This window comes from Manacus candei, unplaced genomic scaffold, assembly GCF_025592945.1.
Source record: "Manacus candei isolate 608988 ecotype Guabito, Panama unplaced genomic scaffold, ASM2559294v1 h1tg000055l, whole genome shotgun sequence".
Lineage (NCBI taxonomy): Eukaryota > Metazoa > Chordata > Aves > Passeriformes > Pipridae > Manacus > Manacus candei.
The window spans coordinates 347533-786954 of NW_026138103.1; the positions used below are offsets into that span (position 1 = coordinate 347533).

Genomic DNA, 439422 nt, shown 5'->3' on the forward strand with positions numbered 1-439422 from the left:
GCAGGGGGTGGCTCCTGACATGCTGCTGGAACCGCCCCTGTCTGGGCGGGCCCGTCAGCCTGGGGCACCTCCTCACCCGAGCCTGGGGGATGGGCCGGCAACTGGGAAGGGCTTTGGGAAGGAATGGGGAGGCTGAGAAGGGGTTGGAGGTCGTGGGGGTAACTGGGAAGGTGTTTGGGGGAGTTTGGGGGTTTGGGAGGGAGGTTGGGGAGATTGGGGCAGCTGTGAGGGGTTTTGGGGAATCGTCGGGGATGTGGGAAGGAACTGGGAGAGAGTTTGGGGGCATACTCAAGGGGAAGGGGGCAACTAGGAGAGGGTTTGAAAGGTCCTGGGAGGGCTGGAGGTAACTGGGAGGGGCTTGGGGGCATCTTGTGGGTTTTTGTGGGTCTGGGAGGCAGTCTGGGGGCCTCGGAGGGTTTAAGGGGAAGTTGGGAGTGTCCTGTGGGACCGGGATGGGATTTGAGGGTTCCTGGAGGGGCTGGGAGGGCTTTATGCCTTTAGACTGCGGGCATTGTCTAGTATTGATGGGGTAATCCGTGAGTTGACTGTTTCATAATCATCCAAATTTTAACAAGACTTTGAAGGTGGTCAACCTCAGTTTGAAGCAGCTCATTTTTAGCAACAAATTTATCCGATTTTTCTCCTGTTTCCCTCTCAAAGGCTAACGATGACTTCAACACCACATTTTCTGATTTCAAAACAGTAGATTCAACATCAGAAATCCATTTATGACTTCCCTGTCACCACTCCATCCGAATGTCTGTGTACTCACTGTGGCCTGAGAGAAACCTGCCTGTTTGCAGCGCACTGACTGGGCAACTTTTCTTTTTGCAGGTGGAAAAGGGCAGATAAAGAAAAAACAGATGGGTCCAGTAGAAGTGATGCTGCTTCTGTCAAAAGTAGAGCAGAGGCCGAAAGCACTTTAGGAAGTTGCTTACAGAAGCACTTGTGCATTCCAAGTTACAGCTCAGGAGTCTCAGTGACTTGTCCAACATGGGAGCTCCTTTTCCATTTCTCAACCCCCAGATTCCTCAGGAGTAGGAAACTGAAAACACTGACTGAGAAAAGCTCCATTCCTTCCTAATAATTGTGCTTTGTCCTTCCCATTTGACAGTGCTCTTGGAAATGTGCTGGTGTGATCTGGATCTGGGAGCAGCCCTGACCTCCCACAGCCCTGACCACACACACCTCATCCAACGGCAGGAAGAACCTGCCTGGCTCCTGCTGGGGTTCTCACCACCCACCGACAGCTTCTCCCTGCAGAGGGGTGGGCAACTACCCAGGCAGGATGAGACCTGACCCCATCAGGCAGCAAAGTCCCTGCCCTGGCACAAAGAACCCCGGAGCACAGGGACCCTGCTCTGCAGGACAGCCCCGGGCATCCCTGGCTGCACCCCCACCTTCCCACCCTGCAACCATCCCTGGGAGAAGGAGCCCACCTGCGCTGTCCCTCTGACGGTGCTGCAGGGAAGGCCTGCCCTGGAGAACATCCTCCTCCGGAGCAACAGAGAAACTGGGAGAGTCCTGACAGATGTGCAAGGCTGTGGGATGTGGTAGCTTTAGGAGATTCCTCCAGGAACACAAGCGACATTGCCCTGCACCTGTAGACTCACTCTGCAGAGGAGTGTGAAGTTGTGTCCCCAAGCTGTGTCTCAGCTGAACACCTCCCATCTTTCTGCTGCCTTTAACCTCCCTTTGCCTTTCTTCTCTTCTCTCGTGCCTACAGGCAGTGCCCTCGGCCCTGCTGGGCTGTACAGAGGAGCTGCTCCTGGGCAGAGCTGTCTCTCTGCAGTGCTGCCCGCTTGCCAGGATTTCCCTGTGTGCCAGGAGCCCGGCCCAGCTGAGCAGCACAGCAAGAGCCAAAGGCAGCCCTTTCTCTGCCCCTCTGGGTTCCACGCAGGTGTCCCTGGGGCTCCAGGGGAACCTGCTGTGAAACAGACTGAAGGAAACAATGATGTTCCCTCTTCTCACCTCTTCAGTGACACTTCTTTCCAACAGTGACACTTCTTTCCAGCAGTGACACTTCTTTGCAGCAGTGACATTTCTCCTCTTAGAAAATTACCAGGGTATGATGATCACCTTTTCTAGTTTCATCATTACACAGGACACCAGGAGGGTGACAGTAAAGGATCTGGTAACTCACTGGCACAGTGGGGGTTTTCCTGGAGTCACACAGAGAAATGTGTCAGGGCTCTGAGGACAGGGACAGTGACTGCATGTCTGGACTGCTCAGAAGATCATCAACTCAGGCGGCAGCTCCTGCAGCCCCAGGGCCAGACCCGCTTCCCAGTGGCCCAGGTAGCTGCTGCCACGTGGGCACAAGCTCTGCTGCCCAGGAGGGTCCTGTAGTGAAGGGCTTTGCAGATGGCCACGTAGCGGTCATAGGACATGATAGTGAGAAGGGTAAACTCTGCTGTGAACAAGAAGAAAAGCAAAAAACACCTGTGCAGCTCATCCTGAGTAGGACATGCCCCTGGTGTTCCAGAGGGAATTGGCCATGGCTTTGGGGAGAGTGGTGTAGATGCAGCCCGGGTGTGTGAGGGAGAGGTGGAGCAGGAAGAAGTCCCTGGGGGGTGTGCAGGTGGTGGTGGCAACTACGGCGCTGAGGATGAGGCCGTTGCCCAGGAGGGCAGCCAGGGAGATACCCAGGAAGAAGCAGAAGTGCAAGAGCTGCAGCCAGGAGGACGAAGTGGGGGATGGAGTTGCTGTTGGACATGAGCTTCCTCCGGGCATCAGGAAATGTCCAAGGAGGGAAAGGCAGTGAAAACTTTGGGACAGGTTTCCTAGATCAAACCCATGAATTCCTCTGGGCATCTACCCTCATCCCAAGTATCTGCAGTCACACATATATAGATTCTGGACTGTAGAAGACAGGCTTAACATGACTTTAAGATGATTTCTTCTCAATTTTTTGATTTATTTTTCTACTGCCAGGTCTGAGAGGGGCATCGTGGAACCAAAGGAACCCTGAGACATTTCAGAATCCCACATGTGTTGGGTCTGTCTGAGTTGGAGTTCATTTTCTCACTGCAGGCGTCACAGTGCTGTGCTTTGCATTGGGAGCTACAAAGGGGTTAATCACACCAGTGCTTTGGCAACTGCTGAGCAGGGCTGGTGCAGCATCTGCATTGTCGGCATCGTCCCCTGAATCGGGGGCAAGATCATGGGAGGCGATACAGACAGGTCAGTTGAGCCAAATGGACCAAAGGGAAATTGCAGAATATATGGCGTTAACTCAACTACAAGAACTCAGGAAAGGTACAGGAAAGGGGGAAAATCCATTTTTTTACAATACATGCCTTCTGAGCGGCTTCTCTGTGTGGTGAAGCCCTGCTTCCCATGAAGTGGCCAGGTATCGCTGCTGACAGGAAGTAGAGAGAAAATCTTTTTATTTTCTTCTTCATTTATGCATGCGTAAACTTTGGCTTTTGCTTTAGTAAAGTGCCTGATCTCAAGGTAGAAATAATTTTCCATCTTATTCTGTCTCTTCTGTCTGGCTGGGAAGGGCAGCAATAGAGCAACTTGGTGGGCACCTGGCATCCAGGTAAGGTCAACCCACTGCAACATTGCCGGGTCTCATGGAATCAAAGGACTGCTGGGAGACTGGGGGAACTCACGGAATCAAGTGGCCGTCGTGGCACTGCCCTGCATCATAGAAGCAAATGTTCCCTGGGAAACTACAGAAACCAGGGACTTAAGGGACATCATTGGGATGTGCGGGACCTCATGGAATTAAACAAACCGTGGGATATCTTTGGAACATCATGGAATCAAAGGGATAAAACAAAAGAATTAAACCCCATGACCAGAAACCATTGGATAGAACATTTCTTTAATATACCAGCTGGGGATTCATGGGGGTACTCTGCCATGCATGAATCAAAGAATCAGTATAGATTTCGGAGTATAAATACAGTGATACTTGAAAGACCCTCCCCTTCACAAGCAGTCCAAAATTCTCTTATGATTTTAGGGTCAAATAGCCTCTTGGATTTTATTCGTGGAGCAAGACTGCCATCTAGCGTCCATTTCTTCTGGGAGGGGCAGTCATTTTCACAGAGTGGTCTTCTCCCTTAGCAGGCCTCGTAGCATCTCTGATTGATCTATCCGACCCCTAACCCCTAAACTAAATGCTTTAGGACCAGCTAAGACGTGTCTTAGAACTTCCCATTTGCTTAAACAATGTATAATTGACTTTCTTCTTAACAGAACAATCTCTTATTAAACAAGTTTTCTGAGGCCTGTAAGCTAATTTCTTGAAGATGGGCATATGATACACTGTCTATTAGTTTCCATGCATCATCTACATTCTCTCTCCTACAACTAATTGTAGTCTTAAAAGAAAAGACAAGACTGCTACCATGCCAAGAAAGCAACCCCCTTTGTTGATTAGGATTTTTATCTAAGAAAAACTTCTGATTTACGAAGCCATTAAGGATGGAGATCCTCTCTCATTTCAGTGCCATTGTGACAATATGGGGCCTCATGGAACACATGGAACACAGAACACTGCACATTCCCAAGCAATCAAGGGGCCATTGTAACACTCCTGGGCCTCATGGAAGATGGAGGCCCCACAAAGAGACCTCAAATCAGAGGTTTGGGCAATCCTCAACCAGAGGAAGTTCAACAAGGGGAAGTGCCAGATTCTGTCCCTGTGATGGGGCAACCCCGAATGTCCGGACAGACTGGGAATGATATTCTGCATAGCAGCGCTGGAAAATGGCCTCTGGGGTCCTGGAGGATGACCAGTTGGCCAAGAGTCAGTGGTGCTCTGGCGGGGGCTCACTGCTCGGTCACAGGGGGGTTTTCAGACACACGAGTCCCTCGCTTTTACACAGACACAGAGAGTTCATGGCAGCAGGGGCAGTATCTCCTGGGGTTCCTGCTACCACGCCAGGAACCTGGATGCACCTAAGCCCTTGTGGGGTGCCGCCTGTTCTGCCACTATCTGAGATGTCCCACCGCCTGAGAGATGGAAACGCGGAGCTCTGTCCAAGAGAAGCACATCCCAGAGCTGCACGCGTGGGCTTTGCCAGGATTTAGAACCGTAAATGCAATGTGACACCGAGACACTCTTTGTCCCACATAACTTCGAGGTCTCCCCAGGAGGTTGATGGCAATTGTTCTTGCTCAGGGTCATCTCCACACACCAACAGCAGGTGTGTGCTCAAGACTTGTCTGTGCAATGCAAACAGATACACCCTGTCTAGTTCTTCCGGTCTCTCCAAGGAAGGCAAAATAATCTCTGTGTGCCGGGTGAGAAGCCAGTGCTGGAAGTTGTGGTTCTCTTGTGAGTGCCAAGAGCGGATGGCAGGATTGTGATGAATGCCCTGAGGAGATGACCTGGGTTTTCCAGTGCACATGGCAATAGATCACACCCTGCTTTGGTGGTCATTTATGTCCTACGGAGGTGACAGAGATGGGAAAGATAATGAAATTTTTGAATGTGCCTCTGAGTGCCCCTCAACCTGCTGCAAATGTGCAGATTCCAGTACATCCAGTTCAGGTATGAGAGGCTGTTCCCTGGTCCTCTGAGCAAGAAGAACTGGACGAGGGACACAGCAGAACTCTCTTACTGAGACTGCATCTCCATGAATCCCAAAACAAGTGCGAGGGGTTATGCCACGTCCGAGTTTTCTCAGGGGAATATGTTTCTCCCGTGCACTGCCTCCCAGTGGCACTGGTGCCACAGCCCCCGACAAAACCACAAGTAGACTTTGTCCCTAGCAAAAGTGCTCCTGCTGCTAGCAGGGATGTTCCACGGGAAAGGCCAGGAGATGTTGAGCCCGGAGGGCACTGAGCCCGGAGGGATGTTCTACCTCTCGTGCACCTCGACCATTCTCGCAAGTGCTTGCCTTGCATCTTTCAGGAGTTTCCACGTGCCAAAAGAGAGATGTGAGGGAAGAGACGATGGCGGTGTAAGAAGCACATGGCCTGTCAATCTGAAGATCCTCGATACCAAACACTACCCCTGCCACCCAGCCCGGCCCCACCGGTTCCACGGTGCAGAGCACGGACCACCGCCGCTCTGCCGTCGCTTTCACCTGGCCTCCGCCTCCAGCCAGCACCCGAGGAGAGCCCGAGAGGCGCCGGCGCCTGTCCCAGCCCCGGGGTGGATTTGTCGGAGGAGGACAGGGGTGGAGGGAGAGGAAGGCAGAGGGCGTGGAGAGGAGGTGGCCTGTCAGGAGCAGAGTCGGGGCTAGTGGGGGCAGCGAGGCGCCGGGAATTGGATCGGCGGCTGCGGCGCTTTCGTTTAGCGGGGCTGGTTGCACTGGCCGCGGTTTTGATCTGTGCACAGTGCCGACGGCCGGAGACCGTAGGGGCCGGGGCAGCCCCCTGGGGTGGACATGCATATTCCTCCAGGCTACCCTCCTGTCTGGTAGGTTCTTCGCAAAGCTCTTCTCCCGAACTATCTTCCCAGCCCTCCCTTCCTCTGGTCCATAATATATTCCCTGAGAACACTCATCGCTTTTTTCTTTGTCGAGCCGTTATTCTTTCCTTGCTTTACTCTCTGTCCTCCAGTGAATTCGTGCAGTCCGTCCTTCCCCTTTCCTACTTTTCTTCCTCTCTTCGCTTGGCTTAATCCCGCAGCTTTCCATTCTTCAGTGACTTCACCAATCCACTTCTCTTTTCCGCTCACCTCTCTCCAGCAAATATTAATGGACATTTCAACTACTTCACACCTTTATATCCTCTTAAAATTCTTCTCCGTATTGGCTTGACTGCTGCTGTGCCCGTTGTTTTGGGAAAAAACATCCAGTGCAAAAACACTTCCGACGGCTTTTCTTCATCTCCCTTCCATTGTCTGCAGGTAGAGCCCAGGTGTAGCAGGACCAATTGGTAGAGACCAGTGAGAGCAGTGAAATCACCAAGTGCTCACACGCCAACATACGAAACGGTGAATTCTTACCTGCAGCTCCCGGGTCACAGCCCCGAGTTCCTAAGTGCTAAATGGTCCAGAGAGCTGCGGGCACCAACGGGGTGGCTGTGGGTGACGGGTGATGGTCTTTCCACCGTCCTCTGGCTCTCCGGGCACCGTCATCCAGACGAGTTGGGTATTAGCGCTTCTATTAAAACAGGGTTTTCAGCCCTACAAAGAGAACAGGCTTGAGTACCTTGGTGCCAAGTGACATAAAAAGCACAGCGCAGCGCAAGAGGCACCAGTGCTAGAACACTGAATTTACCCCTGGCCTATCAAATCCTCATCTCACTAAACTTAATAATGCGTCTGATTCTGCTTCCAGGCGACCTCTGGCACGACCTCCAGTTTTCACCAGGCTGCCCAAATAGTTATAGCTCTCTGTCTTCAGGACAAGCATACATATTTCAGGTGTTCCCTAGTCTTCTGAGCAGGAGAAGTGACACTACTGGGATCTCATCACAGAGACTGTATCTCCATTGGTCCAAAGCGGGTGGAAGATGCCATTCCGTGATTTCTCATGGGCAGGTGCTTCACCCATGCACTGCTTCGGCGTAGAACTGGTCCACAGCCCAAGTCTAAAACTGAGGTATAATTGTCTCCAGCAGAAATGCTCCTGCTGACAACTCCGCTCCCCACAGACGTCGATCGGTCTCCCGGTGTATCGCAGCCCCCGTAAGCCATGGCCCACTGCAAACAGAGAGATTTCAATATGTTGTCAGCCGGCGAAAACTGGAAGTCGTGCCAGAGGCAGCCTACAGGTTGAAAGGGATGCATTAATAAAGTTAGTGAGATGAGAGTTTGATAGACCTGGAGCAGCTTTGGAATGATCTGATTTTCATTAGAAAAGGAGAAATGTGTGACTGCAGAGAGAGCCGAGATATCTTTTGGTGGCAGCATGTGGAGGAGAGGACAGACGGAGAGGGATAGCGAAGCTGAAGTGGCGAGCAGAGAGAGAGAAGGAGGCCTGAGCTTTCTCTTCTTTCCCTCTTTATTTCTTTAGAGAAGTAAGATCGCCTGGAGTGAACACATGAAAGACAGCAAGTACATGATCTGCAGCGATGTTTCTCTATTCAGTTGTATTCCCCCACGGGGCCTGAAAAGGCAGTTAACTATATTCTGGGAGGAAAAAGAATGCATTTATGAAAAGCTGGGATATAGAGAGGAGGTGTACCAGGCAGAAAGTGACGACGAGGTAGCCAAAATTCATGCTGAGACAAATCTGCCTGTTTGCTGAGAGTGTCAGAAATCTCCACCCTGTGCCGAGAGAAGAGACCTGCCAGAAACGAATCTCTTAGAGGGGGAGCAAAGGAAGGAGGGCCGAGAAATTAACTGTACTTTCAGTACCTCAAATGCTCTCTGAATTTCTCCCTCCCCAAGCAGCAGTCCGTCTGGCTCCCCCAGCCGATGGTATTCTGAGCATTGCCTGGCAATGGGGTCTCACTCATGGGCAGAGATTGTTCCCGGTCAGCTCGCAGTGCAGTCCTCCCCTCCCCAGTTGCAATCGCCTGCTCTGCTGCACACCCACTGATGTGTTTTTGGGAGCTCCGGGCTTCTACCGTTCTGCACCTTTCTCATCTTCCCGTGCTGTCCTCAGCTCTCTGGGCTGCTTGCAGCTTCCTCGGGGAACACGTGTCTCCTCCGCTTCTGTGGCTTTTCCCCTGTCCTTCTTCATCTACCTGGGAAGAATGCCTCTCTCCCAGCTCCCCGGGAAAGGGAGATGAGCCCTGCTGGGCAGCAGCCCAGTGTCTGTAGATTTGCCTTTCTCTTCTGCGAAAATGCAAAGTCTGAGAGGAACTTGGCTCCAGCAGGGCTGCTGGATATCCCAGCTCCAGCGATGGCAAGGAGAGCATATGCCCTAGGGAATGTACTGAGGGATGAGCAGGGATCAGGATGAAGACCCTGACGCACATGCAGGGAGCACATGAGGCAACTACCAGAGTGCTGCTTGCGAGTGGTGGGGTTAGGAGAGCCCTGGCCCACCCAGGGCAGTTGAAGGTCTGGGGGCTTGGCAGATGGAGAGACTTACACCCAGCCCCTTCCCTAAACCAAGTCCAGAGGGATCCCAGGCACCCATCACACCACTGGAAACAGAGGCTTTCACATACTTCCCAGGTGGAAGAGCATTATCGAGTTCACCCTCCTTATGCCTGTGTGCTCCTGAAAATTTTCTACCATCTTAAGTATCAGAGGAGAGATAACACATTTAGAGGAAGCTGCATTTTTACTGAGAGGCTAATGAAAGATGGTCCTGCAACCATCCTTCCTGAGGCCAGGGCCACGTGGCTGGTGGTCTCTCCTTTCTTACTGCTTTGCTTTCCTCTCTCACGACCTCTAACGCTTGGTCTGACTTGGTTGCACCTCGCTCCTTTGCACTGTCTGCCTTCACAGCTTCTTCAGAACACGTACGAGATGTAGTGTTCAGATCCTTGACGAGTGACACTCCAAATCTTGCGGACCCTTACTCTCTGCCTTTTCCACACTCCAGGTAAGGCAAGAACCCCTCGTCCTATCCAAAGAGAAAGATCTTCATGAACCAGAGAATCACGGTTCCTGCCTGGAGTGGATCAGAGTAATGGCAATGGGAGATGTGATTTTTTTGTGTCCGTGAGTTTGTTTTGAGTTTTTGAGCGTTAAGATGGCCAACCTTGGGCGGTATGGGCTACCTCCACCGGATAGGAGACTAGAAAGGTGAGCGTCCAAGGGTCAAAAATATATAAGGAAGTATATTCCTCCCAGAGTAAAGGTGCCGGGAGAGAAAGAGCATTATATAAATGTAGTTCCGAGGATGGTACAACACCCTCTTAGGAGAGAAAAAAATCGTGGATTTCTTTCCTTGTTGGATAGTGGGTCGTTCCCCGGCAGGCTTGCAGAGGTATATTTCGGGATACTCACCTGTGCACACCGGAACACAACAAAGAACACCAGAGCAGACCTGAAAACTCTCCGGTACGTCCAAGCGCATCCGTGCACAACCAAACAGACACGAGAACGTCAGAGCAAAACCAAGCATACCTCTGCACACCCGTGCACACCCGAGCACAACAGAGACAATCCAAATACACCAGTAAGAACTCACAGTGAAACACACCTGTAGCAGTCACAAACGCTTTCGCACACACAGATACATACTTACACGAAAATAAAACGTTTTGTTTATTCTCTCTTAGTGTGTGCGAATGTCTGTGTGTGTGTGTGAGTGTTTGCCAGTGTCTTTTGGTTTTTCTGGGTGTGTGCGTGTGAAAAAATAATGTGCATGTGTATGCCTGGGTGTGCTGTGTTCACGGGAGTGCTCAGGTGTTCACTGCTCTGCTTTGGTCTTCCAGTGTATAATGTGGTGTGCCCAAATGTGTTCGAGGGTGAACGAGTGTGTTTGTATGTTCTGGGTGTGTTTGGTGAGTTAACACGGGAGACGACCCGAGAGTACCCGTGGAAATCGGCAGGTTTTCTTCCAAGCAGGAAAGAGAGGTCTGACCCTCTGTCTCTCAACTGCCGTTGGTGCACCAATAAGGCACTAAGTGTACACCAAGAGTTTTCGACCGGGGCAGATTCCTTTAAGAACCAAAAGGTCCCGGGAAGATAGCACTAGCTGTGCCTGTTTTGTCGAGAGTGGAGAAAAAACTGCACAGTAGAGAGAGACGATAGGGCTTTCTTTGTTGTCTGGAATGGCAGTTGTTTGCAGGTAGGCGCACTGCGAAGCGAGGAGCTATGCGGGGACCAAAATTCAATATGGAAGAAGATTTCTACCAGAAGACATATTCCTCCGCAGAAAAATTCTGCTGTGCACGTAGTGTCGAAAGCTGTGCAGGAGGCTCAGGTCTTTCTTTCCTTGCTCGAAGGGCACTCGTTCAATTGGAAGTCAGCTGTCCTGAAAGTTGCAGTCCGAGTTTCAAAATTAAATACAGAACTATATTCCTCCCAGAGTAAATATATCTGGGCAGAAAGAGCATGCTGTAGATGTAGTGTAGAGAGTGGCGCAGCAGAAGAAAATAGATGGAGGGTTCAGGGCTTTCTTTCCTGGTTTAAGGTCAGTCATTCGCTGGCCCCGTGTTCTTCTGTGTGCACGGGGATGCACAGGTGAGTGCACCGAAAAACACCCAGTACAACCGAGAACACAGAAGTAAACCCGTACAGAACGGAACAAACCCAGGTTCAGCAAACACAACCAAACGCACTAGTGCAAACCCGAGCATATTCAGGCTTACCTGTACACGGACAAGAACACACGAGCACACCCATCCACAACTTTGTAAAGGCCAACAGACCCGTGCACATGGGAGAACCCCAAAACACAGCTGCACAAGAATAACGCGCGAAAAACACATACGCAATCGCTTGGAGGTCCTTGCAAACATCAAAAATCGAACACTCCCGGGAACACTAGGACTAAGTCACAGACTGACAAATAAACAGACGCACGCCAACACATGCAAATACACACAACTACTACAAGAGAGAGTCAGAAATACCCAGACGCCTTCACATAAAACTGCACACGAAAAGAAAAATTTCAGCAAAAGTACTCCCAACCACACATAGACACCATGAGGAAAAAATCGTACGGAGTTTGGTACGCTCGTACACACTAATAAAAAGTAGCAATTAGGGGCAAAAAAGAGACACAATCGAAAACCTTAGACACACTCACAAAACTTACAAAAGTTGTCGCACCCGTGAACACAATAAAATGCACGCAGGAACACAAAGACACCCACGAAAAAATCCAGACATTCTTGCAGGCAGAAACGCTCACAAACATGCACACATCCTCTCGCACATTATCTGACAGCCTTGCTAAAAGCAGACACACTCATACACAGTAAAACAGACAGAAATGATAAAAAACAGAAAAACGTAGAAAACTCAGAAGAACTCGATAATTGAAACACTCCGAGATACGCTCACACAGTTTCACGCAGAATCACACAGGCTCGGTAACACTCCACCACACTGACATATGCTCAAACATTTTTCTGAAAATACGTACCCTCACGCACCTTCTCAACAACTCAGACACATTAGTAAATGTCACAACACAGAGAAACAGGAAGATATTCACACGAACTCACCGACACTCCAACACACGCACAACCAGACAGACGCGCACACACTAAATAGTTCTCAGAGTGTTTCAAAATTTGTCTTATTTTTTTATTGAGCTTGTTCGAACTTCTACGGGAGACGGTATTTCCGATTTTTTTTGATGAAAATTGTGAGTGAGTTTATGCGAGTATCTCTCACCGTGTGTGAAAAGGAAAATGAGATTCTGCTACTGTGTCTCTCCTCAGGAGTTTAAGTTATTTTTGGAAGTAGTATCTTTGTCTGAGTAATTGTGAGCCTCTCCGAATTTTTGTTACTGTGTCTCAATGTCTGCGAGAGTGCGAGACTTTCTGCAAATTTACCTCACTCTTCTCGAGTGTGTCTGATTCTGATAGATATAGCCTAATATTTTCCCAGGTGTCTAAAGATGTCTGATTCGGTGACTGAGAGTTTCGCAGTGTGTGTGTTCCTGAGTGTGTGTCTGTCTGCCCTCGACAGGGCAAATTCTTATGAGTGTGTTCTTCTCTCTGAGTGATTGTAAAGTGTTTAAAGTTGTGCAAGTATGTCTGAACTTGTTTTATTTTGTCTGAGATTCTCAGAATATCTCTGAAAACATGGGAGTCTGTCAGAGTGTTACTAAGTGTGTCTAAACTTGTGCGTGCCGGAGTGAGAGTGTCTGGCTTTGTGCGTGTCAGAGTGTTTCTCTTTGCATGTTTACGAGTATGTCTCTCTGTCTGAGTGCGTAAGAATTCATCTGAGTGAGCAGGAGTGTCTCTGAGTGAGTCTACCTGCGAGAATGTCTCTGTGTTTATGTGACTCAGAGAGTGGGACTGTGTCTGATTCTGTGTGACCCTCTAAGAGTGTGTCTGAGTTTATCTGAGTGTGTGCGGGTCTTTCACTGTGTTTCCGCGTGTCTGAGAGTGTGGGAGAGTGTCTGAGTGTGTTTGAGTGTGTTCAAGTCTTACTGTGTGTGCGAATGGGTCTGTGTCTGGTTGTGTGTCAGTGTCTCTTTATGTCTCCGTGCGCATGAGTGTACCTGAGAGTGTCAGAGTGCATTTGAGTTTGTCTACGTGTGCGAGTGTTTCTCTGTGTGCCTGAGACAATCTCAGAACGTATTTAAATGTCTGGATGTGTAGGAGTGTGTTCGAGTGTGTCTGTGTGCGAATCTCTCTGAGTGTGGTTGAACGTGTGAGACTGCGTGTCTGAATATGTGGGAATATTTATCTAGTGTGTCTTGATGTGTGAGAACGTACTGGAGTGTGTCTTAGTGTATTAGACCGTGTCTGAGTGCGTCCGAGTGTTTCTCAACATGTCTGAGTGTATCTGGTGGTATCTGGGAGTGAGCCTGAGCGTGTCTGAGCACGTATTTATTTGTGTGAATGTGTGGGAGTCTGTTTGAATGCGTCTGCATTTGTTCAAGTGTGTCTGTGTGCGAATGTGTCTTTGTCTGGTAGAGTGTGAGTGAATCTGATCGTACCTGAGTTGTGTGCGAATGTGTCTGGGTCTGTGCGAGTTTGCATGAGCGTGTCTAAATGTATCTGAGTGTGCTCAAGTGTGTTTGAATGTGTCTGAATGTGAGTGTGTTTGCAGTGGGGAGGAGAATCAAGAAAAGACAAAACTCGTGGGTTGAGATAAGAAAAATTTAATAACTGAAACAAAGTAAAGTATGAAAATAATAATTAATGTAGTAACTGTAATAATAACTGTATTGACAAGGGAGACAGAATAAAGAGAGAGAGAAATAAACCCCCAGAGGAACAAGTGATGCTCACACACACTGCCCAGTGCCCCAAACCCCAAGCAGTGATCTGCCCCTCCTGCACAACCCCTCCTCATATATCCACTGGGAATGATGTTCTGTGGTGTGGAATATCCCTTTGGAATGTCCAGGTCGCCTGTCCTGGCCCTGCTTCCTCCCAGCCTCTTTTGCACCTGGCAGAGCACGGGAAGCTGGAAAGTCCTTGATTAGGGTAAGCACAACCAAACCATCAGTGTGTGATGAACGTTGTTCTCCATGGAATCCAAGCCACAGCCCTGCACCAGCTACTAGGAAGAAAATAACCTCTCTAGTTAGGAAGAAAATTAACTCTATCTCAGCATTAATCTGTAGTTAATCTATAGGAAGATTAATCACATCTCCTAGGAAGAACAGCCAAGACAAGGCTGGTGTCCACCCCTTATTCCGCACCATTTACACCGTGTCAGATCCTACACTTTCCAATACATTCCACCATCACCTTTCCTATCATTTGATATAAACCCACAGATCTCATGAAAGTCTGTTGAGTTCATTTAGTCCAGCATTTTAGACTCCATCTGCCAAAATACTCTTTCAGTGCAGGAAAAATGCTGTTTACTGTGGGATTGTTGCCTGTTGCAGCCAGTTCTTGTTCCATCACCGCTGTGCTTGTCTGGTCTCCTCCCTGCTCATTGTTCATTTCTCTCAGTGATTTTCACTGTAATACCCCCGACACAGCAAAGAGTTGCCACAGCAGTGAGAATGCAGTGTTAGAGAGTTACCACCGTAACACAACTGAATTCCTTGGCTATTCTCACCCAAAATCCAACCCCTTCGAGGCACACACTGGATTTTCCATCTTTCCCTCCTTACCCACCAAGCGCATCCGTGTCCTTGAGCAACGTGAATCCCACAGGTGCACTTCCCTTTGCCTGAAGCGGGAATAACCCAGACTGTGTTCCCAGCATGTTTTTAATGTGCACTACAGGAACTTTATCCCTTTCTACGGCAGGTGAAAACTTGGATTGGACAGGGCCAGCCCGATTGGCACATCCCCCGGTGCTGAGTGACCAGGTGGCCTTTGCTAAATGTGCCTCCCAATGTTTGCAGGTCCCAGCACCCACTGCATCATTCCATCTTTCCCGAGGCTGGTGCATGGCAGGTGTGCTGCTTTTAGCACCAGCAGGAAATTAAAACTCAGATCCCCTTCCCTCACCCCTTCTGCCTCTGGTGAGGGAGGGACAAAAAATGAGAGACTCTGGGTGGAGATAACAATTCACTAAAAGCACAGAGCAATGGAATAAGACACGCGCAGTCACAACAGCAATATCAGCAGCAAAAGTATCCAGAAAGAGAAGGTGTTTCACCCCCAAAAAGGGGTCACCAGCGGGCACACAGACAAGATGCCGGGTGCTCTCCGAGCGACGTGTCCGCGCGGCACCCCCGGACAAAGGCAATGCGGTGGGGGAGTTCCCAAGGGTAACGTGTCCAACCCCTGAGCCCGACAACAAGGAGAACCAAGGACAAGCCAAGCCCTGGGAGCTGGGTCGTCCCAGCCGTGCTGTGCAGCCGCTCCCTGGGCTCAGTCCCACACTGGCTCCTCTCTTCTCCTCCCAACCCGATGGCTGAGGGGGTTGAGGCTGCCCCCCAACCGCCCCGTCCTGCTCAGGCTTTGGTTCAGCACCACGGCCCGTCGTGGTTTCCCCTTTCAGCACCAAAGGTCCATCGTCCCAATCCGGGGAAAACATGAGGGGGAGCAGCGGGGCAGAGGACGGGGAGCACAGGAGTGATGCTGACAGTCCCTGCCCTGCAGAGAGCGGGGCAGGATGGAGCAGTTGTGGTGCAGAGCCCCGGCTTTTCCTGCTGAAAGCACAGCCCCAGGGATGGCATGGATGGTACAGGATAAATAACTTGGTCACACCCACAAAGAGCTAAACTGCCCCTCCTGCTCCCTAACAAGGACACCATGGTGACTGACCATGACAATGGGAATGTGTGATGGTTGCCATGGTAACTGACCATAGCAACGTGAATGTATGATGGTTGCTATGGTAACTGACTATCAATGTGAATGCATGATGGTTGCCATGGTAACCGACAGGAGCAATAACAATGTATGACAGTTGCCATAGTAACTGACCATAGCAACATGAATATACGATGGTTGCTATGGTAACCGACTGTAGCTATAAGAATTTACGATGGTTGCCATGGTAACCGACCATAGCAGTGGGAAGTATGATGGTTTCCATAGTAACTGACCGTAGCAACATGACTGTATGACGGTTTCCATGGTAACTGACCATTGCAATGGGAATGCATGATGGTTGCCATGGTAACCGACCATCGAAAGGGGAATGTATGACTGCTGTCATTGTAACTGACCATAGCAATGTGAATGTGCGGTGGTTGTCATGGTAACTGATCACAGCAGTGGGAAATATGATAGTTGCCATGGTAACTGACTATAGCAATGGGAATTTGTTATGGATGCCAAGGTAACTGACAGCAGCAGTGGGAAGTATGATGGTTGCCATGGTAACCAACCGTAGCAATGGGAATGTATGATGGTTTTTAAGAAGCACTAGGCCTTGCTTGATACAACTTTGGAGGTTGCAAACTGTGTGAAAGCTCTGTGTTTATACTCAAACTCTGTGAAACTATGCAATGTTTATACTGGTTAGCTATATGTTTATAGTCGTAGGTATGAGAAAATCCTGGGTTTATGGTGGAAAGTTTTGGGAAAACTGGAGATAAAGGAACACCTGCAAGATCTCGGAAAGTCCCTAAGGGCGGATCACTAGGAGGGACTTTGGGTGGCCCTATGATGTCAGGCCACGTGGACAGAGCACCAGAACCAGCGGACCGACGGCGTGGTACGCGTGCACAGACTGAGCTATCCAATCACCTTGTTGTAAGCACGTACCCGGAAAAAACTAAACTGTATAAAAGTTAACTCATTAAATAATAAATTGAACATCACCTGATCATACTGACTGCCTGCGTGTGTTCCGGAACTCCTGCCGGCCACAACCCCAGGCGCTGTTTCCAAAGGAACCCCAACAAAAGGGGGACGGGGAAAGATGGGTGGACAAGGCCCGCAATGGAACTCTGTGTGTGCAGCCTCATTTTCTCCTTCAGCACCCACAGCAGAGGGGGCAAACGGTGGGGGTTGGGACCCAAAACTGTTCACGGCAGAAATTGGGGATTGAGGGGACAGTGGGAAAGTGGGAGGAACAGGGAGAAGGGTGGAAAAGGGAGGCCGGTCTGGCGAGTCTGATGGTCCCATGGGGGTCTTTGAGCACAAGGGTGTTGGCCCCCTGAGCTCCCAACTTCCTGTGGGGTGCTGGGGGCTGCTGGATCCAATCAGCCCTGGATTATGCCACCACTTTAGAGGAATTACAGAAGTGTGACTGAATCACTTTGGTCCCCCGTGATTTTAATGATGGCAAATCAGATCTATGGATAAAAATAAATTATTTAGAGATGCAAATGATCAGACAGAAGATCTTCATCAGAATCATTTACTGCACAATAGAGACACTAAAACTACCAGGAGTACAGGATAAGATAGGACAGGGCTCTACACTAAAGCAGTTGTTGAAGCAATTCTACTAAAGCTGGAACAAAAGCAAGAATTCTTAACAAGAGTTGTATGGAACTCCCCCAGACCAACGCTGGTGGGGAGATCTCTGCTCTCAACCTCCAGGAATGACCTTGAGGGGTCCCCAGCCAAGGCAGGAATCTCCACACACACCCAGAAAGGTTCTGCTGGAAGAACCTGCCCCTGGGAAAGGGGACTGGCCCTTTGTGGTTGAAAGGGATGGAGTGACAGTCACTGGACTCCAGGGGTTGCCTCCCCATCAGGGGGTTCATTTGGGGTGGAAGCAGCGGCTGAAGCTCTTCCTGCAGTCGGGGCACTTGCAGGGTTTCCCTTACTGGTGGGTCCGTTGGTGTCTGGTCACGTCCGGTTGAAGCCCTTCCCGCAGCTGGTGCAGTGGAAGGGCCTCTCATCCGTGTGCGTCCGCTGGTGCTGGAAAAGATTGGAGCTGGTCTGAAACCTCTTCCCACATTCCCCACACGTGTAGGGCCATTCCCTGGTGTTGAGGTGCTGGTACTGCATCAGGTTGGAGCTGCCACTGAAGCTCTTCCCACATCCCAAGCACTTGAAGGGCTTATCCCTGCTGGGAGGTGTCAGAGACTGAAACAGTTAATGATTTATGCATTCTAAGAGACTTCTGCAGGCTTTTGACTTTCTGATGGACAACTGGGCCCATCCTCCCTCCTCCAGTGCAGAAGATGTCAAGCCCCGAAAAGGCGGGAAGAGCCGAGTTTACCACGCCCTCCACATGAACTCCGTGCCAAAAAGGGGGACACCAACCTATGAAAACAACTCCTCGCCCTGGGGGAGGTGCTAAGGATATGGATTTTGACTGGTGACTTGGGGGGGTTTGGCGGAGTTTTTGCTTTTCCTTCTCCCCCCACCACCTGCGGATCAAGACATCGCTGGATCCAGTGGGCGGTGATTATCTCATCTTCTTTTTTTTTCTTGCTCTCCCTTACTCTTACCCTGTCTTTCTCTCCCCTATGCATTTTTCTCCTCCCCAGAAAGGTTATGACAGCACCCAAAAATGTTAACTTACCTATTGATTCAAAATTGTTAAAATAAATCTTATCAATATATGTTTTCATACACCGATTATTTAGTGTCGTTTCACTTTAATCCACCCCAAAGGAATTTTTGATAAAACCTGGGTTACCCCCTCCCCCCTCTTTTCCTGGGGCGGGTCGTAACATCTTTTTGGCGCAGCGAGCAGGGCCCTTTGGATGTGGTGGAGTATTCGGTGTATTCTAAAACTGATACCGAGGGCAAGTCAAATGGTGACTATCCCTTCGCTGTAAAATTATAGTGAGAGTTTTTCTCCTCTCGGTGTGACCCGGGCACATCAGACCTGTTGAAAGGTTTCCTGGTGTGGCCTGGACCTGTTGAAAGGTTCTCTGGTACCTGGACCTGTTGAAAGGTTTTCCAGGAGAGAGTCAAACCAGCCCTCAGAGGGTTAAGGGGGAGAAAGACATTAACCTAAGCTGGGTTAATGATTGAGGCAAAGGGGATGACACCCCAGGTTGAGTTATATGGGGATTATTCCCTCCTGATAGTTATCCTTGGTTTAGAACTGTTTTTTGTGGGTGCTGTCTTAGGCGTGTTCCTTAGAGCAGTGCAAAAGCAAAAATCAGCTATTCAGAAATCTGTAAGTGAAGTGATGAAATCTTTCCAAGAGTCAATGAGAACTTTGCAGGACCAGCTAGAAAAAGAGGCTATTCAAAAATCTACTGGTGAGGTGATAAGATCTCTTCAAGAGTCAATGAAGGCATTACAGGAGCAATTAGGAAAAGAACGCCAGCAGTTAACTGCTGAAGGACAGGCATTGGAGAAAGAGAGAGATTAACTCATTGCTTCGTTCTGCCCTGCAAGATGAGGAGGAACAAAATGAAAGGCTTAAAAAGATACTGGAAATGAAAAATTGTGAATTGCGAGACATTAATTCAAAATACCCTAAACCAGTAGATGTTCCCTGTACCCCTTTGGGGAATTGGAAGAGTTGAAGCAAAGTTACCCAGAGGACGAGGTAATACATATGCGTCCCCTCATTAAAACTGAAACCACTGGCCAGGGGGCAGATCGGCAAACTACCACACGAATTACCCCGTACAAGGGGGAAGCACTGGCCAAAATTCAGGAAAAATACAGTCGTAAGGCCAGTGAATCAGAGACTGAATAATTGTGGAGAGTGTCCCTTACAGGAGGGGATCAGATTTTGTTAAGTGAGGATGAGGCCAGAGGATTTTGGGGTCCAGGGGTCTTCCTGACCACAAATGATAACCGAGCCCCGTGGCCGCTGACCCAGAGAGCTGCCTACTGGGCAGGCGGGTTAGACCCTATCGAAAGGGGAGATCCTCACAAAATTAAAACCCCCACAATTGGCCACATTGTCAAAAGTGTACAAAAAGCTGCATGCCTCCAATTGTTGGACTTGCAGTGGCATTCCCCTATGGAACTGGAAGCGGATCCACAAAGATTTCCCGCCCTGATAAGAGGCCTGCCTGATGCACTAAAAACTCATGCTAAACAACTACAAGAATGCATAATGACAACCCCCAGGCCCAGAAGAAGGGGTGCTCCACTGGGGATGACCTGGTTAGAGGTAGTCCAAGAATTGGTAACTACTGATCGACAGTTGGGGGTCTCTGATACAAGTAGTGTTAAGCAAAATACAGATATCAGAAGGGTAGGAGAGATCCGAAAACCACCTTTGCCAGGTAATCGTCAGCAAAATGCAACACCCAGTGAGCGAACAAGGTACAGTTTGTGGGTGGAGGGTATCAAGAAAGGAATTCCTGAGAAGTGATGGATAAACTACCCACAGTTAATTTGGGACACTTGATAAAACAGTGGGATAAGATCAAAGAGCGTGAGTCACCCCCTGGGGGCAACTCTCCCCAGGAATCCAACACTGTGGTTCCCTCAGCCCCACCAGAAATCAGTTTAACCAATCCCGAGTTGGGAAATGGGACTCGCCGTTCCCATTAAGTGAGCCGGGGAGCAGTCAGTGGGTTTACATGAGAAGGTTCACAGAAAACAACCAGGGAGATACGGTGATCACTTTTCCTCTCGGCCCTTTTAAATCTTTGGTTACATTCCTGGTGGACACGGGTGCATAGGTCTCAGCACTCCAAACTGAAGCTGCTACCCAGTGTGGCATTAAGCCAGACAAAAAAAAGATATGGGTAACTGATGCCTTTGGCAAATCCCAACCCCAATACACTGCTCGAGTAAAATGCTGGTTACCGGGAGATGAGACAGCCACAGAAACTACCATGATTGTGGGGCCACTACCAGCTAACATCCTGGGGTTAGATTTATTAAAGGGTTGAGCCTGGACAGATGCCAGAGGGAGAGAATGGGTGTTTGGTCTCCCATCCCTCTCTGTCCGTCTGTTACAAACCACTCCAAGTCTGCCTCCTTCCAAAATAACAAACATAAAACCCTACCCACTTCCTTTAGGGGTACGTGAAGGAATTGCTCCAGTAATTGCAGAACTGCAGGAGCAAGGAGTGGTTGTCCCTACACACTCACCATACAATTCGCCGGTATGGCCTGTTCGCAAACCTAATGGAAATTGGAGACTTACAGTAGATTATCGATGTCTCAACTCTAACAGTGGCCCCCTGACAGCTGCAGTACCTAACATAGCTGAGCTGATTGCTACAATTCAGGAGCAGGCCCATCCAATTCTTGCAACTATTGATGTCAAAGATATGTTTTTTATGGTTCCCTTACAGGAGGCAGACCGAGATCGTTTTGCTTTTACCTGGGAGGGTAATCAATATACCTTTACTCTACCTCAGGGATACCGACACTCCCCTACCCTGGCCCATCATGCACTCACACAGGAGCTGGCTCAAATTACTCCTGAAGAAAGAACTAAGGTATATCAGTATATTGATGATATATTAATTCGTGGCTCCGATGTCATACCAGTGAGCCAGACCCAGAAAAATATTATCACTCACCTAGAAAGTCTGGGGCTCCAAATTCCCACAGAAAAGGTACAACTTGCCTCCTCCGAAGTAAAATTCCTAGGTGTATGGTGGAAAGGAGGAGCAGTGTGCATCCCTCCTGAAACCTTAAACACCCTAGAGCAAGTAAAGATGCCAGAGAGTAAAAGAGAGCTCCAGCATGTTTTGGGTTTGCTGGTTTTTTGGAGAAAACATGTGCCAGATTTCTCCATTATCGCTCGTCCCCTGTATGACCTGACACGAAAAAAAACAACATGGGAGTGGACCCCCATGCATGAAGAAGCCCTAAAATTACTAATCTTTGAAGCTAATGTATACCAAACTCTGGGGCCCATACACCCCACAGATCCACTCCAAGTTGAATGGGGATTTGCAATCCACAGTCTGTCCATACATATGTGGCAGCGGGGACCTGAAGGTCCCACTCGCCCCATTGGTTTTCTTTCTCGCAGCCTAAAAGATGCTGAAAAACAATACTCTGCTTGGGAAAAAGGCCTGTTTGTGGTCTGTTTAGCCCTGCAGGAAGCAGAGAAGACAATTCGACACCAATCAATCATCCTGTGAGTGCCTTTTAAGGTTTTAAAGCCAGTGATATCTGGAACCCCCCCTCCTGCAGGGGTAGCTCAGAGAGAAACAGTCCGGAGATGGTATGCACAAATTGATCATTACTATCACTCTCGTCAAATAACTGAAGGAGCTCCAAAAATACTCCAAATACAAGAACAATCTTGTAAGCTACGTGATTCAAACCCTCCTCCTTCCTGTATAAAACCTGTTCCCGCTTTTGAATCTCACTTAAAAAATGTTTGGTTTACAGATGCTTCTGCCAGAGGAGAAGGAAAAGTGTGGAAATATCAAGCCCTGGCCCTACATGTTGATTCAGGGAACAGGGTAGTGACAGAAGGAGAAGGGAGTGCTCAGGTCGGGGAGTTAGTAGCAGTATGGAGTGTATTTACCAGGGAAGCAGACACTGAAGGAGACACATACATTTACACAGATTCCTATGCAGTATTCAAAGGATGTACAGAATGGTTCCCTTTTTGGGAACAAAATCAATGGGAAGTGAATCAAATATCAGTGTGGCAACAAGAAAAATGGAAAGAGATCCTAAACATAGCTAAACAAAAAACATTCCTTGTGGGATGGGTTGTTGCACACCAAACAGATAACAACCCCGCTCATCTGTTAAACAATCAAGTAGACTCACTGACACAGTTAGTTAAGATAACAATAGAGGGAGAGGGACAAAATTGGGAACGTCTGTTAGAATGGTTACATGTAAAAAGAGACCACTCAGGAAACAGAGATCTGTTTAAAGAAGCAATCAGTAGAGGGTGGCCAGTTACCAGGGAGCTGTGCAACACAGTGATCTCTGCCTGTAGTCTATGCCGCACCGGGTTGAAAGATCATGATCCACTGAAAGATCCACCCCTGCACCTGAGGGATTACAAGGGATTGTGGGGTACCTGGCAGGTAGACTACATCAGTCCTTTCAGAATTTCTTATGGAAAACAATACATCCCAGTTGGGGTAGAGATAATATCAGGACTAACCTTGGCTGAAGCTGTGCGACGAGCCACAGGAGAGAATACTGTGAAAACTCTAAAGCTATGGTTCAGTTATCTACCCAAACCAAAGTCTATCCAATCAGAAAATGGGAGCCATTTCACTGCCGGGGTGGTACAAGAATGGGCCCGAGAAGAGGGAATTCAATGGACCTTCCACACTCCACATTATCCACAAACAAATGGTATTGTGGAACAGAACCAATGGGCTCCTAAAGCGAGCCATAAAACCTCATAACCCTGAATGGGCCTCCAGAGTTTCTGATGCAGTAACCAAAATCAATAGCCGATGGGGAATAAATGGCTGCCCTCGCATTACAGCATTCTGCCCCGAACCTCCCACTATTCTACTGAGGGAAAACAAAAGTAAGGATCCTGTAAAACCACTCCATTATCCAGGCCAACCCGTATTAGTAAATCTACCCTCTGTGGGACAGGTACCACTCACTCTAAAAACCCCCGTTAACCCTCATACATGGGTAGCCACAGATGCTCATGAGAAGGACCATCAAATAAACACTCGATGGATTCTTCCTTCTTTTTAACAATCGGTCAGCAATGGGCCAGATTTGTTCCTTTTGCAGAAACCTACCCGCAGAAGAGATCACACCACATGATACCGATAAAGCCTTCTACTGCTGTTATCATCAGTTCTCATTATCCTATGACAACATGAAGCGACAACAGAACTGAAGAGTTATACTGGTGGTTTTTTGTTTTACCACATTGGTTGTTTGCATGTGTTTTATCTTAAAAATGTCATGATCCTAATAGTTTTGAACCTACCACAAACATTGTGTTTGTGTCCCCCTACTCCCAAAATTACTTGTATTAAGGATTGTTAACTTGTTTGTGTAGTTTTTCTGAGATGTATTGTTAATTTAATTTTTGCCAAGTTTATTTTGTCTTTTTAAATATCTAAACTGAACCAAATATAACCTGGGAGTTAGTACAAGTATTCATGCATATTTGAAATCATACAAATATGTATTATATACATTAGCCTTCTGCCTTGAGAGGCACTGAATTTCATATTTGGTTAAATTTAACAAATAGAACTAAATTTAGGCCCAAAGAGAACATAAGAAAGCCTTTTACCAGCTCCCAAGTAACTCAATGTTTTTGATGTATAATTTCAAGTATGTGTATATGTTTGTAACCTTATTAATGTTAAGAAATTTGATTGTAGCCTATTACTCACCCTGATTACTCACAGGGTGGAGAGAGAGTAGCTAATACAAATTAGCTTACTATTTTATTATAAAGTTTTTTTTGAGAGAGGAGAATTGCAGTGCATTGGGGCTACCTCTTCTTTTCCTTTACTCTTCTGTCTTCTTGTTCACTATACGAGAAGCACCACCCACAAAGAAGATTCACAGAGAAGAAAAAAAATCACTGAATGCATAAATCACGGGGTGGTGTCAGAGACTGAAACAGTTAATGATTTATGCATTCTAAGAGACTTCTGCAGGCTTTTGACTTTCTGATGGGCAACCGGGCCCATCCCCCCTCCTCCGGTGCAGAAGATGTCAAGCCCCGAAAAGGGGGGAAGAGCCGAGTTTACCACGCCCTCCACATGAACTCCGTGCCAAAAAGGGGGACACCAACCTATGAAAACAACTCCTCGCCCTGGGGGAGGTGCTAAGGATATGGATTTTGACTGGTGACTTGGGGGGGTTTGGCGGAGTTTTTGCTTTTCCTTCTCCCCCCACCACCTGCGGATCAAGACATCGCTGGATCCAGTGGGCGGTGATTATCTCATCTTCTTTTTTTTTCTTGCTCTCCCTTACTCTTACCCTGTCTTTCTCTCCCCTATGCATTTTTCTCCTCCCCAGAAAGGTTATGACAGCACCCAAAAATGTTAACTTACCTATTGATTCAAAATTGTTAAAATAAATCTTATCAATATACGTTTTCATACACTGATTATTTAGTGTCGTTTCACTTTAATCCACCCCAAAGGAATTTTTGATAAAACCTGGGTTACCCCCTCCCCCCTCTTTTCCTGGGGCAGGTCGTAACAGGAGGCTGATCAGGGACCACCAGGGCAGAGCTCTGCCTCAAGCTCAGGCCGCCTTCCCGGCACAGGCTGGCTCTTTCCTCCTCAGAGCACCCTGGGATGGCTTTGGAGCCCCTCCTGCGGGGGGATCTCCGGCCCTTTTCCTCCCCGCTGCCTTCCTGCGCCGTGGAGCCCTTCAAAACAGCCTCTCCCACCAGGCTCTGCCGGGGGGATTTGTCCTCCGGGCTCTCCGTCCTCAGCTCGGGGCCTGGGGCAGGAAGGAAGGAGGACAGGGAGGGGATTTGCCTCCGGCCCAGAGGGAAGGCCAAGGACATCCCCCCAACTCCGGCCCCGGCAGGGGGGTTGCTCTGCAGCCCGGGATCATGCTAGATCATGCATGCCTAGATCATGCAAGCAGAAATTATGAAACTCTTTTTTAAAACAACTAAGAAAGTTTTCAGACACAACAGACTAAACCATTATAGAAAACAAAACTATAGTTGTGATATAAATACTTAAGATAGAGTTAACTTAGCAATAATGTTGTATTGAATAGTAGTAGAAAAATTTTCATTATATGTTGTTTATTGAAGACTGTATGTTATTTGTAGAAATCGTTGTAAGTATGTAATTTCGCAAGGGCGAGGGGTGGAATTGTGGTGGTTTGAAAAAAACCTTTCCCCTGGGGCTTGTGATAGTCTGCCCAGGGGTGGTGTTTTTGATACCGGACCAATTAAAACCTTTGTGCGGAAATTACCTGCTCACAGAAACAGAAGAGAAGGGTTAATTTTAACTGCGTAGATGGAAGGAGAGGCAGCCATGTTTTGAACGGGACTCGTGTGGCGTGGGCCAGGGGGACCAGGAGCAGCACAGCCACTGAGTGGAGCCCCCCTGAAGCCAGTGACCGAGGGGGACCCCAAAAGATCGGGAAGACCCCCTGGGTTGCATTTTCTTACCCCCCTCGCAGTGGCAGGGGAGGAACACGGCAGAGGTGCCCGATGGTGCCAGAGGGCTGCAATCGGCGCAGACGCGGCGCTGGAGCGGAGCCAGCGCGAGTCGAGGGGTGGCTGGAGAGGGCCAAGCTGAAGAGTCCTGACCTTTGGAAAGGCGGCTGCAGCACACAAACATGGAAGGGCCGAGGGGAGTCTCCCCTACGGGTTTGGGGGAGTCCCTGGGCCTCACCACCTTTTCCCACCGTGGAGGGGGAGAAGTGGTGAGAAGCTGGCTGGGCCCTGCAGCAAGTCGAACCAGTGAATCCAAGAACAGAGCAGATGGAGAGAAACAGAGTCAGTTGGACTCAGTTCTAGGGTAAGAACTTGAACTAAACTAAAAACCTTAGAACTCTTAATCCCTGGGGAGGAGAGGTGGAAATCTCCGAGAACTCATTCCCCGGGGGCCAGAACCTCCAGGGGCTAGAACCTCCACTTAACAAGAGCAGAGGATAAAGACTTTAACCCCTAGTATTTTGGGCTGCAGAAGAAAGAAGAATCCTGGCTGTGACAAATCAAAACTGCTGCCTTAAAAATAAGAGACATTTACCAGTGCCGCAGAAAATTAATGTGGAAGAGCTGTGGCCTGAAAGTGCAAGAGGATTTCTTCTCCTTTCTTTCTGGACTCTTTTTTGAAGGAAAGGAGAGACATCTACCTGTATATATATTGTTTCACCATAGAAGAGATAGTTAAATTGTTACATGTATATATATATATGTATATATGTTAATAATAAATTGTAATATATATTCCTCTCCCCCTATACTAAGTTCTGTGTGTGTCTGAAAAATTCTTCTCTCTTACATTAGAACAATTTCTAGGAAAAAACTTTTAAAATTAGCTTTTTGAAATTCCTGTTTTTCAAACCACCACAGGCTGCCAGAGCCAGCACAACACCAGCCCAAAGGGGCACTGACTGCCTCCTCACCTGCCTGGAGGGCCCAAGGCATCTTCCTCTTCCTCGCAGCCTCCTCCTCCATCCGCCCAAGCTTTGGGAAGGACAAATCTTGATGGGGGGAAACAAGGGCTGAGTGTGTTGGCTTGGGGGTTCCTCCTGCCCAAGTCCATCTCTAGAACTCATTGGGCATCCTGTGACCATAGAAACCTCCAAAACACCAAAATTTAGCACAGAAAAACCCAGACCACCCACATTCAGGCAAAAAACCCCTCAGAAATGGCGAGATGAACCCTCTCACAAAATGTAAAAAGTTAAAATTCAGCCAAAAAATACTCCAAAATATGAAGATTCAGCCCAAAAAAGGTGTTTAATTGGGAGGATGAGGGGAGTGAGGTCACTTCATGAGCACTTGATTGAGTTGCTATATGTTAATCAAAAGCTGTATTAATGTAGTGTCAGTTAAAACTCGCCAGGGCTGTTACTCGAGGTTATCTGGCCCCCTGCCAGTCCAAGGCTGCTTCTCCAAACCACCAAACCAAGTGTGCCAAACGCCATGGATGGTCAGTGCCAGCTGGGGAAGCGGGCACTCGGTGAGGGGATGAGAAAACTGCACCCAGGGCTGGGCTGAAAGAGCCTTAGCATCACTTCTGATGGCCCAGGGGCAGCATCTGGCTTCTCCCAGACAGAGAGATGGCACTTGTTCCTCTGCAGGGAGTCAAGGGCAGCAGGAGTCACCCTCCTGCATAGATGGAATGGCAGAGGATCCCTTGGGTCCCCAGGATGGATCAGCACTCAGGGATACAAACTGCCCTTGGGCTCAGGATGCAGCTGCAAGCACAGATTTCCCTGCAAAGCCTGCAGTGAGTCAAGCTCTGGAAAGGATATTGTGCCCCACAGAGGGGATTGCAGAGTGTCTCTCAGGTCCCCAGCAGGAATCAGGAACCAGGAATAGACACAAAAGACCCACCCTGAAGAGTTCTGGGGCAGTGTTCTGTAGGGAGGGGACAGTGTCACCCCACCAGGGCAGGGCTGGCAAGTGGGAGGCTGCTCCAGGGCTCTGCAAGAGGCCTCGTGCTCTGCTCGGCCCCAGCACTGGCTGGTCCCAACAGCCCCGGCTGCCCCTGGCCCTGGGCAGCTCTGCTGCCACAGGCTGTGCCCTCACCGTGGCCCTGCAATGGCCCTGCCTGTCCCTCCCCCGTGGCCCTGCCCGTGGCCCTGTCCCTTGGCTCTCTCTCTGCCAGCTCAGTGTGGGGCACACGGGCTGGGGGTCCCTCCCGCGCCCCCCGGGCAGCCGGCGTTGGCTGGGGGGATGTGAGGGCTGGGCCTGCTCAGCACAGCCCCAGCCTCGTGCCCAGCGCCTCTTTCCTGCCCCACACAAGAGCTTCCCGGCCCCCCAGGGCTCCCCTGCTGCTGCCTCTGCTCCTGGCCCTGCCTTTGCTGCTCCCTTGGCTGGGGCAGCGGCTGCAGGGGGGGATGGAGCAGCTTCAGCTCCACGGCACTTCCTGGGGGGAGCTCAGCCCGGGGGGACGGGCAGGGACCTGATGGGGATGGACAGGGGCCCAGCAGGGACAGCCAGGGCCTGCAGGGGAAGGCACAGTGACAACCTGGCCCCCCACACTGCCAGGGCTGTCTCTGCTCCTCCTTGCAGGCTCCGTGGCCGGGCACAGTTGGTGTTCCTGGGTGCCCACCATCTCAGCACTTGGAGCCGCTCAAATCAGCGCCCGCAGCTCTGCAGCAAAGCCCCAGCTCACCTGGCACACAGGGGATGGAGACAGCACCTTCTTGGGGATGGGCACTCACAGCTTTGTCTCTTCCCCACCACGGGGCTCTCCTTCCTCAGCAGCACCTCTGCCTTGCACTTATTCTCAGCCTCACCTCAGGGACAGCTCTGGGCTCACCTCCGCGCCATTTCTCAGCCTCACCTCAGGGCCTGGGCTCAAGGACAGGAACCTGCAGGGAGGGGACATGATGTGCAAGCTGAGGGCTGCCTGCTTGCACTGGCCTCTGGGCTTCCTTCTCCTTCTAGAACCATCCCAGAACTTGTCCTGCTTTTCTAACACCACACGTTTACAGACTAACCTTGGAGATAGATATGGACAGACATCTCTATCACCCTGTGGATAGAGCCTCAAGCATGTGCTGCCATAGGAATGGGAATCAGAGAATCACAGAATCAGCCGGGTTGGAAAAGACCTCTGAGACCATCAAGTCCAACCCTTGATCCAACCCCGCTGTGCTTCCCAGACCATGGCACTGATGCCACATCCACTCTCACCTTCAACACCTCCAGGGACAGGGACTCCACCCCCTCCCTGCCCAGCCTATTCCAAGGCCTGATTACTCTCTCCAGAAAAAATTCCTTCCCAATATCCAACCTAAACCTCCCCTGGCACAGCTCCAGACCCAGCCCTCTTGTCCTACTGCTGCTTCCTGGCAGAACAGCCCCACCCCCACCTGGCTACACCCTCCTGGCAGGGACTTGCAGAGAGTCAGGAGGTCTCCCCTGAGCCTCCTCTTCTCCAGCCTCAACACCCCCAGCTCCCTCAGCCTCTCCTCACACCACTTGTGCTCCACTCCCTTCCCCAGCCTCGCTGCTCTTCTCTGCTCCTGCTCCAGCCCCTCCAGGGCCTTCCTCAACTCAGGGGCCCAGAGCTGGACACAGCACTCCAGGGGTGGCCTCACCAGCGCTCACTCCAGGCCAACAATCCCTTCCCTGCTCCTGCTGCCACACTCTTCCTCAGCCAGGCCACCATCCATTGGCCCTCTTGGCCACCTAGCCACACTCTGCCTCCTCTTCAGCTTCCTGTCCATCCCCACTCCCAGCTCCCTTCCTGCCTGCCTGCTCTCCAGCCACTCTGGCCCCAGCCTGGGGGGCTGCCGGGGCTTCTTGTGGCCAAAGGGCAGGACCCGGCCCTTGGCCTGCTTGACCCTCATCCCCTTGCAATCAGCCCATGGATCCAGCTTGGCCAGGTCCCTCTGCAGAGCCCTCCTGCCTTCCAGCACATCAACACACCCCCAGCTTGGTGTCAGCTGCACATTTGCTGATGAAATGCCTGCTTCTGCAGCAGCTGCAGATGCTCAAGGGGCAGCAGGACCAAGTCAGGGGCCTGGGGGGGCCTGGGAGGCTTTGGGGTGTGGGAGGGTCCTGGGGGAGCTGGGGAGGAGCTTTGGGGATTGGGGGAACAAACCAGTACAGACCAGGACAGACCAGTAGCTCCTCACTGCTCCCCAGATCTCTCCTGGAGCTGGGCCACGTTGTCGTGGGACACCTGAGCCCCCCCAGTGCCCTCCCAGTACAGCCCAGTGCCCCCAGTACAGCCCACTGTGTTCCTGTCCCAGGGTGCCGGGTGATCCCTCTTGGGGGGGTTGAAAGGGATTTGAGGGGGGATCTGGAGGTGTTGGATGGGAATTTGGGGGTTTTGGGCAGCTTTGGGTGCATTTGGGGGAGTTAAAAGGTCTTGAGGGCATTGGGGGGTGAAATGGATCTGTAGGGGGAGAGGATTAAATGGAAAAGGGGGGTTGGGGGACATTTGAGGGGGTTAAATGGGCCTGGGGGGGGAGAGGATGGGCAGCACCACCAGTAGGTGAGTCCTGAGACCCCCCTGGTGTCCCCAAGACCCTCTTTGTGTCCCCAGTTCCCTCCTTAACACCCCAAGACCCCCCCAGTGTCTCCATTTTCCCCAGGGCCTCCCCATGGCCCCAATTCCCCCCTTGACACCCCCAATTCCACTGTCCACAAACTCCTCCCCACTGTCCCCAAACTCCATCCCTGATGTCCCCAACCCTCCATCTCACCCCAGGAGCCCCCCCTGGACCCTCTGAGCACCAAAACGTCCCCTCTCCCCCCCACACTCACAGAAAGGCCAAGGGCATCTGGGGACACCTTGGGGACAGTTGGGGGGCTTTGCAGGGCACTGGGTGATTACTGGGGGATACTGGGACACACTGGGGGGAACCAGGGGGCACTGCACTGGGAGTGACTGGGGGGTTACTGGGGCATTCATTACCAGGACACACGGGGGGACCCTGGGAGGTTACTGGGCCATACTGGGGGTTACTGGGTGCTCACTGCAGGATCCCTGGGCCATACTGGGGGGCAGTGGGAGGTCACTGGGACACACTGGCTGGTCACTGAGGGGGTTACTGGGCCGTACTGAGGGTCACTGGGATATACTGGGGGCACTGGGATCCCCTTACCCGGATGTGGTCCATCACCCCCCCACACTTTGGGGGGCACCCCCAGGACCCCTTCCCTGAGGGCTGGGAGATCTCCTGAACCCCACTGCTGGGCTTTAGGGGACCCCCGGGACCCCTTCCCCGTGAGGTCTCTGTGTGCTGAGTGTTGGGGGTCTCTGGGGTTCGAGGGGGCATTAAGATCCCCTTTCCCTGGGGTCGGTCCGCCGGGCCGGCAGGGGGCGCTGTGGCGGGAGGGGTAATGGCGGGTCGCGCAGAGCCTCATGGGAGTTGATGTTCCCTCTTGAGGACTCCGCCGGCGCGCCTGCGCAGTGCAGCCAGGGCGTTAGCAAAGTTCTCCCCCTCCGCTCGCTGGTTCCAGGCCTGCGCTCTGACCCTCGGGAACCCCCGAACCCCTTGGCTAAACCCTCCTGAGCCCTCCAGCCTTTCCACCCGCAGCCGCGCTCCCCGCAGCCCCCGAGGGGATCCCCAGAGCCCCGCTCTCCCGCAGGCCCCGCAATCCCCCACAGCGCAGCCGCACCTTCCGCCATCATGGCTTCCGCCCGCCCGCCCGCCGGGGCTGTGTCCCGGGACCGGCTGTGCCCTGGGGCGGGGCTTTGCTGCAGTGTGGGGTTAAACCCAACAAACTGGGAGGGGGGACAGCCCCAGAAACCAGGGACTGGCTTCCTTTCCCCGCACAGATGTGGAAAGCCAAGTCCCGGCTGCCCCCCCGCCGCCTCCGGCGCCTTCCACAGCTCCAGCCTCATCCCTCCTCCTCTCCCCTTTACTCGGCACCACGTTCTCCCTCCTCCTCTCCCTGCCACCTCGGAGGAAGGAGATTTCCCCCCCCCTAGCACCCCCTGCCCCTTCGCCCTGTCCTGTTGGGCCCAGTTGGTATTTCTGGGGCCGCCTGCCCGCGCAGCCGGACCCGCCGTGCGCTGGCGGTTCCGAGGGAGCCCCATGGAATTCTTGCAAGGATTCCTGGGCTGGGCTGGCCCTGCCTGGGGGCCCGGGACCACCAAAGCCGCGCCCTTACTGCCTTCCTCACCCGGGCAGGGCACAGAACACAGAAGGAAAGGCTGGCAGGTTGGGATAAGGGCAGGGAGAGCTCACTCACCTGCCGCTGTCACGGGCACGACAGACATGACCTGGGGAAATGATTGAATTTGTGACCAATCGAATCAGAGCTGGAGAACGGGAAGGAAATCAAATCCTACAAAACCATCGGGCTTCACTTCATCCCTGATTTCCTCCCTTTCCCCCCCCCATCCCGGTGGCCCAGGGAGATGGGAGTGGGGGTTATGGTCAGTTCATCCCATGTTTGTGCTGCTGCTTCAGGAACAGGCTGTTCCAGTGTGGGTCCCTTCCATGGGGTCAGTCCCTCAGGAACGGGCTGTTCCAGTGTCAGTCCCTTCCATGGGATCAGTCCCTCAGGAATAGGCTGTTCCAGTGTGGGTCCCTTCCATGGGGTCAGTCCCTCAGGAACAGGCTGTTCCAGTGTGGATCCCCCACGGGGTCACAAGTCCTGCCAGCAAATCTGCTCCAGTGTGGGCTCCTCCCCGGGCTGCAGGGGGGTCTCTGCTCCAGCCTGGACTCACCCACAGGTCACAGGCCCTTCAGCTCGAGTTCCAGCCACCAAGGAGCCCCAGACAGCACCAGCAGCTGCAAATTTCAGCAGCACATCCCAGACACATCTGTGGGTATCTCCAACACTCCCAGCCCCACCCTGGACACCAACAAAGGCTGTTGTGGTTTCACCCCATGCAGCCCCCAAGCCCCTCCCAGCCACTCCTCACTCCCCCACCAGCAGGACCCTGGAGAGAACTGGGAGGGGAAAAGCTGGAAAACTCGTTGGTTGAGAGAAAGACACTTTAATAAGGACAAGCAGAAGCTGCACGCAGGAGCAAAACAAAACAGGGGATTCATTCCCTGCTTCCCACAGTTGGGCAGGTGTTCAGCACCTCCAGGAGAGCAGGGCCCGATCCCATGGAATGGGGACTTGGGAAAACAATCTCCATCCCTCTAAACCTGTCCTAGCTGTGTCCCCTCCCAACCTCCCCCACACCCCCAGCCCCTCCCCAGTGTGTCTGTGCCAGGGGCAGGAAAGGCCTTGGCTCTGGGGAGGCTCAGCACTAACCAAACCACCTCTGTGTTCTCAAGCCTGTGCTCAGCACAAGCCCAACCACAGCCCCACACCAGCCCCTGCAAAGGAAATTAACTCCACCCCGGCCCAAAGCAGCACATCCTGGCCCTTATTCCACACCAGTCCCATCATGCCCAGGCCCCACACGACTCAATACAACTTCACCCCCCCCCCCCACCTTCCCATTCTTTGCTAGAACACACAGGTCTCCTTCCCTTAGTCTGTGCACCACCCCTGCAAAATGTCCATCAAATGGCCCCAAAATGTCTGTTCAATTCCTCCAGTCCAGTCCTTTGGGCTCCCCCTGTTCTGGTGGTCCCTTGGGGCAGGAGAGGGGCTGTGTGGGGGGAGTTCCTGGGCACCAAAGGCAGCTCAAGTTGGTCCCTGCTGCCCTGCAACTGCTGCAGGAGGAGGCTCCTCCTGCACTGCTTGGGGTGGTTCCTGTGACAGGAATTCCTGTCACACACTGGGCAGGTTTAAAAGGATGCACACTTTGGGTTATACCCACAGCGTGATAAACTGGTCCCAGCCCCTGGAACCAGGACACAGCCATAAGTGTGAACAATGCTGCACTTATTGAAGTCCTTTGCCTCAGTTTTAGTTCTAGTCTATCTCATGATGATTGTGGAGAGCTGCAGCCTCACTCTTTCCTTTCTTTTCCTTCCATTTTGTAGAAAAAACAAGTCTTTCTTTCTGGTGACCTGTTGTTCTGACTGAAAAAGTTTCCCCTTCTGTCAATGACAGCTCATGTGAAATCAACTGCCCCTGTCTGGAGGCTTTTATTGCTCTTCACACCTAGGCAGCAAGTAGTCCAGGGCTCACCAGCTCTTGCTGGACCTTGTCTGCTTTTCTATTTTGTCTACCTTGTGTACCAGGCGTTGTGTTTGGAATAGCCCACACCAGTGGCCAGCTTCACATTACTCCAAGGGTTATTTTCCACCTTTTCTGCACAATACCTTAGGAATGTCTTTGGAGAATTTGCTTGGGATAGAGTTTGTTTCTGTATCAATTATGCCAGGGAAAAGCCTCCATTTCTTAAACAAAGATAAATACCTAACTGTAAACTAAAAAAGCTCCACAGACACCCCCCCCTCAGCCTCACAGATCCCTCCCAGCCCCACAGACCCCCCCCAGCATCCTGCGAGATCCAGCTCCCATCCCCAACCGGGCTCCGTCCTGGCTTTTCTTCCAGGACTGGCAGACAGACCGGACAGGGATATGAATCTCCTGTGCATACATTTGATGTGCTGCTCTTTTGTTGTTGTTCTCTAACTAAGGTTTATAGAGTGTTGTTGATTTTTGCTTTTCTAAAGATTCTACTCATGTCAATACATTCTATATATGGTTTCTATGGTGTTGCTTTGTTGTTGTTCTGTAAATGCATTTCATAGATTGTTGTTGTTTTACAGGCCCGGACAATGTAAATACATTTGACAGATGTTTTTCTAAAGGCACAGGTCCCTGGGGGTGGGGGGACCTGTGCTCAGAGGGGTCCCCCTTGGGAAGGTGCCGGCCCTGGGCAGTGCTGGTGTCCCTGGGCTGGGGCAGAGCGGTGTCCCCAAGAGCAAAGCTGTCCCCAGCAGAGAGGGGGGTCTGACATGAGCGGCCCCTGCAGCGCTGCCCCCACAGCAGGCAGGAAACCTCCTGCTGCCCTTCCTGCTGCAGCCAAAGGGATTTGGGAGAAGCTTTGGGAGCCAGAGGAGCTGATGTTAAGGCTTTGCACCTCCAAGCGCTCCAGGCTTTGCTTCCCATCCTCATGGCATTCCCCTGGGCCGTCGGAGAGCCCAAAGCCAAGTGAGAGATCCTCACCCTGCCCGGATTCCTGCTGCTGGCAGCGGGCACTGGCCCGTGTCCCCCACTCAGAGTGACTCCTGGAACAAGCTGCTCTGGTGGCAGATGTCCCTGCCCATGGCAGGGGGGTTGAACCAGATGGCCTCGAAAGGTCCCTTCCAACCCAAACTCTTCTGGGATTCCATCACTCTGGGATTCTGTGCCCATCATGTCACAGGGGCTGGAATGTCCCTTGGCTCAGCTGGGCTCAGCTGGCCTACTTGGGTCCCCTGGCAGGCTCTTGCCCTCAGCTAAGGAAGGAATGTCCCAGTGTTGGTGCTGTGCTCAGCAGTGGCCAAAACACTGGGGTGTTCTCAACACCCTTCCAGCTGCCAATGCCAAGCCCAGCCCTGGGAGGGCTGCTGTGAGGAACTGAACTGCAGCTCAGCCAGACCCAACTGAAATATCGATGGCACATATTCTATAGAATCCATCCTTAGGTGTTGTATGATAGATCTATAGGATATTACAAATAATGAGCAATAATAGGGCAAGTGCCCTCCTTAGGGACACACACTTCAGAAGGGAACTTGCACTTGACCCCCCCCCCTTCAGCTTCGAGCCACCCGGTGCCACAGAGGGGGACAGAGCTCCTGTGGAACATCCTATTCCAGTGACACAGAGCAAGGAATAAACCCAAAGTATTGCCTGGGTTTGTTCCCTGGGGGTCTCTGCAGCAGCAAGCACAGCCCCACACTGACTGCTCTGGGCTGTGCAGGCATTTGTGGTTCTGCCTGTCTCACACACACACAAAACAGTCTGGTGTAGTGCTGTTCTCGGGAAAACCCCAACCTTGCTCCAGCTAAAGCCCTGGAATTTGTCTTTGCTTCCCTTTGGTTCTGGGTCAGCCCAACAAAACTGAACAAAAGGGCAGACACCGACTTTAGCCTTTAGCAGGGCTGCCTTCATCCACTTAGGGGGACATTTTGGGCTGCTTACTGGCCTCCTGGAGAGTCTCCAACAGAAAGTTTCTACATTTTCCCGCCTGGGCAGAGCCAGCCTGCCTGGATAGCAGCTGCTTAACCAATGGACACCGTGGAAAGATCTGCCCGGAACCAAACTGGCCAGTGAGAGCCCACCGGGGGGGTTTAAGGCAGTGTCCAGAATTGTTGGGGGGTCCAGTCCAGTCGCCCAGCGTCCCGTGCTGGCTGCTGGCCCCACTCTTCGCTCCGTCCTGCTTGGCTCCATCTCGCCTGCCTCCGTCCTGCTCCTGTCCCACCTGCCTGCGTCTCCTGCTCGTCTCCAGTCTGTTCACCACCTGCTTCTCTCCAGGGACCCTTCCCTGACTGCCCAGAAGCTGACAACACCCAGTCCTCTCCCTGTTGCTGGTAATCGTTTTGCACTTTCCTTTTTATGCTTTTTTTCCCCTTATCTCTCCCTCTTCCTCTCCCCCACCCTCGCTTTTACCGTTCCTTATTGTTGCAAAGAAAGTTAATTGTCTGTTTGTGACCTAACATTGGAGTTTTGTGCCTTAATCTCGCCTTCAAAGTAATCCCCTAAAAGAACCTCGTTACAGCCTCAGAAGGGTCTGTACCATCTAATTGGGGTAGTCAGCAGGATACCTCGAAGGCAGAGTGTTGGTCTCAACCAGCTATTTTCGTAGTTTGTGTTGTTACTTTGACAGCAAGAATAATTAAGCAAGGCGTGTGCTGTCCCCCCTCCCCCAGTTAGGAGAGGTGTGTGTGGGTCGTTTTCGGTGTCAGTAGACGTGAGTCATCCCTCGGGGCAAGGGGTGTAAAAGTTTAATTTTGCTGCATTTAATTTTTGTTGTGAAGATTAAAAATTTTGGGCCCCTCCCCTGGGGAGGAGCTTCTAACCCCATGGGCCCCTCCCAGGGGAGGAGCCTCTAACCCCATGGGCCCCTCCCCTGGGGAGGAGCCTCTAACCCCGTGGGCCCCTCCCAGGGGAGGAGCCTCTAACCCCATGGGCCCCTCCCAGGGGAGGAGCCTCTAACCCCATGGGCCCCTCCCAGGGGAGGAGCCTCTAACCCCGTGGGCCCCTCCCAGGGGAGGAGCCTGCCCAACCCTTCTCAGGGCCCCTCCCCAAGGGGGCGGGGCCTGAATTTTCAATTCTTACTTGGTAACACAGTTTTAAGTGGTAACTTTCTAGGGTGAGGAGTGAATATTTTTGGTGGGGTAACTTCACGTGGCAACCCCGAGAGAATATTCACTCCAGCTTTTGTTGTTATTTTGTGGACAAAATGGAATCGAAAGCTCAAGCATTCTTCTCCCCTGGGCTAGGGGAACGCAATAATCTTAGAGAACACAAAGAAAGAAGGTATACCCTGGGGATGAGGGGTCTACAAAGGGAATCCCAAGATCTCTTATGCATGGCCAATCCACAGATAAACTAAAAATGTTGGTCCAATCATGACCAGATAAAAAGGTACCCTGGAAAACCACCCTGTCCACAGTCCCTTCAGTGATACAATCCCAAAAGGATTGTATCAGGATACCAACTGCACCAAAATCTGAAGGTAACCAACATCCCTCCCTCCTTTCTGGACAACCAGCACTAGTGGAATTGCCTACAGCTGGAGCTGTACCAGTGGTACTTAGTGGTCCCTTAAATGCACTCACCTGGAGAGCAAAGGATGCCTCTAAGAAGAAACATAAAATGAGTGCAAGGTGGATCATCCCTGCATTTTCTCTTGCAGGTGATTATCTTGAGAAAGGTGCTCCAGGACTTTAATGGAAAACGTTTGGTTTGGACTATGTTTTGCTGTTTTGGTGTTGGAATTGTTAGCAATGACAGTTATGGTATGGGGGCGGGGGTCTTCTTGCTATTTCTGAGGGGGTTTTTTACCTGAATCCTGGTGGCTTGAATTTTTCTGGGCTGAATCTTGGTGTTTTGGAGGTTTTTATGATGCCCGGTGAGTTCTAGAAATGCACTTGGGCTGAAAGAACCCCCAGGCGAACACACTCAGCTCTTGTTTCCCCCCCCATCAGGATTTGTCCTTCCCAAAGCTTGGGCGGATGGAGGAAAAGGCTGCGAGGAAGAGGAAGATGCCTTGGGCCCCCCAGGCAGGTGAGGAGGAAGTCAGTGTCCCTTTGGGCGGGTGTTGTGCTGGCTCTGTCAGCCGAGCATGGCCCCGGCTGCAGGACAACCCCGCTGCCGCCGCCGTCCTGCCAGGGCCGGAGTTGGGGGGATGTCCTTGGCCTTCCCTCTGGGCCGGAGGCAAATCCCCTGCCTGTCCTTCTTGCTTCCTGCCCCAGGCCCCGAGCTGAGGATGGAGAGCCCAGAGGACAAATCCCCCCAGCAGAACCTGGTGGGAGAGGCCGTTTTGAAGGGCTCCCCGGAGCAGGAAGGCAGCAGGGAGGAAAAGGGCCGGAGATCCCCCCGCAGGAGGGGCTCCAAAGCCAGCCCAGGGTGCTCTGAGGAGGAAAGACCCAGCCTGTGTGGGGAAGGCGGCCAGAGCTTGAGGCAGAGCTCTGACCTGGTGGTCCCTGAGCAGCCTCCCAGCAGGGAGAAGCCCTTCAGGTGCTTGGAGTGTGAAAAGAGCTTCAGGCAGAGCTCCGACCTCCTCAAGCACCAGCGCTTCCACACTGGGGAACAACCCAACATGTGTGAGGAATGTGGGAAAAGCTTCAGCCAGAGCTCCCACCTCTGCAAACACCAGCTCATCCATACCGGGGAACGGCCCTACCAGTGTGGAGAATGTGGGAAGAGGTTTCACACCAGCTCCAATCTCCTCCTGCATGAGCGGATTCACAGGGATGAGAGGCCCTTCCGCTGCACCGACTGCGGGAAGGGCTTCAAACAGAACTCCCACCTCGTCACCCACCGGCGCATCCACACACTGGGGAGAGACCCTACAAGTGTGGGGAGTGTGGGAAGAGCTTCACCCAGAGCTCTAACTTGACGAGACACCAAGAGACCCACCAGTAAGTGAAGCCCTACCAGTGCCCCACCTGCAGGAAGAGCTTTGGCCGCTCCTTCCACCCCAAATGGACCCCCTGATGGTTCCATCCATCTCTAATTAAGAATTCTTGCTTTTGTGCCAGCTGTAGTAGAATTACTTCAACAACTGCTTTAGTGTAGAGCCCTGTCCTATCTTATCCTGTACTCCTGGTAGTTTTAGTGTTTTTATTGTGCAGTAACTAATTCTTCTAAAAATCTGTGGTCTGATCATTTGTAACCCAAAATAATTCATTTCTATCAGTAGATCTGATTTGCCATCATTAAAACCTGGGGGACAAAAGTGGTTCAGTCACACCATCTGTAATTCCTCTAAACTGAAACTGTTTGCATAATTCAAGGCTGAGATTGGATCCAGCAGCCCCCAGCACCCCACAGGAAGTTGGGAGCTCGGGGGGCCACCCCCCTTTTCCCAGTCCCCCTGTGCCCCAAGACCCCCATGGGATTGTCAGACCCACCAGACCACCTCCCCTTTTCCACCCTTCTCCCTGTTCCTTCCACTTTCCCATGGTCCCCTCAATCCCCAGCCCAACCAGGATCACTCTGAAGTCTCAACCCCTACTTTTTCCCCACTCTCCCACCCCTTCCACATCATCCCCCCACTCCCCAGCCCCCTCATGCTCAGTTTGGGGGTCCCACCCTTCCCTTTCCCCACTCTTCTGACCTCTCCCACCCATTTCCCATCACCCCCCAAACCTCGGTGCCCCTCCCCCTCCACTTTTGGGGGGTCCCACTCCCCTCCCACTCAGTTTGGGGTCCCACCACCCCTTTATCCCCTCTGACCCCACTTTTCCCACCGATCTCCCCCTTCCCACCCCCCGCTCACCCGAGAGCTCCTCACCCGCAGCCGGGGGGGCTCCCAGCACCACCAGTGCCCAGAGAAGTCCCCCAGAAAAGGGGTTGGGGGGGGGCCTGGGTGGGCTCTGAGTGTGTTTGGGGGTCCTTGGGGAGCTGTGGGGAGGTTTTGGGGAAGTTCCCAGCACCTTTTGGGGTGAGCTGGGTGCTTTATTGAGGGGCAGGTGCCCTCCCAAAGCCCCCCCAGAGCGGGTTGACACAGGGGGGACACAGGGGGGTCCCCATTCCCCATCCATCTTGGGGAATCCCACACATCCTCCAGCTCTCCTGCTCACACTCTTACATCAGAGAATTCAGGCTTCTCTTGTTTTCCATCTCTTTAGCATTTGGTTGTTTCATTTTCATTGTTTTCTCCTCTGTGCAGATCTTCAGAGCTGTGCTGAGGATCCCCTCTCAGCAGGGACGGCACAAAGCCTTTTCCACCTGCCTCCCTCACCTGGCCGTGGTCTCCCTGTTTATCAGTGCTGGCACATTTGCCTACCTGAAGCCCCCCTTCTTCTTCTCCCCATCCCTGGACCTGCTGGTGTCAGTTCTGTACTCGGTGGTGCCTCCAGCACTGAACCCCTTCATCTACAGCCTCAGGAACCAGGAGCTCAAGGATGCCCTGAGGAAAATTATAACTATTTGTATTTCGAGAAGCAATAAACTGCATCATTTCTTCTGCAGAACACTCACTGTGTAACACATTTTGGGTCCAGCCTGCCTTCTAAAGCTTTTTATAGTGTTTGGGGTGGGGGGCTTTCCTTCTGTTTTTTCCCTCTGTTCATGTCCTTAACACTGAAATTTTGTTCTTCATCCCATATAATTCACTCTCTACCTCTTTTTTTACCCACAAAATACAGAACTAAGAAATCATGCTTTGTGTGCATTTAAACAAAATAAAAGTCTGTGCAACAAGGTATGTGTCAAACATCCTCCCTGTGTTAGTTTGTACATGAGGAATCACAATCTCTAAGAAAGGACACAAATTCTTTTTTCCAGATCCTTCCTCCCAGACCTCCCCTGAAGCTGGAGGGCATTTCCATGTTTGCAGATGTGGAGGGGAAAAGAGTCCCAGCACTGCCAGGGAGCACCAGCACTGGGGCTGTTCAGAGCTGCTCTCTTTGCACTCCCACCCTCTCCTTTCCTGTCCGTGCCACGGCCTGAGTGCTCTGGCAGCTCAGTCACTGTCCTGCTGTGGGTCAGGCCTGTGAGCACAGGCAGGGACAGGCCCTGGGCACTGCTGGGACAGGGCTGGGCTCCACAACAGCAGTTCAGGCAGCAAAGGGGTTCCCCTCCAGGCACTTCCTGAAGGTCTTTTCCCAACACTGGTATTGAGAAGAAGTCCAAGGAATAGACTCTCCAAAGTCTTGTTGCTTTGCTTGTTTCCCCATGGAGACAGTGCAGGGAGGTCAGGGGACTGCAGGGACTGAGGGCTGGGTCAGATGTTGTATGTTGGTGGCTGATGGCCAATGGAGATGACAAATGATCTCCAAGTCACCTGCCTGGGGCTCTGCAGCTTGTGAGGGCTCTGATGGCAGGGGAGGACTTGTCTGTAGGAACTCAGGAAGTGCAGGAGAGCACAGAGGATCTGCAGGGACAGCCCATCCCATCCAGTCAGCAGTGAATGCAGTCCTGGAGCAGAATCCTGCCCAAGGTGGAGTCACCCAGAGATCAAGTACTAAATCTTGCTGTGAAGTGGCAAACAGAGCTCTGCAAGCCCAGGGGACACAGCAGGTACAGGGAAAACTCTTGCAAGTGACTTCTCTTGCCCTCAGTGAACTTCCACAGGTCGATCAAGAGCAGCCCCCAAAGCCATGTCCCAGCTCTGGAACAAGGCAGGGCCCCTCTGAGCCCCCTCCATGGCCACACAGGAGCGTCTGTGGGAGGTGGTCAGTGCAGGGAGCACCATCAGCTGGCTCTGCCTCCCAGCTGCAGCAGCACAGCCCAACAGTCCCCCATGGCCCTGGGCCCCACAGCCCCCTGCTCTGCAGAGCAGCCCCCCCAGCTTGGGGGTTGTGGGGAGCACGGGCAGGGGGTGCAGGAAGGGCTGCTCAGGCCAGCACAGACGTGTTCCCCTGGAGAAAGGCTCTGTGGGGAGATGGGATGTGCCAGGAGAAGAGCAGGACACCCTGTGTGAGCAGAGGGACCATGGAAAGAGGCTGCCCTGGCCCTGGGGAAAAGAGGGGACAAAGCAAAATGTGGGAAACTCTCTGGTCTGAGATCAGTTGTGCTGCCCAAGAACACGCTGACTCCAGAGGTGTCCAAGCGGGGCAGAGCCGGTGCGTGTGTTGGTCCCTGCGGCGGTGGGGGGGAGGCAGCGGCTCTGCTTGATTCCATGGAGTTCTGGGCAGGCACAGTGGCCCCTTGGTTCCATGAGGCTCTTCAGTGTCACTATGGCCCCTTGGTTCCATGAGGGTCTGAGATGTCTCAGGGTTCCTTTGGTTCCAAAGAGGCCTCGCGTGTCACAGTGGTCCCTTGGTTCCATGAGATTCCACAGTATTCCTGCATTCCTTTGGTTCCATGAGGCCCTGCAGTGTCATAATGACTCTTGATTCCTTGAGGTTCCAATTTCTCCACAAGTTCCTTTGGCTCCATAGGGCCCTGTAGTGCCAAAACGGCCCCTGGATTCCATGAGTTTCCACCCTGTCCTCAGGTCCATAGGGCCTTCAGTGTCACAATGCCTCCTTGATTTGCAGAGTGTCCCAGGGTTCCTTTGTTTCCATGAGAACCTGCAGTGTCAAAATGGCCTCTTGATTCCATAAGGTTCTGCAGTGACACAATGGCACCCCAGTTCCATGAGGCTGCACAGTGTCCCCGGATTCCTTTGGTTCCAGAATGCCCTGTAGTGTCACAGTGGTCCCTTGAGTCCATGAGATGTCCTCAGTGTCACAATGACCCCTTGATTCCATGAAGTTGCACAGTGTCCCTTGGTTCCTTTTTTCCACGACTTTTCCCAGTGTCACAATGGCCCCGTGATTCCATCGGGTTCCCCACTGTCCCAAGGTCCATTTGGCTCCAAAAGGGCCCTGTAGTGTCACAGTGGCCCCTTGATTTTATGAGGTTCCACTGTGTCCCAGGGTTCCTTTGTTTCCATGAGGCACCGCAGTGACACAGTGGCTCCCTGGTTCCATGAGGTTCCAAAAGGTTTCAGGGTTCCTTTTCTTCCACAAGGCCCCAGATGTTAAATGTTCCCCTGGTTCTACAAGATTTCACAGTGTCCCTTTGTTCCTTGGTTTCCATGAGGCCCTGCAGTGCCACAATGGCCCCTTGATTCCATGAGGTTGCACAGTGTCATCACAAAGCTGAGCCCACCCAGATGAAAGTTTGGGGAGGATTAGGAGGAACGGGGACAAAAAGGATTGGATATTTTGGGAAGGAAAGAGGGGCTTGTCCAACAGAGAGGGAAGATTTTGATGAGGTAAAAACAGGTTCAGGGAATGCTGAGGGTGCTGAAACCCTGAGTGTGCAAACATTCCTGATGGACCTTTACCGTCTTTGTAACCTCAAGTCCCAACACTACCTAAAACAGCTGATTCTCTCACTGAGAGGAATCCACTGCTCTAATCCCAACCTCAACTGACACTCGAAGGCAAAGCCCAAACCCAAAACTCCAAACCCTTATTTATACTCTAATGCCCACCCCAATCCCAAACCTGCATTGTTGGTGTGAAAAGCCAAGGTTTAATCCTGAACCAGCCTAAAACCCTCTTCCCCTAATCATGAACCAGACACTGCCAGCAGAACAACAAACCTCCCAAAGTTCTGCCTAATCCCCACCCTGAGCTCTAAACCCCAAGCCCTGACCATTCAGCACCCCCCCAGCCCTTGGCAGCAGGGCAAGGACCTGCAGGGCCCAGAGCAGGCCCAGGGGGTTGGCAGAGGAATGGGAGGTGACCTGGATCTGCTCAGCTCTGCAGTGACCCCCAGGTGAAGGGCCGGGGCTCTGGGAGGGATGTCCTGTGGCACAGGGGCTCAGGATCCAAGTTCAGAAGGCCAAGTGCACATGGTAACAGCCAGAGCTGGTGCAGAGACATCAGGGAGGGTCTAGAAATGCTGCTGGGAGGGGGTGGGAAAGCAGGAGGGGTGTGTGCAGCCTGCAAGGCCAGAGCAGCAGCAGGGCCAGGGCAGGACAGCCTGCAGGAGAGATGGCCAAGGGCTCTGGCAGGGCTGCAAGGCCCAAAGGCACCCAGGCCTTTGTCCCCTTGCCTCTGGCAGCTGCCTCTGCCACTCAGGCCACACAAGCAACTTTCCTGGCAGGTTCTGTCCTTGGTTTCTGCCTCGCCCCTCCCTCAGGAGCCTGGCAGGGGTTGCCCAGTTTTGGGCCTTTGTTGTTCCTCCCCCTCCCATCCCAGTGCCCCCCAAACAACCCTGAGCCAGCCGGGAGGGACAGGATCTGCTGGGCCAGGGCCTGGGGCTCAGGCCTTGGCCTTTGTGCTCCACAAAACCAAGGCAGGCTTTGCTCAGCATTGCAGGGGCCTGCCCAGAGCCTTTGTCAGCCTGCACTCCTGGCCTCCAAGGAGCTGCTCCAAGGAGTCCCTGGGGAGGCTTTGGCAGTGCCTGCCCTCAGTGGGGCCCAGCAATGCTTCAAGGCACTTGCAGTTTGGCTTGTGACTTCTTCAGCAGCTGCTTCAATCTTCTCTCACTACCTCAGGATCATGGGCTGGGCTGCAAACACACCCTGGGGCTCATTAAAATGCAGAAATCCCTCAGGATCTCTTTGTCTTCCTTTAATTGTCTTCAAGGCAATTTCAAAACAAGTCTTCAAAGTTTGTACTTTTTTTGTTTTAATTCAATTATGGATATTTTTTAGTTCAGAGAAGAGGTGACAGAGCTGTTCTCCAAGTGATCTTGATGCTGAGTGTCTCCTCAGGAGATCCACACTGACCCTGGATGATCAACCTTTCTCCTCACCCCCCAACCTCACCAGTTCTGACATGGCCCATCTTGGACTGACAGCTGATGCAGCTCCAAACACACCGTGGGACTCATTAAAACACTGAAAAACAAATTATTTCCCTTCCTTTAATTGTCTTCAAGTCATCAAGACTTCTACAGCTAATGGGAGTTGTTTTGTAGTGTAGCTAAGGAGGAAGATTTTAAAGTGGACGTCACGAAAAGAATATATTTTTTGATGAAAGAGAATGATGCAAGAGGGTCAGGGCATGAAGGATTTGGATCCAAAGACAAGGGGGCAAAAGACATTAGTAGCACTTAATAATTGACCAATTGAACAGTTATCAAGTGGTTCAATAGCATTTGCTACAATTTTAACAGTGATTGAATTATAGATTCAGAATAACAACATTCACCCCACAGTCAATTCACCACCACAGCCAGGCAGAGCTGTGTGGACACATCAAGAGCTGGGTGTGCAAAGGCCCCTCTCCTAAATTCTCTTTGTTGTCAGGGAAACACTCCCCCAAATCCCTTTGTGTTTGCCAACAGACAAGGGTCCCAGCTGGAGGAGTGTTTGTAGAGGGGGATCAGAATTGTCCTGGGCATCAGCGCCGCTCTTTGGAGTGTTGCAACCTGGAGGGTTCCCGAGCTGGGAGAGGCTACCGGAGGTGTCCCACTGAGAGGGAGGTGCTGGGGAGCTGCCAGGGTCTCCCTCAGCCCTGCTGGGTGTGGGCTCACAAGGGGACTGGCTTTAGTGATCTGCTGAATTTCCATCCTGGTGTCAGGAATGACTGGAGTTTCCAAACTATATGGGAATTGTATCCAAACTGTTCCATTTGAGCTGCGATTCAGGCAGGGAATGTTCCAAGGCTTTCATGGGATGACTGATTATCCTGTGTTCCCCAGCTGTTCCACTCCTGATTGTTCTCACCTTTATCATCCAGAAGCACCTGGTCCAGTCCAGGGACACTTTCCCACACCCCTGGTGCAGTTCAGGGGCTCTTCATTGCTCAGCTGGTTTGGTCAAGGCTTGTCAGGAGCTCCTGAGATCATCGACCAGGTTGGAGGACAATTGGGGGAGGATGCACCACCACAGGGGCTTCTAAGAAAGATTAGGACAAACTTTTTTTAGGGCCTAGACATATCTGTGATAAGACAAGAGGTTATGGTTTTAAAGTAAAAGAGGGCAGATTTGAATTAGACATAAACAAGAATTTTTTACACTGAGAGTGGTAAAACACTGGCATAGGTTGCCCAGAGAGGTGATGCCTCGTCAGTGGAAACATTCAAGGTCAGGTTGGACGGGGCTCTAAGCAACCTGATCTCGTTGAAGATGTCCTTGCTCATTACAGGGGAGTTGAAATAGATGAACGTGAAAGGTCCCTTCCTACCAAAACTCTTCCATCATTCTGCTGGAGCCAAAGCTGACAAGGATCACCCAGGTTTCAGACCCAGCTGAGCATCCCCTTTGATGGCCCATCTGGCAGCTCTGCTATAAAGCTGCTGCAAAGAACCTCCAGGCCTAAAGGAGCTTTTGTGCTGGGCTCAGCTGTGGCTCTCAGGGCTGGGGGGTTGGCTTTTGGCTACCAGGTGCCCACCAAGGCTCTCTCTCCCTCCTCCTCCTTCTCCACTGCCCTTGGTGCCTGCAGGGTTGTTTCTCCCACATTTCTCTCACTCCTCTCTGGGTTCCAGCACCCTGGATTTTATCCTTTCTCCAGAGGGTTATCACAGAGGTGCCTCTGGAATTGTTTATTGTCTCAGCTTTGGGCACTGGCTGGTCCATTTTGGAGCCACCTGAAACTGGCTCTCTCTGACACAGAGTCAACTCTTGATCTCCTCTTCCCTAAGGGAAACCTGCAGCCCCCTCCCTGCTACCAGAGCTGATCCACAGGGTCATTCAAGTGCCCAGGAATACAGGAGGTCGTTGAGCCCATGTGGTAGTTTGGCCTAGGCCTTCCTTGGTGACCAGTTTGTAACCAAGGAAGGGTCCAGATTTACCCAGTATTCCCTACGATTTTTACATAAGCTGGACTATAAGAAGAAAGGAGGAGAGGCCTTTGCTCTTTTTTCTTCTGGTGGCTTGGAGGTGCAGGTTCCCTGCTGTTGAGTCTGCCGTGTTGGGGAGCGAGGCCTGGTTAGGCCTTGCCGACCTTGGGAGACAGAGGCTGCTGGAGATCGGTCCAGAGCAACTCTCGGTTGTCCCAAGGAGAGTAGTGAGCTATTTCTTTGCTAACTCTTTTAGTTGTTAGATATTGGGTCACTAATCAGGATATATATATATATTTTATTTTGGTTTTGTTCCTTTTCCCTTCCCCCTTCCCTTTCCCTTGTGAAATTGTATATATTTCAACTGTATATAACTGTAACAAAAGGGTAAATATATTTATATATATCACTTTAGCTGTCTCTCTCTCTCTCTCGTTTCGGGCTTTCGTAGTTTTTTTTCCCTCCCTCTTCTCCCTGAGGTTTGGGGGGGGAGACTTCTTGTGGTAAGGTGTGGAGACTTGGCAGGGAGCCAGCTTCAAACCATATCAGTCCATTCTTCTTCAGGCTGGTTAAACAAGACTTTGTCCTCTTCCTGTCCCTGACTGCAGATTCTTTCTGTCAGAGCAGAGCTGGGCTGGACCTCAACCGTGCTTTGCTCCAGAGCCTGCTGGGGTGGGGGCAGATAGCAATGGTAGAGGGACTGAGGTGCCCCAAGGAGAGCAAACCCTGCTGTCCCCAGGGCCAGAGAGACACAGGGCTGGGCTGGGCAGCCTGGCAGGACAGGGCTTTGCCTGGATTGAACAGCCAAAGAGGGGCCAAGGAGACCCAGGAGAGAAAGAGCAGGAGAGAGGTGTCCTCAGCGGGAAGGAGCTTCTGGGACCTGTGGAGCTGCTCTAGGGGATGAACAAACTGGGTGAACTTTTGTGGGTGAGGGTGAGAGGAGAGAGTGGTTTGGGTGACATTGTGGAGTGAGACAAAGAGCCCATTCCAGTTGGCTTTGATAACCCTGGAATTCACTGGAAAGGCAGCACGAGAGGATGGAAAGAGCCCCAGAGGTTTGTGCAGGGTCTTGGTGAAGACAGCCCTTGGGCCACAGGCCTTTAGAGCACAGCTGCCAGGCTGGTGGACAACAGGGAGGCTCATCTGCATCTGCTTCTGTCCAAGGGGAACCAAGAGGTTCCCATAGTAACTGACTGTAGTGATGGGAATGTCCGATGGTTGCCATGGTAACTGACCACAGCAATGGGACTGTACGATGGTTGCCATGGTAACTGACCATTGAAACGGGAATGTATGATGGTTGCCACGGTAAGTGACTGTAGCACCGTGACTGTATGATTGTTGCCATGGTAACAGACCATAGCAATGGGAATGTATGATGGTTGCCATAGTAAGCAATGTAGCAATGGGAGTGTATGGTGATGGTTGCCATGGTAACTGACCAGAGCAATCAGAATGTATGACAGTTTCCATAGTAACCGACTGTAGCGATAGGAATGTATGATGGTTGCTATGGGAACTGACCATTGCAATGGTAATGTATGATGGTTGCCATGGTAACCTCCCATAGTAATGGTAATGTATGATGGTTGCCATGGTAACTGACTGTAGAAATGGGAATGTATGATGGTTGTCATGGTAACTGACTGTAGAAATGGGAATGTATGATGGTTGTCATGGTAACTGACTGTAGAAACGGGAATGTATGGTGCTTGACATGGTAACCGACTGCACCAGTGGGAGGTAGATGATTGCCATGGTAACCGACCATAGCAGTGGGATGGTTGCCATGGTAGCTAACCGTAGCAATTTGAACGTATGCTGGTTGCCGTAGTAACTGACCGTAGAAACCGGAATGTAAGGTGGCTGCCATAGTAACCGACTGTACCAGTGGGAAGTATGCTTGTTGCCATGGTAACCGACCGTTGCAACACAACTGTATGATGTTTGCCATGGTGACTGACCGTAGCAACAGGAATGTATGATGGTTGCCATGGTAACCGACCATAGCAACGTGACTGTATGCTGGTTGCAATGGTAACTGACAATAGCATTGGGAATGTATTATGGTTGTCATGGTAACCAACCATAGCAATAAGAATGTATGATGGTTTCCATGGTAACCGACAATAGCAATGGAAATGTATGGTGGTTGCCATGGTAACCGGCTGTACCAGTGCGAAGTATGATGGTTGCCGTGGTATCTGACCATAGAAACAGGAATGTACGATGGTTACCGTGGCAACTGACCGTAGCAATGGAAATGTATTCTGGTTGCCATGGTAACTGACCATAGTGATGCCAATGTCTGGTAGTTACCATGGTAACGACCACAACAATGCGAATGTGTAATGGTTGCCATGGTAACCGACCATAGCAATGGCAATGTCTGATGGTTGCCATGGTAACCAACTGTAGCAATGGTAATGTATGCTTTTCCCCATGGTAACTGACCGTAGCAATGAGAATGTGTGATGGTTGCCATGGTAACTGACCGTAACAATGGGAATGTGTGATGGTTGCCATGGTAACTGACCATAGCAACGAGAATGTGTGATGGTTGCCATGGTAACTGACCGTAGCAATAAGAATGAATTATGGTTGCCATGGTAACATAGTGTAGCAATAAGAATGAATGATGGTTGCCAAGGGAACTGACCGTAGCAATGAAAATGTGTAATGGTTGCCATGGTAACTGACCTTGGGAATGGGAATGTATGCTGGTTGCCATGGTAACTGAAAGGAGCAACGCAACTGAATAATGGTTTCCATGGTAACCGAATGTACCAGTGTGAATTATGATGGTTGCTGTGGTAACTGACCTTAGAAAGGGGAATGTATGATGTTTGCCATGGTAACTGACTGTAGCAATGGGAATTTAGGATGGCTGCCCTGGTAGCTGTGATTTCCTCACACTATGAGCTCGACGTTTTCATCTGCAAAAACATCTGTGAGTGCCCAGAGATCTCCCGAGATGGGCTGGAAAGGTCTCAAGCACCTGACCACTAGAGAGGGGCTAAGGAGCTGTGGCCTCGATGGTGTGGAGACTGAGGACAGTACAGGACAGCCCTGAGAGGGCTTGAAGGGAGGATTTAGAGACGGTGGATCCTTTTGTCAGAGCAGAAAAGAGCATGAGAAAGAAAGAATTAGTGCCAAGTGTAGCTGGGGAGGTCCCGAGTGGACTTGAGGAAAAAGGAATTTCACTCCATGGGAAACGCTGCAACACATCCCCCAGGAGGAGTGTGGATGAGCCCAAGGCTTTGTGTGTGCAGGAAGAGCCAGGGAGGACGCAGAGATGTCAGTGCAGGAAGGTGCCAGCCAGGTGGGGCAGCCGGGGGGATGACGACAGCCTGCAGGGAAAGGGGCAGGGCATGGACACCGTAGGACAGCCTGGGCTGGAGAGGAGACAGGGATGGGGAGAAGCTGAAAGGCCCTGACAGAGCCACCTTCTGCAGGCCTTTGGCCATGGCTGCTGTCTGTGCCCCTGATGCCAGGAGGAGGGGAGTGCCCCTTGCAGCCCTGGGGCCTCATGGCCTCCTTGTCCCTGCACTGGCTTTGCTGAGAGGGGGCTGTCTTAACTTCTCCCTGTCATTTCATGTTTCTGAGCAGTGTCCCTGTGCTGGGAAGCAGCAAATGCCCAAGAGCAGCTCCCTCACGCAGTTCCTCCACCTGGCATTGGCAGTCAGGCGGGAGCTGCAGCTCCTGCACTTCTGGCTCTTCCTGGCCATCTCCCTGGCTGCCCTCCTGGCCAACGGCCTCATCCTCAGTGCTGTAGCTGCGACCACCACCTGCACACCCCATGGGCTTCTTCCTGCTCCACCTCTCCCTCACAGACCTGGGCTGCACCTGCACCACTGTCCCCAAAGCCATGCACAATTCCCTCCAGAACACCACAACCATTTCCTGCATGAGATGTGCTGCACAGCTGTTTCTCTTTGCCTTTTTCATGTCAGCAGAGTTTTCCCTCCTCACCATCGTGCTACGACCGCTATGTTCCCATCTGCAAACCCCTGCACTATGGGACCCTCCTGGGCAGCAGAGCTTGTGCCCACATGGCAGCAGCTGCCTGGGCCACTGGCTTTTTCTATTCTTTGCTGCACACAGCCAATACATTTTCCCTGCCCCTGTGCCAGGGCAATGCCCTGGGCCAGTTCCGCTGTGAAATCCCACAGATCCTCAAGCTCTCCTGTTCACGTTCCTACATCAGGGAAATTGGGCATCTCTTGTTTTCCATCTCTTTATCATTTGGTTGTTTTGTTTTCATTGTTTCTCCTCTGTGCAGATCTTCAGAGCTGTGCTGAGGATCCCCTCTCAGCAGGGACGGCACAAAGCCTTTTCCACCTGCCTCCCTCACCTGGCCGTGGTCTCTATTCTTATCAGCACTGGCACATTTGCCTACCTGAAGCCCCCCTCAACTTCCTCCTCATCCCTGGATCTGGTACTATCAGTTCTCTACTCAGTGATTCCTCCAGCACTGAACCCCCTCATCTACAGCCTCAGGAATCAGGAGCTCAAGAACACCTGAGAAAAATGATGACTGGATGCTTTTCAGGAGCAATAAAGTGCCTGTTTTCTGGGGCATAACATTCAGAAGGGGACTCCTTCATTGCCCAGCCTTCCTGCTCAGGTCATTCATGGAGGTCATCTGGTTCTTCTTGCAATAGTTTTCTGTGCAATGAAATATTATTTTGCATCTACCTTCTAATTTAGTGTCTACCCATTGAATTGGATCCAGAGATATATAAATGCTGAATTGTGCTCTCTGACTATTTAAACAAAGTAAAGGACCCTGCAGTGCCTTCTTTGTCCAAGACCCTTCTTCTTAGCTGTTCCCAAAGGACAGCACACTGCAGGACAGGGTGCATTTGCAAACGGGAGGGGGACAATAATCCCAGCCCAGCAGCACTGCCAGGGAGCAGCAGAGCTTGGTCTGTCCAGAGCTGCTCTCTTGCCACTTCCACACTGTCCTCCTGAGCCCCTTTCTCACTGTAAGGCCTGAGTGCTCTCTGAGCACAGTCCTGGGGGGTGGAAGCCCTTGGAGCACAGGCAGGAACAGGCCCTGGGAACCTGTGAAGCAGAGCTGGGCTCCCTTCCAGCATCTCCAGGATGCTGTGGGATCTTCTGAGGCCACTGCATGGACTGAGTCACTTCTTCTGGGACCTTGCTCCAGGGTTGGAACTCTCCTGCAGTGTCACCATGACACTGCTGCTCTCTGCTTTCCAGGTTCCATTTTCAGATCCAGTCTTCCCCTCCTGTTCCCAGGGACATCCTGTGAGTGCTTCAGAGCTGCCATCCTGGGGCAGCTCCTGCCCAGCGTGGGCAGGCACAAGGTCTCTCCAGCTGCTCCTCTCCCCTCCCCAGTGCCACTGTTTTCTGCAGCCTCCTCATCCTTGCCCAGCACAGCCCTCCTGGCACAGTTGGACACAGCCCTTGTTCTACCCCCTCCTCAGGCACCTGCCCAACCCCCTCAGCTCCAGCCTGATGGCCACAAACCTTCAGGGCAGGGAGGCACCGGGCAAAATGCTGAGGGAACCTTTCAGCTGCACTCAAATCCAATTGGAGGGGTTGGCCTCGAGGAAGAAATCAATTCTCATTCTCCAGAACCACCAGGATAACCTGTGTTGTGTCCTGGGCACTCCTCTGGAAGTGTGGGCTATGGAAAAGGTTTTGGTGTCCGGGCTATTGAGAAGGCTGGGCAGTGTCACTGGGAGACCTCTCCCAAACCCTTGGAAAGGCCAGAGCCATCCCAGAGCTTCCTGCAGCCTTGGCAAAGGCAGACATGGAAGCAGTCTGCAAACAGGGCAGCAAGGAGGGTTGGCAGAGTTCCACACTGCACAGGCTCAGCAGGGAAGGGGATAGGGCAAGTCCTCCTGCAGCCATTGCCAGGCATGGGAAGGACAAGGCAGGGATTGCAGAACCCCTGTAAGAGGGAATAGAAGGGGATGTTTTGTGCCCAGACTTTATCAAGGCCCTTGACATGGTCTCCTGTGGTCTCCTTATGGCCAGACTGGCGAGAGCTGGACTGAAGAAGTGGAAGATGTGGTGGGTGGGAAGTTGGTTGAATGAAGAGTGTCAAATAAAATCCATGGTACAAAGTCCTCTTGGCAGCAACTTCCTGGTGAAATCCCTCAGTGACCATCTCTTGAACACCACTAGAGAACATCTTTATTATCTCTCTGTACAATGGGACAAAATGTGTTTTCAAGTCCTTTGTGAATGATGCCAAATTTCAGAGAGCCCTTGAGCAATGTGTCCTGGTTTAAAGACATTTATTGAGGTGGGAACTCCAATCAAATTAACTCACTCCCCTTTTATTCCCCACCAGTACAAGGAGACAAAATACAAAGGGGTATAAGTGAAAAAAATAACAGTTTACTGTTGGGGAAGAAGAAAACGACTGGCAGAAATACCAGGCTTGGAGACAGATCTATAACCCCTGAGATGACTAATCTACACCAGAATGGACACTAATACACTGGAAAAGACGTTTATTTACCGGATGTGACTACCATTGGACTGACAGTTTTTCCCCAGTTTTCCCCAGTTTATCGTTGTACTGTCCTAGTGTTGTATGTACCCCAGCTTGTTGTTTTAAAAATCATATCCTCCATATTGTCTCCTTCTTCCCTCACAGTTTTCCCGCCAAAACCTGTTGTTCTGCCCTGTTTTCCCGCTCCTCTGCCTGCTATTGGCTGCTGTTTGGTGCAGTGCAGAGGCAGCTCCTATTGGCCCATTCTCCTGGTGACACCCAGACTCCGCCCATCTCTACCCTGTTGCCCTATCCCAAGAGTCCCTGAGCTGTCAATCCTTTACTCCTCCCCTGTCCTGAGTCCAGCCCCTGTTCCAACCCTCTGTAAGTCCCTGCTTGGCCTAATAAAGTTGGCATTGCTTCACGAGACCTCAGCTGTGTCAAGACCCTGATTTGCAGTGCCCGGTCCCATTTTCCTTTCCCCCGCGGGCCGTGGCAGTTCACTGATGAGAAATAGAGCAGCAAACCCAGCAATCCCAACAGAACAGTTCAAAGAACAGCAGAGAGAGAAATTGCCTCCTCTCTGCCCCCCTGCCCCAACTCCCTTTTGTAAACAGATCAAACCAGGGATCAACACCTGCCTCCCTTCCCCCTTTTCCCCCTGAATGAACAAAGAACAAAAAAGAAACCAAGGAAAGAGGGGGCAAAGCCAAATCTGGGCAAATCTCTGGTCTGAGATCAGTGGTGCTGCCCAAGAACACGCTGACTCCAGAGGTGTCCAAGCGGGGCAGAGCCGGCGACACCGGTCCCTGCGGCGGCGGGGGGGAGGCAGCGGCTCTGCTTGATTCCATGGAGTTCTGGGCAGGCACAGGGGGTGCCCTGAGACTCTTCAGTGTCACTATGGCCCCTTGGTTCCATGAGATTCCCCAGTGTCCCTGCATTCCTTTGGTTCATGAGGCCCTGCAGTGTCACGGTGCCACTCGATTCCGTGACATTACAAAGAATCAGAACGGCCCCTTGATTTAAGGCCAACTGCACATGGGGCTGCCTTGGGGGGAGTGTTGCGCCAACATGGTCCCAGCTGCCCTCAGGACGCTCCCAGTCACTCCCAGTATGACCCCAGCCACTTTCACTGTGAGCCCAGTTGCTCCCAATAGGATCCCAGTTGTGCCCAGCATGGTCCCAGTTGCTCCCAATTGCTCCCAGTGGGATCTTAGTAGCTCCCAGTTGCCCCAAGCGTAGAACCACTTGCTGCCAGTATGATCCTAGTCTGATCCCAGTATGATCCCAGTACATATGATCCCGCTGGATCCAGTCTGGGTCTCGGTGTATCCCGGTGTCCCCCCTGTCCCCCCACCCCGGTGTCACCCCCTTTTCTCTCCCCACAGAGCTCCTGAGCCGGCAGCGGCCGCAGCCCCTCCCCAGAGCCTCGGGCCCAGCCTGGACCCCCCCCATCCCTGTGAGGATTTTGGGGGGTCGTGTGTCCCCCCCTCCCCTGCTGTCACTCTGCCTCCACCTGGCTGCTCCCAGTGATCCCAGTAAAGCTGCCCAGTTCTCCCCAGTCCTGGTTATTGGGGGCAGTGGGGGTGGGTCTTGGAGGGTCTCTGTGAGGTGGAGTCGAGTTTGGGGGGGGCAGAACCGGCCCAGGATGGATCAGGAATCGGGACCCCCCCGGTGTTTCCCCAATGTCAGCCCGTTCTGGGGGGCTTTGGGAGGGCACCTGCCCCTCAATAAAGCACCCAGCTCACCCCAAAAGGTGCTGGGAACTTCCCAAAAACCTCCCCACAACCCCTCAAGGACCCCCAAACACACTCAGAGCCCACCCAGGACCCCCCCCCAACCCCTTTTCTGGGGGACTTCTCTGGGCACTGGTGGTGCTGGGAGCCCCCCCGGCTGCGGGCGAGGAGCTCTCGGGTGAGCGGGGAGTGGGAAGGGGGAGATCGGTGGGAATAGGGGGGTCAGAGGGGATAAAGGGGTGGTGGGACCCCAAACTGAGTGGGAGGGGAGTGGGACCCCCCAAAAGTGGACGGGGAGGGGCACTGAGGTTTGGGGGGTGATGAGAAATGGGTGGGAGAGGTCAGAAGAGTGGGGAAAGGGCAGGGTGGGACCCCCAAACTGAGCATGAGGGGCTGGGGAGTCTCCAGATGCCAATGCAGTTCTCAAAGCACAGCCTGGAACTCAGGAACTCGCAGCACAGGTTGAGGAGAGGCTGGAGAGAGGGGGGAGCTGCAAGAGCCCTGAGAGCCTGGAGAGGGCCGCGTGGAGAAGGGGAAGCCTGGACAGTGGGGACATCTGGGATCCCAAGGACAACAAAGTGGAGAACCTGGAGAGGGAGAATGTCTGGGAATGTGGCACCTCGAAGGCAAGAATCAGAGAATTTGGAGATGGATGGAACCATCAGGGGATTCATGTGGGGTGGAAGGAGCGGCCAAAGCTCTTCCTGCAGGTGGGGCACTGGTAGGGCTTCACTTACTGGTGGGTCTCTTGGTGTCTCGTCAAGTTAGAGCTCTGGGTGAAGCTCTTCCCACACTCCCCACACTTGTAGGGCATCTCCCCAGTGTGGATGCGGGTGGGTGACGAGGTGGGAGTTCTGCTTGAAGCCCTTTCTGCAGTCGGTGCAGCGGAAGGGTCTCTCATCCCTGTGAATCCGCTCATGCAGGAGGAGATTGGAGCTGGTGTGAAACCTTCTCCCACATACTCCACACTGGTAGGGCCGTTCCCGGTATGGATGAGCTGGTGTTTGTGGAGGTGGGAGCTCTGGCTGAAGCTTTTCCCACATTCCTCACACATGTTGGGCCGTTCCCCAGTGTGGATGCGCTGGTGGGTGGGAGGTGGGAGCTCTGCCTGAAGCTCTTTTCACATTCCCCACATGGGTAGGGCTATTCCCCAGTGTGGATGTGCTGGTGTTGGAGCAGGTGGGTGCTCTTCCTGAAGCTCTTGCCACACTCCAAGCACCTGAGGGGCTTCTCCTTGCTGGGAGGATGATCAGAGACCACCAGCTCAGAGCTCCCCCTCAAACTCTGGCCGCCTTCTCTGGTCTTGGGGGCATTGGGGGGTCAAAGGGATCTGTGTGGGGAGGGGATTAAAGGGAAAATGGGGGTTACGGGACATTTGGGGGGGGATTAATGGGGCCTGGGGGGGAGAGGAGGGGCTGCACCACAAGCAGGTGAATCCTGAAACGCCCCTAGTGTCCCCAAGACCCTCTTGGTGTCCCTAATTCCCCTCTTGAGAGGATGAGCCAGTGAGCCTTGAATTCCACTCCATCCACTCTTATGACTGCATCTTATGACCGCATCACAGAGTTTCCCTTCGTTGGCCAAGCTGCAGGGAAGCCCTGCTTCAGCACCACTTGCCCTGGCCGTGGAGCTGCCAGGTGGGCACTGGAGCCCTGTCCCTGCTGACAGCAGCCCCTGGGGGGTTGCCCCCTCCATCCCTCCGTGCCGCGGCCCCTTACCCACGCCGATGCTGCCGTAGCCCAGGTGGGGCCCAGGTGATGCTGCTCGTTCACTCACATGCCCTGCAGCCCCCTGTCCACGCCCGACGCCCACCACGCCGGCCACTGTGGCCCCTGGGTCATAGCTGGGGCGAAGGGACAGGCCCGTCAGAGGTGCAAAAAAGGATGCAGCTCCCAAAGCTGCTGGGGGGGGCAGAGTGGGGGCACAGGGCTGCCCCCTCCCCGAGGTGCAGGTAGCCCACCACAGCCCATGAGCCTCTGTGCTGCAGGCAGAATCCACAGCTCAAAAACACGCATCCTGATGGGCTCAATCCTGCGCTGTTGGGGGGCAGAGGACCAGAGTGCTTGGGAAGGCTGGGCCATGCCCACAGGGCAGTTTTCTTTCTGCTTCCTGTTTTCCTGCCCTGCTATAAGCATTTAGAGCTGACTTTTCCAAAGCCAAGGGCTCTGGGGCACCTCTTGGCAGCTGATGCTCAGTGGGAAGCCAGGGCTTTGGTTCTTCAGGGGCGAGGACTTTGGTGCTGGGCTTTTGCTCAAGCGGTTTTGCAGAGTTAGTCTTCAGGCTCTCAGCAGTATCCTGCAGCTGTGTGGCTGCTGTGGTGGGATTGGAGCAGTCGTGGCTTTCTGCAGCCTTGAGCCTTTGTGAAAACCCAGCTCTGCTGTGGGGAAACCAGAAGAGAGAAAGTAGCTTCCCTTGGCATACACTCCAAGAAAAGACTGGAGGGGGAATAACATTCTCCTAAGGAGGAGCATCCCTTGGGTTGGGCAAAACTTAAAAGTCTGTTAAAATGGGTTCAAGGAGGGTAAAATACAGGTTGTATAAGCTCTGCTCTTGCCCAGACACAGTAGCTTAGATTTAGGGAAACGAAGGCTTTACGCTTTTTACGCTCCTCTCTGTAGTCATTCCTTTTCTCACACCCCACAAGTCACCAAGGTCCATGGTTTCCATCCTAAATGCATGTTTGCCTTGTCTTCCAGGATGGCAAATGCTGGAGTATTGAACCCAGGGAAGGAGTGGTCCCTGCCAAGGCTGAGGTTCCTGTGGTTGTCACGGCAAACCTGGGTGACACAGGGAGATTTGAAGACAGCATGAAGCTGTTCATTGAGAACAGCCTTACCAGTGTCATCCCCATCCAGGCTGTGGGCATCGGCACCACAATTACCATTGACAAACCGTTTGCGCCGGAGCTGAATTTGGAACCCCAGTTCAAGTAAGAGATCTCTTAACTCCTGCCTCTCCTCTTGGCTCAGCAAGGAGCAGTTATGCTGTAGACTTTTAGGCTAAATCTTCTACAGTGCTCCAGGCCCTGGCTTTGTTTCCCTGAAGCCAGAGCTTCCTTTAGAAACATGTTGTTATGCTCAGGTTCCTTAAATCATTAGAGAGACGCCTCTGCCCGAATTAAGGGGCGAGCGAGACCGTGTGCCAAAGTTAATAGTACGGGTTTTTATTTAACAGTAAACGCGAGGAAGAGAGAGATAGAAAGAAATGGGTAAAAGAGAGAAAGGGGGAGAGAAAGAGAATGACAAAGAGACAGATCTCTGTGGGGCTTGGCTCCAGACCCTGTCCTGAGATGTGCAGCACGAGGAGCTGGCTGTTCCCACGAACGTTGATCTTCAGCTCGGTTTTGTAGGACTTCTGAAAAGAGAAAAGTGCCGAGAACTTGTCCATGAAGTCCTAGGTGACAGGACCCCAAATACAAGCCTTGCTCAAAGGTCAGGGGTCTTATCAGTCCCTCCAGGGGGAACGGAAACCCAGATCTTTACTTATGGTAGGGCCTACAGCATCTGTGTCCTTGGCTCTGAGTAACTGGGACAAATCCTGGTGTGCAGTGTAACTGGGTATTTGGGTATGAAATGGATGTAGAATGGATTATCAGATGTTCTCCCCTAGTCATGGAGGAGCAGATGAGAAGGGCCCTCAGTCCTGGCACTGCTGCATCAGGCAAAGACCAGCTCCATGAGAGAGGCAGATGAGCTCTGGCTGGCTAGAAATAAAGGTCGTCTTCTCTGCTCAGTGTTTGGCTCTGGTCAAAGCCTGACACAAGATGGTTGGTTACATCCATCGAGCAATGAAAAGATCCCTGGCACAGTGAGTGCAGGGCTTCCAGAAAGCTGCTCGTGGAGGAAGAGCTCATCTGCCACTCCCTGTGTTGGGCTCTCCTTACCACCCTGCCCTGACAGAGCTCCTGGGGCGACAGCTGCCAATCTCACCTCTTCCAGGGGGGAAACCTGGATCTGCAGGTCACACCACTCTCTACCATAGAGGGTTCCCTCCTGGGCCTTCCACTGAAAGACACGGGAATCATCCTTCGCAGCCTGGAGCTCCTTCTGACGCACGGCCGGTGTCAAACGTTTGTCCACCTGAGCACAGAAACCAGTCGTGTGAGGTCTCCTCGGTCTGAGAGGACAGAGCCTCGGTTCCTGGAGTGCTCCGAGATCCTGTCCCGGTGCTGAGAGCACCCACAGCAAACCCGGCGTGGCCCCCACGGTCTAGAACTGGAGGGACAACCTGCAGGCAGGGCAAGCAGATGGGGAGTCACCGCCCTGTCCTCAGAGGAGGAGGAGGAATGGGTGAGGATGGCAGGGAAGCAAAGCATCAGCCAATGGAACAGGTCCAGGCAAAGCAGCCTTGATCTGGACCCTCAAAAGCTTCCTCAAACACGCTGTAGCCCAAGTGCTCAGGCAGCCACAGGCATAGAAAAGGCAGAAGGTGCAAAGAAAACCCAACATTCCCTGTTACATTTCCTTGTGCTTTACCTTCTTGGCAGGTTTGTTGACAGTGAGGAACCATTCACTCTGTGATGGAAGTGCAGATTTGCCTCCAGGCCTCTTTTGGAAGCCTACTTTGATCCACCAGAGGATCAAACAGGCTGTTTCCTCAATAAAGGCCGAACACAAGAGCTGTGACAGCGTGAACTCCAGACAAAGCACTTTCCAGCCACAACAGATCCCATCTGTCTGCAACACCCCCAGAGCGCCCAAAGAAACTTGATGCTGATGGGAACCGAAGGCAGAAGATGCTGGCAGGTGAGGAGGGTAATCAGCCCATCAGGCCCCTGCAGGGAAGCGTCAGGGCAGCCCCAGGCAGGCCAGGTCCCTGGGCACGGCTGGCCAGGAGAATTCTGGCCCTGAAGCTCCCAGCAGGGGCACTAGGAGGAAGAAGCTCAAAAAACCTCCCCATGTGCAGTGGCTTAAGCCAATCTGTCTGAGACAGCTCCCTGCAGCCCACGGGAAGCCTCTCCAGCACTGGTTACCTGTGTCACGCAGGGCACGTTCATTGGCCTGGACGGCCACTGGGTACCTCCAGGTGTTGGTGATCTTCACAGTGCAGCTTTTACTGTAACCCTGAACAACAGTGCCCATGTCCAGGATGTACTCGGGCAGCTCAACTCTGGAAGGAGGAGTAAGGACAGTCCTTAAACAACAGCATGGCCACACGTTCAAGTAGATGGAAGATTCAAATAAAGTGGACATTTCTGTACTCACTGCTGTAAAAACTCAACTCAAGCCTACAAAACCCAAGGCCTGACCATCTGGGAATGACTTTGGGAAGTTATGGGGAGTGCAGGTCCTGGGTTTCATCAGCTTCCAATGGGACCCGAAAATAAAATTAGTTTTCAATGGACTCTGGTCACAGCTCCTCTGCTACAAAAAGCTAGTGTAGGTAAATCCATTGGACCTCCAGTGGTCTCAGTGAAAACGCTTCTCCTGGTGCACAGCCCAAGCCTGAAATTGCTTCCGAGCCTTGGAATAAGATTTGCACAGGAAAACTTCGCTGCTCACATGAAGGATCTGTTTTGCAAAGCATCTTCTTCCTGAACTGGAGCCTCCCATGCCCAGGCAGCATCATGAAGGAGCAAAGGGAAGGACCAAGTTACCCAGATAAGCCCTGCCAGCCCACCAGCATCAAAGCCACCTTTTGCTTAGGGGGCTCTGTCAGTCAGAACCAAGAGAGCAGCTTGGAGTTCTCTTTCCGAGCTGGTCAGCAGGGACAGTGTCTGTGCTGTCTGGAAGGGCTTGATGGTCTGCACTGGGCCCTCGCAGCTCTAAGAACAGGACCTTGCACCTGTGGGGAGCTGAGCAGCTCCAAAGCTCAGCGCGGCGCTGGGGAAGGGAGGACAGTCAGCTGCTCACGAGCTATTGCTGCCACAGCTACTGGGATCAGACCCAATCTGAAGTGCCCACTGTTCCCAGCTCTGCATGCACAAGGAGCTCTCAGGAGCAGGGGACACTGCTGGCTGTTGCCCTCAGGGCACCTGCAGAGAGGGAACAGGAGCCCCTACTCACTTGACAAGCTTCTGAGGAATGCTCTTGTTAAAGACAGTGTCCTCTGGGGGGCAGGAGATGAGGGTTGGCTGCAGCTCCAGAGCATTCTCCTTTATCAGCATCTGCTCCATCTCCATCCTCAGCCAAGCCTTTGCCTGAGGGAAGGGAAGGCAGTGGCTGGTTAGCAAAGGCCCTTCCCAAGGCCCAGGCTTGTATCTAAAGAGGATCCCACCCTGCTCTTGTTGAAAGGGGGAATGGGGTCCTCCTGGCTGCTCAGTGTCACATTCTGCTCTCCTAGCCAGGACCTTCTCTCCAGGGAAATAACTGCAGCATCTGTGCCTTCCCACCCACTGCTAGAAAAGCTGATCTGGTCAGACAGACAAGCCAGCAGCCTTCCAGAGCTTCAAGTATTTGCCTGTCCCCAACCAGTGCCAAAGCAGCTTGGACAAAAGCTGTCTTGAAAAGGGAACCCCGACCAAGCTACTGCCTGTTGGAGTTGAGTACTGCCAGCACAGTCCCAGGGCACAGTCAGGCTGCTGTTCCTAAGGTCTGTAAACCTGCTAGGGCTTGATTTGGGAGCAACAAACTCCCCAGCAAGGGGAGTAGCTGGGGAGCTTGGTACATCTCCAGGAGAGACCACGACCAGAGGTGGGGCAACGCTGAGCTGATGAATGTTTGTGGTCAGGTGTGGGCAGGGAGGTGCCAAGTGCCAGCAGGGCACTGAGAAGCTGTTGTGGGGTGTTGTGGGGTGCCAGGGCCTCAAGTGACATGGGGAGGGTGGCATGTGCCAAATGGGACTGCAGCTGTTCCTACCACGATGCCAGGGCCCTTCGCGTGTCGCTTCCTGATTCGAGCCTTCCTCCAAACACTTACTTTCTTGTCCTGCTTGTCCTTTTTCAGCTTTTCTTTCGCCTGTTTCAATAGCCTCTCGTATTTTTCACTTCCTGAAGGAAGAAAACATTCACAAATAGAAGTGTGGGTGCAGTGCCAATGCCATTGAAGCTGAGAAGTCCCACTCCCCCGAATGCTGGTCTCTCCCAGAAACAACCCATCAATGGAAAGCCGTCTCTGGAAAGTGGATGCTGCTGCTCGTCTCTGAATCCTCATGTTCACTCCCACCCATCTTCCTCCCCACAGAGGAGCATCTCATCCCCTGCAGTGTCATGCAAATCCATCCCTGCCAAAAGCCCTGCCAGTCTCTTACAGCTTTCCCAAGCTTTTCTGTCTAGCCATCTTTCCAGGCCTCTGACGGAAGTGCTGGCAAGAGCTGCAGGATGGTTACTTGGACAAAGCCTACATGTGCTTGTCTGCTCAAGACTCAGGAAGCAACCAGAGGGGTGAGTGTTGGTCTGGCAGCCCTGCAACCTCCAGGCTTGGTGGAGATGGGTGTGAGCTGCCCTCTGGGCGTTACAGCCAGGAAAACCCCAGTGGGGACTTTGCTGGGGAGCAGACGGGCAGTGCTCACCTCTGATGCTCCAGGGCAGGTCCAGACAGATCCCAGCAAAGATCGCCTCTCCTTTCAGGGAGATTTCTACCGGTTTCAGGTGACCCACTTGAACCTGGAAAGTCCTGCAGAAGACTCCTGGCACTCCTGGCAGGTAATAGAGCTTCAGCACCTGCTCCTTGCCAGGTTCAATGGAAGCCTGCAAGGGACAGGAGAAGAGGGAGGCAATGCATCAAAGAGGGTGTGATGGAGGAAGGCTCAGGCCACAGACAGGCTGAGAAGAGAAGACAGTTTCTCTCTGGAAAAAAATGTCAGACCACATCACCTTCTACCTTCCTCGTGCCCAAAAGCCCAAGCCTCCAAGGCGAGGGTGCAGAGGGTGCAGTGTGTCCTTCCCAGGGCTCCTAAGGCTGCACCCCCAGCAGAGCCTGCCCTGTGCTCAGCGTGAGCACGGCTCTGCTGCTAACGGGGTTTGCCCTCTGCCAGCGAGAGCCAGGCTGAACAGGTGAGAGCTCTTTTGCCACCACTGGGGAAGAGGAGCGAAGCGCCCACACTCTCAGCCCGGCCAGCAGCTCCTGCCACCCCTTGTAGGAGACAGGCAGGAAGAAATGGGAAAGCCAATCGGCTTCCTCTTCCCATGGCAAAGAGGGACAAAGACAGGAACACTGCTTCACCTCAAAGACATCCAGGCAGCACTGAGAAGCTGGGACAGTGGTGGGATGCTCCAAATTCCTCTCTTGGCTCTTCCAGCCCCGCTCCTCCCTGGCCCCCTCACTGCCCCACAAAGCTGCTCCAGAGCAGCACAGCTGGGGGGAGGGAAGGACCAGCACAGGGGCTGTGACACTTTCTGGCAGAGCAGCTTCAAGCCCAAGCAAGGAATATGTAAGTGCTGCTTAGTCCTGTCTGATCCCACAGCTGGGGTAAGGTGACCCTCAGAAGAGCCTCAGTGCCAGCACAGCCACAGAGCTCAGCAGTTGGGGGCCAAGGAGTGACCAAACTGCTCGTGCCTCCCACCGGTGGCTGCCCTGGGATGGCAGAGCCACTTGCCAGCCAAGGCCACGGGGCAGTCTGTTAGGATGGCACTTGCTTGACCTTCTCTGCCCCCAGCAGCAATTGCTTACAGCCCGGTCTCTTCTTATGGCTGGGTTTGGTTTTATTTGCCCCCCTTTTTTCTCTTTAACCCTCTCCTTGGCCACCTGACACAGGGCTGGGTCAGTCAATTGTGCCACTCACTGTGCTGGGCAGGACCATGAGCACACCAGGCAGAGGCTTGTCTGCAGTGCCAGTGCTGGGGCTCTGCACCACGTAGGTGAATCCGACCTTCCCGTCGTTCCGCAGGGTGACCTCGGCTCTGGTGACTTCGTTAAAGAGCTGGAGAGGACAGAGGAGTGGGAAGTTACAGACACAGGCCTGCTGCTGAGAATCTATTTCCTCTTTCATGGGGTTGAAAGCAGACACACCACAGGAGCAGGGACTGGGAACGAGCTACGGGCACTTGGGAACGTGGGGAACCCGCAGGCACAGGGACCTGCACAGGAACAGAGTTCTGGCAGCACGCAGAGGGGCAGGAACAACCATGGGAGGGCCAATAAGAAATGAAGCAGGGGACACGGGCCCTCTGCACTCTGAGGGGTCACCAACAGCCAGGAGAAACAAAGGAGGTGGCATCGAGGCTTTCCAGAAGAAAAGGCGCCTGCATGCAAATACTGGCAAGCAACACACCAGCCAAAAGGGAGACAGACGGGGCACCAAGACAGGGACAGCAGCTGGAAAGACCTGTGGACTTTTAACTGAGAAGTAGGAAAGTGGGGATTATTCTGGGACATTCTCTCCAACTGCAGTGACTGGAAGCCCAACCGGGTTATTTTGTGGATTAAGCAAGAGCATTAAACAAGAGCATCTCACTGGAGCTCAGGCTTTAGGAGTGGATCAGCAGAGGGATGTCTCAGGGACGTGTCCCTCTGGACATCCCCACTGGGATCCTGCTTGCTCCAGGAGGCAGCATTAGGCACCCTGAAGAGAAGGAATTCCCAACATTCTAGAGGGGGGTGGAGACAGCCATTGCAAAGCAGTCTGGATGCCAGACAAATCCCTCCAAGGTTGTGCTTCCAAGCCCCAGAGCCAACAAAGGAGCTGGGAAGGGGAGGGAGCCCTGGGCCGGGCTGGGCAGCAACCTGCTGGTGATGGTCCCAAGGCAGCAGCTCTGCCAGGAGAAGGGGTGGTACCTGCAGCCCACAGTTGATCTCCTCGATGCTCAGGTGGTAGGTGAGGACCGAAGTCTCTCCCCTCAGCTCCACCTCGTAGGTCGGGCCTCCCTCCACCCGGCACAGCGCTGTGACACGGGCGATGATGTTGGCATGGCCAAAGAAGGTGAAGGGCACCTGCTGGCTCTTGCCCGGCTGCAGCACACCGGACACCGGCTGGACACCAAAAACCTGCAGGAGGGGAGGAGGGATCGAGTCGTTGAGCGTGGAAATGGGTGCGGAAGAGCAGCCGTGGCTTGGAGCAAAGCACAACCGTAGCTGGAGGGGCCTATTCCTCAAACACCAGCCAGAAGCATCCTAATCTCATCCTGCCTCCATGCCACTGACCAGTGGAGGGAGCATGGCCAAAGTCTTCTGCCATACTCACTGCTCAATGCATTAATTAATACCAGACATTAAAGTAAACTGGGATGTCTCCTGGCAGCAAGACATTCTCTCTGCTGCAGAACTTGCCTTTAAAACCGGTTTTTACTGCCTTCAGAAAAGCAGGAGACTCAGAGGTGAGAGCTCTTGGAGCTGAGGGGAAGACTCCAGCCCAGCTCATCTGACTCCTGAGGCTTTTCCCTCTCTCTCTGACTTACAGGCTGCTCTCTCAAGGTGCTACACCAAAAGCTCCTGAAAAATATCCTGTTGAGCACCTGATGAGGTACCAGGGGAGCAATGCCCTCCCTGGGTGCTGCAGAGGGAGTTCTGTAGCTCTGGGGGCAACAGACCTGCTTGCCACGCTGAAAACGTGCAAGCGAGAGAGATTCCCACTCACCTCCTCCGCTCTGAAGCCAGGGGCCTCTGCCTCCACCGACTGCCCAGACCCCTTCGTCTCCACTGAGCTCCGAGGCCCTGCAGCAGTGGATGGTGGCACCTGGAAGACAAGGCACTTTCCATTCCAGGACACAGCCACCTTGCCAAGTCTTACTCTATAAAGGGCAGCTCTGGGGCCGTCACTGCAATGCCGGCTCGTGGGGTGAAGGCAGAGACCTGAAAACGGGTGCTCTAGCTGGGTTGGGAAGGGGGTACATGGAGATCAGGATTTGGCACGGTTTGCTACAGGAAGGAAACTGGGAGCCTTCTCATCATGATGCAGAAAAGCCTCATTTTACATTGTAAAGAAAACAAGCCAAAAAATCCCCAACTCAGCATAAGTCTGTAGGATCAGAGTGGGCTTCTTCAAAGAAAAGTATCCTATTTCTCCCTCCCCAGACACCCCATGTCCAGCCACTGGCCCTGCTGCCCAGCCCACTCTCAGGGCACAGAACAGCAGGGCAGCAAAAGGGGAGGTCAGCATGAGCACGGCTTTTTGGTGGCAAGCTGGGGGAGGCAACACAAGTGGCAGGTGCACAAGAAAACCCACCTTTGCTTCCGGGGAGGCCTCTGAATGTGATGACTTTTGGGAAGAGTCCTGCTTTGTTTCCAGAGAGTTCTCTGGATGTGGTGACTGTTCAGGAGAATCGTCCTCTGTTTCCAGGGAGCCCTCTGAATCCGATGACTCTTCAGAAGAATCCCATTCTGTTTCCAGGGAGTTCTCTGAATCTGATGACTCTTGGGAAGAATTCTGTTCTGTTTCCAGGCAGTTTGCTGAATGTGATGATTGTTGGGAAGAGTCCTGTGCTGCTTCCGGGGCTTTGGCTGGCTCCCGCACACTTCCAGGCCTGAAGTACCTCCTTGAATAACGCCCACACTCAACACAGCCGAACCTGGCCATTTGTGGTTGGGGTCTGAATCTAGGTGGGGAAGGTATGAACCTGGAAAACAACATAACCATGATCGCGGACCTGCAGTGGGAGGGAGGGACACCTGCACGAGCAATTCCTCGTCAGGATGCAGCCCCTGGGTGGGTGCAGGTGTGATGAGCTCAGAAAGGGGGTGTCTCAGAAAAGGAGAAGGAAGGGGAAGGTAGCAAGATGTTCAGCATCAGCTCAGGTGCTAACTAGCTCTTTCTGTGACGTAATTTGGGACTTTCTGGGCATCCTCCAGCACTTCCAGGCCAAGGCTGGGAATGCAGAGAAGGTAGCAAGGAGCAGAGAGCAGTTTCTCTGCTCGCAGAGAGGACCCATTCCAAAGCAGAGGGGCCAAAGGGCTGTGAAAGTGCCTCCACCAGCACTGTGGAGGCGGGACTAGGAGCCCTTCACCAAGGTGGTCACTGCCTCACGCCACAGAGGTCTGAGAAAGCAGATTTCCCTACCAGCTTTCCTTCCCAGAGGAAACCAGGAGGGGGACTACAGCAGCACCAAACTCATGGAAAACGCCTATTCCCTGAGCATCCAGCCTGACCACGGCTGGTCGGTGTTATTTCCACAAGGGAAAGTCAAAAGCAGTTTGTCAGATGCCAGGCAAACAGCTTTGGTCTTTGCAAAGTACAAACAGGACACCAGAGCTTCCAGGAGAGGGCAAAGGTGCACATACCCTGTCAGGTACTCCTTGCTGTTCACCCGGAATGACCAGTGGTAGTGGGCAGGAATTGGGCTGCAGTTGGTCATCTCCAGGTAACGCACTTGTTTTGCGCCATTCGCGATGCAACCGAAGTCCAGCGCTTTGGTCGGGATACGGAGATTCGGGAAGTAGACCTCTCCCCGAACGGTGATCTCTTCCTCATGAGGATGTTCCACCAGCTGGATCTTCATAGTCTTCTCTGCTACCCAGCTGATCGGATCCTTTTCATAGGCTGGGTTAAAGCCGATGGAGAGATGAAGTTCCTGCCCTGCCTCCATCTTCACAGGCTGCAAGGAGACAAGGAGTGTCAGTCACCCACACGATGAAGTCCCAAGGTCTGACAGCACAAAACCGTAAACGCTCCAAGTGTGACCCCAGCACGGCCTTCCCAGTCCACCCTTCAGTTCTTTACAAGGGAGGCTCTGACTGCAAGCACCACACTCCGGTGGGGGATTCTCAGGCTCCTGTTTCTGTGCTCAGCAGCAATACAAGAGGATGGCTGCTGGAGAGCTGGGGTGCTCTCCAGGAGACACCTCTGCTGCATGGCTTGCCCACACCTGGCTGCCTGCTCCCTTCCCCTTGTATCTTAAGAGCCAGGAGGGATCTTTCCAATTCAGATGAGTTTTTGCTTCCTTCAGCAGCTCTGCTGACTCAGTTCACAGTTCAGGCCAGTCCACTGCTGACTCTATGGAATAAACTTCTTGACTCGAGGACCTCCCAACAGAAGGGCACCACCACAGCCCTCCCTCTTCAAAGCCCACTGGCAGGAGGGTCCTTGGCTGCTCACCTGGGCCCCTGCAGGGAGGGGCTGATGGTCTGCATCACAGATTAGGAACGGCTGCTCCAAGTCCAGCAAAAGGTGGAATGGCAGGCAGCAGGTGTTTTTTAAAGACAGAGGCTTGTACTGAAGAGTCAGGACATCATCGGGGTGCTACAGAAACAGGAGACAAGGAAAAACAACCTCAAGGAACCACAGACCTCCTTCCCCTTCCAACGCATTTCACATTTTTCAACCTCAGAAGTGCATACATCTCTATTTACTCTTTTTCTTTGATTCTAAACCTTCCAGGACATATTTCCCTAGAGCTGATTCTTTACACGTTTCGAAACCCCAGCCTCCCCTGGGAGACAAGGAAACACTTCCATGAACAGAGGAGGGAATAGGCTCCTGAGAGGAGGCAGCTGCTTGAACAAGATCAAAGGCAGAAAGTGACCCCAGAACGTTTGTCTCCAGTTTTGTCTCCTCTCTTGGGCAGAACAGCACAAGATGATCTTCCCTCACATACAGTCATTTCTCACAGCCTTATTGGCTCCAGCAGCCTCCTAGAAGCAGTGATGCCAGCCAGAAGAGAAAAGCAAGCAGGATTTGGCCCTTCGTGGAGATCCTGCAGCAGCCCAAGGTCAGCTTTGAACATTCCATGAACATGTGGCCAGCCAGAAACCTCAACAGTCCCTCTGCAATGTGTGTCCTGCTGCCTCTGCCACAGGCACATGGTGTCTATAACCTCCAAGCTATGATCAGCCTAAGCTCCTTCTTCTTGTTTGTGCATTGTGGTGGGCTTCTTGCACGGGGCAGAGAAACCAGAGTTTGGGAAACTAGTTCTGGATGTACTGATATCAAACAGCTGCAGCGCCAGAGCACTCCATAAATCAGTGTGGCATCAAGCAGAGCACAAGCAGGCATCAGGGAGAGCTGAAAAGCTGCTCATTACATCCAAACTGCCCGTTCCCAGAATTCGGTGCTTCCGTGGAAGCCTGGTAACCTGAGGAGAGACCCGAAACCACAGAAACTAAAAAATGCAACATTTTTGTTTCCCTGAAGCCAGAGCTTCCTTTAGAAACATGTTGTTATGCTCAGGGAATGATGATGCAGAAGTTGGGATCCAGAGACTAAAGGGCACCTGCTTTGCCTCAGTGGCATCATCACTGCAGCTGCAGGACGCGTGTGGGTCCTTAGAAGCAGGTGAGGCTTGGGGAAATGCACAGAGCTGTACCATAGAGCTATACCATAGAGCATCCATGCCAACAGCAGAGAAGGCAAAGACACACAGCAGATGACAGGTTTTTCCTCATCAGCCTGAGGAATTCACAGGAATCTCTGGTTTTCCCAGCTTCCCTACTTCACCGTGCGTTGGAGGATCCTCAAAAACCTCCCTTGACAGTGAGCACAGAAACTGGCATTTCTCTCCAGGTGGCCACGGTCCCCCTCAGCAGTGCGGCTGGAGCCACAATTCTACTTTGAGGAAGCTAAAAACCAGTCTCATCTCTAAAAACATCCTCACTTACCTTACAAAGTGCCTCAGGAAGGGTAAAGAGGGCTGTTAACACAAGCACACACCCCCCCCCCACGAGCTCTCTCGCTGAGCCATGCTGTTAAATGCCAGGATGCAATCCAGAGACTTACCTTCTCCACACGGAAAGTGATTGCCTTGGATGATATTTGCACAGCGGGAGAAATGAACTTGCAGGTGACCTTTGTCTTGATTATCTCTTTCTTTGTTATCTCTGGCTTCACGACTGTCTCACACACAAGCTTCTCCTCCACGTCCTGCATGCAAGAGTCACTTGTCACCAGTGCTGCTGGCAGGGTGTCCAGCAAACACCCTGCGTTGGCTCCTCACCCCCCATGGGCCACAAAGTTACAGACACTGCCCCCTTTTCTTCCTGTGCTGCTGCAGCCTATTTCTTCTGTGCTCCAATGGCCCTAACACTGCACCCCAATAGCCACAAAAGGCACTCGTGAGACACTCCCTCCCTTCACAGGGCTTCTCTTTTACTCTCTGCTTACTCCAGAGAAACCACTTGGCACTTGCTTAATTCACTTTCTGCTTGGGCTCCTGCTTTAAGCGTAACCTATTTTCTCTGCCCTTCCTTTGTGCCTCAGCAGGTGACACTGGTAACCCCCTGTTTGCCCCCAAGAAGCAATACTTCCTTCAGCCCGTATTTTGGGATCAGCATTGGGGTTTGGTAGCTATGGAATCACAAAAAAGCCTTAGCAACCGATGGTGGCCAGCAAGGAAAGCCACTGGTGCTGCCATGGAAACCTGTAGCCTTAAACATTGTCTTGAAGGCCCTTGCTCATTTGCCCAGGCAAATGTCAAGGGGCTGCAGGAGAAGCCCCAGTGCAGGGGACCTGATGGGGAAGGCTCAGCCCTTGGCAGGGACCTCACCTGGACAGTGCTGGAGAAGCCTTCCAGCACCAGCTCCATAGTCTCGCCTGGCTGCAGATTCATACTCCGTGGCCGCAGCTTAAATACGGGGGTGGTGTGTCTCTGGGAAGCGTTTTTGCCCTTGGTGACACAGAGGGCAGGGAGAGGATGACGCTGTCGAAAGGGGCTGAAACCTTCTGTGCCCCAGTACAGCCGCTGGAACTGACGCCCCTTGTTTGTCACGTTGAACCGGAAAACGCAGGGAACGAGGCTGGAGGAGAAGCAGAGATGGAAAAGGTCATGGGAGCTGCTATTTCCCTGCAGTCAAGTGCTCTTAGTGAGCAATCTGAAGCGTTAATAGCTTGGAGACCATCTTCCCTTCCCGCTCTTAATGTGGACCAGAAACAATGTCTGATGCCCTTCTGATGTCGTTATTGCAAAGAGTAAGAGGTTTACACTGGTAATGTAGTATTTCCACAGCTTCCCTCAGCACAAGAGACTTCCTTCATCACCATGGGCTTTTTCCCTCACCATCCTGGGCTTCCCTTAATGGATGCAGACTGAAACCATCACTTTGAGAACAGTTCACCACCGAGAAGGCCACAAGAAGAGCATCAATGGGATGCCATTGGAATCCATGCAGCGGTGATATTTTCTCTACTTAATCTGTCTCTTTGTCATTCTCTTTCTCTCCCCCTTTCTCTCTTTTTCCCATTTCTTTTTATCTCTCTCTTCCTCATATTTACTGTTAAATAAAAACCCGTACTATTAACTTTGGCATACGGTCTCGCTTGCCCCTTAATTCGGGCAGAGGCGTCTCTCTAATGATTTAAGGAACCTGAGCATAACAACATGTTTCTAAAGGAAGCTCTGGCTTCAGGGAAACAAAGCCAGGGCCTGGAGCACTGTAAAAGATTTAGCCTGAAAGTCTACAGCATAACTGCTCCTTGCTGAGCCAAGAGGAGAGGCAGGAGTTAAGAGATCTCTTACTTGAACTGGGGTTCCAAATTCAGCTCCGGCGCAAACGGTTTGTCAATGGTAATTGTGGTGCCGATGCCCACAGCCTGGATGGGGATGACACTGGTAAGGCTGTTCTCAATGAACAGCTTCATGCTGTCTTCAAATCTCCCTGTGTCACCCAGGTTTGCCGTGACAACCACAGGAACCTCAGCCTTGGCAGGGACCACTCCTTCCCTGGGTTCAATACTCCAGCATTTGCCATCCTGGAAGACAAGGCAAACATGCATTTAGGATGGAAACCATGGACCTTGGTGACTTGTGGGGTGTGAGAAAAGGAACGACTACAGAGAGGAGGGTAAAAAGCATAAAGCCTTCATTTCCCTAAATCTAAGCTACTGTGTCTGGGCAAGAGCAGAGCTTATACAACCTGTATTTTACCCGCCTTGAACCCATTTTAACAGACTTTTAAGTTTTGCCCAACCCAAGGGATGCTCCTCCTCAGGAGAATGTTATTCCCCCTCCAGTCTTTTCTTGGAGTGTATGCCAAGGGAAGCTACTTTCTCTCTTCTGGTTTCCCCACAGCAGAGTTGGGTTTTCACAAAGGCTCAAGGCTGCAGAAAGCCACGACTGCTCCAATCCCACCACAGCAGCCACACAGCTGCAGGATACTGCTGAGAGCCTGAAGACTAACTCTGCAAAACCGCTTGAGCAAAAGCCCAGCACCAAAGTCCTCATCCCTGAAGGACCAAAGCCCTGGCTTCCCACTGAGCATCAGCTGCCAAGAGGTGCCCCAGAGCCCTTGGCTTTGGAAAAGTCAGCTCTAAATGCTTATAGCAGGGCAGGAAAACAGGAAGCAGAAAGAAAACTGCCCTGTGGGCATGGCCCAGCCTTCCCACTCTGGTCCTCTGCTTTCTCATGGACTTCCCTCTGTGGATGGGGTAAGAAAGCTGCAAGCTGCCCTGGGGAGGGAGGCAAGGCCTTCCACTGGGACAGCCGTACAGACACAGCTCGGCAGGTCCCGGCCTGGGATGAGCATGCAAAAACTATTATCTCCATGCCAGCACCACCCATCCGAGTTGGCTTGCTCTCTGCAGGGGTGGAGAGCAGAACTTCATTGTGGAGTTGAAGAAAGCTGCCCTGGAAATCCCTCACTTGGAGGTTACATTTCCTCCCCAAACACCTGGGAAAGCAGCAAGTGGAAAACTCACTCTCCTCCTCCTTGGCCCAGGAGGCTGAGCCTGGACTCTCCCCCACCGCCTGCTGCTTTATCCACAGACACAACCACGCCCACCGTGTCGGGGCTGGCTTCAATCAGCTCCAGCAGTCCAGCCCACTCAGCACGGAGGAGAACAAACCTCCCCCCAAGGCTATGGAGGCCACAGGCCCCAGAGGTGCACAATCCCTGCAGCTGTGTCTGTGTGCAACAGCCCTGCTGCTCTGAGCCCCAGGAAGGGGAAACTCCTCTCCCCACCCAGAGCTTGAGGCCAGACCTCACACTCTGGTCTCTACCATTAACAGCACTTTGGCACAAAGCAAATGTAGGTGGTATGAGGAAACCACGGGGAAATCCTTGCCCTCTCAGGAGCAAAGGGCCACTGGCTCCTCTTCATCTCAGAGCTCCAAAAACCCAACCTGCACCGCTAAATACCTTCCCCAAAATAAAGGGAGAACTTGTAACCACAATCCAGACTTGCTTCTGCTCCTACAGCTCTGCAAACTGTTTCACGGAAGGTTGTCCCAGCTAAAACCACCTGCAGAGCCAGGCTCCTCTTGCCTCGGATGGAATCTCTTGTCTCCCCTCTCCCACAGGGTGATACAGAAACCTTACATATAAAATCCAAGTCCTGGGCTGCTGCTGACCAGGGAGTTTCCCTGGAAAACAGCCCCACAGACACTTACGATCTCTGCTCTGAAGGCTGCAGGGATGAGATCCTGATTGCACAGCTGGAGAGTTTGGGAAGTCTCCTGTATTGCTTGGATCTCGCCCAAGTTTATCTTATTCACACTTGCGTAGACAAGCGGCGTCTTTCCAGTGCACATGAAACGCATTTGCTGTTCCAGGGAGCAGGTAAGAGAGATTTAAAAAAAACAAACCCACACAACAGGGAAAGTTAAGAAAGCTTAAACAGCTCAATCGCACTCAAGTCATTTCTCTAGGGACAGATATGATACTCCAGTTAAAATGCTGGCCTGTTAGGCAAACTTTTGACATCTTCCCTTCCAAATTAAAAAAGATTAAAGTCTGGGAAACTTTCAGAAAAACTGTAAACTGTTGGCCCAAAGGCAAAAGCTTTGCAAGAAATTTGTAGTTAAAAACAGTCTGGCAGTTAAACAGCTGGTTATTCTGGTGGGGAGAAACCCTGCTCTTTAAGGGAAGCAGCCTGATAGTTACAAGCAAGTGTTTTGTTAAAAGTCAGGCTCCTCTGCACAGCCTGCACTGCCTGGCCTTCCTGCTGACTGGTTTACATGCACAACGCCAATGGCCCGGCTTGAGATGTTTGGTGCCACCCAGGGGATTTGACATCATCCTTTCCATCTGCTTGACTCTAAGTTTAAATCCCTGCAACCACTTTTCAAACATCAGCCTTCCTTTCTGACACAGAAAGCTGAAGGTTCCCAGAATCCTCCCTTTGTGTTCAGAGAGATGACATTTTAAAAGTGTTTCCACAGTTACCAGCATTTTCAATGGAAGACTAATGAAATAAAATGATCCTCGATTTCAGCTTAGATGAACCATATGCTGAGATTCCCCCCTAGGAGGACTCCGCTCTTCCTCTTTTCCAGCATACACTGCTTATGCCACCACTGCCTTCTGTCCTTGTCCACACCAGCCATATATGACGAGTCCCTGCTTTCCCTGAAAGAATCCCTGTGCACTCCACCCCCCCAGGAGGAACTGCACAAAGGCACACGTCTCCCCTCGCACTCACCAGTGGGGATGTCTCCTTCCCGAACACGGCGATATCCACCGGGATGGAAGGAGCACCCACTGCCTGGACTTCAACTGTAATGGGGATCTCCACCGCCTCGTGACCTTGGATAATCCCACACGGCTTGGGGCTGGAGTACCACAGAGCAGTGGCCTCTTGTTGTCTCTAGAGGGACGGAATCAAGCGCAACTTCAGAGGGACCTTTGCGGAAACTTTAAACTCCTTCACATCTACCACAATGGCAACTCACACACATTTTCTAAAAATCCCCAGGAAAAAGCTGAAAGGCACAAAAAAAGATGCAAGAATTGTTGGGGCTCAGCATCCTCTGGGGGTCCAACAGCTGCTGCATCCACAGACACCCACTCCTGTGCTGGCAGCCTCTTTGCAGCAGCTTTTCACAACCTTCTAAGAGCTCTCACAAGAAAACACCCCAAACACTTGAATATAAAATGCTTCCTGAAGAGGTTCAAATGCTTCCTGAAGTTGATATTCAGGTAGGTTCCTATTTAACTGCTTTCTAAAGTTTACATTCAGGTAGAATCCTGTTCTCAGCACACCTTTAAGTCTGATTAGAAACCAGCAAGGTCTTATGAAAACCCCATTTGTCCCTAATAAACCCCTCAATAGTATTTGAGAGGAGGAGGGGGATGAGATGCCAAACCTGAGGGAGAACTCTGTAGCATCCTGGAAGGGGGCTCGGGTTCACAAGGATCAGCGTCTTCTGGCAAGGGACCTTTGCAGAGCACGGTCCACAGTCGAGGGTGGAGAAGAGCAAACGCAGCTCAGGAACGACACATCTGGGCAAAGAGATGACCCCGAAGGAATGAGAGATACTGAGAGAACAGAGAGTGTTCACCCCACAGAGCATGGAATGGAGCATAAGACATTTGTCACTGTCCAACAGATGTTTAATACCCCTCCAGAGATAAATCACCTTTCACGTCTTTCCATTCAAACACGTCTTGTCAAGGAGGGGCAAACCCTGAGACTCAGCACTGCAGAGGCTGCCAAGTGCCCGGGCAGAGCACGGGCCTTGTCCCACAGCAGCCTCAGCCCCTCCTTTGCCCAAGGAGGCTTGCAAGGACTCCCCCAACAGGCCCAGCGAGCCGTGAGCTCTGGGGGAGCCTTCCTACTGAAGGTCAGTGCTCACCAAGGCTCAAGGAATACAAGACTCCAGTGTCTCAGGAAAAACAACTCCCTTCTCTCCCAGGGTGCTGTTGCCCTGCCAGAGAACTCAGCCAGTGTTGGGGGCACGAGCCACCCCCTATAGGGTGTGGGTGATCATCCTCCCAGTTCCTACAGCTCCCTTGCTGCTGCACCCCACAGGTCCCAGGTCTGTCCCCACTGGCACTTGCCTTACAAAACTGCAGCCCAGGCACTGACTGGACAGCTCTGCCTGGGAGAGGGAACGGCACCAGGGAACTGCATCCCTCTTGTCATTAAACTGACACCCAGGGCAGGACCACAGGAGGGAATTTGGCTGCAGCAACAACAACATCTGCATTAAGTCTGAGAACTGAGAATGTTAATGCTCAAAAGAGCCAGAGGGAAGCAGGGAAACCTGAGCCCACCTACCACATCAAGGACTACTTTCCTCTCCCACTCCTGCTGTGAGCCCCTTTCCCACTGCCATGTGCCCTCGTTAACTGAGCCAGACCCCAGCTCTCAGCAGGCTGCTCACTGCGTCCCAAACCAATGCTGCAGTGTGGTTGGAACCCAGCACAAGCCCACCTCTTGCAGGAAGAAGGACAGGAGGAGCTTGGGAATTTTTTACACCTCAAGCAGCAAAAGCCAGGCCAATAAATAATGTCATTCCTGTTCCCCAGAGAAAAAGGCCCAGAGCCATGCCTGGCTGTGAGCAGGGGTGCTTCTCACCACGGGCTGCTTTCCAAGCACTGCTCTTCTCCTACCTAGCTGGGCAGAACCAGCTTCTTAAGCAAGCCTTCTCCTGGAGCTGCAGCCAGCAAACCCCGAGCAAGGCACTGTGCTGGTGGTGGGTGCACGGGGAAGGACGAGCAGCTGCAAGGAGAGCACTGGTACCTGGCTTTGAGGCACAGAGCCAACACCTCCTTGCCAAAACCATCCACGTCCAGCACCATATCACAGTCGTACTGTCCCACGTCATTGGAACACAGCGTGACCTGGTGGAAGAGAAGAGCAGCAAATACTTCCCTTCTCCCAAAAGCTCATTACCCACGTGTGGTCTCCTCCGGTTCTTGTTTCGCAGTAAGGCAAGGGAGGATTTTGCCTTAATTCTTCTGCTGGCCCATGCCTAGAGCACAGTCTCTGGGAGTAACATAAGCCTTCTGGCAAGACTGAATTTGTTAAACACACCTTGCAGCTGTCAGGGCAGAGGTGGCTAAATTAAAGCATTATACATAATCATGTATAATGAGACTAAAGCTCTACTCACTACCGCCTTCAAATTAGGGGCCCATTTTTTCATTTGACTACAATAACATAAATGCAAAGGAAATGTGTTGACTTGGACAGAATGAGTTCAGCTTTTCAGCAGGAAGCTGAGGGCAAGGTGTGCTCCTGCAGATGCTGGGCAGTTCATGGCTGCTGAGTTTTTTCTTTCCTCACTGGGGATCCCTGCAGTGACCTCAACTCATTCTGCTCCCCAGGAGAGGAGAAACGAGACTGGGAAGAAAAGCAAACTGCTCTATACAGTGGCATCTCTCTAACAGCCACCTTCTGTTCTCATCCTTCCTCTGCCTGTTTTCAGTCAAAGAAGTCACGCTCAAAACCAACACACGAATGACTTCTGTTGACCATGTGATCTCACCTTATGGTTTTGGAGACAAAATGGTGCTCCTTCAGGAACATTCCACGTAACCCAGCTCCCACACCACTGCAGATCCCTCCCTTGCACATGCTGAGAGCTGACAGCACTAAAGCCCTCCCACAGCCCAGTGAGGCTTCAGCCCCACCTACTGACCCATGTGTGGCCAGACTCCTCCCATACCCTGATCTCCTGGGATCCCTGGGAAGGGATGGTCCCTGTGCTGGGTGTTATGGTGAACTCCACTGGCTTCTCCTGACATGGAGCCAGTGTGCCTTTTTCCCAGGAGGGGTGAGCGTTGTCTTTCACTTGATCAGAGCTCCTAAGGCTGGGCTGTCCCTGGCCGTCCCCAGGGATGCGAAGGTGGAAGGTGATGGGCACCACGGAGGTGCTGATCAGGTGGCACGACAAGGTCTGAGGAAAGCCTAGGAAAATGACACAAATGGCCATGTAGGCACCAAGCACCTCGTGACTTCTGGTGTGAATATCCTGGTAGGATGAAACTATGCTCTGAGACTTGCTTCCCGTAACAGAAAGCCAGAGATACAGCCACACCTGGTGGGGATGTCCTGCAGAGCCAGGACACCAGCCCACAGCCTGCTCTGCACTAATTAACATCCCACACTAAAGGTACGTGGCTTAAGCTCCCTTCTCCTGCAGTCCCATCCCCTGGGCCCTCCTGGGACGAGGACTTTTACAGTCGTTTTGCTGGCAAGGACTGGGAGATTGGAGCAGAAGAGACTACGAGGGACACCAGAAAATACTGACTTTCTATTCCTTTGGTCCTTTCGGATCTCACGATGGCAAAATGCCACCAGCAGCCCTGGAGTTAACACCCTGCAGGCTGCCATGGAAGGGCACGAGTGACAGATGCTCTTCTGTTCAAGTGCTCCGTTTTGGCAAGGCACAGATCTCTCCTGCTGCCTCCAAGCCCAGGGAACACTCACCAAAGGAGACGTCATTGAAGTCAAGGCCACCTGTGCTGAAATGCAGGCTCAGTCCGGTGACGTGGCCCCTGCGAGGACGAGGACAGAGGAGACAACGGCTTGGTTAAAGGGAACTGCAAAGCCTTTGGCCGTCCTTCCGGCTCAGGTGGGTCAAAGCTGGTGTCAGAGCCCCGTGGGCATCGAACCAGCCCCGCACCCTGTGCTCAGCACGGCGTCCGTGGGCACAGGAGGCAGCCAACAGCTGCTGATGGGGCTCAGGGCACCACGGCAGGCAGGGCATGCCCCCGAGGTGCTGCTGGCCCCGTGGAGGACCCTGTACACACACCCAGAGATGGCTCTGTGCCCTTGCCTTAGGCAAAAGACCGACTCACTACTTTTCTCTTGCAAAGTAATAACCTTTTTGTTATGTTTTATCCACTTCCCTGATGTTCTTGGTAAAATGGACTGCAGATTCCTTTTGTTTCTTTACTACCTTGATTCAGTGCCTCCCAACAGCAGCCCAGACACAGCCACCTCCAAAGCTCCAGAGCTCCCAGCATCAGCTTTCCTGCCTCCACCACATTACCCCGCCAGCCCGTGGTTCAGACTAGCTGGGACAAGCCCTCGTGCTGCTGTGGTGCTGAGGAGAGAGCTTTGCCTCTCCTTCATCACCCCTTTTCCCCATTGCTGGGCGAGGATTATCTTTTGCAATGGCACCAGCCCATGGGAGGATGCCCAAGTCCTTGTGACAGTCCCTGCTGCTGCAGAGCTCCCCATCTCCCACCCCAGTCCCTTCCTGCTGTGGAAAGGAGGTCCCAGAGCACTCCCTGCACAGGAGCCGGGAGCACAGCCTGTGCCTGTGCCTGGGCACGAGGGATGATGTGAGGCTGCTGCTGCCCCTTTGGCACAGATCATTAACAGAGGACTTTAGAACCACTTCTTCTGGCTGCAGAGTCACCCAGGCTGGCCCATCTCCAAAGCCCTGGGGGCCTTGCTGGGCGCTCAGAGGGGACATCCCAGACCAGCAGCTGCCCAAAACTAATGCCTTCCCACTGCCTGCCACGGCCAAGGCGGAGGGAGGTCCCTGCAGGAAGGAGTCACTCCAGCTCCTGGGTACCTGCACTGGGCAGAAGGCATCCCCACACTGAGGGGATGCCAACATCAGAGCCAAGACTAAGACCTCGGGCAACACCTTTCTTCTCTGCTCCACCACCAAATGAGGCAGGTGAGAGATGATTACCCAGAGACAGCTACAGACGTGCCCACCAAGCTCCCAGAGCCCTCCTCACCTGATAGTCAAGGTCACAGGCTTAGGGCATTCAGCCACATTGAAATGGAATTCTTCCTTGAACTCCCCCAGGGTGGTGGAACTGAAGGAGATCTGGATAGGCTGGAGCCCACTGGGTGGAATGATGCCCTGCTGGGGCCGAAAGGTGAAGCAGGAGCCACGGGCTGTGGTTGGAGGGATGAGCTCAAAGGGAGCATCAATAGCTCCTTTGTTAACCAGCATTGCCTGCAGCAGCAAGAAAGCAAAATGGAAATACATGAGCAAACTTCCTTTCTTACAGAAGGCTGAGTTGTTTCTAAGAAACGATTAACCCCTGGAAAGGCAGAAGATGCCATGTGCTGCTACGTGGCAGAAGCCAAAAAAGTACAACAGGACAAGTTCTGCCTTTGGGTTTTCATGCAAAGCAGCGATAACTTCACATAAGCAGAGTCACTCCTGGGTTATCCCAGGGACACGGAGCGGGTCACTCCTGGCCAGCCTCGCCAAGTTCATTCAGACCTGGCCCGAGGAGCAACGTGGGGCAGTTGCAGCCACGTAATGAATCCCCACAGAGCTGCTGCTGCTGCTCCAGGGGTGCCCGGCCCTGCCAAGGGCAGCACACATTCAGCTTCCATGGCAGCCAACCGGTTTACTGCGTGCAGAAGACACCTCAGAACGGTGCTATCACCAACTTCAGAAGCTCTCACCAGCTCTGCTAGGGTAGATCATTTGGGTTCTTGTATTTTTCCTTTAATCTGATAGTTTCTTAGACCTTGCTCAGCCAGACATGTCAAGAAAGGATGAATGTGAGGTGCACAGCAGCTCCACCTATTCTAAAGAGTTGCTCTCTCACATCTCTACACAGCCATGGGGAAACCCTGCCATTGCCATGGACTTATCCATCTGCTTTGGAATTCTTTCCCCAGTTGTTAGCCTGGCAAAACCTGTCAGAACAGTTGAGGCAGAAGCAGAGGGATGTCCCTCATTTTGTAGCTTTGCAGCTGCTGTTGCAAATATTCCCATATTCAACCTCTGCCTTGAAACTTGAAAACTACTCTCCTCTCCTGTGTTACCTGTGTTACAAATTGCACTTGGGGATCCCATGCTGAGCTGAGGTTTACCTGCAGCGTACCTGCTTAGGACAGCACTAACAGTATCATCTACTCATTCACCTTTTCTCATCTAATGAAATTACTATATTGATAGTGAGAAACACTAAAGTATCAGCATCAAAAATGCAGAGAGAGCACAATCTTTTAGTAAGAAAACAACTCAGTGTGTCCTTTCCTGCCATGGCAAAGCTTTTGGAAGTGTCTGGCATGATGCAGTGCCTCATTTTCCACCTTTTTCAGTTGCTCTCTCTTGCAGTGGACTCAAGCTCAAACGCAGCCAGTTTGTTCCAGCTGCTCTTGAACAGCCCGAGCACAAAGGTGCCTTGAGTCTGAGGCTGGAACAGAAGCCTCTGAACACTTCAGCTTTTTGATCCAGTGTTGCTTTCATGTGTTGAGGGGTTGTTTTGCAGAAAGCATCCCAGCTGATCTCCAAGGGAGGTTGTCAAAAAGCAGGAATTGGGCCTTCAGACAACACCTTTCAGGCCCCGGAAAAGGATCCAGATTCTGTGAACCCTCCCAGATTTGACTAGTATGTCAAATATTCCCTGCTCACAACTGCCCAAGTTGCCAGAAATTCCACAGGTCCACCAGGCTCCCCTCTGCCCCAGGAGCCATCAGGATCCACCCCAGCCCCTGCTGCTCACCTCGTAGCTGTAGGCTTCTCCGACCAAAACTTTCCCCATGTCCAGTTCCTCAGAGCTGAGTTGGAGGCAGGGCTCGAGGCCTTCCCCTGTGAGGTGCAGGGGCAGCCTGGTCTCACGGCCTGGGGAGAGATTTCCATTTCAGTAGAGTAATTCTTACTCTCTTATCCTGCTTTTTCCAGGCTGCCTCAGTGCTAGTCCCTGACTCTGAGATGGGTGAGACCAGCTCCTTCCAATTTCTAACCCACCCCCCTCGGGCTTGTTTCCCTTTTAGCCACCGGTTTGCACCCTGAAAAAGCGATGCCAAGTTTAAAACATGATTTCTGCAGTGATAGGACATTTAGGTTAGATATACAAAAGAAATTCTTCCCTGGGAGGGTGGTGAGAGCCTAGCACAGGTTGCCCAGGGAGGTTGTGGCTGCCCTGTCCCTGGCAGTGTTCAAGGTCAGGTTGGACGGGGCTCTGAGCAACCTGGGCTAGTGGAAGGTGTCCCTGCCCATGGCAGGGGGGTTGGGGATTAGGTGATCTTTAAGGGCCATTCCAACCCCTTATCATTCTATGATTCTGTGATTTCCTTCTCACACACTTGGAGGAGCTTTGAAACCCATTCAGTGAAGGGACAAAGCTTGCAAAGAGTTGGACATTGCTGCCTGGCTTCCAACTAAATTGGGGGGCAGTGGCCCAACAGCACAGGGCTTTGTTGCCAAAGCCTTCAGCTTCTGCTGCTTTCTGACACTCAGCATCTTGTTGACAGAATGTCCCCGTGCTCGGTGACTGGCTTGGAACACGATTCTCATCTGACCATGTCAACAAACAGAGATGCACAGTTTCACACATCACAAGGAATGCCTTGGGAGCAACTTTTTAAATCCATGCTTTCCTTCCACAGCTCTAACGACAGCAGTTGGTGGGCAAGAAGAGAGTTTGTTAGCGTGAGCCCTGAGTAATTACTGTAGATGGCATTTGTTGAGTTATCCCTGCACAATTACTGTCTAAATAAAAAGCTGTTTCATGACATTTGTATCTATCAGCTTGGAGCAGGAAGGAAGGCAACAGGGTGGCTGGGTTAGGGGATTGCAGCACCCTCCAGAACAGGAGCCTGGCTGCTGGAGGACCATGGGCCTCCCACCTCTTTCTCGTAGATGGGCAAACCCAGAGTATTCCCTGGATGGAAACCTGGCAGCCATCTCCCACTTTAAGGTGAAAAACACTAAGCAGCACCATGCAGAGACAGAGAGGAAGGACAGGGGAACCTGAACCACGCTGTGCTCTGTGAGTGTTCCCTCCCCTGTGCGGGCACAGCAAAGCCACCACCTCGGGGTGGGGGGTAATGATAACTGCTCCCAGAAAAGGACTTGACAGCACTCCTGGAAGCTGAGCACAGCAAGCCCAGTGGCCACCACCTGGACACACTTCAGCCTGAGAGCCAGAAGGTGACAATTCCCACACAGGGAGAGAAGCAGGTGCTGGCCAGGGGTGGTCCTTCTGCAGACAGCCTGGGCTCAGCAGGGCTCAGCCACCTCTGGTCTGCTGTTGTCTGGGCAGTGGGAGGTGATCCGGGCTCAGGGAGCACATTTCTACCTCAGCTCCTACTGCCTGATGATGGATCCATGGAATGAGGAGCCATCCTGGAGGTCAGTGCTCTAGAGGGGCTTAGTGCCTGTGCCCTAAAGCTGTTCTGCTGTGTAGCTCTTTGGCCTTTGAGGAAATACTGGCAAACCCGTGGCATGAGAGCTTATCCATGCACTGCTTGGATTGTTCTGGGAACAGTGTCCTGAGCCCTGGCCTTGCATGGGAGACCACCAGGAAGCTGCAGGGACAGTGGACATGAGCCAGCACTGCCCTGATGACCTTGGACCCTTCCCAGCACTTCCACGGGAGCTCAGTGGGCTGGAAGAGTATTTGCACCTCCCCCTCACTGTGTGTGGGTAAGAGAAAGAGGAGAAGGAGCCGTACCTGAGATGGAACAGTAGGCCACTTTTCTGTAGACTTGGGCTTCTCGGGGTTTAAAGAACACCTTGATTTCACCTTAAAGAACACCTAAAACTTGGGTTTAAAGAACCACCTGAACAATGTGGCCCAACCTCTCCCTCCTAAAGCAGAAAGAGACAGCAAACCATTTACCTTCCAGTATCACATTTCTTCTTTTCAATCTGTAAGCCTTTACTTAGAGCAAGGAGTGAACAACACTCCCAAACCAGCTCAACACAACCGCAGGATGCTCTTAATGCTCAGCTGATCAGCCCCCACGCTACAATATTCCTACTGCTCTGACACAAGCGCTTGGTCACATCGTGCTGCTGTCAGCTACAGTGGTGTGAAACTGCTCTTGTGCTGACACTGGTGGCTCTTGGCCTTAGATGGGCTATAGGAGTCACCAAGAAGAGAACATGATCCCCTTCCTTGGAAAGAAAAAACTTAGTTTCACTTTTTTTAAAAGAAAGCAGAGGCTGGGATTATTGTAGGGTTTACTCCAAGACGAGGAAGGATTTTGCACTGCGCAGACAGCAGGGATTCCTCATCTCACGCTGTGCCAATACTCATAATCAGGGCTCTGGTTGATGGAAGGACATGGGGGTTTGCTTGCAGAAACAGAAAAAGATTTTCTGTCCCTGTGTGCAATAGAGCTCAAAAAGTCCATTTCCAAGTCTTGTGTCCAGGCTCCCAGATGACACTGGAAGGCAGACTCAGACATGCTGTAAGTCCTGGTTCCAGGGAGGGCTTGGCATTTCCATGACCTTGGGCTGAATTTGGCCTCCTTTTCGCTTCAGGTCAGTCTGTGAACTGACAGTGCTCCAACACCCTCTGGGAAGCCCCACACATCACGTGTAAGCTGTGCCCCTTCCTACAGTAACTGACCCCTCTGGACACTGCAAGGACACGCACCAAGCTCCCTTGACGTCGAGCCCTTGCAGCAGAGCTCAGCTTTAGGCAGGTTCCTGCTGCCTGCCAGGAGCCCACAGGGTAGCAATGCTTTTTGCAACATGCTCTCCAGCCTGGCCAGAAACCCCATGTCTTCTCTCAGGGCACATCGAGACAGCTGAGGTGGGGATCTGCCGAGTGACCTCATTCAGGGAGGGGGTGGAGGAGGAGGAGGTTCTCAGCTATTACTTACCAAGGGCTCAATGGTGAAAACATCATCTGAGAAGAGCATGGGGTCTGCTTCAATCTTTGCTGTCTCCTTCTCCAACTCGCGGTCGTAAAGGTCCAGCTCCTCATAGCGCTTCATCACAAGAGCCTTTGCTACCTCCTGGGGTGGCCGAGACAGATTGTGACACAGCCTGCAGCCACAGGGAGAAACAAAGGCAGCAGGTCATTTAATAAGCCGCTGATTTGCAGAGCTGAGTGTAAGTGCAGAAGCAGCAAAGCGCTCGGGGAGGAGCAGCAGCAGCTCCCCAGCAAGGGGCTGAGCTCAAGCCACGGGCTCCCAAAGGGCTCAGAGGATCACTCGTCGTTCACTCGCAGGGCAGGTGCTTTTACTCCACACTTACAAGCTCAGGAGAGGTTTTAAAAGCCAGCAGCCCTCAAGAGAACCTCCTGGCTCAGAGCCACTGCCAAAACTGAGGGAGAACCCACCAGTGACCTCAACTGACTCTTCCTACCACAGAGCTGCTTGGGGGAGACAGATAAAGATCAAGGAGCCCCCCCCACTGCCTGCAGGGCTTCCCTGGCAAGGGGAGAAGAAGCTGGCTCTCAGCTGCAGGTTACCAGCATCACTCTTGGCTTCTTCCCTTCTGGACCTGCAGGGATAAGCTAACCCTGTGTGCCCTGTTCCCTACACTGTCTTCCACCAGAGCATCCCAGAGCACTTTCAAAGCCAACTGATGAATTCAGGCATGGCACCTCTTCAGTGACATTAAAGGTTTTGTAGGCATGAAAACAGAGGCCCTGAGAGGGGCACATCTAGCCTTGAACCACCTTCTTGTTTTCCTCCTTTTGGCCTTCTCTGCAGACCTTTGGCACAGTTAATTGCTCCGTTACTTGGTAGCTGCAGCAGAAATCATTCCAGTGTTTTAAGATCACAACCAAGAGATGAGAAAGGAACAGCTGCTTCCCAGCTGGCAGATCACTGTTCCCCCCTCAGACTCCAGTCCCCTGGCCGTGAAGAACCTGCAGGTGGCAACTGGGGGGACAAGTAGAAGGTTCCATAGGGAGCAAATTGAGGCAGTGGAGTATAAACAGGACAGCACCCTCACCCAGCCAAATTCAAACACAGTTATAAAGGAAGTACAGTCATGGATATTACCAGCTGCACACAGACAGAGCCTTGGACAAACACTGTCACCGGCACCAAAACTACTGGCTATGGCTGGCTCCCTGCCCCAAAAATACTGGCTATGGCTGGCTCCCTGCCCCAAAAATATTGGCTATGGCTGGCTCCCTGCCCCAAAAATATTGGCTATGGCTGGCTCCCTGCCCCAAAAATATTGGCTATGGCTGGCTCCCTGCCCCAAAAATATTGGCTATGGCTGGCTCCCTGCCCCAAAAATATTGGCTATGGCTGGCTCCCTGCCCCAAAACTACTGGCTATGGTTGGCTCCCTGCCCCAAAACTACTGGCTATGGCTGGCTCCCTGCCCCAAAAATACTGGCTATGGCTGGCTCCCTGCCCCAAAAATACTGGCTATGGCTGGCTCCCTGCCCCAAAAATACTGGCTATGGCTGGCTCCCTGCCCCAAAAATACTGGCTATGCCTGGCTCCCTGCCCCAAAACTACTGGCTATGGCTGGCTCCCTGCCCCAAAAATACTGGCTATGGCTGGCTCCCTGCCCCAAAAATATTGGCTATGGCTGGCTCCCTGCCCCAAAAATATTGGCTATGGCTGGCTCCCTGCCCCAAAAATATTGGCTATGGCTGGCTCCCTGCCCCAAAAATATTGGCTATGGCTGGCTCCCTGCCCCAAAAATACTGGCTATGGCTGGCTCCCTGCCCCAAAAATATTGGCTATGGCTGGCTCCCTGCCCCAAAACTACTGGCTATGGTTGGCTCCCTGCCCCAAAACTACTGGCTATGGCTGGCTCCCTGCCCCAAAAATACTGGCTATGGCTGGCTCCCTGCCCCAAAAATACTGGCTATGGCTGGCTCCCTGCCCCAAAAATACTGGCTATGGCTGGCTCCCTGCCCCAAAAATACTGGCTATGCCTGGCTCCCTGCCCCAAAAATACTGGCTATGGCTGGCTCCCTGCCCCAAAAATACTGGCTATGGCTGGCTCCCTGCCCCAAAAATACTGGCTATGGCTGGCTCCCTGCCCCAAAAATACTGGCTATGGCTGGCTCCCTGCCCCAAAAATACTGGCTATGGCTGGCTCCCTGCCCCAAAAATACTGGCTATGGCTGGCTCCCTGCCCCAAAAATACTGGCTATGGCTGGCTCCCTGCCCCAAAAATACTGGCTATGGCTGGCTCCCTGCCCCAAAAATACTGGCTATGGCTGGCTCCTTGTGCAGCGCATTCGGAAATGTTTCTCCAGGGCTGACCTGCAGTGCTGGGCATGAGGAGGGCATCCAGCCACTGAGGTGGCAACCCTCTGCTCAACCTCCATCAACAGACAGTAATTTCCCCATGACGTGCCAGAAGGCCCTGATACTCTGCACCCCCACCTTCCACTGCCTTGTGTTATATAACAAGGGAATACCTGCCCGAGTGCAAGAAGCGGGGTCACAAATAGGACGACCGATTTAGGGGGCACTCGCCTCGGAAGACCCCCAGAGTGGACCCCTGACAACCACTGAACCAAGACCTGAGTATGTGGAATGGCAAAACCACTGCCACTCTTGCCTCCCATGCTGATGAGGGACTGTACAGAAGTAACTCGCATAAATGGCCAGGAGACAGAGGAGCTAACTGAAAAAATAAACCTTTACTCTAATAAAAGGGAGAGTTCACTGAACAGACCTCAGGGAGGTCTCTCATCTCAGTGGAGGTTGCAGCTTCTTTTATCTCCTTTGCCCGGAGCACAGGTCCCTCCCCATTTCTCCATTGGCTGGGATACTCTGGAGTTACAGGCTTCCCAGCAGGCCTACTGTGTGTCCCCCATTATGTGCTGATTCGGTGGCTCTGGAGGTCACTGACGTTGTTCAAGGTGGAGGCCACAGCACCTCAAAAGGGAGGACAGGGCCACATGATCCTCCCGTGCTGCTGGTTGGTCCCCCTGTCTCTGGGCAAACTGCCCCTCTCCGGAGCTGAGAACTGAACAACTCTGTCGCTTCTTACTGCGAGCTGTGACTGCCCTGCAAACTCTGCAGGAACACCTACTTGTTCCTAACACCCTAAAGCACTCAAAAGCACAAGCACCCCCTGAGGCCATAGGTTAGTTTTACCCTTGGGCAGTGCATGTCACTGCATCTTTCAGACCAACCTGATCTTCTGTGGATACTCCTCTGCCTCAGTAGCAAAAGCCTTCCACTGGAATCGGGCTGTGATGTTACTTCTGTTGTGGATGGTCGTGGTTCTGTGGCTTGACAAGTTCCAGAGAGTACTTGTCCAGCCCAATGTTGAAGTCCTTAGCTTTTCCAAGAAGTCTGGTGTGGGTATCTTCACCTGGAAAAAAGTAAAGAGGAGTCTTTGCTCAGCTCCCTTGCTGATGGAATTACAAGGAGCAGAGCAAACCACAGGTAACAGAAGAAAGTGTCCAGCTTTTAGCTGGATAAGTAATTCCATGGATCAGTACATTTATCAAATCCCAACAGCTCCGTGGGTACAGTGTGAGGATGTCCTGGACACCACCTTAAGCACCTGATTTCTGGGTGGGTTTGTAGAGATTTGTCCCCAGGTGACAGTATTTACAGTGAGATTTGTCAGGTGTGCTCAGGTGACCCACTCAGATCCCAGGCAATTCTGCATCAAATTCATTCGGGTGACTCTAAGGAGCCCCACTCAGTCACAGCCCAGGGGCTCCTGAAGGCACCCCACGGGGCTCCTGCCTCTCCCAATCCCGCTCCCTGTCCAAACCCATGGCCACATCAGTCTAGAAATATTTGATATCATTCTGATCTCAAACACCAAGCTGAAACATTTGAACTGAAAGAAAGAAGGGCAGAGAGACAGACTAAAAGTACAGAGCAGCTTTTACACGAAGACTGAATGGGGTTCCTCAACCCAGAAATCAAATGGGAGACAGGTGGGAGAGGTTTGGAGAGCATGAATGGCCTGGGAAATGGGAATAAGGGACAATTTGTCACGGTTTGTCATCCAACAGGAACCCGAGGACCTGAAAATGTTCTTAGACAGAAATGACATGTATGTGTAAAGGACAACATAGAAAAGGGGTCTGTGGCAAGACAACAGAGAAGCAGCTTAGGGGACAGAGGTGAGCAAAAGACACATGGCATTGGAGAGAGTTGGATGGAAAGCTCACACGTCACAGACAGCACTGTCCAGGAACACAACTTCAGCCCTGCACATCCACACTGCAGTGGAGAATCAAGGTTCCTCCTTCCTCCACTCAGCAACTCCCAGCAAAACAGGATTCCAAAAATCTCATCCCTGTTTGAGGGCTTTATCCACTTTATCAACCCCCTAAACACTAACTAGTTTGCACTTTTCGTTGCGGTGAAGCTGGGACGGGGCGGTGCTGCTGGAGGGGGAATTCAGGTGGCTGGGACAGTGGGGAGTGCTGGTAGAGGACTGGGGTGGGGGTGCAGGATGGAGGACACCATGCTGGCACCAGGGTCCCCCCAGGGATGGACCAGCACACAGCAACACAGCACATCCAGGACAGGGGCAGACTCAGCCTTGGCCCCTTCTCTGCTCACTTGTGAGCACTGAAACACACGGAGGCTTTGAAAGGAACAGTTCTACAAGTAGTTTGCAGAGCAAGTCTAACGTTATTCTGCTTAGAAAGGGCTCTGCTGTTGGGAAGGACGCGGGGTGAGTGCCCCGTGCAGTGCCCAGCACTCACCTCTGTCGCAGTGCACTGCCAGGGATGTGCAATGGTGCCCGGTCTCCAGCGGGTGATATTCCACTGTCACTTGCTTGGCTTCACCAACATCGAGGGTTCCCGTGGCTGGGCTGGCAGTGAAAGGGCTGCAAGACCAAGAGAGACATCAGGACTCTTGGGGGAGGTTTGGGGACGATACTTGCAGTCTAGTTCACTTCAGCTGACTTGTGCAAGCGAGGAGCAAAGCAACCACAGTCAGCAGAAGACAGACAGAACACACAGCATCAGAAACAGCTACTGACTCTCTTTGGAGGAGATGCAGCCCTCAGAAAATCCTGTTGGATGAAATGAACTCATCTCCCCCATACTCTGCATGGAGGCTCAAGGGTCTGACTGCCAGCAATCCCAGCAGAGAATGGTTTGGGAAGAGCACAGAGAGGGTTAAGAGCTATTTGCATGACACTGACTGCCTGGGGAATGTCTCTTTTCTGGTTCCCTATAAACCTCAAATGGCAGGGCACTCCCTGTCCTGTGAGATTACAGCCTAGGAATCAAGAAGGAGAATAAAGTCTTCCTTGAAGACCAGAGAATAATGAGTTTAATTTGCAGTGTGGTTGTTTGGGGTTGTTTTTCCCCTTGTAAACATCCTGGTTTAGCCTAAGAAAGGGCACCTTTTATCACATTTCAATGAAAGCTGCTGGAAGAAAAGGAACAATGAAAACTCTGAAGGAGTGCAACTGCAAATTGGAGCAATACAGTGACATGGACACAGTACCCAAAAGGAGGGTCCTGTTTACAGCCTGAAGGATTCAATCCCAGCTAAATGAAGTGCCATTAAGAGCAGCACATCAAGGGAGCTGAACAGGAGGTTTCTGTGTATTCCCCAGCAATGCAGTCTGGGATTCTGGAGCGTCATCCAGGCTGGTAACTGTTTGCCTGGCCCACCAGAGAAACAAGGGAAATCATTAGGCAAATGTGTTGGTGCAGCTTGGATTTAACAGGAGCAATTTGGCTTTGTCACCAGGTAAACAGCTCTTGCCTGAAAGACACAAAAATCAGTGCTTTAGTGCTTTGGGATAGCTCAGGTGAGAGGTGCTTCTGCCCAGTGGGTTTATTGGCTGACAGTGGGAGGTAGCCATTTCAGAAGGTGATGGTGCTCAGGAGGGTGCAGACCAACCACTAACGTGTTCCAGCAGTCCCCAGGAAATCTGGGAGAGACAAAGCTCAGGGCTTGCATCCTGCTTAAAACACTAGAAGCAACAGCAGACCCCACATGTCCTGCCCCTTTCCAGCTGTGGCTGCAGTGCAGCAGCTCGGATGCTCTGGTTCCTTTGGGATGCTCTTTCCCAACTCTGCCATCACCCAAAGGTGTTTTGCACTAAGACAGATGAGCTGCTTTACCTCTCAGTGCTGAGGCTGTAACAGGCTTCCAGGTTCCCGGTGTTGTGAACCAGCAGAGTCTTCTGGGTGCTGTGGTTGACTGGACACGACGAGAAGTCCAGCTGGGCAGGGAAGTCCAAGACTGGGCGGGCACCAATGGCTCGGATTGGCACAGAGACCTTTTCCCTTTCACTGCTGCAGACAAGCTGGTGGAAATGATCCTGCAGGAAAAGTAACTGGCACAGCATTGAGGGCATTGAGTGCCATCCTCATGGCAGAAGAAAAAGGGCTGTTTTCTATGACCCTTTGTGGGCATGAATTTTCCTCTTCCACCCCCAAAATGACCACTAATTCATACTAATAAAGGCTGGAGAACAGAGCATGTGAAAAAGCATCAGTTTTGCTCCATTCCAATGGGAAAGAATAAAGCTCTCTGGATCATCTTTTTGTTCCTCTGGTATTTTCCATATTTAAATCCCTTCCACTGAACCTAGAGATGGCTAAACCTCAACACCCCTCCCTGTCATTTCCCTGCTGTTCCATCTGCCTCTTCCCTTGTGAACGTTCAAGAACAGGCACGGAGGGAAAGCACAGCCCTCTAGGCCCAGCTGCAGGGCCTGGCAGCACCACGCTGTGCCAAGGTGTGACCAGCTCCAGGCTGCCTGCCCCCAGCCCAGAGCCGACCTCACAGCATGGGCTGGGCTATAACCAGCGTGCAACAAACGCCCTGGCTTTAGAGAGAACGTTCCTCCCAACTCACCTTGCTCCCCTCAGGGATGAAAAGGATGTTTATAGTGCAAAATGAGCCCGGTGGGATCTGATGGCACACACCATTGGGGCCGACCAACTTGAAATAAGGTGAGCTGTCCATGGTGACCTTCACCAGCTGAGTAACCTGCAGGAAAGACACAAAATGGTGATTTTGCCACTTGTGCAAACAGGAGGAGACCTGGGTGTGCCCTGGTGACAGCCTTCCTTGACCACTTTCCCAAAGGACTTTTAGCTCTGGAGGTACAAGCACAGGCTACACAAGGGTGAACTTGGATCCCTCTGCCTGGGCAAAGCAGCTCGGCCAGAGGCAGTAGGGCAGTGCCTGCTGGGAAGGAAGGTCAGGCACCAGCAGTATGGAGATAGAACACCTGAACCAAGTCATCCTCCTTTCAACAAGCCCAGAGAATCTGCCTGCTTCTGCCTGCACACAGCCACGCAGCCCTGTTCCAGAGGGAGAATGTGCTACCTGAAGGCAAACCAGCACATTGTCCTGGGGGCTCTTGCTGCCTGGTGATTGTGGCCAGGCAGCTGCCAGTGCAGGCAAGCCAGACTGCTGGGCATTCCTGCAGCCACCCTGCTGCCAGTTTCTGCCCTCAGGGGAACACAGGCACAGGGACAGCAAACAGGCATTTGCTAGCACAGGGGTATCAACCCCTGAGCACCAAATCCCATCTCACAACCTCTAAACCAGGTGATTTGAACTCCCTGCTGTCTATTCCCACCAGCTTGCTCTTGGCACAAGAGTCATTTAAGAAATGGTTTCCTTGACTGAAATTCAAAAGGTCTCAGTTTTCCTCTTTACAGGGCAACACAATTGCTGACATTTTTCAACTTCTTCCTTCTCAGCTTTCGTGGGCAATTGCAAAACAATCACACTTTGTTCAAGTGAAGGTGGAAACCCTCAAGAGCACATTGCTCTGGATGTCAAGTCTCTGAAAAACGCATCAACTGAACACTAAAACCAAACCTGACACCCAAGAAACGTTTTTAAAAGCTTTCCACGTAACACACAAACTCATCCGTTTCCTTATCCTGTAACTCATAGTTAAGTAACTACCTTTGCTTCCCGTAGTGCCCCCCCTGTGCCCGGGGCCGCACCGGGGACCCAAAACCCGCCGCTGCCCCCTCGGTGCTGCATCGGGGCCGGGCCGTGCGGCCCCCGCGGGTGCTGCAGGGCCGGGACGGCAGCGCCGCAGCCGCCGAGGGGCACCGGGGCTCCCCCGGTCCCGCCGCTCCCCCTCACCCGCCACGGGCAGGACACGGCCGGGGGTCCCCGAGAGTTCCCGCGGGTCCCCTCAGCGAGCGGCGAGGGCTGGGAGGGGGGGCCGGCAGAGGCAGCGCCCCCTTCCCCTCCCGGCTCCGAGGACATTTTGTTTTCCCTCCCAAGGACAAAGGACAAGGAGGAGCGCGGCACTTACCTGGCGAACAGCAGCCCGCTGGCCGGCACCGGGGGCCCCGAGGACGGGGCGCTGCTCCGATGCTCGCCCTTCCCGCGGCCAAGGGCGGCCCCGCGCCCGCCCGGCGAGGGAGCGGCGCAGGCAGCGCTCGCAGCCCCGGCGCCATTGCTGCCCGCCCGTCCCAGCCCCTCTCGGCAGCCCCGCTCGCCCCCAGAGTGCCGGGCCCGACTCGGCCCTCGAGCGCTGCACCCGGGGCGCCGGCCGGGTGTCCCCCGAGCGAGCGGCGGGCAGCGCGCCCGGGAGCCGTGCGGGAGCTGCCGCTGCTCCCCGGCCATCTTGTGCCGGGCGTGTGAGGGAGCCGCCGCCATCTCGGCTCCTCCCTCCCCGCCCCCCGCACAACATGGCCGCCCGCTCGCTCCTCCCGTTGGCCTCGGAAACGGGATGAATTCCCTCCATCGAACAGGATGAATCGCAGCTACTCCAGAAGGAAAAGAAATATATATATATTGCTGTATAAGAGTTGACAAAATGATGCATTATTCAGCAAATTGCCACATGCAGGGAAGAGAAACTGTACCTTTTCTTCTGAAATCTTACAAACGTGTATTTTTTTAATTTTTATAGACAGTCTGACAAAGCCCTGAATCCCCCTGTTGTAATGCACCATCTATATAAAAGACCCCTTATATTACTAACTCAGAACAAACTTCTTCATATTTGTCAATACTCGTTAGATATGGGGTCCAATCAATTTTTGCTGTAGTGATTCACCCCACGCTTGGATTAGAATGTCACCTGAACAGAAATAGCTCCTGAGTCAGGCTCATGTTTCCTATGAGCTTTTCTATTTTCTGCCTGCAGTCAATTCACTACAAACTGGCTCCTGACAGAGCTTTACCCAGCTGGGAGAGCTCATCAGCCCAGGGACTAGAGCAGCTCTGGACATGCTGGCCTCCTAAACTCCAGAATCAGCAGCTTTATGTTGCAGGAAAGAGATTTACATGCTGAAACAAATACTCTCTCTCTCTGACCAAGCCATTAGCAGTGACAATCTTGTCTCAGCTTAAAACCATTCACAGCTCACTTTTTTTTTAATATTTAGTCACAGATTAGTGTTAGAGGGTGAGCTGGGAGAAAACGTGAGCAGTCCAAGAAAACAGTGTTTAATAATAATAATGCCTCTAAAAAGAAGCTATCACCTCTCTCTACAAATGTGTCTTGGATTAAGGTCTAGAAACATTGAATTTAATGACAAAAGCTGAGATTTTGATCTCTCCTTGTTACTCCAGACACATGGGTCTTAAGTTACACACCTGTGCCTTTAATTCAGCACTGAGTAATTACATTTAGGTCGGTGGAATCACTCCAGGTTTTTCTTGGTGTGCCTAAACTGAATGTTGTCCCAAGGATTTGGAAGCATATGAAGTGAATTTAGGAATGAACATGTATGTCAGTAGTTGCAAAATGGAACTGAAACGAACTGTCCCAGTCTGTAGAAGGAAAGCAGAGGTCTAAATTTCAAGAGTAAAAGCAAGCACGTAGCTTTGCACATGTAGGTATAATTGCATCAGCATTCCCTGTATTTTCCCCAACACTTCTTCTTCTTTCCTATTTTTAATAATAATGGCAAAAGGAATAATATAAATTTAGGTTGTCTTGGGTACTTTACCTTTTACTCATCTCCTTCAGGAAAACTTTAAAACCTTTCCATAAAACAGAATATTGGCTATGAAGAGACCAAATGGGAGACTCAAGTGGAAGGAAATAGGTCAAAATAAAATGCATTTAACTGAGAAACTGTCTCAAATTTTCTTGTAATGTGCCACATGCTACTGGGACTGCACAGTGCATTTGAATACTCTGACGTAGTGTGGGAGACAAAGGAAACCAGAGAACACTTTGGGGTGCAAAAATGCATGGGAGACCTAAGTTTCTGTGTGTAGGAGCAGTCAAATGCTTGAATAATTCCGAATCAGAACATGCACAGAAATGAAACACTGTAACTTTAATAAATGGCCTTTTTTTTTCTTAAACTCCAGTTATTAGGATATTGTGCTCCAGGCAGCACATCAGGTGCTGATAATGAACATTCAGAGACAGGACTTTTGCTGCACGAATGAAAAGTGTTCTGCTCAAAAGATTAATAAAGGACTATCTTCTTGTGTATACATATATATACACACACTGAACAGAATGAAAATTGGAACCAAAAATGAAGTCAACTCAACTGTTGGTCATAAAGAGGAACTAAGTTTAGGAGAAAACATAACCTGATTAGGAGGTTATGAAAGGCACATTAGTATGTGCTGGAAAAGTAATTTCTATATATGAAAACTATGTTATGCTTTATATTGTCTGTATAATACACAGTCTTACACAAAGAAACCAAGGATGGGCATGAAGTTCACACTAAAGCTCTGTACTATATTTATTGCTCTACGTGATCAGTGCTGCAGTCAGGTTACATTTGACCTGCAGATGTAATGGAACCTCAGCAGAATACAAGAGGGTAATCAAGAAAATAATGATCTTGGGGTAGCAAAGAGGTTTCTCTACATTGCTTTTCTGTCATGAAGAAATCACTGTCTCAGAGAAGTCTTTGCAGGTGACAGGCTTGAAAAGGAAACACCTGCACAGCCAGAACGAGGAGATCAGAAATCTTGCAAAATTCAGCTGCAGCCAATGTGGAGGAATCTGACTTAGTCTTGGTTTTAAATATGACTAATACTCCTCTTCCTTTAGCAGATGCACTAATTCATTTCTATAACCTGCAACCTCCCCCAAAGTGCAGAAACTCCACAAGTGAAATTTGTTGAAGCCGAACATCAGATCAAAAGCTTCAGGCCTCCTACAGCACAATTTCATCAGCTCTGCCTCCTCAGGAAGTCAGGAAAAAACAGTACAGCTGCATGAAAAGTAAATGAGCAGCTTTTTCTGACTCTGGAACCAGAAAATAATGACATGAAACCCAAATCCAATGCAGCACTATCCCTTGTCTTTCCAATTGCCAGCATTAATTCTCTCTCTCACAGCTCCCAGAGACTTGTTAAACAAAGGAGCCCCATAAGGTACTTTGCAAGTGAAAGGTCCCAGAGTGGAAGAAGTCAACTCCAACACAGAAGGCCCTTAACAGAAATGCTGCAGCTCCCTCCAGGAGTTTTGCACTGAAGGGGATCTGCCTGACCTCGCTCCTGCCACAATCCCTGTTTTCTCCTTGCATCAAACAAGAAATTCTGCAGCACTAGCAATTGGCTGGGCTTTTAGATCAAAACTAGTGTTTCAAAACCTGGAAGTCAAATCGGCCCGTGCAAGTCACAAAGGGCTGGTTTGGTGTGTGCACAGACCAGTCAGGCATCTTTTTATACCAGAAACAAATTCTCTGTTTAACACATGCCTGATGAGCTGCATTTTCCATGCACACCTGGGCCATGCCCCGGATGCTGAGTGCTCAGCCAGGATGTCATCCTGATTATCCTCCCTATGCCCCTGGGGGCATTTTTGGAGCCAATTTACACCTCTAATATTTTTTGTCTAGTGGAGAGAGAACTGATTTTGCTTGCACATTGTAATCCTTTCAGAAGAACTTTTCCCTTTTCCCCCTAGTTTTCCTCACTTGTTGTTAATACTTTTTCCCCCTTAAGTTTAAAAATGAAAGCCTTTGCTCTGAAATAGAGCAAAGGAAGAATGAAGAAGCTTCAAACCAAGGAGAAAAACCTTAAAATCCGAATTTCTGTGAACAGCAGAACAAGTCTCCTCCCGCTGCATTAATGCCGCCTCACGAAATGGCGATGGCCTCTGCAGGCAGCTGCCTAAAAACACCCACGGCTCCTCGGGAACACAGACATGCAATTGTTATATGTTTTTTTCCCCCTAAAGATTTAATTTTTCTCTCTTTACATTCAGCCCCTCGGTGACTCCCGAGAGCCCTCTGCAAAGCCATAAACTGACTTTTGGAGGAGCTTTTGGACACCCCCGGCAATGGAGCGGCGCTACGCAAATTGCGTAAGGGGGCCAGCAATCCTGCGGCGCTACGCAAACAGCGTAAGGAGGGAGCCGGTAATGGCAATGGGGGGAGTTACGTCAGTTGCGTAAAGCAAATGGCGGGAGGGCCACGGTGGGTTCCTGAGGGCTCGCGGACCTTTCCCACTTCATCCCAGTCCTCTCCAAAGGGCTCCCGCTTTGTCCCAGTCCCTCCCTAAGGGCTCTCAGTTCCCTCCTAAGGGCTCCCAGTCCATCCCAGTCCCCTCCTAACGCCGTTGCCCACAGCCCTACGCAAACGGCGTAAGGGGGCGCCGGTAACGGCAAGGGAAAGGCGCTACGTAAACTGCGTTGGGCTACGCAAATGGCGTAAGCGCCCTGCCCTCAGCGCTACGCAAATGGCGGTTCCTTCCTCCGGGCTCCCAGTTTATCCCAGTACCTCCCAGTCCTTTCCTGAGGGCTCCCAGTTCATCCCAGCTATCGCCGCGTTCTCGCGTTTCCAGAATTTTCTCCCTCCGCTTCCCAACTATAAAAGGGACTTTTTGTGCTGAACACCGAGCCGGGAGCACTGACGGGCTCGGCGCAGGGGCCCTGTGCTATTTGATTTCTCTACAGTTCATGGTTTTATAATGAAGGGGGAAGGGTTAATAATCTGTCACAAAGGACTGGAGCTCTCAGAGCCAATTAGTCCTCCAGTGAACCATTTAGCTGCTGAAATAAATCCAGTCTCAGGCACGCAATGAGCAGGATTCGAGACAGAAAAGCCTGTGTGGGTACGCAGGGCATTGAGCTCGTGCAGATTTGTCCACAGGTGCAACTTGGTACATTTTAGTACCGAGTGCTTTTGATACACAAACTGGCCACCGAAACTCTCTTGGGTCAGAACGTGCAAAGGTGGGACAACTTTATCCAGAACACGTAGACCACACAATTTCTCAAAGCTGGATCAGAATCTGTGCCAGCCTGTGGTGGAACCATGAAAGCCACCCCCAGGAGTTGCATTTCCCATTGGGATATCAGGTGGGGACAAGTCCCTGCCACAGGAATGGAAAATCCATGGTGGGGTGGGAAGGGCCAAGATGCTGCCCTGGCAGAGAAGGGGGGATGTGCCACTGCAACATCTCCCAGCAATGCTGCTGTGGGTGGAAAAACACCATTAAGCTGGGACAAAGTCTAGGAAAGCAACGGCAGAGTCTGTCTCCCTCTAAATGTGATGTCTCCATCATCCAGACCCAAAGCCATGCTTTGGACCTCCCTGCACCAGTCTTGGTTTTCCAGCTCCTTAACTGCATCAGAACAAGGCCAAAAACATTACTTCTTTTTATATTCTTGTAATGGGTTGACCCTGGCCAGATACCAGGTACCCACTAAAGCCACTCTCTCACTCTCCCTCTGCAACTGGACAGAGGACAGAGAAAAAAAAAACAGCTAAGAATTCCTGAGTAGAGCTAAGAGCTGGGAGAGGTCAGTGACTGATCACCTTCACGGGCAAAACAAGACTCCAAGTGGGAATAGTACTTATATTTATTACTAACAGGATAAGAGCCAAAGAGTGAGAAATAAAACAGTCTTAAAAACACCTTCCCCCCCCTTTCCTTCCATGTTCTCCCTCCTCCCCCCCAGCAGGGAGATGGGAGGGGATGGGAATGGGGGTCACGGTCAGTTGTTTCTGCCGCTGCTCAGAGAGAGGAGTTGGAGTCCTTCCCCTGCTCCCGTGGGGTCCCTCCCACGGGAGACAGTCCTTGATGGACCTCTCCGGCGTGAGTCCATCCCTCGGGCAGCAGCTCTTCCCAACCTGCTGTCCCGTGGGTCACTCCTCCATGGGGTCAGTCCCTCACGGCTGAGCTGTACCGGCGTGGGTCCCCCACAGGGGCCATGAGTCCTACCTGGGAAAAACCTGCTCCAGCCTGGGCTTCCCTCTCCACGGGCTGCAGGTCCCTGCCAGGACCCTGCTCCATCCTGGGCCTGCCACGGGGTCAAAGCCCCCTTCCTGCATCCACCTGCTCCAGCGTGGGAGCCTCCATGGGCTGCAGGGGGGTCTCTGCACCCCGATGCTCCTCCAGGGGCTGCAGGGGGGTCTCTGCACCCCGATGCTCCTCCAGGGGCTGCAGGGGCACAGCTGCCCCACCCTGCTCTGCCCCACGGGCTGCAGGGCCTCAGCTCCAGTGCCTGGAGCACCTCCTGCCCTTCCTTCTGCACTGACCATGTTCTCACTCCGCTCTTCCCTGGCTGGAATTCCTTCTTTTTCTTAAATATGTTATCCCAGAGGCATTGCTGTCACTCCTGACTGTCTCAGCCTTGGCCAGCAGCAGGAATTCCATCCTGGAGCCACTGGCATTGGCTCCACGGGACAGGGGAAGCTTCTGGCAGCTTCTAACAGAAGCCACCCCTGTAGTCCCCCCGCTACCAAAACCCAGCCACATAAACCCACTGCACCCAGTTACTTCCACTTGCCCCAGGATGGTTCCAGTTTCCATCAGGATGATCCTGGTCACTCCCAGTCACTCCCAGTTTATGCCAGTTGCCCCCAGCATGCACCCTGTCACTCCCAGTTACTCCCAGTTGCTTCCAGCATGATCCCAGTTGCTCCAAGGATGTTCCCAGTTGCCTTCCAGCATGGCCCCACTGGCTCCCAGTTCCCCCCTGCATAGTTCCAGTCACTCCCAGTTTGATCCTGGTCCCTTACAGTCGCTCCCGCTATCATTCCAGTATGGTGCTGGATCCCAGTTGCCCCCAAGGTGGTCCCAGTTGCTCCCAGCCACCCCCAGGATGGCTCCTTTCACTCTCAGGGACTCCCCGTCTGAGTCCAGTCTGGCCCCAGTCACTCCCAGTCACTCCCTGGAGGATGCCATTTGCCCTCCGCATGGTCCCAGTTGCTCCCAGTATGATCCCAGTATGAGTCCAGTCACCCCCAGTATGATCCCAGTAACTTCCAGACACGTCCAGTAGGAAGCCACTTTGATCCCACTCATCCCCAGTATGGCTGCAGTCCCTCTCACACACTCCCAGTATTATTGCAGTCACTCCCAGTATGACCCCAGTAGGGGCCCAACTGCTCCCAGTAGGATCCCAGTTGCCCCCAGCATGGTTCCAGTTGCTCCCCTTCACCCCTGCTATGGTTCCAGTCACTCCCAGAATGATCTCAGTCACTCCCAGCCACTCCCTGGATATCCCAGCTCCCTCAGCCCTCCTCACACCACTTGTGCTCCACTCCCTTCCCCAGCCTCGCTGCTCTTCTCTGCTCCTGCTCCAGCCCCTCCAGGGCCTTCCTCAACTCAGGGGCCCAGAGCTGGACACAGCACTCCAGGGGTGGCCTCACCAGCGCTCAGTCCAGGCCAACAATCCCTTCCCTGCTCCTGCTGCCACACTCTTCCTCAGCCAGGCCACCATCCATTGGCCCTCTTGGCCACCTGGCCACACTCTGCCTCCTCTTCAGCTTCCTGTCCATCTCCACTCCCAGCTCCCTTCCTGCCTGCCTGCTCTCCAGCCACTCTGGCCCCAGCCCGGGGGGCTGCCGGGGCTTCTTGTGGCCAAAGGGCAGGACCCGGCCCTTGGCCTGCTTGACCCTCATCCCCTTGCAATCAGCCCATGGATCCAGCTGGGCCAGGTCCCTCTGCAGAGCCCTCCTGCCTTCCAGCACATCAACACATCCCCAGCTTGGTGTCAGCTGCACATTTGCTGATGAAATGCCTGCTTCTGCAGCAGCTGCAGATGCTCAAGGGGCAGCAGGACCAAGTCAGGGGCCTGGGGGGCCCTGGGGGGCTTTGGGGTGCGGGAGGGTCCTGGGGGAGCTGGGGAGGGGCTTTGGGGATTGGGGGTACAAACCAGGACAGACCAGGACAGACCAGGACAGACCAGTACCTCCTCACTGCTCCCCAGATCTCTCCTGGAGCTGGGCCATGTTGTCATGGGGCACCTGAGCCCCCCAGTGCCCTCCCAGTACAGCCCAGTGCCCCCAGTACAGCCCACTGTGTTCCTGTCCCAGGGTGCTGGGTGATCCCTCTTGGGGGGGTTGGAAGGGATTTGAGGGGGGGGCTGCGGGAGATTTGGGGGGATCTACAGGGGTGGGATGGGGATTTAAGGGGGTTTAGGGGGGCTTTGGGTGCATTTAGGGAAGTTAAAAGAGGTCTGGGGGGCATTGGGGGGTCAAAGGGATCTGTGTGGGGAGGGGATTAAAGGGAAAATGGGGGTTAGGGGACATTTGGGGGGGTTAATGGGGCCTGGGGGGGAGAGGAGGGGCTGCACCACGAGCAGGTGAATCCTGAAACCCCCCTGGTGAATCCTGAAGCCCCCCTGGTGAGGGGTCATCTTGAGAGGATGAGCCAGTGAGCCTTGAATTCCACTCCATCCACTCTTATGACTGCATCTTATGACCGCATCACAGAGTTTCCCTTCGTTGGCCAAGCTGCAGGGAAGCCCTGCTTCAGCACCACTTGCCCTGGCCGTGGAGCTGCCAGGTGGGCACTGGAGCCCTGTCCCTGCTGACAGCAGCCCCTGGGGGGTTGCCCCCTCCATCCCTCCGTGCCGTGGCCCCTTACCCACGCCGATGCTGCCGTAGCCCAGGTGGGGCCCAGGTGATGCTGCTCGTTCACTCACATGCCCTGCAGCCCCCTGTCCACGCCCGACGCCCACCACGCCGGCCACTGTGGCCCCTGGGTCATAGCTGGGGCGAAGGGACAGGCCTGTCAGAGGTGCAAAAAAGGATGCAGCTCCCAAAGCTGCTGGGGGGGGCAGAGTGGGGGCACAGGGCTGCCCCCTCCCTGAGGTGCAGGTAGCCCACCACAGCCCATGAGCCTCTGTGCTGCAGGCAGAATCCACAGCTCAAAAACACGCATCCTGATGGGCTCAATCCTGCGCTGTTGGGGGGCAGAGGACCAGAGTGCTTGGGAAGGCTGGGCCATGCCCACAGGGCAGTTTTCTTTCTGCTTCCTGTTTTCCTGCCCTGCTATAAGCATTTAGAGCTGACTTTTCCAAAGCCGAGGGCTCTGGGGCACCTCTTGGCAGCTGATGCTCAGTGGGAAGCCAGGGCTTTGGTCCTTCAGGGGCGAGGACTTTGGTGCTGGGCTTTTGCTCAAGCGGTTTTGCAGAGTTAGTCTTCAGGCTCTCAGCAGTATCCTGCAGCTGTGTGGCTGCTGTGGTGGGATTGGAGCAGTCGTGGCTTTCTGCAGCCTTGAGCCTTTGTGAAAACCCAGCTCTGCTGTGGGGAAACCAGAAGAGAGAAAGTAGTTTCCCTTGGCATACACTCCAAGAAAAGACTGGAGGGGGAATAACATTCTCCTAAGGAGGAGCATCCCTTGGGTTGGGCAAAACTTAAAAGTCTGTTAAAATGGGTTCAAGGAGGGTAAAATACAGGTTGTATAAGCTCTGCTCTTGCTCAGACACAGTAGTTTAGATTTAGGGAAACGAAGGCTTTACGCTTTTTACCCTCCTCTCTGCAGTCATTCCTTTTCTCACACCCCACAAGTCACCAAGGTCCATGGTTTCCATCCTAAATGCATGTTTGCCTTATCCTACAGGATGGCAATTGAACCCAATTGAATGGTATTGAACCCAGGGAAGGAGTGGTCCCTGCCAAGGCTGAGGTTCCTGTGGTTGTCACGGCAAACCTGGGTGACACAGGGAGATTTGAAGACAGCATGAAGCTGTTCATTGAGAACAGCCTTACCAGTGTCATCCCCATCCAGGCTGTGGGCACTGGCACCACAATTGCCATTGACAAACCGTTTGCTCCGGAGCTGAATTTGGAACCCCAGTTCAAGTAAGAGATCTCTTAACTCCTGCCTCTCCTCTTGGCTCAGCAAGGAGCAGTTATGCTGTAGACTTTTAGGCTAAATCTTCTACAGTGCTCCAGGCCCTGGCTTTGTTTCCCTGAAGCCAGAGCTTCCTTTAGAAACATGTTGTTATGCTCAGGTTCCTTAAATCATTAGAGAGACGCCTCTGCCAGAATTAAGGGGCGAGCGAGACCGTGTGCCAAAGTCAATAGTACGGGTTTTTATTTAACAGTAAATGTGAGGAAAAGAGAGATAAAAAGAAATGGGAAAAAGAGAGAAAGGGGGAGAGAAAGAGAATGACAAAGAGACAGATCTCTGTGGGGCTTGGCTCCAGACCCTGTCCTGAGATGTGCAGCACGAGGAGCTGGCTGTTCCCACGAATGTTGATCTTCAGCTCGGTTTTGTAGGACTTCTGAAAAGAGAAAAGTGCCGAGAACTTGTCCATGAAGTCCTAGGTGACAGGACCCCAAATACAAGCCTTGCTCAAAGGTCAGGGGTCTTATCAGTCCCTCCAGGGGGAATGGAAACCCAGATCTTTACTTATGGTAGGGCCTACAGCATCTGTGTCCTTGGCTCTGAGTAACTGGGACAAATCCTGGTGTGCAGTGTAACTGGGTATTTGGGTATGAAGTGGATGTAGAATGGATTATCAGATGTTCTCCCCTAGTCATGGAGGAGCACACGAGAAGGGCCCTCAGTCCTGGTACTGCTGCATCAGGCAAACACCAGCTCCATGAGAGAGGCAGATGAGCTCTGGCTGGCTAGAAATAAAGGTCGTCTTCTCTGCTCAGTGTTTGGCTCTGGTCAAAGCCTGACACAAGATGGTTGGTTACATCCGTCGAACAATGAAAAGATCCCTGGCACAGTGAGTGCAGGGCTTCCAGAAAGCTGCTCGTGGAGGAAGAGCTCATCTGCCACTCCCTGTGTTGGGCTCTCCTTACCACCCTGCCCTGACAGAGCTCCTGGGGCGACAGCTGCCAATCTCACCTCTTCCAGGGGGGAAACCTGGATCTGCAGGTCACACCACTCTCTACCATAGAGGGTTCCCTCCCGGGCCTTCCACTGAAAGACACGGGAATCATCCTTCGCAGCCTGGAGCTCCTTCTGACGCACGGCCGGTGTCAAACGTTTGTCCACCTGAGCACAGAAACCAGTCGTGTGAGGTCTCCTCGGTCTGAGAGGACAGAGCCTCGGTTCCTGGAGTGCTCCGAGATCCTGTCCCGGTGCTGAGAGCACCCACAGCAAACCCGGCATGGCCCCCACGGTCTAGAACTGGAGGGACAACCTGCAGGCAGGGCAAGCAGATGGGGAGCCACCGCCCTGTCCTCAGAGGAGGAGGAGGAATGGGTGAGGATGGCAGGGAAGCAAAGCATCAGCCAATGGAACAGGTCCAGGCAAAGCAGCCTTGATCTGGACCCTCAAAAGCTTCCTCAAACACGCTGTAGCCCAAGTGCTCAGGCAGCCACAGGCACAGAAAAGGCAGGAGGTGCAAAGAAAACCCAACGTTCCGTGTTACATTTCCCTGTGCTTTACCTTCTTGGCAGGTTTGTTGACAGTGAGGAACCATTCACAGGGCGCGCTGAACCAGTTGTAAAGCCGGACTGTTTCACACCAGCACTGCCCAACCTGGACATCGGGGAACTGGAGTCTGTTCCTGGAGAGGCTGAGCAGCAGCTGAATCACAGTGGCACGGAGGCGGATGTGCAGCGTGGGGCCTTTCTCTACCTGGAGAAAGACAGAGAGTTCAGCTGAGAGTCCAGGCGACACGTGCTGCTGTGCCCAGCCTGCTGCCTGCCCCAAAAGCTGCGGTACCTTGATGGGCAGGAGCACATCCACCTTTCCCACGGGCAGGTTGGCACTTGCAAAGTTCACTTGAAACCGTTTGCTGGTGCCGTAGATCAGGAACTCCACGGGCTCCAGGTATATGCTGAAACCTTGAACAGATGAAAACAAAGCAGCTGAGATACACAAGCAACACAAAATGTGTCATAAGCATGTTAAGGCCATACGAGAGCCCTGCTGGGAGCCCTGGGAAAAACCCCACGCTGTGCTGTTCCCGGGACAGAAACTTAGAGGAGACACCTGAGCAGCCCTCAGACACAGCGAGCCACTCTGTGATGGAAGTGCAGATTTGCCTCCAGGCCTCTTTTGGAAGCCTACTTTGATCCACCAGAGGATCAAACAGGCTGTTTCCTCAATAAAGGCCGAACACAAGAGCTGTGACAGCATGAACTCCAGACAACGCACTTTCCAACCACAACAGATCCCATCTGTCTGCAACACCCCCAGAGCGCCCAAAGAAACTTGATGCTCTAAATGCTTATAGCAGGGCAGGAAAACAGGAAGCAGAAAGAAAACTGCCCTGTGGGCATGGCCCAGCCTTCCCACTCTGGTCCTCTGCTTTCTCATGGACTTCCCTCTGTGGATGGGGTAAGAAAGCTGCAAGCTGCCCTGGGGAGGGAAGCAAGGCCTTCCACTGGGACAGCTGTACAGACACAGCTCGGCAGGTCCCGGCCTGGGATGAGCATGCAAAAACTATTATTTCCATGCCAGCACCACCCATCCGAGGTGGCTTGCTCTCTGCAGGGGTGGAGAGCAGAACTTCATTGTGGAGTTGAAGAAAGTTGCCCTGGAAATCCCTCACTTGGAGGTTACATTTCCCCCCCAAACACCTGGGAAAGCAGCAAGTGGAAAACTCACTCTCCTCCTTGGCCCAGGAGGCTGAGCCTGGACTCTCCCCCACCGCCTGCTGCTTTATCCACAGACACAACCACGCCCACCGTGTCGGGGCTGGCTTCAACCAGCTCCAGCAGTCCAGCCCACTCAGCACGGAGGAGAACAAACCTCCCCCCAAGGCTATGGAGGCCACAGGCTCCAGAGGTGCACAATCCCTGCAGCTGTGTCTGTGTGCAACAGCCCTGCTGCTCTGAGCCCCGGGAAGGGGAAACTCCTCTCCCCACCCAGAGCTTGAGGCCAGACCTCACACCCTGGTCTCTACCATTAACAGCACTTTGGCACAAAGCAAATGTAGGTGGTATGAGGAAACCACGGGGAAATCCTTGCCCTCTCAGGAGCAAAGGGCCACTGGCTCTTCATCTCAGAGCTCCAAAAACCCAACCTGCACCGCTAAATACCTTCCCCAAAATAAAGGGAGAACTTGTAACCACAATCCAGACTCGCTTCTGCTCCTACAACTCTGAAAACTGTTTCACTGAAGGTCGTCCCAGCTAAAACCACCTGCAGAGCCAGGCTCCTCTTGCCTCGGATGGAATCTCTTGTCTCCTCTCTCCCACAGGGCGATATAGAAACCTTACATATAAAATCCAAGTCCTGGGCTGCTGCTGACCAGGGAGTTTCCCTGGAAAACAGCCCCACAGACACTTACGATCTCTGCTCTGAAGGCTGCAGGGATGAGATCCTGATTGCACAGCTGGAGAGTTTGGGAAGTCTCCTGTATTGCTTGGATCTCGCCCAAGTTTATCTTATTCACACTTGCGTAGACAAGCGGCGTCTTTCCAGTGCACATGAAACGCATTTGCTGTTCCAGGGAGCAGGTAAGAGAGATTTAAAAAAAACAAACCCACACAACAGGGAAAGTTAAGAAAGCTTAAACAGCTCAATCGCACTCAAGTCATTTCTCTAGGGACAGATATGATACTCCAGTTAAAATGCTGGCCTGTTAGGCAAACTTTTGACATCTTCCCTTCCAAATTAAAAAAGATTAAAGTCTGGGAAACTTTCAGAAAAACTGTAAACTGTTGGCCCAAAGGCAAAAGCTTTGCAAGAAATTTGTAGTTAAAAACAGTCTGGCAGTTAAACAGCTGGTTATTCTGGTGGGGAGAAACCCTGCTCTTTAAGGGAAGCAGCCTGATAGTTACAAGCAAGTGTTTTGTTAAAAGTCAGGCTCCTCTGCACAGCCTGCACTGCCTGGCCTTCCTGCTGACTGGTTTACATGCACAACGCCAATGGCCCGGCTTGAGATGTTTGGTGCCACCCAGGGGATTTGACATCATCCTTTCCATCTGCTTGACTCTAAGTTTAAATCCCTGCAACCACTTTTCAAACATCAGCCTTCCTTTCTGACACAGAAAGCTGAAGGTTCCCAGAATCCTCCCTTTGTGTTCAGAGAGATGACATTTTAAAAGTGTTTCCACAGTTACCAGCATTTTCAATGGAAGACTAATGAAATAAAATGATCCTCGATTTCAGCTTAGATGAACCATAGGCTGAGATTCCCCCCTAGGAGGACTCCGCTCTTCCTCTTTTCCAGCATACACTGCTTATGCCACCACTGCCTTCTGTCCTTGTCCACACCAGCCATATATGACGAGTCCCTGCTTTCCCTGGAAGAATCCCTGTGCACTCCACCCCCCCAGGATGAACTGCACAAAGGCACACGTCTCCCCTCGCACTCACCAGCGGGGATGTCTCCTTCCCGAACACGGCGATATCCACCGGGATGGAAGGAGCACCCACTGCCTGGACTTCAACTGTAATGGGGATCTCCACCACATTGTGACCCTGGATAATCCCACACGGCTTGGGGCTGGAGTACCACAGAGCAGCGGCCTCTTGGTGTCTCTAGAGGGACGGAATCAAGCGCAACTTCAGAGGGACCTTTGCGGAAACTTTAAACTCCTTCACATCTACCACAATGGCAACTCACACACATTTTCTAAAAATCCCCAGGAAAAAGCTGAAAGGCACAAAAAAAGATGCAAGAATTGTTGGGGCTCAGCATCCTCTGGGGGTCCAACAGCTGCTGCATCCACAGACATCCACTCCTGTGCTGGCAGCCTCTTTGCAGCAGCTTTTCACAACCTTCTAAGAGCTCTCACAAGAAAACACCCCAAACACTAGAATATAAACTGCTTCCTGAACAGGTTCAAATGCTTCCTGAAGTTGATATTCAGGTAGGTTCCTATTTAACTGCTTTCTAAAGTTTACATTCAGGTAGAATCCTGTTCTCAGCACACCTTTAAGTCTGATTAGAAACCAGCAAGGTCTTATGAAAACCCCATTTGTCCCTAATAAACCCCTCAATAGTATTTGAGAGGAGGAGGGGGATGAGATGCCAAACCTGAGGGAGAACTCTGTAGCATCCTGGAAGGGGGCTCGGGTTCACAAGGATCAGCGTCTTCTGGCAAGGGACCTTTGCAGAGCACGGTCCACAGTCGAGGGTGGAGAAGAGCAAACGCAGCTCAGGAACGACACATCTGGGCAAAGAGATGACCCCGAGGGAATGAGAGATACTGAGAGAACAGAGAGTGTTCACCCCACAGAGCATGGAATGGAGCATAAGACATTTGTCACTGTCCAACAGATGTTTAATACCCCTCCAGAGATAAATCACCTTTCACGTCTTTCCACTCAAACACGTCTTGTCAAGGAGGGGCAAACCCTGAGACTCAGCACTGCAGAGGCTGCCAAGTGCCCGGGCAGAGCACGGGCCTTGTCCCACAGCAGCCTCAGCCCCTCCTTTGCCCAAGGAGGCTTGCAAGGACTCCCCCAACAGGCCCAGCGAGCCGTGAGCTCTGGGGGAGCCTTCCTATTGAAGGTCAGTGCTCACCAAGGCTCAAGGAACACAAGACTCCAGTGTCTCAGGAAAAACAACTCCCTTCTCTCCCAGGGTGCTGTTGCCCTGCCAGAGAACTCAGCCAGTGTTGAGGGCACGAGCCACCCCCTATAGGGTGTGGGTGATCATCCTCCCAGTTCCTACAGCTCCCTTGCTGCTGCACCCCACAGGTCCCAGGTCTGTCCCCACTGGCACTTGCCTTACAAAACTGCAGCCCAGGCACTGACTGGACAGCTCTGCCTGGGAGAGGGAACGGCACCAGGGAACTGCATCCCTCTTATCATTAAACTGACACCCAGGGCAGCACCACAGGAGGGAATTTGGCTGCAGCAACAACAACATCTGCATTAAGTCTGAGAACTGAGAATGTTAATGCTCAAAAGAGCCAGAGGGAAGCAGGGAAACCTGAGCCCACCTACCACATCAAGGACTACTTTCCTCTCCCACTCCTGCTGTGAGCCCCTTTCCCACTGCCATGTGCCCTCGTTAACTGAGCCAGACCCCAGCTCTCAGCAGGCTGCTCACTGCGTCCCAAACCAATGCTGCAGTGTGGTTGGAACCCAGCACAAGCCCACCTCTTGCAGGAAGAAGGACAGGAGGAGCTTGGGAATTTTTTACACCTCAAGCAGCAAAAGCCAGGCCAATAAATAATGTCATTCCTGTTCCCCAGAGAAAAAGGCCCAGAGCCATGCCTGGCTGTGAGCAGGGGTGCTTCTCACCACGGGCTGCTTTCCAAGCACTGCTCTTCTCCTACCTAGCTGGGCAGAACCAGCTTCTTAAGCAAGCCTTCTCCTGGAGCTGCAGCCAGCAAACCCCGAGCAAGGCACTGTGCTGGTGGTGGGTGCACGGGGAAGGACGAGCAGCTGCAAGGAGAGCACTGGTACCTGGCTTTGAGGCACAGAGCCAACACCTCCTTGCCAAAACCATCCACGTCCAGCACCATATCACAGTCGTACTGTCCCACGTCATTGGAACACAGCGTGACCTGGTGGAAGAGAAGAGCAGCAAATACTTCCCTTCTCCCAAAAGCTCATTACCCACGTGTGGTCTCCTCCGGTTCTTGTTTCGCAGTAAGGCAAGGGAGGATTTTGCCTTAATTCTTCTGCTGGCCCATGCCTAGAGCACAGTCTCTGGGAGTAACATAAGCCTTCTGGCAAGACTGAATTTGTTAAACACACCTTGCAGCTGTCAGGGCAGAGGTGGCTAAATTAAAGCATTATACATAATCATGTATAATGAGACTAAAGCTCTACTCACTACTGCCTTCAAATTAGGGGCCCATTTTTTCATTTGACTACAATAACATAAATGCAAAGGAAATGTGTTGACTTGGACAGAATGAGTTCAGCTTTTCAGCAGGAAGCTGAGGGCAAGGTGTGCTCCTGCAGATGCTGGGCAGTTCATGGCTGCCGAGTTTTTTCTTTCCTCACTGGGGATCCCTGCAGTGACCTCAACTCATTCTGCTCCCCAGGAGAGGAGAAACGAGACTGGGAAGAAAAGCAAACTGCTTTATACAGTGGCATCTCTCTAACAGCCACCTTCTGTTCTCATCCTTCCTCTGCCTGTTTTCAGTCAAAGAAGTCACGCTCAAAACCAACACACGAATGACTTCTGTTGACCATGTGATCTCACCTTATGGTTTTGGAGACAAAATGGTGCTCCTTCAGGAACATTCCACGTAACCCAGCTCCCACACCACTGCAGATCCCTCCCTTGCACATGCTGAGAGCTGACAGCACTAAAGCCCTCCCACAGCCCAGTGAGGCTTCAGCCCCACCTACTGACCCATGTGTGGCCAGACTCCTCCCATACCCTGATCTCCTGGGATCCCTGGGAAGGGATGGTCCCTGTGCTGGGTGTTATGGTGAACTCCATTGGCTTCTCCTGACATGGAGCCAGTGTGCCTTTTTCCCAGGAGGGGTGAGCGTTGTCTTTCACTTGATCAGAGCTCCTAAGGCTGGGCTGTCCCTGGCCGTCCCCAGGGATGCAAAGGTGGAAGGTGATGGGCACCACGGAGGTGCTGATCAGGTGGCACGACAAGGTCTGAGGAAAGCCTAGGAAAATGACACAAATGGCCATGTAGGCACCAAGCACCTCGTGACTTCTGGTGTGAATATCCTGGTAGGATGAAACTATGCTCTGAGACTTGCTTCCCGTAACAGAAAGCCAGGGATACAGCCACACCTGGTGGGGATGTCCTGCAGAGCCAGGACACCAGCCCACAGCCTGCTCTGCACTAATTAACATCCCACACTAAAGGTACGTGGCTTAAGCTCCCTTCTCCTGCAGTCCCATCCCCTGGGCCCTCCTGGGACGAGGACTTTTACAGTCGTTTTGCTGGCAAGGACTGGGAGATTGGAGCAGAAGAGACTACGAGGGACACCAGAAAATACTGACTTTCTATTCCTTTGGTCCTTTCGGATCTCACGATGGCAAAATGCCACCAGCAGCCCTGGAGTTAACACCCTGCAGGCTGCCATGGAAGGGCACGAGTGACAGATGCTCTTCTGTTCAAGTGCTCCGTTTTGGCAAGGCACAGATCTCTCCTGCTGCCTCCAAGCCCAGGGAACACTCACCAAAGGAGACGTCATTGAAGTCAAGGCCACCTGTGCTGAAATGCAGGCTCAGTCCGGTGACGTGGCCCCTGCGAGGACGAGGACAGAGGAGACAACGGCTTGGTTAAAGGGAACTGCAAAGCCTTTGGCCATCCTTCCGGCTCAGGTGGGTCAAAGCTGGTGTCAGAGCCCCGTGGGCGTCGAACCAGCCCCGCACCCTGTGCTCAGCACGGCGTCCGTGGGCACAGGAGGCAGCCAACAGCTGCTGATGGGGCTCAGGGCACCACGGCAGGCAGGGCATGCCCCCGAGGTGCTGCTGGCCCCATGGAGGACCCTGTACACACACCCAGAGATGGCTCTGTGCCCTTGCCTTAGGCAAAAGACCGACTCACTACTTTTCTCTTGCAAAGTAATAACCTTTTTGTTATGTTTTATCCACTTCCCTGATGCTCCTGGTAAAATGGACTGCAGATTCCTTTTGTTTCTTTACTACCTTGATTCAGTGCCTCCCAACAGCAGCCCAGACACAGCCACCTCCAAAGCTCCAGAGCTCCCAGCATCAGCTTTCCTGCCTCCACCACATTACCCCACCAGCCCGTGGTTCAGACTAGCTGGGACAAGCCCTCGTGCTGCTGTGGTGCTGAGGAGAGAGCTTTGCCTCTCCTTCATCACCCCTTTTCCCCATTGCTGGGCGAGGATTATCTTTTGCAATGGCACCAGCCCATGGGAGGATGCCCAAGTCCTTGTGACAGTCCCTGCTGCTGCAGAGCTCCCCATCTCCCACCCCAGTCCCTTCCTGCTGTGGAAAGGAGGTCCCAGAGCACTCCCTGCACAGGAGCCGGGAGCACAGCCTGTGCCTGTGCCTGGGCACGAGGGATGATGTGAGGCTGCTGCTGCCCCTTTGGCACAGATCATTAACAGAGGACTTTAGAACCACTTCTTCTGGCTGCAGAGTCACCCAGGCTGGCCCATCTCCAAAGCCCTGGGGGCCTTGCTGGGCGCTCAGAGGGGACATCCCAGACCAGCAGCTGCCCAAAACTAATGCCTTCCCACTGCCTGCCACGGCCAAGGCGGAGGGAGGTCCCTGCAGGAAGGAGTCACTCCAGCTCCTGGGTACCTGCACTGGGCAGAAGGCATCCCCACACTGAGGGGATGCCAACATCAGAGCCAAGACTAAGACCTTGGGCAACACCTTTCTTCTCTGCTCCACCACCAAATGAGGCAGGTGAGAGATGATTACCCAGAGACAGCTACAGACGTGCCCACCAAGCTCCCAGAGCCCTCCTCACCTGATAGTCAAGGTCACAGGCTTAGGGCATTCAGCCACATTGAAATGGAATTCTTCCTTGAACTCCCCCAGGCTGGTGGAACTGAAGGAGATCTGGATAGGCTGGAGCCCACTGGGTGGAATGATGCCCTGCTGGGGCCGAAAGGTGAAGCAGGAGCTACGGGCTGTGGTTGGAGGGATGAGCTCAAAGGGAGCATCAATAGCTCCTTTGTTAACCAGCATTGCCTGCAGCAGCAAGAAAGCAAAATGGAAATACATGAGCAAACTTCCTTTCTTACAGAAGGCTGAGTTGTTTCTAAGAAACGATTAACCCCTGGAAAGGCAGAAGATGCCATGTGCTGCTACGTGGCAGAAGCCAAAAAAGTACAACAGGACAAGTTCTGCCTTTGGGTTTTCATGCAAAGCAGCGATAACTTCACATAAGCAGAGTCACTCCTGGGTTATCCCAGGGACACGGAGCGGGTCACTCCTGGCCAGCATCGCCAAGTTCATTCAGACCTGGCCTGAGGAGCAACGTGGGGCAGTTGCAGCCACGTAATGAATCCCCACAGAGCTGCTGCTGCTGCTCCAGGGGTGCCCGGCCCTGCCAAGGGCAGCACACATTCAGCTTCCATGGCAGCCAACCAGTTTACTGCGTGCAGAAGACACCTCAGAACGGTGCTATCACCAGCTTCAGAAGCTCTCCCCAGCTCTGCTAGGGTAGATCATTTGGGTTCTTGTATTTTTCCTTTAATCTGATAGTTTCTTAGACCTTGCTCAGCCAGACATGTCAAGAAAGGATGAATGTGAGGTGCACAGCAGCTCCACCTATTCTAAAGAGTTGCTCTCTCACATCTCTACACAGCCATGGGGAAACCCTGCCATTGCCATGGACTTATCCATCTGCTTTGGAATTCTTTCCCCAGTTGTTAGCCTGGCAAAACCTGTCAGAACAGTTGAGGCAGAAGCAGAGGGATGTCCCTCATTTTGTAGCTTTGCAGCTGCTGTTGCAAATATTCCCATATTCAACCTCTGCCTTGAAACTTGAAAACTACTCTCCTCTCCTGTGTTACCTGTGTTACAAATTGCACTTGGGGATCCCATGCTGAGCTGAGGTTTACCTGCAGCGTACCTGCTTAGGACAGCACTAACAGTATCATCTACTCATTCACCTTTTCTCATCTAATGAAATTACTATATTGATAGTGAGAAACACTAAAGTATCAGCATCAAAAAAGAAGAGAGAGCACAATCTTTTAGTAAGAAAACAACTCCGTGTGTCCTTTCCTGCCATGGCAAAGCTTTTGGAAGTGTCTGGCATGATGCAGTGCCTCATTTTCCACCTTTTTCAGTTGCTCTCTCTTGCAGTGGACTCAAGCTCAAACGCAGCCAGTTTGTTCCAGCTGCTCTTGAACAGCCCGAGCACAAAGGTGCCTTGAGTCTGAGGCTGGAACAGAAGCCTCTGAACACTTCAGCTTTTTGACCCAGTGTTGCTTTCATGTGTTGAGGGGTTGTTTTGCAGAAAGCATCCCAGCTGATCTCCAAGGGCGGTTGTCAAAAAGCAGGAATTGGGGCTTCAGACAACACCTTTCAGGCCCCGGAAAAGGATCCAGATTCTGTGAACCCCCCCAGATTTGACTAGTATGTCAAATATTCCCTGCTCACAACTGCCCAAGTTGCCAGAAATTCCACAGGTCCACCAGGCTCCCCTCTGCCCCAGGAGCCATCAGGATCCACCCCAGCCCCTGCTGCTCACCTCGTAGCTGTAGGCTTCTCCGACCAAAACTTTCCCCATGTCCAGTTCCTCAGAGCTGAGTTGGAGGCAGGGCTCGAGGCCTTCCCCTGTGAGGTGCAGGGGCAGCCTGGTCTCACGGCCTGGGGAGAGATTTCCATTTCAGTAGAGTAATTCTTACTCTCTTATCCTGCTTTTTCCAGGCTGCCTCAGTGCTAGTCCCTGACTCTGAGATGGGTGAGACCAGCTCCTTCCAATTTCTAACCCACCCCCCTCGGGCTTGTTTCCCTTTTAGCCACCGGTTTGCACCCTGAAAAAGCGATGCCAAGTTTAAAACATGATTTCTGCAGTGATAGGACATTTAGGTTAGATATACAAAAGAAATTCTTCCCTGGGAGGGTGGTGAGAGCCTAGCACAGGTTGCCCAGGGAGGTTGTGGCTGCCCTGTCCCTGGCAGTGTTCAAGGTCAGGTTGGACGGGGCTCTGAGCAACCTGGGCTAGTGGAAGGTGTCCCTGCCCATGGCAGGGGGGTTGGGGATTAGGTGATCTTTAAGGGCCATTCCAACCCCTTATCATTCTATGATTCTGTGATTTCCTTCTCACACACTTGGAGGAGCTTTGAAACCCATTCAGTGAAGGGACAAAGCTTGCAAAGAGTTGGACATTGCTGCCTGGCTTCCAACTAAATTGGGGGGCAGTGGCCCAACAGCACAGGGCTTTGTTGCCAAAGCCTTCAGCTTCTGCTGCTTTCTGACACTCAGCATCTTGTTGACAGAATGTCCCCGTGCTCGGTGACTGGCTTGGAACACGATTCTCATCTGACCATGTCAACAAACAGAGATGCACAGTTTCACACATCACAAGGAATGCCTTGGGAGCAACTTTTTAAATCCATGCTTTCCTTCCACAGCTCTAACGACAGCAGTTGGTGGGCAAGAAGAGAGTTTGTTAGCGTGAGCCCTGAGTAATTACTGTAGATGGCATTTGTTGAGTTATCCCTGCACAATTACTGTCTAAATAAAAAGCTGTTTCATGACATTTGTATCTATCAGCTTGGAGCAGGAAGGAAGGCAACAGGGTGGCTGGGTTAGGGGATTGCAGCACCCTCCAGAACAGGAGCCTGGCTGCTGGAGGACCATGGGCCTCCCACCTCTTTCTCGTAGATGGGCAAACCCAGAGTATTCCCTGGATGGAAACCTGGCAGCCATCTCCCACTTTAAGGTGAAAAACACTAAGCAGCACCATGCAGAGACAGAGAGGAAGGACAGGGGAACCTGAACCACGCTGTGCTCTGTGAGTGTTCCCTCCCCTGTGCGGGCACAGCAAAGCCACCACCTCGGGGTGGGGGGTAATGATAACTGCTCCCAGAAAAGGACTTGACAGCACTCCTGGAAGCTGAGCACAGCAAGCCCAGTGGCCACCACCTGGACACACTTCAGCCTGAGAGCCAGAAGGTGACAATTCCCACACAGGGAGAGAAGCAGGTGCTGGCCAGGGGTGGTCCTTCTGCAGACAGCCTGGGCTCAGCAGGGCTCAGCCACCTCTGGTCTGCTGTTGTCTGGGCAGTGGGAGGTGATCCGGGCTCAGGGAGCACATTTCTACCTCAGCTCCTACTGCCTGATGATGGATCCATGGAATGAGGAGCCATCCTGGAGGTCAGTGCTCTAGAGGGGCTTAGTGCCTGTGCCCTAAAGCTGTTCTGCTGTGTAGCTCTTTGGCCTTTGAGGAAATACTGGCAAACCCGTGGCATGAGAGCTTATCCATGCACTGCTTGGATTGTTCTGGGAACAGTGTCCTGAGCCCTGGCCTTGCATGGGAGACCACCAGGAAGCTGCAGGGACAGTGGACATGAGCCAGCACTGCCCTGATGACCTTGGACCCTTCCCAGCACTTCCACGGGAGCTCAGTGGGCTGGAAGAGTATTTGCACCTCCCCCTCACTGTGTGTGGGTAAGAGAAAGAGGAGAAGGAGCCGTACCTGAGATGGAACAGTAGGCCACTTTTCTGTAGACTTGGGCTTCTCGGGGTTTAAAGAACACCTTGATTTCAGCTGAACAATGTGGCCCAACCTCTCCCTCCTAAAGCAGAAAGAGACAGCAAACCATTTACCTTCCAGTATCACATTTCTTCTTTTCAATCTGTAAGCCTTTACTTAGAGCAAGGAGTGAACAACACTCCCAAACCAGCTCAACACAACCGCAGGATGCTCTTAATGCTCAGCTGATCAGCCCCCACGCTACAATATTCCTACTGCTCTGACACAAGCGCTTGGTCACATCGTGCTGCTGTCAGCTACAGTGGTGTGAAACTGCTCTTGTGCTGACACTGGTGGCTCTTGGCCTTAGATGGGTTATAGGAGTCACCAAGAAGAGAACATGATCCCCTTCCTTGGAAAGAAAAAACTTAGTTTCACTTTTTTTAAAAGAAAGCAGAGGCTGGGATTATTGTAGGGTTTACTCCAAGACGAGGAAGGATTTTGCACTGCGCAGACAGCAGGGATTCCTCATCTCACGCTGTGCCAATACTCATAATCAGGGCTCTGGTTGATGGAAGGACAGGGGGGTTTGCTTGCAGAAACAGAAAGAGATTTTCTGTCCCTGTGTGCAATAGAACTCAAAAAGTCCATTTCCAAGTCTTGTGTCCAGGCTCCCAGATGACACTGGAAGGGAGACTCAGACATGCTGTAAGTCCTGGTTCCAGGGAGGGCTTGGCATTTCCATGACCTTGGGCTGAATTTGGCCTCCTTTTCGCTTCAGGTCAGTCTGTGAACTGACAGTGCTCCAACACCCTCTGGGAAGCCCCACACATCACGTGTAAGCTGTGCCCCTTCCTACAGTAACCGACCCCTCTGGACACTGCAAGGACACGCACCAAGCTCCCTTGACGTCGAGCCCTTGCAGCAGAGCTCAGCTTTAGGCAGGTTCCTGCTGCCTGCCAGGAGCCCACAGGGTAGCAATGCTTTTTGCAACATGCTCTCCAGCCTGGCCAGAAACCCCATGTCTTCTCTCAGGGCACATCGAGACAGCTGAGGTGGGGATCTGCCGAGTGACCTCATTCAGGGAGGGGGTGGAGGAGGAGGAGGTTCTCAGCTATTACTTACCAAGGGCTCAATGGTGAAAACATCATCTGAGAAGAGCATGGGGTCTGCTTCAATCTTTGCTGTCTCCTTCTCCAACTCGCGGTCGTAAAGGTCCAGCTCCTCATAGCGCTTCATCACAAGAGCCTTTGCTACCTCCTGGGGTGGCCGAGACAGATTGTGACACAGCCTGCAGCCACAGGGAGAAACAAAGGCAGCAGGTCATTTAATAAGCCGCTGATTTGCAGAGCTGAGTGTAAGTGCAGAAGCAGCAAAGCGCTCGGGGAGGAGCAGCAGCAGCTCCCCAGCAAGGGGCTGAGCTCAAGCCACGGGCTCCCAAAGGGCTCAGAGGATCACTCGTCGTTCACTCGCAGGGCAGGTGCTTTTACTCCACACTTACAAGCTCAGGAGAGGTTTTAAAAGCCAGCAGCCCTCAAGAGAACCTCCTGGCTCAGAGCCACTGCCAAAACTGAGGGAGAACCCACCAGTGACCTCAACTGACTCTTCCTACCACAGAGCTGCTTGGGGGAGACAGATAAAGATCAAGGAGCCCCCCCCACTGCCTGCAGGGCTTCCCTGGCAAGGGGAGAAGAAGCTGGCTCTCAGCTGCAGGTTACCAGCATCACTCTTGGCTTCTTCCCTTCTGGACCTGCAGGGATAAGCTAACCCTGTGTGCCCTGTTCCCTACACTGTCTTCCACCAGAGCATCCCAGAGCACTTTCAAAGCCAACTGATGAATTCAGGCATGGCACCTCTTCAGTGACATTAAAGGTTTTGTAGGCATGAAAACAGAGGCCCTGAGAGGGGCACATCTAGCCTTGAACCACCTTCTTGTTTTCCTCCTTTTGGCCTTCTCTGCAGACCTTTGGCACAGTTAATTGCTCCGTTACTTGGTAGCTGCAGCAGAAATCATTCCAGTGTTTTAAGATCACAACCAAGAGATGAGAAAGGAACAGCTGCTTCCCAGCTGGCAGATCACTGTTCCCCCCTCAGACTCCAGTCCCCTGGCCGTGAAGAACCTGCAGGTGGCAACTGGGGGGACAAGTAGAAGGTTCCATAGGGAGCAAATTGAGGCAGTGGAGTATAAACAGGACAGCACCCTCACCCAGCCAAATTCAAACACAGTTATAAAGGAAGTACAGTCATGGATATTACCAGCTGCACACAGACAGAGCCTTGGACAAACACTGTCACCGGCACCAAAACTACTGGCTATGGCTGGCTCCCTACCCCAAAACTACTGGCTATGGCTGGCTCCCTGCCCCAAAAATACTGGCTATGGCTGGCTCCCTGCCCCAAAAATACTGGCTATGGCTGGCTCCCTGCCCCAAAAATACTGGCTATGGCTGGCTCCCTGCCCCAAAAATACTGGCTATGGCTGGCTCCTTGCACAGCACATTTGGAAATGTTTCTCCAGGGCTGACCTGCAGTGCTGGGCATGAGGAGGGCATCCAGCCACTGAGGTGGCAACCCTCTGCTCAACCTCCATCAACAGACAGTAATTTCCCCATGACGTGCCAGAAGGCCCTGACACTCTGCACCCCCACCTTCCACTGCCTTGTGTTATATAACAAGGGAATACCTGCCCGAGTGCAAGAAGCGGGGTCACAAATAGGACGACTGATTTAGGGGGCACTCGCCTCGGAGGACCCCCAGAGTGGACCCCTGACAACCACTGAACCAAGACCTGAGTATGTGGAATGGCAAAACCACTGCCACTCTTGCCTCCCATGCTGATGAGGGACTGTACAGAAGTAACTCGCATAAATGGCCAGGAGACAGAGGAGCTAACTGAAAAAATAAACCTTTACTCTAATAAAAGGGAGAGTTCACTGAACAGACCTCAGGGAGGTCTCTCATCTCAGTGGAGGTTGCAGCTTCTTTTATCTCCTTTGCCCGGAGCACAGGTCCCTCCCCATTTCTCCATTGGCTGGGATACTCTGGAGTTACAGGCTTCCCAGCAGGCCTACTGTGTGTCCCCCATTATGTGCTGATTCGGTGGCTCTGGAGGTCACTGACATTGTTCAAGGTGGAGGCCACAGCACCTCAAAAGGGAGGACAGGGCCACATGATCCTCCCGTGCTGCTGGTTGGTCCCCCTGTCTCTGGGCAAACTGCCCCTCTCCGGAGCTGAGAACTGAACAACTCTGTCGCTTCTTACTGCGAGCTGTGACTGCCCTGCAAACTCTGCAGGAACACCTACTTGTTCCTAACACCCTAAAGCACTCAAAAGCACAAGCACCCCCTGAGGCCATAGGTTAGTTTTACCCTTGGGCAGTGCATGTCACTGCATCTTTCAGACCAACCTGATCTTCTGTGGATACTCCTCTGCCTCAGTAGCAAAAGCCTTCCACTGGAATCGGGCTGTGATGTTACTTCTGTTGTGGATGGTCGTGGTTCTGTGGCTTGACAAGTTCCAGAGAGTACTTGTCCAGCCCAATGTTGAAGTCCTTAGCTTTTCCAAGAAGTCTGGTGTGGGTATCTTCACCTGGAAAAAAGTAAAGAGGAGTCTTTGCTCAGCTCCCTTGCTGATGGAATTACAAGGAGCAGAGCAAACCACAGGTAACAGAAGAAAGTGTCCAGCTTTTAGCTGGATAAGTAATTCCATGGATCAGTACATTTATCAAATCCCAACAGCTCCGTGGGTACAGTGTGAGGATGTCCTGGACACCACCTTAAGCACCTGATTTCTGGGTGGGTTTGTAGAGATTTGTCCCCAGGTGACAGTATTTACAGTGAGATTTGTCAGGTGTGCTCAGGTGACCCACTCAGATCCCAGGCAATTCTGCATCAAATTCATTCAGGTGACTCTAAGGAGCCCCACTCAGTCACAGCCCAGGGGCTCCTGAAGGCACCCCACGGGGCTCCTGCCTCTCCCAATCCCGCTCCCTGTCCAAACCCATGGCCACATCAGTCTAGAAATATTTGATATCATTCTGATCTCAAACACCAAGCTGAAGCATTTGAAATGAAAGAAAGAAGGGCAGAGTGACAGACTAAAAGTACAGAGCAGCTTTTACACAAAGACTGAATGGGGTTCTTCGACCTAGAAATCGAATGGGAGACAGGTGGGAGAGGTTTGGAGAGCATGAATGGCCTGGGAAACGGGAATAAGGGACAATTTGTCATGGTTTGTCATCCAACAGGAACCCGAGGGCCTGAAAATGTTCTTAGACAGAAATGACATGTATGTGTAAAGGACAACATAGAAAAGGGGTCTGTGGCAAGACAACAGAGAAGCAGCTTAGGGGACAGAGGTGAGCAAAAGACACATGACATTGGAGAGAATTGGATGGAAAGCTCACATGTCACAGACAGCACTGTCCAGGAACACAACTTCAGCCCTGCACATCCACACTGCAGTGGAGAATCAAGGTTCCTCCTTCCTCCTCTCAGCAACTCCCAACAAAACAGGATTCCAAAAATCTCATCCCTGTTTGAGGGCTTTATCCACTTTATCAACCCCCTAAACACTAACTAGTTTGCACTTTTCGTTGCGGTGAAGCTGGGACAGGGCGGTGCTGCTGGAGGGGGAATTCAGGTGGCTGGGACAGTGGGGAGTGCTGGTAGAGGACCGGGGTGGGGGTGCAGGATGGAGGACACCATGCTGGCACCAGGGTCCCCCCAGGGATGGACCAGCACACAGCAACACAGCACATCCAGGACAGGGGCAGACTCAGCCTTGGCCCCTTCTCTGCTCACTTGTGAGCACTGAAACACACGGAGGCTTTGAAAGGAACAGTTCTACAAGTAGTTTGCAGAGCAAGTCTAACGTTATTCTGCTTAGAAAGGGCTCTGCTGTTGGGAAGGACGCGGGGTGAGTGCCCCGTGCAGTGCCCAGCACTCACCTCTGTCGCAGTGCACTGCCAGGGATGTGCAATGGTGCCCGGTCTCCAGCGGGTGATATTCCACTGTCACTTGCTTGGCTTCACCAACATCGAGGGTTCCCGTGGCTGGGCTGGCAGTGAAAGGGCTGCAAGACCAAGAGAGAGATCAGGACTCTTGGGGGAGGTTTGGGGACAATATTTGCAGTCCAGTTCACTTCAGCTGACTTGTACAAGGGAGGAGCAAAGCAACCACAGTCAGCAGAAGACAGACAGAACACACAGCATCAGAAACAGCTACTGACTCTCTTTGGAGGAGATGCAGCCCTCAGAAAATCCTGTTGGATGAAATGAACTCATCTCCCCCATACTCTGCGTGGAGGCTCAAGGGTCCGACTGCCAGCAATCCCAGCAGAGAATGGTTTGGGAAGAGCACAGAAAGGGTTAAGAGCTATTTGCATGCACAACTTGACACTGACTGCCTCAGGAATCTCTTTTCCAGTCCCTTCTAAACCTCATTCAAGAGATACAAATGGCATCTCACCTGTCCTGTGAGATTACAGCCTAGGAATCAAGAAGGAGAATAAAGTCTTCCTTGAAGACCAGAGAATAATGAGTTTAATTTGCAGTGTGGTTGTTTGGGGTTGTTTTTCCCCTTGTAAACATCCTGGTTTAGCCTAAGAAAGGGCACCTTTTATCACATTTCAATGAAAGCTGCTGGAAGAAAAGGAGCAATGAAAACTCTGAAGGAGTGCAACTGCAAATTGGAGCAATACAGTGACCAGGACACAGTACCCAAAAGGAGGGTCCTGTTTACAGCCTGAAGGATTCAATCCCAGCTAAATGAAGTGCCATTAAGAGCAGCACATCAAGGGAGCTGAACAGGAGGTTTCTGTGTATTCCCCAGCCATGCAGTCTGGGATTCTGGAGTGTCATCCAGGCTGGTAACTGTTTGCCTGGCCCACCAGAGAAACAAGGGAAATAATTAGGCAAATGTGTTGGTGCAGCTTGGATTTAACAGGAGCAATTTGGCTTTGTCACCAGGTAAACAGCTCTTGCCTGACAGACACAAAAATCAGTGCTTTAGTGCTTTGGGATAGCTCAGGTGAGAGGTGCTTCTGCCCAGTGGGTTTATTGGCTGACAGTGGGAGGCAGCCATTTCAGAAGGTGATGGTGCTCAGGAGGGTGCAGACCAACCACTAACGTGTTCCAGCAGTCCCCAGGAAATCTGGGAGAGACAAAGCTCAGGGCTTGCATCCTGCTTAAAACACTAGAAGCAACAGCAGACCCCCCACGTCCTGCCCCTTTCCAGCTGTGGCTGCAGTGCAGCAGCTCGGATGCTCTGGTTCCTTTGGGATACTCTTTCCCAACTCTGCCATCACCCAAAGGTGTTTTGCACTAAGACAGATGAGCTGCTTTACCTCTCAGTGCTGAGGCTGTAACAGGCTTCCAGGTTCCCGGTGTTGTGAACCAGCAGAGTCTTCTGGGTGCTGTGGTTGACTGGACACGACGAGAAGTCCAGTTGGTCAGGGAAGTCCAAGACTGGGTGGGCACCAATGGCTCGGATTGGCACAGAGACCTTTTCCCTTTCACTGCTGCAGACAAGCTGGTGGAAATGATCCTGCAGGAAAAGAGACTGGCACAGCATTGAGGGCATTGAGTGCCATCCTCATGGCAGAAGAAAAAGGGCTGTTTTCTATGACCCTTTGTGGGCATGAATTGACCTCTCCCACCCCAAAAACGACCACTAATTCATACTAATAAAGGCTGGAGAACAGAGCATGTGAAAAAGCATCAGTTTTGCTCCATTCCAATGGGAAAGAATAAAGCTCTCTGGATCATCTTTTTGTTCCTCTGGTATTTTCCATATTTAAATCCCTTCCACTGAACCTAGAGATGGCTAAACCTCAACACCCCTCCCTGTCATTTCCCTGCTGTTCCATCTGCCTCTTCCCCCGTGAACGTTCAAGAACAGGCACGGAGGGAAAGCACAGCCCTCTAGGCCCAGCTGCAGGGCCTGGCAGCACCACGCCGTGCCAAGGTGTGACCAGCTCCAGGTTGCCTGCCCCCAGCCCAGAGCCGACCTCACAGCACGGGCTGGGCTATAACCAGTGTGCAACAAACGCCCTGGCTTTAGAGAGAACGTTCCTCCCAACTCACCTTGCTCCCCTCAGGGATGAAAAGGATGTTTATAGTGCAAAATGAGCCCGGTGGGATCTGATGGCACACACCATTCGGGCCAACCAACTTGAAATAAGGTGAGCTGTCCATGGTGACCTTCACCAGCCGAGTAACCTGCAGGAAAGACACAAAATGGTGATTTTGCCACTTGTGCAAACAGGAGGAGACCTGGGTGTGCCCTGGTGACAGCCTTCCTTGACCACTTTCCCAAAGGACTTTTAGCTCTGGAGGTACAAGCACAGGCTACACAAGGGTGAACTTGGATCCCTCTGCCTGGGCAAAGCAGCTCGGCCAGAGGCAGTAGGGCAGTGCCTGCTGGGAAGGAAGGTCAGGCACCAGCAGTATGGAGATAGAACACCTGAACCAAGTCACCCTCATTTCAACAAGCCCAGAGAATCTGCCTGCTTCTGCCTGCACACAGCCACGCAGCCCTGTTCCAGAGGGAGAATGTGCTACCTGAAGGCAAACCAGCACATTGTCATGGGGGAAGGAAGAAATGCCCTTCTAACAGACTGAGGTGGAGTGGGGAAGCCCAGCTGTGGGGAGACAGTCCTATGGGCACACCAGCAGAGGAGACCAGACCCTTGGCCTTCCTGGGAAACTGAAGAGAAAAGGAGGAACACAGCGAGACAAAGAGACAAGCCCCGACACAATGAGATGGTAAAGAGAATTGAAATGGGCTGTAAAGAAGCAAGGGAGAAGCACAAGACACTGCCAGGAAAGGCTGGTGCAGAAGATGGGAGCAGTCAGCTTGCCAGAGTGAGGGAAAGCCAGACGGCCCTGCAGGCTGGGCCTGTCAACTCTGGGCTTGAAAGGTTATTTTCTGCCTGGAGAAACATGAGCAGCACCGACTGACAGTGTGGTTTCATTATTAAAAGCCAGACTCAGCTCTCCAGGGGCTCTTGCTGCCTGGTGATTGTGGCCAGGCAGCTGCCAGTGCAGGCAAGCCAGACTGCTGGGCATTCCTGCAGCCACCCTGCTGCCAGTTTCTGCCCTCAGGGGAACACAGGCACAGGGACAGCAAACAGGCATTTGCTAGCACAGGGGTATCAACCCCTGAGCACCAAATCCCATCTCACAACCTCTAAACCAGGTGATTTGGACTCCCTGCTGTCTATTCCCACCAGCTTGCTCTTGGCACAAGAGTCATTTGAGAAATGGTTTCCTTGACTGAAATTCAAAAGGTCTCAGTTTTCCTCTTTACAGGGCAACACAACTGCTGACATTTTTCAACTTCTTCCTTCTCAGCTTTCGTGGGCAATTGCAAAACAATCACACTTTGTTCAAGTGAAGGTGGAAACCCTCAAGAGCACATTGCTCTGGATGTCAAGTCTCTGAAAAACGCATCAACTGAACACTAAAACCAAACCTGACACCCAAGAAACGTTTTTAAAAGCTTTCCACGTAACACACAAACTCATCCGTTTCCTTATCCTGTAACTCATAGTTAAGTAACTACCTTTGCTTCCCGTAGTGCCCCCCCTGTGCCCGGGGCCGCACCGGGGACCCAAAACCCGCCGCTGCCCCCTCGGTGCTGCATCGGGGCCGGGCCGTGCGGCCCCCGCGGGTGCTGCAGGGCCGGGACGGCAGCGCCGCAGCCGCCGAGGGGCACCGGGGCTCCCCCGGTCCCGCCGCTCCCCCTCACCCGCCACGGGCAGGACACGGCCGGGGGTCCCCGAGAGTTCCCGCGGGTCCCCTCAGCGAGCGGCGAGGGCTGGGAGGGGGGGCCGGCAGAGGCAGCGCCCCCTTCCCCTCCCGGCTCCGAGGACATTTTGTTTTCCCTCCCAAGGACAAAGGACAAGGAGGAGCGCGGCACTTACCTGGCGAACAGCAGCCCGCTGGCCGGCACCGGGGGCCCCGAGGACGGGGCGCTGCTCCGATGCTCGCCCTTCCCGCGGCCAAGGGCGGCCCCGCGCCCGCCCGGCGAGGGAGCGGCGCGGGCAGCGCTCGCAGCCCCGGCGCCATTGCTGCCCGCCCGTCCCAGCCCCTCTCGGCAGCCCCGCTCGCCCCCAGAGTGCCGGGCCCGACTCGGCCCTCGAGCGCTGCACCCGGGGCGCCGGCCGGGTGTCCCCCGAGCGAGCGGCGGGCAGCGCGCCCGGGAGCCGTGCGGGAGCTGCCGCTGCTCCCCGGCCATCTTGTGCCGGGCGTGTGAGGGAGCCGCCGCCATCTCGGCTCCTCCCTCCCCGCCCCCCGCACAACATGGCCGCCCGCTCGCTCCTCCCGTTGGCCTCGGAAACGGGATGAATTCCCTCCATCGAACAGGATGAATCGCAGCTACTCCAGAAGGAAAAGAAAAACAGCCCAGGCCTTCAAAGCCACAAGTATAGAACGGAGATTTTTATTTCAAGCAACTTTCAAGCCTGTTTCCATAACGATCTGCATTCTTGTCTCCTGTGTGCAGGGAGCACTGTAGGGCATTTCTCCATTGCTATAGAAGAGTTGACAAAATGATGCATTATTCAGCAAATTGCCACATGCAGGGAAGAGAAACTGTACCTTTTCTTCTGAAATCTTACAAACGTGTATTTTTTTAATTTTTATAGACAGTCTGACAAAGCCCTGAATCCCCCCGTTGTAATGCACCATCTATATAAAAGACCCCTTATATTACTAACTCAGAACAAACTTCTTCATATTTGTCAATACTCGTTAGATATGGGGTCCAATCAATTTTTGCTGTAGTGATTCACCCCACGCTTGGATTAGAATGTCACCTGAACAGAAATAGCTCCTGAGTCAGGCTCATGTTTCCTATGAGCTTTTCTATTTTCTGCCTGCAGTCAATTCACTACAAACTGGCTCCTGACAGAGCTTTACCCAGCTGGGAGAGCTCATCAGCCCAGGGACTAGAGCAGCTCTGGACATGCTGGCCTCCTAAACTCCAGAATCAGCAGCTTTATGTTGCAGGAAAGAGATTTACATGCTGAAACAAATACTCTCTCTCTCTGACCAAGCCATTAACAGTGACAATCTTGTCTCAGCTTAAAACCATTCACAGCTCACTTTTTTTTTTTAATATTTAGTCACAGATTAGTGTTAGAGGGTGAGCTGGGAGAAAACGTGAGCAGTCCAAGAAAACAGTGTTTAATAATAATAATGCCTCTAAAAAGAAGCTATCACCTCTCTCTACAAATGTGTCTTGGATTAAGGTCTAGAAACATTGAATTTAATGACAAAAGCTGAGATTTTGATCTCTCCTTGTTACTCCAAACACATGGGTCTTAAGTTACACACCTGTGCCTTTAATTCAGCACGGAGTAATTACATTTAGGTTGGTGGAATCACTCCAGGTTTTTCTTGGTGTGCCTAAACTGAATGTTGTCCTAAGGATTTGGAAGCATATGAAGTGAATTTAGGAATGAACATGTATGTCAGTAGTTGCAAAATGGAACTGAAACGAACTGTCCCAGTCTGTAGAAGGAAAGCAGAGGTCTAAATTTCAAGAGTAAAAGCAAGCACGTAGCTTTGCACATGTAGGTCTAATTGCATCAGCATTCCCTGTATTTTCCTCAACACTTCTTCTTCTTTCCTATTTTTAATAATAATGGCAAAAGGAATAATATAAATTTAGGTTCTTGGGTACTTTACCTTTTACTCATCTCCTTCAGGAAAACTTTAAAACCTTTCCATAAAACAGAATATTGGCTATGAAGAGACCAAATGTGAGACTCAAGTGGAAGGAAATAGGTCAAAATAAAATGCATTTAACGGCGAAACTGTCTCAAATTTTCTTGTAATGTGCCACATGCTACTGGGACTGCACAGTGCATTTGAATACTCTGACGTAGTGTGGGAGACAAAGGAAACCAGAGAACACTTTGGGGTGCAAAAATGCATGGGAGACGTAAGTTTCTATGTGTAGGAGCAGTCAAATGCTTGAATAATTCTGAATCAGAACATGCACAGAAATGAAACACTGTAACTTTAATAAATGGCCTTTTTTTTTTTCTTAAACTCCAGTTATTAGGATATTGTGCTCCAGGCAGCACATCAGGTGCTGATAATGAACATTCAGAGACAGGACTTTTGCTGCACGAATGAAAAGTGTTCTGCTCAAAAAATTAATAAAGGACTATCTTCTTGTGTATACATATATATACACACACTGAACAGAATGAAAATTGGAACCAAAAATGAACCTGAAGTCGACTCAGCTCTCGGGGCTTTCAGAGCAGCTTTCCCCACTGCAAGTCTGTTCTTACCCCGGTGCCCCCGCTGAGGGGCTGCAGCCAGACAGGCCCCAATGCCCTGCGTGTGGGGCACAGGCAGGAGGAGCTGCAGCCCCAGGTCTCTCTTCATTCCACTTGCAGGCAATAACAGCCCGGGCCTGCTGAGACAGTTCCCAGGTTGCAGGGCTGTGATGGGCTGGGAGAGAAGGCCAAGGAGACCCAGGAGAGAAAGAGCAGGAGAGAGGTGTCCTCAGCAGGAAGGAGCTTCTGGGACCTGTGGAGCTGCTCTAGGGGATGAACAAACTGGGTGAACTTTTGTGGGTGAGGGTGAGAGGAGAGAGTGGTTTGGGTGACATTGTGGAGTGAGACAAAGAGCCCATTCCAGTTGGCTTTGATAACCCTGGAATTCACTGGAAAGGCAGCACGAGAGGATGGAAAGAGCCCCAGAGGTTTGTACAGGGTCTTGGTGAAGACAGCCCTTGGGCCACAGGCCTTTAGAGCACAGCTGGCAGGCTGGTGGACAACAGGGAGGCTCATCTGCATCTGCTTCTGTCCAAGGGGAACCAAGAGGTTCCCATAGTAACTGACTGTAGTGATGGGACTGTACGATGGTTGCCATGGTAACTGACCACAGCAATGGGACTGTACGATGGTTGCCATGGTAACTGACTGTAGAAACGGGAATGTATGATGGTTGCCATGGTAAACAGCTGTACCAGTGAGTGGTATGATGGTTGCCATGGTAACTGACCATTGAAACGGGAATGTATGATGGTTGCCATGGTAAGTGGCTGTAGCACCGTGACTGTATGACTGTTGCCATAGTAACAGACCATAGCAATGGGAATGTATGATGGTTGCCATAGTAAGCAATGTAGCAATGGGAGTGTATGGTGATGGTTGCCATGGTAACTGAGCAGAGCAATCAGAATGTATTACAGTTTCCATAGTAACCGACTGTAGCGATAGGAATGTATGATGGTTGCTATGGGAACTGACCGTTGCAATGGGAATGTGTGATGGTTGCCATGGTAACCTCCCATAGCAATGGGAATGTATGATGGTTGTCATGGTAACTGACTGTAGAAACGGGAATGTATGGTGCTTGCCATGGTAACCGACTGCACCAGTGGGAGGTAGATGATTGCCATGGTAACCGACCATAGCAGTGGGATGGTTGCCATGGTAGCTAACCGTAGCAATTTGAATCTATGCTGGTTGCCGTAGTAACTGACCGTAGAAACCGGAATGTAAGGTGGTTGCCATAGTAACCGACTGTACCAGTGGGAAGTATGCTTGTTGCCATGGTAACCGACCGTTGCAACACAACTGTATGATGTTTGCCATGGTGACTGACCGTAGCAACAGGAATGTATGATGGTTGCCATGGTAACCAACCATAGCAATAAGAATGTATTATGGTTTCCATGGTAACCGACAATAGCAATGGAAATGTATGGTGGTTGCCATGGTAACCGGCTGTGCCAGTGGGAAGTATGGTGGTTACCATGGTAACTGACCGTAGCAATGGAAATGTATGCTTGTTGCCATGGTAATTGACCATGGCAATGAGAATGTATTCTGGTTGCCATGGTAACTGACCATAGTGATGCCAATGTCTGGTAGTTACCATGGTAACGACCACAACAATGCGAATGTGTAATGGTTGTCATGGTAACCGACCACAGCAATGGCAATGGCTGATGGTTGCCATGGTAACCGACGATAGCAACAGGAATGTATGCTTTTTCCCATGGTAACTGAGCATAGGAATGGGAATGTGTGATGGTTGCCATGGTAACTGACCGTAGCAACGAGAATGTGTGATGGTTGCCATGGTAACGTAGTGTAGCAATAAGAATGAATGATGGTTGCCAAGGGAACTGACCGTAGCAATGAAAATCATGAAAATGTGTAATGGTTGCCATGGTAACTGACCTTGGGAATGGGAATGTATGCTGGTTGCCATGGTAACTGAAAGGAGCAACGCAACTGAATAATGGTTTCCATGGTAACCGAATGTACCAGTGTGAATTATGATGGTTGCTGTGGTAACTGACCTTAGAAAGGGAATGTATGATGTTTGCCATGGTAACTGACTGTAGCAATGGGAATTTAGGATGGCTGCCCTGGTAGCTGTGATTTCCTCACACTATGAGCTCGACGTTTTCATCTGCAAAAACATCTGTGAGTGCCCAGAGATCTCCCGAGATGGGCTGGAAAGGTCTCAAGCACCTGACCACTAGAGAGGGGCTAAGGAGCTGTGGCCTCGATGGTGTGGAGACTGAGGACAGTACAGGACAGCCCTGAGAGGGCTTGAAGGGAGGATTTAGAGACGGTGGATCCTTTTGTCAGAGCAGAAAAGAGCATGAGAAAGAAAGAATTAGTGCCAAGTGTAGCTGGGGAGGTCCCGAGTGGACTTGAGGAAAAAGGAATTTCACTCCATGGGAAACGCTGCAACACATCCCCCAGGAGGAGTGTGGATGAGCCCAAGGCTTTGTGTGTGCAGGAAGAGCCAGGGAGGACGCAGAGATGTCAGTGCAGGAAGGTGCCAGCCAGGTGGGGCAGCCGGGGGGATGAGGACAGCCTGCAGGGAAAGGGGCAGGGCATGGACACCGTAGGACAGCCTGGGCTGGAGAGGAGACAGGGATGGGGAGAAGCTGAAAGGCCCTGACAGAGCCACCTTCTGCAGGTCTTTGGCCATGGCTGCTGTCTGTGCCCCTGATGCCAGGAGGAGGGGAGTGCCCCTTGCAGCCCTGGGGCCTCATGGCCTCCTTGTCCCTGCTCAGCAGCCTGGCAGGTGCCACCCCATGGGCCTGCCCTTGGCATTGCACATCCCACATGCCAGTGCCCCAGGAAGAGCCCTGAGGAATGAGGCAGGGACAGGATGTCCCTTCCCAGGGGCTGGGGGTCAGGGCTTGGTCCTCTGGATAAAGTAAACAACTCAACGTTTCTTCAGCATTAGAGCCACCTTTCCCTTGCCTGTCCATCCTTGGCATCACTGTCTGCAGTTTTCTGCTCTAACTGCAACCTGGGGACACGTTCTCAGTTGTGTCCCTCAGTGAGACTCATTAGCACTGCAAGAAACCTCAGTGTTTCATTCTCATTTTGACTTCTTGAGAAATTGTTTGAACTTCCTCTCAGGGACTGAGTCTCATGTAAACAACATCAAACCCCCCGAGGGTCATGAAATGCCTGGGGCTGTTGCTGTGCTGCTGAGCTGGGCCGGGCTCCTGGCACACAGGGAGCTCCTGGCAAGCAAGAAGAGCTTCAAAGAGACAGCTCTGCTGGTGAGCAGCTCCTCTGCACAGCCCAGCAGGGCTGAGGGCACTGCCAGGCCAGCTCAGGGACACCAGCAGGGCACAGACAGAGCTTCAAGGGGCTCAGCACTGGCAGGAGGGCTGAGAGCTCCCTGCAGGAGGAACCTCGGCAGGGTGCACACGGTGAGTCTGTGGCTGCAGGGCAGTGCAGGGGCAGCTCCTGGAGGCATCTCCTAAAGCTGGCCCAGCCCCAGCTGATGGGATGGGTGAGCAGGGGCTGTTTTGGGGCCCTTTGGAAGAGCTGTGAAGCCGGGGGTGCAGCCAGGGGTGCCCAGGGCTGTGGGGCAGAGCAGGGTCCTGCAGCCCAGGGCGCTGTGCTGGGCAGGGACTCTGCTGCCTGCCAGGGGCAGCTCTCAGCCGGCCCGGGGAGCTGCTGCCAGGGCTGGGGCACAAGGGCTGTGGGCAAGGAGCAAACCTGGCAGCTGAGGGAGGATCTTTTCTGAGTCTCGCTGTTGCAGGGTCAGACCTGCTCACAGCTCCACACCACTACACCTTATTGAATGGAGAATGTTTTGCAAAGCTCACAAAAGACAAGGGCTACAGGAAAGGAATTAGTCCTGAGGCGTGTTTCCTGCTTAGGCATTGTAGCACAGACATTGTTCTCTCAGGTCAGGAGGCTGCACTGAAATTCAAACTCTTTTACTCTCAGAGATGAGTATTTCAGGCAGCATCAGAAATGAGCACAGGACCCTGGGCAGTGCTGAGCCTTCCCTTGGGGGTGGGCACTCTCCTGTCCCAGCCCTTGGCTTCTCTGCAGGAGGGCTCCTGTCCTGCTCTGTCCAGCACAGCTGCACCTCTGGGCTGGCACAGGAGACACTTCCCAGGGCTGCCCTTTCCAGCAGCGCTGCCCTGCTCTCAGCACAGATCTTGGTGGGGTTTTAAAGATGAATCTGTGTGTGAAGTCCTCTTCAAGGCAGCAAGAGGGAAAGTGCAGGGCAGATGGGAAACAGGCTGAGAGGCCCTGTAGCTCTCCTGGCTCTGCAATAAGCAACAGAGAGCTCAGCCCTTCTGCCTGTCCTGTCTCAACACTCTTCAGATTTGTCACCAGAAAAATTTGCCCCTAAAAAACACCCCCCAGTGTTATGACTGTAAACAAAAATCTCAGTCAAAAATATTTCAAGGACACACTGTGCCTCTCTTCTGCAGCTCAAATTGCTCCAAGACAACTGTACAGGAATTGAATTTTTCCATCAAAGTTGGGTTCCATGTGACATCCCCTGGGATCATGAGAGCTGTCCCAAACCAGCTCCATGTCTGCACTGCAGCAGAGCAAAGCTGAGTCCTTGGCAGCACCATGGGCAGATCTCCTGCTCTTCACAGCACCCTCAAGGAGCACAAAGCAGAGAAAAGAAATGCCTTGACTTGGAGGGGATTTCCCTGAAAACTGCACTGGCTTTGCTGAGAGGGGGCTGTCTTAACTTCTCCCTGTCATTTCATGTTTCTGAGCAGTGTCCCTGTGCTGGGAAGCAGCAAATGCCCAAGAGCAGCTCCCTCACCCAGTTCCTCCTCCTGGCATTGGCAGACAGGCGGGAGCTGCAGCTCCTGCACTTCTGGCTCTTCCTGGGCATCTCCCTGGCTGCCCTCCTGGTCAAGGGCCTCATCCTCAGCGCTGTAGCTGCGACCACCACCTGCACACCCCATGGGCTTCTTCCTGCTCCACCTCTCCCTCACAGACCTGGGCTGCACCTGCACCACTGTCCCCAAAGCCATGCACAATTCCCTCCAGAACACCACAACCATTTCCTGCATGAGATGTGCTGCACAGCTGTTTCTCTTTGCCTTTTTCATGTCAGCAGAGTTTTCCCTCCTCACCATCATGTGCTACGACCGCTATGTTCCCATCTGCAAACCCCTGCACTACGGGACCCTCCTGGGCAGCAGAGCTTGTGCCCACATGGCAGCAGCTGCCTGGGCCACTGGCTTTCTCTATTCTCTGCTGCACACAGCCAATACATTTTCCCTGCCCCTGTGCCAGGGCAATGCCCTGGGCCAGTTCTGCTGTGAAATCCCACACATCCTCAAGCTCTCCTGCTCACATTCCTACATCAGGGAAATTGGGCATCTCTTGTTTTCCATCTCTTTATCATTTGGTTGTTTTGTTTTCATTGTTTCTCCTCTGTGCAGATCTTCAGGGCTGTGCTGAGGATCCCCTCTCAGCAGGGACGGCACAAAGCCTTTTCCACCTGCCTCCCTCACCTGGCCGTGGTCTCTGTTGTTATCAGCACTGGCACATTTGCCTACCTGAAGCCCCCCTCAACTTCCTCCTCATCCCTGGATCTGGCACTATCAGTTCTCTACTCAGTGATTCCTCCAGCACTGAACCCCCTCATCTACAGCCTCAGGAATCAGGAGCTCAAGAACACCTGAGAAAAATGATGACTGGATGCTTTTCAGGAGCAATAAAGTGCCTGTTTTCTGGGGCATAACATTCAGAAGGGGACTCCTTCATTGCCCAGCCTTCCTGCTCAGGGCACTCATGGAGGTCATCTGGTTCTTCTTGCAATAGTTTTCTGTGTAATGAAATATTATTTTGCAACTGCCTTCTAATTTAGTGTCTACCCATTGAATTGGACCCAGAGATGTATAAATGGTGAATTGTGCTCTCTGACTATTTAAACAAAGTAAAGGACCCTGCAGTGCCTTCTTTGTCCAACAACCTTCTTCTTAGCTGTTCCCAAAGGACAGCACACTGCAGGACAGGGTGTATTTGCAAACGGGAAGGGGACAATAATCCCAGCCCAGCAGCACTGCCAGGGAGCAGCAGTGCTTGGACTTTCTAGAGCTGCTCTCTTGCCACTTCCACACTGTCCTCCTGAGCCCCTTTCTCACTGTAAGGCCTGAGTGCTCTCTGAGCACAGTCCTGGGGGGTGGAAGCCCTTGGAGCACAGGCAGGAACAGGCCCTGGGAACCTGTGAAGCAGAGCTGGGCTCCCTTCCAGCATCTCCAGGATGCTGTGGGATCTTCTGAGGCCACTGCATGGACTGGGTCACTTCTTCTGGGACCTTGCTCCAGGGTTGGAACTCTCCTGCAGTGTCACCATGACACTGCTGCTCTCTGCTTTCCAGGTTCCATTTTCAGATCCAGTCTTCCCCTCCTGTTCCCAGGGACATCCTGTGAGTGCTTCAGAGCTGCCATCCTGGGGCAGCTCCTGCCCAGCGTGGGCAGGCACAAGGTCTCTCCAGCTGCTCCTCTCCCCTCCCCAGTGCCACTGTTTTCTGCAGCCTCCTCATCCTTGCCCAGCACAGCCCTCCTGGCACAGTTGGACACAGCCCTTGTTCTACCCCCTCCTCAGGCACCTGCCCAACCCCCTCAGCTCCAGCCTGATGGCCACAAACCTTCAGGGCAGGGAGGCACCGGGCAAAATGCTGAGGGAACCTTTCAGCTGCACTCAAATCCAATTGGAGGGGTTGGCCTCGAGGAAGAAATCAATTCTCATTCTCCAGAACCACCAGGATAACCTGTGTTGTGTCCTGGGCACTCCTCTGGAAGTGTGGGCTATGGAAAAGGTTTTGGTGTCCGGGCTATTGAGAAGGCTGGGCAGTGTCACTGGGAGACCTCTCCCAAACCCTTGGAAAGGCCAGAGCCATCCCAGAGCTTCCTGCAGCCTTGGCAAAGGCAGACATGGAAGCAGTCTGCAAACAGGGCAGCAAGGAGGGTTGGCAGAGTTCCACACTGCACAGGCTCAGCAGGGAAGGGGATAGGGCAAGTCCTCCTGCAGCCATTGCCAGGCATGGGAAGGACAAGGCAGGGATTGCAGAACCCCTGTAAGAGGGAATAGAAGGGGATGTTTTGTGCCCAGACTTTATCAAGGCCCTTGACATGGTCTCCTGTGCTCTCCTTATGGCCAGACTGGCAAGAGCTGGACTGAAGAAGTGGAAGATGTGGTGGGTGGGAAGTTGGTTGAATGAAGAGTGTCAAATAAAATCCATGGTACAAAGTCCTCTTGGCAGCAACTTCCTGGTGAAATCCCTCAGTGACCATCTCTTGAACACCACTAGAGAACATCTTTATTATCTCTCTGTACAATGGGACAAAATGTGTTTTCAAGTCCTTTGTGAATGATGCCAAATTTCAGAGAGCCCTTGAGCAATGTGTCCTGGTTTAAAGACATTTATTGAGGTGGGAACTCCAATCAAATTAACTCACTCCCCTTTTATTCCCCACCAGTACAAGGAGACAAAATACAAAGGGGTATAAGTGAAAAAAATAACAGTTTACTGTTGGGGAAGAAGAAAACGACTGGCAGAAATACCAGGCTTGGAGACAGATCTATAACCCCTGAGATGACTAATCTACACCTGAATGGACACTAATACACTGGAAAAGACGTTTATTTACCGGATGTGACTACCATTGGACTGACAGTTTTTCCCCAGTTTTCCCCAGTTTATCGTTGTACTGTCCTAGTGTTGTATGTACCCCAGCTTGTTGTTTTAAAAATCATCTCCTCCATATTGTCTCCTTCTTCCCTCACAGTTTTCCCGCCAAAACCTGTTGTTCTGCCCTGTTTTCCCGCTCCTCTGCCTGCTATTGGCTGCTGTTTGGTGCAGTGCAGAGGCAGCTCCTATTGGCCCATTCTCCTGGTGACACCCAGACTCCGCCCATCTCTACCCTGTTGCCCTATCCCAAGAGTCCCTGAGCTGTCAATCCTTTACTCCTCCCCTGTCCTGAGTCCAGCCCCTGTTCCAACCCTCTGTAAGTCCCTGCTTGGCCTAATAAAGTTGGCATTGCTTCACGAGACCTCAGCTGTGTCAAGACCCTGATTTGCAGTGCCCGGTCCCATTTTCCTTTCCCCCGCGGGCCGTGGCAGTTCACTGATGAGAAATAGAGCAGCAAACCCAGCAATCCCAACAGAACAGTTCAAAGAACAGCAGAGAGAGAAATTGCCTCCTCTCTGCCCCCCTGCCCCAACTCCCTTTTGTAAACAGATCAAACCAGGGATCAACACCTGCCTCCCTTCCCCCTTTTCCCCCTGAATGAACAAAGAACAAAAAAGAAACCAAGGAAAGAGGGGGCAAAGCCAAATCTGGGCAAATCTCTGGTCTGAGATCAGTGGTGCTGCCCAAGAACACGCTGACTCCAGAGGTGTCCAAGCGGGGCAGAGCCGGCGACACCGGTCCCTGCGGCGGCGGGGGGGAGGCAGCGGCTCTGCTTGATTCCATGGAGTTCTGGGCAGGCACAGGGGGTGCCCTGAGACTCTTCAGTGTCACTATGGCCCCTTGGTTCCATGAGATTCCCCAGTGTCCCTGCATTCCTTTGGTTCATGAGGCCCTGCAGTGTCACGGTGCCACTCGATTCCGTGACATTACAAAGAATCAGAACGGCCCCTTGATTTAAGGCCAACTGCACATGGGGCTGCCTTGGGGGGAGTGTTGCGCCAACATGGTCCCAGCTGCCCTCAGGACGCTCCCAGTCACTCCCAGTATGACCCCAGCCACTTTCACTGTGAGCCCAGTTGCTCCCAATAGGATCCCAGTTGTGCCCAGCATGGTCCCAGTTGCTCCCAATTGCTCCCAGTGGGATCTTAGTAGCTCCCAGTTGCCCCAAGCATAGAACCACTTGCTGCCAGTATGATCCTAGTCTGATCCCAGTATGATCCCAGTACATATGATCCCGCTGGATCCAGTCTGGGTCTCGGTGTATCCCGGTGTCCCCCCTGTCCCCCCACCCCGGTGTCACCCCCTTTTCTCTCCCCACAGAGCTCCTGAGCCGGCAGCGGCCGCAGCCCCTCCCCAGAGCCTCGGGCCCAGCCTGGACCCCCCCCATCCCTGTGAGGATTTTGGGGGGTCGTGTGTCCCCCCCTCCCCTGCTGTCACTCTGCCTCCACCTGGCTGCTCCCAGTGATCCCAGTAAAGCTGCCCAGTTCTCCCCAGTCCTGGTTATTGGGGGCAGTGGGGGTGGGTCTTGGAGGGTCTCTGTGAGGTGGAGTCGAGTTTGGGGGGGGCAGAACCGGCCCAGGATGGATCAAGAATCGGGACCCCCCCGGTGTTTCCCCAATGTCAGCCCGTTCTGGGGGGCTTTGGGAGGGCACCTGCCCCTCAATAAAGCACCCAGCTCACCCCAAAAGGTGCTGGGAACTTCCCAAAAACCTCCCCACAACCCCTCAAGGACCCCCAAACACACTCAGAGCCCACCCAGGACCCCCCCCAACCCCTTTTCTGGGGGACTTCTCTGGGCACTGGTGGTGCTGGGAGCCCCCCCGGCTGCGGGCGAGGAGCTCTCGGGTGAGCGGGGAGTGGGAAGGGGGAGATCGGTGGGAATAGGGGGGTCAGAGGGGATAAAGGGGTGGTGGGACCCCAAACTGAGTGGGAGGGGAGTGGGACCCCCCAAAAGTGGACGGGGAGGGGCACTGAGGTTTGGGGGGTGATGAGAAATGGGTGGGAGAGGTCAGAAGAGTGGGGAAAGGGCAGGGTGGGACCCCCAAACTGAGCATGAGGGGCTGGGGAGTCTCCAGATGCCAATGCAGTTCTCAAAGCACAGCCTGGAACTCAGGAACTCGCAGCACAGGTTGAGGAGAGGCTGGAGAGAGGGGGGAGCTGCAAGAGCCCTGAGAGCCTGGAGAGGGCCGCGTGGAGAAGGGGAAGCCTGGACAGTGGGGACATCTGGGATCCCAAGGACAACAAAGTGGAGAACCTGGAGAGGGGGAATGTCTGGGAATGTGGCACCTCGAAGGCAAGAATCAGAGAATTTGGAGATGGATGGAACCATCAGGGGATTCATGTGGGGTGGAAGGAGCGGCCAAAGCTCTTCCTGCAGGTGGGGCACTGGTAGGGCTTCACTTACTGGTGGGTCTCTTGGTGTCTCGTCAAGTTAGAGCTCTGGGTGAAGCTCTTCCCACACTCCCCACACTTGTAGGGCATCTCCCCGGTGTGGATGTGGGTGGGTGACGAGGTGGGAGTTCTGCTTGAAGCCCTTTCTGCAGTCGGTGCAGTGGAAGGGTCTCTCATCCCTGTGAATCCGCTCATGCAGGAGGAGATTGGAGCTGGTGTGAAACCTTCTCCCACATACTCCACACTGGTAGGGACGTTCCCTGGTATGGATGAGCTGGTGTTTGCGGAGGTGGGAGCTCTGGCTGAAGCTCTTTTCACATTCCCCACATGGGTAGGGTCATTCCCCAGTGTGGATGTGCTGGTGTTGGAGCAGGTGAGTGCTCTTCCTGAAGCTCTTGCCACACTCCAAGCACCTGAGGGGCTTCTCCTTGCTGGGAGGATGATCAGAGACCACCAGCTCAGAGCTCCCCCTCAAACTCTGGCCGCCTTCTCTGGTCTTGGGGGCATTGGGGGGTCAAAGGGATCTGTGTGGGGAGGGGATTAAAGGGAAAATGGGGGTTAGGGGACATTGGGGGGGGGGTTAATTGGGCCTGGGGGGGAGAGGAGGGGCTGCACCACAAGCAGGTGAATCCTGAAACCCCCCTGGTGTCCCCAAGGCCCTCTTGGTGTCCCTAATTCCCCTCTTGAGAGGATGAGCCAGTGAGCCTTGAATTCCACTCCATCCACTCTTATGACTGCATCTTATGACCGCATCACAGAGTTTCCCTTCGTTGGCCAAGCTGCAGGGAAGCCCTGCTTCAGCACCACTTGCCCTGGCCGTGGAGCTGCCAGGTGGGCACTGGAGCCCTGTCCCTGCTGACAGCAGCCCCTGGGGGGTTGCCCCCTCCATCCCTCCGTGCCGTGGCCCCTTACCCACGCCGATGCTGCCGGGGCCCAGGTGATGCTGCTTGTTCACGCACATGCCCTGCAGCCCCCTGTCCACGCCCGACGCCCACCACGCCGGCCACTGTGGCCCCTGGGTCATAGCTGGGGCGAAGGGACAGGCCTGTCAGAGGTGCAAAAAAGGATGCAGCTCTCTGGGGGGGGCAGAGTGGGGGCACAGGGCTGCCCCCTCCCCGAGGTGCAGGTAGCCCACCACAGCCCATGAGCCTCTGTGCTGCAGGCAGAATCCACAGCTCAAAAACACGCATCCTGATGGGCTCAATCCTGCACTGTTCCAGCACCTCCAGAACCCATCAGCTGCCTCCCCAGGTCTCACCCACAGAGCTGGGCTGGAGGCCAGCAGCTCCCAGGCTTCCTGCTGCTTCCAAACCATTTTGCATATGGCACATTGGAGCTTTGTGCAGCAAGGAGGAAAGACAACGTCCCGGCCTCATTGTTAAACTGCAGATTTCTTTTTATTTTTAGATCTCGAAAAACTCTAAGAAGTAAGTGGAGACATCTCAGGTAAATCGAAATCCTTCATCCCCTTGTTTCTGTGTCCCCGGTTCTCCCCCTGCTCACGGTGCTGCAAACCAGGGGCTGCCCCAGGCTCGGGTCCCAGCCAGTGTGGGCAGAGCAGGAGGGATGCGGGGCCAAGGGACACTGAGTGGAGCAAAGCCTCTGGGGTAATGGCAGGTTTCTCCACTGCCACGTCTCAAAGTGCTTTAAGTGTTTTCCTGCCTGTGCAGCACAAGCAGATACATGTTCCTGAGTGCAGAACGTCCCACTTAGGGCCAAATCCTGCCTGTGCCCGGGACAGGCTCCCGCACGGCACTGTAGAGCTGAGGGCATGCCAGGCTCCCTGAGGGGCTGGGGGGAGCTGGGGGACACGGCAGGGCAGCCGGGCAGGGGCTGGGGGAAGGGGCTGCAACCTGGGTTGAGGCTTTGCTTGAGGCCCCCCCAGGCTGACACGTGTACAGGGCTCCCCGGGTCCATGTGCTCACCCCAGCACCCATCAAAAGCCTTTCTTGGGGGGTATCTGGGCAGTGTCTGGAGCGGGCAGCTGCCTGCCCTGGCCTGGCTGCCCCTGTCCCGGGGCTGGGGGACGCATGCGGGGTCCCCGCAGCTGCCCGCCCACCCCGGGATGCGGGTGGGGGCTGGAGGAGACATGCAGGGTCCCGCCGCAGCTGCCCCCCGCATGCAGGCGGCACAGAGCCGCGGGCGATACCTGGAGTCAAACTTTTTACCATCTTTAAAGGTCCCATTGTAGTGCTAGTGAATGAAATCCCCCATCTGTGCCTCCCGCAGGCAGATTTTGGGGGTATAGTATCTGTCTATCACCACATCTTCCCAGCGCCGGGGCCCCCAGGATGTCCAGGAGGAGGAGGAGGAGGAGGACGAGGCAGTGGCTGCCCGGGGCCATGGCCATGGCGCTGGGGCTGCAGCGGCAGAAGGGCCCGGCGGGGGGAAGGCGGAGAAGGGGGGTCCGGGACGCCCCTTCCCTGCCCGGGACGCCCCTTCCCTTCGCTTTCCCTCCCTTCCCTTCCCCTGCACCCGCCCAGCCCGGCCCTCTTGGAATTTCTCTAGACGTGTCGCTCATCTCCCTCTCCATGTTGGAGGACCTGAAGTAGGTACTGCAACAACAGAGGATGAGCTTGTGAGCCTTGAATTCTACCCCATCCACGCTTATGATTGCATCACAGAGTTTCCCTTCCAGGCAGAGCTCGTTGGCGATGCTCCAATTCCCTTCACTCATCTCTCTCTCTGTGTTGGAGGATGACTGTCTGGTGGGTGCTGAGCTATCCCTCACGTTGCAGTCAGAGGCAGTGGCCCTCGCTGACGCACGTGGAACACTCTGGTGTTCCTGCAAACATCCAGTGCTGAACCCACTCGCTGGCTCTCTTACGGGTGGGTCCGTTGGTGTTTGGACAAGTGTCCACTCTGGGCAAAGCTCTTCCCACACTCCCCACACCTGTAGGGCCGTTCCTCAGAGTGGATGTGCTGGTGAGTGAGGAGGCTGGAGCTCTTCCTGAAGCTCTTCTCACACTCCAAGCACCTGAAGGGCTTCTCCCTGCTGGGAGGCTGCTCAGGCTCCACCAGGTCAGAGCTCACCCTCAAGCTCTGGCCGCCTTCCCGGCACAGGCTGGCTCTTTCCTCCTCAGAGCACCCTGGGCTGGCTTTGGAGCCCCTCCTGTGGGAGGATCTCCGGCCTTTTTCCTCCCCGCTGCCTTCCTGCGCCGGGGAGCCCTTCAAAACGGCCTCTCCCACCAGGCTCTGCCGGGGGGATTTGTCCTCCGGGCTCTCCCTCCTCACCTCGGGGCCTGGGGCAGGAAGCAAGAAGGACAGGGAGGGGATTTGCCTCCGGCCCACAGGGAAGGCCAAGGACATCCCCCCAACTCCGGCCCCGGCAGGACGGCGGCGCCAGCGGGGTTGTCCTGCAGCCGGGGCCATGCTGGGCTGACAGAGCCAGCACAACACCCGCCCAAGGGCCACTGACTTCCTCCTCACCTGCCTGGGGGGCCCAAGGCATCTTCCTCTTCCTCGCAGCCTCCTCCTCCATCCGCCCAAGCTTTGGGAAGGACAAATCCTGATGGGGGGAAAACAAGGGCTGAGTGTGTTGGCTTGGGGGTTCCTCCTGCCCAAGTCCATCTCTAGAACTCATCGGGCATCATAAAAACCTCCAAAACAGCAAGAATCAGCCCAGAAAAATTGAAACCACCAAGATTCAGGCAAAAATCCCTTTCAGAAATAGCAAGCAGTGCAGGAGGAGCCTCCCAAGCAGCAGTTGCAGGGCAGCAGTGACCGACTTGAGCTGCCTTTGGTGCCCAGGAACTCCCCCCACACAGCCCCTCTCCTGCCCCGAGGGACCACCAGAACAGGGGGAGCCCAAAGGACTGGACTGGAGGAATTGAACAGACATTTTGGGGCCATTTGATGGACATTTTGCAGGGGTGGTGCACAGACTAAGGGAAGGAGACCTGTGTGTTCTAGCAAAGAATGGGAAGGGGGTGGTGGGGGGTGAAGTTGTATTGAGTCGTTTGGGGCCTGGCCATGATGGGACTGGTGTGGAATAAGGGCCAGAATGTGCTGCTTTGGGCCGGGGTGGAGTTAATTTCCTTTGCAGGGGCTGGTGTGGGGCTGTGGTTGGGTTTGTGCTGAGCACAGGCTTGAGAACACAGAGGTGGTTTGGTTAGTGCAGAGCCTCCCCAGAGCCAAGGCCTTTCCTGCCCCTGGCACAGACACACTGGGGAGGGGCTGGGGGTTTGTAAATAAATCCTTGTGTTTCCAGTCCTGACCTGAAGTAGGTACTGCAACAAGAGAGGATGAGCTTGTGAGCCTTTAATTCCACACCATTCACGCTTATGATAGCATCACAGAGTTTCCCTTCAAGGCAATAAAACTACTTCTGAACCAGCAGACTCTTCTGGGTGCTGTGGTTGACTGGACACGACGAGAAGTCCAGCTGCTCAGGGAAGTCCAAGACTGGGCAGGCACCAATGGCTCGGATTGGCACAGTGAGCTTTTCTCTTTCACTGCTGCAGACAAGCTGGTGGAAATGATCCTGCAGGAAAAGAGAATGGCACAGCATTGAGGGCATTGAGTGCCATCCTCATGGCAGAAGAAAAAGGGCTGTTTTCTATGACCCTTTGTGGGCATGAATTGACCTCTCCCACCCCCAAAATGACCATTAATTCATACTAATAAAGGCTGGAGAACAGAGCATGTGAAAAAGCATCAGTTTTGCTCCATTCCATTGGGAAAGAAGAAAGCTCTCTGGATCATCTTTTTGTTCCTCTGGTATTTTCCATAATTAAACCCCTTCCAGTGAGCCTTGAGGTGGCTAAACATCAACACCCCTCCCTGTCATTTCCCTGCTGTTCCATCTGCCTCTTCCCCCGTGAACGTTCAAGAACAGGCACGGAGGGAAAGCACAGCCCTCTAGGCCCAGCTGCAGGGCCTGGCAGCACCACGCTGTGCCAAGGTGTGACCAGCTCCAGGCTGCCTGCCCCCAGCCCAGAGCCGACCTCACAGCACGGGCTGGGCTATAACCAGTGTGCAACAAACGCCCTGGCTTTAGAGAGAACGTTCCTCCCAACTCACCTTGCTCCCCTCAGGGATGAAAAGGATGTTTATAGTGCAAAATGAGCCCGGTGGGATCTGATGGCACACACCATTGGGGCCGACCAACTTGAAATAAGGTGAGCTGTCCATGGTGACCTTCACCAGCTGAGTAACCTGCAGGAAAGACACAAAATGGTGATTTTGCCACTTGTGCAAACAGGAGGAGACCTGGGTGTGCCCTGGTGACAGCCTTCCTTGACCACTTTCCCAAAGGACTTTTAGCTCTGGAGGTACAAGCACAGGCTACACAAGGGTGAACTTGGATCCCTCTGCCTGGGCAAAGCAGCTCGGCCAGAGGCAGTAGGGCAGTGCCTGCTGGGAAGGAAGGTCAGGCACCAGCAGTATGGAGATAGAACACCTGAACCAAGTCATCCTCATTTCAACAAGCCCAGAGAATCTGCCTGCTTCTGCCTGCACACAGCCACGCAGCCCTGTTCCAGAGGGAGAATGTGCTACCTGAAGGCAAACCAGCACATTGTCCTGGGGGAAGGAAGAAATTCCCTTCTAACAGACTGAGGTGGAGTGGGGAAGTCCAGCTGTGTGGAGACAGTCCTATGGGCACACCAGCAGAGGAGACCAGACCCTTGGCCTTCCTGGGAAACTGAAGAGAAAAGGAGGAACACAGCAAGACAAAGAGACAAGCCCTGACACAATGAGATGGCAAAGAGAATTGAAATGGGCTGTAAAGAAGCAAGGGAGAAGCACAAGACACTGCCAGGAAAGGCTGGTGCAGAAGATGGGAGCAGTCAGCTTGCCAGAGTGAGGGAAAGCCAGACGGCCCTGCAGGCTGGGCCTGTCAACTCTGGGCTTGAAAGGTTATTTTCTGCCTGGAGAAACATGAGCAGCACCAACTGACAGTGTGGTTTCATTATTAAAAGCCAGTCTCAGCTCTCCAGGGGCTCTTGCTGCCTGGTGATTGTGGCCAGGCAGCTGCCAGTGCAGGCAAGCCAGACTGCTGGGCATTCCTGCAGCCACCCTGCTGCCAGTTTCTGCCCTCAGGGGAACACAGGCACAGGGACAGCAAACAGGCATTTGCTAGCACAGGGGTATCAACCCCTGAGCACCAAATCCCATCTCACAACCTCTAAACCAGGTGATTTGGACTCCCTGCTGTCTATTCCCACCAGCTTGCTCTTGGCACAAGAGTCATTTGAGAAACTGTTTCCTTGACTGAAATTCAAAAGGTCTCAGTTTTCCTCTTTACAGGGCAACACAATTGCTGACATTTTTCAACTTCTTCCTTCTCAGCTTTTGTGGGCAATTGCAAAACAATCACACTTTGTTCAAGTGAAGGTGGAAACCCTCAAGAGCCCATTGCTCTGGATGTCAGATACCACCAAGGCATGGCCAAAATCAGGGGACAATCCTCAGCACGGGAAAATTCCCACCATCTTGCAAATCCAAGGTGGTGAATCTGGATGGGCCACAGCTGCTACTTGCTCTGCTGTAAACCATGGGGGTTACACCACTCTGCTCTTCTTCTAGCACAGTGTTAAAGCGCCACATCCCAGCACTTACCTTGTCTCTATTCCTCAGAAGCAGGGCCGTTTCACAGACTTTGCCAAGGACATAGTTCTGAAACACCAGCTCGGATGGGACAGGCTCCAGTAGGAAGGGATTGACTGCTCCTCACAAATGGACAGGCCAGTTCCCAGCTTCTCTGTCCCATCCAACTTCCAAAAGCAGGATGTGTGTTTGGAGTTGGGTGAACCAGGCTGGTTTGAGCATCATCCAACACCAAAACCATTCCCATGGTGCCACCGGTGACTCTCAGATCTCACAGACAGCTTGCAGGAGAGCTGGCACTGTTGGCATTGTCTGATGGCATTTTAGGCCTTATCAGGGCAGGCCCTCCTGCCACCTGGGCAGAGAGGTTGGCTGTGAAAGTCCATCCTGGAGATGCACAGGGAGCCAAGAGTTGGGCTCCTGAGTTGACATCCAGCAATGGACAGGGGGATGGGACTGACCAGATGAAAGTGTCCCAGGCAGAGCTGGACTGGCAACACAAGGGGGAATTATTCCTGGCTCGCTGGGCCCAGGACACCTCAGGGCCTCAGGCAAGAGCTGCAACATCCAGCTGGGCTTGTGATCCAGGGCTGCATTTAACCATGGACACCAACTGCCAGGTTCTCCAGAACTGGGAAACGTGTGCTGCCATCAAAGAGGCCAAGAGGGTAAAGCCCCTGTGGGGTGGGGGATGATGGTTGAGATAGAGATGTGGGCAGGCCTGGCAGATTGATCCCAGCACACTCCCCAAACCCACCAAGGCAAGCTCTCTGTGCTGACAATGGTGGACACAAGCCCTGGATGGCAGGAGACACCCCCTGTGCCTCCCACCACTGCCCAGAACACCATCCTGGGCCTGGAAAAGCAAGTCCTGTGGAGACACGGCCCTCCAGAAACACTGGAGTTGGACAGCAGGACTCTTTTCCAAAACAACCTTGTGCACACCTGGAGCAGAGAGCTCAGCATGGAGTGGATGGATCATATTCCCTGTCCTGCAGCAGCCTCTGGGAAAGTGGAATGGTAGAGTGGACTGTTCCAAACCACCTGGAAAGCAATGGGCAGTGGGACCTTCAAACCTTGGGACGTGAATTTAGCAAAAGCCACCTAGTTAGTTAATCCTGGAAGCTCAAGAGAGAAAACTCCAGGCCAATTCAGTGTGTAAGATCAGCTCAAAAGAGCAGGTCCTTTAATCAGGCCCACAGGCCCAGGGGAACACACACGACGCGCCCTCCCAGGCAATGGTTCAGCAGTTTTAGAAGATGGTCCATCCAATGCCAGAACTCTCCACCCCCCAGTTCTGCCCAGTTCTGCCCCTGACACGCCCCTTGGGGAATTGGGTTTGGGGGCTTTGGGACCCTTCTTCCTCATCTTTCTCTTCTTCACAGCACGTACAGTCCTTGGAGCGCCTCCAAAGTTCTGGGCTTGAAGGTTGCTTTGTGTCTTGTGGGATCTTGTTGTCCAGGCCTAGGGTGTGATGGTGTTCAATAGAGGTGTTTTTCTACAATTCTACCTTGAAAAGAAGTCTAAACACGCTAAAGGAATTTAGAAAGTTTGATATCAAATGGGGTAATAGGGTTGGGTCTGTGTAAACTACTGTGCTAAAGGGTGGCATAAAATACAGCTGCAGGACTTTTGCATTAGACCTCTGATGGTCCATCAGAGCCCATCCCCCCTCGACCAATCTTGAAAGGCAGGAAAAACCCTTTTCCCAGGCCCCTCACGGGAACTCTGCACAGGCCCAGCAGACCTTGGAGGTTCGAGGCACGGCCCAGAACACTGTCCATGGATATAATAACTCATAACTTCTTGGAGTGTGGGGGCTTCCCACCCCCAATGGATCAAGGCCACCACTTCAACTGACAGCCATTGGAGCTGCAACTGCCAAGTTCCATCTCTGGACCCCGTGGGCAGTGACTATAGACATCTTTCCACTCTCAGCTTTGCTTTCTCTTCCTCTCCCTTACTCTTATCCTGTCTTTCCCTTATGCATTTTCCCTAAAGGTTCTCTTTATGCCATATTGCTGTAGATGAGAGATAGAGATGATAACACCCAAAATGGCAACATACCTGTTTACCTTTGAAACAACATTGTTCTAAAATAAACCCTACATATATATGTTTTCAAACACCAATTATTCAGTGTCGTTTCACTCTAATCCACCCCAAGGGATTTATTAATAAGAACCTGGTTACCTCCCCTTTCTGAGGCGGGTGGTAACAGACCCCTTGTAGCAGGATGTTCTACCTGGAAAAGAATCTGATGGGAGAATGCAAGCACTGCAAGCTCTCTGTGGGGAGTTACTGCTGGTGCCAAGGGGTTGGTTTAGTGTTGAATTGGGCCAAACCCAGCCTGGTTCCCCAACCTTCCAACACACATCCTGCTTTTGGAAGCAGAGTTTGACAGATCAGCTGCTCACTGGCCTGGGAATATGTGACTGCTGATCCATCCCTGGATAAGCATAAAAGCCCAGGGCCAACTTTGACAGAGCAGATTCTTCCACAGACTTTGTTGAAGTGTGTGGAGTTTCTGCTGTGAAGCAGGGACAGCTCTTGATGGTCACTGCCCAGGGGGGAAAAGAAAGAGAGAGCTCTGCCTTGATTTATTTCTCTCAGACCCCGCCGGGCCCTCCCCGCTTCCTGCCGGGATCGGACACCGCCGGCGGCCCCGGCCCTGCCGGGCTCCCTCAGCCTGAGCAATTGCTCCGGAGGAGGGGTCGGGGCTTCCTCTTGGCCTTCGTCTCCCTGGCGCTGGGGCTCGGCTTCCACCTGTGCCAGAAGGTGAGGGGGGGCCCAGGGGGTCGTGTGTCCCCCCAGAGCGTCTGTGCCCCCCCGGGGGCCCCCCACCCCGGTGTCACCCCCTTTTCTCTCCCCACAGAGCTCCTGAGCCGCCGGCGGCCGCAGCCCCTCCCCGGGGCCTCGGGCCCAGCCTGGACCCCCCCGTCCCCGTGAGGATTTTGGGGGGTCGTGTGTCCCCCCTCCCCTGCTGTCACTCTGCCTCCGCCCGGCTGCTCCCAGTGATCCCAGTAAAGCTGCCCAGTTCTCCCCCGTCCTGGTTATTAATATTTATATCTATTAATATATGTTTTTATATATTTTTATATAATATATTGATATATGATATATATCAATAATATATGTAAATATATAAAATGTATATAAAATGTATATAAAATAAATAAAACATTTAAATACGAAAATGATGTATAGAAATTAATACATAAATATGTCTTTATGTATTTATATAAAATATATTGATATCTAATTCATATCAATAATATATATACAAATGTATAATACATGTATATAAATAAATAAATAAATAAATAAATTACATAAAAGTATATTGAGAAAAATAAATTATTGATATAATATTTCAGATCCACACTTGTAAGGAACAGAAACCCAGAGCCGGGTGGTTTCCAACTAGAATTTATTATCTGAGAAAAGCAAATTCAGCGCTGGGTGATCAGGGAGGGGTTTGAACAACCCCCAAATGAGACAGTTGTTCTATTTTATTCTCTCTATAAATCTATATATTCATTACACGTTGTCAAGTCAGACATTGTGTAGATAACAAGCAAACATCTGCTCAAAGTTATCAATTTTTCAGAAAGGTGTCATTATCTATAACTAAACCAAGTCCCTTCACTATGAACCTTAGACAAGGTAAAAGGGAGGTAACTTGTTTCATGTCTTTACAGGGGCCCAATTAAGTTTTACGATTTGTTTTCCTTTTCTCTCTCTGGGTTGTGTTGACTTTAGGCTGTTTTCTTTTTAATTAGCTCGAATCATTCTCCCTTTTACCTTGTCTAAAATTTATAGTGAAGGGACACCCAGTCCCTCCCAGTGGCTCCTGGCACTGGCTGCATTAACCAGTCCCGTTGGCTGGCGGGACTGGTTTCGCCTTCGGGGTGTTCTCTCTGCACAGGAGCAGTTCCCAGGGCTGATGGTCTCTGGGTGGTGTGGAGGTTGCTGGTCTCTGGTGCTGAAGATCCAGGAGATGGCAGCTGGGCGCTGGGGCTGGGGCTGACGGTCTCCAGTGCTGGAGAACTGGGAGACAGCCCTGGTAGCGCCAGGCTGCCTGTGTTGGGGCTGATGGTCTCGGGTTCCCTGGAGCTGTCAGAAGGCTCCAGTCCTGACTGTCTGGCCACGCTGACACCAGCAAGCCCCGAGTCATCCCGGGAGGCTGGGAGGGGAAGCAGGAGGGACAAGATCGTTCCAGACCTGGGACAAGATAGGCCAGAGCAGTGCGGCTCTGCCAAACCCACCCTGGGCACCCACTGCCAGGCCCAGGGGCACCAGGCCCAGGGGCAACAGGTTTGTTTGCCACTTACATGTGCCCAGACCAGCACAGCCATCACATTCCCAGCTGGTTATGCTGGCCCTCAGGCCAGAGCAGGCTCTGTGGGTGCCCTCAGCAGCACAGGAGGAGCACCAGAGCAGTTCCCAGGGCCTGGGGAAGCAAACGGGTTCATGGAGGTGAGGACAAAATGTCCAAAGCGTGGGATTATCTGGTTGAGCTCTTCTGGGTCCTTCTGCTTCAAGCCCTGCAGAGCTTGAAGCACTGCCTGCTCTGGGCTGTGTGCAGGGCAGAAGGCCCTGGGGGGAAAAGGGGTGGGTGAGGTGAGAAGTGCTGGGCCCTTCCCTGGTGGTGGTGAGGAGGGGACAGGAGGTACCTGTACGGTGCCATGAACTGGGTGACACAGGCTCCCTGCTTGGCACAAGGCAGGTGGAAACTCAGGTCACAGTGTCTTGCCCAGCAGGGGATGGTGGCCCCGCTCTGGTCACAGATGAAGCACCTCTGGAAAGAGCAGAGCAGCCCCATCAGCAGCAGCCTCAGGGCCTCCTCCTTGTGCCAGAGCTGGTTGGAAGGGTTGGGCTTTCTTGCTTGGGGTCTGGGCTGAGCTCCAGCAAACCTCACCTGGCCCAAATCTCCCTGCTCTTGTCAGGCTCTCACCTTCTGTGCTGCCTGGGAGACTATATCTGGGATCTCCCCTGGGAGAAAGCCAAGGAGTCCTACTCGATCATTCTCTTGCTGATGAAGGAGGCTGGTAAAAACCTGCAGGAAAGATGATGCACTGCTGAGGAGAGAGTGTGGTGGGAACTGCCCATTGGAAAGTTGGAGAGAGCCCACGGAGCAACTCACCAGGCAGAACACGTGGGCTCAGAACCCATTTATCTGAAGGTTTTCTCCACAGATGTCTGGGTCAGCCTCTGATCGCTGGCACAGCAGGCATGCTGGAGGGGAGAGACCTCCCAGTGGCTCCTGGCAGTGGCTGCATTAACCAGTCCCGTTGGCTGGCGGGACTGGTTTCACCTTCGGGATGTTCTCTGCACAGGAGCAGTTCCCAGGGCCTGGGGAAGCAAATGGGTTCATGGAGGTGAGGACAAAGTGTCCAAAGCATGGGAGCTTTAAAGCTGAGCTCTTCTCCTGGGTCCTTCTGCTTCAAGCCCTGCAGAGCCCCGGGATGCAGCTTTGGCAACTTACCCCTCCTCCTCTGCCTCCTGCCTGCCTCCTGGACAAAGGCATCGCAGTGCCCGTGTCTGTCTCCTGGCTCAGCGAATGCAGTATTGCTCTCCCATGATGGTGGCCTGAGGAGAAAAGGGAAAACTGATGAGCTCTCTCTGCCCTGGCATCGCGCAGGTGCAGGGTGTCTCTGCCTTCCCCCTGTGCTATTTCCAGCTCCTGCGGGAAGCTGAACCCGGGACTCACGGAACAGGGCAGGGCCAGGACTGCTGGGGCAGGCCCTGGCATGGCACAGCACTTGCACCCCCTGTGTTGTGAGCCAGGCAGAAGGACACCAACCTGAAGGGGATTCGGATCCCCATGGTGAACATATCCCTGAGAAATGTGTCATCATTTCTGCAGAGGGGGCACCAGAGGGATAAAAGACCAGCATGCAGAGCCTGTCCCTGCAGGAGAAACACAAGCAGCCACAGTGAGGCCCTGGTGCTGCTGAGCCCCTGCTGTGCCCCCCGGGGTGACAGAACCACTCCTACTTGGACGCAGTCCCTGTGGAACCAGGCGGTTCTGCAAGCTGGGCACACCAGGGTGTTGAAGGTCTTTGTGTCCTCCACAGGCTCCAAGCAGATGAGGCATTCGGTGCCCGGCTCTGGAGTCGCCTCCACTGCCTGCTCTGGGCTGTGTGTGGGGCAGAAGGCCCTGGGGGGAAAAGGAGTGGGTGAGGTGAGAAGTGCTGGGCCCTTCCCTGGTGGTGGTGAGGAGGGGACAGGAGGTACCTGTACGGTGGAATGAATTCAGTGACACAGGCTCCCTGCTTGGCACAGGGCAGGTGGATTCTCAGATCACAGTGTCTTGCCCAGCAGGGGATGGTGCCCCCGCTCTGGCCACAGATGCAGCACCTCTGGAAAGAGCAGAGCAGCCCCATCAGCAGCAGCCTCAGGGCCTCCTCCTTGTGCCAGAGCTGGTTGGAAGGGCTGGGCTTTCTTGCTTGCGGTCTGGGCTGAGCTCCAGCAAACCTCACCTGGCCCAAATCTCCCTGCTCTTGTCAGAGTGTGAGTCCGGTCTCTCTCTGCTGTCTCCTCCTGTTGTCTGGTTGAGGAACACCTAACCAGGCAGGCTGCGTAAACTCAAATTTAGACAGAAGGAGCACAGAAACATGACATTATTTGAAGACAGTCTACCTGCATCTGCAAAAAAAAAAAAAGCTTTCTAAAAGTCCAGATACTTTACAAAATGTATCCCCTCCACATAAAAAATCAGATTTCTACCCATCTGCACTGTAGCAAAAAGGCAAATTTCAAGATAAAAAAATAACAAGGAAATGAACATACTACCACAAGTTATAGCCACTCCTACCTGAGAAAATAACTCATGAACGATTCCTCTGAAGCCACTCAGACAATAACTTTGGAAAGGCATTTTAAAGCTGTTTTGTTAGTCGATTTGCCATTACGACTCAATAAATTTTTCAAACCCTTATAGTTCTCTTTTTCAGTCTTAGAGAGGGAAGCCCCCATTTTTATTTTATTTTTTTTTGTTGTTGTTGTTGTTTTTTAAGGGAATATGCCGGCGCCTGCTCCTACCTGAATGTGGTCAGGAAGGTTGAGGTATTCAAAACAGACTGCTATCCCGTGGTGACGCAGTCAGCTAATACCTTGCTGCTTAGACGCCGGTCCATCATCGGAACACAGACTCGCCCCGGCTGTGCCTTAGGACTGCTTATATCTTCACAGGAGAGTTCAGACAATCCTTGCCTCACCACGAGGGCACCATTTAGGACGGAGTAGTGGGACAGGGGAGACCTCCAGGCTCTTGGGTGCTTGCCCATCACCTGGAGGTGAATGCCCTTCCCCCCGGCCCCCCAGCACATGGCCCGCGACCCCATAAGGAGCTCACAGACCACCAGGGAGGGAGGGACGAAAGAGGAAGTTTATTGTGGGGAAGGGGTTTATAAGGCTTTTAGGAGGGTCAAAGGGAAACCAATCACAAGTTCAGGGGCACACAGAAAAAAACAATCAGGTAAGGGGTCAACAGCCAACAGGAAGGGGTTAACAAGGACCAATGAGAAACACCTCAGGACACCTTCCCAGGACACCTTGTATGGGAGACAAGTCTCTCACAGGGGGTGTTGGGAAAAAGAAGCAATGACCTTGCAGAAAATACAAAAAGCCATTTTGAAACATGTTTACACCACATTAAAACCTTCTGTTTCTATAACATTTGAACTGTTTTCTTCTTTTTCCTCACTAGTCCATCTCTGACAGGACTTCTTCCATCCTGCATATGGCCAATCCACTGCCACAGTGGCTCTGGAGGTCACTGACATTGTTCAAGGTGGAGGCCACAGCACTTCAAAAGGGAGGACAGGGCCACATGATCCTCCCGTGCTGCTGGTTGGTCCCCCTGTCTCTGGGCAAACTGCCCCTCTCCGGAGCTGAGAACTGAACAACTTTGTCGCTTCTTACTGCGAGCTGTGACTGCCCTGCAAACTCTGCAGGAACACCTACTTGTTCCTAACACCCTAAAGCACTCAAAAGCACAAGCACCCCCTGAGGCCATTAGTTAGTTTTACCCTTGGGCAGTGCATGTCACTGCATCTTTCAGACAAACCTGATCTTCTGCGGATACTCCTCTGCCTCAGTAGCAAAAGCCTTCCACTGGAATCGGGCTGTGATGTTACTTCTGTTGTGGATGGTCGTGGTTCTGTGGCTTGACAAGTTCCAGAGAGTACTTGTCCAGCCCGATGTTGAAGTCCTTAGCTTTTCCAAGAAGTCTGGTGTGGGTATCCTCACCTGGAACAAAGCAAAGAGGAGTCTTTGCTCAGCTCCCGTGCTGATGGAATTACAAGGAGCAGAGCAAACCACAGGTAACAGAAGAAAGTGTCCAGCTTTTAGCTGGATAAGTAATTCCATGGATCAGTACATTTATCAAATCCCAACAGCTCCGTGGGTACAGTGTGAGGATGTCCTGGACACCACCTTAAGCACCTGATTTCTGGGTGGGTTTGTAGACATCTGTCCCCAGGTGACAGTATTTACAATGAGATTTGTCAGGTGTGCTCAGGTGACCCACTCAGATCCCAGGCAATTCTGTATCAAATTCATTCGGGTGACTCTAAGGAGCCCCACTCAGTCACAGCCCAGGGGCTCCTGAAGGCACCCCACGGGGCTCCTGCCTCTCCCAGTCCCGCTCCCTGTCCAAACCCATGGCCACATCAGTCTAGAAATATTTGATATCATTCTGATCTCAAACACCAAGCTGAAACATTTGAACTGAAAGAAAGAAGGGCAGAGAGACAGACTAAAAGTACAGAGCAGCTTTTACACGAAGACTGAATGGGGTTCTTCGACCTAGAAATCGAATGGGAGACAGGTGGGAGAGGTTTGGAGAGCATGAATGGCCTGGGAAACGGGAATAAGGGACAATTTGTCACGGTTTGTCATCCAACAGGAACCCGAGGGCCTGAAAATGTTCTTAGACAGAAATGACATGTATGTGTAAAGGACAACATAGAAAAGGGGTCTGTGGCAAGACAACAGAGAAGCAGCTTAGGGGACAGAGGTGAGCAAGAGACACATGACATTGGAGAGAGTTGGATGGAAAGCTCACATGTCACAGACAGCACTGTCCAGGAACACAACTTCAGCCCTGCACATCCACACTGCAGTGGAGAATCAAGGTTCCTCCTTCCTCCACTCAGCAACTCCCAACAAAACAGGATTCCAAAAATCTCATCCCTGTTTGAGGGCTTTATCCACTTTATCAACCCCCTAAACACTAACTAGTTTGCACTTTTCGTTGCGGTGAAGCTGGGACGGGGCGGTGCTGCTGGAGGGGGAATTCAGGTGGCTGGGACAGTGGGGAGTGCTGGTAGAGGACTGGGGTGGGGGTGCAGGATGGAGGACACCATGCTGGCACCAGGGTCCCCCCAGGGATGGACCAGCACACAGCAACACAGCACATCCAGGACAGGGGCAGACTCAGCCTTGGCCCCTTCTCTGCTCACTTCTGAGCACTGAAACACACGGAGGCTTTGAAAGGAACAGCTCTACAAGTAGTTTGCAGAGCAAGTCTAACGTTATTCTGCTTAGAAAGGGCTCTGCTGTTGGGAAGGACGCGGGGTGAGTGCCCCGTGCAGTGCCCAGCACTCACCTCTGTCGCAGTGCACTGCCAGGGATGTGCAATGGTGCCCGGTCTCCAGCGGGTGATATTCCACTGTCACTTGCTTGGCTTCACCAACATCGAGGGTTCCCGTGGCTGGGCTGGCAGTGAAAGGGCTGCAAGACCAAGAGAGACATCAGGACTCTTGGGGGAGGTTTGGGGACGATACTTGCAGTCTAGTTCACTTCAGCTGACTTGTGCAAGGCAGGAGCAAAGCAACCACAGTCAGCAGAAGACAGACAGAACACACAGCATCAGAAACAGCTACTGACTCTCTTTGGAGGAGATGCAGCCCTCAGAAAATCCTGTTGGATGAAATGAACTCATCTTCCCCATACTCTGCATGGAGGCTCAAGGGTCTGACTGCCAGCAATCCCAGCAGAGAATGGTTTGGGAAGAGCACAGAGAGGGTTAAGAGCTATTTGCATGCACAACTTGACACTGACTGTCTCAGGAATCTCTTTTCCAGTCCCTTCTAAACCTCATTCAAGAGATGCAAATGGCATCTCACCTGTCCTGTGAGATTACAGCCTAGGAATCAAGAAGGAGAATAAAGTCTTCCTTGAAGACCAGAGAATAATGAGTTTAATTTGCAGTGTGGTTGTTTGGGGTTGTTTTTCCTCTTGTAAACATCCTGGTTTAGCCTAAGAAAGGGCACCTTTTATCACATTTCAATGAAAGCTGCTGGAAGAAAAGGAGCAATGAAAACTCTGAAGGAGTGCAACTGCAAATTGGAGCAATACAGTGACCTGGACACAATACCCAAAAGGAGGGTCCTGTTTACAGCCTGAAGGATTCAATCCCAGCTAAATGAAGTGCCATTAAGAGCAGCACATCAAGGGAGCTGAACAGGAGGTTTCTGTGTATTCCCCAGCCATGCAGTCTGGGATTCTGGAGTGTCATCCAGGCTGGTAACTGTTTGCTTGGCCCACCAGAGAAACAAGGGAAATCATTAGGCAAATGTGTTGGTGCAGCTTGGATTTAACAGGAGCAATTTGGCTTTGTCACCAGGTAAACAGCTCTTGCCTGACAGACACAAAAATCAGAGCTTTAGTGCTTCAGGACAGCTCAGGTGAAAGGAACAGTTCTGCCCAGGGGCTGCTGGGCTTTGTGCTCTTTCTACAGCCCCACTGAGAAAACAAAAGTTTAGTGCCTGCTGATGGTTAATTTGTCACCTTAAAAACATTTCCTGGGGATTCTGATAATGATTAGAGAATGCAACACAAAAAAAAAAATAAATAAGAAGAACAACTGGAACCCTGTGCAAACTAAACTTTGTTCCTGTCAGTGGTGACAGCTGATGGAATTGCTGCCCTTTCTGCTCCTTATAAGGAGCTACTGCTGCAATTAGGGGCCTGACCCGGGCCCATTACCACCAGTGAGAACATCACTACTGGCTAATGGAGAAGCCTTGGGCCAGCAATGTTTTTGTGCTGGGCCTGAGACTTTGGAGAGAGAGGAGGAAAGACAAGCCCCACCAGCCCCAGAGCTGGATTACTCTCTGTGCTCCTGCATCTGCCCTGATGGGGATGCCAGGACTGCTGCAGGGCTCTGCTGGGGCTCGGGCGTTCATTGCCTGGGGTAGGAAAGGCACGGAATTTTTTTCCTGTTCTTTTGCCAGAACAGAGAAGTTACTAGTTAAGGGGCAACTCATGAGTGCTACCTTCCCTCCCGTTCCCTTCCTACTCCTGCCCCATGTCGATATACTCCTACCCTCAGATGGCTGGATGGGGAATAAGACTCCTGGTGCTGACTTCAGGGGATGCCTGAGAAAGAAGGCATCTTCCTATTTTCAATTTCTCAGAAGAGGATCCAGCCAAGTTCAGGACTAAGAACCCAAGTGCAAATCAGCCCCTGCATCTCCTACATTTTCACATATTCCCCAAATTGCTCCTGTTTCTTATACACCTGTGCATATGCCTATGGGCAGATGGTAGATCAACAGGCATGAGAGGACCTTGAAGAAAGTTCCCAAGGAAGAATGAATGATAGTTTGACAAAAATTTAACACAGAGCAAAATAAATGGAAAACAAAGCAGAAACACGGGAACTTCAGAGTATTTTAAAAGAAATCGGAATGAAATCTGCTTGAAAATTTAGACTGGCTTTCAAAGGTTCCTCATGAAACAGAAGAGATGACTGATGCCCTCAGCTGACAAGGGAAATCAGATCAGCTTTGACTAACAGGAACAGCATGGGCTGTTCACAACACAGCTCACGTTGGGGCCCCCTGATGTGCCACACGCTCGAGGCCTCCTGGAGAATGGGTTTATTGGCTGACAGTGGGAGGCAGCCATTTCAGAAGGTGGTGGTGCTCAGGAGGGTGCAGACCAACCACTAACGTGTTCCAGCAGTCCCCAGGAAATCTGGGAGAGACAAAGCTCAGGGCTTGCATCCTGCTTAAAACACTAGAAGCAACAGCAGACCCCACACGTCCTGCCCCTTTCCAGCTGTGGCTGCAGTGCAGCAGCTCGGATGCTCCGGTTCCTTTGGGATACTCTTTCCCAACTCTGCCATCACCCAAAGGTGTTTTGCACTAAGACAGATGAGCTGCTTTACCTCTCAGTGCTGAGGCTGTAACAGGTTTCCAGGTTCCCGGTGTTGTGAACCAGCAGAGTCTTCTGGGTGCTGTGGTTGACTGGACACGACGAGAAGTCCAGCTGGGCAGGGAAGTCCAAGACTGGGCGGGCACCAATGGCCCGGATTGGCACAGAGACCTTTTCCCTTTCACTGCTGCAGACAAGCTGGTGGAAATGATCCTGCAGGAAAAGAGACTGGCACAGCATTGAGGGCATTGAGTGCCATCCTCATGGCAGAAGAAAAAGGGCTGTTTTCTATGACCCTTTGTGGGCATGAATTGACCTCTCCCACCCCAAAAATGACCACTAATTCATACTAATAAAGGCTGGAGAACAGAGCATGTGAAAAAGCATCAGTTTTGCTCCATTCCATTGGGAAAGAATAAAGCTCTCTGGATCATCTTTTTGTTCCTCTGGTATTTTCCATAATTAAACCCCTTCCAGTGAGCCTAGAGGTGGCTAAACCTCAACACCCCTCCCTGTCATTTCCCTGCTGTTCCATCTGCCTCTTTCCCCCCTGAACGTTCAAGAATAGACACGGAGGGAAAGCAAAGCCCTCTAGGCCCAGCTGCAGGGCCTGGCAGCACCATGCTGTGCCAAGGTGTGACCAGCTCCAGGCTGCCTGCCCCCAGCCCAGAGCCGACCTCACAGCACGGGCTGGGCTATAACCAGTGTGCAACAAACGCCCTGGCTTTAGAGAGAACGTTCCTCCCAACTCACCTTGCTCCCCTCAGGGATGAAAAGGATGTTTATAGTGCAAAATGAGCCCGGTGGGATCTGATGGCACACACCATTGGGGCCGACCAACTTGAAATAAGGTGAGCTGTCCATGGTGACCTTCACCAGCTGAGTAACCTGCAGGAAAGACACAAAATGGTGATTTTGCCGCTTGTGCAAACAGGAGGAGACCTGGGTGTGCCCTGGTGACAGCCTTCCTTGACCACTTTCCCAAAGGACTTTTAGCTCTGGAGGTACAAGCACAGGCTACACAAGGGTGAACTTGGATCCCTCTGCCTGGGCAAAGCAGCTCGGCCAGAGGCAGTAGGGCAGTGCCTGCTGGGAAGGAAGGTCAGGCACCAGCAGTATGGAGATAGAACACCTGAACCAAGTCATCCTCATTTCAACAAGCCCAGAGAATCTGCCTGCTTCTGCCTGCACACAGCCACACAGCCCTGTTCCAGAGGGAGAATGTGCTACCTGAAGGCAAACCAGCACATTGTCCTAGGGGCTCTTGCTGCCTGGTGATTGTGGCCAGGCAGCTGCCAGTGCAGGCAAGCCAGACTGCTGGGCATTCCTGCAGCCACCCTGCTGCCAGTTTCTGCCCTCAGGGGAACACAGGCACAGGGACAGCAAACAAGCATTTGCTAGCACACGGGTATCAACCCCTGAGCACCAAATCCCATCTCACAACCTCTAAACCAGGTGATTTGGACTCCCTGCTGTCTATTCCCACCAGCTTGCTCTTGGCACAAGAGTCATTTGAGAAACTGTTTCCTTGACTGAAATTCAAAAGGTCTCAGTTTTCCTCTTTACAGGGCAACACAATTGCTGACATTTTTCAACTTCTTCCTTCTCAGCTTTCGTGGGCAATTGCAAAACAATCACACTTTGTTCAAGTGAAGGTGGAAACCCTCAAGAGCACATTGCTCTGGATGTCAAGTCTCTGAAAAACGCATAAACTGAACACTAAAACCAAACCTGACACCCAAGAAACGTTTTTAAAAGCTTTCCACGTAACACTCAAACTCATCCGTTTCCTTATCCTGTAACTCATAGTTAAGTAACTACCTTTGCTTCCCGTAGTGCCCCCCCTGTGCCCGGGGCCGCACCGGGGACCCAAAACCCGCCGCTGCCCCCTCGGTGCTGCATCGGGGCCGGGCCGTGCGGCCCCCGCGGGTGCTGCAGGGCCGGGACGGCAGCGCCGCAGCCGCCGAGGGGCACCGGGGCTCCCCCGGTCCCGCCGCTCCCCCTCACCCGCCACGGGCAGGACACGGCCGGGGGTCCCCGAGAGTTCCCGCGGGTCCCCTCAGCGAGCGGCGAGGGCTGGGAGGGGGGGCCGGCAGAGGCAGCGCCCCCTTCCCCTCCCGGCTCCGAGGACATTTTGTTTTCCCTCCCAAGGACAAAGGACAAGGAGGAGCGCGGCACTTACCTGGCGAACAGCAGCCCGCTGGCCGGCACCGGGGGCCCCGAGGACGGGGCGCTGCTCCGATGCTCGCCCTTCCCGCGGCCAAGGGCGGCCCCGCGCCCGCCCGGCGAGGGAGCGGCGCGGGCAGCGCTCGCAGCCCCGGCGCCATTGCTGCCCGCCCGTCCCAGCCCCTCTCGGCAGCCCCGCTCGCCCCCAGAGTGCCGGGCCCGACTCGGCCCTCGAGCGCTGCACCCGGGGCGCCGGCCGGGTGTCCCCCGAGCGAGCGGCGGGCAGCGCGCCCGGGAGCCGTGCGGGAGCTGCCGCTGCTCCCCGGCCATCTTGTGCCGGGCGTGTGAGGGAGCCGCCGCCATCTCGGCTCCTCCCTCCCCGCCCCCCGCACAACATGGCCGCCCGCTCGCTCCTCCCGTTGGCCTCGGAAACGGGATGAATTCCCTCCATCGAACAGGATGAATCGCAGCTACTCCAGAAGGAAAAGAAAAACAGCCCAGGCCTTCAAAGCCACAAGTATAGAACGGAGATTTTTATTTCAAGCAACTTTCAAGCCTGTTTCCATAACGATCTGCATTCTTGTCTCCTGTGTGCAGGGAGCACTGTAGGGCATTTCTCCATTGCTATAGAAGAGTTGACAAAATGATGCATTATTCAGCAAATTGCCACATGCAGGGAAGAGAAACTGTACCTTTTCTTCTGAAATCTTACAAACGTGTATTTTTTTAATTTTTATAGACAGTCTGACAAAGCCCTGAATCCCCCCGTTGTAATGCACCATCTATATAAAAGACCCCTTATATTACTAACTCAGAACAAACTTCTTCATATTTGTCAATACTCGTTAGATATGGGGTCCAATCAATTTTTGCTGTAGTGATTCACCCCACGCTTGGATTAGAATGTCACCTGAACAGAAATAGCTCCTGAGTCAGGCTCATGTTTCCTATGAGCTTTTCTATTTTCTGCCTGCAGTCAATTCACTACAAACTGGCTCCTGACAGAGCTTTACCCAGCTGGGAGAGCTCATCAGCCCAGGGACTAGAGCAGCTCTGGACATGCTGGCCTCCTAAACTCCAGAATCAGCAGCTTTATGTTGCAGGAAAGAGATTTACATGCTGAAACAAATACTCTCTCTCTCTGACCAAGCCATTAACAGTGACAATCTTGTCTCAGCTTAAAACCATTCACAGCTCACTTTTTTTTTAATATTTAGTCACAGATTAGTGTTAGAGGGTGAGCTGGGAGAAAACGTGAGCAGTCCAAGAAAACAGTGTTTAATAATAATAGTAATGCCTCTAAAAAGAAGCTATCACCTCTCTCTACAAATGTGTCTTGGATTAAGGTCTAGAAACATTGAATTTAATGACAAAAGCTGAGATTTTGATCTCTCCTTGTTACTCCAAACACATGGGTCTTAAGTTACACACCTGTGCCTTTAATTCAGCACTGAGTAATTACATTTAGGTCGGTGGAATCACTCCAGGTTTTTCTTGGTGTGCCTAAACTGAATGTTGTCCTAAGGATTTGGAAGCATATGAAGTGAATTTAGGAATGAACATGTATGTCAGTAGTTGCAAAATGCAACTGAAACGAACTGTCCCAGTCTGTAGAAGGAAAGCAGAGGTCTAAATTTCAAGAGTAAAAGCAAGCACGTAGCTTTGCACATGTAGGTATAATTGCATCAGCATTCCCTGTATTTTCCCCAACACTTCTTCTTCTTTCCTATTTTTAATAATAATGGTAAAAGGAATAATATAAATTTAGGTTCTTGGGTACTTCACCTTTTACTCATCTCCTTCAGGAAAACTTTAAAACCTTTCCATAAAACAGAATATTGGCTATGAAGAGACCAAATGGGAGACTCAAGTGGAAGGAAATAGGTCAAAATAAAATGCATTTAACGGCGAAACTGTCTCAAATTTTCTTGTAATGTGCCACATGCTACTGGGACTGCACAGTGCATTTGAATACTCTGACGTAGTGTGGGAGACAAAGGAAACCAGAGAACACTTTGGGGTGCAAAAATGCATGGGAGACCTAAGTTTCTGTGTGTAGGAGCAGTCAAATGCTTGAATAATTCCGAATCAGAACATGCACAGAAATGAAACACTGTAACTTTAATAAATGGCCTTTTTTTTTTCTTAAACTCCAGTTATTAGGATATTGTGCTCCAGGCAGCACATCAGGTGCTGATAATGAACATTCAGAGACAGGACTTTTGCTGCACGAATGAAAAGTGTTCTGCTCAAAAGATTAATAAAGGACTATCTTCTTGTGTATACATATATATACACACACTGAACAGAATGAAAATTGGAACCAAAAATGAAGTTGAAGTCGACTCAACTGTTGGTCATAAAGAGGAACTAAGTTTAGGAGAAAACATAACCTGATTAGGAGGTTATGAAAGGCACATTAGTATGTGCTGGAAAAGTAATTTCTATATATGAAAACTATTTTATGCTTTATATTGTCTGTATAATACACAGTCTTACACAAAGAAACCAAGGATGGGCATGAAGTTCACACTAAAGCTCTGTACTATATTTATTGCTCTACGTGATCAGTGCTGCAGTCAGGTTACATTTGACCTGCAGATGTAATGGAACCTCAGCAGAGTACAAGAGGGCAATCAAGAAAATAATGATCTTGGGGTAGCAAAGAGGTTTCTCTACATTGCTTTTCTGTCATGAAGAAATCACTGTCTCAGAGAAGTCTTTGCAGGTGACAGGCTTGAAAAGGAAACACCAGCACAGCCAGAGCGGGGAGATCAGAAACCTTGCAAAATTCAGCTGCAGCCAATGTGGAGGAATCTGACTTAGTCTTGGTTTTAAATATGACTAATACTCCTCTTCCTTTAGCAGATGCACTAATTCATTTCTATAACCTGCAACCTCCCCCAAAGTGCAGAAACTCCACAAGTGAAATTTGTTGAAGCCGAACATCAGATCAAAAGCTTCAGGCCTCCTACAGCACAATTTCATCAGCTCTGCCTCCTCAGGAAGTCAGGAAAAAACAGTACAGCTGCATGAAAAGTAAATGAGCAGCTTTTTCTGACTCTGGAACCAGAAAATAATGACATGAAACCCAAATCCAATGCAGCACTATCCCTTGTCTTTCCAAATGCCAGCATTAATTCTCTCTCTCACAGCTCCCAGAGACTTGTTAAACAAAGGAGCCCCATAAGGTACTTTGCAAGTGAAAGGTCCCAGAGTGGAAGAAGTCAACTCCAACACAGAAGGCCCTTAACAGAAATGCTGCAGCTCCCTCCAGGAGTTTTGCACTGAAGGGGATCTGCCTGACCTCGCTCCTGCCACAATCCCTGTTTTCTCCTTGCATCAAACAAGAAATTCTGCAGCACTAGCAATTGGCTGGGCTTTTAGATCAAAACTAGTGTTTCAAAACCTGGAAGTCAAATCGGCCCGTGCAAGTCACAAAGGGCTGGTTTGGTGTGTGCACAGACCAGTCAGGCATCTTTTTATACCAGAAACAAATTCTCTGTTTAACACATGCCTGATGAGCTGCATTCTCCCTGCACACCTGGGCCATGCCCCGGATGCTGAGTGCTCAGCCAGGATGTCATCCTGATTATCCTTCCTATGCCCCTGGGGGCATTTTTGGAGCCAATTTACACCTCTAAGATTTTTTGTCTCCTGAAGAGAGAACTGATTTTGCTTGCACATTGTAATCCTTTCAGAAGAACTTTTCCCTTTTCCCCCTAGTTTTCCTCACTTGTTGTTAATACTTTTTCCCCCTTAAGTTTAAAAATGAAAGCCTTTGCTCTGAAATAGAGCAAAGGAAGAATGAAGAAGCTTCAAACCAAGGACAAAACCCTTAAAATCCGAATTTCTGTGAACAGCAGAACAAGTCTCCTCCCGCTGCATTAATGCCGCCTCACGAAACGGCGATGGCCTCTGCAGGCAGCTGCCTAAAAACACCCACGGCTCCTCGGGAACACAGACATGCAATTGTTATATGTTTTTTTCCCCCTAAAGATTTAATTTTTCTCTCTTTACATTCAGCCCCTCGGTGACTCCCGAGAGCCCTCTGCAAAGCCATAAACTGACTTTTGGAGGAGCTTTTGGACACCCCCGGCAATGGAGCAGCGCTACGCAAATTGCGTAAGGGGGCCCGCAATCCTGCGGCGCTACGCAAACAGCGTAAGGAGGGAGCCGGTAATGGCAATGGGGGGAGTTACGTCAGTTGCGTAAAGCTACGCAAGTTACGCAAGTGGCGCAAGGGCCCTGCCCTCAGCACTACGCAAATGGCGGGAGGGCCACGGTGGGTTCCTGAGGGCTCGCGGACCTTTCCCACTTCATCCCAGTCCTCTCCAAAGGGCTCCCGCTTTGTCCCAGTCCCTCCCTAAGGGCTCTCAGTTCCCTCCTAAGGGCTCCCAGTCCATCCCAGTCCCCTCCTAACGCCGCTGCCCACAGCCCTACGCAAACGGCGTAAGGGGGCGCCGGTAACGGCAAGGGAGGGGCGCTACGTAAACTGCGTTGGGCTACGCAAATGGCGTAAGCGCCCTGCCCTCAGCGCTACGCAAATGGCGGTTCCTTCCCCGGGGCTTCCAGTTTATCCCAGTACCTCCCAGTCCTTTCCTAAGGGCTCCCACTTCATCCCAGCTATCGCCGCGTTCTCGCGCTTCCAGAATTTTCTCCCTCCGCTTCCCAACTATAAAAGGGACTTTTTGTGCTGAACACCGAGCCGGGAGCACTGACGGGCTCGGCGCAGGGGCCCTGTGCTATTTGATTTCTCTACAGTTCATGGTTTTATAATGAAGGGGGAAGGGTTAATAATCTGTCACAAAGGACTGGAGCTCTCAGAGCCAATTAGTCCTCCAGTGAACCATTTAGCTGCTGAAATAAATCCAGTCTCAGGCACGCAATGAGCAGGATTCGAGACAGAAAAGCCTGTGTGGGTACGCAGGGCATTGAGCTCGTGCAGATTTGTCCACAGGTGCAACTTGGTACATTTTAGTACTGAGTGCTTTTGATACACGAACTGGCCACCGAAACTCTCTTGGGTCAGAACGTGCAAAGGTGGGACAGCTTTATCCAGAACACGTAGACCACACAATTTCTCAAAGCTGGATCAGAATCTGTGCCAGCCTGTGGTGGAACCATGAAAGCCACCCCCAGGAGTTGCATTTCCCATTGGGATAGCAGGTGGGGACAAGTCCCTGCCACAGGAATGGAAAATCCATGGTGGGGTGGGAAGGGCCAAGATGCTGCCCTGGCAGAGAAGGGGGGATGTGCCACTGCAACATCTCCCAGCAATGCTGCTGTGGGTGGAAAAACACCATTAAGCTGGGACAAAGTCTAGGAAAGCAACGGCAGAGTCTGTCTCCCTCTAAATGTGATGTCTCCATCATCCAGACCCAAAGCCATGCTTTGGACCTCCCTGCACCAGTCTTGGTTTTCCAGCTCCTTAACTGCATCAGAACAAGGCCAAAAACATTACTTCTTTTTATATTCTTGTAATGGGTTGACCCTGGCCAGATACCAGGTACCCACTAAAGCCACTCTCTCATTCTCCCTCTGCAACTGGACAGAGGACAGAGAAAAAAACCAGCTAAGAATTCCTGAGTAGAGCTAAGACCTGGGAGAGGTCAGTGACTGATCACCTTCACAGGCAAAAAAAGACTCCAAGTGGGGATAGTACTTATATTTAATACTAACAGGATAAGAGCCAAAGAGTGAGAAATAAAACAGTCTTAAAAACACCTTCCCCCCCCTTTCCTTCCATGTTCTCCCTCCTCCCCCCCAGCAGGGAGATGGGAGGGGATGGGAATGGGGGTCACGGTCAGTTGTTGTTTCTGCCGCTGCTCAGGGAGAGGAGTTGGAGTCCTTCCCCTGCTCCCGTGGGGTCCCTCCCACGGGAGACAGTCCTTGATGGACCTCTCCGGCGTGAGTCCATCCCTCGGGCAGCAGCTCTTCCCAACCTGCTGTCCCGTGGGTCACTCCTCCATGGGGTCAGTCCCTCACGGCTGAGCTGTACCGGCGTGGGTCCCCCACAGGGGCCATGAGTCCTACCTGGGAAAAACCTGCTCCAGCCTGGGCTTCCCTCTCCACGGGCTGCAGGTCCCTGCCAGGACCCTGCTCCATCCTGGGCCTGCCACGGGGTCACAGCCCCCTTCCTGCATCCACCTGCTCCAGCGTGGGAGCCTCCATGGGCTGCAGGGGGGTCTCTGCACCCCGATGCTCCTCCAGGGGCTGCAGGGGGGTCTCTGCACCCCGATGCTCCCCCAGGGGCTGCAGGGGCACAGCTGCCCCACCCTGCTCTGCCCCACAGGCTGCAGGGCCTCAGCTCCAGTGCCTGGAGCACCTCCTGCCCCTCCTTCTGCGCTGACCTTGGGGTCTACGTTGTTATTCCCATGTTCTCACTCCGCTCTTCCCTGGCTGGAATTCCTTCTTTTTCTTAAATATGTTATCCCAGAGGCGTTGCTGTCACTCCTGACTGGCTCAGCCTTGGCCAGCATCAGGAATTCCATCCTGGAGCCACTGGCATTGGCTCCACGGGACAGGGGAAGCTTCTGGCAGCTTCTAACAGAAGCCACCCCTGTAGCCCCCCTGCTACCAAAACCCAGCCACAGAAACCCACTGCACCCAGTTACTTCCACTTGCCCCAGGATGGTTCCAGTTTCCATCAGGATGATCCTGGTCACTCCCAGTCACTCCCAGTTTATGCCAGTTGCCCCCAGCATGCACCCTGTCACTCCCAGTTACTCCCAGTTGCTTCCAGCATGATCCCAGTTGCTCCAAGGATGTTCCCAGTTGCCTTCCAGCATGGCCCCACTGGCTCCCAGTTCCCCCCTGCATAGTTCCAGTCACTCCCAGTTTGATCCTGGTCCCTTACAGTCGCTCCCGCTATCATTCCAGTATGGTGCTGGATCCCAGTTGCCCCCAAGGTGGTCCCAGTTGCTCCCAGCCACCCCCAGGATGGCTGCTTTCACTCTCAGGGACTCCCAGTCTGAGTCCAGTCTGGCCCCAGTCACTCCCAGTCACTCCCTGGAGGATGCCATTTGCCCTCCGCATGGTCCCAGTTGCTCCCAGTATGATCCCAGTATGAGTCCAGTCACCCCCAGTATGATCCCAGTAACTTCCAGACACGTCCAGTAGGAAGCCACTTTGATCCCACTCATCCCCAGTATGGCTGCAGTCCCTCTCACACACTCTCAGTATTATTGCAGTCACTCCCAGTATGACCCCAGTAGGGGCCCAACTGCTCCCAGTAGGATCCCAGTTGCCCCCAGCATGGTTCCAGTTGCTCCCCTTCACCCCTGCTATGGTTCCAGTCACTCCCAGAATGATCTCAGTCACTCCCAGCCACTCCCTGGATATCCCAGCTCCCTCAGCCTCTCCTCACACCACTTGTGCTCCACTTCCTTCCCCAGCCTCGCTGCTCTTCTCTGCTCCTGCTCCAGCCCCTCCAGGGCCTTCCTCAACTCAGGGGCCCAGAGCTGGACACAGCACTCCAGGGGTGGCCTCACCAGCGCTCAGTCCAGGCCAACAATCCCTTCCCTGCTCCTGCTGCCACACTCTTCCTCAGCCAGGCCACCATCCATTGGCCCTCTTGGCCACCTGGCCACACTCTGCCTCCTCTTCAGCTTCCTGTCCATCCCCACTCCCAGCTCCCTTTCTGCCTGCCTGCTCTCCAGCCACTCTGGCCCCAGCCCGGGGGGCTGCCGGGGCTTCTTGTGCCCAAAGGGCAGGACCCGGCCCTTGGCCTGCTGGAACCTCATCCCCTTGCAATCAGCCCATGGATCCAGCTGGGCCAGGTCCCTCTGCAGAGCCCTCCTGCCTTCCAGCACATCAACACACCCCCAGCTTGGTGTCAGCTGCACATTTGCTGATGAAATGCCTGCTTCTGCAGCAGCTGCAGATGCTCACCCCAGCCTTTAGCCAAGCAACTGGAGTTCTTGGTACAGTCAGTGCTGCTCCCACATTAGTTGTGCAGAGTTCAGGTGTGACCAAAGGGACACTTCACTACCCCACCCATGACACAAAGGTCGAGGAATGGGAATTCCTAAGAGAGCAGAGCAGCCTGCGGAGCAATGGGGGTGATGTCTGATCACAGCTGCTTTCCTGGAGATGGCTGAGCCCCAGCTCCAAACCAAGCACCACACAGACACCTGCTCACTCCCCTCCCGGGGAGGTGGGAGAGAACTGGAAGAGGAACAGTGAGAAAACTCGTGGGTTCAGACACAGTTTATTAGGTGGTACACAGATGAGGTAGAGATGGGTGTTGGGGCTTGAGGAGTAGATGGGGAGGTCTCTGCTGAAGGCTGGGAAACCACGAGCAGGAGAAGCCATGACACAAATGGTGTCACTAGTTTTGCTGACCGCTGCACCTTCTTCTTGGGTTTGCCCTCTTCTCTCTTGCAGCTATCTGCCTGCCTTTCCAAAACTCAGAATCCTGGAAGATGTTCACAACGTGGATATGAGGGCGATTGCTGACAGCTTTGAGCACGCACAGGAGAGAAGATGCCAGGCTGCTCGCAAAGAGGGTCTCCAGGCCATCAAACACCACTCCCTTGTAGCAGTCACTCAGCTGCCAGGAGAGACAAACAGGAACAGCGAGTCAGCCATCGCACACGTTGGGCTCGCAGCGGGTCAGTAAATGCAGATGTCTCAGGACACCAGTCACTGTCATTCCAAGTGCATTAGCTACGACCAGCTTGGATCTGCCAACTTAGGGCATCTGCACCTTCCCCCAAGGATCCCTCATGCGGCACAGGATCCTCCAGCAGCAGGCACAGACCTCCTCCTCCTCCTCTCCGAGCTGTACCTCACTGCCTGTCTCTCTGGAGCAGGAATGTCTCCCTTTCCCCCACGCCACGTACCTGCAGCCGTTCAGAGATGATTTCCACCAGCAATTCCTCGGGCAGCACACAGCTCCAAAACTTCCTCTTTTCCTCCTTTCTCCCTGTCCTGGTGAGGATGGTCAGTCACTGTGGCGCAGGAGCGGTGGCGCAGGAAACGGCTGCCATCTGCAATGTGGAGCATGGTAAGGAAAATAAACCCCTGCAGAAAGCCCTGGACAGTTCCCAGTGCTGGGCTCACATCTGGGCTTCCTCGCTAGCGGAGACAAGGGCAACCCTGCAGTGCAGGCCCTGGAGGGCCCGTCCCTTGGCCAGCAGAGACCCAAGCTTGCAAGCCCCCGGCACAGCCTCCCATGGCTTTGCTCGCCGCCTGCAGCCAAGTTAGCCAGGAATGCACTTTGCCCACAAACCATTAAGAACCAATGGTGCTTTTCTGCCAGAGCACATTCCCACCCCAAGCCATGCCCAGCTGGCCCTTGGCACTGTAGACCTTGCACCAGGCCCTTGGTGACAGGGAGCCTCCACTGTAAGCAGCCCCTTCCCATCTCAATGGCAACAGGAAGGTCCCAGGCATTAACCAGTGCAGATCATGTTTCACCTTGGAGGGCACTGAAAATCTTGCCTGGGGTTTGTCAGATGCCTTATCCTTGGTTGCTGAAGCGCTCTGGTGTCCAGCACTGAGGGTCTTCTGGCTGGCTTTGTCCCCAGGGCTGGGCTGGGTTTTCTTGGCCTCAGCACCCTTTTTACCTGCAGAGGGGACAGATGGCTCAGCAGGGCTGTGAGGAGCAAGCAGGCACCTTCCACCCCAATGGGCACAGCCTTGCCCCTGGAAGGGACATGGCACTTGTCCCCCAGCCTGCTGGGCACTGGCAGCACTGCTTCCCAGAAGCAGCTCCTTCCCTGCTTATCAGCAGGATACAGCACACCAGCCCAGACTGGATTTTAAAGCCAGCCCTAGGTCCCTCCTAACAAATGTGCACGCAGGTGACACTGCTAGCACAGTAGTTCCCCTACGGATCAAGCCAAAGATTTGCCCTCCAGGACCATTGTTTCCATACCTTGCACCCATCCTGCATTTTCACATGGAGACTGTAACATGCAGCCCTGCCCCAGCTGCATCACCCGCCTCTGCTGGAGCTAAATCCTCCGTGTGGGAAAACCCCAGCTGGGATCCACACCCTTCTTCCTTCCACCAGCTCTGAACCCAACCAGGTTCAAAGCAAAGCAATGCAAAACTTCTCCCCACACTAAGCAGGTCTGCCCTCACCCTGCAGAGCTTAGGGCACCAACTGCCAGCAAAGTTTCCTGAAAGTCTCCAGTCTGATCTGGAGAACAGCACAGCGTGCACAAGCTGCATGAGCCAACAGTGGGCATAGGAAAATCTCTGGAGAAAAGAGCTCATCTACAGCATGTTTCTCATTGGAAACTCCTCTAGGAGCTTATTCTTCCCTTCCTCTCACATTTGCAAAGCCACACTCATAGCTGTCTTGTGCTTAATGAGCCACTTCAGAGGGCTTTTTCCTTCTGAAGGTGGGCAATGGTTCTGCCTGCTGCCCATGAGCAGCAAGCTGGATTCAGCTTTGAGGAAATAGAAAAAATTCAGAGAAAGAGACAGGTGTGCTTCACCACCCCTAGAAAAAGGAATATGTGCCAAGAATGGCAGTAAAAGTGCCCCTGTGGGAGCCCTTCAAATCGAGCTTTCTGTTTCCAAACTAGCCAGAGATGCACAGCACCCATGTTCCCTAAGAGAGCCGAGGGCTGCCAAACCATTTCTCTGAGCAAGCAGAAGTGGACGGTCGTGGTGGTTTCCTAAGCATGCTCTGGGTGCAGCGTTTCTCCTTACCCGGCATCTGTTCCCTCATGGCTCTTTGCTGACGGGCAGCCTCGACGCACAGCTCCCGGGCACGGCGCCCCGCCGAGCTGCGCTCATCCGACATGGCTTCTGTCACCACCTCGGCCAGGGACAAGCAGGCGGCACTGTAATACTTGGACAGGGCGGCCGCCGCCCTTGTCTTTCCTGAGAGAGAGAGGAAGACTGCTTGGTGACACCTGCACGGGAGGCATTTTCAGGGACAGCCTCTGGAAACTCACAAACGGCTTTCAAGGACGGTGGGAAAGCAAGTGCCCTTCTAGGGGAGACCACGAGGGAGGCAGCTTGAGCACGGTTACGAGCACTGAACTCCAGCCCCAGGTGGGTCATCTCCACCTCGTATGCAGCTGAGGACTTTGTCTCAGGCACCACGGTCCACCAGGATGCATTTCTCCTGCTTCCCCCTCTCCTTGCAGCCCAGGGCTGTGGCTCCCGTACCTGTCCGCGGGGTCCCATAGACGATGATGGCAATCCCTCTGGGCATTTGGGCTTTGAGCTCTTCTCCAACGGGATTGGTGTCGAGGTAGCGCCTGACGGCCTGACGGATGGGCCTGTCACACTCGTCCACCATGTCCTTCAACAACCTGATGCTCTCTTGAAGTGCTGCTGTGCAGAACCAGCAGAAAAGTCAGCCTCCTGCCTACCTTGGATCCTGATCATCCTCCCTATCCCCTCCGATCCCAGGAAAGGAGACGGCCGAAAGCAACGGGAGCTTGTGCTTTTGTTGCTGGGAAGGAGCAAATAGAAAAGAGCCAGTGATATTAGACCTGGTTCTACTGGCTGAAGAGCTCATCTGATGCTACTCTTTGTGGCTAAGGGACGCAAGGGGATATCCTGACTACTTCCCCAGTCTGTGGCAGGCAGATAGGAGCTGGCTTTGGCTACACTCCAGGTTGGCAGAGGATGCCACAGCCCTTCACCCAGGAATTCCTCCACCAGGCAGGAGGTCAGATGGCTGCTAAAAGCATGGGCTTTGCATGGAGAACAAAGTGACAGAGAGCTCGGGCTGTGTGGGCTGGGCTCCCTGCTATGTCCCCAGTCAGAACAGCCAATGCCAAAGCCTTACCATTGTCCTCGCCTGATTCTTCCTTGTGCTTGAACATCTCTTGACCCAGAGCCTCCATCTTCTTCCATTTTTCATAATATTCCAGCACCTCTGGGGGCAGCTTCTCACCCACAGCGCGTGGAGGCATCACCACGGCCGTCCGGTCTCCAAACTCCTCCAGCGTCCGCAGGATCTGTGCGTGTGGGGAAGAGAAACCATCCACAAGATTCCTTTATCAACCTCCATCATACCAACAGACTCAGCCCATCTTCTCCCTCCTTCCTTCCTCCCAACAACACAGGCTATCCAAGCCCCTCCACAGACTGCCAGCAGGGATGGCTCACCTCAAAGTGCCACCAGGCTTTGCCCTGGAGATTGCCTCCATCTCCCTGGCACAAGCCTGGGAAGGCTGGAGTGCTGCACAGCTTGGGGAGCACACACATGGGGACCAGACCTTCCCTCTCACCTTCTCCTCCTCACGGTACTCCTCGTCAAACTCCAGGGAGTAAAATTCAATGGGGAACTCGCAGGGGTTCTTCACCACCACTGTCCTCTCCAGCTCAGGGCCGCACGGAAGCACCGCTCCCAGCTTGATCTCCATGGGGCTGAACTCCAGCCGTGGCTCCAGACCCTGTCCTGAGATGTGCATCACGAGGAGCTGGCTGTTCCCACGAACGTTGATCTTCAGCTCGGTTTTGTAGGACTTCTGAAAAGAGAAAAGTGCCGAGAACTTGTCCATGAAGTCCTAGGTGACAGGACCCCAAATACAAGCCTTGCTCAAGGGTCAGGGGTGTTATCAGTCCCTCCAGGGGGAACGGAAACCCAGATCTTTACTTATGGTAGGGCCTACAGCATCTGTGTCTTTGGCTCGGAGTAACTGGGACAAATCCTGGTGTGCAGTGTAACTGGGTATTTGGGTATGAAGTGGATGTAAAATGGATTATCAGATGTTCTCCCCTAGTCATGGAGGAGCAGACGAGAAGGGCCCTCAGTCCTGGTACTGCTGCATCAGGCAAACACCAGCTCCATGAGAGAGGCAGATGAGCTCTGGCTGGCTAGAAATAAAGGTCGTCTTCTCTGCTCAGTGTTTGGCTCTGGTCAAAGCCTGACACAAGATGGTTGGTTACATCCGTCGAGCAATGAAAAGATCCCTGGGACTGTTCTTGGGCACGGAAGCACTTGTGTCCCTCCTGTTACACCCTGTCAGTTTCCAAGTCCCAGTGGCCACATGCAAAGGGCTTTTGGGAATGCTCCATCCTTGAAGTCGACTCCCCAGCTGCAAGGCAATGTGCAGGCAGGTTGGGCCAGAGCCCCAGGGACTGCTGGCAGCACACCACTACAGGTGACTGTCCTGCCGTGCCCAGGAAGGTGTCTGGTGGCTGTTTTGTCTGTTGGTGCCAGCAGCAGGATGAGCCAGCATTGGCCCTTCCAGGTTGATGCCCTGTGACTGTGCCAGCTGCTCTGCACCCAGCGTCGCAGGCTGCAAATACAACCAGGCAAGGGGGAGGACGAGGCAGTCAGGCAGATCTCCCCCATGGGCAGAGAGGCAGCCACAGCACAGTGCCCTGATGTTCCCTGGGAGGATTTCAAGGTGCCTCTCAGAAGGGTGTGCTGCAGGGGAAACTGAGGCGCAGTGAGTGCAGGGCTTCCAGAAAGCTGCTCGTGGAGGAAGAGCTCATCTGCCACTCCCTGTGTTGGGCTCTCCTTACCACCCTGCCCTGACAGAGCTCCTGGGGCGACAGCTGCCAATCTCACCTCTTCCAGGGGGGAAACCTGGATCTGCAGGTCACACCACTCTCTACCATAGAGGGTTCCCTCCCGGGCCTTCCACTGAAAGACACGGGAATCATCCTTCGCAGCCTGGAGCTCCTTCTGACGCACGGCCGGTGTCAAACGTTTGTCCACCTGAGCACAGAAACCAGTCGTGTGAGGTCTCCTCGGTCTGAGAGGACAGAGCCTCGGTTCCTGGAGTGCTCCGAGATCCTGTCCCGGTGCTGAGAGCACCCACAGCAAACCCGGCATGGCCCCCACGGTCTAGAACTGGAGGGACAACCTGCAGGCAGGGCAAGCAGATGGGGAGTCACCGCCCTGTCCTCAGAGGAGGAGGAGGAATGGGTGAGGATGGCAGGGAAGCAAAGCATCAGCCAATGGAACAGGTCCAGGCAAAGCAGCCTTGATCTGGACCCTCAAAAGCTTCCTCAAACACGCTGTAGCCCAAGTGCTCAGGCAGCCACAGGCATAGAAAAGGCAGAAGGTGCAAAGAAAACCCAACATTCCCTGTTACATTTCCCTGTGCTTTACCTTCTTGGCAGGTTTGTTGACAGTGAGGAACCATTCACAGGGCGCGCTGAACCAGTTGTAAAGCCGGACTGTTTCACACCAGCACTGCCCAACCTGGACATCGGGGAACTGGAGTCTGTTCCTGGAGAGGCTGAGCAGCAGCTGAATCACAGTGGCACGGAGGCGGATGTGCAGTGTGGGGCCTTTCTCTACCTGGAGAAAGACAGAGAGTTCAGCTGAGAGTCCAGGCGACACGTGCTGCTGTGCCCAGCCTGCTGCCTGCCCCAAAAGCTGCGGTACCTTGATGGGCAGGAACACATCCACCTTTCCCACGGGCAGGTTGGCACTTGCAAAGTTCACTTGAAACCGTTTGCTGGTGCCGTAGATCAGGAACTCCACGGGCTCCAGGTATATGCTGAAACCTTGAACAGATGAAAACAAAGCAGCTGAGATACACAAGCAACACAAAATGTGTCATAAGCATGTTAAGGCCATACGAGAGCCCTGCTGGGAGCCCTGGGAAAAACCCCACGCTGTGCTGTTCCCGGGACAGAAACTTAGAGGAGACACCTGAGCAGCCCTCAGACACAGCGAGCCACTCTGTGATGGAAGTGCAGATTTGCCTCCAGGCCTCTTTTGGAAGCCTACTTTGATCCACCAGAGGATCAAACAGGCTGTTTCCTCAATAAAGGCCGAACACAAGAGCTGTGACAGCGTGAACTCCAGACAAAGCACTTTCCAACCACAACAGATCCCATCTGTCTGCAACACCCCCAGAGCGCCCAAAGAAACTTGATGCTGATGGGAACCGAAGGCAGAAGATGTTGGCAGGTGAGGAGGGTAATCAGCTCATCAGGCCCCTGCAGGGAAGCATCAGGGCAGCCCCAGGCAGGCCAGGTCCCTGGGCACGGCTGGCCAGGAGAATTCTGGCCCTGAAGCTCCCAGCAGGGGCACTGGGAGGAAGAAGCTCAAAAAACCTCCCCATGTGCAGTGGCTTAAGCCAATCTGTCTGAGACAGCTCCCTGCAGCCCACGGGAAGCCTCTCCAGCACTGGTTACCTGTGTCACGCAGGGCACGTTCATTGGCCTGGACGACCACTGGGTACCTCCAGGTGTTGGTGATCTTCACAGTGCAGCTTTTACTGTAACCCTGAACAACAGTGCCCATGTCCAGGATGTACTCGGGCAGCTCAACTCTGGAAGGAGGAGTAAGGACAGTCCTTAAACAACAGCATGGCCACACGTTCAAGTAGATGGAAGATTCAAATAAAGTGGACATTTCTGTACTCACTGCTGTAAAAACTCAACTCAAGCCTACAAAACCCAAGGCCTGACCACCTGGGAATGACTTTGGGAAGTTATGGGGAGTGCAGGTCCTAGGTTTCATCAGCTTCCAATGGGACCCGAAAATAAAATTAGTTTTCAATGGACTCTGGTCACAGCTCCTCTGCTACAAAAAGCCCGTGTAGGTAAATCCACTGGACCTCCAGTGGTCTCAGTGAAAACGCTTCTCCTGGTGCACAGCCCAAGCCTGAAATTGCTTCCGAGCCTTGGAATAAGATTTGCACAGGAAAACTTCGCTGCTCACATGAAGGATCTGTTTTGCAAAGCATCTTCTTCCTGAACTGGAGCCTCCCATGCCCAGGCAGCATCATGAAGGAGCAAAGGGAAGGACCAAGTTACCCAGATAAGCCCTGCCAGCCCACCAGCATCAAAGCCACCTTTTGCTTAGGGGGCTCTGTCAGTCAGAACCAAGAGAGCAGCTTGGAGTTCTCTTTCCGAGCTGGTCAGCAGGGACAGTGTCTGTGCTGTCTGGAAGGGCTTGATGGTCTGCACTGGGCCCTCGCAGCTCTAAGAACAGGACCTTGCACCTGTGGGGAGCTGAGCAGCTCCAAAGCTCAGCGCGGCGCTGGGGAAGGGAGGACAGTCAGCTGCTCAGGAGCTATTGCTGCCACAGCTACTGGGATCAGACCCAATCTGAAGTGCCCACTGTTCCCAGCTCTGCATGCACAAGGAGCTCTCAGGAGCAGGGGACACTGCTGGCTGTTGCCCTCAGGGCACCTGCAGAGAGGGAACAGGAGCCCCTACTCACTTGACAAGCTTCTGAGGAATGCTCTTGTTAAAGACAGTGTCCTCTGGGGGGCGGGAGATGAGGGTTGGCTGCAGCTCCAGAGCATTCTCCTTTATCAGCATCTGCTCCATCTCCATCCTCAGCCAAGTGTTTGCCTGAGGGAAGGGAAGGCAGTGGCTGGTTAGCAAAGGCCCTTCCCAAGGCCCAGGCTTGTATCTAAAGAGGATCCCACCCTGCTCTTGTTGAAAGGGGGAATGGGGTCCTCCTGGCTGCTCAGTGTCACATTCTGCTCTCCTAGCCAGGACCTTCTCTCCAGGGAAATAACTGCAGCATCTGTGCCTTCCCACCCACTGCTAGAAAAGCTGATCTGGTCAGACAGACAAGCCAGCAGCCTTCCAGAGCTTCAAGTATTTGCCTGTCCCCAACCAGTGCCAAAGCAGCTTGGACAAAAGCTGTCTTGAAAAGGGAACCCCGACCAAGCTACTGCCTGTTGGAGTTGAGTACTGCCAGCACAGTCCCAGGGCACAGTCAGGCTGCTGTTCCTAAGGTCTGTAAACCTGCTAGGGCTTGATTTGGGAGCAACAAACTCCCCAGCAAGGGGAGTAGCTGGGGAGCTTGGTACATCTCCAGGAGAGACCACGACCAGAGGTGGGGCAACGCTGAGCTGATGAATGTTTGTGGTCAGGTGTGGGCAGGGAGGTGCCAAGTGCCAGCAGGGCACTGAGAAGCTGTTGTGGGGTGTTGTGGGGTGCCAGGGCCTCAAGTGACATGGGGAGGGTGGCATGTGCCAAATGGGACTGCAGCTGTTCCTACCACGATGCCAGGGCCCTTCGCGTGTCGCCTCCTGATTTGAGCCTTCCTCCAAACACTTACTTTCTTGTCCTGCTTGTCCTTTTTCAGCTTTTCTTTTGCCTGTTTCAATAGCCTCTCGTATTTTTCACTTCCTGAAGGAAGAAAACATTCACAAATAGAAGTGTGGGTGCAGTGCCAATGCCATTGAAGCTGAGAAGTCCCACTCCCCCGAATGCTGGTCTCTCCCAGAAACAACCCATCAATGGAAAGCCGTCTCTGGAAAGTGGATGCTGCTGCTCGTCTCTGAATCCTCATGTTCACTCCCACCCATCTTCCTCCCCACAGAGGAGCATCTCATCCCCTGCAGTGTCATGCAAATCCATCCCTGCCAAAAGCCCTGCCAGTCTCTCTTACAGCTTTCCCAAGCTTTTCTGTCTAGCCATCTTTCCAGGCCTCTGACGGAAGTGCTGGCAAGAGCTGCAGGATGGTTACTTGGACAAAGCCTACATGTGCTTGTCTGCTCAAGACTCAGGAAGCAACCAGAGGGGTGAGTGTTGGTCTGGCAGCCCTGCAACCTCCAGGCTTGGTGGAGATGGGTGTGAGCTGCCCTCTGGGCGTTACAGCCAGGAAAACCCCAGTGGGGACTTTGCTGGGGAGCAGACGGGCAGTGCTCACCTCTGATGCTCCAGGGCAGGTCCAGACAGATCCCAGCAAAGATCGCCTCTCCTTTCAGGGAGATTTCTACCGGTTTCAGGTGACCCACTTGAACCTGGAAAGTCCTGCAGAAGACTCCTGGCACTCCTGGCAGGTAATAGAGCTTCAGCACCTGCTCCTTGCCAGGTTCAATGGAAGCCTGCAAGGGACAGGAGAAGAGGGAGGCAATGCATCAAAGAGGGTGTGATGGAGGAAGGCTCAGGCCACAGACAGGCTGAGAAGATAGTTTCTCTCTGGAAAAAAATGTCAGACCACATCACCTTCTACCTTCCTCGTGCCCAAAAGCCCAAGCCTCCAAGGCGAGGGTGCAGAGGGTGCAGTGTGTCCTTCCCAGGGCTCCTAAGGCTGCACCCCCAGCAGAGCCTGCCCTGTGCTCAGCGTGAGCACGGCTCTGCTGCTAACGGGGTTTGCCCTCTGCCAGCGAGAGCCAGGCTGAACAGGTAAAAGCTCTTTTGCCACCACTGGGGAAGAGGAGCGAAGCGCCCACACTCTCAGCCCGGCCAGCAGCTCCTGCCACCCCTTGTAGGAGACAGGCAGGAAGAAATGGGAAAGCCAATCGGCTTCCTCTTCCCATGGCAAAGAGGGACAAAGACAGGAACACTGCTTCACCTCAAAGACATCCAGGCAGCACTGAGAAGCTGGGACAGTGGTGGGATGCTCCAAATTCCTCTCTTGGCTCTTCCAGCCCCGCTCCTCCCTGGCCCCCTCACTGCCCCACAAAGCTGCTCCAGAGCAGCACAGCTGGGGGGAGGGAAGGACCAGCACAGGGGTTGTGACACTTTCTGGCAGAGCAGCTTCAAGCCCAAGCAAGGAATATGTAAGTGCTGCTTAGTCCTGTCTGATCCCACAGCTGGGGTAAGGTGACCCTCAGAAGAGCCTCAGTGCCAGCACAGCCACAGAGCTCAGCAGTCGGGGGCCAAGGAGTGACCAAACTGCTCGTGCCTCCCACCGGTGGCTGCCCTGGGATGGCAGAGCCACTTGCCAGCCAAGGCCACGGGGCAGTCTGTTAGGATGGCACTTGCTTGACCTTCTCTGCCCCCAGCAGCAATTGCTTACAGCCCGGTCTCTTCTTATGGCTGGGTTTGGTTTTATTTGCCCCCCTTTTTTCTCTTTAACCCTCTCCTTGGCCACCTGACACAGGGCTGGGTCAGTCAATTGTGCCACTCACTGTGCTGGGCAGGACCATGAGCACACCAGGCAGAGGCTTGTCTGCAGTGCCAGTGCTGGGGCTCTGCACCACGTAGGTGAATCCGACCTTCCCGTCGTTCCGCAGGGTGACCTCGGCTCTGGTGACTTCGTTAAAGAGCTGGAGAGGACAGAGGAGTGGGAAGTTACAGACACAGGCCTGCTGCTGAGAATCTATTTCCTCTTTCATGGGGTTGAAAGCAGACACACCACAGGAGCAGGGACTGGGAACGAGCTACGGGCACTTGGGAACGTGGGGAACCCCCAGGCACAGGGACCTGCACAGGAACAGAGTTCTGGCAGCACGCAGAGGGGCAGGAACAACCATGGGAGGGCCAATAAGAAATGAAGCAGGGGACACGGGCCCTCTGCACTCTGAGGGGTCACCAACAGCCAGGAGAAACAAAGGAGGTGGCATCGAGGCTTTCCAGAAGAAAAGGCGCCTGCATGCAAATACTGGCAAGCAACACACCAGCCAAAAGGGAGACAGACGGGGCACCAAGACAGGGACAGCAGCTGGAAAGACCTGTGGACTTTTAACTGAGAAGTAGGAAAGTGGGGATTATTCTGGGACATTCTCTCCAACTGCAGTGACTGGAAGCCCAACCGGGTTATTTTGTGGATTAAGCAAGAGCATTAAACAAGAGCATCTCACTGGAGCTCAGGCTTTAGGAGTGGATCAGCAGAGGGATGTCTCAGGGACGTGTCCCTCTGGACATCCCCACTGGGATCCTGCTTGCTCCAGGAGGCAGCATTAGGCACCCTGAAGAGAAGGAATTCCCAACATTCTAGAGGGGGGTGGAGACAGCCATTGCAAAGCAGTCTGGATGCCAGACAAATCCCTCCAAGGTTGTGCTTCCAAGCCCCAGAGCCAACAAAGGAGCTGGGAAGGGGAGGGAGCCCTGGGCCGGGCTGGGCAGCAACCTGCTGGTGATGGTCCCAAGGCAGCAGCTCTGCCAGGAGAAGGGGTGGTACCTGCAGCCCACAGTTGATCTCCTCGATGCTCAGGTGGTAGGTGAGGACCGAAGTCTCTCCCCTCAGCTCCACCTCGTAGGTCGGGCCTCCCTCCACCCGGCACAGCGCTGTGACACGGGCGATGATGTTGGCATGGCCAAAGAAGGTGAAGGGCACCTGCTGGCTCTTGCCCGGCTGCAGCACACCGGACACCGGCTGGACAGCAAAAACCTGCAGGAGGGGAGGAGGGATCGAGTCGTTGAGCGTGGAAATGGGTGCAGAAGAGCAGCCGTGGCTTGGAGCAAAGCACAACCGTAGCTGGAGGGGCCTATTCCTCAAACACCAGCCAGAAGCATCCTAATCTCATCCTGCCTCCATGCCACTGACCAGTGGAGGGAGCATGGCCAAAGTCTTCTGCCATACTCACTGCTCAATGCATTAATTAATACCAGACATTAAAGTAAACTGGGATGTCTCCTGGCAGCAAGACATTCTCTCTGCTGCAGAACTTGCCTTTAAAACCGGTTTTTACTGCCTTCAGAAAAGCAGGAGACTCAGAGGTGAGAGCTCTTGGAGCTGAGGGGAAGACTCCAGCCCAGCTCATCTGACTCCTGAGGCTTTTCCCTCTCTCTCTGACTTACAGGCTGCTCTCTCAAGGTGCTACACCAAAAGCTCCTGAAAAATATCCTGTTGAGCACCTGATGAGGTACCAGGGGAGCAATGCCCTCCCTGGGTGCTGCAGAGGGAGTTCTGTAGCTCTGGGGGCAACAGACCTGCTTGCCACGCTGAAAACGTGCAAGCGAGAGAGATTCCCACTCACCTCCTCCGCTCTGAAGCCAGGGGCCTCTGCCTCCGCCGACTGCCCAGACCCCTTCGTCTCCACTGAGCTCCGAGGCCCTGCAGCAGTGGATGGTGGCACCTGGAAGACAAGGCACTTTCCATTCCAGGACACAGCCACCTTGCCAAGTCTCACTCTTGGGAGACTGGGGCCGTCACTGCAATGCCGGCTCATGGGTGAAGGCAGAGACCTGAAAACGGGTGCTCTAGCTGGGTTGGGAAGGGGGTACATGGAGATCAGGATTTGGCACGGTTTGCTACAGGAAGGAAACTGGGAGCCTTCTCATCATGATGCAGAAAAGCCTCATTTTACATTGTAAAGAAAACAAGCCAAAAAATCCCCAACTCAGCATAGGTCTGTAGGATCAGAGTGGGCTTCTTCAAAGAAAAGTATCCTATTTCTCCCTCCCCAGACACCCCATGTCCAGCCACTGGCCCTGCTGCCCAGCCCACTCTCAGGGCACAGAACAGCAGGGCAGCAAAAGGGGAGGTCAGCATGAGCACGGCTTTTTGGTGGCAAGCTGGGGGAGGCAACACAAGTGGCAGGTGCACAAGAAAACCCACCTTTGCTTCCGGGGAGGCCTCTGAATGTGATGACTTTTGGGAAGAGTCCTGCTTTGTTTCCAGAGAGTTCTCTGGATGTGGTGACTGTTCAGGAGAATCGTCCTCTGTTTCCAGGGAGCCCTCTGAATCCGATGACTCTTCAGAAGAATCCCATTCTGTTTCCAGGGAGTTCTCTGAATCTGATGACTCTTGGGAAGAATTCTGTTCTGTTTCCAGGCAGTTTGCTGAATGTGATGATTGTTGGGAAGAGTCCTGTGCTGCTTCCGGGGCTTTGGCTGGCTCCCGCACACTTCCAGGCCTGAAGTACCTCCTTGAATAACGCCCACACTCAACACAGCCGAACCTGGCCATTTGTGGTTGGGGTCTGAATCTAGGTGGGGAAGGTATGAACCTGGAAAACAACATAACCATGATCGCGGACCTGCAGTGGGAGGGAGGGACACCTGCACGAGCAATTCCTCGTCAGGATGCAGCCCCTGGGTGGGTGCAGGTGTGATGAGCTCAGAAAGGGGGTGTCTCAGAAAAGGAGAAGGAAGGGGAAGGTAGCAAGATGTTCAGCATCAGCTCAGGTGCTAACTAGCTCTTTCTGTGACGTAATTTGGGACTTTCTGGGCATCCTCCAGCACTTCCAGGCCAAGGCTGGGAATGCAGAGAAGGTAGCAAGGAGCAGAGAGCAGTTTCTCTGCTCGCAGAGAGGACCCATCCCAAAGCAGAGGGGCCAAAGGGCTGTGAAAGTGCCTCCACCAGCACTGTGGAGGCGGGACTAGGAGCCCTTCACCAAGGTGGTCACTGCCTCACGCCACAGAGGTCTGAGAAAGCAGATTTCCCTACCAGCTTTCCTTCCCAGAGGAAACCAGGAGGGGGACTACAGCAGCACCAAACTCATGGAAAACGCCTATTCCCTGAGCATCCAGCCTGACCACGGCTGGTCGGTGTTATTTCCACAAGGGAAAGTCAAAAGCAGTTTGTCAGATGCCAGGCAAACAGCTTTGGTCTTTGCAAAGTACAAACAGGACACCAGAGCTTCCAGGAGAGGGCAAAGGTGCACATACCCTGTCAGGTACTCCTTGCTGTTCACCCGGAATGACCAGTGGTAGTGGGCAGGAATTGGGCTGCAGTTGGTCATCTCCAGGTAACGCACTTGTTTTGCGCCATTCGCGATGCAACCGAAGTCCAGTGCTTTGGTCGGGATATGGAGATTCGGGAAGTAGACCTCTCCCCGAACGGTGATCTCTTCCTCATGAGGATGTTCCACCAGCTGGATCTTCATAGTCTTCTCTGCTACCCAGCTGATCGGATCCTTTTCATAGGCTGGGTTAAAGCCGATGGAGAGATGAAGTTCCTGCCCTGCCTCCATCTTCACAGGCTGCAAGGAGACAAGGAGTGTCAGTCACCCACACGATGAAGTCCCAAGGTCTGACAGCACAAAACCGTAAACGCTCCAAGTGTGACCCCAGCACGGCCTTCCCAGTCCACCCTTCAGTTCTTTACAAGGGAGGCTCTGACTGCAAGCACCACACTCCGGTGGGGGATTCTCAGGCTCCTGTTTCTGTGCTCAGCAGCAATACAAGAGGATGGCTGCTGGAGAGCTGGGGTGCTCTCCAGGAGACACCTCTGCTGCATGGCTTGCCCACACCTGGCTGCCTGCTCCCTTCCCCTTGTATCTTAAGAGCCAGGAAGGATCTTTCCAATTCAGATGAGTTTTTGCTTCCTTCAGCAGCTCTGCTGACTCAGTTCACAGTTCAGGCCAGTCCACTGCTGACTCTATGGAATAAACTTCTTGACTCGAGGACCTCCCAACAGAAGGGCACCACCACAGCCCTCCCTCTTCAAAGCCCACTGGCAGGAGGGTCCTTGGCTGCTCACCTGGGCCCCTGCAGGGAGGGGCTGATGGTCTGCATCACAGATTAGGAACGGCTGCTCCAAGTCCAGCAAAAGGTGGAATGGCAGGCAGCAGGTGTTTTTTAAAGATAGAGGCTTGTACTGAAGAGTCAGGACATCATCGGGGTGCTACAGAAACAGGAGACAAGGAAAAACAACCTCAAGGAACCACAGACCTCCTTCCCCTTCCAACGCATTTCACATTTTTCAACCTCAGAAGTGCATACATCTCTATTTACTCTTTTTCTTTGATTCTAAACCTTCCAGGACATTTTTCCCTAGAGCTGATTCTTTACACGTTTCGAAACCCCAGCCTCCCCTGGGAGACAAGGAAACACTTCCATGAACAGAGGAGGGAATAGGCTCCTGAGAGGAGGCAGCTGCTTGAACAAGATCAAAGGCAGAAAGTGACCCCAGAACGTTTGTCTCCAGTTTTGTCTCCTCTCTTGGGCAGAACAGCACAAGATGATCTTCCCTCACATACAGTCATTTCTCACAGCCTTATTGGCTCCAGCAGCCTCCTAGAAGCAGTGATGCCAGCCAGAAGAGAAAAGCAAGCAGGATTTGGCCCTTCGTGGAGATCCTGCAGCAGCCCAAGGTCAGCTTTGAACATTCCATGAACATGTGGCCAGCCAGAAACCTCAACAGTCCCTCTGCAATGTGTGTCCTGCTGCCTCTGCCACAGGCACATGGTGTCTATAACCTCCAAGCTATGATCAGCCTAAGCTCCTTCTTCTTGTTTGTGCATTGTGGTGGGCTTCTTGCACGGGGCAGAGAAACCAGAGTTTGGGAAACTAGTTCTGGATGTACTGATATCAAACAGCTGCAGTGCCAGAGCACTCCATAAATCAGTGTGGCATCAAGCAGAGCACAAGCAGGCATCAGGGAGAGCTGAAAAGCTGCTCATTACATCCAAACTGCCCGTTCCCAGAATTCGGTGCTTCCGGGGAAGCCTGGTAACCTGAGGAGAGACCCAAAACCACAGAAACTAAAAAATGCAACATCTTTTCCAGACACCTTGTGGGAATGATGATGCAGAAGTTGGGATCCAGAGACTAAAGGGCACCTGCTTTGCCTCGGTGGCATCATCACTGCAGCTGCAGGACGTGTGTGGGTCCTTAGAAGCAGGTGAGGCTTGGGGAAATGCACAGAGCTGTACCATAGAGCTATACCATAGAGCATCCATGCCAACAGCAGAGAAGGCAAAGACACACAGCAGATGACAGGTTTTTCCTCATCAGCCTGAGGAATTCACAGGAATCTCTGGTTTTCCCAGCTTCCCTACTTCACCGTGCGTTGGAGGATCCTCAAAAACCTCCCTTGACAGTGAGCACAGAAACTGGCATTTCTCTCCAGGTGGCCACGGTCCCCCTCAGCAGTGCGGCTGGAGCCACAATTCTACTTTGAGGAAGCTAAAAACCAGTCTCATCTCTAAAAACATCCTCACTTACCTTACAAAGTGCCTCAGGAAGGGTAAAGAGGGCTGTTAACACAAGCACACCCCCCCCCCACGAGCTCTCTCGCTGAGCCATGCTGTTAAATGCCAGGATGCAATCCAGAGACTTACCTTCTCCACACGGAAAGTGATTGCCTTGGATGATATTTGCACAGCGGGAGAAATGAACTTGCAGGTGACCTTTGTCTTGATTATCTCTTTCTTTGTTATCTCTGGCTTCACGACTGTCTCACACACAAGCTTCTCCTCCACGTCCTGCATGCAAGAGTCACTTGTCACCAGTGCTGCTGGCAGGGTGTCCAGCAAACGCCCTGCGTTGGCTCCTCACCCCCCATGGGCCACAAAGTTACAGACACTGCCCCCTTTTCTTCCTGTGCTGTTGCAGCCTATTTCTTCTGTGCTCCAATGGCCCTAACACTGCACCCCAATAGCCACAAAAGGCACTCGTGAGACACTCCCTCCCTTCACAGGGCTTCTCTTTTACTCTCTGCTTACTCCAGAGAAACCACTTGGCACTTGCTTAATTCACTTTCTGCTTGGGCTCCTGCTTTAAGCGTAACCTATTTTCTCTACCCTTCCTTTGTGCCTCAGCAGGTGACACTGGTAACCCCCTGTTTGCCCCCAAGGAGCAATACTTCCTTCAGCCCGTATTTTGGGATCAGCATTGGGGCTGTTAGCTATGGAATCACAAAAAAGCCTTAGCAACCGATGGTGGCCAGCAAGGAAAGCCACTGGTGCTGCCATGGAAACCTGTAGCCTTAAACACTGTCTTGAAGGCCCTTGCTCATTTGCCCAGGCAAATGCCAAGGGGCTGCAGGAGAAGCCCCAGTGCAGGGGACCTGATGGGGAAGGCTCAGCCCTTGGCAGGGACCTCACCTGGACAGTGCTGGAGAAGCCTTCCAGCACCAGCTCCATAGTCTCGCCTGGCTGCAGATTCATACTCCGTGGCCGCAGCTTAAATACGGGGGTGGTGCGTCTCTGGGAAGCGTTTTTGCCCTTGGTGACACAGAGGGCAGGGAGAGGATGACGCTGTCGAAAGGGGCTGAAACCTTCTGTGCCCCAGTACAGCCGCTGGAACTGACGCCCCTTGTTTGTCACGTTGAACCGGAAAACGCAGGGAACGAGGCTGGAGGAGAAGCAGAGATGGAAAAGGTCATGGGAGCTGCTATTTCCCTGCAGTCAAGTGCTCTTAGTGAGCAATCTGAAGCGTTAATAGCTTGGAGACCATCTTCCCTTCCCGCTCTTAATGTGGACCAGAAACAATGTCTGATGCCCTTCTGATGTCGTTATTGCAAAGAGTAAGAGGTTTACACTGGTAATGTAGTATTTCCACAGCTTCCCTCAGCACAAGAGACTTCCTTCGTCACCATGGCCTTTTTCCCTCACCATCCTGGGCTTCCCTTAATGGATGCAGACTGAAACCATCACTTTGAGAACACTTCACCACCGAGAAGGCCACAAGAAGAGCATCAATGGGATGCCATTGGAATCCATGCAGCGGTGATATTTTCTCTACTTAATCTGTCTCTTTGTCATTCTCTTTCTCTCCCCCTTTCTCTCTTTTTCCCATTTCTTTTTATCTCTCTCTTCCTCACATTTACTGTTAAATAAAAACCCGTACTATTCACTTTGGCACACGGTCTCGCTTGCCCCTTAATTCGGGCAGAGGCGTCTCTCTAATGATTAAAGGAACCTGAGCATAACAACATGTTTCTAAAGGAAGCTCTGGCTTCAGGGAAACAAAGCCAGGGCCTGGAGCACTGTAAAAGATTTAGCCTGAAAGTCTACAGCATAACTGCTCCTTGCTGAGCCAAGAGGAGAGGCAGGAGTTAAGAGATCTCTTACTTGAACTGGGGTTCCAAATTCAGCTCCGGCGCAAACGGTTTGTCAATGGCAATTGTGGTGCCAGTGCCCACAGCCTGGATGGGGATGACACTGGTAAGGCTGTTCTCAATGAACAGCTTCATGCTGTCTTCAAATCTCCCTGCGTCACCCAGGTTTGCCGTGACAACCACAGGAACCTCAGCCTTGGCAGGGACCACTCCTTCCCTGGGTTCAATACTCCAGCATTTGCCATCCTGGAAGACAAGGCAAACATGCATTTAGGATGGAAACCATGGACCCTGGTGACTTGTGGGGTGTGAGAAAAGGAACGACTACAGAGAGGAGGATAAAAAGCGTAAAGCCTTCATTTCCCTAAATCTAAACTACTGTGTCTGGGCAAGAGCAGAGCTTATACAACCTGTATTTTACTCGCCTTGAACCCATTTTAACAGACTTTTAAGTTTTGCCCAACCCAAGGGATGCTCCTCCTCAGGAGAATGTTATTCTCCCCCCAGTCTTTTCTTGGAGTGTATGCCAAGGGAAGCTACTTTCTCTCTTCTGGTTTCCCCACAGCAGAGTTGGGTTTTCACAAAGGCTCAAGGCTGCAGAAAGCCACGACTGCTCCAATCCCACCACAGCAGCCACACAGCTGCAGGATACTGCTGAGAGCCTGAAGACTAACTCTGCAAAACCGCTTGAGCAAAAGCCCAGCACCAAAGTCCTCATCCCTGAAGGACCAAAGCCCTGGCTTCCCACTGAGCATCAGCTGCCAAGAGGTGCCCCAGAGCCCTTGGCTTTGGAAAAGTCAGCTCTAAATGCTTATAGCAGGGCAGGAAAACAGGAAGCAGAAAGAAAACTGCCCTGTGGGCATGGCCCAGCCTTCCCACTCTGGTCCTCTGCTTTCTCATGGACTTCCCTCTGTGGATGGGGTAAGAAAGCTGCAAGCTGCCCTGGGGAGGGAGGCAAGGCCTTCCACTGGGACAGCTGTACAGACACAGCTCGGCAGGTCCCGGCCTGGGATGAGCATGCAAAAACTATTATCTCCATGCCAGCACCACCCATCCGAGGTGGCTTGTTCTCTGCAGGGGTGGAGAGCAGAACTTCATTGTGGAGTTGAAGAAAGCTGCCCTGGAAATCCCTCACTTGGAGGTTACATTTCCTCCTCAGACACCTGGGAAAGCAGCAAGTGGAAAACTCACTCTCCTCCTCCTTGGCCCAGGAGGCTGAGCCTGGACTCTCCCCCACCGCCTGCTGCTTTATCCACAGACACAACCATGCCCACCGTGTCGGGGCTGGCTTCAACCAGCTCCAGCAGTCCAGCCCACTCAGCACGGAGGAGAACAAACCTCCCCCCAAGGCTATGGAGGCCACAGGCTCCAGAGGTGCACAATCCCTGCAGCTGTGTCTGTGTGCAACAGCCCTGCTGCTCTGACCCCCAGGAAGGGGAAACTCCTCTCCCCACCCAGAGCTTGAGGCCAGACCTCACACCCGGTCTCTACCATTAACAGCACTTTGGCACAAAACAAATGCAGGTGGTATGAGGAAACCACGGGGAAATCCTTGCCCTCTCAGGAGCAAAGGGCCACTGGCTCCTTATCTCAGAGCTCCAAAAACCCAACCTGCACCGCTAAATACCTTCCCCAAAATAAAGGGAGAACTTGTAACCACAATCCAGACTTGCTTCTGCTCCTACAGCTCTGCAAACTGTTTCACTGAAGGTCGTCCCAGCTAAAACCACCTGCAGAGCCAGGCTCCTCTTGCCTCGGATGGAATCTCTTGTCTCCCCTCTAAGTTTAAATCCCTGCAACCACTTTTCAAACATCAGCCTTCCTTTCTGACACAGAAAGCTGAAGGTTCCCAGAATCCTCCCTTTGTGTTCAGAGAGATGACATTTGAAAAGTGTTTCCACAGTTACCAGCATTTTCAATGGAAGACTAATTAAATAAAATGATCCTCGATTTCAGCTTAGATGAACCATAGGCTGAGATTCCCCCCTAGGAGGACTCCGCTCTTCCTCTTTTCCAGCATACACTGCTTATGCCACCACTGCCTTCTGTCCTTGTCCACACCAGCCATATATGACGAGTCCCTGCTTTCCCTGGAAGAATCCCTGTGCACTCCACCCCCCCAGGATGAGCTGCACAAAGGCACACGTCTCCCCTCGCACTCACCAGCGGGGATGTCTCCTTCCCGAACACGGCGATATCCACCGGGATGGAAGGAGCACCCACTGCCTGGACTTCAACTGTAATGGGGATCTCCACCGCCTCGTGACCTTGGATAATCCCACATGGCTTGGGGCTGGAGTACCACAGAGCAGCGGCCTCTTGGTGTCTCTAGAGGGACGGAATCAAGCGCAACTTCAGAGGGACCTTTGCGGAAACTTTAAACTCCTTCACATCTACCACAATGGCAACTCACACACATTTTCTAAAAATCCCCAGGAAAAAGCTGAAAGGCACAAAAAAAGATGCAAGAATTGTTGGGGCTCAGCATCCTCTGGGGGTCCAACAGCTGCTGCATCCACAGACACCCACTCCTGTGCTGGCAGCCTCCTTGCAGCAGCTTTTCACAACCTTCTAAGAGCTCTCACAAGAAAACACCCCAAACACTGCTTCCTGAATATAAACTGCTTCCTGAAGAGGTTCAAATGCTTCCTGAAGTTGATATTCAGGTAGGTTCCTATTTAACTGCTTTCTAAAGTTTACATTCAGGTAGAATCCTGTTCTCAGCACACCTTTAAGTCTGATTAGAAACCAGCAAGGTCTTATGAAAACCCCATTTGTCCCTAATAAACCCCTCAACAGTATTTGAGAGGAGGAGGGGGATGAGATGCCAAACCTGAGGGAGAACTCTGTAGCATCCTGGAAGGGGGCTTGGGTTCACAAGGATCAGCGTCTTCTGGCAAGGGACCTTTGCAGAGCACGGTCCACAGTCGAGGGTGGAGAAGAGCAAACGCAGCTCAGGAACGACACATCTGGGCAAAGAGATGACCCCGAAGGAATGAGAGATACTGAGAGAACAGAGAGCGTTCACCCCGCAGAGCATGGAATGGAGCATAAGACATTTGTCACTGTCCAACAGATGTTTAATACCCCTCCAGAGATAAATCACCTTTCACGTCTTTCCACTCAAACACGTCTTGTCAAGGAGGGGCAAACCCTGAGACTCAGCACTGCAGAGGCTGCCAAGTGCCCGGGCACAGCACGGGCCTTGTCCCACAGCAGCCTCAGCCCCTCCTTTGCCCAAGGAGGCTTGCAAGGACTCCCCCAACAGGCCCAGCGAGCCGTGAGCTCTGGGGGAGCCTTCCTATTGAAGGTCAGTGCTCACCAAGGCTCAAGGAACACAAGACTCCAGTGTCTCAGGAAAAACAACTCCCTTCTCTCCCAGGGTGCTGTTGCCCTGCCAGAGAACTCAGCCAGTGTTGAGGGCACGAGCCACCCCCTATAGGGTGTGGGTGATCATCCTCCCAGTTCCTACAGCTCCCTTGCTGCTGCACCCCACAGGTCCCAGGTCTGTCCCCACTGGCACTTGCCTTACAAAACTGCAGCCCAGGCACTGACTGGACAGCTCTGCCTGGGAGAGGGAACGGCACCAGGGAACTGCATCCCTCTTGTCATTAAACTGACACCCAGGGCAGGACCACAGGAGGGAATTTGGCTGCAGCAACAACAACATCTGCATTAAGTCTGAGAACTGAGAATGTTAATGCTCAAAAGAGCCAGAGGAAAGCAGGGAAACCTGAGCCCACCTCCACATCAAGGACTACTTTCCTCTCCCACTCCTGCTGTGAGCCCCTTTCCCACTGCCATGTGCCCTCGTTAACTGAGCCAGACCCCAGCTCTCAGCAGGCTGCTCACTGTGTCCCAAACCAATGCTGCAGTGTGGTTGGAACCCAGCACAAGCCCACCTCTTGCAGGAAGAAGGACAGGAGGAGCTTGGGAATTTTTTACACCTCAAACAGCAAAAGCCAGGCCAATAAATAATGTCATTCCTGTTCCCCAGAAAAAAAGGCCCAGAGCCATGCCTGGCTGTGAGCAGGGGTGCTTCTCACCACGGGCTGCTTTCCAAGCACTGCTCTTCTCCTACCTAGCTGGGCAGAACCAGCTTCTTAAGCAAGCCTTCTCCTGGAGCTGCAGCCAGCAAACCCCGAGCAAGGCACTGTGCTGGTGGTGGGTGCACGGGGAAGGACGAGCAGCTGCAAGGAGAGCACTGGTACCTGGCTTTGAGGCACAGAGCCAACACCTCCTTGCCAAAACCATCCACGTCCAGCACCATATCACAGTCGTACTGTCCCACGTCATTGGAACACAGCGTGACCTGGTGGAAGAGAAGAGCAGCAAATACTTCCCTTCTCCCAAAAGCTCATTACCCACGTGTGGTCTCCTCCGGTTCTTGTTTCGCAGTAAGGCAAGGGAGGATTTTGCCTTAATTCTTCTGCTGGCCCATGCCTAGAGCACAGTCTCTGGGAGTAACATAAGCCTTCTGGCAAGACTGAATTTGTTAAACACACCTTGCAGCTGTCAGGGCAGAGGTGGCTAAATTAAAGCATTATACATAATCATGTATAATGAGACTAAAGCTCTACTCACTACTGCCTTCAAATTAGGGGCCCATTTTTTCATTTGACTACAATAACATAAATGCAAAGGAAATGTGTTGACTTGGACAGAATGAGTTCAGCTTTTCAGCAGGAAGCTGAGGGCAAGGTGTGCTCCTGCAGATGCTGGGCAGTTCATGGCTGCCGAGTTTTTTCTTTCCTCACTGGGGATCCCTGCAGTGACCTCAACTCATTCTGCTCCCCAGGAGAGGAGAAACGAGACTGGGAAGAAAAGCAAACTGCTTTATACAGTGGCATCTCTCTAACAGCCACCTTCTGTTCTCATCCTTCCTCTGCCTGTTTTCAGTCAAAGAAGTCACGCTCAAAACCAACACACGAATGACTTCTGTTGACCATGTGATCTCACCTTATGGTTTTGGAGACAAAATGGTGCTCCTTCAGGAACATTCCACGTAACCCAGCTCCCACACCACTGCAGATCCCTCCCTTGCACATGCTGAGAGCCGACAGCACTAAAGCCCTCCCACAGCCCAGTGAGGCTTCAGCCCCACCTACTGACCCATGTGTGGCCAGACTCCTCCCATACCCTGATCTCCTGGGATCCCTGGGAAGGGATGGTCCCTGTGCTGGGTGTTATGGTGAACTCCACTGGCTTCTCCTGACATGGAGCCAGTGTGCCTTTTTCCCAGGAGGGGTGAGCGTTGTCTTTCACTTGATCAGAGCTCCTAAGGCTGGGCTGTCCCTGGCCGTCCCCAGGGATGCGAAGGTGGAAGGTGATGGGCACCACGGAGGTGCTGATCAGGTGGCACGACAAGGTCTGAGGAAAGCCTAGGAAAATGACACAAATGGCCATGTAGGCACCAAGCACCTCGTGACTTCTGGTGTGAATATCCTGGTAGGATGAAACTATGCTCTGAGACTTGCTTCCCGTAACAGAAAGCCAGGGATACAGCCACACCTGGTGGGGATGTCCTGCAGAGCCAGGACACCAGCCCACAGCCTGCTCTGCAGTGGACAGGTGGCTTGGCTGGCCAGCTCTGTGGGGAGGAGACATCTCCCAGGACCTGCTTACCAAGCATCACTTGAACCCAGATGGGGAGGAAAACCAACTGCAGGCACAGCAGGGAGCTTCTCCGTGCCCATCAACAGGGACACTGCCCAGCTCCAGCAGTGACTCCAGCAGGGAGCCTCCACAGAGGCATCCTGGGTGCAGAATGATAATGGCCCTTCAGTCAATCCACGACTGATTTCACATTTAAACTGTAGATCATCTCAGTAGAAAGCCTTTTGTGAGCCTGAGATGGAGAACCAGAACCTGCATTTCAATGGTGACACTCTGGATGTTCAGCCAAAAGCTCTGTCAGCAGAGCTGGGCTTCTGCTGGGGAAGAAGAAGAAGAAGCCCACAGCTCTGAGGACACAGGTGCCTGAGACAGAGCTATTGCTGGGGCATCTGACCTGCTCAGGGATAACGAGGTGCCCTCACACCACTAATTAACATCCCACACTAAAGGTACGTGGCTTAAGCTCCCTTCTCCTGCAGTCCCATCCCCTGGGCCCTCCTGGGACGAGGACTTTTACAGTCGTTTTGCTGGCAAGGACTGGGAGATTGGAGCAGAAGAGACTACGAGGGACACCAGAAAATACTGACTTTCTATTCCTTTGGTCCTTTCGGATCTCACGATGGCAAAATGCCACCAGCAGCCCTGGAGTTAACACCCTGCAGGCTGCCATGGAAGGGCACAAGTGACAGATGCTCTTCTGTTCAAGTGCTCCGTTTTGGCAAGGCACAGATCTCTCCTGCTGCCTCCAAGCCCAGGGAACACTCACCAAAGGAGACGTCATTGAAGTCAAGGCCACCTGTGCTGAAATGCAGGCTCAGTCCGGTGACGTGGCCCCTGCGAGGACGAGGACAGAGGAGACAACGGCTTGGTTAAAGGGAACTGCAAAGCCTTTGGCCGTCCTTCCGGCTCAGGTGGGTCAAAGCTGGTGTCAGAGCCCCGTGGGCGTCGAACCAGCCCCGCACCCTGTGCTCAGCACGGCGTCCGTGGGCACAGGAGGCAGCCAACAGCTGCTGATGGGGCTCAGGGCACCACGGCAGGCAGGGCATGCCCCCGAGGTGCTGCTGGCCCCATGGAGGACCCTGTACACACACCCAGAGATGGCTCTGTGCCCTTGCCTTAGGAGAAAGACCGACTCACTACTTTTCTCTTGCAAAGTAATAACCTTTTTGTTATGTTTTATCCACTTCCCTGATGTTCCTGGTAAAATGGACTGCAGATTCCTTTTGTTTCTTTACTACCTTGATTCAGTGCCTCCCAACAGCAGCCCAGACACAGCCACCTCCAAAGCTCCAGAGCTCCCAGCATCAGCTTTCCTGCCTCCACCACATTACCCCACCAGCCCGTGGTTCAGACTAGCTGGGACAAGCCCTCGTGCTGCTGTGGTGCTGAGGAGAGAGCTTTGCCTCTCCTTCATCACCCCTTTTCCCCATTGCTGGGCGAGGATTATCTTTTGCAATGGCACCAGCCCATGGGAGGATGCCCAAGTCCTTGTGACAGTCCCTGCTGCTGCAGAGCTCCCCATCTCCCACCCCAGTCCCTTCCTGCTGTGGAAAGGAGGTCCCAGAGCACTCCCTGCACAGGAGCCGGGAGCACAGCCTGTGCCTGTGCCTGGGCACGAGGGATGATGTGAGGCTGCTGCTGCCCCTTTGGCACAGATCATTAACAGAGGACTTTAGAACCACTTCTTCTGGCTGCAGAGTCACCCAGGCTGGCCCATCTCCAAAGCCCTGGGGGCCTTGCTGGGCGCTCAGAGGGGACATCTCAGACCAGCAGCTGCCCAAAACTAATGCCTTCCCACTGCCTGCCACGGCCAAGGCGGAGGGAGGTCCCTGCAGGAAGGAGTCACTCCAGCTCCTGGGCACCTGCACTGGGCAGAAGGCATCCCCACACTGAGGGGATGCCAACATCAGAGCCAAGACTAAGACCTCGGGCAACACCTTTTTTCTCTGCTCCACCACCAAATGAGGCAGGTGAGAGATGATTACCCAGAGACAGCTACAGACGTGCCCACCAAGCTCCCAGAGCCCTCCTCACCTGATAGTCAAGGTCACAGGCTTAGGGCATTCAGCCACATTGAAATGGAATTCTTCCTTGAACTCCCCCAGGGTGGTGGAACTGAAGGAGATCTGGATAGGCTGGAGCCCACTGGGTGGAATGATGCCCTGCTGGGGCCGAAAGGTGAAGCAGGAGCCACGGGCTGTGGTTGGAGGGATGAGCTCAAAGGGAGCATCAATAGCTCCTTTGTTAACCAGCATTGCCTGCAGCAGCAAGAAAGCAAAATGGAAATACATGAGCAAACTTCCTTTCTTACAGAAGGCTGAGTTGTTTCTAAGAAACGATTAACCCCTGGAAAGGCAGAAGATGCCATGTGCTGCTACGTGGCAGAAGCCAAAAAAGTACAACAGGACAAGTTGTGCCTTTGGGTTTTCATGCAAAGCAGCGATAACTTCACATAAGCAGAGTCACTCCTGGGTTATCCCAGGGACACGGAGCGGGTCACTCCTGGCCAGCATCGCCAAGTTCATTCAGACCTGGCCTGAGGAGCAACGTGGGGCAGTTGCAGCCACGTAATGAACCCCCACAGAGCTGCTGCTGCTGCTCCAGGGGTGCCCGGCCCTGCCAAGGGCAGCACACATTCAGCTTCCATGGCAGCCAACCGGTTTACTGCGTGCAGAAGACACCTCAGAACAGTGCTATCACCAGCTTCAGAAGCTATCACCAGCTCTGCTAGGGTAGATCATTTGGGTTCTTGTATTTTTCCTTTAATCTGATAGTTTCTTAGACCTTGCTCAGCCAGACATGTCAAGAAAGGATGAATGTGAGGTGCACAGCAGCTCCACCTATTCTAAAGAGTTGCTCTCTCCCATCTCTACACAGCCATGGGGAAACCCTGCCATTGCCATGGACTTATCCATCTGCTTTGGAATTCTTTCCCCAGTTGTTAGCCTGGCAAAACCTGTCAGAACAGTTGAGGCAGAAGCAGAGGGATGTCCCTCATTTTGTAGCTTTGCAGCTGCTGTTGCAAATATTCCCATATTCAACCTCTGCCTTGAAACTTGAAAACTACTCTCCTCTCGTGTGTTACCTGTGTTACAAATTGCACTTGGGGATCCCATGCTGAGCTGAGGTTTACCTGCAGCGTAGCTGCTTAGGATAGCACTAACAGTATCATCTACTCATTCACCTTTTCTCATCTAATGAAATTACTATATTGATAGTGAGAAACACTAAAGTATCAGCATCAAAAAAGAAGAGAGAGCACAATCTTTTAGTAAGAAAACAACTCCGTGTGTCCTTTCCTGCCATGGCAAAGCTTTTGGAAGTGTCTGGCATGATGCAGTGCCTCATTTTCCACCTTTTTCAGTTGCTCTCTCTTGCAGTGGACTCAAGCTCAAACACAGCCAGTTTGTTCCAGCTGCTCTTGAACAGCCCGAGCACAAAGGTGCCTTGAGTCTGAGGCTGGAACAGAAGCCTCTGAACACTTCAGCTTTTTGACCCAGTGTTGCTTTCATGTGTTGAGGGGTTGTTTTGCAGAAAGCATCCCAGCTGATCTCCAAGGGCGGTTGTCAAAAAGCAGGAATTGGGGCTTCAGACAACACCTTTCAGGCCCCGGAAAAGGATCCAGATTCTGTGAACCCCCCCAGATTTGACTAGTATGTCAAATATTCCCTGCTCACAACTGCCCAAGTTGCCAGAAATTCCACAGGTCCACCAGGCTCCCCTCTGCCCCAGGAGCCATCAGGATCCACCCCAGCCCCTGCTGCTCACCTCGTAGCTGTAGGCTTCTCCGACCAAAACTTTCCCCATGTCCAGTTCCTCAGAGCTGAGTTGGAGGCAGGGCTCGAGGCCTTCCCCTGTGAGGTGCAGGGGCAGCCTGGTCTCACGGCCTGGGGAGAGATTTCCATTTCAGTAGAGTAATTCTTACTCTCTTATCCTGCTTTTTCCAGGCTGCCTCAGTGCTAGTCCCTGACTCTGAGATGGGTGAGACCAGCTCCTTCCAATTTCTAACCCACCCCTCGGGCTTGTTTCCCGTTTAGCCACCAGTTTGCACCCTGAAAAAGCGATGCCAAGTTTAAAACATGATTTCTGCAGTGATAGGACATTTAGGTTAGATATACAAAAGAAATTCTTCCCTGGGAGGGTGGTGAGAGCCTAGCACAGGTTGCCCAGGGAGGTTGTGGCTGCCCTGTCCCTGGCAGTGTTCAAGGTCAGGTTGGACGGGGCTCTGAGCAACCTGGGCTAGTGGAAGGTGTCCCTGCCCATGGCAGGGGGGTTGGGGATTAGGTGATCTTTAAGAGCCATTCCAACCCCTTATCATTCTATGATTCTGTGATTTCCTTCTCACACACTTGGAGGAGCTTTGAAACCCATTCAGTGAAGGGACAAAGCTTGCAAAGAGTTGGACATTGCTGCCTGGCTTCCAACTAAATTGGGGGGCAGTGGCCCAACAGCACAGGGCTTTGTTGCCAAAGCCTTCAGCTTCTGCTGCTTTCTGACACTCAGCATCTTGTTGACAGAATGTCCCCGTGTTCGGTGACTGGCTTGGAACACGATTCTCATCTGACCATGTCAACAAACAGAGATGCACAGTTTCACACATCACAAGGAATGCCTTGGGAGCAACTTTTTAAATCCATGCTTTCCTTCCACAGCTCTAATGACAGCAGTTGGTGGGCAAGAAGAGAGTTTGTTAGCGTGAGCCCTGAGTAATTACTGTAGATGGCATTTGTTGAGTTATCCCTGCACAATTACTGTCTAAATAAAAAGCTGTTTCATGACATTTGTATCTATCAGCTTGGAGCAGGAAGGAAGGCAACAGGGTGGCTGGGTCAGGGGATTGCAGCACCCTCCAGAACAGGAGCCTGGCTGCTGGAGGACCATGGGCCTCCCACCTCTTTCTCGTAGATGGGCAAACCCAGAGTATTCCCTGGATGGAAACCTGGCAGCCATCTCCCACTTCAAGGTGAAAAACACTAAGCAGCACCATGCAGAGACAGAGAGGAAGGACAGGGGAACCTGAACCACGCTGTGCTCTGTGAGTGTTCCCTCCCCTGTGCGGGCACAGCAAAGCCACCACCTCGGGGTGGGGGGTAATGATAACTGCTCCCAGAAAAGGACTTGACAGAACTCCTGGAAGCTGAGCACAGCAAGCCCAGTGGCCACCACCTGGACACACTTCAGCCTGAGAGCCAGAAGGTGACAATTCCCACACAGGGAGAGAAGCAGGTGCTGGCCAGGGGTGGTCCTTCTGCAGACAGCCTGGGCTCAGCAGGGCTCAGCCACCTCTGGTCTGCTGTTGTCTGGGCAGTGGGAGGTGATCCGGGCTCAGGGAGCACATTTCTACCTCAGCTCCTACTGCCTGATGATGGATCCATGGAATGAGGAGCCATCCTGGAGGTCAGTGCTCTAGAGGGGCTTAGTGCCTGTGCCCTAAAGCTGTTCTGCTGTGTAGCTCTTTGGCCTTTGAGGAAATACTGGCAAACCCGTGGCATGAGAGCTTATCCATGCACTGCTTGGATTGTTCTGGGAACAGTGTCCTGAGCCCTGGCCTTGCATGGGAGACCACCAGGAAGCTGCAGGGACAGTGGACATGAGCCAGCACTGCCCTGATGACCTTGGACCCTTCCCAGCACTTCCACGGGAGCTCAGTGGGCTGGAAGAGTATTTGCACCTCCCCCTCACTGTGTGTGGGTAAGAGAAAGAGGAGAAGGAGCCGTACCTGAGATGGAACAGTAGGCCACTTTTCTGTAGACTTGGGCTTCTCGGGGTTTAAAGAACACCTTGATTTCAGCTGAACAATGTGGCCCAACCTCTCCCTCCTAAAGCAGAAAGAGACAGCAAACCATTTACCTTCCAGTATCACATTTCTTCTTTTCAATCTGTAAGCCTTTACTTAGAGCAAGGAGTGAACAACACTCCCAAACCAGCTCAACACAACCGCAGGATGCTCTTAATGCTCAGCTGATCAGCCCCCACGCTACAATATTCCTACTGCTCTGACACAAGCGCTTGGTCACATCGTGCTGCTGTCAGCTACAGTGGTGTGAAACTGCTCTTGTGCTGACACTGGTGGCTCTTGGCCTTAGATGGGCTATAGGAGTCACCAAGAAGAGAACATGGTCCCCTTCCTTGGAAAGAAAAAACTTAGTTTCACTTTTTTTAAAAGAAAGCAGAGGCTGGGATTATTGTAGGGTTTACTCCAAGACGAGGAAGGATTTTGCACTGCGCAGACAGCAGGGATTCCTCATCTCACGCTGTGCCAATACTCATAATCAGGGCTCTGGTTGATGGAAGGACATGGGGGTTTGCTTGCAGAAACAGAAAAAGATTTTCTGTCCCTGTGTGCAATAGAACTCAAAAAGTCCATTTCCAAGTCTTGTGTCCAGGCTCCCAGATGACACTGGAAGGCAGACTCAGACATGCTGTAAGTCCTGGTTCCAGGGAGGGCTTGGCATTTCCATGACCTTGGGCTGAATTTGGCCTCCTTTTCGCTTCAGGTCAGTCTGTGAACTGACAGTGCTCCAACACCCTCTGGGAAGCCCCACACATCACGTGTAAGCTGTGCCCCTTCCTACAGTAACCGACCCCTCTGGACACTGCAAGGACACGCACCAAGCTCCCTTGACGTCGAGCCCTTGCAGCAGAGCTCAGCTTTAGGCAGGTTCCTGCTGCCTGCCAGGAGCCCACAGGGTAGCAATGCTTTTTGCAACATGCTCTCCAGCCTGGCCAGAAACCCCATGTCTTCTCTCAGGGCACATCGAGACAGCTGAGGTGGGGATCTGCCGAGTGACCTCATTCAGGGAGGGGGTGGAGGAGGAGGAGGTTCTCAGCTATTACTTACCAAGGGCTCAATGGTGAAAACATCATCTGAGAAGAGCATGGGGTCTGCTTCAATCTTTGCTGTCTCCTTCTCCAACTCGCGGTCGTAAAGGTCCAGCTCCTCATAGCGCTTCATCACAAGAGCCTTTGCTATCTCCTGGGGTGGCCGAGACAGATTGTGACACAGCCTGCAGCCACAGGGAGAAACAAAGGCAGCAGGTCATTTAATAAGCCGCTGATTTGCAGAGCTGAGTGTAAGTGCAGAAGCAGCAAAGCGCTCGGGGAGGAGCAGCAGCAGCTCCCCAGCAAGGGGCTGAGCTCAAGCCACGGGCTCCCAAAGGGCTCAGAGGATCACTCGTCGTTCACTCGCAGGGCAGGTGCTTTTACTCCACACTTACAAGCTCAGGAGAGGTTTTAAAAGCCAGCAGCCCTCAAGAGAACCTCCTGGCTCAGAGCCACTGCCAAAACTGAGGGAGAACCCACCAGTGACCTCAACTGACTCTTCCTACCACAGAGCTGCTTGGGGGAGACAGATAAAGATCAAGGAGCCCCCCCCACTGCCTGCAGGGCTTCCCTGGCAAGGGGAGAAGAAGCTGGCTCTCAGCTGCAGGTTACCAGCATCACTCTTGGCTTCTTCCCTTCTGGACCTGCAGGGATAAGCTAACCCTGTGTGCCCTGTTCCCTACACTGTCTTCCACCAGAGCATCCCAGAGCACTTTCAAAGCCAACTGATGAATTCAGGCATGGCACCTCTTCAGTGACATTAAAGGTTTTGTAGGCATGAAAACAGAGGCCCTGAGAGGGGCACATCTAGCCTTGAACCACCTTCTTGTTTTCCTCCTTTTGGCCTTCTCTGCAGACCTTTGGCACAGTTAATTGCTCCATTACTTGGTAGCTGCAGCAGAAATCATTCCAGTGTTTTAAGATCACAACCAAGAGATGAGAAAGGAACAGCTGCTTCCCAGCTGGCAGATCACTGTTCCCCCCTCAGACTCCAGTCCCCTGGCCGTGAAGAACCTGCAGGTGGCAACTGGGGGGACAAGTAGAAGGTTCCATAGGGAGCAAATTGAGGCAGTGGAGTATAAACAGGACAGCACCCTCACCCAGCCAAATTCAAACACAGTTATAAAGGAAGTACAGTCATGGATATTACCAGCTGCACACAGACAGAGCCTTGGACAAACACTGTCACCGGCACCAAAACTACTGGCTATGGCTGGCTCCCTGCCCCAAAAATATTGGCTATGGCTGGCTCCCTGCCCCAAAAATATTGGCTATGGCTGGCTCCCTGCCCCAAAAATATTGGCTATGGCTGGCTCCCTGCCCCAAAACTACTGGCTATGGCTGGCTCCCTGCCCCAAAAATACTGGCTATGGCTGGCTCCCTGCCCCAAAAATACTGGCTATGGCTGGCTCCTTGTGCACCACATTCGGAAATGTTTCTCCAGGGCTGACCTGCAGTGCTGGGCATGAGGAGGGCATCCAGCCACTGAGGTGGCAACCCTCTGCTCAACCTCCATCAACAGACAGTAATTTCCCCATGACGTGCCAGAAGGCCCTGATACTCTGCACCCCCACCTTCCACTGCCTTGTGTTATATAACAAGGGAATACCTGCCCGAGTGCAAGAAGCGGGGTCACAAATAGGACGACTGATTTAGGGGGCACTCGCCTCGGAGGACCCCCAGAGTGGACCCCTGACAACCACTGAACCAAGACCTGAGTATGTGGAATGGCAAAACCACTGCCACTCTCGCCTCCCATGCTGATGAGGGACTGTACAGAAGTAACTCGCATAAATGGCCAGGAGACAGAGGAGCTAACTGAAAAAATAAACCTTTACTCTAATAAAAGGGAGAGTTCACTGAACAGACCTCAGGGAGGTCTCTCAACTCAGTGGAGGTTGCAGTTTCTTTTATCTCCTTTGCCCGGAGCACAGGTCCCTCCCCATTTCTCCATTGGCTGGGATACTCTGGAGTTACAGGCTTCCCAGCAGGCCTACTGTGTGTCCCCCATTATGTGCTGATTCGGTGGCTCTGGAGGTCGCTGACGTTGTTCAAGGTGGAGGCCACAGCACTTCAAAAGGGAGGACAGGGCCACATGATCCTCCCGTGCTGCTGGTTGGTCCCCCTGTCTCTGGGCAAACTGCCCCTCTCCGGAGCTGAGAACTGAACAACTTTGTCGCTTCTTACTGCGAGCTGTGACTGCCCTGCAAACTCTGCAGGAACACCTACTTGTTCCTAACACCCTAAAGCACTCAAAAGCACAAGCACCCCCTGAGGCCATAGGTTAGTTTTACCCTTGGGCACTGCATGTCACTGCATCTTTCAGACCAACCTGATCTTCTGTGGATACTCCTCTGCCTCAGTAGCAAAAGCCTTCCACTGGAATCGGGCTGTGATGTTACTTCTGTTGTGGATGGCCGTGGTTCTGTGGCTTGACAAGTTCCAGAGAGTACTTGTCCAGCCCGATGTTGAAGTCCTTAGCTTTTTCAAGAAGTCTGGTGTGGGTATCTTCACCTGGAACAAAGCAAAGAGGAGTCTTTGCTCAGCTCCCTTGCTGATGGAATTACAAGGAGCAGAGCAAACCACAGGTAACAGAAGAAAGTGTCCAGCTTTTAGCTGGATAAGTAATTCCACGGATCAGTACATTTATCAAATCCCAACAGCTCCGTGGGTACAGTGTGAGGATGTCCTGGACACCACCTTAAGCACCTGATTTCTGGGTGGGTTTGTGGAGATTTGTCCCCAGGTGAGAGTATTTACAGTGAGATTTGTCAGGTGTGCTCAGGTGACCCACTCAGATCCCAGGCAATTCTGCATCAAATTCATTCGGGTGACTCTAAGGAGCCCCACTCAGTCACAGCCCAGGGGCTCCTGAAGGCACCCCACGGGGCTCCTGCCTCTCCCAATCCCGCTCCCTGTCCAAACCCATGGCCACATCAGTCTAGAAATATTTGATATTATTCTGATCTCAAACACCAAGCTGAAACATTTGAAATGAAAGAAAGAAGGGCAGAGAGACAGACTAAAAGTACAGAGCAGCTTTTACACAAAGACTGAATGGGGTTCTTCGACCTAGAAATCAAATGGGAGACAGATGGGAGAGGTTTGGAGAGCATGAATGGCCTGGGAAATGGGAATAAGGGACAATTTGTCACGGTTTGTCATCCAACAGGAACCCGAGGGCCTGAAAATGTTCTTAGACTGAAATGACATGTATGTGTAAAGGACAACATAGAAAAGGGGTCTGTGGCAAGACAACAGAGAAGCAGCTTAGGGGACAGAGGTGAGCAAGAGACACATGGCATTGGAGAGAGTTGGATGGAAAGCTCACACGTCACAGACAGCACTGTCCAGGAACACAACTTCAGCCCTGCACATCCACACTGCAATGGAGAATCAAGGTTCCTCCTTCCTCCACTCAGCAACTCCCAGCAAAACAGGATTCCAAAAATCTCATCCCTGTTTGAGGGCTTTATCCACTTTATCAACCCCCTAAACACTAACTAGTTTGCACTTTTCGTTGCGGTGAAGCTGGGACGGGGCGGTGCTGCTGGAGGGGGAATTCAGGTGGCTGGGACAGTGGGGAGTGCTGGTAGAGGACTGGGGTGGGGGTGCAGGATGGAGGACACCATGCTGGCACCAGGGTCCCCCCAGGGATGGACCAGCACACAGCAACACAGCACATCCAGGACAGGGGCAGACTCAGCCTTGGCCCCTTCTTTGCTCACTTCTGAGCACTGAAACACAAGGAGGCTTTGAAAGGAACAGTTCTACAAGTAGTTTGCAGAGCAAGTCTAACGTTATTCTGCTTAGAAAGGGCTCTGCTGTTGGGAAGGACGCGGGGTGAGTGCCCCGTGCAGTGCCCAGCACTCACCTCTGTCGCAGTGCACTGCCAGGGATGTGCAATGGTGCCCGGTCTGCAGCGGGTGATATTCCACTGTCACTTGCTTGGCTTCACCAACATCGAGGGTTCCCATGGCTGGGCTGGCAGTGAAAGGGCTGCAAGACCAAGAGAGAGATCAGGACTCTTGGGGGAGGTTTGGGGACGATACTTGCAGTCTAGTTCACTTCAGCTGACTTGTGCAAGGCAGGAGCAAAGCAACCACAGTCAGCAGAAGACAGACAGAACACACAGCATCAGAAACAGCTACTGACTCTCTTTGGAGGAGATGCAGCCCTCAGAAAATCCTGTTGGATGAAATGAACTCATCTCCCCCATACTCTGCATGGAGGCTCAAGGGTCCGACTGCCAGCAATCCCAGCAGAGAATGGTTTGGGAAGAGCATAGAGAGGGTTAAGAGCTATTTGCATGCACAACTTGACACTGACTGTCTCAGGAATCTCTTTCCCAGTGCCTTCTAAACCTCATTCAAGAGATACAAATGGCATCTCACCTGTCCTGTGAGATTACAGCCTAGGAATCAAGAAGGAGAATAAAGTCTTCCTTGAAGACCAGAGAATAATGAGTTTAATTTGCAGTGTGGTTGTTTGGGGTTGTTTTTCCCCTTGTAAACATCCTGGTTTAGCCTAAGAAAGGGCACCTTTTATCACATTTCAATGAAAGCTGCTGGAAGAAAAGGAGCAATGAAAACTCTGAAGGAGTGCAACTGCAAATTGGAGCAATACAGTGACCTGGACACAATACCCAAAAGGAGGGTCCTGTTTACAGCCTGAAGGATTCAATCCCAGCTAAATGAAGTGCCATTAAGAGCAGCTCATCAAGGGAGCTGAACAGGAGGTTTCTGTGTATTCCCCAGCCATGCAGTCTGGGATTCTGGAGTGTCATCCAGGCTGGTAACTGTTTGCTTGGCCCACCAGAGAAACAAGGGAAATCATTAGGCAAATGTGTTGGTGCAGCTTGGATTTAACAGGAGCAATTTGGCTTTGTCACCAGGTAAACAGCTCTTGCCTGACAGACACAAAAATCAGTGCTTTAGTGCTTTGGGATAGCTCAGGTGAGAGGTGCTTCTGCCCAGTGGGTTTATTGGCTGACAGTGGGAGGCAGCCATTTCAGAAGGTGATGGTGCTCAGGAGGGTGCAGACCAACCACTAACGTGTTCCAGCAGTCCCCAGGAAATCTGGGAGAGACAAAGCTCAGGGCTTGCATCCTGCTTAAAACACTAGAAGCAACAGCAGACCCCACACGTCCTGCCCCTTTCCAGCTGTGGCTGCAGTGCAGCAGCTCGGATGCTCTGGTTCCTTTGGGATACTCTTTCCCAACTCTGCCATCACCCAAAGGTGTTTTGCACTAAGACAGATGAGCTGTTTTACCTCTCAGTGCTGAGGCTGTAACAGGCTTCCAGGTTCCCGGTGTTGTGAACCAGCAGAGCCTTCTGGGTGCTGTGGTTGACTGGACACGACGAGAAGTCCAGCTGGGCAGGGAAGTCCAAGACTGGGCGGGCACCAATGGCTCGGATTGGCACAGAGACCTTTTCCCTTTCACTGCTGCAGACAAGCTGGTGGAAATGATCCTGCAGGAAAAGAGACTGGCACAGCATTGAGGGCATTGAGTGCCATCCTCATGGCAGAAGAAAAAGGGCTGTTTTCTATGACCCTTTGTGGGCATGAATTGACCTCTCCCACCCCAAAAACGACCACTAATTCATACTAATAAAGGCTGGAGAACAGAGCATGTGAAAAAGCATCAGTTTTGCTCCATTCCAATGGGAAAGAATAAAGCTCTCTGGATCATCTTTTTGTTCCTCTGGTATTTTCCATATTTAAATCCCTTCCACTGAACCTAGAGATGGCTAAACCTCAACGCCCCTCCCTGTCATTTCCCTGCTGTTCCATCTGCCTCTTCCCTTGTGAACATTCAAGAACAGGCACGGAGGGAAAGCACAGCCCTCTAGGCCCAGCTGCAGGGCCTGGCAGCACCACGCTGTGCCAAGGTGTGACCAGCTCCAGGCTGCCTGCCCCCAGCCCAGAGCCGACCTCACAGCACGGGCTGGGCTATAACCAGTGTGCAACAAACGCCCTGGCTTTAGAGAGAACGTTCCTCCAAACTCACCTTGCTCCCCTCAGGGGTGAAAAGGATGTTTATAGTGCAAAATGAGCCCGGTGGGATCTGATGGCACACACCATCGGGGCCGACCAACTTGAAATAAGGTGAGCTGTCCATGGTGACCTTCACCAGCTGAGTAACCTGCAGGAAAGACACAAAATGGTGATTTTGCCGCTTGTGGAAACAGGAGGAGACCTGGGTGTGCCCTGGTGACAGCCTTCCTTGACCACTTTCCCAAAGGACTTTTAGCTCTGGAGGTTCAAACACAGGCTACACAAGGGTGAACTTGGATCCCTCTGCCTGGGCAAAGCAGCTCGGCCAGAGGCAGTAGGGCAGTGCCTGCTGGGAAGGAAGGTCAGGCACCAGCAGTATGGAGACAGAACACCTGAACCAAGTCATCCTCATTTCAACAAGCCCAGAGAATCTGCCTGCTTCTGCCTGCACACAGCCACGCAGCCCTGTTCCAGAGGGAGAATGTGCTACCTGAAGGCAAACCAGCACATTGTCCTGGGGGCTCTTGCTGCCTGGTGATTGTGGCCAGGCAGCTGCCAGTGCAGGCAAGCCAGACTGCTGGGCATTCCTGCAGCCACCCTGCTGCCAGTTTCTGCCCTCAGGGGAACACAGGCACAGGGACAGCAAACAGGCATTTGCTAGCACAGGGGTATCAACCCCTGAGCACCAAATCCCATCTCACAACCTCTAAACCAGGTGATTTGGACTCCCTGCTGTCTATTCCCACCAGCTTGCTCTTGGCACAAGAGTCATTTGAGAAATGGTTTCCTTGACTGAAATTCAAAAGGTCCCAGTTTTCCTCTTTACGGTGCAACACAATTTCTGACATTTTTCAACTTCTTCCTTCTCAGCTTTCGTGGGCAATTGCAAAACAATCACACTTTGTTCAAGTGAAGGCGGAAACCCTCAAGAGCACATTGCTCTGGATGTCAAGTCTCTGAAAAACGCATCAACTGAACACTAAAACCAAACCTGACACCCAAGAAACGTTTTTAAAAGCTTTCCACGTAACACACAAACTCCTCCGTTTCCTTATCCTGTACCTCATAGTTAAGTAACTACCTTTGCTTCCCGTAGTGCCCCCCCTGTGCCCGGGGCCGCACCGGGGACCCAAAACCCGCCGCTGCCCCCTCGGTGCTGCATCGGGGCCGGGCCGTGCGGCCCCCGCGGGTGCTGCAGGGCCGGGACGGCAGCGCCGCAGCCGCCGAGGGGCACCGGGGCTCCCCCGGTCCCGCCGCTCCCCCTCACCCCCCACGGGCAGGACACGGCCGGGGGTCCCCGAGAGTTCCCGCGGGTCCCCTCAGCGAGCGGCGAGGGCTGGGAGGGGGGGCCGGCAGAGGCAGCGCCCCCTTCCCCTCCCGGCTCCGAGGACATTTTGTTTTCCCTCCCAAGGACAAAGGACAAGGAGGAGCGCGGCACTTACCTGGCGAACAGCAGCCCGCTGGCCGGCACCGGGGGCCCCGAGGACGGGGCGCTGCTCCGATGCTCGCCCTTCCCGCGGCCAAGGGCGGCCCCGCGCCCGCCCGGCGAGGGAGCGGCGCGGGCAGCGCTCGCAGCCCCGGCGCCATTGCTGCCCGCCCGTCCCAGCCCCTCTCGGCAGCCCCGCTCGCCCCCAGAGTGCCGGGCCCGACTCGGCCCTCGAGCGCTGCACCCGGGGCGCCGGCCGGGTGTCCCCCGAGCGAGCGGCGGGCAGCGCGCCCGGGAGCCGTGCGGGAGCTGCCGCTGCTCCCCGGCCATCTTGTGCCGGGCGTGTGAGGGAGCCGCCGCCATCTCGGCTCCTCCCTCCCCGCCCCCCGCACAACATGGCCGCCCGCTCGCTCCTCCCGTTGGCCTCGGAAACGGGATGAATTCCCTCCATCGAACAGGATGAATCGCAGCTACTCCAGAAGGAAAAGAAAAACAGCCCAGGCCTTCAAAGCCACAAGTATAGAACGGAGATTTTTATTTCAAGCAACTTTCAAGCCTGTTTCCATAACGATCTGCATTCTTGTCTCCTGTGTGCAGGGAGCACTGTAGGGCATTTCTCCATTGCTATAGAAGAGTTGACAAAATGATGCATTATTCAGCAAATTGCCACATGCAGGGAAGAGAAACTGTACCTTTTCTTCTGAAATCTTACAAACGTGTATTTTTTTAATTTTTATAGACAGTCTGACAAAGCCCTGAATCCCCCCGTTGTAATGCACCATCTATATAAAAGACCCCTTATATTACTAACTCAGAACAAACTTCTTCATATTTGTCAATACTCGTTAGATATGGGGTCCAATCAATTTTTGCTGTAGTGATTCACCCCACGCTTGGATTAGAATGTCACCTGAACAGAAATAGCTCCTGAGTCAGGCTCATGTTTCCTATGAGCTTTTCTATTTTCTGCCTGCAGTCAATTCACTACAAACTGGCTCCTGACAGAGCTTTACCCAGCTGGGAGAGCTCATCAGCCCAGGGACTAGAGCAGCTCTGGACATGCTGGCCTCCTAAACTCCAGAATCAGCAGCTTTATGTTGCAGGAAAGAGATTAACATGCTGAAACAAATACTCTCTCTCTCTGACCAAGCCATTAACAGTGACAATCTTGTCTCAGCTTAAAACCATTCACAGCTCACTTTTTTTTTAATATTTAGTCACAGATTAGTGTTAGAGGGTGAGCTGGGAGAAAACGTGAGCAGTCCAAGAAAACAGTGTTTAATAATAATAATGCCTCTAAAAAGAAGCTATCACCTCTCTCTACAAATGTGTCTTGGATTAAGGTCTAGAAACATTGAATTTAATGACAAAAGCTGAGATTTTGATCTCTCCTTGTTACTCCAAACACATGGGTCTTAAGTTACACACCTGTGCCTTTAATTCAGCACTGAGTAATTACATTTAGGTTGGTGGAATCACTCCAGGTTTTTCTTGGTGTGCCTAAACTGAATGTTGTCCCAAGGATTTGGAAGCATATGAAGTGAATTTAGGAATGAACATGTATGTCAGTAGTTGCAAAATGCAACTGAAATGAACTGTCCCAGTCTGTAGAAGGAAAGCAGAGGTCTAAATTTCAAGAGTAAAAGCAAGCACGTAGCTTTGCACATGTAGGTATAATTGCATCAGCATTCCCTGTATTTTCCCCAACACTTCTTCTTCTTTCCTATTTTTAATAATAATGGCAAAAGGAATAATATAAATTTAGGTTCTTGGGTACTTTACCTTTTACTCATCTCCTTCAGGAAAACTTTAAAACCTTCCCATAAAACAGAATATTGGCTATGAAGAGACCAAATGGGAGACTCAAGTGGAAGGAAATAGGTCAAAATAAAATGCATTTAACTGAGAAACTGTCTCAAATTTTCTTGTAATGTGCCACATGCTACTGGGACTGCACAGTGCATTTGAATACTCTGACGTAGTGTGGGAGACAAAGGAAACCAGAGAACACTTTGGGGTGCAAAAATGCATGGGAGACATAAGTTTCTGTGTGTAGGAGCAGTCAAATGCTTGAATAATTCCGAATCAGAACATGCACAGAAATGAAACACTGTAACTTTATTAAATGGCTTTTTTTTTTTCTTAAACTCCAATTATTAGGATATTGTGCTCCAGGCAGCACATCAGGTGCTGATAATGAACATTCAGAGACAGGACTTTTGCTGCACGAATGAAAAGTGTTCTGCTCAAAAGATTAATAAAGGACTATCTTCTTGTGTATACATATATATACACACACTGAACAGAATGAAAATTGGAACCAAAAATGAACCTGAAGTCGACTCAACTGTTGGTCATAAAGAGGAATTAAGTTTAGGAGAAAACATAACCTGATTAGGAGGTTATGAAAGGCACATTAGTATGTGCTGGAGAAGTAATTTCTATATATGTGTCATGGTTTGAGATAGCCCCAAAATCCAATCCCCTAGCTCCATTCCCCCTCCCACATCTCAACCTAATGTGAGATGGGTTTTTCCAGACAAAACACACCAGACTCAAAGTGGGGGAAAGGGAATATATTACAATGACTGTACAAATAAATACCATATCACATTATACACACGATCACAACTATCTCTACCACGACATATGTATTTACAATGGATCAGATCTCTTCTCCCCTCCAAATAAAAGTCCAGGAGGGAAAGAAGGACAGATCCCTTCCAGTCCTTAAGCAGCAGCATCTTCTAAGGCAGCAGGTTCTGTCTGTCTTCTCCACATGCAGCAGCTGTGGCTGGCTTTCTGCCAGCACTCCCGAGGGAGGTATCCAAGCTCCCTCGGCCCCCTTGATGCAGGCAAAGGGGTCTTCCGTGGGCTTCGTAACCCCAGACAAGGTCGTTTCACCACGGTCATATCACGAAGACACAGGGGGGTCTTCGTGACGGTCTGGGATCTCCAGGAGATTCAAGCTTGCAGGGCCTCTGTGCCCTGTCTCTCAGGCTGCCACCGTGGCAGCAGTGTGAGGGGGGAGCCAAGGTCACCCCCTCTGCATTCCATCTGGCCGTCCCGGTCCAGCTCCCAGGACGCTCTGAGCTTCTCAGCTCCTCTCTCTCTCTCCGGTGCTGCATGTCTAAAACTCTTCTCCTTAATAGGAGTCCATCTCCCTCTTCTCCAAGAGGGGTCTCAAGGGAGTTTTGGGGGATCTGGTATCAGTCTTACCCCCAGAACTCTGTCTCTCAGCTGCTGGCTCTCTTTCTCCTCGGCTCTCCTTCCAGGAGTCTTCTCTGCGGTGCTGCATGTTGTTCCTGCTGCTCCTCCAGTTCAGGTCTTCTCTCTCCTGGCTCTTAGCCAGAGTCTCCGGACGCTACGTCTCTGCTTTCTGCTCTGTCTCTGCTGCCCATGGAGAAAACATCTCCCGGCTTAACTACAGACACTTAGTCCAGTCTAGCATTGTTCCATGTCCCTGCAGTCCCCCCCAGCCAGGGGCTGGGAGGCCCCAGAGGGCCCGAGGGGCTCAGAGCCCCTTCCTCGTGGCTCTACAACATGGCCACTTCTCCAACAACAACCAAACTACAACTCATCTCTTCCGGTGAGCTTGTGGAATGTTGACATTTTTGCAGGAGCGCCCATTGGGCAGAATTTCAAAACTTCCAGGGGTTTCCACCCCTTGGGGTCTACCACTTTTCCTAGCCTCTGGGGGAAAACAAAGTCCAAACCACTACAGCTTTAAACAAGCAAGTTGAATACAATGAAGCCAGAGAGATGCTGTATAGGCAATTGGCTCTTGAAGAGGGGAATACAAGCTGTGAAAGAGCCTTGCAAGTCCTTCCTGCAGGGGAAGGCTGCAGCATTACTGAGCTGGTTCAACCCTACCAAAGAGTTGGCTCTGAGAAGCACCAGTCTGCCTCTTTAACTGCGACCTTAAAAGCCCAGCTAGGAGTACAAAAAGAAGCCAGACATAAGGAAAGTTGTGTTAGATGTGGAGACACTGATCACTCTCAAAGGGATTGCCCTTGGAGACCCTTAGTAGCAACATTTCACGAATACCCTAACAGCAGGGAATGGACTGAGTTGTACCAAGGGTGCCATAAGCAAGGCAAAGGATGTGCCACAAGCATCACACTGCTTGTGGTGGTACTGCTCGCTGTCCTCCTCTGTGCCACCACCTTTCACGTGCAAGAGAGGAAGCAGCTTGGGGCGAGCCACAATGTGCCATCAACCAGCCCCAAAAATACCCCTATACTCTGCACCCCCCAGAAAGGTGACAGGTGGAGAACGCTGCGACGTGTAAAAGCAGGAAATGCAGTCATAAAGCTTACAGGAGCACTGCAGAACAGACTGCCTTCATCCATCATGCTCCCAGCAAATTGGCCGCTAGTGGTAACTGATTCAAAGGACTATTTCTTTACCACCCTTCTGCACCCTGATAATGAGCCAAGGTTTACATTTCCCATCATGGCCCTGAACAATGCACAGCCTTTGCAAAGTTATTGCTGGGCTGTCCTTCCTCAGGGGATGCAAAATAACCCGACAAGATCTCAAACAGCCATGATACATCATTATGTAGATGACACATTAATAACCATGGCCACAAGAAATGAACTGCCATTTGTTATTACTGCTCTAACCAAAACTGTCCAAGATGCAGGACTTCAGATTGTTTCAGAGAAGATCCAACAATCACAACTTTGGACTTGCCTTGGACGGGAACTAATGCAGCAAAAAGGTTCTCCACAGCTGCTGCAGCTCGAGGTAAAAAACACTTTATAGTTACACGAATTGCAGAAGCCTCAGGGGGCTGTCAACTGGTTAAGGCCTGTTTTAACCATAAGCACAGGGGACCTACACCCTCTGTTTGAGCTGCTAAAGGGGGACTCCAGCCTAAGGTCTGACAAGTCTCTGGCTGCAGAGGCAAACCAGGTGTTAGACATTTGTGCCAAGGCGATACAAATCAGACAAAACAGGAGAAATCCTGAACAGCAAATCTGCCTAGTCCTTGTTTCCAGCAGGTATGAACCATTGCAGTTTTGTTTCAGTGGGATCAGACCGGCAAGACCCACTGCAAATTCTAAGTGGCTGTTTTTGCCACACACACCCCACCTAAAAACTGTGTAGGCTGTTAATGAGATGTTTGCAAAGCTTGTCATTAAAGGCAGAGGACGACTGCAGGAACTGGACGGAAGGGACCCGGCTATCATTTACCTTCCAGCCACGAAGGACAATTTGGATAGGATGCCAGCTGAGGACGCAGGATTCCAAGCTGCCCTGGCAAGTTTTGACAGTGACATTTAAATTCATCTCCCTAAGCACAGATTGTGGCCAAAAATCGGTAATTTACCTTTAAAAGCCACACCAGATGCAAACCTGAACCAGTGAAAAGCCTCAGGGCCTTCACAGATGCATCTGGGAAAAACACAAAATGCTGCAATGTCTTGAGTAAATCCTGCCACAGAACAGTGGGAATGAGAACTACAGACCGTGAACCAAGGCTCTGTGCAGGTTCTGGAACTGACTGCCGTTCATATTGCCTTGGGAAAAATTTCTGAACAACCCTTAATGTTGTATCTATGTCTGTTATACTATAAGGTTCATACCCTGTCTTGAAAGTTAATTTCCTTGAGATATTGTTAACCCTCACCTGTTGTTTGAAATGCATTCTGTTTGGTTCTTGTGATTTACAAAAGGTATGATTTCTATATAATACACACAAAATCACATGCTGACATGCCAGGGCCAATAACTGACAGAAACTGAGAAGCTGCTAAAGCAGCAATGTTTAACACCATACCCAGAGTTCTAGAGCAAGCAAAATTGTCTCATTCATTTTTCCATCAGAATGCACATTCTGTAAAGAGACAATTCAAAACAACGATTAATAAAGCTCAGACATTATCAGGGCATGCCCAAACTGTCAGAAAATCACACCCATGCCATCTCAGGAAAGCATTAACCCTAGGGAGTTAATGGCAAATGAGATCTGGTGAACAGATATACACATCTCTGAACTGGACATATTGAAATATGTACATGCCAATAGATACACATCCACAAAACATAACTGCCACAGCATCCACTGGACAAAACCAAGAGTGTAAAACACAATGATTTAGTTGCTTAGCAACCTTTGGTACCCAAAAATGGATTAACAATAATAATAAAACAGCTTTACTTCCTATCAAATAGGAAAATTCTCACGTCACAAGCATTCCACACTAACCCATAAGACAAGCACATCACACATTGAAACACATACTAGATAAAAACAAAAAGGGGGAGAATCTGTGTAGCCTGCAAGAACATCTGTAAAAAGCCATGTATGTTATCAATTTTTTAAATTGTGACAGCACTGAAAAGCGTAAGTATGAAAAGCAACATAAACCCCAGGCTTGTGCCTCTCCCGACCCACCGGTCATGGTAAGGAACTTGATTTCAGGACAGTGGACGAGATCTCTAGATTTTGTGATGGGGGAGGGAGCTCTGCCTGTGTAGCTACAAGAAAAGAACTTAAGCAGATTTCTTCCAGGTGTGTAAAATCCTATTCAGGTACACGACCACAGCAGCAGGAACCAGAGTAACGCAGAAGTTTGAAAAGAGTTATGTTTATGTTTCAGGTTTACATTAAGGAATGACCAATGTGGTAAGAAGCAGTCTGTAAAATGTGTGTGTATGTGTGTGTGTGAGTGAAGGTGGCCACCGATGAATGAAAATGAATGAAAAGAGTGAATGAATGAAAAGAGTTGTTTGACTGGTCAAATATTAAAACACAAAACACCTCACAAAATAACATTACCTCAGCCACAAGGTCACTTTTAAGAAAATTTAGTTTTGCTAAGATTATCCTGTTTTCTAAATAAAGTTGAATTCCCTAGTTATAAAAACCCTCAGATTAATAAAGGTTGTAAGTTTATACACGGTTGGCCTAAGGCCCCTAAGTTAATAAAGTTATTTCTCCAAGTCGTACTACCCTTTAGGAATATAAGAAAGTTTTATAAGGTTTACCATAGAAGTATAAGAAACCAAGCAAGCGATGTGCTGGGTCATTGCAAACCTTGGTAGTTTACAATGTACTGTTCTGAATGTTTGCACTGTTGTTGTTTTGCACTGTTTTCGTGACTTCTTTAGATAATTAAGAGCAGGGTGATGTGGGAGGCGTGTCCAGGGCACAGAGGACGTGCCGGGGCAGAGGAGCCCAGGGGACCATGTGCCGACATAGGTAACCTCATTGGCTAAAGAAGTCACATGGTGTAAAAGGATAAAACCACACCGAATTTGAAATAAAGCTCTCTTTGTCTCAGCACCGCACGAGGAGCAGTTATTCCTTGTTATACAAGGACTTTGTGTCCCCTACAGGGTGAGTGGCTTGGCGTCGGCTGAGGAGCTCTGGCCGTACGAGTTCAGGTTGATATAGTCAAGAGACTTGAGAAATTTAGGGTTGCAAGGAAATAAAGAATTTATTGAAGAACAAATAAGCAAAACGGCGAGCCGGGCGATCGGAGGAAACCCCTTGTTCCTGCCACAGTCCACAAAAGGGAACAACAGGGCAGCTCTTCTTATACCCTTTCACAACCACCTCCCCCCAATGTCACGTCATCTGTCCATTGGCTCCAGTTACACGGGTTAGATTCTGTTTGGTTCCCCTTTCACAGGCTGTAGTGGTTTGAACCAGATTTTCCCCCAGAGGCTAAGAAAGTGGTAACCCCCAAGGGGTGGTGGCACTTGAGCTTTGAACCAATCTGCGCTCCTGCAAAATGTAAACATACCACAAGCAAACGGAAGAGAAGAGTTGTAGTTTTGTTGTTGTAGGAGAGGTAGCCATGTTGTGAGCCACGAGGAAGGGGCTCGGAGCCCCTTGGAGGGCTCTGGCCCCCTCCCGGCCCCCGGCTGGGGGGACTGCAGAGACTTGGAACAGTGTTAGACTGTTTGTAGTTAAACTGGGAGATGTTTTCTCCACTGTGAGTGAGCAGAGACAGCAGCGGCAGACGCAGCGTCCAGAGACTCTGGCTAAGAGCCAGGGCAGATAAGAACTGAACCGGAGAAGCAGCAGAGACATGCAACTGAGTGAGGGAGACACCGAGTTGTCCCGGAGAGCCGAGAAGGAGAGTCAGCAGCAGAGCTACAGAGTTTTGGGGGTAAGAACTGAACCAAAGCCCCCAAACTCCTTTGAGACCTCCGGGAAAGGAGGGACATGGACTCCTATTTTGGAGAGTAGTTTTGGATGTGCAGCACCAGAGAGAGAGGAGCTGAGAAGCTCAAAGGCGTCCTGAAGCTGGATTGGGACAGAAAAGGAATATAGGGGGAGTTGACCTTGCCCCCCCCGCTGCTGCTGACAAGCCTGGCAGCCTGGAACAGAGCACAGGAGCTCTGGTAGAACTCTTGAGGCAAAGGTTTGCAACTGAATGCTGCCCAAGATGTTCTGACTCAGGGGTGAATCCCCTGAGGAAGGGACTTTCACGAAGATGCCCCTGCATTTTGTGATATGCCTGTGGTGAAGCGAGCCTTGTCCCTGCTGGCAGTCCACAGATGAGGCCTTTGCTTGGAGTCGAAGGAGAGCCAAGAGGGGGGAAAGGAGACCCCCTGTGTCTTGAAGACCCTTCGTTTGGAGACGACGGGCCAAGGGGCTTGGAGATCCTCTTGTGTGTATTGAAAAGAGATCCAGCTATCAGCTGCTGCATGTGAAGAGGACTGCTGCCGTAGAGAAACTGCTCAGAGACTAGAAGGGATCTGTCCTTCTTCCCTCCTGGACTTTTATTTGGAGGGGGGAAGAGATCTGATCCATTGTAAATACTTATGTCATGGTAGAGATAGCTAAGACTGTATATAATGTATTGTAGTATTTATTTGTATAGTCATTGTAATATATTCCCTTTCCCCCATTTGGAGTCTGGTGTGTTTTGTCTGGGAAAAAAAACCCATCTCACATTAGATTGAGATGTGACAGGGGGCTAGGACTAGGGAATTTAGATTTTGAGGATTTCAAACCATGACACGGGCCGACTCCTGTTTGGTTCCTCTTTTCGCGGGCTAATCCTGTTGCTGGGAGACATCAGCCAATAGTCCAGTAGTCAATAGTCTCTATGGGCCGTGATGCTGGAATTTTCCATTGCAGGTAGTGGTTTTTCAATCCAGACCTCGTGGTCTACCCCTCCCCCTGCTTTCTCCATTTTGATTCCTACAAATATGCTTAGAACAAGTACTTTTAAGAACAACAAGGCATAATGTGACAATTCATCTCTGTGTTGTGGTTTGTTAGTCAGCAACTCAACAGATCTTGTGCTTAGTTATTACACAACTCTCAAACTTGTGCTTTTAACAAAACGCTAAATATAACATTATAACATTATTGATTTGTCTCTTACTTCGATCTGCAAATTTATTCTTTAATAATCTATAAAAAGGTCATAGATTTCTGACAGGGCACTGATGATGAGATCTTTGCACTCAGCACTCTCCTTCACGTACTCGTGAGCTTCGACGTTGTTCACACTGTAGGAGTGCCAGTCGAACCTGGAACATGCAAGGAGGAGGTTAGAATACTAATGCTGATGGTTTCCCCCTTGGCAGCCTCTGGGGACAGCTTCAAAGCTGTGTTGCACCCACCTTGTCCAGCAAGCAGGCGATGTACTGCCGCCTGTTCTGCGGGTCGTGAGCGATCCACCTCAGCACAGCCTCCAGCATGGCTTCTTCTCGCCTCACGTTGAGCTCGTCCTTCTCGATGATGTGTGCCAGCTCCTCAGCAGAGAGGGCTAGGAACTCCTCGGACACCTGGGACACCTCCTCGAAGTGATGCAGGATGTATGCGCAGGCGGCTGCGCGCAGGTCGGGGCAGTAGTAATAGTTAGTGAGTCTCCAGATGCCAATGCAGTTCTCAGAGCATAGCCTGGAGCGGAGGAACTCGCAGCACAGGTTGACGATGCCCATGATGTTGAACTGGTCTGCTGCAGCCAGCAAACTCTCAACGTTGTCCTCCATGATCGGTACTGTCCCAGTGTAGGCGTACTTGAGGATGAGACCCATCATTTCAGCTGAAACACCAGGGATTTGATAGACCATCTTGTCCCAGTTGGTAAACAGAGTCCTGAAAACACAGCACTGCTGCATTAAATCCTGTCCTTGGGTCCCCTGTGTTTCCCAAACTCCCAGGGCAACAGTTTAGGCACTGGCAGGAGCCCTGCTGGGAGGTCCCATAGTTTATTAATTAATGTTTTACTTTCTGGTTGTTTGAAAAAGGAGATAAAGCCTCTGGCTGGGGACAGGGAGCACCAGGGTGAACGGCCCTCATGCTTCCACAGGAATCATAAAATCACAAAATGGTCTGGGTTGGAGGGGACCTTCAGGATTATCCCATTCCAACCCCTGCCATGGGTAGGAACTCCTTCCACTAGAGCAGGTTGCTCCAAGCCCCATCCAACCTGGCCTTGGACACTTCCAGAGATGGGGCAGTCACAGCTTCTCTGGGCAACCTGTGCCAGGACCTCACCACCCTCACAGGGAGGAATTTTTAACAACTATCTAATATAAACCTCTGTCAGTGTGACACCATTACTCCTTGTCCTGTCACTCCAGGCCCTTGTAAATAAATTCTTGTGTTTCCAATACTGACCCAAAGTAGACACTGCAACAGGAGAGGATTTGCTTGTGAGCTTTGAATTCCACTCCATCAACTGTTATGATCACATCACAGGGTCTCTCTTCAAGGCGGAGCTCGTTGGAGATGCTGCAATTCCTTTCGCTTGTCTCCCTCTCCATGTTGGAGGATGAGCTATCCCCCACCTTGGAGTCAGAGGCAGAGTGGACCTATCTGATGCACGTGGAACACTCTGGTGTTGCCTGCAAACATCCAGTGCTGAACCCACTCGCTGGCTCTGGATTGTGACCCGTGATGACATCACAACCACAGGGGTGACCCAGGCCCAACATTCCCTGGTTGTCCGGCGCCTTCACTTCCCCTCGGCCCAGGTTCTGCTGAACCCCAGGCCTGCACAATGTTAATGGTTGCTTGGAGCAAAATCATCTGTGTGATCCCCCAGCATAAGAATAATGAATAATAATAAATAATCCTCACTCAGTATTATTTTGCCAGAGTATAAAAGTCCCGAAAGGTGGGCACTGACTGCTGCTGAAGTGCCTTGTGCCACCTCACCCAGGAGGAAGCTGAGGCACAGCCCAGCTCCTGTCAGAGCTGAAGTCACACACACTGCCCCTGATTTGTCACTCGAGGTGTGCCAGGGGAGGTTTAGGTTGGTTCCTGGGAAAGTTTTTTCCCCAAAAGGGCTGTCCAGCCCTGGCACAGCTGCCCAGGGCAGCAGCGGTGGCGTCCTCATCCCTGTCCAGGTTTAAAAGCCGTGTGGCTCTTGGGGACATGGGTTAGTGGTGGCCTTGGCAGTGCTGGGGGACGGTTCTCTGCGGGCATTTCCCGCACAGGGTTCTGCAACTCCGCATCCCTTGCGGGCCCGAACGGCCCTGCCGGCGGCTTCTTTATTGGAATCTTTCCTTTCTGTTTCGCCCTCCCCGCTCGCTGCGGCAGAAACGAAACCGCCGGTCCCGCCCCGCGCTGCTGCGGGCGCCGGGCGGAGGCGCAGCCGGGGCACGGGGGGTCCCCCCGCACCCCCTACCCCGAGCACGCCCCGAGTCCCCCCCGGCCCCGCGGCCGCGTTCCGGTCCCGCCCCCCCAGTCCCCCCCCGCGGCTGCGCGGCCCGGCGGGAGCGGAGCGGGAGCGGAGCGGGAGCGATGGTGAGCGGGGTCCGCGGGCCGGGAGCCCGGGCTGGGGCAGCGGCGGCCCCGGGGCTGGGCGGGGGAGCGCGGCCAGGAGGGCGCTGGAGGGTCCTCGGTCCCACCAGGGCGGCACCGAGCGGGGTCTCTGCTCTGCCCGCAGGTGCCCGAGCTGGAGAAAGCCACGGTCCGGATCCGGCAGCCCGAGCGCGTGCGGGGGATCATTTGGACCCTCCGGGAGCAGGGGGTGGCCAAGCTGCAGGGAAGCCCTGCTTCAGCACCACTTGCCCTGGCCGTGGAGCTGCCAGGTGGGCACTGGAGCCCTGTCCCTGCTGACAGCGGCCCCAGGGGGGTTGCCCCCTCCATCCCTCCGTGCCGTGGCCCCTTACCCACGCCGACGCTGCCGTAGCCCAGGTGGGGCCCAGGTGACGCCGCTCGTTCACGCACATGCCCTGCAGCCCCCTGTCCACGCCCACCACGCCGGCCACTGTGGCCCCTGGGTCATAGCTGGGGCGAAGGGACAGGCCTGTCAGAGGTGCAAAAAAGGATGCAGCTCCCAAAGCTGCTGGGGGGGGCAGAGTGGGGGCACAGGGCTGCCCCCTCCCCGAGGTGCAGGTAGCCCACCACAGCCCATGAGCCTCTGTGCTGCAGGCAGAATCCACAGCTCAAAAACACGCATCCTGATGGGCTCAATCCTGCGCTGTTGGGGGCAGCTGCCCCCTGCAGCACTGCTCAGGGCTCCAGCCTGACCCTGCACCTCCAGAACCCATCAGTTGCCTCCCCAGGTCTCACCCACAGAGCTGGGCTGGAGGCCGGCGGCTCCCAGGCTTCCTGCTGCTTCCAAACCATTTTGCATATGGCACATTGGAGCTTTGTGCAGCAAGGAGGAAAGACAACGTCCCGGCCTCATTTTTAAACTGCAGATTTCTTTTTATTTTTAGATCTCAAAAAACTCTAAGAAGTAAGTGGAGACATCTCAGGTAAATCGAAATCCTTCATCCCCTTGTTTCTGTGTCCCCGGTTCTCCCCCTGCTCACGGTGCTGCAAACCAGGGGCTGCCCCAGGCTCGGGTCCCAGCCAGTGTGGGCAGAGCAGGAGGGATGCGGGGCCAAGGGACACTGAGTGGAGCAAAGCCTCTGGGGTAATGGCAGGTTTCTCCACTGCCACGTCTCAAAGTGCTTTAAGTGTTTTCCTGCCTGTGCAGCACAAGCAGATACATGTTCCTGAGTGCAGAACGTCCCACTTAGGGCCAAATCCTGCCTGTGCCCGGGACAGGCTCCCGCACGGCACTGTAGAGCTGAGGGCATGCCAGGCTCCCCGAGGGGCTGGGGGGAGCTGGGGGACACGGCAGGGCAGCCGGGCAGGGGCTGGGGGAAGGGCTGCAGCCTGGGTTGAGGCTTTGCTTGAGGCCCCCCCAGGCTGACACATGTACAGGGCTCCCCGGGTCCATGTGCTCACCCCAGCACCCATCAAAAGCCTTTCTTGGGGGGGATCTGGGCACTGTCTGGAGCGGGCAGCTGCCTGCCCTGGCCTGGCTGCCCCTGTCCAAGGGCTGGGGGACGCATGCGGGGTCGCCGCAGCTGCCCGCCCGCCCCGGGATGCGGGTGGGGGCTGGAGGAGACATGCAGGGTCCCACCACAGCTTCCCCCCGCATGCAGGCGGCACAGAGCCGCGGGCGATACCTGGAGTCAAACTTTTCGCCATCTTTAAAGGTCCCATTGTAGTGCTAGCAAATGAAATCCCCCATCTGCGCCTCCCGCAGGCAGATTTTGGGGGTATAGTATCTGTCTATCACCACGTCTTCCCAGCGCCGGGGCCCCCAGGATGCCCAGGAGGAGGAGGAGGACGAGGCAGCGGCTGCCCAGGCCCATGGCCATGGCGCTGGGGCTGCAGCGGCAGAAGGGCCCGGCGGGGGGAAGGCGGAGAAGGGGGGTCCGGGACGCCCCTTCCCTGCCCGGGACGCCCCTTCCCTTCGCTTTCCCTCCCTTCCCTTCCCCTGCACCCGCCCAGCCCGGCCCTCTTGGAATTTCTCTAGACATGTCGCTCATCTCCCTCTCCATGTTGGAGGACCTGAAGTAGGTACTGCAACCGCAGAGGATGAGCTTGTGAGCCTTGAATTCTACGCCATCCACGTTCATGATTGCATCACAGAGTTTCCCTTCCAGGCGGAGCTCGTTGGCGATGCTCCAATTCCCTTTGCTCATCTCTCTCTCTATGTTGGAGGATGACTGTCTGGTGGGTGCTGAGCTATCCCCCACGTTGGAGTCTGAGGCAGAGTGGACCTATCTGACGCACGTGGAACACTCTGGTGTTGCCTGCAAACATCCAGTGCTGAACCCACTCGCTGGCTCTGGATTGTGACCCGTGATGACATCACAACCACAGGGGTGACCCAGGCCCAACATTCCCTGGTTGCCCGGCGCCTTCACTTCCCCTCGGCCCAGGTTCTGCTGAACCCCGGGCCTGCACAATGTTAATGGTTGCTTGGAGCAAAATGGTCTGTGTGATCCCCCAGCATAAGAATAATGAATAATAATAAATAATCCTCAGTATTGTTTTGCCAGAGTGTAAAAGTCCCGAAAGGTGGCACTGACTGCTGCTGAAGTGCCTTGTGCCACCTCACCCAGGAGGAAGCTGAGGCACAGCCCAGCTCCTGTCAGTGCTGAAGTCACACACACTGCCCCTGATTTGTCACTGGAGGTGAAGCCCAGAGTCCAGTGCAAGCAGGCAGCCCTCAGCTTGCACATCATGTCCCCTCCCTGCAGGTTCCTGTCCTTGAGCCCAGGCCCTGAGGTGAGGCTGAGAAGTGGCGCGGAGGTGAGCCCAGAGCTGTCCCTGAGGTGAGGCTGAGAATAAGTGCAAGGCAGAGGTGCTGCTGAGGAAGGAGAGCCCCGTGGTGGGGAAGAGACAAAGCTGTGAGTGCCCATCTCCGAGCAGGTGCTGTGTCCATCCCCTGTGTGCCAGGTGAGCTGGGGCTTTGCTGCAGAGCTGCGGGCGCTGATTTGAGCGTCTCCAAGTGCTGAGATGGTGGGCACCCAGGAACACCAACTGTGCCTGGCCACGGAGCCTGCAAGGAGGAGCAGAGACAGCCCTGGCAGTGTGGGGGGCCAGGTTGTCCCTGTGCCTTCCCCTGCAGGCCCTGGCTGTCCCTGCTGGGCCCCTGTCCATCCCCATCAGGTCCCTGCCCGTGCCCCCGGGGCTGAGCTCCCCCCAGGAAGTGCCGTGGAGCTGAAGCTGCTGCCATCCCCCCCTGCAGCCGCTGCCCCAGCCAAGGGAGCAGCAAAGGCAGGGCCAGGAGCAGAGGCAGCAGCAGGGGAGCCCTGGGGGGGCCGGGAAGCTCTTGTGTGGGGCAGGAAAGAGGCGCTGGGCACGAGGCCGGGGCTGTGCTGAGCAGGCCCAGCCCTCACATCCCCCCAGCCAACGCCGGCTACCCGGGGGGCGCGGGAGGGACCCCCAGCCCGTGTGCCCCACACTGAGCTGGCAGAGAGAGCCAAGGGACAGGGCCACGGGCAGGGCCACGGGGGAGGGACAGGCAGGGCCATTGCAGGGCCACGGTGAGGGCACAGCCTGTGGCAGCAGAGCTGCCCAGGGCCAGGGGCAGCCGGGGCTGTTGGGACCAGCCAGTGCTGGGGCCGAGCAGAGCACGAGGCCTCTTGCAGACCCCTGGAGCAGCTTCCTACTTGCCAGCCCCGCCCTGGTGGGGTGACACTGTCCCCTCCCTAAGGGACACTCCCCCTGAAATCTTTGGGGGAACCTTTTGTGTCTATTCCTGGTTCCTGATTCCTGCTGGGGACCTGAGGGAGCCTCTGCAATCCCATCCATGGGGCACAATCTCCTCTCCAGAGCTTGACTCAGTGCAGACTTTGCAGGGAAATCTGTGCTGGCAGCCCGAGTATGTCCTGACCCCCCATGCTCCCCCCAGAATATTTGGGACAAGTTCCCCCTTCCCAGGCACGCACAGGATGGGGGGCAGTTGTTTTCCTGCTGTTCCTGTTCCTGCTCAGCCCTGGGTGGCTCTTGGGGGTGGGCAGCAGGTGTTTTTTGGGGGTGCTGGGCTGGGTTGGGGGCAGAGCCCCAGCGGTGGGTGGAGGATGCGGGTCCCCCCCATGGTGGGGGTTGGTGTTGCTGGTCAGGCCCCGCCGGCTCCATTGTCAGCCCGGTGCCGGCGGGGGGGACACAGCGGGTTTGGGGCCCCTCCAGGATGTGGAGCCCGGGAGCTGCCAAGTGTGGAGGGTGGAGCGGGGCGATACCGGAGCTGGGGGACCCCCGGCAGCCTGGAGGGGGGAGCACGGAGAGAGAGAAGCCCCGAGACCCCCGGGAGCCTGAAACGGGGGGAGTGGAGAAGGGGAAGCCTGGACAGTGGGGACCCCTGGGATCCTCAGGACAATGAAGTGGAAAACCTGGAGAGAGGGAATATCCGGGAATGTGGCACCCTGAAGGCGAGAGTCAGAGGAGAAGGGACCCTTGAGACCCAACACTCCCAAGTGTTTTATTGTGCAGTAACTAATTCTTCTAAAAATCTGTGGTCTGATCATTTGCAACCCTAAACAATTCATTTCTATCAATAGATCTGATTTGCCATCATTAAAACCTGGGGGACAAAAGTGGTTCAGTCACATCCCAAGGCTGGGATTGGATCCAGCAGCCCCCAGCACCCCACAAGCAGTTGGGAGCTCAGGGGGGCCACCCCCTTTGCCAGTCCCCCTGTGCCCCAAGACCCCCATGGGACCGTCAGACCCACCAGACCACCTTCCCTTTTCCACCCTTCTCCCTGTTCCTTCCACTTTCCCATGGTCCCCTCAATCCCCAGCCCAACCAGGATCACTCTGAGGTCTCAACCCCTGCTTTTTTCCCACTCTCCCACCCCTTCCACATCATCCCCCGACTCCCCAGCCCCTCGTGCTCAGTTTGGGGGTCCCACCCTTCCCTTTTCCCCACTCTTCTGACCTCTCCCACCCATTTCCCATCACCCCCCAAACTTCAGTGCCCCTCCCCCTCCACTTTTGGGGGGTTCCACTCCCCTCCCACTCAGTTTGGGGTCCCACCACCCCTTTATCCCCTCTGACCCCCCTATTCCCACCGATCTCCCCCTTCCCACCCCCCACTCACCCGAGAGCTCCTCGCCCGCAGCCGGGGGGGCTCCCAACACCACCAGTGCCCAGAGAAGACCCCCAGAAAAGGGGTTGGGGGGGGTCCTGGGTGGGCTCTGAGTGTGTTTGGGGGTCCTTGGGGAGCTGTGGGGAGGTTTTGGGGAAGTTCCCAGCACCTTTTGGTGTGAACTGGGTGCTTTATTGAGGGGCAGGTGCCCTCCCAAAGCCCCCCCAGAACGGGCTGACATTGGGGAAACACCGGGGGGGTCCCCATTCCCGATCCATCCTGGGCCGGTTCTGCCCCCCCCAAACTCGGCTCCACCTCACAGAGACCCTCCAAGCCCCTCCCCCACTGCCCCCAATAACCGGGACTGGGGAGAACTGGGAAGCTTTACTGGGATCACTGGGAGCAGCCAGGTGGAGGCAGAGTGACAGCAGGGGAGGGGGGGACACACGACCCCCCAAAATCCTCACAGGGATGGGGGGGTCGAGGCTGGGCCCGAGGCTCTGGGGAGGGGCTGCGGCCGCCGGCGGCTCAGGAGCTCTGTGGGGAGAGAAAAGGGGGTGACACCGGGGTGGGGGGACAGGGGGGACACCGGGATACACTGAGACCCAGACTGGATCCAGCAGGATCATATGTACTGGGATCATACTGGGATCAGACTAGGATCATACTGGCAGCAAGTGGTTCTACACTTGGGGCAACTGGGAGCTACTAAGATCCCACTGGGAGCAATTGGGAGCAACTGGGACCATGCTGGGCACAACTGGGATCCTATTGGGAGCAACTGGGCCCACAGTGAAGGCGGCTGGGGTCATACTGGGACTGACTGGGTTTGTCCTGAGGGCAGCTGGGACCATGTTGGGGCAACTGGGGTATACTGGGAACAAGCGGATCACGCTGGAGGTGACTGAATAATTGGTGTTTGAAAACATATATATGTAGGGTTTATTTTAGAACAATGTTGTTTCAAAGGTAAACAGGTATGTTGCCATTTTGGGTGTTATCATCTCTATCTCTCATCTACAGCAATATGGCATAAAGAGAACCTTTAGGGAAAATGCATAAGGGAAAGGCAGGATAAGGGTAAGGGAGAGGAAGAGGAAGCAGAGACGAGAGTGGAAAGATGTCTATAGTCACCGTCCATGGGGTCCAGAGATGGAACTTGGCAGTTGCAGCTCCAATGGCTGTCAGTTGAAGTGGTGGCCTTGATCCATTGGGGTGGGGGAGGGAAGCCCCCACACTCCAAGAAGTTATGAGTTATTATATCCATGGATGGTGTCCCAGGCCGTGCCACGAACCCCCAACATCTCCTGGGCCTGCGCAGAGTTCCCGTGAGGGGCCTGGGAAAAGGGTTTCTCCTGCCTTTCAAGATTGGCTGAGGGGGGAATGGGTTTTGATGGGCCATCAGAGGTCTAATGCAAAAGTCCTGCAGCTCCTCTTTGAGTGACACTTCTTCCTCACATCCAGTTTGAACCTTCCAAGCTGCACTTTACAAGTTTCTTTTCATTCCAGCACCAAGCAAAGCTCCATCCTGTCACATCTCCTCTAGACCCTCTCCAGTTCTTCCTCATTCCTCTAGAATAGGGAACCTCACAGACAGACAGACCACTCCAGATGTGCTGAGTCCAAGGGGGTGACAACTCCTTGTCTGGGTGCCCACACTCCCCCCAAGGCAGCCCCATGTGCAGTTGGCCTTAAATCAAGGGGCCGTTCTGATTCTTTGTAATGTCACGGAATCCAGTGGCACCGTGACACTGCAGGGCCTCATGAACCAAAGGAATGCAGGGACACTGGGGAATCTCATGGAACCAAGGGGCCATAGTGACACTGAAGAGTCTCAGGGCACCCCCTGTGCCTGCCCAGAACTCCATGGAATCAAGCAGAGCCGCTGCCTCCCCCCCGCCGCCGCAGGGACCGGTGTCGCCGGCTCTGCCCCGCTTGGACACCTCTGGAGTCAGCGTGTTCTTGGGCAGCACCACTGATCTCAGACCAGAGATTTGCCCAGATTTGGCTTTGCCCCCTCTTTCCTTGGTTTCTTTTTTGTTCTTTGTTCATTCAGGGGGAAAAGGGGGAAGGGAGGCAGGTGTTGATCCCTGGTTTGATCTGTTTACAAAAGGGAGTTGGGGCAGGGGGGCAGAGAGGAGGCAATTTCTCTCTCTGCTGTTCTTTGAACTGTTCTGTTGGGATTGCTGGGTTTGCTGCTCTATTTCTCATCAGTGAACTGCCACGGCCCGCGGGGGAAAGGAAAATGGGACCGGGCACTGCAAATCAGGGTCTTGACACAGCTGAGGTCTCGTGAAGCAATGCCAACTTTATTAGGCCAAGCAGGGACTTACAGAGGGTTGGAACAGGGGCTGGACTCAGGACAGGGGAGGAGTAAAGGATTGACAGCTCAGGGACTCTTGGGATAGGGCAACAGGGTAGAGATGGGCGGAGTCTGGGTGTCACCAGGAGAATGGGCCAATAGGAGCTACCTCTGCACTGCACCAAACAGCAGCCAATAGCAGGCAGAGGAGCGGGAAAACAGGGCAGAACAACAGGTTTTGGCGGGAAAACTGTGAGGGAAGAAGGAGACAATATGGAGGAGATGATTTTTAAAACAACAAGCTGGGGTACATACAACACTAGGACAGTACAACAATAAACTGGGGAAAACTGGGGAAAAACTGTCAGTCCAATGGTAGTCACATCCGGTAAATAAACGTCTTTTCCAGTGTATTAGTGTCCATTCAGGTGTAGATTAGTCATCTCAGGGGTTATAGATCTGTCTCCAAGCCTGGTATTTCTGCCAGTCGTTTTCTTCTTCCCCAACAGTAAACTGTTATTTTTTTCACTTATACCCCTTTGTATTTTGTCTCCTTGTACTGGTGGGGAATAAAAGGGGAGTGAGTTAATTTGATTGGAGTTCCCACCTCAATAAATGTCTTTAAACCAGGACACATTGCTCAAGGGCTCTCTGAAATTTGGCATCATTCACAAAGGACTTGAAAACACATTTTGTCCCATTGTACAGAGAGATAATAAAGATGTTCTCTAGTGGTGTTCAAGAGATGGTCACTGAGGGATTTCACCAGGAAGTTGCTGCCAAGAGGACTTTGTACCATGGATTTTATTTGACACTCTTCATTCAACCAACTTCCCACCCACCACATCTTCCACTTCTTCAGTCCAGCTCTTGCCAGTCTGGCCATAAGGAGAGCACAGGAGACCATGTCAAGGGCCTTGATAAAGTCTGGGCACAAAACATCCCCTTCTATTCCCTCTTACAGGGGTTCTGCAATCCCTGCCTTGTCCTTCCCATGCCTGGCAATGGCTGCAGGAGGACTTGCCCTATCCCCTTCCCTGCTGAGCCTGTGCAGTGTGGAACTCTGCCAACCCTCCTTGCTGCCCTGTTTGCAGACTGCTTCCATGTCTGCCTTTGCCAAGGCTGCAGGAAGCTCTGGGATGGCTCTGGCCTTTCCAAGGGTTTGGGAGAGGTCTCCCAGTGACACTGCCCAGCCTTCTCAATAGCCCGGACACCAAAACCTTTTCCATAGCCCACACTTCCAGAGGAGTGCCCAGGACACAACACAGGTTATCCTGGTGGTTCTGGAGAATGAGAATTGATTTCTTCCTCGAGGCCAACCCCTCCAATTGGATTTGAGTGCAGCTGAAAGGTTCCCTCAGCATTTTGCCCGGTGCCTCCCTGCCCTGAAGGTTTGTGGCCATCAGGCTGGAGCTGAGGGGGTTGGGCAGGTGCCTGAGGAGGGGGTAGAACAAGGGCTGTGTCCAACTGTGCCAGGAGGGCTGTGCTGGGCAAGGATGAGGAGGCTGCAGAAAACAGTGGCACTGGGGAGGGGAGAGGAGCAGCTGGAGAGACCTTGTGCCTGCCCACGCTGGGCAGGAGCTGCCCCAGGATGGCAGCTCTGAAGCACTCACAGGATGTCCCTGGGAACAGGAGGGGAAGACTGGATCTGAAAATGGAACCTGGAAAGCAGAGAGCAGCAGTGTCATGGTGACACTGCAGGAGAGTTCCAACCCTGGAGCAAGGTCCCAGAAGAAGTGACCCAGTCCATGCAGTGGCCTCAGAAGATCCCACAGCATCCTGGAGATGCTGGAAGGGAGCCCAGCTCTGCTTCACAGGTTCCCAGGGCCTGTTCCTGCCTGTGCTCCAAGGGCTTCCACCCCCCAGGACTGTGCTCAGAGAGCACTCAGGCCTTACAGTGAGAAAGGGGCTCAGGAGGACAGTGTGGAAGTGGCAAGAGAGCAGCTCTAGAAAGTCCAAGCACTGCTGCTCCCTGGCAGTGCTGCTGGGCTGGGATTATTGTCCCCTTCCCGTTTGCAAATACACCCTGTCCTGCAGTGTGCTGTCCTTTGGGAACAGCTAAGAAGAAGGTTGTTGGACAAAGAAGGCACTGCAGGGTCCTTTACTTTGTTTAAATAGTCAGAGAGCACAATTCACCATTTATACATCTCTGGGTCCAATTCAATGGGTAGACACTAAATTAGAAGGCAGTTGCAAAATAATATTTCATTACACAGAAAACTATTGCAAGAAGAACCAGATGACCTCCATGAGTGCCCTGAGCAGGAAGGCTGGGCAATGAAGGAGTCCCCTTCTGAATGTTATGCCCCAGAAAACAGGCACTTTATTGCTCCTGAAAAGCATCCAGTCATCATTTTTCTCAGGTGTTCTTGAGCTCCTGATTCCTGAGGCTGTAGATGAGGGGGTTCAGTGCTGGAGGAATCACTGAGTAGAGAACTGATAGTGCCAGATCCAGGGATGAGGAGGAAGTTGAGGGGGGCTTCAGGTAGGCAAATGTGCCAGTGCTGATAACAACAGAGACCACGGCCAGGTGAGGGAGGCAGGTGGAAAAGGCTTTGTGCCGTCCCTGCTGAGAGGGGATCCTCAGCACAGCCCTGAAGATCTGCACAGAGGAGAAACAATGAAAACAAAACAACCAAATGATAAAGAGATGGAAAACAAGAGATGCCCAATTTCCCTGATGTAGGAATGTGAGCAGGAGAGCTTGAGGATGTGTGGGATTTCACAGCAGAACTGGCCCAGGGCATTGCCCTGGCACAGGGGCAGGGAAAATGTATTGGCTGTGTGCAGCAGAGAATAGAGAAAGCCAGTGGCCCAGGCAGCTGCTGCCATGTGGGCACAAGCTCTGCTGCCCAGGAGGGTCCCGTAGTGCAGGGGTTTGCAGATGGGAACATAGCGGTCGTAGCACATGATGGTGAGGAGGGAAAACTCTGCTGACATGAAAAAGGCAAAGAGAAACAGCTGTGCAGCACATCTCATGCAGGAAATGGTTGTGGTGTTCTGGAGGGAATTGTGCATGGCTTTGGGGACAGTGGTGCAGGTGCAGCCCAGGTCTGTGAGGGAGAGGTGGAGCAGGAAGAAGCCCATGGGGTGTGCAGGTGGTGGTCGCAGCTACAGCGCTGAGGATGAGGCCCTTGACCAGGAGGGCAGCCAGGGAGATGCCCAGGAAGAGCCAGAAGTGCAGGAGCTGCAGCTCCCGCCTGTCTGCCAATGCCAGGAGGAGGAACTGGGTGAGGGAGCTGCTCTTGGGCATTTGCTGCTTCCCAGCACAGGGACACTGCTCAGAAACATGAAATGACAGGGAGAAGTTAAGACAGCCCCCTCTCAGCAAAGCCAGTGCAGTTTTCAGGGAAATCCCCTCCAAGTCAAGGCATTTCTTTTCTCTGCTTTGTGCTCCTTGAGGGTGCTGTGAAGAGCAGGAGATCTGCCCATGGTGCTGCCAAGGACTCAGCTTTGCTCTGCTGCAGTGCAGACATGGAGCTGGTTTGGGACAGCTCTCATGATCCCAGGGGATGTCACATGGAACCCAACTTTGATGGAAAAATTCAATTCCTGTACAGTTGTCTTGGAGCAATTTGAGCTGCAGAAGAGAGGCACAGTGTGTCCTTGAAATATTTTTGACTGAGATTTTTGTTTACAGTCATAACACTGGGGGGTGTTTTTTAGGGGCAAATTTTTCTGGTGACAAATCTGAAGAGTGTTGAGACAGGACAGGCAGAAGGGCTGAGCTCTCTGTTGCTTATTGCAGAGCCAGGAGAGCTACAGGGCCTCTCAGCCTGTTTCCCATCTGCCCTGCACTTTCCCTCTTGCTGCCTTGAAGAGGACTTCACACACAGATTCATCTTTAAAACCCCACCAAGATCTGTGCTGAGAGCAGGGCAGCGCTGCTGGAAAGGGCAGCCCTGGGAAGTGTCTCCTGTGCCAGCCCAGAGGTGCAGCTGTGCTGGACAGAGCAGGACAGGAGCCCTCCTGCAGAGAAGCCAAGGGCTGGGACAGGAGAGTGCCCACCCCCAAGGGAAGGCTCAGCACTGCCCAGGGTCCTGTGCTCATTTCTGATGCTGCCTGAAATACTCATCTCTGAGAGTAAAAGAGTTTGAATTTCAGTGCAGCCTCCTGACCTGAGAGAACAATGTCTGTGCTACAATGCCTAAGCAGGAAACACGCCTCAGGACTAATTCCTTTCCTGTAGCCCTTGTCTTTTGTGAGCTTTGCAAAACATTCTCCATTCAATAAGGTGTAGTGGTGTGGAGCTGTGAGCAGGTCTGACCCTGCAACAGCGAGACGCAGAAAAGATCCTCCCTCAGCTGCCAGGTTTGCTCCTTGCCCACAGCCCTTGTGCCCCAGCCCTGGCAGCAGCTCCCCGGGCCGGCTGAGAGCTGCCCCTGGCAGGCAGCAGAGTCCCTGCCCAGCACAGCGCCCTGGGCTGCAGGACCCTGCTCTGCCCCACAGCCCTGGGCACCCCTGGCTGCACCCCCGGCTTCACAGCTCTTCCAAAGGGCCCCAAAACAGCCCCTGCTCACCCATCCCATCAGCTGGGGCTGGGCCAGCTTTAGGAGATGCCTCCAGGAGCTGCCCCTGCACTGCCCTGCAGCCACAGACTCACCGTGTGCACCCTGCCGAGGTTCCTCCTGCAGGGAGCTCTCAGCCCTCCTGCCAGTGCTGAGCCCCTTGAAGCTCTGTCTGTGCCCTGCTGGTGTCCCTGAGCTGGCCTGGCAGTGCCCTCAGCCCTGCTGGGCTGTGCAGAGGAGCTGCTCACCAGCAGAGCTGTCTCTTTGAAGCTCTTCTTGCTTGCCAGGAGCTCCCTGTGTGCCAGGAGCCCGGCCCAGCTCAGCAGCACAGCAACAGCCCCAGGCATTTCATGACCCTCGGGGGGTTTGATGTTGTTTACATGAGACTCAGTCCCTGAGAGGAAGTTCAAACAATTTCTCAAGAAGTCAAAATGAGAATGAAACACTGAGGTTTCTTGCAGTGCTAATGAGTCTCACTGAGGGACACAACTGAGAACGTGTCCCCAGGTTGCAGTTAGAGCAGAAAACTGCAGACAGTGATGCCAAGGATGGACAGGCAAGGGAAAGGTGGCTCTAATGCTGAAGAAACGTTGAGTTGTTTACTTTATCCAGAGGACCAAGCCCTGACCCCCAGCCCCTGGGAAGGGACATCCTGTCCCTGCCTCATTCCTCAGGGCTCTTCCTGGGGCACTGGCATGTGGGATGTGCAATGCCAAGGGCAGGCCCATGGGGTGGCACCTGCCAGGCTGCTGAGCAGGGACAAGGAGGCCATGAGGCCCCAGGGCTGCAAGGGGCACTCCCCTCCTCCTGGCATCAGGGGCACAGACAGCAGCCATGGCCAAAGACCTGCAGAAGGTGGCTCTGTCAGGGCCTTTCAGCTTCTCCCCATGCCTGTCTCCTCTCCAGCCCAGGCTGTCCTACGGTGTCCATGCCCTGCCCCTTTCCCTGCAGGCTGTCGTCATCCCCCCGGCTGCCCCACCTGGCTGGCACCTTCCTGCACTGACATCTCTGCGTCCTCCCTGGCTCTTCCTGCACACACAAAGCCTTGGGCTCATCCACACTCCTCCTGGGGGATGTGTTGCAGCGTTTCCCATGGAGTGAAATTCCTTTTTCCTCAAGTCCACTCGGGACCTCCCCAGCTACACTTGGCACTAATTCTTTCTTTCTCATGCTCTTTTCTGCTCTGACAAAAGGATCCACCGTCTCTAAATCCTCCCTTCAAGCCCTCTCAGGGCTGTCCTGTGCTGTCCTCAGTCTCCACACCATCGAGGCCACAGCTCCTTAGCCCCTCTCTAGTGGTCAGGTGCTTGAGACCTTTCCAGCCCATCTCGGGAGATCTCTGGGCACTCACAGATGTTTTTGCAGATGAAAACGTCGAGCTCATAGTGTGAGGAAATCACAGCTACCAGGGCAGCCATCCTAAATTCCCATTGCTACAGTCAGTTACCATGGCAAACATCATACATTCCCTTTCTAAGGTCAGTTACCACAGCAACCATCATAATTCACACTGGTACATTCGGTTACCATGGAAACCATTATTCAGTTGCGTTGCTCCTTTCAGTTACCATGGCAACCAGCATACATTCCCATTCCCAAGGTCAGTTACCATGGCAACCATTACACATTTTCATGATTTTCATTGCTACGGTCAGTTCCCTTGGCAACCATCATTCATTCTTATTGCTACACTACGTTACCATGGCAACCATCACACATTCTTGTTGCTACGGTCAGTTACCATGGCAACCATCACACATTCCCATTCCTATGCTCAGTTACCATGGGAAAAAGCATACATTCCCGTTGCTATGGTTGGTTACCATGGCAACCATCAGACATTGCCATTGCTGTGGTCGGTTACCATGGCAACCATTACACATTCGCATTGTTGTGGTCGTTACCATGGTAACTACCAGACATTGGCATCACTATGGTCAGTTACCATGGCAACCAGAATACATTCTCATTGCCACAGTCAGTTACCATGGCAACAAGCATACATTTCCCTTGCTACGGTCAGTTACCATGGTAACCATCATACATTCCTGTTTCTACGGTCAGATACCAAGGCAACCATCATACTTCCCACTGGTAGAGCCGGTTACCATGGCAACCACCATACATTTCCATTGCTATTGTCGGTTACCATGGAAACCATCATACATTCTTATTGCTATGGTTGGTTACCATGGCAACCATATTACATTCCCAATGCTATGGTCAGTTACCATGGAAACCATCCTAGGGTCATGTTTCTACAGTCAGTTACCATTGCAACAACCATACATTCTCGTGGCTACGGTCAGTTACCATGGCAACCATCATACACCCCATTGCTATGGTCGGTTACCATGGCAACCATCATACATTCCTGTTGCTACGGTCAGTCACCATGGCAAACATCATACAGTTGTGTTGCAACGGTCGGTTACCATGGCAACAAGCATACTTCCCACTGGTACAGTCGGTTACTATGGCAACCACCTTACATTCCGGTTTCTACGGTCAGTTACTACGGCAACCAGCATAGATTCAAATTGCTACGGTTAGCTACCATGGCAACCATCCCACTGCTATGGTCGGTTACCATGGCAATCATCTACCTCCCACTGGTGCAGTCGGTTACCATGTCAAGCACCATACATTCCCGTTTCTACAGTCAGTTACCATGACAACCATCATACATTCCCGTTTCTACAGTCAGTTACCATGACAACCATCATACATTCCCATTGCGATGGGAGGTTACCATGGCAACCATCACACATTCGCATTGCAATGGTCAGTTACCATGGCAACCATCATAAATTCCTATCGCTACAGTCGGTTACTATGGAAACCATTTTACATTCTTATTGCTCTGGTCGGTTTCCATGGCAACCACCATACATTCTAATTGCCACGGTTGGTTACCATGGCAACCACCACCACACACTCCCATTGCTACAATCGGTTACTATGGCAACCATCATACATTCCCATTGCTATGGTCAGTTACCATGGCAACAATCAACAGTCGCATTGCTACAGTCACTTACCCTGGCAACCATCATACATTCCCGTTTCAATGGTCAGTTACCATGGCAACCATCATACCACTCACTGGTACAGTCGGTTACCATGGCAACCATCATACATTCCCGTTTCTACAGTCAGTTACCATGGCAACCATCGTACAGTCCCATCACTACAGTCAGTTACTATGGGAACCTCTTGGTTCCCCTTGGACAGAAGCAGATGCAGATGAGCCTCCCTGTTGTCCACCAGCCTGCCAGCTGTGCTCTAAAGGCCTGTGGCCCAAGGGCTGTCTTCACCAAGACCCTGCCCAAACCTCTGGGGCTCTTTCCATCCTCTCGTGCTGCCTTTCCAGTGAATTCCAGGGTTATCAAAGCCAACTGGAATGGGCTCTTTGTCTCACTCCACAATGTCACCCAAACCACTCTCTCCTCTCACCCTCACCCACAAAAGTTCACCCAGTTTGTTCATCCCCTAGAGCAGCTCCACAGGTCCCAGAAGCTCCTTCCCGCTGAGGACACCTCTCTCCTGCTCTTTCTCTCCTGGGTCTCCTTGGCCTTCTCTCCCAACCCATCACAGCACCAAAACCTGGGAACTGTCTCAGCAGGCCTGGGCTGTTATTGCCTGCAAGTGGAATGAAGAGAGACTTGGGGCTGCAGCTCCTCCTGCCTGCGCCCCACACGCAGGGCATTGGGGCCTGTCTGGCTGCAGCCCCTCAGCGGGGGCACCGGGGTAAGAACAGACTTGCAGTGGGGAAAGCTGCTCTGAAAGCCCCGAGAGCTGGGGTGGGCAGAGGCTTTGCTGACAATGGCCTTGGGGGTGGACGTGCTGGGACTCAGGCCCAGGGGAAAAGTCACCGGCCTGATCCCTGAGGAGATCAGCACATGCTGCTGAAATGCTGGGGGAGAGAAGAGCCAGCAGAGGGAGGAAACAAGTGTGGACAGCCTGGGCTGATGGGATTTGGACTCGTGCCTGGCCCGGCCTTGGCTGGGCAGAGAAGGGACAGCCTTTGTGTCCCTGCAGGGCTGGGATTCACTCCCTGCCCCAAAGGCCCCCAGTGTGTCTGAGAAGCCCTGGGTGGTGCCTGTCCCACAACTGCTGGGGATAGGGACGGGGTCCCTGCACAGGCCCTGTGCTGTCCAGGGCAGCTGCTGCACTTGTGCTGCAGAGCCCTGGCACCTCCCCTGGCACTACAGGCCCCTCTTTGGCTGTTCAATCCAGGCAAAGCCCTGTCCTGCCAGGCTGCCCAACCCAGCCCTGTGTCTCTCTGGCCCTGGGGACAGCAGGGTTTGCTCTCCTTGGGGCACCTCAGTCCCTCTGCCATTGCCATCTGCCCCCACCCCAGCAGGCTCTGGAGCAAAGCACGGCTGAGGTCCAGCCCAGCTCTGCTCTGACAGAAAGAATCTGCAGTCAGGGACAGGAAGAGGACAAAGTCTTGTTTAACCAGCCTGAAGAATAATGGGCTGATATGGTTTGAAGCTGGCTCCCTGCCAAGTCTCCAAACCTTACCACAAGAAGTTCCCCCCTCCCCCCCAAACCTCAGGGAGAAGAGGGAGGGAAAAAAAACTACGAAAGCCCGAAACGAGAGAGAGAGAGACAGCTAAAGTGATATATATAAATATATTTACCCTTTTGTTACAGTTATATACAGTTGAAATATATACAATTTCACAAGGGAAAGGGAAGGGGGAAGGGAAAAGGAACAAAACCAAAATAAAAAATATATATATCCTGATTAGTGACCCAATATCTAACAACTAAAAGAGTTAGCAAAGAAATAGCTCACTACTCTCCTTGGGACAACCGAGAGTTGCTCTGGACCGATCTCCAGCAGCCTCTGTCTCCCAAGGTCGGCAAGGCCTAACCAGGCCTCTCTCCCCAACACGCAGACTCAACAGCAGGGAACCTGCACCTCCAAGCCACCAGAAGGAAAAAGAGCAAAGGCCTCTCCTCCTTTCTTCTTATAGTCCAGCTTATGTAAAAATCGTAGGGAATACTGGGTAAATCTGGACCCTTCCTTGGTTACAAACTGGTCACCAAGGAAGGCCTAGGCCAAACTACCACATGGGCTCAATGACCTCCTGTTTTCCTGGGCACTTGAATGACCCTGTGGATCAGCTCTGGTAGCAGGGAGGGGGCTGCAGGTTTCCCTTAGGGAAGAGGAGATCAAGAGTTGACTCTGTGTCAGAGAGAGCCAGTTTCAGGTGGCTCCAAAATGGACCAGCCAGTGCCCAAAGCTGAGACAATAAACAATTCCAGAGGCACCTCTGTGATAACCCTTTGGAGAAAGGATAAAATCCAGGGTGCTGGAACCCAGAGAGGAGTGAGAGAAATGTGGGAGAAACAGCCCTGCAGGCACCAAGGGCAGTGGAGAAGGAGGAGGAGGGAGAGACAGCCTTGGTGGGCACCTGGCAGCCAAAAGCCAAGCCCCCAGCCCTGAGAGCCACAGCTGAGCCCAGCACAAAAGCTCCTTTAGGCCTGGAGGTTCTTTGCAGCAGCTTTATAGCAGAGCTGCCAGATGGGCCATCAAGGGGGATGCTCAGCTGGGTCTGAAACCTGGGTGATCCTTGTCAGCTTTGGCTCCAGCAGAATGATGGAAGAGTTTTGGTAGGAAGGGACCTTTCACGTTCATCTATTTCAACTCCCCTGTAATGAGCAAGGACATCTTCAACGAGATCAGGTTGCTCAGAGCCCCGTCCAACCTGACCTTGAATGTTTCCACTGACGAGGCATCACCTCTCTGGGCAACCTATGCCAGTGTTTTACCACTCTCAGTGTAAAAAATTCTTGTTTATGTCTAATTCAAATCTGCCCTCTTTTACTTTAAAACCATAACCTCTTGTCTTATCACAGATATGTCTAGGCCCTAAAAAAAGTTTGTCCTAATCTTTCTTAGAAGCCCCTGTGGTGGTGCATCCTCCCCCAATTGTCCTCCAACCTGGTCGATGATCTCAGGAGCTCCTGACAAGTCTTGACCAAACCAGCTGAGCAATGAAGAGCCCCTGAACTGCACCAGGGGTGTGGGAAAGTGTCCCTGGACTGGACCAGGTGCTTCTGGATGATAAAGGTGAGAACAATCAGGAGTGGAACAGCTGGGGAACACAGGATAATCAGTCATCCCATGAAAGCCTTGGAACATTCCCTGCCTGAATCGCAGCTCAAATGGAACAGTTTGGATACAAATCCCAAATATTTTGGGAACTCCAGTCATTTCTGACACCAGGATGGAAATTCAGCAGATCACTAAAGCCAGTCCCCTTGGGAGCCCACACCCAGCGGGGCTGAGGGAGGCCCTGGCAGCTCCCCAGCACCTCCCTCTCAGTGGGACACCTCTGGCAGCCTCTCCCAGCTCGGGAACCCTCCAGGTTGCAACACTCCAAAGAGCGGCGCTGATGCCCAGGACAATTCTGATCCCCCTCCACAAACACTCCTCCAGCTGGGACCCTTGTCTGTTGGCAAACACAAAGGGATTTGGGGGAGTGTTTCCCTGACAACCAGGAGACTTTAGGAGAGGGGCCTTTGCACACCCAGCTCTTGATGTGTCCACACAGCTCTGCCTGGCTGTGGTGGTGAATTGACTGTGGGGTGAATGTTGTTATTCTGAATCTATAATTCAGTCACTGTTAAAATTGTAGCAAATGCTATTGAACCACTTGATAACTGTTCAATTGGTCAATGATTAAGTGCTACTAATGTCTTTTGCCCCCTTGTCTTTGGATCCAAATCCTTCGTGCCCTGACCCTCTTGCATCCCAAGGCTCTGTGTAAATCATTCTCTTTCATCAAAAAATATATTCTTTTCGTGACGTCCACTTTAAAATCTTCCTCCTTAGCTACACTACAAAACAACTCCCATTAGCTGTAGAAGTCTTGATGACTTGAAGACAATTAAAGGAAGGGAAATAATTTGTTTTTCAGTGTTTTAATGAGTCCCACGGTGTGTTTGGAGCTGCATCAGCTGTCAGTCCAAGATGGGCCATGTCAGAACTGGTGAGGCTGGGGGGTGAGGAGAAAGGTTGATCATCCAGGGTCAGTGTGGATCTCCTGAGGAGACACTCAGCATCAAGATCACTTGGAGAACAGCTCTGTCACCTCTTCTCTGAACTAAAAAATATCCATAATTGAATTAAAACAAAAAAAGTACAAACTTTGAAGACTTGTTTTGAAATTGCCTTGAAGACAATTAAAGGAAGACAAAGAGATCCTGAGGGATTTCTGCATTTTAATGAGCCCCAGGGTGTGTTTGCAGCCCAGCCCATGATCCTGAGGTAGTGAGAGAAGATTGAAGCAGCTGCTGAAGAAGTCACAAGCCAAAGTCCAAGTCCCTTGAAGCATTGCTGGGCCCCACTGAGGGCAGGCACTGCCAAAGCCTCCCCAGGGACTCCTTGGAGCAGCTCCTTGGAGGCCAGGAGTGCAGGCAGACAAAGGCTCTGGGCAGGCCCCTGCAATGCTGAGCAAAGCCTGCCTTGGTTTTGTGGAGCACAAAGGCCAAGGCCTGAGCCCCAGGCCCTGGCCCAGCAGATCCTGTCCCTCCCGGCTGGCTCAGGGCTGTTTGGGGGGCACTGGGATGGGAGGGGGAGGAACAACAAAGGCCCAAACCTGGGCAACCCCTGCCAGGCTCCTGAGGGAGGGGCGAGGCAGAAACCAAGGGCAGAACCTGCCAGGAAAGTTGCTTGTGGTGGCCTGAGTGGCAGAGGCAGCTGCCAGAGGCAAGGGGACAGAGGCCTGGGTGCCTTTGGGCCTTGCAGCCCTGCCAGAGCCCTTGGCCATCTCTCCTGCAGGCTGTCCTGCCCTGGCCCTGCTGCTGCTCTGGCCTTGCAGGCTGCACACACCCCTCCTGCTTTCCCACCCCCTCCCAGCAGCATTTCTAGACCCTCCCTGATGGCTCTGCACCAGCTCTGGCTGTTCCCTGGATCACAAAGCCATGGGATGGTCAAGATACTCTCTTACTGACCTCTTACATCACAAAAAGCCCAGCTCTGCTTCACAAGTTCCCAGGGCCTGTCCCTGCCTGTGCTCCAAGGGCTTCCATCCCCCAGGACTGTGCTCAGAGAGCACTCAGGCCTTACAGCGAGAAAGGGGCTCAGTAGGACAGTGTGGAAGTGGCAAGAGAGCAGCTCTGGACAGACCAAGCTCTGCTGCTCCCTGGCAGTGCTGCTGGGCTGGGATTATTGTCCCCGTCCCATTTGCAAATACCCCCTGTCCTGCAGTGTGCTGTCCTTTGGGAACATCTAAGAAGAAGGTTCTTGGATAAAGAAGGCACTGCAGAGTCCTTTATTTTGTTTAAAGACTCACAGAGCACAATTCATCATTTTTACATCTCTGGATCAAATTTAATGGGTAGACAATAAATTAGAAGGCAGATGCATAATAATATTTAATTGCACAGGAAATTATTGCAAGAAGAACCTGAGGACCTCCAGGAAAAACCTGACCAGGAAGGTTGGTCCATTAAGGAGTCCCATTCTGAATGCTACACACCAGAAAACAGGCACTCTATTGCTCCTGAAAGCACCCAGTCATCATTTTTCTCAGGGCATCCTTGAGCTTCTGATTCCTCAGGCTGTAGATGAGGGGGTTCAGTGCTGGAGGCACCACCGAGTACAGAACTGACAGGGCCAGATCCAGGGATGGGGAGGAGATGGAGGGGGGCTTCAGGTAGGCAAATGTGCCAGCACTGATAAACAAGGAGACCACGGCCAGGTGAGGGAGGCACGTGGAAAAGGCTTTGTGCCTTCCCTGCTGAGAGGGGATTCTTAGCACAGCCCTGAAGATCTGCACAGAGGAGAAAACAATGAAAACAAAACAACCAAACCCTAAACAGGCATTGAACACCATGAACCCAAGTTCCCTGACATAGGATTGTGAGCAGGAGAGCTTGAGGATGTGTGGGATTTCACAGCAGAACTGGCCCAGGGCATTGCCCTGGCACAGGGGCAGGGAAAATGTATTGGCTGTGTGCAGCAGAGACTAGAGAAAGCCAGTGGCCCAGGCAGCTGCTGCCATGTGGGCACAAGCTCTGCTGCCCAGGAGGGTCCCGTAGTGCAGGGGTTTGCAGATGGGAACATAGCGGTCGTAGCACATGATGGTGAGGAGGGAAAACTCTGCTGACATGAAAAAGAAAAGTAAAAAGACCTGAGCAACACATCCTGTGTAGGAGATAGTTGTGGTGCCCCAGAGGGAATTGTGCATGGCTTTGGGGACAGTGGTGCAGGTGCAGCCCAGGTCTGTGAGGGAGAGGTGGAGCAGGAAGAAGCCCATGGGGTGTGCAGGTGGTGGTCGCAGCTACGGCGCTGAGGATGAGGCCCTTGGCCAGGAGGGCAGCCAGGGAGATGGCCAGGAAGAGCAGGAGCTGCAGCTCCCACCTGTCTGCGACTGCCAGGAGGAGGAACTGGGCCATGGAGCTGCTGTTGGGCATTTTCTGCCTCTGGGTTTTTGTTTCCAGCACAGGAGAAGAAGGCAATAAGTGGCCACTTAGCGTGGACTTATCTAAACAAAGTCAAAGCCGTATCCCACAGACACTCCCCATGTCACACACAGACAGCCTTTTGATTTTCTAGATCTTCCTTCAGCTCCAGGTCTGGGTCCCTACTCAACAGCATTTTCACTGTCACAGCAGCACTGTGCTTCTATATTGGGGTTTCACATAACAAAGAAATGTTAAGGGACAGGTTTCCATCCTGGAGGAGAATTCACAACTTGGAAGGAAACCTCAAGGAGACAGCCAAGTGCCCTTATGATGGCATTTGATTTAAGGGGACTCAGCTCCTTCCCCAGCAGCACAGGCTGCACTGCTAGGGGTCATATTCCGATTGCAGGTGCAAAAATGACAGCTCAGACTAGTCCTGATGGGTCTAGCAGAGGTGATGCTGGTGCTGCCCACAGGCAGAGCAGTAGCTGAAAGCACATTAGGAAGCTCAGATAGACCTACTGAGCACTCACAGTTCAGATGTCTCAGGGACTTGTCAAAATTAATACTTAATGATTTATTCCTCCCATTCCTCAAGAGTAGGAAACGGGAAACACAATCTCAGGAAATTTCCTTAGCCTTATAAAAATCTTTGTCTTAGAAATATTCTGAGAGGGAGCTGAAGCTCTGAGCATGTCCTCCTCCTCTACACTACAGATAGAGTTGCACTTAGAGAATCTGTAGTTGGTGGGCAGTGCCAGCTTTCCCAGATGCCTCCAAAAGCTGCAGTCCCATTGCCCTGCATGAACAGACTTCCTGTGCCAAGATCTGTTAAAAGTTCTCCCCCAGTGAGGTCTCAGCATCATTCTACATCTGACAGCCTTTAACTTCTCTCTGCCTCACTCCCCTGCCCTTGGTGCTGCAGGCAGTGCCCTCAGCCCTGCTGGGCTGTGCAGAGGAGCTGCTCACCAGCAGAGCTGTCTCTTTGAAGCTCTTCTTGCTTGCCAGGAGCTCCCTGTGTGCCAGGAGCCCAGCCCAGCAGCACAGCAACAGCTTCAGGCATTTAATGACCCTCAGGGGGATTTGATGTTGTTCACATGAGACTCAGTCCCCTAGAGGAAGTCCCTGCCCAGAAGGGACACCTTTCAGGAAGGGTTGTGGCCTTGGCTGTGCTGAGGGTTGCCCTGGGCAATGCAGCTTGGGATTGCAGTGGCACTGTCAGGGCCCTGCAGAGCTCCTGGCAGTTCCTGCATTTGTCCCCAGCAATGCCAGAGAACTGCAGGGGTTGCAGTCAATCACTTGTGCTCTTTGGGACCCCAGCTGGCTCTGCTGAATGTCAGCAGGCCTGGAGTTCCCAGACTGTTCCTGCATCCAGGGTCGGGCCTGGAGTGACGTTTGTGCAGCATTCAATTGGGGCAGTGGCAGGATGGCCATGGATCCATTCCTGCAGAAACACAATGGGGCTCCATCCCAGGCAGGTATAGAATGGGCCCACACATTTTGGAAGGAGAAGAAGCAGGGAGTTTTGGCCCTGTGGAATCCCATGGAACCGAAGGAACCCTGGGACATGGTAGAACCTCATGGAATAAAGGGGACATTGTGACCCTGCAGCACCTCATGGAACCAAAGGGAGTCTGGGACGTGGCAGGGCCTGATGGAAACAAAGGAACTTCCTGGGAACAAAGGGACCCTGGGCACTGCCAAAACTCAGGGAGACAAGGGAACCCCAGGACACTGTGGAATCTCCTGGAATCCAGGGGCCATTGGAATCCACTGGGGCCTCCTGGAACCAAAGGGAACATGGGACACTGTGGAACCTCATGGAATCAAAAGGGCCCCAGGACTCTGTGGAATGTCAGGGAATCAAGGGGCCAGTGTGACATCCCAGAACCTTTTGGAACCAAAGGGAACCAACGGGACACTGCGGAACCTCATGGAATCAAGGGTCCATTGTGACACTGGGGAAAATTATGGAATCAGTGGGCTGTTGTCACACTGCAGGGCCTTATGGAGCCCAAGAACTCTGGGAAACAGTGCAACTTCATGGAATCAAGGAGCCATTGTTGCACTACAAAGCCTCAAGGAATAAGGGATCCAATCTTCGCCTCGGATTTTGTCAACAAGTTCAATTTAAGGAATTACAGAAGTGGGATTGGAACATTTTTGTCCCACAAGTTTTAATGATTGACCAAATGAGAATATTTATATAAAATGAATCATTTATTCTTACAAATGATCAGACAAAAGATCTTAATCAGAGTTATTTACTACACAGTATGAAGGTTAAAACTACGAGTAGTACAGTATAAGACAGGATAGTGCACTATATTGAAGCAATTATTGAAACAATTATATTAAAGCTGGCCAAAAGAAATAATTATTATGTAGAAATCTGATGGAACTCACCCAGACCAACGGTTGTGGGGAGATTTCTTTTGCTCAGCCTTGAGGAGTGTCCTTGGAGGGTGTCGCCAGCCAAGGCAGGAATCTCCACACATCTACCCCAAGAAGGGCTGTGTTGGAAGAACCTGCCTGGATGAAAGGGGACTGGACTTCTCTAGTAGGAAGGGATTGACTGCTCCTCACAAATGGACAGGCCAGTTCCCAGCTTCTCTGTCCCATCCAACTTCCCAAAGCAGGATGTGTGTTTGGAGTTGGGTGAACCAGGCTGGTTTGAGCATCATCCAACACCAAACCCATTCCCATGGTGGCACCAGTAACTCTCAGATCTCACAGACAGCTTGCAGGAGAGCTGGCACTGTTGGCATTGTCTGGTGGCATTTTAGGCCTTATCAGGGTAGGCCCTCCTGCCACCTGGGCAGAGAGGTTGGCTGTGAAAGTCCATCCTGGAGATGCACAGGGAGCCAAGAATTGGGCTCCTGAGGGACATCCAGCAATGGACAGGGGGATGGGACTGACCAGATGAAAGTGTCTCAGGCAGAGCTGGACTGGCAACACAAGGGGGAATTATTCCTGGCTCGCTGGGCCCAGGACACCTCAGGGCCTCAGGCAAGAGCTGCAACATCCAGCTGGGCTTGTGATCCAGGGCTGCATTTAACCATGGACACCAACTGCCAGGTTCTCCAGAACTGGGAAACGTGTGCTGCCATCAAAGAGGCCAAGAGGGTAAAGCCCCTGTGGGGTGGGGGATGATGGCTGAGATAGAGATGTGGGCAGGCCTGGCAGATTGATCCCAGCACACTCCCCAAACCCACCAAGGCAAGCTCTATGTGCTGACAATGGTGGACACAAGCCCTGGATGGCAGGATACACCCCCTGTGCCTCCCACCACTGCCCAGAGCACCATCCTGGGCCTGGAAAAGCAAGTCCTGTGGAGACACGGCCCTCCAGAAACACTGGAGTTGGACAGCAGGACTCTTTTCAAAAACAACCTTGTGCACACCTGGACCAGAAAGCTCAGCATGGAGTGGATGGATCATATTCCCTGTCCTGCAGCAGCCTCTGGGAAAGTGGAATGGCAGAGTGGACTGTTCCAAACCACCTGGAAAGCAATGGACAGTGGGACCTTCAAACCTTGGGACGTGAATTTAGCAAAAGCCACCTAGTTAGTTAATCCTGGAAGCTCAAGAGAGAAAACTCCAGGCCAATTCAGTGTGTAAGATCAGCTCAAAAGAGCAGGTCCTTTAATCAGGCCCACAGGCCCAGGGGAACACACACGACATGTGCCCTCCCAGGCAATGGTTCAGCAGTTTTAGAAGATGGTCCATCCAATGCCAGAACTCTCCACCCCCCAGTTCTGCCCAGTTCTGCCCCTGACACGCCCCTTGGGGAATTGGGTTTGGGGGCTTTGGGACCCCTTCTTCCTCATCTTTCTCTTCTTCACAGCACGTACAGTCCTTGGAGTGCCTCCAAAGTTCTGGGTTTGAAGGTTGCTTTGTGTCTTGTGGGATCTTGTTGTCCAGGCCTAGGGTGTGATGTTGTTCAATAGAGGTGTTTTTCTACAATTCTACCTTGAAAAGAAGTGCTAAAGGAATTTAGAAAGTTTGATATCAAATGGGGTAATAAGATTGGGTCTGTGTAAACTATTGTGCTAAAGGGTGGCATATAATACAGCTGCAGGACTTTTGCATTAGACCTCTGATGGCCCATCAAAGCCCATCCCCCCTCGACCAATCTTGAAAGGCAGGAAAAACCCTTTTCCCAGGCCCCTCACGGGAACTCTGCGCAGGCCCAGGAGATGTTGGGGGTTCGTGGCACAGCCCGGGAAACCATCCATGGATATAATAACTCATAACTTCTTGGAGTGTGGGGGCTTCCCTCCCCCACCCCAATGGATCAAGGCCACCACTTCAACTGACAGCCATTGGAGCTGCAACTGCCAAGTTCCATCTCTGGACCCCGTGGGCGGTGACTATAGACATCTTTCCACTCTCAGCTTTGCTTTCTCTTCCTCTCCCTTACCCTTATCCTGCCTTTCCCTTATGCATTTTCTCTAAAGGTTCTCTTTATGCCATATTGCTGTAGATGAGAGATAGAGATGATAACACCCAAAATGGCAACATACCTGTTTACCTTTGAAACAACATTGTTCTAAAATAAACCCTACATATATATGTTTTCAAACACCGATTATTCAGTGTCGTTTCACTCTAATCCACCCCAAGGGATTTATTAATAAGAACCTGGTTACCCCCCCCTTTCTGGAGCGGGTGGTAACAGACCCCTTGTAGCAGGAAAAGAATCTGATGGGAGAATGCAAGCACTGCAAGCTCTCTGTGGGGAGTTACTGCTGGTGCCAAGGGGTTGGTTTAGTGTTGAATTGGGCCAAACCCAGCCTGGTTCCCCAACCTTCCAACACACATCCTGCTTTTGGAAGCAGAGTTTGACAGATCAGCTGCTCACTGGCCTGGGAATATGTGACTGCTGATCCATCCCTGGATAAGCATAAAAGCCCAGGGCCAACTTTGACAGAGCAGATTCTTCCACACTTTGTTGAAGTGTGTGGAGTTTCTGCTGTGAAGCAGGGACAGCTCTTGATGGTCACTGCCCAGGGGGGAAAAGAAAGAGAGAGCTCTGCCTTGATTTATTTCTCTCAGACCCCGCCGGGCCCTCCCCGCTTCCTGCCGGGATCGGACACCGCCGGCGGCCCCGGCCCTGCCGGGCTCCCTCAGCCTGAGCAATTGCTCCGGAGGAGGGGTCGGGGCTTCCTCTTGGCTTCGTCTCCCTGGCGCTGGGGCTCGGCTTCCACCTGTGCCAGAAGGTGGGGGGGGTCCCAGGGGGTCGTGTGTCCCCCCAGAGCGTCTGTGCCCCCCCGGGGACCCCCCACCCCGGTGTCACCCCCTTTTCTCTCCCCACAGAGCTCCTGAGCCGGCGGCGGCCGCAGCCCCTCCCAGGGCCTCGGGCCCAGCCTGGACCCCCCCCGTCCCTGGGAGGTTTTTGGGGGGGTCGTGTGTCCCCCCTCCCCTGCTGTCACTCTGCCTCCGCCCGGCTGCTCCCAGTGATCCCAGTAAAGCTGCCCAGTTCTCCCCCGTCCTGGTTATTAATATTTATATCTATTAATATATGTTTTTTATATATCTATATATAATATATTTATATATTATATATATCAGTAATATATATTTAAATATTAATTATATATTTGTATATAATTAATTGATATATAATATATATCAATAATATATAAATATATAATATATATATAAAATAAATAAATATTCAAATATACAAACAATATATACATTTATATATAAATATGTTTTTATATATCAATATATAAATATATTGATATATAATATATATCAATAATATAAATATATTGATATATAATATATATCAATAATATAAATATATTGATATATAATATATATCAATAATATATGTAATATAAAATGTATATAGAACATATATAAAATAAATAAAACATTTAAATACATACTGTATAGAAATTAATATATAAATATGTCTTTATGTATTTATATATAATATATTGATATATAATTTATATCAATAATATATATATACAAGTGTATAATACGTGTATATAAATAAATAAATAATTTACATAGAAGTATATTGAGATAAATAAATTATTGATATAATATTTCAGATCCACACTTGTAAGGAACAGAAACCCAGAGCCGGGTGGTTTCCAACCAGAATTTATTATCTGAGAAAAGCAAATTCAGCGCTGGGTGATCAGGGAGGGGTTTGAACAACCCCCAAAGGAGACAGTTGTTCTATTTTATTCTCTATATAAATATATATATTCATTACACATTGTCAAGTCAGACATTGAGCAGATGTTTGCTTGTTATCTACACAAAGTTATCAATTTTTCAGAAAGGTGTCATTATCTAGTTAACTAAACCAAGTCCCTTCACTATGAACCTTAGACAAGGTAAAAGGGAGGTAACTTGTTTTATGTCTTTACAGGGGCCCAATTAAGTTTTACGATTTGTTTTCCTTTTCTCTCTCTGGGTTGTGTTGACTTTAGGCTGTTTTCTTTTTAATTAGCTCGAATCATTCTCCCTTTTACCTTCTCTAAAATTTATAGTGAAGGGACACCCAGTCCCTCCCAGTGGCTCCTGGCACTGGCTGCATTAACCAGTCCCGTTGGCTGGCGGGACTGGTTTCGCCTTCGGGGTGTTCTCTCTGCACAGGAGCAGTTCCCAGGGCTGATGGTCTCTGGGTGGTGTGGAGGTTGCTGGTCTCTGGTGCTGAAGATCCAGGAGATGGCAGCTGGGCGCTGGTGCTGGGGCTGACGGTCTCCAGTGCTGGAGAACTGGGAGACAGCCCTGGTAGCGCCAGGCTGCCTGTGTTGGGGCTGATGGTCTCGGGTTCCCTGGAGCTGTCAGAAGGCTCCAGTCCTGACTGTCTGGCCACGCTGACACCAGCAAGCCCCGAGTCATCCCGGGAGGCTGGGAGGGGAAGCAGGAGGGACAAGATCGTTCCAGACCTGGGACAAGATAGGCCAGAGCAGTGCGGCTCTGCCAAACCCACCCTGGGCACCCACTGCCAGGCCCAGGGGCACCAGGCCCAGGGGCAACAGGTTTGTTTGCCACTTACATGTGCCCAGACCAGCACAGCCATCACATTCCCAGCTGGTTATGCTGGCCCTCAGGCCAGAGCAGTGTCTGTGGGTGCCCTCAGCAGCACAGGAGGAGCACCAGAGCAGTTCCCAGGGCCTGGGGAAGCAAACAGGTTCATGGAGGTGAGGACAAAGTGTCCAAAGCGTGGGATTACCTGGCTGAGCTCTTCTCCTGGGTCCTTCTGCTTCACAGCCAGAGGCCCTGGTGCTGCTGAGCCCCTGCTGTGCCCCCCGGGGTGACAGAACCACTCCTACTTGGATGCAGTCCCTGTGCAACCAGGCGGTTTTGCAGGCTGGCCCAAATCTCCCTGCTCTTGTCAGGCTCTCACCTTCTGTGCTGCCTGGGAGACTATATCTGGGATCTCCCCTGGGAGAAAGCCAAGGAGTCCTACTCGATCATTCTCTTGCTGATGAAGGAGGCTGGCAAAAACCTGCAGGAAAGATGATGCACTGCTGAGGAGAGAGTGTGGTGGGAACTGCCCACTGGAAAGCTGGAGAGAGCCCACGGAGCAACTCACCAGGCAGAACACGTGGGCACAGAACCCATTTATGTGAAGGTTTTCTCCACAGATGTCCAGGTCAGCCTCTGATCGCTGGCACAGCAGGCATGCTGGAGGGGAGAGAGACACCAAAGCAAGAGGTGGCTCTTTCAGTGGGACAATGGAAAATGGCAAGCTCGTGCCCTTGTGTCCTGCCCCAGCCTTCCCCCGCTATTGTGCCTTCGCCATGGCAGCTAAACTCCAGCAAACCCCACCAGCTTCAGCAGAAATTATTTGTGTTGGCTTAGCACAGATCAGGACTCCAGCATCTCACTAGGAGAAAACGTTTTGCCTTTGCCCCAGCAGAAGGAACTCCACCACCAGCAGCACTTTGCAACGACAACAGGACCCGGACACTGAGGGGTTTCAATGAGCTGGAGGCAAGGCACGCAGCCTCTTCAAGTGTCACATCAAACAGCAAGGAAAAGGGCAGGAAAAGGCTACCTTGGAACTGGAGTTCTCACTGGTGCCTGGGGGCCGGACAGTCTTGGGCAGCTTTGTCTCCTGAGGGCTGTCCGGCTTCTTCCTGAGCCTGAGACCAACCTCCCTGAAGTCAAAGATGGTCAGCTGGAAGGCAAAAAACCCAGCAAGAGCCTCAGAAATGCCCTTGTTTAGAAAGGCTTTTCTTGTTCAAGTGGCTCTGATGAATCATTTGTGATCACAGCCACCAGGACAGTCCTGGAAGTCCTGGACCTGCTGAAGTATTAAAGATCACAAAATTAATGATATAGAGCAGAACACACTTGCTCAGCCACGCTGTCATCCTGATTATCCTCCCTATGCCCTTGGGGGCATTTTTGGAGCCAATTTACACCTCTAATATTTTTTTTCTCTCCTGGAGAGAGAACTGATTCTGCTTGCACATTGTAATCCTTTCAGAAGAACTTTTCCCCCTAGTTTTCCTCACTTGTTGTTAATACATTTTCCTCTTAAGTTTAAAAATTAAAACCTTTGCTCTGAAAGAGAGCGAAGGAAGAATGAAGAAGCTTCAAACCAAGGAGAAAAACCTTAAAATCCGAATTTCTGTGAACAGCAGAACAAGTCTCCTCCCGCTGCATTAACGCCGCCTCACGAAACGGCGATGGCCTCTGCAGGCAGCTGCCTAAAAACACCCACGGCTCCTCGGGAACACAGATATGCTATTGTTATATGTTTTTTTCCCCCTAAAGATTTAATTTTTCTCTCTTTCCATTCAGCCCCTCGGTGACTCCCGAGAGCCCTCTGCAAAGCCATAAACTGACTTTTGGAGGAGCTTTTGGACACCCCCGGCAATGGAGCGGCGCTACGCAAATTGCGTAAGGGGGCCAGCAATCCTGCGGCGCTACGCAAACAGCGTAAGGAGGGAGCCGGTAATGGCAATAGGGGAGTTACGTCAGTTGCGTAAAGCTACGCAAGTTACGAAGTGGCGCAAGGGCCCTGCCCTCAGCACTACGCAAATGACGGGAGGGCCACGGTGGCTTCCTGAGGGCTCGCGGACCTTTCCCACTTCATCCCAGTCCTGTCCAAAGGGCTCCCGCTTTGTCCCGGTCCCTCCCTAAGGGCTCTCAGTTCCCTCCTAAGGGCTCCCAGTCCATCCCAGTCCCCTCCTAACGCCGCTGCCCACAGCCCTACGCAAACGGCGTAAGGGGGCGCCGGTAACGGCAAGGGAGGGACGCTACGTAAACTGCGTTAGGCTACGCAAATGGCGTAAGCGCCCTGCCCTCAGCGCTACGCAAATGGCGGGAGAGCCCCGGTTCCTTCCCCGGGGCTCCCAGTTTATCCCAGTACCTCCCAGTCCTTTCCTAAGGGCTCCCACTTCATCCCAGCTATCGCCGCGTTCTCGCGCTTCCAGAATTTTCTCCCTCCGCTTCCCAACTATAAAAGGGACTTTCTGTGCTGAACACCGAGCCGGGAGCACTGACGGGCTCGGCGCAGGGGCCCTCTGCTATTTGATTTCTCTACAGTTCATGGTTTTATAATGAAGGGGGAAGGGTTAATAATCTGTCACAAAGGACTGGAGCTCTCAGAGCCAATTAGGCCTCCAGTGAACCATTTAGCTGCTGAAATAAATCCAGTCTCAGGCACGCAATGAGCAGGATTCGAGACAGAAAAGCCTGTGTGGGTACGCAGGGCATTGAGCTCGTGCAGATTTGTCCACAGGTGCAACTTGGTACATTTTAGTACTGAGTGCTTTTGATACACGAACTGGCCACCGAAACTCTCTTGGGTCAGAACGTGCAAAGGTGGGACAGCTTTATCCAGAACACGTAGACCACACAATTTCTCAAAGCTGGATCAGAATCTGTGCCAGCCTGTGGTGGAACCATGAAAGCCACCCCCAGGAGTTGCATTTCCCATTGGGATAGCAGGTGGGGACAAGTCCCTGCCACAGGAATGGAAAATCCATGGTGGGGTGGGAAGGGCCAAGATGCTGCCCTGGCAGAGAAGGGGGGATGTGCCACTGCAACATCTCCCAGCAATGCTGCTGTGGGTGGAAAAACACCATTGAGGTGGGACAAAGTCTAGGAAAGCAACGGCAGAGTCTGTCTCCCTCTAAATGTGATGTCTCCATCATCCAGACCCAAAGCCATGCTTTGGACCTCCCTGCACCAGTCTTGGTTTTCCAGCTCCTTAACTGCATCAGAACAAGGCCAAAAAAAATACTTCTTTTTATATTCTTGTAATGGGTTGACCCTGGCCAGATACCAGGTACCCACTAAAGCCACTCTCTCACTCTCCCTCTGCAACTGGACAGAGGACAGCAAAAAAAAAACCAGCTAAGAATTCCTGAGTAGAGCTAAGAGCTGGGAGAGGTCAGTGACTGATCACCTTCACGGGCAAAACAAGACTCCAAGTGGGGATAGTACTTATATTTATTACTAACAGGATAAGAGCCAAAGAGTGAGAAATAAAACAGTCTTAAAAACACCTTCCCCCCCCTTTCCTTCCATGTTCTCCCTCCTCCCCCCCAGCAGGGAGATGGGAGGGGATGGGAATGGGGGTCACGGTCAGTTGTTTCTGCCGCTGCTCAGAGAGAGGAGTTGGAGTCCTTCCCCTGCTCCCGTGGGGTCCCTCCCACGGGAGACAGTCCTTGATGGACCTCTCCGGCGTGAGTCCATCCCTCGGGCAGCAGCTCTTCCCAACCTGCTGTCCCGTGGGTCACTCCTCCATGGGGTCAGTCCCTCACGGCTGAGCTGTACCGGCGTGGGTCCCCCACAGGGGCCATGAGTCCTACCTGGGAAAAACCTGCTCCAGCCTGGGCTTCCCTCTCCACGGGCTGCAGGTCCCTGCCAGGACCCTGCTCCATCCTGGGCCTGCCACGGGGTCACAGCCCCCTTCCTGCATCCACCTGCTCCAGCGTGGGAGCCTCCATGGGCTGCAGGGGGGTCTCTGCACCCCGATGCTACTCCAGGGGCTGCAGGGGGGTCTCTGCACCCCGATGCTCCCCCATGGGCTGCAGGGGGGTCTCTGCACCCCGATGCTCCCCCATGGGCTGCAGGGGGGTCTCTGCACCCCGATGCTCCCCCATGGGCTGCAGGGGGGTCTCTGCACCCCGATGCTCCCCCAGGGGCTGCAGGGGGGTCTCTGCACCCCGATGCTCCCCCAGGGGCTGCAGGGGCACAGCTGCCCCACCCTGCTCTGCCCCACGGGCTGCAGGGCCTCAGCTCCAGTGCCTGGAGCACCTCCTGCCCCTCCTTCTGCGCTGACCTTGGGGTCTACGTTGTTATTCCCATGTTCTCACTCCGCTCTTCCCTGGCTGGAATTCCTTCTTTTTCTTAAATATGTTATCCCAGAGGCGTTGTTGTCACTCCTGACTGGTTCGGCCTTGGCCAGCGGCAGGAATTCCATCCTGGAGCCACTGGCATTGGCGTGGGCAGGAACGATCCACTGGAACCTTCTCAGCCTGGCAGTTAAAAGGGAAGCTTCAGACATTGCTAAGGGGCAAACGAGACAAGGAGGAGGGCTGTGCACTCGCCATCCCATGGAGGCACTGGCAGAGGGTCGCTGCGGAGCTGAGGACGATGGACCTTGTTTGGCAAGATGAGCGTGAAGCACAGGGATCACCTCCTCCCCTGCAGCTCACCTGGCAGGTCTCTCGAGGGTTGAGTCACTCTGCAGTTGGCTTTTCATTGGCTCAGGTGAACTTCGGGGTGTTTCTGGGGAGTGATCACGGAGACTTTTCGGGCTCTGGGGGGAGTTTGGCTTTTCCTTGCTAGACTTGTGTCTGCTCGTGGCTTTCCCCTCCTTCAAGTGGTCCTGTGCCTCTGCCTCTGGGGCCTTGGCATAAGGGGAGAGAGAAAAGGGAGAGAGAGGTGAGACCTGCCCTGAGACACGCCCCTCCTGGAAAGCAGAATGGGGGATTTGTTAGCCAACAGGAGAGAGAATAAATAATCACCACTGCCCATGGACTTGGTCTTCCTTATTGGCCTTTGTCTTGCCTTGGACACCCCTCCTTACCCAGGACCCTCTCCCCACCAAGGACCCTTGGGTTGATGGGTTTAAGCGATTTTTTTCCTGTTGTATTACAGAACTGCTCTGTGTCTCCAGCAGAGCTGTCTCTTTTCTCTCATCCCTGGTGGAAAGGATGCCTGCAGACATGGGGCCCCATCACGTCTTCACTGCCCCTCCACGGTGACCCTTTTCCATCCAACCTGTCCCCTGCCCTGGCACCCTCACTGAAGGCACAAAAGGAGTACCCACCACATCATCTTCTGCAGCAGCACCCTCAGGTTCAACAAGGATGAAGTGTCTGAGGTCTTGTGATGCTGTGGGGACTCTGTCCTCCTCTGGGTAGGGGACCACAGAGAAAAGAGAGCCAGAGGGAATGGGAGGTCCCAGTCCCAGAGCGTGCAGGATCTAAAACCAAAGAGAAAAGCCTGTTTATACTCCTGTCACCTTCATCCTCACACTCCTTCCCTAAAGACCCTGAGCTTTTGGCAGTGGAGTTTTTGATTTATACAGACTACAAGTGCTTTTTTATTCCCAGTGGGTCAGCAGGCTCCAGAGCAGAGGCAGGACCTACAGTGGGACCAAGAGAGAAACCTCTCCCAAGTGACTCAGCTGAAGAGAACAATGCCTGGGAGCTGCCCTGCCCTGGGACCATTTTTAATGATTTCCAGACTGAGAAACTCTCTGGACAGATGGGATGCTCTGGTTTTTTGGTTTCCTGCTGCTGCTCTTTTGCGGGTACCTTAAACTTCTCCGAGTGACCATTCTTGTTCTTCTGCAGCTTATCTTGCTTCTCTGAGGCTCGTGATGACGCCTTTTTGCTTTCCTTATGCTCTCGAGCCAGCCGCTCCAGCTCCCTTCTGCAAGCCAAAGAGAAAACACCCCTGAGAGTCTCCACCAGAAACCTGGGCTCGCTGTAATCCCAGCTGGCTTCGCCCTTCACTCCTTGACCCTGAGGCCAGGCAGAACTGTCAGACCATCTCCGTGGACCTTCCTCAACCCAGACAGCTTGGGAACATCCCAAGTGAGGAAGGCTGGGAGGCGACCTCCTGGTCCAGCCAAACCTAAGCCTTGCCATCAGAAGGTATCAACTGTGCAGCTTCTCCCCTGAGACCCACCCGGACACCTCCTGCATGCTGCCAAAGGCTGATCCACCATCTCTCTGCAGGGATGACTGATGCTGCTCCTCTCTTGGTTTCCCAGTTTAGACCTGCCCATAAATTGCTAACACCTACTTATCCCTCCTCCAATGCTTACTTGGCTCCTTCAGCCCCCTTCTCCCTGGGCTGTGCCTGCTCATTAATGAGAATAATCATAGCAATCAGAAAGCAAAGGCTGCAGGAAGTCCCCTCCTGCAAATCAGGCTCTGATTCACCAGGTTTCCTGCTGGAACACAGCTGTGACCAGGGCACACTCGTGCTGTCTGTCCTGGGAACTGATTTGAAGCAGTCCTGGCCATCTCCTCCCAGTGCAACAAACATCAGCCTGGGCTGAGAGAAGTGCTGAAACACAGGCTCGCTTTAAGCAGCTTCCCCTCCCAGCTCCACACTCTTCCTGTGCGTCCTCCTGAGCTGGGCTGCCCTGCTGGGCCAGAGCTTCTCCCAGATTCACCTGCTGCTGCAGCTGAAGGGCAGCCTAAGCTTTTATGGATGGTGCTCCACACTAAGGAAAGCCCTGACACATCAGCATTGCAAGGACTTCATCTAGAGCAGGACTGGGGTCTAAAGCAAGCCAGCACAGCTGTGTCCCACACCAGCCCACACCACAATCCTGCGGGTTTGGTGAAGAAGGGGGACGATGAAGATGAGAACCAACATCACGCACTTCGAGACACTTCCGTGGGCAGTGGCAAGGCAAGCCCAGAGCCCAACTCCCCTCAGGCCATGTCTAAGCCAGAGGGCTCACGGCTAAAACGGAGAGATGATGTTCTCATCTCAACAGAGGAAAGTCCTTCCTCTCTTGGGAACTGGGGACCTGGACCTGGCCATCCTTGTGCTGCTTCTGGCCTTTGCTCTTGAACCCCTCTGAGCTCAACCAAGGTCCTTGGAGCAGAGAAACCCTCCAGGGACACTACCCTGAGGAGTAACCCAGAGGAGGTTTACTTACCTCTCCTTCCGCTCACGCTTGATTTGTTCTATTTTGTAATCAAGCAGAGCTGTCTGCTTCTCAGAGAGGGCTTCGTACTCGTCCACATCCACATCCCAGAGACGTTCTTCCTCTCTCCGGGCAGCTTCTTCCTTCTCCCGTGCTTCAGCACAGACCACAAGAGAAGCCATCAGTGACTGCGAGCAGAGCTTGGGGCTCTGGGTCAGCTGGGAGGATTCACAGCTTTGAGCACGCACAGGAGAGAAGATGCCAGGCTGCTCGCAAAGAGGGTCTCCAGGCCATCAAACACCACTCCCTTGTAGCAGTCACTCAGCTGCCAGGAGAGACAAACAGGAACAGTGAGTCAGCCATCGCACACGTTGGGCTCGCAGCGGGTCAGTAAATGCAGATGTCTCAGGACACCAGTCACTGTCATTCCAAGTGCATTAGCTACGACCAGCTTGGATCTGCCAACTTAGGGCATCTGCACCTTCCCCCAAGGATCCCTCATGCGGCACAGGATCCTCCAGCAGCAGGCACAGACCTCCTCCTCCTCCTCTCCGAGCTGTACCTCACTGCCTGTCTCTCTGGAGCAGGAATGTCTCCCTTTCCCCCACGCCACGTACCTGCAGCCGTTCAGAGATGATTTCCACCAGCAATTCCTCGGGCAGCACACAGCTCCAACACTTCCTCTTTTTCTCCTTTCTCCCTGTCCTGGTGAGGATGGTCAGTCGCTGTGGCGCAGGAGCGGTGGCGCAGGAAACGGCTGCCATCTGCAATGTGGAGCATGGTAAGGAAAATAAACCCCTGCAGAAAGCCCTGGACAGTTCCCAGTGCTGGGCTCACATCTGGGCTTCCTCGCTAGCGGAGACAAGGGCAACCCTGCAGTGCAGGCCCTGGAGGGCCCGTCCCTTGGCCAGCAGAGACCCAAGCTTGCAAGCCCCCGGCACAGCCTCCCACAGCTTTGCTCGCCACCTGCAGCCAAGTCAGCCAGGAATGCACTTTGCCCACAAACCATTAAGAACCAATGGTGCTTTTCTGCCAGAGCACATTCCCACCCCAAGCCATGCCCAGCTGGCCCTTGGCACTGTAGACCCTGCACCAGGCCCTTGGTGACAGGGAGCCTCCACTGTAAGCAGCCCCTTCCCATCTCAATGGCAACAGGAAGGTCCCAGGCATTAACCAGTGCAGATCATGTTTCACCTTGGAGGGCACTGAAAATCTTGCCTGGGGTTTGTCAGATGCCTTATCCTTGGTTGCTGAAGCGCTCTGGTGTCCAGCACTGAGGGTCTTCTGGCTGGCTTTGTCCCCAGGGCTGGGCTGGGTTTTCTTGGCCTCAGCACCCTTTTTACCTGCAGAGGGGACAGATGGCTCAGCAGGGCTGTGAGGAGCAAGCAGGCACCTTCCACCCCAATGGGCACAGCCTTGCCCCTGGAAGGGACGTGGCACTTGTCCCCCAGCCTGCTGGGCACTGGCAGCACTGCTTCCCAGAAGCAGCTCCTTCCCTGCTTATCAGCAGGATACAGCACACCAGCCCAGACTGGATTTTAAAGCCAGCCCTAGGTCCCTCCTAACAAACGTGCACGCAGGTGACACTGCTAGCACAGTAGTTCCCCTACGGATCAAGCCAAAGATTTGCCCTCCAGGACCATTGTTTCCATACCTTGCACCCATCCTGCATTTTCACATGGAGACTGTAACATGCAGCCCTGCCCCAGCTGCATCACCCGCCTCTGCTGGAGCTAAATCCTCCGTGTGGGAAAACCCCAGCTGGGATCCACACCCTTCTTCCTTCCACCAGCTCTGAACCCAACCAGGTTCAAAGCAAAGCAATGCAAAACTTCTCCCCACACTAAGCAGGTCTGCCCTCACCCTGCAGAGCTCAGGGCACCAACTGCCAGCAAAGTTTCCTGAAAGTCTCCAGTCTGATCTGGAGAACAGCACAGCGTGCACAAGCTGCATGAGCCAACAGTGGGCATAGGAAAATCTCTGGAGAAAAGAGCTCATCTACAGCATGTTTCTCATTGGAAACTCCTCTAGGAGCTTATTCTTCCCTTCCTCTCACATTTGCAAAGCCACACTCACAGTTGTCTTGTGCTTAATGAGCCACTTCAGAGGGCTTTTTCCTTCTGAAGGTGGGCAATGGTTCTGCCTGCTGCCCATGAGCAGCAAGCTGGATTCAGCTTTGAGGAAATAGAAAAAATTCAGAGAAAGAGACAGGTGTGCTTCACCACCCCTAGAAAAAGGAATATGTGCCAAGAATGGCAGAAAAAGTGCCCCTGTGGGAGCCCTTCAAATGGAGCTTTCTGTTTTCAAACTAGCCAGAGATGCACAGCACCCATGTTCCCTAAGAGAGCCGAGGGCTGCCAAACCATTTCTCTGAGCAAGCAGAAGTGGACGGTCGTGGTGGTTTCCTAAGCATGCTCTGGGTGCAGCGTTTCTCCTTACCCGGCATCTGTTCCCTCATGGCTCTTTGCTGACGGGCAGCCTCGACGCACAGCTCCCGGGCACGGCGCCCCGCCGAGCTGCGCTCGTCCGACATGGCTTCTGTCACCACCTCGGCCAGGGACAAGCAGGCGGCACTGTAATACTTGGACAGGGCGGCCGCCGCCCTTGTCTTTCCTGAGAGAGAGAGGAAGACTGCTTGGTGACACCTGCACGGGAGGCATTTTCAGGGACAGCCTCTGGAAACTCACAAACGGCTTTCAAGGACGGTGGGAAAGCAAGTGCCCTTCTAGGGGAGACCACGAGGGAGGCAGCTTGAGCACGGTTACGAGCACTGAACTCCAGCCCCAGGTGGGTCATCTCCACCTCATATGCAGCTGAGGACTTTGTCTCAGGCACCACGCTCCACCAGGATGCATTTCTCCTGCTTCCCCCTCTCCTTGCAGCCCAGGGCTGTGGCTCCCGTACCTGTCCGGGGGGTCCCATAGACGATGATGGCAATCCCTCTGGGCATTTGGGCTTTGAGCTCTTCTCCAACGGGATTGGTGTCGAGGTAGCGCCTGACGGCCTGACGGATGGGCCTGTCACACTCGTCCACCATGTCCTTCAACAACCTGATGCTCTCTTGAAGTGCTGCTGTGCAGAACCAGCAGAAAAGTCAGCCTCCTGCCTACCTTGGATCCTGATCATCCTCCCTATCCCCTCCGATCCCAGGAAAGGAGACGGCCGAAAGCAACGGGAGCTTGTGCTTTTGTTGCTGGGAAGGAGCAAATAGAAAAGAGCCAGTGATATTAGACCTGGTTCTACTGGCTGAAGAGCTCATCTGATGCTACTCTTTGTGGCTAAGGGACGCAAGGGGATATCCTGACTACTTCCCCAGTCTGTGGCAGGCAGATAGGAGCTGGCTTTGGCTACACTCCAGGTTGGCAGAGGATGCCACAGCCCTTCACCCAGGAATTCCTCTACCAGGCAGGAGGTCAGATGGCTGCTAAAAGCATGGGCTTTGCATGGAGAACAAGGTGATGGAGAGCTCAGGGTGCATGGGCTGGGCTCCCTGCTATGTCCCCAGTCAGAACAGCCAATGCCAAAGCCTTACCATTGTCCTCGCCTGATTCTTCCTTGTGCTTGAACATCTCTTGACCCAGAGCCTCCATCTTCTTCCATTTTTCATAATATTCCAGCACCTCTGGGGGCAGCTTCTCACCCACAGCGCGTGGAGGCATCACCACGGCCGTCCGGTCTCCAAACTCCTCCAGCGTCCGCAGGATCTGTGCGTGTGGGGAAGAGAAACCATCCACAAGATTCCTTTATCAACCTCCATCATACCAACAGACTCAGCCCATCTTCTCCCTCCTTCCTTCCTCCCAACAACACAGGCTATCCAAGCCCCTCCACAGACTGCCAGCAGGGATGGCTCACCTCAAAGTGCCACCAGGCTTTGCCCTGGGGATTGCCTCCATCTCCCTGGCACAAGCCTGGGAAGGCTGGAGTGCTGCACAGCTTGGGGAGCACACACATGGGGACCAGACCTTCCCTCTCACCTTCTCCTCCTCACGGTACTCCTCGTCAAACTCCAGGGAGTAAAATTCAATGGGGAACTCGCAGGGGTTCTTCACCACCACTGTCCTCTCCAGCTCAGGGCCGCACGGAAGCACCGCTCCCACCTTGATCTCCGTGGGGCTGAACTCCAGCCGTGGCTCCAGACCCTGTCCTGAGATGTGCAGCACGAGGAGCTGGCTGTTCCCACGAACGTTGATCTTCAGTTCGGTTTTGTAGGACTTCTGAAAAGAAAAGTGCCGAGAACTTGTCCATGAAGTCCTAGGTGACAGGACCCCAAATACAAGCCTTGCTCAAAGGTCAGGGGTCTTATCAGTCCCTCCAGGGGGAACGGAAACCCAGATCTTTACTTATGGTAGGGCCTACAGCATCTGTGTCCTTGGCTCTGAGTAACTGGGACAAATCCTGGTGTGCAGTGTAACTGGGTATTTGGGTATGAAGTGGATGTAAAATGGATTATCAGATGTTCTCCCCTAGTCATGGAGGAGCAGACGAGAAGGGCCCTCAGTCCTGGTACTGCTGCATCAGGCAAACACCAGCTCCATGAGAGAGGCAGATGAGCTCTGGCTGGCTAGAAATAAAGGTCGTCTTCTCTGCTCAGTGTTTGGCTCTGGTCAAAGCCTGACACAAGATGGTTGGTTACATCCGTTGAGCAATGAAAAGATCCCTGGGACTGTTCTTGGGCACGGAAGCACTTGTGTCCCTCCTGTTACACCCTGTCAGTTTCCAAGTCCCAGTGGCCACATGCAAAGGGCTTTTGGGAATGCTCCATCCTTGAAGTCGACTCCCCAGCTGCACGGCAATGTGCAGGCAGGCTGGGCCAGAGCCCCAGGGACTGCTGGCAGCACACCACTACAGGTGACTGTCCTGCTGTGCCCAGGAAGGTGTCTGGTGGCTGTTTTGTCTGTTGGTGCCAGCAGCAGGATGAGCCAGCATTGGCCCTTCCAGGTTGATGCCCTGTGACTGTGCCAGCTGCTCTGCACCCAGCGTCGCAGGCTGCAAATACAACCAGGCAAGGGGGAGGACGAGGGAGTCAGGCAGATCTCCCCCATGGGCAGAGAGGCAGCCACAGCACAGTGCCCTGATGTTCCCTGGGAGGATTTCAAGGCGCCTCTCAGAAGGGTGTGCTGCAGGGGAAACTGAGGCCCAGTGAGTGCAGGGCTTCCAGAAAGCTGCTCGTGGAGGAAGAGCTCATCTGCCACTCCCTGTGTTGGGCTCTCCTTACCACCCTGCCCTGACAGAGCTCCTGGGGCGACAGCTGCCAATCTCACCTCTTCCAGGGGGGAAAACTGGATCTGCAGGTCACACCACTCTCTACCATAGAGGGTTCCCTCCTGGGCCTTCCACTGAAAGACACGGGAATCATCCTTCGCAACCTGGAGCTCCTTCTGACGCACGGCCGGTGTCAAACATTTGTCCACCTGAGCACAGAAACCAGTCGTGTGAGGTCTCCTCGGTCTGAGAGGACAGAGCCTCGGTTCCTGGAGTGCTCCGAGATCCTGTCCCGGTGCTGAGAGCACCCACAGCAAACCTGGCGTGGCCCCCACGGTCTAGAACTGGAGGGACAACCTGCAGGCAGGGCAAGCAGATGGGGAGCCACCGCCCTGTCCTCAGAGGAGGAGGAGGAATGGGTGAGGATGGCAGGGAAGCAAAGCATCAGCCAATGGAACAGGTCCAGGCAAAGCAGCCTTGATCTGGACCCTCAAAAGCTTCCTCAAACACACTGTAGCCCAAGTGCTCAGGCAGCCACAGGCACAGAAAAGGCAGGAGGTGCAAAGAAAACCCAACATTCCATGTTCCATTTCCCTGTGCTTTACCTTCTTGGCAGGTTTGTTGACAGTGAGGAACCATTCACAGGGCGCGCTGAACCAGTTGTAAAGCCGGACTGTTTCACACCAGCACTGCCCAACCTGGACATCGGGGAACTGGAGTCTGTTCCTGGAGAGGCTGAGCAGCAGCTGAATCACAGTGGCACGGAGGCGGATGTGCAGTGTGGGGCCTTTCTCTACCTGGAGAAAGACAGAGAGTTCAGCTGAGAGTCCAGGCGACACGTGCTGCTGTGCCCAGCCTGCTGCCTGCCCCAAAAGCTGCGGTACCTTGATGGGCAGGAGCACATCCACCTTTCCCACGGGCAGGTTGGCACTTGCAAAGTTCACTTGAAACCGTTTGCTGGTGCCATAGATCAGGAACTCCACGGGCTCCAGGTATATGCTGAAACCTTGAACAGATGAAAACAAAGCAGCTGAGATACACAAGCAACACAAAATGTGTCATAAGCATGTTAAGGCCATACGAGAGCCCTGCTGGGAGCCCTGGGAAAAACCCCACGCTGTGCTGTTCCCGGGACAGAAACTTAGAGGAGACACCTGAGCAGCCCTCAGACACAGCGAGCCACTCTGTGATGGAAGTGCAGATTTGCCTCCAGGCCTCTTTTGGAAGCCTACTTTGATCCACCAGAGGATCAAACAGGCTGTTTCCTCAATAAAGGCCGAACACAAGAGCTGTGACAGCGTGAACTCCAGACAAAGCACTTTCCAACCACAACAGATCCCATCTGTCTGCAACACCCCCAGAGCGCCCAAAGAAACTTGATGCTGATGGGAACTGAAGGCAGAAGATGCTGGCAGGTGAGGAGGGTAATCAGCCCATCAGGCCCCTGCAGGGAAGCATCAGGGCAGCCCCAGGCAGGCCAGGTCCCTGGGCACGGCTGGCCAGGAGAATTCTGGCCCTGAAGCTCCCAGCAGGGGCACTAGGAGGAAGAAGCTCAAAAAACCTCCCCATGTGCAGTGGCTTAAGCCAATCTGTCTGAGACAGCTCCCTGCAGCCCACGGGAAGCCCCTCCAGCACTGGTTACCTGTGTCACGCAGGGCACGTTCATTGGCCTGGACAGCCACTGGGTACCTCCAGGTGTTGGTGATCTTCACAGTGCAGCTTTTACTGTAACCCTGAACAACAGTGCCCATGTCCAGGATGTACTCGGGCAGCTCAACTCTGGAAGGAGGAGTAAGGACAGTCCTTAAACAACAGCATGGCCACACGTTCAAGTAGATGGAAGATTCAAATAAAGTGGACATTTCTGTACTCACTGCTGTAAAAACTCAACTCAAGCCTACAAAACCCAAGGCCTGACCACCTGGGAATGACTTTGGGAAGTTATGGGGAGTGCAGGTCCTGGGTTTCATCAGCTTCCAATGGGACCCGAAAATAAAATTATTTTTCAATGGACTCTGGTCACAACTCCTCTGCTACAAAAAGCCCATGTAGGTAAATCCACTGGACCTCCAGTGGTCTCAGTGAAAACGCTTCTCCTGGTGCACAGCCCAAGCCTGAAATTGCTTCCGAGCCTTGGAATAAGATTTGCACAGGAAAACTTCACTGCTCACATGAAGGATCTGTTTTGCAAAGCATCTTCTTCCTGAACTGGAGCCTCCCATGCCCAGGCAGCATCATGAAGGAGCAAAGGGAAGGACCAAGTTACCCAGATAAGCCCTGCCAGCCCACCAGCATCAAAGCTACCTTTTGCTTAGGGGGCTCTGTCAGTCAGAACCAAGAGAGCAGCTTCAAGTTCTCTTTCCGAGCTGGTCAGCAGGGACAGTGTCTGTGCTGTCTGGAAGGGCTTGATGGTCTGCACTGGGCCCTCGCAGCTCTAAGAACAGGACCTTGCACCTGTGGGGAGCTGAGCAGCTCCAAAGTTCAGCGCGGCGCTGGGGAAGGGAGGACAGTCAGCTGCTCACGAGCTATTGCTGCCACAGCTACTGGGATCAGACCCAATCTGAAGTGCCCACTGTTGCCAGCTCTGCATGCACAAGGAGCTCTCAGGAGCAGGGGACACTGCTGGTTGTTGCCCTCAGGGCACCTGCAGAGAGGGAACAGGAGTCCCTACTCACTTGACAAGCTTCTGAGGAATGCTCTTGTTAAAGACAGTGTCCTCTGGGGGGCAGGAGATGAGGGTTGGCTGCAGCTCCAGAGCATTCTCCTTTATCAGCATCTGCTCCATCTCCATCCTCAGCCAAGTGTTTGCCTGAGGGAAGGGAAGGCAGTGGCTGGTTAGCAAAGGCCCTTCCCAAGGCCCAGGCTTGTATCTAAAGAGGATCCCACCCTGCTCTTGTTGAAAGGGGGAATGGGGTCCTCCTGGCTGCTCAGTGTCACATTCTGCTCTCCTAGCCAGGACCTTCTCTCCAGGGAAATAACTGCAGCATCTGTGCCTTCCCACCCACTGCTAGAAAAGCTGATCTGGCCAGACAGACAAGCTAGCAGCCTTCCAGAGCTTCAAGTATTTGCCTGTCCCCAACCAGTGCCAAAGCAGCTTGGACAAAAGCTGTCTTGAAAAGGGAACCCCGTCCAAGCTGCTGCCTCTTGGAGTTGAGTACTGCCAGCACAGTCCCAGGGCACAGTCAGGCTGCTGCTACTAAGGTCTGTAAACCTGCTAGGGCTTGATTTGGGAGCAACAAACTCCCCAGCAAGGGGAGTAGCCAGGAAGCTTGGTACATCTCCAGGAGAGACCACGACCAGAGGTGGGGCAACGCTGAGCTGATGAATGTTTGTGGTCAGGTGTGGGCAGGGAGGTGCCAAGTGCCAGCAGGGCACTGAGAAGCTGTTGTGGGGTGTTGTGGGGTGCCAGGGCCTCAAGTGACATGGGGAGGGTGGCATGTGCCAAATGGGACTGCAGCTGTTCCTACCACAATGCCAGGGCCCTTCGCGTGTCGCCTCCTGATTTGAGCCTTCCTCCAAACACTTACTTTCTTGTCCTGCTTGTCTTTTTTCAGCTTTTCTTTTGCCTGTTTCAGTAGCCTCTCGTATTTTTCACTTCCTGAAGGAAGAAAACATTCACAAATAGAAGTGTGGGTGCAGTGCCAATGCCATTGAAGCTGAGAAGTCCCACTCCCCCGAATGCTGGTCTCTCCCAGAAACAACCCATCAATGGAAAGCCACCTCTGGAAAGTGGATGCTGCTGCTCATCTCTGAATCCTCACGTTCACTCCCACCCATCTTCCTCCCCACAGAGGAGCATCTCATCCCCTGCAGTGTCATGCAAATCCATCCCTGCCAAAAGCCCTGCCAGTCTCTCTTACAGCTTTCCCAAGCTTTTCTGTCTAGCCATCTTTCCAGGCCTCTGACGGAAGTGCTGGCAAGAGCTGCAGGATGGTTACTTGGACAAAGCCTACATGTGCTTGTCTGCTCAAGACTCAGGAAGCAACCAGAGGGGTGAGTGTTGGTCTGGCAGCCCTGCAACCTCCAGGCTTGGTGGAGATGGGTGTGAGCTGCCCTCTGGGCGTTACAGCCAGGAAAACCCCAGTGGGGACTTTGCTGGGGAGCAGACGGGCAGTGCTCACCTCTGATGCTCCAGGGCAGGTCCAGACAGATCCCAGCAAAGATCGCCTCTCCTTTCAGGGAGATTTCTACCGGTTTCAGGTGACCCACTTGAACCTGGAAAGTCCTGCAGAAGACTCCTGGCACTCCTGGCAGGTAATAGAGCTTCAGCACCTGCTCCTTGCCAGGTTCAATGGAAGCCTGCAAGGGACAGGAGAAGAGGGAGGCAATGCATCAAAGAGGGTGTGATGGAGGAAGGCTCAGGCCACAGACAGGCTGAGAAGATAGTTTCTCTCTGGAAAAAAATGTCAGACCACATCACCTTCTACCTTCCTCGTGCCCAAAAGCCCAAGCCTCCAAGGCGAGGGTGCAGAGGGTGCAGTGTGTCCTTCCCAGGGCTCCTAAGGCTGCACCCCCAGCAGAGCCTGCCCTGTGCTCAGCGTGAGCACGGCTCTGCTGCTAACGGGGTTTGCCCTCTGCCAGCGAGAGCCAGGCTGAACAGGTGAGAGCTCTTTTGCCACCACTGGGGAAGAGGAGTGAAGCGCCCACACTCTCAGCCCGGCCAGCAGCTCCTGCCACCCCTTGTAGGAGACAGGCAGGAAGAAATGGGAAAGCCAATCGGCTTCCTCTTCCCATGGCAAAGAGGGACAAAGACAGGAACACTGCTTCACCTCAAAGACATCCAGGCAGCACTGAGAAGCTGGGACAGTGGTGGGATGCTCCAAATTCCTCTCTTGGCTCTTCCAGCCCTGCTCCTCCCTGGCCCCCTCACTGCCCCACAAAGCTGCTCCAGAGCAGCACAGCTGGGGGGAGGGAAGGACCAGCACAGGGGTTGTGACACTTTCTGGCAGAGCAGCTTCAAGCCCAAGCAAGGAATATGTAAGTGCTGCTTAGTCCTGTCTGATCCCACAGCTGGGGTAAGGTGACCCTCAGAAGAGCCTCAGTGCCAGCACAGCCACAGAGCTCAGCAGTCGGGGGCCAAGGAGTGACCAAAGTGCTCGTGCCTCCCACCGGTGGCTGCCCTGGGATGGCAGAGCCACTTGCCAGCCAAGGCCACGGGGCAGTCTGTTAGGATGGCACTTGCTTGACCTTCTCTGCCCCCAGCAGCAATTGCTTACAGCCCGGTCTCTTCTTATGGCTGGGTTTGGTTTTATTTGCCCCCCTTTTTTCTCTTTAACCCTCTCCTTGGCCACCTGACACAGGGCTGGGTCAGTCAATTGTGCCACTCACTGTGCTGGGCAGGACCATGAGCACACCAGGCAGAGGCTTGTCTGCAGTGCCAGTGCTGGGGCTCTGCACCACGTAGGTGAATCCGACCTTCCCGTCGTTCCGCAGGGTGACCTCGGCTCTGGTGACTTCGTTAAAGAGCTGGAGAGGACAGAGGAGTGGGAAGTTACAGACACAGGCCTGCTGCTGAGAATCTATTTCCTCTTTCATGGAGTTGAAAGCAGACACACCACAGGAGCAGGGACTGGGAACGAGCTACGGGCACTTGGGAACGTGGGGAACCCCCAGGCACAGGGACCTGCACAGGAACAGAGTTCTGGCAGCACGCAGAGGGGCAGGAACAACCATGGGAGGGCCAATAAGAAATGAAGCAGGGGACACGGGCCCTCTGCACTCTGAGGGGTCACCAACAGCCAGGAGAAACAAAGGAGGTGGCATCGAGGCTTTCCAGAAGAAAAGGCGCCTGCATGCAAATACTGGCAAGCAACACACCAGCCAAAAGGGAGACAGACGGGGCACCAAGACAGGGACAGCAGCTGGAAAGACCTGTGGACTTTTAACTGAGAAGTAGGAAAGTGGGGATTATTCTGGGACATTCTCTCCAACTGCAGTGACTGGAAGCCCAACCGGGTTATTTTGTGGATTAAACAAGAGCATTAAACAAGAGCATCTCACTGGAGCTCAGGCTTTAGGAGTGGATCAGCAGAGGGATGTCTCAGGGACGTGTCCCTCTGGACATCCCCACTGGGATCCTGCTTGCTCCAGGAGGCAGCATTAGGCACCCTGAAGAGAAGGAATTCCCAACATTCTAGAGGGGGGTGGAGACAGCCATTGCAAAGCAGTCTGGATGCCAGACAAATCCCTCCAAGGTTGTGCTTCCAAGCCCCAGAGCCAACAAAGGAGCTGGGAAGGGGAGGGAGCCCTGGGCCGGGCTGGGCAGCAACCTGCTGGTGATGGTCCCAAGGCAGCAGCTCTGCCAGGAGAAGGGGTGGTACCTGCAGCCCACAGTTGATCTCCTCGATGCTCAGGTGGTAGGTGAGGACCGAAGTCTCTCCCCTCAGCTCCACCTCGTAGGTTGGGCCTCCCTCCACCCGGCACAGCGCTGTGACACGGGCGATGATGTTGGCATGGCCAAAGAAGGTGAAGGGCACCTGCTGGCTCTTGCCCGGCTGCAGCACACCGGACACCGGCTGGACACCAAAAACCTGCAGGAGGGGAGGAGGGATCGAGTCGTTGAGCGTGGAAATGGGTGCAGAAGAGCAGCCGTGGCTTGGAGCAAAGCACAACCGTAGCTGGAGGGGCCTATTCCTCAAACACCAGCCAGAAGCATCCTAATCTCATCCTGCCTCCATGCCACTGACCAGTGGAGGGAGCATGGCCAAAGTCTTCTGCCATACTCACTGCTCAATGCATTAATTAATACCAGACATTAAAGTAAACTGGGATGTCTCCTGGCAGCAAGACATTCTCTCTGCTGCAGAACTTGCCTTTAAAACCGGTTTTTACTGCCTTCAGAAAAGCAGGAGACTCAGAGGTGAGAGCTCTTGGAGCTGAGGGGAAGACTCCAGCCCAGCTCATCTGACTCCTGAGGCTTTTCCCTTTCTCTCTGACTTACATGCTGCTCTCTCAAGGTGCTACACCAAAAGCTCCTGAAAAATATCCTGTTGAGCACCTGATGAGGTACCAGGGGAGCAATGCCCTCCCTGGGTGCTGCAGAGGGAGTTCTGTAGCTCTGGGGGCAACAGACCTGCTTGCCACACTGAAAACGTGCAAGCGAGAGAGATTCCCACTCACCTCCTCCGCTCTGAAGCCAGGGGCCTCTGCCTCCACCGACTGCCCAGACCCCTTCGTCTCCACTGAGCTCCGAGGCCCTGCAGCAGTGGATGGTGGCACCTGGAAGACAAGGCACTTTCCATTCCAGGACACAGCCACCTTGCCAAGTCTCACTCTATAAAGGGCAGCTCTGGGGCCGTCACTGCAATGCCGGCTCATGGGTGAAGGCAGAGACCTGAAAACAGGTGCTCTAGCTGGGTTGGGAAGGGGGTACATGGAGATCAGGATTTGGCACGGTTTGCTACAGGAAGGAAACTGGGAGCCTTCTCATCATGATGCAGAAAAGCCTCATTTTACATTGTAAAGAAAACAAGCCAAAAAATCCCCAACTCAGCATAGGTCTGTAGGATCAGAGTGGGCTTCTTCAAAGAAAAGTATCCTATTTCTCCCTCCCCAGACACCCCATGTCCAGCCACTGGCCCTGCTGCCCAGCCCACTCTCAGGGCACAGAACAGCAGGGCAGCAAAAGGGGAGGTCAGCATGAGCACGGCTTTTTGGTGGCAAGCTGGGGGAGGCAACACAAGTGGCAGGTGCACAAGAAAACCCACCTTTGCTTCCGGGGAGGCCTCTGAATGTGATGACTTTTGGGAAGAGTCCTGCTTTGTTTCCAGAGAGTTCTCTGGATGTGGTGACTGTTCAGGAGAATCGTCCTCTGTTTCCAGGGAGCCCTCTGAATCCGATGACTCTTCAGAAGAATCCCATTCTGTTTCCAGGGAGTTCTCTGAATCTGATGACTCTTGGGAAGAATTCTGTTCTGTTTCCAGGCAGTTTGCTGAATGTGATGATTGTTGGGAAGAGTCCTGTGCTGCTTCCGGGGCTTTGGCTGGCTCCCGCACACTTCCAGGCCTGAAGTACCTCCTTGAATAACGCCCACACTCAACACAGCCGAACCTGGCCATTTGTGGTTGGGGTCTGAATCTAGGTGGGGAAGGTATGAACCTGGAAAACAACATAACCATGATCGCGGACCTGCAGTGGGAGGGAGGGACACCTGCACGAGCAATTCCTCGTCAGGATGCAGCCCCTGGGTGGGTGCAGGTGTGATGAGCTCAGAAAGGGGGTGTCTCAGAAAAGGAGAAGGAAGGGGAAGGTAGCAAGATGTTCAGCATCAGCTCAGGTGCTAACTAGCTCTTTCTGTGACGTAATTTGGGACTTTCTGGGCATCCTCCAGCACTTCCAGGCCAAGGCTGGGAATGCAGAGAAGGTAGCAAGGAGCAGAGAGCAGTTTCTCTGCTCGCAGAGAGGACCCATCCCAAAGCAGAGGGGCCAAAGGGCTGTGAAAGTGCCTCCACCAGCACTGTGGAGGCGGGACTAGGAGCCCTTCACCAAGGTGGTCACTGCCTCACGCCACAGAGGTCTGAGAAAGCAGATTTCCCTACCAGCTTTCCTTCCCAGAGGAAACCAGGAGGGGGACTACAGCAGCACCAAACTCATGGAAAACGCCTATTCCCTGAGCATCCAGCCTGAGCACGGCTGGTCGGTGTTATTTCCACAAGGGAAAGTCAAAAGCAGTTTGTCAGATGCCAGGCAAACAGCTTTGGTCTTTGCAAAGTACAAACAGGACACCAGAGCTTCCAGGAGAGGGCAAAGGTGCACATACCCTGTCAGGTACTCCTTGCTGTTCACCCGGAATGACCAGTGGTAGTGGGCAGTAATTGGGCTGCAGTTGGTCATCTCCAGGGAACGCACTTGTTTTGCGCCATTCGCGATGCAACCGAAGTCCAGTGCTTTGGTCGGGATACGGAGATTCGGGAAGTAGACCTCTCCCCGAACGGTGATCTCTTCCTCATGAGGATGTTCCACCAGCTGGATCTTCATAGTCTTCTCTGCTACCCAGCTGATCGGATCCTTTTCATAGGCTGGGTTAAAGCCGATGGAGAGATGAAGTTCCTGCCCTGCCTCCATCTTCACAGGCTGCAAGGAGACAAGGAGTGTCAGTCACCCACACGATGAAGTCCCAAGGTCTGACAGCACAAAACTGTAAACGCTCCAAGTGTGACCCCAGCACGGCCTTCCCAGTCCACCCTTCAGTTCTTTACAAGGGAGGCTCTGACTGCAAGCACCACACTCCGGTGGGGGATTCTCAGGCCAACACCAACAACGTAGGCCGAATCTGAGACAATATTAATCGGTTCACCACTGAAAATTTGGAAAGCTCGCACAACTGCTGAAAGCTCCACGATTTGGGGAGAACCTTCTACTTTATGTATATCATACTGCCAATCGTCATTTTGTCGCCAAATTATTACTGCATTACCAGTTCTCCCAGAGCCATCGGTAAATATTGTTTTGGCATTTTTTATAGGTAATTCTGATTGAACAATTTTAATTTTAACGGAATTTGAATTAATCTTTGGATAAATGGACACGCCGGGAGATGTAACCGAATTTCTCCCGGGTAGCTTCCGATGGCAATTTGGAAATCAATGGAGGTTTGCAGCAGTTGGTCTAGATGTTCAGAGGTCAGCGGAAGGTAGATAAAATCTGGTTCCTCACCGCTGAGCTCTAAACATCTAGTGCGGCCTTTGAATACTATTTTGCTAATCATTTCAGAGACGGTGGTGATCGTCTTACTGAATTGATGCGGGAGGAACATCCACTCCCACAGACAGAAGTCTTTTTGACCATTGGTGAATTGGCCTAGAAGGCCAAGGGGTTGTCTCTCCTCTCTGATAATTATTAAGGAGGATGGCAGTCCCTCCATCCTCCTATATGACTGTCTTTTTTCTATTTTCTTTTCGACAATGGATAAGGTTTCAATCGCCTCTGGTGTTAGATGGCGGGGGGAGGACAGGTCAGCGTCTCCACGAAGCAGCTCAAACAGTGGGTGCAGATCTCCGGTTGTGATCCCCAGCACAGGTCGGATCCAATTGATCGCACCCAGTAGCTTTTGGAGGTCATTCAATGTTTGGACTCTTTTGTTAATTTCTACTGCTTGAGGCCGAATGGTTTTTTCTGTGATTTTGAGTCCAAGGTACCTCCAAGGTGATTCCCTTTGAACTTTTTCAGGGGATATCTCTAATCCGTTATCTTTTAGAGCCAGGATGGTTGAATTTAACGTCTCGTTTACAGCCAATTGAGATTTGGCACAAATCAAAACATCATCCATATAATGGAAGATGATTGATTGTGGATGCTGTTGCCGAATTGGACGCAACACTTCTGCTACAAACATTTGGCAGAGTGTTGGGGAATTTTTCATCCCCTGGGGAAGCACCTTCCACTGGAACCTGCGGTGGGGTTCGCAAGCGTTGATGGCAGGGACAGAAAAAGCAAATCGAACCGAATCAGCCGAATCTAAATAAATTTGAAAAAAGCAGTCCTTAATATCAATGACCACTAGGGGCCATTCAGCAGGGAGCATAGATGGTGATGGCATTCCCTGCTGGAGGGCTCCCATTGGCTCTAGGACTTCATTTACTTTTCTCAGGTCTTGAAGAAATCTCCAGGAACCTGAGGCTTTTTGAATGACAAACACTGGAGTGTTCCAGGGACTGGTGGAAGACTCCAGGTGTCCTTTGGCCAATTCTTGATTTACCAAGTCGTTGAGAATTTGCAGCTTTTTACGAGGTAGGGGCCACTGATCAACCCAAACTGGCACATCAGTTTTCCAGCTCAGTTTGGGGAGCTGCTTCACTTCAGTGACCCCTCCTAAAAATTTTGTTCTGGGGACAGGGTTCTCAATGAGAGTTCCCACTGCCCCATCGCGTCCCGTCCCCACAATGTAATTGGAATGTTTAGAATGTAAGGTTGGAGGGACGCTGGTCTGCCCTCCGGTCCATAGACTGTTAGTACCTCTTTACTCCGGACTGGATATTGCGTCCCCTCCACACCGCTAACTTGTACATAGGCCGTTTGTGCGGGCCACCCGTGCGGCCAGTCTTTAGAGGCGATTATGGTCACGTCTGCTCCCGTGTCCAAGAGACCTTCCACTTTAACTCGCTGCGGGCGTCTGGGCTGTGAATAGTAAATTAGACAAGTTAACAGAGGGCGAGAAGATTCAACAGTGGTTGATCACAAAACTTCTTTGTTGTTCTCTCTTCTTTGCTCCTCGTCAACAGACAGCACACACAGCAAGTCATCCATGGAGATCATCTTGGCCACGGGAAAATGTTCCTCTAGCTGTACGGGGGGGGTATGAACACACAAACAAACAGCGATGTTATTATTCGCAAGTCCAGTCAGGAGAGAGGGCACTACTATTACTCCCTTATCCACTGCCGAAAAGTGAGAGGTAATTAGGTAAGTAGCATCAGGGTTAACTGCTTTCGACGGCTCAACCCTGGCGAGCTGTTCGTAAGAACTCAAGTGAAGGGAGGGGTGCACGACAGACAGGATCACCCAGGGGAGTGGAATGCATTGTCTCGCCACCGGAACCGGGTCAGGGAGCGGCCGCCGAGTCACGGGGTAGCTGGGCGTGATGCCTGGCGCAGAATGGAGCGCACATGGGGGGCATTTGGTATCATTGCGCTCCCCCGAGCGCTCAGCTCCCCGTTTCCCGACGGCCCACACTCACCCGACCGGAGGTCCGGCATTGACGAGAAGGTTACCCGTTTTTGTAACCGAGGTGAACGGCGCGGAGGGAGAGGTTCACCACTGATGTTGGTAAGGGACCGGCAACTGGAGGTCCAATGCCGTCCTTTCCCGCACCTACGACACAGCGTATTTGGTAAATTAGGTGTCGACTGGGACAACCTTGGACAGTGTTTTTTGAAGTGTCCCTTCTCCCCACATTCAAAGCAATGGTTTGGACCTGAAAATGCGGCAGCCATTAGACGCGCTTTATGGGAGTTTGACCCGATGTTTTTGCACGCTTCAATCATATCTAATAGAGTGGGATCCTTCAAGAGCTTGAGCGCTCTTTGGCAGTCCTCATTTGCCTTTTCGATAACCAATTTCCTAAATAAAATTTCTTGACATTCCTTTTGAGGGACCTGCCTGGCAATAGCCTCTTTTAACCGCGTTATAAATTCAGTGAAAGGTTCTTTTACGCCTTGGTCAATCATTGTAAAGGAGGGGGTCGGCACGTACGCGTCGGCCACCTTCTTTAAGGCGTCTAGGGCCAATTCTTTAGACTCGTCTAATAATTTAGGATCTAATCTAGCTTGATCCCCTCTACGCGTGTAGTCGCCCTCCCCATAGAGCATGTCTATGGCTTGCCGTGGGGGAATACCTCGCCTCTCCATCCGGTCGTTCACCCAGGTTACAATGCGCTTCTTCCACTCGGTTTCAAAAGCTGAGGCCTGTACTGTCGTTAGTAACCCCCCCATCACACCCCGTATATCGAAGGGAATCAACGTATATGCCAAAAAGAACGATTCCAGTAAACCGAGGGTAAAGGGGGCACCCAACCCGTACTCTACTATGGCCTTCTTAATATCTTTTAGCATAGGATACGAGATAGGGCGCCACTCCGGTGGTTTGCCCTTGTCATAGTAAACCGGGAAGGCTTTTAAAAACTCCGCATCCCTAGCAGATGCCGCTTCTTCCCGGAATTCGCTCCAGATGTCTGGAGCATCGGCTGGTTCATCCGGGGAATATGGTGGCCAATGATAGTCCGATGGGGGGTACCGGCGGGCGGAGTAGGCCTCGGTGGCCTTGGCCTTATGGGCGCGGCCATCTTGCCGGATGTTACTTCTGGCCTTCGCTCTAGCCCCGCCCACTGCACCCCGTGACTTCCGGAAGGGGGATCGTTCTGGGGAGGAGTCCGGAGTGGCGGAAGAGGGCGTAGAGGGAGGCGTGTCCGGGGAGGGGTTCCGCGCGCGCGTATACGGGGGTGGAGACGGCGCTGTGGGTGGAACTACAGGAGCCCGCCTCCGCTTTTCCCGCCTCAATCTTTCCCGCGCTTCCCGGGGCCCCGCCTCCTCGCCGCCATTTCGTGATCGTCGCGATCCCCATCTTCTCGCCCTCCCGCCATCTTGCGACTCGCTGTCGGAGTCCCTCCCGCCATCTTGTGTGTGGTGGTTGGTGTCCTTCTTCCCTCTCCCGGTGTCCTTATCTGTATAGCAAGTGTCCGTGTCCGTGTATTTAATGTCTCTGTCCATGTCTTTCTCTGTGTGAGATTTATTTTCTTCTGTGGACTTGGAGGACACAGCTTCTTGGGTGTTACTGCTGTTGTTCTTATTCATCATCTGGTGCTGAAGCACCATCAGAATAAGCCTCCAGGCGATAAGCGCCTCTTTTGCGAGTCGGTCACCCCTGCCGTTCTCTCGCCACAGTTGAAATCCGATGGTTTGCCATTTGTCGAATGTGGTGTTATCATTAACTTGATGACCGTGACGGTCAAGCCATCTGGCGAGGGCTTTCGCCGATTTCTTATCTAAAGGGTGACCGTGCTCGATAACAAAGTCCTTGAGGCGGCGATAAACATATTTTTGGGAGGTGGAGAGTGTGAGTCCCATGCTGGTAATCGGGCTCCTCAGCACTCCCTGGTGTTATTCCTCCCTTTCGAATTCAAATTATTGGGGTGAGGTGTGGGGTGGAGGTGTAGGGACTGTCCCCTGCAGCTCACCTGTGTGGTGTGCGACCCACGCGGCAGAAGAAGCCTGTAGTCGTCGGCTTTGCAGGGGAGGGCCGGCGGAGCAATCCCCTCTCCTGGGGATGCCTGAGCTCAAGCGAAGGCGCAGGAGTTCTCTCGATGCGAGAGACCTCTACTGTGCCCCACATTGGGCGCCACTTGCCACGACCCGGGGGGAGAGGAAAGGGATCGGGCACTGCAAGAAGGGTTCAGGACACAGTAGAAGTCTCGTGGAGCAATGCCAATCTTTATTGGGGAAACTGTAACTTATAAAGGGTAGGTTCAGGGGTGGAGTTTTGGACTAGGGAGGAGCGTGGGATTGACAACCGGGGAAACATGGTGATTGGGCAGTTAGGTAAGGAAGGGAGGAGTTTGGAGGTCTCCGGGGGAAAGGACCAATGGGAGCTACCTCTGCACTGCACCAAACTCTAACCAATGGCAGGCAGAGGAGCGGGAAAGCAGGAAAAAGGCAGGAAAACTGTGAAGGGAGGAAGAAGACAATATGGAGGATGATTTTTCAAAAAAAACAACTGGGGTACACACAACCATATAACAGCATAACAACAAACTGGGGAAAACTGGGGAGAACAAGAAAACTGTCAAGTCCGATATAGTGTCAAATCCGGTGTCATGGAGTAAAGTCCAGTAAAGTAAAGCCTTATCTGGTGTAAAAGGTGTCACTCAGGGTTATAGATCTTTCTCCACGCTTGATATTCGTCCCACTCAGCCCTGCGTTCCCCAACAGGCCAGTCCACTGCTGACTCTATGGAATAAACTTCTTGACTCGAGGACCTCCCAACAGAAGGGCACCACCACAGCCCTCCCTCTTCAAAGCCCACTGGCAGGAGGGTCCTTGGCTGCTCACCTGGGCCCCTGCAGGGAGGGGCTGATGGTCTGCATCACAGATTAGGAACGGCTGCTCCAAGTCCAGCAAAAGGTGGAATGGCAGGCAGCAGGTATTTTTTAAAGATAGAGGCTTGTACTGAAGAATCAGGACATCATCGGGGTGCTACAGAAACAGGAGACAAGGAAAAACAACCTCAAGGAACCACAGACCTCCTTCCCCTTCCAACGCATTTCACATTTTTCAACCTCAGAAGTGCATACATCTCTATTTACTCTTTTTCTTTGATTCTAAACCTTCCAGGACATTTTTCCCTAGAGCTGATTCTTTACATGTTTCGAAACCCCAGCCTCCCCTGGGAGACAAGGAAACACTTCCATGAACAGAGGAGGGAATAGGCTCCTGAGAGGAGGCAGCTGCTTGAACAAGATCAAAGGCAGAAAGTGACCCCAGAACGTTTGTCTCCAGTTTTGTCTCCTCTCTTGGGCAGAACAGCACAAGATGATCTTCCCTCACATACAGTCATTTCTCACAGCCTTATTGGCTCCAGCAGCCTCCTAGAAGCAGTGATGCCAGCCAGAAGAGAAAAGCAAGCAGGATTTGGCCCTTCGTGGAGATCCTGCAGCAGCCCAAGGTCAGCTTTGAACATTCCATGAACATGTGGCCAGCCAGAAACCTCAACAGTCCCTCTGCAATGTGTGTCCTGCTGCCTCTGCCACAGGCACATGGTGTCTATAACCTCCAAGCTATGATCAGCCTAAGCTCCTTCTTCTTGTTTGTGCATTGTGGTGGGCTTCTTGCACGGGGCAGAGAAACCAGAGTTTGGGAAACTAGTTCTGGATGTACTGATATCAAACAGCTGCAGTGCCAGAGCACTCCATAAATCAGTGTGGCATCAAGCAGAGCACAAGCAGGCATCAGGGAGAGCTGAAAAGCTGCTCATTACATCCAAACTGCCCGTTCCCAGAATTCGGTGCTTCCGGGGAAGCCTGGTAACCTGAGGAGAGACCCAAAACCACAGAAACTAAAAAATGCAACATCTTTTCCAGACACCTTGTGGGAATGATGATGCAGAAGTTGGGATCCAGAGACTAAAGGGCACCTGCTTTGCCTCGGTGGCATCATCACTGCAGCTGCAGGACGTGTGTGGGTCCTTAGAAGCAGGTGAGGCTTGGGGAAATGCACAGAGCTGTACCATAGAGCTATACCATAGAGCATCCATGCCAACAGCAGAGAAGGCAAAGACACACAGCAGATGACAGGTTTTTCCTCATCAGCCTGAGGAATTCACAGGAATCTCTGGTTTTCCCAGCTTCCCTACTTCACCGTGCGTTGGAGGATCCTCAAAAACCTCCCTTGACAGTGAGCACAGAAACTGGCATTTCTCTCCAGGTGGCCACGGTCCCCCTCAGCAGTGCGGCTGGAGCCACAATTCTACTTTGAGGAAGCTAAAAACCAGTCTCATCTCTAAAAACATCCTCACTTACCTTACAAAGTGCCTCAGGAAGGGTAAAGAGGGCTGTTAACACAAGCACACCCCCCCCCCACGAGCTCTCTCGCTGAGCCATGCTGTTAAATGCCAGGATGCAATCCAGAGACTTACCTTCTCCACACGGAAAGTGATTGCCTTGGATGATATTTGCACAGCGGGAGAAATGAACTTGCAGGTGACCTTTGTCTTGATTATCTCTTTCTTTGTTATCTCTGGCTTCACGACTGTCTCACACACAAGCTTCTTCTCCACGTCCTGCATGCAAGAGTCACTTGTCACCAGTGCTGCTGGCAGGGTGTCCAGCAAACGCCCTGCGTTGGCTCCTCACCCCCCATGGGCCACAAAGTTACAGACACTGCCCCCTTTTCTTCCTGTGCTGCTGCAGCCTATTTCTTCTGTGCTCCAATGGCCCTAACACTGCACCTCAATAGCCACAAAAGGCACTCGTGAGACACTCCCTCCCTTCACAGGGCTTCTCTTTTACTCTCTGCTTACTCCAGAGAAACCACTTGGCACTTGCTTAATTCACTTTCTGCTTGGGCTCCTGCTTTAAATGTAACCTATTTTCTCTGCCCTTCCTTTGTGCCTCAGCAGGTGACACTGGTAACCCCCTGTTTGCCCCCAAGAAGCAATACTTCCTTCAGCCCGTATTTTGGGATCAGCATTGGGGCTGTTAGCTATGGAATCACAAAAAAGCCTTAGCAACCGATGGTGGCCAGCAAGGAAAGCCACTGGTGCTGCCATGGAAACCTGTAGCCTTAAACACTGTCTTGAAGGCCCTTGCTCATTTGCCCAGGCAAATGTCAAGGGGCTGCAGGAGAAGCCCCAGTGCAGGGGACCTGATGGGGAAGGCTCAGCCCTTGGCAGGGACCTCACCTGGACAGTGCTGGAGAAGCCTTCCAGCACCAGCTCCATAGTCTCGCCTGGCTGCAGATTCATACTCCGTGGCCGCAGCTTAAATACGGGGGTGGTGTGTCTCTGGGAAGCGTTTTTGCCCTTGGTGACACAGAGGGCAGGGAGAGGATGACGCTGTCGAAAGGGGCTGAAACCTTCTGTGCCCCAGTACAGCCGCTGGAACTGACGCCCCTTGTTTGTCACGTTGAACCGGAAAACGCAGGGAACGAGGTTGGAGGAGAAGCAGAGATGGAAAAGGTCATGGGAGCTGCTATTTCCCTGCAGTCAAGTGCTCTTAGTGAGCAATCTGAAGCGTTAATAGCTTGGAGACCATCTTCCCTTCCCGCTCTTAATGTGGACCAGAAACAATGTCTGATGCCCTTCTGATGTCGTTATTGCAAAGAGTAAGAGGTTTACACTGGTAATGTAGTATTTCCACAGCTTCCCTCAGCACAAGAGACTTCCTTCGTCACCATGGGCTTTTTCCCTCACCATCCTGGGCTTCCCTTAATGGATGCAGACTGAAACCATCACTTTGAGAACACTTCACCACCGAGAAGGCCACAAGAAGAGCATCAATGGGATGCCATTGGAATCCATGCAGCGGTGATATTTTCTCTACTTAATCTGTCTCTTTGTCATTCTCTTTCTCTCCCCCTTTCTCTCTTTTTCCCATTTCTTTTTATCTCTCTCTTCCTCACATTTACTGTTAAATAAAAACCCGTACTATTCACTTTGGCACACGGTCTCGCTTGCCCCTTAATTCGGGCAGAGGCGTCTCTCTAATGATTTAAGGAACCTGAGCATAACAACATGTTTCTAAAGGAAGCTCTGGCTTCAGGGAAACAAAGCCAGGGCCTGGAGCACTGTAAAAGATTTAGCCTGAAAGTCTACAGCATAACTGCTCCTTGCTGAGCCAAGAGGAGAGGCAGGAGTTAAGAGATCTCTTACTTGAACTGGGGTTCCAAATTCAGCTCCGGAGCAAACGGTTTGTCAATGGCAATTGTGGTGCCAGTGCCCACAGCCTGGATGGGGATGACACTGGTAAGGCTGTTCTCAATGAACAGCTTCATGCTGTCTTCAAATCTCCCTGTGTCACCCAGGTTTGCCATGACAACCACAGGAACCTCAGCCTTGGCAGGGACCACTCCTTCCCTGGGTTCAATACTCCAGCATTTGCCATCCTGGAAGACAAGGCAAACATGCATTTAGGATGGAAACCATGGACCCTGGTGACTTGTGGGGTGTGAGAAAAGGAACGACTACAGAGAGGAGGGTAAAAAGCGTAAAGCCTTCATTTCCCTAAATCTAAACTACTGTGTCTGGGCAAGAGCAGAGCTTATACAACCTGTATTTTACCCTCCTTGAACCCATTTTAACAGACTTTTAAGTTTTGCCCAACCCAAGGGATGCTCCTCCTCAGGAGAATGTTATTCCCCCTCCAGTCTTTTCTTGGAGTGTATGCCAAGGGAAGCTACTTTCTCTCTTCTGGTTTCCCCACAGCAGAGCTGGGTTTTTACAAAGGCTCAAGGCTGCAGAAAGCCACGACTGCTCCAATCCCACCACAGCAGCCACACAGCTGCAGGATACTGCTGAGAGCCTGAAGACTAACTCTGCAAAACCGCTTGAGCTAAAGCCCAGCACCAAAGTCCTCACCCCTGAAGGACCAAAGCCCTGGCTTCCCACTGAGCATCAGCTGCCAAGAGGTGCCCCAGAGCCCTCGGCTTTGGAAAAGTCAGCTCTAAATGCTTATAGCAGGGCAGGAAAACAGGAAGCAGAAAGAAAACTGCCCTGTGGGCATGGCCCAGCCTTCCCAAGCACTCTGGTCCTCTGCCCCCCAACAGTGCAGGATTGAGCCCATCAGGATGCGTGTTTTTGAGCTGTGGATTCTGCATGCAGCACAGAGGCTCATGGGCTGTGGTGGGCTACCTGCACCTCGGGGAGGGGGCAGCCCTGTGCCCCCACTCTGCCCCCCCCAGCAGCTTTGGGAGCTTCATCCTTTTTTGCACCTCTGACGGGCCTGTCCCTTCGCCCCAGCTATGACCCAGGGGCCACAGTGGCCGGCGTGGTGGGCGTCGGGCGTGGACAGGGGGCTGCAGGGCATGTGCGTGAACGAGCAGCATCACCTGGGCCCCACCTGGGCTACGGCAGCATCGGCGTGGGTAAGGGGCCACGGCACGGAGGGATGGAGGGGGCAACCCCCCAGGGGCTGCTGTCAGCAGGGACAGGGCTCCAGTGCCCACCTGGCAGCTCCACGGCCAGGGCAAGTGGTGCTGAAGCAGGGCTTCCCTGCAGCTTGGCCAACGAAGGGAAACTCTGTGATGCGGTCATAAGATGCAGTCATAAGAGTGGATGGAGTGGAATTCAAGGCTCACTGGCTCATCCTCTCATAATGACCCCTCACCAGGGGGGCTTCAGGATTCACCAGGGGGGGTTCGGGATTCACCTCCTCGTGGTGCAGCCCCTCCTCTCCCCCCCAGGCCCCATTAACCCCCCCCAAATGTCCCCTAACCCCCATTTTCCCTTTAATCCCCTCCCCACACAGATCCCTTTGACCCCCCAGTGCCCCCAAGACCTCTTTTAACTTCCCTAAATGCACCCAAAGCCCCCCTAAACCCCCTTAAATCCCCATCCCACCCCTGTAGATCCCCCCAAATCTCCCGCAGCTCCCCCCTCAAATCCCTTCCAACCCCCCCCAAGAGGGATCACCCGGCACCCTGGGACAGGAACACAGTGGGCTGTACTGGGGGCACTGGGCTGTACTGGGAGGGCACTGGGGGGGCTCAGGTGTCCCATGACAACGTGGCCCAGCTCCAGGAGAGATCTGGGGAGCAGTGAGGAGCTACTGGTCTGTCCTGGTCTGTACTGGTCTGTCCTGGTTTGTACCCCCAATCCCCAAAGCCCCTCCCCAGTTCCCCCAGGACCCTCCCGCACCCCAAAGCCCCCCAGGGCCCCCCAGGCCCCTGACTTGGTCCTGCTGCCCCTTGAGCATCTGCAGCTGCTGCAGAAGCAGGCATTTCATCAGCAAATGTGCAGCTGACACCAAGCTGGGGGTGTGTTGATGTGCTGGAAGGCAGGAGGGCTCTGCAGAGGGACCTGGCCCAGCTGGATCCATGGGCTGATTGCAAGGGGATGAGGGTCAAGCAGGCCAAGGGCCGGGTCCTGCCCTTTGGCCACAAGAAGCCCCGGCAGCCCCCCGGGCTGGGGCCAGAGTGGCTGGAGAGCAGGCAGGCAGGAAGGGAGCTGGGAGTGGGGATGGACAGGAAGCTGAAGAGGAGGCAGAGTGTGGCCAGGTGGCCAAGAGGGCCAATGGATGGTGGCCTGGCTGAGGAAGAGTGTGGCAGCAGGAGCAGGGAAGGGATTGTTGGCCTGGAGTGAGGGCTGGTGAGGCCACCCCTGGAGTGCTGTGTCCAGCTCTGGGCCCCCGAGTTGAGGAAGGCCCTGGAGGGGCTGGAGCAGGAGCAGAGAAGAGCAGCGAGGCTGGGGAAGGGAGTGGAGCACAAGTGGTGTGAGGAGGGCTGAGGGAGCTGGGATATCCAGGGAGTGGCTGGGAGTGACTGAGATCATTCTGGGAGTGACTGGAACCATAGCAGGGGTGAAGGGGAGCAACTGGAACCATGCTGGGGGCAACTGGGATCCTACTGGGAGCAGTTGGGCCCCTACTGGGGTCATACTGGGAGTGACTGCAATAATACTGGGAGTGTGTGAGAGGGACTGCAGCCATACTGGGGATGAGTGGGATCAAAGTGGCTTCCTACTGGACGTGTCTGGAAGTTACTGGGATCATACTGGGGGTGACTGGACTCATACTGGGATCATACTGGGAGCAACTGGGACCATGCGGAGGGCAAATGGCATCCTCCAGGGAGTGACTGGGAGTGACTGGGGCCATACTGGACTCAGACTGGGAGTCCCTGAGAGTGAAAGGAGCCATCCTGGGGGTGGCTGGGAGCAACTGGGACCACCTTGGGGGCAACTGGGATCCAGCACCATACTGGAATCATAGCGGGAGTGACTGTAAGGGACCAGGATCAAACTGGGAGTGACTGGAACTATGCAGGGGGGAACTGGGAGCCAGTGGGGCCATGCTGGAAGGCAACTGGGAACATCCTTGGAGCAACTGGGATCATGCTGGAAGCAACTGGGAGTAACTGGGAGTGACAGGGTGCATGCTGGGGGCAACTGGCATAAACTGGGAGTGACTGGGAGTGACCGGGATCATCCTGATGGAAACTGGAACCATCCTGGGGCAAGTGGAAGTAACTGGGTGCAGTGGGTTTCTGTGGCTGGGTTTTGGTAGCGGGGGGGCTACAGGGGTGGCTTCTGTTAGAAGCTGCCAGAAGCTTCCCCTGTCCCGTGGAGCCAATGCCAGTGGCTCCAGGATGGAATTCCTGCCGCTGGCCAAGGCCAAGCCAGTCAGGAGTGACAGCAACGCCTCTGGGCTAACATATTTAAGAAAAAGAAGGAATTCCAGTCAGGGAAGAGTGGAGTGAGAACATGGTCAGTGCAGAAGGAGGGGCAGGAGGTGCTCCAGGCACTGGAGCTGAGGCCCTGCAGCCCGTGGGGCAGAGCAGGGTGGGGCAGCTGTGCCCCTGCAGCCCCTGGGGGAGCATCGGGGTGCAGAGACCCCCCTGCAGCCCCTGGGGGAGCATCGGGGTGCAGAGACCCCCCTGCAGCCCCTGGGGGAGCATCGGGGTGCAGAGACCCCCCTGCAGCCCGTGGGGGAGCATCGGGGTGCAGAGACCCCCCTGCAGCCCCTGGAGGAGCATCGGGGTGCAGAGACCCCCCTGCAGCCCCTGGAGGCTCCCACGCTGGAGCAGGTGGATGCAGGAAGGGGGCTGTGACCCCGTGGCAGGCCCAGGATGGAGCAGGGTCCTGGCAGGGACCTGCAGCCCGTGGAGAGGGAAGCCCAGGCTGGAGCAGGTTTTTCCCAGGTAGGACTCATGGCCCCTGTGGGGGACCCACGCCGGTACAGCTCAGCCGTGAGGGACTGACCCCATGGAGGAGTGACCCACGGGACAGCAGGTTGGGAAGAGCTGCTGCCCGAGGGATGGACTCACACCAGAGAGGTCCATCAAGGACTGTCTCCCGTGGGAGGGACCCCACGGGAGCAGGGGAAGGACTCCAACTCCTCTCCCTGAGCAGCGGCAGAAACAACAACCGACCGTGACCCCCATTCCCATCCCCTCCCATCTCCCTGCTGGGGGGGAGGAGGGAGAACATGGAAGGAAAGGGGGGGGAAGGTGTTTTTAAGACTGTTTTATTTCTCACTCTTTGGCTCTTATCCTGTTAGTATTAAATATAAGTACTATCCCCACTTGGAGTCTTGTTTTGCCCGTGAAGGTGATCAGTCACTGACCTCTCCCAGCTCTTAGCTCTACTCAGGAATTCTTAGCTGGTTTTTTTTTTGCTGTCCTCTGTCCAGTTGCAGAGGGAGAGTGAGAGAGTGGCTTTAGTGGGTACCTGGTATCTGGCCAGGGTCAACCCATTACAAGAATATAAAAAGAAGTATTTTTTTTGGCCTTGTTCTGATGCAGTTAAGGAGCTGGAAAACCAAGACTGGTGCAGGGAGGTCCAAAGCATGGCTTTGGGTCTGGATGATGGAGACATCACATTTAGAGGGAGACAGACTCTGCCGTTGCTTTCCTAGACTTTGTCCCAGCTTAATGGTGTTTTTCCACCCACAGCAGCATTGCTGGGAGATGTTGCAGTGGCACATCCCCCCTTCTCTGCCAGGGCAGCATCTTGGCCCTTCCCACCCCACCATGGATTTTCCATTCCTGTGGCAGGGACTTGTCCCCACCTGATATCCAAATGGGAAATGCAACTCCTGGGGGTGGCTTTCATGGTTCCACCACAGGCTGGCACAGATTCTGATCCAGCTTTGAGAAATTGTGTGGTCTACGTGTTCTGGATAAAGCTGTCCCACCTTTGCACGTTCTGACCCAAGAGAGTTTCGGTGGCCAGTTTGTGTATCAAAAGCACTCGGTACTAAAATGTACCAAGTTGCACCTGTGGACAAATCTGCACGAGCTCAATGCCCTGCGTACCCACACAGGCTTTTCTGTCTCGAATCCTGCTCATTGCGTGCCTGAGACTGGATTTATTTCAGCAGCTAAATGGTTCACTGGAGGACTAATTGGCTCTGAGAGCTCCAGTCCTTTGTGACAGATTATTAACCCTTCCCCCTTCATTATAAAACCATGAACTGTAGAGAAACCAAATAGCACAGGGCCCCTGCGCCGAGCCTGTCAGTGCTCCCGGCTCGGTGTTCAGCACAGAAAGTCCCTTTTATAGTTGGGAAGCGGAGGGAGAAAATTCTGGAAGCGCGAGAACGCGGCGATAGCTGGGATGAAGTGGGAGCCCTTAGGAAAGGACTGGGAGGTACTGGGATAAACTGGGAGCCCCGGGGAAGGAACCGGGGCTCTCCCGCCATTTGCGTAGCGCTGAGGGCAGGGCGCTTACGCCATTTGCGTAGCCTAACGCAGTTTACGTAGCGCCCCTCCCTTGCCGTTACCGGCGCCCCCTTTACGCCGTTTGCGTAGGTCTGTGGGCAGCGGCGTTAGGAGGGGACTGGGATGGACTGGGAGCCCTTAGGAGGGAACTGAGAGCCCTTAGGGAGGGACTGGGACAAAGTGGGAGCCCTTTGGAGAGGACTGGGATGAAGTGGGAAAGGTCCGCGAGCCCTCAGGAAGCCACCGTGGCCCTCCCGTCATTTGCGTAGCGCTGAGGGCAGGGCTCTTGCGCCATTTCCGTATCTTTACGCAACTGACGTAACTCCCCCATTGCCATTACCGGCGCCCTCCTTACGCTGTTTGAGTAGGGCTGTGGGCATTGCCGGCCCCTTACGCAATTTGCGTAGCGCCGCTCCTTTGCCGCCCGCGGCGCCGCCTTACGCCGTTTGCGTATCCCTGCGCCGTTTGCGCAGCGCGGCGGGGGCGGGCCCGTGTCCCTGCTGCTGATGTTTATTTATCAGTGTCCAGGCGCTCGACCCCTCAGCCCCTCACACACCCACGGGCCCCACGGCAGCGCGGGGGAGGATCCCGGGGGTGTCCAAAAGCTCCTCCCAAAGTCAGTTTATGGCTTTGCAGAGGGCTCTCGGGAGTCACCGAGGGGCTGAATGGAAAGAGAGAAAAATTAAATCTTTAGGGGGAAAAAAAAATATAACAATAGCATGTCTGTGTTCCCGAGGAGCCGTGGGTGTTTTTAGGCAGCTGCCTGCAGAGGCCATCGCCGTTTCGTGAGGCGGCATTAATGCAGCGTGAGGAGACTTTTTGTGCTGTTCACAGAAATTCGGATTTTAAGGTTTTTCTCCTTGGTTTGAAGCTTCTTCATTCTTCCTTCGCTCTCTTTCAGAGCAAAGGTTTTAATTTTTAAACTTAAGAGGAAAATGTATTAACAACAAGTGAGGAAAACTAGGGGGAAAAGTTCTTCTGAAAGGATTACAATGTGCAAGCAGAATCAGTTCTCTCTCCAGGAGAGAAAAAAATATTAGAGGTGTAAATTGGCTCCAAAAATGCCCCCAAGGACATAGGGAGGATAATCAGGATGACAGTGTGGCTGAGCAAGTGTGTTCTGCTCTATATCATTAATTTTGTGATGTTTAATACTTCAGCAGGTCCAGGACTTCCAGGACTGTCCTGGTGGCTGTGATCACAAATGATTCATCAGAGCCACTTGAACAAGAAAAGCCTTTCTAAACAAGGGCATTTCTGAGGCTCTTGCTGGTTTTTTGCCTTCCAGCTGACCATCTTTGACTTCAGGGAGGTTGGTCTCAGGCTCAGGAAGAAGCCGGACAGCCCTCAGGAGACAAAGCTGCCCAAGACTGTCCGGCCCCCAGGCACCAGTGAGAACTCCAGTTCCAAGGTAGCCTTTTCCTGCCCTTTTCCTTGCTGTTTGATGTGACACTTGAAGAGGCTGCGTGCCTTGCCTCCAGCTCATTGAAACCCCTCAGTGTCCGGGTCCTGTTGTCGTTGCAAAGTGCTGCTGGTGGTGGAGTTCCTTCTGCTGGGGCAAAGGCAAAACGTTTTCTCCTAGTGAGATGCTGGAGTCCTGATCTGTGCTAAGCCAACACAAATAATTTCTGCTGAAGCTGGTGGGGTTTGCTGGAGTTTAGCTGCCATGGCGAAGGCACAATAGCGGGGGAAGGCTGGGGCAGGACACAAGGGCACGAGCTTGCCATTTTCCATTGTCCCACTGAAAGAGCCACCTCTTGCTTTGGTGTTGTCACTGGCAAATGCTGGGAGTCATAGGATTCCCTGCACAGTGGCAGTGCTGGCCTTTGAAGGCTGAGGGCCTGAGGGAATTCCTCCCAGTCTAACACAACTCCAGCACTGCTGAGAAAAGAGCTGAACCTTATCCTCATGCAGCACTCACCTTATTTGTCCTATCCCTATCTACTGTGGTACTTTCTTTTTGCCCTTAACCTTCTCTGGTGCTGTTCTCTTCTTACTGCTGTCTAAGCTCTAGAGTCCGGAGTTGTGTGGGCCTCAGCCTCCCTGCCTCAGAGTAAAGGTCACCCCAAAATTGTTTCCTATGGAGTCTGATGTAAATTCTTGAGTTTCACTTACTGCTTGAGTGCTGAGTGAGTGCCCAGAGCTCTGGGACCCCATTAGCACAGGGCTGTGCTGGAGGTAAGCGCTGCCTGGCATTTTGGAGAAGGAAAGCTGGAGAAACTCCTGCCAAAAGAGCTGCTCAGCTTGAGCCTGCTTAGTGTGGTCCAGCAGCTTTTGATCAGCTCAGAGCAGAGGTGGGTGAGCTACTGTTCCCCCAGTGGCAGCTGGGCAGACCTAGTCACCAAGAGCCTGTCCTTCACCGGGGATCAAGAGAGGAGAGGCATTCACGAACCTTCCTCCCAGCAGCTGAACCTCTCCCTGCTCTCTCTCACCTCTCCAGTTCTCATCCCCTGACCGGAACAAGGCCTTGTTTGAGCCTGTCCCATCCGAGCTGGTGTTTCAGAACTATGTCCTTGGCAAGGTCTGTGAAACGGCCCTGCTTCTGAAGAATAGAGACAAGGTAAGTGCTGGGATGTGGCGCTTTAACACTGTGCTAGAAGAAGAGCAGAGTGGTGTAACCCCCATGGTTTACAGCAGAGCAAGTAGCAGCTGTGGCCCATCCAGATTCACCACCTTGGATTTGCAAGATGGTGGGAATTTTCCCGTGCTGAGGATTGTCCCCTGATTTTGGCCGTGCCTTGGTGGTATCTGACATCCAGAGCAATGGGCTCTTGAGGGTTTCCACCTTCACTTGAACAAAGTGTGATTGTTTTGCAATTGCCCACGAAAGCTGAGAAGGAAGAAGTTGAAAAATGTCAGCAATTGTGTTGCCCTGTAAAGAGGAAAACTGAGACCTTTTGAATTTCAGTCAAGGAAACAGTTTCTCAAATGACTCTTGTGCCAAGAGCAAGCTGGTGGGAATAGACAGCAGGGAGTCCAAATCACCTGGTTTAGAGGTTGTGAGATGGGATTTGGTGCTCAGGGGTTGATACCCCTGTGCTAGCAAATGCCTGTTTGCTGTCCCTGTGCCTGTGTTCCCCTGAGGGCAGAAACTGGCAGCAGGGTGGCTGCAGGAATGCCCAGCAGTCTGGCTTGCCTGCTCTGGCAGCTGCCTGGCCACAGTCACCAGGCAGCAAGAGCCCCTGGAGAGCTGAGACTGGCTTTTAATAATGAAACCACACTGTCAGTCGGTGCTGCTCATGTTTCTCCAGGCAGAAAATAACCTTTCAAGCCCAGAGTTGACAGGCCCAGCCTGCAGGGCCGTCTGGCTTTCCCTCACTCTGGCAAGCTGACTGCTCCCATCTTCTGCATCAGCCTTTCCTGGCACTGTCTTGTGCTTCTCCCTTGCTTCTTTACAGCCCATTTCAATACTCTTTGCCATCTCATTGTGTCAGGGCTTTTCTCTCTGTCTTGCTGTGTTCCTCCTTTTCTCTTCAGTTTCCCAGGAAGGCCAAGAGTCTGGTCTCCTCTGCTGGTGTGCCCATAGGACTGTCTCCCCACAGCTGGACTTCCCCACTCCACCTCAGTCTGTTAGAAGGGAATTTCTTCCTTCCCCCAGGACAATGTGCTGGTTTGCCTTCAGGTAGCACATTCTCCCTCTGGAACAGGGCTGCGTGGCTGTGTGCAGGCAGAAGCAGGCAGATTCTCTGGGCTTGTTGAAATGAGGATGACTTGGTTCAGGTGTTCTATCTCCATACTGCTGGTGCCTGACCTTCCTTCCCAGCAGGCACTGCCCTACTGCCTCTGGCCGAGCTGCTTTGCCCAGGCAGAGGGATCCAAGTTCACCCTTGTGTAGCCTGTGTTTGAACCTCCAGAGCTAAAAGTCCTTTGGGAAAGTGGTCAAGGAAGGCTGTCACCAGGGCACACCCAGGTCTCCTCCTGTTTGCACAAGTGGCAAAATCACCATTTTGTGTCTTTCCTGCAGGTTACTCGGCTGGTGAAGGTCACCATGGACAGCTCACCTTATTTCAAGTTGGTCGGCCCCAATGGTGTGTGCCATCAGATCCCACCGGGCTCATTTTGCACTATAAACATCCTTTTCACCCCTGAGGGGAGCAAGGTGAGTTTGGAGGAACGTTCTCTCTAAAGCCAGGGCGTTTGTTGCACACTGGTTATAGCCCAGCCCGTGCTGTGAGGTCGGCTCTGGGCTGGGGGCAGGCAGCCTGGAGCTGGTCACACCTTGGCACAGCGTGGTGCTGCCAGGCCCTGCAGCTGGGCCTAGAGGGCTGTGCTTTCCCTCCGTGCCTGTTCTTGAATGTTCACGGGGGAAGAGGCAGATGGAACAGCAGGGAAATGACAGGGAGGGGTGTTGAGGTTTAGCCATCTCTAGGTTCAGTGGAAGGGATTTAAATATGGAAAATACCAGAGGAAGAAAAAGATGATACAGAGAGCTTTATTCTTTCCCAATGGAATGGAGCAAAACTGATGCTTTTTCACATGCTCTGTTCTCCAGCCTTTATTAGTATGAATTAGTGGTCATTTTGGGGGTGGGAGAGGTCAATTCATACCCACAAAGGGTCATAGAAAACAGCCCTTTTTCTTCTGCCATGAGGATGGCAGACAATGCCCTCAATGCTGTGCCAGTCTCTTTTCCTGCAGGATCATTTCCACCAGCTTGTCTGCATCAGCAAAAGAGAAAAACTCACTGTGCCAATCCGGACCGTTTGTGCCCGCCCAGTCTTGGACTTCCCTGACCAGCTGGACTTCTCACCGTGTCCAGTCAACCACAGCACCCAGAAGGCTCTGCTGGTTCAGAAGTAGTTTTATTGCCTTGAAGGGAAACTCTGTGATGCTATCATGAGCATGGATGGTGTGGAATTAAAGGCTCACAAGCTCATCCTCTCTTGTTGCAGTACCTACTTCAGGTCAGGACTGGAAACACAAGGATTTATTTACAAACCCCCAGCCCCTCCCCAGTGTGTCTGTGCCAGGGGCAGGAAAGGCCTTGGCTCTGGGGAGGCTCTGCACTAACCAAACCACCTCTGTGTTCTCAAGCCTGTGCTCAGCACAAGCCCAACCACAGCCCCACACCAGCCCCTGCAAAGGAAATTAACTCCACCCCAGCCCAAAGCAGCACATTCTGGCCCTCATTCCACACCAGTCCCATCATGGCCAGGCCCCACACGACTCAATACAACTTCACCCCCCACCACCCCCTTCCCATTCTTTGCTAGAACACACAGGTCTCCTTCCCTTAGTCTGTGCACCACCCCTGCAAAATGTCCATCAAATGGCCCCAAAATGTCTGTTCAATTCCTCCAGTCCAGTCCTTTGGGCTCCCCCTGTTCTGGTGGTCCCTTGGGGCACGAGAGGGGCTGTGTGGGGGGAGTTCCTGGGCACCAAAGGCAGCTCAAGTCGGTCCCTGCTGCCCTGCAACTGCTGCTTGGGAGGCTCCTCCTGCACTGCTTGCTATTTCTGAAAGGGATTTTTGCCTGAATCTTGGTGGTTTCAGTTTTTCTGGGCTGATTCTTGCTGTTTTGGAGGTTTTTATGATGCCCGATGAGTTCTAGAGATGGACTTGGGCAGGAGGAACCCCCAAGCCAACATGCTCAGCCCTTGTTTTCCCCCCATCAGGATTTGTCCTTCCCAAAGCTTGGGCGGATGGAGGAGGAGGCTGTGAGGAAGAGGAAGATGCCTTGGGCCCCCCAGACAGGTGAGGAGGAAGTCAGTGGCCCTTGGGCGGGTGTTGTGCTGGCTCTGTCAGCCCAGCATGGCCCCGGCTGCAGGACAACCCCGCTGCCGCCGCCGTCCTGCCGGGGCCGGAGTTGGGGGGATGTCCTTGGCCTTCTCTGTGGGCCGGAGGCAAATCCCCTGCCTGTCCTTCTTGCTGCCTGCCCCAGGCCCCGAGCTGAGGAGGGAGAGCCCGGAGGACAAATCCCCCCGGCAGAGCCTGGTGGGAGAGGCCGTTTTGAAGGGCTCCCCGGTGCAGGAAGGCAGCGGGGAGGAAAAGGGCCGGAGATCCCCCCGCAGGAGGGGCTCCAAAGCCAGCCCAGGGTGCTCTGAGGAGGAAAGACCCAGCCTGTGCCGGGAAGGCGGCCTGAGCTTGAGGGTGAGCTCTGAGCTGGTGGTCCAGCATAGAGAAGCCCTTCAAGTGCTTGGAGTGTGAGAAGAGCTTCAGGAAGAGCTCCAGCCTCCTCACTCACCAGCACATCCACTCTGAGGAACGGCCCTACAGGTGTGGGGAGTGTGGGAAGAGCTTTGCCCAGAGTGGACACTTGTCCAAACACCAACGGACCCACCCGTAAGAGAGCCAGCGAGTGGGTTCAGCACTGGATGTTTGCAGGAACACCAGAGTGTTCCACGTGCGTTAGCGAGGGCCACTGCCTCTGACTGCAACGTGGGGGATAGCTCAGCACCCACCAGACAGTCATCCTCCAACATAGAGAGATGAGCGAAGGGAATTGGAGCATCGCCAACGAGCTCCGCCTGGAAGGGAAACTCTGTGATGCAATCATAAGCGTGGATGGGGTAGAATTCAAGGCTCACAAGCTCATCCTCTGTGGTTGCAGTACCTACTTCAGGTCCTCCAACATGGAGAGGGAGATGAGCGACACGTCTAGAGAAATTCCAAGAGGGCCGGGCTGGGCGGGTGCAGGGGAAGGGAAGGGAGGGAAAGCGAAGGGAAGGGGCGTCCCGGGCAGGGAAGGGGCGTCCCGGACCCCCCTTCTCCGCCTTCCCCCCGCCAGGCCCTTCTGCCGCTGCAGCCTCAGCGCCATGGCCATGGCCCCGGGCAGCCACTGCCTCGTCCTCCTCCTCCTCCTCCTCCTGGACATCCTGGGGGCCCCGGCGCTGGGAAGACGTGGTGATAGACAGATACTATACCCCCAAAATCTGCCTGCGGGAGGCACAGATGGGGGATTTCATTCGCTAGCACTACAATGGGACCTTTAAAGATGGCAAAAAGTTTGACTCCAGGTATCGCCCGCGGCTCTGTGCCGCCTGCATGCGGGGGGCAGCTGCAGCGGGACCCTGCATGTCTCCTCCAGCCCCCACCCGCATCCCGGGGCGGGCGGGCAGCTGCGGCGACCCCGCATGCGTCCCCCAGCCCCGGGACAGGGGCAGCCAGGCCAGGGCAGGCAGCTGCCTGCTCCAGACACTGCCCAGATCCCCCCCAAGAAAGGCTTTTGATGGGTGCTGGGGTGAGCACATGGACCCGGGGAGCCCTGTACACGTGTCAGCCTGGGGGGGCCTCAAGCAAAGCCTCAACCCAGGCTGCAGCCCCTTCCCCCAGCCCCTGCCCGGCTGCCCTGCCGTGTCCCCCAGCTCCCCCCAGCCCCTCGGGGAGCCTGGCATGCCCTCAGCTCTACAGTGCCGTGCGGGAGCCTGTCCCGGGCACAGGCAGGATTTGGCCCTAAGTGGGACGTTCTGCACTCAGGAACATGTATCTGCTTGTGCTGCACAGGCAGGAAAACACTTAAAGCACTTTGAGACGTGGCAGTGGAGAAACCTGCCATTACCCCAGAGGCTTTGCTCCACTCAGTGTCCCTTGGCCCCGCATCCCTCCTGCTCTGCCCACACTGGCTGGGACCCGAGCCTGGGGCAGCCCCTGGTTTGCAGCACCGTGAGCAGGGGGAGAACCGGGGACACAGAAACAAGGGGATGAAGGATTTCGATTTACCTGAGATGTCTCCACTTACTTCTTAGAGTTTTTCGAGATCTAAAAATAAAAAGAAATCTGCAGTTTAAAAATGAGGCCGGGACATTGTCTTTCCTCCTTGCTGCACAAAGCTCCAATGTGCCATATGCAAAATGGTTTGGAAGCAGCAGGAAGCCTGGGAGCCGCCGGCCTCCAGCCCAGCTCTGTGGGTGAGACGTGGGGAGGCAGCTGATGGGTTCTGGAGGTGCAGGGTCAAGCTGGAGCCTTGAGCAGTGCTGCAGGGGGCAGCTGCCCCCCAACAGCGCAGGATTGAGCCCATCAGGATGCGTGTTTTTGAGCTGTGGATTCTGCCTGCAGCACAGAGGCTCATGGGCTGTGGTGGGCTACCTGCACCTCGGGGAGGGGGCAGCCCTGTGCCCCCACTCTGCCCCCCCCCAGCAGCTTTGGGAACTGCATCCTTTTTTGCACCTCTGACAGGCCTGTCCCTTCGCCCCAGCTATGACCCAGGGGCCACAGTGGCCGGCGTGGTGGGCGTCGGGCGGTTGATCACCGGCATGGACAGGGGGCTGCAGGGCATGTGCGTGAACGAGCAGCATCACCTGGGCCCCACCTGGGCTACGGCAGCATCGGCGTGGGTAAGGGGCCACGGCACGGAGGGATGGAGGGGGCAACCCCCCAGGGGCTGCTGTCAGCAGGGACAGGGCTCCAGTGCCCACCTGGCAGCTCCACGGCCAGGGCAAGTGGTGCTGAAGCAGGGCTTCCCTGCAGCTTGGCCACCCCCTGCTCCCGGAGGGTCCGGAGGATCCCCCGCACGCGCTCGGGCTGCCGGATCCGGACCGTGGCTTTCTCCAGCTCGGGCACCTGCGGGCAGAGCAGAGACCCCGCTCGGTGCCGCCCTGGTGGGACCGAGGACCCTCCAGCGCCCTCCTGGCCGCGCTCCCCCGCCCAGCCCCGGGGCCGCCGCTGCCCCAGCCCGGGCTCCCGGCCCGCGGACCCCGCTCACCATCGCTCCCGCTCCGCTCCCGCTCCGCTCCCACCGGGCCGCGCAGCCGCGGGGGGGGACTGGGGGGGCGGGACCGGAACGCGGCCGCGGGGCCGGGGGGGACTCGGGGCGTGCTCGGGGTAGGGGGTGCGGGGGGACCCCCCGTGCCCCGGCTGCGCCTCCGCCCGGCGCCGGCAGCAGCGCGGGGCGGGACCGGCGGTTTCGTTTCTGCCGCAGCGAGCGGGGAGGGCGAAGCAGAAAGGAAAGATTCCAATAAAGAAGCCGCGGGCAAGGGCGCCCGGCACTGAACCGCCCCGCAGCGCCGGGGACGCGGAGTCGCGGAACCCTGTGCGGGAAATGCCCGCAGAGAACCGTCCCCCAGCACTGCCAAGGCCACCACTAACCCATGTCATCCTCCAACATGGAGACAGAGATGAGCAAAAGCAAGTGGAGCATCGCCAACGAGCTCCGCCTTGAAGGGACATTCTGTGATGTGGTTATAAGAGTTCATGGAGTGGAATTCAAGGCTCACAAGCTCATACTCTCTTGTTGCAGTACCTACTTCAGGTTAGTACTGGAAACACAAGAATTTATTTACAAGGGCCTGGAGTGACAGGACAAGGGGTAATGGCGTCACACTGACAGAGGTTTATATTAGATAGTTGGAAAAACTTCCTCCCTGTGAGGGTAGTGAGGTCCTGGCACAGGTTGCCCAGAGAAGCTGTGACTGCCCCATCTCTGGAAGTGTCCAAGACCAGGTTGGATGGGGCTTGGAGCAACCTGCTCTAGTGGAAGGAGTTCCTACCCATGGCATGGGTTGGAATGGGATAATCCTTAAGGTCCCCTCCAACCCAGGTCATTTTGTGATTTTGTGATTCCTGTGGAAACATGGGGGCCGTTCACCCTGGTGCTCCCTGTCCCCAGCCAGAGGCTGTATCTCCTTTTTCAAATCTTCTTGCTTCCTGCCCCAGGCCCCGAACTGAGGACGGAGAGCCCGGAGGACAAATCCCCCCGGCAGAGCCTGGTGGGAGAGGCCGTTTTGAAGGGCTCCCCGGCGCAGGAAGGCAGTGGGGAGGAAAAGGGCCGGAGATCCCCCCGCAGGAGGGGCTCCAAAGCCAGCCCAGGGTGCTCTGAGGAGGAAAGAGCCAGCCTGTGCCGGGAAGGCGGCCAGAGCTTGAGGGGGACCTCTGAGCTGGTGGTCCCTGAGCAGCCTCCCAGCAGGGAGAAGCCCTTCAAGTGCTTGGAGTGTGAGAAGAGCTTCAGGGAGAGCTCCAGCCTCCTCACTCACCAGCACATCCACTCTGAGGAACGGCCCTACAGATGTGGGGAGTGTGGGAAGAGCTTTGCCCAGAGTGGACACTTGTCCAAACACCAACGGACCCACCCGTAAGAGAGCCAGCGAGTGGGTTCAGCACTGGATGTTTGCAGGAACACCAGAGTGTTCCACGTGCGTCAGCGAGGGCCACTGCCTCTGACTGCAACGTGGGGGATAGCTCAGCACCCACCAGACAGTCATCCTCCAACATGGAGAGGAAGATGAGCGAAGGGAATTGGAGCATCGCCAACGAGCTCCGCCTGGAAGGGAAACTCTGTGATGCAATCATAAGCGTGGATGGGGTAGAATTCAAGGCTCACAAGCTCATCCTCTGTGGTTGCAGTACCTACTTCAGGTCCTCCAACATGGAGAGGGAGATGAGCGACACGTCTAGAGAAATTCCAAGAGGGCCGGGCTGGGCGGGTGCAGGGGAAGGGAAGGGAGGGAAAGCGAAGGGAAGGGGCGTCCCGGGCAGGGAAGGGGCGTCCCGGACCCCCCTTCTCTGCCTTCCCCCCGCCAGGCCCTTCTGCTGCTGCAGCCCCAGCGCCATGGCCATGGCCCCGGGCAGCCACTGCCTCGTCCTCCTCCTCCTGGGCAGATCCCCCCCAAGAAAGGCTTTTGATGGGTGCTGGGGTGAGCACATGGACCTGGGGAGCCCTGTACACGTGTCAGCCTGGGGGGGCCTCAAGCAAAGCCTCAACCCAGGCTGCAGCCCCTTCCCCCAGCCCCTGCCCGGCTGCCCTGCCCTGCCTGTGAGGAGGAAAGACCCAGCCTGTGCCGAGAAGGCGGCCAGAGCTTGAGGCAGAGCTCGGACCTGGTGGAGCCTGAGCAGCCTCCCAGCAGGGAGAAGCCCTTCAGGTGCTTGGAGTGTGAAAAGAGCTTCAGGAAGAGCTCCCACCTGCTCCGACACCAGCACATCCACACTGGGGAGATGCCCTACAAGTGTGGGGAGCGTGGAAAGAGCTTCACCCAGAGCTCTAACTTGACGAGACACCAAGAGACCCACCAGTAAGTGAAGCCCTACCAGTGCCCCACCTGCAGGAAGAGCTTTGGCCGCTCCTTCCACCCCAAATGAACCCCTGATGGTTCCATCCATCTCCAAATTCTCTGATTCTTGCCTTCGAGGTGCCACATTCCCAGACATTCCCCCTCTCCAGGTTCTCCACTTTGTTGTCCTTGGGATCCCAGATGTCCCCACTGTCCAGGCTTCCCCTTCTCCGCGCCACCCTCTCCAGGCTCTCAGGGCTCTTGCAGCTCCCCCCTCTCTCCAGCCTCCCTCACTCTCCAGGGATCAAGGCATGGGGACACCAAGGCACCCCCATGGCAACCCCACTCCCGCTCTCCCCCCTCCCCTTAGCCCCCCTCTGCCAACCCTTTCCACAGCAGGAGAACAATCGCCCCCCCATCCCACAGGTTACCGGGAAGGGGGAGCTCATCCCAAATATCCTGGGGGGAGCACGGGGGGTCAGGACATACTCGGGCTGCCAGCACAGATTCCCCTGCAAAGTCTGCACTGAGTCAAGCTCTGGAGAGGAGATTGTGCCCCACAGAGGGGATTGCAGAGGCTCCCTCAGGTCCCCAGCATCAATCAGCAACCAGGAATAGACACAAAAGAGAGTTTGCTGGTCACAGCAGACCAGTTCAACGTCATGGGCATCGTCAACCTGTGCTGAGAGTTCCTCCGTTCCAGGCTGTGCTCTGAGAACTGCATTGGCATCTGGAGACTCACTGACTATTACTACTGCCCCGACCTGCTCAGCCCAGGGTGCTGTGAGGAGGAAAGACTCAGCCTGTGCCGAGAAGGCGGCCAGAGTTTGAGGGGGAGCTCTGAGCTGGTGGAGCCTGAGCAGCCTCCCAGCTGGGAGAAGCCCTTAAGGTGCTTGGAGTGTGGAAAGAGCTTCAGGAAGAGCACCCACCTGCTCCGACACCAGCACATCCACACTGGGGAATGGCCCCACCCATGTGGGGAATGTGAAAAGAGCTTCAGGGACAGCTCCCACCTCCGCACCCACCAGCGCTTCCACACTGGGGAACGGCCCAACATGTGTGAGGAATGTGGGAAAAACTTCAGCCAGAGCTCCCACCTCCACAAACACCAGCTCATCCATACCGGGGAACGTCCCTACCAGTGTGGAGAATGTGGGAGGAGGTTTCACACCAGCTCCAATCTCCTCCTGCATGAGCGGATTCACAGGGATGAGAGGCCCTTCCGCTGCACCGACTGCAGGAAGGGCTTCAAGCAGAACTCCCACCTCGTCACCCACCCACATCCGCACTGGGGAGATGCCCTACAAGTGTGGGGAGTGTGGAAAGAGCTTCACCCAGAGTTCTAACTGGACAAGACACCAAGAGACCCACCAGTAAGTGAAGCCCTACCAGTGCCCCACATGCAGGAAGAGCTTTGGCCACTCATTCCACCCCAAATGAACCCCCTGCTGGTTCCATCCATCTCTAATTAGGAATTCTTACTTTTGTGTCCCACTCCCCTCCCACTCAGTTTGGGGTCCCCTCTGACCCCCCTTTTCCCACTGACCTCCCCCTTCCCACCCCCCGCTCACCCAAGAGCTCCTCGCCCGCAGCCGGGGGGGCTCCCAGTACCACCAGTGCCCAGAGAAGTCCCCCCAGAAAAAGGGTTGGGGGGGGTTCTGGGTGGACTGTGAGTGTGTTTGGGGGTCCTTGGGGAGCTCTGGGGAAGCTTTTGGGGTGTCCCAGCACCTTTTGGTGTGAGCTGGGTGCTTTATTGAGGGGCAGGTGCCCTCCCAAAGCCCCCCAGAACGGGCTGACATTGGGGAAACACCGGGGGGGTCCCCATTCCCGATCCATCCCGGGCTCGGTTCTGCCCCCCCCAAACTCAGCTCCACCTCACAGAGACCCTCCAAGCCCCTCCCCCACTGCCCCCAATAACTGGGACTGGGGAGAACTGGGAAGCTTTACTGGGGTCACTGGGAGCAGACGGGTGGAGGCAGAGTGACAGCAGGGGAGGGGGGGACACACGACCCCCCAAAATCCTCACAGGGATGGGGGGGGTCCAGGCTGGGCCCGAGGCTCTGGGGAGGGGCTGCGGCCGCTGGCGGCTCAGGAGCTCTGTGGGGAGAGAAAAGGGGGTGACACCGGGGTGGGGGGACAGGGGGGACACCGGGATACACCGAGACCCAGACTGGATCCAGCGGGATCATATGTACTGGGATCATACTGGGATCAGACTAGGATCATACTGGCAGCAAGTGGTTCTACGCTTGGGGAAACTGGGAGCTACTAAGATCCCACTGGGAGCCATTGGGAGCAACTGGGACCATGCTGGGCACAACTGGGATCCTATTGGGAGTAACTGGGCCCACAGTGAAGGCGGCTGGGGTCATACTGGGAGTGACTGGGAGCGTTCTGAGGGCAGCTGGGACCATGTTGGCGCAACTGGGGTATACTGGGAACAAGCAGGATCACGCTGGAGGTGACTGAATAATTGGTGTTTGAAAACATATATATGTAGGGTTTATTTTAGAACAATGTTGTTTCAAAGGTAAACAGGTATGTTGCCATTTTAGGTGTTATCATCTCTATCTCTCATCTACAGCAATATGGCATAAAGAGAACCTTTAGGGAAAATGCATAAGGGAAAGGCAGGATAAGGGTAAGGGAGAGGAAGAGGAAGCAGAGACGAGAGTGGAAAGATGTCTATAGTCACTGCCCACGGGGTCCAGAGATGGAACTTGGCAGTTGCAGCTCCAATGGCTGTCAGTTGAAGTGGTGGCCTTGATCCATTGGGGTGGGGGAGGGAAGCCCCCACACTCCAAGAAGTGATGAGTTATTATATCCATGGATGGTGTCCCGGGCCGTGCCACGAACCCCCAACATCTCCTGGGCCTGCGCAGAGTTCCCGTGAGGGGCCTGGGAAAAGGGTTTCTCCTGCCTTTCAAAATTGGTCGAGGGGGGAATGGGTTTTGATGGGCCATCAGAAGTATAATGCAAAAGTCCTGCAGCTCCTCTTTGAGTGACACTTCTTCCTCACATCCAGTTTGAACCTTCCAAGCTGCACTTTACAAGTTTCTTTTCATTCCAGCACCAAGAAAAGCTCCATCCTGTCACATCTCCTCTAGACCCTCTCCAGTTCTTCCTCATTCCTCTAGAATAGGGAACCTCACAGACAGACAGACCAGTCCAGATGTGCTGAGTCCAAGGGGGTGACAACTCCCTTGTCTGGGTGCCCACACTCCCCCCAAGGCAGCCCCAGGTGCAGTTGGCCTTAAATCAAGGGGCCGTTCTGATTCTTTGTAATGTCACGGAATCCAGTGGCACCGTGACACTGCAGGGCCTCATGAACCAAAGGAATGCAGGGACACTGGGGAATCTCATGGAACCAAGGGGCCATAGTGACACTGAAGAGTCTCAGGGCACCCCCTGTGCCTCCCCAGAACTCCATGGAATCAAGCAGAGCCGCTGCCTCCCCCCCGCCGCCGCAGGGACCGGTGTCGCCGGCTCTGCCCCGCTTGGACACCTCTGGAGTCAGCGTGTTCTTGGGCAGCACCACTGATCTCAGACCAGAGATTTGCCCAGATTTGGCTTTGCCCCCTCTTTTCTTTGGTTTGTTTTTTGTTCTTTGTTCATTCAGGGGGAAAAGGGGGAAGGGAGGCACGTGTTGATCCCTGTTTTGATCTGTTTACAAAAGGGAGTTGGGGCAGGGGGGCAGAGAGGAAGCAATTTCTCTCTCTGCTGTTCTTTGAACTGTTCTGTTGGGATTGCTGGGTTTGCTGCTCTATTTCTCATCAGTAAACTGCCACGGCCCGCGGGGGAAAGGAAAATGGGACCGGGCACTGCAAATCAGGGTCTTGACACAGCTGAGGTCTCGTGAAGCAATGCCAACTTTATTAGGCCAAGCAGGGACTTACACAGGGTTGGAACAGGGGCTGGACTGAGGACAGGGGAGGAGTAAAGGATTGACAGCTCAGGGACTCTTGGGATAGGGCAACAGGGTAGAGATGGGCGGAGTCTGGGTGTCACCAGGAGAATGGGCCAATAGGAGCTACCTCTGCACTGCACCAAACAGCAGCCAATAGCAGGCAGAGGAGCGGGAAAACAGGGCAGAACAACAGGTTTTGGCGGGAAAACTGTGAGGGAAGAAGGAGACAATATGGAGGAGATGATTTTTAAAACAACAAGCTGGGGTACATACAACACTAGGACAGTACAACAATAAACTGGGGAAAACTGGGGAAAAACTGTCAGTCCAATGGTAGTCACACCCGGTAAATAAACGTCTTTTCCAGTGTATTAGTGTCCATTCCGGTGTAGATTAGTCATCTCAGGGGTTATAGATCTGTCTCCAAGCCTGGTATTTCTGCCAGTCGTTTTCTTCTTCCCCAACAGTAAACTGTTATTTTTTTCACTTATACCCCTTTGTATTTTGTCTCCTTGTACTGGTGGGGAATAAAAGGGGAGTGAGTTAATTTGATTGGAGTTCCCACCTCAATAAATGTCTTTAAACCAGGACACATTGCTCAAGGGCTCTCTGAAATTTGGCATCATTCACAAAGGACTTGAAAACACATTTTGTCCCATTGTACAGAGAGATAATAAAGATGTTCTCTAGTGGTGTTCAAGAGATGGTCACTGAGGGATTTCACCAGGAAGTTGCTGCCAAGAGGACTTTGTACCATGGATTTGATTTGACACTCTTCATTCAACCAACTTCCCACCCACCACATCTTCCACTTCTTCAGTCCAGCTCTCGCCAGTCTGGCCATAAGGAGACCACAGGAGACCATGTCAAGGGCTTTGATAAAGTCTGGGCACAAAACATCCCCTTCTTTTCCCTCCCACAGGGGTTCTGCAATCCCTGCCTTGTCCTTCCCATGCCTGGCAATGGCTGCAGGAGGACTTGCCCTCTCCCCTTCCCTGCTGAGCCTGTGCAGTGTGGAACTCTGCCAACCCTCCTTGCTGCCCTGTTTGCAGACTGCTTCCATGTCTGCCTTTGCCAAGGCCCCGGGAAGCTCTGGGATGGCTCTGGCCTTTCCAAGGGTTTGGGAGAGGTCTCCCAGTGACACTGCCCAGCCTTCTCAATAGCCCGGACACCAAAACCTTTTCCATAGCCCACACTTGCAGAGGAGTGCCCAGGACACAACACAGGTTATCCTGCTGGTTCTGGAAAATGAGAATTGATTTCTTCCTTGAGGCCAACCCCTCCAATTGGATTTGAGTGCAGCTGAAAGGTTCCCTCAGCATTTTGCCCGGTGCCTCCCTGCCCTGAAGGTTTGTGGCCATCAGGCTGGAGCTGAGGGGGTTGGGCAGGTGCCTGAGGAGGGGGTAGAACAAGGGCTGTGTCCAACTGTGCCAGGAGGGCTGTGCTGGGCAAGGATGAGGAGGCTGCAGAAAACAGTGGCACTGGGGAGGGGAGAGGAGCAGCTGGAGAGACCTTGTGCCTGCCCATGCTGGGCAGGAGCTGCCCCAGGATGGCAGCTCTGAAGCACTCACAGGATGTCCCTGGGAACAGGAGGGGAAGACTGGATCTGAAAATGGAACCTGGAAAGCAGAGAGTCATGCTGACACTGTAGGAGAGTTGCAGCCCTGGAGCAAGGTGACAGAAGAAGTGACCCAGTCCGTGCAGTGGCCTCAGAAGATCCCACAGCATCCTGGAGATGCTGGAAGGGAGCCCAGCTCTGCTTCACAAGTTCCCAGGGCCTGTCCCTGCCTGTGCTCCAAGGGCTTCCACCCCCCAGGACTGTGCTCAGAGAGCACTCAGGCCTTACAGCGAGAAAGGGGCTCAGGAGGACAGTGTGGAAGTGGCAAGAGAGCAGCTCTGGACAGACCAAGCTCTGCTGCTCCCTGGCAGTGCTGCTGGGCTGGGATTATTGTCCCCGTCCCGTTTGCAAATACCCCCTGTCCTGCAGTGTGCTGTCCTTTGGGAACAGCTAAGAAGAAGGTTCTTGGACAAAGAAGGCACTGCAGGGTCCTTTACTTTGTTTAAATAGTCAGAGAGCACAATTCAGCATTTATATATCTCTGGATCCAATTCAATGGGTAGACACTAAATTAGAAGGTAGATGCAAAATAATATTTCATTGCACAGAAAACTATTGCAAGAAGAAGCAGATGACCTCCATGAATGACCTGAGCAGGAAGGCTGGGCAATGAAGGAGTCCCCTTCTGAATGTTATGCCCCAGAAAACAGGCACTTTATTGCTCCTGAAAAGCATCCAGTCATCATTTTTCTCAGGTGTTCTTGAGCTCCTGATTCCTGAGGCTGTAGATGAGGGGGTTCAGTGCTGGAGGAATCACTGAGTAGAGAACTGATAGTGCCAGATCCAGGGATGAGGAGGAAGTTGAGGAGGGCTTCAGGTAGGCAAATGTGCCAGTGCTGATAACAATAGAGACCACGGCCAGGTGAGGGAGGCAGGTGGAAAAGGCTTTGTGCTGTCCCTGCTCAGAGGGGATCCTCAGCACAGCTCTGAAGATCTGCACAGAGGAGAAACAATGAAAACAAAACAACCAAATGATAAAGAGATGGAAAACAAGAGATGCCCAATTTCCCTGATGTAGGAATGTGAGCAGGAGAGCTTGAGGATGTGTGGGATTTCACAGCAGAACTGGCCCAGGGCATTGCCCTGGCACAGGGGCAGGGAAAATGTATTGGCTGTGTGCAGCAGAGAATAGAGAAAGCCAGTGGCCCAGGCAGCTGCTGCCATGTGGGCACAAGCTCTGCTGCCCAGGAGGGTCCCATAGTGCAGGGGTTTGCAGATGGGAACATAGCGGTCGTAGCACATGATGGTGAGGAGGGAAAACTCTGCTGACATGAAAAAGGCAAAGAGAAACAGCTGTGCAGCACATCTCATGCAGGAAATGGTTGTGGTGTTCTGGAAGGAATTGTGCATGGCTTTGGGGACAGTGGTGCAGATGCAGCCCAGGTCTGTGAGGGAGAGGTGGAGCAGGAAGAAGCCCATGGGGTGTGCAGGTGGTGGTCGCAGCTACAGCGCTGAGGATGAGGCCCTTGGCCAGGAGGGCAGCCAGGGAGATGGCCAGGAAGAGCCAGAAGTGCAGGAGCTGCAGCTCCCCCCTGTCTGCCAATGCCAGGAGGAGGAACTGGGTGAGGGAGCTGCTCTTGGGCATTTGCTGCTTCCCAGCACAGGGACACTGCTCAGAAACATGAAATGACAGGGAGAAGTTAAGACAGCCCCCTCTCAGCAAAGCCAGTGCAGTTTTCAGGGAAATCCCCTCCAAGTCAAGGCATTTCTTTTCTCTGCTTTGTGCTTTCTGAGAGTGCTGTGAGGAGCAGGAGATCTGCCCATGGTGCTGCCAAGGACTCAGCTTTGCTCTGCTGCAGTGCAGACATGGAGCTGGTTTGGGACAGCTCTCATGATCCCAGGGGATGTCACATGGAACCCAGCTTTGATGGAAAAATTCAATTCCTGTACAGTTGTCTTGGAGCAATTTGAGCTGCAGAAGAGAGGCACAGTGTGTCCTTAAAATATTTTTGACTGAGATTTTGTTTACAGTCATAACACTGGGGGGTGTTTTTTAGGGGCAAATTTTTCTGGTGACAAATCTGAAGAGTGTTGAGACAGGACAGGCAGAAGGGCTGAGCTCTCTGTTGCTTCTTGCAGAGCCAGGAGAGCTGCAGGGTCTCTCAGCCTGTTTCCCATCTGCCCTGCACTTTCCCTCTTGCTGCCTTGAAGAGGACTTCACACACAGATTCATCTTTAAAACCCCACCAAGATCTGTGCTGAGAGCAGGGCAGCGCTGCTGGAAAGGGCAGCCCTGGGAAGTGTCTCCTGTGCCAGCCCAGAGGTGCAGCTGTGCTGGACAGAGCAGGACAGGAGCCCTCCTGCAGAGAAGCCAAGGGCTGGGACAGGAGAGTGCCCACCCCCAAGGGAAGGCTCAGCACTGCCCAGGGTCCTGTGCTCATTTCTGATGCTGCCTGAAATACTCATCTCTGAGAGTAAAAGAGTTGGAATTTCAGTGCAGCCTCCTGACCTGAGAGAACAATGTCTGTGCTACAATGCCTAAGCAGGAAACACGCCTCAGGACTAATTCCTTTCCTGTAGCCCTTGTCTTTTGTGAGCTTTGCAAAACATTCTCCATTCAATGTGGTGTAGTAGTGTGGAGCTGTGAGCAGGTCTGACCCTGCAACAGCGAGACGCAGAAAAGATCCTCCCTCAGCTGCCAGGTTTGCTCCTTGCCCACAGCCCTTGTGCCCCAGCCCTGGCAGCAGCTCCCCGGGCCGGCTGAGAGCTGCCCCTGGCAGGCAGCAGAGTCCCTGCCCAGCACAGCGCCCTGGGCTGCAGGACCCTGCTCTGCCCCACAGCCCTGGGCACCCCTGGCTGCACCCCCGGCTTCACAGCTCTTCCAAAGGGCCCCAAAACAGCCCCTGCTCACCCATCCCATCAGCTGGGGCTGGGCCAGCTTTAAGAGATGCCTCCAGGAGCTGCCCCTGCACTGCCCTGCAGCCACAGACTCACCGTGTGCACCCTGCCGAGGTTCCTCCTGCAGGGAGCTCTCAGCCCTCCTGCCAGTGCTGAGCCCCTTGAAGCTCTGTCTGTGCCCTGCTGGTGTCCCTGAGCTGGCCTGGCAGTGCCCTCAGCCCTGCTGGGCTGTGCAGAGGAGCTGCTCACCAGCAGAGCTGTCTCTTTGAAGCTCTTCTTGCTTGCCAGGAGCTCCCTGTGTGCCAGGAGCCCGGCCCAGCTCAGCAGCACAGCAACAGCCCCAGGCATTTCATGACCCTCGGGGGGTTTGATGTTGTTTACATGAGACTCAGTCCCTGAGAGGAAGTTCAAACAGCTTCTCAAGAAGTCAAAATGAGAATGAAACACTGAGGTTTCTTGCAGTGCTAATGAGTCTCACTGAGGGACACAACTGAGAACGTGTCCCCAAGTTCCAGTTAGAGCAGAAAACTGCAGACAGTGATGCCAAGGATGGACAGGCAAGGGAAAGGTGGCTCTAATGCTGAAGAAACGTTGATTTGTTTACTTTATCCAGAGGACCAAGCCCTGACCCCCAGCCCCCGGGAAGGGACATCCTGTCCCTGCCTCATTCCTCAGGGCTCTTCCTGGGGCACTGGCATGTGGGATGTGCAGTGCCAAGGGCAGGACCATGGGGTGGCACCTGCCAGGCTGCTGAGCAGGGACAAGGAGGCCATGAGGCCCCAGGGCTGCAAGGGGCACTCCCCTCCTCCTGGCATCAGGGGCACAGACAGCAGCCCTGGCCAAAGGCCTGCAGAAGGTGGCTCTGTCAGGGCCTTTCAGCTTCTCCCCCTCCCTGTCTCCTCTCCAGCCCAGGCTGTCCTACGGTGTCCATGCCCTGCCCCTTTCCCTGCAGGCTGTCCTCATCCCCCCGGCTGCCCCACCTGGCTGGCACCTTCCTGCACTGACATCTCTGCGTCCTCCCTGGCTCTTCCTGCACACACAAAGCCTTGGGCTCATCCACACTCCTCCTGGGGGATGTGTTGCAGCGTCTCCCATGGAGTGAAATTCCTTTTTCCTCAAGTCCCCTCGGGACCTCCCCAGCTGCACTTGGCACTAATTCTTTCTTTCTCATGCTCTTTTCTGCTCTGACAAAAGGATCCACCGTCTCTAAATCCTCCCTTCAAGCCCTCTCAGGGCTGTCCTGTGCTGTCCTCAGTCTCCACACCATCGAGGCCACAGCTCCTCAGCCCCTCTCTAGTGGTCATGTGCTTGAGACCTTTCCAGCCCATCTCGGGAGATCTCTGGGCACTCACAGATGTTTTTGCAGATGAAAACGTCGAGCTCATAGTGTGAGGAAATCACAGCTACCAGGGCAGCCATCCTAAATTCCCATTGCTACAGTCAGTTACCATGGCAAACATCATACATTCCCTTTCTAAGGTCAGTTACCACAGCAACCATCATAATTCACACTGGTACATTCGGTTACCATGGAAACCATTATTCAGTTGCGTTGCTCCCTTCAGTTACCATGGCAACCAGCATACATTCCCATTCCTACGGTCAGTTACCATGGCAACCATTACACATTTTCATTGCTACGGTCAGTTCCCTTGGCAACCATCATTCATTCTTATTGCTACACTACATTACCATGGCAACCATCACACATTCTCGTTGCTACGGTCAGTTACCATGGCAACCATCACACATTCTTGTTGCTATGGTCAGTTACCATGGCAACCATCAGACATTGCCATTGCTATGGTCGGTTACCATGGCAACCATTACACATTCGCATTGTTGTGGTCATTACCATGGTAACTACCAGACATTGGCATCATTATGGTCAGTTACCATGGCAACCAGAATACATTCTCATTGCCATGGTCAGTTACCATGGCAACCAGAATACATTTGCATTGCTACGGTCAGTTACCATGGTAACCATCATACATTCCTGTTTCTACGGTCAGATACCATGGCAACCATCATACTTCCCACTGGTACAGCCGGTTACCATGGCAACCATCATACATTCTTATTGCTATGGTTGGTTACCATGGCAACCATCATACATTCCTGTTGCTACGGTCAGTCACCATGGCAAACATCATACAGTTGTGTTGCAGCGGTCAGTTACCATGGCAACAAGCATACTTCCCACTGGTACAGTCGGTTACTATGGCAACCATCATACATTCCGGTTTCTACGGTCAGTTACTACGGCAACCAGCATAGATTCAAATTGCTACGGTTAGCTACCATGGCAACCATCCTACTGCTATGGTCGGTTACCATGGCAATTATCTACCTCCCACTGGTGCAGTCGGTTACCATGGCAAGCACCATACATTCCCGTTTCTACAGTCAGTTACCATGACAACCATCATACATTCCGGTTTCTACAGTTGGTTACCATGACAACCATCATACATTCCCATTGCTATGGGAGGTTACCATGGCAACCTCCACACATTCCCATTGCAACGGTCAGTTCCCATAGCAACCATCATACATTCCTATTGCTACAGTCGGTTACTATGGAAACTGTCATACATTCTGATTGCTCTGGTCAGTTACCATGGCAACCATCACCATACACTCCCATTGCTACATTGCTTACTATGGCAACCATCATACATTCCCATTGCTATGGTCTGTTACCATGGCAACAATCATACAGTCACGGTGCTACAGCCACTTACCATGGCAACCATCATACATTCCCGTTTCAATGGTCAGTTACCATGGCAACCATCATACCACTCACTGGTACAGCTGTTTACCATGGCAACCATCATACATTCCCGTTTCTACAGTCAGTTACCATGGCAACCATCGTACAGTCCCATTGCTGTGGTCAGTTACCACGGCAACCATCGTACATTCCCATCACTACAGTCAGTTACTATGGGAACCTCTTGGTTCCCCTTGGACAGAAGCAGATGCAGATGAGCCTCCCTGTTGTCCACCAGCCTGCCAGCTGTGCTCTAAAGGCCTGTGGCCCAAGGGCTGTCTTCACCAAGACCCTGCACAAACCTCTGGGGCTCTTTCCATCCTCTCATGCTGCCTTTCCAGTGAATTCCAGGGTTATCAAAGCCAACTGGAATGGGCTCTTTGTCTCACTCCACAATGTCACCCAAACCACTCTCTCCTCTCACCCTCACCCACAAAAGTTCACCCAGTTTGTTCATCCCCTAGAGCAGCTCCACAGGTCCCAGAAGCTCCTTCCCGCTGAGGACACCTCTCTCCTGCTCTTTCTCTCCTGGGTCTCCTTGACCTTCTCTCCCAACCCATCACAGCCCTGCAACCTGGGAACTGTCTCAGCAGGCCTGGGCTGTTATTGCCTGCAAGTGGAATGAAGAGAGACTTGGGGCTGCAGCTCCTCCTGCCTGTGCCCCACACGCAGGGCATTGGGGCCTGTCTGGCTGCAGCCCCTCAGTGGGGGCACAGGGGTAAGAACAGACTTGCAGTGGGGAAAGCTGCTCTGAAAGCCCCGAGAGCTGAGTCGACTTCAGGTTCATTTTTGGTTCCAATTTTCATTCTGTTCAGTGTGTGTATATATATGTATACACAAGAAGATAGTCCTTTATTAATCTTTTGAGCAGAACACTTTTCATTCGTGCAGCAAAAGTCCTGTCTCTGAATGTTCATTATCAGCACCTGATGTGCTGCCTGGAGCACAATATCCTAATAACTGGAGTTTAAGAAAAAAAAAAGCCATTTATTAAAGTTACAGTGTTTCATTTCTGTGCATGTTCTGATTCGGAATTATTCAAGCATTTGACTGCTCCTACACACAGAAACTTATGTCTCCCATGCATTTTTGCACCCCAAAGTGTTCTCTGGTTTCCTTTGTCTCCCACACTACGTCAGAGTATTCAAATGCACTGTGCAGTACCAGTAGCATGTGGCACATTACAAGAAAATTTGAGACAGTTTCGCCGTTAAATGCATTTTATTTTGACCTATTTCCTTCCACTTGAGTCTCCCATTTGGTCTCTTCATAGCCAATATTCTGTTTTATGGAAAGGTTTTAAAGTTTTCCTGAAGGAGATGAGTAAAAGGTAAAGTACCCAAGAACCTAAATTTATATTATTCCTTTTGCCATTATTATTAAAAATAGGAAAGAAGAAGAAGTGTTGGGGAAAATACAGGGAATGCTGATGCAATTAGACCTACATGTGCAAAGCTACGTGCTTGCTTTTACTCTTGAAATTTAGACCTCTGCTTTCCTTCTACAGACTGGGACAGTTCGTTTCAGTTGCATTTTGCAACTACTGACATACATGTTCATTCCTAAATTCACTTCATATGCTTCCAAATCCTTAGGACAACATTCAGTTTAGGCACACCAAGAAAAACCTGGAGTGATTCCACCAACCTAAATGTAATTACTCAGTGCTGAATTAAAGGCACAGGTGTGTAACTTAAGACCCATGTGTTTGGAGTAACAAGGAGAGATCAAAATCTCAGCTTTTGTCATTAAATTCAATGTTTCTAGACCTTAATCCAAGACACATTTGTAGAGAGAGGTGATAGCTTCTTTTTAGAGGCATTATTATTATTATTAAACACTGTTTTCTTGGACTGCTCACGTTTTCTCCCAGCTCACCCTCTAACACTAATCTGTGACTAAATATTAAAAAAAAAGTGAGCTGTGCATGGTTTTAAGCTGAGACAAGATTGTCACTGTTAATGGCTTGGTCAGAGAGAGAGAGTATTTGTTTCAGCATGTAAATCTCTTTCCTGCAACGCTTAAAGCTGCTGATTCTGGAGTTTAGGAGGCCAGCATGTCCAGAGCTGCTCTAGTCCCTGGGCTGATGAGCTCTCCCAGCTGGGTAAAGCTCTGTCAGGAGCCAGTTTGTAGTGAATTGACTGCAGGCAGAAAATAGAAAAGCTCATAGGAAACATGAGCCTGACTCAGGAGCTATTTCTGTTCAGGTGACATTCTAATCCAAACGTGGGGTGAATCACTACAGCAAAAATTGATTGGACCCCATATCTAACGAGTATTGACAAATATGAAGAAGTTTGTTCTGAGTTAGTAATATAAGGGGTCTTTTATATAGATGGTGCATTACAACGGGGGGATTCAGGGCTTTGTCAGACTGTCTATAAAAATTAAAAAAATACACGTTTGTAAGATTTCAGAAGAAAAGGTACAGTTTCTCTTCCCTGCATGTGGCAATTTGCTGAATAATGCATCATTTTGTCAACTCTTATATAGCAATATATATATATTTCTTTTCCTTCTGGAGTAGCTGCGATTCATCCCGTTCGATGGAGGGAATTCATCCCGTTTCCGAGGCCAACGGGAGGAGCGAGCGGGCGGCCATGTTGTGCGGGGGGCGGGGAGGGAGGAGCCGAGATGGCGGCGGCTCCCTCACACGCCCGGCACAAGATGGCCGGGGAGCAGCGGCAGCTCCCGCACGGCTCCCGGGCGCGCTGCCCGCCGCTCGCTCGGGGGACACCCGGCCGGCGCCCCGGGTGCAGCGCTCGAGGGCCGAGTCGGGCCCGGCACTCTGGGGGCGAGCGGGGCTGCCGAGAGGGGCTGGGACGGGCGGGCAGCAATGGCGCCGGGGCTGCGAGCGCTGCCCGCGCCGCTCCCTCGCCGGGCGGGCGCGGGGCCGCCCTTGGCCGCGGGAAGGGCGAGCATCGGAGCAGCGCCCCGTCCTCGGGGTCCCCGGTGCCGGCCAGCGGGCTGCTGTTCGCCAGGTAAGTGCCGCGCTCCTCCTTGTCCTTTGTCCTTGGGAGGGAAACCAAAATGTCCTCGGAGCCGGGAGGGGAAGGGGGCGCTGCCTCTGCCGGCCCCCCCTCCCAGCCCTCGCCGCTCGCTGAGGGGACCCGCGGGAACTCTCGGGGACCCCCGGCCGTGTCCTGCCCGTGGGGGGCGAGGGGGAGCGGCGGGACCGGGGGAGCCCCGGTGCCCCTCGGCGGCTGCGGCGCTGCCGTCCCGGCCCTGCAGCACCCGCGGGGGCCGCACGGCCCGGCCCCGATGCAGCACCGAGGGGGCAGCGGCGGGTTTTGGGTCCCCGGTGCGGCCCCGGGCACAGGGGGGGCACTACGGGAAGCAAAGGTAGTTACTTAACTATGAGTTACAGGATAAGGAAACGGATGAGTTTGAGTGTTACGTGGAAAGCTTTTAAAAACGTTTCTTGGGTGTCAGGTTTGGTTTTAGTGTTCAGTTTATGCGTTTTTCAGAGACTTAACATCCAGAGCATAGTGCTCTTGAGGGTTTCCACCTTCACTTGAACAAAGTGTGATTGTTTTGCAATTGCCCACGAAAGCTGAGAAGGAAGAAGTTGAAAAATGTCAGCAATTGTGTTGCCCTGTAAAGAGGAAAACTGAGACCTTTTGAATTTCAGTCAAGGAAACAGTTTCTCAAATGACTCTTGTGCCAAGAGCAAGCTGGTGGGAATAGACAGCAGGGAGTCCAAATCACCTGGTTTAGAGGTTGTGAGATGGGATTTGGTGCTCAGGGGTTGATACCCCTGTGCTAGCAAATGCCTGTTTGCTGTCCCTGTGCCTGTGTTCCCCTGAGGGCAGAAACTGGCAGCAGGGTGGCTGCAGGAATGCCCAGCAGTCTGGCTTGCCTGCACTGGCAGCTGCCTGGCCACAATCACCAGACAGCAAGAGCCCCCAGGACAATGTGCTGGTTTGCCTTCAGGTAGCACATTCTCCCTCTAGAACAGGGCTGTGTGGCTGTGTGCAGGCAGAAGCAGGCAGATTCTCTGGGCTTGTTGAAATGAGGATGACTTGGTTCAGGTGTTCTATCTCCATACTGCTGGTGCCTGACCTTCCTTCCCAGCAGGCACTGCCCTACTGCCTCTGGCCGAGCTGCTTTGCCCAGGCAGAGGGATCCAAGTTCACCCTTGTGTAGCCTGTGCTTGTACCTCCTGAGCTAAAAGTCCTTTGGGAAAATGGTCAAGGAAGGCTGTCACCAGGGCACACCCAGGTCTCCTCCTGTTTGCACAAGCGGCAAAATCACCATTTTGTGTCTTTCCTGCAGGTTACTCAGCTGGTGAAGGTCACCATGGACAGCTCACCTTATTTCAAGTTGGTCGGCCCCAATGGTGTGTGCCATCAGATCCCACCGGGCTCATTTTGCACTATAAACATCCTTTTCATCCCTGAGGGGAGCAAGGTGAGTTGGGAGGAACGTTCTCTCTAAAGCCAGGGCGTTTGTTGCACACTGGTTATAGCCCAGCCCGTGCTGTGAGGTCGGCTCTGGGCTGGGGGCAGGCAACCTGGAGCTGGTCACACCTTGGCACAGCGTGGTGCTGCCAGGCCCTGCAGCTGGGCCTAGAGGGCTGTGCTTTCCCTCCGTGCCTGTTCTTGAACGTTCAGGGGGGAAAGAGGCAGATGGAACAGCAGGGAAATGACAGGGAGGGGTGTTGAGGTTTAGCCACCTCTAGGCTCACTGGAAGGGGTTTAATTATGGAAAATACCAGAGGAACAAAAAGATGATCCAGAGAGCTTTATTCTTTCCCAATGGAATGGAGCAAAACTGATGCTTTTTCACATGCTCTGTTCTCCAGCCTTTATTAGTATGAATTAGTGGTCGTTTTTGGGGTGGGAGAGGTCAATTCATGCCCACAAAGGGTCATAGAAAACAGCCCTTTTTCTTCTGCCATGAGGATGGCACTCAATGCCCTCAATGCTGTGCCAGTCTCTTTTCCTGCAGGATCATTTCCACCAGCTTGTCTGCAGCAGTGAAAGGGAAAAGGTCTCTGTGCCAATTCGAGCCATTGGTGCCCGCCCAGTCTTGGACTTCCCTGACCAGCTGGACTTCTCGTCGTGTCCAGTCAACCACAGCACCCAGAAGACTCTGCTGGTTCACAACACCGGGAACCTGGAAACCTGTTACAGCCTCAGCACTGAGAGGTAAAACAGCTCATCTGTCTTAGTGCAAAACACCTTTGGGTGATGGCAGAGTTGGGAAAGAGTATCCCAAAGGAACCGGAGCATCCGAGCTGCTGCACTGCAGCCACAGCTGGAAAGGGGCAGGACGTGTGGGGTCTGCTGTTACTTCTAGTGTTTTAAGCAGGATGCAAGCCCTGAGCTTTGTCTCTCCCAGATTTCCTGGGGACTGCTGGAACACGTTAGTGGTTGGTCTGCACCCTCCTGAGCGCCACCACCTTCTGAAATGGCTGCCTCCCACTGTCAGCCAATAAACCCATTCTCCAGGAGACCTCAAGCGTGTGGCACATCAGGGGGCCCCAACGTGAGCTGTGTTGTGAACAGCCCATGCTGTTCCTGTTAGTCAAAGCTGATCTGATTTCCCTTGTCAGCTGAGGGCATCAGTCATCTCTTCTGTTTGATGAGGAACCTTTGAAAGCCAGTCTAAATTTTCAAGCAGATTTCATTCCGATTTCTTTTAAAATACTCTGAAGTTCCCGTGTTTCTGCTTTGTTTTCCATTTATTTTGCTCTGTGTTAATTTTTTGTCAAACTATCATTCATTCTTCCTTGGGAACTTTCTTCAAGGTCCTCTCATGCCTGTTGATCTACCATCTGCCCATAGGCATATGCACAGGTGTATAAGAAACAGGAGCAATTTGGGGAATATGTGAAAATGTAGGAGATGCAGGGGCTGATTTGCACTTGGGTTCTTAGTCCTGAACTTGGCTGGATCCTCTTCTGAGAAATTGAAAATAGGAAGATGCCTTCTTTCTCAGGCATCCCCTGAAGTCAGCACCAGGAGTCTTATTCCCCATCCAGCCATCTGAGGGCAGGAGTATATCGACATGGGGCAGGAGTAGGAAGGGAACGGGAGGGAAGGTAGCACTCATGAGTTGCCCCTTAACTAGTAACTTCTCTGTTCTGGCAAAATTTCTGGCAAAAGAACAGGAAAAAAATTCCGTGCCTTTCCCACCCCAGGCAATGAACGCCCGAGCCCCAGCAGAGCCCTGCAGCAGTCCTGGCATCCCCATCAGGGCAGATGCAGGAGCACAGAGAGTAATCCAGCTCTGGGGCTGGTGGGGCTTGTCTTTCCTCCTCTCTCTCCAAAGTCTCAGGCCCAGCACAAAAACATTGCTGGCCCAAGGCTTCTCCATTAGCCAGTAGTGATGTTCTCACTGGTGGTAATGGGACCAGGTCAGGCCCCTAATTGCAGCAGTAGCTCCTTATAAGGAGCAGAAAGGGCAGCAATTCCATCAGCTGTCACCACTGACAGGAACAAAGTTCAGTTTGCACAGGGCTCCAGTTGTTCTTCTTATTTATTTTTTTTTTTGTGTTGCATTCTCTAATCATTATCAGAATCCCCAGGAAATGTTTTTAAGGTGACAAATTAACCATCAGCAGGCACTAAACTTTTGTTTTCTCAGTGGGGCTGTAGGAAGAGCACAAAGCCCAGCAGCCCCTGGGCAGAACTGTTCCTTTCACCTGAGCTGTCCTGAAGCACTAAAGCTCTGATTTTTGTGTCTGTCAGGCAAGAGCTGTTTACCTGGTGACAAAGCCAAATTGCTCCTGTTAAATCCAAACTGCACCAACACATTTGCCTAATGATTTCCCTTGTTTCTCTGGTGGGCCAAGCAAACAGTTACCAGCCTGGATGACACTCCAGAATCCCAGACTGCATGGCTGGGGAATACACAGAAACCTCCTGTTCAGCTCCCTTGATGTGCTGCTCTTAATGGCACTTCATTTAGCTGGGATTGAATCCTTCAGGCTGTAAACAGGACCCTCCTTTTGGGTACTGTGTCCAGGTCACTGTATTGCTCCAATTTGCAGTTGCACTCCTTCAGAGTTTTCATTGCTCCTTTTCTTCCAGCAGCTTTCATTGAAATGTGATAAAAGGTGCCCTTTCTTAGGCTAAACCAGGATGTTTACAAGGGGAAAAACAACCCCAAACAACCACACTGCAAATTAAACTCATTATTCTCTGGTCTTCAAGGAAGACTTTATTCTCCCTCTTGATTCCTAGGCTGTAATCTCACAGGACAGGGAGTGCCCTGCCATTTGAGGTTTATAGGGAACCAGAAAAGAGACATTCCCCAGGCAGTCAGTGTCATGCAAATAGCTCTTAACCCTCTCTGTGCTCTTCCCAAACCATTCTCTGCTGGGATTGCTGGCAGTCAGACCCTTGAGCCTCCATGCAGAGTATGGGGGAGATGAGTTCATTTCATCCAACAGGATTTTCTGAGGGCTGCATCTCCTCCAAAGAGAGTCAGTAGCTGTTTCTGATGCTGTGTGTTCTGTCTGTCTTCTGCTGACTGTGGTTGCTTTGCTCCTGCCTTGCACAAGTCAGCTGAAGTGAACTAGACTGCAAGTATCGTCCCCAAACCTCCCCCAAGAGTCCTGATGTCTCTCTTGGTCTTGCAGCCCTTTCACTGCCAGCCCAGCCACGGGAACCCTCGATGTTGGTGAAGCCAAGCAAGTGACAGTGGAATATCACCCGCTGCAGACCGGGCACCATTGCACATCCCTGGCAGTGCACTGCGACAGAGGTGAGTGCTGGGCACTGCACGGGGCACTCACCCCGCGTCCTTCCCAACAGCAGAGCCCTTTCTAAGCAGAATAACGTTAGACTTGCTCTGCAAACTACTTGTAGAACTGTTCCTTTCAAAGCCTCCGTGTGTTTCAGTGCTCACAAGTGAGCAGAGAAGGGGCCAAGGCTGAGTCTGCCCCTGTCCTGGATGTGCTGTGTTGCTGTGTGCTGGTCCATCCCTGGGGGGACCCTGGTGCCAGCATGGTGTCCTCCATCCTGCACCCCCACCCCAGTCCTCTACCAGCACTCCCCACTGTCCCAGCCACCTGAATTCCCCCTCCAGCAGCACCGCCCCGTCCCAGCTTCACCGCAACGAAAAGTGCAAACTAGTTAGTGTTTAGGGGGTTGATAAAGTGGATAAAGCCCTCAAACAGGGATGAGATTTTTGGAATCCTGTTTTGCTGGGAGTTGCTGAGTGGAGGAAGGAGGAACCTTGATTCTCCACTGCAGTGTGGATGTGCAGGGCTGAAGTTGTGTTCCTGGACAGTGCTGTCTGTGACATGTGAGCTTTCCATCCAATTCTCTCCAATGTCATGTGTCTTTTGCTCACCTCTGTCCCCTAAGCTGCTTCTCTGTTGTCTTGCCACAGACCCCTTTTTCTATCTTGTCCTCTACATATACATGTAATTTCTGTCTAAGAACATTTTCAGGCCCTCGGGTTCCTGTTGGATGACAAACCGTGACAAATTGTCCCTTATTCCCATTTCCCAGGCCATTCATGCTCTCCAAACCTCTCCCATCTGTCTCCCATTCGATTTCTAGGTCGAAGAACCCCATTCAGTCTTTGTGTAAAAGCTGCTCTGTACTTTTAGTCTGTCTCTCTGCCCTTCTTTCTTTCAGTTCAAATGTTTCAGCTTGATGTTTGAGATCAGAATGATATCAAATATTTCTAGACTGATGTGGCCATGGGTTTGGACAGGGAGCGGGATTGGGAGAGGCAGGAGCCCCGTGGGGTGCCTTCAGGAGCCCCTGGGCTGTGACTGAGTGGGGCTCCTTAGAGTCACCCGAATGAATTTGATACAGAATTGCCTGGGATCTGAGTGGGTCACCTGAGCACACCTGACAAATCTCACTGTAAATACTGTCACCTGGGGACAAATCTCTACAAACCCACCCAGAAATCAGGTGCTTAAGGTGGTGTCCAGGACATCCTCACACTGTACCCACGGAGCTGTTGGGATTTGATAAATGTACTGATCCATGGAATTACTTATCCAGCTAAAAGCTGGACACTTTCTTCTGTTACCTGTGGTTTGCTCTGCTCCTTGTAATTCCATCAGCAAGGGAGCTGAGCAAAGACTCCTCTTTGCTTTATTCCAGGTGAGGATACCCACACCAGACTTCTTGGAAAAGCTAAGGACTTCAACATCGGGCTGGACAAGTACTCTCTGGAACTTGACAAGACTTACCTCACACTGTCAAGCCACAGAACCACGGTCATCCACAACAGAAATAACATCACAGCCCGATTCCAGTGGAAGGCTTTTGCTACTGAGGCAGAGGAGTATCCACAGAAGATCAGGTTGGTCTGAAAGATGCAGTGACATGCACTGCCCAAGGGTAAAACTAACCTATGGCCTCAGGGGGTGCTTGTGCTTTTGAGTGCTTTAGGGTGTTAGGAACAAGTAGGTGTTCCTGCAGAGTTTGCAGGGCAGTCACAGCTCGCAGTAAGAAGCGACAAAGTTGTTCAGTTCTCAGCTCCGGAGAGGGGCAGTTTGCCCAGAGACAGGGGGACCAACCAGCAGCACGGGAGGATCATGTGGCCCTGTCCTCTCTTTTGAAGTGCTGTGGCCTCCACCTTGAACAACGTCAGTGACCTCCAGAGCCACCGAATCAGCACATAATGGGGGACACACAGTAGGCCTGCTGGGAAGCCTGTAACTCCAGAGTATCCCAGCCAATGGAGAAATGGGGAGGGACCTGTGCTCCGGGCAAAGGAGATAAAAGAAGCTGCAACCTCCACTGAGTTGAGAGACCTCCCTGAGGTCTGTTCAGTGAACTCTCCCTTTTATTAGAGTAAAGGTTTATTTTTTCAGTTAGCTCCTCTGTCTCCTGGCCATTTATGCGAGTTACTTCTGTACAGTCCCTCATCAGCATGGGAGGCGAGAGTGGCAGTGGTTTTGCCATTCCACATACTCAGGTCTTGGTTCAGTGGTTGTCAGGGGTCCACTCTGGGGGTCCTCCGAGGCGAGTGCCCCCTAAATCGGTCGTCCTATTTGTGACCCCGCTTCTTGCACTCGGGTAGGTATTCCCTTGTTATATAACACAAGGCAGTGGAAGGTGGGGGTGCAGAGTATCAGGGCCTTCTGGCACGTCATGGGGAAATTACTGTCTGTTGATGGAGGTTGAGCAGAGGGTTGCCACCTCAGTGGCTGGATGCCCTCCTCATGCCCAGCACTGCAGGTCAGCCCTGGAGAAACATTTCCGAATGTGGTGCACAAGGAGCCAGCCATAGCCAGTATTTTTGGGGCAGGGAGCCAGCCATAGCCAGTATTTTTGGGGCAGGGAGCCAGCCATAGCCAGTAGTTTTGGTGCAGGGAGCCAGCCATAGCCAGTAGTTTTGGTGCAGGGAGCCAGCCATAGCCAGTAGTTTTGGTGCAGGGAGCCAGCCATAGCCAGTATTTTTGGGGCAGGGAGCCAGCCATAGCCAGTAGTTTTGGGGCAGGGAGCCAGCCATAGCCAATATTTTTGGGGCAGGGAGCCAGCCACAGCCAGTATTTTTGGGGCAGGGAGCCAGCCATAGCCAATATTTTTGGGGCAGGGAGCCAGCCATAGCCAATATTTTTGGGGCAGGGAGCCAGCCATAGCCAGTAGTTTTGGTGCCGGTGACAGTGTTTGTCCAAGGCTCTGTCTGTGTGCAGCTGGTAATATCCATGACTGTACTTCCTTTATAACTGTGTTTGAATTTGGCTGGGTGAGGGTGCTGTCCTGTTTATACTCCACTGCCTCAATTTGCTCCCTATGGAACCTTCTACTTGTCCCCCCAGTTGCCACCTGCAGGTTCTTCACGGCCAGGGGACTGGAGTCTGAGGGGGGAACAGTGATCTGCCAGCTGGGAAGCAGCTGTTCCTTTCTCATCTCTTGGTTGTGATCTTAAAACACTGGAATGATTTCTGCTGCAGCTACCAAGTAACGGAGCAATTAACTGTGCCAAAGGTCTGCAGAGAAGGCCAAAAGGAGGAAAACAAGAAGGTGGTTCAAGGCTAGATGTCCCCCTCTCAGGGCCTCTGTTTTCATGCCTACAAAACCTTTAATGTCACTGAAGAGGTGCCATGCCTGAATTCATCAGTTGGCTTTGAAAGTGCTCTGGGATGCTCTGGTGGAAGACAGTGTAGGGAACAGGGCACACAGGGTTAGCTTATCCCTGCAGGTCCAGAAGGGAAGAAGCCAAGAGTGATGCTGGTAACCTGCAGCTGAGAGCCAGCTTCTTCTCCCCTTGCCAGGGAAGCCCTGCAGGCAGTGGGGGGGGCTCCTTGATCTTTATCTGTCTCCCCCAAGCAGCTCTGTGGTAGGAAGAGTCAGTTGAGGTCACTGGTGGGTTCTCCCTCAGTTTTGGCAGTGGCTCTGAGCCAGGAGGTTCTCTTGAGGGCTGCTGGCTTTTAAAACCTCTCCTGAGCTTGTAAGTGTGGAGTAAAAGCACCTGCCCTGCGAGTGAACGACGAGTGATCCTCTGAGCCCTTTGGGAGCCCGTGGCTTGAGCTCAGCCCCTTGCTGGGGAGCTGCTGCTGCTCCTCCCCGAGCGCTTTGCTGCTTCTGCACTTACACTCAGCTCTGCAAATCAGCGGCTTATTAAATGACCTGCTGCCTTTGTTTCTCCCTGTGGCTGCAGGCTGTGTCACAATCTGTCTCGGCCACCCCAGGAGATAGCAAAGGCTCTTGTGATGAAGCGCTATGAGGAGCTGGACCTTTACGACCGCGAGTTGGAGAAGGAGACAGCAAAGATTGAAGCAGACCCCATGCTCTTCTCAGATGATGTTTTCACCATTGAGCCCTTGGTAAGTAATAGCTGAGAACCTCCTCCTCCTCCACCCCCTCCCTGAATGAGGTCACTCGGCAGATCCCCACCTCAGCTGTCTCGATGTGCCCTGAGAGAAGACATGGGGTTTCTGGCCAGGCTGGAGAGCATGTTGCAAAAAGCATTGCTACCCTGTGGGCTCCTGGCAGGCAGCAGGAACCTGCCTAAAGCTGAGCTCTGCTGCAAGGGCTCGACGTCAAGGGAGCTTGGTGCGTGTCCTTGCAGTGTCCAGAGGGGTCGGTTACTGTAGGAAGGGGCACAGCTTACACGTGATGTGTGGGGCTTCCCAGAGGGTGTTGGAGCACTGTCAGTTCACAGACTGACCTGAAGCGAAAAGGAGGCCAAATTCAGCCCAAGGTCATGGAAATGCCAAGCCCTCCCTGGAACCAGGACTTACAGCATGTCTGAGTCTGCCTTCCAGTGTCATCTGGGAGCCTGGACACAAGACTTGGAAATGGACTTTTTGAGTTCTATTGCACACAGGGACAGAAAATCTTTTTCTGTTTCTGCAAGCAAACCCCCATGTCCTTCCATCAACCAGAGCCCTGATTATGAGTATTGGCACAGCGTGAGATGAGGAATCCCTGCTGTCTGCGCAGTGCAAAATCCTTCCTCGTCTTGGAGTAAACCCTACAATAATCCCAGCCTCTGCTTTCTTTTAAAAAAAGTGAAACTAAGTTTTTTCTTTCCAAGGAAGGGGATCAGGTTCTCTTCTTGGTGACTCCTATAGCCCATCTAAGGCCAAGAGCCACCAGTGTCAGCACAAGAGCAGTTTCACACCACTGTAGCTGACAGCAGCACGATGTGACCAAGCGCTTGTGTCAGAGCAGTAGGAATATTGTAGCGTGGGGGCTGATCAGCTGAGCATTAAGAGCATCCTGCGGTTGTGTTGAGCTGGTTTGGGAGTGTTGTTCACTCCTTGCTCTAAGTAAAGGCTTACAGATTGAAAAGAAGAAATGTGATACTGGAAGGTAAATGGTTTGCTGTCTCTTTCTGCTTTAGGAGGGAGAGGTTGGGCCACATTGTTCAGCTGAAATCAAGGTGTTCTTTAAACCCCGAGAAGCCCAAGTCTACAGAAAAGTGGCCTACTGTTCCATCTCAGGTACGGCTCCTTCTCCTCTTTCTCTTACCCACACACAGTGAGGGGGATGTGCAAATACTCTTCCAGCCCACTGAGCTCCCGTGGAAGTGCTGGGAAGGGTCCAAGGTCATCAGGGCAGTGCTGGCTCATGTCCACTGTCCCTGCAGCTTCCTGGCGGTCTCCCATGCAAGGCCAGGGCTCAGGACACTGTTCCCAGAACAATCCAAGCAGTGCATGGATAAGCTCTCATGCCATGGGTTTGCCAGTATTTCCTCAAAGGCCAAAGAGCTACACAGCAGAACAGCTTTAGGGCACAGGCACTAAGCCCCTCTAGAGCACTGACCTCCAGGATGGCTCCTCATTCCATGGATCCATCATCAGGCAGTAGGAGCTGAGGTAGAAATGTGCTCCCTGAGCCCGGATCACCTCCCACTGCCCAGACAACAGCAGACCAGAGGTGGCTGAGCCCTGCTGAGCCCAGGCTGTCTGCAGAAGGACCACCCCTGGCCAGCACCTGCTTCTCTCCCTGTGTGGGAATTGTCACCTTCTGGCTCTCAGGCTGAAGTGTGTCCAGGTGGTGGCCACTGGGCTTGCTGTGCTCAGCTTCCAGGAGTTCTGTCAAGTCCTTTTCTGGGAGCAGTTATCATTACCCCCCACCCCGAGGTGGTGGCTTTGCTGTGCCCGCACAGGGGAGGGAACACTCACAGAGCACAGCGTGGTTCAGGTTCCCCTGTCCTTCCTCTCTGTCTCTGCATGGTGCTGCTTAGTGTTTTTCACCTTGAAGTGGGAGATGGCTGCCAGGTTTCCATCCAGGGAATACTCTGGGTTTGCCCATCTACGAGAAAGAGGTGGGAGGCCCATGGTCCTCCAGCAGCCAGGCTCCTGTTCTGGAGGGTGCTGCAATCCCCTGACCCAGCCACCCTGTTGCCTTCCTTCCTGCTCCAAGCTGATAGATACAAATGTCATGAAACAGCTTTTTATTTAGACAGTAATTGTGCAGGGATAACTCAACAAATGCCATCTACAGTAATTACTCAGGGCTCATGCTAACAAACTCTCTTCTTGCCCACCAACTGCTGTCGTTAGAGCTGTGGAAGGAAAGCATGGATTTAAAAAGTTGCTCCCAAGGCATTCCTTGTGATGTGTGAAACTGTGCATCTCTGTTTGTTGACATGGTCAGATGAGAATCGTGTTCCAAGCCAGTCACCGAGCACGGGGACATTCTGTCAACAAGATGCTGAGTGTCAGAAAGCAGCAGAAGCTGAAGGCTTTGGCAACAAAGCCCTGTGCTGTTGGGCCACTGCCCCCCAGTTTAGTTGGAAGCCAGGCAGCAATGTCCAACTCTTTGCAAGCTTTGTCCCTTCACTGAATGGGTTTCAAAGCTCCTCCAAGTGTGTGAGAAGGAAATCACAGAATCATAGAATGATAAGGGGTTGGAATGGCCCTTAAAGATCACCTAATCCCCAACCCCCCTGCCATGGGCAGGGACACCTTCCACTAGCCCAGGTTGCTCAGAGCCCCGTCCAACCTGACCTTGAACACTGCCAGGGACAGGGCAGCCACAACCTCCCTGGGCAACCTGTGCTAGGCTCTCACCACCCTCCCAGGGAAGAATTTCTTTTGTATATCTAACCTAAATGTCCTATCACTGCAGAAATCATGTTTTAAACTTGGCATCGCTTTTTCAGGGTGCAAACTGGTGGCTAAAAGGGAAACAAGCCCAAGGGGTGGGTTAGAAATTGGAAGGAGCTGGTCTCACCCATCTCAGAGTCAGGGACTAGCACTGAGGCAGCCTGGGAAAAGCAGGATAAGAGAGTAAGAATTACTCTACTGAAATGGAAATCTCTCCCCAGGCCGTGAGACCAGGCTGCCCCTGCACCTCACAGGGGAAGGCCTCGAGCCCTGCCTCCAACTCAGCTCTGAGGAACTGGACATGGGGAAAGTTTTGGTTGGAGAAGCCTACAGCTACGAGGTGAGCAGCAGAGGCTGGGGTGGATCCTGATGGCTCCTGGGGCAGAGGGGAGCCTGGTGGACCTGTGGAATTTCTGGCAACTTGGGCAGTTGTGAGCAGGGAATATTTGACATACTAGTCAAATCTGGGGGGGTTCACAGAATCTGGATCCTTTTCCGGGGCCTGAAAGGTGTTGTCTGAAGGCCCAATTCCTGCTTTTTGACAACCGCCCTTGGAGATCAGCTGGGATGCTTTCTGCAAAACAACCCCTCAACACATGAAAGCAACACTGGGTCAAAAAGCTGAAGTGTTCAGAGGCTTCTGTTCCAGCCTCAGACTCAAGGCACCTTTGTGCTCGGGCTGTTCAAGAGCAGCTGGAACAAACTGGCTGCGTTTGAGCTTGAGTCCACTGCAAGAGAGAGCAACTGAAAAAGGTGGAAAATGAGGCACTGCATCGTGCCAGACACTTCCAAAAGCTTTGCCATGGCAGGAAAGGACACACGGAGTTGTTTTCTTACTAAAAGATTGTGCTCTCTCTGCATTTTTGATGCTGATACTTTAGTGTTTCTCACTATCAATATAGTAATTTCATTAGATGAGAAAAGGTGAATGAGTAGATGATACTGTTAGTGCTGTCCTAAGCAGCTACGCTGCAGGTAAACCTCAGCTCAGCATGGGATCCCCAAGTGCAATTTGTAACACAGGTAACACACGAGAGGAGAGTAGTTTTCAAGTTTCAAGGCAGAGGTTGAATATGGGAATATTTGCAAGAGCAGCTGCAAAGCTACAAAATGAGGGACATCCCTCTGCTTCTGCCTCAACTGTTCTGACAGGTTTTGCCAGGCTAACAACTGGGGAAAGAATTCCAAAGCAGATGGATAAGTCCATGGCAATGGCAGGGTTTCCCCATGGCTGTGTAGAGATGGGAGAGAGCAACTCTTTAGAATAGGTGGAGCTGCTGTGCACCTCACATTCATCCTTTCTTGACATGTCTGGCTGAGCAAGGTCTAAGAAACTATCAGATTAAAGGAAAAATACAAGAACCCAAATGATCTACCCTGGCAGAGCTGGTGATAGCTTCTGAAGCTGGTGATAGCACTGTTCTGAGGTGTCTTCTGCACGCAGTAAACTGGTTGGCTGCCATGGAAGCTGAATGTGTGCTGCCCTTGGCAGGGCCGGGCACCCCTGGAGCAGCAGCAGCAGCTCTGTGGGGATTCATTACGTGGCTGCAACTGCCCCACGTTGCTCCTCAGGCCAGGTCTGAATGAACTTGGCGATGCTGGCCAGGAGTGACCCGCTCCGTGTCCCTGGGATAACCCAGGAGTGACTCTGCTTATGTGAAGTTATCGCTGCTTTGCATGAAAACCCAAAGGCACAACTTGTCCTGTTGTACTTTTTTGGCTTCTGCCACGTAGCAGCACATGGCATCTTCTGCCTTTCCAGGGGTTAATCGTTTCTTAGAAACAACTCAGCCTTCTGTAAGAAAGGAAGTTTGCTCATGTATTTCCATTTTGCTTTCTTGCTGCTGCAGGCAATGCTGGTTAACAAAGGAGCTATTGATGCTCCCTTTGAGCTCATCCCTCCAACCACAGCCCGTGGCTCCTGCTTCACCTTTCGGCCCCAGCAGGGCATCATTCCACCCAGTGGGCTCCAGCCTATCCAGATCTCCTTCAGTTCCACCAGCCTGGGGGAGTTCAAGGAAGAATTCCATTTCAGTGTGGCTGAATGCCCTAAGCCTGTGACCTTGACTATCAGGTGAGGAGGGCTCTGGGAGCTTGGTGGGCACGTCTGTAGCTGTCTCTGGGTAATCATCTCTCACCTGCCTCATTTGGTGGTGGAGCAGAGAAGAAAGGTGTTGCCCGAGGTCTTAGTCTTGGCTCTGATGTTGGCATCCCCTCAGTGTGGGGATGCCTTCTGCCCAGTGCAGGTACCCAGGAGCTGGAGTGACTCCTTCCTGCAGGGACCTCCCTCCGCCTTGGCCGTGGCAGGCAGTGGGAAGGCATTAGTTTTGGGCAGCTGCTGGTCTGGGATGTCCCCTCTGAGCGCCCAGCAAGGCCCCCAGGGCTTTGGAGATGGGCCAGCCTGGGTGACTCTGCAGCCAGAAGAAGTGGTTCTAAAGTCCTCTGTTAATGATCTGTGCCAAAGGGGCAGCAGCAGCCTCACATCATCCCTCGTGCCCAGGCACAGGCACAGGCTGTGCTCCCGGCTCCTGTGCAGGGAGTGCTCTGGGACCTCCTTTCCACAGCAGGAAGGGACTGGGGTGGGAGATGGGGAGCTCTGCAGCAGCAGGGACTGTCACAAGGACTTGGGCATCCTCCCATGGGCTGGTGCCATTGCAAAAGATAATCCTCGCCCAGCAATGGGGAAAAGGGGTGATGAAGGAGAGGCAAAGCTCTCTCCTCAGCACCACAGCAGCACGAGGGCTTGTCCCAGCTAGTCTGAACCACGGGCTGGTGGGGTAATGTGGTGGAGGCAGGAAAGCTGATGCTGGGAGCTCTGGAGCTTTGGAGGTGGCTGTGTCTGGGCTGCTGTTGGGAGGCACTGAATCAAGGTAGTAAAGAAACAAAAGGAATCTCCAGTCCATTTTACCAAGAACATCAGGGAAGTGGATAAAACATAACAAAAAGGTTATTACTTTGCAAGAGAAAAGTAGTGAGTCGGTCTTTTGCCTAAGGCAAGGGCACAGAGCCATCTCTGGGTGTGTGTACAGGGTCCTCCATGGGGCCAGCAGCACCTCGGGGGCATGCCCTGCCTGCCGTGGTGCCCTGAGCCCCATCAGCAGCTGTTGGCTGCCTCCTGTGCCCACGGACGCCGTGCTGAGCACAGGGTGCGGGGCTGGTTCGACGCCCACGGGGCTCTGACACCAGCTTTGACCCACCTGAGCCGGAAGGACGGCCAAAGGCTTTGCAGTTCCCTTTAACCAAGCCGTTGTCTCCTCTGTCCTCGTCCTCGCAGGGGCCACGTCACCGGACTGAGCCTGCATTTCAGCACAGGTGGCCTTGACTTCAATGACGTCTCCTTTGGTGAGTGTTCCCTGGGCTTGGAGGCAGCAGGAGAGATCTGTGCCTTGCCAAAACGGAGCACTTGAACAGAAGAGCATCTGTCACTCGTGCCCTTCCATGGCTGCCTGCAGGGTGTTAACTCCAGGGCTGCTGGTGGCATTTTGCCATCGTGAGATCCGAAAGGACCAAAGGAATAGAAAGTCAGTATTTTCTGGTGTCCCTCGTAGTCTCTTCTGCTCCAATCTCCCAGTCCTTGCCAGCAAAACGACTGTAAAAGTCCTCGTCCCAGGAGGGCCCAGGGGATGGGACTGCAGGAGAAGGGAGCTTAAGCCACGTACCTTTAGTGTGGGATGTTAATTAGTGCAGAGCAGGCTGTGGGCTGGTGTCCTGGCTCTGCAGGACATCCCCACCAGGTGTGGCTGTATCCCTGGCTTTCTGTTACGGGAAGCAAGTCTCAGAGCATAGTTTCATCCTACCAGGATATTCACACCAGAAGTCACGAGGTGCTTGGTGCCTACATGGCCATTTGTGTCATTTTCCTAGGCTTTCCTCAGACCTTGTCGTGCCACCTGATCAGCACCTCCGTGGTGCCCATCACCTTCCACCTTCGCATCCCTGGGGACGGCCAGGGACAGCCCAGCCTTAGGAGCTCTGATCAAGTGAAAGACAACGCTCACCCCTCCTGGGAAAAAGGCACACTGGCTCCATGTCAGGAGAAGCCAGTGGAGTTCACCATAACACCCAGCACAGGGACCATCCCTTCCCAGGGATCCCAGGAGATCAGGGTATGGGAGGAGTCTGGCCACACATGGGTCAGTAGGTGGGGCTGAAGCCTCACTGGGCTGTGGGAGGGCTTTAGTGCTGTCGGCTCTCAGCATGTGCAAGGGAGGGATCTGCAGTGGTGTGGGAGCTGGGTTACGTGGAATGTTCCTGAAGGAGCACCATTTTGTCTCCAAAACCATAAGGTGAGATCACATGGTCAACAGAAGTCATTCGTGTGTTGGTTTTGAGCGTGACTTCTTTGACTGAAAACAGGCAGAGGAAGGATGAGAACAGAAGGTGGCTGTTAGAGAGATGCCACTGTATAAAGCAGTTTGCTTTTCTTCCCAGTCTCGTTTCTCCTCTCCTGGGGAGCAGAATGAGTTGAGGTCACTGCAGGGATCCCCAGTGAGGAAAGAAAAAACTCGGCAGCCATGAACTGCCCAGCATCTGCAGGAGCACACCTTGCCCTCAGCTTCCTGCTGAAAAGCTGAACTCATTCTGTCCAAGTCAACACATTTCCTTTGCATTTATGTTATTGTAGTCAAATGAAAAAATGGGCCCCTAATTTGAAGGCAGTAGTGAGTAGAGCTTTAGTCTCATTATACATGATTATGTATAATGCTTTAATTTAGCCACCTCTGCCCTGACAGCTGCAAGGTGTGTTTAACAAATTCAGTCTTGCCAGAAGGCTTATGTTACTCCCAGAGACTGTGCTCTAGGCATGGGCCAGCAGAAGAATTAAGGCAAAATCCTCCCTTGCCTTACTGCGAAACAAGAACCGGAGGAGACCACACGTGGGTAATGAGCTTTTGGGAGAAGGGAAGTATTTGCTGCTCTTCTCTTCCACCCGGTCACGCTGTGTTCCAATGACGTGGGACAGTACGACTGTGATATGGTGCTGGACGTGGATGGTTTTGGCAAGGAGGTGTTGGCTCTGTGCCTCAAAGCCAGGTACCAGTGCTCTCCTTGCAGCTGCTCGTCCTTCCCCGTGCACCCACCACCAGCACAGTGCCTTGCTCGGGGTTTGCTGGCTGCAGCTCCAGGAGAAGGCTTGCTTAAGAAGCTGGTTCTGCCCAGCTAGGTAGGAGAAGAGCAGTGCTTGGAAAGCAGCCCGTGGTGAGAAGCACCCCTGCTCACAGCCAGGCATGGCTCTGGGCCTTTTTCTCTGGGGAACAGGAATGACATTATTTATTGGCCTGGCTTTTGCTGCTTGAGGTGTAAAAAATTCCCAAGCTCCTCCTGTCCTTCTTCCTGCAAGAGGTGGGCTTGTGCTGGGTTCCAACCACACTGCAGCATTGGTTTGGGACGCAGTGAGCAGCCTGCTGAGAGCTGGGGTCTGGCTCAGTTAACGAGGGCACATGGCAGTGGGAAAGGGGCTCACAGCAGGAGTGGGAGAGGAAAGTAGTCCTTGATGTGGAGGTGGGCTCAGGTTTCCCTGCTTCCCTCTGGCTCTTTTGAGCATTAACATTCTCAGTTCTCAGACTTAATGCAGATGTTGTTGTTGCTGCAGCCAAATTCCCTCCTGTGGTGCTGCCCTGGGTGTCAGTTTAATGACAAGAGGGATGCAGTTCCCTGGTGCCGTTCCCTCTCCCAGGCAGAGCTGTCCAGTCAGTGCCTGGGCTGCAGTTTTGTAACGCAAGTGCCAGTGGGGACAGACCTGGGACCTGTGGGGTGCAGCAGCAAGGGAGCTGTAGGAACTGGGAGGATGATCACCCACACCCTATAGGGGGTGGCTCGTGCCCCCAACACTGGCTGAGTTCTCTGGCAGGGCAACAGCACCCTGGGAGAGAAGGGAGTTGTTTTTCCTGAGACACTGGAGTCTTGTGTTCCTTGAGCCTTGGTGAGCACTGACCTTCAATAGGAAGGCTCCCCCAGAGCTCAGGGCTCGCTGGGCCTGTTGGGGGAGTCCTTGCAAGCCTCCTTGGGCAAAGGAGGGGCTGAGGCTGCTGTGGGACAAGGCCCGTGCTCTGCCCGGGCACTTGGCAGCCTCTGCAGTGCTGAGTCTCAGGGTTTGCCCCTCCTTGACAAGACGTGTTTGAGTGGAAAGACGTGAAAGGTGATTTATCTCTGGAGGGGTATTAAACATCTGTTGGACAGTGACAAATGTCTTATGCTCCATTCCATGCTCTGTGGGGTGAACACTCTCTGTTCTCTCAGTATCTCTCATTCCTTCGGGGTCATCTCTTTGCCCAGATGTGTCGTTCCTGAGCTGCGTTTGCTCTTCTCCACCCTCGACTGTGGACCGTGCTCTGCAAAGGTCCCTTGCCAGAAGACGCTGATCCTTGTGAACCCGAGCCCCCTTCCAGGATGCTACAGAGTTCTCCCTCAGGTTTGGCATCTCATCCCCCTCCTCCTCTCAAATACTGTTGAGGGGTTTATTAGGGACAAATGGGGTTTTCATAAGACCTTGCTGGTTTCTAATCAGACTTAAAGGTGTGCTGAGAACAGGATTCTACCTGAATGTAAACTTTAGAAAGCAGTTAAATAGGAACCTGCCTGAATATCAACTTCAGGAAGCATTTGAATCTCTTCAGGAAGCAGTTTATATTCTAGTGTTTGGGGTGTTTTCTTGTGAGAGCTCTTAGAAGGTTGTGAAAAGCTGCTGCAAGGAGGCTGCCAGCACAGGAGTGGGTGTCTGTGGATGCAGCAGCTGTTGGACCCCCAGAGGATGCTGAGCCCCAACAATTCTTGCATCTTTTTTTGTGCCTTTCAGCTTTTTCCTGGGGATTTTTAGAAAATGTGTGTGAGTTGCCATTGTGGTAGATGTGAAGGAGTTTAAAGTTTCCGCAAAGGTCCCTCTGAAGTTGCGCTTGATTCCGTCCCTCTAGAGACAACAAGAGGCCGCTGCTCTGTGGTACTCCAGCCCCAAGCCGTGTGGGATTATCCAGGGTCACAATGTGGTGGAGATCCCCATTACAGTTGAAGTCCAGGCAGTGGGTGCTCCTTCCATCCCGGTGGATATCGCCGTGTTCGGGAAGGAGACATCCCCACTGGTGAGTGCGAGGGGAGACGTGTGCCTTTGTGCAGCTCATCCTGGGGGGGTGGAGTGCACAGGGATTCTTCCAGGGAAAGCAGGGACTCGTCATATATGGCTGGTGTGGACAAGGACAGAAGGCAGTGGTGGCATAAGCAGTGTATGCTGGAAAAGAGGAAGAGCGGAGTCCTCCTAGGGGGTAATCTCAGCAGATGGTTCATCTAAGCTGAAATCGAGGATCATTTTATTTAATTAGTCTTCCATTGAAAATGCTGGTAACTGTGGAAACACTTTTCAAATGTTATATCTCTGAACACAAAGGGAGGATTCTGGGAACCTTCAGCTTTCTGTGTCAGAAAGGAAGGCTGATGTTTGAAAAGTGGTTGCAGGGATTTAAACTTAGAGTCAAGCAGATGGAAAGGATGATGTCAAATCCCCTGGGTGGCACCAAACATCTCAAGCCGGGCCATTGCCGTTGTGCATGTAAACCAGTCAGCAGGAAGGCCAGGCAGTGCAGGCTGTGCAGGGGAGCCTGACTTTTAACAAAACACTTGCTCGTAACTATCAGGCTGCTTCCCTTAAAGAGCAGGGTTTCTCCCCACCAGAATAACCAGCTGTTTAACTGCCAGACTGTTTTTAAGTACAGATTTCTTGCAAAGCTTTTGCCTTTGGGCCAACAGTTTACAGTTTTTCTGAAAGTTTCCCAGACTTTAATCTTTTTTAATTTGGAAGGGAAGATGTCAAAAGTTTGCCTAACAGGCCAGCATTTTAACTGGAGTATCATATCTGTCCCTAGAGAAATGACTTGAGTGCGATTGAGCTGTTTAAGCTTTCTTAACTTTCCCTGTTGTGTGGGTTTGTCTTTTTAAAATCTCTCTTACCTGCTCCCTGGAACAGCAAATGCGTTTCATGTGCACTGGAAAGACACCGCTTGTCTACGCAAGTGTGAATAAGATAAACTTGGGCGAGATCCAAGCGATACAGGAGACTTCCCAAACTCTCCAGCTGTGCAATCAGGATCTCATCCCTGCAGCCTTCAGAGCAGAGATCGTAAGTGTCTGTGGGGCTGTTTTCCAGGGAAACTCCCTGGTCAGCAGCAGCCTAGGACTTGGATTTCATATGTAAGGTTTCTGTATCACCCTGTGGGAGAGGGGAGACAAGAGATTCCATCCGAGGCAAGAGGAGCCTGGCTCTGCAGGTGGTTTTAGCTGGGACGACCTTCAGTGAAACAGTTTGCAGAGCTGTAGGAGCAGAAGCAAGTCTGGATTGTGGTTACAAGTTCTCCCTTTATTTTGGGGAAGGTATTTAGCGGTGCAGGTTGGGTTTTTGGAGCTCTGAGATGAAGAGGAGCCAGTGGCCCTTTGCTCCTGAGAGGGCAAGGATTTCCCCGTGGTTTCCTCATACCACCTGCATTTGTTTTGTGCCAAAGTGCTGTTAATGGTAGAGACCAGGGTGTGAGGTCTGGCCTCAAGCTCAGGGTGGGGAGAGGAGTTTCCCCTTCCTGGGGCTCAGAGCAGCAGGGCTGTTGCACACAGACACAGCTGCAGGGATTGTGCACCTCTGGAGCCTGTGGCCTCCATAGCCTTGGGGGGAGGTTTGTTCTCCTCCGTGCTGAGTGGGCTGGACTGCTGGAGCTGGTTGAAGCCAGCCCCGACACGGTGGGCATGGTTGTGTCTGTGGATAAAGCAGCAGGCGGTGGGGGAGAGTCCAGGCTCAGCCTCCTGGGCCAAGGAGGAGGAGAGTGAGTTTTCCACTTGCTGCTTTCCCAGGTGTCTGAGGAGGAAATGTAACCTCCAAGTGAGGGATTTCCAGGGCAGCTTTCTTCAACTCCACAATGAAGTTCTACTCTCCACCCCTGCAGAGAGCAAGCCACCTCGGATGGGTGGTGCTGGCATGGAGATAATAGTTTTTGCATGCTCATCCCAGGCCGGGACCTGCCGAGCTGTGTCTGTACAGCTGTCCCAGTGGAAGGCCTTGCCTCCCTCCCCAGGGCAGCTTGCAGCTTTCTTACCCCATCCACAGAGGGAAGTCCATGAGAAAGCAGAGGACCAGAGTGGGAAGGCTGGGCCATGCCCACAGGGCAGTTTTCTTTCTGCTTCCTGTTTTCCTGCCCTGCTATAAGGATTTAGAGCTGACTTTTCCAAAGCCAAGGGCTCTGGGGCACCTCTTGCCAGCTGATGCTCAGTGGGAAGCCAGGGCTTTGGTCCTTCAGGGATGAGGACTTTGGTGCTGGGCTTTTGCTCAAGCGGTTTTGCAGAGTTAGTCTTCAGGCTCTCAGCAGTATCCTGCAGCTGTGTGGCTGCTGTGGTGGGATTGGAGCAGTCGTGGCTTTCTGCAGCCTTGAGCCTTTGTGAAAACCCAGCTCTGCTGTGGGGAAACCAGAAGAGAGAAAGTAGCTTCCCTTGGCATACACTCCAAGAAAAGACTGGAGGGGGAATAACATTCTCCTGAGGAGGAGCATCCCTTGGGTTGGGCAAAACTTAAAAGTCTGTTAAAATGGGTTCAAGGCAGGTAAAATACAGGTTGTATAAGCTCTGCTCTTGCTCAGACACAGTAGTTTAGATTTAGGGAAACGAAGGCTTTACGCTTTTTACCCTCCTCTCTGTAGTCGTTCCTTTTCTCACACCCCACAAGTCACCAGGGTCCATGGTTTCCATCCTAAATGCATGTTTGCCTTGTCTTCCAGGATGGCAAATGCTGGAGTATTGAACCCAGGGAAGGAGTGGTCCCTGCCAAGGCTGAGGTTCCGGTGGTTGTCACAGCAAACCTGGGTGACACAGGGAGATTTGAAGACAGCATGAAGCTGTTCATTGAGAACAGCCTTACCAGTGTCATCCCCATCCAGGCTGTGGGCATCGGCACCACAATTGCCATTGACAAACCGTTTGCGCCGGAGCTGAATTTGGAACCCCAGTTCAAGTAAGAGATCTCTTAACTCCTGCCTCTCCTCTTGGCTCAGCAAGGAGCAGTTATGCTGTAGACTTTCAGGCTAAATCTTTTACAGTGCTCCAGGCCCTGGCTTTGTTTCCCTGAAGCCAGAGCTTCCTTTAGAAACATGTTGTTATGCTCAGGTTCCTTAAATCATTAGAGAGACGCCTCTGCCCGAATTAAGGGGCGAGCGAGACCGTGTGCCAAAGTGAATAGTACGGGTTTTTATTTAACAGTAAATGTGAGGAAGAGAGAGATAAAAAGAAATGGGAAAAAGAGAGAAAGGGGGAGAGAAAGAGAATGACAAAGAGACAGATTAAGTAGAGAAAATATCACAGCTGCATGGATTCCAATGGCATCCCATTGATGCTCTTCTTGTGGCCTTCTCGGTGGTGAAGTGTTCTCAAAGTGATGGTTTCAGTCTGCATCCATTAAGGGAAGCCCAGGATGGTGAGGGAGAAAGCCCATGGTGACGAAGGAAGTCTCTTGTGCTGAGGGAAGCTGTGGAAATACTACATTACCAGTGTAAACCTCTTACTCTTTGCAATAACGACATCAGAAGGGCATCAGACATTGTTTCTGGTCCACATTAAGAGCGGGAAGGGAAGATGGTCTCCAAGCTATTAACGCTTCAGATTGCTCACTAAGAGCACTTGACTGCAGGGAAATAGCAGCTCCCATGACCTTTTCCATCTCTGCTTCTCCTCCAGCCTCGTTCCCTGCGTTTTCCGGTTCAACGTGACAAACAAGGGGCGTCAGTTCCAGCGGCTGTACTGGGGCACAGAAGGTTTCAGCCCCTTTCGACAGCGTCATCCTCTCCCTGCCCTCTGTGTCACCAAGGGCAAAAACGCTTCCCAGAGACGCACCACCCCCGTATTTAAGCTGCGGCCACGGAGTATGAATCTGCAGCCAGGCGAGACTATGGAGCTGGTGCTGGAAGGCTTCTCCAGCACTGTCCAGGTGAGGTCCCTGCCAAGGGCTGAGCCTTCCCCATCAGGTCCCCTGCACTGGGGCTTCTCCTGCAGCCCCTTGGCATTTGCCTGGGCAAATGAGCAAGGGCCTTCAAGACAGTGTTTAAGGCTACAGGTTTCCATGGCAGCACCAGTGGCTTTCCTTGCTGGCCACCATCGGTTGCTAAGGCTTTTTTGTGATTCCATAGCTACCAAACCCCAATGCTGATCCTAAAATACGGGCTGAAGGAAGTATTGCTTCTTGGGGGCAAACAGGGGGTTACCAGTGTCACCTGCTGAGGCACAAAGGAAGGGCAGAGAAAATAAGTTACACTTAAAGCAGGAGCCCAAGCAGAAAGTGAATTAAGCAAGTGCCAAGTGGTTTCTCTGGAGTAAGCAGAGAGTAAAAGAGAAGCCCTGTGAAGGGAGGGAGTGTCTCACGAGTGCCTTTTGTGGCTATTGGGGTGCAGTGTTAGGGCCATTGGAGCACAGAAGAAATAGGCTGCAGCAGCACAGGAAGAAAAGGGGGCAGTGTCTGTAACTTTGTGGCCCATGGGGGGTGAGGAGCCAACGCAGGGCGTTTGCTGGACACCCTGCCAGCAGCACTGGTGACAAGTGACTCTTGCATGCAGGACGTGGAGGAGAAGCTTGTGTGTGAGACAGTCGTGAAGCCAGAGATAACAAAGAAAGAGATAATCAAGACAAAGGTCACCTGCAAGTTCATTTCTCCCGCTGTGCAAATATCATCCAAGGCAATCACTTTCCGTGTGGAGAAGGTAAGTCTCTGGATTGCATCCTGGCATTTAACAGCATGGCTCAGCGAGAGAGCTCGTGGGGGGGGGGTGTGCTTGTGTTAACAGCCCTCTTTACCCTTCCTGAGGCACTTTGTAAGGTAAGTGAGGATGTTTTTAGAGATGAGACTGGTTTTTAGCTTCCTCAAAGTAGAATTGTGGCTCCAGCCGCACTGCTGAGGGGGACCGTGGCCACCTGGAGAGAAATGCCAGTTTCTGTGCTCACTGTCAAGGGAGGTTTTTGAGGATCCTCCAACGCACGGTGAAGTAGGGAAGCTGGGAAAACCAGAGATTCCTGTGAATTCCTCAGGCTGATGAGGAAAAACCTGTCATCTGCTGTGTGTCTTTGCCTTCTCTGCTGTTGGCATGGATGCTCTATGGTATAGCTCTATGGTACAGCTCTGTGCATTTCCCCAAGCCTCACCTGCTTCTAAGGACCCACACACGTCCTGCAGTGCAGTGATGATGCCACCGAGGCAAAGCAGGTGCCCTTTAGTCTCTGGATCCCAACTTCTGCATCATCATTCCCTGAGCATAACAACATGTTTCTAAAGGAAGCTCTGGCTTCAGGGAAACAAAAATGTTGCATTTTTTAGTTTCTGTGGTTTCGGGTCTCTCCTCAGGTTACCAGGCTTCCACGGAAGCACCGAATTCTGGGAACGGGCAGTTTGGATGTAATGAGCAGCTTTTCAGCTCTCCCTGATGCCTGCTTGTGCTCTGCTTGATGCCACACTGATTTATGGAGTGCTCTGGCGCTGCAGCTGTTTGATATCAGTACATCCAGAACTAGTTTCCCAAACTCTGGTTTCTCTGCCCCGTGCAAGAAGCCCACCACAATGCACAAACAAGAAGAAGGAGCTTAGGCTGATCATAGCTTGGAGGTTATAGACACCATGTGCCTGTGGCAGAGGCAGCAGGACACACATTGCAGAGGGACTGTTGAGGTTTCTGGCTGGCCACATGTTCATGGAATGTTCAAAGCTGACCTTGGGCTGCTGCAGGATCTCCACGAAGGGCCAAATCCTGCTTGCTTTTCTCTTCTGGCTGGCATCACTGCTTCTAGGAGGCTGCTGGAGCCAATAAGGCTGTGAGAAATGACTGTATGTGAGGGAAGATCATCTTGTGCTGTTCTGCCCAAGAGAGGAGACAAAACTGGAGACAAACGTTCTGGGGTCACTTTCTGCCTTTGATCTTGTTCAAGCAGCTGCCTCCTCTCAGGAGCCTATTCCCTCCTCTGTTCATGGAAGTGTTTCCTTGTCTCCCAGGGGAGGCTGGGGTTTCGAAACATGTAAAGAATCAGCTCTAGGGAAAAATGTCCTGGAAGGTTTAGAATCAAAGAAAAAGAGTAAATAGAGATGTATGCACTTCTGAGGTTGAAAAATGTGAAATGCGTTGGAAGGGGAAGGAGGTCTGTGGTTCCTTGAGGTTGTTTTTCCTTGTCTCCTGTTTCTGTAGCACCCCGATGATGTCCTGACTCTTCAGTACAAGCCTCTATCTTTAAAAAACACCTGCTGCCTGCCATTCCACCTTTTGCTGGACTTGGAGCAGCCGTTCCTAATCTGTGATGCAGACCATCAGCCCCTCCCTGCAGGGGCCCAGGTGAGCAGCCAAGGACCCTCCTGCCAGTGGGCTTTGAAGAGGGAGGGCTGTGGTGGTGCCCTTCTGTTGGGAGGTCCTCGAGTCAAGAAGTTTATTCCATAGAGTCGGCAGTGGACTGGCCTGAACTGTGAACTGAGTCAGCAGAGCTGCTGAAGGAAGCAAAAACTCATCTGAATTGGAAAGATCCCTCCTGGCTCTTAAGATACAAGGGGAAGGGAGCAGGCAGCCAGGTGTGGGCAAGCCATGCAGCAGAGGTGTCTCCTGGAGAGCACCCCAGCTCTCCAGCAGCCATCCTCTTGTATTGCTGCTGAGCACAGAAACAGGAGCCTGAGAATCCCCCACCGGAGTGTGGTGCTTGCAGTCAGAGCCTCCCTTGTAAAGAACTGAAGGGTGGACTGGGAAGGCCGTGCTGGGGTCACACTTGGAGCGTTTACGGTTTTGTGCTGTCAGACCTTGGGACTTCATCGTGTGGGTGACTGACACTCCTTGTCTCCTTGCAGCCTGTGAAGATGGAGGCAGGGCAGGAACTTCATCTCTCCATCGGCTTTAACCCAGCCTATGAAAAGGATCCGATCAGCTGGGTAGCAGAGAAGACTATGAAGATCCAGCTGGTGGAACATCCTCATGAGGAAGAGATCACCGTTCGGGGAGAGGTCTACTTCCCGAATCTCCGTATCCCGACCAAAGCGCTGGACTTCGGTTGCATCGCGAATGGCGCAAAACAAGTGCGTTCCCTGGAGATGACCAACTGCAGCCCAATTCCTGCCCACTACCACTGGTCATTCCGGGTGAACAGCAAGGAGTACCTGACAGGGTATGTGCACCTTTGCCCTCTCCTGGAAGCTCTGGTGTCCTGTTTGTACTTTGCAAAGACCAAAGCTGTTTGCCTGGCATCTGACAAACTGCTTTTGACTTTCCCTTGTGGAAATAACACCGACCAGCCGTGCTCAGGCTGGATGCTCAGGGAATAGGCGTTTTCCATGAGTTTGGTGCTGCTGTAGTCCCCCTCCTGGTTTCCTCTGGGAAGGAAAGCTGGTAGGGAAATCTGCTTTCTCAGACCTCTGTGGCGTGAGGCAGTGACCACCTTGGTGAAGGGCTCCTAGTCCCGCCTCCACAGTGCTGGTGGAGGCACTTTCACAGCCCTTTGGCCCCTCTGCTTTGGGATGGGTCCTCTCTGCGAGCAGAGAAACTGCTCTCTGCTCCTTGCTACCTTCTCTGCATTCCCAGCCTTGGCCTGGAAGTGCTGGAGGATGCCCAGAAAGTCCCAAATTACGTCACAGAAAGAGCTAGTTAGCACCTGAGCTGATGCTGAACATCTTGCTACCTTCCCCTTCCTTCTCCTTTTCTGAGACACCCCCTTTCTGAGCTCATCACACCTGCACCCACCCAGGGGCTGCATCCTGACGAGGAATTGCTCGTGCAGGTGTCCCTCCCTCCCACTGCAGGTCCGCGATCATGGTTATGTTGTTTTCCAGGTTCATACCTTCCCCACCTAGATTCAGACCCCAACCACAAATGGCCAGGTTCGGCTGTGTTGAGTGTGGGCGTTATTCAAGGAGGTACTTCAGGCCTGGAAGTGTGCGGGAGCCAGCCAAAGCCCCGGAAGCAGCACAGGACTCTTCCCAACAATCATCACATTCAGCAAACTGCCTGGAAACAGAACAGAATTCTTCCCAAGAGTCATCAGATTCAGAGAACTCCCTGGAAACAGAATGGGATTCTTCTGAAGAGTCATCGGATTCAGAGGGCTCCCTGGAAACAGAGGACGATTCTCCTGAACAGTCACCACATCCAGAGAACTCTCTGGAAACAAAGCAGGACTCTTCCCAAAAGTCATCACATTCAGAGGCCTCCCCGGAAGCAAAGGTGGGTTTTCTTGTGCACCTGCCACTTGTGTTGCCTCCCCCAGCTTGCCACCAAAAAGCCGTGCTCATGCTGACCTCCCCTTTTGCTGCCCTGCTGTTCTGTGCCCTGAGAGTGGGCTGGGCAGCAGGGCCAGTGGCTGGACATGGGGTGTCTGGGGAGGGAGAAATAGGATACTTTTCTTTGAAGAAGCCCACTCTCATCCTACAGACTTATGCTGAGTTGGGGATTTTTTGGCTTGTTTTCTTTACAATGTAAAATGAGGCTTTTCTGCATCATGATGAGAAGGCTCCCAGTTTCCTTCCTGTAGCAAACCGTGCCAAATCCTGATCTCCATGTACCCCCTTCCCAACCCAGCTAGAGCACCCGTTTTCAGGTCTCTGCCTTCACCCCACGAGCCGGCATTGCAGTGACGGCCCCAGAGCTGCCCTTTATAGAGTGAGACTTGGCAAGGTGGCTGTGTCCTGGAATGGAAAGTGCCTTGTCTTCCAGGTGCCACCATCCACTGCTGCAGGGCCTCGGAGCTCAGTGGAGACGAAGGGGTCTGGGCAGTCGGCGGAGGCAGAGGCCCCTGGCTTCAGAGCGGAGGAGGTGAGTGGGAATCTCTCTCGCTTGCACGTTTTCAGCGTGGCAAGCAGGTCTGTTGCCCCCAGAGCTACAGAACTCCCTCTGCAGCACCCAGGGAGGGCATTGCTCCCCTGGTACCTCATCAGGTGCTCAACAGGATATTTTTCAGGAGCTTTTGGTGTAGCACCTTGAGAGAGCAGCATGTAAGTCAGAGAGAGAGGGAAAAGCCTCAGGAGTCAGATGAGCTGGGCTGGAGTCTTCCCCTCAGCTCCAAGAGCTCTCACCTCTGAGTCTCCTGCTTTTCTGAAGGCAGTAAAAACCGGTTTTAAAGGCAAGTTCTGCAGCAGAGAGAATGTCTTGCTGCCAGGAGACATCCCAGTTTACTTTAATGTCTGGTATTAATTAATGCATTGAGCAGTGAGTATGGCAGAAGACTTTGGCCATGCTCCCTCCACTGGTCAGTGGCATGGAGGCAGGATGAGATTAGGATGCTTCTGGCTGGTGTTTGAGGAATAGGCCCCTCCAGCTACGGTTGTGCTTTGCTCCAAGCCACGGCTGCTCTTCTGCACCCATTTCCACGCTCAACGACTCGATCCCTCCTCCCCTCCTGCAGGTTTTTGGTGTCCAGCCGGTGTCCGGTGTGCTGCAGCCGGGCAAGAGCCAGCAGGTGCCCTTCACCTTCTTTGGCCATGCCAACATCATCGCCCGTGTCACAGCGCTGTGCCGGGTGGAGGGAGGCCCGACCTACGAGGTGGAGCTGAGGGGAGAGACTTCGGTCCTCACCTACCACCTGAGCATCGAGGAGATCAACTGTGGGCTGCAGGTACCACCCCTTCTCCTGGCAGAGCTGCTGCCTTGGGACCATCACCAGCAGGTTGCTGCCCAGCCCGGCCCAGGGCTCCCTCCCCTTCCCAGCTCCTTTGTTGGCTCTGGGGCTTGGAAGCACAACCTTGGAGGGATTTGTCTGGCATCCAGACTGCTTTGCAATGGCTGTCTCCACCCCCCTCTAGAATGTTGGGAATTCCTTCTCTTCAGGGTGCCTAATGCTGCCTCCTGGAGCAAGCAGGATCCCAGTGGGGATGTCCAGAGGGACACGTCCCTGAGACATCCCTCTGCTGATCCACTCCTAAAGCCTGAGCTCCAGTGAGATGCTCTTGTTTAATGCTCTTGCTTAATCCACAAAATAACCCGGTTGGGCTTCCAGTCACTGCAGTTGGAGAGAATGTCCCAGAATAATCCCCACTTTCCTACTTCTCAGTTAAAAGTCCACAGGTCTTTCCAGCTGCTGTCCCTGTCTTGGTGCCCCGTCTGTCTCCCTTTTGGCTGGTGTGTTGCTTGCCAGTATTTGCATGCAGGCGCCTTTTCTTCTGGAAAGCCTCGATGCCACCTCCTTTGTTTCTCCTGGCTGTTGGTGACCCCTCAGAGTGCAGAGGGCCCGTGTCCCCTGCTTCATTTCTTATTGGCCCTCCCATGGTTGTTCCTGCCCCTCTGCGTGCTGCCAGAACTCTGTTCCTGTGCAGGTCCCTGTGCCTGGGGGTTCCCCACGTTCCCAAGTGCCCGTAGCTCGTTCCCAGTCCCTGCTCCTGTGGTGTGTCTGCTTTCAACCCCATGAAAGAGGAAATAGATTCTCAGCAGCAGGCCTGTGTCTGTAACTTCCCACTCCTCTGTCCTCTCCAGCTCTTTAACGAAGTCACCAGAGCCGAGGTCACCCTGCGGAACGACGGGAAGGTCGGATTCACCTACGTGGTGCAGAGCCCCAGCACTGGCACTGCAGACAAGCCTCTGCCTGGTGTGCTCATGGTCCTGCCCAGCACAGTGAGTGGCACAATTGACTGACCCAGCCCTGTGTCAGGTGGCCAAGGAGAGGGTTAAAGAGAAAAAAGGGGGGCAAATAAAACCAAACCCAGCCATAAGAAGAGACCGGGCTGTAAGCAACTGCTGCTGGGGGCAGAGAAGGTCAAGCAAGTGCCATCCTAACAGACTGCCCCGTGGCCTTGGCTGGCAAGTGGCTCTGCCATCCCAGGGCAGCCACCGGTGGGAGGCACGAGCACTTTGGTCACTCCTTGGCCCCCGACTGCTGAGCTCTGTGGCTGTGCTGGCACTGAGGCTCTTCTGAGGGTCACCTTACCCCAGCTGTGGGATCAGACAGGACTAAGCAGCACTTACATATTCCTTGCTTGGGCTTGAAGCTGCTCTGCCAGAAAGTGTCACAACCCCTGTGCTGGTCCTTCCCTCCCCCCAGCTGTGCTGCTCTGGAGCAGCTTTGTGGGGCAGTGAGGGGGCCAGGGAGGAGCGGGGCTGGAAGAGCCAAGAGAGGAATTTGGAGCATCCCACCACTGTCCCAGCTTCTCAGTGCTGCCTGGATGTCTTTGAGGTGAAGCAGTGTTCCTGTCTTTGTCCCTCTTTGCCATGGGAAGAGGAAGCCGATTGGCTTTCCCATTTCTTCCTGCCTGTCTCCTACAAGGGGTGGCAGGAGCTGCTGGCCGGGCTGAGAGTGTGGGCGCTTCGCTCCTCTTCCCCAGTGGTGGCAAAAGAGCTCTCACCTGTTCAGCCTGGCTCTCGCTGGCAGAGGGCAAACCCCGTTAGCAGCAGAGCCGTGCTCACGCTGAGCACAGGGCAGGCTCTGCTGGGGGTGCAGCCTTAGGAGCCCTGGGAAGGACACACTGCACCCTCTGCACCCTCGCCTTGGAGGCTTGGGCTTTTGGGCACGAGGAAGGTAGAAGGTGATGTGGTCTGACATTTTTTTCCAGAGAGAAACTATCTTCTCAGCCTGTCTGTGGCCTGAGCCTTCCTCCATCACACCCTCTTTGATGCATTGCCTCCCTCTTCTCCTGTCCCTTGCAGGCTTCCATTGAACCTGGCAAGGAGCAGGTGCTGAAGCTCTATTACCTGCCAGGAGTGCCAGGAGTCTTCTGCAGGACTTTCCAGGTTCAAGTGGGTCACCTGAAACCGGTAGAAATCCCCCTGAAAGGAGAGGCGATCTTTGCTGGGATCTGTCTGGACCTGCCCTGGAGCATCAGAGGTGAGCACTGCCCGTCTGCTCCCCAGCAAAGTCCCCACTGGGGTTTTCCTGGCTGTAATGCCCAGAGGGCAGCTCACACCCATCTCCACCAAGCCTGGAGGTTGCAGGGCTGCCAGACCAACACTCACCCCTCTGGTTGCTTCCTGAGTCTTGAGCAGACAAGCACATGTAGGCTTTGTCCAAGTAACCATCCTGCAGCTCTTGCCAGCACTTCCGTCAGAGGCCTGGAAAGATGGCTAGACAGAAAAGCTTGGGAAAGCTGTAAGAGACTGGCAGGGCTTTTGGCAGGGATGGATTTGCATGACACTGCAGGGGATGAGATGCTCCTCTGTGGGGAGGAAGATGGGTGGGAGTGAACGTGAGGATTCAGAGATGAGCAGCAGCATCCACTTTCCAGAGATGGCTTTCCATTGATGGGTTGTTTCTGGGAGAGACCAGCATTCGGGGGAGTGGGACTTCTCAGCTTCAATGGCATTGGCACTGCACCCACACTTCTATTTGTGAATGTTTTCTTCCTTCAGGAAGTGAAAAATACGAGAGGCTACTGAAACAGGCAAAAGAAAAGCTGAAAAAAGACAAGCAGGACAAGAAAGTAAGTGTTTGGAGGAAGGCTCAAATCAGGAAGCGACACGCGAAGGGCCCTGGCATTGTGGTAGGAACAGCTGCAGTCCCATTTGGCACATGCCACCCTCCCCATGTCACTTGAGGCCCTGGCACCCCACAACACCCCACAACAGCTTCTCAGTGCCCTGCTGACACTTGGCACCTCCCTGCCCACACCTGACCACAAACATTCATCAGCTCAGCGTTGCCCCACCTCTGGTTGTGGTCTCTCCTGGAGATGTACCAAGCTTCCTGGCTACTCCCCTTGCTGGGGAGTTTGTTGCTCCCAAATCAAGCCCTAGCAGGTTTACAGACCTTAGTAGCAGCAGCCTGACTGTGCCCTGGGACTGTGCTGGCAGTACTCAACTCCAAGAGGCAGCAGCTTGGACGGGGTTCCCTTTTCAAGACAGCTTTTGTCCAAGCTGCTTTGGCACTGGTTGGGGACAGGCAAATACTTGAAGCTCTGGAAGGCTGCTGGCTTGTCTGTCTGGCTAGATCAGCTTTTCTAGCAGTGGGTGGGAAGGCACAGATGCTGCAGTTATTTCCCTGGAGAGAAGGTCCTGGCTAGGAGAGCAGAATGTGACACTGAGCAGCCAGGAGGACCCCATTCCCCCTTTCAACAAGAGCAGGGTGGGATCCTCTTTAGATACAAGCCTGGGCCTTGGGAAGGGCCTTTGCTAACCAGCCACTGCCTTCCCTTCCCTCAGGCAAAGGCTTGGCTGAGGATGGAGATGGAGCAGATGCTGATAAAGGAGAATGCTCTGGAGCTGCAGCCAACCCTCATCTCCCGCCCCCCAGAGGACACTGTCTTTAACAAGAGCATTCCTCAGAAGCTTGTCAAGTGAGTAGGGACTCCTGTTCCCTCTCTGCAGGTGCCCTGAGGGCAACAGCCAGCAGTGTCCCCTGCTCCTGAGAGCTCCTTGTGCATGCAGAGCTGGCAACAGTGGGCACTTCAGATTGGGTCTGATCCCAGTAGCTGTGGCAGCAATAGCTCGTGAGCAGCTGACTGTCCTCCCTTCCCCAGCGCCGCGCTGAGCTTTGGAGCTGCTCAGCTCCCCACAGGTGCAAGGTCCTGTTCTTAGAGCTGAGAGGGCCCAGTGCAGACCATCAAGCCCTTCCAGACAGCACAGACACTGTCCCTGCTGACCAGCTCAGAAAGAGAACTCCAAGCTGTTCTCTTGGTTCTGACTGACAGAGCCCCCTAAGCAAAAGGTGGCTTTGATGCTGGTGGGCTGGCAGGGCTTATCTGGGTAACTTGGTCCTTCCCTTTGCTCCTTCATGATGCTACCTGGGCATGGGAGGCTCCAGTTCAGGAAGAAGATGCTTTGCAAAACAGATCCTTCATGTGAGCAGCGAAGTTTTCCTGTGCAAATCTTATTCCAAGGCTGGGAAGCAATTTCAGGCTTGGGCTGTGCACCAGGAGAAGCGTTTTCACTGAGACCACTGGAGGTCCAATGGATTTACCTACACGGGCTTTTTGTAGCAGAGGAGCTGTGACCAGAGTCCATTGAAAAATAATTTTATTTTCGGGTCCCATTGGAAGCTGATGAAACCTAGGACCTGCACTCCCCATAACTTCCCAAAGTCATTCCCAGGTGGTCAGGCCTTGGGTTTTGTAGGCTTGAGTTGAGTTTTTACAGCAGTGAGTACAGAAATGTCCACTTTATTTGAATCTTCCATCTACTTGAACGTGTGGCCATGCTGTTGTTTAAGGACTGTCCTTACTCCTCCTTCCAGAGTTGAGCTGCCCGAGTACATCCTGGACATGGGCACTGTTGTTCAGGGTTACAGTAAAAGCTGCACTGTGAAGATCACCAACACCTGGAGGTACCCAGTGGCCGTCCAGGCCAATGAACGTGCCCTGTGTGACACAGGTAACCAGTGCTGGAGAGGCTTCCCGTGGGCTGCAGGGAGCTGTCTCAGACAGATTGGCTTAAGCCACTGCACATGGGGAGGTTTTTTGAGCTTCTTCCTCCCAGTGCCCCTGCTGGGAGCTTCAGGGCCAGAATTCTCCTGGCCAGCCGTGCCCAGGGACCTGGCCTGCCTGGGGCTGCCCTGACACTTCCCTGCGAGGGCCTGATGGGCTGATTACCCTCCTCACCTGCCAGCATCTTCTGCCTTTGGTTCCCATCAGCATCAAGTTTCTTTGGGCGCTCTGGGGGTGTTGCAGACAGATGGGATCTGTTGTGGTTGGAAAGTGCTTTGTCTGGAGTTCACGCTGTCACAGCTCTTGTGTTCGGCCTTTATTGAGGAAACAGCCTGTTTGATCCTCTGGTGGATCAAAGTAGGCTTCCAAAAGAGGCCTGGAGGCAAATCTGCACTTCCATCACAGAGTGGCTCGCTGTGTCTGAGGGCTGCTCAGGTGTCTCCTCTAAGTTTCTGTCCCGGGAACAGCACAGCGTGGGGTTTTTCCCAGGGCTCCCAACAGGGCTCTCGTATGGCCTTAACATGCTTATGACACATTTTGTGTTGCTTGTGTATCTCAGCTGCTTTGTTTTCATCTGTTCAAGGTTTCAGCATATACCTGGAGCCCGTGGAGTTCCTGATCTACGGCACCAGCAAACGGTTTCAAGTGAACTTTGCAAGTGCCAACCTGCCCGTGGGAAAGGTGGATGTGCTCCTGCCCATCAAGGTACCGCAGCTTTTGGGGCAGGCAGCAGGCTGGGCACAGCAGCACGTGTCACCTGGACTCTCAGCTGAACTCTCTGTCTTTCTCCAGGTAGAGAAAGGCCCCACACTGCACATCCGCCTCCGTGCCACTGTGATTCAGCTGCTGCTCAGCCTCTCCAGGAACAGACTCCAGTTACCCCATGTCCAGGTTGGGCAGTGCTGGTGTGAAACAGTCCGGCTTTACAACTGGTTCAGCGCGCCCTGTGAATGGTTCCTCACTGTCAACAAACCTGCCAAGAAGGTAAAGCACAGGGAAATGGAACACGGAATGTTGGGTTTTCTTTGCACCTCCTGCCTTTTCTATGCCTGTGGCTGCCTGAGCACTTGGGCTACAGCGTGTTTGAGGAAGCTTTTGAGGGTCCAGATCAAGGCTGCTTTGCCTGGACCTGTTCCATTGGCTGATGCTTTGCTTCCCTGCCATCCTCACCCATTCCTCCTCCTCCTCTGAGGACAGGGCGGTGGCTCCCCATCTGCTTGCCCTGCCTGCAGGTTGTCCCTCCAGTTCTAGACCGTGGGGGCCACGCCGGGTTTGCTGTGGGTGCTCTCAGCACCGGGACAGGATCTCAGAGCACTCCAGGAACCGAGGCTCTGTCCTCTCAGGCCGAGGAGACCTCACACGACTGGTTTCTGTGCTCAGGTGGACAAACGTTTGACACCGGCCGTGCGTCAGAAGGAGCTCCAGGCTGCGAAGGATGATTCCCGTGTCTTTCAGTGGAAGGCCCGGGAGGGAACCCTCTATGGTAGAGAGTGGTGTGACCTGCAGATCCAGTTTTCCCCCCTGGAAGAGGTGAGATTGGCAGCTGTCGCCCCAGGAGCTCTGTCAGGGCAGGGTGGTAAGGAGAGCCCAACACAGGGAGTGGCAGATGAGCTCTTCCTCCACGAGCAGCTTTCTGGAAGCCCTGCACTCACTGGGCCTCAGTTTCCCCTGCAGCACACCCTTCTGAGAGGCGCCTTGAAATCCTCCCAGGGAACATCAGGGCACTGTGCTGTGGCTGCCTCTCTGCCCATGGGGGAGATCTGCCTGACTGCCTCGTCCTCCCCCTTGCCTGGTTGTATTTGCAGCCTGCGACGCTGGGTGCAGAGCAGCTGGCACAGTCACAGGGCATCAACCTGGAAGGGCCAATGCTGGCTCATCCTGCTGCTGGCACCAACAGACAAAACAGCCACCAGACACCTTCCTGGGCACGGCAGGACAGTCACCTGTAGTGGTGTGCTGCCAGCAGTCCCTGGGGCTCTGGCCCAGCCTGCCTGCACATTGCCGTGCAGCTGGGGAGTCGACTTCAAGGATGGAGCATTCCCAAAAGCCCTTTGCATGTGGCCACTGGGACTTGGAAACTGACAGGGTGTAACAGGAGGGACACAAGTGCTTCCGTGCCCAAGAACAGTCCCAGGGATCTTTTCATTGCTCGACGGATGCAACCAACCATCTTGTGTCAGGCTTTGACCAGAGCCAAACACTGAGCAGAGAAGACGACCTTTATTTCTAGCCAGCCAGAGCTCATCTGCCTCTCTCATGGAGCTGGTGTTTGCCTGATGCAGCAGTACCAGGACTGAGGGCCCTTCTCGTCTGCTCCTCCATGACTAGGGGAGAACATCTGATAATCCATTTTACATCCATTTCATACCCAAATACCCAGTTACACTGCACACCAGGATTTGTCCCAGTTACTCCGAGCCAAAGACACAGATGCTGTAGGCCCTACCATAAGTAAAGATCTGGGTTTCCGTTCCCCCTGGAGGGACTGATAACACCCCTGACCCTTGAGCAAGGCTTGTATTTGGGGTCCTGTCACCTAGGACTTCATGGACAAGTTCTCGGCACTTTTCTCTTTTCAGAAGTCCTACAAAACCGAGCTGAAGATCAACGTTCGTGGGAACAGCCAGCTCCTCGTGCTGCACATCTCAGGACAGGGTCTGGAGCCACGGCTGGAGTTCAGCCCCACGGAGATCAAGCTGGGAGCGGTGCTTCCGTGCGGCCCTGAGCTGGAGAGGACAGTGGTGGTGAAGAAGCCCTGCGAGTTCCCCATTGAATTTTACTCCCTGGAGTTTGACGAGGAGTACCGTGAGGAGGAGAAGGTGAGAGGGAAGGTCTGGTCCCCATGTGTGTGCTCCCCAAGCTGTGCAGCACTCCAGCCTTCCCAGGCTTGTGCCAGGGAGATGGAGGCAATCCCCAGGGCAAAGCCTGGTGGCACTTTGAGGTGAGCCATCCCTGCTGGCAGTCTGTGGAGGGGCTTGGATAGCCTGTGTTGTTGGGAGGAAGGAAGGAGGGAGAAGATGGGCTGAGTCTGTTGGTATGATGGAGGTTGATAAAGGAATCTTGTGGATGGTTTCTCTTCCCCACACGCACAGATCCTGCGGACGCTGGAGGAGTTTGGAGACCGGACGGCCGTGGTGATGCCTCCACGCGCTGTGGGTGAGAAGCTGCCCCCAGAGGTGCTGGAATATTATGAAAAATGGAAGAAGATGGAGGCTCTGGGTCAAGAGATGTTCAAGCACAAGGAAGAATCAGGCGAGGACAATGGTAAGGCTTTGGCATTGGCTGTTCTGACTGGGGACATAGCAGGGAGCCCAGCCCACACAGCCCGAGCTCTCTGTCACTTTGTTCTCCATGCAAAGCCCATGCTTTTAGCAGCCATCCGACCTCCTGCCTGGTGGAGGAATTCCTGGGTGAAGGGCTGTGGCATCCTCTGCCAACCTGGAGTGTAGCCAAAGCCAGCTCCTATCTGCCTGCCACAGACTGGGGAAGTAGTCAGGATATCCCCTTGCGTCCCTTAGCCACAAAGAGTAGCATCAGATGAGCTCTTCAGCCAGTAGAACCAGGTCTAATATCACTGGCTCTTTTCTATTTGCTCCTTGCCAGCAACAAAAGCACAAGCTCCCGTTGCTTTCGGCCGTCTCCTTTCCTGGGATCGGAGGGGATAGGGAGGATGATCAGGATCCAAGGTAGGCAGGAGGCTGACTTTTCTGCTGGTTCTGCACAGCAGCACTTCAAGAGAGCATCAGGTTGTTGAAGGACATGGTGGACGAGTGTGACAGGCCCATCCGTCAGGCCGTCAGGCGCTACCTCGACACCAATCCCGTTGTAGAAGAGCTCAAAGCCCAAATGCCCAGAGGGATTGCCATCATCGTCTATGGGACCCCCCGGACAGGTACGGGAGCCACAGCCCTGGGCTGCAAGGAGAGGGGGAAGCAGGAGAAATGCATCCTGGTGGAGCGTGGTGCCTGAGACAAAGTCCTCAGCTGCATACGAGGTGGAGATGACCCACCTGGGGCTGGAGTTCAGTGCTCGTAACCGTGCTCAAGCTGCCTCCCTCGTGGTCTCCCCTAGAAGGGCACTTGCTTTCCCACCGTCCTTGAAAGCCATTTGTGAGTTTCCAGAGGCTGTCCCTGAAAATGCCTCCCGTGCAGGTGTCACCAAGCAGTCTTCCTCTCTCTCTCAGGAAAGACAAGGGCGGCGGCCGCCCTGTCCAAGTATTACAGTGCCGCCTGCTTGTCCCTGGCCGAGGTGGTGACAGAAGCCATGTCGGATGAGCGCAGCTCGGCGGGGCGCCGTGCCCGGGAGCTGTGCGTCGAGGCTGCCCGTCAGCAAAGAGCCAGGAGGGAACAGATGCCGGGTAAGGAGAAACGCTGCACCCAGAGCATGCTTAGGAAACCACCACGACCGTCCACTTCTGCTTGCTCAGAGAAATGGTTTGGCAGCCCTCGGGTCTCTTAGGGAACATGGGTGCTGTGCATCTCTGGCTAGTTTGAAAACAGAAAGCTCGATTTGAAGGGCTCCCACAGGGGCACTTTTACTGCCATTCTTGGCACATATTCCTTTTTCTAGGGGTGGTGAAGCACACCTGTCTCTTTCTCTGAATTTTTTCTATTTCCTCAAAGCTGAATCCAGCTTGCTGCTCATGGGCCGCAGGCAGAACCATTGCCCACCTTCAGAAGGAAAAAGCCCTCTGAAGTGGCTCATTAAGCACAAGACAGCTATGAGTGTGGCTTTGCAAATGTGAGAGGAAGGGAAGAATAAGCTCCTAGAGGAGTTTCCAATGAGAAACATGCTGTAGATGAGCTCTTTTCTCCAGAGATTTTCCTATGCCCACTGTTGGCTCATGCAGCTTGTGCACGCTGTGCTGTTCTCCAGATCAGACTGGAGACTTTCAGGAAACTTTGCTGGCAGTTGGTGCCCTGAGCTCTGCAGGGTGAGGGCAGACCTGCTTAGTGTGGGGAGAAGTTTTGCATTGCTTTGTTTTGAACCTGGTTGGGTTCAGAGCTGGTGGAAGGAAGAAGGGTGTGGATCCCAGCTGGGGTTTTCCCACACGGAGGATTTAGCTCCAGCAGAGGCGGGTGATGCAGCTGGGGCAGGGCTGCATGTTACAGTCTCCATGTGAAAATGCAGGATGGGTGCAAGGTATGGAAACAATGGTCCTGGAGGGCAAATCTTTGGCTTGATCCGTAGGGGAACTACTGTGCTAGCAGTGTCACCTGCGTGCACATTTGTTAGGAGGGGCCTAGGGCTGGCTTTAAAATCCAGTCTGGGCTGGTGTGCTGTGTCCTGCTGATAAGCAGGGAAGGAGCTGCTTCTGGGAAGCAGTGCTGCCAGTGCCCAGCAGGCTGGGGGACAAGTGCCATGTCCCTTCCAGGGGCAAGGCTGTGCCCATTGGGGTGGAAGGTGCCTGCTCGCTCCTCACAGCCCTGCTGAGCCATCTGTCCCCTCTGCAGGTAAAAAGGGTGCTGAGGCCAAGAAAACCCAGCCCAGCCCTGGGGACAAAGCCAGTCAGAAGACCCTCAGTGCTGGACACCAGAGTGCTTCAGCAACCAAGGATAAGGCATCTGACAAACCCCAGGCAAGATTTTCAGTGCCCTCCAAGGTGAAACATGATCTGCACTGGTTAATGCCTGGGACCTTCCTGTTGCCATTGAGATGGGAAGGGGCTGCTTACAGTGGAGGCTCCCTGTCACCAAGGGCCTGGTGCAAGGTCTACAGTGCCAAGGGCCAGCTGGGCATGGCTTGGGGTGGGAATGTGCTCTGGCAGAAAAGCACCATTGGTTCTTAATGGTTTGTGGGCAAAGTGCATTCCTGGCTAACTTGGCTGCAGGTGGCGAGCAAAGCTGTGGGAGGCTGTGCCGGGGGCTTGCAAGCTTGGGTCTCTGCTGGCCAAGGGACGGGCCCTCCAGGGCCTGCACTGCAGGGTTGCCCTTGTCTCCGCTAGCGAGGAAGCCCAGATGTGAGCCCAGCACTGGGAACTGTCCAGGGCTTTCTGCAGGGGTTTATTTTCCTTACCATGCTCCACATTGCAGATGGCAGCCGTTTCCTGCGCCACCGCTCCTGCGCCACAGCGACTGACCATCCTCACCAGGGCAGGGAGAAAGGAGGAAAAGAGGAAGTGTTGGAGCTGTGTGCTGCCCGAGGAATTGCTGGTGGAAATCATCTCTGAACGGCTGCAGGTACGTGGCGTGGGGGAAAGGGAGACATTCCTGCTCCAGAGAGACAGGCAGTGAGGTACAGCTCGGAGAGGAGGAGGAGGAGGTCTGTGCCTGCTGCTGGAGGATCCTGTGCCGCATGAGGGATCCTTGGGGGAAGGTGCAGATGCCCTAAGTTGGCAGATCCAAGCTGGTCGTAGCTAATGCACTTGGAATGACAGTGGCTGGTGTCCTGAGACATCTGCATTTACTGACCCGCTGCGAGCCCAACGTGTGCGATGGCTGACTCGCTGTTCCTGTTTGTCTCTCCTGGCAGCTGAGTGACTGCTACAAGGGAGTGGTGTTTGATGGCCTGGAGACCCTCTTTGCGAGCAGCCTGGCATCTTCTCTCCTGTGCGTGCTCAAAGCTGTCAGCCATCGCCCTCATATCCACGTTGTGAACATCTTCCAGGATTCTGAGTTTTGGAAAGGCAGGCAGATAGCTGCAAGAGAGAAGAGGGCAAACCCAAGAAGAAGGTGCAGCGGTCAGCAAAACTAGTGACACCATTTGTGTCATGGCTTCTCCTGCTCGTGGTTTCCCAGCCTTCAGCAGAGACCTCCCCAGCTACTCCTCAAGCCCCAACACCCATCTCTACCTCATCTGTGTACCACCTAATAAACTGTGTCTCAACGCACGAGTTTTCTCACTGTTCCTCTTCCAGTTCTCTCCCACCTCCCTGGGAGGGGAGTGAGCAGGTGTCTGTGTGGTGCTTGGTTGGGAGCTGGGGCTCAGCCATCTCCAGGAAAGCAGCTGTGATCAGACATCACCCCCATTGCTCCGCAGGCTGCTCTGCTCTCTTAGGAATTCCCATTCCTCGACCTTTGTGTCATGGGTGGGGTAGTGAAGTGTCCCTTTGGTCACACCAGGAACTCTGCACAACTAATGTGGGAGCAGCACTGACTGTACCAAGAACTCCAGTTGCTTGGCTAAAGGCTGGGGTGAGCATCTGCAGCTGCTGCAGAAGCAGGCATTTCATCAGCAAATGTGCAGCTGACACCAAGCTGGGGGTGTGTTGATGTGCTGGAAGGCAGGAGGGCTCTGCAGAGGGACCTGGCCCAGCTGGATCCATGGGCTGATTGCAAGGGGATGAGGTTCCAGCAGGCCAAGGGCCGGGTCCTGCCCTTTGGCCACAAGAAGCCCCGGCAGCCCCCCGGGCTGGGGCCAGAGTGGCTGGAGAGCAGGCAGGCAGGAAGGGAGCTGGGAGTGGGGATGGACAGGAAGCTGAAGAGGAGGCAGAGTGTGGCCAGGTGGCCAAGAGGGCCAATGGATGGTGGCCTGGCTGAGGAAGAGTGTGGCAGCAGGAGCAGGGAAGGGATTGTTGGGCTGGAGTGAGCGCTGGTGAGGCCACCCCTGGAGTGCTGTGTCCAGCTCTGGGCCCCTGAGTTGAGGAAGGCCCTGGAGGGGCTGGAGCAGGAGCAGAGAAGAGCAGTGAGGCTGGGGAAGGGAGTGGAGCACAAGTGGTGTGAGGAGAGGCTGAGGGAGCTGGGGGTGTTGAGGCTGGAGAAGAGGAGGCTCAGGGCAGACCTCCTAACTCTCTGCAAGTCCCTGCCAGGAGGGTGTAGCCAGGTGGGGCTGGGGCTGTTCTGCCAGGAAGCAGCAGTAGGACAAGAGGGCTGGGTCTGGAGCTGTGCCAGGGCAGGTTTAGGTTGGAGATTGGGAAGGAATTTTTTCTGGAGAGAGTAATCAGGCCTTGGAATAGGCCGGGCAGGGAGGGGGTGGAGTCCCTGTCCCTGGAGGTGTTGAAGGTGAGAGTGGATGTGGCATCAGTGCCATGGTCTGGGAAGCACAGCAGGGTTGGATCCAGGGTGGGACTCAATGATCTCGGAGGTCTTTTCCAACCCAGCTGATTCTGTGATTCTCTGATTGCCATTCCTATGGCAGCACATGCTTGAGGCTCTATCCCCAGGGTGATAGAGATGTCTGTCCATATCTATCTCCAAGGCTAGTCTGTAAATGTGTGGTGTTAGAAAAGCAGGACAAGTTCTGGGATGGTTGTAGAAGGAGAAGGAAGCCCAGAGGCCAGTGCAAGCAGGCAGCCCTCAGCTTGCACATCATGTCCCCTCCCTGCAGGTTCCTGTCCTTGAGCCCAGGCCCTGAGGTGAGGCTGAGAAGTGGCGCGGAGGTGAGCCCAGAGCTGTCCCTGAGGTGAGGCTGAGAATAAGTGCAAGGCAGAGGTGCTGCTGAGGAAGGAGAGCCCCGTGGTGGGGAAGAGACAAAGCTGTGAGTGCCCATCCCCGAGCAGGTGCTGTGTCCATCCCCTGTGTGCCAGGTGAGCTGGGGCTTTGCTGCAGAGCTGCGGGCGCTGATTTGAGCGGCTCCAAGTGCTGAGATGGTGGGCACCCAGGAACACAAACTGTGCCTGGCCACGGAGTCTGCAAGGAGGAGCAGAGACAGCCCTGGCAGTGTGGGGGGCCAGGTTGTCCCTGTGCCTTCCCCTGCAGGCCCTGGCTGTCCCTGCTGGCCCCTGTCCATCCCCATCAGGTCCCTGCCCGTGCCCCTGGGCTGAGCTCCCCCCAGGAAGTGCCGTGGAGCTGAAGCTGCTCCATCCCCCCCTGCAGCCGCTGCCCCAGCCAAGGGAGCAGCAAAGGCAGGGCCAGGAGCAGAGGCAGCAGCAGGGGAGCCCTGGGGGGCCGGGAAGCTCTTGTGTGGGGCAGGAAAGAGGCGCTGGGCACGAGGCCGGGGCTGTGCTGAGCAGGCCCAGCCCTCACATCCCCCCAGCCAACGCCGGCTGCCCGGGGGGCTTGGGAGGGACCCCCAGCCCGTGTGCCCCACACTGAGCTGGCAGAGAGAGAGCCAAGGGACAGGGCCACGGGCAGGGCCACGGGGGAGGGACAGGCAGGGCCATTGCAGGGCCACGGTGGGGGTTGGTGTTGCTGGGTCAGGCCCCGCCGGCTCCATTGTCAGCCTGGTGCCGGCGGGGGGGACACAGCGGGTTTGGGGCCCCTCCAGGATGTGGAGCCCGGGAGCTGCCGAGTGTGGAGGGTGGAGCGGGGCGATACTGGAGCTGGGGGACCCCCGGCAACCTGGAGGGGGGAGCACAGAGAGGGAGGAGCCCCAAGACCCCCGGGAGCCTGAAACGGGGGGCGTGGAGAAGGGGAAGCCTGGACAGTGGGGACCCCTGGGATCCCTGGGACAATAAAGTGGAAAACCTGGAGAGAGGGAATATCCGGGAATGTGGCACCCCGAAGGCGAGAGTCAGAGGAGAAGGGACCCTTGAGACCCAACACTCCCAAGTATCCCTAAGTGGGACCCCAAGCATCCCAGACAGGGGAGACTCTCTGAACCCCAGAGGGGAGAGACCAGAGAGGGGGAATTTCTGGGAGAGATTTTTTGGGCTAATCTTCATATTTTAGAGTATATTTTAGCTGAATCCCAACTTTTGCAGTTTGTGGGGGCGAGGGTTTTCTTGCTATTTCTGAGGGATTTTTTGCCTGAATCTCAGTGGCTTGGGTTTTTCTGGGCTGAATCTTGGTGTTTTGGAGGTTTTTATGATGCCCAATGAGTTCTAGAGATGGACTTGGGCAGGAGGAACCCCCAAGCCAACGTGCTCAGCCCTTGTTTCCCCCCCATCAGGATTTGTCCTTTCCAAAGCTTGGGCGGATGGAGGAGGAGGCTGCGAGGAAGAGGAAGATGCCTTGGGCCCCCCAGGCAGGTGAGGAGGAAGTCAGTGGCCCTTGGGCGGGTGTTGTGCTGGCTCTGTCAGCCGAGCATGGCCCCGGCTGCAGGACAACCTTGCTGCCGCCGCCGTCCTGCCGGGGCCGGAGTTGGGGGGATGTCCTTGGCCTTCCCTGTGGGCCGGAGGCAAATCCCCTGCCTGTCCTTCTTGCTTCCTGCCCCAGGCCCCGAGCTGCGGACGGAGAGCCCGGAGGACAAATCCCCCCGGCAGAGCCTGGTGGGAGAGGCCGTTTTGAAGGGCTCCCCGGTGCAGGAAGGCAGCGGGGAGGAAAAGGGCCGGAGATCCCCCCGCAGGAGGGGCTCCAAAGCCAGCCCAGGGTGCTCTGAGGAGGAAAGAGCCAGCCTGTGCCGGTAAGGCGGCCTGAGCTTGAGGGGGAGCTCTGAGCTGGTGGTCCCTGAGCAGCCTCCGAGCAGGGAGAAGCCCTTCAAGTGCTTGGAGTGTGAGAAGAGCTTCAGGAAGAGCTCCAGCCTCCTCACTCACCAGCACATCCACTCTGAGGAACGGCCCTACAGGTGTGGGGAGTGTGGGAAGAGCTTTGCCCAGAGTGGACACTTGTCCAAACACCAACGGACCCACCCGTAAGAGAGCCAGCGAGTGGGTTCAGCACTGGATGTTTGCAGGAACACCAGAGTGTTCCACACGCGTCAGCGAGGGCCACTGCCTCTGACTGCAACGTGGGGGATAGCTCAGCACCCACCAGACAGTCATCCTCCAACATGGAGAGGAAGATGAGCGAAGGGAATTGGAGCATCGCCAACGAGCTCTGCCTGGAAGGGAAACTCTGTGATGCAATCATAAGCGTGGATGGGGTAGAATTCAAGGCTCACAAGCTCATCCTCTGTGGTTGCAGTACCTACTTCAGGTCCTCCAACATGGAGAGGGAGATGAGCGACACGTCTAGAGAAATTCCAAGAGGGCCGGGCTGGGCGGGTGCAGGGGAAGGGAAGGGAGGGAAAGCGAAGGGAAGGGGCGTCCCGGGCAGGGAAGGGGCGTCCCGGACCCCCCTTCTCCGCCTTCCCCCCGCCGGGCCCTTCTGCCACTGCAGCCCCAGCGCCATGGCCATGGCCCCGGGCAGCCACTGCCTCGTCCTCCTCCTCCTCCTCCTCCTGGGCATCCTGGGGGCCCCGGCGCTGGGAAGACGTGGTGATAGACGGATACTATACCCCCAAAATCTGCCTGCGGGAGGCGCAGATGGGGGATTTCATTTGCTAGCACTACAATGGGACCTTTAAAGATGGCAAAAAGTTTGACTCCAGGTATCGCCCGCGGCTCTGAGCTGGCTGCATGCGGCCCTACCCATGTGGGGAATGTGAAAAGAGCTTCAGGGACAGCTCCAACCTCTGCAAACACCAGCTCATCCACACTGGGGAACGGCCCTACCAGTGTGGAGAATGTGGGAAGAGGTTTCACACCAGCTCCAGTCTCCTCTGGCATGAGACGATTCACACAGATGAGAGGCCCTTCCGCTGCAGCGACTGCGGGAAGGGCTTCCAACAGAACTCTGCCCTCCTCAGGCACCGGCGCATCCACACCAGGGAGAGGCCCTACAAGTGTGGGAGTGTGGGAAGAACTTTACCCACAGCTTTAACTTGACGAGACACCAACGGACCCACCAGTAAGAGAAACCCTACCAGTTTTCTTAAAAAACCATATTTCTTAAATTAAGAAATAAGAAAACAATTAAGAATTCTTGCTTTTGTACCAGCTTTAGTAGAATTGCTTCAACAACTGCTTTAGTGTAGAGCCCTGTCCTATCTTATCCTGTATTCCTGGTAGGTTTAGTGTTTTTATTGTGCAGTAACTAATTCTTCTAAAAATCTGTGGTCTGATCATTTGTAACCCTAAACAATTCATTTCTATCAATAGATCTGATTTGCCATCATTAAAACCTGGGGAACAAAAGTGGTTCAGTCACACTTCTGTAATTCCTCTAAATATAAAATGTTGACAAGATTCAAGGCTGAGATTGGATCCAGCAGCCCCCAGCACCCCACAGGAAGTTGGGAGCTCAGGAGAGTCACTGCCTTTCCCAAAATCTGGTGCCCAAAGACCCCCATGGGACTGTTGGACCCTCCAGACCACTCCCCCTTTTCCACCCTTCTCCCTGTTCCTCCCACTTTTCCATGGTCCCCTCAATCCCCAGCCCAACCAGGATCACTTTTGGGGTCCCAATCCCCCCTTTCTGCCCCCCTTCCCACCCCTTCCACATCATCCCCCCACTCCCCAGCCCCCTCATGCTCAGTTTGGGAGTCCCACCCTTCACTTTCCCCACTCTTCTGACCTCTCCCACCCATTTCCCATCACCCCCCAAACCTCGGTGACCCTCCCCCTCCACTTTTGGGGGGTCCCACTCCCCTCCCACTCAGTTTGGGGTCTCACCACCCCTTTATCCCCTCTGACCCCCCTATTCCCACCGATCTCCCCCTTCCCACCCCCCACTCACCCGAGAGCTCCTCGCCCGCAGCCGGGGGGGCTCCCAGTACCACCAGTGCCCAGAGAAGTCCCCCAGAAAAGGGATTGGGGGGGGTCCTGGGTGGGCTCTGAGTGTGTTTGGGGGTCCTTGGGGAGCTGTGGGGAGGTTTTGGGGAAGTTCCCAGCACCTTTTGGTGTGAGCTGGGTGCTTTATTGAGGGGCAGGTGCCCTCTCAAAGCCCCCCCAGAACGGGTTGACACAGGGGGGACACAGGGGGGTCCCCATTCCCGATCCATCCTGGGCCGGTTCTGCCCCCCCCAAACTCGGCTCCACCTCACAGAGACCCTTCAAGACCCTCCCCCACTGCCCCCAATAACCGGGAGTGGGGAGAACTGGGAAGCTTTACTGGGATCACTGGGAGCAGCCGGGTGGAGGCAGAGTGACAGCAGGGGAGGGGGGGACACACGACCCCCCAAAATCCTCACAGGGATGGGGGGGGGTCCAGGCTGGGCCCGAGGCTCTGGGGAGGGGCTGCGGCCGCCGGCGGCTCAGGAGCTCTGTGGGGAGAGAAAAGGGGGTGACACCGGGGTGGGGGGACAGGGGGGACACCGGGATACACTGAGACCCAGACTGGATCCAGCAGGATCATATGTACTGGGATCATACTGGGATCAGACTAGGATCATACTGGCAGCAAGTGGTTCTACACTTGGGGCAACTGGGAGCTACTAAGATCCCACTGGGAGCCATTGGGAGCAACTGGGACCATGCTGGGCACAACTGGGATCCTATTGGGAGCAACTGGGCCCACAGTGAAGGCGACTGGGGTCATACTGGGACTGACTGGGAGCGTTCTGAGGGCAGCTGGGACCATGTTGGCGCAACTGGGGTATACTGGGAACAAGCAGGATCACGCTGGAGGTGACTGAATAATTGGTGTTTGAAAACATATATATGTAGGGTTTATTTTAGAACAATGTTGTTTCAAAGGTAAACAGGTATGTTGCCATTTTGGGTGTTATCATCTCTATCTCTCATCTACAGCAATATGGCATAAAGAGAACCTTTAGGGAAAATGCATAAGGGAAAGGCAGGATAAGGGTAAGGGAGAGGAAGAGGAAGCAGAGACGAGAGTGGAAAGATGTCTATAGTCACTGCCCACGGGGTCCAGAGATGGAACTTGGCAGTTGCAGCTCCAATGGCTGTCAGTTGAAGTGGTGGCCTTGATCCATTGGGGGTGGGGGAGGGAAGCCCCCACACTCCAAGAAGTTATGAGTTATTATATCCATGGATGGTGTCCCGGGCCGTGCCACGAACCCCCAACATCTCCTGGGCCTGTGCAGAGTTCCCGTGAGGGGCCTGGGAAAAGGGTTTTTCCTGCCTTTCAAGATTGGCCGAGGGGGGAATGGGCTTTGATGGGCCATCAGAGGTCTAATGCAAAAGTCCTGCAGCTCCTCTTTGAGTGACACTTCTTCCTCACATCCAGTTTGAACCTTCCAAGCTGCACTTTACAAGTTTCTTTTCATTCCAGCACCAAGCAAAGCTCCATCCTGTCACATCTCCTCTAGACCCTCTCCAGTTCTTCCTCATTCCTCTAGAATAGGGAACCTCACAGACAGACAGACCAGTCCAGATGTGCTGAGTCCAAGGGGGTGACAACTCCCTTGTCTGGGTGCCCACACTCCCCCCAAGGCAGCCCCAGGTGCAGTTGGCCTTAAATCAAGGGGCCGTTCTGATTCTTTGTAATGTCACGGAATCCAGTGGCACCGTGACACTGCAGGGCCTCATGAACCAAAGGAATGCAGGGACACTGGGGAATCTCATGGAACCAAGGGGCCATAGTGACACTGAAGAGTCTCAGGGCACCCCCTGTGCCTGCCCAGAACTCCATGGAATCAAGCAGAGCCGCTGCCTCCCCCCCGCCGCTGCAGGGACCGGTGTCGCCGGCTCTGCCCCGCTTGGACACCTCTGGAGTCAGCGTGTTCTTGGGCAGCACCACTGATCTCAGACCAGAGATTTGCCCAGATTTGGCTTTGCCCCCTCTTTCCTTGGTTTCTTTTTTGTTCTTTGTTCATTCAGGGGGAAAAGGGGGAAGGGAGGCAGGTGTTGATCCCTGTTTTGATCTGTTTACAAAAGGGAGTTGGGGCAGGGGGGCAGAGAGGAAGCAATTTCTCTCTCTGCTGTTCTTTGAACTGTTCTGTTGGGATTGCTGGTTTTGCTGCTCTATTTCTCATCAGTGAACTGCCACGGCCCGCGGGGGAAAGGAAAATGGGACCGGGCACTGCAAATCAGGGTCTTGACACAGCTGAGGTCTCGTGAAGCAATGCCAACTTTATTAGGACAAGCAGGGACTTACATAGGGTTGGAACAGGGGCTGGACTCAGGACAGGGGAGGAGTAAAGGATTGACAGCTCAGGGACTCTTGGGATAGGGCAACAGGGTAGAGATGGGCGGAGTCTGGGTGTCACCAGGAGAATGGGCCAATAGGAGCTACCTCTGCACTGCACCAAACAGCAGCCAATAGCAGGCAGAGGAGCGGGAAAACAGAGCAGAACAACAGGTTTTGGCGGGAAAACTGTGAGGGAAGAAGGAGACAATATGGAGGAGATGATTTTTAAAACAACAAGCTGGGGTACATACAACACTAGGACAGTACAACAATAAACTGGGGAAAACTGGGGAAAAACTGTCAGTCCAATGGTAGTCACACCCGGTAAATAAACGTCTTTTCCAGTGTATTAGTGTCCATTCCGGTGTAGATTAGTCATCTCAGGGGTTATAGATCTGTCTCCAAGCCTGGTATTTCTGCCAGTCGTTTTCTTCTTCCCCAACAGTAAACTGTTATTTTTTTCACTTATACCCCTTTGTATTTTGTCTCCTTGTACTGGTGGGAAATAAAAGGGGAGTGAGTTAATTTGATTGGAGTTCCCACCTCAATATATGTCTTTAAACCAGGACACATTGCTCAAGGGCTCTGAAATTTGGCATCATTCACAAAGGACTTGAAAACACATTTTGTCCCATTGTACAGAGAGATAATAAAGATGTTCTCTAGTGCTGTTCAAGAGATGGTCACTGAGGGATTTCACCAGGAAGTTGCTGCCAAGAGGACTTTGTACCATGGATTTGATTTGACACTCTTCATTCAACCAACTTCCCACCCACCACATCTTCCACTTCTTCAGTCCAGCTCTCGCCAGTCTGGCCATAAGGAGAGCACAGGAGACCATGTCAAGAGCCTTGATAAAGTCTGGGCACAAAACATCCCCTTCTTTTCCCTCCCACAGGGGTTCTGCAATCCCTGCCTTGTCCTTCCCATGCCTGGCAATGGCTGCAGGAGGACTTGCCCTATCCCCTTCCCTGCTGAGCCTGAGCAGTGTGGAACTCTGCCAACCCTCCTTGCTGCCCTGTTTGCAGACTGCTTCCATGTCTGCCTTTGCCAAGGCCCCGGGAAGCTCTGGGATGGCTCTGGCCTTTCCAAGGGTTTGGGAGAGGTCTCCCAGTGACACTGCCCAGCCTTCTCAATAGCCCGGACACCAAAACCTTTTCCATAGCCCACACTTCCAAAGGAGTGCCCAGGACACAACACAGGTTATCCTGCTGGTTCTGGAGAATGAGAATTGATTTCTTCCTCGAGGCCAACCCCTCCAACTGGATTTGAGTGCAGCTGAAAGGTTCCCTCAGCATTTTGCCCGGTGCCTCCCTGCCCTGAAGGTTTGTGGCCATCAGGCTGGAGCTGAGGGGGTTGGGCAGGTGCCTGAGGAGGGGGTAGAACAAGGGCTGTGTCCAACTGTGCCAGGAGGGCTGTGCTGGGCAAGGATGAGGAGGCTGCAGAAAACAGTGGCACTGGGGAGGGGAGAGGAGCAGCTGGAGAGACCTTGTGCCTGCCCATGCTGGGCAGGAGCTGCCCCAGGATGGCAGCTCTGAAGCACTCACAAGATGTCCCTGTGAACAGGAGGGGAAGACTGGATCTGAAAATGAAACCTGGAAAGCAGAGAGTCATGCTGACACTGTAGGAGAGTTGCAGCCCTGGAGCAAGGTGACAGAAGAAGTGACCCAGTCCATGCAGTGGCCTCAGAAGATCCCACAGCATCCTGGAGATGCTGGAAGGGAGCCCAGCTCTGCTTCACAAGTTCCCAGGGCCTGTCCCTGCCTGTGCTCCAAGGGCTTCCACCCCCCAGGACTGTGCTCAGAGAGCACTCAGGCCTTACAGCGAGAAAGGGGCTCAGGAGGACAGTGTGGAAGTGGCAAGAGAGCAGCTCTGGACAGACCAAGCTCTGCTGCTCCCTGGCAGTGCTGCTGGGCTGGGATTATTGTCCCCTTCCCGTTTCCAAATACCCCCTGTCCTGCAGTGTGCTGTCCTTTGGGAACAGCTAAGAAGAAGGTTCTTGGATAAAGAAGGCACTGCAGAGTCCTTTATTTTGTTTAAATAGTCAGAGAGCACAATTCACCATTTATACATCTCTGGGTCCAATTCAATGGGTAGACACTAAATTAGAAGGCAGATGCAAAATAATATTTCATTGCACAGGAAACTATTGCAAGAAGAACCAGATGACCTCCATGAGTGCCCTGAGCAGGAAGGCTGGGCAATGAAGGAGTCCCCTTCTGAATGTTATGCCCCAGAAAACAGGCACTTTATTGCTCCTGAAAAGCATCCAGTCATCATTTTTCTCAGGTGTTCTTGAGCTCCTGATTCCTGAGGCTGTAGATGAGGGGGTTCAGTGCTGGAGGAATCACTGAGTAGAGAACTGATAGTGCCAGATCCAGGGATGAGGAGGAAGTTGAGGGGGGCTTCAGGTAGGCAAATGTGCCAGTGCTGATAAGAATAGAGACCACGGCCAGGTGAGGGAGGCAGGTGGAAAAGGCTTTGTGCCGTCCCTGCTGAGAGGGGATCCTCAGCACAGCCCTGAAGATCTGCACAGAGGAGAAACAATGAAAACAAAACAACCAAATGATAAAGAGATGGAAAACAAGAGATGCCCAATTTCCCTGATGTAGGAATGTGAGCAGGAGAGCTTGAGGATGTGTGGGATTTCACAGCAGAACTGGCCCAGGGCATTGCCCTGGCACAGGGGCAGGGAAAATGTACTGGCTGTGTGCAGCAGAGAATAGAGAAAGCCAGTGGCCCAGGCAGCTGCTGCCATGTGGGCACAAGCTCTGCTGCCCAGGAGGGTCCCGTAGTGCAGGGGTTTGCAGATGGGAACATAGCGGTCGTAGCACATGATGGTGAGGAGGGAAAACTCTGCTGACATGAAAAAGGCAAAGAGAAACAGCTGTGCAGCACATCTCATGCAGGAAATGGTTGTGGTGTTCTGGAGGGAATTGTGCATGGCTTTGGGGACAGTGGTGCAGATGCAGCCCAGGTCTGTGAGGGAGAGGTGGAGCAGGAAGAAGCCCATGGGGTGTGCAGGTGGTGGTCGCAGCTACGGCGCTGAGGATGAGGCCCTTGGCCAGGAGGGCAGCCAGGGAGATGCCCAGGAAGAGCCAGAAGTGCAGGAGCTGCAGCTCCCACCTGTCTGCGACTGCCAGGAGGAGGAACTGTGTGAGGGAGCTGCTCTTGGGCATTTGCTGCTTCCCAGCACAGGGACACTGCTCAGAAACATGAAATGACAGGGAGAAGTTAAGACAGCCCCCTCTCAGCAAAGCCAGTGCAGTTTTCAGGGAAATCCCCTCCAAGTCAAGGCATTTCTTTTCTCTGCTTTGTGCTTTCTGAGAGTGCTGTGAGGAGCAGGAGATCTGCCCATGGTGCTGCCAAGGACTCAGCTTTGCTCTGCTGCGGTGCAGACATGGAGCTGGTTTGGGACAGCTCTCATGATCACAGGGGATGTCACATGGAACCCAGTTTTGATGGAAAAATTCAATTCCTGTACAGTTGTCTTGGAGCAATTTGAGCTGCAGAAGAGAGACACAGTGTGTCCTTAAAATAATTTTGACTCAGTTTTTTGTTTACAGTCATAACACTGGGGGGTGTTTTTTTAGGGGCAAATTTTTCTGGTGACAAATCTGAAGAGTGTTGAGACAGGACAGGCAGAAGGGCTGAGCTCTCTGTTGCTTCTTGCAGAGCCAGGAGAGCTGCAGGGTCTCTCAGCCTGTTTCCCATCTGCCCTGCACTTTCCCTCTTGCTGCCTTGAAGAGGACTTCACACACAGATTCATCTTTAAAACCCCACCAAGATCTGTGCTGAGAGCAGGGCAGTGCTGCTGGAAAGGGCAGCCCTGGGAAGTGTCTCCTGTGCCAGCCCAGAGGTGCAGCTGTGCTGGACAGAGCAGGACAGGAGCCCTCCTGCAGAGAAGCCAAGGGCTGGGACAGGAGAGTGCCCACCCCCAAGGGAAGGCTCAGCACTGCCCAGGGTCCTGTGCTCATTTCTGATGCTGCCTGAAATACTCATCTCTGAGAGTAAAAGAGTTTGAATTTCAGTGCAGCCTCCTGACCTGAGAGAACAATGTCTGTGCTACAATGCCTAAGCAGGAAACACGCCTCAGGACTAATTCCTTTCCTGTAGCCCTTGTCTTTTGTGAGCTTTGCAAAACATTCTCCATTCAATAAGGTGTAGTGGTGTGGAGCTGTGAGCAGGTCTGACCCTGCAACAGCGAGACGCAGAAAAGATCCTCCCTCAGCTGCCAGGTTTGCTCCTTGCCCACAGCCCTTGTGCCCCAGCCCTGGCAGCAGCTCCCCGGGCCGGCTGAGAGCTGCCCCTGGCAGGCAGCAGAGTCCCTGCCCAGCACAGCGCCCTGGGCTGCAGGACCCTGCTCTGCCCCACAGCCCTGGGCACCCCTGGCTGCACCCCCGGCTTCACAGCTCTTCCAAAGGGCCCCAAAACAGCCCCTGCTCACCCATCCCATCAGCTGGGGCTGGGCCAGCTTTAGGAGATGCCTCCAGGAGCTGCCCCTGCACTGCCCTGCAGCCACAGACTCACCGTGTGCACCCTGCAGAGGTTCCTCCTGCAGGGAGCTCTCAGCCCTCCTGCCAGTGCTGAGCCCCTTGAAGCTCTGTCTGTGCCCTGCTGGTGTCCCTGAGCTGGCCTGGCAGTGCCCTCAGCCCTGCTGGGCTGTGCAGAGGAGCTGCTCACCAGCAGAGCTGTCTCTTTGAAGCTCTTCTTGCTTGCCAGGAGCTCCCTGTGTGCCAGGAGCCCGGCCCAGCTCAGCAGCACAGCAACAGCCCCAGGCATTTCATGACCCTCGGGGGGTTTGATGTTGTTTACATGAGACTCAGTCCCTGAGAGGAAGTTCAAACAACTTCTCAAGAAGTCAAAATGAGAATGAAACACTGAGGTTTCTTGCAGTGCTAATGAGTCTCACTGAGGGACACAACTGAGAACGTGTCCCCAGGATCCAGTTAGAGCAGAAAACTGCAGACAGTGATGCCAAGGATGGACAGGCAAGGGAAAGGTGGCTCTAATGCTGAAGAAACGTTGATTTGTTTACTTTATCCAGAGGACCAAGCCCTGAGCCCAGCCCCCGGGAAGGGACATCCTGTCCCTGCCTCATTCCTCAGGGCTCTTCCTGGGGCACTGGCATGTGGGATGTGCAATGCCAAGGGCAGGACCATGGGGTGGCACCTGCCAGGCTGCTGAGCAGGGACAAGGAGGCCATGAGGCCCCAGGGCTGCAAGGGGCACTCCCCTCCTCCTGGCATCAGGGGCCCAGACAGCAGCCATGGCCAAAGGCCTGCAGAAGGTGGCTCTGTCAGGGCCTTTCAGCTTCTCCCCCTCCCTGTCTCCTCTCCAGCCCAGGCTGTCCTACGGTGTCCATGCCCTGCCCCTTTCCCTGCAGGCTGTCCTCATCCCCCCGGCTGCCCCACCTGGCTGGCACCTTCCTGCACTGACATCTCTGCGTCCTCCCTGGCTCTTCCTGCACACACAAAGCCTTGGGCTCATCCACACTCCTCCTGGGGGATGTGTTGCAGCGTTTCCCATGGAGTGAAATTCCTTTTTTCTCAAGTCCCCTCGGGACCTCCCCAGCTACACTTGGCACTAATTCTTTCTTTCTCATGCTCTTTTCTGCTCTGACAAAAGGATCCACTGTCTCTAAATCCTCCCTTCAAGCCCTCTCAGGGCTGTCCTGTGCTGTCCTCAGTCTCCACACCATCGAGGCCACAGCTCCTTAGCCCCTCTCTAGTGGTCAGGTGCCTGAGACCTTTCCAGCCCATCTCGGGAGATCTCTGGGCACTCACAGATGTTTTTGCAGATGAAAACGTCGAGCTCATAGTGTGAGGAAATCACAGCTACCAGGGCAGCCATCCTAAATTCCCATTGCTACAGTCAGTTACCATGGCAAACATCATACATTCCCTTTCTAAGGTCAGTTACCACAGCAACCATCATAATTCACACTGGTACATTCGGTTACCATGGAAACCATTATTCAGTTGCGTTGCTCCTTTCAGTTACCATGGCAACCAGCATACATTCCCATTCCTACGGTCAGTTACCATGGCAACCATTACACATTTTCATTGCTACGGTCAGTTCCCTTGGCAACCATCATTCATTCTTATTGCTACACTACGTTACCATGGCAACCATCACACATTCTTGTTGCTACGGTCAGTTACTATGGCAACCATCACACATTCCCATTCCTATGCTCAGTTACCATGGGAAAAAGCATACATTCCCGTTGCTATGGTTGGTTACCATGGCAACCATCAGACATTGCCATTGCTATGGTCGGTTACCATGGCAACCATTACACATTCGCATTGTTGTGGTCGTTACCATGGTAACTACCAGACATTGGCATCACTATGGTCAGTTACCATGGCAACCAGAATACATTCTCATTGCCACAGTCAGTTACCATGGCAACAAGCATACATTTCCCTTGCTACGGTCAGTTACCATGGTAACCATCATACATTCCTGTTTCTACGGTCAGATACCAAGGCAACCATCATACTTCCCACTGGTAGAGCCGGTTACCATGGCAACCACCATACATTTCCATTGCTATTGTCGGTTACCATGGAAACCATCATACATTCTTATTGCTATGGTTGGTTACCATGGCAACCATATTACATTCCCAATGCTATGGTCAGTTACCATGGAAACCATCCTAGGGTCATGTTTCTACAGTCAGTTACCATTGCAACAACCATACATTCTCGTGGCTACGGTCAGTTACCATGGCAACCATCATACACCCCATTGCTATGGTCGGTTACCATGGCAACCATCATACATTCCTGTTACTACGGTCAGTCACCATGGCAAACATCATACAGTTGTGTTGCAACGGTCGGTTACCATGGCAACAAGCATACTTCCCACTGGTACAGTCGGTTACTATGGCAACCACCTTACATTCCGGTTTCTACGGTCAGTTACTACGGCAACCAGCATAGATTCAAATTGCTACGGTTAGCTACCATGGCAACCATCCCACTGCTATGGTCGGTTACCATGGCAATCATCTACCTCCCACTGGTGCAGTCGGTTACCATGTCAAGCACCATACATTCCCGTTTCTACAGTCAGTTACCATGACAACCATCATACATTCCCGTTTCTACAGTCAGTTACCATGACAACCATCATACATTCCCATTGTTATGGGAGGTTACCATGGCAACCATCACACATTCGCATTGCAACGGTCAGTTACCATGGCAACCATCATAAATTCCTATCGCTACAGTTGGTTACTATGGAAACCATTTTACATTCTTATTGCTCTGGTCGGTTTCCATGGCAACCACCATACATTCTAATTGCCACGGTTGGTTACCATGGCAACTACCACCACACACTCCCATTGCTACAATCGGTTACTATGGCAACCATCATACATTCCCATTGCTATGGTCAGTTACCATGGCAACAATCAACAGTCGCATTGCTACAGTCACTTACCATGGCAACCATCATACATTCCCGTTTCAATGGTCAGTTACCATGGCAACCATCATACCACTCACTGGTACAGTCGGTTACCATGGCAACCATCATACATTCCCGTTTCAATGGTCAGTTACCATGGCAACCATCGTACAGTCCCATTGCTGTGGTCAGTTACCATGGCAACCATCGTACAGTCCCATCACTACAGTCAGTTACTATGGGAACCTCTTGGTTCCCCTTGGACAGAAGCAGATGCAGATGAGCCTCCCTGTTGTCCACCAGCCTGCCAGCTGTGCTCTAAAGGCCTGTGGCCCAAGGGCTGTCTTCACCAAGACCCTGCCCAAACCTCTGGGGCTCTTTCCATCCTCTCGTGCTGCCTTTCCAGTGAATTCCAGGGTTATCAAAGCCAACTGGAATGGGCTCTTTGTCTCACTCCACAATGTCACCCAAACCACTCTCTCCTCTCACCCTCACCCACAAAAGTTCACCCAGTTTGTTCATCCCCTAGAGCAGCTCCACAGGTCCCAGAAGCTCCTTCCCGCTGAGGACACCTCTCTCCTGCTCTTTCTCTCCTGGGTCTCCTTGGCCTTCTCTCCCAACCCATCACAGCACCAAAACCTGGGAACTGTCTCAGCAGGCCCGGGCTGTTATTGCCTGCAAGTGGAATGAAGAGAGACTTGGGGCTGCAGCTCCTCCTGCCTGCGCCCCACACGCAGGGCATTGGGGCCTGTCTGGCTGCAGCCCCTCAGCGGGGGCACCGGGGTAAGAACAGACTTGCAGTGGGGAAAGTTGCTCTGAAAGCCCCGAGAGCTGGGGTGGGCAGAGGCTTTGCTGACAATGGCCTTGGGGGTGGACGTGCTGGGACTCAGGCCCAGGGGAAAAGTCACCGGCCTGATCCCTGAGGAGATCAGCACATGCTGCTGAAATGCTGGGGGAGAGAAGAGCCAGCAGAGGGAGGAAACAAGTGTGGACAGCCTGGGCTGATGGGATTTGGACTCGTGCCTGGCCCGGCCTTGGCTGGGCAGAGAAGGGACAGCCTTTGTGTCCCTGCAGGGCTGGGATTCACTCCCTGCCCCAAAGGCCCCCAGTGTGTCTGAGAAGCCCTGGGTGGTGCCTGTCCCACAACTGCTGGGGATGGGGACGGGGTCCCTGCACAGGCCCTGTGCTGTCCAGGGCAGCTGCTGCACTTGTGCTGCAGAGCCCTGGCACCTCCCCTGGCACTACAGGCCCCTCTTTGGCTGTTCAATCCAGGCAAAGCCCTGTCCTGCCAGGCTGTCCAGCCCAGCCCTGTGTCTCTCTGGCCCTGGGGACAGCAGGGTTTGCTCTCCTTGGGGTACCTCAGTCCCTCTGCCATTGCCATCTGCCCCCACCTCAGCAGGCTCTGGAGCAAAGCACGGCTGAGGTCCAGCCCAGCTCTGCTCTGACAGAAAGAATCTGCAGTCAGGGACAGGAAGAGGACAAAGTCTTGTTTAACCAGCCTGAAGAATAATGGGCTGATATGGTTTGAAACTGGCTCCCTGCCAAGTCTCCAAACCTTACCACAAGAAGTCCCCCCCCCCAAACCTCAGGGAGAAGAGGGAGGGAAAAAAAACTACGAAAGCCCGAAACGAGAGAGAGAGAGACAGCTAAAGTGATATATATAAATATATTTACCCTTTTGTTACAGTTATATACAGTTGAAATATATACAATTTCTCAAGGGAAAAGGAAGGGGGAAGGGAAAAGGAACAAAACCAAAATAAAATATGTATATATCCTGATTAGTGACCCAATATCTAACAACTAAAAGAGTTAGCAAAGAAATAGCTCACTACTCTCCTTGGGACAACCGAGAGTTGCTCTGGACCGATCTCCAGCAGCCTCTGTCTCCCAAGGTCGGCAAGGCCTAACCAGGCCTCGCTCCCCAACACAGCAGACTCAACAGCAGGGAACCTGCACCTCCAAGCTGCCAGAAGGAAAAAGAGCAAAGCCTCTCCTCCTTTCTTCTTATAGTCCAGCTTATGTAAAAGTCATAGGGAATACTGGGTAAATCTGGACCCTTCCTTGGTTACAAACTGGTCACCAAGGAAGGCCTAGGCCAAACTACCACATGGGCTCAATGACCTCCTGTTTTCCTGGGCACTTGAATGACCCTGTGGATCAGCTCTGGTAGCAGGGAGGGGGCTGCAGGTTTCCCTTAGGGAAGAGGAGATCAAGAGTTGACTCTGTGTCAGAGAGAGCCAGTTTCATGTGGCTCCAAAATGGACCAGCCAGTGCCCAAAGCTGAGACAATAAACAATTCCAGAGGCACCTCTGTGATAACCCTTTGGAGAAAGGATAAAATCCAGGGTGCTGGAACCCAAAGAGGAGTGAGAGAAATGTGGGAGAAACAACCCTGCAGGCACCAAGGGCAGTGGAGAAGGAGGAGGAGGGAGAGAGAGCCTTGGTGGGCACCTGGCAGCCAAAAGCCAACCCCCCAGCCCTGAGAGCCACAGCTGAGCCCAGCACAAAAGCTCCTTTAGGCCTGGAGGTTCTTTGCAGCAGCTTTATAGCAGAGCTGCCAGATGGGCCATCAAGGGGGATGCTCAGCTGGGTCTGAAACCTGGGTGATCCTTGTCAGCTTTGGCTCCAGCAGAATGATGGAAGAGTTTTGGTAGGAAGGGACCTTTCACGTTCATCTATTTCAACTCCCCTGTAATGAGCAAGGACATCTTCAACGAGATCAGGTTGCTCAGAGCCCCGTCCAACCTGACCTTGAATGTTTCCACTGACGAGGCATCACCTCTCTGGGCAACCTATGCCAGTGTTTTACCACTCTCAGTGTAAAAAATTCTTGTTTATGTCTAATTCAAATCTGCCCTCTTTTACTTTAAAACCATAACCTCTTGTCTTATCACAGATATGTCTAGGCCCTAAAAAAAGTTTGTCCTAATCTTTCTTAGAAGCCCCTGTGGTGGTGCATCCTCCCCCAATTGTCCTCCAACCTGGTCGATGATCTCAGGAGCTCCTGACAAGCCTTGACCAAACCAGCTGAGCAATGAAGAGCCCCTGAACTGCACCAGGGGTGTGGGAAAGTGTCCCTGGACTGGACCAGGTGCTTCTGGATGATAAAGGTGAGAACAATCAGGAGTGGAACAGCTGGAGAACACAGGATAATCAGTCATCCCATGAAAGCCTTGGAACATTCCCTGCCTGAATCGCAGCTCAAATGGAACAGTTTGGATACAATTCCCATATAGTTTGGAAACTCCAGTCATTTCTGACACCAGGATGGAAATTCAGCAGATCACTAAAGCCAGTCCCCTTGTGAGCCCACAACCAGAGGGGCTGAGGGAGGCCCTGGCAGCTCCCCAGCACCTCCCTCTCAGTGGGACACCTCCGGCAGCCTCTCCCAGCTCGGGAACCCTCCAGGTTGCAACACTCCAAAGAGCGGCACTGATGCCCAGGACAATTCTGATCCCCCTCCACAAACACTCCTCCAGTTGGGACCCTTGTCTGTTGGCAAACACAAAGGGATTTGGGGGAGTGTTTCCCTGACAACCAGGAGACTTTAGGAGAGGGGCCTTTGCACACCCAGCTCTTGATGTGTCCACACAGCTCTGCCTGGCTGTGGTGGTGAATTGACTGTGGGGTGAATGTTGTTATTCTGAATCTATAATTCAGACACTGTTAAAATTGTAGCAAATGCTATTGAACCACTTGATAGCTGTTCAATTGGTCAATTATTAAGTGCTACTAGTGTCTTTTGCCCCCTTGTCTTTGGATCCAAATCCTTCGTGCCCTGACCCTCTTGCATCCCAAGGCTCTGTGTAAATCATTCTCTTTCATCAAAAAATATATTCTTTTCGTGACGTCCACTTTAAAATCTTCCTCCTTAGCTACACTACAAAACAACTCCCATTAGCTGTAGAAGTCTTGATGACTTGAAGACAATTAAAGGAAGGGAAATAATTTGTTTTTCAGTGTTTTAATGAGTCCCACGGTGTGTTTGGAGCTGCATCAGCTGTCAGTCCAAGATGGGCCATGTCAGAACTGGTGAGGCTGGGGGGTGAGGAGAAAGGTTGATCATCCAGGGTCAGTGTGGATCTCCTGAGGAGACACTCAGCATCAAGATCACTTGGAGAACAGCTCTATCACCTCTTCTCTGAACTAAAAAATATCCATAATTGAATTAAAACAAAAAAAGTACAAACTTTGAAGACTTGTTTTGAAATTGCCTTGAAGACAATTAAAGGAAGACAAAGAGATCCTGAGGGATTTCTGCATTTTAATGAGCCCCACAGTGTGTTTGCAGCCCAGCCCATGATCCTGAGGTAGTGAGAGAAGATTGAAGCAGCTGCTCAAGAAGTCAGAAGCCAAACTGCAAGTGCCTTGAAGCATTGCTGGGCCCCACTGAGGGCAGGCACTGCCAAAGCCTCCCCAGGGACTCCTTGGAGCAGCTCCTTGGAGGCCAGGAGTGCAGGCTGACAAAGGCTCTGGGCAGGACCCTGCAATGCTGAGCAAAGCCTGCCTTGGTTTTGTGGAGCACAAAGGCCAAGGGCTGAGCCCCAGGCCCTGGCCCAGCAGATCCTGTCCCTCCCGGCTGGCTCAGGGCTGTTTGGGGGGCACTGGGATGGGAGGGGGAGGAACAACAAAGGCCCAAAACTGGGCAACCCCTGCCAGGCTCCTGAGGGAGGGGTGAGGCAGAAACCAAGGGCAGAACCTGCCAGGAAAGTTGCTTGTGGTGGCCTGAGTGGCAGAGGCAGCTGGCAGAGGCAAGGGGACAAAGGCCTGGGTGCCTTTGGGCCTTGCAGCCCTGCCAGAGCCCTTGGCCATCTCTCCTGCAGGCTGTCCTGCCCTGGCCCTGCTGCTGCTCTGGCCTTGCAGGCTGCACACACCCCTCCTGCTTTCCCACCCCCTCCCAGCAGCATTTCTAGACCCTCCCTGATGGCTCTGCACCAGCTCTGGCTGTTCCCTGGATCACAAAACCATGGGATGGTCAAGATACTCTCTTACTGACCTCTTACATCACAAAAAGCCCAGCTCTGCTTCACAAGTTCCCAGAGCCTGTCCCTGCCTGTGCTCCAAGGGCTTCCACCCCCCAGGACAGTGTGGAAGTGGCAAGAGAGCAGCTCTGGACAGACCAAGCTCTGCTGCTCCCTGGCAGTGCTGCTGGGCTGGGATTATTGTCCCCTTCCCATTTGCAAATACCCCCTGTCCTGCAGTGTGCTGTCCTTTGGGAACATCTGAGAAGAAGGGTCTTGGACAAAGAAGGCACTGCAGAGTCCTTTATTTTGTTTAAAGACTCACAGAGCACAATTCATCATTTTTACATCTCTGGATCAAATTTAATGGGTAGACAATAAATTAGAAGGCAGATGCATAATAATATTTAATTGCACAGGAAATTATTGCAAGAAGAACCTGAGGACCTCCAGGAAAAACCTGACCAGGAAGGTTGGTCCATTAAGGAGTCCCATTCTGAATGCTACACACCAGAAAACAGGCACTCTATTGCTCCTGAAAAGCATCCAGTCATCATTTTTCTCAGGGCATCCTTGAGCTTCTGATTCCTCAGGCTGTAGATGAGGGGGTTCAGTGCTGGAGGCACCACCGAGTACAGAACTGATAGTGCCAGATCCAGGGATGGGGAGGAGATGGAGGGGGGCTTCATGTAGGCCAACACTACAGTGCTGATAAACAAGGAGACCACGGCCAGGTGAGGGAGGCAGGTGGAAAAGGCTTTGTGCCGTCCCTTCTGAGAGGGGATTCTTAGCACAGCCCTGAAGATCTGCACATAGGAGAAAACAATGAAAACAAAACAACCAAACCCTAAACAGGCATTGAACACCATGAACCCAAGTTCCCTGACATAGGATTGTGAGCAGGAGAGCTTGAGGATGTGTGGGATTTCACAGCAGAACTGGCCCAGGGCATTGCCCTGGCACAGGGGCAGGGAAAATGTACTGGCTGTGTGCAGCAGAGAATAGAGAAAGCCAGTGGCCCAGGCAGCTGCTGCCATGTGGGCACAAGCTCTGCTGCCCAGGAGGGTCCCGTAGTGCAGGGGTTTGCAGATGGGAACATAGCGGTCGTAGCACATGATGGTGAGGAGGGAAAACTCTGCTGAGATGAAAAAGAAAAGTAAAAAGACCTGAGCAACACATCCTGTGTAGGAGATAGTTGTGGTGCCCCAGAGGGAATTGTGCATGGCTTTGGGGACAGTGGTGCAGGTGCAGCCCAGGTCTGTGAGGGAGAGGTGGAGCAGGAAGAAGCCCATGGGGTGTGCAGGTGGTGGTCGCAGCTACAGCGCTGAGGATGAGGCCCTTGGCCAGGAGGGCAGCCAGGGAGATGCCCAGGAAGAGCCAGAAGTGCAGGAGCTGCAGCTCCCGCCTGTCTGCCAATGCCAGGAGGAGGAACTGGGGCATGGAGCTGCTCTTGGGCATTTTCTGCCTCTGGGTTTTTGTTTCCAGCACAGGAGAAGAAGGCAATAAGTGGCCAGTTAGCGTGGACTTATCTAAACAAAGTCAAAGCCGTATCCCACCGACACTCCCCATGTCACACACAGACAGCCTTTTGATTTTCTAGATCTTCCTTCAGCTCCAGGTCTGGGTCCCTACTCAACAGCATTTTCACTGTCACAGCAGCACTGTGCTTCTATATTGGGGTTTCACATAACAAAGAAATGTTAAGGGACAGGTTTCCATCCTGGAGGAGAATTCACAACTTGGAAGGAATCCTCAAGGAGACAGCCAAGTGCCCTTATGATGGCATTTGATTTAAGGGGACTCAGCCCCTTCCCCAGCAGCACAGGCTGCACTGCTAGGGGTCATATTCCGATTGCAGGTGCAAAAATGACAGCTCAGATTAGTCCTGATGGGTCTAGCAGAGGTGATGCTGGTGCTGCCCACAGGCAGAGCAGTAGCTGAAAGCACATTAGGAAGCTCAGATAGACCTACTGAGCACTCACAGTTCAGATGTCTCAGGGACTTGTCAAAATTAATACTTAATGATTTATTCCTCCCATTCCTCAAGAGTAGGAAACTGGAAACACAATCTCAGGAAATTTCCTTAGCCTTATAAAAATCATTGTCTTAGAAATATTCTGAGAGGGAGTTGAAGCTCTGAGCATGTCCTCCTCCTCTACACTACAGATAGTCTCAGAGTTGCACTTAGAGAATCTGTAGTTGGTGGGCAGTGCCAGCTTTCCCAGATGCCTCCAAAAGCTGCAGTCCCATTGCCCTGCATGAACAGACTTCCTGTGCCAAGATCTGTTAAAAGTTCTCCCCCAGTGAGGTCTCAGCATCATTCTACATCTGACAGCCTTTAACTTCTCTCTGCCTCACTCCCCTGCCCTTGGTGCTGCAGGCAGTGCCCTCAGCCCCGCTGGGCTGTGCAGAGGAGCTGCTCACCAGCAGAGCTGTCTCTTTGAAGCTCTTCTTGCTTGCCAGGAGCTCCCTGTGTGCCAGGAGCCCAGCCCAGCAGCACAGCAACAGCTTCAGGCATTTAATGACCCTCAGGGGGATTTGATGTTGTTTCCATGAGACTCAGTCCCTGAGAGGAAGTCCCTGCCCAGAAGGGACACCTTTCAGGAAGGGTTGTGGCCTTGGCTGTGCTGAGGGTTGCCCCGGGCAATGCAGCTTGGGATTGCAGTGGCACTGTCAGGGCCCTGCAGAGCTCCTGGCAGTTCCTGCATTTGTCCCCAGCAATGCCAGAGAACTGCAGGGGTTGCAGTCAATCACTTGTGCTCTTTGGGACCCCGCCTGGCTCTGCTGAATGTCAGCAGGCCTGGAGTTCCCAGACTGTTCCTGCATCCAGGGTCGGGCCTGCAGTGACGTTTGTGCAGCATTCAATTGGGGCAGTGGCAGGATGGCCATGGATCCATTCCTGCACAAACACAATGGGGCTCCATCCCAGGCAGGGAGAGAATGGGCCCACAAGTTTTGGAAGGAGAAGAAGCAGGGAGTTTTGGCCCTGTGGAATCCCATGGAACCGAAGGAACCCTGGGACATGGCAGAACCTCATGGAATAAAGGGGACATTGTGACCCTGCAGCACCTCATGGAACCAAAGGGAGTCTGGGACGTGGCAGGGCCTGATGGAAACAAAGGAACCTCCTGGGAACAAAGGGACCCTGGGCACTGCCAAAACTCAGGGAGACAAGGGAACCCCAGGACACTGTGGAATCTCCTGGAATCCAGGGGGCATTGGAATCCACTGGGGCCTCCTGGAACCAAAGGGAACGTGGGACACTGTGGAACCTCATGGAATCAAGGGTCCATTGTGACACTGGGGAAAATTATGGAATCAGTGGGCTGTTGTCACACTGCAGGGCCTTATGGAGCCCAAGAACTCTGGGAAACAGTGCAACTTCATGGAATCAAGGAGCCATTGTTGCACTACAAAGCCTCAAGGAATAAGGGATCCAATCTTTGCCTCAGATTTTGTCAACAAATTCAATTTAAGGAATTACAGAAGTGGGATTGGAACATTTTTGTCCCACAAGTTTTAATGATTGACCAAATGAGAATATTTATATAAAATGAATCATTTATTCTTACAAATGATCAGACAAAAGATCTTAATCAGAGTTATTTACTACACAGTATGAAGGTTAAAACTACTAGTAGTACAGTATAAGACAGGATAGTGCACTATATTGAAGCAATTATTGAAACAATTATATTAAAGCTAGCCAAAAGAAATAATTATGTGCTGGTTTAAAAGTTAACCAGCAGGTGGAATGAACCCAACTCAAAGGAGAGATTATAAGTCAGAATAACAATTTATTAAAATAGTACAGTAAGTACAATAATACAAACAAACAATTGGTCTCAACCCACAAAACCCAAATGTATAACCCAGTACCCTGGGGCCTGAGCAAAGTGGTGTTCCTTGGGCCCTGTTTGAGTCCAAAGTAAAGGGAGAGGGGAAGAACCTGCTGGTGGGAGAGCTGCTGCAGTCTGGCCAGAACTGGTGATCGCAGTCCAGTGGTGGTCTAAGTCTGGTTGAGAGCGATGAGATGCAGCCGTCCTCTGGATCCCACGAGTGGGTTGAAAAATGTTCCAAAACTCCAAGATTATATATCCTCCAGTTCAGGCAGGAATGCTTGGTACTCTCCTCAGGGCGGGGAGTTCACAAAGGGTGTGAGGACAGAAACATCCTCCTATCTCACAGGCCTCTTAACACCTAGTTTATAGCCTGAGGAGTCAGGCTCTATGGGCAGAAGGTGCGAATAGTCTATTGACAACAATAGTCTAGTTTCTGGGAAATGACATGGAAGGCTATAGAATACAGTTTTGGGTTACACCCACCATGCTCTATGGGCAAAGGGTGCGAATAGTCTATTGACAACAATAGTCTAGTTTCTGGGAAATGACATGGAAGGCTATAGAATACAGTTTTGGGTTACACCCACCATGATGAACTGATCTCAGCTGTCCTAACTAGGACATTATCCACCCCTTATTCTATGCCATCCATGTCATGCCCAAATTAACCCCCTTTAAAAACTATATCCCTTTAAAACTATATACATCTATCTATCTATCTATCTATCTATATATATACAATGAAACATTACAGACCATTCTCACTCAAAATTAGGTCCCCTTGTGGTACACAACGTGTCTCCCCATCTTTTTGCATTACCCACCACGTGGAACCAGGTCCCTGAGCAAAAACAATCCCTCGGATGGGTTTGCCTTTGCTTGAGGTGGGACTAATCCAAACAGTCTTCCCTAACATTCCTCTCATATGTACCACGGGGACTTTATCTCCATCTACAGTATGCAAAAGTTCTGATTGGGCAGGGCCAGCTCGATTGATGGAACCTCGGGTGTTGACCAACCAGGTGGCCTTTGCTAAATGCAGCTCCCAGTGTTTGAGAGTCTCCCCACACAGTGCCTTCAGAGTGGTTTTCAGCAGCCCGTTGCACCGCTCAACTTTTCCAGCAGCTGGTGCATGGTAGGGGATATGATACACCCACTCAATGCCGTGCTCTTTGGCCCAGGTGTCTACAAGGCCATTCTTGAAATGGGTCCCATTATCGGACTCAATTCTCTCCGGGGTGCCGTGTCGCCACAGGACTTGTTTTTCAAGGCCCAGGATGGTATTCCGGGCAGTGGCATGAGGCACGGGGTATGTCTCCAACCATCCAGTGCTTCCTTCTACCATGGTCAGTACGTAGTGCTTGCCTTGGCGGGTTTTGGGGAGCGTGATGTAGTCAACTTGCCAGGCTTCCCCATACCTGTACTTTGACCACCGTCCACCATACCATAGAGGCTTCACCCGCTTGGCCTGCTTGATGGCAGCACATGTCTCACAGTCATGGATGACCTGTGAGACAATGTCCTTGGTTAAGTCCACCCCTCGGTCACGAGCCCATCTGTATGTTGCATCTCTCCCCTGGTGACCGGAGGCGTCATGGGCCCATCGAGCCAGAAATAATTCTCCTTTGTGCTGCCAATCCAGATCTACCTGAGAGACTTTAATCCTGGCAGCTCGGTCCGCCTGCTCGTTGTTATGATGCTCCTCATTAGCCCGTTTCTTGCCTACATGAGCGTCTACGTGACGGACCTTCACACTCAGCTTCTCTACCCGGCCAGCGATGTCCTGCCACATCTCCGCCGCCCAGATGGGTTTCCCTTGGCGCTGCCAGTTGGCCTTTTTCCATCTTTCCAGCCATCCCCACAGAGCATTGGCCACCATCCATGAGTCAGTGTAGAGATAGAGTCTTGGCCACTTCTCTCGTTCAGCTATATCCAAAGCCAACTGAACGGCTTTAAGCTCTGCAAACTGACTTGACCCACCTTGTCCTTCAGTTGCTTCTGCAACTCGCCGTGTGGGACTCCATACAGCTGCCTTCCATTTTCGGTTTGTCCCTACAATGCGGCAGGAGCCATCCGTGAAGAGCACATATCGCCTTTCATCTGTGGGTAGCTTGTCATATGGTGGGGCCTCCTCAGCCCGTGTCACCTTCTCCTCCTCTTCTTCAGAGGATAGTCCGAAACTCTCACCTTCGGGCCAATTGGTGATAATTTCCAGAATCCCAGGGCGATTAGGATTCCCTATCCGGGTTCGCTGCGTGATCAGAGCGATCCACTTACTCCATGTGGCATCGGTGGCATGATGTGTGGAAGGAACTCTTCCCTTGAACATCCAGCCCAGCACTGGTAGTCGGGGTGCCAGGAGGAGCTGCGCTTCGGTGCCGATTACTTCTGAGGCAGCTCGAACTCCTTCATAGGCAGCCAGGATCTCTTTCTCAGTTGGTGTATAGCTGGCTTCAGATCCTTTGTATCCCCGACTCCAGAATCCCAGCGGTCGTCCTCGGGTCTCCCCAGGCACTTTCTGCCAGAGGCTCCAAGAAGGGCCATTCTCCCCGGCTGCGGTGTAGAGCACGTTCTTCACGTCCTGTCCTGTCCTTACTGGCCCAAGGGCTACTGCATGGGCAATCTCCTGTTTAATTTGTTCAAAGGCTTGTTGTTGTTCGGGGCCCCACTGGAAATCATTTTTCTTCCGTGTCACAAGGTAGAGAGGGCTTACAATCTGACTATACTCGGGGATATGCATCCTCCAAAAGCCCACAGCGCCTAGGAAAGCCTGTGTTTCCTTCTTGCTGGTTGGTGGGGACATGGCTGCTATTTTGTTAATCACCTCCATTGGAATTAGGCGGCGTCCATCTTGCCACTTCACTCCTAGGAACTGAATTTCCTGAGCAGGTCCCTTGACCTTACTCCGTTTAATGGCAAAACCGGCTCTTAGGAGAATCTGGATTATCTTCTCTCCTTTCTCGAAGACTTCGCCCGCTGTGTTCCCCCATACAATGATGTCATCAATGTACTGTAGGTGCTCTGGAGCCTCACCCTTTTCCAGTGCAGTCTGGATCAGTCCGTGGCAAATGCTGGGACTGTGTTTCCACCCCTGAGGCAGTCGATTCCAGGTGTACTGCACACCTCTCCAAGTGAAAGCAAATTGTGGCCTGCACTCCGCTGCCAAAGGAATGGAGAAAAAGGCATTGGCTATGTCAATGGTGGCATACCACTTGGCTTCCTTGGACTCCAGCTCGTACTGGAGCTCCAACATGTCCGGCACAGCAGCACTCAGGGGTGGTGTGACTTCATTGAGTCCACGGTAATCCACCGTCAGCCTCCACTCTCCGCTGGACTTACGCACTGGCCATATAGGGCTATTAAAGGGTGAGCGAGTCTTGCTGACCACCCCCTGGGTCTCCAGTTCACGGATCATCTTATGTATAGGGGTCACAGAGTCTCGGTCGGTGCGGTATTGCCGACGGTGCACTGTTGCTGTGGCTATCGGTACCAATTGTTCTTCAACCTTCAGCAGTCCCACAGCAGAGGGGTCCTCTGAGAGACCAGGCAAGGTGTTCAACTGTCTAATTTCCTCCGTCTCCACAGCAGCTATGCCAAAAGCCCAACGAAGTCCTTTTGGGTCTTTGAAATACCCACTCCTCAGGTAATCTATGCCAAGGATACACGGGGCCTCTGGACCAGTCACGATGGGGTGTCTGTGCCATTCCTTCCCAGTCAGGCTCACTTCAGCTTCCAGTACAGTCAGCTGTTGGGATCCCCCTGTCACCCCAGAAATAGAGATGGATTCTGCCCCTACGTATCTTGATGGCATTAATGTACATTGTGCACCAGTGTCCACTAAAGCCTTATATCTTTGTGGCTCTGATGTGCCAGGCCACCGAATCCACACAGTCCAATAGACTCGATTGTCCCTCTCCTCTACCTGGCTAGAGGCAGGGCACCCCTAGTCCTGGTCATGGTACTCATTGTGCTCTTCTTGTGGGTATGACCTGGAGGTCCCTTCAAGAGGATCAGACGTATCATCATTCCTGTACCGTCTGGAGTCTTGCCCACGAGAGACTGGAGCAACGTTTACCCTTGAAGAGTTCTTTATGGTATTTGTTCCTCTTTTCAGTTCACGTACCCGGGCTGCTAAGGAAGAGGTGGGTTTCCCATCCCACTTCCTCATATCTTCTCCATGCTCACGGAGGTAAAACCATAGATCGCTACGTGGAGTGTACCTTCTCTCCTTAGCTGGGGGGCGCTGGCTCCTGATAGCAGAGACTCTTGTTTGTCCTGGCGAGATATGGAAAATCCCTTCCTTAATCTCTTCTCTTAGCTTCTGGTGTCCCTCTTCAATTTTCTCTTCCAGGCTTCGGACGTGTTCAGCCAGTTTGGTTTCCACAGATGAGACGTGGGCTCGTAATGGGGCGGTGACAGTGTCTTCATAAATCCTGAGTTTGCTAACCAATGCTCCCACCTTGTCCTCTCCCTCCCTCCATTGCAGTGTTGCTAAGTAGCGGGAATACATTTCTGGCCCGAGTCGTGCAAACTTTAACCACATTTGGGAGGTGCACTGTACGGCATCTGGACTCTTAGGGAATCTTTCATCCTCTGAAAAGATTATCTCCAGTACAGCTAACTCCCTTAAGCACCGGATACCTTGTTCCATCGTGTTCCACTGTCCTTGCTGTACGTGGAGGTCCTCCTTGCAAAGGTATCTCTCCCTCACACTGGACAACAGTCGCCGCCAGAGGCTGAGAGTTTCCTGCCTCCTTCCAATCCCCTGATCAATGACTACATCTCGAGACAGGGATCCCAGCTGTCTGGCTTCACTCCCATCTAGGATCGTATCGTTAGCTGCGGCATCCCAGATTCGGAGCAGCCAGGTCAGAATGGACTCATTTGCCTGTCGTGTGAACTCTCTCCGGAGCTCACGTAGCTCACCCAGGGACAGGGACCGAGTGATTATTTCTGGCTCTGTCTCCTCCGGTGGATGTGAAGGTCCCGCCTCTTCGTCATCATTTGCTATGCGAACTGATTTAGTCTTTGATTTCCTTTTCTGGACAGGGGCGACTGCTATTGGTTTTGTTTGTTCTTCTGGCTCCTCGATGGTTTGTGTGGACACGGTGCCGGTTGGTTTATTTCTTTCTCCCTCTGACTCAGCTGTGGTTTGGGTGGACGTGGTGTCTGCGGATTTGCTCCTTCTCTCCTCGCCCTGACAGTGCTGTACCATGTCAAGCAGTGCCCGGTAGGCAGTGGCCAGGGCCCAGCAGGTTGCTGTGAGCTGGCCATCTCTGGAGCTGCCAGAGCATTTTTCCTTCACCAGTCTTATCATGCTAACAGGATCCTGCAGTTGTTCAGGGGTGAATTTCCAGATCATTGGAGGAGAAAACTTTTCCAAATACTGGCTGATGTCCTCCCACTTCCTGTGCCACTCAGCATTATCTGCTCCTAGGGCAGGTGTCCAACCAACCTCCCTAAAAGGCACTTTTCTGACCCTAAACATGGTGTACACAGTACAGAGCAGACAGAGCAACACTAACAATAACATTATGCTGTCCTTAACATCAAAAGGGAACTCAATATTTTCAAAAACTGTTGTAGCAGGTCTGAAGGGGAAGAAGGAGGTGAGAGGCTGGAAACCATCCACCCCTGTTCCCCCAAAAAGCTGGGTACGATTTTTAATGAGGCCCCAGAAGTAGCAACCCAAACCAGGACAGGCAAACAGGACTGAATACACATTTACCATGAAACTCATTGTTTCTGATGTTAGAATGACATAAACATAATATACTAATAAAACAATTTGGATCCCTCTCCCTGGTCTTAAAGAGAGCATCAAAACAGGCAAATAATGCCCCATCTGTGGGAATATGAACAGGCTCAAATACAACATCCATGTGAGTGCATCAGACAACATTGTGATCAGGGAGTTTCTATATTCAAATAGACAAATGCTTAAAATGAAATTGTGATTCTGACTTCTCTCTCTCTGCCCCACGTTGGGCGCCAAAATGTGCTGGTTTAAAAGTTAACCAGCAGGTGGAATGAACCCAACTCAAAGGAGAGATTATAAGTCAGAATAACAATTTATTAAAATAGTACAGTAAGTACAATAATACAAACAAACAATTGGTCTCAACCCACAAAACCCAAATGTATAACCCAGTACCCTGGGGCCTGAGCAAAGTGGTGTTCCTTGGGCCCTGTTTGAGTCCAAAGTAAAGGGAGAGGGGAAGAACCTGCTGGTGGGAGAGCTGCTGCAGTCTGGCCAGAACTGGTGATCGCAGTCCAGTGGTGGTCTAAGTCTGGTTGAGAGCGATGAGATGCAGCCGTCCTCTGGATCCCACGAGTGGGTTGAAAAATGTTCCAAAACTCCAAGATTATATATCCTCCAGTTCAGGCAGGAATGCTTGGTACTCTCCTCAGGGCGGGGAGTTCACAAAGGGTGTGAGGACAGAAACATCCTCCTATCTCACAGGCCTCTTAACACCTAGTTTATAGCCTGAGGAGTCAGGCTCTATGGGCAGAAGGTGCGAATAGTCTATTGACAACAATAGTCTAGTTTCTGGGAAATGACATGGAAGGCTATAGAATACAGTTTTGGGTTACACCCACCATGCTCTATGGGCAAAGGGTGCGAATAGTCTATTGACAACAATAGTCTAGTTTCTGGGAAATGACATGGAAGGCTATAGAATACAGTTTTGGGTTACACCCACCATGATGAACTGATCTCAGCTGTCCTAACTAGGACAAATTATTATGTAGAGATCTGATGGAACTCACCCAGACCAACGGTTGTGGGGAGATTTCTTTTGCTCAGCCTTGAGGAGTGTCCTTGGAGGGCGTCCCCAGCCAAGGCAGGAATCTCCACACATCTACCCCAAGAAGGACTGTGTTAGAAGAACCTGCCTGGATAAAAGGGGACTGGACTTCTCTAGTAGGAAGGGATTGACTGCTCCTCACAAATGGACAGGCCAGTTCCCAGCTTCTCTGTCCCATCCAACTTCCCAAAGCAGGATGTGTGTTTGGAGTTGGGTGAACCAGGCTGGTTTGAGCATCATCCAACACCAAACCCATTCCCATGGTGGCACCAGTAACTCTCAGATCTCACAGACAGCTTGCAGGAGAGCTGGCACTGTTGGCATTGTCTGATGGCATTTTAGGCCTTATCAGGGCAGGCCCTCCTGCCACCTGGGCAGAGAGGTTGGCTGTGAAAGTCCATCCTGGAGATGCACAGGGAGCCAAGAGTTGGGCTCCTGAGGGACATCCAGCAATGGACAGGGGGATGGGAGTGACCAGATGAAAGTGTCTCAGGCAGAGCTGGACTGGCAACACAAGGGGGAATTATTCCTGGTTCGCTGGGCCCAGGACACCTCAGGGCCTCAGGCAAGAGCTGCAACATCCAGCTGGGCTTGTGATCCAGGGCTGCATTTAACCATGGACACCAACTGCCAGGTTCTCCAGAACTGGGAAACGTGTGCTGCCATCAAAGAGGCCAAGAGGGTAAAGCCCCTGTGGGGTGGGGGATGATGGTTGAACTAGAGATGTGGGCAGGGCTGGCAGATTGATCCCAGCACACTCCCCAAACCCACCAAGGCAAGCTCTATGTGCTGACAATGGTGGACACAACCCCTGGAATGCAGGAGACACCCCCTGTGCCTCCCACCACTGCCCAGAGCACCATCCTGGGCCTGGAAAAGCAAGTCCTGTGGAGACACGGCCCTCCAGAAACACTGGAGTTGGACAGCAGGACTCTTTTCCAAAACAACCTTGTGCACACCTGGAGCAGAGAGCTCAGCATGGAGTGGATGGATCATATTCCCTGTCCTGCAGCAGCCTCTGGGAAAGTGGAATGGTAGAGTGGACTGTTCCAAACCACCTGGAAAGCAATGGGCAGTGGGACCTTCAAACCTTGGGACGTGAATTTAGCAAAAGCCACCTAGTTAGTTAATCCTGTAAGCTCAAGAGAGAAAACTCCAGGTCAATTCAGTGTGTAAGATCAGCTCAAAAGAGCAGGTCCTTTAATCAGGCCCACAGGCCCAGGGGAACACACATGACACGCCCTCCCAGGCAATGGTTCAGCAGTTTTAGAAGATGGTCCATCCAATGCCAGAACTCTCCACCCCCCAGTTCTGCCCAGTTCTGCCCCCGACACGCCCCTTGGGGAATTGGGTTTGGGGGCTTTGGGACCTCTTCTTCCTCATCTTTCTCTTCTTCACAGCACGTACAGTCCTTGGAGTGCCTCCAAAGTTCTGGGCTTGAAGGTTGCTTTGTGTCTTGTGGGATCTTGTTGTCCAGGCCTAGGGTGTGATGTTGTTCAACAGAGGTGTTTTTCTACAATTCTACCTTGAAAAGAAGTCTAAACACGCTAAAGGAATTTAGAAAGTTTGATATCAAATGGGGTAATAAGATTGGGTCTGTGTAAACTATTGTGCTAAAGGGTGGCATATAATACAGCTGCAGGACTTTTGCATTAGACCTCTGATGGCCCATCAAAGCCCATTCCCCCCTCGACCAATCTTGAAAGGCAGGAAAAACCCTTTTCCCAGGCCCCTCACGGGAACTCTGCGCAGGCCCAGGAGATGTTGGGGGTTTGTGGCACGGCCCGGGACACCATCCATGGATATAATAACTCATAAGTTCTTGGAGTGTGGGGGCTTCCCTCCCCCACCCCAATGGATCAAGGCCACCACTTCAACTGACAGCCACTGGAGCTGCAACTGCCAAGTTCCATCTCTGGACCCCGTGGGCAGTGACTATAGACATCTTTCCACTCTCAGCTTTGCTTTCTCTTCCTCTCCCTTACCCTTATCCTGCCTTTCCCTTATGCATTTTCCCTAAAGGTTCTCTTTATGCCATATTGCTGTAGATGAGAGATAGAGATGATAACACCCAAAATGGCAACATACCTGTTTACCTTTGAAACAACATTGTTCTAAAATAAACCCTACATATATATGTTTTCAAACACCAATTATTCAGTGTCGTTTCACTCTAATCCACCCCAAGAGATTTATTAATAAGAACCTGGTTACCTCCCCTTTCTGGGATGGGTGGTAACAGACCCCTTGTAGCAGGAAAAGAATCTGATGGGAGAATGCAAGCACTGCAAGCTCTCTGTGGGGAGTTACTGCTGGTGCCAAGGGGTTGGTTTAGTGTTGAATTGGGCCAAACCCAGCCTGGTTCCCCAACCTTCCAACACACATCCTGCTTTTGGAAGCAGAGTTTGACAGATCAGCTGCTCACTGGCCTGGGAATATGTGACTGCTGATCCATCCCTGGATAAGCATAAAAGCCCAGGGCCAACTTTGACAGAGCAGATTCTTCCACACTTTGTTGAAGTGTGTGGAGTTTCTGCTGTGAAGCAGGGACAGCTCTTGATGGTCACTGCCCAGGGGGGAAAAGAAAGAGAGAGCTCTACCTTGATTTATTTCTCTCAGACCCCGCCGGGCCCTCCCCGCTTCCTGCCGGGATCGGACACCGCCGGCGGCCCCGGCCCTGCCGGGCTCCCTCAGCCTGAGCAATTGCTCCGGAGGAGGGGTCGGGGCTTCCTCTTGGCCTTCGTCTCCCTGGCGCTGGGGCTCGGCTTCCACCTGTGCCAGAAGGTGGGGGGGGTCCCAGGGGGTCGTGTGTCCCCCCAGAGCGTCTGTGCCCCCCCGGGGACCCCCCACCCCGCTGTCACCCCCTTTTCTCTCCCCACAGAGCTCCTGAGCCGCCGGCGGCCGCAGCCCCTCCCAGGGCCTCGGGCCCAGCCTGGACCCCCCCCCGTCCCCGTGAGGATTTTGGGGGGTTGTGTGTCCCCCCTCCCCTGCTGTCACTCTGCCTCCACCTGGCTGCTCCCAGTGATCCCAGTAAAGCTGCCCAGTTCTCCCCAGTCCTGGTTATTAATATTTATATCTATTAATATATGTTTTTTATCTATCTATATATAATATATTTATATATCAGTAATATATATTTATATATTAATTATATATTTGTATATAATGAATTGATATATAATATATATCAATAATATATAAATATATAATATATATATACAATAAATAAATATTCAAATATACAAACAATATATACATTTATATATAAATATGTTTTTATATATCAATAATATAAATATATTGATATATAATATATATCAATAATATAAATATATTGATATATAATATATATCAATAATATATGTAATATAAAATGTATATAGAACATATATAAAATAAATAAAACATTTAAATACATACTGTATAGAAATTAATATATAAATATGTCTTTATGTATTTATATATAATATATTGATATATAATTTATATCAATAATATATATATACAAGTGTATAATACGTGTATATAAATAAATAAATAATTTACATAGAAGTATATTGAGATAAATAAATTATTGATATAATATTTCAGATCCACACTTGTAAGGAACAGAAACCCAGAGCCGGGTGGTTTCCAACCAGAATTTATTATCTGAGAAAAGCAAATTCAGCGCTGGGTGATCAGGGAGGGGTTTGAACAACCCCCAAAGGAGACAGTTGTTCTATTTTATTCTCTATATAAATATATATATTCATTACACATTGTCAAGTCAGACATTGAGCAGATGTTTGCTTGTTATCTACACAAAGTTATCAATTTTTCAGAAAGGTGTCATTATCTATAACTAAACCAAGTCCTTTCACTATGAACCTTAGACAAGGTAAAAGGGAGGTAACTTGTTTTATGTCTTTACAGGGGCCCAATTAAGTTTTACGATTTGTTTTCCTTTTCTCTCTCTGGGTTGTGTTGACTTTAGGCTGTTTTCTTTTTAATTAGCTCGAATAATTCTCCCTTTTACCTTCTCTAAAATTTATAGTGAAGGGACACCCAGTCCCTCCCAGTGGCTCCTGGCACTGGTTGCATTAACCAGTCCCGTTGGCTGGCGGGACTGGTTTTGCCTTCGGGGTGTTCTCTCTGCACAGGAGCAGTTCCCAGGGCTGATGGTCTCTGGGTGGTGTGGAGGTTGCTGGTCTCTGGTGCTGAAGATCCAGGAGATGGCAGCTGGGCGCTGGGGCTGGGGCTGACGGTCTCCAGTGCTGGAGAACTGGGAGACAGCCCTGGTAGCGCCAGGCTGCCTGTGTTGGGGCTGATGGTCTCGGGTTCCCTGGAGCTGTCAGAAGGCTCCAGTCCTGACTGTCTGGCCACGCTGACACCAGCAAGCCCCGAGTCATCCCGGGAGGCTGGGAGGGGAAGCAGGAGGGACAAGATCGTTCCAGACCTGGGACAAGATAGGCCAGAGCAGTGCGGCTCTGCCAAACCCACCCTGGGCACCCACTGCCAGGCCCAGGGGCACCAGGCCCAGGGGCAACAGGTTTGTTTGCCACTTACATGTGCCCAGACCAGCACAGCCATCACATTCCCAGCTGGTTATGCTGGCCCTCAGGCCAGAGCAGTGTCTGTGGGTGCCCTCAGCAGCACAGGAGGAGCACCAGAGCAGTTCCCAGGGCCTGGGGAAGCAAACGGGTTCATGGAGGTGAGGACAAAGTGTCCAAAGCGTGGGATTATCTGGCTGAGCTCTTCTCCTGGGTCCTTCTGCTTCACAGCCAGAGGCCCTGGTGCTGCTGAGCCCCTGCTGTGCCCCCCGGGGTGACAGAACCACTCCTACTTGGATGCAGTCCCTGTGCAACCAGGCGGTTTTGCAGGTTGGCCCAAATCTCCCTGCTCTTGTCAGGCTCTCACCTTCTGTGCTGCCTGGGAGACTATATCTGGGATCTCCCCTGGGAGAAAGCCAAGGAGTCCTACTCGATCATTCTCTTGCTGATGAAGGAGGCTGGCAAAAACCTGCAGGAAAGATGATGCACTGCTGAGGAGAGAGTGTGGTGGGAACTGCCCACTGGAAAGCTGGAGAGAGCCCACGGAGCAACTCACCAGGCAGAACTGGTGGGCACAGAACCCATTTATGTGAAGGTTTTCTCCACAGATGTCCAGGTCAGCCTCTGATCGCTGGCACAGCAGGCATGCTGGAGGGAGAGAGACACCAAAGCAAGAGGTGGCTCTTTCAGTGGGACAATGGAAAATGGCAAGCTCGTGCCCTTGTGTCCTGCCCCAGCCTTCCCCCGCTATTGTGCCTTCGCCATGGCAGCTAAACTCCAGCAAACCCCACCAGCTTCAGCAGAAATTATTTGTGTTGGCTTAGCACAGATCAGGACTCCAGCATCTCACTAGGAGAAAACGTTTTGCCTTTGCCCCAGCAGAAGGAACTCCACCACCACCAGCAGTTTGCAACGACAACAGGACCCGGACACTGAGGGGTTTCAATGAGCTGGAGGCAAGGCACGCAGCCTCTTCAAGTGTCACATCAAACAGCAAGGAAAAGGGCAGGAAAAGGCTACCTTGGACCTGGAGTTCTCACTGGTGCCTGGGGGCCGGACAGTCTTGGGCAGCTTTGTCTCCTGAGGGCTGTCCAGCTTCTTCCTGAGCCTGAGACCAACCTCCCTGAAGTCAAAGATGGTCAGCTGGAAGGCAAAAAACCCAGCAAGAGCCTCAGAAATGCCCTTGTTTAGAAAGGCTTTTCTTGTTCAAGTGGCTCTGATGAATCATTTGTGATCACAGCCACCAGGACAGTCCTGGAAGTCCTGGACCTGCTGAAGTATTAAAGATCACAAAATTAATGATATAGAGCAGAACACACTTGCTCAGCCACGCTGTCATCCTGATTATCCTCCCTATGCCCTTGGGGGCATTTTTGGAGCCAATTTACACCTCTAATATTTTTTTTCTCTCCTGGAGAGAGAACTGATTCTGCTTGCACATTGTAATCCTTTCAGAAGAACTTTTCCCCCTAGTTTTCCTCACTTGTTGTTAATACATTTTCCTCTTAAGTTTAAAAATTAAAACCTTTGCTCTGAAAGAGAGCGAAGGAAGAATGAAGAAGCTTCAAACCAAGGAGAAAAACCTTAAAATCCGAATTTCTGTGAACAGCAGAACAAGTCTCCTCCCGCTGCATTAATGCCGCCTCACGAAATGGCGATGGCCTCTGCAGGCAGCTGCCTAAAAACACCCACGGCTCCTCGGGAACACAGATATGCTATTGTTATATGTTTTTTTCCCCCTAAAGATTTAATTTTTCTCTCTTTCCATTCAGCCCCTCGGTGACTCCCGAGAGCCCTCTGCAAAGCCATAAACTGACTTTTGGAGGAGCTTTTGGACACCCCCGGCAATGGAGCGGCGCTACGCAAATTGCGTAAGGGGGCCAGCAATCCTGCGGCGCTACGCAAACAGCGTAAGGAGGGAGCCGGTAATGGCAATAGGGGAGTTACGTCAGTTGCGTAAAGCTACGCAAGTTACGAAGTGGCGCAAGGGCCCTGCCCTCAGCACTACGCAAATGACGGGAGGGCCACGGTGGCTTCCTGAGGGCTCGCGGACCTTTCCCACTTCATCCCAGTCCTGTCCAAAGGGCTCCCGCTTTGTCCCGGTCCCTCCCTAAGGGCTCTCAGTTCCCTCCTAAGGGCTCCCAGTCCATCCCAGTCCCCTCCTAACGCCGCTGCCCACAGCCCTACGCAAACGCCGTAAGGGGGCGCCGGTAACGGCAAGGGAGGGGCGGTACGTAAACTGCGTTGGGCTACGCAAATGGCGTAAGCGCCCTGCCCTCAGCGCTACGCAAATGGCGGGAGAGCCCCGGTTCCTTCCTCGGGGCTCCCAGTTTATCCCAGTACCTCCCAGTCCTTTCCTAAGGGCTCCCACTTCATCCCAGCTATCGCCGCGTTCTCGCGCTTCCAGAATTTTCTCCCTCCGCTTCCCAACTATAAAAGGGACTTTCTGTGCTGAACACCGAGCCGGGAGCACTGACGGGCTCGGCGCAGGGGCCCTCTGCTATTTGATTTCTCTACAGTTCATGGTTTTATAATGAAGGGGGAAGGGTTAATAATCTGTCACAAAGGACTGGAGCTCTCAGAGCCAATTAGTCCTCCAGTGAACCATTTAGCTGCTGAAATAAATCCAGTCTCAGGCACGCAATGAGCAGGATTCGAGACAGAAAAGCCTGTGTGGGTACGCAGGGCATTGAGCTCGTGCAGATTTGTCCACAGGTGCAACTTGGTACATTTTAGTACCGAGTGCTTTTGATACACAAACTGGCCACCGAAACTCTCTTGGGTCAGAACGTGCAAAGGTGGGACAGCTTTATCCAGAACACGTAGACCACACAATTTCTCAAAGCTGGATCAGAATCTGTGCCAGCCTGTGGTGGAACCATGAAAGCCACCCCCAGGAGTTGCATTTCCCATTGGGATATCAGGTGGGGACAAGTCCCTGCCACAGGAATGGAAAATCCATGGTGGGGTGGGAAGGGCCAAGATGCTGCCCTGGCAGAGAAGGGGGGATGTGCCACTGCAACATCTCCCAGCAATGCTGCTGTGGGTGGAAAAACACCATTGAGGTGGGACAAAGTCTAGGAAAGCAACGGCAGAGTCTGTCTCCCTCTAAATGTGATGTCTCCATCATCCAGACCCAAAGCCATGCTTTGGACCTCCCTGCACCAGTCTTGGTTTTCCAGCTCCTTAACTGCATCAGAACAAGGCCAAAAACATTACTTCTTTTTATATTCTTGTAATGGGTTGACCCTGGCCAGATACCAGGTACCCACTAAAGCCACTCTCTCACTCTCCCTCTGCAACTGGACAGAGGACAGAGGAAAAAAAAACCAGCTAAGAATTCCTGAGTAGAGCTAAGAGCTGGGAGAGGTCAGTGACTGATCACCTTCACGGGCAAAACAAGACTCCAAGTGGGGATAGTACTTATATTTATTACTAACAGGATAAGAGCCAAAGAGTGAGAAATAAAACAGTCTTAAAAACACCTTCCCCCCCCTTTCCTTCCATGTTCTCCCTCCTCCCCCCCAGCAGGGAGATGGGAGGGGATGGGAATGGGGGTGACGGTCGGTTGTTGTTTCTGCCGCTGCTCAGGGAGAGGAGTTGGAGTCCTTCCCCTGCTCCCGTGGGGTCCCTCCCACGGGAGACAGTCCTTGATGGACCTCTCCGGCGTGAGTCCATCCCTCGGGCAGCAGCTCTTCCCAACCTGCTGTCCCGTGGGTCACTCCTCCATGGGGTCAGTCCCTCACGGCTGAGCTGTACCGGCGTGGGTCCCCCACAGGGGCCATGAGTCCTACCTGGGAAAAACCTGCTCCAGCCTGGGCTTCCCTCTCCACGGGCTGCAGGTCCCTGCCAGGACCCTGCTCCATCCTGGGCCTGCCACGGGGTCACAGCCCCCTTCCTGCATCCACCTGCTCCAGCGTGGGAGCCTCCATGGGCTGCAGGGGGGTCTCTGCACCCCGATGCTCCTCCAGGGGCTGCAGGGGGGTCTCTGCACCCCGATGCTCCCCCATGGGCTGCAGGGGGGTCTCTGCACCCCGATGCTCCCCCATGGGCTGCAGGGGGGTCTCTGCACCCCGATGCTCCTCCAGGGGCTGCAGGGGGGTCTCTGCACCCCGATGCTCCCCCATGGGCTGCAGGGGGGTCTCTGCACCCCGATGCTCCCCCAGGGGCTGCAGGGGGGTCTCTGCACCCCGATGCTCCCCCAGGGGCTGCAGGGGCACAGCTGCCCCACCCTGCTCTGCCCCACGGGCTGCAGGGCCTCAGCTCCAGTGCCTGGAGCACCTCCTGCCCCTCCTTCTGCGCTGACCTTGGGGTCTACGTTGTTATTCCCATGTTCTCACTCCGCTCTTCCCTGGCTGGAATTCCTTCTTTTTCTTAAATATGTTATGCCAGAGGCGTTGTTGTCACTCCTGACTGGTTCGGCCTTGGTCAGCGGCAGGAATTCCATCCTGGAGCCACTGGCATTGGCGTGGGCAGGAACGATCCACTGGAACCTTCTCAGCCTGGCAGTTAAAAGGGAAGCTTCAGACATTGCTAAGGGGCAAACGAGACAAGGAGGAGGGCTGTGCACTCGCCATCCCATGGAGGCACTGGCAGAGGGTCGCTGCGGAGCTGAGGACGATGGACCTTGTTTGGCAAGATGAGCGTGAAGCACAGGGATCACCTCCTCCCCTGCAGCTCACCTGGCAGGTCTCTCGAGGGTTGAGTCACTCTGCAGTTGGCTTTTCATTGGCTCAAGTGAACTTCGGGGTGTTTCTGGGGAGTGATCCTGGAGACTTTTCGGGCTCTGGGGGGAGTTTGGCTTTTCCTTGCTAGACTTGTGTCTGCTCGTGGCTTTCCCCTCCTTCAAGTGGTCCTGTGCCTCTGCCTCTGGGGCCTTGGCATAAGGGGAGAGAGAAAAGGGAGAGAGAGGTGAGACCTGCCCTGAGACACGCCCCTCCTGGAAAGCAGAATGGGGGATTTGTTAGCCAACAGGAGAGAGAATAAATAATCACCACTGCCCATGGACTTGGTCTTCCTTATTGGCCTTTGTCTTGCCTTGGACACCCCTCCTTACCCAGGACCCTCTCCCCACCAAGGACCCTTGGGTTGATGGGTTTAAGCGATTTTTTTCCTGTTGTATTACAGAACTGCTCTGTGTCTCCAGCAGAGCTGTCTCTTTTCTCTCATCCCTGGTGGAAAGGATGCCTGCAGACATGGGGCCCCATCACGTCTTCACTGCCCCTCCACGGTGACCCTTTTCCATCCAACCTGTCCCCTGCCCTGGCACCCTCACTTAAGGCACAAAAGGAGTACCCACCACATCATCTTCTGCAGCAGCACCCTCAGGTTCAACAAGGATGAAGTGTCTGAGGTCTTGTGATGCTGTGGGGACTCTGTCCTCCTCTGGGTAGGGGACCACGGAGAAAAGAGAGCCAGAGGGAATGGGAGGTCCCAGTCCCAGAGCGTGCAGGATCTAAAACCAAAGAGAAAAGCCTGTTTATACTCCTGTCACCTTCATCCTCACACTCCTTCCCTAAAGACCCTGAGCTTTTGGCAGTGGAGTTTTTGATTTATACAGACTACAAGTGCTTTTTTATTCCCAGTGGGTCAGCAGGCTCCAGAGCAGAGGCAGGACCTACAGTGGGACCAAGAGAGAAACCTCTCCCAAGTGACTCAGCTGAAGAGAACAATGCCTGGGAGCTGCCCTGCCCTGGGACCATTTTTAATGATTTCCAGACTGAGAAACTCTCTGGGCAGATGGGATGCTCTGGTTTTTTGGTTTCCTGCTGCTGCTCTTTTGCGGGTACCTTAAACTTCTCCGAGTGGCCATTCTTGTTCTTCTGCAGCTTATCTTGCTTCTCTGAGGCTCGTGATGACGCCTTTTTGCTTTCCTTATGCTCTCGAGCCAGCCGCTCCAGCTCCCTTCTGCAAGCCAAAGAGAAAACACCCCTGAGAGTCACCACCAGAAACCTGGGCTCGCTGTAATCCCAGCTGGCTTCGCCCTTCACTCCTCGACCCTGAGGCCAGGCAGAACTGTCAGACCATCTCCGTGGACCTTCCTCAACCCAGACAGCTTGGGAACATCCCAAGTGAGGAAGGCTGGGAGGCGACCTCCTGGTCCAGCCAAACCTAAGCCTTGCCATCAGAAGGTATCAACTGTGCAGCTTCTCCCCTGAGACCCACCCGGACACCTCCAGGATGCTGCCAAAGGCTGATCCACCATCTCTCTGCAGGGATGACTGATGCTGCTCCTCTCTTGGTTTCCCAGTTTAGACCTGCCCATAAATTGCTAACACCTACTTATCCCTCCTCCTATGCTTACTTGGCTCCTTCAGCCCCCTTCTCCCTGGGCTGTGCCTGCTCATTAATGAGAATAATCATAGCAATCAGAAAGCAAAGGCTGCAGGAAGTCCCCTCCTGCAAATCAGGCTCTGATTCACCAGGTTTCCTGCTGGAACACAGCTGTGACCAGGGCACACTCGTGCTGTCTGTCCTGGGAACTGATTTGAAGCAGTCCTGGCCATCTCCTCCCAGTGCAACAAACATCAGCCTGGGCTGAGAGAAGTGCTGAAACACAGGCTCGCTTTAAGCAGCTTCCCCTCCCAGCTCCACACTCTTCCTGTGCGTCCTCCTGAGCTGGGCTGCCCTGCTGGGCCAGAGCTTCTCCCAGATTCACCTGCTGCTGCAGCTGAAGGGCAGCCTAAGCTTTTATGGATGGTGCTCCACACTAAGGAAAGCCCTGACACATCAGCATTGCAAGGACTTCATCTAGAGCAGGACTGGGGTCTAAAGCAAGCCAGCACAGCTGTGTCCCACACCAGCCCACACCACAATCCTGCGGGTTTGGTGAAGAAGGGGGACGATGAAGATGAGAACCAACATCACGCACTTCGAGACACTTCCGTGGGCAGTGGCAAGGCAAGCCCAGAGCCCAACTCCCCTCAGGCCATGTCTAAGCCAGAGGGCTCACGGCTAAAACGGAGAGATGATGTTCTCATCTCAACAGAGGAAAGTCCTTCCTCTCTTGGGAACCAGGGACCTGGACCTGGCCATCCTTGTGCTGCTTCTGGCCTTTGCTCTTGAACCCCTCTGAGCTCAACCAAGGTCCTTGGAGCAGAGAAACCCTCCAGGGACACTACCCTGAGGAGTAACCCAGAGGAGGTTTACTTACCTCTCCTTCCGCTCACGCTTGATTTGTTCTATTTTGTAATCAAGCAGAGCTTTCTGCTTCTCAGAGAGGGCTTCGTACTCGTCCACATCCACATCCCAGAGACGTTCTTCCTCTCTCCGGGCAGCTTCTTCCTTCTCCCGTGCTTCAGCACAGACCACAAGAGAAGCCATCAGTGACTGCGAGCAGAGCTTGGGGCTCTGGGTCAGCTGGGAGGATTCACAGCTTTGAGCACGCACAGGAGAGAAGATGCCAGGCTGCTCGCAAAGAGGGTCTCCAGGCCATCAAACACCACTCCCTTGTAGCAGTCACTCAGCTGCCAGGAGAGACAAACAGGAACAGCGAGTCAGCCATCGCACACGTTGGGCTCGCAGCGGGTCAGTAAATGCAGATGTCTCAGGACACCAGCCACTGTCATTCCAAGTGCATTAGCTACGACCAGCTTGGATCTGCCAACTTAGGGCATCTGCACCTTCCCCCAAGGATCCCTCATGCGGCACAGGATCCTCCAGCAGCAGGCACAGACCTCCTCCTCCTCCTCTCCGAGCTGTACCTCACTGCCTGTCTCTCTGGAGCAGGAATGTCTCCCTTTCCCCCACGCCACGTACCTGCAGCCGTTCAGAGATGATTTCCACCAGCAATTCCTCGGGCAGCACACAGCTCCAACACTTCCTCTTTTCCTCCTTTCTCCCTGTCCTGGTGAGGATGGTCAGTCGCTGTGGTGCAGGAGCGGTGGCGCAGGAAACGGCTGCCATCTGCAATGTGGAGCATGGTAAGGAAAATAAACCCCTGCAGAAAGCCCTGGACAGTTCCCAGTGCTGGGCTCACATCTGGGCTTCCTCGCTAGCGGAGACAAGGGCAACCCTGCAGTGCAGGCCCTGGAGGGCCCGTCCCTTGGCCAGCAGAGACCCAAGCTTGCAAGCCCCCGGCACAGCCTCCCACAGCTTTGCTCGCCACCTGCAGCCAAGTCAGCCAGGAATGCACTTTGCCCACAAACCATTAAGAACCAATGGTGCTTTTCTGCCAGAGCACATTCCCACCCCAAGCCATGCCCAGCTGGCCCTTGGCACTGTAGACCTTGCACCAGGCCCTTGGTGACAGGGAGCCTCCACTGTAAGCAGCCCCTTCCCATCTCAATGGCAACAGGAAGGTCCCAGGCATTAACCAGTGCAGATCATGTTTCACCTTGGAGGGCACTGAAAATCTTGCCTGGGGTTTGTCAGATGCCTTATCCTTGGTTGCTGAAGCGCTCTGGTGTCCAGCACTGAGGGTCTTCTGGCTGGCTTTGTCCCCAGGGCTGGGCTGGGTTTTCTTGGCCTCAGCACCCTTTTTACCTGCAGAGGGGACAGATGGCTCAGCAGGGCTGTGAGGAGCGAGCAGGCACCTTCCACCCCAATGGGCACAGCCTTGCCCCTGGAAGGGACATGGCACCTGTCCCCCAGCCTGCTGGGCACTGGCAGCACTGCTTCCCAGAAGCAGCTCCTTCCCTGCTTATCAGCAGGATACAGCACACCAGCCCAGACTGGATTTTAAAGCCAGCCCTAGGTCCCTCCTAACAAACGTGCACGCAGGTGACACTGCTAGCACAGTAGTTCCCCTACGGATCAAGCCAAAGATTTGCCCTCCAGGACCATTGTTTCCATACCTTGCACCCATCCTGCATTTTCACATGGAGACTGTAACATGCAGCCCTGCCCCAGCTGCATCACCCGCCTCTGCTGGAGCTAAATCCTCCGTGTGGGAAAACCCCAGCTGGGATCCACACCCTTCTTCCTTCCACCAGCTCTGAACCCAACCAGGTTCAAAGCAAAGCAATGCAAAACTTCTCCCCACACTAAGCAGGTCTGCCCTCACCCTGCAGAGCTCAGGGCACCAACTGCCAGCAAAGTTTCCTGAAAGTCTCCAGTCTGATCTGGAGAACAGCACAGCGTGCACAAGCTGCATGAGCCAACAGTGGGCATAGGAAAATCTCTGGAAAAAAGAGCTCATCTACAGCATGTTTCTCATTGGAAACTCCTCTAGGAGCTTATTCTTCCCTTCCTCTCACATTTGCAAAGCCACACTCACAGCTGTCTTGTGCTTAATGAGCCACTTCAGAGGGCTTTTTCCTTCTGAAGGTGGGCAATGGTTCTGCCTGCTGCCCATGAGCAGCAAGCTGGATTCAGCTTTGAGGAAATAGAAAAAATTCAGAGAAAGAGACAGGTGTGCTTCACCACCCCTAGAAAAAGGAATATGTGCCAAGAATGGCAGTAAAAGTGCCCCTGTGGGAGCCCTTCAAATTGAGCTTTCTGTTTTCAAACTAGCCAGAGATGCACAGCACCCATGTTCCCTAAGAGACCCGAGGGCTGCCAAACCATTTCTCTGAGCAAGCAGAAGTGGACGGTCGTGGTGGTTTCCTAAGCATGCTCTGGGTGCAGCGTTTCTCCTTACCCAGCATCTGTTCCCTCCTGGCTCTTTGCTGACGGGCAGCCTCGACGCACAGCTCCCGGGCACGGCGCCCCGCCGAGCTGCGCTCGTCCGACATGGCTTCTGTCACCACCTCGGCCAGGGACAAGCAGGCGGCACTGTAATACTTGGACAGGGCGGCCGCCGCCCTTGTCTTTCCTGAGAGAGAGAGGAAGACTGCTTGGTGACACCTGCACGGGAGGCATTTTCAGGGACAGCCTCTGGAAACTCACAAACAGCTTTCAAGGACGGTGGGAAAGCAAGTGCCCTTCTAGGGGAGACCACGAGGGAGGCAGCTTGAGCACGGTTACGAGCACTGAACTCCAGCCCCAGGTGGGTCATCTCCACCTCGTATGCAGCTGAGGACTTTGTCTCAGGCACCACGCTCCACCAGGATGCATTTCTCCTGCTTCCCCCTCTCCTTGCAGCCCAGGGCTGTGGCTCCCGTACCTGTCCGGGGGGTCCCATAGACGATGATGGCAATCCCTCTGGGCATTTGGGCTTTGAGCTCTTCTACAACGGGATTGGTGTCGAGGTAGCACCTGACGGCCTGACGGATGGGCCTGTCACACTCGTCCACCATGTCCTTCAACAACCTGATGCTCTCTTGAAGTGCTGCTGTGCAGAACCAGCAGAAAAGTCAGCCTCCTGCCTACCTTGGATCCTGATCATCCTCCCTATCCCCTCCGATCCCAGGAAAGGAGACGGCCGAAAGCAACGGGAGCTTGTGCTTTTGTTGCTGGCAAGGAGCAAATAGAAAAGAGCCAGTGATATTAGACCTGGTTCTACTGGCTGAAGAGCTCATCTGATGCTACTCTTTGTGGCTAAGGGACGCAAGGGGATATCCTGACTACCTCCCCAGTCTGTGGCAGGCAGATAGGAGCTGGCTTTGGCTACACTCCAGGTTGGCAGAGGATGCCACAGCCCTTCACCCAGGAAATCCTCCACCAGGCAGGAGGTCAGATGGCTGCTAAAAGCATGGGCTTTACATGGAGAACAAGGTGATGGAGAGCTCAGGGTGCATGGGCTGGGCTCCCTGCTATGTCCCCAGTCAGAACAGCCAATGCCAAAGCCTTACCATTGTCCTCGCCTGATTCTTCCTTGTGCTTGAACATCTCTTGACCCAGAGCCTCCATCTTCTTCCATTTTTCATAATATTCCAGCACCTCTGGGGGCAGCTTCTCACCCACAGCGCGTGGAGGCATCACCACGGCCGTCCGGTCTCCAAACTCCTCCAGCGTCCGCAGGATCTGTGCGTGTGGGGAAGAGAAACCATCCACAAGATTCCTTTATCAACCTCCATCATACCAACAGACTCAGCCCATCTTCTCCCTCCTTCCTTCCTCCCAACAACACAGGCTATCCAAGCCCCTCCACAGACTGCCAGCAGGGATGGCTCACCTCAAAGTGCCACCAGGCTTTGCCCTGGGGATTGCCTCCATCTCCCTGGCACAAGCCTGGGAAGGCTGGAGTGCTGCACAGCTTGGGGAGCACACACATGGGGACCAGACCTTCCCTCTCACCTTCTCCTCCTCACGGTACTCCTCGTCAAACTCCAGGGAGTAAAATTCAATGGGGAACTCGCAGGGGTTCTTCACCACCACTGTCCTCTCCAGCTCAGGGCCGCACGGAAGCACCGCTCCCAGCTTGATCTCCGTGGGGCTGAACTCCAGCCGTGGCTCCAGACCCTGTCCTGAGATGTGCAGCACGAGGAGCTGGCTGTTCCCACGAACGTTGATCTTCAGCTCGGTTTTGTAGGACTTCTGAAAAGAGAAAAGTGCCGAGAACTTGTCCATGAAGTCCTAGGTGACAGGACCCCAAATACAAGCCTTGCTCAAGGGTCAGGGGTGTTATCAGTCCCTCCAGGGGGAACGGAAACCCAGATCTTTACTTATGGTAGGGCCTACAGCATCTGTGTCCTTGGCTCTGAGTAACTGGGACAAATCCTGGTGTGCAGTGTAACTGGGTATTTGGGTATGAAGTGGATGTAAAATGGATTATCAGATGTTCTCCCCTAGTCATGGAGGAGCAGACGAGAAGGGCCCTCAGTCCTGGTACTGCTGCATCAGGCAAACACCAGCTCCATGAGAGAGGCAGATGAGCTCTGGCTGGCTAGAAATAAAGGTCGTCTTCTCTGCTCAGTGTTTGGCTCTGGTCAAAGCCTGACACAAGATGGTTGGTTACATCCGTCGAGCAATGAAAAGATCCCTGGGACTGTTCTTGGGCACGGAAGCACTTGTGTCCCTCCTGTTACACCCTGTCAGTTTCCAAGTCCCAGTGGCCACATGCAAAGGGCTTTTGGGAATGCTCCATCCTTGAAGTCGACTCCCCAGCTGCACGGCAATGTGCAGGCAGGCTGGGCCAGAGCCCCAGGGACTGCTGGCAGCACACCACTACAGGTGACTGTCCTGCCGTGCCCAGGAAGGTGTCTGGTGGCTGTTTTGTCTGTTGGTGCCAGCAGCAGGATGAGCCAGCATTGGCCCTTCCGGGTTGATGCCCTGTGACTGTGCCAGCTGCTCTGCACCCAGCGTCGCAGGCTGCAAATACAACCAGGCAAGGGGGAGGACGAGGCAGTCAGGCAGATCTCCCCCATGGGCAGAGAGGCAGCCACAGCACAGTGCCCTGATGTTCCCTGGGAGGATTTCAAGGCGCCTCTCAGAAGGGTGTGCTGCAGGGGAAACTGAGGCCCAGTGAGTGCAGGGCTTCCAGAAAGCTGCTCGTGGAGGAAGAGCTCATCTGCCACTCCCTGTGTTGGGCTCTCCTTACCACCCTGCCCTGACAGAGCTCCTGGGGCGACAGCTGCCAATCTCACCTCTTCCAGGGGGGAAAACTGGATCTGCAGGTCACACCACTCTCTACCATAGAGGGTTCCCTCCCGGGCCTTCCACTGAAAGACACGGGAATCATCCTTCGCAGCCTGGAGCTCCTTCTGACGCACGGCCGGTGTCAAACGTTTGTCCACCTGAGCACAGAAACCAGTCGTGTGAGGTCTCCTCGGTCTGAGAGGACAGAGCCTCGGTTCCTGGAGTGCTCCGAGATCCTGTCCCGGTGCTGAGAGCACCCACAGCAAACCTGGCGTGGCCCCCACGGTCTAGAACTGGAGGGACAACCTGCAGGCAGGGCAAGCAGATGGGGAGCCACCGCCCTGTCCTCAGAGGAGGAGGAGGAATGGGTGAGGATGGCAGGGAAGCAAAGCATCAGCCAATGGAACAGGTCCAGGCAAAGCAGCCTTGATCTGGACCCTCAAAAGCTTCCTCAAACACACTGTAGCCCAAGTGCTCAGGCAGCCACAGGCACAGAAAAGGCAGGAGGTGCAAAGAAAACCCAACATTCCGTGTTCCATTTCCCTGTGCTTTACCTTCTTGGCAGGTTTGTTGACAGTGAGGAACCATTCACAGGGCGCGCTGAACCAGTTGTAAAGCCGGACTGTTTCACACCAGCACTGCCCAACCTGGACATCGGGGAACTGGAGTCTGTTCCTGGAGAGGCTGAGCAGCAGCTGAATCACAGTGGCACGGAGGCGGATGTGCAGTGTGGGGCCTTTCTCTACCTGGAGAAAGACAGAGTTCAGCTGAGAGTCCAGGCGACACGTGCTGCTGTGCCCAGCCTGCTGCCTGCCCCAAAAGCTGCGGTACCTTGATGGGCAGGAGCACATCCACCTTTCCCATGGGCAGGTTGGCACTTGCAAAGTTCACTTGAAACCGTTTGCTGGTGCCATAGATCAGGAACTCCACGGGCTCCAGGTATATGCTGAAACCTTGAACAGATGAAAACAAAGCAGCTGAGATACACAAGCAACACAAAACGTGTCATAAGCATGTTAAGGCCATACGAGAGCCCTGCTGGGAGCCCTGGGAAAAACCCCACGCTGTGCTGTTCCCAGGACAGAAACTTAGAGGAGACACCTGAGCAGCCCTCAGACACAGCGAGCCACTCTGTGATGGAAGTGCAGATTTGCCTCCAGGCCTCTTTTGGAAGCCTACTTTGATCCACCAGAGGATCAAACAGGCTGTTTCCTCAATAAAGGCCGAACACAAGAGCTGTGACAGCGTGAACTCCAGACAAAGCACTTTCCAACCACAACAGATCCCATCTGTCTGCAACACCCCCAGAGCGCCCAAAGAAACTTGATGCTGATGGGAACTGAAGGCAGAAGATGCTGGCAGGTGAGGAGGGTAATCAGCCCATCAGGCCCCTGCAGGGAAGCATCAGGGCAGCCCCAGGCAGGCCAGGTCCCTGGGCACGGCTGGCCAGGAGAATTCTGGCCCTGAAGCTCCCAGCAGGGGCACTGGGAGGAAGAAGCTCAAAAAACCTCCCCACGTGCAGTGGCTTAAGCCAATCTGTCTGAGACAGCTCCCTGCAGCCCACGGGAAGCCTCTCCAGCACTGGTTACCTGTGTCACGCAGGGCACGTTCATTGGCCTGGACGGCCACTGGGTACCTCCAGGTGTTGGTGATCTTCACAGTGCAGCTTTTACTGTAACCCTGAACAACAGTGCCCATGTCCAGGATGTACTCGGGCAGCTCAACTCTGGAAGGAGGAGTAAGGACAGTCCTTAAACAACAGCATGGCCACACCTTCAAGTAGATGGAAGATTCAAATAAAGTGGACATTTCTGTACTCACTGCTGTAAAAACTCAACTCAAGCCTATAAAACCCAAGGCCTGACCACCTGGGAATGACTTTGGGAAGTTACGGGGAGTGCAGGTCCTAGGTTTCATCAGCTTCCAATGGGACCCGAAAATAAAATTATTTTTCAATGGACTCTGGTCACAACTCCTCTGCTACAAAAAGCCCATGTAGGTAAATCCACTGGACCTCCAGTGGTCTCAGTGAAAACGCTTGTCCTGGTGCACAGCCCAAGCCTGAAATTGCTTCCGAGCCTTGGAATAAGATTTGCACAGGAAAACTTCACTGCTCACATGAAGGATCTGTTTTGCAAAGCATCTTCTTCCTGAACTGGAGCCTCCCATGCCCAGGCAGCATCATGAAGGAGCAAAGGGAAGGACCAAGTTACCCAGATAAGCCCTGCCAGCCCAGCAGCATCAAAGCCACCTTTTGCTTAGGGGGCTCTGTCAGTCAGAACCAAGAGAACAGCTTGGAGTTCTCTTTCTGAGCTGGTCAGCAGGGACAGTGTCTGTGCTGTCTGGAAGGGCTTGATGGTCTGCACTGGGCCCTCGCAGCTCTAAGAACAGGACCTTGCACCTGTGGGGAGCTGAGCAGCTCCAAAGCTCAGCGCGGCGCTGGGGAAGGGAGGACAGTCAGCTGCTCACGAGCTATTGCTGCCACAGCTACTGGGATCAGACCCAATCTGAAGTGCCCACTGTTGCCAGCTCTGCATGCACAAGGAGCTCTCAGGAGCAGGGGACACTGCTGGCTGTTGCCCTCAGGGCACCTGCAGAGAGGGAACAGGAGTCCCTACTCACTTGACAAGCTTCTGAGGAATGCTCTTGTCAAAGACAGTGTCCTCTGGGGGGCAGGAGATGAGGGTTGGCTGCAGCTCCAGAGCATTCTCCTTTATCAGCATCTGCTCCATCTCCATCCTCAGCCAAGTGTTTGCCTGAGGGAAGGGAAGGCAGTGGCTGGTTAGCAAAGGCCCTTCCCAAGGCCCAGGCTTGTGTCTAAAGAGGATCCCACCCTGCTCTTGTTGAAAGGGGGAATGGGGTCCTCCTGGCTGCTCAGTGTCACATTCTGCTCTCCTAGCCAGGACCTTCTCTCCAGGGAAATAACTGCAGCATCTGTGCCTTCCCACCCACTGCTAGAAAAGCTGATCTGGCCAGACAGACAAGCTAGCAGCCTTCCAGAGCTTCAAGTATTTGCCTGTCCCCAACCAGTGCCAAAGCAGCTTGGACAAAAGCTGTCTTGAAAAGGGAACCCCGTCCAAGCTGCTGCCTCTTGGAGTTGAGTACTGCCAGCACAGTCCCAGGGCACAGTCAGGCTGCTGCTACTAAGGTCTGTAAACCTGCTAGGGCTTGATTTGGGAGCAACAAACTCCCCAGCAAGGGGAGTAGCCAGGAAGCTTGGTACATCTCCAGGAGAGACCACGACCAGAGGTGGGGCAACGCTGAGCTGATGAATGTTTGTGGTCAGGTGTGGGCAGGGAGGTGCCAAGTGCCAGCAGGGCACTGAGAAGCTGTTGTGGGGTGTTGTGGGGTGCCAGGGCCTCAAGTGACATGGGGAGGGTGGCATGTGCCAAATGGGACTGCAGCTGTTCCTACCACAATGCCAGGGCCCTTCGCGTGTCGCTTCCTGATTTGAGCCTTCCTCCAAACACTTACTTTCTTGTCCTGCTTGTCTTTTTTCAGCTTTTCTTTCGCCTGTTTCAATAGCCTCTCGTATTTTTCACTTCCTGAAGGAAGAAAACATTCACAAATAGAAGTGTGGGTGCAGTGCCAATGCCATTGAAGCTGAGAAGTCCCACTCCCCCGAATGCTGGTCTCTCCCAGAAACAACCCATCAATGGAAAGCCACTTCTGGAAAGTGGATGCTGCTGCTCATCTCTGAATCCTCACGTTCACTCCCACCCATCTTCCTCCCCACAGAGGAGCATCTCATCCCCTGCAGTGTCATGCAAATCCATCCCTGCCAAAAGCCCTGCCAGTCTCTCTTACAGCTTTCCCAAGCTTTTCTGTCTAGCCATCTTTCCAGGCCTCTGACGGAAGTGCTGGCAAGAGCTGCAGGATGGTTACTTGGACAAAGCCTACATGTGCTTGTCTGCTCAAGACTCAGGAAGCAACCAGAGGGGTGAGTGTTGGTCTGGCAGCCCTGCAACCTCCAGGCTTGGTGGAGATGGGTGTGAGCTGCCCTCTGGGCATTACAGCCAGGAAAACCCCAGTGGGGACTTTGCTGGGGAGCAGACGGGCAGTGCTCACCTCTGATGCTCCAGGGCAGGTCCAGACAGATCCCAGCAAAGATCGCCTCTCCTTTCAGGGAGATTTCTACCGGTTTCAGGTGACCCACTTGAACCTGGAAAGTCCTGCAGAAGACTCCTGGCACTCCTGGCAGGTAATAGAGCTTCAGCACCTGCTCCTTGCCAGGTTCAATGGAAGCCTGCAAGGGACAGGAGAAGAGGGAGGCAGTGCATCAAAGAGGGTGTGATGGAGGAAGGCTCAGGCCACAGACAGGCTGAGAAGATAGTTTCTCTCTGGAAAAAAATGTCAGACCACATCACCTTCTACCTTCCTCGTGCCCAAAAGCCCAAGCCTCCAAGGCGAGGGTGCAGAGGGTGCAGTGTGTCCTTCCCAGGGCTCCTAAGGCTGCACCCCCAGCAGAGCCTGCCCTGTGCTCAGCGTGAGCACGGCTCTGCTGCTAACGGGGTTTGCCCTCTGCCAGCGAGAGCCAGGCTGAACAGGTGAGAGCTCTTTTGCCACCACTGGGGAAGAGGAGCGAAGCGCCCACACTCTCAGCCCGGCCAGCAGCTCCTGCCACCCCTTGTAGGAGACAGGCAGGAAGAAATGGGAAAGCCAATCGGCTTCCTCTTCCCATGGCAAAGAGGGACAAAGACAGGAACACTGCTTCACCTCAAAGACATCCAGGCAGCACTGAGAAGCTGGGACAGTGGTGGGATGCTCCAAATTCCTCTCTTGGCTCTTCCAGCCCTGCTCCTCCCTGGCCCCCTCACTGCCCCACAAAGCTGCTCCAGAGCAGCACAGCTGGGGGGAGGGAAGGACCAGCACAGGGGTTGTGACACTTTCTGGCAGAGCAGCTTCAAGCCCAAGCAAGGAATATGTAAGTGCTGCTTAGTCCTGTCTGATCCCACAGCTGGGGTAAGGTGACCCTCAGAAGAGCCTCAGTGCCAGCACAGCCACAGAGCTCAGCAGTCGGGGGCCAAGGAGTGACCAAAGTGCTCGTGCCTCCCACCGGTGGCTGCCCTGGGATGGCAGAGCCACTTGCCAGCCAAGGCCACGGGGCAGTCTGTTAGGATGGCACTTGCTTGACCTTCTCTGCCCCCAGCAGCAATTGCTTACAGCCCGGTCTCTTCTTATGGCTGGGTTTGGTTTTATTTGCCCCCCTTTTTTCTCTTTAACCCTCTCCTTGGCCACCTGACACAGGGCTGGGTCAGTCAATTGTGCCACTCACTGTGCTGGGCAGGACCATGAGCACACCAGGCAGAGGCTTGTCTGCAGTGCCAGTGCTGGGGCTCTGCACCACGTAGGTGAATCCGACCTTCCCGTCGTTCCGCAGGGTGACCTCGGCTCTGGTGACTTCGTTAAAGAGCTGGAGAGGACAGAGGAGTGGGAAGTTACAGACACAGGCCTGCTGCTGAGAATCTATTTCCTCTTTCATGGAGTTGAAAGCAGACACACCACAGGAGCAGGGACTGGGAACGAGCTACGGGCACTTGGGAACGTGGGGAACCCCCAGGCACAGGGACCTGCACAGGAACAGAGTTCTGGCAGCACGCAGAGGGGCAGGAACAACCATGGGAGGGCCAATAAGAAATGAAGCAGGGGACACGGGCCCTCTGCACTCTGAGGGGTCACCAACAGCCAGGAGAAACAAAGGAGGTGGCATCGAGGCTTTCCAGAAGAAAAGGCGCCTGCATGCAAATACTGGCAAGCAACACACCAGCCAAAAGGGAGACAGACGGGGCACCAAGACAGGGACAGCAGCTGGAAAGACCTGTGGACTTTTAACTGAGAAGTAGGAAAGTGGGGATTATTCTGGGACATTCTCTCCAACTGCAGTGACTGGAAGCCCAACCGGGTTATTTTGTGGATTAAGCAAGAGCATTAAACAAGAGCATCTCACTGGAGCTCAGGCTTTAGGAGTGGATCAGCAGAGGGATGTCTCAGGGACGTGTCCCTCTGGACATCCCCACTGGGATCCTGCTTGCTCCAGGAGGCAGCATTAGGCACCCTGAAGAGAAGGAATTCCCAACATTCTAGAGGGGGGTGGAGACAGCCATTGCAAAGCAGTCTGGATGCCAGACAAATCCCTCCAAGGTTGTGCTTCCAAGCCCCAGAGCCAACAAAGGAGCTGGGAAGGGGAGGGAGCCCTGGGCCGGGCTGGGCAGCAACCTGCTGGTGATGGTCCCAAGGCAGCAGCTCTGCCAGGAGAAGGGGTGGTACCTGCAGCCCACAGTTGATCTCCTCGATGCTCAGGTGGTAGGTGAGGACCGAAGTCTCTCCCCTCAGCTCCACCTCGTAGGTCGGGCCTCCCTCCACCCGGCACAGCGCTGTGACACGGGCGATGATGTTGGCATGGCCAAAGAAGGTGAAGGGCACCTGCTGGCTCTTGCCTGGCTGCAGCACACCGGACACCGGCTGGACACCAAAAACCTGCAGGAGGGGAGGAGGGATCGAGTCGTTGAGCGTGGAAATGGGTGCAGAAGAGCAGCCGTGGCTTGGAGCAAAGCACAACCGTAGCTGGAGGGGCCTATTCCTCAAACACCAGCCAGAAGCATCCTAATCTCATCCTGCCTCCATGCCACTGACCAGTGGAGGGAGCATGGCCAAAGTCTTCTGCCATACTCACTGCTCAATGCATTAATTAATACCAGACATTAAAGTAAACTGGGATGTCTCCTGGCAGCAAGACATTCTCTCTGCTGCAGAACTTGCCTTTAAAACCGGTTTTTACTGCCTTCAGAAAAGCAGGAGACTCAGAGGTGAGAGCTCTTGGAGCTGAGGGGAAGACTCCAGCCCAGCTCATCTGACTCCTGAGGCTTTTCCCTCTCTCTCTGACTTACAGGCTGCTCACCAAAAGCTCCTGAAAAATATCCTGTTGAGTACCTGATGAGGTACCAGGGGAGCAATGCCCTCCCTGGGTGCTGCAGAGGGAGTTCTGTAGCTCTGGGGGCAACAGACCTGCTTGCCACGCTGAAAACGTGCAAGCGAGAGAGATTCCCACTCACCTCCTCCGCTCTGAAGCCAGGGGCCTCTGCCTCCGCCGACTGCCCAGACCCCTTCGTCTCCACTGAGCTCCGAGGCCCTGCAGCAGTGGATGGTGGCACCTGGAAGACAAGGCACTTTCCATTCCAGGACACAGCCACCTTGCCAAGTCTCACTCTATAAAGGGCAGCTCTGGGGCCGTCACTGCAATGCCGGCTCATGGGTGAAGGCAGAGACCTGAAAACGGGTGCTCTAGCTGGGTTGGGAAGGGGGTACATGGAGATCAGGATTTGGCACGGTTTGCTACAGGAAGGAAACTGGGAGCCTTCTCATCATGATGCAGAAAAGCCTCATTTTACATTGTAAAGAAAACAAGCCAAAAAATCCCCAACTCAGCATAGGTCTGTAGGATCAGAGTGGGCTTCTTCAAAGAAAAGTATCCTATTTCTCCCTCCCCAGACACCCCATGTCCAGCCACTGGCCCTGCTGCCCAGCCCACTCTCAGGGCACAGAACAGCAGGGCAGCAAAAGGGGAGGTCAGCATGAGCACGGCTTTTTGGTGGCAAGCTGGGGAAGGCAACACAAGTGGCAGGTGCACAAGAAAACCCACCTTTGCTTCCGGGGAGGCCTCTGAATGTGATGACTTTTGGGAAGAGTCCTGCTTTGTTTCCAGAGAGTTCTCTGGATGTGGTGACTGTTCAGGAGAATCGTCCTCTGTTTCCAGGGAGCCCTCTGAATCCAATGACTCTTCAGAAGAATCCCATTCTGTTTCCAGGGAGTTCTCTGAATCCGATGACTCTTGGGAAGAATTCTGTTCTGTTTCCAGGCAGTTTGCTGAATGTGATGATTGTTGGGAAGAGTCCTGTGCTGCTTCCAGGGCTTTGGCTGGCTCCCGCACACTTCCAGGCCTGAAGTACCTCCTTGAATAACGCCCACACTCAACACAGCCGAACCTGGCCATTTGTGGTTGGGGTCTGAATCTAGGTGGGGAAGGTATGAACCTGGAAAACAACATAACCATGATCGCGGACCTGCAGTGGGAGGGAGGGACACCTGCACGAGCAATTCCTCGTCAGGATGCAGCCCCTGGGTGGGTGCAGGTGTGATGAGCTCAGAAAGGGGGTGTCTCAGAAAAGGAGAAGGAAGGGGAAGGTAGCAAGATGTTCAGCATCAGCTCAGGTGCTAACTAGCTCTTTCTGTGACGTAATTTGGGACTTTCTGGGCATCCTCCAGCACTTCCAGGCCAAGGCTGGGAATGCAGAGAAGGTAGCAAGGAGCAGAGAGCAGTTTCTCTGCTCGCAGAGAGGACCCATCCCAAAGCAGAGGGGCCAAAGGGCTGTGAAAGTGCCTCCACCAGCACTGTGGAGGCGGGACTAGGAGCCCTTCACCAAGGTGGTCACTGCCTCACGCCACAGAGGTCTGAGAAAGCAGATTTCCCTACCAGCTTTCCTTCCCAGAGGAAACCAGGAGGGGGACTACAGCAGCACCAAACTCATGGAAAACGCCTATTCCCTGAGCATCCAGCCTGAGCACGGCTGGTCGGTGTTATTTCCACAAGGGAAAGTCAAAAGCAGTTTGTCAGATGCCAGGCAAACAGCTTTGGTCTTTGCAAAGTACAAACAGGACACCAGAGCTTCCAGGAGAGGGCAAAGGTGCACATACCCTGTCAGGTACTCCTTGCTGTTCACCCGGAATGACCAGTGGTAGTGGGCAGGAATTGGGCTGCAGTTGGTCATCTCCAGGGAACGCACTTGTTTTGCGCCATTCGCGATGCAACCGAAGTCCAGCGCTTTGGTCGGGATACGGAGATTCGGGAAGTAGACCTCCCCCCAAACGGTGATCTCTTCCTCATGAGGATGTTCCACCAGCTGGATCTTCATAGTCTTCTCTGCTACCCAGCTGATCGGATCCTTTTCATAGGCTGGGTTAAAGCCGATGGAGAGATGAAGTTCCTGCCCTGCCTCCATCTTCACAGGCTGCAAGGAGACAAGGAGTGTCAGTCACCCACACGATGAAGTCCCAAGGTCTGACAGCACAAAACCGTAAACGCTCCAAGTGTGACCCCAGCACGGCCTTCCCAGTCCACCCTTCAGTTCTTTACAAGGGAGGCTCTGACTGCAAGCACCACACTCCGGTGGGGGATTCTCAGGCTCCTGTTTCTGTGCTCAGCAGCAATACAAGAGGATGGCTGCTGGAGAGCTGGGGTGCTCTCCAGGAGACACCTCTGCTGCATGGCTTGCCCACACCTGGCTGCCTGCTCCCTTCCCCTTGTATCTTAAGAGCCAGGAGGGATCTTTCCAATTCAGATGAGTTTTTGCTTCCTTCAGCAGCTCTGCTGACTCAGTTCACAGTTCAGGCCAGTCCACTGCTGACTCTATGGAATAAACTTCTTGACTCGAGGACCTCCCAACAGAAGGGCACCACCACAGCCCTCCCTCTTCAAAGCCCACTGGCAGGAGGGTCTTTGGCTGCTCACCTGGGCCCCTGCAGGGAGGGGCTGATGGTCTGCATCACAGATTAGGAACGGCTGCTCCAAGTCCAGCAAAAGGTGGAATGGCAGGCAGCAGGTGTTTTTTAAAGATAGAGGCTTGTACTGAAGAGTCAGGACATCATCGGGGTGCTACAGAAACAGGAGACAAGGAAAAACAACCTCAAGGAATCACAGACCTCCTTCCCCTTCCAACGCATTTCACATTTTTCAACCTCAGAAGTGCATATATCTCTATTTACTCTTTTTCTTTGATTCTAAACCTTCCAGGACATTTTTCTCTAGAGCTGATTCTTTACATGTTTCGAAACCCCAGCCTCCCCTGGGAGACAAGGAAACACTTCCATGAACAGAGGAGGGAATAGGCTCCTGAGAGGAGGCAGCTGCTTGAACAAGATCAAAGGCAGAAAGTGACCCCAGAACGTTTGTCTCCAGTTTTGTCTCCTCTCTTGGGCAGAACAGCACAAGATGATCTTCCCTCACATACAGTCATTTCTCACAGCCTTATTGGCTCCAGCAGCCTCCTAGAAGCAGTGATGCCAGCCAGAAGAGAAAAGCAAGCAGGATTTGGCCCTTCGTGGAGATCCTGCAGCAGCCCAAGGTCAGCTTTGAACATTCCATGAACATGTGGCCAGCCAGAAACCTCAACAGTCCCTCTGCAATGTGTGTCCTGCTGCCTCTGCCACAGGCACATGGTGTCTATAACCTCCAAGCTATGATCAGCCTAAGCTCCTTCTTCTTGTTTGTGCATTGTGGTGGGCTTCTTGCACGGGGCAGAGAAACCAGAGTTTGGGAAACTAGTTCTGGATGTACTGATATCAAACAGCTGCAGCGCCAGAGCACTCCATAAATCAGTGTGGCATCAAGCAGAGCACAAGCAGGCATCAGGGAGAGCTGAAAAGCTGCTCATTACATCCAAACTGCCCGTTCCCAGAATTCGGTGCTTCCGGGGAAGCCTGGTAACCTGAGGAGAGACCCGAAACCACAGAAACTAAAAAATGCAACATTTTTGTTTCCCTGAAGCCAGAGCTTCCTTTAGAAACATGTTGTTATGCTCAGGGAATGATGATGCAGAAGTTGGGATCCAGAGACTAAAGGGCACCTGCTTTGCCTCGGTGGCATCATCACTGCAGCTGCAGGACGTGTGTGGGTCCTTAGAAGCAGGTGAGGCTTGGGGAAATGCACAGAGCTGTACCATAGAGCTATACCATAGAGCATCCATGCCAACAGCAGAGAAGGCAAAGACACACAGCAGATGACAGGTTTTTCCTCATCAGCCTGAGGAATTCACAGGAATCTCTGGTTTTCCCAGCTTCCCTACTTCACCGTGCGTTGGAGGATCCTCAAAAACCTCCCTTGACAGTGAGCACAGAAACTGGCATTTCTCTCCAGGTGGCCACGGTCCCCCTCAGCAGTGCGGCTGGAGCCACAATTCTACTTTGAGGAAGCTAAAAACCAGTCTCATCTCCAAAAACATCCTCACTTACCTTACAAAGTGCCTCAGGAAGGGTAAAGAGGGCTGTTAACACAAGCACATCCCCCCCCCACGAGCTCTCTCCCTGAGCCATGCTGTTAAATGCCAGGATGCAATCCAGAGACTTACCTTCTCCACACGGAAAGTGATTGCCTTGGATGATATTTGCACAGCGGGAGAAATGAACTTGCAGGTGACCTTTGTCTTGATTATCTCTTTCTTTGTTATCTCTGGCTTCACGACTGTCTCACACACAAGCTTCTCCTCCACGTCCTGCATGCAAGAGTCACTTGTCACCAGTGCTGCTGGCAGGGTGTCCAGCAAATGCCCTGCGTTGGCTCCTCACCCCCCATGGGCCACAAAGTTACAGACACTGCCCCCTTTTCTTCCTGTGCTGCTGCAGCCTATTTCTTCTGTGCTCCAATGGCCCTAACACTGCACCCCAATAGCCACAAAAGGCACTCGTGAGACACTCCCTCCCTTCACAGGGCTTCTCTTTTACTCTCTGCTTACTCCAGAGAAACCACTTGGCACTTGCTTAATTCACTTTCTGCTTGGGCTCCTGCTTTAAGTGTAACCTATTTTCTCTGCCCTTCCTTTGTGCCTCAGCAGGTGACACTGGTAACCCCCTGTTTGCCCCCAAGAAGCAATACTTCCTTCAGCCCGTATTTTGGGATCAGCATTGGGGTTTGGTAGCTATGGAATCACAAAAAAGCCTTAGCAACCGATGGTGGCCAGCAAGGAAAGCCACTGGTGCTGCCATGGAAACCTGTAGCCTTAAACACTGTCTTGAAGGCCCTTGCTCATTTGCCCAGGCAAATGTCAAGGGGCTGCAGGAGAAGCCCCAGTGCAGGGGACCTGATGGGGAAGGCTCAGCCCTTGGCAGGGACCTCACCTGGACAGTGCTGGAGAAGCCTTCCAGCACCAGCTCCATAGTCTCGCCTGGCTGCAGATTCATACTCCGTGGCCGCAGCTTAAATACGGGGGTGGTGTGTCTCTGGGAAGCGTTTTTGCCCTTGGTGACACAGAGGGCAGGGAGAGGATGACGCTGTCGAAAGGGGCTGAAACCTTCTGTGCCCCAGTACAGCCGCTGGAACTGACGCCCCTTGTTTGTCACGTTGAACCGGAAAACGCAGGGAACGAGGCTGGAGGAGAAGCAGAGATGGAAAAGGTCATGGGAGCTGCTATTTCCCTGCAGTCAAGTGCTCTTAGTGAGCAATCTGAAGCGTTAATAGCTTGGAGACCATCTTCCCTTCCCGCTCTTAATGTGGACCAGAAACAATGTCTGATGCCCTTCTGATGTCGTTATTGCAAAGAGTAAGAGGTTTACACTGGTAATGTAGTATTTCCACAGCTTCCCTCAGCACAAGAGACTTCCTTCGTCACCATGGGCTTTTTCCCTCACCATCCTGGGCTTCCCTTAATGGATGCAGACTGAAACCATCACTTTGAGAACACTTCACCACCGAGAAGGCCACAAGAAGAGCATCAATGGGATGCCATTGGAATCCATGCAGCGGTGATATTTTCTCTACTTAATCTGTCTCTTTGTCATTCTCTTTCTCTCCCCCTTTCTCTCTTTTTCCCATTTCTTTTTATCTCTCTCTTCCTCACATTTACTGTTAAATAAAAACCCGTACTATTAACTTTGGCACACGGTCTCGCTTGCCCCTTAATTCGGGCAGAGGCGTCTCTCTAATGATTTAAGGAACCTGAGCATAACAACATGTTTCTAAAGGAAGCTCTGGCTTCAGGGAAACAAAGCCAGGGCCTGGAGCACTGTAAAAGATTTAGCCTGAAAGTCTACAGCATAACTGCTCCTTGCTGAGCCAAGAGGAGAGGCAGGAGTTAAGAGATCTCTTACTTGAACTGGGGTTCCAAATTCAGCTCCGGCGCAAACGGTTTGTCAATGGCAATTGTGGTGCCAGTGCCCACAGCCTGGATGGGGATGACACTGGTAAGGCTGTTCTCAATGAACAGCTTCATGCTGTCTTCAAATCTCCCTGTGTCACCCAGGTTTGCTGTGACAACCACCGGAACCTCAGCCTTGGCAGGGACCACTCCTTCCCTGGGTTCAATACTCCAGCATTTGCCATCCTGGAATACAAGGCAAACATGCATTTAGGATGGAAACCATGGACCTTGGTGACTTGTGGGGTGTGAGAAAAGGAACGACTACAGAGAGGAGGGTAAAAAGCGTAAAGCCTTCGTTTCCCTAAATCTAAACTACTGTGTCTGGGCAAGAGCAGAGCTTATACAACCTGTATTTTACCGGCCTTGAACCCATTTTAACAGACTTTTAAGTTTTGCCCAACCCAAGGGATGCTCCTCCTCAGGAGAATGTTATTCTCCCCCCAGTCTTTTCTTGGAGTGTATGCCAAGGGAAGCTACTTTCTCTCTTCTGGTTTCCCCACAGCAGAGCTGGGTTTTCACAAAGGCTCAAGGCTGCAGAAAACTGCCCTGTGGGCATGGCCCAGCCTTCCCACTCTGGTCCTCTGCTTTCTCATGGACTTCCCTCTGTGGATGGGGTAAGAAAGCTGCAAGCTGCCCTGGGGAGGGAGGCAAGGCCTTCCACTGGGACAGCTGTACAGACACAGCTCGGCAGGTCCCGGCCTGGGATGAGCATGCAAAAACTATTATCTCCATGCCAGCACCACCCATCCGAGGTGGCTTGCTCTCTGCAGGGGTGGAGAGCAGAACTTCATTGTGGAGTTGAAGAAAGCTGCCCTGGAAATCCCTCACTTGGAGGTTACATTTCCTCCTCAGACACCTGGGAAAGCAGCAAGTGGAAAACTCACTCTCCTCCTCCTTGGTCCAGGAGGCTGAGCCTGGACTCTCCCCCACCGCCTGCTGCTTTATCCACAGACACAACCACGCCCACCGTGTCGGGGCTGGCTTCAACCAGCTCCAGCAGTCCAGCCCACTCAGCAAGGAGGAGAACAAACCTCCCCCCAAGGCTATGGAGGCCACAGGCTCCAGAGGTGCACAATCCCTGCAGCTGTGTCTGTGTGCAACAGCCCTGCTGCTCTGACCCCCAGGAAGGGGAAACTCCTCTCCCCACCCTGAGCTTGAGGCCAGACCTCACACCCTGGTCTCTACCATTAACAGCACTTTGGCACAAAGCAAATGTAGGTGGTATGAGGAAACCACGGGGAAATCCTTGCCCTCTCAGGAGCAAAGGGCCACTGGCTCCTCATCTCAGAGCTCCAAAAACCCAACCTGCACCGCTAAATACCTTCCCCAAAATAAAGGGAGAACTTGTAACCACAATCCAGACTTGCTTCTGCTCCTACAACTCTGAAAACTGTTTCACTGAAGGTCGTCCCAGCTAAAACCACCTGCAGAGCCAGGCTCCTCTTGCCTCGGATGGAATCTCTTGTCTCCTCTCTCCCACAGGGTGATACAGAAACCTTACATATGAAATCCAAGTCCTGGGCTGCTGCTGACCAGGGAGTTTCCCTGGAAAACAGCCCCACAGACACTTACGATCTCTGCTCTGAAGGCTGCAGGGATGAGATCCTGATTGCACAGCTGGAGAGTTTGGGAAGTCTCCTGTATTGCTTGGATCTCGCCCAAGTTTATCTTATTCACACTTGCGTAGACAAGCGGCGTCTTTCCAGTGCACATGAAACGCATTTGCTGTTCCAGGGAGCAGGTAAGAGAGATTTAAAAAAAACAAACCCACACAACAGGGAAAGTTAAGAAAGCTTAAACAGCTCAATCGCACTCAAGTCATTTCTCTAGGGACAGATATGATACTCCAGTTAAAATGCTGGCCTGTTAGGCAAACTTTTGACATCTTCCCTTCCAAATTAAAAAAGATTAAAGTCTGGGAAACTTTCAGAAAAACTGTAAACTGTTGGCCCAAAGGCAAAAGCTTTGCAAGAAATTTGTAGTTAAAAACAGTCTGGCAGTTAAACAGCTGGTTATTCTGGTGGGGAGAAACCCTGCTCTTTAAGGGAAGCAGCCTGATAGTTACAAGCAAGTGTTTTGTTAAAAGTCAGGCTCCCCTGCACAGCCTGCACTGCCTGGCCTTCCTGCTGACTGGTTTACATGCACAACGGCAATGGCCCGGCTTGAGATGTTTGGTGCCACCCAGGGGATTTGACATCATCCTTTCCATCTGCTTGACTCTAAGTTCAAATCCCTGCAACCACTTTTCAAACATCAGCCTTCCTTTCTGACACAGAAAGCTGAAGGTTCCCAGAATCCTCCCTTTGTGTTCAGAGAGATGACATTTGAAAAGTGTTTCCACAGTTACCAGCATTTTCAATGGAAGACTAATGAAATAAAATGATCCTCGATTTCAGCTTAGATGAACCATATGCTGAGATTCCCCCCTAGGAGGACTCCGCTCTTCCTCTTTTCCAGCATACACTGCTTATGCCACCACTGCCTTCTGTCCTTGTCCACACCAGCCATATATGACGAGTCCCTGCTTTCCCTGGAAGAATCCTTGTGCACTCCACCCCCCCAGGATGAACTGCACAAAGGCACACGTCTCCCCTCGCACTCACCAGTGGGGATGTCTCCTTCCCGAACACGGCGATATCCACCGGGATGGAAGGAGCACCCACTGCCTGGACTTCAACTGTAATGGGGATCTCCACCACATTGTGACCCTGGATAATCCCACACGGCTTGGGGCTGGAGTACCACAGAGCAGCGGCCTCTTGGTGTCTCTAGAGGGACGGAATCAAGCGCAACTTCAGAGGGACCTTTGCGGAAACTTTAAACTCCTTCACATCTACCACAATGGCAACTCACACACATTTTCTAAAAATCCCCAGGAAAAAGCTGAAAGGCACAAAAAAAGATGCAAGAATTGTTGGGGCTCAGCATCCTCTGGGGGTCCAACAGCTGCTGCATCCACAGACACCCACTCCTGTGCTGGCAGCCTCCTTGCAGTAGCTTTTCACAACCTTCTAAGAGCTCTCACAAGAAAACACCCCAAACACTAGAATATAAACTGCTTCCTGAAGAGGTTCAAATGCTTCCTGAAGTTGATATTCAGGTAGGTTCCTATTTAACTGCTTTCTAAAGTTTACATTCAGGTAGAATCCTGTTCTCAGCACACCTTTAAGTCTGAATAGAAACCAGCAAGGTCTTATGAAAACCCCATTTGTCCCTAATAAACCCCTCAACAGTATTTGAGAGGAGGAGGGGGATGAGATGCCAAACCTGAGGGAGAACTCTGTAGCATCCTGGAAGGGGGCTCGGGTTCACAAGGGTCAGCGTCTTCTGGCAAGGGACCTTTGCAGAGCACGGTCCACAGTCGAGGGTGGAGAAGAGCAAACGCAGCTCAGGAACGACACATCTGGGCAAAGAGATGACCCCGAAGGAATGAGAGATACTGAGAGAACAGAGAGTGTTCACCCCACAGAGCATGGAATGGAGCATAAGACATTTGTCACTGTCCAACAGATGTTTAATACCCCTCCAGAGATAAATCACCTTTCACGTCTTTCCACTCAAACACGTCTTGTCAAGGAGGGGCAAACCCTGAGACTCAGCACTGCAGAGGCTGCCAAGTGCCCGGGCAGAGCACGGGCCTTGTCCCACAGCAGCCTCAGCCCCTCCTTTGCCCAAGGAGGCTTGCAAGGACTCCCCCAACAGGCCCAGCGAGCCGTGAGCTCTGGGGGAGCCTTCCTATTGAAGGTCAGTGCTCACCAAGGCTCAAGGAACACAAGACTCCAGTGTCTCAGGAAAAACAACTCCCTTCTCTCCCAGGGTGCTGTTGCCCTGCCAGAGAACTCAGCCAGTGTTGGGGGCACGAGCCACCCCCTATAGGGTGTGGGTGATCATCCTCCCAGTTCCTACAGCTCCCTTGCTGCTGCACCCCACAGGTCCCAGGTCTGTCCCCACTGGCACTTGCGTTACAAAACTGCAGCCCAGGCACTGACTGGACAGCTCTGCCTGGGAGAGGGAACGGCACCAGGGAACTGCATCCCTCTTGTCATTAAACTGACACCCAGGGCAGCACCACAGGAGGGAATTTGGCTGCAGCAACAACAACATCTGCATTAAGTCTGAGAACTGAGAATGTTAATGCTCAAAAGAGCCAGAGGGAAGCAGGGAAACCTGAGCCCACCTCCACATCAAGGACTACTTTCCTCTCCCACTCCTGCTGTGAGCCCCTTTCCCACTGCCATGTGCCCTCGTTAACTGAGCCAGACCCCAGCTCTCAGCAGGCTGCTCACTGCGTCCCAAACCAATGCTGCAGTGTGGTTGGAACCCAGCACAAGCCCACCTCTTGCAGGAAGAAGGACAGGAGGAGCTTGGGAATTTTTTACACCTCAAGCAGCAAAAGCCAGGCCAATAAATAATGTCATTCCTGTTCCCCAGAGAAAAAGGCCCAGAGCCATGCCTGGCTGTGAGCAGGGGTGCTTCTCACCACGGGCTGCTTTCCAAGCACTGCTCTTCTCCTACCTAGCTGGGCAGAACCAGCTTCTTAAGCAAGCCTTCTCCTGGAGCTGCAGCCAGCAAACCCCGAGCAAGGCACTGTGCTGGTGGTGGGTGCACGGGGAAGGACGAGCAGCTGCAAGGAGAGCACTGGTACCTGGCTTTGAGGCACAGAGCCAACACCTCCTTGCCAAAACCATCCACGTCCACCACCATATCACAGTCATACTGTCCCACGTCATTGGAACACAGCGTGACCTGGTGGAAGAGAAGAGCAGCAAATACTTCCCTTCTCCCAAAAGCTCATTACCCACGTGTGGTCTCCTCCGGTTCTTGTTTCGCAGTAAGGCAAGGGAGGATTTTGCCTTAATTCTTCTGCTGGCCCATGCCTAGAGCACAGTCTCTGGGAGTAACATAAGCCTTCTGGCAATACTGAATTTGTTAAACACACCTTGCAGCTGTCAGGGCAGAGGTGGCTAAATTAAAGCATTATACATAATCATGTATAATCATGTATAATGAGACTAAAGCTCTACTCACTACTGCCTTCAAATTAGGGGCCCATTTTTTCATTTGACTACAATAACATAAATGCAAAGGAAATGTGTTGACTTGGACAGAATGAGTTCAGCTTTTCAGCAGGAAGCTGAGGGCAAGGTGTGCTCCTGCAGATGCTGGGCAGTTCATGGCTGCCGAGTTTTTTCTTTCCTCACTGGAGATCCCTGCAGTGACCTCAACTCATTCTGCTCCCCAGGAGAGGAGAAACGAGACTGGGAAGAAAAGCAAACTGCTTTATACAGTGGCATCTCTCTAACAGCCACCTTCTGTTCTCATCCTTCCTCTGCCTGTTTTCAGTCAAAGAAGTCACGCTCAAAACCAACACACGAATGACTTCTGTTGACCATGTGATCTCACCTTATGGTTTTGGAGACAAAATGGTGCTCCTTCAGGAACATTCCACGTAACCCAGCTCCCACACCACTGCAGATCCCTCCCTTGCACATGCTGAGAGCCGACAGCACTAAAGCCCTCCCACAGCCCAGTGAGGCTTCAGCCCCACCTACTGACCCATGTGTGGCCAGACTCCTCCCATACCCTGATCTCCTGGGATCCCTGGGAAGGGATGGTCCCTGTGCTGGGTGTTATGGTGAACTCCATTGGCTTCTCCTGACATGGAGCCAGTGTGCCTTTTTCCCAGGAGGGGTGAGCGTTGTCTTTCACTTGATCAGAGCTCCTAAGGCTGGGCTGTCCCTGGCCGTCCCCAGGGATGCGAAGGTGGAAGGTGATGGGCACCACGGAGGTGCTGATCAGGTGGCACGACAAGGTCTGAGGAAAGCCTAGGAAAATGACACAAATGGCCATGTAGGCACCAAGCACCTCGTGACTTCTGGTGTGAATATCCTGGTAGGATGAAACTATGCTCTGAGACTTGCTTCCCGTAACAGAAAGCCAGGGATACAGCCACACCTGGTGGGGATGTCCTGCAGAGCCAGGACACCAGCCCACAGCCTGCTCTGCAGTGGACAGGTGGCTTGGCTGGCCAGCTCTGTGGGGAGGAGACATCTCCCAGGACCTGCTTACCAAGCATCACTTGAACCCAGATGGGGAGGAAAACCAACTGCAGGCACAGCAGGGAGCTTCTCCGTGCCCATCAACAGGGACACTGCCCAGCTCCAGCAGTGACTCCAGCAGGGAGCCTCCACAGAGGCATCCTGGGTGCAGAATGATAATGGCCCTTCAGTCAATCCACAACTGATTTCACATTTAAACTGTAGATCATCTCAGTAGAAAGCCTTTTGTGAGCCTGAGATGGAGAACCAGAACCTGCATTTCAATGGTGACACTCTGGATGTTCAGCCAAAAGCTCTGTCAGCAGAGCTGGGCTTCTGCTGGGGAAGAAGAAGAAGAAGCCCACGGCTCTGAGGACACAGGTGCCTGAGACAGAGCTATTGCTGGGGCATCTGACCTGCTCAGGGATAACGAGGTGCCCTCACACCACTAATTAACATCCCACACTAAAGGTACGTGGCTTAAGCTCCCTTCTCCTGCAGTCCCATCCCCTGGGCCCTCCTGGGACGAGGACTTTTACAGTCGTTTTGCTGGCAAGGACTGGGAGATTGGAGCAGAAGAGACTACGAGGGACACCAGAAAATACTGACTTTCTATTCCTTTGGTCCTTTCGGATCTCACGATGGCAAAATGCCACCAGCAGCCCTGGAGTTAACACCCTGCAGGCTGCCATGGAAGGGCACGAGTGACAGATGCTCTTCTGTTCAAGTGCTCCGTTTTGGCAAGGCACAGATCTCTCCTGCTGCCTCCAAGCCCAGGGAACACTCACCAAAGGAGACGTCATTGAAGTCAAGGCCACCTGTGCTGAAATGCAGGCTCAGTCCGGTGACGTGGCCCCTGTGAGGACGAGGACAGAGGAGACAACGGCTTGGTTAAAGGGAACTGCAAAGCCTTTGGCCGTCCTTCCGGCTCAGGTGGGTCAAAGCTGGTGTCAGAGCCCCGTGGGCGTCGAACCAGCCCCGCACCCTGTGCTCAGCACGGCGTCCGTGGGCACAGGAGGCAGCCAACAGCTGCTGATGGGGCTCAGGGCACCACGGCAGGCAGGGCATGCCCCCGAGGTGCTGCTGGCCCCATGGAGGACCCTGTACACACACCCAGAGATGGCTCTGTGCCCTTGCCTTAGGCAAAAGACCGACTCACTACTTTTCTCTTGCAAAGTAATAACCTTTTTGTTATGTTTTATCCACTTCCCTGATGTTCTTGGTAAAATGGACTGGAGATTCCTTTTGTTTCTTTACTACCTTGATTCAGTGCCTCCCAACAGCAGCCCAGACACAGCCACCTCCAAAGCTCCAGAGCTCCCAGCATCAGCTTTCCTGCCTCCACCACATTACCCCACCAGCCCGTGGTTCAGACTAGCTGGGACAAGCCCTCGTGCTGCTGTGGTGCTGAGGAGAGAGCTTTGCCTCTCCTTCATCACCCCTTTTCCCCATTGCTGGGCGAGGATTATCTTTTGCAATGGCACCAGCCCATGGGAGGATGCCCAAGTCCTTGTGACAGTCCCTGCTGCTGCAGAGCTCCCCATCTCCCACCCCAGTCCCTTCCTGCTGTGGAAAGGAGGCCCCAGAGCACTCCCTGCACAGGAGCCGGGAGCACAGCCTGTGCCTGTGCCTGGGCACGAGGGATGATGTGAGGCTGCTGCTGCCCCTTTGGCACAGATCATTAACAGAGGATTTTAGAACCACTTCTTCTGGCTGCAGAGTCACCCAGGCTGGCTCATCTCCAAAGCCCTGGGGGCCTTGCTGGGCACTCAGAGGGGACATCCCAGACCAGCAGCTGCCCAAAACTAATGCCTTCCCACTGCCTGCCACGGCCAAGGCGGAGGGAGGTCCCTGCAGGAAGGAGTCACTCCAGCTCCTGGGTACCTGCACTGGGCAGAAGGCATCCCCACACTGAGGGGATGCCAACATCAGAGCCAAGACTAAGACCTCGGGCAACACCTTTCTTCTCTGCTCCACCACCAAATGAGGCAGGTGAGAGATGATTACCCAGAGACAGCTACAGATGTGCCCACCAAGCTCCCAGAGCCCTCCTCACCTGATAGTCAAGGTCACAGGCTTAGGGCATTCAGCCACATTGAAATGGAATTCTTCCTTGAACTCCCCCAGGGTGGTGGAACTGAAGGAGATCTGGATAGGCTGGAGCCCACTGGGTGGAATGATGCCCTGCTGGGGCCAAAAGGTGAAGCAGGAGCCACAGGCTGTGGTTGGAGGGATGAGCTCAAAGGGAGCATCAATAGCTCCTTTGTTAACCAGCATTGCCTGCAGCAGCAAGAAAGCAAAATGGAAATACATGAGCAAACTTCCTTTCTTACAGAAGGCTGAGTTGTTTCTAAGAAACGATTAACCCCTGGAAAGGCAGAAGATGCCATGTGCTGCTACGTGGCAGAAGCCAAAAAAGTACAACAGGACAAGTTCTGCCTTTGGGTTTTCATGCAAAGCAGCGATAACTTCACATAAGCAGAGTCACTCCTGGGTTATCCCAGGGACACGGAGCGGGTCACTCCTGGCCAGCATCGCCAAGTTCATTCAGACCTGGCCTGAGGAGCAACGTGGGGCAGTTGCAGCCACGTAATGAACCCCCACAGAGCTGCTGCTGCTGCTCCAGGGGTGCCCGGCCCTGCCAAGGGCAGCACACATTCAGCTTCCATGGCAGCCAACCGGTTCACTGCGTGCAGAAGACACCTCAGAACAGTGCTATCACCAGCTTCAGAAGCTCTCCCCAGCTCTGCCAGGGTAGATCATTTGGGTTCTTGTATTTTTCCTTTAATCTGATAGTTTCTTAGACCTTGCTCAGCCAGACATGTCAAGAAAGGATGAATGTGAGGTGCACAGCAGCTCCACCTATTCTAAAGAGTTGCTCTCTCCCATCTCTACACAGCCATGGGGAAACTCTGCCATTGCCATGGACTTATCCATCTGCTTTGGAATTCTTTCCCCAGTTGTTAGCCTGGCAAAACCTGTCAGAACAGTTGAGGCAGAAGCAGAGGGATGTCCCTCATTTTGTAGCTTTGCAGCTGCTCTTGCAAATATTCCCATATTCAACCTCTGCCTTGAAACTTGAAAACTACTCTCCTCTCGTGTGTTACCTGTGTTACAAATTGCACTTGGGGATCCCATGCTGAGCTGAGGTTTACCTGCAGCGTAGCTGCTTAGGACAGCACTAACAGTATCATCTACTCATTCACCTTTTCTCATCTAATGAAATTACTATATTGATAGTGAGAAACACTAAAGTATCAGCATCAAAAAAGAAGAGAGAGCACAATCTTTTAGTAAGAAAACAACTCCGTGTGTCCTTTCCTGCCATGGCAAAGCTTTTGGAAGTGTCTGGCATGATGCAGTGCCTCATTTTCCACCTTTTTCAGTTGCTCTCTCTTGCAGTGGACTCAAGCTCAAACGCAGCCAGTTTGTTCCAGCTGCTCTTGAACAGCCCGAGCACAAAGGTGCCTTGAGTCTGAGGCTGGAACAGAAGCCTCTGAACACTTCAGCTTTTTGACCCAGTGTTGCTTTCATGTGTTGAGGGGTTGTTTTGCAGAAAGCATCCCAGCTGATCTCCAAGGGCGGTTGTCAAAAAGCAGGAATTGGGCCTTCAGACAACACCTTTCAGGCCCCGGAAAAGGATCCAGATTCTGTGAAACCCCCCAGATTTGACTAGTATGTCAAATATTCCCTGCTCACAACTGCCCAAGTTGCCAGAAATTCCACAGGTCCACCAGGCTCCCCTCTGCCCCAGGAGCCATCAGGATCCACCCCAGCCCCTGCTGCTCACCTCGTAGCTGTAGGCTTCTCCAACCAAAACTTTCCCCATGTCCAGTTCCTCAGAGCTGAGTTGGAGGCAGGGCTCGAGGCCTTCCCCTGTGAGGTGCAGGGGCAGCCTGGTCTCATGGCCTGGGGAGAGATTTCCATTTCAGTAGAGTAATTCTTACTCTCTTATCCTGCTTTTTCCAGGCTGCCTCAGTGCTAGTCCCTGACTCTGAGATGGGTGAGACCAGCTCCTTCCAATTTCTAACCCACCCCTCGGGCTTGTTTCCCTTTTAGCCACCGGTTTGCACCCTGAAAAAGCGATGCCAAGTTTAAAACATGATTTCTGCAGTGATAGGACATTTAGGTTAGAAATACAAAAGAAATTCTTCCCTGGGAGGGTGGTGAGAGCCTAGCACAGGTTGCCCAGGGAGGTTGTGGCTGCCCTGTCCCTGGCAGTGTTCAAGGTCAGGTTGGACGGGGCTCTGAGCAACCTGGGCTAGTGGAAGGTGTCCCTGCCCATGGCAGGGGGGTTGGGGATTAGGTGATCTTTAAGGGCCACTCCAACCCCTTATCATTCTATGATTCTGTGATTTCCTTCTCACACACTTGGAGGAGCTTTGAAACCCATTCAGTGAAGGGACAAAGCTTGCAAAGAGTTGGACATTGCTGCCTGGCTTCCAACTAAATTGGGGGGCAGTGGCCCAACAGTACAGGGCTTTGTTGCCAAAGCCTTCAGCTTCTGCTGCTTTCTGACACTCAGCATCTTGTTGACAGAATGTCCCCGTGCTCGGTGACTGGCTTGGAACACGATTCTCATCTGACCATGTCAACAAACAGAGATGCACAGTTTCACACATCACAAGGAATGCCTTGGGAGCAACTTTTTAAATCCATGCTTTCCTTCCACAGCTCTAACGACAGCAGTTGGTGGGCAAGAAGAGAGTTTGTTAGCGTGAGCCCTGAGTAATTACTGTAGATGGCATTTGTTGAGTTATCCCTGCACAATTACTGTCTAAATAAAAAGCTGTTTCATGACATTTGTATCTATCAGCTTGGAGCAGGAAGGAAGGCAACAGGGTGGCTGGGTTAGGGGATTGCAGCACCCTCCAGAACAGGAGCCTGGCTGCTGGAGGACCATGGGCCTCCCACCTCTTTCTCGTAGATGGGCAAACCCAGAGTATTCCCTGGATGGAAACCTGGCAGCCATCTCCCACTTTAAGGTGAAAAACACTAAGCAGCACCATGCAGAGACAGAGAGGAAGGACAGGGGAACCTGAACCACGCTGTGCTCTGTGAGTGTTCCCTCCCCTGTGTGGGTACAGCAAAGCCACCACCTCGGGGTGGGGGGTAATGACAACTGCTCCCAGAAAAGGACTTGACAGAACTCCTGGAAGCTGAGCACAGCAAGCCCAGTGGCCACCACCTGGACACACTTCAGCCTGAGAGCCAGAAGGTGACAATTCCCACGCAGGGAGAGAAGCAGGTGCTGGCCAGGGGTGGTCCTTCTGCAGACAGCCTGGGCTCAGCAGGGCTCAGCCACCTCTGGTCTGCTGTTGTCTGGGCAGTGGGAGGTGATCCGGGCTCAGGGAGCACATTTCTACCTCAGCTCCTACTGCCTGATGATGGATCCATGGAATGAGGAGCCATCCTGGAGGTCAGTGCTCTAGAGGGGCTTAGTGCCTGTGCCCTAAAGCTGTTCTGCTGTGTAGCTCTTTGGCCTTTGAGGAAATACTGGCAAACCCGTGGCATGAGAGCTTATCCATGCACTGCTTGGATTGTTCTGGGAACAGTGTCCTGAGCCCTGGCCTTGCATGGGAGACCACCAGGAAGCTGCAGGGACAGTGGACATGAGCCAGCACTGCCCTGATGACCTTGGACCCTTCCCAGCACTTCCACGGGAGCTCAGTGGGCTGGAAGAGTATTTGCACCTCCCCCTCACTGTGTGTGGGTAAGAGAAAGAGGAGAAGGAGCCGTACCTGAGATGGAACAGTAGGCCACTTTTCTGTAGACTTGGGCTTCTCGGGGTTTAAAGAACACCTTGATTTCAGCTGAACAATGTGGCCCAACCTCTCCCTCCTAAAGCAGAAAGAGACAGCAAACCATTTACCTTCCAGTATCACATTTCTTCTTTTCAATCTGTAAGCCTTTACTTAGAGCAAGGAGTGAACAACACTCCCAAACCAGCTCAACACAACCGCAGGATGCTCTTAATGCTCAGCTGATCAGCCCCCACGCTACAATATTCCTACTGCTCTGACACAAGCGCTTGGTCACATCGTGCTGCTGTCAGCTACAGTGGTGTGAAACTGCTCTTGTGCTGACACTGGTGGCTCTTGGCCTTAGATGGGCTATAGGAGTCACCAAGAAGAGAACATGGTCCCCTTCCTTGGAAAGAAAAAACTTAGTTTCACTTTTTTTAAAAGAAAGCAGAGGCTGGGATTATTGTAGGGTTTACTCCAAGACGAGGAAGGATTTTGCACTGCGCAGACAGCAGGGATTCCTCATCTCACGCTGTGCCAATACTCATAATCAGGGCTCTGGCTGATGGAAGGACATGGGGGTTTGCTTGCAGAAACAGAAAAAGATTTTCTGTCCCTGTGTGCAATAGAACTCAAAAAGTCCATTTCCAAGTCTTGTGTCCAGGCTCCCAGATGACACTGGAAGGCAGACTCAGACATGCTGTAAGTCCTGGTTCCAGGGAGGGCTTGGCATTTCCATGACCTTGGGCTGAATTTGGCCTCCTTTTCGCTTCAGGTCAGTCTGTGAACTGACAGTGCTCCAACACCCTCTGGGAAGCCCCACACATCACGTGTAAGCTGTGCCCCTTCCTACAGTAACCGACCCCTCTGGACACTGCAAGGACACGCACCAAGCTCCCTTGACGTCGAGCCCTTGCAGCAGAGCTCAGCTTTAGGCAGGTTCCTGCTGCCTGCCAGGAGCCCACAGGGTAGCAATGCTTTTTGCAACATGCTCTCCAGCCTGGCCAGAAACCCCATGTCTTCTCTCAGGGCACATCGAGACAGCTGAGGTGGGGATCTGCCGAGTGACCTCATTCAGGGAGGGGGTGGAGGAGGAGGAGGTTCTCAGCTATTACTTACCAAGGGCTCAATGGTGAAAACATCATCTGAGAAGAGCATGGGGTCTGCTTCAATCTTTGCTGTCTCCTTCTCCAACTCGCGGTCGTAAAGGTCCAGCTCCTCATAGCGCTTCATCACAAGAGCCTTTGCTATCTCCTGGGGTGGCCGAGACAGATTGTGACACAGCCTGCAGCCACAGGGAGAAACAAAGGCAGCAGGTCATTTAATAAGCCACTGATTTGCAGAGCTGAGTGTAAGTGCAGAAGCAGCAAAGCGCTCGGGGAGGAGCAGCAGCAGCTCCCCAGCAAGGGGCTGAGCTCAAGCCACGGGCTCCCAAAGGGCTCAGAGGATCACTCGTCGTTCACTCGCAGGGCAGGTGCTTTTACTCCACACTTACAAGCTCAGGAGAGGTTTTAAAAGCCAGCAGCCCTCAAGAGAACCTCCTGGCTCAGAGCCACTGCCAAAACTGAGGGAGAACCCACCAGTGACCTCAACTGACTCTTCCTACCACAGAGCTGCTTGGGGGAGACAGATAAAGATCAAGGAGCCCCCCCCACTGCCTGCAGGGCTTCCCTGGCAAGGGGAGAAGAAGCTGGCTCTCAGCTGCAGGTTACCAGCATCACTCTTGGCTTCTTCCCTTCTGGACCTGCAGGGATAAGCTAACCCTGTGTGCCCTGTTCCCTACACTGTCTTCCACCAGAGCATCCCAGAGCACTTTCAAAGCCAACTGATGAATTCAGGCATGGCACCTCTTCAGTGACATTAAAGGTTTTGTAGGCATGAAAACAGAGGCCCTGAGAGGGGGACATCTAGCCTTGAACCACCTTCTTGTTTTCCTCCTTTTGGCCTTCTCTGCAGACCTTTGGCACAGTTAATTGCTCCGTTACTTGGTAGCTGCAGCAGAAATCATTCCAGTGTTTTAAGATCACAACCAAGAGATGAGAAAAGAACAGCTGCTTCCCAGCTGGCAGATCACTGTTCCCCCCTCAGACTCCAGTCCCCTGGCCGTGAAGAACCTGCAGGTGGCAACTGGGGGGACAAGTAGAAGGTTCCATAGGGAGCAAATTGAGGCAGTGGAGTATAAACAGGACAGCACCCTCACCCAGCCAAATTCAAACACAGTTATAAAGGAAGTACAGTCATGGATATTACCAGCTGCACACAGACAGAGCCTTGGACAAACACTGTCACCGGCACCAAAAATACTGGCTATGGCTGGCTCCCTGCCCCAAAAATACTGGCTATGGCTGGCTCCCTGCCCAAAAAATACTGGCTATGGCTGGCTCCCTGCCAAAAAAATACTGGCTATGGCTGGCTCCCTGCCAAAAAAATACTGGCTATGGCTGGCTCCCTGCCCCAAAACTACTGGCTATGGCTGGCTCCCTGCCCCAAAACTACTGGCTATGGCTGGCTCCCTGCCCCAAAACTACTGGCTATGGCTGGCTCCCTGCCCCAAAAATATTGGTTATGGTTGGTTCCCTGCCCCAAAACTACTGGCTATGGCTGGCTCCCTGCCCCAAAAATACTGGCTATGGCTGGCTCCTTGTGCAGCGCATTCGGAAATGTTTCTCCAGGGCTGACCTGCAGTGCTGGGCATGAGGAGGGCATCCAGCCACTGAGGTGGCAACCCTCTGCTCAACCTCCATCAACAGACAGTAATTTCCCCATGACGTGCCAGAAGGCCCTGATACTCTGCACCCCCACCTTCCACTGCCTTGTGTTATATAACAAGGGAATACCTGCCCGAGTGCAAGAAGCGGGGTCACAAATAGGACGACTGATTTAGGGGGCACTCGCCTCGGAGGACCCCCAGAGTGGACCCCTGACAACCACTGAACCAAGACCTGAGTATGTGGAATGGCAAAACCACTGCCACTCTCGCCTCCCATGCTGATGAGGGACTGTACAGAAGTAACTCGCATAAATGGCCAGGAGACAGAGGAGCTAACTGAAAAAATAAACCTTTACTCTAATAAAAGGGAGAGTTCACTGAACAGACCTCAGGGAGGTCTCTCAACTCAGTGGAGGTTGCAGTTTCTTTTATCTCCTTTGCCCGGAGCACAGGTCCCTCCCCATTTCTCCATTGGCTGGGATACTCTGGAGTTACAGGCTGCCCAGCAGGCCTACTGTGTGTCCCCCATTATGTGCTGATTCGGTGGCTCTGGAGGTCACTGACATTGTTCAAGGTGGAGGCCACAGCACTTCAAAAGGGAGGACAGGGCCACATGATCCTCCCGTGCTGCTGGTTGGTCCCCCTGTCTCTGGGCAAACTGCCCCTCTCCGGAGCTGAGAACTGAACAACTCTGTCGCTTCTTACTGCGAGCTGTGACTGCCCTGCAAACTCTGCAGGAACACCTACTTGTTCCTAACACCCTAAAGCACTCAAAAGCACAAGCACCCCCTGAGGCCATAGGTTAGTTTTACCCTTGGGCAGTGCATGTCACTGCATCTTTCAGACCAACCTGATCTTCTGTGGATACTCCTCTGCCTCAGTAGCAAAAGCCTTCCACTGGAATCGGGCTGTGATGTTACTTCTGTTGTGGATGGCCGTGGTTCTGTGGCTTGACAAGTTCCAGAGAGTACTTGTCCAGCCCGATGTTGAAGTCCTTAGCTTTTCCAAGAAGTCTGGTGTGGGTATCTTCACCTGAAACAAAGCAAAGAGGAGTCTTTGCTCAGCTCCCTTGCTGATGGAATTACAAGGAGCAGAGCAAACCACAGGTAACAGAAGAAAGTGTCCAGCTTTTAGCTGGATAAGTAATTCCATGGATCAGTACATTTATCAAATCCCAACAGCTCCGTGGGTACAGTGTGAGGATGTCCTGGACACCACCTTAAGCACCTGATTTCTGGGTGGGTTTGTAGAGATTTGTCCCCAGGTGACAGTATTTACAGTGAGATTTGTCAGGTGTGCTCAGGTGACCCACTCAGATCCCAGGCAATTCTGCATCAAATTCATTCGGGTGACTCTAAGGAGCCCCACTCAGTCACAGCCCAGGGGCTCCTGAAGGCACCCCACGGGGCTCCTGCCTCTCCCAATCCCGCTCCCTGTCCAAACCCATGGCCACATCAGTCTAGAAATATTTGATATCATTCTGATCTCAAACACCAAGCTGAAGCATTTGAAATGAAAGAAAGAAGGGCAGAGAGACAGACTAAAAGTACAGAGCAGCTTTTACACGAAGACTGAATGGGGTTCCTCAACCCAGAAATCAAATGGGAGACAGGTGGGAGAGGTTTGGAGAGCATGAATGGCCTGGGAAATGGGAATAAGGGACAATTTGTCACGGTTTGTCATCCAACAGGAACCCGAGGACCTGAAAATGTTCTTAGACAGAAATGACATGTATGTGTAAAGGACAACATAGAAAAGGGGTCTGTGGCAAGACAACAGAGAAGCAGCTTAGGGGACAGAGGTGAGCAAAAGACACATGGCATTGGAGAGAGTTGGATGGAAAGCTCACACGTCACAGACAGCACTGTCCAGGAACACAACTTCAGCCCTGCACATCCACACTGCAGTGGAGAATCAAGGTTCCTCCTTCCTCCACTCAGCAACTCCCAGCAAAACAGGATTCCAAAAATCTCATCCCTGTTTGAGGGCTTTATCCACTTTATCAACCCCCTAACCACTAACTAGTTTGCACTTTTCGTTGCGGTGAAGCTGGGACGGGGCGGTGCTGCTGGAGGGGGAATTCAGGTGGCTGGGACAGTGGGGAGTGCTGGTAGAGGACTGGGGTGGGGGTGCAGGATGGAGGACACCATGCTGGCACCAGGGTCCCCCCAGGGATGGACCAGCACACAGCAACACAGCACATCCAGGACAGGGGCAGACTCAGCCTTGGCCCCTTCTCTGCTCACTTCTGAGCACTGAAACACACGGAGGCTTTGAAAGGAACAGTTCTACAAGTAGTTTGCAGAGCAAGTCTAACATTGTTCTGCTTAGAAAGGGCTCTGCTGTTGGGAAGGACGCGGGGTGAGTGCCCCGTGCAGTGCCCAGCACTCACCTCTGTGGCAGTGCACTGCCAGGGATGTGCAATGGTGCCCGGTCTCCAGCGGGTGATATTCCACTGTCACTTGCTTGGCTTCACCAACATCGAGGGTTCCCGTGGCTGGGCTGGCAGTGAAAGGGCTGCAAGACCAAGAGAGACATCAGGACTCTTGGGGGAGGTTTGGGGACGATACTTGCAGTCTGGTTCACTTCAGCTGACTTGTGCAAGGCAGGAGCAAAGCAACCACAGTCAGCAGAAGACAGACAGAACACACAGCATCAGAAACAGCTACTGACTCTCTTCGGAGGAGATGCAGCCCTCAGAAAATCCTGTTGGATGAAATGAACTCATCTCCCCCATACTCTGCGTGGAGGCTCAAGGGTCCGACTGCCAGCAATCCCAGCAGAGAATGGTTTGGGAAGAGCACAGAGAGGGTTAAGAGCTATTTGCATGCACAACTTGACACTGACTGTCTCAGGAATCTCTTTTCCAGCCCCTTCTAAACCTCATTCAAGAGATGCAAATGGCATCTCACCTGTCCTGTGAGATTACAGCCTAGGAATCAAGGAGAATAAAGTCTTCCTTGAAGACCAGAGAATAATGAGTTTAATTTGCAGTGTGGTTGTTTGGGGTTGTTTTTCCCCTTGTAAACATCCTGGTTTAGCCTAAGAAAGGGCACCTTTTATCACATTTCAATGAAAGCTGCTGGAAGAAAAGGAACAATGAAAACTCTGAAGGAGTGCAACTGCAAATTGGAGCAATACAGTGACCTGGACACAATACCCAAAAGGAGGGTCCTGTTTACAGCCTGAAGGATTCAATCCCAGCTAAATGAAGTGCCATTAAGAGCAGCACATCAAGGGAGCTGAACAGGAGGTTTCTGTGTATTCCCCAGCCATGCAGTCTGGGATTCTGGAGTGTCATCCAGGCTGGTAACTGTTTGCTTTGCCCTCCAGAGAAACAAGGGAAATCATTAGGCAAATGTGTTGGTGCAGCTTGGATTTAACAGGAGCAATTTGGCTTTGTCACCAGGTAAACAGCTCTTGCCTGACAGACACAAAAATCAGTGCTTTAGTGCTTTAGGATAGCTCAGGTGAGAGGTGCTTCTGCCCAGTGGGTTTATTGGCCACACGCTCGAGGTCTCCTGGAGAATGGATTTATTTGGCTGACAGTGGGAGGCAGCCATTTCAGAAGGTGATGGTGCTCAGGAGGGTGCAGACCAACCACTAACGTGTTCCAGCAGTCCCCAGGAAATCTGGGAGAGACAAAGCTCAGGGCTTGCACCCTGCTTAAAACACTAGAAGCAACAGCAGACCCCACACGTCCTGCCCCTTTCCAGCTGTGGCTGCAGTGCAGCAGCTCGGATGCTCTGGTTCCTTTGGGATACTCTTTCCCAACTCTGCCATCACCCAAAGGTGTTTTGCACTAAGACAGATGAGCTGTTTTACCTCTCAGTGCTGAGGCTGTAACAGGCTTCCAGGTTCCCGGTGTTGTGAACCAGCAGAGTCTTCTGGGTGCTGTGGTTGACTGGACACGACGAGAAGTCCAGCTGGTCAGGGAAGTCCAAGACTGGGCGGGCACCAATGGCTCGGATTGGCACAGAGACCTTTTCCCTTTCACTGCTGCAGACAAGCTGGTGGAAATGATCCTGCAGGAAAAGAGACTGGCACAGCATTGAGGGCATTGAGTGCCATCCTCATGGCAGAAAAAAAAGGGCTGTTTTCTATGACCCTTTGTGGGCATGAATTGACCTCTCCCACCCCCAAAATGACCACTAATTCATACTAATAAAGGCTGGAGAACAGAGCATGTGAAAAAGCATCATTTTTGCTCCATTCCAATGGGAAAGAATAAAGCTCTCTGGATCATCTTTTTCTTCCTCTGGTATTTTCCATATTTAAATCCCTTCCACTGAACCTAGAGATGGCTAAACCTCAACACCCCTCCCTGTCACTTCCCTGCTGTTCCATCTGCCTCTTCCCCCGTGAACGTTCAAGAACAGGCACGGAGGGAAAGCACAGCCCTCTAGGCCCAGCTGCAGGGCCTGGCAGCACCACGCTGTGCCAAGGTGTGACCAGCTCCAGGCTGCCTGCCCCCAGCCCAGAGCCGACCTCACAGCACGGGCTGGGCTATAACCAGTTGTCCTAGTTAGGACAGCTGAGATCAGTTCATCATGGTGGGTGTAACCCAAAACTGTATTCTATAGCCTTCCATGTCATTTCCCAGAAACTAGACTATTGTTGTCAATAGACTATTCGCACCCTCTGCCCATAGAGCATGGTGGGTGTAACCCAAAACTGTATTCTATAGCCTTCCATGTCATTTCCCAGAAACTAGACTATTGTTGTCAATAGACTATTCGCACCCTCTACCCATAGAGCCTGACTCCTCAGGCTATAAACTAGGTGTTAAGAGGCCTGTGAGATAGAAGGATGTTTCTGTCCTCACACCCTTTGTGAACTCCCCGCCCTGAGGGGAGTACCAAGCATTCCTGCCTGAACTGGAGGATATATAATCTTGGAGTTTTGGAACATTTTTTCAACCCACTCGTGGGATCCAGAGGACGGCTGCATCTCATCGCTCTCAACCAGACTTAGACCACCACTGGACTGCGATCACCAGTTCTGGCCAGACTGCAGCAGCTCTCCCACCAGCAGGTTCTTCCCCTCTCCCTTTACTTTGGACTCAAACAGGGCCCAAGGAACACCACTTTGTTCAGGCCCCAGGGTACTGGGTTATACATTTGGGTTTTTGTGGGTTGAGACCAATTGTTTGTTTGTATTATTGTACTTACTGTATTATTTTAATAAATTGTTATTCTGACTTATAATCTCTCCTTTGAGTTGGGTTCATTCCCCCTGCTGGTTAACTTTTAAACCAGCACATTTTGGCGCCCAAACGTCGGGCAGAGAGAGAGAAGTCAGAATCACAATTTCATTTGAAGCATTTGTCTATTTGAATATAGAAACTCCCTGATCACCATGTTGTTTGATGCACTCACATGGATGTTGTATTTGAGCCTGTTCATATTTCCACAGATGGCGTATTATTTGCCTGTTTTGATGCTCTCTTTAAGACCAGGGAGAGGGATCCAAATTGTTTTATTAATATATTATGTTTATGTCATTCTAACATCAGAAGCCATGAGTTTCATTGTAAATGTGTATTCAGTCCTGTTTGCCTGTCCTGGTTTGGGTTGCTACCTCTGGGGCCTCATTAAAAATCGTACCCAGCTTTTTGGGGGAACAGGGGTGGATGGTTTCCAGCCTCCCACCTCCTTCTTCCCCTTCAGACCTGCTAAAACAGTTTTTGAAAATATTGAGTTCCCTTTTGATGTTAAGGACAGCATAATGTTATTGTTAGTGTTGCTCTGTCTGCTCTGTACTGTGTACACCATGTTTAGGGTCAGAAAAGTGCCTTTTAGGGAGGTTGGTTGGACACCTGCCCTGGGAGCAGATAATGCTGAATGGCACGGGAAGTGGGAGGCCATCAGCCAGTATTTGGAAAAGTTTTCTCCTCCAATGACCTGGAAATTCACCCCTGAACAACTGCAGGATCCTGTTAGCATGATAAGACTGGTGAAGGAAAAATGCTCTGGCAGCTCCAGAGATGGCCAGCTCACAGCAACCTGCTGGGCCCTGGCCACTGCCTACCGGGCACTGCTTGACATGATACAGCACTGTCAGGGCGAGGAGAGAAGGACCAAATCCGCAGACACCACGTCCACCCAAACCACAGCTGAGTCAGAGGGAGAAAGAAATGAACCAACCAGCACCGTGTCCACACAAACCATCGAGGAGCCAGAAGAACAAGCAAAACCAATAGCAGTCGCCCCTGTCCAGAAAAGGAAATCAAAGACTAAATCAGTTCGCATAGCAAATGATGACGAAGAGGCGGGACCTTCACATCCACCGGAGGAGACAGAGCCAGAAATAATCACTCGGTCCCTATCCCTGGGTGAGCTACGTGAGCTCCGGAGAGAGTTCACACGACAGGCGAACGAGTCCATTCTGACCTGGCTGCTCCGAATCTGGGATGCCGCAGCTAACGATACGATCCTAGATGGGAGTGAAGCCAGACAGCTGGGATCCCTGTCTCGAGATGTAGTCATTGATCAGGGGATTGGAAGGAGGCAGGAAACTCTCAGCCTCTGGCGGCGACTGTTGTCCAGTGTGAGGGAGAGATACCTTTGCAAGGAGGACCTCCACGTACAGCAAGGACAGTGGAACACGATGGAACAAGGTATCCGGTGCTTAAGGGAGTTAGCTGTACTGGAGATAATCTTTTCAGAGGATGAAAGATTCCCTAAGAGTCCAGATGGCGTACAGTGCACCTCCCAAATGTGGTTAAAGTTTGCACGACTCGGGCCAGAAATGTATTCCCGCTACTTAGCAACGCTGCAATGGAGGGAGGGAGAGGACAAGGTGGGAGCATTGGTTAGCAAACTCAGGATTTATGAAGACACTGTCACCGCCCCATTACGAGCCCACGTCTCATCTGTGGAAACCAAACTGGCTGAACACGTCCGAAACCTGGAAGAGAAAATTGAAGAGGGACACCAGAAGCTAAGAGAAGAGATTAAGGAAGGGATTTTCCATATCTCGCCAGGACGAACAAGAGTCTCTGCTATCAGGAGCCAGCGTCCCCCAGCTAAGGAGAGAAGGTACACTCCACGTGGCGATCTATGGTTTTACCTCCGTGAGCATGGAGAAGATATGAGGAAGTGGGATGGGAAACCCACCTCTTCCTTAGCAGCCCGGGTACGTGAACTGAAAAGAGGAACAAATACCATAAAGAACTCTTCAAGGGTAAACGTTGCTCCAGTCTCTCGTGGGCAAGACTCCAGACGGTACAGGAATGATGATACGTCTGATCCTCTTGAAGGGACCTCCAGGTCATACCCACAAGAAGAGCACAATGAGTACCATGACCAGGACTAGGGGTGCCCTGCCTCTAGCCAGGTAGAGGAGAGGGACAATCGAGTCTATTGGACTGTGTGGATTCGGTGGCCTGGCACATCAGAGCCACAAAGATATAAGGCTTTAGTGGACACTGGCGCACAATGTACATTAATGCCATCAAGATACGTAGGGGCAGAATCCATCTCCATTTCTGGGGTGACAGGGGGATCCCAACAGCTGACTGTACTGGAAGCTGAAGTGAGCCTGACTGGGAAGGAATGGCACAGACACCCCATCGTGACTGGTCCAGAGGCCCCGTGTATCTTTGGCATAGATTACCTGAGGAGTGGGTATTTCAAAGACCCAAAAGGACTTCGTTGAGCTTTTGGCATAGCTGCTGTGGAGACGGAGGAAATTAGACAGTTGAACACCTTGCCTGGTCTCTCAGAGGACCCCTCTGCTGTGGGAGTGCTGAAGGTTGAAGAACAATTGGTACCGATAGCCACAGCAACAGTGCACCGTCGGCAATACCGCACCGACCGAGACTCTGTGACCCCTATACATAAGATGATCCGCGAACTGGAGACCCAGGGGGTGGTCAGCAAGACTCGCTCACCCTTTAATAGCCCTATATGGCCAGTGCGTAAGTCCAGCGGAGAGTGGAGGCTGACGGTGGATTACCGTGGACTCAATGAAGTCACACCACCCCTGAGTGCTGCTGTGCCGGACATGCTGGAGCTCCAGTATGAGCTGGAGTCCAAGGAAGCCAAGTGGTATGCCACCATTGACATAGCCAATGCCTTTTTCTCCATTCCTTTGGCAGCGGAGTGCAGACCACAATTTGCTTTCACTTGGAGAGGTGTGCAGTACACCTGGAATCGACTGCCTCAGGGGTGGAAACACAGTCCCAGCATTTGCCATGGACTGATCCAGACTGCACTGGAAAAGGGTGAGGCTCCAGAGCACCTACAGTACATTGATGACATCATTGTATGGGGGAACACAGCGGGCGAAGTCTTCGAGAAAGGAGAGAAGATAATCCAGATTCTCCTAAGAGCCGGTTTTGCCATTAAACGGAGTAAGGTCAAGGGACCTGCTCAGGAAATTCAGTTCCTAGGAGTGAAGTGGCAAGATGGACGCCGCCTAATTCCAATGGAGGTGATTAACAAAATAGCAGCCATGTCCCCACCAACCAGCAAGAAGGAAACACAGGCTTTCCTAGGCGCTGTGGGCTTTTGGAGGATGCATATCCCCGAGTATAGTCAGATTGTAAGCCCTCTCTACCTTGTGACACGGAAGAAAAATGATTTCCAGTGGGGCCCCGAACAACAACAAGCCTTTGAACAAATTAAACAGGAGATTGCCCATGCGGTAGCCCTTGGGCCAGTAAGGACAGGACAGGACGTGAAGAACGTGCTCTACACCGCAGCCGGGGAGAATGGCCCTTCTTGGAGCCTCTGGCAGAAAGTGCCTGGGGAGACCCGAGGACGACCGCTGGGATTCTGGAGTCGGGGATACAAAGGATCTGAAGCCAGCTATACACCAACTGAGAAAGAGATCCTGGCTGCCTATGAAGGAGTTCGAGCTGCCTCAGAAGTAATCGGCACCGAAGCGCAGCTCCTCCTGGCACCCCGACTACCAGTGCTGGGCTGGATGTTCAAGGGAAGAGTTCCTTCCACACATCATGCCACCGATGCCACGTGGAGTAAGTGGATCGCTCTGATCACGCAGCGAACCCAGATAGGGAATCCTAATCGCCCTGGGATTCTGGAAATTATCACCAATTGGCCCGAAGGTGAGAGTTTCGGACTATCCTCTGAAGAAGAGGAGGAGAAGGTGACACGGGCTGAGGAGGCCCCACCATATGACAAGCTACCAGCAGATGAAAGGCGATATGTGCTCTTCACGGATGGCTCCTGCCGCATTGTAGGGACAAACCGAAAATGGAAGGCAGCTGTATGGAGTCCCACACGGCGAGTTGCAGAAGCGACCGAAGGACAAGGTGGGTCAAGTCAGTTTGCAGAGCTTAAAGCCGTTCAGTTGGCTTTGGATATAGCTGAACGAGAGAAGTGGCCAAGACTCTATCTCTACACTGACTCATGGATGGTGGCCAATGCTCTGTGGGGATGGCTGGAGCGATGGAAAAAGGCCAACTGGCAGCGCCAAGGGAAACCCATCTGGGCGGCGGAGATGTGGCGGGACATCGCTGGCCGGGTAGAGAAGCTGAGTGTGAAGGTCCGTCACGTAGACGCTCATGTAGGCAAGAAACGGGCTAATGAGGAGCATCATAACAACGAGCAGGCGGACCGAGCTGCCAGGATTAAAGTCTCTCAGGTAGATCTGGATTGGCAGCACAAAGGAGAATTATTTCTGGCTCGATGGGCCCATGACGCCTCCGGTCACCAGGGGAGAGATGCAACATACAGATGGGCTCGTGACCGAGGGGTGGACTTAACCAAGGACATTGTCTCACAGGTCATCCATGACTGTGAGACATGTGCTGCCATCAAGCAGGCCAAGCGGGTGAAGCCTCTATGGTATGGTGGACGGTGGTCAAAGTACAGGTATGGGGAAGCCTGGCAAGTTGACTACATCACGCTCCCCAAAACCCGCCAAGGCAAGCACTACGTACTGACCATGGTAGAAGGAAGCACTGGATGGTTGGAGACATACCCCGTGCCTCATGCCACTGCCCGGAATACCATCCTGGGCCTTGAAAAACAAGTCCTGTGGCGACACGGCACCCCGGAGAGAATTGAGTCTGATAATGGGACCCATTTCTAGAATGGCCTTGTAGACACCTGGGCCAAAGAGCACGGCATTGAGTGGGTGTATCATATCCCCTACCATGCACCAGCTGCTGGAAAAGTTGAGCGGTGCAACGGACTGCTGAAAACCACTCTGAAGGCACTGTGTGGGGAGACTCTCAAACACTGGGAGCTGCATTTAGCAAAGGCCACCTGGTTGGTCAACACCCGAGGTTCCATCAATCGAGCTGGCCCTGCCCAATCAGAACTTTTGCATACTGTAGATGGAGATAAAGTCCCCGTGGTACATATGAGAGGAATGTTAGGGAAGACTGTTTGGATTAGTCCCACCTCAAGCAAAGGCAAACCCATCCGAGGGATTGTTTTTGCTCAGGGACCTGGTTCCACGTGGTGGGTAATGCAAAAAGATGGGGAGACACGTTGTGTACCACAAGGGGACCTAATTTTGAGTGAGAATGGTCTGTAATGTTTCATTGTATATATATATATAGATAGATAGATAGATAGATGTATATAGTTTTAAAGGGATATAGTTTTTAAAGAGGGTTAATTTGGGCATGACATGGATGGCATAGAATAAGGGGTGGATAATGTCCTAGTTAGGACAGCTGAGATCAGTTCATCATGGTGGGTGTAACCCAAAACTGTATTCTATAGCCTTCCATGTCATTTCCCAGAAACTAGACTATTGTTGTCAATAGACTATTCGCACCCTCTGCCCATAGAGCATGGTGGGTGTAACCCAAAACTGTATTCTATAGCCTTCCATGTCATTTCCCAGAAACTAGACTATTGTTGTCAATAGACTATTCGCACCCTCTACCCATAGAGCCTGACTCCTCAGGCTATAAACTAGGTGTTAAGAGGCCTGTGAGATAGAAGGATGTTTCTGTCCTCACACCCTTTGTGAACTCCCCGCCCTGAGGGGAGTACCAAGCATTCCTGCCTGAACTGGAGGATATATAATCTTGGAGTTTTGGAACATTTTTTCAACCCACTCGTGGGATCCAGAGGACGGCTGCATCTCATCGCTCTCAACCAGACTTAGACCACCACTGGACTGCGATCACCAGTTCTGGCCAGACTGCAGCAGCTCTCCCACCAGCAGGTTCTTCCCCTCTCCCTTTACTTTGGACTCAAACAGGGCCCAAGGAACACCACTTTGTTCAGGCCCCAGGGTACTGGGTTATACATTTGGGTTTTTGTGGGTTGAGACCAATTGTTTGTTTGTATTATTGTACTTACTGTATTATTTTAATAAATTGTTATTCTGACTTATAATCTCTCCTTTGAGTTGGGTTCATTCCCCCTGCTGGTTAACTTTTAAACCAGCACACCAGTGTGCAACAAACGCCCTGGCTTTAGAGAGAACGTTCCTCCCAACTCACCTTGCTCCCCTCAGGGGTGAAAAGGATGTTTATAGTGCAAAATGAGCCCGGTGGGATCTGATGGCACACACCATCGGGGCCGACCAACTTGAAATAAGGTGAGCTGTCCATGGTGACCTTCACCAGCTGAGTAACCTGCAGGAAAGACACAAATGGTGATTTTGCCACTTGTGCAAACAGGAGGAGACCTGGGTGTGCCCTGGTGACAGCCTTCCTTGACCACTTTCCCAAGGGACTTTTAGCTCTGGAGGTACAAGCACAGGCTACACAAGGGTGAACTTGGATCCCTCTGCCTGGGCAAAGCAGCTCGGCCAGAGGCAGTAGGGCAGTGCCTGCTGGGAAGGAAGGTCAGGCACCAGCAGTATGGAGATAGAACACCTGAACCAAGTCATCCTCCTTTCAACAAGCCCAGAGAATCTGCCTGCTTCTGCCTGCACACAGCCACGCAGCCCTGTTCCAGAGGGAGAATGTGCTACCTGAAGGCAAACCAGCACATTGTCCTGGGGGCTCTTGCTGCCTGGTGATTGTGGCCAGGCAGCTGCCAGTGCAGGCAAGCCAGACTGCTGGGCATTCCTGCAGCCACCCTGCTGCCAGTTTCTGCCCTCAGGGGAACACAGGCACAGGGACAGCAAACAGGCATTTGCTAGCACAGGGGTATCAACCCCTGAGCACCAAATCCCATCTCACAACCTCTAAACCAGGTGATTTGGACTCCCTGCTGTCTATTCCCACCAGCTTGCTCTTGGCACAAGAGTCATTTGAGAAACTGTTTCCTTGACTGAAATTCAAAAGGTCTCAGTTTTCCTCTTTACAGGGCAACACAATTGCTGACATTTTTCAACTTCTTCCTTCTCAGCTCTCGTGGGCAATTGCAAAACAATCACACTTTGTTCAAGTGAAGGTGGAAACCCTCAAGAGCACATTGCTCTGGATGTCGAGTCTCTGAAAAACGCATCAACTGAACACTAAAACCAAACCTGACACCCAAGAAACGTTTTTAAAAGCTTTCCACGTAACACACAAACTCCTCCGTTTCCTTATCCTGTAACTCATAGTTAAGTAACTACCTTTGCTTCCCGTAGTGCCCCCCCTGTGCCCGGGGCCGCACCGGGGACCCAAAACCCGCCGCTGCCCCCTCGGTGCTGCATCGGGGCCGGGCCGTGCGGCCCCCGCGGGTGCTGCAGGGCCGGGACGGCAGCGCCGCAGCCGCCGAGGGGCACCGGGGCTCCCCCGGTCCCGCCGCTCCCCCTCACCCCCCACGGGCAGGACACGGCCGGGGGTCCCCGAGAGTTCCCGCGGGTCCCCTCAGCGAGCGGCGAGGGCTGGGAGGGGGGGCCGGCAGAGGCAGCGCCCCCTTCCCCTCCCGGCTCCGAGGACATTTTGTTTTCCCTCCCAAGGACAAAGGACAAGGAGGAGCGCGGCACTTACCTGGCGAACAGCAGCCCGCTGGCCGGCACCGGGGGCCCCGAGGACGGGGCGCTGCTCCGATGCTCGCCCTTCCCGCGGCCAAGGGCGGCCCCGCGCCCGCCCGGCGAGGGAGCGGCGCGGGCAGCGCTCGCAGCCCCGGCGCCATTGCTGCCCGCCCGTCCCAGCCCCTCTCGGCAGCCCCGCTCGCCCCCAGAGTGCCGGGCCCGACTCGGCCCTCGAGCGCTGCACCCGGGGCGCCGGCCGGGTGTCCCCCGAGCGAGCGGCGGGCAGCGCGCCCGGGAGCCGTGCGGGAGCTGCCGCTGCTCCCCGGCCATCTTGTGCCGGGCGTGTGAGGGAGCCGCCGCCATCTCGGCTCCTCCCTCCCCGCCCCCCGCACAACATGGCCGCCCGCTCGCTCCTCCCGTTGGCCTCGGAAACGGGATGAATTCCCTCCATCGAACAGGATGAACCGCAGCTACTCCAGAAGGAAAAGAAATATATATATATTGCTATATAAGAGTTGACAAAATGATGCATTATTCAGCAAATTGCCACATGCAGGGAGGAGAAACTGTACCTTTTCTTCCGAAATCTTACAAACGTGTATTTTTTTTAATTTTTATAGACAGTCTGACAAAGCCCTGAATCCCCCCGTTGTAATGCACCATCTATATAAAAGACCCCTTATATTACTAACTCAGAACAAACTTCTTCATATTTGTCAATACTCGTTAGATATGGGGTCCAATCAATTTTTGCTGTAGTGATTCACCCCACGCTTGGATTAGAATGTCACCTGAACAGAAATAGCTCTTGAGTCAGGCTCATGTTTCCTATGAGCTTTTCTATTTTCTGCCTGCAGTCAATTCACTACAAACTGGCTCCTGACAGAGCTTTACCCAGCTGGGAGAGCTCATCAGCCCAGGGACTAGAGCAGCTCTGGACATGCTGGCCTCCTAAACTCCAGAATCAGCAGCTTTAAGCGTTGCAGGAAAGAGATTTACATGCTGAAACAAATACTCTCTCTCTCTGACCAAGCCATTAACAGTGACAATCTTGTCTCAGCTTAAAACCATTCACAGCTCACTTTTTTTTTAATATTTAGTCACAGATTAGTGTTAGAGGGTGAGCTGGGAGAAAACGTGAGCAGTCCAAGAAAACACTGTTTAATAATAATAATAATGCCTCTAAAAAGAAGCTATCACCTCTCTCTACAAATGTGTCTTGGATTAAGGTCTAGAAACATTGAATTTAATGACAAAAGCTGAGATTTTGATCTCTCCTTGTTACTCCAAACACATGGGTCTTAAGTTACACACCTGTGCCTTTAATTCAGCACTGAGTAATTACATTTAGGTTGGTGGAATCACTCCAGGTTTTTCTTGGTGTGCCTAAACTGAATGTTGTCCTAAGGATTTGGAAGCATATGAAGTGAATTTAGGAATGAACATGTATGTCAGTAGTTGCAAAATGCAACTGAAACGAACTGTCCCAGTCTGTAGAAGGAAAGCAGAGGTCTAAATTTCAAGAGTAAAAGCAAGCACGTAGCTCTGCACATGTAGGTATAATTGCATCAGCATTCCCTGTATTTTCCCCAACACTTCTTCTTCTTTCCTATTTTTAATAATAATGGCAAAAGGAATAATATAAATTTAGGTTGTCTTGGGTACTTCACCTTTTACTCATCTCCTTCAGGAAAACTTTAAAACCTTTCCATAAAACAGAATATTGGCTATGAAGAGACCAAATGTGAGACTCAAGTGGAAGGAAATAGGTCAAAATAAAATGCATTTAACTGAGAAACTGTCTCAAATTTTCTTGTAATGTGCCACATGCTACTGCTACTGCACAGTGCATTTGAATACTCTGACGTAGTGTGGGAGACAAAGGAAACCAGAGAACACTTTGGGGTGCAAAAATGCATGGGAGACATAAGTTTCTGTGTGTAGGAGCAGTCAAATGCTTGAATAATTCTGAATCAGAACATGCACAAAAATGAAACACTGTAACTTTAATAAATGGCTTTTTTTTTCCTTAAACTCCAGTTATTAGGATATTGTGCTCCAGGCAGCACATCAGGTGCTGATAATGAACATTCAGAGACAGGACTTTTGCTGCACGAATGAAAAGTGTTCTGCTCAAAAGATTAATAAAGGACTATCTTCTTGTGTATACATATATATACACACACTGAACAGAATGAAAATTGGAACCAAAAATGAAGTCGACTCAACTGTTGGTCATAAAGAGGAACTAAGTTTAGGAGAAAACATAACCTGATTAGGAGGTTATGAAAGGCACATTAGTATGTGCTGGAAAAGTAATTTCTATATATGAAAACTATTTTATGCTTTATATTGTCTGTATAATACACAGTCTTACACAAACAAACCAAGGATGGGCATGAAGTTCACACTAAAGCTCTGTACTATATTTATTGCTCTATGTGATCAGTGCTGCAGTCAGGTTACATTTGACCTGCAGATGTAATGGAACCTCAGCAGAGTACAAGAGGGCAATCAAGAAAATAATGATCTTGGGGTAGCAAAGAGGTTTCTCTACATTGCTTTTCTGTCATGAAGAAATCACTGTCTCAGAGAAGTCTTTGCAGGTGACAGGCTTGAAAAGGAAACACCTGCACAGCCAGAGCAAGGAGATCAGAAACCTTGCAAAATTCAGCTGCAGCCAATGTGGAGGAATCTGACTTAGTCTTGGTTTTAAATATGACTAATACTCCTCTTCCTTTAGCAGATGCACTAATTCATTTCTATAACCTGCAACCTCCCCCAAAGTGCAGAAACTCCACAAGTGAAATTTGTTGAAGCCGAACATCAGATCAAAAGCTTCAGGCCTCCTACAGCACAATTTCATCAGCTCTGCCTCCTCAGGAAGTCAGGAGAAAACAGTACAGCTGCATGAAAAGGAAATGAGCAGCTTTTTCTGACTCTGGACCCAGAAAATAATGACATGAAACCCAAATCCAATGCAGCACTATCCCTTGTCTTTCCAATTGCCAGCATTAATTCTCTCTCTCACAGCTCCCAGAGACTTGTTAAACAAAGGAGCCCCATAATGTACTTTGCAAGTGAAAGGTCCCAGAGTGGAAGAAGTCAACTCCAACACAGAAGGCCCTTAACAGAAATGCTGCAGCTCCCTCCAGGAGTTTTGCACTGAAGGGGATCTGCCTGACCTCGCTCCTGCCACAATCCCTGTTTTCTCCTTGCATCAAACAAGAAATTCTGCAGCACTAGCAATTGTCTGGGCTTTTAGATCAAAACTAGTGTTTCAAAACCTGGAAGTCAAGTCGGCCCGTGCAAGTCACAAAGGGCTGGTTTGGTGTGTGCACAGACCAGTCAGGCATCTTTTTATACCAGAAACAAATTCTCTGTTTAACACATGCCTGATGAGCTGCATTCTCCCTGCACACCTGGGCCATGCCCCGGATGCTGAGTGCTCAGCCAGGATGTCATCCTGATTATCCTCCCTATGCCCCTGGGGGCATTTCTGGAGCCAATTTACACCTCTAATATTTTTTGTCTCCTGGAGAGAGAACTGATTTTGCTTGCACATTGTAATCCTTTCAGAAGAACTTTTCCCTTTCCCCCTAGTTTTCCTCACTTGTTGTTAATACTTTTTCCCCCTTAAGTTTAAAAATGAAAGCCTTTGCTCTGAAATAGAGAAAAAGGAAGAATGAAGAAGCTTAAACCAAGGAGAAAAACCTTAAAATCCGAATTTCTGTGAACAGCAGAACAAGTCTCCTCCCGCTGCATTAATGCCACCTCAGGAAATGGCGATGGCCTCTGCAGGCTAAAAACACCCTAAAAACACCCACGGCTCCTCGGGAACACAGACATGCAATTGTTATATGTTTTTTTCCCCCTAAAGATTTAATTTTTCTCTCTTTACATTCAGCCCCTCGGTGACTCCCGAGAGCCCTCTGCAAAGCCATAAACTGACTTTTGGAGGAGCTTTTGGACACCCCCGGCAATGGAGCGGCGCTACGCAAATTGCGTAAGGGGGGCCAGCAATCCTGCGGCGCTACGCAAACAGCGTAAGGAGGGAGCCGGTAATGGCAATGGGGGGAGTTACGTCAGTTGCGTAAAGTTACGCAAGTGGCGCAAGGGCCCTGCCCTCAGCACTACGCAAATGGCGGGAGGGCCACGGTGGCTTCCTGAGGGCTCGCGGACCTTTCCCACTTCATCCCAGTTCTCTCCAAAGGGCTCCCGCTTTGTCCCAGTCCCTCCCTAAGGGCTCTCAGTTCCCTCCTAAGGGCTCCCAGTCCATCCCAGTCCCCTCCTAACGCCGCTGCCCACAGCCCTACGCAAACGGCGTAAGGGGGCGCCGGTAACGGCAAGGGAGGGTCGCTACGTAAACTGCGTTAGGCTACGCAAATGGCGTAAGCGCCCTGCCCTCAGCGCTACGCAAATGGCGGGAGAGCCCCGGTTCCTTCCTCGGGGCTCCCAGTTTATCCCAGTACCTCCCAGTCCTTTCCTAAGGGCTCCCACTTCATCCCAGCTATCGCCGCGTTCTCGCGCTTCCAGAATTTTCTCCCTCCGCTTCCCAACTATAAAAGGGACTTTCTGTGCTGAACACCGAGCCGGGAGCACTGACGGGCTCGGCGCAGGGGCCCTGTGCTATTTGATTTCTCTACAGTTCATGGTTTTATAATGAAGGGGGAAGGGTTAATAATCTGTCACAAAGGACTGGAGCTCTCAGAGCCAATTAGTCCTCCAGTGAACCATTTAGCTGCTGAAATAAATCCAGTCTCAGGCACGCAATGAGCAGGATTCGAGACAGAAAAGCCTGTGTGGGTACGCAGGGCATTGAGCTCGTGCAGATTTGTCCACAGGTGCAACTTGGTACATTTTAGTACTGAGTGCTTTTGATACACGAACTGGCCACCGAAACTCTCTTGGGTCAGAACGTGCAAAGGTGGGACAGCTTTATCCAGAACGCATAGACCACACAATTTCTCAAAGCTGGATCAGAATCTGTGCCAGCCTGTGGTGGAACCATGAAAGCCACCCCCAGGAGTTGCATTTCCCATTGGGATATCAGGTGGGGACAAGTCCCTGCCACAGGAATGGAAAATCCATGGTGGGGTGGGAAGGGTCAAGATGCTGCCCTGGCAGAGAAGGGGGGATGTGCCACTGCAACATCTCCCAGCAATGCTGCTGTGGGTGGAAAAACACCATTAAGCTGGGACAAAGTCTAGGAAAGCAACGGCAGAGTCTGTCTCCCTCTAAATGTGATGTCTCCATCATCCAGACCCAAAGCCATGCTTTGGACCTCCCTGCACCAGTCTTGGTTTTCCAGCTCCTTAACTGCATCAGAACAAGGCCAAAAAAATTACTTCTTTTTATATTCTTGTAATGGGTTGACCCTGGCCAGATACCAGGTACCCACTAAAGCCACTCTCTCATTCTCCCTCTGCAACTGGACAGAGGACAGAGAAAAAAAACAGCTAAGAATTCCTGAGTAGAGCTAAGAGCTGGGAGAGGTCAGTGACTGATCACCTTCACGGGCAAAACAAGACTCCAAGTGGGGATAGTACTTATATTTAATACTAACAGGATAAGAGCCAAAGAGTGAGAAATAAAACAGTCTTAAAAACACCTTCCCCCCCCTTTCCTTCCATGTTCTCCCTCCTCCCCCCCAGCAGGGAGATGGGAGGGGATGGGAATGGGGGTGACGGTCAGTTGTTGTTTCTGCCGCTGCTCAGGGAGAGGAGTTGGAGTCCTTCCCCTGCTCCCGTGGGGTCCCTCCCACGGGAGACAGTCCTTGATGGACCTCTCCGGCGTGAGTCCATCCCTCGGGCAGCAGCTCTTCCCAACCTGCTGTCCCGTGGGTCACTCCTCCATGGGGTCAGTCCCTCACGGCTGAGCTGTACCGGCGTGTGTCCCCCACAGGGGCCATGAGTCCTACCTGGGAAAAACCTGCTCCAGCCTGGGCTTCCCTCTCCAAGGCTGCAGGTCCCTGCCAGGACCCTGCTCCATCCTGGGCCTGCCACGGGGTCACAGCCCCCTTCCTGCATCCACCTGCTCCAGCGTGGGAGCCTCCATGGGCTGCAGGGGGGTCTCTGCACCCCGATGCTCCTCCAGGGGCTGCAGGGGGGTCTCTGCACCCCGATGCTCCCCCAGGGGCTGCAGGGGCACAGCTGCCCCACCCTGCTCTGCCCCACGGGCTGCAGGGCCTCAGCTCCAGTGCCTGGAGCACCTCCTGCCCCTCCTTCTGCGCTGACCTTGGGGTCTACGTTGTTATTCCCATGTTCTCACTCCGCTCTTCCCTGGCTGGAATTCCTTCTTTTTCTTAAATATGTTATCCCAGAGGCGTTGCTGTCACTCCTGACTGGCTTGGCCTTGGCCAGCAGCAGGAATTCCATCCTGGAGCCACTGGCATTGGCTCCACGGGACAGGGGAAGCTTCTGGCAGCTTCTAACAGAAGCCACCCCTGTAGCCCCCCCGCTACCAAAACCCAGCCACAGAAACCCACTGCACCCAGTTACTTCCACTTGCCCCAGGATGGTTCCAGTTTCCATCAGGATGATCCCGGTCACTCCCAGTCACTCCCAGTTTATGCCAGTTGCCCCCAGCATGCACCCTGTCACTCCCAGTTACTCCCAGTTGCTTCCAGCATGATCCCAGTTGCTCCAAGGATGTTCCCAGTTGCCTTCCAGCATGGCCCCACTGGCTCCCAGTTCCCCCCTGCATAGTTCCAGTCACTCCCAGTTTGATCCTGGTCCCTTACAGTCGCTCCCACTATGATTCCAGTATGGTGCTGGATCCCAGTTGCCCCCAAGGTGGTCCCAGTTGCTCCCAGCCACCCCCAGGATGGCTCCTTTCACTCTCAGGGACTCCCTGTCTGAATCCAGTCTGGCCCCAGTCACTCCCAGTCACTCCCTGGAGGATGCCATTTGCCCTCCGCATGGTCCCAGTTGCTCCCAGTATGATCCCAGTATGAGTCAAGTCACCCCCAGTATGATCCCAGTAACTTCCAGACACGTCCAGTAGGAAGCCAGTTTGATCCCACTCATCCCCAGTATGGCTGCAGTCCCTCTCACACACTCCCAGTATTATTGCAGTCACTCCCAGTATGACCCCAGTAGGGGCCCAACTGCTCCCAGTAGGATCCCAGTTGCCCCCAGCGTGGTTCCAGTTGCTCCCCTTCACCCCTGCTATGGTTCCAGTCACTCCCACAATGATCTCAGTCACTCCCAGCCACTCCCTGGATATCCCAGCTCCCTCAGCCTCTCCTCACACCACTTGTGCTCCACTCCCTTCCCCAGCCTCGCTGCTCTTCTCTGCTCCTGCTCCAGCCCCTCCAGGGCCTTCCTCAACTCAGGGGCCCAGAGCTGGACACAGCACTCCAGGGGTGGCCTCACCAGCCCTCAGTCCAGCCCAACAATCCCTTCCCTGCTCCTGCTGCCACACTCTTCCTCAGCCAGGCCACCATCCATTGGCCTTCTTGGCCACCTGGCCACACTCTGCCTCCTCTTCAGCTTCCTGTCCATCCCCACTCCCAGCTCCCTTCCTGCCTGCCTGCTCTCCAGCCACTCTGGCCCCAGCCCGGGGGGCTGCCGGGGCTTCTTGTGGCCAAAGGGCAGGACCCGGCCCTTGGCCTGCTTGACCCTCATCCCCTTGCAATCAGCCCATGGATCCA

The 439422-nt window shown here is 53.0% G+C and overlaps 12 protein-coding genes across 16 annotated transcripts; 4 read left to right on the forward strand and 8 right to left on the reverse strand.

The window, feature by feature from the left end:
* Positions 1–35289: 35289 nt before the first annotated feature.
* LOC127477589 (zinc finger protein with KRAB and SCAN domains 1-like) lies at positions 35290–50923 on the forward strand. Of its 2 annotated transcripts, none has more exons than XM_051802096.1 (5): positions 35290–36204; positions 37533–37575; positions 37825–37903; positions 38092–38760; positions 50796–50923. In XM_051802096.1, the coding sequence occupies exons 2-4, from the start codon at positions 37567–37569 to the stop codon at positions 38736–38738; spliced, it is 735 nt and encodes a 244-aa protein (XP_051658056.1). In that variant the 5' UTR covers positions 35290–36204; positions 37533–37566; the 3' UTR covers positions 38739–38760; positions 50796–50923. The 2 variants fall into 2 exon arrangements, with proteins under 2 accessions (XP_051658056.1, XP_051658055.1); XM_051802095.1 differs by lacking the exon at positions 50796–50923 and adding an exon at positions 40014–40539.
* An 8546-nt stretch (positions 50924–59469) lies between these two features.
* LOC127477584 (hydrocephalus-inducing protein homolog) lies at positions 59470–151029 on the reverse strand. The gene is made up of 25 exons (XM_051802086.1): positions 150875–151029; positions 116013–116178; positions 114891–114990; positions 112938–113056; positions 78880–79103; positions 77612–77679; positions 76848–77089; positions 75920–76020; positions 74541–74676; positions 73877–74041; positions 72846–72998; positions 70977–71209; positions 70008–70257; positions 69242–69385; positions 67625–67768; positions 66811–67124; positions 65759–66149; positions 65171–65269; positions 64372–64581; positions 63380–63517; positions 62168–62345; positions 61576–61646; positions 60724–60857; positions 59691–59827; positions 59470–59492 (listed from the first exon to the last, which is right to left on the reverse strand). Exons 2-25 carry the CDS (start codon positions 116124–116126, stop codon positions 59485–59487), a joined length of 3873 nt encoding a protein of 1290 aa, XP_051658046.1. The 5' UTR covers positions 116127–116178; positions 150875–151029; the 3' UTR covers positions 59470–59484.
* On the reverse strand, positions 83662–158116 carry LOC127477585 (hydrocephalus-inducing protein homolog). Of its 4 annotated transcripts, XR_007906988.1 has the most exons (6): positions 157154–158114; positions 155725–155859; positions 121233–121447; positions 119836–119960; positions 118294–118475; positions 83662–83891 (listed from the first exon to the last, which is right to left on the reverse strand). XR_007906988.1 is itself a non-coding variant. In XM_051802089.1 (5 exons), the coding sequence occupies exons 1-5, from the start codon at positions 157586–157588 to the stop codon at positions 118360–118362; spliced, it is 1011 nt and encodes a 336-aa protein (XP_051658049.1). In that variant the 5' UTR covers positions 157589–158116; the 3' UTR covers positions 118149–118359. The 4 variants fall into 4 exon arrangements, 3 of the variants coding, with proteins under 3 accessions (XP_051658049.1, XP_051658048.1, XP_051658047.1); XM_051802089.1 differs by lacking the exons at positions 83662–83891; positions 121233–121447 and adding an exon at positions 154985–155184 and having other exon boundaries at positions 118149–118475; positions 157154–158116; XM_051802088.1 differs by lacking the exons at positions 83662–83891; positions 121233–121447 and adding an exon at positions 154985–155199 and having other exon boundaries at positions 118149–118475; positions 157154–158115.
* LOC127477591 (G2/M phase-specific E3 ubiquitin-protein ligase-like) lies at positions 146226–150841 on the reverse strand. Its single transcript, XM_051802099.1, has 6 exons — positions 149041–150841; positions 148801–148963; positions 148607–148713; positions 148289–148392; positions 148118–148155; positions 146226–146704 (listed from the first exon to the last, which is right to left on the reverse strand). The coding sequence occupies exons 1-6, from the start codon at positions 149187–149189 to the stop codon at positions 146669–146671; spliced, it is 597 nt and encodes a 198-aa protein (XP_051658059.1). The 5' UTR covers positions 149190–150841; the 3' UTR covers positions 146226–146668.
* LOC127477595 (translation initiation factor IF-2-like) lies at positions 155785–157600 on the forward strand. Its single transcript, XM_051802102.1, has 2 exons — positions 155785–155822; positions 156808–157600. Exons 1-2 carry the CDS (start codon positions 155785–155787, stop codon positions 157598–157600), a joined length of 831 nt encoding a protein of 276 aa, XP_051658062.1.
* Positions 158117–165335: 7219 nt separating the features above from the next.
* On the reverse strand, positions 165336–204227 carry LOC127477596 (hydrocephalus-inducing protein homolog). Its single transcript, XM_051802103.1, has 37 exons — positions 203320–204227; positions 201891–202025; positions 201152–201351; positions 199755–199879; positions 198283–198394; positions 195900–196065; positions 194778–194877; positions 192827–192945; positions 191093–191316; positions 189825–189892; positions 188582–188823; positions 187654–187754; positions 186276–186411; positions 185432–185770; positions 183456–183688; positions 182487–182736; positions 181722–181865; positions 180140–180283; positions 179326–179639; positions 178274–178664; positions 177537–177791; positions 176894–177103; positions 175902–176039; positions 174695–174872; positions 174101–174171; positions 173249–173382; positions 172216–172352; positions 171458–171579; positions 171179–171370; positions 170633–170782; positions 169344–169583; positions 168899–169070; positions 168271–168438; positions 167806–167979; positions 166585–166709; positions 165984–166130; positions 165336–165691 (listed from the first exon to the last, which is right to left on the reverse strand). The coding sequence occupies exons 1-36, from the start codon at positions 203752–203754 to the stop codon at positions 166089–166091; spliced, it is 6486 nt and encodes a 2161-aa protein (XP_051658063.1). The 5' UTR covers positions 203755–204227; the 3' UTR covers positions 165336–165691; positions 165984–166088.
* Positions 204228–212306: 8079 nt separating this feature from the next.
* LOC127477597 (kelch-like protein 10) lies at positions 212307–250640 on the reverse strand. Its single transcript, XM_051802104.1, is given in 9 exon segments — positions 212307–212786; positions 212788–212807; positions 212901–213378; positions 217084–217295; positions 244381–244503; positions 247732–247819; positions 248617–248702; positions 249107–249224; positions 250471–250640. Coding segments are annotated over 9 exon segments (1401 nt in total). The 3' UTR covers positions 212307–212680.
* On the forward strand, positions 218775–289031 carry LOC127477599 (zinc finger protein 397-like). The gene is made up of 3 exons (XM_051802106.1): positions 218775–218905; positions 284637–284715; positions 288613–289031. Exons 2-3 carry the CDS (start codon positions 284664–284666, stop codon positions 289029–289031), a joined length of 471 nt encoding a protein of 156 aa, XP_051658066.1. The 5' UTR covers positions 218775–218905; positions 284637–284663.
* LOC127477598 (hydrocephalus-inducing protein homolog) lies at positions 249071–272589 on the reverse strand. The gene is made up of 23 exons (XM_051802105.1): positions 272551–272589; positions 271786–271929; positions 270204–270347; positions 264422–264735; positions 263370–263760; positions 262783–262881; positions 261984–262193; positions 260992–261129; positions 259785–259962; positions 259191–259261; positions 258339–258472; positions 257306–257442; positions 256548–256669; positions 256269–256460; positions 255723–255872; positions 254436–254675; positions 253991–254162; positions 253363–253530; positions 252898–253071; positions 251653–251801; positions 251076–251222; positions 250471–250783; positions 249071–249224 (listed from the first exon to the last, which is right to left on the reverse strand). The coding sequence occupies exons 1-22, from the start codon at positions 272587–272589 to the stop codon at positions 250673–250675; spliced, it is 3624 nt and encodes a 1207-aa protein (XP_051658065.1). The 3' UTR covers positions 249071–249224; positions 250471–250672.
* A 14600-nt stretch (positions 289032–303631) lies between the features above and the next one.
* Positions 303632–343703, forward strand: LOC127477600 (hydrocephalus-inducing protein homolog). Its single transcript, XM_051802107.1, has 38 exons — positions 303632–304066; positions 305361–305495; positions 306036–306235; positions 308674–308798; positions 310160–310361; positions 312669–312834; positions 313857–313956; positions 315789–315907; positions 317418–317641; positions 318842–318909; positions 319432–319708; positions 320470–320601; positions 321844–321979; positions 322479–322643; positions 323522–323674; positions 325311–325543; positions 326263–326512; positions 327135–327278; positions 328749–328892; positions 329393–329706; positions 330368–330758; positions 331248–331346; positions 331936–332145; positions 333000–333137; positions 334167–334344; positions 334866–334936; positions 335655–335788; positions 336685–336821; positions 337458–337579; positions 337667–337858; positions 338255–338404; positions 339454–339693; positions 339967–340138; positions 340599–340766; positions 341058–341231; positions 342328–342476; positions 342907–343053; positions 343346–343703. The coding sequence occupies exons 1-38, from the start codon at positions 303632–303634 to the stop codon at positions 343565–343567; spliced, it is 6816 nt and encodes a 2271-aa protein (XP_051658067.1). The 3' UTR covers positions 343568–343703.
* Positions 343704–390344: 46641 nt separating this feature from the next.
* Positions 390345–417445, reverse strand: LOC127477602 (hydrocephalus-inducing protein homolog). The gene is made up of 25 exons (XM_051802108.1): positions 417332–417445; positions 416210–416309; positions 414259–414377; positions 412525–412748; positions 411257–411324; positions 410014–410255; positions 409076–409176; positions 407698–407833; positions 407034–407198; positions 406003–406155; positions 404381–404613; positions 403412–403661; positions 402646–402789; positions 401031–401174; positions 400217–400530; positions 399165–399555; positions 398578–398676; positions 397793–398002; positions 396801–396938; positions 395594–395771; positions 394940–395070; positions 394148–394281; positions 393115–393251; positions 391534–391683; positions 390345–390484 (listed from the first exon to the last, which is right to left on the reverse strand). The coding sequence occupies exons 1-24, from the start codon at positions 417443–417445 to the stop codon at positions 391625–391627; spliced, it is 3984 nt and encodes a 1327-aa protein (XP_051658068.1). The 3' UTR covers positions 390345–390484; positions 391534–391624.
* On the reverse strand, positions 415714–432219 carry LOC127477603 (hydrocephalus-inducing protein homolog). The gene is made up of 7 exons (XM_051802109.1): positions 431785–432219; positions 430357–430491; positions 422748–422947; positions 421315–421439; positions 419773–419954; positions 417332–417497; positions 415714–416309 (listed from the first exon to the last, which is right to left on the reverse strand). The coding sequence occupies exons 1-5, from the start codon at positions 432217–432219 to the stop codon at positions 419839–419841; spliced, it is 1011 nt and encodes a 336-aa protein (XP_051658069.1). The 3' UTR covers positions 415714–416309; positions 417332–417497; positions 419773–419838.
* Positions 432220–439422: the final 7203 nt, after the last annotated feature.

Bases quoted from the DNA above. Each gene is read 5' to 3' on its own strand.
- LOC127477589 (XM_051802096.1), top strand. The intron at 37,904-38,091 runs GTGAGGAGGAAG...TTCCTGCCCCAG, and splicing joins GCCTTGGGCCCCCCAGGCAG to GCCCCGAGCTGAGGATGGAG.
- LOC127477584 (XM_051802086.1), bottom strand. From the start codon at position 116,126: ATGAAGCGCTATGAGGAGCTGGACCTTTACGACCGCGAGTTGGAGAAG. The intron at 72,999-73,876 runs GTGAGTGCGAGG...TCCCTGGAACAG, and splicing joins GGAAGGAGACATCCCCACTG to CAAATGCGTTTCATGTGCAC. The intron at 66,150-66,810 runs GTATGTGCACCT...GTTGTTTTCCAG, and splicing joins AGCAAGGAGTACCTGACAGG to GTTCATACCTTCCCCACCTA.
- LOC127477591 (XM_051802099.1), bottom strand. From the start codon at position 149,189: ATGGGGCTGCTCTGCTCTTTCCAGAGGTGCTGCATCTGTGGCCAGAGC. The intron at 148,393-148,606 runs GTTGGTGTCCTT...TTTTCTCCTCAG, and splicing joins GGGATCCGAATCCCCTTCAG to GCCACCATCATGGGAGAGCA. The intron at 146,705-148,117 runs GTGAAACCAGTC...AACACCCCGAAG, and splicing joins GTGCAGAGAACATCCCGAAG to GCGAAACCAGTCCCGCCAGC.
- LOC127477595 (XM_051802102.1), top strand. From the start codon at position 155,785: ATGGCACACACCATTGGGGCCGACCAACTTGAAATAAG. The intron at 155,823-156,807 runs GTGAGCTGTCCA...TGCTTCCCGTAG, and splicing joins GCCGACCAACTTGAAATAAG to TGCCCCCCCTGTGCCCGGGG.
- LOC127477585 (XM_051802088.1), bottom strand. From the start codon at position 157,588: ATGGAGGGAATTCATCCCGTTTCCGAGGCCAACGGGAGGAGCGAGCGG. The intron at 119,961-154,984 runs GTAAAGCAGCTC...TTGGTCTTGCAG, and splicing joins TACAGCCTCAGCACTGAGAG to CCCTTTCACTGCCAGCCCAG. The intron at 118,476-119,835 runs GTGAGTGCTGGG...ACTTTTTTCCAG, and splicing joins GGCAGTGCACTGCGACAGAG to GTGAAGATACCCACACCAGA.
- LOC127477596 (XM_051802103.1), bottom strand. From the start codon at position 203,754: ATGGAGGGAATTCATCCCGTTTCCGAGGCCAACGGGAGGAGCGAGCGG. The intron at 177,104-177,536 runs GTAGCACCTTGA...CCCCTCCTGCAG, and splicing joins ATTTTTCAGGAGCTTTTGGT to GTTTTTGCTGTCCAGCCGGT. The intron at 171,580-172,215 runs GTAACCAGTGCT...CATCTGTTCAAG, and splicing joins ACGTGCCCTGCGTGACACAG to GTTTCAGCATATACCTGGAG.
- LOC127477598 (XM_051802105.1), bottom strand. From the start codon at position 272,589: ATGGAGCTGGTGCTGGAAGGCTTCTCCAGCACTGTCCAG. The intron at 264,736-270,203 runs GTGAGCAGCCAA...GTCTCCTTGCAG, and splicing joins CCCTCCCTGCAGGGGCCCAG to CCTGTGAAGATGGAGGCAGG. The intron at 254,676-255,722 runs GTGAGATTGGCA...TTTTCTTTTCAG, and splicing joins AGTTTTCCCCCCTGGAAGAG to AAGTCCTACAAAACCGAACT.
- LOC127477599 (XM_051802106.1), top strand. From the start codon at position 284,664: ATGGAGGAGGAGGCTGTGAGGAAGAGGAAGATGCCTTGGGCCCCCCAG. The intron at 284,716-288,612 runs GTGAGGAGGAAG...TTCCTGCCCCAG, and splicing joins GCCTTGGGCCCCCCAGACAG to GCCCCGAACTGAGGACGGAG.
- LOC127477600 (XM_051802107.1), top strand. From the start codon at position 303,632: ATGGAGGGAATTCATCCCGTTTCCGAGGCCAACGGGAGGAGCGAGCGG. The intron at 331,347-331,935 runs GTGAGTGGGAAT...CCCCTCCTGCAG, and splicing joins CTGGCTTCAGAGCGGAGGAG to GTTTTTGGTGTCCAGCCGGT. The intron at 338,405-339,453 runs GTGAGATTGGCA...TTCTCTTTTCAG, and splicing joins AGTTTTCCCCCCTGGAAGAG to AAGTCCTACAAAACCGAGCT.
- LOC127477602 (XM_051802108.1), bottom strand. From the start codon at position 417,445: ATGAAGCGCTATGAGGAGCTGGACCTTTACGACCGCGAGTTGGAGAAG. The intron at 411,325-412,524 runs GTGAGGAGGGCT...TCGTCCTCACAG, and splicing joins CCTGTGACCTTGACTATCAG to GGGCCACGTCACCGGACTGA. The intron at 398,003-398,577 runs GTGAGTGGGAAT...CCCCTCCTGCAG, and splicing joins CTGGCTTCAGAGCGGAGGAG to GTTTTTGGTGTCCAGCCGGT.
- LOC127477603 (XM_051802109.1), bottom strand. From the start codon at position 432,219: ATGGAGGGAATTCATCCCGTTTCCGAGGCCAACGGGAGGAGCGAGCGG. The intron at 430,492-431,784 runs GTAAGTGCCGCG...TCTTTCCTGCAG, and splicing joins AGCGGGCTGCTGTTCGCCAG to GTTACTCAGCTGGTGAAGGT. The intron at 422,948-430,356 runs GTGAGTTGGGAG...CTTTTCCTGCAG, and splicing joins TCACCCCTGAGGGGAGCAAG to GATCATTTCCACCAGCTTGT.